General features: G+C 40.7%; 1 protein-coding gene across 1 annotated transcript; it reads right to left on the bottom strand.

The window, feature by feature from the left end:
* Positions 1–91,018: 91,018 nt before the first annotated feature.
* LOC149173980 (uncharacterized) lies at positions 91,019–91,900 on the bottom strand. Its single transcript, XM_089420696.1, has one exon. The coding sequence runs from the start codon at positions 91,898–91,900 to the stop codon at positions 91,019–91,021; it is 882 nt and encodes a 293-aa protein (XP_089276822.1).
* Positions 91,901–576,716: the final 484,816 nt, after the last annotated feature.

The following is a 576,716-nucleotide window of genomic DNA, read 5'->3' as shown; positions in this document are numbered from 1 at the left end:
AGACAATGCCATTACTTTCTGAGAATGGAAATAGTGAGGAGGAGAAGTTAAAGATGAGAATGGCTATCCATGTGGATGAATTCAAACATAAACATTGAAAGGGTTGACGAAGATTTAAGAACTTTTGAGAAACCAGGTGGATGGCTTCTTCAAGAATTTGGTGATTGTGAACAATGCTTTCATTCAGACCACCTCATTCTCATAACCATCACAAATTTTGTGTGCTTGTATTTGCAATGTACACTGCATTGCCATGCCAGCAATGTACACTGGATTGCCATGCCAGCCATCCGAGGCCCCGTTAGCATGGCCACAGCAAGAGCTCGTCAATCTCGTGATCTCGTCTCCACAGGGTCTGCCAAAGAGCATGTCGCAAGTGTATGAAAGAGAGCATGCCCTGCGATAACAAGGCGAAACAACGAATTTCAAAACAAAGCGGGAAAACAAATTTCAAATTCAAATGGACTCCGGAAGTGGGAAATATAAATGGGAATCTGCTGATAATAAATGAGAAGTACTGGAAATCATGTTGCTTTCACTAATACTCTTAAACCGCATTAAATAAACTATCGCTGAATAGAAAAGGTGGAGTCGTCGGGAATTCGCCGGGGATCGGGAATATCCGACATGGTGTATGTTATGGACATGAGCCTGGGCATGGGCCTGGGCATGGTGGACCCGCTATCGGTGCATTAAAGGCCCGATAGCAGGCTAGTTAGCTCTTGTCAATTAGAGATATTCTGTTGGATATATTTTCTAGTTAAATTACCCTTAATATTACAATTATAATCCCTCTATTTAATTTTAGCCTTAGCCAAATTATTCCAACAAATTAACATAATCTTTTTATGATTTTTACTTCTTCTTCACCTTTGGTTGGTAGAGGAAAGGGTGTAAGACCTCCGAGCTGCGGAGCGCCGGGCGCATCGTGCACGAAGGTGAGTCGGGTGCGCGGACGGGCGCGTGGGCGCGCGGGCGGGCAGAGTGCGACGGGTTGCGGTTGTGCGATGAGTTTACGACAGGAATTGCGATGATAAGTGCGACGATACCTTGGACAGATGTGCGACGTTGAGGAAATACACTTATACGGATAAGTGTTGGAACAACACAAATATGTGATAATGTATGCAGCCGACTTGTTTAAATGAAGGCACATGGCGTATGGAGACTTTATGGGGGTCGGCCATGGGGCTGCACACCCCATGAAAGTCACGTGAGCATGGCATATAAATATGTGAGCATGGAGGCTCATTAAGACATCACATCTTCGCTCACATCTCTTATACGCTCAAGGGGTAAAAGGTGCGCAGTTCTAAAAGGTAAATGCGCATAGCTCATGCCCATAAGTTGAGGATTGCGCAGAGTTACTACTTGGTCGTTGGTTGGTACGGTGAACCGAAGGTTGGGTGAAGAACGTGCAGAGTTTGTGCAGAACTTAGAGGTGGAGTTCTTGGTGTCTCGGGTGAGCACCCTCCTACCATATGAAGTTAGCACATGTATTGTAAAGGCTGTCTATGCCTTGGTTGTAAATTGTTCTAAGTATAGACTTGGAGTTTTGCCAAGTATACTCGCTGATGTATAATTGAAGAAGCTGTTATAATATTATTGTTGGGCAGACTGTTCGGGAGTTGCCCCTCCCTTTATACTTGTGTATTATTGATGTTCTCGGTTTATTGTTCATGGTTGATGATTGAGAATTTTCTTTGTTAAAGTATAAAGGATAACACTTCATTCGGTTAGAAGAACACAAGTTAAGTAAGTTTATGTTGGAATAGGCGTAGCCCATAAATGTTAGTATTGTTAAAAAGAAAGCGTTCGGTGGTGCCGCACCTCGCTACAAGCGGTTGGAAGATCACCGTAGGTGTAGGGGCGTGACAGTTGGTATCAGAGCTCGGTCGGAGCTGGTGAGCAAAGGTTGCTCATGACATGGCAGATATGGAACTCAAGGAACTTGATGATCTTCAAGAGCTCTTTGATGAAAGAGCCCGGTTGAAAGCCGAAATCAAGCAAGTTGAGGAAGAGATAAAGAAGAAGCTTCTTGGTAAGAAGGTTGTTGTAATTGAGCAGTGTTATCACAAAATCACAACTGAAGGGCTGCTGATCAGGCAGACTCTGTGTAACTATTTCAGACCAAGCTTTTGACTAAGGATTAGCCTCCCTAGCCTGAGAGGGCTCTCTCAAGAAAAGGTTATTGATTTTGAATGTTGATAAGAGGGCTAACTCTTGTACAATAGATTTAATGTAAGCATAACTGGTTGGAAACACACCAAAAGATATCTCATTGGGCTATGGAGTCTATAATATCAAGTAAACAAGAAAAACACAGTGAACTCATAGAAATCAAGGCTCTTAGCATTACAAGTCAAACATATCCCACCACACATAGCTTGCTGTATACACAGGAAGTCAGAGCATATAAGTATGAATTCTGAGTGATTGCATACAACAAAACCATAAAATAACATAAGGTATAACACATCATCACTTCATTTGACCGTGACAATCCTTCGAGAATCTTGAGAAGAGTATAACTCTGTTTTACTATTACTGTCAAAAAAGATCTTACAGTGGCCCAAAACAACACACTTTTTCTATTAAGTATCCAACCTTTTTTACATATCAATTCTTCCTATATATAGCCTATCAAAAACTACTGTACGAGGCTCCTCAACGAGCATGAAGGGAGCTCGTGTTTTTACATAAATGACCTTAACCATGACATAAACCAACTGATTAATTACAAAAGTTATGATGGTACGAAAACAGGGGATTCCATCATACTGGCCCTTTAAGTCTCCTTCCTTGTATACCCTGCTATGTTCTTCAAAGCTCACCACCTGTATCATTGCCATAACAACCATATCCAAACTAGAAGCATGTTCAATGTATATACAGCTTCGGATTCCTGATGCAGAGATGATTCACATAACCGAAAAGAAAATGAAGCCTATATTCTTGGTTATTGTCCCCCTCGGTGTCCACATATTAATGATCCATATTTGAGCCTCTTACACCTCGGATAACCTCGTCTGATTAAAAAGAATTCATGAACCAGCCATCCCAGAGCCAGACAAGTGGATTATCTTACACCTCAGCAGCTCTATCCAAACCCTAAATTCTCGGAGATAAAGTGACTTTTTAGCAAAAAACAAAACTTCGCCCATTTTTTAATATTTACCCTTGGCCTCTTTAACAAAGTATCTGACTGATCTTCTAAACTCCCCAGGCTTAGTATTTGACCATTTGTTAAAATATATGCTGACCTCAGCATTCCATTTCAAGCTTTAATCATAACCAGTCATCTACAGCAGTTTCGTAGCGCGCTACGAAACTGCTGTAGGTCATTAAAATCAATTTTATGAGCCTCAAACAGTATCACTTCAAATTTATAATTCTTCAATCATTCTATACCAGCAAAAAGACACAAAAAGTCTCAAAAACTTTTGACAAGATAATGACCCAAAATATATCAAAATTTGAGAATACACAATCCTTCTTGAATCATTTAGCTAGCTTGTCTAGCTTTTCTCTCAGACTGATGACCTCCTTCTTCAACTTCTTATTCTCTGCTTTCAGACTTATGTTCACTTGTTTCATAGTTTTTGCTTGTTTTAAAGCTGGTACTGTCCATACATAGGCATCAGACACCGAACTAGCTTGACTGATCATTCTTGCTTTACCTTTCAACACAGCTTTCCTATAATTGGTATACCTGACTGCCTTCTCTTTAAAAACATTTGAGACCTGAGGTATCTCCTTACTTACTCCAGCTTGTTTTTTGATGGCAACCATATTGCCACTTGGACTTATAACCACCTTTTTGTCCTTACTCTTATTTTTAGCTGCTTGGACCATTTCAGAGAAAATTTCAAGTGCCTCTGTCCTAGGCAAGTCTGAAGAGACTTTCTCTTTTTGAACCTTTTCTGCTTCCTTCATTTGCCTCCTAGTCATTGGTCTACGGGGTTTAAAAGCATACTCTACCCCTGGTTCTTCAAACTTTAATTTTTTAGAAGCCTTTGACTTCTTTGAACTTTCAGGAGAAGACAGGGTTAAATCAATATGCATTGGTGATACCAATTGATCTTGTTCAATTTCAAGGGGTTCAACTTGAATTGGGTGCTCTTGTTCTAATTCAATAGCTTCCAACAAATCATTTAAACTACCCCTAGACACAGGACTTTCTTCCACAGGAGCTAATTTTCCCTTTTCTTTATTTAGCTGTCCTCTAGTTCTTACTCTTGAAACCCTTTCCACTTTATTAGACTCAAATTCATCTTTTCCTTTGTGAGTCTTCTGTTTAGATGATTCTGGTGTTTCTTTAAGAGATAACTTAGAAGCTTCCTTTTCAGATACTTTGGATGACTTTGAAGTTTTGATTGTTGATGCTTCAGGAGCTTTTTCAACTGCTAACTTAGGAGTCTTCTTTGTTTTAGCTCCAGGTGTGTCTTTGTCTGTTACAGGCCTCTCTGGCTTCTTTGTTTTAGCTTTGGACTTGCTATGGTCTGTTATTTCTCTTCTTAACTCAGCCAAAGTAATACCGTCACTCCTATCTTCTTTTTCTCTTACAGGTAAAGGAGTTAGGCTCGTTTTACTAGGGAAACCGGCCATGAATACAAACGAGTCCCAGTCCTTACCAATTTTATGTAGGCTATCCAACACCAGTAATTTAACCAGACCATGATGGAAAAGAGAAGTTTCATAGGCTTCCTTCTTCAACTGAATTTTATCACACATCTTAGAAATACTCCTGAATAAGTAAAAGGGTATGTCTATGGAGCTCTTACCAGTAAAGTGTAGCAACAGCTTGAAATGATATGAGTAAACTTTGTTGTATCGGCCTTCACACGTCAAATACTTCTGAATACATGACAATAATGTAGCATAATTCTCCTTAAGATAACTCCTTGGGACAGCTCTGGAGAGATCTTCATTCACATATGGTGCCTTTAAGAACTCCTTACACGGACCCATATCAAACTTGAAATTCTTGAACCACTCTTGACCACCTCTTGGGATTTCTGTGACTTTAGAAATAACTTCAGGTGAAACCGGGAACTCCAGCATGGCCACTTTTGAATTTAATCCCGTAAAATTCACTGCAAATGCCTTGGTAACTTCTGCATGTCCACCTTTGAGCTTTTCACAAAACCGCCAACAACCAGTAGCTCTGAATGCCTTTGCTATTTCCTCATCCCTGAGGGTTACATCTAATCCCTCCGGTTCTGTTCTCACACATCTCCCTGAACGATGCTCTTTTTTCTCCATATTTCTTAACACAATTCTTCACGAGGGAATGACAATGGTTTGCAGCACAATAACAGATTTTACGCTGTAGAAATCAGGCTCGCTTGCAGAAGTCTATTTAGGATAAAGCTCAAGCTTTCATCAAGCAGAAGACATTCATTTGTTATGAAAAACGTATTATGACACGACCACTTTCTATAACGTCCCCCAAACTGACACCTAACTCAATGAGATCAAACCTGATGGCAAAGTAATGACGAATCATGACAGACAAATGGTGTGAGGAAACAATCATGACCGGACACGTGACTCATCACCTCTCGGATTAGACAGTTAAGGAAAAACGCTGCATAAAAACCCGAAACCCGATTTCGTAGCGCGGGCAGTTCAAATTTAAGGGAATGCGCTACGAAATCGCTAACAAACAAGCCGCTACGAAAACGCGCAAACAGATTTGAGCAACAGACTTGACCAATCATACCCGCGCTGCGAAACTGCGCAAGTACCTAAGACATGACACCCGCGCTGCGAAACTGCGCAAGTACTTTTGACAAGACATGACATAACTAACTATGATGAAAGATGACCAATGCCCTTGTCTTTACACGAATTTCATTCATAACTCTTGCATTTTCAAAATTTGAAATTGACACAAGTTAACAAAGCTATTTACAAGACCACAAGACTCTTCAAAATTTATGGACAATTGTCATATACATGGACTATAGTTTCTGGTGATAACAAGCAGGAGGAGCTCGACTACATTGACAGGTTGGGAACTCACTACCGAGACCAAGAGAGCATTCGGGAGCTAAGTTCCATGAACTTGGTCAATGGACACTTGGTTGGTGCACTTGAGCAGAACAAGGTGGAAGGAAAGCTTGAAGCGGGTCAAGCTAGACCGGAACCAAGTTCCCTAGAAGAGCCAAGCAAGGAGGTGAAGTACCTTAAGAGGAATGTCAAGAAGGAACATGAGCCTATTGACACTTCTGAGGCCGAATTCTTGAAGAAGGTTGCTGAGGTGAGACACAAGACAAAGCCAACAGAAGGAGGTGATTCCTTGAAGCCAAGTTTTGTGCAGGTAACCGTGAAAGGGAAGAAGTTTGCAGCTTTGGTTGATACGGGAGCTACTCATAGCTTCTTGAGTAGGAAAGTAGCAAAGTCCTTTGGGAAGAAGACAAAGATGGAAAAGGAATGGAGTGCTTTCAAAAATGTCAACTCTACCATTAAAACAGTTGATGGTGTATTGAAGGACACATAGGTGAAAGTAGGACCGTGGTTCGGGAAGTTGGACTTGAGAGTTGTAGACATGGATGATCATTCTATGGTGTTGGGGTTGGACCTCATGGAGCTAGCACAAGCCAAGCCAATGGAGGACCGGGACATTCTCTTGATCACAGTTGAAGGAAAAACCACGATGGTGCCTATGAATAGGAGGAGTTGCTTGGGTTATAGACCAAGGATGAATTCTATGATCTTGTATCCCAAAGATCCTAATGTGAAGCATGAGGATGTGGAGCAAAGAGGACTTGGGAGTATTGTGCAAACAAAGGAAAAGAAGTTGGAGGACTTCATAGCAAAGGCTGGGAAGAAGAATGGAGGAAGTGAGAAGAAGGTCTCACAAACTTGGAGACACTTGATGGGGGCATCTTCTACTAAGGATCTTCACAATGGAGTTGCAAATGAAGAAAGCCCGAGTGCTACTTTAAAGGCAGTGGTTGATGAAGGTTATGAGGGTAGAGATCCTGTCGGGATAGTGGACTTTTGCAGGTATGCCATGGGCATATATGATTTCCAGCTGACAAAGGACAAGCTAGGTGAGCTTGGATGTACATGTGAGGAGATTGAGGTTGTGCACAGATACTTGAGGACACAACATCAATCCGATACATGGGTGGATGAGAGTCAGGGAGGGAACTTCCTGGCTTTCCTCTCTCGATGAACAACCTTGGAAGAAGGTTGGTGTGGAGGCCTTGGTAGGGAGGAACCACACCAACTCTATAAGGGGCCTTGAGAGAAGGCTTCCTTGTGATGGTGATGAGATGGTTGAGTGACCGAGTTCACTAAACTGAATTTTGAAGACATGGAGCATGGTAGAGACCTATGCAAGGACATTGTGTGGAAGCACTTGTGGAGATGTCAAGGGACATCCTAACAAGGTGCTAGGGCAGGAATGTTATGCAGGAGGACTTGCTAGTGTGACATGGGAACTTGAGGATGGCACATTGCAGATGATGAAGAGGACTTTGTGGACCTGGATGGGGCACAACAAGAGTTGATCAGATTGGAGACTTGAGGGTGGCACATTGCAGATGATGGAGAGAGCTTCATGGACCTGAATGGGGCACATCAAGAGTCGGGTTGATATGGACAACATGTTGCAGATGAGATGGATGGAGTTTCGATGGACCTGAGCATGGATTATGGATGGTGAGCTTGGTGGCAGTGGTCACTAGGCCGAGACATGGTGGAGAAAGAGTCTCTACATATGTTGCAAAGATGTTTGCCTTGTGTAGAAAGGTCGACATCCTGAATGATGATGATCTTGGTGGAGAGCTACCGAGATGGTATGTTGTCGAGGACGACAATGATTTCAGGTGGAGGAGAATGTAAGACCTCCGAGCTGCGGAGCGCCGGGCGCATCGTGCACGAAGGTGAGTCGGGCGCGCGGACGGGCGCGTGGGCGCGCGGGCGAGCAGAGTGTGACGGGGCTGCGGTTGTGCGACGAGTTTATGACAGGAATTGCGACGATATGTGCGACGATATCTTGGACAGATGTGCGATGTTGAGGAAATACACTTATACGGCTAAGTGTTGGAACAACACACATGTGATAATGTATGCAGCCGACTTGTTTAAATGAAGGCACATGGCGTATGGAGACTTTATGGGGGTCGGCCATGGGGCTGCACACCCCATGAAAGTCACGTGAGCATGGCATATAAATATGTGAGCATGGAGGCTCATTAAGAAATCACATCTTCGCTCACATCTCTTATACGCTCAAGGGGTAAAAGGTGCGCAGTTCTAAAAGGTAAATGCGCATAGCTCATGCGCATAAGTTGAGGATTGCGCAGAGTTACTACTTGGTCGTTGGTTGGTACGGTGAACCGAAGGTTGGGTGAAGAACGTGCAGAGTTTGTGCAGAACTTGGAGGTAGAGTTCTTGGTGTCTCGGGTGAGCACCCTCCTACCATATGAAGTTAGCACATGTATTGTAAAGGCTGTCTATGCCTTGGTTGTAAATTGTTCTAAGTATAGACTTGGAGTTTTGCCAAGTATACTTGCTGATGTATTATTGAAGAAGCTGTTATAATATTATTGTTGGGCAGACTGTTCGGGAGTTGCCCCTCCCTTTATACTTGTGTATTATTGATGTTCTTGGTTTATTGTTCATGGTTGATGATTGAGAATGTTCTTTGTTAAAGTATAAAGGATAACACTTCATTCGGTTATAAGAACACAAGTTAAATAAGTTTATGTTGGAATAAGCGTAGCCCATAAACGTTAGTATTGTTAAAAGGAAAGCGTTCGGTGGTGCCGCACCTCGCTACAAGCGGTTGGAAGATCACTGCAGGTGTAGGGGCGTGACAGAGGGGATCGAGGATGCTTCTTTTATAGCATGGGTGGCTCTGGCAGTGGCCCCTCCATTGCCTGCCAGTTATAGATTGTACACCCATCTGCTTGGATTAGGGTTTAAGATCTTCCTATTGACATGCAGGTATGACTACGAGAGGAATGCAACTGAGAAGAATCTTGCCTGAGCTAGTTATCATTCATGGAAGGCGCTTTTATTGAGGTGATCACTACGACCATCCATTTCTCTTTTGGGAAGTTTCAAGTCTTATTTTTGTTGTGCTCAGTAATGTTGTTCAAAGTATTTTGATTATAGATTTTAGGAATATTTTGAAATCTGAAATTTTTACTTTTAGTTGAATTGAGTAATGTTGTTGAAATTATTTTGATTATAGATTTTGAGAATATTTTGGAATCAAACATATAATAACTAGATTAATTTGATTAACATGCATTTTGTGTACTGAAATTTTTAGATATTTTTAAAATCTGCGATTTAAATAAAAATGTCTGAATAATGCATGGAAAAGCATTGTGTGAATGAGGTCAATGGACAATTTGTGGTGCAGGGACCCGGAAGATTATGGGAAGAGCGTTGCGGTTTATAAGTGTGAGAAGAGATTGAAGATTGAGCAAGATGGGTTCAGAATCCGAGGGAACTCTGGTGATCAGTGGAGCGATTTGACTGGATGCTCTGTTGGGGAGAGGACATTCAAGCTGCCCAATCCCATGTGTTACGTGGACTGATCTTGATGCTTTGTTTTGTTTTGCTTGTTTTGAGGCGTGGATAGGTGAGTGTTCATGTATCTTGTCTTTTGGAATGTCCACCATATTTTACCCGGAATGTTATTATTCAGATAACATGGTCTTTGATATGCGGTACTCTGTGTTGAAAGCCAATAATATTTTCTTTTATAGGAGTTACTTTGTCCTCAACTAAAAGAATTACTTTGTCCTCATATAAAATAATTTTTTTATTTATCTTCAAGGCATTGGATCCTCTGCAATTAAAGTGCCAACAACATGGATTTGTATTAAAAATTAAGTCGGTGATTAAATTATTCTTCCATAACAAAAGGTTTTGAATATATATATAGCCATTCTTTAAAGCATATATTTGTTCTTATATAAGAAAAGTTCGGGAATGTATAATAATTATTTAAAGCAACATCTATATTGTTGCACAGAAAACGTATTTTTAAATGCATAACAATTATTTAGTTTTGGCTATATATAGGCATTCTTTATAGCATATATTTGTTGTTATATAAGAAATTTTTGGGAATGTATAAGCATTCTTTAAAAAGGCATCTTTATAGCTGTACAAAAAAATATTTTTAAATGCATGACAATTATTTAGTTTTGGCTGTGATATAAGATGACATTTTGAATCTATAACATTCTGAAGCGTGTATATGATTAATATTTCTAATAAAGTTATTTTGTTTTATTTATTAGAAAATGTGTTATTATGTAATAATGTTTGTATATTTATTTTTAAATTTGATTGAATTTATAAGTTTAGGTGGTGTTTTTAAAAATTTATTTATAAAATAAATAAATAAGTCATTTAAATTTTATTATAAAATTAGAAATTATATTGTAATTTAATAAATAAACAAATAAATGTTTGTTTTGGATAGTTTAATTGGTAATGGTGGTGGAAATAAAGTCTCACGAATCAGAAGTCTTGGGTTCAAATCTTGTGCTATCTCTGGTAGTGAGAAGTTGGACATGATGACACGATGAACATGTATAAATCAATCTTTTTAGATTGTGTATAGTTGGACACGTGTACAGTTGGACACGATGAAGATGTAGTCCCACCAAACTTACAAAAAAGAAAATAAATACTTTTAGATTGTGTATAAGATCAATGGTATTTTTTTAATTTATGAGTAAAATGTATATACTTGTATGGTTTTACAAATGCTCTTTTAGTATTTACAATATTTAATAAGTGTAACATGTAGGTAATAAGTGTAATTTACATTTAATATTTAAATACAAATGGTCATTTTTCTTAGTAAAAATAATATGCAGATAATAAATGCAATTTTCCTTCTATTTTTGAAGAGAAATGACAATTTATTTTTTGGGAAAAAAACTATTATATATATGTTATAATGACATTTATAATATTAAAGAGAAATTCATCAATTTTAATTAAAAAAAATATAAACAAATTCATAACATCATTGATTTAATTAAATTTACACATAAAGAGATAGGAGCAATATAATTGAGTTAAAAACATAACTATAAGGATTGAATCATAAAATTCCCACATAAAATTCCAGAATATTCTTAATATACCAAATTATTTTGCAAAGAGAAAGAATGAGTTATTAAGGATGAACAAAGGATACACAAAGATGTGTTAAGCCATTATCAAGACATGTAGGGTAAAGTGAGATTACAAAGCAATTTTGGTTTGGGAACATTAAGGTTAGAGAGGGACATGATTAAATTGCTAAAGTGGATATTTATGAAACAAACAATTAAGGTGTACCATCAAATTGATGGGATAGGAGGTCTATATACAATGTACAACGATTGTGACATGGAGAGTAAAAATCAAGAAGACACATGGGCATTGTGGTAGATGAACCAAAGTGCAACCATGTAATGCTGCAAGATAATTTAGGCATGGACGAAGAAGAAGGGGAACTCACATGATGTGTTGGATGATGAAAAGGAAAGATGAGATGTGATAACTAAGATCAATATATAAGAGCAAGTAATTACCTTGACATGATTTAATCATATCTCGTACTTTTATCCAATGTGACATGACATGATGAAGAGCAATAAGCATAAGTGATGACAAAGTTAAGAATGCACATAACAATCTATCTTAAGGAGACAATGACAAATAGAGTAGGGTTGGTTTGGTCCATGTCAAGAAATCAACATAAGTTCTCTAGGTGGTGGTTTCCAACTTAATGATGATGGATTTAAATAATTAAGATGACAATTACCAATTATTAAAATTAGGTTGCAAATTAAAACATAATGGTTTGGTCCATGTCAAGAAATCAACATAGGTTCTCTAGGTGGTGGTTTCCAACTCAATGAGGATAGATTTAAATAATTAAGATGCCAATTACCAATTATTAAAATTAGGTTGCAAATGAAAACACAAGATATTCAATGGCCAAAGATTTGAGCCATAAAAGCTCAAAATGGAAGATTTGTTGGTGAAAATGGATCAATGGATTGTTATGGAAATCGGTTTTGCACCAATGGAATGTTAAGCTCAAATTAGAGAGAGAAGATTTATGGATTTTGATCAACATGTGTGAGAATGATAAGAGGCATGGATAGGTGAAAGGAGGTGTACAAGAAAAACCATGCCAGGCCTATTGGCCCAAGATTATATTTATGTCAAGGATGCATGCAAAATGTGATCCAGATTTAAACAGGAATGCAACAAATTACAGAGATAACCATATACATAAAGATGCAGCGGAAATAATACTACATTTCATTAATGGAAAATATTGAAATATGCTTACAACCAGAAATGGAAATAAACCAGCTAGGGCGATGGTAGCTTATCTCTAAGAAGAGATGTGGTGGCTACATGCCTCTGAACTGTGTTACAATGAGGCTCAAAGGCCTATTTATTGTTGAGAAACAATGGAAAACCTTTAACATTCCAAAACCTAACCCTAGGAGATGAAACGCCAAACTGTGGGCCCCGTTTGGGTAAATTGGTACATCAACTTCCCGGGGTCGTAACTTTGGCATACGATCTCCGTTTGACGCGTACAATAGCTCGTTAGAAAGATCTATCCGAGCACTACCACTTTGGGAAGGGAAACATCGGTCCACGGACCCATGTTGCCCCCATATTTCCCAAAAAACGTCGTTTAGGGCATCAAAACGGCTCCAGAAGTTCAGGACCCGAAAAACTGCTAAAAATAGTAAGTTGTGCTACAATTAAGGAAACTGAAAATGCTGAGAGAAACAATAGTGGGGGTCCAGGTGGACTTGGAAGGTGGTCACCAATATCCACCTGGATCATTCCTCCCTGCTTAGGAAGCAATGGTCCCCATTGCGTTGAGTTCCTCCATGAGATGAGGAAACTTTTGCTGAACTTGTTCCCTGGTGAGCCACTTGCCCTGCTGAAGGAGTTGGCCTGCTTTGACAACTTGATACAGTGAGATATTCTGTTGGCCAGTGTTCTTGGTCTGTGTGTCCATGATCCGATCAGTTGCAGCTTGTTCCATGCAATCTGGATTTAATTCTGTGGGTTTGAGCTATTCTGCAATGTCGGATGTGTCTAGCAATGGTGGAAAGTATGGCCGAAGGCGGTCCACATTGAACACTGGGTGCGGGCCAAGGAATGGGGGAATGTTGAGCTCAAATGCATTGTCTCCCATAGCCTTAGTAATAGTCTAAGGAACATATCGGAGTGGTCTCAATTTCCGATAGGCTCCAGTAAGGCGTTCCTTTTGCAAATGAAACCAAACTTTGTCGCCCACCTGAAACTTGTGTGGCACCCAATGTTGATCATGTCGCTGCTTGTACTTGGCATTTGATTTCTCAAGAATGTCATGGACCTGCTGGCGAATATGTTGGATGCGCTCAATGAAGATGGTGGCCTTATCTGTTTCGGACTGGACATGAGCTGAATTTATGTGAGTAGCTGCAAGTGGCATGGCCACATCAATGGGGCATAGTGGATGGAATCCCAAACCCACCTGAAAAGGGCTATGGCCAGTGGAGCTGTGAAGAGCTCGGTTGTAGCTGTGCTGAACATAGGGGAGGCTTTCGTCCCATGTGCGTGGATGCTTTGAGTTATACATGCGCAGAATGTGCACAATCATCCTATTGACAACCTCTGTTTAGCCATCAGTTTGAGGATGGAAGGCTGTGGACTTCGTGAGTTTGGTGTCGAGCATTGACCAGAGACTGGACCAAAATGTGCTGAGAAACTGACTATCCCGATCTGAGATGATAGACTGTGGGATCCCAAAGTGCACCCACACTCGTTCAAAGAAGAGTTTAGCAGTGGCTTCTGCTGTGATATTCTTCTTGCAGGCCGCCATAATGGCCATATTCGAGAACCTATCGACGACCACAAAAACACAGTCATTTCCATGCTTAGTGGAAGGAAGGCCTGACATATAATCCATGGAGATGGATTCCCAAGGTCGACTAGGCGTAGGAAACGGGGTATAGAGGCCGTGCTTCTTAATGGTCGGTTTAGCAATGGCACAAGCAGTACATGATCTGATGTACTTCCCAACATCCTGTCGAAGATTCGGCCAATAGAAATAATTTTGCAATACTACCACTGTTTTCTCGACCCCGAAATGCCCAGCATCCCGACTGTAGTGTGCTTCCCAAATCATCTTGGCACGCTCGCTTGAAGGAACACAAAGGTGACCCAGGTGGCATAACAGGGCATCCTGGAGGTGAAAATCTGGAACATGCCGACCCTCCAAGAGTGTCTGGTATGCGTGGTAGAATTCTGGGTCGCTTTTGTAGAGAAGTGGCCAATCAGAAGTCTCGTGCCCACAAGAGTTGAGCACGGTGGTTAACGCCATGATCGGTGGTCGACTGAGGCAATCTGCAACATTATTGGTGCTGCCCTTCTTATACTTGATATTCAAGTGGAACTGTTGCAGGTATGTAGACCACTTCTGATGGCGATCATTTTGCAATTTTCCTTGGGTCTGTATGAACTGCAGGGGTCGGTGGTCTGTGTGGATGACCGTTTCCTTCCCCAAAATGTAATGCTTCAATTGTCGGCAGGCCTGTACAATGGAATACATCTCTTTATCATAAGTGGGGTACTTCCGGACTGTGTCTGAAAGTGTTTCACTGTGATATGCCACTGGATGTCCATGTTGAGTAAGGACTGCCCCAATAGCATAGTCAGAGGCATCTGTCTCGACCTCAAATGGTTGTTGTAAATCTGGTAACGTGAGCACTGGTGCCATGCAGAGGCGATCCTTCAACTCCATGAATGCCTTCTGTTGAGATTCAGACCAAAAGAATTTTGCTTTCGCCCCTCCCTTGGTGACTTGACTCAAGGGCCAAGTAATATGAGAAAACCCCAACACGAACCTGCGGTAGAAGTTGGCAAGACCTAGAAAGCTGCAGAGCTCTGTTAGAGTGGTTGCAGATGGCAAATCCCGAATGACTTGGATCTTGGCTGGATCGACATGCACCCCCTGTTCATCAATGATGTATCCCAGATACTGAACCTGGGTCATGCCAAAAGTGCATTTCTCCAAATTGGCACATAGCTTGTGTTGCCGCAGTGTTTGGAGAACCTATCAGATGTGGTGGAGGTGCTCTTCCCAACTCTGGCTGAATATCAGAATGTCATCCAAGTATACTACTACAAAGGAGTTGGTGAATGGCCGCAAGATGTCATCCATTAGCCTCATGAAGGTTGCAGGAGCATTAGTCAATCCAAAAGGCATAACCAACCATTCGAAAAGGCCCTCCTTGGATTTGAAGGCAGTTTTCCACACATCAGAGGGTTCGATTGGTACCTGGTGATATCCTGACTTCAGATCAATCCTGCTGAAATATTTCGCCCCCTTTAGTTGGTCCAGGAGGTCATCAATCTGCGGGATCAGGTACCTATTACAGACAGTGATCTTGTTCAGCGCCCGATAGTCAATACAGAGTCTCCACGTCCCATCCTTCTTCTGTACCAACACGATCGGGCTCCCACAAGGCGATGAACTCGGACGTATGTGACCTTTCTGCAGGAGCTCCTGAATCTGCCTCTTGATTTCATTGTTCTCCAGAACGGAGCGCCGATAAATTGGTCCATTGGGTAGCGGCGCACCTGGGGTCAGATCGATGGAGTGCTTGACCTGACAGTGCAGAGGAACCCCTGCAGGGGAGGTGAAGATGTCCTCGTACTCCTCAACAACCTTGTCCATCTGTAGTTGTCGTGCAGAGGGACCCCATCTGGAGGCTGCGGCCACCGTCTTCTTCTTTCCTTGAGGGTGTATCATCAGGAAAACAAATTTCCTGGTTTTAGAAATGATGTTACTGCATTGTTTTGCAGTAATCGAAGAGATGGCAGTAGGTGGTGCTACCTCTGGTATCCTGTACAACTTATTTCCCAATGTAATAATAACAGAACGAGGCCTTGATTCATACACAGCATGTCGCTTCCACAAGTATGGTTGTCCTAATAATACATCACAAACTTCAAGGGGAGCAATGCCACACAATACCTCATCCGTGAAGGGCTTGATGTTGTATGGAAGGCGACACTGCTGGCTCACGCAAAGATCTCGTCCTTGGTGAAGCACCCAATGGTGTATGGTTGTGGATGTGTTGTGGTCGGTAAGCCAAACCGATTCACAACCTCTGCCGAAATGAGGTTCTTTTGACTCCCGCTATCAACAATGAACTGTGTCGGGGAGCCCTTTACCCACATCTAGGAGTGGAAGAGACGCTCCTCCTCCTCTGGATCTTCGGGTTCATTTTTCTGGATCTTGGCGGTAGCAACAGTGGCGTTGGGATCCGCATCAATGATCTGCTTCCCTTTTTCATTCCCCTTATCGGGTTCTAACTTAGAGTCGGAACATGCATCTAATGCTGAAACCTTTAGCTCAGCCACCAGTGACTGCTTGGCCCGACACTCACTTGTGTTGTGAGTGGAGCTCTTATGGAACTCAGACCATTTTCCAGTGTCCTTTTTCGGCTTCGCGACGCTGTTCTTTGCTTGCAGCTTCGACGGGTTGTCTTGGGTTGTCCCACCTTGGCTTTGTCCTTTGTTCTGTGGTTTAGGGGCACCTTTCCCCTGCTTTGGATTCGCAGATCCAAAGTCTCGCTTCTTTTGTTTAAACTTCTGCTCGACCTTGACGGCATATCTGTATGCTGCGCCGAGCGACGAGATGTTCAGGAATTGTATTTCTTCCTGAATGTACTTGTGTAGGCAGCCACGGTATTTGAGTATCAAATGTTGCTCTGAATCCTTGATACCCAACTTTGTGCGAAGGGTATGGAAAAGATTGGTGAACTCCGACATGTCTTGGTCCCTTCCCTACCGCAGCGTGGTCCACTTTATGTATTCATCCTCATAGCTTCCGACAGGGTAGTACTGCTCCTTGATGGCATTCCAGAATGAATTCCAGGTGGGTGCGGCTGAAAATAGTGAGCCAATACTTTCATCCTTCTGCTCGCAGTAGGTTTCCCACCAATCCTTGACGTGGGGGGCTGCTTTGAGAAGGGCGAAAGCAATCGTTTCCTGACTCGAAAATTCATGAACAGAAAAATAACCCTCTAGCAGATTTAACCATTTATCTACGGCATCTGCGTCTATCTGACCCTCGAATATGGGGATTTCAAAATTAACTTGTACCTTAAAGGGCGTGGCGTTTCCAGAGTAGCTGCTGGAAGCCGATGCGTTGCTTCTGGGTAGCCGCTGAAGGATCTGGGCAAAGTTGTCCATCATCGCGTTCCGTTGTCGCTCGAGGGCTTCTTCGAGCAAGATTTTGATGGGATCTCCTGCCCCCTCGTCTTTCTTCTCATCCACCATGGGAGGCCGTCGGGATTTGTGAGGCTGGTATTGCAAAGGTTCAACCAGTTCAAGCCCTAACTCCTTATATCCCGACCTTGTTGGGGACATGCAAAGAAAAACAGAGAAAAAGCAGACCGCTCTGATACCATTGATCCGAATTTAAACAGGAACGCAACAAATTATAGAGATAACCATATACACAAAGATGCAGCGGAAATAATACTTCATTTCATTAATGGAAAATACTGAAATATGCTTACAACCAAAAATGGAAATAAACCAGCTAGGACGATGGTAGCTTATCTCTGAGAAGAGATGTGGTGGCTACATGCCTCTGAACTGTGTTACAATGAGGCTCGAAGGCCTATTTGTTGTTGAGAAACAATTGGAAAACCTTTAACATTCCAAAACCTAACCCTAGGAGATGAAACGCCAAACTGTGGGCCCCGTTTGGGTAAATTGGTACATCAACTTCCCGGGGTCGTAACTTTGGCATACGATCTCTGTTTGACGTGTACAATAGCTCGTTAGAAAGATCTATCTGAGCACTACCACTTTGGGAAGGGCAACATCGATCCATGGACCCATTTTGCCCCCAGATTTCCCAAAAAACATCGTTTAGGGCCTCAAAACGGCTCTAGAAGTTCAGGACCCGAAAAACTGCTAAAAATAGTAAGTTGTGCTACAATTAAGGAAACTAAAAATGCTGAGAGAAACAATGGTGGCGGTCCAGGTGGACTTGGCAGGTGGCCACCAATATCCACCTGGATCAAAATGTTTGACATAATGCATTAATTCCTATATAAGCCTCATGTTAACCATAAATTAAACCCCTTATGAAGCCCTATATATTAAGAGATTTCATTCTTATTGTTATATTGTTATGTAGGTTATAGCCTCTCATGATCCCATTTTATTATAATTGTACCTTTTGTCTCCAATATATACTAAGGAGCCATAGCCTTAGGATCATCAAATCTCGTCTTGTACATTGTATTCAATATAGAAGGAGGTTTCTCCCTTGAACAAGACTATAACTATTGATTTCTTATCATTTTTAAGGTTTAAGTTTCATAACATTTAATATCAAAGTTCATCATCCTAGGGTTTTTTTAGTGCCTAGATTGACCTTAGGCTGAAGGAAGGCAGGTCTAGGGTAACATCAAACCACGCTTAACCTAGTAGCTAGCCCTACCAGGTCGGGAGAGGGCTTTCTCCTTGTCAATCTCAATTAGAATATGGCAACTAGGGATTGAGATGACTGAAATGAAATGTTGATTTTAGGCTAGGTATATTAGGTCAGAGGATTTTGATTGATTTTGATAGTTGGTTGTTAGATCCAATGAAGAAGGCAGCTTTGGGTCTAGGAAATCAACTCAGATTTGTAGGATATTCTATGGGGCGAGGTAGGTAGGTGTTTTGGAACTTTGAATTGAGTGTGATGGTAAGTCTAAGACCAGTGAGGAGTTGGGGAGGGCATGCAAAGTTCATGAGTCCTCCTCAAACAACAGAAAACATTAAAAACTAAATGTATCATCAAGGTAGAGCACTGAATATCAATGGATTCCACCTATTTATCTTGATTCATTTAGTTATGAAGAAAGAAATAGATGCTAGCACGTATACACATAAGAGAAACCAAATAACAAAGGAAGAAACAATGCCAAGACACATTACCACAAGAATCCTACAAAATGCTTCAAAACCTTGGTTCATGTCCTTGCTAAACTACAAAAGTGATTTACAATGAAGTTCAAAGCATCCACAAGAGTCCAACCTTTACAAATGACTAAGAAAGTACATAATATAGGCATAAAACCATTTATGTTATCCATCAAGGGTCGAATCCATGAGTCAAGGAGTTGTTTCAACAACATCTAAACTAGGAACAAAAAAATAGCCAGTGGAACAGCTTGCCTCTAAAACCAAGGAAACCAATTCATTCAGTTCAAAACCACCTTTGACTTGATGTATCTACCTTATTAAGTGTTTTATATACATAATTATATCGTGTTACATCATTAACCATGCTAATTTCACCAAGAGAGCAAGAAACAGTCAACCGTAGAGAAAACTAGGCAAAATCTGGAAAATCAGGCAAAACTGGCAAAATTCATCCTATACGCAGCGCCACTAATCCTATGCGCAACACTTTTTCAAGACCAATTTTGGAAGGCTTCCCGAAGTCCAAATTAGGTGCAGGATAGCTCATTGGAAATATTGGTGAGTCTACTTTCTAGAAAAACTTGAATTTATGAATTTGGAGTCAATTTTCCCCTCCAAAAATTGATTCTCCCAAGACTACTTCCTATGTGGCAAAAAAGTGGCAGAGAGGGCACTTTTTGGGTGTTTTTGGTCCTTTTGGAGACTTAAAACTTGTCCAAAATTCTCAGCCATTTTTGAACTTCCATATTTTTCCATGATGATTCCAAAAATATAAACTTTTTTGTAAGAAAGTGTCCCCAACAAAAGCGCAGTGCCACTTATTGGTATTTCCTGTGTTTCAAAATTCAAAATTTGAAAATTACAGAATTTTATCAAAATTATCCCAAAATTGGCACAAGACACCCTCAAACACTACTTTGATGAGCTAAAGAGGCATCAACTAGGATTTCCAATTTGTTTTTCTCCTTTTTGCTTCTCAAGTCTCTCCATGGAACTGTCAGTAAGGGTTTCTTCTTCAAGTTCATACTCACTGTCCCTCTCCATTATTGTATTATTGTTTGTCTTTATGGTCAATAAGGAGTGATGGATTGGTGAGTGAGGGTATGATGAGTATGAAGAGATTTTGAATAGGAAAGTAGGTGAGGGTGAATGGGAGTGTGGATAAGATTTAGGGAGTGAGTAGGGTTTAGGGATAGTGTAGGGTTTGGGATGTATGTGAATAAAGTATGTGGGGTTTTGGGGAGGAAGTATAGGGTTTAGGAAATATGTATGAAGAGATGAGATCTAGGGAAATTTATATGAGGGAATAGGGTTTTAGGGGGACAAACAATGGATGAGATATGACAACAATCTATGAATGAGCTTTAAAGTATATGAGAGGGTTTAGTGAAAACTAGGGTTTGGTTTTTTATAAACACAAATACCATAGAGTGATGCAAAAAACCATTTTTCAAACACGAATAATTGTGTAACTTGCTTGTCAAGAGACAAATTTGGAGGAATGAGGCAAATTGGAGTGATTTGGAAGAGTTTGACAGGTGCACATTTCCTTTTGTATGCGCAGCGCCAGTGTAATTTTACACTGTCAAACTTTACCCAGTGCATAGCGCCTTTTCTATGCACAACGCCATTGATCCTATGCGCAGCGCCTTTTGCAGACCACTTTTGGAGGCCTTCTTGGTGTCCAAATTAGGTATGTGATAGCTCGTTGGAAAGATTATTGAGTCTATGTTTCAACATAACTTGAAAGTTTTCAATTTGGAGTTCATTTTCCCATGTAAAAAGTGAAATCTCCCAAGACTGGTCAAAATGTGCGAAATGAGGCTGCCTAAATGCAGAGCATTGTTGCAGTCAACTTTTGAAGGCTTTTCGCAACTCTAAATTGAGCTCATGATAGCTCATTGGAAAGCTATTTGCATCTAGTTATCATTTCACTCATCATACAAGTCATTTGGCCAACCAAGCTAGGAGAAATATTGATTTTCCCAAGGTCACTGCAGAGGTCCATTAACTCTCCTCAGGCAATTTGTATTTTTGACATTTCTCTAAAACTGTGACACCTGTGTAAAAAATGAAGGAGGTGTTTCTTCCTTGGCCTGGTATGGACAAAAGTGTCTCACTTTTTCCAAATTCATTTTTTCGTGCTCAAAAACATCATTTGAGTAAAACCTATCTCGATGTGTGGAACAAGGGATTTGTCGAAATGAAGTGAAATGAAAGGGATAAGGGGCTTCTAAATTCTTGAGAAAATTTGGGAAAGTAGGGAGGGATGTTAGGAGGTAAGGGAAAGTGGAATTTCAAATATTGAGTGAGGAGAAGAGGTCCAAAAGGGCAAAACACAGGCCTAGCCTAGAAAATTGTCAAACTGTAGCAAGAAGCTAGGGTTTGTGGGAAAATGATGAATTTGAAGGATATCAGTGATGGGAAGTATTTAAGAAAGTACGTTAAGGATAGGGGATTTTGATGATTTGACTATCCGAGAGAAATTACTTTCAAAACCCTAGGAGAGAGAAATGAGCCTTACCCAAGTACAACTGAAGCACGAACAAGGTGTAAAATGACCCATTGGAACTTGAAATGATGACGAAAACTCTCTGAATGATGGTACACTCATCTGAATTGTGACATGCACTGACATTTGAACAACCTTAAAAGAAGTGAAAACAAATCCTAGACCTAATACCTAGTAACTAGATTTTACTTGAAAACTCACTGAAATGACAAAATTTGACTTTGACACCCTACGACCACTTTGTAAGAGCATATTTGATCATGGAAAGAGCTATTTCCACCTCTATAGAAACGTTAATGTGCATCCTTGCAGCTCCTCCTTACGTCATCGCATGTTACATCTCGCCAAGCTCCAGTGGCCGGACCATGTATCCATCGCATGTTACATGTTACATCTCTCCAAGATCCGGTGACTTGACCATGCATCCATTGCATGTTACGTCTCACCAAGCTCCAGCAACCCGATGTTTTCCATGTTTTTGCTCGTCTAGCTGCCCGCCTCCACCGCAACGATGACATATGGGTATTAATCGCATTTAATGGCATTTAAATGCGTTACCAACCACCGTCATCTTCTACTCAAATCCAAAATCCCAGAGCTTGCCCCCACATCACTAGCAATCAAACCATTGAACAAATTCCCAAGGAGCTTCGGCGAACAGAAGTTACAGAGGGTGATCCCCCGCAATGCATGCAACATTACCTCCCCGTCTAGTTTGAAACAGGTATTTCTCAGTTAATCTGCCTGTTTTTTTGCAAAACAGGCTTAGCCTGCCAAAAAACTGCAGCCTTATACTTAAGTTGGCCTCTCAGAGCTTTAAGGTGTTCTACGTTCTGTTGTCTATGCGTAGTGTTATTACGCATGAAAAACCTACTCTTGGGATTGAGCCCATGACCATCCTAATACCCATCTCTGGCTAGCAAGCAGTACTGGCAGGAATAAGTTAATCGTGTAGTAGTCGTGTAGTAGATAAAAAATATTTTCGAATGCCCTTTTTTCTTCATAAATTAAGTAGAAATTTTCAAAATTCAAGATTGCCCTTGAAATTTTCAAAGCTTATTGAAACTGTAACGAAGAAGATTGAAATTATTGAGGTGGAAATAGCTCTCGCCATCTGGTTCTGTATGGGATAAAACACAAAATAGTATAACCTGGGCAGAATAATTAAACATGAAATTATAAACTTTCCAGAAATTTCAACCAACAAGCAGTAACTCCGAATTGCAGATCTACCTCTACGCATAGCAAACAACCTTTTATTTAAATTATTGTAAGGAGTTGTTGGAATCAAATAAAAATCTAAAATTTATTATTTTTTACTGTTGAATTCCTATTTAAAAACCACCTAACAAAAATAGAAAACTTCATCTGTGGTGATATCCTTCGGATAAAAATCATGCCAAATGAGAGTGACAGGTAGTAGGGAAGAGTACAGAGCACGCCATACCGAAATAGGCAGTAGTGACAAAAACCAAGAACCCACAGATATATCCCGACAGAAGAAAAGTTGTGTTAGCACAGCCATCATTTACAAAGAAGTATTTTCATTCACAAATGTCTATCTATTGTGTTGGTTTGGTTTGGTGACTTGTTTCGATGAAGTGATTTTGTTATTTGTGGGCCTAAACGAATTTTTAATCATGTAGTCTAAAAAGGTTATACTTTTGTTTAGAAAAGAATAAAAAATTTAGTATGGTGGAAATTTTAGTACGAATAAATGAGTCCTATTTGCTTCAAAGAACTAAAATGATACCCTAATACTATCTGTGGATACCCGTGACTAGAAGTTAAAACTGATGCTTTCGAATACCTGTGACCATATGGTAGAACTGTTGCTTCTGAATTGGGTGGAAATCAAGATCATGATATAGGTGGTTGGATCAAATCTCATTTGTGTTAAAATTTAATGATATAGCGCATGAAATAATTGAGCAAACAACTAGAGAATATATATCAGATCTTGCTTATTAAAGCACTCATACCACAATAAACAATTGGGCAACACATGTGGAGGTTGCATCGGGTACTCACTCTTATTTTTGGATTTGAGCACTCCATGGCGGCACATGTAGCCAGCGGTCTCACACTCTCCTTTTGAAAGGCGAGTGGAAAAAAATCAGAGCACAATATATGAATGGTGTTCAGACCAATGCATATCGCATTGTGTTCTTTATATTCTTGCCACCATCTCATGAAACCGTCACCGATGTCTATCTCTTGTATGCTAGCAAGTGGTTTTGGAATGAATTTGAATTTGGTTATAAATGGAGAAAACTTGGAAGGGGAATCATCTCCAAAGCAATAAGTGGCTATTGCGCTGAGTTACTCCAGAATTCAAGCCTTGCATTGCAGAAAAATCCAAAAACAAGCAACCAGATATATTTTATTACTATATTATGCTTCTAAGTTCTCAGTCTTGAAATTACCTACAGAAATTGCAGCAGATTGTAAATTGTTCGGAAATTTGTGTTGGTGAAATGGACAGGCTATAAGTCCACTGTTTACAGAACAGTTTTTGGCTATTAAAAAGATTGTTGTTTAATTGTTGGAGGAGAAATAAATAAATTTTTCACTTTCTTTTTTCAATCTGTATTATATTATAATAAAAATAAAAAATAAAAATCAGTCTGCAGTGGATTTGAGTTGCATGAAATTTATGTCTTTTTCTATTCAATATATTGGATCTGTGTTGAGTTTTTATCATCTACAGAAAAAGTTGAGTTGCAACAAATAGATATATTTTCTGTCCAGTAACATATTATATATAACTTTTTAAATATATCAGGGATTGAGGTAGGACACCATTTGATGGAGGCAATCCAATGAGTCCACTTATCCCAACCTGTGTTCACTTAAGACTGTCAGATTTACAAAGCATGTAAATTGATCTAACAAGAACTTAAAACTGTAACATTTACAAATCATGCAAATTGATATAACAAGAATCTTGAAGAGTTGTTTTAAATATTTTGGCCTATATTTTATAAAAGTTGATAGTTATGGTAACCACAAAGAAATAGATATGAATATTGATTTTTACTTTAAAGTGTTTTTATGATGTTTTTAACAACACTATTGTTTACATATTCATTTATAAGGAAGTAAGAAAATGGAGGAAAATAGACATGAATGGGAGGTAACTATCAAAGGCACCAAGCAAGTGTTCACTTGTCTTGTTGGTGGCTGTGCGGGGAACTTGAGTCGATCTAAGCTATCTGGCCTTAATCATCATCGGCCTACCATGCACAATATCCCACCAATTCCTCCACATCAAAGAGGTCAAGTAAGAGATGCAAATGCTACATGGGCGGTCAAATCAACAAGTGCACTTAAAAGGAAAAATGCAAAAATACAATATGATTTAGATGCAAGGCTATGTCGTGCACGACAACAAGCATATAAAATATTTTTCAATGAAGAAATTCTTTCAGCTGTAAGTATTTATTAGTATTTATTTGTATATGATTTTTTATTAATATTGTCAATGAAGAAATTCTTTCAGCTGTAAGTATTTCTTAGTATTTATCTGTATATGTTTTTTATTAATATGATTTTATTGTTGTGGACTAAATTCATTGAAACTTGTTTTCACAGTCAATTGTTACATTTGATTAGCTTAATGATACTTCAAAGAAAAAAATTTGTGAAAAGGTTCAACGTTGGGATCAGAGTGTACCTCGTAGATGTATGGTTATAATGAAGCACATAGATATTGCTTTAAAAGAGAAAGTAAGGACTAAGGTTGTTGATGATGTGGGGGAAGAAGGATTAGATGGGCACAACCATATATTAAACTTTGATGAAACTAATCATGACAATGACAACACAGTTGAGTCCATTTTTTTCATATATTAATTTTTTAGACATTTTAACATTAAATAATATTTATATCTATTATAATTGTATACTAATTTCTCATTGTTATTGATATGCATAGCCTAATCAACAAAATTTCCTAAATTCAGGCCACCAACTATTACGACACTCGCCTAGATTTTAAGGTTTTCAAGGGGTTATTGGGCCAGTGAGTTTTTAATCCATATAACCTATTCCACAAAAAACATTAATATATAAATTGTTATGTTTTACCATAATGATGGGATAAGAAATGGATGTTCTGTATTCTATATCATTATCCTTGATTTGTTTTGATTATATGTGTGTGTGTGTGTGTGTTATTCCTTATTTATGGTGCAGGTGTTCCCTTTGGAACCATCACAATCAATGAAAACCCCTGAAGATTGTCGAAGCCTTAAGAGAATGGAAATGAAATGGTTCAAATCCTACAATCATCTTTACGTCCAATGTCACAATGCAAGGTAATATTATATTTATTTATACTCTTATAATTTTATCATATTTTTACATTTAATTCTATTTGAGTCACATACTTATATCTATGTATAATCTAATGTTTAGAGTAATGAATATACATCTCCTAAAACACCTTTGCACATGTATGATGGTGGACATGATACTTAGCAAAAATCACATTCTCCTCAACCATTATGACATTCACCTAGACTTCAAGATAAATTAAGAGAGGTAAGTTATATACTATATATATTAGCTCATAATAACATTAACATATTTTTTTATGACTAGTTAATGCATTTTATTTTCATATTTGTTACATGTTCCCCATATTTTATCTGGTTACCACTCCAGCACACTGATCCCTTCTGTAGAACAACACTGTAACTCTCCATTTATAAATTGAGGATCCTGGCTCATATGGGTTAAAAAGCAACCCTACCGAGGTTATGGACGCTTGCTGGCAGTAGAGGCTCTGCTTACGGTATTGAAGTTATATATTATCATCAATTACTACCATAATACCCTTTTCTTATTTTCTCTTTTTATCAGAGAAGTTATTTCCTTAATTTTTTTCACTATTTTGAACCTTTACGCATGAGAAATTGTTTTCAGATCAGTCACATCATTTTCAGTTAGAATACCATCAGCAAAGCATCTTTTTAGCATATTGCTATTCTTTTTCTTTTTCGCGTAACTTATCATATACGGAAATACGGAAATTGTACATATATGGAAGATATCCACATATCTTCAGCATATGCGTAAATTTCTTATATGTGCATATCTTCCGTGTATGCATATATGGAAGATATGTGCATATCTTCCGTATATTCCTAACTTTCTTATATGTGCATATCTTCTATGCGCATATATGGAAATTGTGCATATACAAAAGATGTGTGCATATACGGAAGATATCCACATATCTTTAGCATATGCGTAAATTTCTTATATGTGCATATCTTCCGTGTATGCATATATGAAAGATATGTGCATATCTTCTATGCGCATATACAGAAATTGTGCATATACGGAAGATGTGTGCATATATGGAAGATATGCGCATATCTTCCGTATATACCTAACTTTCTTATATGTGCATATCTTCGGTATATGCACGCCATTTATGTATCTGCATCGTATATGCGCAAATTGCATATATGGAAATTGCGCATATACGGAAGATATATTTCCGTATATGCACAATTTCTGTATATGGAATTTGTGCATATACGATGTAGATACATAAGCGACATGCATATCTTCCGTGTATATATATATGGAAGATATGCGCATATCTTCCGCATATCCCTAACTTTCTTATATGTACATATTTTCTATGGGCATATACAGAAATTGCACATATACGGAAAATATGCGCATATACAGAAGATATGCGCATATCTTCCGTATATCTACATATATCCCTAACTTTCTTATATGTGCATATCTTCCATATATGCACGTCATTTATGTATCTGCATTGTATATGCACAAATTCCATCTACAGAAATTGTGCATATACAGAAGACAACCCTCCCTATAACCTCTCCTACTGGAACGACAACTGCTACCCTCGGGCGCACTACTGGTCGCACTAGTCCAATATCTGCACAAATATATGGGTTTGATTAGTCTTGATAACATTGAAAATACACAAGAACATCATAAAAGCAATAACCAGAGATATGGTCAGATCTTTTTACCTATAACACCCCACTACTCGCCAACCGACAACACCAAATCTGGGTCGCCTCGGGAATAAAATAAATAAAATAACAAATAAGCAAGAAAAGATAATAATAAATAAAATAAAACAACAAATAATGAAGAAAAGATAATTATAAATTAAATAAAACAAGCAATAATGAAGAAAAGATAATAATAAATTAATAAAATTAAAAAGAAATAAAAAGTTGGCATGATGACACATGGATTGTGCACATGCGAATCCATTTTCAATCCCCTTATCATTTTTAAAATAGTTTATTCTATTTAATGGTGAAAAAGGGAGATGAGAAACATGCATTGAACCATTCATTCTTTGAGGAAGGGAATGTAGTATGTTGATTAATGGCTTGGGGGTGACAACTACAAGAGTGAGATGATGTTACAACAATCTAATCACCAATAAGATCTATTTTAATTCTTCGCTCTAAAGGTATGTGTTCTATGAGAATGTTTTTATTTGAAAATTGTTATGCTAATAAGTTGAAGATTTGTGTCGATAGCATTCCTTGATGCAATTAGTTGTATATTTTTACTTTAAGTTGTTACATTTACACTAATTTCCCTTTTGCATTATGTAGTAAATTCGGTCACTACACCCATTAATGCCCCTAGATATTTGACTTATGCACATCAAGAAAGGCATGGAAACCATTTTCCTCATGTTGTGTAAGGAGCAGCTCCCCCTCCATAAGTATTTCCTCCCTCACAACAACTTATGGTCTTACATTCTCCTTTCCCTTATCAAAGAGTAGTAGCAACTTAGTAAGAAATTTATCCACATAATTAGAATCCCAAATATTATTTCCAATTATCTCCATTTCATTGATTAACCTTGAAAATTGGGATATCTACATGAATTCCACAAATATCCACCTGAAAAAATCACAAAAATATATGAGCTCATACCGAGCCCGCATTGAGCCCGCGAGATCATTTTTGTATTTCTAACTTTCCTTTCAAATATTTTATGCCCCAAAACTAATCCAACTTCTTTAAATACCAATCCACCTACTAATAACATGAATTTGATGATCCCACATCCTAGTGGTGACCCTAACCCAAAAATATCAAAGACAACTTTAAGATGTATAACTCATGACTTGCATATGAGCGAAACACATAGTTACAACATTGTAGATGATTTGGGTCAATCCCTTACAACTATGTTTATGCTTGAGGTATTGCAATTGTGACTATCTTAGAAAAAATCATTTCTCTTAGTTGGGGGTATTCAACCCCCTTTTACTTTCCCCTCATCACATTTGAGTGTGATGAATGTGAACCCTTTCTCCTATATATAGTCTCATTACAAATCCCCATCATCATTTGTAGCGCTACAATCCATCATTGCATCATACTAATGAAAGCACACCTACATGTACAATGTATAAACACATATGGTAGAAGTTGGTTTCTCATGAATTAATATCTTATTTGATAACTCTTAGGACATATGATGGTCTTCCTTCTCAACTAATGGGCCTATTCAAAAATTTTATCATCAAACTTGTAAGTAAGATAGCTCTCATTGAAATTAAGATCATAAAGGTTCCATTTGATTCCAACATCCTATTTGGCGAAATTTATATGTATTCCATGAAGGCAATGACAACCCTCACAATGGAAATATTTTCACCATTGATTGGTTGACACATTATGATCTACAATTCTCAAACACTATAGAGAACATACTTCACATCATTAGGTCCTAACATGAGGTGACCTCCTTTTAATACTTAACTAGGTATCTAAATGTTCAAAGATTACTTCCTTCTAGGGACTTTTATACAAGAAGAAATGACCAGTGGTTAAGTTAAGGGAAACAACCCAGACCAGGGCTCTTTAAGATTAACCCAATCTATTTTTTTGTAGAAATTCCCACTATAGATCAACAAATTATGCAATATACTAAAACAAAATACAAGATCTACTTCTACAACACTTTGCGAAAGCTTAATCGAATTGAGCAAGATCAAGAGAACACATATAACTGAGAATGAGAAATCAATCAGAAATAACACAGAAGAAATAACCAAGGGAAAACCTCAGCCTAAAACCCCAATCTCTGTATTATCATACAAGTGGAAATCTTGTTCAAGTTACAAAAAGAATCAGCTCTCAAATTATCCTGCTCTCTCTGCAATCAACCAATACTACTCATAGACAGTCAAAGGCTCTCACAACCTTCTCCTCTGCCCTCCAAGCATCCTATTTCCTTCTGCAGCTTTTCCTGGGGTCCAGTGCTTCCACTTGTGTGAATTTCCACCTCACACTGCTCATAATTTGGCTCAAAAATAATTGCACAAATTTGAAGGAGATAAATCCTTCTGCATGGATGAGTTTCCTTTATAGGAAAAATTCATCCAACTGATAGTACACTGTCCCTTCCTCTGATCTCAAATGGGTCTCTGACTGAACTGACATCCATGAGTTATTTATGAGAGAATATTTAGTTATCTAAAGTGCAGCAGTTACATGCATGCATGCATTAACTAACTGAACTCACAATTAATTAAACAAACTGTTTGAATTAATGTAACTGGACTTAACTCAGATAACTGAGCTAACTAATTACAACTCAATATTTGTTATCGAGAAAACTAGTGTCCATTCAGAGCTTCTAGTCCCACTAAGACGGGTAGCTATCTTAGAAACAAGCAAACTAAAGTTACTTGTGTTTTCCTTTACGAGAGATAAGCAGAGAGTACCAACCTCAGTCTTTCGCTTGGCTCCTTGCATGTTTCCTTTCCCCTTTGACAGAATCTCGCCACTTCTTCCTTACTTGTCTCGCTTCAAAGAGCACCTGTAGAGTCAAAGCAGCATAATACTATAAAAGCATAGAGATCTATCACCATAAACAATATAGGATTAGATTTATATTAACCATACAAATGCATATATCAATACAAGATTTGGAGATATAAAAGAATATGGAGGAAAACTCAAATATCTTTATTGATAGAAGTAGTAGAAGAGAGGATTACAACCCATTGGTCTGACCTAGCACCATCCTCCCAGCATGAAATCCCTCTTCACCTCATACAAAGTAAGATCACCCAACAATGTCTTCAAAGAGAAACCAACAACACTTCCTTGCAAATTACAAAATTCCAGCCTTTGGATCTTTGGGATGAGGGATCCATATATAGATGTTTGCAGGGGAGTGAGTAAGCTTCTGGGATTTTGATTAGTGTCATCTCTCTGATAGTTCTTGGTTCCACATGGAGATTTCATGATCTCTTACTCATCCTTGGGCAAATTCAGAGAGGCAACTTTCAAATGAGCAGCTTCTAGAAGATTCTCAGGGTCTCCACCTAGCAAACCGCTTGTGCCATTTGTCTTCTCTTGCTCATCGCACTCTACAAAAGGGCTTTCCAGTATGCATCACACTTTTTGCATGTGGTAGGTGAGATGCATCGTACCCTTAGCACTGGGCAGTCTGTATGGTCTTGCTTTGACCAGTTCTGAGTAGTTTTTCATGGAGAACTTCTAGGAGATGATGTAATCAGCTGACCTTGCTCCTTTAGGGTATGAAACAACACTTTTAGGGACTTAGAAGCCCTTGGTTTATGGAAATATGTGATTGGGGTTGCAGTGCCCAAATATGTCTATAAAAATATTACAACTCATCCTTATCTCTTTAATTGATGGATAAATTCTTTAATTAATGAAGAAATTGTTGCATGTCCCCACATAGACTTCATGTTTGATTTTCCTTAACTAATTAACTCAAGATGAATTAATTAATTATTTTACAAACAACTGCTAAGATCAAATTCAAATTTTAGTTCACTATTTTAGTTCAGGGACTAACTAAAATAGGAAGGTATCTGGAAATTCTATTTATAGAATGTGATTTTTAGTACTTCCATTTTTCATTCCTTGTTGCTATGTTCAACACTGGTACCCAAACTGTTATTTATAGCAGTGCTATTTTTAGTATTTCTTGTTTCCATTTTCAGCACTCCCTCTCAACAAGAAAGGCATTCAACTCGAACCCGATCCTGAACCTTTGGAATGTTCTGCATGCAACACTTCTCCCAGGTGTGGTTGCTCCAGCAACTCTAGAAACAAAAAAACTCCCAATTGACCTCTCTGTTGGGCTAGAAAAATCCTCTGATTCTGAAGCTCTATCTGTCGTTGACAAGTGCTCCCTCTCTGACCTCTGAGCTGTTGCAACACTCCATGCATCTCACACCATTGCACACCTCTCTATGCCATCCTGCACTAGTTCATACTCTTGTTCCTCTTGTGTTGTTGTAGCCTGCTAGCTCTGCATTGTCTTGAGATTCCTTCATTGTAGCTCTCTCTGCCACCCCATCCGCATCTGTCTCTACTCACTCAGCCAGTCTTGCTACTCCTCATCGGGGCTCTCGTAGCAAGGTCTAATCAAAGAGGTTTGGTACCTCAATGATCCTGCCCCTATTCCAGCCTTCTTGGGACTGTCACTAGACATCACCCCACCTCCGACCTAGAGGTATGGATGCATGTGATCCCTCTGCCCACCTGGCTTGAAATTTCCCCCTACTGTAGGTCTCTGCATGAGTGGATGCCTCCACTCTGTCTCCTCTCGACTTCCTCAATTGTGGTTGCTCCACAACCTCCTGAAGTTGCTTCACCAATTGTGGCTCCTCCACAATTGTCTGAGACTTCTCCTGTGGCTGCATGCTGAGAGGTAATGTCCTCTCCCTCTCAACCACCAAGTCTCCAATAGTTGCCTTGCTCCTCAAGGCTTTGCATGCATCTTGAACCTCAAGAGCATATAGGTTTTTGACTTGTGAACCAATATGCCTCACATGTCTCGTGGTGATGTGTCGAAGGAAAATCTTTCCCTTACTAAAGACTACATCATAGCCCTTGTCTTCCAACATGGCGATCGACACCAAAATTTTCTTCAGTCTTGGTACATACTTGACATCGGTCAAGGTAATGCGAGCTCCATGCTCCCTCTAAAAAAAAACCGTGCCTACACCTAAGACACTATACTTTTCATCATTACCCATCACTATGAGAATCTGGAGATCTTTCTCCTCCAAGGTACTGAACAAACTCTTGTTGTCGGTCATGTGGAAAGAAGCTCCATTATCAAGAAACCAACCACTTCCCACCATGGATGAAACCATGCATGTGAAAAGTGTGAAATCCAACTCGAACTATGAGGCCAGTGCCTCACCTTCTGATCCTTCCACAGATCCCTTCTTGGATTTCCTCAGTGACAATTTGTAGCAAAGTGGCCCACTTCATGACAACGAAAGCATCGCATTTTCGATTTGTCAAAATTCTTCCTACCATGGAAAGAACTGGATTTGGGATGAGAATCCTTCTCCTTCCCTTTCTTTTCCTTACTCGCTAAGGCGCAATATTCTTCATCCTCCTTGGATGAAGAAACATCTCTGGTGCTTCTTCTTATCTCCTCGTGCATCAGTTCCAACCAAAGTCGTTCCCAATCTGGCAGTTTCTCTCTTCCATTAACCGAGTCTTGGTAGCTATGCCAACTCTTAGGAAGATAGAGGAGTGTAAGGCTCACCATGTCATCATCGACTGTCATGATCCCTACACTTCCAAGCTCATCCCTGCAAGTGGTGAGCTTGTTTAGATATGTAGAGATCGTGCCACCCTTTTCACACTTGATCTTACGAAACTTGTCTTTCAGCGCCAGCTTCCTCTAATCGTTGTTGTTATGATATAAATCTTTGAATGTTTTTCACATCAGAAACGGTGTCTCCTTCCCATGGAGGCTCGAGACAATGTGGTCTCGAACTCCCTCTAGGAGGATTCTCTTGGCTCTAGCCACACATTTCTTCCATTCCACTAGTTGAGTAGCATCAGTCGGCTTGGGGACTTCTTGATCAATGAAGTCCTTTAGATCGTTATCCTCTAATACTACCTCCATGCGATCCTTCCAAGCTATATAATTCGAGCTGCCATCAAGGGCATACTTAAGTCTTAAACCGCTGAACACCATTGGTGAAATTGAGATGTGATAAGAACTCGATTTCTATATTCAGGAACCACAAACTTCGAACTTCTCCTTCTTGTATACTGTTCTTCGCCTTGATCACCTGTGCTCTGATACCATGTAGAAATTCCCATTGTAGATCAACAGATTATGCAATATTCTAAAACACAATACAAGATCTACTTCTACAACACTTTGTGGAATCTTAATCGAATTGAGCAAGATCAAGAGAACACATACAACTGAGAATGAGAAATCAATCACATATAACATAGAAGAAATAACCCGGGGAAAGCCTCAGCCTAAAATGATGCAGGAGCGTCTGGCTAACAGGGCAAAGACAGAAGCAAGGTTGACATGGTTTCTGAAGAGGACGGAGAACACAGTTCGCTGGATGGATAGTATATCTATCTTGATTTTATTTTACTTTCTTTTTTTAATTAAAGTTTCCTAAGAATAATGTAATGACTTTTAATTAGGGCAGTAGTAATTAGTTAGAGTCGTTGTTTCCAGACAGTTACATTACTGTTGTAAAAGCATGAAAAGAAAGTGTGCTAGCCAGCTATGAAAAAGTTCCACATAAGAAACAACTGATGTAACCAACAAAACAAACCAACAGTAGTTACAAAACCATTTGAAAACAGTGCTACTAAAGGAGTGAAACAGGCCCATTACAGGGTTTGACTGTGTAAGAAATTAACAGAGAAAGAAATATAATTATTGTTCTGTGCACGCATAATCCTACAGCGTCCTCAATGCTGTGTAACCTTTATCTTTATTTTATCATGTGAATATTTTTAATATACCACTACAGGTTCTGAACCAGAAGGAAAAGATAGTCAAGTCGGACGAATAGCAACAACGTCCAGTACAAGCCGCACAACTAAAACATTCAGGCATACATAGCCATAACAGGTATGTGAAATTACGAGAGCAATTCAAATTTTATTCCAGCACAAATTCATAGGGTTACAAATACAGTCATCCAAAGTCCATTATATGTTCACATTCTTTGCTCAAAAGTAAAAGACCGAACCCAGTTCGCAGATGTGGGGACTAAACCAACTACAGACAGGAGCCAACCCCATAATACCCTTCCATAATCAACAACAAAGCCTAATAACCAGAGAACCGAGAACAGACAACGACTCAAGGCCAACAAAGAATAGACAAACCCTACAAGTCGAAAATCCCAGACAAGCAAACCACAACAGCAGAGCGACTCTACCTATATTCAGTTCGGGGCAGCTGAAAGTCCAGGCATCGAGACCAACGAGCGGCTCCACCTGCACGAAGACAAACAGAACGAGGTTAGGACCCACAAGACAAAAATAGAGAACTGGAAGCAGAATGATTGAATAAAAGAAATGTGTGTCGTTACCTGACAGGCAAGCTATAGTTGCATTTCTCACCTCGGAAGACCCTCCTGCTCACAAAGGAGCCAAGCCATTGGACTAGGAAAAGCAGGGAAGAAAATGTCTAGCACGAAACAGTGACTTACCAGGCAGAGTTGACGGAGGAACTAACAGAGGATGCCACCATAACGCTGTCGAACTTGTGAGCAAACGAACCAGTGCCGAAGAGAATGTCACCAAGAACCATGCAACCATCAATTAACTGTAAACCCTTGTGAACTACAGACATCAATCGATAAAAACGCACAGAGGCAGAGACCCACTAGGGCAGAGTACATACACACAGTGACAGAGAACATATACACAGAAAAATTCAGTAACGCAAACCTTACCAGGGTTTCAACGAATCGCCAGGTGAACAGAAGCATTCAGGCCGAGTCCCAAAACGACCGAGACCGAGAAGACAACCAGGAGCACATAACTCAGTAGACCAGGCAGATAAGCCTCAGAAAATCACAACAAAAACCACCGAAGCTGCAAGGGATCGCCGGGATCTCGCAGAGAAAATGACTGGAAGAAACAACGAGAAACAAATGAGCGCGAAGGTGTAAAACCTCAAACCAAGGCGGGTTCGTAAAATCCCGAGGAGGGACAGTTGTCCATCAAGCAGGCAACCAGGGTACAATCACCGTAGCCCAAATCAATACAACACAGATTAAAAATCAACCAACACATATATCCAAAATCCATTTTATTATTATATTCATTGCTGGTACATAACACATCAGTGCATTGACGGCGGGACCACGTGGGCTGGCCCCATCAAGTGGTACCAGAGCACCATTTTAAGGAAACAGAGGAAGATGGAAGTACAAAGACGAGGACGTGGAAGAGGTGCACACAGAGTAGCAGATGAGGGCTTGAGAGAACAGTTGAGAATCCTTACTGCTCGCTTGGAAGCAGTAGAGGAAGGTAGGAGAAGAGACCCAGAACTTGGGGATGATAGTGAAGAAGAGCAGCAACTGCTATAGATGGGTCAGAGGAGGAAGCCCCGGAGTTAAGACTGTTGAGATCGGTACTGTTAGCTAGCAGCAAACCCAAACCTGAGATCCCTAACTATGATGGCAGTCTGTCCGCAGATGTTTTGCTGGATTGGGTAAGTGAATTAGACAAGTATTTTGAAAATGAGGAGATCAATGAGGACAAAAGAGTTAGATTTGCTGCGACTAAGTTAAAAGGACACGCCGCCTTATGGTGGAATAGTGTCCAAGCGGACAGGAGACGAATGAACAAGTTTACAATAAGAAAGTGGCCAAGGATGGTGGCAAAACTGAAGGGCAGATTTTTGCCTAAAGACTACCAGGTTGAGCTTTATCGACGAGTGCAGAATTTAAGGCAGAAAAGTATGACTGTAAAGGAGTACACAGAGGAGTTTTGCCGTGTAAATTTACGTGCTGGTTATACAGATGATACTCCAGAAAAAAAAGCGAGGTACATGAACGGCTTGAGGTTGGAAATACTAGACGAGATCAGTATTCTCTCTCCCCGAAATATAGAAGAGGCCTTTCAGAGTGTTGTAAAGGCTAAAGAGAAAATTAACAGGAAACAGAATAACAGGAGAGGGCGAGGAAATGGCAGAGGACGAGGACAGTCCTACGGCAGAGGGAGAATTGCCACTAATAGTGAAGAAGGCAACAGTTCCAGAGCTTCAGGGACAACAGAGAAGGGAGATAGCACCAGAGGAGGTTGGCCATATCAGCAGGGAAGAGGAAATGGTCGCAGAAGGGGGACTAATGTCCAGTGCTACAGGTACCATAAGTGGGGGCACAGATCCTTCGAATGCCCGGAAGCTGAGCATGCTGGCCAGAGGGGAGCATTTGTTGCACAGCCTGAGGAAACTGAAGCACAGCCCCGGGAGATAGAAAATGTGGCAGAAATGGGAGAGGCTTTAATTTTGAACAAAGTGTTGTTGAAGCCAGCCAAGGAGATGGCTGAACAGACCCAGCGAAAGGCACTGTTTCGAACAGTTTGCAAATCACATGGAAAGTGTTGTAAATTGATCATAGACAGCGGAAGTACAGACAATTTAGTTGCCACCGAAATGGTGGAAAAGTTGGGATTGAAGCGGCTTAAGCATCCCACACCTTACAAGGTGTCGTGGCTACAGAAAGGCCACCAGCTATTAGTTGATGAACAGTGTGAGGTTGAATTTCACATTGGCAAATACCAAGACACGATGGTCTGCGATATTATGCCAATGGACGTGTGCCATATACTGCTAGGGAGACCATGGAAGTATGATCGGAAGGTGGCACACGATGGGAAGACGAATTGTTATAAATTTGTGAAAGATGGGATCAAACATACACTTGTACCCATTAAAGAGGAGGATGCAGCAAAATTGAGTGGAACAAAAGCATTGTTAATAAGAGGAAAACAGTTTGTGAAGTAGATTAAGGAAAATGAGGTCAATTATGCGATTGTAAGGAGGACAAAAACGATGTTGCTGAACACAGAAAAGTCAGAATTGCCTGCAGAGATTCAGGAGATGTTAAAAGAATTTAAAGACATTGTAGTTGACGATCTACCAGATAAGTTGCCTCCCAAGAGGAGTATTAGCCTGTTGGCATTATGGCTAAAGTGTTGTCCTTGATGGCAACCCATTCAGGTGATAGATCACAGTACTTCAAGTCAGCAGCAGAGATTGATGATCAGCTATCAAATATTGAAGAAAATAAGGGGTACGCAGGTACACCTTGCAGAAGGTGCGTACACGCAGGCCGATGTTACATAAAGTGCGTACATACCCGCAGTTATCCCCTTCAGGAGGTGCGTACCCCCAGTTCACTTACTTCAAGGAAGAGAAAAGTACACGTGGGGTTTCTTATGTTTAACCCTTGGTATTTAGCCAACGGTATTGTGTTATTATGGTTTTGGCCCGTGGTATTGATCCATGATTTGAGGAAGAGCTTGCCTATATAAAGAAAAGGAGATCATTTGGCTTGGGTATGCTTTTGGGTTGAACATCTTATGAGAGCTAGATCTGAAATATTATGATCTCTTGGGAGTAATGTCTAGATCTAAATAAGGCGAATCTACTGATGGATTGAGATCTCTTCGGCGCATGATCAGATCTGTAGATCTGACAGTCTGGGTTATTCTTGAAGTCTTGAAATTATCTATGCCCGCAGGTACGCAAGTGCAGTGAAAGAAAAGTGCGGAGATACGCAGGTCCAGAAGTGCTGCAGGTGCGCAGATACGCAGGTTCAGAAGCACTGTAGTTGCGGAGGTGCGCAGGCAGTTCATTGGACACAGAGCGCAGGTACGCAGGCAGTCTATGAGGCACAGTGCGTGGGTACGCAGGTGCGCTGTTGGGATCAGTGCGTACTTGTACGCAGGCATTATATGGGTGAAGCTACGTACTTCTCTTGAAATCCATCTAGCTGTCCATGTTTATCATTGCTGTGTTCTGGGTTTTGAAGTGATGTCTGGTTTCTGATATTATGGTCTGATAACAGTATTCTGAGAAGTGATAGAGTATGTTTCAGTTTTGATAGATGAATGGATCGGGTTCATAATGACTTATCTTCATATGATCTGATGGACTAGATCTGGTTGATGACTCACTTGTATATGTATGGATCTAGTGCTTGGGTGATTCAGAAGCTTGTTTATGTTGTTGTTGGGTCCAGTATGAAAATTGGATGAAATGTGGCCTTTCAGATTATGTGTTGTGCTTCAGTGTATCCAGTATGAAAATTGATGAAACGTGGTACCTGGAGGAGAAAAGTTTGTAGGCCGGCGCCTACGTACTAGTATCTAAGCTAGTACAAGAGCTAAGGGAAATATTTGGAGCATTGTAGCAGGTAGTAGCCTGCGTACTAGTAAATGAATCGACTAGTACAAGAGCAAAGGGGGTTGTAGCTTCCGTACTAGTATAAGACTACACCAGTACAAATATTGTAAAAGGATTTTCTTATTAAAAGAAGATTGAGATGACTTGCAGCAGGTGGTTTTCTCCCGCATTGGGTTTCCACCTTATATCATGGTGTTCATGTGTGTGCCTTATGTGTGATGATCTTTTCTATGTTACTGCATCTATTAACTGATAATATGGTTGATAATGTTCTAATGCACTCATTGAATATCAATTAACTTAATCATAAGAAGTTGTGGAAGTAGCATATATGAATCTGATTATGGAAATGAAAAGATTTTATTAATGTGATAATACTGATTCACCCCCCCTCTCAGTATTATTTCCAACAATTGGTATCAGAGCAGGTCCTTTGATAGAAGCTTGATCGCTTGAAGGAGATCCGTGGAACAATGGGAAAGAAGCTTAAGAAGAAAGCACCAAAGAAAAAGAAATCATCTCAGAAGAACTATGACAGTGGGAGAATCGATTGGGGATTAGGCATAAGAAGCTCTTCAGATTCAGAATCAGATTCAGAATCATTATCAGGTATGAATGTGTTATCCTCTGATGTTCCAGCTATATTTCCTTGTGAAAGAGATGGAAGTGATAGTGAAACTACTGAACTTGCTCTTATGGGTGAACAAGAAAGATATCAAATAGAGGCAGAATTTAAAAGGCTGACAGACAAAATTAGAGATCAACAAGATCTATTGAACAAAAGGGAATGTGACTTCAAAGAAGAAGCTACCAAACTAAAGGTCCAACTAGAAGAAGGAAACAAGGTAAGAAAATTACTCAAGGACAAGGAAGACCAATGTCAAAAATTGCAGCATGAAGTGACATCATTAAGAAAAGAAGTCAACGAAAGAAGCACAACCATCAAGAAACTCAAAGATAGATCCAACTACTATGAAACTCTTGAAGCTACAATCCTCTCACTAAAGGGAGATCTTGAAGAATCAAAGAAGCAGAATGAAGATCTACATCAATCAATTGAAAAACAAGACAATGAAGTCATCAGCTTAAAATCCTAGCTGGAATGTGCCTTCCAAGTTCGTCAAATGCAGCAGGATCTGAATGAAGAACAAGAAAAGGAGATTCTCAAACTAAGGGAACAAATGGAAGAAGGAAGAAAAGCTAAAGAAGATTTGAAAAGGAAATCTCTTGAAAAGGAAGAACAACTTCAAGTTGAGGTAAATATCTTGAAAGGTAAAATAGAAGAAAAGGATAAGCTTTTACGATTTCAAGATAGCTCTAAAGTCTTGGATGATATTCTTAGTAGTCAAAGGTCTTCTGCTATAAAGACTGGTCTTGGTTTCTATGAATCTGTCGAAGGTGAATCTAGTTCACAAGGTGAGGCAAGGAACTCTAAAGAGAAATCTAAAATGATCAACGAAGAAATGAAAGATCAATCTCATCATCAACCAAGGAAAGAGATTCCTCAAAGAAGATCCTTTACTCCTCCTATGAATAGTGTTGAATGTTATGTATGTCATAATCTTGGACATGTTGCAGCTAGATGTAGAAGAAGAAGGGTTCAAGATCATTATGCAGAAAGGTCATCTCAATCAAGGTACTTTTTTGGATATTGCTTTTCTTGCAATATGTTTGGTCACAAAGCTGCTGATTGTTACAGGAGAAATATGAAATATGTAAGATGTTATGCATGTGACAAGCTTGGAAATATAGCTAAGGAATGCAGGAACAAAGTGTGGGCACCATATCAAAAGGAGAAAATGTCATCATCACGCTTGAAGATATGGAGGAAAAAGGAAGTACAGTCAGGAAAAGGCAGCACAGCACAACGTACAGACAAACCAGAATCAGAGGGAGCTGAAAGTACAAAACTTCAGTGTCCTGAATCACATATGCAAACTCCATGAAGGAAAGTCGCGTATATACGCGAGTTGGATACTGCACAATCGCGTATATGATTGTTTGAAGAAAGGCAGTAGGAAAAGTGAAGTTGATCTATGAAGTATGATCTCTCGAGCACAAAATCAGATCTGGGCATCTGACTAACTGTGGCACACTGGTGAACTGCCAATTCGGCCCTAATCAGAAGTACGCAGGTAATGCACAGAGAATGTGCGAGGGTACGCAGCGAAGAAAAAGCGCCAATGCGGAGGTACGCAGCACGACAGAAGAAGAGGTGCGGAGCAAGATCGGAAGTACACGGCGCGATAAAGGAAAACCTGCGGAGGTACATAGAAGTACGCGGCGTGATAGAATCAAAGGCTACGTGGAGTACGCGGCGCATCTGATGGAATAGCTGCGTGGGTATGCGCTGTAGTAGAAGACTGTCTGCGTATATGCGCAGTGCAGTAGAAGGATCTCTGCGGGTGTACGCAGGGGAGCAGAAGGTGAAGTGCGTGGCTGTGCAGGACAAATAAAGAAAAACTGCGTACCTTTCTTAAGGCATTTATTAGTTGACTTTTTGATAAGATCTGACAGATGGCACCAGTTTAGCGGGAGCATATGTTCTTAATGCATTGTTGGCATTATGGTCCTTGGTGATGATGCTTATGATTCATCTTGCTATGGTTGTGAGTTGTTCACATGGTTCTTGGATCATATTTGTGGTTGATTCCCTAATGGTGCTTGCATGGAGTCTTTATTATTCTTGGCACATATATGGATGAGGATTGTTGGCTGGATACATGGATGATTATTCAAAGTCTCATTGTTGGAGACATGATGATGATGAGATCTTACCTATATGATGATAGGTTGTTTCGTACATATGTTGATTGATGTAGATGCTTCCTTTTGATGGCTCTTGGTTCATGTAGATCTGGATGGTTATGAATGAGTTGATGCAGAAGTACCTTGCTGTTGACAGATACTATGAATCAGATCATACAGTGTTGTTGCTGATGTTTATCTCAGGTGATTGGTCTTTACTCATGATGTAATAGTGGGTCTCTATTGTAGTTATCTCTTCAGGTCATGTAACGGCCTATGTTTCCCCACTATTCCTAGGATGAATGATGTTATCATATGTAAACTTTTGATGTATCACCATTGTGATGAATGTATGTATTGAGTCTTTTGGTGATAGGAAGGTCATTTATGATATATAGAGTCATGTTCTTCTTGTAGAACATCTTTTTGCAGATCTTGCTTACAGTCAGGGGGAGCTTGAGCATGAACAACACTATATAGCAGAGCAGACATCTCAGCTTGTTCTCAGAAAGACCATGATCAGATTGGTGTACCATGGCATCATTCAGAGACTTCAGCAGATCTGGTTTATAGTCAAAGGGAGCATGTTCTTAGGGGGAGCATAACCCTTTGCCCTTGATGTCAAAGGGGGAGAGTGATTTGGTGTTCTTGCCATCAAGTCCAAAGGGGGAGATTGTTGGAATTATGATGCATGTGTTGTACTTGATGGCAACCCTCTCATAGAAGATCATCTCACCTGTATACATTCAGATGAATCTACAGAAGAAATATCAGAGGTGACAGAGTGCATGGGTTACTGGACAGCACAAAGGGATTAGATGACAGTTCACAAGTAAGCTTTTCCATCAAGTCCAAAGGGGAGATTGTTGGCATTATGGCTAAAGTGTTGTCCTTGATGGCAACCCATTCAGGTGATAGATCACAGTACTTCAAGTCAGCAGCAGAGATTGATGATCAGCTATCAAATATTGAAGAAAATAAGGCATACGCAGGTACACCTTACAGAAGGTGCGTACACGTAGGCCGGTGTTACATAAAGTGCGTACATACCCGCAGTTATCCCCTTCAGGAGGTGCGTACCCCCAGTTCACTTACTTCAAGGCAGAGAAAAGCACACGTGGGGTTTCTTATGTTTAACCCTTGGTATTTAGCCGACGGTATTGTGTTATTATGGTTTTGGCCCATGGTATTGATCCATGATTTGAGGAAGAGCTTGCCTATATAAAGCAAAGGAGATCATTTGGCTTGGGTATGCTTTTGGGTTGAACATCTTATGAGAGCTAGATCTGAAATATTATGATCTCTTGGGAGTAATGTCTAGATCTAAATAAGGCGAATCTACTGATGGATTGAGATCTCTTCGGCGCATGATCAGATCTGTAGATCTGACAGTCTGGGTTATTCTTGAAGTCTTGAAATTATCTATGCCCGCAGGTACGCAAGTGCAGTGAAAGAAAAGTGCGGAGATACGCAGGTCCAGAAGTGCTGCAGGTGTGCAGATACGCAGGTTCAGAAGCACTGTAGTTACAGAGGTGCGCAGGTAGTTCATTGGACACAGAGCACAGGTATGCAGGCAGTCTATGAGGCACAGTGCGTGGGTACGCAGGTGTGCTGTTGGGATCAGTGCGTACTTGTACGCAGGCATTATATCGGTGAAGATGCGTACTTCTCTTGAAATATATTTAGCTGTCCATGTTTATCATTGTTGTGTTCTGGGTTTTGAAGTGATGTCTGGTTTCTGATATTATGGTGTGATAACAATATTCTGAGAAGTTATAGAGTATGTTTCAGTTTTGATAGATGAATGAATCGGGTTCATAATGAATTATCTTCATATGATCTGATGGACTAGATCTGGTTGATGACTCACTTGTATATGTATGGATCTAGTGCTTGGGTGATTCAGAAGCTTGTTTATGTTGTTGTTGGGTCCAGTATGAAAATTGGATGAAACGTTTCCTTTCAGATTATGTGTTGTGCTTTAGTGTATCCAGTATGAAAATTGATGAAACGTTGTACCTGGAGGAGAAAAGTTTGTAGGCCGGCGCCTACGTACTAGTATCTAAGCAAGTACAAGAGCTAAGGGAAATCTTTGGAGCATTGTAGCAGGTAGCAGCCTGTGTACTAGTAAATGAATCGGCTAGTACAAGAGCAAAGGGGGTTGTAGCTCCCGTACTGGTATAAGACTGCACCAGTACAAATATTGTAAAAGGATTTTCTTATTAAAAGAAGATTGAGATGACTTGCAGCAGGTGGTTTTCTCCCGCATTGGGTTTCCACCTTATATCATGGTGTTCATGTGTGTGCCTTATGTGTGATGATCTTTTCTATGTTACTGCATCTGTTAACTGATAATATGGTTGATAATGTTCTAATGCACTCATTGAACATCAATTAACTTAATCATAAGAAGTTGTGGAAGTAGCATATATGAATCTGATTATGGAAATGAAAAGATTTTATTAATGTGATAATACTGATTCACCCCCCCTCTCAGTATTATTTCCAACAATTGGTATCAGAGCAGGTCCTTTGATAGAAGCTTGATCGCTTGAAGGAGATCCGTGGAACAATGGGAAAGAAGCTTAAGAAGAAAGCACCAAAGAAAAAGAAAGCATCTCAGAAGAACTATGACAGTGGGAGAATCGATTGGGGATTAGGCATAAGAAGCTCTTCAGATTCAGAATCATTATCAGGTATGAATGTGTTACCCTCTGATGTTCCAGCTATATTTCCTTGTGAAAGAGATGGAAGTGATAGTGAAACTACTGAACTTGCTCTTATGGGTGAACAAGAAAGATATCAAATAGAGGCAGAATTTAAAAGGCTGACAGACAAAATTAGAGATCAACAAGATCTATTGAACAAAAGGGAATGCGACTTCAAAGAAGAAGCTACCAAACTAAAGGTCCAACTAGAAGAAGGAAACAAGGTAAGAAAATTACTCAAGGACAAGGAAGACCAATGTCAAAAATTGCAGCATGAAGTGACATCATTAAGAAAAGAAGTCAACGAAAGAAGCACAACCATCAAGAAACTCAAAGATAGATCCAGCTACTATGAAACTCTTGAAGCTACAATCCTCTCACTAAAGGGAGATCTTGAAGAATCAAAGAAGCAGAATGAAGATCTACATCAAGCAATTGAAAAACAAGACAACGAAGTCATCAGCTTAAAATCCCAGCTGGAATGTGCCTTCCAAGTTCGTCAAATGCAGCAGGATCTGAATGAAGAACAAGAAAAGGAGATTCTCAAACTAAGGGAACAAATGGAAGAAGGAAGAAAAGCTGAAGAAGATTTGAAAAGGCAATCTCTTGAAAAGGAAGAACAGCTTCAGGTTGAGGTAAATATCTTGAAAGGTAAAATAGAAGAAAAGGATAAGCTTTTACGATTTCAAGATAGCTCTAAAGTCTTGGATGATATTCTTAGTATTCAAAGGTCTCCTGCTATAAAGACTGGTCTTGGTTTCTATGAATCTGTCGAAGGTGAATCTAGTTCACAAGGTGAGGCAAGGAACTCTAAAGAGAAATCTAAAATGATCAACGAAGAAATGAAAGATCAATCTCATCATCAACCAAGGAAAGAGATTCCTCAAAGAAAATCCTTTACTCCTCCTATGAATAGTGTTGAATGTTATGTATGTCATATTCTTGGACATGTTGCAGCTAGATGTAGAAGAAGAAGGGTTCAAGATCATTATGCAAAAAGGTCATCTCAATCAAGGTACTTTTATGGATATTGCTTTGCTTGCAATATGTTTGGTCACAAAGCTGCTGATTGTTACAGGAGAAATATGAAATATGTAAGATGTTATGCATGTGACAAGCTTGGACATATAGCTAAGGAATGCAGGAACAAAGTGTGGGCACCATATCAAAAGGAGAAAATGTCATCATCACGCTTGAAGATATGGAGGAAAAAGGAAGTACAGTCAGGAAAAGGCAGCACAACACAACGTACAAAAAAACCAGAATCAGAGGGAGCTGAAAGTACAAAACTTCAGTGTCCTGAATCACATATGCAAACTCCATGAAGGAAATTCGTGTATATATGCGAGTTGGATACTGCACAATCGCGTATATGATTGTTTGAAGAAAAGCAGTAGGAAAAGTGAAGTTTATCTATGAAGTATGATCTCTCGAGCACAAAATCAAATCTGGGCATCTGACTAACTGTGGCACACTGGTGAACTGCCAATTCGGCCCTAATCAGAAGTACGCAGGTAATGCACAGAGAATGTGCGAGGGTACGCAGCGAAGAAAAAGCGCCAATGCGGAGGTACGCAGCACGACAGAAGAAGAGGTGCGGAGCAAGCTCGGAAGTACGCGGCGCGATAAAGGAAAACCTGCGGAGGTACATAGAAGTACGCGGCGCGATAGAATCAAAGGCTGCGTGGAGTACGCGGCGCATCTGATGGAACAACTGCGTGGGTACGCGCTGTAGTAGAAGACTGTCTGCGTATATGCGCAGTGCAGCAGAAGGATCTCTGCGGGTGTACGCAGGGGAGCAGAAGGTGAATTGCGTGGCTGCATAGGACAGATAAAGAAAAACTGCGTACCTGTCTTAAGGCATTTATTAGCTGACTTTTTTATAAGATCTGACAAATGGCACCAGTTTAGGGGGAGCATATGTTCTTAATGCATTGTTGGCATTATGGTCCTTGGTGATGATGCTTATGATTCATCTTGCTATGGTTGTGAGTTGTTCACATGGTTCTTGGATCAGATTTGTGGTTGATTCTCTAATGGTGCTTGCATGGAGTCTTTATTATTCTTGGCACATATATGGATGAGGATTGTTGGCTGGATACATGGATGATTATTCAAAGTTGCATTGTTGGAGACATGATGATGATGAGATCTTACCTATATGATGATAGGTTGTTTCGTACATATGTTGATTGATGTAGATGCTTCCTTTTGATGGCTCTTGGTTCATGTAGATCTGGATGGTTATGAATGAGTTGATGCAGAAGTACCTTGTTGTTGACAGATACTATGAAGCAGATCATACAATGTTGTTGCTGATGTTTATCTTAGGTGATTGGTCTTTACTCATGATGTAATAGTGGGTCTCTATTGTAGTTATCTCTTCAGGTCATGTAACGGCCTATGTTTCCCCACTATGCCTGGGATGAATGATGTTATCATATGTAAACTTTTGATGTATCACCATTGTGATGAATGTATGTATTGAGTCTTTTGGTGATAGGAAGGTCATTTATGATATATAGAGTCATGTTCTTCTTGTAGAACATCTTTTTGCATACCTTGCTTACAGTCAGGGGGAGCTTGAGCATGAACAACACTATATAGCAGAGCAGACATCTCAGCTTGTTGTCAGAAAGACCATGATCAAATTGGTGTACCATGGCATCATTCAGAGACTTCAGCAGATCTGGTTTATAGTCAAGGGGAGCATGTTCTTAGGGGGAGCATAACCCTTTGCCCTTGATGTCAAAGGGGGAGAGTGATTTGGTGTTGTTGCCATCAAGTCCAAAGGGGGAGATTGTTGGCATTATGATGCATGTGTTGTACTTGATGGAAACCCTCTCATAGAAGATCATCTCACCTATATACATTCAGATGAATCTACAGAAGAAATATCAGAGGTGACAGAGTGCATGGGTTACCGGACAGCACAAAGGGATCAGATGATAGTTCACAAGTAAGCTTTGCCATCAAGTCCAAAGGGGGAGATTGTTGGCATTTTGGCTAAAGTGTTGTCCTTGATGGCAACCCATTCAGGTGATAGATCACAGTACTTCAAGTCAGCAGCAGAGATTGATGATCAGCTATCAAATATTGAAGAAAATAAGGGGTACGCAGGTACACCTTACAGAAGGTGTGTACACGCAGGCCGGTGTTACATAAAGTGCGTACATACCCGCAGTTATCCCCTTCAGGAGGTGCGTACCCCCAGTTCACTTACTTCAAGGCAGAGAAAAGAACACGTGGGGTTTGTTATGTTTAACCCTTGGTATTTAGCCGATGGTATTGTGTTATTATGGTTTTGGCCCGTGGTATTGATCCATGATTTGAGGAAGAGCTTGCCTATATAAAGCAAAGGAGATCATTTGGCTTGGGTATGCTTTTGGGTTGAACATCTTATGAGAGCTAGATCTGAAATATTATGATCTCTTGGGAGTAATGTCTAGATCTAAATAAGGCGAATCTACTGATGGATTGAGATCTCTTCGGCGCATGATCAGATCTGTAGATCTGACAGTCTGGGTTATTCTTGAAGTCTTGAAATTATCTATGCCCGCAGGTACGCAAGTGCAGTGAAAGAAAAGTGCGGAGATACGCAGGTCCAGAAGCACTGTAGTTGCGGAGGTGCGCAGGCAGTTCATTGGACACAGAGCGCAGGTACGCAGGCAGTCTATGAGGCACAGTGCGTGGGTACGCAGGTGCGCTGTTGGGATCAGTGCGTACTTGTACGCAGGCATTATATGGGTGAAGCTGCGTACTTCTCTTGAAATCTATTTAGCTGTCCATGTTTATCATTGTTGTGTTCTGGGTTTTGAAGTGATGTCTGGTTTCTGATATTATGGTCTGATAACAGTATTCTGAGAAGTGATAGAGTATGTTTCAGTTTTGATAGATGAATGAATCGGGTTCATAATGACTTATCTTCATATGATCTGATGGACTAGATCTAGTTGATGACTCACTTGTATATGTATGGATCTAGTGCTTGGGTGATTCAGAAGCTTGCTTATGTTGTTGTTGGGTCCAGTATGAAAATTGGATGAAACGTGGCCTTTCAGATTATGCGTTGTACTTCAGTGTATCCAGTATGAAAATTGATGAAACGTGGTACCTGGAGGAGAAACGTTTGTAGGCCGGCGCCTACCTACTAGTATCTAAGGTAGTACAAGAGCTAAGGGAAATCTTTGGAGCATTGTAGCAGGTAGCAGCCTGCGTACTAGTAAATGAATCGGCTAGTACAAGAGCAAAGGGGGTTGTAGCTCCCGTACTGGTATAAGACTGCACCAGTACAAATATTGTAAAAGGATTTTCTTATTAAAAGAAGATTGAGATGACTTGCAGCAGGTGGTTTTCTCCCGCATTGGGTTTCCACCTTATATCATGGTGTTCATGTGTGTGCCTTATGTGTGATGATCTTTTCTATGTTACTGCATCTGTTAACTGATAATATGGTTGATAATGTTCTAATGCACTCATTGAAGATCAATTAACTTAATCATAAGAAGTTGTGGAAGTAGCATATATGAATCTGATTATGGAAATGAAAAGATTTTATTAATGTGATAATACTGATTCACCCCCCCTCTCAGTATTATTTCCAACATAGCCATCATATTGATTTTATACCTGGAGCAAGCCTACCGAACAAGGCAGCGTATAGAATGAGTCCGAAAGACAATGAAGAGATTCGTAAACAAGTGGAGGAGTTGCTAGATAAGGGTCTAATCAGAGAAAGTTTGAGCCCTTGTGCAGTACCAACAGTACTCGCACCTAAGAAGGGTGGAGAATGGCAAATGTGTACAGATTAGCGGGCTATTAGTAAAATCGCTATTCGGAATAGATTTCCCTTACCCAGAATGGATGACATGATGGATTGTCTTAGCGGAGCAGCTTATTTCACGAAGATTGATCTGAAGAGTGGTTATCATCAGATCAGGATTAGAGAAGGAGATGAGTGGAAGACAACTTTCAAGACCAATGAAGGGCTATACAAATGGTTGGTCATGCCATTTGGATTAAGCAACGCTCCTAGTACTTTTATGAGATTGATGAATGAGATGTTAAAGGAATTTATTGGAAAGTTCGTGATAGTTTACCTTGATGATATCTTGATTTTCAGCAGAATGAAAGGAGAACATCTTCAACATGTTCGAAGGGTGTTAGAGAAGTTACAGCAGAACAAACTGCTGATAAACTTAAAGAAATGCACTTTCCTACAGAAGGAGCTGGTCTATCTAGGGTTTGTAGTTGCAGAAAATGAATTGAAAATGGACCCAGAAAAGATTGCAACAATCATAAATTGGGCGTCACCGAAGAGCTTATTTGAGGTACGTAGTTTTCATGGACTGACAAGTTTTTATCAGAAATTTATTAGGAATTTCAGTGAAATCTGCGCACCGATGCTAGAGACCATCAAAAAGGCCAGTCAGCCTTTTTGTTGGACCAAGGTGGCAGAAGACAGTTTTCAGCTTTTGAAGCGGAAGATCACGGAGAGGCCAATCTTGAGGCTGCCCGATTTTAATAAACTCTTTCAGGTTCGGTGTGACGCAAGTGGAATAGCTATTGGCACTGTGCTCAGTCAGGAAGACAGACCAATGGCATTCTTTAGTGAAAAACTAAATGAGAGCCGGCAGAAATACTCCTTGTATGAGAAGGAATTTTATGCCATGGTCCAAGCTTTAAAACATTGGAGGCACTACCTGCTGGGCAATGAGTTCGTATTATTTTATGATAATTTGGCATTACAATATGTAATGCAGCAGCACAAGTTAAACCATAAGCACGCCAAATGGGTAGAATACTTGCAGAGTTTCACTTTCGTGTTAAAACACATAAGTGGGCAAGCCAATAAAGTGGTAGATGCCTTGAGCAGAAGAGCATTCTCTTACAGGAAAGTAGCATACAGGTGATGGGGTTCGAACATCTGAAGGATTTGTACCAAACTGACACAGATTTCAAGGAAGCTTTTGAAGCCTGCCAAAATCCCGTGTTGAGGAATGCAAGCCCATGGTTAGACTATAATTTACAGGAAGGATTATTGTTCAGAGGTGGGCAGTTATGTATCCCGGACTGTTCGATGAGGGAGAATATTGTACAGGAGAAGCATAGTGGTGGACTAGCAGGACATTTTGGCATCAACAAAACTTTGGAGCAACTCGGACATTTTTATTATTGGCCTAAAATGAGCAGGGATGTACAAAGATATGTGAACATGTGTAAAGTCTGCCAACTGGCGAAAGGACACAGTCAAAATGCTAGACTTTACACACCACTACCTGTTCCAAGCAGGCCATGGGACTCAGTCAGTATTGACTTTGTCTTAGGACTGCCTAGAACGTAGCGGGGATATGATTCAGTAATGGTGGTGGTAGATAGATTTTCGAAAATGGCTCATTTTATTCCTTGCCGGAAAACTAGTGACGCCATGTATGTGGCACACCTGTTTTTCACGGAGGTTGTTAGACTACATGGCCTACCCAGATCTATCATTTCAGACAGGAATGTAAAATTCACAGGACACTTTTGGCGCACCCTGTGGAAAAAGTTGGGCACGCAATTGAACTTCAGCTCTGCATATCATCCGCAGACTGATGGACAAACAGAAGTGGTGAAAAGGAGCTTGGGGAATTTATTACGGAGTTTAACTGGAGAAAATTCACGGTTATGGGATCGTGCTCTCACTCAGGCAGAATTCGCTTATAACGATTCGCCCAATCGTAGCACCAGACATAGCCCATTCCAGATTTTGTATGGCATGCATCCTCGAGGAATACATGAACTACGAGATTTGGAAAAGTTGGAACGGAGAAGCACGGATGGGGAAGATTTTGCCGAAGCAATGAGCGAACTTCATGAAAAGGTCAAATTAAGATTGTCGGACAGTGTACAGAAGTATAAGCAACAAGCAAATTCAAAGCGAAGAGAAGTGCAATTTAATGTTGGGGATGAGGTTCTCGCGCACCTGCGCAAGGAACAGTTTCCTAAGGGCACGTATAATAAACTAAAATATAAGAAAATTGGTCCATGCAAGATCTTACGTAAATTTTCAGCCAACGTTTACGAGATTCAGCTGCCACCTGATATAGGCATATCACCTATTTTCAATGTGGCGGACCTGTTCCCATATAATGCCCACGTAGAGGACGACAGTGTGGTACGGCCAAAACGTGACACCCAATTTGGAGACAGTTCTTGGAAGAAGCAATTGCCTTCGGCTCAATCCCATGAGATTGAAGGGATCCTCAGTACCTAGGTAGCCAAGAAGACACGTAGGAAAGAATATCTACGATATCTCGTCAAGTGGAGAGACTGTCCAATGGAGGACAGCTCATGGCTCAACGCGGCACAGATACAAAAGGCTGGCTATTCGGTGGAGGAACTCATGGAACGGAGCCATGAATTTATTTTACCCTGGGAGCCTGATGCAGGAGCATCTGGCTAACAGAGCAAAGACAGAAGCAAGGTTGACATGGTTTCTAAAGAGGACGGAGAACACAGTTCGCTGGATGGATAGTATATCTGTCTTTATTTTATTTTACTTTCTTTTTTTTAATTAAAGTTGCCTAAGAATAATTTAATGACATTTAATTAGGGCTATAGTAATTAGTTAGAGTCGTTGTTTCTAGACAATTACATTACTGTTGTAAAAGCATGAAAAGAAAGTGTGCTAGCCAGCTATGAAAAAGTTCCACATAAGAAACAACTGATGTAACCAACAAAACAAACCAACAACAGTTACAAAACCGTTTGAAAACAGTGCTGCTAAAGGAGTGAAACAGGCCCATTACAGGGTTCGACTGTGTAAGAAATTAACAGAGAAAGAAATATAATTATTGTTCAGTGCATGCATAATCTTACAACGTCCTCAATGCTGTGTAACCTTTATCTTTATTTTATCATGTGAATATTGTTAATATACCACTATAGGTTCTGAACCAGAAGGAAAAGATAGTCAAGTCGGACGAAGAGCAACAACGTCCAGTACAAGCCGCACAACCAAAACATTCAGGCATACATAGCCATAACACGTATGTGAAATTACGAGATCAATTCAAATTTTATTCCAGCAAAAATTCATAGGGTTACAAATACAGTCATCCAAAGTCCATTATATGTTCACATTCTTTGCTCAAAAGTAAAAGACCGAACCCAGTTCGCAGAAGTGGGGACTAAACCGACTACAGACATAAGCCAACCCCATAATACCCTAACTCGTTTCCATAATCAACAACAAAGCCTAATAACCAGAGAATCAAGAACAGATAGAGGCTCAAGGCCAACAAAGAACAGACAAACCCTACAAGTCAAAAATCCCAGACAAGCAAACCACAACAACAGAGTGACTCTACCCGTATTCAGTTCGGGGTAGCTGAAAGTCCAAGCATCGAGACCAACAAGCAGCTCCACCTGCATGAAGACAAACAAAACGAGGTTAGGACCCACAAGACAAAACCAGAGAACTGGAAGCGGAATGATTGAATAAAAGAAATGTGTGTCGTTACCTGACAGGCAAGCCATAGTTGCATTTCTCACCTCGGAAGACCCTCCTGCTCACAAAGGAGCCAAGCCATTAGACTCAGGAAAAACAGGGAAGAAAATGTCTAGCACGAAACAGTGACTTACCAGGCAGAGTTGACGGAGGAACTAACAGAGGACGCCACCATAACCCTGTCGAACTTGTGAGCAAACGAACCAGTGCCGAAGAGAATGTCACCAAGAACCATGCAGCCATCAATTAACTGTAAACCCTTGTGAACCACAGACAACAATCGATAAAAATGCACAGAGGCAGAGACCCACTAGGGCAGAGTACATACACACAGTGAAAGAGAACATATACGCAGACAAATTCAATAACGCAAACCTTACCAGGGTTTCAACGAATCGTCGGGCGAACAGAAGCATTCAGGCCGAGTCCCAAAATGACCGAGACCAAGAAGACAACCAGGAGCACATAACTCAGTAGACCAGGCGGACAAGCCTCAGAAAATCACAACGAAAACCACAGAAGCTGCAAGGGATCACCGGGAGCTCGCAGAGCAAATGACCGGAAGAAACAACGAGAAACAAATGAGCGCGAAGGTGTAAAACCTCAAACCAAGACGGGTTCGTAAAATCCCAAGGAGGGACAGTTTTCCATCAGGCAGGCAACCAGGGTACAATCACCGTAGCCCAAATCAATACATCACAGATTAAAAATCAACCAACACATATATCCAAAATCCATTTTATTATTATATTCATTGCTGGTACATAACACATCAGCGCATTGACGGCGGGACCACGTGGGCTCGCCCCATCATAAAACCCCAATCTCTGTATTATCATACAAGTGGAAATCTTTTTCAAGTTACAAAAAGAATCATCTCTCAAGCTATCCTGCTCCCTCTGCAATCAAACAATACTACTCATAGTTAGTAAAAGGCTCTCACAACCTTCTCCTCTACCCTCCAAGCCTCCTATTTCCTTCCACGGTTTTTCCTGGGGTCTAGTGCTTCCACTTGTGTGAATTTCCACCTCACACTGCTCACTTGGCTCAGAAATAATTGCACAAACCTGAAGGAGATAAATCCTTCTGCATGGATGAGTTTCCTTTATAGGAAAAATTCATCCAACTGATAGTACATTGTTCCTTCCTCTGATCTCAATTGGGTCTCTGACTGAACTAACATGCATGAGTTATTTATGAGAGAATATTTAGTTATCTGAAGTGCAGCAGTTACATGCATGCATGCATTAACTAACTAAACTCACAGTTAATTCAACAAACTGTTTGAATTAATCTAACTAGACTTAGCTCAGATAATTGAGCTAACTAATTACAACTCAATATTACAACTCATCTTTATCTCTTTAACTGATGGATAAATTCCTCAATTAATGGAGAAAGTGTTGCATGTCCCCAAAGAGACTTCATGTTTGATTTTCCTTAACTAATTACCTCAAGATGAATTAATTAATTATTTTACAAACAGCTGCTAAGATCAAATTCTAATTTTACTTCACTATTTTAGTTCAGGGACTAACTAAAATAGGAAGGTATCCCGGAATGCTATTTTTAGCACTTCCATTTTTCATTCCTTGTTACTATGTTCAACATTGGTACTCGAACTGCTATTTATAGCAGTGCTATTTTTAGCATTTCTTGTTGCCATTTTCAACATTTTGTGTAGCTACTTTCAATGGGTTTTATGGATGCTTTAGCCACTAGAATGATTTTCCTCACAGGAGACTTCTTTTAAGTTTCAATTGATCTAAAACCTAAACAAAATATTGATCTAAATATAAACAAATTGATCTAATAAAATGCAATTTCAGGATACAGAGGCATATGTAACTCTTGTTGCAAAAACACAAATTAAAGCAACTAGATTATAACCTACCGTAATAAAAACCTATCTCCTGTGAGAAATTCTAATTTTAGAATCAATTCACCTTGCATATATGAATGAAACCTGTAATAATCAAAATCATAAAAGACATTCTACTATTTGATCACTACATGGTTTAAATGTTAATGTAAAACAACAAAATACAATCATGAAACATTACTAAGACACTTTTAATATGCAAACTTGAAATAATTATGGCTAATAGATTAGATACAGATGAATCACTACCATTTAAAGACATTTAAAAGAATGTGATTATAATAATGTGAAGCAAAAATTGAAAACATATTTCAGAATTTTACTTCATTTTACTAAAGAAAATGATAAAAAAAAACAAGGAAATGAGCTTTAATTGCTAATACAAACAAAATTCATACAAGGTTCTCAAAATAGAATTTCAAAATCAGTGCCAAAAATATCATCATTTCATTAAGATCTTGGCCTAAAAAATGATAGCAACACCTCCATCAATATTCCATTTGAAAAACACAATATACAAAATAGCAGTGTGCAAAAAAAATGTCCAGCTGAGTACTTGGACTTGAGAACTTAAGTGACGTAAAACATCAGAGTGGTACAACTAGATGTTTATCTCTCCGTATTTTCTCATAACATCGTAGACAAGGCTCATAATAGATTCAAAGAACGTGGAACACCCCGAAAACGACATAGTAAAGCAACTATTATGGTTTCGACAGGCCTTGTAAGGGATCGAAGAACGCCAATGTACCTTGGCCTTGGCCTTAGTTTATTCCGTGGAGAGATGAATACACAAAGAATTTGTTTAAGGTGACATGTGGGACAAGCACGAGTATACATGTTAATCTACCCATTCTCATTATCAAAATAAAACATTATACACAGTAAAATCAAACTTGTATGCCAGGGAACAATTCATGATGCGAATCATTTCAAATGAGTTAGTTATACAATTAATATTAGGATGTTGGAGTTTTAGAAATGCCCATTTCTAGATTCATTGAAATCAATCAACGTTAATAGAGAACTTGGCATTAAATAACATTTATAAGCATATTGGATGTTTAAAATTCCATAATATGGTAAATAACACCCAAGATGTAGAAAAGCTCTTCGTAATCAACTTTTGATTTCAACTATGGATTTCATGCTTTCAGCTATAAAATTTAAAGTAATAATTGATTGAATTGTGACATAAACGTTCAAAATCATGATGAATTTGAGCAATTGATTATGCATAGCCCAATATAGAATAATATGAAAAATGTCCAATAAAAAAACAATCAAATTGACCATTAAAAATTACTCCCTATGCAAAACTAAAATATCAAAAGGATGAAATGTAAGATCCAAAAATTTAAAAGATTCAAGCTTTTAGAAAGCATCATTGACCAATTTTCCCGCAGCTAGAAATAATGATAAGTGATTACTTTAGTAAATAAAATATTTACAAGGTGGGGCTTTCATTCTAAGAAAATGGAGTGGGATTTTTTAGGACACTATCAAATGGTGACCAACTAGATGAAGAGGTTATCTATGCCAAAAACCTAAAATCACTTAAGGAATAAAAACAAGATGCTCATAAATGCTCAATCGTAAAAAACTAAAGGTCCTCATGTTTGATTTATTTGGTATTTATTTAATCATGTTGTTACCACAATGTCTACAATTTTCATCACTTTTCATCACGATTCAGAAATTGAGTGAAATAGAGACTCATATTCATTCATTTAAACATGTACAAGAATATGAACTTTACGTGTAAGAAACCTTGGGAAAAAAAGGTAACCAAGTAAATAATAGTTTAAAATAAGTTCAATACCAGGGTTACGGACACTATTGTTAGCAACCATTCATAACCTCGATAAGATTACCCATATTGAGTGTAAAAATTGTAAGAAATTTTCTGCTGTTAATGAAATCAAATTGAAATCAAGAAACACAATTTTTGTAGGAATTTACAGGGTAAGTTCCTCAGACAGAACACCAAAGGACACCGCTCACAAATAGATCATAGATCAATGCACCAGTACTTTTGACGTGGTTAAAACCCTCAAAGAGGGAAATAGTCCACGACCTGAGCCAACGCAGCCACTTCATGCAATTTATTAATAAAATAATGAAAATTTACATAAGCTTCTCTCATGGACAGTTTTTCCTACAAATGACCCTCCATGCTCTTTAAATAGAGATCATGGACCAATATGGTGTTAAGCCACAGATCAAGTGTCGGTAATACCGAGGAGAGAATGAACCGTCGGATTGTAAGTTGCAAAATGTACATAGTAAAGAAACACACTTTACCTAACTCTATACTAGACCAAGTTATACTTAACTATTTCCTATGTGTCGGAATATCCTAACATCCCCCCTTAAGAACAACTTGGGATAGGATTGAAGGATTTACAAATATGACACAATAGGAGAAGGAAGGAGGCACTAGAGCCTATCCCCCCTTAGTGACAACTTCCTGAACTCCAACCATAAATTGAAGTTTAGTGAACTTCGCCTCTATGAGAGCCTTTGTAAAGATGTCTGCAACTTGATCATCTGTTGAACAATATTGCACTTCAAGAACATGGTCGTGAATGAGCTTTCTGATGAAGTGCATGTGCAGTTCAATGTGTTTACTACGCTAATGTTGGACTGGATTTTTGCATAGTTGAATGGCACTTTGATTATCACACCAAAGTGTAGTCGGATGCTACTGCTAAAAGCCAAACTCTGATAGGATCTGACGAAGCCACAAGGCTTCCTTACTAGCTTCTACAGCACCACGATACTTTGCTTCTGCTGAAGAAAGAGAAATGGCACCTTGTTTCTTGCAAGCCCATGTAATAGGTCCTGAACCAAGAGTGAACACATAACCTGCAGTAGACTTCCGATCATCAGGGTCACCAGCCCAATTGGAATCAGTGAAACCAACCAATAGAGGAGATGCTTCGGCACTGTAATGAATCCCAAACTGAACTGTACCTCGAACATAATGAAGTATTCTTTTAGCTGCTTTCCAATGACTTTCACGTGGGTTTTTCATAAACCAAGCAACAAGGCCAACAACAAAGGAAAGGTCAGGATGAGTATGGGTTAGATACAAAAGTTTTCCTACAAGTTGACGGTATAAGGTAGCATCAAATACAGGAGAAGTACAAGTGGCTGAAAGTTTGACTCTAGACTGAAAGGGAGAAGGGGTTGGCTTACAGTCTTCCATGTGAAAGTGGCGTAGAATATCACAGGCATACTCGGACTAGGAAAGGGAAATACCTTCCTTGGATTGCACGACTTGAAGACCAAGAAAATAATGTAAGTGTCCTAAGTCTGTCATTTCAAACTTCCTTTTAAGGCTAGTCTTCACATGGTTTATAAGGTTGGGATCACTACCAGTTAGGATAAGATCATCAACATAACGAACAAGAATGATAAGAGACTTTCCCACTTTCTTGGTGTAGACAGTATTGTCAGAATGACACCTAGAAAAGCCATTTTCTAAAAGAAAGTTATCCATTTTGGCATACCAAGCTCAAGGAGCTTGCTTGAGACCATAAAGGGATTTCTTAAGTTGACATAGAAGGCTGGAGTCTGTTTGTATAAAGCCAATAGGTTGTTCCATATAGATTTCTTCATGCAATTCCCCATGCAAGAAGGTGGATTTAACATCCATCTGATGGACTTCCCATTTGAAAGAGGCAGCAAGGGAAAGAACAAGGTGGATAGAGTTCATTTTGGCAACAGGGGAGAAGGTTTTAGTGTAGTCAATGCCTTTAACTTGTGAAAAACCCTTAGCAACAAGACGAGCTTTATGTTTATCAACTTTCCCATCTGGTCCATACTTGGTTCTGTAAACCCATTTGCATCTAACAAGTTTTCGTCCCTTTGGTAGAGGAACAAGATCCCATGTATCATTTGCCAATAATGAATGATATTCTTCATTCATAGTTGCTTCCCAATCTGGATGGCCTAAAGCTTCTGTAAAGGTGTCATGATCATAATTCACTAAATCTTGAGCCAGTAAAGAAGAGGCTCTATCAAACTGAGAACGTGTACGTTGCTGATCTGTAGGATCACTGGCAAGATCACCTGCTGCATCCCGAGTAGCACAGACCCATTTTTGAAGCTGAGGAGCTGAAGGAGGATCCTAAGAAGGTGGGGGGGGATTTTCATCCTCGCTTTCATCATCTAAAGAAGAAATATTTTCAAAAGTAGAAGAGATAGGGAGAGGTGGCACATCCGCCGAACTAGGCTCGTAGGCCGATATATTTTCAGCAAACTTTACATCTCTTCTAATGATAACATTTTTGGACTTAAGTGGAATAAGTCTATATCCTTTGACATCTTCAGAATATCCAACAAAAATACATTTTTCACTCTTAGGTTCTAAAGCTTTATGTTTCTCATCTGGAATATGGGCCCATGCTTCACTTCCAAAAACACGAAAGTGACTTACATCTGGTTTGATTGAGCTCCATGCTTCTTCTGGAGTGATATTCTTTAAAACCTTAGTAGGAGTGCGATTTATTATGTAATTTTCACAGTTAATTGCTTCTGCCCAATAATTAAGACTAAGTCCTTTAGATTGAAGCATATAATTAGCCATTTCCTTTAAGGTGCGATTCTTCCTTTCAGCTACACCATTTTGTTGTGGAGTATATGGAACAACATGTTGCATCTGAATTCAATTCTCAGTGCAAAAGTTGATGAATTTGTTGTTAACATATTCTCCGCCATTATCAGATCTTAGCTTAAGAGTTTGATGTCCAGATTGTTTTTCAACAAAGGCCTTAAAGGCCAAGAACATGTTAATTACTTTACTCTTGAGTTTTAAGAAGTATACCCAAGTGCATATGGAGAAATCATCAATGAAAGTTAAGAAATACTTGTAGCCAGAGAATGAAACAACTGGAAGTGGACCACATAAATCACTATGCACGAGTTGTAAAGGGGCTGAGGCGTGACAAGAGACACGTTTTTCAAAATTGTCCCGATGATGTTTTCCAAGTACACATTCGGAATAAACACCATCTCTACAAGATACCATTGGAAGACCTGTCACCATATTTTCTTTACATAGATTCTGAAGAGAGCGATAGTTTAAGTGACCAAATCGCTCATGCCAAAGCTTGCTCACTTCATCATTATGAGCAATAAATACTGAGGGAAGATTTGATGAAGTTGTGAAACTTATACAACCTTGTAGAATCATCAGTAATGCCAATAGCTAAAATCTGTCTAGGATCTCTTAGGTCCTTAATTACAACATCGTGAGGTGAAAATTCAACGATTTTACCTTCACCTGAATGGGTTGTCTGATATACAGATAGAAGGTTGTAGGATAAGTTTGGAACACATAATACATCATTAAACTGACCATTGTCTATATGAACAGTTCCAGTCCCTACAACACTAAGAAATCTATCATCACCAACATATATATTTTTGGTGTTACAATCATTTGAAGAAGAAAACATGGCTTTGTTTTTGGCCATGTGATAAGAAGCTCCAGAATCAATGAGCCACTCATGAGAATGAGAAGAAGAATATACATTTAGTGCATAGCCAGACCGAGATGCTTGACAAACACATGCAGAAAGTGCCATTCCTGAAAATGAAGTTGAAGTTGAAGAGTGCTCCAAATGGATGTTATGCTTCTTCATTGCTGCTTCCAAGGCTTCCATCTTCTTAAAGCATTTGGATTCTAAGTGGCCATCTCGATTACAAAAGTTGCAATGTCTATCAGTCTTCTTCCCTTTGTTTTTATTTGTCTTATCATTTTGTTGAAATGATTTTTCATTTTGAGGTTGAGATTGCTTAGGACCCTTGTTTGGTTTAGGACCATTCCTTTTAGGATACAACTTCTTAGGATTCTTTGGATTTGGTTGTTGCTGGGCAGCTAACGCTTTCTTATAAGAGTTTCCAAGATTAAGAAGACCAAGGTGTAAGAGTTTTTCTTGTTCTCTTATTAAAGAATCACAAAAAGAATCAAAGGAAGGGGACTTGTAGTCTTGTCCTCGAGAAATGAAGGCTTCACTTGTAGAATGGAAGGTGGAAACAAACACAGAGTAGGCTGGTCCTAACTTAATAAGAATGGAATAGATAAGGTTACTATCTTCTTTCTTAACCTTAACACCTTCCAAGAGAAGTCTAAGGGTCTTGAACTTGGACAAAAAATCTTCAATGCAAGAAAAATTATTGGGGTCCAATGTAAGCAACTCATTTTCAAGTTGATGGGCTCTAAGTTCATTTTTTATTCCAAAAACTTTAGTAATATGTTTCAATGCTTCATCAGGAGTATCAAGTTCTGCAATATGGAATCTAAGATCTGGAGAAATAGACATCCCTATCAACCCACGTGCTTGATCTTGCCTATTTTCCCATTTAGCTGCCTTATCTTCATCTTTCGGTTTGGTTTCTTAGCCTGTGGCTATTTTGTAGAGACCTTTACTTCTAAGTAAATCCACAATGTAGGACCACCATTGGAAGTAGTTGGCGCTGTCAAGAATAACTTGACATGGACTTTCCATTTTAATAGAAACTAAAGCTATAGATGCTAAAACTAAGTGTTCCAATGGAAAGATCTCGAAAAATTAGGCTGTTTAAAAAAAAACGGTTCTAAAAACGACTTCCGGATGAAGAAGTTATGGCTTTTTGAAGAAAATTTGATGAAGATGCTGACGAAGTGCGGGAATGTGCGGAAATGAAAAATCCAGCCCCAAAAAAGGAGACTTGAACTCAGGACCTCTACTCTCATAAATTAGCTTTGGACGAAGTGAGCTATATAAAAGGTTTGAGAGAGAGGGGGGGGTGCGGGGGGTTTTGAAGCTCTTATCACCCCAAGAAAATCACCTAGGTTGCATATCGATGATGCTAGGGAACATTACAAATTCAACACATATGGTGGATAAATGATGGATGAATGAAAAAAATGCTGCATATTCAAGCCAGATAACCACTTCTACTATGATTGACCCCAGACATGGGTGAACACCCCCAGACTACAAGGCTTTTAACCACCTATTACTCATAGTTTGAGGATAAGGTGATAATGGAGAAGACTGACCACACCAGCAGATGCACAGGACCCTATGATGGCTGGCTGCAACCAGTTAAGAGGTCTGTAAATCTAGTTTCTAATGCACAGATAGGATGACAGCTCTCTATGCATTAAACAACAGAAACCTGCACACATGTTCTATGATACTTGCTAAATCCTAACACAGAGGTGGGATGACAGCCCCTCTGATGCTAAATATTCACAGCAATAGAACAAATGCAAATAGGCACAGCCTAGAACAAGAAAGAGAAGTGGAAAGTGAGCAATAAACGGCAAAAGAAGCTTGTATTAGCTGGAAATGAAGACCAGACGCTGCAGGTTACAAAGTAGTTACAGTCTCCAGAAGTTGAACCTTACAATATGGTTCTCTTCATATAACACTCATCAAAATCGCATTACGTTTTTTGCTCTGAGTATATATAGTGTTACAATACAAAAACATCTCTGTCAAACCATGCATGGAGGAGCCCCATAAATGGCCACCAACCATATTCATATTCAGAAATCGGCCTTTGATATAAATCTGTCTGAGTTTTAAATAGATTTGACTCTCTCTGGCTCTCTGCGGTCCTCCTTGGGCAAGTGGAATGAGGTATGGGTGAAACCCATAACCATTGAATGCTCTGTCTGGATCTGTGGCGTCCTATCTCCTCCTCGGCCATACTGCTGATTAAATGCTGCTGCTGAATCATTGAACGGCTCTAATATGACTGCTCTGGCTTTTAAACGGAGTAACGCTGCCCAAACTAATCATTCCCGCCCATCACTGCTTCCATGTTGACTTTTTAAAGGTTTCAGGCATAGTTTTATTCACTATCGGGTCCGCCTTTGGCTTGCAATGCACGTTTAAACAGGCCCTCCTTTGTTTTTTAATATTTGACAAATACCTGCAAAACTGCCGCAAACCATGAAAAATTGGCTTTGGCGGATTTGAAATACATATATTTGGCCTTTAGAACCCTTTCGGATCCGAAATCCCATCGCAATCGGTGCTTGCCATAAGCTTCCCTTTGTATTTTTTTTATACAAAGAAAATACACAAAATACATTGAAAACGCTATGGGCGCGGACTTAAAAAAAAATGAAATGGAGTGTTGTGCATATATTGGGTCCGGCCCATCGGCCCGCACCATCACTTATGTTAAAGCCCCGCTCCTTTGAAAGTCCTGATGCGATATCGACGATCGCCGCAGACCTGAAATAATATACAGTGCAGCATTGTATGGTCGTCATGTCCGGCCCATCGGATCAGAACATAACATATGTGAAGGCCCTGTCCTCCTTGGCAGCCCCTATAGCGAAATGCTAATGTGATGTGAGCCGTTGATATGTGCACGCAATTAACGGCCCTGATCAAATCGCTAGATCGCAATAGAAATACCACTGCGGATACCGCCGACCCACCGATACGAATTGAACTGCTATGCCTGCAATTTGAGTTTTTCTTGATTTTAAAGTATTTGTGCCTCCCGATAGTGTATTTCTGCCCCTCCAAGGGCTTTTCCTTTACAACCATTTCGATCGGTGGAGGCCTTAAGAGGATTTGAACAGCAAACATGGATCTTGGGTATGATTATAAGTATAATTGCAGCCTTTGAGAGTGTTTGAATCCATTTTTGATTCTTTTGTTCAGCAAAGCTAACACTGGCTCCTTCTGGGGATGAGATCCTCCCTGTGAGGTCTCAAGAACCTGCAGATCAATGCCTTTCCAGCAACAAACAAATTAGCCAAAATTCCTAGTGTTCCATTGGGCATGGAGTCTACTACAGCTACACTAAAAACTGATAAAAGCAGAATATTTATAGCTTTCAAGGCCAAAAGACCTTAAATCACATAGTTCTTTAGAAACTGCCCATTAACTGGGCCATCAAAGACTGGTTCTCCTCCCATACTTTTCAGTATGAAGGTATTGTTCCCTTGAATTCGTGAAGTGATGAAAGGGCCTGTCCAGAGAGCATCAAACTTCCCATGATTGCCTTTCTTTTCTTTAAAAGCATCCCATTTCATAACCAAATCCCCAACCTGGAAATTGTTTCTTTTTGTCTTCTTGTCAAAGGCTTCCTTGACCTTTTGTTGATGTGTTGTAGCTTTTTCAATCAGCTGCTCTCAGGTCTGATATAATTATGTTAAATCAGTGATTCTGTTGGCCATATCATCTTCTTCATTCTGCACTATTTGGAGCAACTTTGCCACAGGGAGGGTAAGTTGAATGGGAAAAACAGCATCAATACCATATACCAGCTTGAAGGGAGAGCAGCCTGTAGATCTCTTAATGGTCACTCTGTCTGCCCAAAGTGCATACTTCACCTTGGCATCCCAATTCTTCTTTTTATCCTCTAACAACTTCTTAATAATCCTGATCAGACTTTTATTAGAGGATTCTGCTAGACCATTCCCTTGGGGGTAATAGGAGGTGGAATGGACAAGTTTAATGCCCATTGAATCACACATTTCCACCAAATCTTTTGCCTTGAAGGCTGCTGCATTATCTGTTATAAGCTTATGTGGGCAACTGAATCTGTTGAAAATGTTTTCCGATAAAAATTTCATTACCACATTATGATCAACCTTCCTTGTTGGGATTGCTTCAATCCATTTTGTAAAATAATTAGTGGCAACTAATATCCACCTGTGCTGGCCACTGGAATGTGGGTTGATTTCACCAATGAAATCCAAGCCCCACTGCTGAAAAGGTCCTTTTGCAATTATTGGCTTTAGGGGCAGGGATTTCAACTGCTACTTACCTTCAAATCTCTGGCACCTATCACAAGATTTAACAAAAGCAAATACATCATAAAATAAAGAGGGCCAATAGTACCCGGCTCTGAGAATCTTTTGGGCTGTAGTTCTCCAATAATGATGTCCTCCACACATGCTGTCATGGAACTACTGCATAACTTCTATTAACTGTTGTTTATCCAGGAATCTTAAAAGCACTCCAAATGGATCCCTCCAATAAAGCAAGCTACCATTGATGCAATATTTCGTTGCCTTGAGCTTTAACGTTCTTGCTTGACTTTGAGAGAAATCTGAAGGGACTTCAAGCCTTAAAAGGAAATTAATGATTGCAGCATACCAACTGCATGAAGCTAGATTCTCGACCACCCACTGTCCTCTTTGCATTTCAGTTGTTTCATGCTCTTTCATTAGACCATTTTTTGCTACATTGCACAAGAAATCAATGTCCAAAGACCTGCAATTTTCTTCAGACAACAGTTGAGCAAGCCCCTGACCTCTTACCAGCTTGGTGGGCTTCATCTCTATGTTGAATTCTATCATTTTTGCAATCCACTTCGCTCTTTTTCCATCAGCATCAAGCTGCGTTAAAACATCCTTTATTGCAGCAGAAGGCACATATGCAACTATTTTGGAATGCAAGATGTATACTCTAAAAGCCTTCAAATATTTGATAAGAGCATAAGCCTGCTTTTCAATAATATCATACCTTAGTTCAGCATCCCTTAGATTCTTGCTGAAAAAGGCCATTGGATGCTCTTGACCTACTTCATCTTGCTGCAACAGGACAACTGCAATGGTATCCTTAGAGGCAAATGAGAATAGATGAAACTCCTTGCTCTAATCAGGGCTTATTAAAGTAGGAGCTTCCACAATAGCCATCTTAATGCACTCTTTTATCACCTAGAACTGCAGTCACATGTACATAAATTTTGTCCAAAAATTTCATTGTCAAAAATGGGTGTCAAATGGTTGTTGTCCTATGTTTACTACTTAGGGGTCATGTTTCTAAAGGATATTGATGTGAATCATTTTCAAATACCGTTAGTCATCCTCCATCATGATTGTATAATACATGTCTTATCTTGTATACGTCACTGGTCCTTTCCGCATTTTCGTAGCGCAGTTTTATTGGTTGATTTTGCAGCGCAATGATGTTTTAGCCTTTTCGCAGCGCGTCAGTATCCAGCCATTTCGCAGCGCATTTTGCTAATTTATAACTATCTGCGCTACGAAATCGCGGATTCGGGGATTTTGCAGCGCAGATTCTTAAAGTGTCATGTCTGGGGATGAGTCATTGTGTCCGTCCGGTTATTGTCAGTTGGCGTTCTTTCCAAGCAATTATGAGCCATCACTCCACCAATAGGTTCATAGTCACGCACATAAAAATCATTCAAACGGTTTTGTCATGCATGGTTGTGTTATGATGTTTGTTAATGATGCATAAACTGACCCACTTGGATGATAAGACAATTGAATTGAAAATGAGCCCGAGTTTCTTCTTCAAGAGAGCCTGATTGCAAGCGAGCCTGCGTTCTAAAATTTGAATTTGCCATTTGAGTTGAGGCTGGTGGTGTTTCTCTGTGCGAAAGATTTCAAAAGCGGAATGGAGAAGAAGGAGCATCGGTCTGGAAGATGTCAGAGGGCAGAGCCTGAAGGATTGGACCTTGCATTGAGAGATGAAGGTGTAAGAAAAGCTTTCAAAGATGCTGGTTGCTGGAGTTTCTGTGAAAAACTGAAGGGTGGCCACACTCAGGTAACAAAAGAGTTTTCCTTGAACTTTACAGGTTTAAATTCTAAAGTGTCTATGTTAGAATTCCAAGTATCTCCAGAGGCTATTGCTAATGTAACTGAGATTCCAAGAGGAGGGCAGGAGTGGTTTAAAAACTTCAAATTTGATATGAATCCCTGCAAGGAGTTCTTGAAAGAAGCCTATGTGAATGAAGATCTAACCAAGGCTGTGCCTAGAAGTTATGTTAAGTAGCACTATGCCATGCTTCTTAACTGTATTCAAAAGTATTTAACCTGTGAGGGCAGATATAATAAGGTTTATTCCTATCATTTTAAGTTGTTGCTGCATTTTACGGGTAAAGCATCTATAGATATCCCATTTTACTTGTTTCGTAGCCTCAGCAAGATGTGCGACAAAGTCCAATTGAGGAAGGATGATTGTGAGACATCATTATTTCACCATGGTCTAGTCAAACTGTTAGTGCTGGATGGTCTTCAGAAAATTGGTAGGGATTGGAATTCTTTCATTTATATGGTTGGTTTTCAGAGTAGGACAGGCCTCACCCCACAGCCGATTAGAGAAAGATAAGAATCAGTGGAGGAACCTACAATAGCTGAGCTTAGAAAGGAGGCTAAGGATAAAAAGAAAACCAGGTCTCAGTTGAAAAAACCAGTAAAGCCCTTGGTTATTAAAGAGACATCTCAGCCATCATTAAAAGAAAGGGTTAAGCACAAGAAAGATGCACCTGGATCAAGTGGGTCTGAAAAGGTATCAAGAGTAAAGACCAGGAGTCAATTAAGCAAAGAGAAGGGAAAATCAGTAGCTGTTGAGGAAAGTCCAATATCAAAGGCCAGCTTAAGTGATTTGCTTGAGGCCATTGAGTTTGAGCAGGTAGAACCGGTGCATATTGAACCTATGCATATTGATTTAACTCAATCATCACCTGAGAGCACTAAGAAATCAAAAGCTTCGAAGAGACTAAGGTTTGATGAACCTAGTGAGGAGTTTATGTTCAAACCACGAAGGCCGGTTACAAGGAAACAAGTTAGAGAAGCTGAGAAAGTGCATAAAGGAGAGATAGCTGTAAAGATGCCCAGAACAGAGGTAATTGAAGTATTGACCAAAACAGTGGAGGCAGTCAAGCATAAAGACAAGAACAAAAAGGTTATTATTACCCAAGGAGGAAATGTTATAGCCATAAAGAACCAAGCGGGAGCAGGAAAAGATGAAGTTGCCCAGGTGAAGAATGTTACTAAGGAGCTTGCAGTTAGATATGCCAACTATCGAAGAGCTGTGTTAAAGGGTAGCAAAAACCTAGTGGGTCAGGTAGATTCAGTGGCTGATGTGTATACATGGACGGTTCCAGCCCTCAAGCAAGCTAAACTCATCAGAAAAATGAACATGAGTCTGAGGGCTGAAAACAAAGCCTTAAAGAAGGAGGTTGCAAATTTGAAGATACAGTTAGGTCAACTAGCTCACTGATTTGAAGAAAAAGGTGCCATTCTTAGTTTTGGTCAATTTTGTTTAAGCTCCATTATTTTGAAGTCATCTAAGTCTCTGACACGTGTAGAAGAAGTATTAAGAGTCATAAGTTCAAGCAAAAGACACCTTAATGCAAATATACTCTGTTTTAGCAAAAAAACAGCAGTTTCGTAGCGTAGGTGCTGTTTCATGATGAAAACAAATAGTTTAATGATGAGATCAGCAAATTTTTGAAGGAAACGCCTAAGGAACATAAGGGAGACCACATGAGGCTATCCTAGCTATTCAGAGAATGACAAGTGTGCCTTTTTGAAAAGGTGAAATATTTTGTCTTTAGTGAAAGCTTTGATAAAGGTACTTTATTACCGGTTGTTAGGGTTCTGATAGGAGATGCATACGGAGATTTTGGGTTATACACCTGTTCAATCAACAAGGCTTCCATCACATTGGGGAATATGGTGATGCTCGTAGTTTTTGAGGAATTAAAGAGCTGGGAACATGTTACTTAATTTGTGAAGAATGATGGGAGACAAGGACCGGGAAAACAGGGGACTTATCTTGATGATTAATGAACCATCAACGCATCCAGTATCCAAAGCCAGCTTGTTCATTGCATTCTCCTCTAAGCTATCTCGGCCAAAACAGAAAGAAGACAGGTGTCAAGAATCAAGAAGGAATCATGCTACGAGGAGGACAGAATTTGAATTTTGATTAAATTAGGACTCTTTGTAATTACAGTTCAGCACTTAATGTATTTAATGAATTAGTTAAACAGTAGATAGGAGTAGTTAATAGCAGTCTTCGAGATCCCCTCATGCTGGAGGAGGAAGCTCAAGGTGGTTAAGAATGTATCCCTATATATAGATCAGACTTGGATGTAATAGGGGTTGGATGTTTTTGGAGAAGACTGTTTTGGTTTATGTATAGCAGATTTCAGTAATGTAAATGACTGTTGTTTCTTCTCAGGATTCACAATAGATCTTATTGTTCAAATGTATGATGGTTTATTCTCTTTAATGTTCTTTTACAGTTTGGTTAATGCATAATCACTCAGAACTCATGAATCATGCTCTGACTTCCTGTATGCCTAGGCAAACTGTGTTTCATGTAAGTTATGTTTGAACATTAGATGTAAAGTGCCCTGATTTATATGAAAGGATAGTGTTATTGTTTACTGAGATATTAGTGACTCCATAAGCCCAATGGGAAGCAATTATGTCCAGCCAGTACATTTTTCATGTGTCTTGTAAGAGTTAGCCATCTTGCTCAATATCAATAACCTATGAGAGAGCCCTCTCAGACTAAGGAGGCTAAGCCTTAGTTAAAAGCCTGGTTTGAAACAGTTACACAGAGTCTTGCTGATTAGCAGCCTTCAGTGCTTGATTTTGTGATAACACACTCAAAAAATCTTCTATCCGCATCAGACCACTTCACCTCTGCTCCCTTTTTCAACATGGAGGTTATGTGCTTAACCAGCTCAGCAAAATTAGGAATGAACCTCCTTACAAATTTAATTTTGTCAAGAAAAGACTGTATGTCTTTCTTTGATCTTGGAAGAGTCAAGGCCTAAATCGCTCTGACTCTTTCTGGATCAATATTAACACCTACAGCAGACACTATATGCCCCAACAGTTTCCCTTCTTCCAAAGCAAATTGGGACTTTTTGGGATTGAGTGAAATTCCAAATTTCCTGCATTTTAAAAACACCCTTTTTAAATGCTGTAGATGATCATGATGGCTGCCAGAATAAACAGTTATGTCATCAAGATATATCAGCATGAATTTATCCTTTTCACCCACAAAAGCAATATCCATAGTGCGCCGAAAGGTGGCTCCATCATTCATTATCCCAAATGGAATTTTTGCATACATGAACGCGCCCCAAGGAGTGGTAAATGCTGTCTTTTCTTGATCATCTGGATGCACAGCGATTTGATTAAAGCCTGAAAACCCATCTATGAAAGACATCACTTTGGCACCTGAGACTTGCTGCAACAAATGCTCCATTTTTGGCAAGGGATAATTATCCTTTCTAGAGAATTTATTTAGATTCCTGAAATCAACGCACAGTCTGATTTCTCCATTCTTCTTCCTCACAACAACTAGATTGGCCACCCATTTAGAATATATGAGAGGCACTATAATCTTAGCAGCCAGCAACTTTTTAATTTCTTTCTCAACTAGAGGAAGGATCATAGGATTCATTGGTCTCAGCTTCTGTTTGAAAGGAATAATGCCTTTCTCAAGTGGAATTTTGTGCTGAATTATATTCCTGTCATATGTTTTTAGATCATTGTACTCCCAAGCAAACACATCAGCAAATTGCCTCATTAATTTGCAATATTCAGCACTCTGATCAGCAGACGGATTAGTGGACAGATTTATGAATTTGGGTTGACCTGGACCTCCTATATCATGCTTGCAAACTTCAGACTGATCTTCTTTTTGGGCAGCTTTGTAAGGCACATCATTGTGGTCAAACAATCTCTCAAGAGGAATTAGACCCTTAGGAATATGGTTACTAGGAAGCTGGACTATGCTATTCTTGCCAATCTTATTTCTAAGTTGGGACTTGGGATCTTCTAACAGAGCATCATTATTTTGGTCAATTTGCATTTCAGAGAACTCAACAATGACTTGAAGAAACCTATTTAATTCATCATCATCATCAAAAACCTTCCAATGGTGGACATTATCAGGCACAGAGGGTCTATACTTCATTTGTACCTCATAGACTAGTTTGGGAGGCGATGGAGGGACGAACAAACTAGCAGAGACAGCAAGGGAATCAGCAAGTTGATTTTGGGCTCTAGGAAAATATGAAATGCAGAAAAAATCAAAGAACTCTTTGACTCTCCATACCTCATCTCTATAAGCTCTCAGCCTTGGATGCTTTGCTTGGAATGTTTTATTTACTTGCTGAATTATCAGATCAGCATCTCCAAACACCTTCAAATTTTTTATTCCTCCATCTTTGGCTTCATGAAGGCCCAACAGCAGTGCTTCATATTCTGTTATGTTGTTTGTCACCTAAAAAACCAGCTTTAGAGACAATTGAACTGTTTCTTTCTATGGAGACACCAGCACCACCCTTGCTCCTGCAGTCTCCTTGGTACATGCTCCATCAAAGAACATCTCCCAAATCTGACCATCTGTATCATGCTCAGCCTGAGCTATTGGTTTCCTGATCTGCAACGTAGCCTTCTGAGATTCTTCAATTTGGAGAATGCAAGCTCCAAAGTCAGTGTCCACTGCATATATGGGATGGTTTGTAGGATTCTTCTCATCACTAATGATATATGCCAGCTGTGCTTCTCTATATAACCTCCTGCTTTCTCCTCCAAACACTGGAACAGTTGCATAAGATAAATCATTCTGCAATGTCCCTCCTAGCCTCTTAATCCACCCTCTAGACAACAGCATACCAAACTTAGGAGGAACATCAGCCACCACTATATCCATCATCATACTTTTCATGGGCAGCTGGGTTAAGGTAATGGCTAGATCCTTAATTAATCCGAGGCATTTTACCTTCCTTGAATCAAAAGAGAACAAATCATGATAAGGTCTAGTGATATCAAGGCCTAACCCTTCCATGATAGTTTTAGGCATTAGATTGTGGCTGGCCCCTGTGTCTAGCAGGCAATTGTGGAGGATTTTATCATGGATAGTTAATGAAACATAGAAAGATGGAGAACTATTATCAGTAGGTTCAATCATGGGACTAAGCACAATAGCAGGCTTGTCATCTTGCAAATTAACAGAGTCAATGGAGGTTTGTTTAGGCTCTAGTTCAAGGGCCTCAAGGATGGGTTTTCTAAATAATTCACTCTTCACCAACTCAGCCAAAGGCATGGATTTTCAATTTCTGAATTTCTGACTCAAAACTAAAAGAAGAGAATGCTTTATCAGTAGTTTTTACCTCTTGAACTGGAGCTTTGAGGGTGACGTGATCAGCTGTTGTTCTTCTTTTTCTGCTATTCTGTGGCATTGTTTGAGCAGCTGCTTCTTGTGCAACATTTTCTTTGACATTCTTTGCATTGGATCTTAGATTATATATTTGCTGCTTCTCACCAGATTGCAGAACAACACCACTGTCCCACCTCTGACTGTTTTGCTCTTGCAGCAATGACTCTTCATATTCGGCCAATGTTAAAAATGCAGCGCTGCCTTTATCCTCCAAGCAGTGAATTTCATCCTCATCTTCTTCAAATTGTTCCCCCTCCATGACTGCATTCTGAAAGGGAGCTTTTACTTTATGATCTTCTTTTGATTCTTCACCCCTTTGCATAATTTGTAGCTGCTCATTTGCTTTTCTAAATGGATTTGGATTTCTTGGAGCAAATGTGTTTTGCTGCCTTGTTTTGCCTGAAGTCTGCTCCACTTTTAGCTTAGAAATTTCAGCAGCCAATGACTCAATCATCTTAGTCATTTTGTCTAATTTAGGCTCTGAAGTTGATGCAGGGGAAGAGGAAGCCTCACCTCTCGGCTTTCTTCTATCAACTTGACTTTTTAACTTCTGTGCTGCCAAAATATTGGATTCAACCTCCAGGGCTGCCTCTTGCATATCACTCAGAGTAGCACATCATCTTTCTCTCAACAATAAGTAGAAATCAGAGTCAAAAGCATTGGCATATGTGAGTTTAGCAGCAGTGGGGGTAGGCTTTACTTCAGCTGGTATTTTACTATACATTCTATTAAATATTTTATTGAAGTCAAGCAAAGACTCACCCTTTTCTCTTTTCAAGTTTCCAAACTCTGTATGATAATACAGCAGGTCCTTCTTATCTCCCCATTGCTTCAAAAATGCATCATCTAATGCTTCAATATCTATTATGGATCTTTGGGGTAATTCTCTGAACCACTTCCTAGCCTCACCATCAAGGCTTTGGACAAAGACTCTCATCCATACATCATTCTCACTAATATCTAAATTATAAGCATAACTGTAAAAGGCTTCAAGATGTTCTTCTATTGTCACTCCCTTTGTTCCAGTAAACTTAGGCATATATTTTTGATATTCTCCCACAGGCATAGGATTTAGAGGTACAAGCAGTACCAAAGGTCCATATCTAGCAGCAACAATCCTCTCAATCCTAGTAGGTGCTTGCTGTCCTGCCATGTTTGGAATATGTGGACAAACACTAGCAGATGGAGCAGTAGGAAATAATATAATGGATGGCAGAGATATTGGGATGTTTTGGACAGTATGGGAAGCTTTCTTTGGACTGAGCTTCAAAGGGGAACCAAATGGACAAGGAGCTTTATGAATCTCTACAGGTATTTCTTCATTAGCAATACTACGCTTTAAATCTTCAAACTGTGTATCCTCAACTAAAAACTTCTCATGCAGAGACAAATAAGATTTCTTGGGCTTACCTGATCCTGATGCTCCTTTCTGTGATGTTTTCTTCGGGTTAACAATCTTCTCAGGGTCAGGTACTAGAACAGCTGGAGACTTCTGTGGATTTCTTCTGGTATGCCTCACAAACTGAGCCAGAACTTCAAAGTGGAGTCGCCAAAGGATGGTCTTCCACCAATTGAGTTGCCAGACAGAAGATTACAACCAATACTGTGTTCAAACCTTGTCTGTCATCAAAGCTTGAAACTATGTCATCTCCCAGGGAAGCTAAGCTTCAACCTCCTCTCCCCAGCAACGGCGCCAATTAATGTTATCACCCCAAGAAACTCACCTAGGTCGCATATCGGTGATGCTCGAGAACATTACAAATTCAACAAATATGGTGGATAAATGATGGATGAATGAAACAAATGCTGCATATTCAAGCCAGATAACCACTTCTACTATGATTGACCCCAGACATGGGTGAACACCCAGACTACAAGGATTTTAACCACCTATTACTCACAATTTGAGGATAAGGTGATAATGGAGAAGACTAACCACACCAGCAGATGCACAGGACCCTGTGATGGCCGGATACAACCAGTTAAGAGGTCTGTAAATCTAGTTTCTAATGCACAGACAGGATGACAGCTCTCTATGCATTAAACAACAGAAACCTGCACACATGTTCTATGGTACTTGCTAAATCCTAACACAGAGGTGGGATGACAACCCCTCTGATGCTAAATATTCATAGCAATAGAACAAATGCAAACAGGCACAGCCTGGAACAAGAAAGAGAAGTGGAAAGTGAGCAATAAACAACAAAAGAAGCTTGTATTAGCTGGAAATGAAGACCAGATGTTGCAGGTTACAAAGTAGTTACAGTCTCTAGAAGTTGAACCTTATGACATGGTTCTCTTCATCTAACACTCATCAAAATCGCATTACGTTTTTTTCTCTGAGTATATATAGTGTTACAATACAAAACATCTCTGTCAAACCATGCGTGGAGGAGCCCCATAAATGGCCACCAACCATATTCATATTCCGAAATGGGCCTCTGATATAAATCTGTCTGAGTTTTAAATAGATTTGACTCTCTTTGGCTCTTTGCAGTCCTCCTTGGGCAAGTGGAATGAGGTATGGGTGAAACCCATAACCATTGAATGCTCTGTCTGGATCTGTGGCATCCTATCTCCTCCTCGGCCATACTGCTGATTAAATGCTGCTGCTGAATCATTGAACGGCTCTAATATGACTGCTCTGGCTTTTAAACGGAGTAACGTTGCCCAAACTAATCATTCCCGCCCATCACTGCTTCCATGTTGAGTTTTTAAAGGTTTCAGGCATAGTTTTATTCACTATCGGGTCCGCCTTTGGTTTGCAATGCACGTTTAAATAGGCCCTCCTTTGTTTTTTAATATTTGACAAATACCTGCAAAAATGCCGCAAACAATGAAAAATTGGCTTTGGCGATTTGAAATACTTATATTTGGCCTTTAGAACCCTTTCGGATCCGAAATCCCATCGCAATCGGTGCTTGCCATAAGCTTCCCTTTGTATTTTCTTTATACAAAGAAAATACACAAAATACATTGAAAACGCTATGGGCGCGAACTTAAAAAAAATATAAAATGGAGTGTTGTGCATATATCGGGTCCGGCCCATCGGCCCACACCATCACTTATGTTAAAGCCCTGCCTCTTTGAAAGTGTCGATGCGATATCGGCAATCGCCACAAACCCGAAATAATATACAGTGCAGCATTGTATGGTCGTCGGGTCCGGCCCATCGGATCAGAACATAACATATGTGAAGGCCCTGTCCTCCTTGGCAGCGCCTATAGCAAAATGTCGATGTGATGTGAGCCATTGATCTGTGCATGCGATTAACGGCCCTGATCAAATCGCTAGATCGCAATAGCAATGCCACTATCGATACCGCCGACCCGCTGATATGAATTGAACTGTTATGCCTGCAATTTGAGTTTTTCTTGATTTTAAAGTATTTGTGCCTCCCGATAGGGTATTTCCGCCCCTCCAAGGGCTTTTCCTTTACAACCATTTCGATCGGTGGAGGCCTTAAGAGGATTTGAACAGCAAACATGGATCTTGGGCATGATTATAAGTATATTTGCAGCCTTTGAGAGTTTGAATCCATTTTTTATTCTTTTGTTCAGCAAAGCTAACAGAAGCTTTGGTTTGCGTGCTTGCTTTGAGAAAGCTCTTTTTCCCTACAAAAAAAAAAAAAAAAAAAACCCAACATGGACATACAATAAAAACGAACCTTGCAGCTCGAAGTTAGCTTTAGCCAGAAACTAAATATTTTCCTCAATGTCTCTGATTTTCCGAGATCATACTAAGGCACAGCGGAAAAATCCTTCCTTTCTGTTTCTGATTTTCCCAGATCGCACAGAGTCGCGGGGCAAAGAGCATACGCAGAAATGGAAGGTATAGATCCGGTAATAAGAAAAATCTAAATAAACCGAAACCGAAATAAACAGAGAGAAAATAACTGTAGACTGCAAATAAACACTTTATACCTCCAGATCTTAAAAATGATGTAGCTAGGGCTACCAGAAACCTTTTCGCATGAAACAAAAGGGGTTCCTCACTGGAACAAATGCTCCCAACACAATAGAGTAGTCCTCTCGGCCTGAAAGTAGTCAGAAACAGTAGATCTAGGAAACGACAGTCAGATGCAGTTCTACCGGCTTCAGATTTGGATCACCAACGGATGTGGCCCTCAAATAGCTCTGACACCATGTAGGAATTTATAGGGTAAGTTCCTCAGACAGAACACCAAAGGACACCACTCACAAACAAATCACAGATCAATGCACCAGTACTTTTGACGTGGTTAAAACCCTCAAAGAGGGAAACAGTCCACAACCTAAGCCAACGCGGCCACTTCAGGAGATTTATTAATAAAAGAATGAAAATTTACATAAGCTTCTCTCATGGACGGTTTTTCCTACAAATGACCCTCCATTGTCTTTAAATAGAGATCATGGACCAATCGGGTGTTAAGCCACGGATCAAGTGTCGGTAATACCGAGGAGAGAATGAATCGTCGGATCACTACATATCGTGACCGTCGGATTGTAAGTTACAAAATGTACATAGTAAAGAAACACACATTACCTAACTCTATACTAGACCAAGTTATACTTAACTATTTCCTATGTGTCGGAATATCCTAACAATTTTCTTCTACTATTTTGTGGAAAGTAAAACTCACGATAGAAACACATACAATAACATGCAACCAACAAAACACAAGGAACACAATTATTTTACATGGGAACCCAAATGGGAAAAACCCTTCCACTCCTTTGCATTAATTTAGATGAGAATATGGATCAATTACAATGTCTTGCTTCAATCCTCAAGCACGTCATGCACTATACTTCTGATCTCCTGCTCATTGACCTACTCTGACCAATGCTTAACCAAAATATGCCTCTCCTATCCTCTTATTTCCTTGCGCAATCCTCAAGGAAATTAGACCCTAAAAAATAGGATAATTCCTTATTTCCTTGCATAAATATTGAAGGAATTGACCACCTTCTCAATGCAAAACCATTGTACACTTAACTAGTATACGATTGATAATTAAAATGTGCCTTTTGAAGAGCCTGAGTATTGCAACAAGGATGATGCAACTCCTAGGGCTACCAACTTTACTTTATCAACCTGGGGTTTCGTACAAACTTGGAGGTGACAGTGCTGTATACACAACAGATGCAACATTCTACTCATGTCACTTCTCAACTGGGGTGCTAGACCACTAGGGTTCTAGATCAATATTCTATTGACTATAAGGACTCTGACCAATGAGAGTGAATGGAAAGCTAGTTCTAATGTAGGAAAGTAAATGCTTGCCTATTTAAGAAATGAAAGTTGTTGAATGATAAAAGTTATTAAATGCCATAAATCATCTATTTAGGAAATAATCCAAATTACTTGCAAAACGGAACTAGGCTAACTATGCAATTGATCATCTAGCTATTTGGACTATTTGGACATGGGAAATTGTTCTATCATTCTACGATTTATATATGCATGCATTAACTATTTCGTTTTGTATTTGCATAAAAAGAGTCTTTTAATTTCTAAATTCAGAAATGTAAATGCTATGCTTATTATGTTTGATCTTGCAGGGGGGAAAGGTATGGGAGAGCTGATCTCAGGTGGAAACGATAGGCATGGAATCCAAGATGAGGGCCTAACCTACTCTCATACTAGCATTTCTGGTCAAAACAAGGTCAAACAGGCTACTACTGGAGATCATATAGCTGCTACAGGAAACTGCTCGATGTCTTAGCTTTCTACAAGATGTCCTATTTTTCTACAAGAAGTTAGATGAAAGCGTTAGGAGGGAAAGAATGGTGGAATGAGGTGCTAGAGAGATGTATGACAATGAGAGGAGGTGTATAGAAGGTGCACATTTCCCGAGGCTAAGCCCAACACTTCAGGGAGTTTTGATTTACCTAAGGTGGATGTTCACGGCAGCTGCAAAACAAAGATTTGGACTATGGGTTGGTATGACTTGGTATAAGGTGGAGAAGACTTAGGTGAAGCTCGTTGGATGAGTTCCTCCCTGCAGATCAACAATCCCTGCAATCAAACCCATTTTTCTCTTCATTTATGCATTGCTACATATCAACATGGAAAAGATGAATTGTTTTTTAGAAAGCTGATCTATCTATTTCTAATGACTAGATCTATGAAATTGAATTCCTTCTTAAGCTATAGAAAACTCAAGAAACAAAATAACAACTACAGATGCTTCCAAGAAATCATAAACAATGATCTATCTAAAAATGAACCCTAAGCCATGCAATGACCAAAAGACAAATCTGTTTTTGGGGTTGTGAGAATGGGACCCTCTAATCATCATCCCATGAGGGAGATGAGGAAGAGGCCATTATCAAAAGATTTTATGGCGTACCTTCCTTCACTACTAAACCTCTGATCTACTTCTTCAAAATAATGGAAACAAGATTAAGCAATCATTTAAATACTTGTTAAGCTAAACAAAACATAAATAACTTCAACAACTAACTATCGTTTTAATCTAAGAATACATATACAAAAATAGGAACTTCTGCTGCTAGGGTTGGGACCCAACCCAAGAGATTCAGCCCTCTGAGTCGACTTAGTACTTGATGAAAGTAAAATTTCTCATTATCATCAAAATGTCAAATACAATAATAGTCACAATGTTTTAGTTCAAATTCCCTCTTGGTTGTATAAAAAAATCGAATCCTAATGAGTCCTTTCGCTCTCTTATTTATACAAAACTGGAGCTCCCAACAACTCCCTAGAAAATAGGGAGAGTTTTCTCCCTAACTTGAGAATGACTCTTTCTTAATTGTCTCTGGCTTGGCTACCAAGGGACTTGTCTTGCTTGGCTGCTAGTAACTCTGAACTGATGAGATATGGTTGTGGAATTTTCGAATGATTTGAGGAGTTAAGGAGGGAGACCAATATCCTAAAATCTCTCCTGCTTACACATTTCCAGTTCCTACACTTAAGTCAACACAAAACTGCTCCAATTCCTGCATTTAGTACATATTAGGCCACATGATATAGTAACTCACCTTCACCCTTCTCACTAAGAAAAATATAACAAAATATGTAAATACATGTGAGAAAAGTCAATTTTAATAAGCTTGAGAGTGGCATTGTGACCCATATAGTTTACATATTGATGAGCATTATCATCAACCCCTTACTACCCTCTGGGAAACTTAGTCTATATCCATATCTTTCATAGCTCTTGTGGCCCCTTTGACATCCTAGGCTTCTGTTGATGGAGTTTCCACTTCAGGATAGAACCCTTTACTTCTCTCTATCTCTTCCCACTGCTTTCTTTCCTCTTCTTCCTTCCTACCTTCTAATAGACCCAACAACAAGGGTGGACTGATTTTTAATCCAATCCAATTAATATTTAGTCTCTACATGGAACTCGTATGCAAGGTGGTCCTTTCCAATGCATTTCTCAACCTCTCAAGTGTGTGGTACTCTTTGATCCTTAGATAGTGTGACAGGTTGCTCCATCTCCTCTGTCATGCTTGTTGGCTTTCACTCCCCAACAATCTTAAAGTGGTCTAAAAATGAGAGGTGACCTTTTCTTGTGTATCCAGGTATCTTGGTGCAAGTTGAGCATCATTAGAAATGATGTTATGGTTAATAATGACAGCCACATAATTAATCTGTTCTACTCTGATGTATAGGAGCTCTCTTTCCTATTTTTCTACTATTCTCTTTACTTCCTTAGTTGTGGTCTTCTCATGACCCATCCATGATGCAAGGGCCATTAACTGCAAGTCCCCCAACTTTACATTAGGGTCCCACACATTCAAATATGTCAAGGAAAAGTTGTGTACGTAAAATTCAGATATTTTGGCCATGTCTTCGAGGGTGCTCTTGCCACATAGCTCTATGAATTGTTTATATTATTGGAATGGTATGGTCCCCTGTTGTGCTAATGTCTTCATTGAAACTGCAGCCATTGATCCTTGAGGTGTAGTTCATATGATTTGGATGGAATTGTGCATTGAAGTTCCTCCGTGGAGAGGATTTCCATGGTGGCCAATTGGCTCTCCTTTTCCTGCAGTTGCCTCCTCAACCATATGTTTTTTTTTCTATAATTGATATCTCATTATGTGTTCTTTGTCTCTCAACTCACTCAACTCCCTTCCCAACTCTAGGAGTTTTTCTTCCATATGGCCCACATCTTATACTTTCTTCGACTTGGAAATTTTCATCCAACGATGTGTTCTTACACTTTCTTTTTCAAGCTCAAAGAAGAGAGGGATTGAAAATTTTTGTGGTATTACACTGCCTCCCTCAATGAACTTGTAGTAAAAACTTAGATTTGGCTGTGGGCTAGGCTCCTGCAACTCTGGAAAATCTTCCTTAGTGTTTTTTAAGAGTTTTCCCCCTCCTATACCTATGGTGTTGCTCCCCTGCCTTCTCTTTTCCCCTGTTGTCCTTCCTGTAGCTTTTTTTGTGTTTCCTGTACCACTCACCGTGTTTCCTGTAGCACTGTTTGAGGATCTTGTAGCAGGATTTTTCCTTTCTGTAAGAGGGTCTCAGGTGCCTTGGTTTTCTTTGCTGATGTTGACTTGTTGATAGGCCTCCTAACATAGGTGATGGGAGCCTTTGGGGTTTCTTTTTGTGATGTGCCTTCCTCACTCTTCATTCCCAAGGAACCTAGCTCTTCCTTCTTGCTTGGTGACTCTTCAATTAGGATGGGAATTCTTGTAGGTGTTTGTGGCTTCCCCTGCTTTATCCTTGTGATTCTTCTTATTTTAAAATAGAGGGGAGTTTGCCTCGGTACTTTTATCTTGGACTTGATGGGTGTACTTAAGGCAGCCAAGGTAGCAGTTGCCGCCTTTTCAGTGGGCTCAGAAGACAATTTTGGAGATTTCTCCCCTTCTCTAGTTGTTCATCAGGGATGGTCTCTGCCTTTTGCTCCTCCTCTTCTTCTTTCTCTTCTCCCTTTTCTTCTTCCTCTCCTCCTTCTTTGTTTGTTCCTACCTCCTCTTCTTTTTATGCTTCTTCTTCTTCCTATTCTCTTGCTTTCTCTTCATCACTAGAGGTTGGGGTCCCACCTTATTCAAGGGTTTGGATTTCAAGGATAACCTCTTTGTCCATGTCTATAAATGTGGATGAATAGGAATTCTCAATTGGCTCAAGGCATCCTCCAATATCAATTTAATGAGTCCATGATGTTCCAATTGTTGGTGTTTCCCTTCTTATACATTCTGGCTCATGTCCATCATTGGCTGAAACAGGAAATAAGGCACACTGAGCCTTTGGTTTATGGGTAAATCCTCTCCAAATATCAACTCATGTAGGAGTCTGAATTGGTATCCATAGACTAAACTAAGCCTCCCTTCACAAGAAATTTATTTGAGGATGTGGTAGCTCACCTCATCTCAAGGATAGGGAAGGATCTCCCTCCTGACCCCGTTTTTTCTTTCATTGGCTCTTCATCATTTAGGAAGAATTTTTTCTTAGCAAAGGTGTTTCTAGCCTTGTCCTCCTTTCTCCATTATACCCCTTGAGTAAGTGTGGTTACTCTGTTGATCACCTCAAGGTTGATTGTAATTGACAGCCCTCTCACCACAATGGTAACACTTGTTCTTGCCTGAGGGTTGAGTTCCATGGGAAACTCATGGGCTATATCCCCATTGTACCCCGTGAGAAACTCAAAGAATCCCAACCAGTGATGCCTTCTAAATATATCTACCACAAAGGGGTGTAGGTGAATCATGTATGTATCTGTGGGTTCTCTTCTATTGAATCCCCCTCGGATTTCTCTTCTCTAGTTAGATAAATGCATGAATTTTTGTAAGCTAGGTTGAGTATGAGTTTAAGGTGGCTGAGAGTTTAAAATATTTTTGGGAGATGACTGCAATTTATACCCTGTTCTATATCCACACAATTCTCTTAAATTCCCAAAGTTATTTATAAATCTCAAGCACACTATAATCGCTAGAGGATTTTAGAGTCTTTTCCTTTTTTCCTTTCTTCAGTTATTAAATCATGAACATAGGAGAGATGGGCCACTTAATTTTCACTATGATGCTTGGGATGATGAGAATTGATGACCAATTTGACCCTAGGCACCGCCTTGCAGACTTCCTTTTGAATTCTAGTGCTTCCTGTAGTTTTTTAAGTTTCCTGTAGCTTCTTGTAGCTTTGTTTCCTGTAGGGTGGCCAAAAGAGGGTTTTCTTTTCCGATGGATCTCCAAGGTGGTCTGATTCTCTTTGATATCGAAATGAACAATGAGTGCATGAAATTTTGGAATTTTATACTACTTATGGTCAATTTTTTTTGGAGTTTTGTGTTGGCTAGCAATGGTATAGGATTTCCTCATTGGGACCGTTGGCCCACCGTTAGTGATCATGCACTCTCCCTCGTACTCATCACCCACTCTCACATAACTGAATCGGCCACATTTTTGATTGATGTTCATTGATTTAACACTCCAACATGGCATGTTGACTGGGAGTTCACTTTTTGATCTCGAGGTAAGGGTGGCCAAGTTAACTAGCCACCTCCAACTTATAAAAAAGAACTCTTTCAACATTCATACATTTTTATCAAATCATTACTCGTGGAAGATATGGATGAGGTGCCATACCTGTGCCTACCTTTGATGATTGATGCATGCTAGAGGATGGATTACTGTGCTGCTTCCTTAGGTAAGTGTTCCTCTTTGGTCATTTTTTGTGGATTTCCTCCTGCTTATGTAGTTGTTTGCTTGTTGATTCATGTGTCTAGGTGATTGGTGTATCCTTATGGCTGCTGCTATTGTGGAGCTCTAGCAAGGATAAATAATTTCTTCAGATATGCTGGAGCTACTTTTTTCTTTAGTTGTGAAGGAGAATGCAGGCTTAGGCTGGTTGCAGTGATGACACAGGTAGCTACAGGAGATCTTGTAGTTGTTATAGGAAACCTTGAAGCTGCCTTTTTCTTCATTATTTATTGATTTTTTCTTATATGGAGGTTGGGTACTGGTGTAGGAGTTGATGATGGTGATGAAGGATCAAGTGGAATGGTGAATGGTTGAGGCCAGCGAAGACATGTCCTCTGGACCTCTTTGTTTTTCACATATTTATGTGTTTTTTTTTATGGACACACAGGTAGGTATGGATATGACTTGATGTTGGGTGAGAGATGGTGAGGTGTAGGGTCTTAAATTAACATAAAATAGGCCTTGATATTTGTTTCCCTATCGGAATCCCTTTTCTGTAGCATTTTAGGACATCCTATAGTAAGCTAAAAAATGTTGAAAAAAAAAAAAAAAAAAAAAAAAAAAAAGATTTTTGATGCCTGAAAGTGGAAATGAGTGATGGGGACATGGTAGGAATGAATGAGATGGAGTGGATGGAGGAAGAAGTGAGGTGATACTTGGCATGTTGTCCCTGTAACTTTGAGTCCTTTATTTCCTTCAAAAACTTACAAAATCACATAATTTATTAATGGGTGGGTTTGAGGTCCTTGCCATGGCATTTTTGGATCTTTTTCTTCTCTCTCTTTTTTTTTTTTTTGAAAGACCCAGAGGCCAACCCAAAGGAGGTTTTCAACTTGTCTTCCTACCCTAGGCCTCTCAAAGGAGGTTTTCACCCAGGGACCTTTTTATTTTCCTTTTTTTTCACTCCTAGGCTACCCCAAGGAGGTTTTCAACCCAAGAGTTTGCCTCATATTCTTCATACAGGTTTTCACCTAAGCCCCTTACTGTTTTTTCTATTTTCTTTTTTCAAAAATAAAAACAGTCTTCAAGAATTGTGTGAGCTAGAAGCTAAGAAACTTCTAATCACATTTACTTCCTTTCTCATGGTACTAATGAACTCCTCCCTTGATAGAGGTATTTTGTAGGCTTTCAATCTATATTCATTGACAAGCAAGGGAATACCTTCCTCATCAATGGTCCTGATTTGAACAACCCCATTGTCATGGCACTTCTCTATTAGATATGGGCCCAGCCACCTCGTCATAAATTTTGCTTTGAAATCATTGTACGTGGTGTCATATAGAAGAGATCAATCCCATTCTTGAAAAACCTTGTCCTTAATGTTCTTGTCATGCCAAACCTTCCTTTGTATTTGAATAACTTCAGTGTGTAGGAGGGCATGTATCCTAAATTCATCCAAACCGTTGAGCTAGAGCATCCTCTCTGGTTGTGCCTTTGTAACATCCAAATCCAACTGTGTTTCCATTCTCAAAGTATTGTATTCAAACTCAATGGAGAGCAGGGCCTTCTTTCCATAGACCAATTCATAAGGGGTGAAGCCATTGGTTGTCTTCCAAGTTGTATTATAGGCCCAAGTGGCCTCCACAAGTTTGTCAACCCAATCGTTTTTACTGCTAGTCACAACCGTGGTGAGGATTCCTTGCAATGCTCTGTTAGTGACCTCTAGTTATCGATTGGCCTGAGGATGATAGGAAATAGACTTCCTGTGTTTGATCTTATACCGCCTCAACAAATTCTCAATTAGGTGTGATGTGAATTGACCTCCCTTATTGGTTACTAGTTCTGTAGGGTAACAAAACTTTTAGAATACATTCCCCTTAATAACTCAACTACTTTGTATTTTGTTTCTACCTTGACATCGTTTGTCTCAGCCCACTTTGTCAAATAATCAATGCATACAATTATGTACTTTCTCTTCCTGGATGATGGATCAATGGGCCCAATGAAATCCATGCCCCACTTATCAAATGGCTTTAGAGCCACCTGAGACTACAAGGGAATTTCATACTTGGGAGTAGATTTCCCCAGCCTCTGGCACTGATCACATTGACTGGTGTATCATCTTGCATCTTGGTGGAGAGTCGACGAGTACCAGCCAGCTTGCAGTACCTTGAAGGTTGTCCTCTTGGCTGTAAAGTGGCCTCCACAAGGCTCATCATGACAAGCTAGAAGGATGTCAAAGACTTCCTCCTCCCTGACACATCTCCTCCAAATTTTGTTTGGGCCTAGCTGAAGAGAGTGCCCCCAATCCAAGTGAATGAGGTACTCTTCCTTACAATTATGCTCTTTTCCTTAGATAACAGAATTGGAGGGAACTGTGCAACAACTAGTTAGTTGGCTATGTCATAAAACCATGGAGAGAGAACTGAAATAGAAAATAAATGCTCATCTGGAAGCTGATCATCAACCATCCCTTCCTCACCTGCAGGTAAAGAAGGTCTAAACAAAAAATATTTAACTACATTTTCCCTACCTGACTTATCAATGATAGTTAAATCAAATAGCGGTAATAAAAGAAACCATCAAATAATTTTTCCATTCACATTAGGATTGTTCATCAAATATTTGATAGAAACATGGTCAGTATGCACAAAGGTCTAATAACCAGTGATGTAGTGTCTAAATTTGTTCAAGGAATGGAAAACAGCTAGGAGCTCCTTTTCAGTCACAGTTTAGTTTAATTCATCCATGGACAAATTTTTGTAAATAAAGTAAATGGAATAACAAAAATTGTCATCTATCTGGCCTAAACCTGCTCCTATAGCTTTGTGAGAGGCATCAACATGGATGTGAGAAGGAAGAGCCCAATTTGGGCCTTGAAGTATGCAAAGTTTTGTGTAGGATGCTGAGGTTGCATTTTCTTCTCTTGCATTTTAGCTATTACCACTAGGTATTCTTCTGTAATATGGTCAAACTAGATGTAGTGTTGACATGACGAGTGTGTCTAATTATGACACTCTCGCGCATAGTGTCTTGGCTATCCGCAGTTGTAGCAGATAATATGACCATGACTTCTACTAGGTCCTCCTCCTCCTCGACCCCGTCCTCGACCCTGGTAACCTCTATGCGCTCCTCTAATGCCCTGATATGGAGGTTGAGTTTCTGCTTGCATCTGGTATGTAGGTGTTCTTTCCATCATCAACTCATAGCTTCGACAGTGGCACTCATCGTGGCCCACCAATTTGCAAAAGTTACAGAACAACTGTTGGGGTGTCTGGACGAATTTTTGAAGTAAATGAAAATTAGTTATTGCATGTTTTCCAACAACCTGACAAATAGCACACCATAGTGTAGCCCCCATGCTCAGCCCTGTTGGGGCTTTTGGCTTCAGGGGAATCAACCCCCCTCTTGTAATGTAATTCACATACACTGGACAGTGGTCTTTATCGTGCCCCTGGCTCTTATACTTCAAACATCGGACTTCTACATGCACTTTTGGTTTAGTCTCCTTGTCTTTCTTCAAACTCTGTAATTCTAGGTGTAGGCTCTATAACTGAGAGTGGATCTATTGTACCCCCAAGGTGGCATCCTGAATAGGTGATGCATGTAACCTCATCATGATTTCCAAGGCTTCTGCCTGCATTCCTATCTTCTGTTGTGATAGAGCAATTCTCAAGTGAGGCAAAAGCGAAGCTATAAACCATTCGCAATGCTGACTATCTGTGAGCTGCATGTTAGCTTCTTGAATCATACACTTCAACCAATAATATAATTCCCAAGTTGTCTCATTGACCCTCATCATGATTTCTTTAAATCCAATTACTGACTGTGAGTCAGACTTAGGCTTACTAAATTCCTTGTTTAAAGTCGCCTTAGTCTCTGTTAGCGATGCAAGAGGATTATCAGAACAATACTTAATATACCAAGTTAGCACGTGATCCTACAAAGTAGTAACCAACTGTGCCTTCTTTATATTTTCATTAGTAATCTCTTGCATTTTCCACACAATAGTCGCAACAAACCAAAATTGTTATGTATCTTCAATCCCTATTCCCTTGAAAATCCACAACTTCATTGTGTTCTCCATGTTGAATGGTGCTAGTGGAGGCCGAGGTGTGGGTGAAGGTGTATGCTGTGGAGGTGGAGGAGGAGGTGGAGTGGACAGATGATTTACTTGAAGAATCCCCTGAGTGATTAGCTAAAAAATTCTTCGCAGTGGAGTCTGTTCCGCCCCTTTGTCGTCACTTAACGAAGGTCCAATCAATGGACTGTACTCTGATCCTGATCCTTTGCAATTTTTAAAGATTTGTCCACTTCGCGTAGCTCCGAACATGAAGGTAATGGCATCACCCATTTTTCACATAACAACATTTTAATCAAAGTATTCAATGATCTTAATACTTACCTTGCAATCCTTTGAAAAACCATCACTTTGCTTTGCTATAGATGACCAAGGTATCAACTACAAATTCTGTAACAAATCCTCCTAGAATCTGATTGATCCAATGATCAACAACCCATGCAATCTTGTTTATAGAGGCTTATAATCGTCACACTAATTATGGAGTCCACATTATAGGGCTATTGAGATTCCACCTTCCTTGACATTATGTTAATTTAGTTAACCACTCATACAGTTCAATGGGGAAAGTGCAGAAGAAGATCCTGTGTATCTATATACATATACCTGTTCAACGACTCTTCCTTCGACACATGTGAATTATTTTTTTCTTGCACTGCAAACTTGTGAATCTTTCGATCCAACCACTTTTCAATTTCTCTCTTGGTTAGGTTCCAATGATGCAACATCACACATCTCCTTCACATAGATCCTGGTCCCGGTAACAGAACCATTTGTTGGCTTAGGGGGTCCTGACCAAGGTTTAGAGTTAGCTACGCCAACCAACAAAACCATACACTACTGGCCCTTTCGGCAACAACCCACGTAGCGTAGGCTGTAGTCTCACCCAAAGCAGTATAGGGGGAAGCAAGAACCAAATGTCTGCATCTATATACTAGTTTGATGTCTTCTAGCGCCTTAGTCCTTACTTCGCACAGATCAATACACTCTTAGGGAACATTGTTGCAACTCTGTTACAACAGCCTTTAGACCTTCGCGGAGGTCTACGATCAGTCCTTGTGGACCTTTAACAGTTAATCTGTCTACTTGTGCACATCAGAAAGAAATCCTAAATTAGGGTTCGCGAAAATTTACTTAAGATATTAGTAAACATCAGAGAATTCATCAGAGTCTTCACGAAAGTACTTAAACATGCATTTCATACATCATTAACACTTATTCAAGAGAATCGCATAACATTCAATCAATATTCCATAGAACACATCATTCAATGACAACATGTAACATTAACAGAAATAAACAAGAATTCTTCGAAAACTATCTTTATTAATCTTCAATTCAGGATTACAAACTCAAAACTTCCCTGTGCACTTAGCTTTAGGGGTCTGCACACTTAGTGATGGACTCCACCTAGGCCTCTATGCACTTAGTTGTAGATCCTTTATTTTATCTTACCCACTTCGCTTCGCTATCACTTCCCTCCCATTATGCCTTAGACTCTCTAAGACATACCTATTTATAGCCTTTTTCATACGATGCCATGGTCAATAGACCATGGGTGAATCTCAAAACCAACTCAAACTTTACATAAAACAAGGGGCTAAGCCCCTTTGACTCCTATTCATCTACACGCTCTGCATCCACAAATTGCTAAGACTTTACATTATTTACAAAAATTGTACCAAAACTTGGGTTATCTTAACCCCAAAACTGACCCAGGGGACTCTATCCCAACAATATGGCACGAGGGTGAATGGTTGAAGATAGATTTGGCTCAGCCATTGTATGGTTGGGTGGAATGTGGTAGTCCTATCCTGGGTTGTATTTTTCATTTAATAATAAGAGGTTCTTTCCTTGATATCTTATGTATAAATGTATTGGTTTATATGCGCATTTTATGGCCAATGTATCCTTAATATTTCTGTTGTTATTATGATGGTTATAAGCATGTATTATGAAAGTGTTGATGTATGGATTTTATCATCTTTTTATTGGTAAATGAATGAAAAATGTATATATGACCTAATAGATGATAATGCAACTAATGTTATAAGGGAAAAATTAGTCTTAGTGATTCTTAGATAAGTATGAGACCCCTATGCTTAAATCTGTTGTTTACACTTGTAGATTACATATTTGTGATATGTTTGAAAAAAATCTTGTTATGGCTAGTAGGGGTCTTGTCAAGCCCTTGTTCAAGTGATTGCATTTGTGTCATCATTCCCTTGTTATATTTTTGTTCTCAAGGTGTCATTTAATTATGAGCAGTGACATGGGCTCTGGGCCTGAAAAAGTGGCTCAAATCTAGGGGACGTTGTCACAACACTGAGAAGAAACGTCCCTGGACACTGGCATACCTTGCTATGGGAGCATCCAGAGCATTCTGGACACATGCATGCCCATATTATGGGAGCATTTGGGGGTTAATTGGTCTCAAAACTCATTGGGACCCAGGGACTGGTTACTTGAGAGGTGGGGATGGTTCCTGGGAGTCCTATTGTTGATGTGGGATATTTGTATGATGTGTTTCCATCGATTCCATTTCCTTAACGCTACATAAAAGGTTGAATCCCATCATAATAGCCTCTCGTCACATGTTTACCCTGGTTGGCTGGTTACAATGCGACATTCGACCAGGGTTGACGTTGATTAGACATGGTTTACCATGATTGATTTTATAAAATATAGTTAACGATGGTTGACCATGATTTAATTTATTAAAAATGGTTGACCATAATCGATATTATAAACCCAAGGGAACAATAAACCCTAGGGATCAATACTAAAAACCCAAGGGATTACAAAACCTAAGGGAATAATATAAAAACCTCAGAATATGAACCCTTTCATTAATAAACCTAAGTGATTGATATTATAAACCCAAGGGAATAATAAACCTAGGGGATAATAATTATAAACCCAAGGTATATAAATGCTAACACAAATATTTTAAATCCTAAAATAAGCATAGTTGACCATGGTAGACCATGGTGTATTTCCATATTGAGATTATCCTTGTCACAATGCAATGTTGGAACATGAAATGTTGGCTTAGTGGGTCCTGATCCAGGTTCAGAGTTATTTTTTCCAAACAAATCACTATGCTACTGGCCCTTTCAGCATCAAGCCATGGAGCACAGACTTAAGTCTCACCCGAAGCAGTATGGGGGGATGTTGGAACCAAGTTTCTGCACCCAGAGATTAGTGTAATGTCGTTTTATGCCCTAAAGCTGCCTTCACATAGATCGATAAGGCCTGAGGGCTTATCGATATAACTTCCTTAACTAGACGAATGTTCAAAACTCTCTTTCGTGGACCCTAAATAGGTGAATCAACCACTTACGTGCCTCCTTGATTACCCTTAATCCCATATTTACGCAAAACGGCTTAAGTGTTCAATAACTTTAACATGAAACAAGATATTCCTCGCATAAACAATTATTATTTTATTTTTTTCTGAATAAGGCTAATTCTATTATAGTACAAAAAGGTCAAAAATTACATCAGAGTTACAACAAGGCCATGGCCTTGTAAATCCTGCCCAGAAATTGATATCTTGCCCAGATTTACACCTTCCAAAATTGAACACAGTCAAAATTTGGATTACTATCTTCTGTTGTGTCTTCTCCTAAGACTCGAAATAGTGACTCTAAATAGTACGTAACAGGGACATGCTGAGATAGACAAACATGGCGATGATGAGCACCGCTTAAACATGGACCGACTGACATATAGACCCATACTGCCGCCACATAGACATACAGACCCATACTGCCGACACATAGACATACAGACCCATACTGCCGAACTGATACATAAACACAGGATTCAAAGAGAGTGATGTTCCTGCGGCCTAGGCTGCCAAGAGCGAATTGCTTGACTTGATCATTCATCGTCCGTGGTGTAGGGCGCTTCCTCAACTCGGCACCCAAATTGCAGAGAGTCGTCAGAATCAGAGAGAGGGACCACCGCGCTGGAAGGGAGACCCTGAACAGGCTCGCTTGGACCCGCAAGAGCTGCTGGAGTAGCTAAGGGGGCTTTCCCTAACAGGGCGTTGCAAGTCAATTATAGGCACTGTCCCTTGAACTTGAGGTGGGTTTTCTAGAGTTGCATCTGCCTGATCTCTGAAAATATCACAATGCTCAACAGTTACAGAGACAATAAAAGTAGAATTGGCGAGTGTGCAGGGTATCCGATACCTGACCGTAGGATGCGCCTCATGTCCACAATCAATTATGTGTTCGCTCCCCATCCCTCTGCCTCGTCCGGCTCTGTTACCATGGAGGTGCTGCTGCTCAGACGTAACTTCGATGGAGGAGGAAGGAGAAATGGGGGCAGGCCTCTGAGTGGTAGCCCGTCCGCGAGAGCCTCCGCGTCTACTGCACATTCTCAGTCTCTCACCCCGCATTGCTGGATAAAGAAGAACCCGCTTGCAGAAACCCGGAGAGGAGGGATTAATTAGGACAGGGGCCGCCGAATTTGGCTCACAATGCCTGAGAATTGCTCTCAAGCTTGTGACAGTCCCTGAATTGGCCACAGAGCATGAATTCCCTTGCTCATTCCCCCACTCCACCGAGTAATGCGCCAGTGTTGCAGCGGAATGCCAGACGATTGCCGAAGAATGCGCAAGTGTAGCAGCAGCTCCCGGTTTATTAATCGCCATCGCACAGTTAGCCAGGAGACGAATTATGGAAGACAAGACCAGCATTAATGCCCTCATTGATATTCCAGCATGCGAACCTCTCTTACATCCCGCGAGGTATTGCGTGTCACACATGGGCTGACCCCTGCCCATGTGACTCCCCATCTATCCGCCGCTCACCTTAAGCACCTGCATCCGGGAGGGAGAGATCTTTCTGCACCAAAGAAATGCAGTCCTTTTTGAGTTGGTCATCATCTACCATATCAAGTGAACCTGAGAAGTATGGAATTAGCTGAGATACACCCTGGTTAGCCAGTCTGTCTGCTACTTGGTTAGCTGTCCTTCTTACATGCTGGAAGGCTATGCTTAGGGGATTTTGTAGCTTTTCCTCCAGTGATTCCAGCCTGCTCAGCAATCTCCAGCTTGATGCGACCTTGACAGCTGAAGAACCTGCCTGTATTCTTTTTGCAGCAGCTATAAGAATAAGAGAGTCTCCTTCAACCTCCAGAGGGAAGAAATGTTTTTGTTCTGCTATGCAGATGCCTTCCCAGAGTCCTTCCAGTTCTGTTGCGTTGTTAGTATCTTTGCCAATTGATCCATAGAATATATGCAGTATTGCTCCCGTGTGGCTTCTGAAGATTCCTCCAAAGCTTGTAGGCCCGGGATTTCCTTTGGCAGCCCCATCAAAATTCAGCTTGTAGGAGTTGTTTGCGGGAGGGGACCAGCTTGCTCGAGAGGTAGTACTAATTGTGGGACGGGTGCTGACCTTTGCTAAAAAGGAGAGGTCCAAATTCCATTCTTTCAGAATGTTGCATTCCTTTGGAGAGTCTGGCAGATCTGTAGCAGACCAGGTTCTGATAGCAAGAGTTTCTTGTAGATTTTTTTTGAAGATGAGCCACAGAGCATCTATTGACCTGAAGGTGTTATTGAAGATTCTATAGTTTCTTTCCTTCCAGAGAATCCAGTATAGAAAGCCTGGTATTAGACTCCACAGAGAGTTGAGAAGCGGGCTTTTAAAAGGGTTCTTAGTCCATTTCCTTATATTTTCTGTTACATCCTCCATCCTTGCTTCCGATCTCATGTTGCATTTTTCAACTTTCTTCCAGAGTTGCGTAGCTAGCTGACATGTTTCCATTAAATGACTGATGGTCTCAGAGTGGAGATTACAATTTGGGCATCTTGATGGCCCAATGAATCCACGCTTTAACAAGTTGTCCCAAGTGAGTATGCGCCTTTTACTAAGAAGCCATAAGAAAGTTGAAATTTTGGGCCATAGTCCTGGTTGCCAGACTTTTTCCCATATTCGGTCCTTGTCTATCTTGGTTTCTGAATAGCGTAATTGGTGAGCTTATTTAGTGGTGAATGTTCCTTTGGGCGTGTGACCCCATCTTAATCGGTCCTGCTGGTTGGAGTAACGGATTCTTCTGTAGATAAGTTCTTGATCTATGTCAGAGTACGTTTCTCCCTGCCAGTCCATCTGCCAGAGGCTGGCCTGCTTCCAGATTCGGAAGTCATGATTTGAGGATTGTTGCCAGAATTGATGAACGCAAGTAAGGTTCGCCTGCTGCATCTGCATTTGCCAAAGAGGCTTTTGAAATAAAGTTGCCAGCTTTGGGAGTTGCTGCCATGAATCCTCCCAGAACCTTGCCGTCGTACCTGAGTGAATTTCCCAGAAACTGTGCTCTTGAATGAACTTGCTATGGAGCTTTGCAGTGTTCCATATTGGTGATCCTTGGGTTGTGGAACTGATTCTGATAAGATCTTTCCATTGACTACCCGGGGCATATTTTGCTTGCCATAGTCTAGCCCATGGTGAGTGTGGCTTGGAGATCCAATTCCACCACATTCGTGCTCCCATTGTATTATTGCTTTGAAGAGGATCTCGCAAGCCTAGACCGCCTTCTGATTTGATTTTGCAGACTTCTTTCCAGTTAACAAGAGCCCATTTTCTGTTCAAGCCAGAGGAACCCCATAGGAAGTTGCGTTGAAGGTTGCAAATGGTTTTAAGGACCCATTTTGGAGCTGCCATAATGGAAAAGAGATACAAAGGCATTGCCTATAAAACCGATTTAATTAAGACCAGTCTGCCGGCCATGTTTAGAGCACGAAAAGTCCATGACGAAAGCTTTGATTCTAATTTATCTAGTAGAGTCTTCCAGGAGGCATGTTTGACGACAGAGTCCGCAAGGGGTGCCCCTAGGTATTTTGATGGAAGCTTGGATATGGTATACCCCAGAATTCTGGCAATGTTTCTTTGCGTAGAGGGGGGGGTGTTGAAGAAGAAGAGCTGAGACTTCGAGGCATTGATGGAAGTGCCTGATGCTTCGGAGAAGAGGGAAAGCAGGGATTTGAAGACAGAGGCCTCTTGTGATGAAGGATGACCAAATAACATAGTGTCGTCAACAAACTGTTGATGGGACTGAGGAGGAAGACCATGTATAGAGATTCCTTTTAGAGCTTGGGAGGAAACAGCGGATTTGAGAAGCCTACTGAGCCCTTCTGCCATTAGAACAAAGAGGAAAGGTGAGAGAGGATAGCCCTATCTGATGCCTCGAGAGGGGCGAAAGGGAGAGCCATTCAGCAGGACGGAGATGTCGGGAGAGGAAATAAGGTTCATGATCCATCTGGTCCAAGTAGAACTGAAACCAAAAGCCAATAGCATTTTTTGAATGTAATTCCAACTGAGTTTGTCAAAGGCTTTAGAGAGATCCAGTTTTAGTAACATACCTGGTTTTTTTAGAAGCTTTAATGAGTGAATCACCTCATTTGATAGAATTATTCCATCCATGATCTGCCGTCCTTCTACATATCCCGTCTGTTCTGGAGAAATGAGTAGTGGAAGGAGAGGTTTGAGCCTATTCGCTATGACCTTTGAGATGAGCTTGTAGATTACATTGCATAGCGCTATTGGTCTATAATTTTCAGGCTTGCTCGGTTCTTCACCTTTTGGAACCAATGCTATGAAGGTTGTATTGAGGGCAGGGAGAATCCAATGCATAATTCTTGATTCCTCCACTAGTTCCCATACTTCAGCTTTGATGAGCTCCCAAAATTCATGGAAGAAATTGGCTGTGAAGCCGTCCGGCCCGGGAGCCTTGCCATCTTTAAGTTGGTCCATAGCTTCTTCAACTTCCTTTAGTGACGTAGGTTGAAGCAGTTTGTTGTTGTGGTCCTCCGTTATGATTCGAGGAATGTGTTGCGTGATAGTTCTGATTGCCTCATCTCTGTTACCTGTGGGCTCCCTGAGGATATCCTGAAAGTAGCCTGTGAACTCCTTCTCCATATCTTCGTGTGCTTCTACTCTTTCCCCTTGTTGATTGTTTATGAAAGTGATGTTATTGTGCATACGCCTTTGGATGGCTGTTTTATGGAAGAATTTGGTATTCTTCTCCCCTTCTTTTAGCCAGCTGATTCTGGATTTTTGACGCCAGAGAATTTCCTCTTGTTGCCTGCGTTCTTCTATTTGATTCCAAAGGATCTGCTCCTGTTGTGTCTGTTCCTCTGTTCTGCCTTCTCGGATGAAAGTTTGTTGAAGTGCTTCCATTTGCTTTTCCAGCCTCTGGCGATTCTCCTGTATGTTGCCAAAATGTGTGCGATTCCAGCCCTTGAGGACTTGTTTTAAGTTTTTCAACTTTTGTTGGAATTGATACATTTTGGCCCCCTCTGGCGGGATAAAAGATTTCCATGCTTCTTCTACCACTGTCTTGAAGTTTGGATTTGTAAGCCAGAAGGCTTCGAATCGGAAGGGTCGATTGCAGCGAGTACCGGGCCTAGACCATTGTAACATAATTGGCCAGTGGTCAGATCCTCCTTGGGGTACGATTGACGCATTGAAGTCCCCGCCCAAACGAATTGCATTGTCCGACAGGAGGAACCTATCGAGCCTGGAGGCGATATGATGAATGCCCCTACGCTTATTAGTCCAAGTAAAAATTCCATTGGAGGTTGGAATGTCCATAAGTTGATTATTGTGAATGAATTCTCTGAGGCCATTGTTGTCACTCTCTAGCCTGGTTCTGCCTCCTGTTTTCTCTTCCATCAATTTTATGATATTGTAGTCTCCTCCGCCGATCCAGAGGGGGAACTTCCTGTTCTCATTTAGAATAGAGATTGTTTCCAGCAGATCTAGTTTTTGCTGTATATTTTGTGGAAAATACACATTTGAGAGATGCCCGTGGATGTTGGTGCCGATGAGGTGGAAGGACACTTGAATGAGGTGATGGGTGGCATGGAAGTCATATAGTGAAAGAGTCTGCGGATTCCATAGCATGGCTAGTCCGCCTGAGGCCCCTGAGGCGTCAACTGAAATTGAGTTGCTACCTGCCCAAATCTTATTTCGAATTCTATCAATAGCTGTGTTGCTACTTTTTGTCTCCTGAAGAAAAACTATGGATGGTTTTTCTTGTTGAATCAGTTTTTTGATCATCCAGTGTTTTGAGGGGCTGTTGAGTCCTCTCACATTCCAGGAGATGAGCTTCATGGAAACTGAGGTTTGGGTTTATAAAACTTTGTCAACTTAGGGAATCGCCCCGATTCCACAAGTATTTATCCCACTATTATGGTCCTCTGAAGGTCTGTCTTACGTCCCCTTTTCTTGGTTTCTTTGAGATTTTTTTCTCCATCCCATGGGCTTCCTCCTTGTATACCAAGACTTTTATTGTGCTGCACTTTGGTCAAGACTCCTTCAAGCCTGTCTATTTGCCAAGGGGGAATGGAGTTAAATTCTTTTTGTTTGCAGGTCGTTTCAAGTTTGAAGATATCAAGACCCTCTAGGATAATATTCTCCGGATCTTCCTCCATGATGATAGGGGAGCTCTGATCGTCCTCATCTGCAGCTTCCTATAGACTTAGAGCAAGAGCTGCATCTAGATCCATGGTTGAAGCCTGCAGCTTGAAATCTAGAACATATTTCCCCTTGTCTGAGGGTAAGGGGCTAAGATCTGAAACCATTTTTGTATTATCCGTCGTTTGTTGAGGTGAGGGGCGAGAAGAAACTGGATCAGAGGACTGCATGGGGGTTGAGGGATGGAGGGAAGATGAAGGCAGAGTAATATTCTCTAGGGGATCAGAGCTAGGTAGGTCCTGCGGATCCTGGGAAGCAAGCGGAGAGAATCTGCGCTGGGAATCCGATTTGGCGGCAATATCACGGACTGCCTGGCTTTTCTTGGCATGCCTACGGCGATTAGGAATTTTGGTGAAGCCTTCCGAGTCTTTGATGGTTTCATTGGAAGAGGCTTTAGACAGCAGGTTTAGAGTACAGTCTCGGAAGAGGTGTCCATGCTCATGGCATTTACGGCAGCGAAAGGGGATATGCTCATAATCTAGAGGCTGTATCCATTCAAAGTCATCGTGAAAGAGACTTACCGAGTCAGCTAAAGCCTTGGTCAGGTGCATCTGAACGCAGATCCTGGCGTACGAGGTGTATTTGCGGGACTTTGTTTCCGCCGCAACTTTGATGAAGGTCCCAAGTTTGTTGCCAATGTCTGCAAGCGTTTCTTCCTTCCAGTATTCCACTGGGAGGGAATACATTCGTATCCATACTGGAGCCCAGCTGAAGTCTTCTTTATCAGGGTTAAATCTTGGCTTCCACTCCGTGAGATAGAGTCCTGAGGAGTTAAAGAAATATGGGCCGCCTTCGAATACCCGCGATTTGTCCTCCACACAATGGAAGATGGCTGTGAAGAAGCCTTTCGGTCCAAGCTGCAGAGTAACCTGTCCTTTGGGCTTCCATTTTGATGTTATCCATCCCTGCAAGGCCTTTTCAGTAGGCCAGAATCCAAGAAACTTTCCTATTAACGCATGATCCTGCATGTGTTGGATCTCACCATTTATGCGATGACTTGGCAGATCAACCTTGATGCGTTCTACGGCCTTCAGAATACAGGTTGGCGAGGTCGCCTTTGGCTGTGACGAAGAGGCTTTTTGGTGCGCCTCTTTTTCTGTATCCATCGCTTCAGGCTGAGCTGTGGGCATCTCTTTTCCATTCGTCCTTTGTCCTCCCTGCTCAGATTCATGGACAGTGCCAGAAGGGGTCAGTGGAGTCTCGTTCTGATTCATGTCAAAGTTTGGGGTGTTCAGAGGAGGGGGGCAGAGCCCGCCCCTCCTACCGGCTTATCCATTGAAGGCTTTAAGAAGGAGTTCGACGGCACAGCTCAAGCCGTCAGGGGCGATCAGGGTTTAGGGTTCTCAGAAGTTTTGTAGGCGGGGTGATCGCAGACCGGATCGCATTTTTTCTTCACCGGGAACTAAACATTGAAGTCGCATAAACAATTATTATTACTTGTGTTCATATAACAATATAAATCATGTAAAATCGTGCATCATTATAGCATTAATTCATAAACCCATCATTCATCATAACATAATAGCGCATTCATTCTTAACAAAAGTAAATAGACAAACACAGGAATTTATGGAATAATCTCTTTATTAATACTTTAGTTCTGCTTATAGACTCAAGACTTCCTTGAGGACTCAGCTGTAGGGGTCCACTCACTCAGCTACGGACTCTACTCTAGGCCTCTACGCACACAGCTGCAAAGCCTCTCTTCTACTCTAATACATCGTCACTCTTTCTTCTACTGACCCATTACATTCGTCTTCATTGATATCTACTTGTCTTAGACTCTCTAAGACTCTCCCTTTTATACAATCCCATGGTTCGCAGACCATGGGTGGACCTACACAAGCTGACATAAATTACATAAAAGAAGGGTAAAACCTTTTATAACACTTTACTATCTACGCACTCCGCAACCACAACTTGTGGAGACTTTACATTCTTTACAAAAAAAACTTGGGATTTTTGCCCTAAAACTTGGGCTTTTTCCCCAAATTTGATCCTAGGGGACCCTATCCCAACAGGTCCCCGAAACAAATATCATGACTCACCCTCGAGTCACTCTACTGGCATGGAGATCTTACTGTGGAGACCTCCCAACTCTACTTGTGCTACGGCTACCTCAGCCTAGCTCTGCGTGGTTGCCTATTTGATCTGCTTCACCAAGTGCTCTGTTGCTAGTCCTACACTGTCTTCCTTGATCTTGTGCTTCGTTCTCTGTAGTCTTGCCAACTTCTCCTCAATGGTGGCAAAGATAACATAGGCCTCATCTAGCCAAGGCCCCAATCTAGCCTTGAGGATTGCCTCTTTCCTTTGCACTACCTCCACTTGTTCAAGCAATTGTTTTGCCTCATGCAACTTGGCCAATCATTATGCTATAGAAACGGTGTGCACCATCGCTCTCGCTTCGTCATATCACTGTTGCAATTCATGGGCTGCTGTGTTTAATCTCTACAAGTTAGGATCTTCCTGCAATACCATGGCTACTTCCATGGATTTCTCGAAAAGCGCGGTGCAATCCACCACAGTAGAATCCACTATTGTGACTCCATCCTTGACACCGGATTCATGTTGTTCTCTGACCTCTAGCAGAGTTGAAGGCTGTGACTTCAACTCTAACTCTGTAATCTTCAGGTTCAATTCAAACTGAACCTTGCCGACTTCCGTCTTCGTGTCATGCACACCTGCTACCAACTTCTTGATCTTCGCATCCACCAGTGCTTCCTCTGGGATATGTAGTTTAGGGATTGTTTTGCATGACTCGGCCACCACGGCTACAGTTTGCTCGTTTTGCGCCTAAACTTTCTTCCATGCTTCCAGTGCTTCTAATTTCTCCACAAAAATCTACTCGTTGTTGACTTTGTATTTGTTGATCATGCTCAGCGCGTGCTGCTCTCGAGCCTTAACTTTTACTATCACACCTGCTTGCAGTGTGTGAAGGAACTCAATGGGGAGTGTGGACAACTTGAGGCCAATATTCTTCAAGGAGCTAACAATAGCCTTATCAGCAGCCGCCTCCATGCTCAAATCTCCGTCAGGCAACACGACTACCCAGAGATCCATTGAGCGAACCATTTCTGCTCCTTGAGTGGTCCCCATTGCCAAACTGGTTGATGTAGCGGTGCTCTATCCTATATCTTCCTGGAGTCTAGTTGTTTGGATTTGTAGCTCACCCAGACCCACCTAGATGGTGCTCAGTGCTTTCTTTTGTTGCTACTCAAACTGCTGCAACAGTTTTGCTGTTGTATTTGGCACCTTATCTCCAATATCATCTAGGTTTCCCTCTATCAAGGTAATTTGATCTAGCAACGACTTGGTGGCTTTCGACTTCTTTTGTTGTTCTTCCCTTTCCTGCTCCCTGTATTGCTTCACTCAGAAGGGAGTGCTCTCTTTTTGATCTCTGCCACCTTGCTCTGACCACTATTCTTCCTCCATTTGGGGTGAAGGAGACTTCTGACTTCTTTCAGAGTCGTGCTCTTCCTGCAATTCATGTTCCTTCATGGCGCACTCTGCTTCTACACAGGCTTTCTCCTTGGCCTCTTTCTTCCTCTTTTCAGCCAACTGGAGAACCATCTTCTTAGTCGCGTCCTTTTTCTGTTTCTCCACGAACTTCCTAGTCCCGGTGGCCTCATTGGATGCATAATGTCACTCTGTTGGCTAGCACTTGACGATCTCTGCAATAGTTTCATCCGTAGCTAGATAAGGTAAGTCGAACCATTTCTGCTCGGCGTCCTTGCGCATTCAGATGTAAATATGGTGGAAGTTTGCTTTGAACTCCATATACCCCGAGAGTTACTCAAACACGATTGGTGACAACAACAACTTTTGGTTGATTGCCATGTGAATGCTTGCCTCCATGAGTACCCAAAATACTTTTCTCTCTGTGACCGATGCAACATCTTTGGTGGCCGAGAGAGATGCAAACATCGCTGCTTCCATTAAATCCTTCTCCACAGGAGGAAACTGGCTATCCTCTGACAAATCCCATGTGAACAACACAATTGAGAGAAATAACCATGAATAGTGAAGGGTCTTACTATCGTTCTATGCATCTCTACAGTTCACGAGGAACTCACTACACAGGTAGCACGCTAAGTTAAACTATACGTCCTTCGCGCATTGAGCTACCAATGAGACCACTCGTGCCAGCACCTCGTCCATGTGGCACTTTTGCATAAATTTTCCAGCCAATATCTACGTGGCAATATTGACCGTAGGGTGAGTAGTGCTAGTAATTGGAGACCTGCGCGGCTTTTTGACAAGTTTAAACTTTTCCTTCATCTTCTTAGCGAGGTCGCACTCGCTCGTCTTTTCGCCAAACGCCTTGGCCTTATTTAGTCCAGAGTGTGGTAATAATGTGATGCGATGGATTAACATATCTATGATAGGGATCGGATCATTTAACCACAAGCACCCATCATGCCCCAGGCACAGCAGCTGCTTAATGACAATCAGGTTGTTATAGACATTTTTGTGCCTTACAGCATGAAGCATGAAATGTCCATAATATAAGGGATCCAAAGTCCCTAAACATGTTGCTCCTGCCCCTAGAGGAACAAGGTCAGCAAACCACAGCACTGAATAACAGTTCTCCACCTGAAAACACTCAAAAACAAGGCAATTCTGGATCATGTCAACTGCTCCACTGAGCATCTGCGCTGAATGTCAACTGCTCCACTGTCTACCTACGCTGAATGTCAACTGCAAAGAAGGCTACCTGCGCTGGGCGAGTTGGGACATGTGGCACAGTCATTCCTCAAGGTGTCAATGCCCAGGAAGCTTCCAAAATGACACTTGGATCAGGGAATTCGACTGGTAATGAGTAAGAGGGTCTAGATCTCCAAGTGGAAGAAATAACCTCCAAGTGGACTCAAGAACTGAAGAATAACTGAAGTGAGAGAGGACACTAGTCAGCTTCATGCCAGCTTCAAGCTGACTCATCCTTTCTCCAAAACTCCTATATATAGAGCTCTCTCATGAGGTCTAGGGAGGCTGGAATCTTGTGAATGTAAGGAAGTGCTGTTGGTTTGAGTTTAGAGCTATTGGGTGATTTGCTTTGAAGGAGGTGAAGAGGAGATTTCTTTCTGCTGGGAGGTGATGCTGGATTGGGCCTCTTATGGTTGTATCACTTCCTAAACTTTACTTCTTCCATTAATAAAGCATTTTAGGTTCTTCTATATGCATGTGTCTCAATGGTGTATTGTTATACTTGTATATTTGATTTATTCTAATCCTTGAATCAATTATGAATGTATGCTTCTTGTAGTTTCCCTCTCTTGCCATTTTGCAGGATCTTGTTGTAGCTGGGCCAGTGAAAGAGCAAGGAGCTGGGAGCAAGCAGCAAAGAGAGAAGATTGGATCAATCATTAGCAAAAGACATCGGTTAGTGGATCTCTTTCTCCCCTCTTTTACATCTCATAAAGAAGTAATCTCAAATAGCTTTGCTTTGATTGTTGCTGAGGTACTATCACCCTTAGAGTGGGATAGGGTCATTCCGTATTGGATACTTTTCCCAACAACAAATTGGCGACTCCACTGGATGGTTTGGCGAGACCATGGTGATGAGACCGGTGAATGAAACAACCCAACCTGATGTGATACGGAGGAAAAGTGTCATGTTCAAGAGCGACTTGCTACCATTACAGCTTTGAGGTTCTCCCAATTTTTCCCCAGTCATTTCTAACCAGTACCTCTTTATTTTTGTCAAGCTTGATGAGGATAACATATGCTTGTTCTATAACCTGCCCTTCGGGCAAGCCCATCGTTATGTTTTAACGAGCCTAGCGATAGGGAAACTCGTTCTCGTCTAAAGACAAGTTTGTCGCTATTTAATCATTTTAACGAGTCTAACGACAAGGAAAACTCGGTCCTTTTCATTTTTAGAGAGTCTGAAAAGGTACAGAAAGTTAACTCCAAAATTCCTTTTTCGTCATCTAATCCCTTAAGTCTGAAAAAGTATAAAACAATACAGAAGGGATGAGTTTTCAATAACTTTAACGAGCCGAATAAAACAAGCGCTCGACCTTTTTGTGCAATAATCCCTCAGGTCCAAAAAGATTAAAATCTAGAGGAGGGATAGCTCTTCCGGTCCTTTTAACGAGCTGGAAGGCCAAAACTTGGCAATCTTTTCATATTTTACGAGTCAGTTGAAAAGAGCTCAAAGAAGACTCGTCTTTTGAGGAACGAGTGATAAACAGGGATAGTAGCAGATTCCAGGTACAGGTTGGAATTTTCCAATCACGGCAGTGTCACAAGGATGGCTAGGTGAAATCACTCTTCGCAGCTATTCCTCAAAATGGGTAAACAATCATATGGAGGTGAACGATCGGCCAAATGACGGTGGAGGTGGCAGGTGCAAACACGACCAAGGCTTTTTATGACTGATAAATTTACGATCACAGAGGTTATTTACCGAAATAGGTTCATTTTTTATTTAAAAATGAGCTTAAACTCTGGGGGAAACATTGCTCACTGCTTTTATTTATTTTTTAATGAGCATGAAGACCGCGTTAAAACTGCTCGGATCTTGCGTTTAATTTTTAACGAGCATGAAATTTATGCTAAAACTGCTCGATGATAAGTTTGCATGCCCCCAACATAATAACGCAAATCGAGGCGCATGCCCCCCAAGCTTCATTGCATTCAACTCGGTGGTTGGAATGAAGGTTTACCTCTGAGAAAGGGGATTTGTTTCATTTTTTAATGAGGTTGACACAAGATAGGAACTATCCTCGAAGTTTTAGATCCATTAGAAATAGAAGGTTTCATATTCCACTGTGGCCTTTTCCGCCAGATTACTCGGAGGCGGTAGGGCAAAAGTACCCATTAACGCAGGGTCTTTTAGGAGACCTACTCCGATATTTTGGAGCGAATGATTGCTTCCATGGATCATTGGGACGCTTCCCGTAACTTGTGAACTGTTGGGGAGAAAATTTTGTTGGTCGACGATTGTAATTCCACCTTGGAAGGGAAATGCAATCTTCCTGAAGTAGGTCGACACAACCGCGGCCATGGCATAGATCCAGGGCCTTCCTAGTAGGATGTTGTAATCGAGGTTTCCATCAATTACTTCAACATCAATTCCTATTGTTTTGCCCCCCAGTTCAACTTGCAAGTTACTTAAAATCCCGTATGGAGTGTATGATCGTCCATCAAATTCTTTTAACGTCGTTGACGATTTCGACAAGGGTGGTGAGCCTAAATCTTTCCAGAAACTCATCGACATAAGACATGTAGATGCCCCCTCATCAATAATTGTTCGGTGAACAGTTTTGTTGAGGGCTTTCACTTGAATAAGGAAAGCTAGTTGAGCTGGTAATTGAGGGTCATATCATTATCAGTGATTCCTCTCGTGCTTGTTAACAGTTTACATCATTGACCGGTAATCAAGCGATGTCTTTCCATGTTCGACTTCAGCGCAATTCTCACATGGATCGACTTGTACTTAGAGTGAAGATCGAACGAGTTTGAAGACCCCGGATCTAGTTTCATCCATCCGGGCTGCGATATATATTCAGAAAATATAAAGACATTTGATATGGACATCATTGCAGTAGATGATCATCCTACTCAAAGGATGATAATTTCAGCAGAGAATTATCAGTCTACCATCAGACGATCGTCTGTTCTATGTACCAAAATGAATTTATAAAGCTGAGCATGGGAATGCCCGCCTCAGCTAGATCATGAAAGCAGAATGAAAAATAATGTATTGTATTGTATTTTATTACAGGTCACCTCTCAGCGATTGAATGAACTTCGGATCCTCCTGATAAAGCATTTCACCCGATAAACGACCTCATACTTTAGGGGGCAACTGTTATAGACATTTTTGTGCCTTACAGCATGAAGCATGAAATGTCCATAATCTAAGGGATCCAAAGTCCCTAAACATGTTGTTCCTGCCCCTAGAGGAACAAGGTCAGCAAACCACAGCACTGAATAACAGTTCTCCACCTGAAAACACTCAAAAATAAGGCAATTTTGGATCATGTCAACTGCTCCACTAAGCATCTGCGCTGAATGTCAACTACTCCATTGTCTACCTGCGCTGAATGTCAACTGCAAATAAGGCTACCTGCGCTGGGCGAGTTGGGACATGTGGCACAGTCATTCCTCAAGGTGTCAATGCCCAGGAAGCTTCCAAAATGACACTTGGATCAGGGAATTCGACTGGTAATGAGTAAGAGGGTCTAGATCTCCAAGTGGAAGAAAGAACCTCCAAGTGGACTCAAGAACTGAAGAATAACTGAAGTGAGAGAGGACACTAGTCAGCTTCATGCCAGCTTCAAGTTGACTCATCCTTTCTCCAAAACTCCTATATATAGAGCTCTCTCACGAGGTCTAGGGAGGTTGGAATCTTGTGAATGTAAGGAAGTGTTGTTGGTTTGAGTTTAGAGCTATTGGGTGATTTGCTTTGAAGGAGGTGAAGAAGAGATTTCTTTCTACTGGGAGGTGATGCTGGATTGGGCCTCTTATGGTTGTATCACTTCCTGAACTTTACTTCTTCCATTAATAAAGCATTTGAGGTTCTTCTATATGCATGTGTCTCAATGGTGTATTGTTATACTTGTATATTTGATTTATTCTAATCTTTGAATCAATTATGAATGTATGCTTCTTGTAGTTTCCCTCTCTTGCCATTTTGCAGGATCTTGTTGTAGCTGGGCCAGTGAAAGAGCAAGGAGCTGGGAGCAAGCAGCAAAGAGAGAAGATTGGATCAATCATTAGCGAAAGACATCGGTTAGTGGATCTCTTTCTCCCCTCTTTTACATCTCATAAAGAAGTAATCTCAAATAGCTTTGCTTTGATTGTTGCTGAGGTACTATCACCCTTAGAGTGGGATAGGGTCATTCCGTATTGGATACTTTTCCCAACAACACAGGTTCATATTTGACCGATGATAGTGTGGCACCCATAACAAGTTCAACAACCTTGACTTGTTCACTCCGCGAATCCATTCCACCGGCTCTAATGTGGTGAGACTAGATTCCTTGTAGAAAACCCTCTGCATGAAGGTGTCGGTAGTAAGGTGGGGGAACCACTTGTGGTCTGCCAAATCCCAGTCTTCGAGCTTCAAGTGTGGGACCTGCGCTAAGCATAGACCTTCAAAGGTGATGTTCTCCAGCAACATGGGTGTGTTGAGGGAGAACTTTCCGGCATCTAGGTCCTTTGGGACCTTCATCTCTCCCTTGCAAGGAGGGATATACTCAGGTAGCTTAGAAATAAGGTCCAACCCCTTAATGTCCATATCTTTTGCGCCCTCCTCTGCCTCCAAATCTACCACCTTCCCATTCTCCTTTGTACTTGTTTTTTCTTTTCTCTGATCCTGTGTAGCTGCATGCTTTCTAAGTGACTCATGCACCAGTATCGACTTCTCCTTTTTATCCTTCTTCGGCTTGGGGACCACTCTCGTCAGCGTAGGCTTCAACATAAGCGACCTCTGTACCATAAGCATTGCTACTAGAACCTCCATACTCGAAACCTCTGGAGTAGCTCCCTCAGAGGCAATAGTCCCTCCAGTGCTTGTGGTTTTTACGAGACTTTGTCCTAACATGATGTCGTGGATAAGATTTTTGTCTGACTCGGGATACTGATCAAACACGGGGTCTATGAGTAAATCCTCAAAGAACTCACGGTCCATGCACAAAAGAAAGCAAAACATAGAAATTCTCAGAATGAAAAGTGTTTCTCACTGGATGGCCATAGGTATTTTATAGGCGGATTTGAATTCAAATCCACCCGTTCGCCCAAAATCCAGCCATAAATGCTAGATTGGCATCAGATTTCCAAAGATTTCACTCTTAATTGCAACCTTAAATGCCTTATATTTCGCCCCCTGCTCCTTTTAACAGCCTCCTAGCAGTCAAATCATGAACAGTGAACAGTAACAATCACTTTTTGGTTGTGTTGTGTGGTCTCTCCGCCTATAATGCATCTCCCTTTGCGCTTCATCTAGTACTGTGACACCCTCCTGTATCGCGCAAAGCCCTTGTCGCGCAATTGTACAAACCGGGCAGTGTAGTTTATAGTCCTGCGCCTCCTTGTAGCTGCTTGGAGCGCTAAGACTGTGCTACTATCATGTAGTCATTGGACCGGATCCAGGGTGTATGGCTTCAATTGGCTTCCATTTACCTTTCTCGGAGATGGATCTCCATTCAATTTCACAAGATGAACTACCCCACCATTGGTAATCTTTTTGATGACGTATGGCCCCAATGAGTGCATCTAAAATTTTGATGGAAACTTATCAAACTTACTGTCATATAATAAAACTAAATCATTTACCTTGAAGGTGCATAGTTTGATGTTCTGATCATGCCATGTCTTTTCGTGTTCCTTCTGAACCTCCTAATGGAATCTAGCCAAAAATCTATCTTCCTCGAGCTCTTCTATTTGTGCAAGCCATTCTTCTAAGGCCCCGCGGTCCACCATTCCTGTGAATTCCACTATGCGTAGACTAGGCACAATGTGCTCCATAGGAATCATAGTCTGTATGCAATAGACCAGCCTAAATGGTGTTTGACCTGTAATATTTTTACAGGTAGTACTATAAGCCCACGACACAGCTGGTATGCACACATCCCAATCATTCCTCTACGCATTGCAAACCTTGGTCAACACGTTCTCCAATATCTTATTAAACACTTCAACCATCCCATTGGCCTAAGGATGATATGGCGTACTCTTCTGGGGGTAATCCTGGAACTCCTTTATCAGCGCACTGATTTTTTCATTGAGTAAGTGTGTACCGTGATCACTCATTAAAATATTGGTAAAAATGAACCTGGTTAGTGCATATTCAAATAATAACTTCGCTGTTGTTGCCCCTGTGCAGTCCTTCATGGGTTGTACCTCCACCCATCTGGTCAAATACTCGGTCATGGTGATGATGTACCACGTACTCATCTTCTTCCTTGGAGGCTGAATCATTCCTACAAAATAGATTGCCCATTTCTCAAATGGCTGTGATGATACCTGCGGATTCAAAGGAATTTCATCCCTCCGCGATGGCCTACTGGTTCTCTGACATGCATCACACGCCCTACAATATTCTTTGGAATCCTTATGCAATTTTGGCCACCACAAACCAGTGCATAAAATCTTCCGCGTTGTTGCTTTTCTGGAATAATGGTCTCCCGCAGCCCCTCCATGACCTTTAGCTAGGATACTGCTTCATTCAAAATCAAGCACATAGCATCGCAGTATCTCATCTGATCCTATCTTATACAAGTGACCTGCAATAACAAAAAAATATGTCACGTGCACCACCAATTCCTTATTCTTTTGACTAGTGTATCCTTTTGGAGTCGTTCCCGTATTGAGGAAGTAGATAATGTCTACAAAGTGATTTCCTAGTACGTGCATCGCAAAGAGATGCATGTCAGGTAGCCCTTCTTCTAAATTGGTAGGCTCCTCTACTATTTCAATGCGCAACAGATGATCTGGCCCTGCATTCAATCACCCTAGCTTCACAATTACTTCTAAATCATAGTTCTGAAACAACAACAGCCATCTACATATTTCCCCTCACAACATAGGCTTGTTGACTAGGTATTTTAATGCAGAATGGTATACATCTTCAAGTGTTCACCTAGCAAGTAATGTCTGAACTTCTGGAGCGTGTACACCATAGTCAACCCTTCGTGCTCTATCGTCGAGTAATTCTTCTTAGCCTTAGACAGCTTCCTGCTTGTAAACACTATAGGGTGATCCAATTATTGTTCACCGGCCTATGTCAGTACTGCTCCCAACGTGATACATGAAGCATCCACATGCACAAGAAACTCCTTCTTCCAATCTGAGAAGACTATGATCTACGCGGTGACCATCTTTTCCTTCAATACATCTAGACTCCGCTGACATTCTTCATCCCAACAAAATGTAGCATTCTTCTTCAATAGCTTTTCCATCGGCACGATAATCTAAGAATAAATCTTGATGAACTTCCGATAGTATCCAGTATGACCGAGTGTTGCACGCAATTGTTTAACACTCCTTGGCACCTCCAAATTAATGATAACTACAATCTTAGCAGGGTCCACCATTAAGCCTTGTCTGCACACCACATGACCCAACAAGATTACGAAAGGGATGCAGAACAAACATTTCTTCAAGTTCAATGTGATCTGATACCTCCGGCACATATCCAGCATCAAGCACAAACTAGCTGCATGTGCTTTACCAATCCAAACAATATCCAATCATCAAAGTATACCTCCAGAAATTTGTGAATGAACTCTTTGAACGCTCCGATGACTATGCACAAGAATATTGCTAGTGCATTCTTAAGCCCAAAAGGCATTACCATATACTGAAAGCATCCCCATTCAATCATGAAGGTCGTCTTACTCATGTCTTCTAGCATGATATTTATCTGATGGTACCCAGAGAACCCATCATTGAACGAATATGCTTCTTGTCCACCAACATTTTCCAATACCTCATCTATGAACGGAGTTGGGAAAGGATCATGAACACAGGAATCATTGAGCTTCCTGAGATCTATGCAAATTCTGATTTCATCCTTTTGCTTCTTTTCCTGAACTACCATTGGACTCACCCAATCAGATTCTTCCACTGGTTCAATAATACCTACTACTAGCATCTTGTCCAACTCCAAGTGTACCTTTTCCTTGTACTTAGGATTAAGGCGATATGGCCTCTTCTTAATAGGCTTCACGTTTGGTTTCAAAGTTATTTTCATCACTCCTAAATCGCTTATTATTCCCTTCAAGTCTAAAAACTTTGTAGGAAAAAAATCCTGATACTCGCAGAGAAACTCAACGACCTTATCTACCATAGCATTGTCCCAATAGTTCCCAATCTTCACAAACTTCGGTTCCACTTCTTTGCCGATACTCACTTACCTAGCTTTTAGTGGCACAGTGACATCCAGATTCTCAATCTGTGGTCCCTCCACTTCGTGGTGGCCTTCTGCCTTTGGGATATTAATGTTCCTTGGATACTTGTCTTGTTCTTCAGCAGTCATATTGTAGCACTCCAGCGCATGGTGCAACTGGGTGGTCTAATCTGGTTGGATCAAATCCAAGGGATCCTGCAGTATTTTGAAGATCGCTGCCTTGACCTCCTGGAATGCTTCATCGATGCATTCGAATCCATCCTCAAAGTGGAATGTCATAAAAAATCCCTGTCTCAAAATGTCCCACTCTTCAGTGCCACGATAGAGCTCTGTTTCCAGGTATCAATTCATTGATATTACATCCAAAGTATGACAAAATAAATGTACCCACTCATGTTGTGGCTCTACTCCATAAGCGTCAGTCCATTTAGCTAAATGATCATGTGGATCACTCCTTCCATCATATTTCTCTATTAGTTGCACTTGTGGGTGACCAAACCACAAATCCATCATTCTTCTTTATTCATACCATCCATCAAAACTCTATTTGTGCGTACCCCACCATCTTGCGGGTGTAGCCCATAGTGCCAAATCCAAGGCTTGGAAGCGATGCTTCTCTCGCACTTCCCTTTCAAATGCATCCAAAAATTTATCTACGTTAGTGAGACCATCATAATAAGGAGAACTTATTACCTTCGACAATACACAACACAACGATTTAGTCATCATGTTACAGTGCAACATAGATACTTCATGCAACCTATTCTTCCAGTGTTCCAACTCCTCATCTGAATTTGAAGTACAATAACTTTCATGGTCCCATGTAATGTGTCCATCTACTGTCAGATTCACCCAATCTTGGTCTCGTGCTGCTATTTTGTAGATCTAGTCCAAATCATTGTCACTTTTGTAATCACGAACCGGTTCAGTATAGCTCAGTCCTTCTGCGAGGTCCTAAGGTACTACTACGCGGAGTGATTTCCTCAATAGCCCAATAAAATTCCAGGAGCACAGGGTAGGGATTATTGTCATCAATAATCTCTATCACTTCGAAATCAGCCAATGCACTTGTGCCTTTAATATCTACCATCGCTCCCTACAATCTTCCCATGGGGATAATCTTCTGTTGATTTTCCATCCTCTATTGAATCAGAGACCACTGCAGTGTGGGTCTCCTCATCCTTTCGCATGTCTGTTTAGGCAATACGTTCACATCCAACCTCAAATCCAGAATAACTTCATCCATTTCATACTACCCTATATGCGTAGTGAACCTCATCTCACACCCTATTCTTGCCTTATGCTTACCAATTTTTCTAACTGCACGAGATCCTTCAAGAGCATTTTCTTTACCGGCACATTTATTTATCAACTCCTATAATCCTTTCACAGCCTTGCTATCGTGCAACAACTTCATACAGGTCTCTAAGAAGGTAGTGAGCATGGAGGAGTCCATTTCTTCAGACAGCTTATCCTGGCTTCTTGAGGTAGAGGCCTCAGCGAAGATTTTCTTCGCTTCCATGAAAGTTTCTTTCACAAATACAAATCAAACCCAAACACTTTTTTTAGAGCTTTGTGGACCCACTAACCTTCTTTAGGTTTCTTTCCTTTATCCCCGCTAGTTGTCATTCCAATTCGCAGCACAATATTCACATTATGATCTTCTTCGCGGGGTTCGACCCTCATCATCTACAGGTTCTGGATAGGCTGCTAAGGCTGCACCCTCTTCTCCAGTATTTTAGCTATAAATACAGGGAAGTCTTTTGTCACATGGTCAAACTGAGGATAATATCGACAGGACAGGTGTGTCGGGTTCATACACTCTCGTGTGTATTGTCCTGGTACTCCACAATTGTAAAAAATAACTTGTACCCAACGTATCGCGGGTCCTCCTCCTCCTCGGCCTCATCTGTGCCCCAGATATCCTCCAAATTCTCCCCCAACACCTTGATCTTGACGTTGCGTTTCTATTTGCAATTGATACGCAGGCATTCTTTTGATCATTAACTCATAGCTACGGAAATTGCGCTTATCGTGACCCACCAATCTACAAAATTTGCAGAAGAGCTATTGTGGTATCTTCACAAATTTCTATAGCAAGTGACAGTTGTCTATCACATGTTTTCCATCTACCTAACAGATAGCACACCAGAGCATGGGCCCTGTACTTGGCCCAGCTTGAGCTTCCGGCCTTAGAGGCATCGACCCTCCTATTGCAACATAATTCACGAAGACAGGGTAGTGATCTCTATCATGCCCCTGGCTCTTACACTTCAGGCACCAAACTTCTTCATGCACCTCTAACCGAACTACTCTATCCTTCTTTAGGCTTTGAAACTCTAGGCAAAGGTTCTACAACTCTGCGTGAATCTATTGAGCTTCCAAAGCAGCGTCTTGAATCGGTGTCTCATGAAGTCTCATCGCAATTTCCAGGGCTTCTGTCTGGTTCCTAATCTTTTTCTATGATAAAGCAACCCTTAGGTGAGGCAAGAGCGAAGCCACAAACCATTCGCGGTGCTGCCCATTTGTAAGATTCATGTTATCTTCACGAATCTGACATTTCAATCTTTGACCCAGCTCCCACCGTATTTCATGAGGCCTCATCATGATTTTCTTGAATCCAACGACTGATTTTGCTTCAGACTTGGGCCTACTGAATTCCTTATTCAACGCAGTCTAAATGTATGATAATGGAGTTGTCGGGTTATCAGTATAGTACTTAATGTACCATGTTAGTGTGCAATCCTGTAGAGAAGTAACAAATGTTGCTTTCTTCATCTGATCATCCACAATATTCTGGGTTGTCCACATGGCCTTTGCAATGAACCAAAACTGGTCTGGGTCCTCATTTCCCAAGCCCTTGAAAACAGGAAACTTCACTGTATTCACCATATTGAATGACGATGGAGGTGGTAGCAGTGTGGGCAAAGGTGTAGGCTGTGGAGGTGAAGATGGAAGTGGTGTGGGCGGATGGTGTATTCACGAGAACCCTTTCCTTTTTAACTGGACAACGCTCTGTGGTGAAGCCTGTGCTTCTTCTTCATCACTCAGAGGAGGCTCAATCAGTGGGCTATATTCAAGCCCCGTTCTCCCTCTATCCCTGAATAGATTTCCACTTCATGTAGCTCCAAACTTCAAGGTAATTACATAACCCACTTTTCACACAGGAGAATTTTAATCCAAGTATTCAAAGATCTTAAATACTTACCTTGCGGTCCCTTGAAGAAGCGTTACTCTACTTCATTGTAGCTAATCGAAGTATCGACCACGAATTTTGTCACAAATCCTCCTATGACATGATCAAGCTAGTGATCAACACCACGCACGATCTTATCTTCAAAGGCTTCCAATCTTTGCACTAGCTCCGGGTTCCACACTACTAGACCATCAAGCCTCCACCTTCCCTGACCATCTCCCAAATTAGCAATCCACTCGTATAGTTACATCGAGAAGGAACTAAAGAAAATTTCGTGTATCTCTGTGTACAGATACGTCTCCAACCATTGTTCTTTTGTCAGGCATGGATTTTTGTTTTCTTGTGCCACAAATTCGTACATCTTTCTATCCAACCACTCCTTAATTTCCTTCTTTGTTGTATTCCAGTGATGTGACATCACACATGTCCTTATGCAGATCCTGGTCCTGGCAACAGAACCATTTGTTGGTTTAGTGGGTCCTGACCTAGGTTCATAGTTAGTTTTCCAAACAAATCCCTACACTACTGGCCCTTTCGGAATCAACCCACGGAGCGCAGACTGAATTCTCACCTGAAGTAGTATGGAGGGATGCTGGAACCAAGTTGCCGCACCCAAAGATTAGTGTAATGTCATTTTATTCCTTAAACCTACCTTCGTGCAGATCGATAAGCCTTGAGGGATTATCGATATAACTTCCCTTAATCAAAAAAATGTTCACGACTGTCTTTCATAGACCCTAAATAGGTGAATCAACCATTTATGCACCTCTGTGGTTACCCTTAATCCTATATTTACCCAGATCGGCTTAAGTGTTCGATAACTTTAACATGCAACAAGATATTCCTTGCGTAAACAGTTATTATTACTTGCATTCATATGACAATATAAATCATGTAAAATCATGCATCAATACAATATTATTTCATAGACCCATCATTCATCATAACATAATAGCGCATTCATTCCTAATACAAGTAAATAGACAAACACATGAATTTATGGAATAATCTCTTTATTAATACTTCAGTTATGCTTACAGAATCAAGACTTCCTTGCGCACTTAACTGCAGGGGTCCACGCACTCAGCTTTGGACTGTACTCTAGGCCTCTGTGCAAACAACTACAGAGCCTCTCTTCTACTCTAAGACCTCTACACTCTTTCTTCTACTCACCAATTACATTCGTCTTCATTGATATCTACTTGTCTTAGACTCTCTAAGACTCTCATTTTCATACAATCCCATGGTCCGTGGACCATGGGTGGATCTACAAAAGTTGACATAACTTACATAAAAGAAGGGTAAAACCCTTTATGACACATTACTATCCACGCACTCTGTGACCACAACTTGCGGATACTTTACATTCTTTACAACAAAACTTGGGATTTTTGCTGCAAAATTGACCCTAGGGGACCTTGTCCTAACATAAACCTAAGGGATCGATACTATAAACGCAAGGTAATAATAAACCCAAGGTATTAATACTAAAACCCTAATGGAATATGAACCCAAGGGAATAATACTAAATCCAAGGGAATAATATTGAACCCAAGGGACTAATATTATAACGCTAAGTTATATAAACCCGAATATAAATATTATAAACCCTAAAATAAACATGGTTGACCATGGTGGATTTCCATATTGAGATAATCCTTGTCACAATGCAATGTTGGACCATGCTTTACCATGCTTTACCATGATTGATTTTCATATCAAAACAATCTTTTTCACCATGCGACATTGGACCATGGTTGACCGTGGTTGATTTTCATATTGAGATAATCATTGTCATAATGTGACATTTGACCATGGTTTACCATGATTGAGATTATAAACCCAAGGGAATAATAATCCCAAAAGATAATCTTTGTCACAATGTGACGTTTGACCATGATTGACCCTAGATAACCATATTTGACTTTATAAAACATGGTCGATCATGGTTTATCATGGTTGACCATGATTGACCACGGTTGAGACAATGATTGATTTTCATATTGAGACAATCATTGCCACAATGCGACATTCAACCATGGTTGATGATGAATGATATTATAACCCCAAGGGAATATTAAACTCGTGGGATTGATATTATAAACCCAAGGGACTAATATTATAAATCCAAGATATATAAAACCTAAGAAAAATATTATAAACACTAAAATATACATGGTTGACCATGGTTGATTTTCATATTGAGATAATCCTTGTCATAATGCGACGTTGGACCGTGGTTAACTACAATTAACCATGGTTGATTTTCATATCAAGACAATAATTTTCAAAATGAGACTTTTGACAATGGTTGACCATGGATGGCCATGTTTGACTTTATAAAACATGATTGAACATGGTTTTCCAAGATTGACCATGATTAACCATGATTAATCATGGTTGATCATGATTATCATATTGAAACAATATTTGTCATAATGTGACATTGGACAGTGTTTGAGACAATGATTGATTTTCATATTGAGACAATCATTGTCATAATGCAACATTCGACCATGGTTGACCACGATTGATTTTATAAAATATGGTTGATGAAGGTTAACCATGATTGACGTTATATAACATGGTTGGCTATGGTTGACCATGATCAATATTATAAACCCAAGGGAACAATAAACCCGAAGGATCAATACTAAAAACCAAAGGCATTACAAAACCTAAGGGAATAATATTAAACCCTGAGAATATGAACCCTTATATTACTAAACCCAAGGGATTGATATTATAAACTCAAGGGATAAAAATTATAAACCCAAGGTATATAACCGCTAACATAAATATTATAAACCCTAAAATAAACATTGTTTACCATGGTGGATTTACATATTGAGATAATCCTTTTTCACAATGCAATGTTGGACCATGGTTAACCATGTTTTACCACGATTGACCATGCTTTACCATGATTTATTTTCATATTGAGACAATCTTTGTCACCATTCGACGTTGGACCATGGTTGATGTTCGTACTGAGACAATAATTGTCACAATGTACCATTCAACCACGGCCGACCATGGTTGGATATGAGTGAACATGGTTGACCATGATTGATATTATAAACCCAAGAGCATAATAAACCCAAGAGATTAATACTAAAAGCATAAGGAATTATGAACCCAAAATAATAATATTAAACCCAAGGGACTAATATTATAAAGCCAAGGTATATAAACCCTAAGATAAATAATATAAACCTTAAAATAAACATGGTTGACCATGTGTATTTCCATATCTAGATAATCCTTGTCACAATGCAACATTGGACCATGGTTGACCATGCTTTACCATGATTGATTTTCATATCGAGCCAATCTTTGTCACCCTGTGATGTTGGACCATGGTTGACCATGGTTGCTTTTCATATTGAGACAATCATTATCACAATGCAATATTCTACCATGGTTGAACATGGTTGGCTATGATTGACCATTATTGATATTATAAACCAAAGGGATTGATATTATAAACACAAGGGGAAAATAAACCGAAAAGATAGTCTTTGTCACAATGTGATGTTCGACCATGGTTGACCATGATTGACCATGGATGACCATATTTGATTTTATAAAACATGGTTGAACATGGTTTACCAAGGTTGACCATGGTTGAACATGGTTGATAGTGGTTGACCATGATTATCATATTGAAATAATGTTTGTCATAATGCGACGTTGGACCATGGTTGAGACAATGATTGCCTATCATTGTCACAATGTGATATTTCCACCATTTTTGATGATGGTTGATATTATAGACCCAAGGGATTAATATTATAAACCCAAGGGATTGATATTATAAAACCAAGGGATTAATACTAAAACTCGAAGAGATTATGAACCCAAGGGAATACTATTAAACCCAAGAGAATAATATTATAAACGTAAGGTATATAAAGCCTAAGATAAATATTATAAACACTAAAGTAAATGTGGTTGACCATGGTTGACTATGGTTGACATTGGACAATTTTTGAACATCATTAACCATGGTTGACCACGACTGATGTTATAAAATATGGTCGACCATTGTTGACCATGCCCGATTTTGATATCCAGACAATCTTTGTCACAATGTGATGATCGAACATGGTTGACCATGGTTGACCATGTTTAACTAAGGATGAATATGAGTGAACAATGTTGATTATCATTGAGTATGGTAAACATATAGTTGATTAACATTCACCATGGTTGACTATTCATACATCGACTGCAAAGGTTGACTACAAAGGTTAAATATCTTTGTCTATGTCATCATGATGACTCTAGATATGTGTATGTGCTTAATTGTAAGCATGTTAAAAATAATGCCTATCAATCATAATGGTTCAACATGATCTTCATGTTGACTATCTTTGACCAAATTAATTATGACTGTGTATTTAAATTAATATGTTATTACTCTATAAATTTATTAAAGCTTAAATAATATTATTAAGTATAAAATAATAATAATAAAAGTGCCAAGGGTTAGCTCAATTGGTTGAGTCCCCATTGTTAAGTACCTTGCCGGTTGGGAGGTCACAGAGTCAATTCTCCTCGACGCCCTTGGGGTTAGGTCATGCTAGTCAGCCGAAGGGCTTTAAAAGATTCCCTTCGGGGTTGATTTGCTCAAATTTTCTGTGGATATAGTGGCCACCTGTGAACCACCTCTAAAATAATAATAATGATGATGATGAAGTATTAATAATATTAATAATTATATTAATGTATTAGTTTATTATTATTATTATTAATCTTATATTCTACACCTAGTATTAAAAATTCTAATAAGTAAAATTCTATAAAAATATATATATATTATATAAAATACTGGTTTTTTCAACAACTGAAGGATGCGGCAGGTGGAGATCGACGGAAGCAGTAGGTTTCGAACCAGGTGTTATAGACATTTTTGTGCCTTACAACATTGAGCATGAAATGTCCATAATCTAAGGGATCCAAAGTCCCTAAACATGTTGTTCCTACCCCTAGAGGAACAAGGCTAATAAACCACAGCAATTCACAGAAGTTCTCCACCAGAAACTGCTCAAAAACAAGTCAATTCAGGATCATTTCAGTGGCTACACTAGCTGTTTGCGCTGAATGTCAAAGCCAACACTGGCTACCTGCGCTGAATGTCAAAGGCAACACTGGCTACCTGCGCTGAGCGAGAGTGGACATGTGGCAAGTTCATTTCTCAAGGTGTCAGAACCCAGGAAGCTTCCAAAATGACACTTGCCTCAGGGAATTCGACTGGTGATGAGTAAGAGGTTCCAAATCTCCAGGTGGAAGCAAGAACCTCCAAGTGGAATCAAGAACTAACAGAGGGAGAGGACACTAGTCAGATCTCAAGCTGACTCATCCTCTCTCCAAACATCTATATATAGATCTCTCCTCCATGAGATCTAGAGGCTGGAATTTTGTTATTGCAAAGAATTGTTGTTGCTTTGAGATTGGAATCATTGGGTGCTTAATGCTTTGAAGGGGGTGAAGATAGGAATTCCATTTGCTGGGAAGGAGATGCTGGATTGGAGCCCTCTGGGTTGTATCTCTTCCTGAACCTTATTATTCATCAATAAAGCTATCTTGGTTTCTCCTATATACTGATGTATTTTTGATGTATGATTGCATTAGTATGTTTAGTTTATTTCTAATCCTGAACTAGTTATGAATATGAATCCATGTCTTGTGTAGTGTTCTCTTCTTGTGATCTTGCAGAAACCTCTTGAAGCTGGGCGAGCGAGAAGGCAAGTAGCTGGGAACTCTCCAAGAGAAGAGAAGCCAGATCGAGGGACAAACGGAAGACACTGGTTAGTCCATCCATCTCTCTCTTCATTCTTAATTCATAAAGGAAGAATACTAGAATAGTTGTCTCTGTTTGTTGCTAAGGCACTGTCACACCTTAGGTGGATAGGATCGTCCTGCATAGGCATTTTTCCCCACAACAAATTGGCGACTCCGCTGGGGAGATATGTTTAGTCATTTTATTTGTGTTTCTATCATTGTTTGTTTCATAGACTCGACAGCAACAATCGAACTGCATCTTCTATTCCCGGATGCAAAGTAGACAGTTGTTGCTTTGATCCAATCACTGGACTTGTCTATGATCTGAACAATGGACACAAATGATTTGATGATCCTTTATGATAGATCTTAGTACTCCCTCAAAGCATCCCTTTGATTTCACCTTGCTTGTTGCTTTTATTTGGCCTGAAACAGTGGATTAAATAGCAATCTGTGACCCAGAACCCAGTGAGAAACGAGAGTTTCTCCTTCAGCGCAGACCCAGTGAAGGGATTCTGCATTTCAACGCAGGTCCCGTGAAGGCTACCTGCGCTGAATGTCAAAACCCCTGTGTTGAGGTTGAGCTGAACCAGTTTGCCCTTGTGCAGCTGGGGTTCTCTGCTCTGTTTTGCCTTGTTTTGATCTCTGATTTTTGCAGCCTGTGACCAGCATAGGTACCAGTCTAATAACTCCTTTTCTCTGCTTAAATTCCGCCTCCTTTTGTACAAAAATACTGTGAGTGTTTTTATGTGTTTGTGGCATCATTTACAGTTTTCCTTTGCATGAGTGAAATAATCATCCTGTAGCCCTTGATTCAGATCTGTTAATTGTGATCTTATAAGAGAGTTCATTGGCTGTTTGCAGTTGATTATACATTTGCTTTTGATTATTGGTTTGAATTTGTCTCTTTTAAGTGTCGAAACAAGTATTCATTTCGAAAATCATTAAGTGTTGTAATCTCTTCTACCCTCTCTGATTTCGAAAAAGTAAACTTGTTTGTATGGGTCATTTAAAAGCAAATTCAAAGTTGTACAAAAAGCTTTCTTTGTAGGCATCAATACTAAGAAAGTGGAAAACAAACACCTGCATTGTGCATTTGCATCTTGATAGTTTGCATGTTTGATTTAGGAAAAGTGCATTAGAGTGTGCTGATTGCTCTTTGAGAAAAGATGGTGTCTTTCTTTTCCCTTAGTAGCTAGGATTTTCAAAGTTGAAAAGAGATAAAGCTTGCTTATCATCTTTAGACTGCATTTAGGAATTGTATCATACATCTCATGGTGAACCTTGAAAGGCAAACTTCTAAAAAGATCAACCTAAAATAAATTGAATGAACTTAACAACGCTTTGCAACATAACGCACAACATAGAGGTCTAGGCTAGAGACGTGTTCCGGCGTCGTAAAGCCTGGTGACTGTCGATCTCGTGGATGGTGGGTGATTCCTCCTGAGGGACGATAGCGCCAGTACGGATTGTGCTCCCACGTACCGTCGCGTATATATTGGGAGACCCCTATAGGCATAAAACCTTTATCCTTAGGAAGCTGTGTCGGCCACCCTACTGATCGCAATGCACTGAACACAACATTCAGGAAGATCGACCGCCCGTACCCTAAAAAGTATTCTGCGGTTTTGCGAAAAGTTTGGCACACCCTCTACCTAGAACTCCAGAGCAGTTCCTTTTGGCCTTTTTCAGACTCTATAACAGAAAAAGTCCATCCGAGCATTTGTCACTTCGGGCTCGTTAAAACATTGAAGGAGACTAGAGTCATCTTTAGCTTTTTCTCGACTCTTTAAAATTGAAAAAGCAAGTTGTGTCTAAAGCGTCGTTAAAATTTATTTTAAACGGAACAATCACCCCTATTCCTGCGTTGATCTTTAGGTTGAAAAAATGGAGCACACCAACCAAGGAATTCCCCTTGGTGGAAATCCTAGTCCCTTCTCCTCTTGGGGAGATGTTGGTGCGCCTCATATGGCCACATTGTCGCTTCCAGGACTGACAATTGGCCTGCCAGTCTGGCTCTTTTCAACCAATGTCGTTCAGAACACCACCATTCCTGAACAGTCGAGTCAACAGTTAGACCAGACCAGAGTTGCCAACCAGCCTTCTACTTCATCTAACTCTTCCTCTCCTCCTTCCTCTTCGCTTGGCGGAACTGGTAAAACAAAAAACCAAGTTCCTAAGGAGGAGGAAAAGAAGAAGAAATAGAAGAAGAAGAAGGAGCTAAAAGCGACTGGGGGCAAACAAGTGTCGTCTGACAAAAATCCACACACAGCACTGACCAGGCCTAAATCGCCATGTGTCATATGCAAGGGAGACCACTTCCATAGAGATTGTCCCTGCATCCATCGGATACTAAGGGACTGGTCTCCCCGTTTGCACAATTCGGTAGCATCAACCTCTGATAGCCATGTTGACTGCTCACCGTCAACTAGTGAGAGTGAAGTCCCAGGACAGAGAGGGAAAGCTAGATTTCCCTGCAAACTGTGTGAAGACGACCATGCCATCCACCGTTGTCCCTTCTTAGACGAGGCTAAAAGAGTTCTGGAAGATCTCCTGATTTTACGAGCGCAACTCCCTCCTGGATGTCAAAAATTCCTGCCAAGTCCTTCACTAGTTGAGAACCCGGCTGGCCCGCCCAGGTGGTCAGCCGAAGCACCTATCATTGAAGATGAACCATCTGAATCCATACCTGACGAAAGTCAAAAGGTTGAGGCGGCAGTTGACCCAGTTTTGCCTTCAGAGGCTCTATCTTCAAATGATACCATCACAGAGGAGAATAAAGACGACACCGTCCAAATTCTCTTCATCAACACAGACTCCGACGAACAAGGGGGCAACTTGCCCATTCCTTTATCGCAGGAAGGAAATTCGTCAGATTCATACCCGGCCGTCTATTCGGTCCCACCACCAAGCAACCTAGTTGTCTCGTTCGACTGGAACCAACTAGGCAGACCCCGGTTGCCAGCAAGCATACCATTCAGAATTATCGTTCAAATATACAGAATGGTAATGGCTGGCACTATCATTGATGAGGGGGCATCTGTGAGTATCCTTTCCTCTATTGCTTGGAAAGCGCTTGGTTCGCCGGCGCTTTTGCCTGAAATGAGGAATCTATCAGGCTTTGATAAAGGAACCAGTCGACCTTTAGGGATCCTCCCCAATGTGCCCATAACATTGAAAGGGAAGACCGTTCAAATGAACGTGATGGTCATTCAAGGACCCTTGGATTATAACCTACTCCTTGGACGAGACTATATATATTGCATGGGGGCCCTCGTCTCCTCACTCTTTAGAGTAATGTGTTTTCCGCATGAAGGAAGAGTGGTCAAGCTCGTGGACCAACTTTCGTTTCTCGGATCACGCATCGCAAATAGTCACATACCATCCCTAAATGGTCTATTCACACAAGAAGTGTCTCAACCCACGGTCCATCCTCCTGATGAGCGCGAGTAATCCGAGAGGATATGACTGGAACCCAGGGGGCATGCGTCCTGGTCTGCTTCGGCAGGAAAACTTTGGGTATAGGGTAGGTTTCCACGGGAGAATATGACTAGTCTGTACCTCGCCCATGCTGGAAGAGGGTTATTCTAGAATAAGATTCTTTTGTCAAAGTTATGTGAGTTGACGAACTAAGTCTCTCGCCTTTGTCTATTTCGGTAGATATTGCCGAAGAAGTGTTTTGTTTGAAAGATTAACGAGACAATCTTTGGGTAACCTGAAAGAGGTAGGCCTCTCTCGGTTAAACAATTGTTTTGCCGGACTAAAGTAGGGGTAACCTTGAAATCGTACTTTATGCCTGGGGGCATGCAAACCTTTTGGAGTGCAAGTAAGGGGCGACTATTTATTTTTTAAAATTTTTAGGTCCTTCCCTTTAAACCTGTAGGTCTAACCCTTTAAACTCGTAGGATTAGTCGTTTCTGAACTTGCATAACGAAAGGATGCGGGGCATAGCTTTGTGAGATGAAGCTCCATAAAAAATAGAATCTCAATGAGACACTCTTATCATATGACTGGGTAGTCGAGCAGTTTTAGCACACAGTTCATGCTCGTTAAAAAATAAACGCAAGATTCGAGCAGTTTTAGCGCATAGTTCATGCTCGTTAAAAAATAAACATAAGACCGATCAAATGTTTCCACCCACGTTTAAGCTCGTTAAAAAATGAACTATCCCGGTAAATAACCACAGTGAATGTAATATCATCAGCCATTAAAGCCTTGGTCGTGTTTGCACTGTCACCTCCACTTTTCCATTGGCCGATCGTTCACCTCCATATGTTTGTTTACCCATTTTGAGGAACAGCTGCGAAGAGTGATTTCACCTAGCCATCCTTGTGACACTGCCGTGATTTGAAAATTCCAACCTGTACCTGGAATCAGCTGCTAACCCTGTTTATCACTCGTTCCTCAAAAGACGAGTCTTCTTTAAGCTCTTTTCAACTGACTCGTAAAATATGAAAAGATTGCCGAGTCCTTGGCCTTCCAGCTCGTTAAAGGGACAGGAAGTGCTATCCCTCCTCTAGATTTAATCTTTTTGGACCTGAGGGATTATTGCACAAAAAGATCGAGCGCTTGTTTTATTCGGCTTGTTAAAACTATCGAAAACTCATCCCTTCTGTATTGTTTTATACTTTTTCGGACTTAAGGGATTAGATGACGAAAAAGGACTTTTGGAGTTAACTTTATGTACCTTTTCAGACTCTCTAAAAATGAAAAGGACCGAGTTATCCTTGTCGTTAGACTCGTTAAAATCATTAAATAGCGACAAACTTGTCTTTAGACGAGAACGAGTTTCACTATCGCTAGGCTCGTTAAAACATAGCGATGGGCTTGCCCGAAGGGCAGGTTATAGAACAAGCATATGTTATCCTCCTCAAGCTTGACAAAAATAAAGAGGTACTGGTCAGCAATGACTGGGGAAAAATTGGGAGAAACTAAAGAAAACTTTGATGGTAGCAAGTCGCTCTTGAACATGACACTTTTCCTCCGTACCACAATCGGGTTGGGTTGTTTCATTCACCGGTCACATCCATGGTCTCGCCATACCATCCATATTTGGGGTAATGCTACCGATCCATCGCATCAGTGTCGCCACATGTTCAAGAGAAGTCGTTCAGAAAAGTCAACCGTGTCCCATCCACTGCCATACATTATCCTTCATCCTTTCATGACCGCCACCCTGAATCATATGTCACAGATCGTTTTCACCTCCATCAAAATCATTAGCTCCGTTCCGTGTCACTGATGTGGGATTCATTAAGGCCCTCCTTTGACGGATCGCTTCTTGTCGACATCAGCTCATTATCCAAGAAGTTGATCTAGGAACAACCCCTTCAGTACTTTGAAGCTTGCATGCCTCAATGGCAAGTTTCTCACTTCCGGCGACAGGTATACATCAATGACCTTCGACCGAAAGATTTTGCGTGGTGTTCGACGCCAATTCCTTTATTCACACCACGTGAATTGTACTGCAGTACCTTGAGGGTCATTATCATTATCGGTGATTCCTCTCGCGCTTGTTAACGGTTTACATCATTGACCGGTAATCAAGCGATGTCTTTCCATGTTCGACTTCAGAACATTTCTCACATGGATTGGCTTGTACTTAGAGTGAAGATCGAACGAGTTTGAAGACCCCGGATCTAGTTTCATCCATCCAGGCTGCGATATATATTCAGGAAAGATAAAGACATTGACATGTACATCATTGCAGCGGATGATCATCCTACTCAAAGGATGATAATTTCATCAAAATTATCAGTCTACCATCAGACGATTGTCTGTTCTATGTACAGAAAAATGAATTTATAAAGCTGAGCATGGGAATGCCCGCCTCAGCTAGATCATGAAAGCAGTATGAAAAATAATGTATTGTATTGTATCTTATTACAGGTCTCCTCCCAGCATTGGATGAACTTCGGATCGCCCTGATAAAGCATTTCACCCGATAAACGGCCTCATACATTAGGGGGCAACTGTTATAGACATTTTTGTGCCTTACAACATTGAGCATGAAATGTCCATAATCTAAGGGATCCAAAGTCCCTAAACATGTTGTTCCTACCCCTAGAGGAACAAGGCTAACAAACCACAGCAATTCACAGAAGTTCTCCACCAGAAACTGCTCAAAAACAAGTCAATTCAGGATCATTTCAGTGGCTACACTAGCTGTTTGTGCTGAATGTCAAAGCCAACACTGGCTACCTGCACTGAATGTCAAAGGCAACACTGGCTACCTGCGCTGAGCGAGAGTGGACATGTGGCAAGTTCATTTCTCAAGGTTTCAGAACCCAGGAAGCTTCCAAAATGACACTTGCCTCAGGGAATTCGACTGGTGATGAGTAAGAGGTTCCAAATCTCCAGGTGGAAGCAAGAACCTCCAAGTGGAATCAAGAACTGACAGAGGGAGAGGACACTAGTCAGATCTCAAGCTGACTCATCCTCTCTCCAAACATCTATATATGGATCTCTCCTCCATGAGATCTAGAGGCTGGAATTTTGTTATTGCAAAGAATTGATGTTGGTTTGAGATTGGAATCATTGGGTGCTTAATGCTTTGAAGGGGGTGAAGATAGGAATTCCATTTGCTGGGAAGGAGATGCTGGATTGGAGCCCTCTGGGTTGTATCTCTTCCTGAACCTTGTTATTCATCAATAAAGCTATCTTGGTTTCTCCTATATACTGATGTATTTTTGATGTATGATTGCATTAGTATGTTTAGTTTATTTCTAATCCTGAACTAGTTATGAATATGAATCCATGTCTTGTGTAGTGTTCTCTTCTTGTGATCTTGCATAAACCTCTTGAAGCTGGGCGAGCGAGAAGGAAAGTAGCTGGGAACTCTCCAAGAGAAGAGAAGCCGGATCGAGGGACAAACGGAAGACATCGGTTAGTCCATCCATCTCTCTCTTCATTCTTAATTCATAAAGGAAGAATACTAGAATAGCTGTCTCTGTTTGTTGCTAAGGCACTGTCACACCTTAGGTGGATAGGATCGTCCTGCATAGGCATTTTTCCCCACAACACCAGGGCAACCTAGGACGATGGCCTAGGATGCTACAGTCTGGGCATCTGTAGGCTGACAGCGACTTGACGGTACGGGATGGGGCAGCTGGCTGATCCCCCGAGGCAGAGGTCGCTTAAGCCAGGTTAGGAAGGGTCGTTTAGGTCTAAAGCAGAAATTTTTCCTCGGAACGGTATCGCACAACCTCAAACCGGTTTTTTTTGTTGGTATTTCATTTCTGGAGAGCTAGCGGTTGACGTTCCCAGGCGGTCTCAGGATAGTAGCAGGTAACGGGCCGCTAGCGGTGTCAGTCTTTGCGTTTTTTTTTACTGCTTTTTACCATGGTGAAACCTAGAGAGGCAGTTGACCTAGATCCTGCACCGGAAGACATTCTGTCGGTGTGGGGAAAGGAGGTAAATGCCCAGAATATTGTCAAGTTTTTCGGGTCAGATGGCAGCCATGCACCCGCTGATCTCTCTGTGGAAGGCTCGTGGAGTAACAAAGTGTCAAAAGCTCTGTTAGAGGAAAGTCTGGAGTTGTCTGGGGTGCGCATCAAAGGAGGAAGGGACACAATAGATTCAGGCTTTCCGGAGAAGGACTACCAGCTGAACGATAATCCTTTCGGCGCCCATGTTAGCAAGAACAAACCCTCAAGTGCGTTTTGCCCATCTGGAGGGCTTGAGGATATCATAAATTTCAAAGCAAATCAGGGAGTCTGGAGGCCTGTGGGTGGAGGTATAAAGCCGGGAAGTGTATCGATGGAAGGGGGCGGCCAGCCGGCTATTACTAGGCTTCTTTCTACAAAAGGGTTACCCAAACCCAGCCTGGGTGCAGGAGGGAGTATTACAGTGGCCGGCGAGCCTTCGAAGGTTGGGAAGGAAGGACAAATCCTAGTTTCTGGCCGGGAGGCAGAGGTTTCAGGGCTCGGCACAGGCAGTAAGGAAGGATACGAAGGCAGACTCCATGCAATTATCTCAGAAAAGGTCGGAAAAACCCTAGCAGAAAATGAGACTGGACCTCAGGTGGTTCTGGACAAGTCGGACCCAAAAGCCCTAGCCAGGGAGGAAGAATCCGGACAAGAGAGGGCTGGGGGAAAACGAAAAAAGGAGAAACCATTAAAGAAGAAGAAGATCGAAGGAAATTTGGTTCTAGGTATGGATGTTCAGGTTGAGGATGCGCTGGAAGTGGAGGAATGTACGCTAGTGGGTAGAGCTAGAGGAAGGGTTTTCTCAGGAAAATATTTGCACCAGTGGGCGGAGCAACAGTGGAGGGAGACCCCGGTTAATTCCTTTAGAATTGCAACGCTTGTGAAGGGTTGGTTCATGGTCAGATTTGAAAACAAGGAAGCGGCGGATTGGGTTGCAGGGAGAAATTGGGCTTTCGGGAATCGTCCAGTCATGTTCAAGAGGTGGTCGCCCTTATTTGATGCAAATAGGGAAAAGGTAGAAGAGTTTCCGGTTTGGGTCAGGGCACCCGGTCTACCTCCTTTCCTGTGGGTAGAATCTATCTTCAGATCTATTGGGAACCTACTGGGCACCTTCCTGGAAGCAGACATGTCTTTCCTTCACACCCACGAAAGAGCCATGGCCAGGATCTTAGTTCGTTTAAATCCAAAAGAAGGGCTGGCGGAATCCATAAATCTGCAGTACAAAGATTATGTGTTTGAGCAACCGTTGGATTATGAACATCTCCCTTTTAGATGTCACAGGTGCCATGAATATGGGCATCTGGCAAGGGACTGTCCGCTCGGCAACCGCAGAAGGAGGACTCAGAAAAAAGGTGAACAGCGGGAGAAGAAATCGAGGAAAGACAAGGATATTTCGACGGAGGATCATCCAGAGGAGATCATTATGGAGGAGATCCAAACCCAGAAGGAAGCCCTTGACAGTCAGGCTGGAAAGAATTCGCCAGAAGGAAAAGAGACCCAGTGCAGCCCGGAGAAGGAAATCAATGAGACTTCAAATGTAGTTGTGGACATCTCTGCTGAAGATCCAAACGGTATGCATCGAGACTTAAGTAGCACTTCGTTTTTTTCAGAGTCTAAAGATGACTGTTTGAAAGCTGGATCTCCTCTTAAAAATTGTTGCATTGATGATCCTTTAAACATAGAAAACCTCATTGCCGCTATCCCATCCATTGACCTGAACTGTGAAGATGCTTCCCTTACTAGACTGGGTCCTGTCCTTTCTACTCCGGTGTGCCATTATAACCTAAGATCTCTCGACAAAAAACATGGCAGAAAGTTCAAAATTCCTGATCCGATTGGTGGGTTAGGCCCAACATCGTCTCAGGTCTTCAAAAGGAAGGCCAGAGGTAGAAAATCAAACTTGTCAAAAGCACAGGTAAAAGCGAAGTTTGATGTGGCTGACGGAAAACAAATGTCTATCCCTGGGGCGCTTAGAGCAGCAAATCCCCTTGATCAGGTTGTAAAATGATCTTACTATCTTGGAATTGTAGGGGTTTAGCCAGTAAGCCCAAAAAACTGGCCCTGAAGGAGTTAGTTTCGCGTTACAATCCGGATATCATCTTACTCCAAGAGACCCTTGGCAGGAGTTCTGAGGTGGAATCTGCTCTTAGGATCTTTCTCCCTGGATGGGTTTTCCTTGCTATAGATGTTGTGGGGCATTCGGGTGGTTTGGCTATTGGAGTCTGGGAAGGAAGGTTGCAGCTTAATAGTCATTGGGGAATGACTCATGTACTTGGTGTGGAGATCCATTCTCCTGAGCTTGGACTCCCCCTTTTGATTTTAAATATCTATGGGCCATGCCAGGGAAGGGAAACTTTTTGGAATGACCTTTTGTCTAAATCTCTTCTGAAAGACAGAAGCTTGATTATAGGCGGAGATCTAAATTTTTCAATAGGGAATGCGGAAGCCTGGGGTCCCTCAGCCAGGGAAGATCCACTCTCGGATTTCTTTTCAAATGCTCTCCTCTCCCACAACCTGATAGATGTAAATCTAATCAAAGCAAAACCTACCTGGAGGAATAGAAGAGCAGGGGAGGAGAGAGTGGCAAAGCGACTGGACCGTTTTCTCATATGCGAAGATCTGGCATCCAGAATCCCAATGTTCAGGCAATGGGTGGGTGAAGGGGGAAACTCTGATCACTTCCCCATCCTAATGGAAGTACGAAAACCACCCTTTAAGCCAGCAGCTCCTTTCAAATTTAATGCTTCCTGGTTGCAGGAGGAATCCTTCAATAAACTTTTCAGGGATATTTGGAGACATTCGGGCAGATCCTCTTCGGAGAACAAAGGGGCCCTTTTTATGGAAAACTTAAAAAGACTCAAAAAAGCTACCATGGAATGGGCAAAAGATAGAAAGCAAAAACAGAATGAGGAGCTCTCCAAAATTGATGCTGAATTGCGGGATCTGGAGGAACCTGAGGCAGATGGGTATGCTACACAGGAGTCAAAAGAAAAGATTCTGATGCTTGAAAAGCGCAGAGGCAAGCTCTTACTAGACAGAGAAGAGGAATGGAGGCTAAAAAGCAGGGCGATCTGGTTAAGAGCTGGGGACGAAAATACAAAATTTTTCCATAACTATGCAAAAGGACGGAAAAATGTAAACACAATATGGAAATTAAAGGATCAAGAAGGAAGAGAAGCTACCACTTTTGAGGAACTAGCAAAAATGGGAAAGACCCATTTTCAGAATCTGTTTACTGAACAAGGAGGGATAACATTAGCAGAAGTAATCAGAACAACTCAATGTTTTCCCCGTTTTGTGGAGGAGGAGGAAGCAGAAGAATTATCCAGAGAAGTGACAAAGGAGGAAGTGGAAAACATTGTAAAATCAATGGCAAAAGATAAAAGCCCGGGCCGGACGGGTGGACTATCGAGCTTTTCCACCATTTTTTTGAATCAATAGGAACAGAACTAACTGAGGTAGTGGAGGAATCGAGGAGGAAAGGTGAGATATATTCTCCTTTTAATGCAACTTTTATAGCTCTTATCCCAAAAAAGGAGGATCCAGACTCCTTTGAAGACTTCAGGCCAATTTCTTTGTGCAACTGTGTTTATAAAATCATTGCAAAACTAATAGTTGTCCGCCTAAAGCCGATCTTGTCAAAAGGCATATCAAGTGAACAGTTTGGATTTTTAGATGGTCGACAAATCCATGAAGCCATAGGGGTGGCCCAGGAGACAATTCACAGCATTAGACAGTCAAACAAGAAAGGGGCTGTGATAAAATTGATCTGTCCAAAGCATATGACAGGATCAGCTGGACATATCTCAGGATGTTGTTGACCCATCTGGGGTTCAATCTGGAATTTATAAATTGGATCATGGGATGTGTAACTAGTGTAAGTTTTGCAGTCTTAATTAATGGGGCTTCGTCGCAATTTTTCAAAGGGCAAAGGGGTCTGAGACAGGGATGCCCTCTTTCCCCATTGCTTTTCCTCCTAGCGGCAGAGGGTTTAAGCAGACTGATCTTGGAAGCCAGAAGAACAGGTTTGGTTAAAGGTTTGGAAGTTGCTGTAAATATGTTCATTACTCATCTCCTTTTTGTAGATGATATTTTATTATTTACAAATGGGAGCTTGAATGAAATAAAAGAACTAAAAAATATTCTTGATCTGTTCATGAAAGCCACAGGGATGCAAATTAACCTCAGGAAGTCTCAGTTAATAATGGAAGGTTTCAACAGAAATGAAATTATCCAGATCTCATCTATTCTGCCCTTTGAGGTCTACAATATGGAGAATCCGTTCAAGTATTTGGGTTTCTGGCTGAAGCCAAATTCATACAAAAAGCAGGACTGGAACTGGCTGGTGGCCAAAATAGAAGCAAAAATCACTCATTGGAGTTACAAGTGGCTATCGAGAGCTGGCAGGCTGACCCTGGTAAATTCAGTGCTGCAAGCCATGCCAGTGTTTTGGGCAGCCCTGACTTGGATACCAAAAGGGATTCTCCACAAGATAAAAAAGATCTGCAGCAGATTCCTATGGTCAGGATCAAAGGAGGACTCTGTTCTTCCTTGGGTTGCATGGGAGAAAATTGCAAAGCCAAAAGATTGGGGAGGTTGGGGAATTAAAAATCTATATGATTTCAGTGTTTCCCTGGCAGCCAAATCCGGATGGAGGATCATAAATTCTGAGAATCTGTGGACAAGAGTAGTGAAGCGAAAGTATATAGATCCTGTTCCTCTGGAAGACTGGATCCGTAACCAAAATAAGAAAGGAAGGAATGTTTCAGTGGTTTGGAAGGCCACTACTGAGGCATTTAAAATCATTGAACAAGGATTGGCTTGGCAGGTAGGAAACGGAGAAAATTTGAGGATAGGCAGGGACCCTTGGGTGGGCTGCAATGAATTGTTCGCTCTGTCTCCAGGACTGATCAGACACTTGGAATCAAAAGGCATCCTTTATTTAAATCAGATTGAAAAAATAGGTCAGTCTACTATATGGGGGCAAGCATGGAAATCGGGAGAAGAATTAGATATTAGACCTTTTTGGTGGAATGAGTGGCAGGGTTTCATCCAGGAACTCTCCAGATCAAATGTAAGACTAAAAGATAGACCAGACCTTTTGGTATGGGCTCATGCAGATTCAGGAACATACTCCCCGAAGGCCGGTTACAAGTTCTTAATGTCGAAAAAAGGATGGGATGAACCAGAATGGTGGGCAAAATCTCTGTGGAAATTAAAATGTCCAAAAAAACCTAGATTGTTCTTTTGGTGTGTGTTAAAAAAGAGAATTCCAACATGGGATGTTCTCCAATCCAGATATAAACAAGGGCCTGGAAGATGTCCCTTATGTATTGCTGACTCGGAGACCATCGCTCATCTCTTTTTGGGTTGCCCATTCGTAAAAAAGGTATGGGAGGAGGTGCAAAAGTTATTAAAGAAACAGTTAAGCTGGGAAGGGGAAAACTTGTCTGTTGCATGGGAGAATTGGTGGAGACTTAGAACAGAGGGGAATCTGAGGAATCTCCCACCCATCATCTGCTGGGGGGTTTGGATAGCAAGGAACAGAAGTATTTTTAATGACAGAGCCCCCTCAGCAGAATCTATTGCTATCCAAAGCTCAGCCATTCTATCCAGCATCCCTGAACCAGAGGAGACAAGGAAAATTACTCAGAGCAGGGAAGAACAAATCAGAATTGGGATCCCGTGGGCCTACTTTGATGGGGCCTCACAGAATAATGCAGCCGAGGCAGGGATAATCATCCATTTAAATGAATCACACTCTTTAAAGGCGTCAGTGGGCATTGGAACCGGATCAAACAATTTTGCTGAGCTCTCAGCACTAAAATTCCTCCTATGCTGGCTTATCCACAGAAACATCTTCGCAGTTCAGATCTTTGGGGATTCTTTGAATGTTGTGAAATGGGTTAATGGAAAAAGTAGATGCCAGAATTACTTGTTGAGACCGCTTTTAGAAGAGATTTTGAATTTAAAACTTTCTTTTAATGTGTTTTCAATTGAACATATCTACAGGGACCGAAACGAAGCAGCGGATAAGCTTTCTAAAGATGGTCTGCAGCAAGCTATGGGCGTTTGGAAATTAACTGAGCAAATCCATGACCAGATCCGTGTGTCGGATCTCCCTCCTTATGCTTAAATTTCAATTTATCAGCTGTTTTGGTCTTTTTTGGTACTTTCAAAATGTATATAGCTGTTTGTGAACGATGATACAACTATTGTTTTACTGGACATGATAAATTTGTCTGCCTCTGCGTTTATCCAGGATGCGTTGGTTCTTTTCAGTGGGTTGTTTTCCTTTACGAGGAGACCCACGATTAAAACCTGACCTGTGATAACGCGTCACTGTTGGTAGTTCCATAAAAAGGACTGTGTTTTGTATATGCCGGAAGGGTGAACGATCTGTTCGGTCGTAGGTGAACAGTGTTTTGTCTTTCTTTGTTTTGTTCAGAGGAGACTGCTTACCTCTCTGGGGCTGTTGTGGGTGTCGTCTCTACAGCAAACTGAATGCTATGCATCTACTTGTAACTTTTTATCTATCTCATATAAAAAGTTCGTTTTTTTCTTTGGAAAAAAAAAAATACTGGTTTTTTTTTTTTAATTTAAAATTATCAAACATTTTTATTATTTTAGATGGTTTTTTTTTATTAATTTTAGTTGTTTTTTAATTTATAATTAATTTATGTAGTTATAATTTATGTGGTTAATTTAATATTTTTTATTAATCTATATAATTGTTTTAATTATGAAGTTATTGATGATGATGATGATGGTGGTGGTTAACGTCCACTGAGACCAAATTGGTCTATTGTACCTATAATTTTCCGATAAATACTTGTTTTATTTAATTTTTTTAATTACACTTAATTTTTAAAGTTCTATAAGATTTGGTAATTATTTTATTAATGTGGTTATGATGGTTTATATTTGGTGCTCATTCTACATTAATTAACTCTTTTTTCTTCCCCTTTATCCTTGTGTTTAAATAATTAATTTCTAAAATTTTCTATGGTATAGTTGAATTTCACAAGTATATATAATATGATTAATTTTCTATGTAAATTATAAAAAATAAATAAATAATTTATTTTAATTTAATTTATAAATTTGAATTTTAAAAATATTTTTAATTTTCGTTTACTTGTCTAGGCAAAAAGTACTCTGAAAAATAATAGAATAATATTATATATATATATATATATATATATATATATATATATATATATATATATATATATATAATATTGATAAATAAATTTTAATGTTACAATAACATTATCTACTATATTCCATTAAAAACAAAAAAACAAATTATTACCCAATATATTTTAAAGAAAATTATAAAATAAAATTTAATATTTTTAAAATTGTAAAATTATAATGTTAAATATTTCTATATAACATTATGATTTAATCTTATGTTTTGAGTTAATCTTATTTTCGCTCGTGCAAGTGAATATAAACTATTTATATATTCTTAAGAAATAGTGTTAAAAGAATTCATTTAGATGGATGAATAAAGGTTAAATCTATTTTTATACCAAAAATAAATAACTTTTTTGTTAATTTAAAATAATAGATAGAGTCAAGGTCATGTCATCCAAAGCTTCATATTGAGCTAAGTATTTTTCACCGAACAAGAGTCATCCTTAGAATTAAAAACTTAATAGACAATTGTGTATTAATTTTAATTGTTCAGATTTTAAAAATTTTATGACTTATATTTAAAATAATTTAAATTTTAAATCATTATTTTATATTTTTTCTTTGAAATATTTAATTAATTTTAATTTCAGTAACAAAAAAATTCAAACCATTAAGCTTTAATAACACTAAAAATCAAAATAAAATACTTAAATTGCATTAGATAGAAACCATTTAAAAAACAATAGGAAGTCTGTAATCATTGACTCCTATATAAATTAACAAATTTTTTTAACATTTTATCATTTTGTTTGTTTGACTACAATTTGTTTATAACATTTGTAATCCAACGACATCACTACAACAACTCAAAGACATGAATTGAAAAATTCTTCTAGTCACGGCATGCTTACAAACCCTAGCAAACAGACGAAGAGGAATACATACAACTTAGTTATTGCACATTAAAAAACACACCGCCCCACGTTGCTTTCCATGATTCCGTCACATCAAATTCCAATGGCCTGCAGAAACTGAATTCTTCATTGTCCGGGAATTGGCTCTTCCACTTCCCTTTCCCAAGGATCATAGCGCATAAAGGAAAAGGCAGAGCCGTCGATAAAATCTCCCGTCATAAAATTCACTGGATGGGAGTTCGACCCATCTAGAAGTATTACGAGGAAAAAAAAATTCAGAATCTACAATCCTCGGTAGGTTGGGGAGTGAGGGACAACCTCATCTACGACTTTGGGTAGCATCCCTATGCAAGGGCGGACTCACAAGTGGAGTCCTTCCGCCCGTGGTCGATGGCAAAACTTTGTGTGTCATACACAATAACCGCAGTAGCACGCGAAGTCAGAGAACCCAATGGTGGAGAGATTCCTCCTTGATCACCGTCGATTAACACCTGGAGTTGTTTGCAGGAGACGGAGGTACGACCTGCCCAGATTACTGCCAGCAACTGGCCAGCGCTGCACGAATCGGGCAAAAAACACAAGGAACTCGACAAATTTAGCCACCGCAGTTCCAGCCGGTCAATTGCACCACAATAGTTTCAGCTGAAAGTTGAGACCACCCGACCTAACGTTCCCTTCCATTGTTCAATCATTACAAGGCGAATCGGAAGTCATAAGGGAGGTCACCTACCTGTTTTGGAAGGAGATGAAATGGGCGGCCGATGCGGGGTAGCAGAAGTAGAATTAATGAATACAGCCCAAAGCAGCAATTGAACGAAATAACATGGGATCGTTCGAGGAGTCCATAGGATCGTAAGTGTGGTGCAAAACATGGTTGATAAAGGTGGCACTGCACCTCAGCCCCAACGATCCGCTGACAGATGGGCAGCTTCTCCACATATGTCGATATGATGACATCGTCGGCTACTTTCATGGGCCATGTGAGTCAGAACCTTCCTTTTTTTGCACCTTTCGTCCATTAACGGTCTTGGCTTTGTGCAATAACGAGGTTTGGTGAAAGCTACGCGTGATACAATAGAAGGGACCGATTTCTCTTTCCACTTCTCTTCTGCCTTCATCACATTGCGAGTCCGAGCCAACGCCTTAGTCTTATATAGATATGCGTAAAGATGTTCTTATCCTTTGTTTGTTGCCAAAGACTCCCAATTTCCATTGAATTTGCAAACTTGGAACAATAGTCAAGAGTTATGAATTGAACCTGCCATACACCAAAGTAGCTTATTAAACACAATGACCAATCATGGTAAGCTTAGTGTCTGAAACACGTCAACAAAATTAGCTTAGCTCATTACTCCTCCAAGGCATAGGTTGGATCAACCAGATTAACTTTTCTCACTTCTATGTTATGTTAGGTTCGATGACATTAAGAAAGACATTGGTGTCAAGTGACAGAGGGGTAAGGCACGTCCTTATAATCTCAAGTGAAAGAGGGGTATGGGTAGTTATGGTCATCCCAATATGGTTGTAAAGGAGTTATCCTTGAGCTCAGGGCTTTAGTTACGAGGTTGGTTTCCTCGTGCAATAAGAATGAGCTAAGGGCTTATGCTCTTGTGTTCTAGCTATGGGAATGAAAATGGATGTACAAAGAAAGAAAATATTTCATTATTCATATTTAATTGTATTGGTAAAATGACATTTATCTAATTGTGATTAACTAGGAGTTGTGTTTTTGGTTATTTTGAAAGTGGAGAAATTTTGGTAAAAATATTTGTGTTAGAGTTGCTTTTATCTATTCTAATTTTTGGTAAAAAGAAATGTGAAATAAAATTAGAGTAGACTCATTTTAACTTTTGATTGATCAAGTACCAAGAGGGATCAAATTTTAGGAGGTATAAATATATTTTGTGAGAGTAAAACTTGCAGAAAAAATCTTCTAATATTATAGTCTAAGAGGTATAAATTTATTTTTTGACCGTAAAACTAGTAGAAAAAATCTTTTAATACTATAGTCATTCATTCTATATTTCTTTTCAATTTCTTATTTTTAAAAAAATTAAAAGTTATAATATGTGAATATTTTATTCTTATTCATATATTTTATTTTAACAAAATATATTATAAATCTACGTAATATCTATTTTTTATAAATTTATATATCAAAATTTATAAACTTAATATAATATAGTATTGTAGTAAAAGTGAAATAATGTGGTGAAAAGTTTATATTTTAAAATTCAATGGCTCTATTAATATTTATAAAACTATTTGAAAACACTAATAATCTAAACAAAACAATATTATAAAAATGTTTAACCTTAAATATGTTGTCATATTGCTAACATTCTTCATATATTGGTAACACTACAGATTAATCGTTATCACTTTGAATGCAAGTATAGTAATCCTTTATTCAAACCCTGATTATGAGCTTGGATGTGTTGTCCAAGAAAAAAATTAAATAGCCATTACTTATGATGCATTGTTGAAGTCAATCTTTTATTTTTGGCTAAAGTGAAAGAACACACAAACTAAATCCAAAAATCCATTCCACAAATATGCTTGAAAGTGAACCCCAAATCTTATTCCAATTATTCCCAAAATTATGGGAGAAAAAGTTTAAACGGAGAGTTAAAAACATGGTAAAAAAGTGAATAATGTGGTAAAAAGTTTATATTTTAAATTTTAATAGATCTATTAATATCTATAAGACTCTTTGAAAACATTAATAACCTAAGCATAGTAATATTATAAAATATTGTTTACATTAATAATTAAAAAAAAAAATCTCACTCTTGAAATTTATATTTAGATTTATATGTAATACAGTGCAACCAACGTAAATGAGTCAACTATAAAAGCATATAAAAAGATAAAAATGTTTAACTTCAAATTTTCTTCACCTATTGATGACATTCTTCATATATTAGTAACACTACATATTTAATTGTTATCACTTTGAATGCAAGCATAGTCATCATTGATTCAAAATTCGATCATGAGCATAAATGTATGGTCCAAAAAAATTAAATAGTCATTACTTATGATGCAATAATAAAGTTAATATATTGGTAAAGTAAAACAATACACACAAACTAAACCAAAAAAACCATTGCACAAATATGTCCAAAACTGAACCCTAAATCTTATTCCAAATATGCCCAAAAATCTGGGAGAAGAAGTCTAAAAGAGGAGTTAAAAAATGGTGATTATTCCAAATATGCCCAAAAATCTGGGAGAAGAAGTCTAAAAGAGGAGTAAAAAAATGGTGAATAGAAAATTGGTTGATTGCTACTAGACTTTTGTTTGTGCAATCCTTTCCACCTGATGAACTTCAAACTCTATCCATTTTGCGTATCCTTTTAAGCATGTGATCTATTGTACTTGTTTCCTGTAGGCAGTCCTTGGCTGCAAAAACTACCCCAGGAAACCAACTGCAAAAACTACCCCAGGAAACCAACTCAATCAACCTTTAGGTTCAAGCTGGCCCTTGAACCAGAGGGGGGAAACCAACTCAACCTAACTTTAGGTTCAAGCTGGCCCCTGTCACTAAACAACAGTCTTTGAAGCACAATGGCCAGATTTATGGTTTTAATTGGGGATGGTTGGTGATCAATGACAATCCCTAATCATGATTAAAGGCCTCTCTCACAGGGTCCCTTCTAAAAGTGTCAGCTTGCAGCTTGACAGATGAATTAGCTTTTTCAAAAATGGTGATTCCTAATAGTTGAGCAGTCTCACTGACTACTTAATAACTAGGGAAATTTAGATGCGTGTAGAAGATTTCTAAAGCCCAACAAAAACATATTCAAAGGTAACAAAAGGCCAAAGTGAAAAAGATTCCAAGAGGAGCTATTTCACACAGATAGTCTAATAAGCTGATGTCTTTTAATGGCTATTAGAAAACATAAAGCAAAAACTAGTCAAAGAGGAGTTATCTTGGACAAACAGTCCAATAAGCTCATCCCTTTCTAAAGGTTATGATTTTGCAGGGAATTTCAAAGAGATTAAGACTTAATTTACCTTACCCAGACCTTCCTACAATTGCTTTGAAAATATGTAGAAACAAGTTATGAAAACACTAGAAAGACATATGAGAAACACAAAATTCTATCATAACTAGAGCCAGAAGGCTTTCATTAGAATTCTACAAGAGAAACTATTACATAGTTTACGAGCCTTGGCATCAAAAGCCAACACCTCAACACCTTTCATCTCAATTGATGAAGTATTTATACAAGTATTACAAAATATATTGATTTAAAATATCAAGATGTGTTACGAATATCTTTGGAATAATATCCTAAACAATATACTAAAGATAAAAAAATTTCTGGATACTCTCCTAGAAATTTGGAACAGTTTGAAAGTATGCAGAAAAGAAATCAATATGTTGATCTTCTGATGCTAGGTGTTTTATACTGATCTTCATTCCCTTGAGGTCTAGAAAAAAGCCAAAACTATTTTCCCACAATCTGTTAACTGTCCCTTTAAACCCGATTGGTCTACAATCTACCCCTTTGAATTCTATTTTTGTCATTTTCTGATTTTCATCATCCCTTGTTTTGTCACAAAAATTTGAGGAATATAAAATTTTCAAATATTTGATTAAACTCTTAAATGAATTTGAGAATTTAGAATTTCAATATATTTATTTAAATGATTTGATAAACCATCTAGTTTTCCAAATCCGTGTATTGTTTTCCCTTTCCATGGATTCACGGAACTATGTGTAGCTTTTAAAATCCATGGCTTGTTTCTCCTTTTCACCTTTATGTGTAAATTCATTTCATGCCTATAAATTCCTTTTACCCTTCTAGAATGTTGCAATGGTTTTGCAAAACCATTTGTTGATTTGTGTGGTTGGTAGAGTATTTTCACTTCGCTCTTTTACTTTCACCTGCAACATGATTTTACACTTGTAAATTGATTTCACCATGCCTGTAAATGATTTCACAATTGCAAATTGATTTCACCGTGTTTCTTTTACCTTAATCTCCTATCATGAAATACATTTACATGAATGCCACTGATAAATTCATTGCAAATTGATTTCACCGTGTTTCTTTTACCTTAATCTCCTATCATGAAATGCATTTACATGAATGCCACTGATAAATTCATGGAATCCGTAAATTTCATTTTATGTGTCACTGTAAAATCTTTTACACTTATTTCATTTCACCAACTTGGTCTTCCATCTAAGAATTTCCAGTAAAATGTAGTTTCATCTTATCTTTTGCATTCGGTCTCCCATGCACATAACATTTATTTCATAATCGTATCAAATTCCATTCCCACAACATTTATAAAACTCAAAACAATAAAGTTCATGGTTTTCGGAGGGGGTAGTGGTAAGTGGTTTAGGAAGGGGGGGTGCAAAATTATAAGGTGGTGACATGTAGGTTTGGGGTTTGCCATTAAAACTAGGGGTAGTGGTAAGTGGTTTAGGAAGGGGGGGTGCTAAATTATAAGGTGGTGACACGTAGGTTTGGGGATCTACCATTAAAACTATTTTTCGGAGCCCCGCCATATCTTGAGGCATGGGAAAAAGGCGGGTTTTAAATGGTTCAGTGCAGGGTGGGCTGTTACACAGTAATTTGTCACTGCCTTCCTGTCAGTCACCCTGCTGTGTCAAAGAAGTCACAATCACTGAATGTTGTGCCCTGAACTGGCTAAAAAACCCATTTTTCCAAAGTTTTGTGCATCAGCGCGTCTGTTCCTAAAATAACCGCGATGACCAGCGCCCCACAGTCTATTTCGTGCGCTGCCATCGCGGAAGAACATCACTTTTCCGCGATGACGCACAGCGCGGCTTTCACGTGTCCTTCCGCGCTGACATGGCTTGTTCAGTTTTTGTCATGTGCTGACAGCGCGGCAGTCTCCATATAATCCGCGCTGATCCAGTTTGGGCGAATTTGTTCAAACAACCAGCCTTCCAGATCTCTCCAGGCTTGGTTGTTAGCTTTGTGAATATCGACTCCCTTCTATGGCATGTCTGTTCGACCCTTTGCAACTACTCCCCTTGAAGATAAGCTCACCCTTCCACCTTTTTAGGAGACTCCTTCTCCTATATAAACTTCCACCATTACCATGAGCAGCTAGTTTTGGATAGTTAGAAAATAGCTAGATTCAGCTTGGATTATACAAGAGCTTGTAGTGCTCAGATTGCTGCTATAGGTGTGGTGTGTTAGGAGTGGAAGTGATTGATTGCTTTGGGAAGTTTGTTTGTGACATTTGTGTGAGAGAGAGAGACTAGTTTGTCTTGGGAGAACCATCCTCAAAGGTGAATGCTTGAGATACATGCTGACTGATCCCTCCTGAGAAGTTTATCGACGTCAGAACATTTGGTTGTACTCTTCTCTATTCAAATTAATAATAGATGACTGCCATTATTGTTCCATTCTCGTTTGTTATATGCAATGGATAAATGTGAATTATGTCTTTTCTGACTGGCATATAGTTACTTTTACTAGATTTCACGCTTGCGTTTGCTTTCCCTTCGTGTGTGCAGGTGTCCGTTCGCGAGGATCGCGGAAGACTATGACCAGCTGAAGCGAAGGAGCAAGGGAAACATCACCTCGACAAACGACAGCGCAGGAATCCAAGTAGGTGCTCTTTACTTCTTGTCTAATTGTAACTAGGAACATGCGTGGCAGCATTGTGTGATTGTTGCTAGACCCCTGTTGGGCTAGTAGGGATCGCCTCTATCCGTAGAGGGGATTTACCTTCTCAACAATTTGGCGACTCCGCTGGGGATCAGCCTTTTTGTCTCTTGAGTCCATCTTTGTGTTTGAATTTGATTGCTCTCTTTTTGAAATTGGGGATTAATTATCAATCTTTTGCGTTTTCTGGGTTGATCTGGAAGTGCCCCTGTTTGATTGAAAGATTGGCTGTTTTGATTTGGGAGTTTTGATTTGCCTGTCACTATTTTTGAGCTCCATCGCGGATTTAATTTTAACAGTCGCGCTGAAAATCGGATCATCGCGGAAAAGACGTGTATATCCGCGATGTCAGCGCAACTTTCTAGCTTAATTCCGCGCTGACTGTGTTTTTCTAGCTTAATTCCGCGCTGACTCTGATTTTCTGAGATCATCTCGGTTTTTGGGGCAAAAGTCGCGCTGACAGCTCGGGTGGCCTGTGTAAAAGTTGCGCTGACCCTTGATCATCTCGGGTGCTCAGTGTAAAACTTGCGCTGATTCCTAAAAGTTGTTTTTATAACTTTATCTCCTGAATTCATCAATCTTTCTTATCCCCTGTTGTTTCTTGTCCCTCATTAGCTTGTTTTGATTGCTTTTGGTTAAGGGACGCTCTCTCTTTGATTTCATTCAAGTGAGTCTTGTGACCATGTGACCTAGCCCTTTAGAAGTTTCATCGAGAAACCATTTGCTTGGGTTACTTGTCTATTCAAGGTTCATCCACAACCCTCTTATTGATTTGCTTGAGGCTTTTCCACTGCTTATTGCTGGTTGATTTTTAGTGTCGATTATTGAACCACCTTTTTATGTTGATTCGATTTCTTCACTACCAAGCATAGATTACGATTGTTTGGATCGATCAGTTCACATTCGCTTCCTCCTTGTTACAATCCTTGCTTGTCTTGACGAGCTTAGATTACATAGCTCGTGCAGACCTTTGTTTTCCTTTGATTTGGAAGCTTTGGTTGAATGTTTAGGGAACTTTGTGTGCTTTCATTAAGTAGTTTACTTGGTGTTCCGGTTCCTCCAAATTATTTTAGATGCTTTGTGTCACTGAAAGAAAATCAAACTAGTGGCTTTGCTTTTAAAAAATCGAAAAGGAAAAGAATGTTTCATTGATTTGCATTTTCAAAAGAAAAAGTTTCCTTTCCTCGCTTTTAGTTGCATTAGGCTGTTTGATTGATTGTGTTCGTTTTGTTTGATTGAAATCTCTTTACCTTTCCATAGCTAGAATTCATCGAACAAAATGATTCTCGTTGACATGTAGTTTGCATCTAGGTAATTGTGAGAGAACATACGATAGAGCCTGAAATCGAAACTTAATCTCAAGATCAACTGTAAAATGACCCAAATGAATCTAAAAACGCATTGGAACTAAGCGCAAATATCTAGAGGTCTAGGTTAGAGACGTGTTCCGGCGTCTTTAAACATAGTCACTGTTGTTTCACATTACGGTTGGGTGATTCCTCCTTCTGTGACTCGATAGTGGTCTAACACGGACTGCGCTCCCACGTACCGTCGCGTATATAGGGAGACCCCACTAGGCTTTTATCCTTTATCCATAGGAAGCCGAGTCGGCCGCCCTACGATTCGCAATGCAGTGAACACAGCATTCACGAAGATTGACCACCCGTACCCTAAAAAGTATTTTGTGGTTTTGCGAAGAGTTTGGCACACCCTCTACCTAGAATTCCAGAGCAGTCACTTTTGATCCTTTTCGGACTCCCTAAACGAAAAGGTGCCTGTGAGCCTCTTGTCACTTCGTGCTCATTAAACATTCGAAGGAGACTGGAGTCATCTTTGTCCTTTTCTCGACTCCTGAAATATGAAAAGGTCAAGTTTGGTCCTTGCGTCTTAAAAATTAATTTGGCCACGATAACATTACCCAGTTAGATCTTGTGAAGCGTTAGCTTGAGTAGGTTTCGTTTTCGTTTGCTATGGCAACTTTTCCGGGATTCACTAACCCAGGTTCCCCCTCTGATGGGAATCCAGGACAATTCCCTCCTCTTGGGAATGTTGGTGCTCCGTATATGGCGACGTTGTCCCTACCAGGGTTGACTGTCGGGTTGCCTGTGTGGTTGTTTTCCACCTCTTTGGTCTCTACCGTATCGGCTGTTAGTCCATCAGTCCCTCCACCTGAACAACATCATGTTGATCCTAAGGTGGATCTCTCCCCTTCGACGCCTACTTCTACGTCATCCTCTTGTACTTCGCCTGGTGAAATTCTCGATGTGAGTAACCAGGTGGCTAAGAAGAAGAAGAGGAAAACCAAGAAGAAGAAGTCTCCTAAGGGAGAGTCTACACACACAGTCCCCCTCTCAAGTCCAGCTATCCACTCCAGTACACCTGAAGTTGGGTCACCTTCTGCCCCTCCGCGGAAGGTCAAGTTTCCTTGTCGATTATGCAAGGAGGACCATCTCCTTCGTGATTGTCCTGGCATTCCCAGGGTATTAGAGGTTTGGTCTCACGATCCGGCCCGCCCTTCATCGTCCACTGATGATCATGGCGATGCTACCTCATCAGTTGGGAATGGTAAGGAGAAAGGGAAGTTTCGAATCCCCTGTCGACTTTGTGAAGGCAAACATCCCCTTCACCTTTGTCCACTCATGGATAAAGCCTCTGTTGTGTTGGAAAGTCTTGCTGCTCCTCCGAATCCATTCCCCACTGGTTATCAGCGTCTTTCTACAGCTGTAGATCACGCCCCTGTTCACAAAGAGATCGCTTCAGATTCTCCTATTGTCCAGGCCCCTCTTCCCGAACCTGGCTGTTCCCAGCCTGTTCCAGACCCGCCGTTGGTCGGAAAGGGTGTTGACTCGAGTTCACCTCCTCTCAAGCACTCTGTTTCGGAAGAGCAAAATTCTCACGTTCTTCTCGTCTCCTCAGATTCTCCTGAGCTTGATAAAGGTTCTCCTGAAACCTCTCCGGAGAATTTAGATTCGGTTCTTTCCGAGCAGGGGGGCAACCATATGGTTCCCCCACCAAGTAGTTCGGTCATTTCCTTTGATTGGAGTCGTTTGACTGCCCCTCCCCTTCCATCCCATGTGCCTTTCTGGGTCACCGCCTATGCTTGCAATAAGGCGCTGCCCGGCACTGTGTTAGACGAAGGAGCATCGGTTAGTCTTATGCCCGTTACTACTTGGCGAGCTTTGGGTTCCCCATCGCTTGTACCTGTCGCACCGCATCTCACCGCGTTTGACGGAGGAACGAGTCAGCCATTAGGGATCCTTCCACAATTTCCTATTACTTTGGGAGGCAAGACTGTCTATATAGACATCTCAGTTACCCAAGGTTCTTTAGACTTCAGTCTTCTCCTTGGTCGTGATTATGTGTATGCCATGGGAGCCCTTGTTTCTTCACTTTTCCGTGTGGTTTGTTTTCCACACGATGGAAGAATCATGACATTCGATCAATTATCGTTCGTTCGTCCACAAGCCCCTCCGGCGCACTCCTCCTTCCCTCCTGGTTTTCATCCACAAGTTGCATCTGCCTCACCGCAAATCAACTACGTGGCCACCCAACCCGTGCCCGTACCCAGTGACGACACCATCGTACATAGTGTCCTGGGGGCATTAGGTCCTGATTTCCAAGATGTTGGACTTCCCTCCGGAGCCACTTTCTTGGGGGCCTCCACTTTCCGTTCATTATGATGAGGTCTGGATGGAGCATAGTTCTTTTCCGGTGTCAAGCTCCTTAAAAAATGAAACTGGGTCTGGTCGGAGCATAGTTCGTTTTCCTGTGTCAAGTTCTTTAAAAAATGCAACTAGGTGTCCGAGGATAGTTTTGATCTTGTGGCGACCTCGTTAAAAAACGAAACAAGGTGGTCGGAGCATAGTTCTTTTCCGGTGTCAAGCTCCTTAAAAAATGAAACTAGGCTTAGTCCGAGGATAGTTCTGATCTTGTGTCGACCTCGTTAAAAAACGAAACAAGGAGCCGAGGATAGTTTTGATCTTGTGGCGACCTCGTTAAAAAACGAAACAAGGTGGTCGGAGCATAGTTCCTTTCCGGTGTCAAGCTCCTTAAAAAATGAAACTGGGTCTGGTCGGAGCATAGTTCGCTTTCCTGTGTCAAGCTCCTTAAAAAAAATGAAACTAGGTGTCGGAGCATAGTTCCTGATCTTGTGTCAAGCTCGTTAAAAAATGAAACACGGGTTATGAGGATAGTTCTTTTACTGTGTCAACCTCATTAAAAAATGAAACAATCCCCTTTCCAAATCGAGTATTTTGATTAAGATCTCGTAAAATACAAGTCGAGTCTTTCATAGATCTCGAAAGTGAACCTTCATTCCATCCACTTTGTTGAATGCAATGAAGCTTGGGGGGCATGTACCTCGTTTTGCGTCATTATGCTGGGGGCATGCGAACTCATAACAAGCATAGTTTTTCGTTTCAAGCTTGTGTAAACATGAAACCGAATCCAAGCAAAGTTCTCCATGGTTCAAGCTTGTGTAAAAATGAACCCATACCCATTTTACATCTTGTGATTGCTATCTTTATCTGCTAAATTTTGCTAGATGAGCCTTGGTTGTTTTCATTCCATCGCCACCATCTCTTTGGCCGATCATATGCTTTCACTTGGTTGTTTATCCTTTCCTGAGGAACCGCAGCGATGAGTGGTTTTATTAGCCAGCCTCTTGACCATTACCGGAACCAGTTGCTACCCTTTATACCACTCGTTCCTCTAGGACGAGTCACCTTTAAGCTCTTTTCTGACTCGTAAAATGTGAAAAGATTGCCGAGTATTTTTCCCTTTTTGACTCGTTAAAGAGAATAAAAATGGAGGTCTGCTTTAAGCTCTTTTCTGACCGTTTAAAGATGAAAAGATGGCCGAGCTCCCTTTCAGCTCGTTAAAGGGAACGAAAGGCGGTCGTTTTTAAACTCTTTTTCCGACCGTTAAAACCAAAAAGATCGCCGGGTGTTTGTCGTTTCACACTCGATATTGGCTCTAAAACGACGTGTCTTCAACCACTTTTTTACTTTTTCCGGTCGGAGACACTATTCATGAAAAGTACTCCTCGGTTGTAATGACCGAGCGGTTCTTTCGAGCACAGTTTTATACTTTTTCGGGCTCGAGAGACACAACTGTACGAAAAAGGACCCCCCTGGAGTCTCCTTTTCCGCATTCTTTTCAGACTCTCTAAATAAGAAAAGACGCCGAGTTTTCCCTTTGTCAGGCTCGTTAAACACTTAATGACATCGGACATCGTCGAAATGACACTCTTCAAGCATATGTTATCCCCGTCAAGCTTGTCACCCAAAAATAATCGGGGTACCTGCCTGCAAAGGTGGGGAAAATGGAACTTTGATTGCAGTCGTCTCGGCAGTACGTCACTCTTGAACATGGCACTCCGCTGTTTCGTGTCTGGGTGGGGTCATCTCACCTCGTTTTCACTAGCCTCCATGGGTTTGGGATATCCTATTTGACCTCTCATCTGTTCATTGCTATCATCATCTTATCCGCTGCTCATTTAATGTCAAGTACTGCCAAATCCGTTATAGTGCCGTTATGTGTTCAAGAGAAGTTGTCCTCTGCCACAAAGCAACCTCGTTCGCTATCTCATCACAAATTATTATACCTCTGTCTCGTGTCGCTGATGTGGGAATCATTATGGCCCACCTTCGATCAAGGCCACTTCTCGTCGACTTCAACTCATTATCCGAGAAAGTGACTTAGAGACTCCTTCCAGGTGCCTTGGAGCCTGCATGCCTCAATGGCAGGTTCTTCGTGTTCGACGCAAGGTTTGCATCATTGGCCTGCGATCGGATGATTCCGTGGGTGTTCGACACCAGCTCATTGATTCACACGCTACGGATTGTACCTATAGTACCTTGAGGGCCATTGTCATTATTGGTGGTACCTCTCGCGTCTGTTAACGGTTCTCATCATTGACCGGTAATCAGGCGATGTTCATACATGTTCGACTTCAACCCCTGTATTCACATGTGTGGACTTGTACTCTGTTCGGGTCGAGATGGAGCGCAAGACCCTGGATCCTTGCTCACTGTGGTCCAGGTTGCGATTTTGTGGATAATCATAACTCATCAGTGGATGGCTGCGCCCATACCTGAGTCTTCATGGATGGCTGCGCCCATACCTTGTCATTATTATGGTCTTTTTATCTGGGTGGCTGCGTCCACACTATAGACCAGTTTTGCATGTCTTTTGGATGGCTGCGCCCATGCCGAGACTGCGTGTACATGATTGTCAGAGATTTTTCGGTACTTCCTGGTGGTGTTTCAGTTCGGCGTGTGTTGTAAAGCATTTCACCCCTCCCACTCTCTCGGTCTTCATGCTTTAGGGGGCATCTGTTACACAGTAATTTGTCACTGCCTTCCTGTCAGTCACCCTGCTGTGTCAAAGAAGTCACAATCACTGAATGTTGTGCCCTGAACTGGCTAAAAAACCCATTTTTCCAAAGTTTTGTGCATCAGCGCGTCTGTTCCTAAAATAACCGCGATGACCAGCGCCCCACAGTCTATTTCGTGCGCTGCCATCGCGGAAGAACATCACTTTTCCGCGATGACGCACAGCGCGGCTTTCACGTGTCCTTCCGCGCTGACATGGCTTGTTCAGTTTTTGTCATGTGCTGACAGCGCGGCAGTCTCCATATAATCCGCGCTGATCCAGTTTGGGCGAATTTGTTCAAACAACCAGCCTTCCAGATCTCTCCAGGCTTGGTTGTTAGCTTTGTGAATATCGACTCCCTTCTATGGCATGTCTGTTCGACCCTTTGCAACTACTCCCCTTGAAGATAAGCTCACCCTTCCACCTTTTTAGGAGACTCCTTCTCCTATATAAACTTCCACCATTACCATGAGCAGCTAGTTTTGGATAGTTAGAAAATAGCTAGATTCAGCTTGGATTATACAAGAGCTTGTAGTGCTCAGATTGCTGCTATAGGTGTGGTGTGTTAGGAGTGGAAGTGATTGATTGCTTTGGGAAGTTTGTTTGTGACATTTGTGTGAGAGAGAGAGACTAGTTTGTCTTGGGAGAACCATCCTCAAAGGTGAATGCTTGAGATACATGCTGACTGATCCCTCCTGAGAAGTTTATCGACGTCAGAACATTTGGTTGTACTCTTCTCTATTCAAATTAATAATAGATGACTGCCATTATTGTTCCATTCTCGTTTGTTATATGCAATGGATAAATGTGAATTATGTCTTTTCTGACTGGCATATAGTTACTTTTACTAGATTTCACGCTTGCGTTTGCTTTCCCTTCGTGTGTGCAGGTGTCCGTTCGCGAGGATCGCGGAAGACTATGACCAGCTGAAGCGAAGGAGCAAGGGAAACATCACCTCGACAAACGACAGCGCAGGAATCCAAGTAGGTGCTCTTTACTTCTTGTCTAATTGTAACTAGGAACATGCGTGGCAGCATTGTGTGATTGTTGCTAGACCCCTGTTGGGCTAGTAGGGATCGCCTCTATCCGTAGAGGGGATTTACCTTCTCAACAATTTGGCGACTCCGCTGGGGATCAGCCTTTTTGTCTCTTGAGTCCATCTTTGTGTTTGAATTTGATTGCTCTCTTTTTGAAATTGGGGATTAATTATCAATCTTTTGCGTTTTCTGGGTTGATCTGGAAGTGCCCCTGTTTGATTGAAAGATTGGCTGTTTTGATTTGGGAGTTTTGATTTGCCTGTCACTATTTTTGAGCTCCATCGCGGATTTAATTTTAACAGTCGCGCTGAAAATCGGATCATCGCGGAAAAGACGTGTATATCCACGATGTCAGCGCAACTTTCTAGCTTAATTCCGCGCTGACTGTGTTTTTCTAGCTTAATTCCGCGCTGACTCTGATTTTCTGAGATCATCTCGGTTTTTGGGGCAAAAGTCGCGCTGACAGCTCGGGTGGCCTGTGTAAAAGTTGCGCTGACCCTTGATCATCTCGGGTGCTCAGTGTAAAACTTGCGCTGATTCCTAAAAGTTGTTTTTATAACTTTATCTCCTGAATTCATCAATCTTTCTTATCCCCTGTTGTTTCTTGTCCCTCATTAGCTTGTTTTGATTGCTTTTGGTTAAGGGACGCTCTCTCTTTGATTTCATTCAAGTGAGTCTTGTGACCATGTGACCTAGCCCTTTAGAAGTTTCATCGAGAAACCATTTGCTTGGGTTACTTGTCTATTCAAGGTTCATCCACAACCCTCTTATTGATTTGCTTGAGGCTTTTCCACTGCTTATTGCTGGTTGATTTTTAGTGTCGATTATTGAACCACCTTTTTATGTTGATTCGATTTCTTCACTACCAAGCATAGATTACGATTGTTTGGATCGATCAGTTCACATTCGCTTCCTCCTTGTTACAATCCTTGCTTGTCTTGACGAGCTTAGATTACATAGCTCGTGCAGACCTTTGTTTTCCTTTGATTTGGAAGCTTTGGTTGAATGTTTAGGGAACTTTGTGTGCTTTCATTAAGTAGTTTACTTGGTGTTCCGGTTCCTCCAAATTATTTTAGATGCTTTGTGTCACTGAAAGAAAATCAAACTAGTGGCTTTGCTTTTAAAAAATCGAAAAGGAAAAGAATGTTTCATTGATTTGCATTTTCAAAAGAAAAAGTTTCCTTTCCTCGCTTTTAGTTGCATTAGGCTGTTTGATTGATTGTGTTCGTTTTGTTTGATTGAAATCTCTTTACCTTTCCATAGCTAGAATTCATCGAACAAAATGATTCTCGTTGACATGTAGTTTGCATCTAGGTAATTGTGAGAGAACATACGATAGAGCCTGAAATCGAAACTTAATCTCAAGATCAACTGTAAAATGACCCAAATGAATCTAAAAACGCATTGGAACTAAGCGCAAATATCTAGAGGTCTAGGTTAGAGACGTGTTCCGGCGTCTTTAAACATAGTCACTGTTGTTTCACATTACGGTTGGGTGATTCCTCCTTCTGTGACTCGATAGTGGTCTAACACGGACTGCGCTCCCACGTACCGTCGCGTATATAGGGAGACCCCACTAGGCTTTTATCCTTTATCCATAGGAAGCCGAGTCGGCCGCCCTACGATTCGCAATGCAGTGAACACAGCATTCACGAAGATTGACCACCCGTACCCTAAAAAGTATTTTGTGGTTTTGCGAAGAGTTTGGCACACCCTCTACCTAGAATTCCAGAGCAGTCACTTTTGATCCTTTTCGGACTCCCTAAACGAAAAGGTGCCTGTGAGCCTCTTGTCACTTCGTGCTCATTAAACATTCGAAGGAGACTGGAGTCATCTTTGTCCTTTTCTCGACTCCTGAAATATGAAAAGGTCAAGTTTGGTCCTTGCGTCTTAAAAATTAATTTGGCCACGATAACATTACCCAGTTAGATCTTGTGAAGCGTTAGCTTGAGTAGGTTTCGTTTTCGTTTGCTATGGCAACTTTTCCGGGATTCACTAACCCAGGTTCCCCCTCTGATGGGAATCCAGGACAATTCCCTCCTCTTGGGAATGTTGGTGCTCCGTATATGGCGACGTTGTCCCTACCAGGGTTGACTGTCGGGTTGCCTGTGTGGTTGTTTTCCACCTCTTTGGTCTCTACCGTATCGGCTGTTAGTCCATCAGTCCCTCCACCTGAACAACATCATGTTGATCCTAAGGTGGATCTCTCCCCTTCGACGCCTACTTCTACGTCATCCTCTTGTACTTCGCCTGGTGAAATTCTCGATGTGAGTAACCAGGTGGCTAAGAAGAAGAAGAGGAAAACCAAGAAGAAGAAGTCTCCTAAGGGAGAGTCTACACACACAGTCCCCCTCTCAAGTCCAGCTATCCACTCCAGTACACCTGAAGTTGGGTCACCTTCTGCCCCTCCGCGGAAGGTCAAGTTTCCTTGTCGATTATGCAAGGAGGACCATCTCCTTCGTGATTGTCCTGGCATTCCCAGGGTATTAGAGGTTTGGTCTCACGATCCGGCCCGCCCTTCATCGTCCACTGATGATCATGGCGATGCTACCTCATCAGTTGGGAATGGTAAGGAGAAAGGGAAGTTTCGAATCCCCTGTCGACTTTGTGAAGGCAAACATCCCCTTCACCTTTGTCCACTCATGGATAAAGCCTCTGTTGTGTTGGAAAGTCTTGCTGCTCCTCCGAATCCATTCCCCACTGGTTATCAGCGTCTTTCTACAGCTGTAGATCACGCCCCTGTTCACAAAGAGATCGCTTCAGATTCTCCTATTGTCCAGGCCCCTCTTCCCGAACCTGGCTGTTCCCAGCCTGTTCCAGACCCGCCGTTGGTCGGAAAGGGTGTTGACTCGAGTTCACCTCCTCTCAAGCACTCTGTTTCGGAAGAGCAAAATTCTCACGTTCTTCTCGTCTCCTCAGATTCTCCTGAGCTTGATAAAGGTTCTCCTGAAACCTCTCCGGAGAATTTAGATTCGGTTCTTTCCGAGCAGGGGGGCAACCATATGGTTCCCCCACCAAGTAGTTCGGTCATTTCCTTTGATTGGAGTCGTTTGACTGCCCCTCCCCTTCCATCCCATGTGCCTTTCTGGGTCACCGCCTATGCTTGCAATAAGGCGCTGCCCGGCACTGTGTTAGACGAAGGAGCATCGGTTAGTCTTATGCCCGTTACTACTTGGCGAGCTTTGGGTTCCCCATCGCTTGTACCTGTCGCACCGCATCTCACCGCGTTTGACGGAGGAACGAGTCAGCCATTAGGGATCCTTCCACAATTTCCTATTACTTTGGGAGGCAAGACTGTCTATATAGACATCTCAGTTACCCAAGGTTCTTTAGACTTCAGTCTTCTCCTTGGTCGTGATTATGTGTATGCCATGGGAGCCCTTGTTTCTTCACTTTTCCGTGTGGTTTGTTTTCCACACGATGGAAGAATCATGACATTCGATCAATTATCGTTCGTTCGTCCACAAGCCCCTCCGGCGCACTCCTCCTTCCCTCCTGGTTTTCATCCACAAGTTGCATCTGCCTCACCGCAAATCAACTACGTGGCCACCCAACCCGTGCCCGTACCCAGTGACGACACCATCGTACATAGTGTCCTGGGGGCATTAGGTCCTGATTTCCAAGATGTTGGACTTCCCTCCGGAGCCACTTTCTTGGGGGCCTCCACTTTCCGTTCATTATGATGAGGTCTGGATGGAGCATAGTTCTTTTCCGGTGTCAAGCTCCTTAAAAAATGAAACTGGGTCTGGTCGGAGCATAGTTCGTTTTCCTGTGTCAAGTTCTTTAAAAAATGCAACTAGGTGTCCGAGGATAGTTTTGATCTTGTGGCGACCTCGTTAAAAAACGAAACAAGGTGGTCGGAGCATAGTTCTTTTCCGGTGTCAAGCTCCTTAAAAAATGAAACTAGGCTTAGTCCGAGGATAGTTCTGATCTTGTGTCGACCTCGTTAAAAAACGAAACAAGGAGCCGAGGATAGTTTTGATCTTGTGGCGACCTCGTTAAAAAACGAAACAAGGTGGTCGGAGCATAGTTCCTTTCCGGTGTCAAGCTCCTTAAAAAATGAAACTGGGTCTGGTCGGAGCATAGTTCGCTTTCCTGTGTCAAGCTCCTTAAAAAAAATGAAACTAGGTGTCGGAGCATAGTTCCTGATCTTGTGTCAAGCTCGTTAAAAAATGAAACACGGGTTATGAGGATAGTTCTTTTACTGTGTCAACCTCATTAAAAAATGAAACAATCCCCTTTCCAAATCGAGTATTTTGATTAAGATCTCGTAAAATACAAGTCGAGTCTTTCATAGATCTCGAAAGTGAACCTTCATTCCATCCACTTTGTTGAATGCAATGAAGCTTGGGGGGCATGTACCTCGTTTTGCGTCATTATGCTGGGGGCATGCGAACTCATAACAAGCATAGTTTTTCGTTTCAAGCTTGTGTAAACATGAAACCGAATCCAAGCAAAGTTCTCCATGGTTCAAGCTTGTGTAAAAATGAACCCATACCCATTTTACATCTTGTGATTGCTATCTTTATCTGCTAAATTTTGCTAGATGAGCCTTGGTTGTTTTCATTCCATCGCCACCATCTCTTTGGCCGATCATATGCTTTCACTTGGTTGTTTATCCTTTCCTGAGGAACCGCAGCGATGAGTGGTTTTATTAGCCAGCCTCTTGACCATTACCGGAACCAGTTGCTACCCTTTATACCACTCGTTCCTCTAGGACGAGTCACCTTTAAGCTCTTTTCTGACTCGTAAAATGTGAAAAGATTGCCGAGTATTTTTCCCTTTTTGACTCGTTAAAGAGAATAAAAATGGAGGTCTGCTTTAAGCTCTTTTCTGACCGTTTAAAGATGAAAAGATGGCCGAGCTCCCTTTCAGCTCGTTAAAGGGAACGAAAGGCGGTCGTTTTTAAACTCTTTTTCCGACCGTTAAACCAAAAAGATCGCCGGGTGTTTGTCGTTTCACACTCGATATTGGCTCTAAAACGACGTGTCTTCAACCACTTTTTTACTTTTTCCGGTCGGAGACACTATTCATGAAAAGTACTCCTCGGTTGTAATGACCGAGCGGTTCTTTCGAGCACAGTTTTATACTTTTTCGGGCTCGAGAGACACAACTGTACGAAAAAGGACCCCCCTGGAGTCTCCTTTTCCGCATTCTTTTCAGACTCTCTAAATAAGAAAAGACGCCGAGTTTTCCCTTTGTCAGGCTCGTTAAACACTTAATGACATCGGACATCGTCGAAATGACACTCTTCAAGCATATGTTATCCCCGTCAAGCTTGTCACCCAAAAATAATCGGGGTACCTGCCTGCAAAGGTGGGGAAAATGGAACTTTGATTGCAGTCGTCTCGGCAGTACGTCACTCTTGAACATGGCACTCCGCTGTTTCGTGTCTGGGTGGGGTCATCTCACCTCGTTTTCACTAGCCTCCATGGGTTTGGGATATCCTATTTGACCTCTCATCTGTTCATTGCTATCATCATCTTATCCGCTGCTCATTTAATGTCAAGTACTGCCAAATCCGTTATAGTGCCGTTATGTGTTCAAGAGAAGTTGTCCTCTGCCACAAAGCAACCTCGTTCGCTATCTCATCACAAATTATTATACCTCTGTCTCGTGTCGCTGATGTGGGAATCATTATGGCCCACCTTCGATCAAGGCCACTTCTCGTCGACTTCAACTCATTATCCGAGAAAGTGACTTAGAGACTCCTTCCAGGTGCCTTGGAGCCTGCATGCCTCAATGGCAGGTTCTTCGTGTTCGACGCAAGGTTTGCATCATTGGCCTGCGATCGGATGATTCCGTGGGTGTTCGACACCAGCTCATTGATTCACACGCTACGGATTGTACCTATAGTACCTTGAGGGCCATTGTCATTATTGGTGGTACCTCTCGCGTCTGTTAACGGTTCTCATCATTGACCGGTAATCAGGCGATGTTCATACATGTTCGACTTCAACCCCTGTATTCACATGTGTGGACTTGTACTCTGTTCGGGTCGAGATGGAGCGCAAGACCCTGGATCCTTGCTCACTGTGGTCCAGGTTGCGATTTTGTGGATAATCATAACTCATCAGTGGATGGCTGCGCCCATACCTGAGTCTTCATGGATGGCTGCGCCCATACCTTGTCATTATTATGGTCTTTTTATCTGGGTGGCTGCGTCCACACTATAGACCAGTTTTGCATGTCTTTTGGATGGCTGCGCCCATGCCGAGACTGCGTGTACATGATTGTCAGAGATTTTTCGGTACTTCCTGGTGGTGTTTCAGTTCGGCGTGTGTTGTAAAGCATTTCACCCCTCCCACTCTCTCGGTCTTCATGCTTTAGGGGGCATCTGTTACACAGTAATTTGTCACTGCCTTCCTGTCAGTCACCCTGCTGTGTCAAAGAAGTCACAATCACTGAATGTTGTGCCCTGAACTGGCTAAAAAACCCATTTTTCCAAAGTTTTGTGCATCAGCGCGTCTGTTCCTAAAATAACCGCGATGACCAGCGCCCCACAGTCTATTTCGTGCGCTGCCATCGCGGAAGAACATCACTTTTCCGCGATGACGCACAGCGCGGCTTTCACGTGTCCTTCCGCGCTGACATGGCTTGTTCAGTTTTTGTCATGTGCTGACAGCGCGGCAGTCTCCATATAATCCGCGCTGATCCAGTTTGGGCGAATTTGTTCAAACAACCAGCCTTCCAGATCTCTCCAGGCTTGGTTGTTAGCTTTGTGAATATCGACTCCCTTCTATGGCATGTCTGTTCGACCCTTTGCAACTACTCCCCTTGAAGATAAGCTCACCCTTCCACCTTTTTAGGAGACTCCTTCTCCTATATAAACTTCCACCATTACCATGAGCAGCTAGTTTTGGATAGTTAGAAAATAGCTAGATTCAGCTTGGATTATACAAGAGCTTGTAGTGCTCAGATTGCTGCTATAGGTGTGGTGTGTTAGGAGTGGAAGTGATTGATTGCTTTGGGAAGTTTGTTTGTGACATTTGTGTGAGAGAGAGAGACTAGTTTGTCTTGGGAGAACCATCCTCAAAGGTGAATGCTTGAGATACATGCTGACTGATCCCTCCTGAGAAGTTTATCGACGTCAGAACATTTGGTTGTACTCTTCTCTATTCAAATTAATAATAGATGACTGCCATTATTGTTCCATTCTCGTTTGTTATATGCAATGGATAAATGTGAATTATGTCTTTTCTGACTGGCATATAGTTACTTTTACTAGATTTCACGCTTGCGTTTGCTTTCCCTTCGTGTGTGCAGGTGTCCGTTCGCGAGGATCGCGGAAGACTATGACCAGCTGAAGCGAAGGAGCAAGGGAAACATCACCTCGACAAACGACAGCGCAGGAATCCAAGTAGGTGCTCTTTACTTCTTGTCTAATTGTAACTAGGAACATGCGTGGCAGCATTGTGTGATTGTTGCTAGACCCCTGTTGGGCTAGTAGGGATCGCCTCTATCCGTAGAGGGGATTTACCTTCTCAACATGGGCCATAAAATTTTATCTTCTGACTTGGTTTGCAATTAGGATCTAATTTTTATAATATAATTTTAATTTTAAATAAATATTTCCATAAAAACTCATATTTTTATCAAAATAAATTATTTAAAATAAAAATTATCATATATAAAAATAAACCATTCAAAAGCATAATAAATATATATCTCAACATTTGGCCGAGAAGGAAAGTGGAAATTTGCAACATGATATAAAGGTTCTTAGGTAATAAGTCCATGTTGGGCATGGAATCCCCCCAAGGTAGGTTTTGGGGCTTAAAGCCCAAGTTTTAACCGAATCCTTTTGTAAAAGCTCCGCGAATTATGGGCGCGGGGCACGAAATCATAATAGAGTCACAGGATTGTCCGCCCTATTTTTGTAATGTAATGTCGATTGGATAGACCTACCCATGGTCTGCGAACCATGGGATTGTATAAATAGAGCGAGGCTTTAAGTGTATAAGATAACTAATAGCTAAAATGGAATAGGGAGGAGAAAGAGAAGTCTAAGTGATTGTGAAGCACTGTAAAGTGCGTCTTTGGGTCGTAGAGTAGGGAAAGGCTCTGTAGCTGAGTGTGCAGAGGCCTAGTAGTCCGCAACTAAGTGTGCGGACCCTTGCGGCTAAGTGCACAAGGCAGGTTGAGTCTGTAACTATTGAAAGAATCAATAAAGAGAACGTTTACCATATTTCTGTGCATCTTTTCCTGTTTTAATATATGATTGGGTATAATTTTCAAGTATATTGTATATTGTTTATATGATTGGGTATAATTTGCAAGTATATTGTTTATAAGCTGCGCGAACTTATTTGAATGTTTTACTAATTATAACATAAGACATCCAAATACGCAAAGGTAATTAACGAGTGTAGGAAGATAAGTAAGATCTTGGGTAATAGCGCAGAGCGTGGCTCTAGCAGTGCGAAAGCTCCACAATCCCTGGTTAGGGTTGCACGAAGGCAGTATATCAAGGCATGGGGAATAGGGAAGTGCACAAAGCGACCTACGTGCAGTGACAAACCGTGAGACCAGTCAAACCTCTCAAACATCTCAAGGGTGCGGAAAATGGGTTCTAGCACCCTCCCATACTACTTCGGGCTAGACCTCAGTTTGCGCTCCTCGGACTGTTGCCGAAAGGGCCAGTAGTATAAGAATTTTTTTGGCTAATTAACTCCGAACCTGGGTCAGTCCCCAACAAGCCAACAAACGATTTTGTTGTCGGGACCGGGATCTGCATAGAGATGTCTGATGTCGTATCACTGGAATCCGACAAAGAAAGGAATTGAAGATTGGTTGGACAAGAAGATTCATGAGTTATGGCACAGGAAAACAGGAATCCGTGACTATCAAAGGAAGAGTGGTTAGACTGCTACTTATATATAGAAATCCACAAAATTTTCTTTGCATCCTTCCCCATTGAGTTGTACGAGTGGATCATGAAGCTAGCAGATAGCTAAGGAAGGTGTAAACTTGACAGACCTATTGTGTGGACTCTAGAATTGGTGCGTAGACTGGAAGCATCGGAAGATAACATCGCACGTGTTACCAATCACTGGCTCGATCGAATCATAGGAGGGTTTATCACTGAATTCGTGGTAGATACTTCAGTCAATTATAGCAAGGCAGAATGATGCTTCCTCAAGGGACCATGAGGTAAGTACGTTAAATATTTGAACACTTGGATTAAAATGCTACTGTGTGAAAAATGAGTTATGCGATTAAATTGGTGTTTGGGGCTACGCGAAGTGGGAGAATCTATAGAAACGAAGGTAGTAAAGAACTAGAGACTAGCCCCTTGATTTCACCTCTGCAAGGGGGCGAGGAAGAGCTCGCGAAGTTCTCGCCAAGAAGTGAGATCAATTTGATAAAGCAAGGAATTCCGCACATACCACCTCCACCCACACCACCGCCAATTTCACCGTCTTCACCCCTATCTTCACCCATAGCACCTCCGCCACCACCGCAAAGCAGTATGGAAAGCGTGATAAAGCTACCAGTGTTCAAGGGAGTAGCGAATGAAGATCTGGATCAATTCTAGTTCATGATAAAAGCAATATGGGAAGCACAGGGAGTCACGGATGACAATATAAAGAAGGCAACGCTGGTTAGCATTCTGCAGGATCGCGCGCTAACCTGGTACATTAAGAATTCAAATGACAATCTGAATGCGGGGATCGTGGATATATAAATGGCGTTAATCAAAGAATTTAGTAGGCCAAAGTCAGAGGCATAGTCGGTCATTGGGTTCAAGGAAATCACAATGCTACTAAGCGAGACACCGTGGGAGTTGGATCAAAGACTGAGGTGCACAATTCGCGAAGCGAACATGACGTTGACAGGTGGGCAACACCATGAATGGTTTGTAGCATCGTTAACACTGCATCTACATAATGTATTGTTGCAACAGAGGCTAAGAACTCAGGCTAAGGCCATGGAAGTCGCGATGAGATTGCACGATACCCCGATACAAGATCCTAGCTTGGGAGTGCAACAGATTCATGCATAGTTGAAAAACTTGCGCCTGGAGATGTAGAGTTTGAAACAAGACAGGACAACCTGCCTAGAGATGCGTGATGAGGTATGGTACATAAAATGCAAGGGCTAGGGGCACAATAAGGATCACTACCCGGTGTTCGCGAATTAACTTGCAGGAGGAGGGCCAATGCCACTAAGACCAGAGGCACAAGCATGACCAAGCTCGGCACCTGCACTGTGGTGCGTGATTGTCAGATAGGAGGAAAGCATGTTACAGATAACTGCCATCTATTACAGAAGTATACGCAAAATCCACATCAGTTATTCTGTAATTTAGGTTGGTCAGTAGGACATGATGAGTGCACCTGTAGAAGTTATGAGCTGATGATGGATTGAACTCCTACCTACAGAGTTTAGGCTGAAACATGGCCCCTTGATCAAAATGCAGGAATGGAACGCACCGTATTTCAGGGGCGCGAACGAGGCCGAGGTCGAGGGGGACCAGGAAGAGGTCGCAGACAGCTGATATGTTACAATTGCGGAGGGCCAAGGCATTATGCCCACGATTGTATGAATCCAATGAAACCATCATGCTTATATTGTACGTTGTTTGATAATGAGATGGAGGATTTTCCCATACTGATAGCGAGGCTGTGTGATAAAGTAGCACTCCAACCTCCCCTGACTCAGAACCTGCAAATGATGAGGTCTGAGCCATGCAAGGAAGACCCTAATGTAAGCAACATGAAGAAAGTACCTGGGTTCGCAAGGCTCCAACAAAGGAACCAGAATTTGAATTGGAGCACGCTAAGGAGACTTTCATGGAAGCTAAGAGGAACTTTGCTTATGCCTCCACTTCAGGAAGTAAAGACAGACTCGAGCCGAAAATGGACCCATCGATGCTCACTACATTCTTGGAGACATACATGAAGCTGCTGCGCAACAACAAGGCTGTAAAGGGGTTGCAAGAACTCAAACCTAGATGCACTAGGATTGTGCCAAGAGAATCGCGCGTAGTTCGGAAGCTTGGGAAGCACATGACACGAACAGGAAGAGAGATGAGATTGATCGTGTAGATTGGGGAATATGAGATGGACCAAGTGATTCTGGATCTAGGATCGGACGCAAATGTCTTGCCAGAGCAGACATGGGAGTGCATGGGCACGCCCGTGTTGTAATGGTCTCCTATCCAACTACGAATGGTGAACCAACAAAAGATCCTACCTATGGGCAGATTGCAGGGAATCATAGTAGATATCGAAGGAGCAAGCGTGCTAGTAGATTTCAAAGTCATAGAGATTGTTGATGACAACAATCCCTACCCCGCGTTATTGGGAATAGATTGGGCCACTAACATGAATGGAGTGATAAATCTAAAGACGCACAAGATGATCTTTGAGAAAAAGCCTCTGTGCGTAGTGGTACCTTTAGACCCTAAGGAAGGATCGCGCTACATGGAGCCAGTGCATGACTATGAAAGTGACAACAATCTGGACTGCATCTAGAAAATAACCGCGTGGAAGCAAGACTAGGTAAATCCAACTGCGGATGGCCGAATCTCATGGGAGTGCGAAAGCTCCTGCACATCAGATTATGATGAAGAGATAGAATGATGGCAAAACCAGTTACATGAGGTAACCACACTCAACTGTAACTTGATGATGAGGTCTCTCTGCTACGTAGCAACAGAAGTAAGAGATTTGCCTACATATGACGAGTTAAGCGAGGCGGATGACTTCCTGAACAAATTTGAAAAAGAAGTGCCGAAACAGCAGCATTTTGATGCTTTGAAATGGGTATTGCAAGCTACGCCCGCAAGATGGTGGGGTATGCACCAAAGCAGTTTTGAGGACTAGCGCGACTGCCAGAGGATGGTGTACATGTGGTTTGGGAAGCCTCTGATGCGATTAACAGACAAGATGGTCAGACGAAACAGCCCGCACACCCACATATCTGGGTCGATACAGGCATATGGTGCGAAACCTGCATGAATGCACACAGTCCTTATGGTAGGAGACACGATCAGTAAGCAGGTGCGGGTAAGACAATGGCATGAACGACCCCTCTGGTTGAGACCACGAAGTGTGGAAAGACCAAGTGCATAGAAGGATATCCATGCATAAGCCCTTAAAAAAGTACATGAAGCGCTGAAGAAGGTCCATAATGCAAAGCGGAGTGACTGGGACCTGCACGTACCAGTGGTTCTATGGGCTTATAGGACCGCATGCAGGAACCTGACTGCATAAGCACTGCTAAGGATGGAGTATAAAGAAAATGATGTAAGCCCTATAGTACATGAAAAGCTTAGATCGAGCATGATAGCTCCGGTAGGTACGATGGTTTGTGAAACCTTGGAAGAAGAAATCCAACAGGGAAACTATAGGCTCCAAGAACTTGAAGAAGAAAGGGTACAATTAAGGAAGAAAAGCACTCTGGTAGACACAAAAGTCAAGAAGCTGGAGGATAATATAAAGGAATATTTTCTCGGTAAAAAGACCAGGGTGATAAGGTAGGATGCGTGTGATCACAAAGACAAATTTGAGGCCTATCATCGTGAATTGATCAGTTTGATTCCTTGGCTTGGACCGCACATTACTAAGCGAGTTGACCAGGGTAGCATGTTGTCAATGATAAAGTGCACGATGCCGCCCGTAGCAATAAAAGGTGGGTATTTCCCAGGAAACATGATGAATGACAGGATGAACCTTTAAACAGGTGGTGCAACCACCTGACTAGTCGAGGGAAGTATAGTCTTAGTGCTCCAGGAAGTTGAAAGGAAGCGCGGGACTATAAACTATTTTGCCCAGGAGCTGCGCGATGTTGGAGCTGCGCGCAGAAGCAAAGAGTCACAAGGTCCGCGACCGCGCACGAGGAGCTGCGCTGCCATGTGGGTTGGCTAGAAAGCGACCATTGAAGTCATTATTCATGATGGGATGCTCGACTTGAGACCAAATGGAGTGGGCGGTAGGCATTTAAGATGCGATTTATGGAAATTATTTTGGAAAATATGCCGCCAAGGGGGCATTAATGAACCGAATTTGGGGGAAACAATCGAATTCAAATTCAAAAAGCACTATAAATTACAAGGGGCTACTCAGTGATGAGCCCCAAAAATGGGTAACTTTATGGGCTCATTTTGCCTATTATTCTTGATTAATCCACCATTCTTCATAGTTTTATGCATGCTTTTGAATATATTTATGTTAGTTGATGAATGAGAATAGTCACTTGACCAAAAAAGTCTAATACGTGCTTATTGCAGAGTTTTGGACATCTTTTGGACCAAGGTCAAGCATTTATGAGCAATTTGACAACCAAATACGAAGGAACAGGCTAAGGATTTGTAGGAAGGGTGTCTCCTGCACTAAATGACCCCTTCCTCAAGTTCTCCACCATCAGCTCGGAGTTCAACATCCCACCAAAGTTGATTTCAAGGGGCAGCCGAGCAGATTTTGTGAAGTGGCTGATTAACTGTAGTTTTGAGCAGCCAAGCCCCTAAAGTTAAGGAGGGTTGTTGGGAGTCCTCGTGGTGCATAAGTAGGAAGGCTTCAAGCCTTGGTAGTTTAGCTATTGAACAGTTGTTTTTTGCACTTTAGTGCAACTCTACCTTTCAGCTCATTTTCGAGCTCTTGTTGTAAACAGTTTTGTGACATGATTATTTTTTTAGTAATGGAGGTAAATTTCACTTTGCGCCAGCTTTGAGCTTTCTTAAGAGGCTGTAGCTCTTGGGGTTGGGCCCAACCTAAGTGTCAGTAACTTCTTTGTGTACTTTTATGTGTTTTCCTTGCATTCGTAGAATAATTTCTGCTATTTAGGTTAAGATCTTGCTTTGTTACTTAGGTTGTTTTTGATGATTAAAATAACTCTTCATGCTTCAGGTTGATTTGAAAATTTGGTAATAGAAAAGCTCTGTAGAAAGGCCATCAAGCAATCCTTGATCTTACCTCTCCCTCCTCGGGACCATGAGCTGAGACCAAGGCATACTTGCTGCCACAAAAACACTGTTTTTTCCTTTTTATGCAATTGCTAGTGTTAGATTTTTAGTTGGAAAAGTTGATACCAGGTGTACTTGCATGTTTAGATCTGTTCTTGCTTAGTTTCCATAGCTACCTTGCATGATTTCCTGTCTATAAACTTCTGTTCATCATGTTTCTGGTTGTTAGGTCAGATTAGGTCAAAGTAGATAGATCTTTGGTTTTTCTAGTCTTTGTTCGATCAGTTTTGGAAAATATTATGCAGAGTATCTGTAATACATTCCTACCTACCCTTCCTCCATCATCCAACCTGTTCCAGCCCCTAATCCAAGATCCCTACCCTCCATTTGCTACACTTTCCCAATTTTCCCTAATTCCTATATTTTTGTGCAACATTGTTGTCTCCATCCTTGAGCAAATCCAACTATCTTCATCACTTCTGAGCTTCATTTACCAAGTCACATACCTTTTAACAGCCTTATCCACCCTTCATTCCCACTTCCCTACCATATTTTCTCAATCAACCCTCAAAAACTCTCTTTCGGCCCTTCCTATAGGACTTCCTTTAGAACATCCTGTAGAACCCCTACAAACTCCTTGTAGAAGTTCACGTGAGTAGTTTTTCGAGATCTGATTACTATGAAACTCTCTAGAAGGATGCTAGGAACCCCTTAGGCCCTCTTCTCACCTTCCCAACCTCCTGCAAGCACCCACTCCATTTCATTTCAACCTCTGCATAGTAAAAAACAGTTAAAGCACATGCATAATAATTCTGCAAGATTGCTCAAAAATACAAAAAGTTTTTTTTTTTTTTTTTTTTTTTTCAGATTTTACTTCAGAAGTAGCTTAGTCACATGCATTTTACCTTTCCAAGAGTCATCTCTTTTCTTGCACCAGTAGGGTTAGTCGGTAAAACTAGGGTTTGCTTGGGTTTACATTTCCTTTCAACTTTCAGCTTCTTTGTGCAAGTTGATTAGCCTCCTTCGAGTTAGCTTTCGTCCATCACAAGTTAAAAGCTTCTTCTAAGAGATCATAGAAGTTGGCTTAAGCTCCTAGCGGACTTGTGCCAGCTGATCAAGTGACAGCCTGTGGCAAGAGCTCGTACTTATGCATATAGCACCGTCGGTTCCAAGTTTGTTACGAACTATCGGGTTGATAAAAGTAAGGAAGGGAATCCCAGGAGTTGCAACTTCTTTGCTACAATACCGGAGCCCACCACTCAGCAAACAACACTTGGTCATTTGCAAATTGAGCGATTGAGCAGAGCCCTGTTTGTTTTGTGCCAAGCGTTGATTGAGCCCTTGAGTTTGCGAGTCATAGATTTCTGGACATACATGATGGCAGCAACTGAGGAAGTTATGGAGATAACCGAATTGACTACTGAATAGGCTACGCAAGCCCTGACTGTGGGGGATGCTCCGAAAGGCACCGGATTGTGGTAGAAATCCCGAAATAACTACGCATGCCAGGACCCAAGAAGGACAAACAAGTGATGGTTCCCGTATGTGTGTCCCCGTGGAACCCACTACGCGCCAAGCTGTCAATGGAGGACAAGGGGAAAGCTATCACCATAGAGACCGATGAAGATGAAGAATACCTAGAGGACCTAATTATCGAAGAGGACAAGGATGAAGGCATGGAGGAGGAAAATGAGCCTGCACACCTCTCGAAAAAGCTGCTCGCCTATGTCCCCCCGCGGAAAGGGAAAGCTAAAGTACCCAAGGACCTTGACGAGACCAAGAGCTCGCTCCAAACCCTACTCCTCCCAGACAATATTATTTTTTATGGCACGCACCTAGGATGGGTGCCGAGCTTAAAATTCGAATATTGGGACCTCGCTGACCACGAGAAGTTCCCTCACCTTGAGACCTCGCACCTCATGAAGCCCAAGCATAACACTGTGAAGGGGGTTACAGAATTAGAGCCGCAAAAGTGGTTGTGTGGAGTGGAAAAGGTCGAGTTACTTAGCCTGCTCTAGGTGTCGCATTTCCACTATGCCCCAATAACCATTTTTGTCATTAGGCAGCTACTCTACCTGGTGCATGATGGGTGTTTGTGGCTGGAGGAGCCCATCCCCATCATGATAGACTTGATTCACTGCATTTTGAGGACCCCGCAGACATCTCAGAAGGGAAGAGCAGTGACTTGGCCATCGCGGAGGCCATGAAGAAGAAGTACAAGCTGGAAAAGAATATAAGGGCTACACCATACCCAGCATCAATGACAAAGCAGTGAAAGTGGCAACCCAAATACTAGTCGGTAAGGTTATGCGCGAGTGTCGGGTGGACGAGGTACCTGCGCCGGTGGTAGAACTTACTGAACAGTGCGCGGAGGGGGTCCAGTTTAACTGGTCTGAGCTCCTCTACAAGGAATTCTTGGAGAATTGTCATGAAGCTTAGGAACAAGGTAAAATGTTCCACTATGCATGGCTTCTACTGTCCATAGTGCTCATGGCAGGGGAATTGCCGGAAGATAGTCAATTCCCAAAAATTGACAGGGATCTATCGGAGGTCGCAAAGTATGCTTCACTCTGGGCCACAAAGGATGCCAATAGGAAATGTGACAGTAAAATATTCTAGGTGTTCATGGAGATGAACCTCAGAATGGGGATCAACCGCAAGCCCGCGGTTGTCACCCACTGTCTACAACAGCTTGCAAACTCTTTCATAATTTAAAGTAGACATCCATAGCATATACATCAGAGTGTGCAAGGACCTGGAAAAACAATGGAGGAAGCTACCTTTTGTAGCCATAGATGATGTCATCTTTAACATCCTGGAGACATGGTCACTGGAGTGGCACACCCCAGACATCGCATAGATAGAGAAGTTGGTGGAACAGAGAAAGAAAGAACAAGCCAAACTGCACATCACATAGTTGGCAGAAAAGAGAAGGAAGGAGGCAGTGGCAGCAGAAGCGCGGGCGGCGTGGTACGTTGCATAAATAGCAATTGAATAGGAAAAGGCCGCAACAGTAGTAGCAGTGCAAGAGGCAACCACGAAGGTGCGCAAGGGCCAAACGTTGCCTTCGCATGGGTAGGAAGTAGAGGAAGAAGAGTGAGGTGCGGACCCACAAACGGCGTCAACACAGTTGAAGCGCCAGCACCCAAATGAGAAGGCAGGGCCGTGCAAGAAGGTCAAGGCATCGAAGTTGTCTATTAAGCCGATCACCCTAAAAGAGGGTGATCTACATGGCATCGACGAGACAATGCGCGATGTCACCTCCGAGGCCCTCCAAAATTTCATGCAAGAGATCTAGATTGTGCTGGGGGCCCTCAGAGCATAGCTACAGGAGTTGTAGGTGCACCCTCCTCAGGTTGGTACCCTTTCGACCAGCCTCGCAGTCGAAACAACGACAGTAGAACAAATGTTGCATGCTCAAGTGACAAATACGATAGTGCTGCTAAAGGGACACTAGTAACAAAAAATGAGGCTGACAGGCCTACAGTTAACATGCTGAAGGGTCTCTGCATCAACATGGCTATAGTCCCATGGGAGACCTTATACGTTCTGCATGATGGGATAACTGTAGAACTGTGGGCTAGGGAGAGCTGCGCACTGCATGTCCACAGCGAGAAGAAAATCAATATGGAACAGTTGAGCTTGTAGCGCGACGAGGTGGTGTCATAGAATCGACAGCTGATACAGGTAATAGATGAAGCTTGTCAAAGCATCCTGGAGCTAGCCATTGCAGTAGACACACCAGCAGAGGCGCACAACCACAAGTTAGCAGCAGGCATTTGTGAGGCATGGGAGGAAACGACAAAGGTTCAGCTGGAGCTGAACCTTCAAATTGCTAAGCTACAGTTAAAAGCACAGTCGTCCACCCCTCCCGGAGTCAGAGAATAATGCACTAGTGCTATTACAACAAGACTGGATGAGATTGGTAGTGTAGTGCGAGACTACACAAGCATGTTGGAAGAATCATTTGAGGTCTTCATAAATCTACAGGAGGACCCTAACATCCAGTGCTTAGAGACAGAGGCATGAGAACTCCAACAACAGTATGACAGCGTCAAAGGAACTAAGTAGACAGTGGCCCTCACTCAGAGGCTTGTGCGGATGCAACAAGCCAAAGCGCTGAAAGAACAGGTGGACGTGGCACGACACAAGGAAGTAGTCTTGAAGGTGCACGTTCAGCCTTGGATTGACAAGGCCTTCACCATCACAGCAGAAATTGAAGGCAAGCTCGCACACATGAAGGGGATACATGCACAGATGCAGAGAAACACTTTCAACATAGCGGTCTCGGAACAACGCATGCAGCAGATCTAGCAGGCAGCAACTCAGTGCATTGTCAACCTTGCAGTAGTTCAAGCACAGTTGGAGGGACTCTAGGCAATGATCTCCACGCTGATAGAGTGACTCGAGGGTGAGTCACGATGTTTGTGTTGGGGGCCTGTTGGGCATGGAATCCCCCCAAGGCAGGTTTTGGGGCTTAAAGCCCAACTTTTGATTGAATCCTTTTGTAAAAGCTGCGTGAATTGTGGGCGTGGGGCCCGAAATCATAATAGAGTCACAGGATTGTCCACCATAGTTTTTGTAATGTAATGTCAGCTATATAGACCTATCCATGGTCCACGGACCATGGTATTGTATATATAGAGTGAGGCTCTAAGTGTATAAGATAACTAATAGCTAAGATGGAATAGGGAGGAGCAAGAGAAGTCTAAGTGATTGTAAAGCAGTGTAAAGTGTGTCTTTGGGTCATAGAGTAGGGAAAGCCTCTGCAGCTGAGTGTGCAGAGGCCTAGTAGTCCGCAGCTAAGTGTGTGGACCCCTGCAGCTGAGTGTGAAGGGCAGGTCGAATCTGTAATTGTTGAAAGAATCAATAAAGAGAAAGTTTACCATATTTCTATGCATTTTTTCCTATTTTAATATATGATTGGGTATAATTTGCAAGTATACTGTTTATAAGCTGCACCAACTTATTTTAATGTTTTACTAATTATAACATAAGACATCCAAGTATGCAAAGGTAATTAACTGGTGTAGGAAGATAAGTAAGATCTCGGGTAATAGCACAGAGTGTGGCTCTAGTAGCGTGGAAGCTCCACAATCCCTGGTTAGGGCTGCACGAAGGCAGTGTTAGGGCCTAAATCTACCTCAGGCTGAGAAAGGCAGGATCTAGGGTAACATCAAACCATGCTTAACCTGGTAGCTAGCCCTACCAGGTCGGGAGAGGGCTCTCTCGTTGTCAATCTCAGAAGAATATGACCAATAAAGCTTGAGATGACTGATATAAAGACTAATTTTAGGCTAGGTATATTCTTAGAGGAGTTTGATTGAATTTAATGTTGGTTTGCTGGCTCAAATGTGAAAGGCGGATTTGGGTATGGGGAATGGACATAGTCTTGTAGAGGTTTCTGTTGGGTGAGGTAGGCAAATGGTTTAGTACTTTAAATTGAATGAGATGGAGAGTCTTAAGACTGGTGAGGAGATGGAGAGGGCATGAAAGTCTTAGGGATCCTCTTCAAATAGCAGAAAACATAAATAACTAAACAAACCCTAGGTAGAGCACTGCAACATCAATGAATTCTACCTTTAACCTTGATTCATTTAGTTAAGCTAAACAGAGAGAGATGATGGCATACATAAACACATGTAAACTTGAATTACAGAAGGAAAAACAATATGAAATCAAGTTGCCACAAGAATCCCACAAAATGCTACAAACCCTGGTCTATTCCTTTGCCAAACTGCAGAGATGAATGTAAAATAATTCTCAAAGAATTCACAAGAGTCCAACCTTTACAAATGACCGAAAAACTACTAGATATAGGCAACAAACAACTCATGCTAGGATTTAGGGGTCGAATTCATGAGTTTAGGAGCTGTTTCAACAAGATCTAAACTAAGAACTGAAAAGTAGGCAGTGGAACAACTTGCCTCTAAAACCTAGGAAACTGATTCATTTAGTTTCAAACTACTTTTTCATGATGTATCTACCTCCACGAATGAAATTTTAGCATTTTTACATCAAATTCCATCAAGGTACATCAAATTACATCATGAGTTTGACTATGAGAGAGAGAAAAGTCAAACTAAGAAAAAACTAGGTGAAAAACAAAGTTTTTTGGGCAAAAAAGTCAATTTTCCATCCTGTGCGCCACGCCTCTATCCCTGTGCACCGCGCCTTTTTGTAGCTGATTTTGGAGGCCTTCCTTTGCACCAAATTTGCTCCAAGTGGGCTTTTTGGAAATGTCTATCTATCTACTTTCTAGAACATGTGGAATTTATCAATTTGGTGTCCATTTTCCCCTCCAAAAGTGAGTTTTGCCAACATTGCTTCCTGTGTGGCCAAAAAGGGGCAGAAAGGGCATTTTTGAGGTGTTTTGACCCTTTTGGCAGCTCAAAACTTGACAAAATTTCTTGTCCATTTGCGGGAATTCATATTTTTTCCTGAGGAATCAAAAAATGCTAAGTTTTCCTTCAGAGGAGGTCCCTAGCAAAAGCGCGCGCCAGGTGGCGCAGCAAACCAGGCAGAAAAACCTGTGTTTTGCTCCAAAAATTCAAAATTGACAAAAGGTGTCCCAATTTTTTTGAAATTTGGGCTGAGTGACCTGCATCAAGTGTTATGTTGGGCTAAGGAAGGCTCAGCCAAAATCTTGAGCTTGTCTTGCTCTTTCTTCCTCCTCAAAGTTTTCCTCAACTTGGCCTTCAAGGTCCTTGTTCTTGCTTTGAAAACTATGTTTCTTGCCAAATAATGAAAAGCCATGTGCTGCAACATGTCCTTATCCTTGTTGGCCTTGTCCAATAGCCTCTCCAAGTGCATGTTCATCCTCTCCAACCAAGACTCCTTTTCATTCTCTATCTCTTGTTCAATGGAAGTCAAAGTGACATGGTCCTCTTCGTCATTTTGCTTCTTCAGTTTCAACATTTTTACCTCCATTAGGCTTTGCTTATCCTCCAACTATTTGTTTTATTTCTTTTTTTTCATCTATATCATCCTCGTGCATCTTCTCTTTGCCTTTTCTTTGCTGCTTATCGTAGTCATATTCACTGTCTCTTTCCATTGTTTTTCCTTGGTTTTGAAAAATGTGATTATATATGAATGGTTTGTGGATTAATAGTATGGAATAGGATGGAGGAATGGAATGGGAAAAGTGTATGGGGAAGGGAGTGTGGAAATGTATGTGTTAACAGGGTTTAGGGATGTGAGTAGGGTTTAGGGAGTGAGTAGGATAAGTGTGTAGGGTTTTAGGGAGAGTGTGTAGGGTTTGGGGATAGGGGGTAGGATTAGCGTGAATGAGAGAGGGAAAGGGAATAAAATTTAGGAAGTTTGGTGGAGGGATGTGAAAATGATACAGGGGGTAAAACAACAAGAATTGACAATTTTGCAAACACTAGGTAGTTTTTAGTGCAACTGTGCAGCAAACTAGGGTTTATATTGTCACCTATTAGAACACCATTAAAGCTGATAAAATCTCTTGCAAAGGCATTTTATGATGCTTAAATTACTTTAGGAATGAATCTTGCAAGAATTTAGAGCTTGGGAGGATCGATTTGGTGAAATTTAGGCTTGGAGGGCACGTGCATCGTGCCACTACCCAGGTGCACCGCGCCTTTTTTCATACCAGTTTTGGAGGCCTTCCCAATGTCCAAATTGGGCACAAGATAGCTCTTTGGAAATTGTATTGAGTCTACTTTCCAAAACAGCTTGAATTTTTCAATTTGGAGTTCATTTTCCCTGTCAAAAATCAAATCGTCCAAGACTGGTCAAAATATGCAAAATGAGGCTGCATAAAGGCAGAGTGTTGTTGCAGTCAATGTTTGAAGGTCTTTTACAACCCAAAATTGAGCTCATGATAGCTCATTGGAAATCTCATTGTGTATATGTATCATTTGACTCATCAAGCAAGTCATTTGGCCAACCAAGCTAGGAGAATGCTTGATTTTCCCAAGGTCACTTTAGAGATGCATCAATTCTCCTGAGGCAACTTTATTTTTGACATTTCTCTAAAAACATGACACCTGTGTAAAAAGTGAAGGAATTTTTTCTTACTTGGCCCATTTTGGAAGAAAACCTCTCTCAGTTTTCCCAAATTCATCTTTTCTTGCTTAGAAACATCATTGGAGTAAAACCTATCCTGATGTGTGGAACAGGGGATTTGTCGAAATGAAGTGAAATGAAGGGGATAAAGGGCTTCTAAATTCTTGAGAAAATTTTAGGAATTAGGAATGGATGTTAGGAATAAGGGGAAAGTTGAATTTCAAATATTGAGTGAGGGGAAAGGGTTCAAAAGGGAAAAACAGAGACCTAGCCTATAAAATTGTCAAATTGTAGCAAGAAACTAAGGTTTGTACAAAAATGAGGAATTTGAGGGATATTAGTGATGGGAAGTGTTTAATAAGGTACATTAAGGATAGGGGAAGGTGTATGAATGTCAGGATAAAAGCTTTGTTGATGATTTGACCATCCAAGAGAAATTACTTTCAAAACCCTAGGAGAGGGAAATGAACCTTACCTAGGCACAACTGAATCATGAACAAGGTGTAAAATGACCCATTGGAACCTGACATGATGATGAAAACCGTCTGAATGATGGTATACCCAGTTGAATGGTGACATGGACCGACATTTGGACAACTTTGAAAGGAGTGAAAACAAACCTTAGACCTAATACCTAGTGACCAAATTTTGCTTGAAGACTCATTGAAATGACAAAATTTGACCTTGACACCTTAAAATCACTTTGTAAGAGCATGTTTGATCACTAGAAGAAGGTTTCAAAGACTGGAACTAACAGGCAGTATATCAGGGTGTGGGGAACAAGGATGTGCGCGAAGCAACCTATGCACAGGGACAAATCGTGAGACCAGTCGAACCTCTCAGACATCTCAAGGGTGCGGAAACTTGGTTCTAGCACCCTCCCATACTACTTCAAGTGAGACCTCAGTCCATGCTCCATGGACTATTGCCAAAAGGGCTAGTAGTACAAGGATGTGTTTGGCTAATTAACTCCGAACCTGGGTCAGGCCCCAACAAGCCAACAACCAATTTACAAATATATATCTCAACATTTGGCCCAGACGGAAAGTGGCAATTTCTCACTGAAACTTTTTTAAATTTTCAGTGTGCCAAAATGTGTTACAAAATGATATAAAGGTTCTTAGGTAATAAGTCTATTTATAGACTCATGAAATAAAAATATGGTTTCAACTCTATTTTCCTGAAGAAACTTACTGCAAAAACAATCATTCCTAATTTTAAGTAGTTCTGAAGAAAGTTATACATACTTATATAGGAAATGTTAGGTACAACAAGAATCTTCACTTAACAACACATGTAGGTGAATGGTGAGATTTCATATCTTAACCTTTCCTATTCTTCAAAAGATGAGTCAACAATTAAACATACAACCTAAGAAATCAAATAGATTACCTGCATAGAACATAATTGTAATCACACCAAATGTTTTGAAGTTAAACCATAAAACCAAACTATATTCACCATAACTATAATAAAAACTTGCCTTTATGGCTTCGGTGGGCCCTTGCTGAGCTACCAAGGAAATATGGGGAAACTTACAGAACTAAAGAATCTATTAGCACATCGAATTCATCAATCGCTGCTCATATCATTGATTTCATAAAAAGTTATAAACCTTAATTGTTCAGTCATATTTCCAGCATAACAGTACTAAATCTCTACATCTCTATTTCTTTTACTAACTTTTGTCTCCCTTTCTAACTAATACATATCATCTGTGAGCCTTCTCTTATAGAGGAATGGCCATTACATACAAAGTTTAAGAGATATGATAAGATTATCATGAAAATATTCTACATCGTTTTCCTTTACTTATTTTGCTTCATCATCATGAGACATAGTGCATGAAGATAAAGTGTACCTTGAGATGCCATAAAAAGGTAAGGATTTGACCATCAATTCCCTTGGTCTCATAGAAGGAATCTCACTCGAACCGTCAAAGCTGAAGAGTCGAATTCGGTACCAGATGAACATAGTCAATGCAGGAAAAATGCAAGTACCGGACAAGCACAATTGGTATCGGATGAGCACAGGTACTAGATGAATGCAGGTATCAGATGAGCACAATTGGTACCAAAAGAGCATAGGTATCGGATGAATGCGGGTACCAAACAAGCACAATTTGTAGTAGATGAGCACAGGTACCATATGCACGCAGGATTGCTACCGGATGAGTAGGAAAAGGTTCTTAAGATCTATTTGATTCAATCCAAATAATTAGATGGTATAAAGAATCACTTGTTTCATTCCTACTAACAAAAAATCATAGAAACCATGCTTTAAATAAATTACCTTGTAGATACACAAGGATGTAAAAGTTATATTCTTGAAGAAGGTAGGCAAGTGGTAAGTAGGTTTTGAGGTAAAGTTGGTCAAACATAGAGGAAAATATAGGGTATTAATGTAGGTTTTAACGTCATACAGAAATTACCTGCATATGAATTCTAAAACATAGAAAATAAACAATGCGAGAGCGTAACACATAAAACACATATACACAAAGATTTTCCCCTGGATCCCAAAACTGGGACTACCAGCTTCATTTTTCATTATATTCCTTTCAATGTTACAATACATATTTATACATGCTGAAGCATCCAATACCATGGACTGAAAAACCATCGCGTCCAAAACCATGGACCAAAAACCATAGGTAGGTTCGCCCAACCTAATATAGGGTCCAAATTTTTTTTTCCCGGGGCGCTGCCTCGAACCCCGTAGAGGGGGGCTACCCACCCCCCTCAAACCTCCCTGTGACCCCCCCACTGCGCAATCGGCACAATGAAGGGGGAACTCTACCCCCCCTCTAACCCCCTGGTTCACTACGTAGGTTAGTCGTGGAAAGAATATAACACAACCCAACATTCTCCCACTTGTTGTTTTCTTTCCACAGGGGGCCACATGAGAGATTAGTCATTTTTTCAACCCTGAAATGCCCATTTTTTCTCTACACCAAGAGAACTTCTCAGAGCTCACAAATTTTTTCAATGCATCTATAGTATTCTTCAAAGTGTCTACCTTTACCAGCAACACCTTTTTTTCTTCTATCATATCCCTCACAAAGTGATACTGAACATCAATGTGCTTTGTCTTTGAATGATAAGCAGGGTTCTTTGCTAAGAAAATTGCACTTTTCTTGTCACAGTATATTCTTATAGCTCCCTGTACTAACCCCATACTTGAACACCATCTCTGCAACCAAACTGCTTCCTTGCTTACATGAGTGGCTGCCATGTATTCTGCCTCTGTAGTTGATAGTGCCACTACAGGTTGTTTCTTACTCATCCAACTCACTGCTCCTCCAAATAGGTTAAACACATACCCACTTGTTGATCTTCTCTGATCCAGATCTCTAGCCCAGTCTGCATCAACAAAGCCACGAATATCCAACATTTTGTCCAATCTTGATCTTCCTTGGTAGCACAAACCATAATCACTAGTGCCACGCAAATACCTGAAAACCCGCTTCACTACTGTTTAGTGCTCTTTCCTTGGTTTTGACATAAACCTGCTCAATACTCCCACTACATGTGCAATGTCTGGTCTAGTACAGACCATTGCATACATCAAGCTACCAACTACTCTTGCATATGGAATAGGGGACATGTCCTCTTCCTCTTCTTGTGTCTTGGGACACTGTTCAGCAGATAACCTCACACCTACGGGAATAGGAACCTTCACCGGTTTACTATCCTACATATTAAATGTTAGGTCCCTATAATACTAGTGATTGCCCCATTACTATTGTAGTTGTATCCCTTATTAATATGGTTGTGCCCCTATTTGTCTCCATATTGTTATTACTATGCTCCATAGAATCCCTCTATTGTTATTTTTGTGGCTTTATATTATTATTGTTAGGTCAGTTGGGTTATATTGTGACTCCTTAGACTCCTATATACAGAGAGGAGGTTTTGCAATTTGAATCATATTTAATGAATCATTAATTTGTGTAACGTAAAGGAGGTTTCCCCCTCTAAGAGGCTGAATTCTAGGGCGTTGATCTATCTTTTCTATCTTTTTTTGAGGTGGTTTCATAACATTTGGTATCACAACTTTGGATTCTAGGGTTTCGCTGCTCCAAATAGGTCATCGTGGAATTTTTGCTATAGATTTTTTTCTGTGACGTTTCAGAAGAGAAAACAAAAACCCATTTGAGATGAAATAACACTGAACCTCGGGTCTAAATTTTAGAGCTTTTCGCACTATATTTGCAGAGATATGATCTGAGGAAGTTGGTCTTTTTGCAAACTCCTGAATTACATTCCAAACAGGTGACCTTGGGAAAATCATCATAACTTTCTCTCTAAGCATCATATTGAAATTTTGTAAGAAGGTATAGAAAGAGTACGAACTGTAGTTTCTTGTATATATTTTTCGGAGCCAAAGGTCAAAACAGGGACACGTGGCATGTTGTATAAGTTTTCTCTACTAAACTAGTCTATAATGAGGTCACTGTGGGAGATTTCACATAACTCTTCCTTGGAGAATCCAATTTGGATCCGACTGGTGGCATTGGAAAGAGGACATAGAGGGCTACTACAGATCAAAATTTTAGAACTGGATGATCCGAAATTACAGAGATACATTAGAGGCAATATTGAGCTCCTACAAAGTGAAAAAAGGTGTGTAGATTTTTTTAAATTTTTGCTTAAGCTTGGTTTGAAAAATTATTTTGAAGGAATTCAAAGGGCATAGTAGAGCACTATTATCGGTAATTGATGCCCCGGGGAAAGAAAATGCAAACACCTAGTAAGCAACCTAAAAGCTCTAGCATGACTCATGAAGAAGACGAAGAAATGCAACATGATATATCAAAATTACAAGACCAAGTGCAACAAATGTCACTCTCACAAAACCTAACAGAAGCTAAGATAAATGGCGTGGAATCTAAGATAAAGGGCATGGAAGCTAAGATGAATGGCATGGAAGCTAAGATGGAAGATTTGAAGATAGATTTGAAGACCAATTTGACGACAGGCATGGCAGATTTGAAGACAAATTTGACAAATTTTCTACAAGAAATACTTACTAATGGTAAAAGAGTAGTAAAGGAAACTCATGATGCAATCAAAAGAAATGTTAATCATGATTTCATAGACTCTAATGTTGGATTGAAGACCCACCATATTCCAAAAATTGATATGATGAAGTTTGATGGCAAGGATCCCTCAACATGGATATTACAAATGGAGCAATTTTTCGATCTCAATAATGTGGCAAACACACAAAAGGTACATATTGCAACTTTATATTTGGAACCAAATGAGTTTGTATGGTATCAATGGTTTTGCTCTCGTAAACAAATTATCACTTGGGCAATTTTTATGGAAGAATTGACAACAAATTATGAGGATACATAAAGCAACACTTTTTTTAGCCAATTGATAAGTCTCAAACAAAAGGGTTCAATAATGGAGCACATTGAGGAGTTCCAAAAATTGAACATAAGAGTAAAAAAATATTTCAGAGGAGCATAGGATTGATGTGTTCATATGGAATTTAAAGGATAATATCCAACATGATGTTCACCTTTGGGAACCTGATTCATTAGAGAAGGCATTTAGGTTAGCAAGAAAAATGGAAAGAAAAATTATGGCAACCAGGAAGCATACGACTCACAACTATAAAAATGGAAGTGTTGTTTCCCCTAGTCTTCCACAACCTATAAGGTTGACACCACAACAATTGGAAGAAAGAAGAGAAAAAGGGCTTTGTACAGTTGTGATAGCAAATACACTAAAGGTCATAAGTGTGCTTAGAAGAAATTATTCTACATAGATTGTGAAGAGGAAGAAGAAAAGGAGCAAAAAAGGTTAAAAGAAGAGGATATACTCCAGGAACAAAGCCTAGATAAAGAAGAAATGAATCCGACCATATCTTGTAATGAATTGGCTGGAATTACCACTCCTCAAACCATCAAGATAGAAGGACAAATCAAGAAGAAAAAGGTAATAGCGTTGATGGATTCAAGAAGTACCCACAATTTTATTCATTGTAAGGTAGCAAAAGAATAATTGCTTCCTATATCCAGCACCACAGTGTCAAGTGATGGTTGCAAATGGAGGAACAATAAATTTCTCTGGAAATTGCCAAAATATCAAGCTATCCATGGGAGACTATGTATTGACTAGCCCAATGCTTTCCATTCCAATGGGAGGTGCTGATGTTGTACTAGGAGTCCAATGGCTACAATCCTTGGGTACAATAGCTTTTAATTTTGAAGAACTTTTCATGAAATTTTCTATGGAAGGAAAGGAAGCTGAATTAGGGGGTATTGCAGGGAAACCAAGAAAGATAATCAGCTCTAAAGGTATGACCAAGCTTCTAAAAAAGGAACAAAGAGGTGTAATTGCACAATTATGTTTGCTAGATGTTTCCACATTGGAATCATCTATTTCTCCAGATCTCCAAAAAGTCTTGGGCAATCATTCCAAGATATTTGAGACTCCCAAAGGTCTCCCACCTATTCATGATCATGATCATGCTATTCATCTGATTCCAGGAAGTGTTCCTCCAAACATTAGGCTGTACAGATATCCCTATGCCTAAAAGAGTGAAATCGAATGTATGGTTGTAGAAATGCTAGAGGCTGGTATAATTCAACCTAGTCAAAGTTCTTTCTCTGCTCCAGTAGTATTGGTGCACAAGAAGGATGGATCATGGTGCATTTGTCTGGATTATAGGGAGCTCAACAATCTCACTATTAAAGATAAGTTTCCCATTCCTGTCATTGATGAATTACTAGATGAATTGCATTGATCAATTTACTTCACCAAGTTGGATCTTTGTTCAGGATATCATCAAGTCAGAATAAAGACCGAAGACATTCCAAAAACAACATTTAGAACTCATGAGGGTCATTATGAATTTTTGTCATGCCTTTTGGCCTTACCAATGCACCTTCTACATTTCAAGGTTTGATGAATTCCATTTTCAAACCCTTCCTTAGAAAATTTGTGTTAGTATTTTTTTATGATATACTAATCTACAACAAGTCTTGGAAGGATCATGTTGAACATGTTGGCAAGGTGCTACAACTATTGGAGGAGAAACAATTATATGCAAAAAGATCCAATTTTTTCTTTGGAGTACAAGAGGTGGAATATCTGGGTCATATTGTATCTCATGAAGGAGTTAAGGTAGACCCTAGCAAAATGAACGCCATTAAGGAATGGAAAATCCCCACATCCATAAAGCATCTCCGAGGATTTCTCGGGTTGACAGGGTATTATCGTAAGTTTGTTAAGAATTATGGGAGAATAGCAGCACCTCTAACAACATTATTGAAGAAATATGCATTTTCATGGACTCCAGATGCAACAAAGGCCTGTGAACATCTTAAAGAGGCAATGTGCCAAGCACCAGTCTTAGCTACACTAAACTTCACAAAAACCTTTATTGTGGAATGTGATGCTTCAGGAAATGGAATTGGTGCTATTTTGATGCAAGATGAAAGACCCATTGCTTTTGAAAGTCGTCCAATCAAGGGAAAGTTTTTACATAAAGCTATTTATGAGAAGGAAATGTTTGCAATACTACATGCACTTAAGAAATGGCGACCCTACCTAATGGGAAGACACTTCAAGGTAAAAACGGATCATGATAGCCTTAAATAATTTTTAGAACAAATATTATCCTCTGAAGAGCAACAAAGGTGGGTCACAAAGATGTTGGGTTATGACTTTGAAATCATCTACAAAAAAGGAAAGCAAAATGTGGTGGCATATGCACTCTCAAGAAAGGATGAGGATGTGGAAGCATTGTTGTGCACCATTTCTATTATCCAACCAGATTGGATAAATGAAGAAAGGGAGGAATGGAAGAATGATGAAGAAGTGTGGGCACTTATTTGAAAGTTACAACAAGATTTTACTTACATCTGATACATTTAGCTGTCAAAATGATTCATTATGGTACAAAGATCGCTTACGCCTCTGTAAGAATTCCCAACTCAAACAAAATATTCTTATGGAATTGCACACTTATCCCTTAGGAGGGCACTCAGGATTTTTAAAAACTTACCACAAGGTTAAGAAGGAATTTTTTTGGGATGGCCTTAAATCAGATATTCAAAAGTTTGTGGTGGAATGTTTGGTTTGGCAACAAAATAAAGTTGAAAAAATAAAGACCTCGAGTCTATTACAACCTTTATCCATTCCAAGCCAACGTTGGGAGGAGGTTTCAATGGATTTTATCACAGGTTTACCCAAGTCTGAGGGAAAGAGTGTCATCATGGTGGTAGTTGACAGACTTACCAAGTATGCACACATTTTTGCATTATCACATCCATTTAAAGCTAGTACAGTTTCTACTGCATTTATGGAAACAATTCAAAAGCTACATGGAAACCCAAAGATTATTGTAAGTGATAGAGATCCCATTTTCACTGGAAATTTTTGGACATAATTATTTTCTTGTCTTGGTACTCAATTAGCTCATAGCTCATCTGATCATCCTCAATATGATGGGCAAACTAAGATAGTAAACAAATGTTTGGAATGATATCTTCGTTACTTTGTATCTGATAAACAGACACAATGGGTCAAATGGTTGCCTCTGGCCGAATGGTGGTATAACACTTCCTTCCATACAGCAACAAAAATGATGCCATTTATGGCACTTTATGGATATCATCCACCATCCATCACATCATATTTACGAGAAAATTCTAAGGTTCAAATAGTGGAACATCACATCGAACATCAACAACAAGTCCTCCAACTCTTAAAGGATAACCTCATGTTGGCACAGAATAGAATGAAACAACAGGCAGATCAACATTGCAGTGAAAGAAGTTTTGATGTAGGTGATTGGGTATTCCTACGGCTACAACCATATAAACAAACGTCCCTCAAGCAAGCTAAGAAGGATAATAAATTATCACCAAAGTATTATGGTCCGTACAAGGTGTTGCAAAAGATTAGTACTATGGCATACAAATTGGAGCTTCCTGTAGCTTCTCTAGTGCACCCAGTTTTCCATGTTTCATGTTTAAATAAGGTTATAGGTGACAAGCTCCCAATTCAAACAATATTGCTAGAACTTGACAAGGAAGGAAAAATTATATTGGAATCGGAAGCAGTCACAGAAACAAGAATTTGATAGCTACGAAATCGATCAATTTCGGAGTATCTCATCAAGTGGAAGAACTTATCCGCTGAAGATTTCACATGGGAGGATGAGAATTTTATACAGAAGCATCTAGAACTACTCAAGCGTTGAGGAAAACACTTTTTTGAAGGAGAGGGGCATGTTAGGTCGCTATAATACTAGTGATTACCCCATTACTATTGTAGTTGTATCCCTTATTAATATGGTTGTGCCCCTATTTGTCCACATATTGTTATTACTGTGCCCCATAGAATCCCTCTATATTTATTTTTGTGGCTTTATATTATTATTGTTAGGTCAGCTGGGTTATATTGTGAGTCCTTAGACTCCTATATATAGAAAGGAGGTTTTGTCATTTGAATCATTAATGAATCATTCATTTGTGTAATGTAAAGGAGGTTGCCCCCTCAAAGAGGCTAAATTCTAAGGCGTTGATCTATCTTTTCTATCTTTTTGTGAGCTCATTTCATAACATTAAACCTCCACAATATTGTCTCGACATACTTCCTCTGGTTTAACTAGAGCTTCTTCTTTGCCTGATCTCTTTTAATTTCCATGCCCACAATATAGTTTGACGCACCAAGATCTTTCATGTCTAATTTGGAGGACAATTGGGTCTTCAAATCCTGGATAATTTCTTTGTCATTTCCAACTAGCAACATATCATCCACATACAATACCAAATAAATAACACGATTACCAATTAATTTAAAATACACACAGTGATCTGCTTTTCTTCTGGTGAAACCAAGTCCCCATATAAATGTATCAAATTTCTGATACCACATCCTTGGTGACTGTTTTAACCCATACAAAGACTTCTTTAACTTACATACCAGTTCTTTCTTACCCTTCACCGCAAAGCCTTCAGGTTGCTTCATGTAGATCTCCTCTTCTAGATCCCCATGAAGAAATGTTGTCTTAACATCCATCTATTCTACCTCAAAATCAAAAGCAAGACCAATAGATAAAAGTAACCTAATAGAAGTTACCTTGGCAATAGGAGAAAAAATATCACCAAAATCAATTCCTGGCACCTGGGAATAACCTTTTGCTACCAACCAAGCTTTTTATTTCTCCACCTTTCCTTCTGCATTTGTCTTCTTCTTGAACACCCATTTGCTGCCAACGGGTTTCCTTTTTGGTTGAAGGGAAAATACCCCTAGGGTCCTTTGGGTTAAGACTCTACCAGACTGAAAATTGCTTATTCAAAGAAACACACACACAGCCATTATCTTCACTTTAAGCAAATTCTAATGTTTAGGGTACGTACCTAAGGTCCTACGTTCGAGAAGGCCTTTAGGGTCCAAACCCTTCTTGGAGTTCCCTTCTTCTTCTTTGACCTGTAAAACAAACAAATCAAAGAACACAATAGTACATGGACAAATACTTATATGAAAACCATCTTCATGCTATAAAGTTAGTTATAAAAATCTTTAAGTAACTACTTGCATAAGAATTCAAGACAAGAATCTCATAAGCATAAAGAAAGATTGTTTCGGGAACCAAGACATGTTTCTTTTATATAAAGGCAAATAAAGTACATATAACGGAAAGATATCACCTGAAACACCTTCAGCAGGCTCCAAGCAAAGCTTCCTCCCGGATTCGTTCTAGCCTCAAGCCTCCAACAAGAGCTCCTTCCAAGTCTTACTCAATGATGACATAAAGGATGAATGATCACCAATACACATGGAAACAAGGGTTTCCTATGCAAAATGGGGGAAGTGCAGAAAGCACCAAGGACTTCAGACCTGGTCTATGGGGAAAATCTCAACATCATAATCTTGCTCTTATTTTCTCTCTCCTTTAGGCCTTCCCTTTGATGTCTTTTTATACCATCTCCAAAGTAGTTTTTTAGTTAGGAGTTGGTTGGGAACAGTTGGGCCACGGGCACTAACAGGTGATCAGTAGGTAAAACCCGCGATCTCCGCCCGAAAATGAGGAATTATTTATTTTTTAAGTGTTTTAATACATACACGCGGGTTGGGTATACACAGACCCGCGTGTACACGCGTTTAACTCAGGGCAATGTCGCGTATAGGGAATAAAACACTGTTTTTTAAATTTTTGGACCAGGTCTGGAAGGAGGGGTTGCCCTAGGCCATGAGTGCAGCATAACAAACCATAAGAGTGAGATTTGGAGCTATAACAGATGCCCCCTAATATATGAGGTCAGAAGGGGAACATGATGGCCGAAATATATTATGTAAGTACATGGAAAGGAACTCTGTCGAAAAACCGAGGAGGACTGCACCAAAATTCAGCCTGCCAAGCCACCGAAAGGAGATCAGAAAGAAACACTGTCTGAGGCGGGCATACCCATGCTCAGGAAAAGTAAAGCATGTCCGCATATCAAGTACAAGCAGATCCACTAAGTATACAAGTATAAATGACTGGAAGATACATAATGGATCATCTGATCATAATGAGTAAGTACATGTCTGAATATCACATATAAGACTATCAATGATGCTGAAAGATGCAACGGATCACTGATATCAAAGACTGATCCCAAAAGGTACCAACTGAACATGATGGAATAGGATGGTACTACACTGCAAACTTAGGTGCCAGCATATAGAATGTCGCCATGACTAACTGCAACATATAAGGTGGAGTGGTATCAACTAGCAGTAACAGGAGCAACTGTCAAGTGAACCAATGAATGTTGATACAACCTGAGGTCTTCACCGACCGCCGTGGTACATTTCTACGCCATGGGAATAAATGATCTGAAGTCGACCATGTGAAAAATCGTTTGATTACCGGTCATTGATGTATACCGTTAACAAATGCGAGACTACTCATCGATAATGATAATGAGCGTCAAGGTACCCAGTACAATCTAACAAGTGTGAATAGATGAGCTGAAGTCGAACACCTACAAGAATCTATCGATCAGGAGAAAATGATGGTTTCCCACTGTCGATAGCGAAGGATCTGCCACTAATGACTGCAAACCCCAATGTACTGCCAAATGGACTCTAGATCTTTGCCCCAGAGCAATGAGTCAGAGTCGATAGGGAAAGATCCGCTAGAAGGAAGGCATTAAGGCATCCTCCATCAATCTAGCACGAGTGTAACCCGTAGGCCAATAATGTGGAAGGAATCGGACGAAAAAGATGTAGTAACCCAACCGAAGTACGTTTCCGGCGTACATAAGATGTGGCTAGTGCACGGCAGAAACCCTTTGAACCAACCAATAATGAAAGCTGACACAGAGGCGAGGTATCCACCAATAGGGTCAAATGGAAACCAAGGTACTGCACGAATCCCAATGTGTGATAATGTATGTTGATGTCAAACACAAGGGAAACCACTCAGTCAAAGACCCATGATACTGATCGATGCTGAGCACAATGTGACCTATCAATAATGAAAATAGGGCTAGGGTGCGGCTCTAGGCCTGTCCTCAGAGCAAGGTGTCATCGTCGATAAGGACAAGACCCGCCAGCAAGAAGTCAATGGGGACCTTCTCAAACCGGCACGAGTAAAGGACCAATATAACTGATGTGATGATAGACATGATACTGACAACCAGGGATGGCCGACTGAAAATGAGTCAAGAGACACCGCAGAAAGGCCGACTCAGGCTAACTTCCCTTGAACAAAAGCACGACTCAATGTGACTATGTGGAAGCATATAATGAATCTGTATAAGTTCGTCATGCAGGAGGCACGAACGAACCCTCCATATGATTGGAAGAGATAACCAATCTGGGGAGAACTGACTCGATAACAAGGTTATGGCGTACCTAAGTCAAACTAAATCCCACCCATGCGGAGGAGACTTTGTTTTGAGTGCTTTGTTCAAGGGCAACACGACTGACTCTAGCTGCCAACAATAAATGGAAATAATGTCCCTGTTCCCGCTCTTTTTTGGAATATTTAATTTTTTTGTCTTTTTCTGATAAGCCGGAAAAAGAATAAAAGAATGCTATGGTACAGTGGAAAGAACGAGTGTCGGTGAAACAGATGATCTAGTTCTTGGGAAAGGAACGTTCCTATGCTCAATGTAGGGAGGTGAAAACTGGTCAGTGACACTCAGAGGTATGTTCCTTCCACGGATCAAGGTATGTCAAGCTGCAAAAGTCAAAGGTATGCAAGGTTGATTTTTCAGACGTCATGGTCAAAAGTTGGCTTAAACACGAGTCCAAGTGAAGCCGGCTCTAGGCCAAAAGGTGCAAATGGTCAACATGCAATGCAGAAGTACAACTCAACACACATAGGAGCCTCTAGGGTATAAGGCCAGAACGAAGCGAAGAAGCAAAGAGGAATGAGTCTTCAACGCATAAGTCATGGTGGAACTACAGAGGACTCCCGAGCCTACTCAAAACGAAGCAGCATGGGCAACAAATGTCAGTGAGGTGCTAACTACGAAGCCCATGTAAAGGTATGGCTCTACCATCGTGTCATGATTTAAAGAATCGGCGAGTGAAAATGGCTTACTAACCATAACACGATGGGGTGGACCCTACGGCAGATGGATCGGTCAGATGGAGGCTAGTATTCATAATGCAATGGAAAAATGGTGTCCCTAACCTATATGCCAGTGAAAACACGATACCTGCCATGATGGGTCAGCAGTCATGGAACCGTCTCGAACCGTCGAAAAAAATGTCCAAAATGTCCTGAAAAACAACCCAATCTCAACATTCCAAGCTCCCAAGTTAAAAGTGACATGAGACCAAACAAAATAAAATTTTGAAAAAATTTTGCATTTTCAAAACTTATAAAAAGAAATTTTGGACTCACCATTTTCACCGTTTGACTTGGAGAGCAAAAATTGTGGAGCAAAAGGAGCAAACTTCCCTGTGACTTTTCCAACCATTCAAACTTGCCGAAAACTTCCAGGTAAGCACTAAACTTGTCTTGAAATTAATCATGATAGTTTTTTGGAAATTTAATTGATGTTTTACCGTTGGATTTTTGCAAAAAATTCTTTTGTGGCGTACACGCGGGTTGGCTATATAGAAATCTCGTATACGACGGCCCTACACGCGACTGTATACAAAGGAACCCGTGTGTGCTCAGCAAACTAATTTTATACACAAAACTAACGGATGAAAATGATCTTTTCTTCCAGGATGACTCTCACATGGTGTGAAAGAGAGCACTCAGCCGTGGATAATGAAGTTATGAACAATGATGAGGCATTAGATGCCCTACGGGGATGCGGGTTGCTAAAATTCTTCAAATTGCCAAATATGAAAGCCAACACGCGTTTGCTCGAGAGACTCATTGATTATTGGGATGTCGATGAGGAAGCATTTGTGATTGATCAGATGCCACTCAGGGTAGAAGTGGAAGACATATATTTTATCACGGGCCTTTCCCGAAGGGGAGAGGTAGTACATTCCCGGGGCAGGACACGGAATAGCCTCAGTGTAGATGACTATGTACAGATTTATTGCCCGGGTCACCGAAAGGTCGGGAGGCAGATCTCTATCCTACATGTGGCGAGTTTGTCACTCAGGATAATCTTGTTCACTATAGCTCGAGTGAACGGATCATCCTCACTACATCAGGCGTCATGGGTAAATATGAGCGTTGCAGTGGACTGTCTCACTACAGTGTTTGACAGGTGTACTCCTCTCCTTGCCAACATGAAGGAACAACTCACTTCTATCAGGAGGGGACAGACCAAGAATTTTGGGTTCGGAACCATCTTGTGCACTTTCTTCTTCGAGAAGGTTCCCGCACTCTGCCCCAGGGTAGCAGTGGCCATTAGTAGTCCACGTGATCCACGCATGGGCCGGTGGGCTGACTTGATGAAACGTCTGGGGGGGGGGGGGGGAAGTCCCAAGGAATGCATTTGACGATGATTTCTTTGCTTGGTGGGAGCAGCAGATCATCGCCGTGGATGACTACCCCTATGCTGGGCTGGATTTCCGAGGAGATCCTGATCTAGTGTTACCACCAAATGCAACATGGGGCGAGATTGGTAAGAATTTTTTTTTTTTTTTTTTTTTTTTATGTTTTTATGATTTTTTTTTTTTTTTTTTTTGGATTTTTCAAATATAATGATGAATTTTGAAAAATATTTTTTGATGAGATTCAAATGACTAATATGATGATCATGTTCCAGACATTGGGCCTGTACGACCAGATGGATTCCCGCGGCATGGACGGCATGGCCGAGGAGCCGAAGAGGCGGCTGCGGATACGGAATGGACCCTGAACAACGTCCAACGACACTTGGCGAGACTGAGCTGCCAAGTACCGATGGCCGAGATAGAGGACCTTCCTCCGGATATGCAGCGTCATGTGGTTGGCATGCCACGTGACTGGGTTCGCATCTTTCGCCGCGTGGCCCACGCTATAGTGACATACTTAGATGCTCATCCGGAGCCGAGGCGCTAGATATGCCTGACATGATTATGGGCATTTGAGTCCCAATTTTGTATATTTTGGGACACACATATGTACACTCGAGGCATTTTATGATATATATATATATATATATATATACAGTTTGACTTTTTGATGCATGATTTTATGATGATGTATGATTGATATGCCAGTCTAATTCTTGATTAGCGATAGAATCAGCTAACCAATTTTGAGATCTTGGAATGTGCAAATAATTAATGTAAATAAATGATCTTTGCAACAACCTCACCCTTAAATATTGGCGATATAATAATGGATCTCTAACCCGATAAATGTTATTTAACTGAGACACTATCAATTGAGAATCAAGATATACTACCAACGAGTCGATCCCATAAGAGATTGCCTCGGATAATAAATTGATAACAGCTGTATACTCGGCCATATTGTTTGAAGCAGGACCGATACACACGCCTCTCGATATCATCAACTGACCAGTTGGGTAATGAAGTACCCAAGCTGCGGAAGCAAGATTCCGAGTGTGCCGACTAGCACCATCGACGAACCCAAAATAAACCAAATCATCCATCAACACCTGCCAAAGTAGACCAAAAGTGCTGATATCAGAAAATGCTCGATAATATATGTACAAATATACATAAAATACAAAGAAGCCATTGCCTGGTAAAACTAAGCAAAATACTTCTTTAGGTAGAGCCCATCAGGGGGCTCCGCCAACTTACTCCTAGGGATGTTTATAGGTACGACGATCGAACCAATCAACATACTCTCTTCGGCGAATGAATGTGTTGGAGCCAAAGGGACCGTACAAACCTCACTAGTCGAACTGGAGGACCGAGATTTGACTTCACGCACAGGGGCATAAAAGTGTAACCGACGATGTAAATCTTCCAAAGGTCGATCTACGGCCGTCATTGCTTCGAATACTGCTTCATCCGATGGAAAAACAATATCCGAGCAATCCGATGCAAAGGTGGAATCAAGGGTCCGAAAATGAGCCACATCACCATCTATTTCTTTCCCAAAGGAAATAGTAGAATGGTTATCTACAGAGTTATCGATAGATTCGCATCTAGGTTCTACCGTAGATATAAGAGATTCTATTCCACCCACCTTGTCGTCACCTGATGTGGTCACAGATGAAGCTAAGGTTCCAGGATTCGAAGAATAAGGAGTTTGGACAAACTCTCTCTGTAAAGGATCCCTGGAGGATGAAATTGTATCTATACCAGCTGTAGGAGGGGGAAGATTAAATGTACCCATCAATGAAGAGTACATCCCGACTCCTAGACTCTCGGTAGGCGGACGGGGGTTACCCACTAAAGGAATAGTAAAGTCAAAGTTTGCTTGAGGATCAATTGGACAATAGTCCAATTGGTCAACCTTAACGATTTTCCCCTCATGAGGAAAGCAAATGACACGAAACAGAGTCGAAACCATGGCATCCATCTCGTATACCCAGTTCCTTCCTAATAGGAGATTATAGTCTAGGTTAGCGTCTATGACCTCTACTTCAATATTAACGACCTTTCCTCCAACACATATAGGAAAGGCTGGGATAATCCCGTATGGCCTATGAGAGTGACCATCAAATGCTGTCAATAGGGTAGGTGAAGGAACAACCGATGGTGATCCAATGGCCTTCCAGCATGACATAGACATGACACATGTGGAAGCTCCCTCATCGACAACCGTCCAAAAAATATTCGTTTTCTGGTAGGTAGACTTTATCTGGAAAGCCATGTGATGAGGAAGTCTCTTTTTGACATTACTCATATCAAAAGTGAGAGCTAAGGAATTACTTGGATCTACTGCCCCCATTGCCGATAGCAAGGCACTTTGTTGAGCAGGACATGACTGGAGAACTTCTAACGCGGACATAGCACATGGACTCTGGGCCAGATCCTCGACAATGGAGTAATTCTGGGCTGCCCTAATATTAGGGTTGATAGTCGCGCGTTTTGCGGGACCTTTCGGCACCTGAGGTATAGTCTCAACGGAAGGTCGCTCAATATGAAGTGGGTTGTTAGTTTCGGGAACTGATTTACCCTTAGAATTTTCACCTTCACCATAATCGCGTGACCGTGTGGCCACATTAGCGTGAGCACCCATCATGAAAACATTCGATGACTTGTACCCTTCCTGGTTGCCCCCTGAGGAGGTACCAAGGTTTGAACTTGCGGCAGCAAGAAGTTGCTGCCCTTGGGGGAAAGGGTTAGTTAACACAGCTTGGGAACTAGAAGTCCCTTGCTGTCCTAACAAGCGCTGAGCGTCTTCAATCCTAGGGCAGAGATGAGTTAGATGGTCTCCACTGCATAATTTGCAAGGAAACTTAACTTTCTTTCTCGACTCATTTCCACCACCACCAGCGTTGTTGCCGGATGTATTTGCATCGGGCTTCCCATCTGAGTTCTTCTTCTTACCACGTCCTTTCTTTTTCCCATTGGAATTTTGATTTCCTTTGGGGTTATCGGATTGGACGACGTTAATTGAAGAAGTTTGGGAAGCGGGAGGATTAGACAATGTGACTTGGTTGTTAGAAGCAGTTTGCAAAGACAACTGCTGCAATTGATTCAACAAGTTCACTGTAGATGTGTCTACTGACCCAACGATACCGTCCGCGTGCGGACCTGGCTTCGGCTTAGCTAAATCAACCTTAGATCCAGGAGCATCTGGCAAGTACTTTTGGAGGATCCCAGACTGAGAGTAAATCAGTTCTAACTGCTGGGCCCTGAAAATGGCTTGCTCCTCAGAATAGACCCCAGACATGGAGACATCCTTGGAGATCTCGGGTTGCAAAGACTTCAAAAACAACTCTAGACGGTACTCCAGAGGGATTTCGGCTTTAATGAGCCTCTTTCTCCATCTCCATTCCTGAATGTGATCAGAAATGTGGGTTGCCTTATCCTGATGAAAGGTGGCCAGAAGTTCGGTTCCGGTGTCATAGCGGACGGGCAACTGGAAGTGATTTAAGAAAATATTGGCTAAGTCGGCGAACGATGTAAAGCTGCCCCCTGGCAACTCTATATACCACTTGGCCGCATTACCAGTCAAGGTGCGCTGAAAGAGTCTCAACCTAATCGAATCCTCGATGAGGGAGTTGGATGAGCACCACAGATGGAATGTGGTCACGTGGTCGCCCGGGTCCTCACCACTCTTCCCTTCGAATTTTGGAATGTCCGAAGGGAGTTTGGTTGGGACCGGAGGCCAACCCGGATTATACCTGATTAGGTCGTTTGTTAACTTTGTGAGATCTGGCAAGTTTAACGTTGCCAGAAACGGAAGCCTAGGAGGACCTAGGGGATTCCACCCAGACTGGGCAGAACTCCCAAAGTTCTGAAAAGATTGTCCTGGGATTTGGGAGGCACCAGGCTGCCCGAAGTGACCAGTAGAACCGGCTGAACCAAAAGGCAAGCCTTGTGGTCCAGCAAAATTCAGAGTTTGACCAACTCTTGTCGTATAACCTCCATAGCCCGCAAAGTTTCCTCCTAAAGAATGGTAAGGAGTTGATAACTCCTTATATGGGTTCCAAGCCGAAGCAAGGGGAGGAATACTTTGGAATGAACTAACCGTGGTGTACGGCCTATTCCCTCTTTGGCCGATAAATGGATTCCCAGTTCCTGCACTACTAACCCCAGGGTTATTCCAACCTTGGAAAGGATTGCTGCTTTGTCCTATAAAAGAAAAAGGCATGGATCCTACCGTCGGGTTGGAATGTGGTATATGACCACTTCCGAAAGGAAAACCCTGGAATGAAGCTGATCCGCCCATCATGGACGTAGCGGCACTAAATGGAACCGATGGAATACACTGTGATTGGGTGCCAAAAGAGAAGATTCCAGTACTAAAAGCATTGGTTTGGGCATTTCCACTCGTGGACGGAATGGAGGTAGACCCAAGTAGAGATGTGCTCGCAAAATATCCAAACAAGGAAGTGGAGGGGATGGAAATGGTTCCTCCCCCTTGCACCGATGTAGGGGTTTGCATAGTCGCAACACTCGTAGAAGCCATGCTTCCAGTAGTGGTCATAAATGGTAAGCGCGTAGCGTAACCTGGACTTGCTGGTCTATGTAACGGAGTCCCAACATATTGCAATACGTCTGGATGACTAAATGGTAGAGGAGAATTTGGAACCACTAATGATTCTGAAAGTTCTTCTACCTCTATGTTATTCTTCGCTTGAAAGCGAACTCGAGAAAGGACTGGAGTATCCCTCTCTTGCTCAGAAGTGCCAGGTCTTGCTTGGCCGCTAATGTCCCCGAGAGGAGGATCAATCCCCGATGCATCAACCGGCGTGGGACGGACCCCACAGGTAGTATTTCCTCTGCGCCTTCTAGGAGAAGGCTCTAAACTAGGTGGCGAGAGACCACGAAGTCTTCGAGACCGTCTTGGAGATCGGTCAGCCACTTTGAATTTTTTGTGATGATCTAACTAAAGACTCAAAAAAAAAAATTAAAAGCTAGGCCAACTAGGAGCACAGAGCACACACTATAAAGTCCCTAAAGATACAGCCAGTCAAACAACTTCCACGTATTTCCGCTCCGGGTGATTAGGACCGGACACGAAAATACGAGAAAGTGAATCAAAGGGCCTTCCGAAGATAGTCTGGGATGATGAGGGCCCAGTCCTATCAGCGAAGGTATCAGAGGAAGTTACGCTGACCTCCTAACAACAGCCTGCGCCGGTGCAAGCCCCAAAGCTTCGCAAGGGTTCCATCCAGTAGTACTGTCGAGATTGATGCAACGTCGACCTCAGGTGCCATGGGATTCCCCTCCGCAGCCACCTATGCAGATCCCTAGGAGAGGCAACTATGGATACCAACTCGTCGCAGAAGCCAGGCGGAACAGTCGTGAGGTAAGTTCGGACAAGTAGGAGAGGGGGTATCTCTCTTCCCTGTCTTCACAGACCCTCGTGCTTAACTCCCAGATCCAGAGCTTTCCTGGTCTTCCTAACGCTATTGGATTTTCTCTCGTTAATCAGACTCTTATGTTTGACATTTTATGTGGCCTTGGAGAGTTAACTCTCCACTCGCCTAATCCAAGGCCCTAAAATCCTAAACTTGTTGGTGTAACTGACTAAAACAAAAAATTTCTAGTGGATTTTAATTTAGCGCTTGATTTTATTAGGCTGTTCTTTAAGTCACAGGGTAATGGAGATGAAACTTGTGGTGTTTTTATGGACGCAAAAGAAATTAATAAAACTTAGCTACATGCACATGCACTTTTTGTTTTCGATGAAGAGCAATTTCTATGAGGTTCAGAGGCACTTCTAATATAAACAAATTTTTCTTTTCTTTTCAGACTCCACACTCACAAAAACTAACAAAACTATATATGCCTAAAAGAGATGCAAATTTATCCTAATGCAAGAACTATATGTGGATGCAAGATTTAAAGACTACTCTAAAAACAAAGAAGGAAAGTTGTTGCTTTACCAAATTTTGTCTTGCCACTAAAATGCTTAGATAGAAGATGATGTGTTACCAATCATTTCGTCCAAACAATAAAAACAAGTTCTAAGATAAAAACAAAGCACTTTCACTTCGCAAAAAAGGAAATCAAATGAAAAGCAAGTTTAAGAAAGCGAAACTCAAAACTTTCAAAAGATTTTCTTTCAATCAAACCAAAAAGTCTTTTTCAAAGGAAAGCTCTCAAAAATACTGACACCAATGATTGATAAATAGGAAACCAAACACTTTTGTGAATTGACACCTTTCAAATGATGAAAAATCAACAAAAATAAATGTGTTTGAAATCGCTTTTTTGAAAATCAAAAGCAGCAATGAAAGTCCAAAAGATCAAAAGACAAGTTTCAAGAAAATGGTATCAAACAACTTTCCCGAAACGAAGGAGCAAATGGTCACAAAAATGGTTTCGTTAAGCAAACACAAAGGTCATCAAAACAAAAATGAACACAAAGCTTGAAATCCAATCTTCCTACTCTGCCAAAATAGAGCAGTCAAGATCCTTAACCAGAAATCTTGTGTGTCAAAAATCAATGACGCTTGTAATCAACGAAAACAAGACTAATACTCCTTATAACTAGAGATAGTTCAGAACAAGATGCCCCCTGTTAAACAGAGGACTGTTATTGGAAAATGACTGCTTGAAACTGACCCAAACCACCAGACAAACATTCAGCAAAAAGAAAATTTATAAATCCTGAAAATTATATAGTATACGCGCCTGCAGTGATGTGCAGAGTGTGTGTACACGCTACTGTAACTAAGGAAACCTGCGTATACGCGGGTTCACTTAGTACAACTTGCGTATATACGCTTCTGTAATCCAGCAAAACAGCGTATATAAAGAATTTCAAGAAAAATAAAAAAACACAGACTGAAAAAACTGGAAAAGCTTAGAGTTCAAGAACAGATCAGACAGTCAGAACCAGCAAACAGAGAGGCTGAGCCTTGATTGGCTTGAAGGCTACCCAAACTAGGAACAACAAGAGTGTTGTTCCCCAGCGGAGTCACCAATTCTGGTTGAAGGGAAAATACCCCTAGGATCCTTTGGGTTAAGACTCTACCAGACTGAAAATTGCTTATTCAAAGAAACACACACACAGCCATTATCTTCACTTTAAGCAAATTCTAATGTTTAGGGTACGTACCTAAGGTCCTACGTTCGAGAAGGCCTTTAGGGTCCAAACCCCTATTGGAGTTCCCTTCTTCTTCTTTGACCTGTAAAACAAACAAATCAAAGAACACAACAGTACATGGACAAATACTTATATGAAAACCATCTTCATGCTATAAAGTTAGTTATAAAAATCTTTAAGTAACTACTTGCATAAGAATTCAAGACAAGAATCTCATAAGCATAAAGAAAGATTGTTTCGAGAACCAAGACGTGTTTCTTTTATATAAAGGCAAATAAAGTACATATAACGGAAAGATATCACCTGAAACACCTTCAGCAGGCTCCAAGCAAAGCTTCCTCCCGGATTCGTTCCAGCCTCAAACCTCCAACAAGAGCTCCTTCCAAGTCTTACTCAATGATGACATAAAGGATGAATGATCACCAATACACATGGAAACAAGGGTTTCCTATGCAAAATGGGGGAAGTGCAGAAAGCACCAAGGACTTCAGACCTGGTCTATGGGGAAAATCTCAGCATCATAATCTTGCTCTTCTTTTCTCTCTCCTTTAGGCCTTCCCTTTGATGTCTTTTTATACCATCTCCAAAGTAGTTTTTTAGCTAGGAGTTGGTTGGGAACAGTTGGGCCACGGGCACTAACAGGTGATCAGCAGGTAAAACCCGCGATCTCCGCCCGAAAATGAGGAATTATTTATTTTTTAAGTGTTTTAATACATACACGCGGGTTGGGTATACACAGACCCGCGTGTACACGCGTTTAACTCAGGGCAATGTCGCGTATAGGGAATAAAACACTGTTTTTTAAATTTTTGGACCAGGTCTGGAAGGAGGGGTTGCCCTAGGTCATGAGTGCAGCATCACAAACCATAAGAGTGAGATTTGGAGCTATAACACTTTTGGCCGGCAACTCCACCAAATCCCAAGCCTCATTTTTGTTCAAAGATGCCATTTCATCAACCACGGCCTCTTTCCAGAGTTTTCCATCATCTGAATCTACTGCTTCCTTCACAGTTCTGTGATCATCATCAGTAATAGATAAAACAAAATTTGAATAGAAAGCAGATGGACTATACCTTTCTGGCTGCCTTCTTTCTCGAACTGATCTTCTTACACTCGGAGTTTGTGGCTCTTCAACTTCTGATTCCTCCTCTGCTGTAAAGTCTGATTCTTCCTCCTTTAGCTCAAACTCTATCTTCTCAAGTTCCTTTGGTTGGATTTCATTTTTAATAACATCTTTCACCTCTCTGAACACCACATCTCGTTTGTACACAACCTTCCTTGTTACTGGGTTCCAAAGATTATAACCCTTTAAACCATCTTTATACCCAATAAAAATGCACTTTTCAGATTTACTATCTAACTTGGTTCTTTTCTCCTTTGGAACATGTACATATGCATCACATCCAAATACCCTCAGATGTGAAAGAGAGCGTTTCTTACTAATCCATACCTCTTGTGGAGTCTTATCCTCCAACATTGATGAAGGTGATTTGTTGACCAGGTAATATGTTGTCTCCACCGCCTCTGCTCAGAATTCCTCTCCTAACCCGACACCATTGAGCATGCTTCTTGCCCTTTCCATCAACGTCTTTTCTGCAACTCCATTTTGCTGAGGTGTATATTGAGTAGTCTTTTGTCGTGCTATACCACACTTCTTACAGAATTCTTCAAATTCCTTACTGCAAAACTCTCTATTTTTATCTCTCCTCAACACCTTTATCTTCTTCTCTGTCTAGTTTTCCACCAGAGCCTTAAATTCTTTAAACCTATCAAAGACTTACTTCAGATTTCTTCTTAAGGAAATATATCCATGTATTCCTTGAGAAGTCATATATAAATGATACATAGTACACAGACTTACCTAGTGATGGAACCTTCACAGGACAAAACACATCACTGTGCAGAAGCTCTAATATCTATTTCGCCCTCTTACCACTGGAGGGGAAACTCACCCGATTCTGCTTCCCATATACACAATTTTCACAAAAATCAAAATCTAGAGAGCTATTACTCATATCTTCTACCATACCTTTACCATGAAGTATTTGAAGGCCCTTCTCTCCAATATGTCCAAGCCTTTGATGCCACGGCATGGTCTTCTCTCTAGAGACCACTATATTTTCTACTCCACTTTCGGGAACCATAGAACTGTTGCACCCATCAACAATAGTGCTACCTTGCAGCTTGTAGATATTTCCAGTCCGAACTCCCCGCATCAATACTAGTGCTCCCTGAACCATCTTGCAGGTATCCTTCTCGAACACTATTTTTACACCTGCATCGTCCAGCTTGCTTACAGAAATCAGAATTTTCGCTAATGCAGGAATATGCAAAACACCCGGAAGTGTTCTAACCATTCCACCTTGCAACTTCAACTTTACTTTTACTACCAACGATTCTAGATTTCCTATCATCCCCTAAGAAGACATCACCACCATTATATTTCTCATACTCGCAGAACCACTCTCTATGGAGAGTGAAGTGAAAGGATGCCCCTGAGTCAATCAACCATGCCTCATGATCTACATGTGTACTTGAAGAAGCCAAGTACACATCCCCACCTTCATCTGAGGTGGTTTTAGCCTCTGCATAAGGAGCATCATCAGATCCCTTTCTTTTATCAGGAGATTTAGATTTACAGTCCCTTTTGTAATGCCCTTCCTTTCCGCATTTCTAGAACACCACCTTTATAGGTTTTCCTGGAGATTTAGATCTCCCACTCGGTGACTTATTTTTGTTTCTATTCTGGGACCATCCTCATTCAAACAAGGCATCACCATTTTGGCTCTCCATATTTTTCCATCTCATCTCCTCTGTCAGCAAGGATGAGACTATTTCATCAAACTGCAAGGCAGTTGCATTGCTACCTATTGCAATAACCAGACCATCCCACGAATTTGGTAGAGAACACAACAAACTGATGCACTTTTATTCATTTGAAATTTTAATATCAACAGATGCTAACTGACTTACCATTGTATTAAATGCGTTCAGATGCTCTGTCACTGTGTCTCCATCTTTCATCCTCTGATCAGGAGCTCAGGACCAAGTGTTGTAAAATGATCAAAAATGAAAGTGCTCAGAACTAGTTCGAACCTAAACAATTGGATAGATCTCATCTTCTTGATTCCGTCAACGTGAACGGTTCGAAAAACAGTCACTGTATGAGAAAGTTATGCCAAAAAGAAGAATTGTCCAATAACATTGAAAATTTGAATTTTTCAAAAAAAATTAAAATAGAATATTCTTTGGAATATTTTGTTTTAGGCAACGAATGGCAGGTTGCCACGTGGTAGGCCCAGAGGCCGCCATGTGGCCCAAGTGACATCATCACAATGTCAACACAGTTTTTTGGCATATGTTAAAAGGTTGGTAGCGGAGAGGTTTTAACACGCAACCTGCCTTATAACATTCCCACGCATTACCGTTGAACCATGAACATGGAACTTGTTTAAGGTGCGGAACAAACTTTGTTAAAGTTTGAATTTGGTTAAAGGCGAGGCCCAAGGGGCCAACCCCTAAGGGCCAACCCCCATGCATATGACCACAGCGCCCAGAACTGTGGACCTATTCCCTAACCGCGCGGATTATGTTCAATAGTCAGCGCATTGTTTAATATTACGTGGTTACATTGCCATATATGGCAGAGTTAAGTGCAGTTCAACGGATAGTTAACCCGAATAGTCCGGCATGAAATCCAACAACAAACTGCTGTTCCGAATGTTTGGTCACATTCACAGAGTTAACAAAGTTAACTGATAGTCCTAATGGCGGATTTTTTGGTGGAGCACTCAAAAAATGGCAGGATTGCCAAACTGTCGAGGTTATCTGGACTCTAATTGAATTTAGCTGGAGTCTTTCTAGGACCAACGAGCAGTTGGGAGTAAATGGCCATAACTTTGGCTAGGAAAGTCCTTTTTGGACAATTTTTTTTTGGATTTTGGGTCTCTTCGACCTTTTGAAACCATTGGCATAGGTTTCACAGCCATTTTAGGTCACTTGTAGGTGTTTTTTCTTCGGTAAAGTTCTAGGAGCCACTAGGGCCAAATCAGTTTGGGAGATGCATTGGGAAGTGTGTAGCCATTGAATGTGAAACAAAGGTCATTCCTGAAGGTTTTCTGCATTCTAAATCCATTTCTACAGCTCGTGTTTCCTGTTGAGGCATTCTTCTCACTGTTTAGCTTCAGGAAAGCTTTCAGGGCCACTAGGGCCATTTCAGTGATTGAGTTGTGTTGGGCTAGGTTCATCTGTTTGAGGTGAAACAAAAGCCTATTTCTGCTGGAAGGAACCTTCTAAATCTAATGAAGGTATTTTCAGAATCATTTTGAGACTTCTAAAGACCGAGATGCTAAAGAGAAGTTTGAGGCAGCCCATAGCCATCCATGGGAGAAGGCCTAGATTGGGGATGCAGTGCTCATTTTGAGCAAATCAACAGTCATTTGTTTATGTCAGATATGTGTTGGAGATAGTAGCAGAGGTTTCAGAGACATTTGAAGCATTCTGAAGGAGTTTGCGCCATTAAGAAGCTCAGGGAAGCTTAGTGCACCTACTGAAGGAATCAAGTCCAAGGGAGCCTAGATCTGCCTACACAAAGTGGACAACCATGACAGGGATGTATATGTTTTTTCTAAACCCATAGGTTTAGTTAGTAACCTTTTGGAGTTGAGTGTGGAACTTGTAAAAGAATTCAAGCCATAGTCCCAAAGAGCCAAGTTTAGTTGACTAGAGCTCACAGGAGACGTAGCCCACGAGATTGGGGTGAAATCCTTATTAAATTTGTTGTTATGTGTGATGTTTATTTGCTGCCTTATATGTCTGATATATATGTTTAATATAAGCTGAAACAAATCAAGTTAAAACACATAAACAGAAGAAAAGACATACACCTCTTCAAGCTAAGATTCCGCATAATGTCAAGTTCAAGCAAGGTCTTGTTTTTAATTGAATCTGAGTGTTTACTTTTTATTTCTTTAGGCAGATTCTGTAGAGGGCTAGGTAGCTTCTAGATCTCATCCTCTCTTTAGAGGTGACATATCCAGTAAATGCCCCTACAGTCAAGCTCTATATTAGAAATAAGAAGTGCGCATATTTGCAGATTTAAACTTGGAGTATTTGTGCACTCATTTACATAAATGGAAATGGATACCTTGCACCCTTAAACAAGTACATTCCATTTTCAGATCAGGTTGGTATCAGAGCACTTGGTTTGCTTGATTGACATCACAGTAGCTTGATTGTATAGCTTGAAAGGTGTTTTAAGCAGTGTTGAAGATTGGCTGCTTTACTATTTTGCAAACTACATGTTGTTTGAGTTTGCTGAAGTTTGGGGATAGCCATTGATTAGCTAAGTATTAGAGAAGAAAAAAAGGAATAGCAGATATTTTTCTTACCCCAAAGGACCTCAAAATCACAACAAGATTTTCACTTGATTTGTGTATTGTTGGCTGCTTGAATGTGATGGTTGTAAAGACATTTGGGTGAAAAGCTTTGTCATTTGTTTTGAAAAGCTTTAAGCACATTGTTGAAGTTAATTGGTTCATTGATATTATAATGACAACTTCATCAAGTGAATATTTCTCCTTCACAAGGTTATTCAATGAGGATATGAAGCGTGAATTCCTTATCTTGAAGGATATGGTGCAGATCATGTTTGAGGATAGAAGAGAAAGCACAATGCTTCATGAGAAATTGTTGGCCATGAAGCAGGAGAAGGAAGAAATTCTTCAAATATTGCATGATATGGAGTTGCAACTTCAGCAAGCCCAAAAGGCTTTGACCAAGAGCATGCGTGAGAAAGAGGTAATCCATTCTGATTTGTCTTCAGTTTCCTCTTTAGAAAGATGTGTATGATATTTCGAAAAGCATACAAGATGGGTTATGAAGGCAAAGGATTAGGAAAGCATGCACAGGGCATGATTGAACCCATTTCTAGTTGAGAAAGGATCCAAGAATCTTGGACTGGGTTATGTGCAATCTAATGGTGAAAACTCAAAAGCCATGACGACATATGAGGTTAATTCAAAGAGAACTTTTGTTTCAAGTTCCATGAGGCAAATATGTCAAATTTGTTTCAATGATGACTGCGATTGTTTTAAGCCTTTGTTGCAGCAAGAAGATGGTGGACATGTAGCTTATGGCAAGCATGCAATGTTAGGCAGTTTTCAAGACAAGAACGATGATGTTAGTCTGCAATTGAAAGGTGAAGCCTCTACTAGTTCATCTCCTCATGGAGGTAAAAAGGATGAACATGCAAAGTAGAATAAGAGGTATAAATCTACTCATGATCGATTTGATTGTGTTTTTGCAAGGCATGAAAAGTTTACATGCTTTCATGGAAGAAAGTTTCCTTGTACATATTGTGGTCAATTTAATCATCATGTTTCAAGATGCTGGATGAGGAAGAAAGCATACAGGGAATAGATGAAGCAAAGACTACCTTCAAAGAAGGTGCATAAGATTTTCACTTTCTGCCAAAAGAAGGGACATGTTGTCTCTCATTTTTTGACTTTATATCCAACTCGCTGTCCCAAACACATGCAGCAAGAGGACAAGAGGATTAGCAAAGGTGGAACCACAGATTCCATTATTGATGGGGAAAGGGAAGTTTCACATGAGGAAACGTTGCAGCAGCAAAAATTGCCATTGAAGTGGCTTGGTAAGAAGTGGATGGACTTCTTGACACAGTAAGATGTACTCCTTTTATACATACAAACGTTGGATGTATGCATGTTTTGTTTTGTTGTTGCAAAATCTCGCCATGGAGCAATGTTTTCATTTCAGCTCTTGTCACCCACATGTTGTTTATTGGGTTGAAGTACCTATTGGTCTTAGAAAAGAAGAGTTGAAGTTACACCTATACATAGATGTTGTAGGTGTATTTGTCGAACTGTATATATTTCATTGTACATGATACATGCATAGGTGTTTGTAAATGTATCTTGTTGTTGGTCGACTAGTGTCGCTTGTGAGCACACTTTTACATTGTCAATTGTGTCACACATTGCTTATCGACTTGTGTCGATTGTGTCGCACTTTGATTAACGACTTGTGTCGATTGTGTCGCACTCTGATTATCAACTTGTGTCAATTGTGGTGCACATGTTTTTTCGACTTGTGTCGGTTGTGTACACACTTGCTATATTGATGGTTGAGTCCATTATTCAGTATATTTCAAGACAAATTGTTATTGTTGATTGTCTTGTTGCACAAGTATCTTTGGTGTCATTTGGTGCAGGGAAAGAATTTGGTGCAAAGCAGTGCACAATTCTATGAGCTGGAAAAGCATGCAAGCAAAGAGGGCTCAAATATCAGCAAGTTTCATTGCTGGTTTTTGCAAATTTTCAGTTTGTGTGGTGAGCAAACTTGGTCGAGATTCGACAAGTACTTGGCTTATGTAGCAACATTTGTCATGACGACAGTTGATAAGGCAGAACATTTTGGCATCAGTATGTTCATTTGGTTGAACGGAAGAGGATGTTTGTGCTATCTCAAATTCTGTATAGTTCAGTTCAGAGATTTAGTAAGCTTTTGGGGACCAAAAGCCTTCTCATTTGGGAGGTGTGATCAGGAGCTCAGGACCTTTTGTCATAAAATGCTCAAAAATGAAAGTTCTTAGAACTGGTTTGAACCTGAACAACTGGATAGAGCTCGTCTTCCAAATTCCGGTGTCGTGAATGGTTCAGAAAACATTTTCCATATGAGAAAGTTATGCCAGAAAGAAGAATTGTCCAATAACATTGAAATTTTGAATTTTTCAAAAAAAAAATTAAAATAAAATATTCTTTGGAATATTCTGTTTTGGGCAACGAATGGTAGGATGCCACATGGCAGGCCCGGAGGCCGCCACGTGGCCCAAGTGACATCATCATGACATCAACATAGTTTTTTGGCATATGATAAAAGGTTGGTAGCGGAGAGGCTTGAACACACAACCTGCCTTATAACACTCACACGCATTACCGTTGAACGATGAACATGGAACTTGTTTAAGTTTCGAAACAAACTTTGTCAAAGTTTGAATTTGGTTAAAGGCGGGGCCCAAGGGGCAAACCCCTAAGGGCCATCCCCCATGCATATGACCACAACACCTAGAACCATGGGCCTATTCCCTAACCGTGTGGATTGTGTTCAACAGTCACCACATTGTTTAATATTACGTGGTTACATTGCCATATATGGCGGAGTTAAGTGTAGTTCAATGGATAGTTAGCCCGAACAGTCTGGCACGAAATCCAACAACAAACCGCAGTTCCGAATGTTTGGTCACATGCTCGGAGTTAACAGAGTTAACTGACAGTCCTTATGGCGGAGATTTTGGTGGAGCACTCCAAAAATGGCTAGATTGCCAAACTGTCGGGGTTATCTGGACTCTAATTAAATTTAGCTGGAGGCTTTCTAGGACCAACTAGCAGTTGGGAGTAAATGGCCATAACTTTGGCTAGGAAAGTCCTTTTTGGACGAATTTTCTTTTGATTTTGGGTCTCTTCGACCTTCTAAAGCCATTGGCATAGGTTTCATAGCCATCTAAGGTCACGTTTAGGTGTGTTTTCTTCAGGAAAGTTCTAGGAGCCACTAGGGCCAAATCGGTTTGGTAGCTGCATTGGGAAGTGTGCAGCCATTGAATGTGGAACGAAGGTCATTCCTGAAGTTTTTCAGCATTCTGAATCCATTTCTACAGCTCTTTTTTCTTGTTGAGGCATTCCTCTCACTATTTAGCTTCATGAAAGCTTTCAGGGCCACTAGGGCCATTTCAGTGATTGAGCTGTGCTGGGCTAGGTTCATCTGTTTGAGGTGAAACAAAAGCCTATTTGTACTGGAAGGAACCTTCTGAATCCAATGAAGGTATTTTCATAATCATTTGGAGACTTCTGAAGGCCGAGATGCTGAAGAGAATTTTCAGGCAGCCCAAAGCCATCCATGGGAGAAGGCCTAGATTGGGGATGTAGTGCTCATTTTGAGCAAATGAACAGTCATTTGTTTATGTCAGATATGTGCTGGAGACAGTAGCAGAGGTTTCAAAGATATTTGAAGCACTCTAAAGGAGTTTGTGCCAACCCCTAAGGGCCAGCCCCCATGCATATGACCACAGCGCCCAGAACCATGGGCCTATTCCCTAACCGTGCAGATTGTGTTCAACAGTCACCGCATTGTTTAATATTGCGTGGTTACATTGCCATATATGGTGGAGTTAAGTGTAGTTCAACGGATAGTTAGCCTGAATAGTCTGGCACAAAATCCAACAACAAACCGCAGTTCCGAATGTTTGGTCACATGCTCGGAGTTAACTGACAGTCCTGATGGTGGAGTTTTTGGTGGAGTGCTCCAAAAATGGCGGGATTTCCAAACTGTCGGGGTTATCTGGACTCTAATTAAATTTAGCTGGAGTCTTTCTAGGACCAGCTGGCAGTTGGGAGTAAATGGCCATAACCTTGGCTAGGAAACTCCTTTTTGGACGATTTTTTTTTTTTTATTTTGGGTCTCTTCGACCTTCTAAAGCCATTTGTATAGGTTTCACAGCCATCTGAGGTCACTTTCAGGTGTTTTTTCTTTAGGAAAGTTCTAGAAGCCACTAGGGCCAAATTAGTTTGGGAGCTGCATTGGGAAGTGTGCAACCATTGAATGTGGAACGAAGGTCATTCCTGGAGGTTTTCAGCATTCTAAATCCATTTCTATAGCTCGTTTTTCCTATTGAAGCATTCTTGTCACTTTTTAGCTTCATGAAAGCTCTCAGGGCCACTAGGGCCATTTCAGTGGTTGAGTTGTACTGGGATAGGTTCATCTGTTTGAGGTGAAACAAAAGCCTATTTCTGTTGGAAGGAACCTTATGAATCCAATGAAGGTATTTTCAAAATCATTTGGAGACTTCTAAAGGCCGAGATGCTAAAGAGAAGTTTCAGGCAGCCCATAGCCATCCATGGGAGAAGGCCTAGATTGGGGATGCAGTGCTCATTTTGAGCAAATGAACAGTCATTTGCTTATGTAAGATATGTGTTGGAGACAGCAACAGAGGTTTCAAAGACATTTAAAGCATTCTTAAGGAGTTTGTGCCAACCCCTAAGGGTCAGCCCCCATGCATATGACCATAGCACGTAGAACCATGGGCCTATTCCCTAACCGCGTGGATTGTGTTCAATAGTCACCGCATTGTTTAATATTACGTGGTTACATTGCCATATATGGTGGAGTTAAGTGTACTTCAATGGATAGTTAGCCCGAACAGTCCGCGACGAAATCCAACAACAAACCACAGTTCCAAATGTTTGGTCACATGCTCGGAGTTAACGGAGTTAACTGACAGTCCTAATAGTGGATTTTTTGGTGGAGCGCTCCAAAAATGGCGGGATTTCCAAACTTTTTGGGTTATCTGGACTCTAATTAAATTTAGCTGGAGTCTTTCTAGGACCAGCTGGTAGTTGGGAGTAAATGGCCATAACTTTGGCTAGGAAAGTCCTTTTTGGACGATTTTTTTTTTGATTTTGGGTCTCTTAGACCTTTTGAAGCCATTGGCATAGGTTTCACAGCAATATGTGGTCACTTTCGGGTGTTTTTTCTTCAGGAAAGTTCTAGGAGCCACTAGGGCCAAATCAGTTTGGGAGCTGCATTGGGAATTGTGCAACCATTGAATGTTGAACGAAGGTCATTCCTGAAGGTTTTGAGAATTCTGAGTTCATTTCTACAACTATTTTTTCCTTTTGAGGCATTCTTCTCACTGTTTAGCTTCAGGAAAGCTTTCAGGGCCACTAGGGCCATTTCAGTGATTGAGTTGTGTTGGGTTAGGTTCATCTGTTTGAGGTGAAACAAAAGCCTATTTCTGCTGGAAGGAACCTTATAAATCCAATGAAGGTATTTTTAGAATCATTTGGAGACTTCTAAATGCCGAGATGCTGAAGAGAAGTTTCAGGCAGCCTAAAGCCATCCATGGGAGAAGGCCTAGATTGGGGATGCAGTGCTCATTTTGAGCAAATCAACAGTCATTTGTTTATGTCAGATATGTGCTGGAGATAGTAGTAGAGGTTTCAAAGCATTTGAAGCATTCTAAAGGAGTTTGTGCCATTAAGAAGCTCAGGGAAGCTTAGTGCACCTACTGAAGAAATCAAGTCCAAGGGAGCCTAGATCTGCCTGCACAAAGTGGACAACCATGACAAGGATGTATATGGTTTTTCTAAAATCATATGTTCAGTTAATAACCTTTTGGAGTTGAGTGTAGAACTTGTAAAAGAATTCAAGCCATAATCCCAAAGAGCCAAGTCTAGTTGACTAGAGCTCACAGGAGACGTAGCCCACGAGATTGGGGTGAACTCCTTATTAAATTTGTTGCTATGTGTGATGTTTATTTTCTGCCTTATATGTCTGACATATATGTTTAATATCAGCTGAAACCAATCAAGTTAAAACACATAAACAGAAGAAAAGACATACACCTCTTCAAGCTAAGATTTCGCATAATGTCAAGTTCAAGCAAGGTCTTGTTTTTAATTGAATCTGAGTGTTTACTTTTTATTTCTTTAGGGAGAGTCTATAGAGGGCCAGGTAGCTTCTGGATCTCATCCTCTCTTTAGAGGAGACATATCCAGTAAATGCCCCTACAGTTAATCTCTGTATTAGAAATTAGAAGCACACATATTTGCAAATTTAAACTTGGAGTATTTGTGCACTCATTTACATAAGTGGAAATGGATGCCTTGCACCCTTAAACAAGTACATTCCATTTTCAGATCATCCTCAGGTTATACAGCTTTTTTTTCATGAACAGTTTATTCACCAGAGACTTAGGTTGGTATAGAGTCCCTAAATTGTCGCACAAAGCCTTCGCCGTAGCTTCCCATGATACATTTAGCAATACTAAATCTGAGACACACAATCGTATTGTGATTTTTGCCTTCCGATCCAACTTCTTGCATTCTTCATCGGACACTCTCGTTGGTTTAGTGCTCGGATCTACTGCGATCCATTGATCTTTATCCACCAACAGATCCTCTGTCTTGAGTTTCCATAACTCAAAACTCTGACCATTAAATTTCTCAATCTCTATCTTACCATTGCTCGCCATCTTCTTTCACCACCAAAATCGATCTCATAGATCTCCCACTGAACAGGGCCTACCATAGGCCTGAGTGAAACCCCTCAGCAATAAAGGCGTCCCCTTGAAGCCAAAACAGCTCCGATACCAAATGTAGGTTTTAACCCCACACAGAAATTACCTGCATATGAATCCTAAAACATAGAAAATAAACAATGCAAGAGAATAATACATAAAACACATATACACAGAGATTTTCCCCTGGATCCAAAAACCAGGACTACCAGGTTGATTTTTCATTATATTCCTTTCAATGTTATAATACATATTTATACATGCCGAAGCATCCAATACCATGGACCGAAAAACCATCGCATCCAAAACCATGGACTGAAAACCATAGGTAGGTTTGCCCAACCTAATATAGGGTCCAATTTTTTTTTCCCGAGGCGCTGCCCCGAAACCCGTAGAGGGGGGCTACCCGCCCCCGCTATGACCCCCCCGCTACGTAATCGGCGCAACGAAGGGGGGGCTCCACCCCCCCTCTAACCCCCTAGTTCACTACGTAGGTTAGTCGTGGAAAGAATATAACACAACCCAACAATTAAAGGCATCAAAAAGGAGACCCAACACCATCACAAATTCTCCCCCCCTTTGTCATCAATGGAAAGGGACTACAAGTTGTCTTTTTCTCCCTATGCAATCACTGGCTGTGAAGGCCAAAGTCTAGCTGTTGAGATGTGCATTCTACTCTGTAGATATATCTTCAAGGACTCATCACTGTTTTTGTTCCATAAACTAAGAATATGTGATATGCTCCCCCTGAACATATACTGCCTCTGATTTGAATGCCTCTAGTTTTGGACACCTTATGGCTGCTAGTTGAGTACTCTCTCCACTAATGCATATTTTTGTACCAATTAAACTACTCATGCTATTATTGATGCTGCAAATACCAATTAATGATCATGCATTTAGACTCGCACTTCACTACTATTATTGCTTCTGAGGTTGTACTCACATTATTTGAGCATCTCTACTTCTCCCCTTGATATCATACTTATACGATAGGGACTGCTTCTCAACTAATACCAATTTCACCAATAGAAATGATACAAATTCGATACACTACCAGGCAAACTCCAATACTTCTTTCTCAAAAAGAAATGTCCATTTTCACACAAGGTTACTCCACATGAGCCCAAACTAACAATTGACATAATGATACCAATTGAGCGTTAAGGGACATGAAAAACTTGCACCAATTGTGTTTCATGAACACAAGACATCTATGCATAATCAAACTCACAACTTAAATGAAATAAGGGTATTTCACTAAAGATACAAACATTTCATTTGTTCAACAATATTCCTTTATGAGGTTTCCAATTTTTGCCTACTACTACTTATCAAAGAAGCTCCCCATTCGCCAATGCTCTTTGATAAACTAAAACTACTTTCTTTCCTCTATGTGGGGACTAATCTTGTAGACCTAACATGACTATGAGCTTCCTACCATGCTACACTTCCATTGCAACCCATATTCTTCCCACAACATAAGATATTGTTGTGTACTCTTCATGTTGGCTGCACTCCTCTTTTTCAATGCTGATATATTCAAAATAAACCAATTTATTCTTGTAATGAGAAAGAAAGTACAACCATACATTCATCAATCAGATGCACCTTTATGTTCATTCCATTTAGCTTCCTGCATCTGAATTATTTAGCCTCCCCTGAGGCCATTCTCTTCCTTCACTGAAGGGAAACAGAGGATGCACTCCCCCTCAGCTGATCATCCTCTTTATTCTTCCAAACCTTCAATGGCTGAGTCCTAACAAAAGCATTGCTCTCCAACTTCTTCTTTGGCCATGTTTGGGCTTCTTCTCGACTGCACATGGATAGAGGAATCTTCTCCTTCAATTCCACCTTCTTAGCCTAAACCGTCTTGCTACCATTTTTCTTTTTTTGCAAGAGAATGGTAATTGGGTTATTGTTTCTTCCTTTATTTACCTGAAGCTTGCGTTCATTACAACAAGCATCTACAAAGGGTTTTCTAACAGGAATATGAGAATCATCCTTCTTAATTTTTCTCTTATTTTTCTTCAGAGACAAGTCGGAACTTTGATGATTTATCCTTCCATTATTCAACAAGCTCTCTTTACTTAGAGCACTGAAGACATTCTTGACTTCATTTCATCACATCGCCTGGAATGTATGCTTTGACTTCCCATGCTTGCAACAAGCTTCCTTGTGCCCAAATTTTCCACAATTGTAGCATTTGATTTGGCCTAAGAATGGGGCAGAGGAGTTACTCTTCTTGACGATGCTTTTGTCAAAAATCCTATCATGTCCAACATGCCTTCTCCTATAATTTTTGTACATTCTTGGGTTGATGCTACTCTATACATCTTGTTTACTTGCATTCCACCTACATTCTATGGCTTTATGTCCAAAATTATTCGAAGAAAAACAATACCCATAAAAAGGATTATGTTGACAAAGGTTACCTTTTATTTTAAGGCTCTGTCATTGACAAGGAAGGGTCCTCTGCTAGCACTTCATGTGCCTTCCATGAAAACTTGCATTGTTATCATGCACTCTTTCTTGTAGCTGCCTAGATCGCTTCTGTTGCACTACTGACTACTACTTCTTAGCCTTTTGTTGTTGCCTTTCCTTGTTTCGTTGCAGCTACTTTCCATGCTACTATTTTTGTCCAACAACCTTTATTTCTTTGTTGTTTTTGGAATATTGAACTCCCTTTGCATGGAAAGTTGACTCTTCAGCCTTCACAATCTTGCAGCTTGGTTTTTTCTTGAAACCAAAACAAACCTTGATGAACGGGGATCTTTTCTTAACAAGAATCTCATCCAATGCCTTTGTTCTCCCCTCAAGCTTCTGAAATTGAGACAACTCTATTTTTGTCTTTTCGAAGTGATGTCTCAATGAGACTACCTCATTTTGTAGTCTCCCATAGTAAGCTTCCTTCTCACTCAGTTGATTGGTTAACATCCCAGTTAGTCTACTAGCCTCTTCTTATTGAGCATTTAGTTCAACCATTGTTTTTCTCAACTTCTCATTCTCAAGCTCATAGATTTTCAGTTGCTTCGCTCGCTTGATATTTTCCTCTGATAGGCCCTTTATCTCTTTTAGAGCCAAGATCAACCTATTTTTAAGAAATATCCTTTCATCTAGATCCTTTTCTTCACTACCAGAGGTGCTAGTTGAGTTACCACAGAGATCTAAAGCCATCTTTGTGTCCATGGAGTCTTCCACAGGTCTAAGGGTTATCCCTTCATCATCACTACTTGGGGTATTCTCATTTACTCCTATGGATGAGTACACCGGGAATCTCTCTTGTTCCTCTAAGGATTCCTCATTTGCTATTGCTGCTAAAGTGGATCTACCTTCATTACAATTACTAGATGCATAGCTATCTCTATCTTCAAGTGATACACATGTACATCTAGATAATGAACAACCTATCTCTTTTCACTTATCACAAAGAAATAACATACATTCTGAGAAGCATGGTCTCTCTTTTGAGACTTCTTCATCATAAACAAGAGTGTGATGAGCAACAAGTTCTCCATGTTCTCATTCATTGCTAGAGCATCAGAGCTCCTAGGCCTTTTCTTGAGCCACATGGCTATCTCCACCATACAGACATTGCGGTATGTCCAACAATTCATTTACTAACTCACAATGTCTCACTTTATCAACATCCTACTTAGATAACCCCTCCATGATAATCTTCTCTTCTTCTTCATTCAACTCACTCTTTTCCCCATACACTACAAAAAGCCACATATCAACATCCAAGACCATCAAATAGGACAACATTCTAACCTTCCATACTTCATAGTCTAATCCATTTTAAAATGGAACTCCTTCTGTTGTTAGAAATCTCGATTAGCCATTGTTTCCCTTTGATCTACCTTCTAGTTATTAAGATATTCCTCAAGGAACTTAGCTCTGATACCAATTTTTGGAATCAATGATAATATTGAGAGGGGCATGAATTAGTATTAAGGATAATTTTAAACTTTTTATGCCATTTTTATTTTCTTATTCAAACTTTGCAACCGTCCATATAATCAGCAGCAATATGAAATCAACATACAAGCACACACCATGAGCATCATACACATGAGGCACAAGGTTTTATGTGGAAACCCTTTCGATGAAAAACCACCAAAGCTTGTTGTTATTATTGATGTAAAATAAGAGAACCTACTCTATTACATCAATATTCTTTATGAGCACCCAATCACACCAAGCACCAACTTCCTTTGATTGTTTGCTACCACCCACTAGCAGGAAGAACTAACTCCCTCCTTTTGTAGACATCTCTCTAGCTTAGCAGAAGCACCATGTGAAGCACCAACTTCATGAATTTGTTGCAAGCATGAACTTGCAGCGCCTTAGATTTATGCAAGCATCAACTTGCAGTAGGAACCAACCCCTAAGCCTTCTCAAGCATCCTCTAGAGATGGAAGTATCAAATTCCTCTATGTAGGCTCCAACCCACACTCAAATACGAATTGAATGCTCTCTGTAATTGGAAGCCACTCTGCCTGATCTCAACTTTGTTCTCTGCTCACTCTGCACACTCTACAGCAACACACCGATCTGCTCAACAAAAGTCACTCATCATAGTCCACGTAAGAATATCTGCACCTATTCTTGCTCTGATCACTTTGTATCAACATATTGATTTTCTCAATAACAGTCACTCATCACAACTCCTCAAAACACTCTAATGTTCTTGTCCCTCTGCATGATCTGCAATAATAAGTTGTTTCACTCATAGCACTCACCATCTCAACCAAGCCACCCAATCCTCTCTTCTCTCTTCTCTTCAATTGCATACAAACAACTCTCAGCCTTACACACCATAGCACTAGTTCACTCGAGCTTCTTTACACAGCATAGGCACCTTCGCCCTTTTTGACACAGCAACGGAACTTCTCTCGGGATCTCTTACCTCTGCATAGGCACGCTTAACCTTTCTCTCCAGAACATGCTCACTTAGCCTAACACAACAACACACTCACACAGATATTTTCCACTTAGCTCTCTAGAAACAATGTCGCTTTCCCCCACATTTCCCATCTGAGCTCCTAGGTTTTGTTCCTCTGTTACCCACTAATCGATGCCACCACTCCTATCCTGTATTCACACTGTGTAAGTGTACCTTGGTATGGATTTTCCATTGTTCTGTTGCATCTGACTTGGTCTCTACCAATGCATTAAACATGAGAATGGCCACTTGATTTTTTTCTCCATACTAAGAATTAATTCTCAATCTAGCTGCACACTCTAACCAGGCATAATCCTCTTTGTGAACAACTCTTCTATCGCTGAGGCTCTCCATGATTATTTATGGTTTCACATAACTTAGTTGTACTTTGGCATGGCTTCTCTGTAGACCATTTTCTTGGTTTCCTTGTCTCGGAGCTTTCTACGGATGCATCTGACTCCATGAAACAACTCTGTCGATCTACATTTTTTCTTTGGTATTCGACCCATTCATCCACTTAACCCATTGAGATGTGGATCAGAGCATAGAGATGGCTCATCTCACCCTAAGGCAGACCCAACACACTTTCCTCAAGATTGTGGTCCTTACTTCCTTGACGCAACGATCTTTGACAGTCACCATTACTCCTTAGATCAACTTTTCTACTCTCGTATTCAATCTCACAGCTACCAACCCATATGCCTTTAACTCTCGGTATTGTCCTATTGGAGAAATTCCAAATTGTTACTCCATAGTGGTGTAATTTTCCAATATTCCTCTGTCCATTGGCACTTAGCTCCTAGAGCATTTACTATCTCATATGATTAGGCCAGTCTCCATTGACTTAAATTGGAGCTCCCTTTGTATTGTAACTTCTGCAAAGTTCTCATTTCTTCTTGGCTCCTTCTGCTTTTCCCTCACAACATTTCTCATCATAAGACTGAGAGTTGTGACATACCACTTAGCCTTAAGGTGCTAGGGTGTTTTGTTCCTACCGGGGGCCATTCTTCATTTGTTAAATGCTCTACACCCTTAGTTCTTTGAACTCTCACGACCATGTGCCAGCCCAACATTGGAAGTCCCCTTTATCAGAAATTTTCCGAACTTCAACTATTATAGAGTTCTGACATCTTCAACCTCTGATATGCCATCCTTCGATTATGATGTCATCACTCCACGTGGCGACTCCTTAGAGGTGATATGTGTCACCTGGTTCTGGCCCATTAGACTAACTAATAAGGTTAAATATGCCTGCCATCCGTCTTGTCGTACTGCCCCATCATGCTGACGTCAGATACCACTGTATCTTATCGGAACCAATCATATTCTGCCATGTGTCCTACTAGAGGAGAGAGAAGCGGACTTGTCAACCTTTTTTTTTTGCACCAAAATCATTTGTTGATCTTCTTTGGCATTCCTCAATGCTTTTAACGGATATTGACACTAGTGGACATCAGGGCTTCTTAAAGTACCTTAGTTAAGAAGTTTCGATACTCTGATATCTTGATCCTCCAATTTATCGATATCCCATTATGTCAATGCACCGATATGTCGATCTCCAGGGTTTCGATATCCTCCAACCTCTGATATAGCCTACTCCGATGTACTGAACCTATGATATTCTGATATTCCAATGTCCCAAACTTTTGATATGTCTAAGTGCCTATACACTGACCTCCAATATTCCTGATGCGCTGATATGTTGTCCTTCGACATCTTGTTCTTTGATATGCCGACCTTCAATATGCTGGACCTCCAACATTCCAATCTTCGATATGTTGATATGATGGAACTATGACATTTCGATCTCTGATATGCCGATATGATGGACCTCTTAAGGCTTCAAATCCTCGAACTTGAGCAGGCCATAAATTTTGAAACAAGAATCCATTTTTGAAATTTCACATATCGTTGGAAAGCTTATTCAAAGCACTTTCCAATGGAGATGGTCTGATGTAGGATTTGAGCCCATCTTCTACCTTTAAGATGACAGAAAATGCCCAACATATACCATGTGGCTATAATATAATTTCATCTGGTTCATCACTGTAATAATCATTTTATGGATTCTCCCATAAGCCTGCTACTATGATGATTATCTACATGAAACTTGTAGATACCATGAGATTTCATCCTGGGCCATCACTGAAAATCATCTGATGTGACAAGTATCTATGGTAGTTTAGTTGACATCAATTCCAACGCTCCTGCCAATAGTTAGGCAATGCCAACTGCCCAACACATCTCCCCAACATGACTATTGACATCAATGCCAACACACTTGCAGATATCTTCACTAGGCCACTGGTCATCCATACAATGCCAACTGTCCAACATTTATTCCATAATATCCTTTCATTTTTGGGTTTAGGTTGGGATGGCCAAGGTTGCCAAGGAAAAGGTGTTTTCCAATTATTTTGATATTTCTTTGCATAAGACTAAGATTTTTAATTATGATCATACATCATGCTTTGTTGATAAGGCTACCAAGGTGTTCTTGGAGATGCATAAAAAAGTTGCTCTGGTGCTTTATTTTCTCCACTACCTTCTTGGTAAACTACTTTCAACCCTGGTAATGATGGGAAGTCCTTTGTAGCATGTGATTTTGTACATATGACACAACTTTCAATGTTATTAAGTGACATTCCATTAATTCATCTTTCTTCTTACATTTAATGAAAAATATAAACAAATTACCATTCTTAACTTTCTCTTATTTTGCATTCTCAACATATATATTTGTTCACATAGATTGACAATAATGTTTGTTTTAAAATTGTCCAGAAAATTTCCAAGTTTAGTTATACCTACCGATCCTAATGTCGATTTACTTACTCTTTCCATGGTTGGATCCCAAGGGATATTTCTGTACTTTCCCCCTTCCTATTGATATGTGCTCAGACATTTCACAAATTTATCCAAATGATAATTGGGACGCATCCCCTTTACCCATTATATTAAGGAGATCAATCCACTCATCTTTGATTTCTCTAAGTAAAAGGGTTTTTAGTATATTGTTGGGCACATAAATTGCACCCTTTTTCCTTCTATTTACCTTATTATGAGACAATATCAATCTCCTTATGCTACCCTTTTTCTTATAATATTTAGATTATGAATCACATTTTGACCTAAGGGACAACCTTGTTTGTGAATTGTATTATTTAAATGATAATATGGGAATGTTGAGAAGTTTCTACTTCGTTTTGGATTACTCATGTGATGGTTTGGAAAAGTGCACTTGATTGGTTGCATACAAATGACACCAGTTCAAGAAGTGGACATTATCACATGACCCTTTTTGGTATGTTGTTACTTCCAAAGCTACTCTGTACCGTTATTAAGATCACAATGATTTTTAAGAATTTTCTCTTCGATCAATGTTGGAGAAAGGACACAATGGAATCAACGAAATGTGCCAACATGGAAATGGGCTTCAACAGGAGTTGAGAAGCATCAACCATTGTGATAAGTTGGAATGAAATGTAACAAGTTATTATATTTTGAACAACTATTGTAAAAGAATGTATGCATAACTATTTTTTCCCTAATTATGTATTAATCTATTTAAACATTCTATTGGACAATTGGTCATTTTTGAGTTATATATTGAGAGAGCTTTGGATCACTTGGGTTGAGTAAGTAATAGAGGGGGCAAGGGTTATACTAGAGAGAGAAGCACAATCTAATCTTTAAGATTGTTTGTACTATTTTCTTTTATTATAGAATATGCAAGTTTCCATTGTCTCAGCATTAAATTGTGAGAATCTTTCGTAGCCCTGATTGGTGAAGGAGGGACCCCTTCACTGGTCAAGCACTAAAGTTTCATTTTTTTTAGTAGGTATATTATAGGTACTCTATAGCTTTTGCATATTTTGCATGTGGTTGTTGATCATTCGTAATTAACACCTATATTTATTTATAGAGGATTGATTTATTAAGAGTGGGATTATGGTGTGTTGTTAATCGATTATTATTCTTATAGATTAATTTGATTATTGTTGTTTCCTAGATCAGATTCATTATTGTTATTTTAGAGGTTGGTTCGACTATTGTTTTTCATATAGTATTTTGATGGTTATTTTGTAGAATGGTTTAATTGTTGTTACTTGCAGGAAGGATTGATTATCGATTGTTGTAGCTTATAGGGATTGGGTTTTCAATGAGATAGGCCTTGTTTAGATACTAATATTGTTGCAATTCCTTTATAGGTTAAATATCTTTCCTTCGAATTAATAGCAAGTGTACTCTATGTTATCATAGGCTTGTGATCAATTGAAATTATAGTTGAGATTGATGAAAGGGATTGGGTTGAATATAATTCATGTCTTTCATTGTTTGAGTGAGGTATGATTACAAAAGTGAATTCCCCTAGCTGGATGACCATTTAGGAACTCTAGAATTAGAGAGGGATTTATTTCCTGCATAGAATTTTCATGTAACCTTGAAATAACACATGATCATTAGATTGGTAATTAATATGAATTGTTGATTATATTGTTCTGAAAAAAGAGTTTCTGACACCAACATTTTGGCATCATTATTGGGGAGTGTTGGGTGTAGGAATTACACTTAAGAAAACTGCTCAACACTTAATTTGTCAACCCGGGGGATCCGTAAACTTAGAGATGAAGCACAGGCAATGCCAGAGATGGTATGAATATTTCTAATAAAAATCCCTACTTTCTTTAAAGGAAAGATTGCAGAATCAAATTTAAAAAAAAAAAAAGGCAACTTGAACCATCAAAATAATCTAAGACTGGAACAAGGAAGAATGCATTTGCAAGAGGGAATTAAAGATAAAGGGAAATCACTCTAGCTAATTATTGTTTAACTCCTGAGTGTGGGTTTTTCTTTAGCAGAGACAATTAGCAGTCTCATCAGATGGGCCCTTAAACCACTCCTTTAGAGATTTCCTTCTTGCACCAATTTGTTTGGTACTATTGCAATCTGCTGGCACTAGTGCAGGAACAGAGATTTATGCAGAAGGTATAAATAGTGTCTTTACTAAAGGCTTTTTACTTCCTGCAAGGGCTTGAACTTTTCCAAGTTCAAAGCACTCAGATCCTGTCGCAAGAAACTAGTTCTTGCATTGGATTAGAGCTTCCTGGATTTAGCATTTAATTCTTAAAATGAGTGCTTAATTATTGCAAGTGCTATTATATTGTTAAATAAAATTGCACACATAAAAAGTGAATGTTTTTGATCTTGACAGAGTGAAGGAATAAAGAAACAATCAATATACATTTATCCTATCATAAGCATTTAATGAAATAAAGAAGATTGCGGGAAGTAGACTAAGAAGGCTTGCTACATCACACCAACGTGCATTGGTGCAGGTTCATTTCTCCTGCTTGGACCAGGTGGGGAAAACAAATCAAACGGAATTGGAGAAAAGGAGATATCACACCAATGTGCACTGGTGCAGGGTTATTTCCCCTGCTTGGGCCAGGCGGAGGAAAACCAATCTGAAATCTGTAGAAATTTTGAATAATATAACACTTATTCACAGAGATTATCCTGATTATACACTATTTGCAGAATGCATGCATGATACATAACCTCCTCTACATTGATCATCAATTTTGCAAAATTAAGAAACAATCGCATGCGCACATTGAAACATCAATCACACATATCAACATAGTATGTATTGGGGAAAGCATACAGCTGAAAACCCCCAACTATCTGTATATTATAATGATAGAGAACATGTAACAATACATAGTACAATACTCCTCACAAGTACTCAGTACTATCTCCACCTACTACACACAAACTAGCTCATATCTGAATCAAGTCACAGGTTCAAATCTCCTCTGCTATTTTCCTGCCTCTACTGCGCAATCCAAAGTTGAGAATAGGAATGATCCAAGCTCATTTTCCCTTGGCTTGTACTGTGCAATACTCATTGGCAAGCTCAATCATTGATTGTGCAAATCTCATGCACAACTATAGTCACAACTGATAGTAGTCTCCACCTCTAACACCAATCTCCACTGAACTATCCATGCACTGAGTTAACTAATGTATTCTTTAGTTGATTTATGAGTTAATAATTAGTGAATTAATTAATAATTAATTCACATCACTCATCACTAGTGTATTCTGCAGTTAGACTAAATACAACTAGTTCAACTAAGTCAAACTGAACACAACTCTGTCAACTCCTCAATCAACTCCACAAAACTCAATCACTTCAGTTCTAACTGAAGTCCATCATGCAATAGCTCAACTGGCCCATAAGAAAATCGTATTTCCTTCTGGCAGTTGCATGTGCCACATCCGTAGTTCGAACTGATGTTCTCCAAGAGGATAAGATAATATTTATAGTCCAAATATTATTAAGAGCTAATAATATTTGACTGTTCTATTTTTAGACAGGTAGTCTAAAAATAGACTCCGCCCATATGTCTAAAAATAGAAGTCCATCTATTTTTACCAACATGACCAATCATCCACAAATAGCATCCTGCACCTCATAGACCATGATCCATATGTCTAAAAATAGACATACTCCAAAAATAGACTTTGCACCAAAAATAGCCTGCGGGCCCACTTAGTGAAGGTGACTTATTTTCACTAAGCTCCATCATCTTGTTGCATTTTCAACACTCCCTCTCAACAAGATATGGATTATCTGCAACCCCTATCCTGCAACTCTGGAATGTTCTGCATGCAACATATTTTCTCGGTCCACTTGCTCCAACAAAACTTGGAACAAAAACACTCCCAACTGACCACTCTGTTGGGCTAGGAACATACTCTGATGTTGAAGCTCTACCTACTGCTGACAAGTGCTCCCTCTCTGACATCTGTGCTACTGCAACATCTCCATGCATCTCGCACCATTACACACTTCTCTGTGCCACCTAGCACTGTGCAAAACATTTGTGCCTCTCGCATTGCTGCAACCTGCTAGCTATGTGCTGTCCTGGGATTCCCTACACTGTCGCTCTCTCTACCGCTCCATCTGCATCTGTCTCTACCCAATTAGTCAGTTCCTGCTACTCCACATCAGGGCTCCTGTAGCAAGGTCTCATCCAAGAGGTTGGGTACCTCAAGGATCATGCCCCTCCTCCTTGGGACGATCACTCTATATCGCCCCACCTCCTACTTGGAGGTATGGCTGCATGTGATCCCTCAACCCACCTGGATTGAATTTTTCCCCTACTGGAGGTCTCTGCATGAGTAGATGTCTCTACTCGATCTCCTCTCAGCTTCCCTTGTTGTGGCTGCTCCACAACCTCCTAAAGCTGCTGCAACAATCGTGGCTCCTCCACCATCGTCTGAGACTTCTTCTGGCTCTGCATGTTGAGAGGTAATATACGCTCCCTCTCAACCACCAAGTCTCCATCAGTTGCCTCGCTGCTCAAGGCTTTGCATGCATCTTGAACCTCAAGAGTATACAGGTTCTTGACCCATGAACCAATCTACTTCACCTGTCTAGTGATGATGTGTCCAAGGAAAACCTTTCCCTTACTAAAGACTACATCATAGCCTCTATCTTCTAGCATTGCAATCAACACCAAGTTTCTCTTCAGTCCTGGTACATACTTGACATCGGTCAAGGTAAGGTGAGCTCCATGCTCCCTCTGAAAAATAACCATGCCTACACCCGAGACACTATACTTATCATCATTACCCATTGCTATGAGTATCTGGAGATCTTTCTCCTCCAAAGTACTGAACAAACTCTTGTCACTGATCATGTGGAAAGAAGCTCCACTGTCAAGAAACCAACCACTTCCCACCATGGATGAAACCATGCGTGCAAAGAGTGTGAAATCCAACTCAAACTGTGAAGCAAGTGCCTCACCTTCAGATCCTTCCCCGGATCCCTTCTTGGATTTCCTTCGTGGAAAATTTGTAGCATAATGGCCCACCTCATGACAATGAAAGCATCACACTTTAGATTTTTCAACCTTCTTCCCATCATTGGAAGAACTGGATTCGGAAAGAGAAACCTTCTCCTTCCCCTTCTTTTCTTTGGCAGCCAAAGCACAATTTTCTTCATCGGATGCCTTTGATGAAGATCTATCCCTGGTATTCCGCCTGATCTCCTCTTGCACAAGATCAGACCAAAGTCTCTCCCATCCTGGAAATTTCTCCCGACCATTGACAGAGTCCTGATAGGAATGCCAACTCTTCGGAAGACCAAGGTGTTATAGACATTTTTGTGCCTTACAGCATTGAGCATGAAATGTCCATAATCTAAGGGATCCAAAGTCCCTAAACATGTTGTTCCTACCCCTAGAGGAGCAAGGCCAACTAACCACAACAATTCACAGAAGTTCTCCACCTGAAACCACTCAAAAAACAAGTCAATTCAGGGTCATGTCAACTGCTCCATTGAGCATCTGCGCTGAATGTCAACTGCTCCACTGTCTACCTGCGTTGAATGTCAACTCCAACAAAGGCTACCTGCGCTGAGCGAGTTTGGACAAGTGGCAGGCTCATTCCTCAATGTGTCAATGCCCAGGAAGCTTCCAAAATGACACTTGCCTCAGGGAATTCGACTGGTGATGAGTAAGAGGTTCCAAATCTCCAAGTGGAAGCAAGAACCTCCAAGTGGACTCAAGAACTGAGAGAGGGAGAGGACACTAGTCAGATCTCAAGCTGAATCATCCTCTCTCCAAAATAACTATATATAGATCTCTCCTCCATGAGATCTAGAGGCTGGAATTTTGTTATTGCAAATAATTGTTGTTGGTTTGAGACTGGAAACATTGGGTGCTTAATGCTTTGAAGGGAGTTGAAGAAGGAATTCCATTCTGCTGGGAAGGAGATGCTGGATTGGAGCCCTCTGGATTGTATCTCTTCGTGAACCCTATTATCAATCAATAAAGATATCTTGGTTCTTTCCTATATGCTAGTGTATTTTGTATGATTGCATTAGTGTATTTGATTTACTTCTAATCCTGAATCATTTATGAATATGAATATTTGCCTTTGTGTTGTGTTCTTCTCTTGTCGCAAGTAGCTGTTCTCTTGAGCAAGCGAGGAGGCAAGTAGCTGTGAACACCCAAAGAGAAGAGGATCTAGATCGAGGGACAAATGGAAGACAACGGTAAGTCTATCGATCTCCCCTCTTTCACATTTCATAAAGGAAGAAACCATAATAGCTGTATCTGTTTGTTGTTAAGGCACTGTCACACCTTAGGTGGATAGGATCGTCCTGCATAGGCATTTTTCCCCACAACAAATTGGCGACTGCGCTGGGGACAATTTGTTTATTCATTTCATTTGTGTTTCTGTCATTTGTTTACTTCATAGACTTGACAGCAACTATCGAACTGCATCTTTCCCGGATGCAAAGTAGAAAGTTGCTGCTTTGATCCAGTTGCTGGACTTGTCTATGATCTAAAAAATGGATCCAAAAATGATTTGATGATCCTTGTGATAGTCTTTAGTACCCTCTCAAAGCATCCCTCTGTTTATACCTTGCTTGTGTTTCTGATTTGGCTTGAAACAGTTGATTTTTGAGCATTTTGTGACCCAGAACCCAGGAGAAATGAGAGTTTCTCCTTCAGCGCAGACACTGTGAAGGCAGTCTGCATTTCAACGCAGGTCCCGTGAAGGCTACCTGCGCTGAATGTCAACTCCACAGTGTTGGACTTGCGCTGAACCAGTTTAGCCTTGTGCAGCTGGGGTTTTCTGTTGTCTGTTGCCCTGTTTTGATCTCTGTTTTTGCAGCCTTTAACCAGCATAGGTACCAGTCTGATAACCCCTTTTCTTTGCTTAGATTCCGCCTCCTTTTGTACAAAAAGACTGTGAGTGTTTTTATGTGTTTTTACGTCATTTACAGTTTTCCTTTGCATGAGTGAAATAATCATCCTGTAGCCCTTGATTCAGATCTGATTGACTGTGATCTTAGGAGAGAGTTCATTGGCTGTTTACAGTTGATTATCATTTGCTTTTGCTTATTGGTTTGAATTTGTCTCTTTTAAGTGTCTAAACAAGTCTTTATTTCGAAAGTCGCAAAGTGATTGTAATCTCTTCTACCCTTGTTGTTTTCGAAAAAGTAAACTTGTTTATATCTGTCATTTAAAAGCAAATTCAAAGTTGTACAAAAAGCTTTCTTTGTAGGCATTAAAAGTAAGAAAGCGGAAAACAAACACCTGCATTGTGCATTTTCATTTTGATAAGTTTGCATGATTGATTTAGGAAAGAGTGTATTAGATTGTGCTGATTGCTCTTTGAGAAAAGATAGTGTCTTTCTTTTCCCTTAGTAGCTAGGATTTTCAAAGTTGAAAAGATAATAAAGCTTGCTTATCATCTTAGACTGCATTTAGGAATTGCACCATACATCTCGTGGTGATCCTGAAAGGAAAACTTTAAAAAGATCAACTTAAAATAAACTGAATGAACCTAACAACGCTTTGTAACATAACGCACAACATAGAGGTCTAGGCTAGAGACGTGTTCCGGCGTCGTTAAGCCTAGTGACTGTCGATCTCGTGGAAGGTGGGTGATTCCTCCTGAGGGACGATAGCGCTAGTACGGATTGTGCTCCCACGTACCGTCTCGTATATATTGGGAGACCCCTATAGGCATATATCCTTTATCCTTAGGAAGCCGTGTCGGCCGCCCTACTGATCGCAATGCAGTGAACACAGCATTCATGAAGATCGACCGCCCGTACCTTAAAAAGTATTCTACGGTTTTGCGAAAAGTTTGGCACACCCTCTGCCTAGATCTCCAGAGCAGTTTATTTTGGCCTTTTTCAGACTCTATAACAGAAAAAGTCCATCCGAGCATTTGTCACTTCGGGCTCGTTAAAATATCGAAGGAGACTAGAGTCATCTTTAGCTTTTTCTCGACTCTTTAAAAGTGAAAAAGCAAGTTGTGTCTAAAGCATCTAATAAAATTCATTCAATTCGGAAACACACTTTCCCCATTTTGTATTTTAGTTGATCGAGTAATCCGCAATCATGGAAGAAAGCCAATTGAAACCCCGTCATTCGTGGACACTTGCGAGTCAACTGTCTTTGTCTCCAGAATCGAAAACAGTACGGACAAAGCGAACTCGCTGAACCGGTTCGAAATCTACTATCAAAGTTAGAACAAGTGTTCCGACAACGTCTGAGATTCCGATTACTCCAAACATTTCTGGAAACCCTGCCTCTATTGAAGAAGTTCAACAGCCACAGAGGGACAGTAATACTAATCCTAGTCTGAGAACAAATACTTGTGTTACTGAACCAGTTCCATCTGTAACCGGTCTAGAGAGTTTTGTTCCTCAAACAACTCTCGCTGTCGAAACAACCCCTTCTTCGGCACCAGAAATATTTTACGGACCTAACGGTCTTCCTCTTCCACCTGGTTTGATTGCGATAGAGGAAATTGTAGAGGATCCGCAAGCAAGTACTCCAACCCATTTTGGAGTAGGGGTCACTCTTTTTCCTTCTACATCAAAAGTGAGTCCATCACCAGTGGAAGTTCCTGTAGAATCGTTAGGAAATTTATTGGATAGACTCAAAATGTCTGAGCAACTGTCGACATCTAGGATTGTGTCAAATGACACAGCGGAAGCAGAACTTCCTGCTGTCACTCCGACGATGTTTGCCGGTGTACCATCTGTCCCGACTAGCTCGCAACCGCTAGAAGGAATCCACCCAGGGACTATTTCGATAGTGTGGTCTGTTCCAGTTTGTTCCTCCGGGATAATACCTGGTAACTCTTATGTTCAAACTAGACAGGTTGATCCCTATGGAGGTCAATTTGGGCCATCCAGTCCCCAAGGGCAAATAATCCCCTTGAGTTCCGGATTGCTACCGTATGGGGGGCAGTATGCCCTTTCATTACCCCCTCCGGGAGGATATCCATACGGCAGTTCTCAACAGTATTCAGGTTATACTGGAGTTACAACAAGTGGTTGGGTACCTATGCTAACCCAACAGCCAAGAGTTGTGTATTCTATGCAACAATGTATACCTGTGTCGAACATCCCTACAACACCAGCTATTGTAACAGTGTCACAAGTTCAAACGATGCCTGTTGTATGTCAACCTCAGATTTCTCAGGTTGTAATGCAACAGCCCCTTGACCATGTGACACAACCGCAATCGCCAACTGGTGGGGCGACACAGGTCCAGACGGGTACAATTACCCCACATCTTGGTCCTACGGTTAGTATAGCGCAACAAAACATGGCTTCACAACTGTGGCTGGTGCAATACCAACAACCACAATTCCAGCAAGTGTACCAAGGTTCTGAGCAGCATATCTTTGCGAACAGTGGACAACCGTATATTCAAAACAGTCAAAACCAACCGCTTTACAGTGGTCAAGTCCACCAACCGTATCAGTCATACCAACATCAATTACATTATGCTGGTATGCAAAGGCCTACTGCTCAGGCTATTCCATCGTATCCTGGGTATGCCTCACCTAACCTAAATCAACAGTTACCATTCGTGGCAACTTTAGAATTACCGGATTTACACCGATTAACGAACGATCCAATTGCTTACGCCCCTTGGTGGCCAGCGATTCCTCACAAACTTCCATCGGACATTCCTAAATTCAATGGAAATCCAGGCGAAGACCCATCGAATCACGTGATGACTTTTCATCTGTGGTGTTCGTCGAACACCCTAAACGATGATTCGATAAGGCTTCGCCTTTTTCAGAGGACATTGACAGGTCCAGCGGCTAAATGGTATATTGAATTACCTAGAGCCTCTTTCGACAATTTCAGTTCCCTAGCCACGACTTTCTTAACCCATTTTCAATTACCAATAAGGTATGAAACTGGAACAGAAATCCTGACCAACTTCAAGCAGACGACAGCCACACATATATCCGATCATATACATGAGTGGCGTCGTCGTCGCAGGATGGTGAAGACTTACGTTCCCGATCAGCTATTAGCTGAATGGTTTATAAAGTCGTTACTTCCCGCCATAACGGAAGATGTGGCAAAAGGAGGAGTCGTAACAGAGGAGCAAGTTATTGCTCGTGCACAGTATCTAGACTTAGTATATACTCAGTCTGGCACGCTCTACGACAAAATACCTGACGCCCCTAGACCGAAATTTTCAATTCCTCCTCCTCCTAAATCAAATAGTGACTCTCATGCCGGCGATGGTGTGATTGGCACAGCAAACGCAAAGTCGACAAAGGCTTCATCTAAGAAAGCCCGTAAGACTTCCGATCGAAATGCAAATCAAGAAATTCTTGCTTCAGAAGTAAATGCCGTATCAGCAGATAAAGGCAAAGAACCCAATCAACCAGGAAGCAAGAAAAAGCAAAACAAAGGGAAGAAGAAGAAACAGGGTGAGTCATCTCCTAAGAAAACTTCTTCAAACCCTCCTAGGAAAGGGAAACCGAAAAGTCCATGCATGATATGTGACGATGATCATTGGACATCCGATTGTCCATACAAAGCTGAGCTTAAGAAGTTCTTCAAAAGTTCACACACCTCAGCTGTGTTAACTGATCCGTTTCCCAATCAAGGTCAAAATATGGTTGATAGTGGAAATGCTTCCCCGTCGCAAGTGCTAATGTTATCGATCTCCAAGCAACAAAATGATGCTTTGATTTCGACAAGGAACAAAGATTACGGGAATCCGCCGCTGTCGAACGACAAAGGTAAAGATCAACCAAGTAGTTCGACAACAACTTCGACAGAAGTTGTACCACCCATCATTCCTGAATTAACAATAAAACCGCCGAAGGGAGTAGTACACAAGTCGACATTTAATCCTCGCGCCAGGGCGGCGCAACATTATAACATAGTGGAAGATTTGGCCCAATCGCCATCCGCTATGTCGACTCTTGAGGTACTACAAAATTGCCCATCCCAAAGGTAGGCTTTGTTATCGGCTATTGGTGGGGTTGATCCTAAGGATTCCAATCTTGTATCCTTTGACCACAAAGGATATGATCCTCAGTTACCAGCTCAACTAGCTTTCCTTATTCAAGTGAAAGCCCTCAACAAAACTGTTCACCGAACAATTATTGATGAGGGGGCATCTACATGTATCATGTCGATGAGTTGTTGGAAAACTCTCGGATCTCCAACCTTGTCGCGATCTTCGACGACACTAAAAGCATTCGACGGAAGGACGTACACCCCGTACGGTATCCTAAATAACTTGAAGGTTGAACTAGGAGGAAAAACAGTAGAAATAGATGTTGAAGTCATTGATGGGAATCTTGACTACAACATCCTACTGGGAAGACCATGGATCTATGCCATGGCAGCTGTAGTGTCGACTTATTTTAGGAAGATCGCATTCCCTTTTCAAGGAGGGATTACGGTTGTTGATCAACAGAGCTTCCTCCCTAATGGTTCACAAGTTACAGGAAGCATTCCCATGATCCATGGAAGTGACCATTCGCTTCAAGATATCGGAGTAGGCCTATTGAAAGACCCCACAATGATGGGAACTTTGGCGCTTCCACCTCCTATATACATAGGAAATATAGCGTTAGTAGCAACCTGCAACATGATATCTTCCACGAAGGTCGCAAAAGACGATGTCGACATGGATCATGCAATGGTTTTGCCCCCAAGCCCTATAGAAATATTGTAGCAATCAATGTTTCGGGCATGCGAGGCGAACCCAAATCAACGCTCGTCAAGCATCTGGGTAGATAGGTCTAGAGAATATGGTACCCCATTAGATCCTTGGTCAAAAGTACATGGGACTGACGAAGGAATCTTACAATCAATGTTGATTGAGGGGGCACCATGGAATGATCACCACCATCGTTCCCTTCTTCCAGAATATGAAGAAGATACTCAACATGACCTTTATCACCCTTCAGTTTTTGAATTCCTATCAAATACTGTAAATACGGTGGATTCCGAGCGAAACTTATCCAATATTGAAGAGACTATAGCCATAAATATCTCGACTAAAACAAACGTTGTAGAGAATATTTATGTCGGCAAAGGTTGTTCCCCTTCAGAACTGGAAATATATAACGCTCTTTTTCGCGAATTCAGAGATGTCTTTGCTTGGTCATATGATGAAATGCCAGGCATTGACTCGAGTATCGTTGAACATGAAATTAAGATGTATCCTGATGTCAAACCAGTAAGACAACGGCTTCGGCTGGTGCACCCCAAGAAAGCCACTGCCATTAAAGCAGAAGTTGAAAAGATCCTCCATGCTGGTTTCATCTACCCGGTTCCTCTAACCGATTGGGTATCGAATATTGTCCCTGTTATGAAGAAACAAGGGACGATTAGAGTGTGTGTCGACTATAGGGATGTAAACCAAGCTTGTCCAAAGGACAACTACCCTACACCCTTCATCGACCAGATAATTGATGAATGCGCCGGATGTGAAATATTTTCATTTATGGATGGATTTTCCGGGTATAATCAAATAAATATCCGCCCACAGGACCAGTCAAAGACTGCATTTATTTGTCCGTGGGGCACATTCGCTTATCGAAAATTACCCTTTGGTTTAAAGAACGCAGGGGCAACGTTTCATAGGGCAATGAATTATGCCTTCCATGACATCAAGAACATCGTTCAACCATATCTCGACGACCTCCCAGCTCATTCGCGAAAGCGGATTGATCATCCGCAGCATCTAAGAGCGATATTTCTACGTTGCCGACACTACAAGATAAGACTCAATCCACACAAATGTGTGTTTTGTATCGGTTCTAGTCATTTACTTGGCTTTGTAGTCTCTAAGGATGGGATTCGTCATGATCCTTTCAAGGTTCAGGCAATCATTAATTTGCCTCCACCTTCAAATTTGCTTCAGATTCAGAAACTCCAAGGGAAAGCAAACTTTCTGAGGAGGTTCATTCCAAATTACGCAGAACTTGCTAAAGGTTATACTTGTCTTTTGAAAAAGGATGTACCTTTTGTTTGGGATCAGGTGGCGCAAGCTTCCTTTGATGCTCTGAAAGATTCTCTAGTGAAAGCATCATTAATGTATGCCCCAGACTATCAAAGAGATTTTAACTTGTATCTGGCTGCAGCGGATACGACCATTGCGATGGTTTTAGTTCAAGAAGTCGATGGAATTCAACATCCTATATATTATTTAAGTAAAAACTTAAATGACACAGAAAGTAAATATTCTTATGTTGAAAAACTAGCGCTTGCAGCTATTCAAGCGATTCAAAGATTTCGACATTATGTCCTCTTTCGGAAAACTACCATTCTATCAGATTGCAACCCCATGACTTACATATTGTCGCGACAGTTGCTGGGGGGAAAATATTCAAAATGGATAGCGATCCTTCAAGAGTTTGATCTGGAATTTGTAAAATCCAAATCAAAGAAAGCTCTAGTTTTCGTAGAATTATTGTGCGATCTCCCATCGTCGTCCAGCGATGAAACCTCCGAAGAATCAATCGTGGACGAGAATTTGTTTCTGATATCTACAAGCAATGAGTGGTATGGAGATATCATAATTTATCTCCAAACCCAAAAGTTCAGGCCTAACACCTCTCACTCTGAACAGAAACGTATACGATACCAAGCTAAAGACTACATGATCGTTGGTGATACGCTTTACCGTCGTGGTATCGATACAGTCCTGAGGAGGTGCCTTACCCATGAGGAGGCCGAAAAAACCCTGAATGAGTGTCATTCAGGTGCGTGTGGGGGGCATCAATCTGGATATGCAACAACACAAAAAATCTTACGAGCAGGATACTTCTGGCCAACCATGTTCAAAGATTGCATAATCGCAGTCAGAAGTTGCCATGCCTGTCAAATTTTTGATAGCAAAACCAGAAGACCACCCGCACCTTTACAGCCAATAGTTGCTATTGGGCCTTTCGCCAAATGGGGCATCGATTTCATGCAATGTAACCCCACCTCGACCGGGGGGCATGGGTATATTATAGTCGTCGTTGACTATTTTACCAAATGGGCCGAGGCGATGCCTACATTGGATAACACTGGTGAAACAGCTGCCCTTTTCTTTTTCAATCATGTAGTCGCCAGGTTCGGCGTACCACAGGCTATAGTGACAGATCATGGATCGCATTTTCGCAATCACATGATGGTTGAATTAGCTGCCAAGCTAGGGCTATCTCACGACAACTCTACCCCGTATTATCCGCAAGCCAACGGACAAGTTGAAGCAATCAACAAAGTCCTGAAGCGTATGTTGCAAAGGATGATCGGGGTTCATAAAAGAAGGTGGCACCTAATCCTGTACTCAGCCTTGTGGGCTTACCGAACATCGGTAAAGAATGCGACTGGGTTCACACCTTTTCAACTGGTGTATGGCCTGGAGGCAGTCTTACCAGTCCAGTGTGAAATTTCGTCTCTTAAACTCGCAATTGATCTCCTCCCCGAAACTTCAGAAGAAGAGGCACGTTTCTTGGAATTAATCCAATTGGATGAAACCCGTCGTGACGCCACTTTGGCTAACGAAGCCCATAAGAAACGAGTCAAGGCGCAGTTCGACAAAAATGTCAAACCCCGTGTCTTCTCAGAAGGTGACTTGGTCTTGCTTTATGACCAAGAATCTGATAAATTGGGAGCAGGTAAATTTAATTCCTTATGGATGGGCCCCTATATTGTTAAACGAGTGTTAGAAAAAGGATCCTACGAGTTAATGGATTACGACGGAATTCCACTGGTGCAACCCCGCAACGGGTTGTACCTAAAGCGTTACTATGCTTAAATAGTAACCTGCGTGCTTTTGTTGTATTTTGTTTTCGCTAAAGAGTTTGTTTTGGTCGAGTAATCCACCTTTTTATATTTATTGCAGATGTCGAACCTTTCTGAGACATGTGTGGGATATGCTGACGGATCGAGTCGTAGTTCGCGGAACCTGTCCTCCGCGGCCTGGGCCATTTTTGATCCAAGCGGTGAGTTAGTGAGTTTCAAAGGTGTGTGTATTGGGCAATCAACAAATGACATCGCTGAGTATAGCACGTTGATAGAACTCCTCTCTGATGCCATCGCCCATGGTATACGCCGACTAATCGTCAGGCTAGACTCACAACTCGTGATACTACAACTCAACGGTATATATTATGTCCGCAATCCAGCTATTTATCGTATGTTTCTAAGGGTTAAGATTTTGGAAAGACAGTTTGATTTAATTCAATACCAACATATTTCCAAGAACTTAAACACATTAACCGATTCATTAGCAAACTATGTGTTAGATAGACATTTGCGACGTTTATAAAAAGAAATGCATCATTGATACAAGTGGATCATATAACTCAACCAGAATAAAACCTCGAAAATCAAAACATATATATAAAAGTTGTTTATCGTTTACACATAATGTTCTGTAACCAAGACAAAAATTGGTCGTATGACCCAAAAACTCAAAAGTGCTAGGGGGCACCCTAGCCTAGTGATGCTCATGATAGCACGTCACGGCCTGTGCAATCATGTGCAAGAGACGAGTCCATCGTCTAGGCACACCAGTAGTATGCCGCTGCAACTGTAAAGGTAACTCATCGATCCGTACATCTGGAATACTGAGAGTAAGGCTCTCAACCTGCTCCTGCACAGCTGTAAGGGTCTCGGCCATGTCAAGGTCGCGAAGAATAACCCTCCCAGCAGGCTCCCCTGCTGGAGCAGCGACTGGCGCTCTCGGGCGAACTGCTGGACGAACAGGACCAACATCTGCATGCACACAAGAGTTTGATTAAAAGTCTTGACACAATAAAGCACATCAACATTATGAATAAAAACAGTAAACAATGATATAGTCAAAGATTTTACCAACAGCACCCCACTGTTCGCCATCCGGTAACACCAAATCCGGATCACCTCGGAAATCCGTACCCACATATGGATACTCAGAATAGACCATCTCCTGGCGCTCGAACCACCTGAAGAAGGTATCAGTGAAAGTAATCTGAGGTTGACCAGCATGCCTAGACATGTGATCAACCCATCTCTGCATGCGTGGCTCGGTCGGAGAAGGCAAGTCGAGTGCAATATACTGAGGCTGCATAAGTGGTATTTTCTCCAAGGCAAAGGCTGTCAAAATAGAACCAAATCCAAAGTTCTTCAGCTTCCCGTCCTTCACCTTGGTCAATTGATTTTTAATCTGAACAAGTACTGCATCACACCAGTTGAATACTTTCGGTTGGAGACACTCCAAGGCATGCTGTACATAAGACCTGTTGGCAACATGAAGAGATGCACTACCGGCCATACTACAGATAGTATACAGAATGGACCTGAGAGACCTATCAGTAATCTCACGGATAACAACCTTGCCATCTCTGCTTGGCTGGGAACCTTCCCTACAATACTGGCGAACATAGTCTCTCACGGAGTCATTCCCCCGGGCCGAACCTGACAAAGAAATGGGGGCACCCCGCCTTGACAACCCAGTCAAGAAGTAAATGTCCACTATGGTCAAGGGGATAGATTTTCTGCTAATCTGGAATACTTGGTTGATGGGATCCCAAGCATCAAGCATGTACTGCAGCAAAGAAATTTGTAATCTCATACTAGAGATACGGAAGAACTTCAGTAGGCCACAGTTCCGCAACGCGTTCACCATGACAGGGTCATGGAGAGCAATCATATCTTCTTCTTCATGTTCTCGTTCTCGCCACGTAAGGGACATTTTGCTCAAAGGTCCCTACAAAACAAACAAGAGAATGAGTAAAATCCTGGATTTGATGAGAAACTGGCGATATTTCATCAAAAACTGTGCCACAAAATCAGTTTTCTAGTCCCAACGCAGGCAGACAGTGTTCCACCTGCGTTGAAGGTCAAGCTGCCTACATTCAACGCAGGTTTCAAGTGGACAACCTGTGCTGATGACAGGGCGCCCTGGAAAAACCCCAGGGGCTCAGAAAGACTGAGAAACAGGCACAGAATGGAAAAATGAAACCATGAAAAGAAAGAGCTAGGGTTTAGCTCCTACCTGGTCCAGACAGTGCCAAGAATCGTCCACAGAATCTCCCAAAATCAGCGGGTGAAAATCAAGGGGGAAGAGGCACCTCCAAAGCTCCAACAAACCAAGTTCAAATGAAATGGTAAAATGAGAGGTAAAAACACTTTTTAATTGCTTTTTACGTAGTTCAAAGCGAAATATTAGGGTTTTTATCTCATGTTATGTATTTCTAACTAAGTTTGATGCAGCAATTGAGAATGCAGTACTGTCCTTGAAAAGAGAAAATCTAGTTCTGGTAAAAAATCAAAATATGACTGGTATAAACTAGCAGTTTTAGCATAAAGTTCATGCTCGTTAAAAAATAAACGCAAGATCCGAGCAGTTTTAGCACATAGTTCATGCTCGTTAAAAAATAAACATAAGTCCGAGCAGTGTTTTGGCACATTCAAGCTCGTTAAAAAATGAACCCATTACCGGTAAAATAACCATTGTGCACGTAACCTTATCAGCCATAAAAGCCTTGGTCGTGTTTGCACCGTCACCTCCACTTTTCATTTAGCCGATCGTTCACCTCCATATGATTGTTTACCCATTTTGAGGAACAGTTGTGAAGAGTGATTTCACCTAGCCATCCTTGTGACATTGCCGTGATTGGAAAATTCCAACCTGTACCTGGAATCAGCTGCTACCCCTGTTCATCACTCGTTCCTCAAAAGACGAGTCTTCTTTAAGCTCTTTTCAACTGACTCGTAAAATATGAAAAGATTGCTGAGTTTTGGCCTTCCAGCTCGTTAAAGCAACCGGAAGTGCTATCCCTCCTCTAGATTTTAATCTTTTTTGGACCTGAGGGATTATTGCACAAAAAGATCGAGCGCTTGTTTTGTTCGGCTCTTTAAAACTATCGAAAACTCATCCCTTCTGTATTGTTTTATACTTTTTCGGACTTAAGGGATTAGATGACGAAAAAGGACTTTTGGAGTTAACTTTACGTACCTTTTCAGACTCTCTAAAAATGAAAAGTGTTAGGATATTCCGACACATAGGATATAGTTAAGTTCAACTTGGTCTAGCATAGAGTTAGGTTAGAGTTAGGTAAAGTGTGTTTCTTTACCGTTGTACATTTTGTAACTTACAATCCGACGGTCACGATATGTAGTGATCCGACGGTTCACTCTCACCTCGGTATTACTGACACTTGATCCGTGGCTTGACACCCGATTGGTCCATGAGTTCTATTTAAAGCGCATGGAGGGTCATTGTTCGGGTAATCCATGCATGAGAGAAGCTTATGTAAATTTTCATTCTTTGATTAATAAATTGTCTGTACCCACGTTGGGACAGGCCGTGGACTGTTTCCCTCCTTGCACTCTGAGGGTTTTAACCACGTCAAAAATACTGGTGTATTGATTTGAGATCTGGTTGTGAGCGGTGTCCTTTTGGTATTCTTTCTGAGGAACTTACCCTGTAAATTCCTACATGGTATCAGAGCTATTTGAGGGCCGCGTCCGTCGGTGATCCAAATCTGAAGCCGATAGAACTGCATGCGGCTGTCGTTTCCTAGATCTGCTATTTCTGACTGCTTTCGGGCCGAGAGGACTGCTCTGTTGCATTCGGAGCATCTGTTTCAGTGAGGAACCCCTTTCGTTTCACGCGAAAAGGTTTCCGGTAGCCCTAGCTGCGTCATTTTTCAGATCGGGAGGTATACAGTGTTTTTTTTGCAGTTTACTGTCATTTTCTCTCTGCTTATTTCGGTTTCGGTTTATTTAGCCTTTTTTTTTTCCCGGATCTATACCTTTCATTTCTGCGTATGCTCTTTGCCCTGCGACTCTGTGCGATCTGGGCAAATCAGAAACAGAAAGAAAGGATTTTTCTCATGCGTATGCTCTTTTCCCTGCACCTTAGTGTGATCTTGGAAAATCAGAAACATTGAGAAAAATATTTAGTTTTTCGGTTAAAAGCTAACTTTGAGATTTTTTTTAAAAATTCTAGTTTTTTGGCTAAAGCTAACTTTGAGCCGTAAGGTTCGTTTTTCTTTGCATATTCGTGTTGGGTTTTGTGTTTTGTGTTTTGTAGGGGAAAAGAGCCTTCCCAAGGCAAGCACGCAAATCGAGGCCCCCCCCCCCCCCCCTCTCTCTCTCTCTCTCTCTCTCTCTCTCTCTCAAATATTTTGTATAGATCAATTGGTTCAAAGACTTTTTAAGAGAGTAGAGGTCTTGGGTTCAAGTCTCCATTTTGTGGGGGCGGATTTTTTCATTCCCGCACATTCGCGCACTTTGCCGGCAACGTCAACAATTTTTTTTCAAAAAGCCATAACTTCTTCATCCGGAAGCCTTTTTCAGAGCCGTTTTTTTTAAAACCGCCTATTTTTTCGAGATCTATCCATTGGACCACTTACTTTCAGCATCTTCAGCTTCGTTTTTTTTCAAAAAAAATGGAAAGTCCATGCCAAGTCATTCTTGACAGCACTAACTACTTCCAATGGGTAGCCTACATGGGAGATTTACTTAGAAGTAAAGGTCTCTTCAGAATAGCCACAGACCAAGAGAAGAAACCCAAAGATGAAGACAAGGCCGAAAAATGGGAAAATAGACAAGATCAAGCACGTGGTTTGATAGGAATGTCTGTTTCTCCTGATCTTAGATTCCACATTGCAGAAATTGAAACTCCTCATGAAGCATTAGAAAAACTTGCTAAAGTTTTTGGGATTAAAAATGAAATTAGAGCCCATCAACTTGAGAATGAGTTGCTTACTTTGGATCCTAATAATTTTTCTTGCATTGAAGATTTCTTGTCCAAATTCAAGACCCTTAGATATCTCTTGGAAGGTGTTAAAGTTAAGAAAGAAGATGGTAACCTTATTTATTCCATCCTTACTAAGTTGGGACCAGCCTACTCTGTATTTGTTTCCACTTTCCATTCTACAAGGGAAGCTTTCATTTGTCAAGGCAAAGACTACAAACCCCCTTCCTTTGACTCCTTTTGTGATTCCTTAATAAGAGAACAAGAAAAACTCTTACACCTTGGTCTTCTTAATCTTGGAAACTCTTCCTCGAAAGCGTTAGCCGCCCAGCAGCAACCAAATTCAAAGAATCCTAAGAAGTCTTATCCTCAAAGGAATGGTCCTAAACCAACTCAGCCTCAAGATGAAAGATCATTTCAGCAAAATGACAAGACCAATAAAAACAAATGGAAGAGGACTGACAGACATTGTAACTTTTGTAATCGAGATGGCCACTTAGAATCTAAATGCTTTAAGAAGATGGAAGCCTTGGAAGCCGCAATGAAGAAACATAACATCCATCTGGAGCCTACTTCAACTTCAACTTCCGGAACGGCACTTTCTGCATGTCATCGTCAATCATCTCAGTCTGGTTATGCATTAAATGTATCTTCTTCTTCTTCTCATTCTCATGAGTGGCTCATTGATTCTGGAGCCTCTTGTCACATGGCCAAAAACCAAGCCATGTTTTCTTCTTTAAATGATTGTAACACCAAAAATATATATGTTGGTGATGATAGATCTCTTAATGTTGTAGGGACTGGAACTGTTCATCTAGACAATGGTCAGTTCAATGATGTATTATGTGTTCCAAACTTATCCTGCAACCTTCTATCTGTCTATCAGATAACTCATTCAGGTGAAGGTAAAATTGTTGAATTTTCACCTCATGATGTTGTAATCAAGGATCTAAAAGATCCTAAACAGATTCTAGCTACTGGTCTTGCTGATGATTCCAAAAGGTTGTATAAGTTTCACAACTTTGGGTCATCCCATCTTCCCTCAGTGTTTGTTGCTCATAATGATGAAGTGAGCAAACTTTGGCATGAGCGGTTTGGTCACTTAAACTATCGCTCCCTTCAGCATCTATGTAAAGAAAATATGGTGACAGGTCTTCCTATGGTATCTTGCAAAGATGGTGTTTGTTCCGGATGTGTACTCGGAAAACATCATCGGGACAGTTTTGACAAACGTGCCTCTTGGCACGCCTCAGCCCCTTTACAGCTTGTGCACAGTGATTTATGTGGTCCTCTTCCTGTTGCTTCATTCTCTGGCTGCAAGTACTTCTTAACTTTCATTGATGATTTCTCTAGACGCACTTGGGTATACTTCTTAAAACTCAAGAGCGAAGTATTTAGCACTTTTTTGGCCTTCAAAGCATTTGTTGAAAAACAATCTGGACATCAAATTCTTAAGCTAAGAACTGATAATGGTGGAGAATATGTTAAAAACGCATTCATCAACTTTTGCACCGAAAATGGAATTCAAATGCAACATACTGTTCCATACACTCCACAACAAAATGGTGTAGCTGAAAGGAAAAATCGCACCTTAAAGGAAATGGCTAATTGTATGCTGCAATCTAAAGGACTCAGTCTTAGTTTTTGGGCCGAAGCAATTAATTGTGCAAATTATATAATCAATCGCACTCCTACTAAGGTTCTAGAGAATATCACTCCAGAAGAAGCTTGGAGTTCCATTAAACCAGATGTAAGTCACTTTCGTGTGTTTGGAAGTGAAGCATGGGCCCATATTCCAGATGAAAAGCATAAAGCTTTAGAACCTAAGAGTGAGAAATGTACTTTTGTTGGATATTCTGAAGATGTAAAAGGTTATAGACTTATTCCATTTAAGTCCAAAAATGTTATCATTAGAAGAGATGTAAAATTTGATGAAAATAAATCGGCCTGCGAGCCTAGTCCGGCGGATGTGCCACCTCTTCCTATCTCTTCTATCTTTGAAAACATTTCTTCTTCTGATGATGAAAGCGAGGATGATAATCCTCCCCCACCTTCTCAGGATCCTCAACTTCCAAGATGGGTCCGTGCTACTCGGGATGCAGCAGGTGATCTTGCCGGTGATCCTACAGATCAGCGACGTACACGTTCTCAGTTTGAAAGAGCCTCTTCTTTACTGGCTCAAGCTCCAGTAAATCATGATCCTGACACTTTTGCAGAAGCTTCAGGCCATCCACATTGGGAAGCAGCTATGAATGAAGAATATCATTCATTGATGACAAATGATACATGGGATCTTGTTCCTCTACCAAAGGGACGCAAACTTGTTAGATGCAAATGGGTTTACAGAACCAAGTATGGACCAGATGGGAAAGTTGATAAACATAAAGCTCGTCTAGTTGCTAAGGGCTTTTCACAGGTTGAAGGCATTGACTACACTGAAACCTTCTCTCCAGTTGCCAAAATGAACTCTATCCGCCTTGTTCTTTCCCTTGCTGCCTCTTTAAAATGGGAAGTCCATCAAATGGATGTTAAATCTGCCTTCTTGCATGGGGACTTGCAGGAAGAAATCTATATGGAACAACCCATTGGCTTCATACAAACAGACTCCAGCCTCGTTTGTCGACTTAAGAAATCCCTTTATGGCCTCAAGCAAGCTCCTCGGGCTTGGTATGCCAAAATGGATAGCTTTCTTTTAGAATCTGGCTTTTCTAGGTGTCATTCTGACAATACTGTCTACACCAAGAAAGTGGGCAACTCTCTTATCATCCTTGTTCTTTATGTTGATGATCTTATTCTTACTGGTAGTGATCCCAACCTTATAAACCATGTGAAGTCCAGCCTTAAAAAGAAATTTGAAATGACAGACTTAGGACACTTACACTATTTTCTCGGTCTTCAAGTCTTGCAATCCCAAGAAGGTATTTTCCTTTCCCAGTCCAAGTATGCTTGTGATATTCTTCGTCATTTTCACATGGAAGACTGTAAGCCAGCCCCTTCTCCCTTTCAGTCTGGAGTCAAACTTTCAGTCTCTTGTACTTCTCCTGAAGTTGATGCTACCTTATACCGTCAACTTGTCGGAAAACTCTTGTATTTAACCCATACTCGTCCTGATCTTTCCTTTGCTGTTGGCCTTGTTGCTCGTTTTATGCAAAACCCCCGTGAAAGTCATTGGAAAGCAGCTAAAAGAATACTTCGTTATGTTCGAGGTACAGTACAGTTTGGGATTCATTACAGTGCCAAAGCAGCTCCTCTGTTAGTTGGTTTCACTGATTCTGATTGGGCTGGTGACCTTGATGATCGGAAGTCTACTGCCGGTTATGTCTTCACTCTTGGTTCAGGACCTATTACATGGGCTTGTAAGAAACAGGCTGCCATTTCTCTTTCGTCAGCAGAAGCAGAGTATCGTGGTGCCGTGGAAGCTAGTAAGGAAGCCTTGTGGCTTCGTCAGATCCTATCAGAGTTTGGCTTTGAGCAGCAGCATCCAACCACACTTTGGTGTGATAATCAAAGTGCCATTCAGCTATGCAAAGATCCAGTCCAGCATCAGCGCAGCAAACACATTGAACTACACATGCACTTCATCAGAAAGCTCATTCATGACCATGTTCTTGAAGTGCAATATTGTCCAACAGATGATCAGGTTGCAGACATCTTCACAAAGGCTCTCACAGAGGCGAAGTTCACTAAACTTCGATATATGCTTGGAGTTCAGGAAGTTGTCACTAAGGGGGGATAGGCTCTAGTGCCTCCTTCCTTCTCCTATTGTGTCATATTTGTAAATCCTTCAATCCTATCCCAAGTTGTTCTTAAGGGGGGATGTTAGGATATTCCGACACATAGGATATAGTTAAGTTCAACTTGGTCTAGCATAGAGTTAGGTTAGAGTTAGGTAAAGTGTGTTTCTTTACCGTTGTACATTTTGTAACTTACAATCCGACGGTCACGATATGTAGTGATCCGACGGTTCACTCTCACCTCGGTATTACCGACACTTGATCCGTGGCTTGACACCCGATTGGTCCATGAGTTCTATTTAAAGCGCATGGAGGGTCATTGTTCGGGTAATCCGTGCATGAGAGAAGCTTATGTAAATTTTCATTCTTTGATTAATAAATTGTCTGTACCCACGTTGGGACAGGCCGTGGACTGTTTCCCTCCTTGCACTCTGAGGGTTTTAACCACGTCAAAAATACTGGTGTATTGATTTGAGATCTGGTTGTGAGCGGTGTCCTTTTGGTATTCTTTCTGAGGAACTTACCCTGTAAATTCCTACAAAAAGGACCGAGTTATCCTTGTCGTTAGACTCGTTAAACCACAAAATAGCGGCAAACTTGTCTTTAGACGAGAACGAGTTTCACTATCGCTAGGCTCGTTAAAACATAGCGATGGGCTTGCCCAAAGGGAAGGTTATAGAACAAGCATATGTTATCCTCCTCAAGCTTCACAAAAATAAAGAGGTACTGGTCAGCAATGACTGGGGAAAAATTGGGAAAAAATCAAGAAAACTTTGATGGTAGCAGGTCGCTCTTGAACATGACACTTTTCCTCCATACCACAATCGGGTTGGGTTGTCTCATTCACCGGTCACATCACCATGGTCTCGCCATACCATCCATATTTGGGGTAATGCTACCAATCCATCGCATCAGTGTCGCCATATGTTCAAGAGAAGTCGTTCAGAAAGAGTCAACCAGGTCCCATCCACTGCCATACATTATCCTTCATCCATTCATGACCGCCACCCTGAATCATATGTCACAGATTGTTTTCACCTCCATTAAAATCATTAGCTCCATTCCATGTCACTGATGTGGGATTCATCAAGGCCCTCCTGTGATGGATCGCTTCTTGTCGACATCAGCTCATTATCCAAGAAGTTGATCTAGGAACAACCCCTTCAGTAATTTGAAGCTTGCATGTCTCAATGGCAAGTTTCTCACTTCCGGCGACAGGTATACAACAATGACCTTCGACCAGAAGATTTTGCGTGGTGTTCGACGCCAAGTCCTTTATTCACACCACGTGAATTGTACTGCAGTACCTTGAGGGTCATTATCATTATCGGTGATTCCTCTCGCGCTTGTTAACGGTTTAAATCATTGACCGGTAATCAAGCGATGTCTTTCCATGTTCGACTTCAGCGCAATTCTCACATGGATCGACTTGTACTTAGTGTGAAGATCGAACGAGTTTGAAGACCCCGGATCTAGTTTCATCCATCCAGGCTGCGATATATATTCAGGAAAGATAAAGACATTTGACATGTACATCATTGCAACAGATGATCATCCTACTCAAAGGATGATAATTTCGCCAAAATTATCAGTCTACCATCAGACGATCATCTGTTCTATGTACAAAAAAATGAATTTATAAAGTTGAGCATGGGAATTCCCGCCTCAACTAGATCATGAAAGTAGTATGAATCATAATGTATTGTATTGTATCTTATTACAGGTCTCCTCCCAGCAAATGGATGAACTTCGGACCCTCCTGGATAAATCATTTCACCCAATAAACGGCCTCATACTTTAGGGGGCAACTGTTATAGACATTTTTGTGCCTTACAGAATTGAGCATGAAATGTCCATAATCTAAGGGATCCAAAGTCCCTAAACATGTTGTTCCTACCCCTAGAGGAACAAGGCCAACTAACCACAACAATTCACAGAAGTTCTCCACCTGAAACCACTCAAAAAACAAGTCAATTCAGGGTCATGTCAACTGCTCCACTGAGCATCTGCGCTGAATGTCAACTGCTCCACTGTCTACCTGCGTTGAATGTCAACTCCAACAAAGGCTACCTGCGCTGAGCGAGTTTGGACAAGTGGCAGGCTCATTCCTCAATGTGTCAATGCCCAGGAAGCTTCCAAAATGACACTTGCCTCAGGGAATTCGACTGGTGATGAGTAAGAGGTTCCAAATCTCCAAGTGGAAGCAAGAACCTCCAAGTGGACTCAAGAACTGAGAGAGGGAGAGGACACTAGTCAGATCTCAAGCTGACTCATCCTCTCTCCAAAATAACTATATATAGATCTCTCCTCCATGAGATCTAGAGGCTGGAATTTTGTTATTGCAAAGAATTGCTGTTGGTTTGAGACTGGAAACATTGGGTGCTTAATGCTTTGAAGGGAGCTGAAGAAGGAATTCCATTCTGCTGGGAAGGAGATGCTGGATTGGAGCCCTCTGGGTTGTATCTCTTCCTGAACCCTGTTATCAATCAATAAATCTATCTTGGTTCTTTCCTATATGTTGGTGTATTTTGTATGATTGCATTAGTGTATTTGATTTACTTCTAATCCTGAATCATTTATGAATATGAATATTTGCCTTTGTGTTGTGTTCTTCTCTTGTCGCAAGTAGTTTTTCTCTTGTCACAGGTAGGTTTTCTCTTGTGATCTCGTGGGAATCAAGTAGCTGTTCTCTTGAGCAAGCGAGGAGGCAAGTAGCTGTGAACACCCAAAGAGAAGAGGATCTAGATCGAGGGACAAACGGAAGACAACGGTAAGTCTATCGTTCTCCCCTCTTTCACATTTCATAAAGGAAGAAACCATAATAGCTGTATCTGTTTGTTGCTAAGGCACTGTCACACCTTAGGTGGATAGGATCGTCCTGCATAGGCATTTTTCCCCACAACACAAGGAGAGCCAAGCTCACCAAGTCCTCATCATCGACAGTCACCCCCACACTTCCCAGCTCATCTCGACATTGGGTGAACTTCGTGAGATACTTGGGCATATTATTTCCTTTCCCACACTTCATGTTTCTGAGTTTATCCTTGAGCACCAACTTCCTCTGGTCGCTCTTGCTTTGGAATAAATCTGTCAATGCTTTCCACATCAAGTATGGAGAAGCCTTTCCATCGAGGCTGGATACAATGTGATCCTTCACGCTCTCCAACAGAATTCTTCGACACTTTGCTGTCTTCTTTTGCCAAGCCTCAACGTGCGCAGCATCAATAGGCTTTGGGACCTCAGCCTCTATGAAATCCTTCAACCCATTGTCATCTAACAGCACCTCTATCCTATCTTTCCATGCAATATAATTCGAGTTGCCTTCAAGAGCATCCTCCAATCACAAACCGTTGAAAGACATTTCAACTTTGACACCAAGAAAACATTACTGCAAATTCGAATTCCACCAGCTCAAAACTCAACCGCTTCTGATCTAAAATTCGTGAGACCAAAGTATTTCTCGTATAGAGATTGACTGCATGGGCTTTTACCGGATATCTCACCTTCCAAAAGAAGGATGAATCCATAGGCTACTTGGCCCGATTACAGACTCTGCCTGAAGAAATAAAATGTAATCACTTTCTCCATAATAGATCTGATGACCAAATCTGCTCTGATACCATGTAGAAATTTTGAATAATATAACACTTATTCACAGAGATTATCCTGATTATACACTGTTTGTGGAATGCATGCATAATACATAACCTCCTCTACGTTGATCATCAATTTTGCAGAATTAATAAACAGTCGCATGCGCACATTGAAACATCAATCACACATATCAACACAGTATGTACTGGGGAAAGCATACAGCTGAAAACCCCCAACTATCTGTATATTATAATGATAGAGAACATGTAACAATACATAGTACAATACTCCTCACAAGTACTCAGTACTATCTCCACCTGCTACACACAAACTAGCTCAGATCTGAATCAAGTCACAGGTTCAAATCTCCTCCGCTGTTTGCCTGCCTCTACTGTGCAATCCAAAGTTGAGAATAGGAATGATCCAAGCTTGTTTTCCCTTGGCTTGTACTGCACAATCCTCATTGGCAATCTCAATCATTGATTGTGCAAATCTCATGCATAGTTATAGTCACAACTAATAGTAGTCTCCACCTCTAACACCTATCTCCACTGAACTGTCCATGCACTGAGTTAACTGATGTATTCTTTAGTTGATTTATGAGTTAATAATTAGTGAATTAATTAATAATTAATTCACATCACTCATCACTAGTGTATTCTGCAGTTAGACTAAATACAACTAGTTCAACTAAGTCAAACTGAACACAACTCCATCAACTCCTTAATCAACTCCACCAAACTTAATCACTCGAGTCCTAACTAAAGTCCATCATGAAATAGCTCAACTGACCCATAATAAAAGTGTATTTCCTTCTGGAAGTTGCATGTGCCACATCCATAGCTCGAACTGAAGTGCTCCAAGAGGATAAGATAATGTTTATAGTCCAAATATTATTAAGAGCTAATAATATTCAACTGTTCTATTTTTAGACTGGCAGTCTAAAAATAGACTCCGCCCATATGTCTAAAAATAGAAGCCCATCTATTTTTACCAACATGACCAATCGTCCACAAATAGCATCCTGCATCTCATAGACCATGATCCATATGTCTAAAAATAGACATAGTCTAAAAATAGACTTTGCACCAAAAATAGCCTGTGGGCCCACTTAGTGAAGGCAATTTCTTTTCACTAAGCTCCATCATCTTGTTGCATTTTCAAAAAAATAAAGTGCAGGAAAGGGAATTTATCTACTTCACACAATGGATCCACTTTCACTCAGACAGGAATGCATGTGCTTAAAATTAAATCACACTTGACAATGTAAACACAAATTACAGGAAAACAGGAAATGGGGTAAACATGCTGGGTTGGCTGGGCCCTAGCCAACCAACACGTTTCCCCTTTAAATAAAAATGTTTCTCAGTACCTTAATCAATTCATCAGCTCAAATAAAGAAATGAAATTTGTGAAACATGAGGTGGAGCTCCCTTTTTATTAATTCACTGAGGCAAGTACATACGTTAATACATCGTCCAACCTAGATTCAGGCGATAACAAAATACAGAAACTTGTTACTGCCTCTCTGGTTGTGTCTCTATTCTATCAAAAACTTCCCCCCTTAGTCCTGTTTACATTCTACATTATATAGATCTTCGTCCAAAGGCCAAAATAGATCATTCAACCAATTACATAACCGAACGCAGAATTTAGCTTTTCGACCTTTAAAATTAGATAGTTAGCAAAAATGGTCATAGCCAATCTCTAGCTTTCGTTCTTCACAGATTTGATCTCGGCTGCCTTTGGATCGATCTTGTTTTCGTGGTTAAAGCTGCTCAAAACGAGGCAATTCGATCTCGGCTGCCTTTGGATCGATCTTGCTGTCATGATTGAAGCTTCTCAAAATGAGGTGGTGATCAAGGAGGTTCGTATCTGCTGGAAGGACTTGCTGTGCTAGTAACAGTGCAAGATCTGATCCTGCACTAGGATCAACGGTCACAGTAAGTACTCTAACTACCAAATAAACATTGGAGATATCGATAAGTTACAAAGAGTGATTAAAAGTAAGAAATCATGTAATAAAATGATTAATTAATGTTAGGTTAAATTAAAAGTATGAAAAATAAAGTTTATACGAAATATGTCACCATGCTTCGACTGGTGCAAGATGAGGGTGTATAAAAGAGGTAAAACAGTGGTAAATGGTTATGATTTAGGAAGGGGAAAATGGAAAAAAGAAAGAAAATTAGGGGGCTAGCATCCTTCCATCCTTAAGTTGTTGTGTGTCCTCACACAACTCTTTACCTTTGCAAAAAAACCTTCAAAACTTTGAGCATTCCAGCTCAATCTTGCTCTGGCATACTGACATCACCCTGCAGTGTTTCAGACTTCTTCTTTCTAATGTTCTTTAGTTTCTTTGTCACCTTTTAAGTCGCTTGAAACATTGTGCAGCTCAGTACTTCCAAACTCTAACTTCTCCTTTCTTTTTCTGGATCTCCACAGTTAATTCTTCTTTACTCTGTTCTTTATCTTCTTGCGCTTTAGCTATGAGCTATTCTAAGTTTTGCACTTGAAGCTCTAGTTCAACTATCCAAGCAGCGGGAGTTACCAAATCTTATTCTTATTTTGTCTCGATACGGGTTGTGTTTTCCTCAGGGACCTCAATATCCCTCATGGTTACATTAGGAAATTCTTCTTCTTCTGGATCTTCTTCTTGCACTGGTTCTTCTTCTTCTGGTTCTTCTTCTTGCACTAGTGCAAAAGGGGATTCAACGTCCTGTGGGGATTGTGGTTCTTTGCTTGCACCAGATTCTTTATTATTTTTCCGGGGTCTTTTAATGAAATATACCAACAGAGTGTCATCTTCGACCTCTGCAAATTTTTCCGCATCCGCAAGGACTGACAAGTTGTCTTCTTCGGGGGTCTGTGCCTATACTGGTGGCGTAGAAGGAGTCTCTTCAATAGGTGCACTAGCTGTCTTCTTATTTGGAAATGGGGCCCTTTCTTCTTTTTATTTTTCAGGTTGTTTCCTTTTTGCACTGGTGCAAGAAGGAATCCCCTTTACATTCTCACTCGGATCCTTGCTTGTACTGGTGGGGTCCTCTGTCTTCTTTCCAGCAGCTGTCTTTTTATGTTGTTGTTTTAACAATGCCTCCCAGGTCATGCCTTTAACTTCTAATTGTTTCTGGACCAAAATCTTTATCAGGCCATGGTGATATAACTTCTTATCGGCCTGGTCTACCCGTCCATCTGGCACACCCTTGGCCATTTTTTCCAAGCACTTAAGCAAAAAATAGGGGAAATTCATCCTCCATCGGATGTGTCGGATGGCTTCGAAATGCTGCAACATCCTAAAATGGTACACAAAAATGTGGGAGTACCTTCCCTCACAGGTTACGAATTTCTGTAGGATTAAAAGGAGGTCCCGCCACTGTCCCAGCAGGGAACTACGAAGAACTCCTTCCTTCCAATCTACCTTCATCTTCTTGTCGACGACAAAACACTGCCATTGCTTCCTTTATAGTTTCTGATTTTTAAAGCACTGCTCACTAGTATTTTCCAAGCGTGTCATCGCTACTATAAACTCTTTCGTAACCTCAAATTTTAGAGGCCCAATTTTTACTCTGCCATTTTTTAAACTTCTGGAAAACTGTAAGGCCACTTCACTGTTGTTCCCGTCAAACTTTTGCAAGAACTGAAGAAAAACCGAGTCTCACAATAGTGCAAGACTATTTCTATACTCAGTAGTCTGTTCTACCCTACTAAGAGATGAAGGTTCGCTTTGAACAAGTGGCATCACTGCTTAACGGTTATGAACAGTCGAGAATTTATATGAAACACCGGGAAAATCAGTTCTTATAGATAGGGATCCAACCGTCCACCATCCTTTCCATCTTATCACCCATTCATTCCACTGAAATAGCTGTGGAAGCATGGCATCTTTCAAATCATGCAGGATTGGTACTTGTGGCGGCATTTTAACGGCTAGGTGAGGTAATCAGTACGAGAGAAAGACATATAGGATTATGGCGGAAAGGGGCAATCATATCCAAGAAATGGTTAAACACTTCCGCACTCCTTCATAATTCAAAAAAAGAACTTAGCATTCATTACAAAATGATCATGATTCTTAACTTAAAAACACCTTGTACTTTAAATAATTTTCTCCTAGTTAATATGTTAGCACAAGTACTCATCGACTAAGTGAAAGGACTTCTTATAAACTTTCATGATGACCACTTTCCTATGACATATGCTATGAAAAGAACAAATTGTAATATGTTTCTGATAGGGTGCAAGCTTGCACTGCTTAAACTATGTTATTCTGCTGGTACCATTCTGCTTGCATTATTATATAGGACGACATGCTTGCACTAGTGCAAGCATGATATCTGAAAAAAAGAACAGGGAATTTAAGTAAAATATAGGTTGTACTTCCAACATGGCTTCCTCAATTTATACTGGAAATTTGCTTCACCCTTTCTTGATGCTTCAGAGCATATATTTTTGCTCTTTGTGCGCGAGATCCTGCAATGAATTCATGAGGGAACAAAGAAGTGGGAAAAGGGAAATTTCATAATGGGAAGGAATTATGTTATAGGGATCCCAGGAATAGTACCACAAGAGGGGATAAACAAAAGTGGGATAGGGAAAGAAAACTCAAGGGTAAAGTGGGATTTTCACGAAACGGACAGAGTAAATTCAGAAGAATATGGGAAGGTTAATCATTCTAGGATTGAAGAAGAAAATTGAGGGAATATTACGAAAGTGGGATATGAAGAAAGACAAAAAAAAAAATCTGGAAGGTCTGCCTGCAATGGTGCAAGAAAAAAATAACTGCAGTGAAAATTAAGCGTTACTTGAATCAAAATATCCATGCTAATTACCCCAATTGTATAAAGGTTGGTTCTACTGAACCTGCTTTTACTTGGTGGTTGCTAGCATATCTAAAGATCAAGCAACATTTTCTTTTTATTAGAAATTTTTGATCTTCCTGCCAACACACTAGTTTTCACGTTGATCCTTCTACAATCATGTCAGCAAACTGATTTTCATAATTACAGGAAAATGTTTTTCTTTACTTAAAAAAAAAAAATTGTTGTTGTTGTTGTTGTTGTTTTTTTTTTTTTTTTTTTTTAAAGAAGAAGAATAATTCATGTTTTCAAAAGGTTGGTATTACCATTCACCACTACCGTCTCGAATTGTTGTTGGACTTGCTGTGTAAAATCTTTCTTAGCAAGTGGCTGAAAATACTTCTTTAATCTGTGTCCATTTACCAAGAATAATGAATTTTGTCCATCAATAGTTTTAACATCTATTGCTCCATTATCGAATACTCGGATCACTTCATAAGGTCCTATCCAACGTGTATGGAATTTCCCTTTAAAAATTTTAAATCTAGAATCATAAAGGAGCACCCAATCACCTGGTTGGAATTGCTTTTTCTGAATAAACTTGTCATGCCACCTTTTGCGTTGCTGCTGAATTAGAATTTTCTGCTGAACAACATCCCTACGAAATTCATCTAACTCATCTAATTGGAGAAGACGTTGTTGTTGTGCCTCAGAGTGATCTAGTCCTAACTGAACTATAGTGTTGAAAGTTTTGATCTAGAATTCAATTGGTAACGGAACCTGTTTGCCATGTACCAGCTCATATGGTGTATGTCCCGTGCTATTTCTCCAAGTGGTTTTGTATGCCCACAAAGCTTCTGGTAATCTTTTAGCCCAGTCTTTCTAATGCATATTTAATGTCTTTGTAAGAATGGACTTAATCACTTTTTTTGTGGATTCCACCTGGCCATTTGCTTGTAGGTGATACGGCGTGGATTTCCTGTGCCGGATCTTGTATTGCTTCATCACACCCTGTACCAGATTAGAAACTGTAGACCATTGTCAGAAACAATTTCTCTAGGCACACCAAATCTAGTAAAGATTTCAGTAAAAAGAAAATCAACAACAACTTTTTCTGTAGCAAAGGAAACAACTTTAGCTTCTACCCATTTTGTAACAAAATATATACAAACCAAAATATGCTTTTTACTTAATGATGTTGGATTTATTGGCCCTATAAAATCAATAGCTCATTTTTTGAATGGCTCAATCATAACTTGGGGGCACAAAGGCATTTCATTGGTTTGATTAGGCTGGCCCATTCATTGACAACTATCACATCGCCTGACATACTGTTTGGCATCCCTAAACAAGGAAGGTCAAAAGTAACCAACACGCAATACTTTATATGTAGTCTGCTTATCAGCAAAGTGGCCTCCACAAGGTTCATCATGAGCAGATTTCAATATGTCAAACACTTCCTCCTCTCTTACACACCTACAGATAATCAGGTCTGGACCAGTGTAAAATAGACCTCCTTGAATCCAGGAGTATGCAGCACTTTTCTGAATAATATTCTGCTTTTCACGAGTGGAAAAGTGGGGTGGTGTTTTCCCAATAACCAAGTAATTAGCAATGTCAGCAAACCACGGAGAATCTCTTGACATAGAAAAAAAATGTTCATCTAGAAAATCATCATTAACAAGAGTTGATTCACCAGGATGATCTAATCTAGAAAAAAAATCTGCTGCAACATTAGATTTTCCTGGTCTATCGACAATAGTAATATTAATTTCTTGCAACAATAGTAACCACCTAGTCACTCTACCGCTAGTCAATGGTTTGTTCATAAAATATTTAATTGCAGAATGATCAGTATGTACAAATACTTCATATCCTGTAATATAGTGTCTGAACTTATTAATTGCAAAAATTACAGCTAAAAACTCTTTCTTTGTAACTATATAATTTAATTTAGCGGAAGACAAACTCTTACTAATATAATAAATAGCATAGGATTGCTTATTTTCCTCTTGTCCTAAATCTGCGCCAATAGCCAAATCTGAAGCATCAGAGGAAATGTGAAAAGGCAGGGACCAGTTAGGACCTCTCAAAACAGGTGCATGTACTAACGCTTCCTTCAATGTTTCAAAAGACTTTTGGCAAGCTGTGGTCTAAGAAAATTCACTATCCTTAGCTAGAAGTCAGGAAAGAGGGGTAGCTATCTTAGAAAAATTTTCAATGAATCTTCTAATGTAACCAACATGTCCTAAAAAACCTCTTACTTCCCTTTGAGTTTTGGGTGTAGGAAGATACAGAATGATTTCAATCTTTGTTGGATCAACCTGGATACCTTTACCAGAAATCAAATGGACAAGTAACACTCCCGCTTTGCACATTAATCTACATTTCTTTTCACTTAAGGCGAGATGGGCTTCCTGAAAATGAAGAAGTAATTTCTCCATATTTTTGAGAGATTCCTGAAAAGAATCACCAAACACAGAAAAGTCATCCATATAAATTTCTACAAATTCTAGATCAGCAAAAATGGCCAGGACTGCCCTTTGAAAGGTAGACGGGGCATTACATAAACGAAAGGGAAGCACTTTATAAGCAAATGTACCCCATGGACATGTAAAAGTAGTTTTATCTTGATCTTTAGGTGCAATCTGTATCTAGTTATAGCCATTGAAGCAATCCAAAAAGGAAAAATATTTCTTTCCTGCAAGGGTATCAAGCACCTGGTCAATGAAAGGGAGAGGGAAATAATATTTGAGAGTGGCTTTGTTTAATTCTCAATAATCAATACAAATATGCCATCTTCCATATTTCTTAGGTACTAGCACTAATGGAGAGACCTGCTGACTGTCGGAAATAGGATAGATAAAACCGACATCTAAGAGTTTATGTACTTCTTCCTTCACAATATCTCTTAGAGCTGGATTCATTCACCTTTGGGGTTGTCGAACAGGTTGGGTTCCTTCCTGAATATAGATATGATGTGTTGGGTCCCTATAATACTAGTGATTACCCCATTACTATTGTAGTTATACCCCTTATTTATATTGTTGTGCCCCTATTATTATTTTTGTGCCCCATAGAATCCCTCTATTGTTATTTTTGTGGCTTTATATTATTATTGTTAGGTCGGCTGGATTATATTGTGACTCCTTAGACTCCTATATATAGAAAGGAGGTTTTGTAATTTGTATAATCCAAGAATTGTTCATTTATGTAATGTAAAGGAGGTTGCCCCCTCGAAGAGGCTGAATTCTAAGGCGTTGATCTATCTTTTCTATCTTTTCTTGAGCTGGTTTCATAATAATTGGTATCAGAGCTTTGGATTCTAGGGTTTCGCTGCTCCAAACAGGTCATCATGGCATTTTCGCTATAATTTTTTTTTGTGACATTTCAGAAGTCACAAACAAAACCCATTTGAGGATAATTGACGCTGAAGCTTGGGTCCGAATTTCAGATCTTTTCGCGCAACATTTTCAGAGATATGATCTGAGGAAGTTGGTCTTTTTGCAGACTCCTGAATTACATTCAAAACAGGTGACCTGGGGAAAATCGTCATAACTTTCTCTCTGAGGATCAGATTGAAATTGCGTAAAAAGGTACAGAAAGAGGACGGAATGTAGTTTCCGGTGGGTGTTGTTTAGATCCAAAGGTCAAAACAGTGACTCGCGGCAAGTCGTACAAGTTAGCTCTACTGAACTAGTCTATAATCAAGTCATTGTGGGAGATTTCGTATAACTCTTCCTTGGAGAATCCAATTTGGGTCAGACTTGTGGCATTGGAAAGAGGACACAGAGAGCTACTATAGGTCACAAGTTCAGAACTAGATGACTGGAAAGTACAGAGATACGTGAGAGGCAATATCGAGCTCCTACAAAGTGAAAAAAGGTGTGTAGATTTTTTTAAATTTTTGCTTAAGCTTGGTTTGAAAATTTATTTTGAAGGAATTCAAAGGGCATAGTAGAGCATTATTATCGGTAACTGATGCCCCAAGGAAAAAAAATGCAAACACCTAGTAAGGAACCTGAAATCTCTAGCATGACTCATGAAGAAGAGGAAGAAATGCTACATGATATATCAAAATTACAAGAACAAGTGCAACAAATGTCACGCTCACAAAAGTTAACAGATGCTAAGATAAATGGCGTGGAAGCTAAGATGAATGGAATGGAAGCTAAGATGCACAATTTGAAGATAGATTTGAACACAAATTTGAAGACAGGCATGGCAGATTTGAAGACAGATTTGACTAAGTTTCTACAAGAAATACTTACTAATGGTGAAAAGGTAGTAAAGGAAACTCATGATGAGAACAAAAGAAATGTTAATCATGATTCCATAGACGCTAATGTTGGATCGAAGAATCACCACATTCCAAAAATCGATATGAGGAAGTTTGATGGCAAGGATCCCGCCACATGGATATTACAGATGGAGCAATTCTTCGATCTCAATAATGTGCAAAACACACAAAAGGTACGTATGGCAACTTTATATTTGGAACCAAATCAGTTTGTATGGTATCAATGGCTTTGTTCTCGTAAACAATTTATCACTTGGGCAATTTTTAAGGAAGAATTGATAGCACATTATGAGGATACAAAAAGCAACACTTTTTTTAGCCAATTGATAAGTCTCAAACAAAATGGTTCAATAATGGAGCACATTGAGGAGTTCCAAAAATTGAACATAAGGGTAAAAGATATTCCAGAGGAGCATAGGATTGATGTGTTCATAGGGTCTTTAAAGGATAATATCCAACATGATGTGCGCCTTTGGGAACCTGATTCATTAGAGAAGGCATTCAGGTTAGCAAGAAAAATGGAAAGCAAAATTATAGCAACTAGGAAGCATACCATTCACAACTATAAAGACGGAAGTGTTGTTACCCATAGTCTTCCACAACCTACAAGGTTGACACCACAACAATTGGAAGAAAAAAGAGCAAGAGGGCTTTGTTACAATTGTGATAGCAAATACACAAAAGGTCATAAGTGTGCTGAGAAGAAATTATTCTACATAGATTGTGAAGAGGAAGAAGAAAAGGAGCAAGAAAGGTCAAAAGAAGAGAATATATTCCAGGAACAAAGCCTAGATGAAGAAAAAATAAATCCAACCATATCTTGTAATGCATTGGCGGGAATTACGACTCCTCAAACCATCAAGATAGAAGGACAAATCAAGAAGAAAAAGGTAATAGTGTTGATTGATTCAGGAAGCACCCACAATTTTATTCATTGTAGGGTAGAAAAAGAATTGAATTGCTTCCTATATCCAGCACCAGAGTGTCAAGTGATGATTGCAAATGGAGGAACAATAAATTGTTCTGGAAAGTGCCATAATATCAAGCTATCCATGGGAGAATATGTATTGACTAGCCCAATGCTTTCCATTCCAATGGGAGGTGCTGATGTTGTACTAGGAGTCCAATGGCTACAATCCTTGGGTACAATATCTTTTAATTTTCAAGAACTTTTCATGAAATTTTCTGTGGAAGGGAAGGAAGTTGAATTAAGGGGTATTGCAGGGAAACCAGGAAAGATAATCAGCTCTAATGGCATGACAAAGCTTCTAAAAAAGGAGCAAAGAGGTGTAATTGCACAATTATGTTCGCTAGATGTTTCCACATTGGAATCATCTATTTCTCCAGATCTCCAAAAAGTCCTGGACAATCATTCCAAGGTATTTGAGACTCCCAAATGTCTCCCACCTATGCGTGATCGTGATCATGCTATTCATCTAATTCTAGGAAGTGTTCCTCCAAACATCAGGCCGTACAGATATCCATATGTCCAAAAAAGTGAAATTGAACGTATGGTTGCAGAAATGCTAGAGGCTGGTATAATTCAACCGAGTCAAAGTTCTTTCTCAGCTGCAGTAGTATTGGTGCACAAGAAGGATGGATCATGGCGCATGTGTCCAGATTATAGGGAGCTCAACAAGCTCACTATTAAAGATAAGTTTCCCATTCCTGTCATTGATGAATTACTGGATGAATTGCATGGATCAATTTACTTCACCAAGCTGGATCTTCGTTCGGGATATCATCAAATCAGAATGAAGATTGAAGACATTCCAAAAACGGCATTTAGAACTCATGAGGGTCATTATGAATTTTTGGTCATGCCTTTTGGCCTTACCAATGCACCTTCAACATTTCAAGGTTTGATGAATTCAATTTTCAAACCATTCCTTAGAAAATTTGTGTTGGTATTTTTTGATGATATACTAATCTACAGCAAGTCTTGGAAGGATCATGTTGAACATGTTGACAAGGTGCTACAACTATTGGAGGAGAAACAATTATATGCAAAAAGATCCAAATGTTTCTTTGGAGTCCAGGAGGTGGAATATTTGGGTCATATTGTATCTCACGAAGGAGTTAAGGTAGACCCTAGCAAAATTAAAGCCATTAAGGAATGGAAAATCCCCACATCCATAAAGCATCTGCGAGGATTTCTTGGGTTGACAGGGTATTATCGCAAGTTCGTTAAGAATTATGGGAGAATAGCAACACCTCTAACAACATTATTGAAGAAAGATTCATTTTCATGGACTCTGGAAGCAACAAAGGCCTTTAAACATCTTAAAGAGGCAATGTGCTAAGCACCGGTCTTAGCTACACCGGACTTCACAAAAACCTTTATTGTGGAATGTGATGCTTCAGGAAATGGAATTGGTGCTGTTCTAATGCAAGATGAAAGACCCATTGCTTTTGAAAGTCGTCCAATCAAGGGAAAGTTTTTAAGCAAATCTATTTATGAGAAGGAAATGTTGGCAATACTCCATGCACTTAAGAAATGGCGACCCTGCCTAATGGGAAGACACTTCAAGGTAAAAACGGATCATGATAGCCTTAAATACTTTTTAGAACAAAGATTATCCTCTGAAGAGCAACAAAAGTGGGTCACAAAGATGTTGGGTTATGACTTTGAAATCATCTACAAAAAAGGGAAGCAAAATGTGGTGGCAGATGCACTCTCAGGAAAGGATGAGGATATGGAAGCATTGTTGTGTGCCATTTATATTATCCAACCAGATTGGATAAACGAAGCAAAGGAGGAATGGAAGAATGACGAAGAAGTGTGGGCACTTATTCGAAAGCTACAACAAGATTCCAGTACTTCTGATACATTTAGCTGGAAAAATGATTCGTTATGGTACAAAGATCGCTTATACCTCTGTAAGAATTCCCAGCTAAAACAAAAGATTCTTATGGAATTGCACACTTCTCCCTTAGGAGGGCACTCAGGATTTTTAAAAACTTACCACAGGGTTAAGAAGGAATTTTTTTGGGATGGCCTTAAATCATATATTCAAAAGTTTGTGGCGGAATGTTTGGTTTTCCAACAAAATAAAGTTGAAACAATTAAGACACCGGGTCTATTACAACCTTTATCCATTCCAAGCCAACATTGGGAGGAGGTTTCAATGGATTTTATCACAGGTTTACCCAAGTCTGAGGGAAAGAGTGTCATCATGGTGGTAGTTGACAGACTTACCAAGTATGCACACTTTTGTGCATTATCACATCCATTTAAAGCCAGTACAGTTTCTACTACATTTATGGAAACAGTTCAAAAGCTACATGGAAACCCAAATATTATTGTAAGTGACAGAGATCCCATTTTCACTGGAAATTTTTGGACAGAATTATTTTCTTGTCTGGGTACTCAGTTAGCTCATAGTTCATCTTATCATCCTCAATCTGATGGCAAACGGAGATAGTAAACAAATGTTTGGAAGGATATCTTCGTTGCTTTGTATCTAATAAACAGACACAATGGGTCAAATGGTTGCCTCTGGCTGAATGGTGGTATAACACTTCCTTCCATACAGCAACAAAAATGACCCCATTTATGGCACTTTATGGGTACCAACCACCATCAATCACATCATATTTAAGAGAAAATTCTAAGGTTCAAGCAGTGGAACATCACATCGAACATCAACAACAAGTCCTCCAACTCTTAAAGGATAACCTCGTGTTGGCACAAAATAGAATGAAACAACAGGCAGATCAACATCGCAGTGAAAGAAGTTTTGATGTAGGTGATTGGGTATTCCTACGGCTACAACCATATAAGCAAATGTCCCTAAAGCAAGCTAAGAAGGATAATAAATTATCACCAAAGTATTATAGTCCGTACAAGGTGTTGGAAAAGATTGGTACTATGGCATACAAATTGGAGCTTCCTGCAGCTTCTCGATTGCACCCAGTTTTCCATGTTTCATGTTTAAAGAAGGTTATAGGCGACAAGCTCCCAGTTCAAACAATATTGCCAGAACTTGACGAGGAAGGAAAAATTATATTGGAACCAGAAGCAGTCACAGAAACAAGAACTGACAGCTACGAAATCGATCAATTTCAGAGTATCTTATCCAGTGGAAGAACTTATCCGCTGAAGATTCCACATGGGAGGATGAGAATTTTATGCAGAAGTATCCAGAACTACTCAAGCGTTGAGGACAACATTTTTTTGAAGGAGAGAGGCATGTTGGGTCCCTATAATACTAGTGATTACCCCATTACTATTGTAGTTATACCCCTTATTTATATTGTTGTGCCCCTATTATTATTTCTATGCCCCATAGAATCCCTCTATTGTTAATTTTGTGGCTTTATATTATTATTGTTAGGTCGGTTGGATTATATTGTGACTCCTTAGACTCCTATATATAGAAAGGAGGTTTTGTCATTTGTATAATCCAAGAATTGTTCATTTATGTAATGTAAAGGAGGTTGCTCCCTCGAAGAGGTTGAATTCTAAGGCGTTGATCTATCTTTTCTATCTTTTCTTGAGCTGGTTTCATAACATGATGTGTACAACTTTTAGGAGGAATACCCTTCATATCTTCATAGCCCCAAGCAAAGGCACTAAGATGGTTTTGCAACAAATTCACAAGTTGCTCCCATTGAGATGAGTCTAAATCTGAACTAAAATGCAATGATTTACCAGGGCTAATCTCAACAAGAGTAGTATCAAGCTCAGGAGTACTCAAGGGAGTGGTCAAATGTAGTGGTACAGAAGAATGAGAATCAGAATTATCTTGAAAATCTAGGTTGAAAATCTGGCTCAATGGCTCAAAATTAGGCATAGTGTCTAGATTATTTAGGAAATCTTGAATCTCATCTTCTTGTGATGACCCAGTATAATGATGGATAAGGCAAATGGGCTGAGTCTCCACATCACTACTTTGATCCAACCATAAAGTATCTTGAAGGTCCTGAATGGATCTAGCAGGGGGGGTATATGGTAACTTTCTTCCTAGAATCTCCATGCGAAATATACATATCATCGGAATGACATCCAATATATGCATTGGCCATAGCAAGCCATGGTCGACCCAAAATCAAGGGATGTCCTCCTACTGGGTTCTTTGGCTGAAGCACAATGAAATCAGTAGGATATTCCCAAGAATTTAATGAGATGATCACATCATCCAATACTCCTTTTGGCTTAATTTTAGATCTATATGCTAATTCAAGCACAGTGGGAGTAGGGCGAAGATGAGATAATCGAAGTTGACCCATGGTTTTCTTAGTCATGACATTAATGGCTGCCCCCATGTCTATAAGAACATTAGAGACAAGGATATTACCAATTTGAATTGAGACAACAGGGTTTCCGGGATCAATATATTTTTCCATAGACACACATCCCATCATCAACTCTGCTGCCCTACCAACAAATTGAATGGTTTGGGGTTCCAATCTCTTCCTCCTGGGTTTCTTGAGACAAAGTTCCTTAATAATCTTGGTACAAATGGGGATCTCTTTGATGGCTTGAAGCAAAGGTATCTTAATGAAAAGATTCTGAAGCTCTGATGCCAAGCTAGTCTCAAAAATAGGCTCACTTCTTTCCATTACTAGCCTCTCTGGGAAGGGAGGTTGGCTAGAAGAAGATGGCAAGGATTCAGAGGGTAAGGGCTACTTAGTGATAGCTTTCGGAGAATGGTTAAGAGTTTCCTCTTCTCCTTTTTCTTCAACAATCACTGTAGGTTGCTTCTGATTTTCTGATGTTACAGTCCTTCCCGATCTTAATTGAATATCATGAACCCCAACTAGAATAGACTGGTACTCGAATGGTAAAGGTGGGTTTGTTACATAGATCATTTGCACTGCTTTATTATTGTTAGTATTGGGCATAGGTTGAGCAGGCAACTGAGGAGGTTGAAAAGGTGGAGGTAAAGGCAACAGTGGAGTAGACTAATTCAGAAGTTGAGGCATTGAATAAGGTGTATGTGTAGATGGATATGACTGCATAGGTGGCTGGTAGGAATATGGAGAATGAGTTGGCCCTCTCCAACCTTGTTGCCATGGTTGAGAAAGTTGCCCATGCTGATATTGATTCTCATACTGCCACTGTTGATTAGTCTTAGGATAAGAATATGCATGTGAATTATAACCAAAATAGTGTGGAGAAAATTCAGGAGCCATACCTGCACCTACTTGAGGCCAATTCCTTCTTGCTCCCATAACATATAAGTATTCAGCTTCAGGTTGTCCCCCTGTAAATACAGCTTTAAGTCATGGTATAGAGGGACATTTTTCTGTGACATGGTCTTCTGCACAAATAACACACTTATTAGTTTCTTTCAAATTAAGAGGACACTCTTTAGGAGGACACTTGTCTCTACATTTATGACAGAAAATACATAATGACTCTTGTTCCTTCATGAGTTTTTGCTGAAACTTTAAAGAGTCCATCTGTTTGGTAACAGTATTCATTATATCAATTTTCATGTTTTCCATTTTATTTTCTATTCCAATAATCATAGCATCAGTAGATTCAATTTTTCTATTTCTATTTCGAGTTCCTCTACCAGATCTATATTGATTTCTTGAAAATTTTCTGCATAATTCACAAATTTGTTCAAAATTTTGCTGAGAAATATCACTTTGTCCTAATAGATTTAAATTATTTCTAGCATTATCAGTAAGTCCTCTTAAGAACAAGGTTCTAATAGTCTGGGATCAAGCTTAAGTTTTGACCTTTTGTAAAATATACATAAATCTTTCTAGGTAATCTTCAAGAGTTTCATCATCATCTTGTATGATTGTAAAAATCTCATCCTGCATGTCTCGAGTTTTGCAATATTCTTGATATTTAGACAAAAACACTCTCTTCATCTGATCCCAAGAGGTTATAGTGTTTCCTCCTAACCCCATAAACTTGACAGCAACAGGAAATAATATCAACTTTTGACCATTAGTTGAATAATCATAACTTCTACACAGAATATCAAACTCAAATAGAAAAGAGTCAGGATCTTCATGAACTTTACCATGGAAATAAGGGAGAGCTGATGGTGGAATATTCTTCATTTGCACCACAGTATCGGGATCCACAATTGGAAACACAAAATTGGATTGTTCCCCACTTACCTGGTTTTCACCAGTCCCTTGCACATGATCTTCATGGTCCGCCATTGTTTCCCTTTTACTTGAACCACTCTCAACAGGCTGAACTACACTTGAGTTGTTGTCACCAAAATCCAGGTGGACTGTTCCTGTGTGATGGGTTTGAATTGGATTGGGCTTCCTGCTCACAGAAGGAGACCCAATATGAGAATTGTTTTCAGAATTCTTTTGGCTCTTACTAGGCTTCGAACCCTTAAATTTTCTAGGCATTCATTTCAAAAAAGAAAGAAAAATAACTAACAACATCTAATAAGAGATGCTGTCAGAAATCAATTAACACCAGTAAATTCCTTCAAAGAAGCTTTTCCAAACAATACTGCAAAAATCAAGGGAAAATTACCTCTATTGTATAATCAGAAAATTCTTACCAAATCAAATCACCTCCCCAGCAACGGCGCCAAAATCTTGGGTGCGGGAATTACACTTAAGCAAACTCCTCAACACTTAATTTGTCAACCCGGGGGATCTGTAAACTTAGAGACAAAGTACATGAAATGCTAGAGATGGTATGAATATTTCTAATATAAATCCCTACTTTCTTTAAAGGAGAGATTGCAGAATCAAATTAAAAAGAAAAGAAGGCAACTTGAACCATCAAAATAATCTAAGACTATAACAAGGAAGAATGCATTTGCAAGAGGGAATTAAAGATAAAGGGTAATCACTCTAGCTAATTATTGTTTAACTACTGAGTGTGGGTTTTTCTTTAGCAGAGACACTTAGCAGTCTCATCGGATGGGCCTTAAACCTACTCCTTTAGAGATTTCCTTCTTGCACTAATCTGTCATGTACTATCGCAATCTGCTGGCACTAGTGCAGGAACAGAGATTTATGCAGAAGGTATAAATAATGTCTTTACTAAAGGCTTTTTACTTCCTACAAGGGCTTGAACTTTTCCAGGTTCAAAGCACTCAGATCCTGTGGCAAGAAACTAGTTCTTGCACTGGATCAAAGCTTCCTGCATTTAGCATTTAATTCTTAAAATGAGTGCTTAATTATTGCAAGTGTTATTATACTGTAAATCAAACTGAACACATAAAAAGTGAATGTCTCTGATCTTGACAAAGTGAAGGAATAAAGAAACAATCAATATACATTTATCCTGTCATAAGCATTTAATGAACGAAATAAGATTGCGAGAAGTAGACTAAAAAGGCTTGTTGCATCACACCAACGTGCGCTGGTGCAAGTTCATTTCTCCTGCTTGGACCAGGCGGGGAAAACCAATGAAACAGAATTGCAGAAAAGGAGATATCACACCAACGTGCACTGGTGCATGGTTATTTTTCCTGCTTGGACCAGGCAAAGGAAAACCAATATGAAATCGAGTGCAGGAAAGGGAATTTATCTACTTCACACAACGGATCCGCTTTCACTTAGACAGGAATGCATGTGCTTAAAATTAAATCACACTTGACAATGTAAACACAAATTACAGGAAAACGGGAAATGGGGTAAACATGTTGGGTTGGCTAGGCCCTAGCCAACCAGTGCGTTTCCCCTTTAAATAAAAACGTTGCTCAATACCTTAATCAATTCATCAGCTTAAATAGAGAAACAAAATTTGTGAAACATGAGGCAGAGCTCCCTTTTTATTAATTCACTGAGGCAAGTACATACGTTAATACATCATCTAGCCCAGATTCGAGCGATAACAAAATACAACAACCTGTTACCGCCTCTCGAGTTGTGTCTCTATTCTATCAAAAACTTCCCCCCCTTAGTCCTATTTACATTCTACATTATATAGATCTTTGGCCAAAGGCCAAAATAGATCATTCAACCGATTACATAACAAAATGTCTAATTTAGCTTTTCGGCCTTTAAAATTAGACAGCTAGCAAAACTCGTCGTAGCCAATCTCTAGCTTTCGTTCTTCATAGATTCGATCTCGGCTGCCTTTGGACCAATCTTGCTATCATGGTTGAAGCTGCTCAAAACAAGGCAATTCAATCTCGGCCGCCTTTGGATCGATCTTGTTGTCGTGGTTGAAGCTGCTCAAAATGAGGTGGTGATCAAGGAGGTTCGGATCTGCTGCAAGTATTTGCTATGCTAGAAACGGTGTAAGATCCGATCCTGCACTAGGATCAACGGTCACAGTAAGTGCTCTAACTACCAAATAAACATTGGAGATATCGATAAGTTACAAAGAGTGATTAAAAGTAAGAAATCATGTAATAAATGATTAATTAATACTAAGTTAAATTAAAAGTATGAAAAATAAATTTTATACGAAATATGTCACCAAGCTTGGACTGGTGCAAGATGAAGGTGTATAAAAGAGGTAAAAAAAAGGTAGATGATTATGATTTAAGAAGGGGAAAATGGCAAAAAGAGAGCAAATTAGGGGGCTAATAGGGAGTTACGAGGGTGCAAAAGAACAATCTAGTGTTGATTTGTTTCATTATCTCTGGTGCTACTAGGGCATGAGAAGTGAATACGAGAGGGGAATCAACCTATTCACCTAGCACTTATCTCCCATCAGGGAAATAATGTGGTAGCCTCTCATCCCACTTGTAACATAACAATTAGACTGCACACATGAATAATATCAAAATGCATGAATATAGGTAGAAAAGAACATCAGAGAAATAACAGTCTTATAAGAAAAATATGTTGAGGTTGAGGACGAAATGACCTAGGAAGAAGGACATATATACTAGACATCATTTTAAAGGTAGAAGCAGAGCCTCGTTACACTGCAGGAACTAGTCACTATGTCATTCGAACAAGCCACTATGCTGAAATAGTCGAAGCCAATTTGAGAAGGTAAACAGAACCTAAGGAGGAATCTTTTAGGATGGAGGAACCCAAATTTCAAGACTTAACTACAATTTCAGTACCCTTCTAAATTTCTTCGTACATTTTCCTAGAAGTATCATGTTTATTAAATCAGTGGATGCATCAATGCATATAAAATATGCAATATTGATATTTGAGTTTTTAGATGGGTTTGTCTAGGAGATTGGTTTGCATAATGTGTTGAAAATCATAAGAGATAATGCAACTAATTATATGGTTGGTTATAGGATTCTTGTTGAGGAAATTATATGTGTTATAATTCCAACATTAAATTATCATTCCGGGTCGTAACACTTAGAGGCACAAGCACAGGTAACATAGGATCATAGCATATAATCTAAACTAACATCATGACATACAAAATCTATTCCTAAATTAGACACAATACAAATCACTGAGCAATTTTAATCTCAATATAAGTAAAGTAAATCAATCAAACTTAATCTCAACGCAAGTAAAACTTAATTGCAATTCAAACAATAAACTTTAGAAATATGAAATCAAACAAAACTAATTATGATTCGAACAATTTCAATCTTAATCTAAGTAATGGAAATCTTAAATCAAACACTAAGATCTATTTAATCTAAATGCAAGAATCTTAAATCAATCAAGAATAACTCAAAAAGACATCAAACTTATGCTAAATCTTCATCGAACATAATTCACTTTCACTCAAACGATCTTAAACTAAGGTAGTGGTCAAACAAGACCTCCACTAATCTCATTCTCGGGATCACACAAATCAATAAGAAATAAAACTTTAACCTCTAACATCACTCTACAATTACTTCAAAGAAACTAAGTAAACCAAGATTCTATTTGACATGCTTTCAGATTTAAAAGACTGTGAAATAAAAAACTATTTTGTCCTTAGATTACTATAATCAAACTCAATAAATCATTCAAACATAAGCACATTTATTAATGGTTCTACCAATAACTAATTACAACTATAATGAATTTCAAAATTAAACTACAACTCCAAATAATGATTTAATGGTCTCATTACATTGCTTTCAAATACTTGATTGCCAAAACACAATGTTACAAGAAACTATAGTGAATCAGTAAGGTACAGAATCGATTTCAATTCATATTTAAAAGAAATAGAGTTATCGATCTCTTGTTTATCCAATTAAGAAACACCTTTGATTATTCCAATCGTAAACATGTAACAAAGGGATTATTTATGCAATACAATTGTTGATAAACATCATTCATTAGTTTGCAATGGCTTAGAAATGATATGTCTATTTAATTTCAAGAAAACAAATTACAACCTTGAGTAGAGAATCGTAATTATGAAATCTATTTAACAAATGCATTCAAGACAAAATCCCTACACCTAGATATATCCTATGATGTTTTACAAAACTTGCTTCAAGGTGGTGGTGAGCTCTTGACACTCTCCGAGCAAGTTTAAATTAACTTAATACACTTTTAAAAATAAAAAACACATTAATACTTATAGAAAATTGAGTGCAGACTCATAATTTTATTAAAGTTCATAATAGAAATTCATATGCATACATAATTGTTGGTCCTTCTGAGGCAAAGCCAAAAATGTATTAAAACGGTCATTTCTTCTATTATATCCTTCCCCCTCCTCCCCATAGGCCATTTCTAAGTCATTTATAAAATTTACAAGGCGAATTAGTCATTTTCCTTAATTCTGGGAAATTGCATATTTTTAACAAATTGGTCTCAACGATATTGGCATATCTTGCTAACCATGGAGAATTTTCAAAAAATGCTTGTAGGGAACCTAATTAGTCATATTTGAAACAAAAAACTCTCTTATATTTGTCTCATTCAACTCTATCGTCTTGGAAAGCATGCCCGAAGTTGGTTATTTCGCTCGTTTTGCAAGATTCTAGAATTTTGGAAAAATAATGTTTTTTATGAAACTTCCTTAAAGATCCACGTGTAAATTTGGAACCAAAGAGACTATTGAGAAAAAAAATTCGTTATATATAATTTTTATATTGCTAAAAACCCCATTCTCTTAGATTATCAATATTCGCCTCCGACTACACGCAAATCAAGGTCAAACTTGGCATTTTGAAAATTCTGTGGATTTTGAGCACATTTGTTTATTGTCTTCTAGAGACCCACATGTGCCACCTGGTTTCAATCCAACTCATGGGAAGGTTTTAGAACATCATTTTTTACAATAACTTTCCTCGGTTTTCCCAGGAAGAGTGCCGAGATGTCAAAGCTCCAAATTGGATATTTTCACCTACAGGGTTGTGAAGTATTATGGCAATGGAACCCTGCAGAAAATGAACTTAACAAAAACCGTCATTAGTAAATCATGAATAAATCATCTCTAATCATAGAAAATCTAATAAAACTAATGATAATCAACCACGAACTGTAGGATATGAATTGGTGATAAGTGATGGAATTATGGTGTGAAATGAGTGTAAAAGTGTCAGAATTTGGGTTATGAGTAATGATTTTGTATGATGGAAAAATGGGCATATTCAAGGCCCAAACTTCATATGGACAAACACTTCTCATTGTTCTAGATTCCATGTGGTGCACATTGTATTGATTTGATGCTTGAGGATATGGGGAAACTCTCCTTCAAGGAGGTGATTGATATGGCTAAGAGAATCCTCAAGTTCATATATAACCATGATTTTTCTCTTAGCCTCTTGAGGATATTCACCAAAAATAGGGAGTTACAGCATCCTATAATCATACGTTTCCCACCAACTTTATTACTCTTTAATATTTGCGTCAATGTTAGTTTGAGTTGAAGAATTTTTTTTTTGTGATGAGTGGTGTCACACGGAATCAGTCAAGAGTGCGGACATAACCGACCTTCCTAGAAGTCTAAGACATTCTAATGACAAACAAAACAAACTGGAGCTATCCTTCTCTAAACATGCATTATGATATGAGAAATCAAGTGTTTCGTTCTTACCTTTGTCCAAACGCTGTTGTAGAAGTCCAAGCTTTGTTGATCTGGATGAGTTCCTCCTTTTCTCCAAAACCTGCAATCACCAACAGTCAAACAATTAAATAGCACCTGATTATAACATAAAACAAAGCATATTCAACATATAGACCAAGGAGTACATGAAATAACCCATAAACAACAAGTTATTGAGAAGAATGGACCAATTTGCATTAAAGGTAATCAAAAGGAACCATTACAACCTGAGCCTTGGTGTTGTGCAAGCTCCTTCCAGGGTCCACAAGAGTCTTCCTCTACTTTGACAAAGCTCACCCACTTCCAAACAGAACAAGCAAAGATGGCAATCTCTCCTCACAAGCTTCTAAATGGGAGTCCTAATTCCTACAGCATTTACCCTTAGAAATGTATAGCTTTCAACCTCTCCTCCTTCTGGTCCAATGCCTGTATTTATAGTGCTCAAGAGGAAGTTAATCAGGTCCACCATCAATGGGATAATCCCCTCTTTGGATGGGATAGCTCCTCTCTTGATGGGATAAGTTCCTCTTAGGTAGGGATACATGAACCATCTGGAGGCGCTCAATACACGTCGAACAACCTTCTAGAATGCTCTAGAAATGACCACAAGTAACTTTTTAAAGATAAAACTTGCGCATTTTAACCTTTTCAGGGGGACGCACCTGCACCTTTACATACAGAGCGTCCAAAGACGCAGTTTTTGTGAACATTGGGTGCGTCCCCGCAGGTAAGGTTGAGAGAACCTGCGTCCCAGGGATAAATACATTTAGAAAGACTTTCTCTCTTTTTTGGAGTTTGACATGGAAAGCAGAGGCATAAGACTTGCCTAAGAGGGTAGCATGACTGTTGATAGAGTCATCCTAACTGTAAATGGTCATGGTGACATTTTTTAGTGTAACAAGTGGAGTGATTATAGATACAATAGGAGAGAGGATGGGAGAGATATTTCTAAATTGGTGTACACTAACTCATTTTGGTAAGGAGTAGAAGAAGTGCGGTCAGTTATTGAACATGTAGTAAAGGTTTTGACCTTGATAGATAGTGATAAGTATGCAATGCCTTATTTGTATGAGGCCATGGATAGGGTGAAAGAGACAATTTGAGCTTATTATGCAGAGAAGGGTTCCATTGTATTTACTAAATGGATGATTTTATGGGATTTGATTGATAGTCGGTGGACAAAAATGCTTCATCAACCCATTCATGCAGCCACACTTTACCTCAACCCTGCATTTTCCTACAAATGCAACTTTGATTTTGATGGCGAGGTGATTGAAGGGCTCCATACATTTCTTCATATTATAGTACATGATCCCACGTTTTTCAGCAAAATCAATCACAAGATAGATATGTGTTGGGATGGTGTTGGACTATTTGGCTTTGATGATGTTATTCATGAAAAAACCACCTTCATGCCACTTAAGTGACAATTCATGACTCATTAGAATTTACTAATTTAGAATTCTAGATTTTTTAAATTCAATTATTTTTTATTTGAAAGTTTAATTATGTGTTAACTTTTCTTAATTTTTTTTTAACATATTTTGTGGAAAATTTATGGTTTAAGGGAACCAAATTTATGGAAATCGCCACCAGAATCCTCAGTCAAACCCATAGCACTTGGGGTTATGAGCACAATTAGAGTGTATTTTCTTAAATGCACTTAAAGATGTGCAACATGTTAAAACTTTGAACTTCAACTAAGCATTTACATTTATTGTAACTTATGAGGCTCAAGATTCAAGATTCATTAATTTTTATGACACTTTTATGGGTTGGAGTTCTCATGCCTTAATGACTTAGTGTATGTCGATTACAATCTTTGATTATGGATGAAGAAAATGGAGAAAACACTAGATGTGGATGTCATTTCCTTATACAGTATTTATTTATTGTATAAGTGGTAGGTGGAGTCTGATCTTCGCATCATGTAGGAGTCACTTGAATGGTCAGAGGAGGAACTAGTAGTAGTAAAACAATAGGGGAAACAGAGGAGGAGGATTTGGAGGAGAAGGAAGACCAGGAGGAGGAGGAGGAGAATGTGGTAGAATCAACACCACCTTCTACAGATATCAGAGAGCCTATTTTCATACCCATCAATCATCATCTCATATTTGGTGCAAGGCGAGGACCTTCTACTGTTAGGGGTAGGCTTGGAAATCAACCCATAATATTTTCTCGTAAAAGGGGGAGAGGGCACATATTTAAGATAGCTAGCTGCTAGTTCTTTTTATTTTTCCATTTTACATATAGTTCATGACAATTATATAGATTCATATGTGTAATGATATTTTTTATTGGTTCTCCACATTTGAGTCCTTGATTAGACAATTATCAGGGATCAACAAGATTTAGTATGGCCTTTGATGTATCATTTGTATTTGAAATCCACTACATCATGTATATCAGTGTTTTCTTCATATTTATGTGCTAATGTGCTTATTTGATGTTGTTGTTGCTTCATATGTTTAAAAATCTAGGAGAAAAATGAATATATTTTGTATTTAAAAAAGTTATTTCGGTAGAAATCACATAAGAGAAATTTTTGGCCGACGTGTTTCGAACCAATAAGTTTGGTTCATCATCAGGACCAGATGAAGAGGCAGACCATGGCAAAGGCTTAAATAGAGAGCAATATAGAGACCATAATTGCAAGTAATGGCTATATTTGAACAATAATATTTAAATTATTATATTAATTTACTAATATAATGAAAACAAATATTTTTAAGTGACGGCTATATTAAACAACTAGTTTTTGAAAATTAATATTTAAATTATGATATTAATTTATTAATTTAATAAAAACAAATATTAATAAGTAATGATTATATTAAATGACTAGTTTTTGAAAAATAATATTTAAATTAATTTATTAAAATCAAATATTATTAAAAAAAATTGTTACTCGGAAATAATCGGAAAATAAATAATAATAATAAAAAAAATAAATCAAACTCCAAATAAGGAGGGAAGTCAAAAATTATAAAAGGGAGTCAAGACCCTAATCGAGACAATATCATTTAATAAATAAAAATAAATAATGGAAAATAAATAAAACAAAACAAAAATATACACAGGTCAAAAGAAATATATATATATATATATATATATATATATATATATATATATATATATATATATATAAATAAAGATCAAAGAAAAGTAATCAATAAAAATAAATATATAAATAAAACAAAACAAAAATATACACAGGTCAAAAGAAATATATATATATATATATATATAGATAGATATATATATATATATATATATATATATATATATATATATAAAGATTCAAAGAAAAGTAATCAATAAATAAAATAAGGTCAACAATAAAATACGAGGCTAAGGCCTATTAGACAAATAACAAAAATACTAAAAGGAGTTAAGAACGAATAGGATGATAAAATACTTAAGAAAACAAGAAGGGCCGAGAATATAAACTCAAATGAAGAATAAATCAACCACAAATACTATAAAAAGGACACAATAGCTACATAGATAAATAAACAAACAAAATTATCCCAAAAAGGAACTTAAAAAACTAGGAGGATAGGACAGGGACCCAACTTCTATTAATAATCCAACCATCGTCTCTATTCTAATTATTGGGTCTTTTTTCGATTTCTAGGGCCTCCCTCAATTTACGATAATGGAAATGACTAACCCTACCAATGACTTGGGCCTCCTCAATGTAGATGTGATGCTCAAATTTATCTGCATTCTCTGCCAAAGCAAAGGAGCGGGTCCTGCCATGCTTGATGTCAACGACATGCTCACGGATCCTTTGATTAACCGAGAGACCAGTCTCACCAATGTAGGGAGTCCCACAAGAGAAAGGGATAATGTAAACACCCTTCATATTCTTGGGGTCCATTGGGTCTTTTATAGATCTAAGGGAGCTCCGAATGGTATTTAAAGGCCTAAAGGTTGAAGCCACCTTATGATTCCTTAGGATCCTCGCACTCTTGTCAGTGGTCCCTTGGATAAAAGGAAGATGAACACTAGAAAATTGATCCTTGGTATCTTTCTTCGCACTAGGACCTTTTTTAGCTTTGAGGAAAGCCTTAATACATTAGTGTGTACTATACCCATTATTAAAGAAAACACTTAGGAGATGTGCTTTCTCTTCATTGAGATGGTTGTCATCAGAAACTCTTAAAGCTCTAATCACTAAGGTGTTAAGAACACCAAGATTTTGAGATGGGAACTGATGAGAATTAGCATGAAGATATTGTTTAGTATGAGTTTTCTTATGAAATACCTAGTGAGAAAAAGAGCCACCATCATTGCTTGAGAGGAGGACGTCAAGGAAGGGAAGACTAGAATTACTTTCAAATTCCATGGTGAACTTTATGGAACTATATTGATTGTTAAGATGGAGGAAAAATAGTTCAAACTCTTCCTTACCATGGGACTAGATAACACAAGTGTCATCCACAAACCTTTTGCACATCTTAGGCAGAAGACGAGCAGAAGTTAACGCCTTTGATTCAAAATCCTCCATGAAAAGATTAGCTACCACAGGGGAGAGGGGGGAACCCATGGTGACACCACAAGTTTTCTCATAGAATTCCCCATCGAATGAAAAGAAAGTAGAAGTAAGACAAATACCAACTAAATTAGCCGTATCAGGATCCATAATGCGCTTGGTGACTTTGATGGCCTCGTTGATAGGGATATTAGTGTAGAGGGAGACCACATCAAAGCTCACAAGCTTTTCATCCAGATCAAGCTTGAAACTCTTTAACTCATTGACAAATGATGCAGAGTCCTTGACGAAGGATTATGTATGGCCAACAAGGGGCTTAAGCTTTTGGTATAAATATTTAGCAAGACGATAAGTTGTCCCTCCTATCGTGTTGACAATGGGTCTCAAAGGCGCCCCTTCCTTATAAATCTTTGGCAGGCCATAGATTCTGGGGGTAAGAGGGCAAATTTCTATAAGATTATGACTAAACGAGCTGACCGAGATACTAACCTTTATAGCAAGAGCCACACTTTTGGAAATCTTTTTCAGGGGATCTTTGTTGAGTTTCCTATAGCTCCCGCTATTATGGAGGTGGTCCAGTCATTAATGCAATGTGGTAGTGTCAATTACCCTGCAATGACATAATTGTGCCTAAATAGCCTTAACACATCATTAAAAGAAAGCATACTTAACGTGGATTTGGTAATGCATTATATTATCATGACATATTTTTATTGGTGTGAGAAATTCACACTAATATAACTGTCATTGAAAATGCACTATACCCCATGATTGTCGATATTGTGGCCAATCAATTTTACACACATTTCAAGTTGCATAGTATCTAATTTACATTCCCTATATAATATGCAAAAGTGTTTTGCCAAAATAATCACATCTAATTATTTAATTATAACACATCAATTTGCATATACACTAGTGCAAATCCCATGTGTATTTGTTTCAATGTATCTCTACATACATCATATGCAAGGTATCTACTTATCACATCTACACTAGAGAGAGAGAAAAAACCTACATTACCTAGTTCCTCTAGGTTGATGGGGTACACTAAAGTAAATAAATTACAGTGTAAACCAAATATTCAATTATTTATTATCTTTTTCAGAGAGAAAATCCACAGATGGCCGAAGCCTACAGATATTTTTTACAATCAATATGGCCGAAGCCAGCAGAATACAGCATAGCCGATAGAAATCGCCCAGCGAGGGGCCGCCGCAGGACTCGATCACGGCTGGGGGGTGCGAAAGCCAACCGCCCCAGCCGTCCTATCATACACGTCATGTGCTCAATTATTTATTATCTACACTTTGTATGGTGCATCATTGTCATCTTACCATTATAATTAAGTTAAACCAATAATTTTGTACTCATGTTTCTTTAATGCATTACTCGAGAGGTAGATAACGCACATCAAAAATAAAATTGTGTATCATACTTGTGAATGTGCATCACATATAATGTCTTATGTGCTTTTCAATTGTTTATAATGTATAGCACATACGTATATCAACCATACCAGTGTTGTTTACCTTGTATTAAATACAAAAATTGAAATTACATATAAATTGAATCATTTTATTTTTATTTATCAACGATTTAAATAAATTATTAATTAAATAGGTAAATCAAACATAACCAATTTAATATAAAATATTCTATTAATTAAATATGTAAATCAAACGTAAGTATTTTAATTAAAGTATTCCATGTTATGACTTTCGGAAGCATGCAAGATAAAGCATGACAAATTCCAAAATCCTACTTTGATGACATCATGTTCTTTGTCAATGGATGTTGGTATTTTCAAGTATAGTGGAAAAAATGCATTTCTCAAAGGAAACAATAATTCTATAAATACATCTCTCACGGACATCAATAATTTTATGATCTAATTGACAATATTGGTGAGATTAAAGTTATATAAGTAGTTAATAATTTGGAGAAAAACACATCTCCAAAGCATATCAACAATTTTATCATTTAATTGATACATTACTGACATTAAGCCTATATGAATGATTTAATAAAATTTAGCTATGTATAATTATATGTATATTTTTATTTTTTATTAATTTCTAAAAAAATTAGAATACATTTAAATGTCGTTGTTCATAGAGGTGGAAAATTTGTTTAAAAGACAAAAACATTCTTGGAATTCAATTTTTTTTCTTCAAATATTTGGACAATAAGAATGTTTGAATCTTATTTTTGATGATAGAAATGGATTCAACACCATCAAAAAGCCTTGGAGCACCCATAACCTTGAAACTCGATATTTCCCAAAATTTATGCTAGATTTTATCAAAATCTTGCTGAAATTTCCATTGTTTTCGAGGAACTTTTGAAGCCTCGTTAAACTACACACATTCAAATATCCATTGCATGCATATGTGAGATATGTTTCTTCCTCATAGGAAATGGGGTCATATGGTGAGGGATGGAGTTATAGTGTGTGAAGTAGTATATTATTTTTTAAATTATTTGATATAATTTTCTTTTGGGATGTAATTTGGATGAGGTTTAGTTTTTGTTTTTTGGTAATTTGAGTAAGGTTTCAAATTTATTGATTGTGATTATAATGCCAAGGATATGTCTAATAGCTTGTAAGTAATTTATGATAAATTTATTGGTTATGACTATAACACCAAGAGTATATCTAACAACTTGCAAGTTAGACATATTAATAACTACATGAGGGATCTTTCTTAGGGATTATTTTCTCTTGAAACCTTATCAAAATCCCTATTTTTCAAGCTTCATCACAATGGACCAACAAATCCATTACTAAAATTAGAATCTGATAAAAAAATATAATAAACCAAATTACTCAATATAAGACTTATAAAGAAATAGAAGAAATAACAAACCAAATTATAAAATGCTTAATATATTGACTATGGAAAATCTTCTCTCAATCAAAATCAATGTATTCCTCACAAAATCAATGTATTCCTCACAAAAGGAATACACAAAAACGAAAAGAAGTGAAAATAATAATAAATCAGAATCTACAATGCGCTGCCAAGTCTTTGGCACTCTATCATCAATCATATGGTGGGTTCAACACCTTGTGTCCATCGTGATCACATTCCCTTTGGTAGAGTGAATGGGAGCTCTGCCCAATTAGGATTGTTACCAGCAAATAAAAAAAATGAGAGTCTACAATGCTTTGTATGTTCGTCAGTAAGGACAATCTCGTGTACAACTTTAGGTGGTATCCCTGGGGTTTCAAAATTTCAGAGGAGAGGGAGGTTGTTCTGCAGAGTCTACTTCAGCTATGAAGCCTTGTTGACACTCAATCATAGCTAAAAGCGCTCAAATTGCAGAGGTGATGAAAATGGTGGCATCTCTTTCATCCACTTTCATGGCGGCTTCAAATGACCAGGTTTGAGTTTTCAGGCTATATGAGCATTATGGATATGGTTACATCTTATATTATGATGATATAAGTTTTGGGTCACCATTATTTTGTGTGGCATTGTGACAATAATACCTAGGTATGCTTATTCAGCTTTGTTTATGGTTAATGTGGTCGGAATTGACCCACAGTCTGTTGTTGTTTGTTGTCTCTATTCTCATCCTTTATCGTATATATGTTGCTCATTTCTCCAATAAACATTGACAGTCACATGCTTTCTAGGTCTGAGTCTCTTTCAAGCGGTTGTTTTCCTGTATTTGTTGTGGGGTTTTCCTATTTGTTTACATCCATTTCGCATTTGCTTTGTCGTCAATGATCTAAACTTTTCTTCATCTCTCAGCCATGCAAACAAATTGTGTTTCATTTGGGTGATACATGGTTGACATGTATGGGTTGTTATTGCCTTTTTTGTTGTGTTGGTAGTTAGGTTTCTCTGTATTGTAGTTTGATGTTCTTTGAATATCTGCTTCAATTCACTCTCTGAGAATTCGACTTCGATATTTCTGTATTTTCCGACACTGTTTCCCGGTATCTTCTCAGATTTTTAGACTGATTCATATGGTAGGTGGCTCATATCCTATCCTAGATCTTGCCACATGACTTTTCTAGCCTGCCGTGCACCGGATATGCCTGTCTTGATGCACTGGGATCCCCAGTAACCTTACATGCCTGACATTCCCTTATCCCTCCCTGATATATCCTTTTTTATACTGTCTTGGGGAATGTTTCTGCCGACGTTTCCTAATGGGGATTTATTCTAGGATCATGTATGCTTATTGGGATTTGGATTTCAGTCAGCTCGATACATTGGGTGGCTCATCCTGCATTAAATCTCATAAATTCTTCCAGCTACCAATGACATTAACTTCTGTTTTTCCATTATTTTATTAGTACACTTGTCTGATTGTTGAGATCTTTTGCATTGTGGGCTGTCATATCTTTGGTGGGTTACATTGGGCTCAGGGTTATGGAAATCCTAGATTCCGACACGTCTGTCCAGGAGGCATTTATTAAATCCACCATGGAGGTCGAGTCTAGTCGGATGGGAAATCATGGGGGTGGGCGTTGATGTGGCACTCAATCCCTTGATGACTAGCATAATATCTTGGGAGACGCTTGTTGACCTAGGTTGTCATTGATGTCAATATGGCAATATTCTGGATACTAGAGGATGACATGAAGCCTAGGGGATGCAAAGCAGATTCATGAAGAGACAGGAGCAAGGCCATCAGGAAAGCCAAGCCATAAGCAAAGAGGAGCTACCTAAGGAGGCATATCAAAGAACATTACAAGATATTAGAGCAAGAGAGGCATTCACATATGCAAGGAGGTCTTTGAAAGACACTGCCAAGCCAGAGGAGTAGATGGAGACGAGAAGCCAGAGGAGCCACATACATATATCTATATATATATATATATATATATATATATATATATATATATATATATATATATATATATATATATATATATATATATATATATATATATATATATATATATATATATATATATATATATATATATATCATATCAGAGCAAGGAGGCATATCGGAGCCAAGAGGAATCACATATATAGATGCCAGATAAGAGGAGCAAATGGAGCAAACAGGGCCATCAAAGCCACAGAGGAAGAAGATAGCCATCGGGAGCCGTATAGGCCACAAAAGAGTTATGTGCTAGTGAATGCACTATCGGAGTGCAGACATATATATGTATGCTTTGATACTATCGGCGGAGAGAAAACCCATATATATCGGCTTAACACTATCGGCGGGCATCTATGGCACATTACAACTATCGGAGCAGAAATCACGTGTATGCATGCAAATGCACTATCGGTGGTAAACACATACCATTCCAATCGCCGATAGTGATTATCGCATCGGCATTTCAGAGCGGGTATCAGGAGAGGTAAAGGCCCTGCCTCTGATTGCGATAACATACGCGGACTCGATGGCATATCACAGCTTGATTGAATGATATATCGCATCTGCAGTAATCGCAACAATACACAAAGGCATGACACTCTCCTGATCGCCGATTGCGATAAGGCTGCGGACCCGATAGGAATATAAAGCATGGTTAAATACCATATCGCATCCTCCCATCGCTATGCTACACAGAGGGTTGTCCGACTTACGATCGCCGATTGTGATAAGCATGTGGACCCGACGAGCATATAAATTATGGTTTAATACCATATCGCATCCGGTCCATCGGATCGCCCATCAGCCATCGGCGATGTCATGAGGAGCGGACCCGATACAGGAATAGTTGTGGGTGAATTAAAATTGAAGTCTGGCTCGTTAATAAGTTTCAACTATTTCACTCATATTTCTTGTGTATTTACATATTTGCCTTGTGCGCGGTTTGAAGGACCAAAATGCATATGATAACGGTTCTGATAGTCAGAACGATGCCGGTGGTAACGTGACATGTGGGCTCGCCCTGATGGTATAGTCTCTCCAAATGAAAGCTCCGTAAGCACAGAAGTCCTGTGTATGCCTGCTATTATGAAAAAACAGGAGCGGAGTTACAGTTTTCTGAATATGTGTCCTCTGCATATGACATGGTTCTAGCCATTGATTCAACGTGTCCTGTGAGTATGAATAGACAGATGAAGCTGAAAGTGGGAAGGTGAAGAAGAAAACGATGAGACAGAGGAAGCTACAACGACAAACAAGCCAACAGTGAGGAAGCTGAAGCAGGCGAGGAGGAAGCCAAAGAGCCAGCGAGAAAGACGAAATGAATGGACAGAGGCATGGGTGCATAAAAACAGCAAAAGCAGAGAATGGTACAGGCTGTTGGCGTTGTGAATAACAGGCTCAGTTGTTGAAGGCCGTTGAACGCTGTGGAAATAAGGTGGAGGAGACAGAGGAAGTGAGAGGATCCAGCAGAATAGAAAGAGGGCCGCAGGGCTAACAAGACAGCAGACAGTCGAAGGGGAGAAGCAGCTAGCAGAAAACATAAACTTGAGCAAGAAGTTGTTCTTTATGCAGAGCTTAGTGCAGCTAACAATAGACTGACTAGAGCTGTGTGAAGACATTATCAGAGAGCATGAAGGCTATTGGAGACTATGCGTGGGCAGTGTGCAGAGCTGTGAAGACTTATCCATAAGAAGACACAGTTGTCATTGATACTGTAGTTTGGAGACTACAGTGAAGCTGTAAATAGACAGAACTCAGTAGAGAAGAGTTCTGAGAATGGAACATTATTATCAAAAATTCCTTGACAGGATTGGAGTCCTTGGGGTTGGTGCCTCAAAAACAAGAAGGATCGGAGTCCTTGAGGCTGGTGCCTCAAAAGCAAGAAGGATAGGAGTCCTTGGGGCTGGTGCCTCAAAAGCAGGAAGGATTGAAGTCCTTGGGAGTTGGTGCTCCTAAGCCCAAGATTGGTGTCTTGGCAAAATAGAGTTGGTGCTCTGGAGGTTGGAGCCTCACCAAAGTCCAAGTTAGAGCTTGGCAACTGTATGTAGTCCTTGGGAATTGGTGCTCCTAAGTCCAAGATTGGTGTCTTGGCAAAATAGAGTTGGTGCTTTGGAGGTTGGAGCCTCACCAAAGTCCAAGTTGGAGGTTGGCAACTGATTGTGACCATCTATATATTGTATCTATTTTACTGCACAATTTATGTTAATAAAAGCATTTATTCTTGCTCTTCATCTTGTGTTCTGAATATATTTGTTTTAACTTGTAAAACAATAGTGGGAAAAAGAAATACTGATTCACCCCCCCCTTCAGTATTTCCAACAATTGGTATCAGAGCAGGTTCCTTCATTCAAAGCTTAACAGCTTGAAGGTCGACATTTAGAACACAAATGGCGAGGTCAAGGAAGAAAATCTCCAATCCTCCTAAGGATGTGTCTCCCTCTACTACTAAAACAGAAGAAAATCAATTTGAGGAGGCTCCAAGGCTCAATGGGAACTTTAATATATGGGAAGCAAGAATAAGGAATTTCCTACAGGCTCAAGGTAATGAAATCTGGAAATCAGTGATTTCTGATAGCAAGATGGATAGAGAATCCAAGGAGTATAATGCAAAAGCAATGAAGGCAATCTTGAATGGGCTACATGATTCTGTAAAGAACAATCTAGGAAAATATTCATCAGCAAAGGATATATGGGACAAACTTCATGACCTTCACTCCATAGGAGCATTGACCATGACCATCAGTCAAGAAGATGATGGAAATCTAGAAAGAAATCCAGAACCCATCATAGAAGCTGAACATGAGAATGATGATGTCAAGGCTAAAGCAGACTTAGAAGATGAAGAGAATGAAAAAGACTTTGTAGAAGAACTCCTCGCTCAACTTATGACTGCCATGGAAGAGATTAACAATTTGAAAAAGGAAAATGAGAAACTTAAGAAGATAGCTCCAGTTGGTGACCAAGATCAAACAAGGAAGAAAGTTGATCTCATCAAGCTTCAAGTACAAGAAAGGGATGAAGAGCTTGCCAAGCTTAAGAAGGAATATCATAAAGCAAAGAAGCAGGAAGATACCGTGTCAAGTCAACTTGAACAAAGGCACAAGAGCGTGAACAAACTTGAAGAAGAAATTGGTCAGTACAAGGTAGAGGTCTCCTCCATTAAGTCTCAATTACAAGAAGCCAGGAAACAAGCACAAGGATTTGAGAAGAGAATGGAGAGCAGTCAAGCAAAGAATGAAGAAATCTTCAAAATGAAGTCAGATATCATCTCCCTTAAAATAGTAGCAGTTGAAGCTACTCGTAGCAAGGAAGAAACTGAGAAACAACTTGCAAAAAGGAATTGTGTGTGTGAAAGATTGGAAGAAGAGATTGTCCTCCTCAGAAAAAAGGTTGAAGGGATGAACAAACTCTTGAAGAGCTCTCAAGCCTTGGATGACATGCTCAGCTATCATAGATGTCCATCTGATAAATCAGGTCTCGGATATGTAGGTGAATCCTCAAACAAGAATGAAAATTCTTTAAACAAAAGAGATGTGAAGAAGCCAGAAAGAAATGGTGATGCTCCCAGCTCCAACAAAGGCAAGGAGAAAAATCAAGGCTACAATAGAACAAATCCTGTTCCAAGAAGAAATCCTGCTCCAAGAAGAAAACCAGCTCCAAGAAGAAATGTAGATGATGACAAAGATGCGAGAGGCAATGGTTATCATCAAAGGATCTCAAGGCAGAAAGGCTTCAGAAGTACATCAAGGAAACCTCCATCTCCCAGGTACCAAAGTTCATTTTTTGGTTATTGTTATTCTTGTTCAAACTTTGGTCACATGGAAAAATACTGTAAAGCATATCATAAAGATAGATGTTATGGTCCCCAACCATCTCATAGAGATAGATGTTATAGTCTCCGACAACCTCCAAGAAACAATTTTACAGGAAGAAATCATGAATTCTTATTCATGAACAATGTAGAATGCTTCAAGTGTCATAACATTGGTCATATGGCACGTGATTGTAACTTAACATGGGCTCTTACACAAGCTAGAACCATGCAAAAGAAGAAAGTTACACAAGTATGGAGAAGGAAGGAAATACAATCCGAACGTCCCTTGAGCTCTCCGCCCAACATCATATGTCATTGGCCTAAATTTTGAGAATCTAAGCATTTTATGAGAAGACTCTGCGAAATGAGATGATGAATACAGTTAGGGGGAGCCTGTAATTCTTGATCATTACTGCTTAAGCTATTAGTGAACGGGTCCTTATGAAATTCTTGTTGAACTATATTAACAGTCATTCTTTGATGAAGATCATTTCTCAGGAATACTCCATTGAAGAACATGATTCTGTAATAGGAGAAATAATTATGGTGCTGATATTACAGATGTTGAATGTATTAACTCAGGAATTAAATGTGAGAACAGATAAATTCTGGACACTGATAGAGGTAGTCTTCAAACAAATAGATACATCTGGAATGGAGCTTTGAAGTAAGAGCAGCTGGCAGCATATAACAAAACTGAAGCATTGCATGAAGATGAAAATCAATAGAAGCAAATCAGCAGAATAAATTTAAAGGACAGTCACAGATTGGATATCTGAATATGGAGAGATATGTACAAGAACACAAGGAAAGGATGGCAGTGAGTTAAGAAGAAGCAGAAAGACACAAATGAACTCAGATCTGAAGAAAGACAGCAAGAAAGACAATCTCAGTAGCAGTCTCTTTCTTGATTTGGACTATGAAGGTCTCTCAATTCTGCCTATGGATACAACAATATGGATTGAAGCACAAAAGCTTGGACTTGGACACTTGGTGTATGGCCATTTGCAATCTAAATGAAAGCATTAAAGTAGAGCATCCTTAAGCATTGTTGAAGCCATGATAAAGCAGTTCTGAGACATGAAGATGATAAAGCATCAATCCTTCTATCTTGAGTAAAAAGAAGAAGAGCACTATGACAGGGGGAGTCACAGACCCGTGAAGATCTACCATTCATGAAGAACAGAAGCAGTTTGATAGGGGGAGTCCCAGAGCACTCCTTTGCCATTGATGTCAAAGGGGGAGAGAAGAAGAATATTGCCATCAATAACAAAGGGGGAGATTGTTGACCTAGATTGTCAATGATGTCAATATGGCAATATTCTGGATACTAGAGGATGACATGAAGCCTAGTGGATGCAGAGCAGATTCATGAAGAGACAGGAGCAAGGCCATCAAGAAAGCCAAGCCATAAGCAAAGAGGAGCTACCTAAGGAGGCATATCAAAGCACATTACAAGATATTAGAGAAAGAGAGGCATTCACATATGCAAGGAGGTCTTTGAAAGACACTGCCAAGCCAAAGGAGTAGGTGGAGACGAGAAGCCAGAGGAGCCACATTGGACATGACTAAAAGGAGCTGCAGGAGGAGCCACATACATACATACATATATATAGATATATATATATATATATATATATATATATATATATATATATATATATATATATATATATATATATATATATAGATATATATCATATCAGAGCAAGGAGGCATATCGGAGCCAAGAGGAATCACATATATAGATGCCATAGAAGAGGAGAGAATGGAGCAAACAGAGCCATCGGAGCCATAGAGGAAGAAGATAGCCATCGGGAGCCGTATAGGCCACAAAAGAGTTATGTGCTAGTGAATGCACTATCGGAGTGCAGACATATATATGTATGCTTTGATACTATCGGCGGAGAGAAAACCCATATATATCGGCTTAACACTATCGGCAGGCATCTATGGCAAATTACAGCTATCAGAGCAGAAATCACGTGTATGCATGCAAATGCACTATCGGCGGTAAACACATACCATTGTAATCACTGATAGCGATTATTTCCTCGGCATTTCAGAGCGGGTATCAGGAGAGGTAAAGGCCCTGCCTCCGATTGCGATAATATACGAGGACCCGATGGCATATCACAGTTTGATTGAATGATATATCGCATCCGTGGTAATCGCAACAATACACAAAGGCATGACACTCTCCTGATCACCGATTGCGATAAGGTTGCGGACCCGACACGAATATAAAGCATGGTTAAATACCATATCACATCCGCCCATCGCTATGCTACACAGAGGGTTTTCTGACTTACGATTGCCGATTGCGATAAGCATGTGGACCCGACGGGCATATAAATTATGGTTTAATACCATATCACATCCGGTCCATCGGATTGCCCATCGGTCATCGGCGATGTCATGAGGAGCGGACCCGATACAGGAATAGGTGTGGGTGAATTTAAATTGAAGTCCGGCTCTTTAATAAGTTTCGACTGTTTCACTCATATTTCCTATGTATTTACATATTTGCCTTGCGCGCGGTTTGAAGGGCCAAAATGCATATGATAACGGTTCCGATAGTTAGAACGATGCTGGTGGTAACGTGACATGTGGGCTCGCCCTGATGGTATAGTCTCTCCAAATGAAAGCTTCGTAAGCATTGAAGTCCTGTGTATGCCTACTATCATGAAAAATCATCAGCGCAGTTACAGTTTTCTGAATATGTGTCCTCTGCGTATGACACGGTTCTAGCCATTGATTCAATGTGTCCTGTGAGCACGAATAGACAGATGAAACCAAAAGTGGGAAGCTGAAGAAGTAAATGATGAGACAGAGGAAGCTACAGTGACAAACAAGCCAACGGTGAGGAAGCTGAAGCAGGCGAGGAGGAAGCCAAAGAGCCAGCGAGAAAGAGGAAACAAATGGACAGAGGCATGGGTGCATAAAAACAACAAAAGCAGAGAACGGTACAGGCTGTTGGTGTTGTGAAGAATGGGCTCAATTGTTGAAGGCTGTTGAACGTTGTGGAAATAAGCTGGAGGAGACAGAGGCATCGAGAGGATCCAGTAGAACAGAAAGAGGGCCGCAGGGCTAACAAGATAGCAGATAGTCTAAGGGGAGAAGCAACTAGTAGAAAACATAAACTTGAGCAAGAAGTTGTTGTTTATGCAGAGCTTAGTGCAGCTAACAATAGACTGACTAGAGCTGTGTGAAGACATTATCAGAGAGCATGAAGGCTATTGGAGACTATGCGTGGGCAGTGTGCAGAGCTATGAAGACTCATCCATAAGAAGACATGGTTGTCATTGATACTGTAGTTTGGAGACTACAGTGAAGCTGTAAATAGACAGAACTCAGTAGAGAAGAGTTCTGAGAATAGAACATTATTATCAAAAATGTCTTGATAGGATTGGAGTCCTTGGGGCTGGTGCCTCAAAAACAAGAAGGATTGGAGTCCTTGAGGCTGGTGCCTCAAAAGCAAGAAGGATAGGAGTCCTTGGGGCTGGTGCCTCAAAAGCAGGAAGGATTGAAGTCCTTGGGAGTTGGTGCTCCTAAGTCCAAGATTGGTGTCTTGGCAAAATAGGGTTGGTGCTCTGGAGGTTGGAGCCTCACCAAAGTCCAAGTTGGAGCTTGGCAACTGTATGTAGTCCTTGGGAGTTGGTGCTCCTAAGTCCAAGATTGGTGTCTTGGCAAAATAGAGTTGGTGCTTTGGAGGTTGGAGCCTCACCAAAGTCCAAGTTGGAGCTTGGCAACTGATTGTGACCATCTATATATTGTATCTATTTTACTGCACAGTTTATGTTAATAAAAGCATTTATTCTTGCTCTTCATCTTGTGTTCTGAATATATTTGTTTTAACTTGTAAAACAATAGTGGGAAAAAGAAATATTGATTCACCCCCCCCTCTCAGTATTTCCAACAACACTACTATTCCAAATGGTGGACATGCATCCCTGGATTTGCGGGGTGGCATGCATGCATGACATGATCGATGTTCCAGGCATCGTGTTCGCTCTATAAAAGCTACGTCTCTGCCACCTACTCCGTTTTTTAACACTGAGAAGTTAAAATATCGCATTACTAATCTGCAGAAACACGCATTAGTGGGGCGCTGGCACTTCTCTGTGTGGAGTGATATCGACATGAGAAAATGGGTTGAATTGAAGTGGAAGTTTATCCTGGGGTACATGCTGATGGTTGTGAGATTACTCCGGGGATGGTATATCTTCCATTTCCTCAGCGAGGAGGACCTGCAAAATATTAAGGCTATTCTGTGGATTGATGGGCACAGTTTTTTGGAACTCCACTCTTGGTTTATGGGCTTCAATTCCCTCAACAATATCCCACAGAATAAATTGCCTGGCCTGCCTATCGAACTATGGATGAAGCAGGCACTGGCAGATATTGGAAATGCAATTGGGAAATTTGTGTACGTGGATACCCGATGCCTTAGCACCCCTGACAAAAGGGTCGCATGGATTCTTATTGAGAAAGAATACAAGGGCGATTTCCCGTATCATATCGGGCTTCACTGGGGCGAGACTAATCTTTCTCAGAGGTTGGATTATTGGGGGGTTCTGTTTCATTATTCACTTTGCCACCTCACTGGACATGTCCTGGAAAATTGTCCAAGGCACATGGGTGGCAGATATAAAGGATGGAATGGTTTGAGGGCACCGTAAAAGCCAGATATGGGTGCTACATTCACATGGGACAAGGGTCCTCATCGTTTCTCAAGTATTCATCACAATTCCCAACCTTCTCGCTTTGTTGTTCTATCTTCTTCACGTAATGGAACATCTCCTGTCACCATCCCGTCATCTCCTTTCTCATCTGGGAAATCTGACTTACCTAGATCCTGTTGGCCTTTTCAGACCTCTCGACCACCATCCTCAGGTTTTTCCTCCCCCTGTCATGGTAGATCCAAACTGTTTTAGCCACATGACGTTCCATTCAACCCCAAATAATTTCGGTCACATGATGTCCCATTTACTTCATATATGACCTATATTCTGTCTCCTTCACGTAAGTCTAAAGCATAGGGACACAATCCAGGTAAGAGCCCTTTACATACTCCGCTGACTTCCCCCAAAAATTCCGTGGGTAGTGATCTAGATTATCTTCTCCAACAAAAAACCCTTAATTTGAGGTCTCTTACCATCCATAAGCCTTCGGGTATATCCTCTCCTCACAATAGTCCAACCTCTGCTGGTAATATCACGGTCAGGCATAAAAACAATCGGGGGAGTCGCCATTTTAGGGGTCGTGCCAAGCTGAACATTGCAAATCATCCTATTGACAGATTTCTTGTTGATGTACCTATTGTTGATGTAACATCCTCTCGGGCCCTTGGAGCACATATGCCCATTCAAGGTGTCCCATGACTACCATCCTATCACTTAATATTTGCGGATTGGGAACCCCCTCTAAGTTCCTAGCTCTTAAGAACCTTTTGCTCTTTGTGCACTCGTGTATCATTTTTCTCCAAGAAACCATGCATCCAGTTTCACAAGTTGTTGTATATTTCTGGAAAATGTTTCCAAAATGGTATATTACAGCTACGGCTGCTGCTGGTCTTTCTGGTGGTCCGATGGTATTATGGAACCCACTATGGGTTCGGGCAAAAGGTTTTTCCTGTTCGGATGGAATTCTACTTGAAGGTCATTTGCGTGGGTATCAGGATCGTATTCATATGTTGAACCTATATGGCCCATATAGAAACAGGATGGCTTTCTGGGATGCGTTATTTTCATCTAGCATTATGGATCTTGCCTCCCTTATTATTGCGGGGGATTTCAACTGCATTGCTGGTTTGGATGAAGTATGGGGGATGTCAAGAAAAAATGATCCAATGGTGGGTATGATCCGGGAGGCTTTTATAGAGCACAATTTTATTGATATATGTCCATCGAAGTTGGTTCCCACCTAGGATAATGGTCGAAAAGGCGCGGCATACATTGCAAAAAGGTTGGATAGGTTTATTATACATGAGAGCCTGTGGAGGGTCTGAGGAATGTTCCTTTGAATGTCATTAATAATTTTTTATCGGATCATAGGCCAATAACTTTGCATTGGCAGGTGGGAGGTCATAGGCACGGGTTTCCTTTTAAATTTAATCGTACATGGCTTGATAATCAGGCTTTTAATGATTTTGTTCATTCAATTTGGACTCGGGCACATGAATCGGTCTCCTCTTCCATGGAAAAAATACTGGAGAAATTGGGCATCCTCGAGATAGAAGTTAAAGCATGGCAAAAAAAAAGTTAAAGCACAACAGAAGGAATTAAAGGATATCCAACATGGTTTGAATGCTTTAATGCCATGGATGATATCGCATATTCTCCTAGTAGATATCAGGTCCCATATACATGATTTAGAACTTCAGAGAAGGGGCATTTTATCTGCTTTGGAAGCCACTTGGGGCTTGAAGAGCAGGGCAATCTGGACAAAAGAAGGTGATAGAAATACTAAGTTTTTCCATCGCTATGCTAATCATTGCCTCAATATCAATTCCATCTGGGAAATACATAATGTGGAGGACATACGTTTTCGGTCACAAGAGGACATTAGTGAAGCTGCTGTGGTGCACTTTCAAAGTGCTAATGATCGAAAGGGGGATGCTGATGGAGATGCTATTACATGGGTTGTCGACTTGTATCTTACTGTTCGATGCTGAAGATAACGAACGCCTTTACAAGGTTGTCACAGAAGATGAGTTACTGGAGGTCTTAAAAGCTTTCAAAAGGGATAAGAGTCCAGGTCCAGACAATTGGTCAGTTGAAATTTTCACTCATTTCTTTGATATTTTTAAAACTGATCTTCTAAATATGGTGGAGGAGTCTAGGATCACAGGGAATATTCATGCCCGCATAAACTTGACCTATATAGCTATCATACCTAAGCGTCAGCCTGCACTGTCTTTCAATGGCTATTGACCCATTTCTTTATGCAGTCTTATTTATAAGATCATTTCCAAAACAATTGCGGGCCAGATGTGAAACATTCTATCAAAATTTATATCTCCTGAGAAATATGGGTTTTTACAGGATCGACAAATACATGATGCAGTTGCCATTGCTCAGGAATGTATGCACTCGATTCATACAAAGCATACTAATGCTGCCATTATGAAGGTGGATCTGCAGAAGGCGTATGACTCTCTAGATTGGGGCTATCTTCGTTTAGTCCTATATAAAATTGGGCTTCAACCTACATGTGTGAATTGGGTCATGGCATGTGTTTTCAATTTTATCTATGCTGCTATTATCATTGGATATCCTACCCGTTTCTTCAGGGCTCGACGGGGACTGCGTCAAGGCTGCTCACTATCCCCACCCCTGTTCATCTTGGTTATGGACGGCTTGAGTTTGAGGATCAAAAAAGCGGTGGAACAAGATCAATTTCAGGCTTTGGTAATGGGAATCAATATCCAAATCTCACATGGTTTTTTTGTAGACGATGTGCTCATCATGGGTATGCTAAATCGTCTCTTGTGGTTGTATTCCATATATTTAAAAATTTGAAAATGCCTCTGGTTTGGTAATGAATTTGCAAAGATCAATGTTATATTATGATATGAGGGATATGGATGTCATCGAGTATATTAATAATATGTTTTATATTGAGGTGGTTTCGATGCAGAATGGATTACAATATCTTGGTTATCATATTAAACCAAATTGCTATTGAAACATTGACTGGAAATGGCTGGTTGATCAGTTTTACTAGTGAATTTCGAGGTAGGAATTTCGTTGTTTATCTCTGGGTGGACGAGTGACTCTCACACAAGAAGTGCTTACCCAACTGGGGGTATATTGGGCACATTTATTTTACATTCCTATGGCCATTATTAACAATATAAACCCCATCATTGCAAAATTTATATGGGTTGGCAGCATTAGACAGAACCAAAATTCATCTTACCAAATTGTCTCATATTGCATGTCCAAAAAAAATGGGGGGTTGGGGTTTCATGAATCTTAAATTATTTGGATCTTCACTGTTGATGAAATCATTATGGCAAGCTATCTTTGGTTCTAGTACATGGTCCCAGGTGATCAGACAAAAATACATGAAAGATCAGAATTTCCTATATTGGTTTCGCAGGTATAATATTGGTATTATAGGCGGATCGGCCATATGGCATAGTTTACAAAAGGTTAAAAAATATTTCTTACCCCACCTGGTATGGAATATGGTTCTGGTCACTCTATCATTATTGGGGTGGATCAAATTCAATGAGTGGATTAGGTTCAAGGAGCTGATGGGGATTGCTATATATGATATTCTTTATTTGCTTTTCTATATAGAAATGGTATAATATTCTGGAACCAATTGATCAATACATGGTGGGAAATTCTACCCATATGGAGATCACCACAAGAACTTGGGATGGTTGGAAATCTGGCTATGGAATGGTTACAAATATTTGCTCGCTTAAAAACATTGGGCATATGTCGGGAGGTGCAATATGATAAACTAATGTGGTCGGGCAAAATGAGGTCTGGAAACATTATGGTGGCGGATATATATAGTAAGCTATGTGGTTGTGATGGCGGGTATATGGAGGATCCGACTATGTATGACCTCTAGAAAATCACATTCCTATCAAAATTATTTGCTTCTCATGGTTAGTTTTCCATAACAAGATTCTCACATGGGAGAATCTGAGAAAGCATTAGTGGCATGGACCAAGTATGTGTGTGATCTGCAAGCAGGAGGAGGAAAACAATGTCCACCTATTTCTCAAGTGTCAACATGTAATCCAGGTATGGGAAAAATTAGCTTTATCTTTTGATTTTCTTTATAAACAATTCCTTGACATTGCAGATTGTATGGAGTGGTGGAATAAACAAAATCTCCTCTGGAGGGTAATTCCGCTCTTCCTTTTCTGATCCATATGGAAATGGAGGAACAAGCTCATATTTGAGGATCACGCTGAAGATTTTGCACTGATACATGAGAAGGGCATTTCATTATACTCACTTTATCCTGTACATGATAAAGTACATAGAAAAATTCCTACAAGGAGAAATTGCCTTCATATGGTGTACCCGATTGCTTTCTTTGATGGTGCGGCACAAAACAATGTTTGCGGTTGTGGTATATGGATAGTGATGTCAAAAGAACTTCAATACACGGCACATTGGAATGTGGGTATAGGAACAAACAACAAGGCCAAAACAATGGCACTATGGGCTATCTTATGGTTTATAAATTTTCTCAACATCCCTGGGATTCACATATATGGGGGCTCTAAGACTATATTGGATTATGTAAATGGCAAAGCGCATATCAATCAACCTGCTCTTCTTGGGCGGTTAAGGAGAATAGATTATCTTTGGTCTCAGCTTGGGAGCCCCCCACTAAATCACACGGGCAGAAAACATAATTAGATCGCAGAGGTGCTCTCAAAGAAAGCACTGCAAGGAAATGTGGGAGAAGTTCAGATGGACATAATTATAGAGGAGAATATTATGGGTGCCGTGGAGTTCATGTTTCCACAATAATATGTGCATATGCTTTTTGGTTTTTTGGATATCAGTTTTTATTGTATTTTTTGTATTTCAACCGGAAAAATGAACTCGGGAAGATATGATTTTTGGATCACTGTGAATATATCAAAAAGTTGTATTAGATTAATTATCTGTTATTTTTATCTATCATATCTGCAATATTTCATATGCAGCGATTACATGTTTATGCATGTACATGAATTGTATTTGCTCAGTATTATGGGGTTGACTGTTTTTTGCAACCTGGAATATCTGGTTATGATGATGTTTCTATGATGTATATGATCCAATAGTTTAATATATATATATATATATAACTTTTTCATACTGCAAAAAAAACTTCGGGTGGTATCCCTACAACTTTGGGTGGTAGCCCTATGCACGGGAGGACTGACAGGTGGAGTCCTTCCGCCCGTGGTCGATGGCAAAACTTTCTGTGTCATACACAATAACCGTTCAATGGTGGAGAAATTCCTTCTTAATCACCGTCAATTAACACCTGGACTTGGTTGCAGGAGACGGAGGTACGACCTGCCCAGATTCCTGCCCACAACTGGCCAGAGCTGCACACGGAGGTACGACCTGCCCAGATTCCTGCCTACAACTGGCCAGAGCTGCACGGCCTCTGCCCAAAAACACAAGGAACTCGACAAATTTGCCACCGCAGTTCCAGCCAGTTAATTGCACCATAATACTTTTAACTGAAACTACCCGACCTAACGTTCCCTTCAATTAATCAATCATTACACAGGCGAATCGGAAGCCATAAACGACCTACCTATTTTGGAAGGAGATGAAATGGGCGACCGATGCGGGGTTGCGGAACTAGAACTAATGAAGACAGCGCAAAGCAACAATTGAACGAAAAAACATGGGATCGTTCGAGCAGTCCATAGGATCGTAAGTGTGGTACAAAACAGGATTGAAAATATCTACACTTGGGAACAATAATCAAGAGTTATGAATTGAACCTCCCATACACAACTCAGTTTTGGAAACACGTCGACAAAGTTAGCTAATTACTGGTACAAGGCAGCGGTAGTATGATCAACAAGATTAACTTTTCTCACTTCTATGATATGTTAGGTTGGATGACATTAGGAAGAATGTTTTTGGTGTTTTAAAAGAGGGCTAAGGCACGTCCTTGTCCGATCAAGTGAAGTGAAAGAGGGGTATGGATAGTTATGGTTATCCCAAATAGGTTGTAAAGGAGTTATCCATGAGCTCAGGGCTTTAGTTACCAGGTTGGTTTTCTCTTGCCATAAGAATTACCTAAGAGCCTATGCTCTTGTGTTCGAGCTATGGGAATGAAAATCGATGCACAAATTCTAATAGGGCTACTCAAAATAAGTCTAAAATTCTACAACACAAGCCACCATTTAAACCAGGAAGCAAACATTTCATCGTTCACATTTAATTCTATTGGTAAAGCAACATTTATGTGATTGCAATTTGAATAATTAATATTGAATGGATAGGAGTTGTGTTCTCGGTTGTTGGGAAAGTGGGAAGGTTTCGCAGAAATAATTATTTATTCTAAATAATTATGTTAAAGTTGTTTTTACCTATTATAATTTTTGGTAAAAGGAAATGTGAAATAAAATTAATTTAGATTTAGCTTAATTTTGGATGATTGGATTTATCAAGTGCCAAGAGGGATCAAATTTGTTGGAGGTGTAAACCTCTTTTTAAATGCAAAATTTCAAGAAAGTTTTACATTTCAAGAGATTTTCCTTCTTGGGGCTTAATAGATCTAGAGTTAAGATGGATATAAGCAGCTTAATAGATCTAGAGTTAAAATGGATATAAGCCGCTTAATAGATATAGAGTTAAGATAGATATAAATAGGTTTATAATATTTATATATTGTGATCTTTATATAGTATATATTATTATTAGATTTTTAATTATCACTCTCATAATTATAAATATTAAAGAAAAATCATCTAATACTAAATCATTGGATATTTCCTTTCAATTTATGGATATTTTTTTTCAATTTAACATTTTTTTTAATTATAAATTACAATCTATGAATATTTTATTTTTATTCATATATTTTATTTTAATAAAATATATTATAAATCTACATCATATTTATTTTTTCTAAATTAATATATCCAAATTTATAAACTTAATGTAATAAAAATAAAATAATGCATTAAAAATTTTATATTTTAAATTTTAATCTCTATTAATGTCTATAAAGCTCTTTAAAAACACTAATAATATAAACAAAACAATATTATAAAAATGTTTAACCATAAATTATTTTCACATATTGGTAATTATCTTCATACTACATAATTAATTGTTATCACTTTGAATGAAAGCATAGTAGTCCTCGGTTGAAACCCTGATTATGAACTTAGCTTCCTAAAAAGTTAATTAGTCACTACTTATAATGCATTGTTGAAGTTAATCTATTTTATTTTTTGATATATGAAACAACACAAACTAAATCAAAAAATTCATTTAATATGCCAAAAACTCTATTCCAAATGTGCTAAAAAATATGGGAGAAAAAGTTTAAAGAGAAAGTAAAAAATATGATGAAAAAGTGAAATATTATGGTAAAGAGTTTATATTTTACACATGGAAATTTCAAAAATAAAAAAACATAAAAAAAGGAATTCCAAAAGTGAACCACACATCCAAACCTTGGTTTCCTAGTAGCCCATAAAGCTATCAGAAAACCTATAGCAAGGCTATCAGAAAACCTATAGCAAGGTTATCAGCAACACATCCAAACCTTCTGATAGCTATCGGGAAGCCTTGCTATACTCTCTCGAAGATTTTCCTTGTCATAGTTTATTGTACTTGCTTCAATGTGAGAGCGGATTTGCTAACACTAGCCTAGATCCATCTAACTCTGGATCTATCATGCGCCGAGAGGGATCAAATCCTGAGGAAAGGTTTGCATCTCGAGGGATTCGATCCCTCTTGGTGCATGATAGATCTGGAGTTAGATGGATCTAGGCTAGTTCCAGCTAAGGGCATCAATGTCATATTTTTAGATTATCATTATTATGTATATGTTTGAGATAAACTTCATACTTTGAAATTTACAATATGTTTTCTTTGCCTCACATGACCATATAATTTTGTTCTTTAATTTAGTCTATGTTGCTTGCCTTGTTTTGTTCTTTATTTTAGTCTTGTTTCTTGCCTTGAATGGTTTGTATGTCTATGTTTGGATGTTTTGAGTGGTTTGTGTGTGTTTGTGTTTGGATGATTTGAGTGGTTTGTGGTTTGGATTTGGAATGTTTATGAATGTTACAACTTTTTTTTGTTATATGTATATATGTGTATGTAATTATCTATTAGTAATTAGATGGTGATGAAGAAGGAAGACAATCTTGTCAATAGTTTGCAGAAGGATTGATATTGCACATTTATTCCATTTAAGTTTATGTATCATAGTTTTTGACAGCTAAGTAATTCTTAATAGTGTCCCTCCAAGTATTAATAAATATATCTTGAAGAGTAGTTTTAATTTTAAATTTGCTTAGTTACCTCAATCTGTTGAGATGATAGATATTGTTAATACCTTTAATTATGAAAAATGATGAAAATTTTTGAATGCAAAGTGACAATGTAATACTGTTGAATGGAGAAAAATGTGAATAATAAGAATGTAGTCAATTAAAATTAGTCTTCTGGTTGTGATCAATCTCAAACTATTTTCTTCCACTATTCTTATTGTCACCCATGTTGCTTTTCCCTTATTTTCATATCGATTATATGCAAATTGCACTTGAAATCGTAAACCATTCAAATGTTTAACTCAAGCTATTGTAGTAAACATCCTAATTTTTCTCTCTTGCTTTAAAATATTAATAGGTTGAATTAGTATAACAAAAAAATCAATGCACATTGTCAATAATTTTTTGGAGCTTACACTAAAATCAATCACATTGTTAATTCAATCACTTTAAAATTAATGTACCATCATAAATCCAGTTACATCAAATCAGAAATCAACATCTACATTGAAATTAATGCATCTAATGCAAGCAATAAAATATGATTAGAAAAATACACCTAGACTGAAATCAAGGCATCTAATGCAAGCAAACAAACAGGATTAGAAATCAACATCTACACAGAAATCAATGCATCTAGTGCAAGCAATTAAATATAATAAAAAAACAACATCTACACTAAAATCAATACATCTAGTGCAAGCAATCAAATATAATTAGAAATCAACATTTACACTGAAATCAATGCGTCGAGTGTAAACAATCAAATAGAATTAAAAAATATCTACACTAAAATCAATGCATCTAGTGCAAGCAATTAAATAGGAATAGAAGTCAACATTTACACTGAAATCAATGCATCTAGTGCAAACAATCGAATAGGAATATAAATAACCATCTACACTGAAATCAATGCATCTAGTGAAAGCAATCAAATAGAATTAGAAAACTTATACAATGAAATCAATGCATCTAGTGCAAGGAATCTTCTCCCCTCTCTCCCCTGTTCATATATATCTATATCTTGCTCCATCTGTCCTTCTTTGTCTCTCTATATCACCCCTAAACATACACACACTCTCTGCATCTCTCCCTTGTCACTCCCTCTTTCTCTCTCCACTTCCCTCTCTCTATGCCTTTCTTCTTCCCTCCCTCTCTCCCCTTCCAACTCCATATCTTTGTCCCTCCCTCTCTCCCCTTCCAAATCTCTCTCTCTCTCTCTCTCTCTCTCTCTCTCTCTCTCTACCCTCCAACCTTGTCACTTTCTCCCTCCCTCTATCCTTCTCTCTCCCCTCCTCTCTCCCTCCATCTTTATGTCTCCCTCTCTCTCTCTTAGCCTTCTCTCTCTCTCTCTCACTCCTCTCCTCCTCTCTCTCTTCATTCCTCCTCTCCCCTCTAATTTAGTTTATCTATTTCAGTGAAAACAATCAAATAGGATTAGAAATCACCATCTACATTGAAATTAATGCATCTAGTGCAAGAAATATTCTTCCCTCTCTCAACAACCGAACTTCTCAACAAACCAATTCTATCTATTTGCTAAATAAGTTTTATTTCCAAGTTCTTCCCTTAATGCTTACATTATTACTTAAGTCACAAATTACATATAAATGACATATGTCTAATGTGGCCTTCATCAACAATTACGTTCACTCTGGGCAAACAATGCTCTTTTTCTTCACGATCTACCACTTGATCTCCATTTTGAACATACCTTTCTCTGACCATCATTGATGAACTTTGCAGAATTGACATTTCTTGACTACCCCAAAGAATAGGCTACACATTGAATATCTCTATGGACAAGTATCCATTCTAGTAGTATGCAATGAAATACACACTTCCAGTTATATAGGTAACCTGTCTAAGTACAAATCTTATCCAACAGTCAATTATGCAGTTGACCTTTCTTCGCACACACATACACACATTGATAAAATCTAACTAATACTATAACTAATAGTTGTTTTAGAAAAGCATCAGAGACTCTAAATTCATTATCGTTGTCACAATCTGAGAAGTCCTCAAGGTTGGCCTCTAACAAGTCTTCAATGGTAGCTATGTTGGTTGATTCCTTTTATTTTCCATTTAAGAGATCTCTGGCATGAGTTTTACAATTGAACGTTGTGTGCCCATGTTTTTTAGAGTAAAAACATTCTTTTGAGTTCATGTTTTTATTGACTCTACCCTTTGAGCATAGTCCCATCTCATCATCTCAGTTGTCCTCTATGTTACCTGATTTCATCCTTTTCTCTTCTGCTAAGAGTGTTACAATCATTTCATCTAATGATCGAGAGGAAAATTGAATTAAGGTGAAAATAACATTATCATAATGTGAAGATAAGCTACTTAACAAAATAGCCTTAGGATCCTCTTCTTCTATTTTTACCTCATTTTTCTCTAGTTGCCTTATGAGTGATTTGAGATCATTTATGTGTGTAGACAATGATACCCCATTATGCATTTTGAGTTTGAATAACTACAATTCAAGGAAAATTTTGCATTCACGGTGTTTTCCCCAAATATCTTGCTTAAGTATTCCCATATTTGTGAGGAGGACTTTCCTAAGTTTATAAGGTGAAGTTGTGAATTTGACAAAGATAATTCTAATAGACTTAGCTCTCTCTTCCCTTTTCTTCCATTCAACTAATTGTTTTGGATCTTGGGGTGTTGGTTCTAATCCTTTTACTAGGCTCCATAATCTTTTATTGATTAAACTCATTTGAGCTTTCACCTTCCAAGTATAGAAATTTGACCTATTGAATTTTTCAGCTACTATTTTCTCCATATTTAAAATAAACAACGACTATAAAATTATTACCTCTGCATTGGTTCTACTGCTTACGACTCTTATGGTGGATCTCGTGCACTGTCTCTACTTCTCAACAATAGTAATTCGTGGGGCTTGAATCTTATGATAGATCTCGAAACTGACTCTATCTCTTCGCAACAATAATCCGTGGGGACTAACTCATGTGATAGATCTAGTTGTTGGCTCTATTTTTTTGGATTCCAGATGATAGGCATGAATCGATGAGGCTCCAATGCAGAAATTTGTGAAGACTTCCTCCTAACCATTTATGTAAAAATGTTTATAGCTTCGCACTAGAATGGTGTGTCAAACTAAAGAATCACGCTCTTTATAGAACCCATAGAACCCATATTTTTAATACAAATCTGCCTCGACAAATGGATCACCAATAAAAAAACATTCACAAATGAAATTTATAGTCAAATTTAAATCATCTCTAAATCTACTCGCTATGGAGTTGAATCCACCCCAGCTACTTGATATTTTTGTTGGTGATGCAAAATTTAAAATGGAAGGCCTGGAATATAAAGGTCAACCTCTTATAATTTAAGATATTTAATGCCAACATACCTGTTCGATGGGCATTGGAAATAAGCCTCGAGCCAACATCAGTCTTCCATTGATTGGATAGATCATTACAAGAACTTTGAGTGTCGTGGAAGAGTTAGTAGTAATACCCTCCCTCTTAACATTCGTGGGGAACTAACTCAATTCTATGTTACAAGAAAACAAACTCCTTAAGCACTAGCTCACTGCCAATTACCTTGATCTCCAAATAATTTAATTACTCCTCTAACATTTTCTTGGGCTCTCCCATGAGAAGTTAACCCGGAGCTATCAACTCTGATACCAAGAGAGAAAACAAAATTTTCACACCACACAAAAATTATTTTGTCTATTACATCTTAATCACACAATTACATTAAGCATATATAGTGCTTATCATATCTAACAATTTCTAAACTGAGAGATTGGTTGTTGAGAAAATATCTCAACAACCCAACTACTCAACAAACCAATTCTACCTATTTGCTAAAGTAAGCATTATTTCCAAGTGGGAGCTATCTGTGTTTTTGTATGGTTACAAGTGCATTTTTCATTGAAGCTAATATTTATTGAGCTTGTACTATTGAGAAAATGGCCAGAATCAGTAAGTTATTAGAGTTATTGAATACTCTAATACACTCTATTGTCAAAAATATCCTCACAACAAAAAAACAAACTCTCACTGGTGTTCTAACATGTTTACAAGATTTAAAATATATGATCGAATTTCTCCAACTTGAATGTCAGCTCTAGTGAGATTTACTATAATAGAAGAGTCATCACTCTTAACTTGTTCTTGTACAAAACAATTCTCTATTTGAGAATGATTCCCATCAACTTTCAACAAATGATCATATCAGTAACACCACTTCAGGATCATATTCAAATAAAGATGTAGAAGGGTGCACCTCCCATGCCCATCATCAAACCTTGGGGAGAAGTCATTAATAACAAGTACAAAACCAGTCACGAATATGAAAAGGAAGTGACCTTTCATATTCTAGAATACTCCGAACCAATCCAGAGTGTTTGGTTTCTTCAAGACTACTCATCTTAGCCTGCTCCACATCTACATCCACTTCCACGCCGAATTCTAAAATGCTAACATTGTTATTAAATTGTCCACTTGAAAGATTAGTGTTTTTCTCTTCACGCTTGTGAACATTGTGGAAAATAGACTCATCAATCACACAAATGTTCCAGTCATAAGACTCCTACAAGAGAAAAGATTCACCTTGGATGGATCCCTTCTTGGGAATGGTCTTCAACAACCAAGAAGATATATTGGTCATATTGTAGAATTCAATTCAAGTATTAACACATCTTATAGTGGAGAGATCTTTATCTTGTCACATTTTATCTGATATGGGAATTGCTAGTGAAATACTAGTTTCAATGTCATATCAAGTGAGCCTAAGCTACAACTAGAACTAGAGCTTACACTCGAAACCTAGAGCCAAAGATAGCTAGGACCAAAGCCACAGCTACAACCTGAGATAGAGTCATAATCCAAGGGTATGATTTGGTTTTTGGTCCTCCTTAAACTACCACTCGATAAAGGACTTACTTATTTTTCTCTACAATAGTTTATGGTCATCTTTAAACCATCATTAAGGAACTCTTCCATTTTGCACAAGACATCAACTTCTAGTAAGATTCATAATTGTTCTAGGAATGGCTTCAATTTGAATTCGAGAGTTGGTCATCATCCTTAAACTACCACAAGTAGAAGAATTTGGCTTCTACTACCTATTTGGTTTGTGGTATATCTTAAACCACCATTTCAGAGTAATTTACATCTAACTATTAGTTTCCATCTATATTTCAACTCTATTCTTGAACTCACATACAATCGTTGGGATTAAGGGAGGAATGTTGGAATAAGAATCCTTAGAGGTTGCGAAAATTTGGCATAGTCACTTGAGAAGAAGATGAAAAACCTCAGAGAAAAATGAGCAATCATGAAAAGTCCAAGATACCTTTTGGAATATGAAAAAAATGGTCATAATATTTGTTAAACAGTAATTTGTCACCATCCCTGTTACTCCTCTTGTCGTACCTTGGAGGACTCATCCCGGGAGTTATAAGAAGTGACAAAGTCTAAAAACACTTGCATTATGTTCCCCTGAGTATGTACTCCATGCTCCCTGAAGACACCTTCTGCAGATTATCCCTGAAAAGTGCTCTTTTTCCATTGGCGCAAGTCCACAGTATCTTACCCGCGCCAATCATGGAGATCCTCAAAAGAGGGCGCGACCATTGGCGCTCTGTCTTAGAGCAACAGTCGCGCCAACCAAGTTTAGTCATGCTTTTTGCCTTAACGCACGCCCGACTGTTGTTTCCTTCATTACATGGAGCTTTTTGAAGATAAAAAATCAGCCTTATGTCGAGCTCTATCCTATCTCCATCTTTAATGGCTTTTGGGGGATAATGTTAATCCACAAAAGGTGTCCCAGTTCACCGTATCCTCCTCCCTTCTTCATCTATATAAGCTTGTCATTATACATTGGACAAGCTAGTGATAGTAGTGATAATCGTTAGTCATGGAGTGTTAGATGTTGAGTTCTTGAGTTCTTGGAGGAGTGCTAGAGAGGTTATGCTGCCGGAGAGGAGATGCATTGCAAGACACATATAGTTACTCGCCCAGCCAGGAGAAGGGTCAACGTCAGAACAATGGTTGTAACTTTTCCTGTTTATTATTAATTGATGAGCGACTGCTATTATAGTTCCAATATCATTGTCTATTATGGTGATGTGTTGATTTATTTCCTTTCTGACTGAAATATAGTTGTGCCTTGGTAGCTTTTATGTTGGTATCTGTCTCTTCCTTTGCATGTGCAGGTGTTTGTTTATGATCTGTTGGAGCGAGGGAGCGGGGATATCAACTCTGCTTCAATCATAGCGTAGGACTCCAGGTTGGTCTTCTTGATTCACCTTTGATTCATAACTAGGAACTTGCGTAGCAGCGTGGTTTGATTGTGGCTAGTTCTGTTATAGGCTAGTGGGATCGCCTCTGTCCGCAGAGGGGATTTACCTGACCAACAATTTGGCGACTCCACTGGGGAGAAGCTATTTAGAATTTGTCTTGCATGTAATTTTCTTCTGCCTGCTTGAGTGAATGAGCTTCCTGAGTCAGTTTTGAGTTTATTCTTTACTGTTTGACCCATCTGAGCACTGTCAACCCGACCTGAGGTCGTATCATTTATTTTTCTAGCCGGCAAGCTTAATTGGCGCGGTTATTTCTCTGACAGTCACGCCAGTTGGCGCATGTTGCTCAAAAGCAACTTGCGCCAATCCTATGGTAGCAAAAGTTGCAGGCTGACAGTCGCGCCAGCCCTGTAAATCTTGCCTGTGTGTGGGTGAAAAGCTCTTTCAGTCTCTTTTTATATCTCTTATAGCCTCTGGAAGTGTATTGAACCTCTGCTTGACTGGTCTTAGCCTTTATCCTTCATCTGTTTGCTTATTTCTATTGTTTTCGTCTCAGCCCTAGAACATCTAGTGACTTTGCATGTCTAGCCTTCTGTGGGAAGTTTCGATCTCTTGATTATCCAGTCAGCTTGTTGGTTGTGTTCTGCACCTATCCAGTGATTTGTTAAAGATTGATCTTCTATACTCTGAGTGCTTCACTTCTAGCCTCTTTGGATTTCACTTAACTTCATTCGAACTTAGATTACATGGTTCAGTGAAAGTCTTTTGTGTTTTTCCTTGCTTGCATGGTTCGTTTTGGTGTTTCAGAATTGGTTCTATTTCATTGAGTGAACTTGGATTGTGCATATCTCTTAAAATTTGTTTACATGCATCATGCCATCTTAAAGGAAAGAAAAACAAAAAATCTTTTGCATCATATTAGTTAGCATTTATTGTTATGTGTTGCTATTAAAAAGAAAAAGAAAAAATTTCATTTCTTGTTATTAGCTGCATTAGGATCTTTGTTGTTGGTTGAGTGATCATTTCGTTTGTGTAAAAATCTCAACCCTCCTGTATATAGAATTCATCGAATCAAATGATATAATTTTGGCATATAGTTTGCATTTAAGAAGTTTTTGAGATATCACATACGGTAGGACCAAAAACTGAAACATAATCGAAGATAAACTTTAAAATGAACTCAATGAACATAACAACGTATTGGAACATAACGCAAATACTCTAGAGGTCTAGGTTAGAGACGTGTTCCGGCGTCTTTAAACCTGGTAGTTTATCGTCGAGTGGTTGGGTGATTCCTCCACGGTGAAACGATAGGTGCCAATACGGACTGTGCTCCCACGTACCATCGAGTATATATTGGGAGACCCCTATAGGAATAAAGCCTTTATCCATAGGAAGCCATGTCAGCCGCCCTACGATTCGCAATGCAGTGAACACAGCATTCACGAAGATTGACCACCCGTACCCTAAAAAGTATTTTGTGGTTTTGCGAAAAATTTGGCACACCCTCTACCTAGAATTCCAGAGCAGTCACTTTTGATCCTTTTCGGACTCCCTAAACGAAAAGGTGCCTGTGAGCGTCTTGTCTCTTCGTGCTCATTAAATATTCGAAGGAGACTAGAGTCATCTTTTATCCTTTTCTCGACTCTTAAAAAATGAAAAGGTTAAGTTCAGTGTCTTAAAATTTATTGGCCACGATAACATCTACCCAATTAGATTTTGTTTGCATTAGCTTGAGTAGGATTATTTCTCGTTCAATGGCAGCCTTTCCGGCGCCCACTGGCCAAGGTGTTCCTCCTTATGGGAACCCTCATCCATTTCCTTCTGTTGGAAATGTCGGTGTTCAGTATATCGCAACACTGTCTTTGCCTGGGTTGACCATTGGTTTACCCGTATGGTTTTTTTCAAACTCGGTGGTCTCAAGTGTGATGACTCCTGTTCTGCCACCACCTCCTCCACCCGAACAACACCATGTTGATTCTAAGGTGGACCCCTTCCCTTCTTCGCCCATTGCCGCGTCCTCATCTTCTACTTCGCCTGGTGAAACCTTGGATTTCAGTAACCAGGTGGCTAAGAAGAAGAAGAAGAATACCAAAAAGAAGAAGTCTCCTAAGGGAAAGGTCGCATCTACCACGAAAATATCTGAAGTGGAACCACCTTCTTCCCCTCCGCGGAAGGCTAGGTCTCCTTGTCGATTATGCAAGGAGGACCATTTTCTTTCTGATTGTCCTGGTATTCCCCGGATCCTAGATATATGGTCCCGTGACCCGACTCGCCCCTTGTCATCGCAGATCGACGATACCTTACTAGTTGGTAAGAGAAAAGGGAAGGTTCGTTTCCATTGTCGACTTTGTGAAGGTAATCATCTCCTTCGCCTTTGTCCACTTATGGATGAAGCTTCCCGTCTTTTGGCAAGTCTGTCGGCTCCCTTACCCCAACTACCTGCTGGATATCAACGTCTTTTTGCAACTGCAAATCATCTCTCTGCTAACCAAGTGATCAAACATGATTCCTCTTTAGTCCAGCCTTCTCTTCCTGAACCTACCTGTGCTCCGCCTATTCCAGACCAGTCCCTGGTCGGAACGAGTGTTGATTTACATTTATCATCTACGCACCACTCTACCATCAAAGATGAACCGTCTGAGTCCAAACCAAACGAAAGTCCATAGTTCCAGATTACAGTTGACCCAGTCTTTCAAAAGGTCCAGATTACAAGTGACCCGGTTTTGCCTACAGAGGTTCCATCTTTAGATGATCTTACACCTGAATCTAAACCAGACCAAAGTCAAAAGGTCCAGATTACAAGTGACCCGGTTTTGTTTTCAGAACTTCCAGCCTTAGATGATCTTACATCTGAATCCAAACCAGACAAAAGTCAAAAGGTCCGGATTACAAGTGACCCGGTTTTGCCTTCAGAAGTTACCTCTTCAAATGATGTCATCACTGCCAAGAATGAAGATCCCACTGTCCAAATTCTATTCATCAACATAGACGTTAATGATCAAGTGAGCGTCCCTCTCATTCCTTCGCAACATGAAGAAAGTCCATCAGAATCATATCCGGCTGTCTATCCAGTCCCACTTCCAAGCAACCTAGTTGTTTCCTTCAATTGGGATCAATTAGTCAATCCTCGGTTACCAGCCTCCATACCATTTCGAATTATAGTCCAAGTCTACCGCATGGTTATGGCCGGTACAATTATTGATGAGGGATCTCCTATGAGTATCCTTTCTTCAACAGCTTGGGAAGCACTTGGTTCCCCACTGCTTCTGCCTGAGATGAGAAACCTTACAGGTTTCCATCGAGAAATCACTCGACCTTTAGGAATTCTTCCCAATGTACCTATCAAATTAGAAGGGAAGACTATTCAAATGGGTGTCATGGTAGTCCAAGGTCCGTTAGATTACAATTTACTCCTTGGACGAGACTATATTTATCGCATACATGCTATTGTGTCCTCACTCTTCAGAGTGATGTGTTTTCCGCATGTAGGAAGAACGATCAAAGTCGTAGACCAACTTTCCTTCCCCGGTTCACACTTCACATATAGTCATCTACCATTCCTAAATGGTCTTATTTCCACAGGAAATACCCCAGCCTCCACCCCGTCATTCTGATGATGGCAGCTGCCCCGGGTGCGTGACTAAAGCCCGGGGGGCATGCATCCTCCTTCAAAATCGAGTCTTTCCAAGTAAACCTTCATTCCATCCACTCTGTGAATGCCATGAGGCTTGGGGGGCATGTACCTCGATTTTGCATCTTCATGCTGGGGGCATGCAACAAAATTGCTGGGGGCATGAAACAAAATTTTATGTACCTCGATTTTGCATCTTCATGCTGAGGGCATGCAACAAATTTTTTTTTAACAAGCAAAGTTCTCCATGGTTCAAGCTTGTGTAAAAATGAACCCATACCTGATTTACATCCCGTGATTGCCTTTTATCTGCTAAATTCTGCTAGATGAGCCTTGGTTGTTTCATTCCATCGCCACCATCTCTTTGGCCGATCATATGCTTTCACTTGGTTGTTTCTCTTTTCCTGAGGAACCGCAGCAATGAGTGGTTTTATTAGCCAGCCTCTTAACCTTTACATGTTTCGAGTAAGTTCCACCATTACCGGAACCAGTTGCTATCCTTTATACCACTCATTCCTTCAGGACGAGTCGCCTTTACGCTCTTTTCTGACTCGTAAAATATGAAAAGATTGCCGAGTATTTTTCCTTTTTGACTCGTTAAAGAAAATAAAAATGGAGGTCCGCTTTCAGCTCTTTTCTGACCATTTAAAGAGGAAAAGATTACCGAGTCGCTCCTCTTGACTCGTTAAATGGTAATAAGGGGCGGTCGTTTTAAGTTCTTTTTGTCGACCGTTAAAACATAAAAAGATTACCGGGTTTTTGTCGTGTCAAACTCGTTAATGGTTATGAAACGACGTGGTTTTGACCGCTTTTTTACTTTTTCGGGTTGAAATCACTAATTATGAAAAGTACTCCTCGATCGTAATGATCGGGCGGTTCTTTCGGGTATTATTTTATACTTTTTCGGGCCCGAGAGACACAACTTTACGAAAAAGGACATCCCTGGAGTTTCCTTTTCTGCTGTCTTTTCAAACTCTCTAAACATGAAAAGACGCCGAGTTCTTCCTTTGTCAGACTCGTTAAAACTTAATGACATCGGATTTTGTCACAACACAAGCATATGCTATCCCCATCAAGCTTGTTAAAAATAACTGGGGTACTCGCCAGAAATGGCGGGGGGAAAAGAAAATTTTTGAACCATAATTATTACCGTAACGGCAGTATGTCGCTCTTGAACATGGCACTTTTTGCTTTCGTGTCCGGGGTGGGGATATTTCATCTCATATCTTTCACTTGCTTCCATGGACTTGGGTACCCTATTTGACCTCTCATCCACTCATTGCCTCGTCATCATGACCTTTGATACATTGATGTCAAATACTGCCAATTCCGTTAATGTGCCGCTGATATGTTCAAGAGAAGTTGACCTCTGCAAAGAAACAACCTCCCTCTGATAGTTCGCACAATCTCAATTCACAACATTATCTCTCTGTCTCATGTCGATGATGTGGGAAACATTATGGCCCACCTTCGATCAAGGTCACTTCCTGTCGACTTCAACTCATTATCCAGGAAGTTGATCTAGAGACTCCTTTCCGGTGCCTTGGAGCCTGCATGCCTCAATGGCAGGTTCTTCGTGTTCGACGTGAGGTTTTCATCATTGGCCTCCGATCGAATGATTCTACGGGTGTTCGACTTCAGATCATTGATTCACACGCCGTAGATTGTACCTATAGTACCTTGAGGGCCATTGTCATTATTGGTGGTACCTCTCGCGTCTGTTAACAGTTTCCACTATTGACTGGTAATCAGACGATGTTCATGCATGTTCGACTTCAGCTCATATATTCACATGCTTGAACTTGTACTCTTGTTTGGGGCGAGATGGAGCACAAGACCCTGGATTGTGTCTGTTGTAATCCAGGCGTGATTCTTGATACTTGACTCATTCACTGGATGGCTGCGACCAAACCTGAGTCAATTCATTGATCCTAACCAGATGGCTGCGTCCATACAATGGATCTAGATTATTTATGTACTCTCTTATGGATGGCTGCGACCATACCACGTACATCATGTAATTGAACTATCAGTCATGTCTCTTAATACAGATCCTCGGCAGCAGTAACTATATGTGCTCTTATGTGTTCTTGTGTGTTCTTGTAAAGCATTTCACCCCTCTCCACCTCTCGGACTTCATGCTTTAGGGGGCATCTGTTACACAGTAATTTGTCACCATCCCTGTTACTCCTCTTGTCGTACCTTGGAGGACTCATCCCGGGAGTTATAAGAAGTGACAAAGTCTAAAAACACTTGCATTATGTTCCCCTGAGTATGTACTCCATGTTCCCTGAAGACACCTTCTGCAGATTATCCCTGAAAAGTGCTCTTTTTCCATTGGCGCAAGTCCACAGTATCTTACCCGCGCCAATCATGGAGATCCTCAAAAGAGGGCGTGACCATTGGCGCTCTGTCTTAGAGCAACAGTCGCGCCAACCAAGTTTAGTCATGATTTTTGCCTTAACGCACGCCCGGTTGTTGTTTCCTTCATTACATGGAGCTTTTTGAAGATAAAAAATCAGCCTTATGTCGAGCTCTATCCTATCTCCATCTTTAATGGCTTTTGGGGGATAATGTTAATCCACAAAAGGTGTCCCGGTTCACCGTATCCTCCTCCCTTCTTCATCTATATAAGCTTGTCATTATACATTGGACAAGCTAGTGATAGTAGTGATAATCGTTAGTCATGGAGTGTTAGATGTTGAGTTCTTGAGTTCTTGGAGGAGTGCTAGTGAGTGCTAGAGAGGTTATGCTGCCGGAGAGGAGATGCATTGCAAGACACATATAGTTACTCGCCCAGCCAGGAGAAGGGTCAACGTCAGAACAATGGTTGTAACTTTTCTTGTTTATTATTAATTGATGAGCGACTGCTATTATAGTTCCAACCTCATTGTCTATTATGGTGATGTGTTGATTTATTTCCTTTCTGACTGAAATATAGTTGTGCCTTGGTAGATTTTATGTTGGTATCTGTCTCTTCCTTTGCATGTGCAGGTGTTCGTTTATGATCTGTTGGAGCGAGGGAGCGGGGATATCAACTCTGCTTCAATCATAGCGTAGGACTCCAGGTTGGTCTTCTTGATTCACCTTTGATGCATAACTAGGAACTTGCATAGCAGCGTGGTTTGATTGTGGCTAGTTCTGTTATAGGCTAGTGGGATCACCTCTGTCCGCAGAGGGGATTTACCTGACCAACAATATTTTGTATTTATGTGTACCACATGAATAAGACATGTTAATATTGCAATGATTTAAAACTTCAAGTCTTGTGATAGGTCACACGAGTAGAAGTTATGACTCATATGATAATGAATTTCCCCTTTTCTTCATTTTATGTGTCTAATGATAGAAACTTTTGATAGCGAGTGATGCCTTCCCGTTCTTAAATTTCACATGTTTTACAATTTTGTGGAGATGTGACATGTCACATTATAGTAGCTTTTGATGCTAAGTAATAACCTCTTCTTATCACAATTTCACATTTTACAATCTTATAAAAGTGTTCTCACACATTATTTGTTTTTGTTTCTCCTTTGTCACATTACTTTAAAAGTTTTGTATCATTTGTCACATTACTTCAAAAGTTTTGTATCTCATTATACATTGCACAAATCCAAATCTCTATTTTCCATAATGTTTCACTATTTGAAACTATATATTGTTATGACATATCATATATATTCTCTAATTTAGAAAATTGTTGATGATGTGATGGGTTCCCGTTATTGGAATCTTGTAACTTTGAATTTAAAACCAATTTTTTTAAAAAGCAATAAAAGATTAAGTTGCCTAAAATAATTATCGTAAGAAATGCTAAAAGTATTAAAAATGAGAAATTGAGTATCCCATTCAAACATCATTACCTTTATAAACAATTTATAGTAAGAGCTCAAATCCTAACTCATTTGGTTGAGAAGTACAAAAATTTGCTCCAAATCAAATTATGATCAAGTTTGAATTTTCTTAAACTCAATGAAAAGTCAAATTATGAACAATTTTGAATTTTCTTAAACTCAATGAAAAGTTCATTGAATAAAGGATTAGAAAGTTGCCCAGACATTTAAATCAAAATGTTTATCTACAATACAACATTTTAACATTATAGATTATATCATTGTCCTTGCGTCAATGCTTTTTATTTTTATGTCCACATCAGAGAACATTTTAACATTATAGATTATATCATTATGTCCTTGCGTCAATGGTTTTTATTTTTATGTCTACATGAGAGAACATATCAGAACTTACAATATATCCCCTGTGTAAACACAAATAAAAATATTAAAATTATAATGTAGTACAATAATAATTGTCCTAATTTCCAATACATTTTTTTCCTGCACGGAAGAAAGCCTCGGCATAACCGTACATAAAACCTTTTTTCCAAAATTATTCAACATAATCATGTCTAGTGAATAAAACCAGGGTAGGGAGATTATCACCCTCCCAACAGCTATACATCATTGACTGAAAACTGTACTAATACATACGTGCTTTTAACAAAAAAATTGGTAAAGCAAAAAATTGGTTGAATTAAGACATATGGCCATATATTACTTTTGTCCCCATCTGGCGGAGGAGCATGCCAAGAAAAACATCTTTCATGCACATGTTATGAAACTAGTAGCAAGGACACTCTTCAACGTAACACCTTTAATGCCTTTCGGCGCAAAGTAAAGAGTCTAAAACGGAAGCTATTTTTTTTTCTGAATCAGACTATTTCTATTAATGATACAAAAATTTTACATACACTTGACTAGAGGTCTAGTCAGGATATTGGCTATCTCCTCTGAAGGATTTGAAAAACTAAAAACTAAATTGGCTGAGACTAAATTCAAACTGTCATTACAAAACGCATACTGATTGAGGTGCCAAAACTGTTAAACATAAGTAAAACTATTGATGCGAACTGTTTACATAAACAATGAACTATTAAACATTAAACAGAGACAAAAAACCAGTAAGCATGTTCTTTGACCAGACACTATGATTCCAAAAGATGACGACATCTAAATCAGATATCGTGAGCATAGGAGAGCGATTCGACAACCCTAACTGAAGAGGTCATCCTCGTCAGATGAAAGGCCTTTATCATAGTGCTGATGCCCAGCATCCGGAGGATTTGAGTGCGCCATAGCTGGCTGAGCCAGGAGAGTAAAACGGAAGCTATTAAACATTATAAATATTTGGAATTATATTTTAATGAGAAGCTAAGTTAAAGTAAAAGCTTTCTGTGTTTTTTTTTTTAAATATACAAAAATATGCATATTTAAAATTAGAAAATGGTGTTTTTATTTAAATTTTATTATTTTGATATTTATTTAAATATAAATTATAAAATTATTTATATTTAAGAATAGATGGAATTGAATTAAACAAGTATAAAATATTTAATAATAAATTAAAAATATTAAAATATAATGTATTTTATGAAAATATCAATTTTATACGTAAACCAGGGTATAAATGGATAATTGTATGATTTTTATTGTAATAATTTTGGATAATTAAAAAATAGAAAGAAAATATGAAATTAAAATTATAGAAAATAGTTTTAAAAGTGAAATATTAAAAAAAGGTTTCTATAAATACTATGGAGAGAACACAGCATGAGATTAAAGTGTAAAATTACTTGAATTTTATAATCCTATAATATTATTCTCTAAGTAGAAAAGTAGATAATAACACAATTAAGAATCAATTCACATCTATTAAAATGTCAAGTGATAAGATGGTGAAAACTCAAAAAATTCAAGGAATGTGAGAAGAAAAGTCACACCAAATATGTAAAAATGGAAAAAGTAAAAGTTAAGCAACACTTCTTCGTATATCATGTGGCATTCTTTGTAAAAATGACACCAAATTTACATATTTAAAATGAGCAATTAACATTATAAAAAATCTAATAATAAGTAGACATAAATTAATCATGTAAACTAGAAAAATATAATTAAAAGCAAAAATAAAATTAATAAAACAAACAAATTAAATTCATATTTTTTTTATTATATTACTATTTTTTAATAATTATAATTTATTCATTAAAAATAATCATAAATCTCAAAGTAACAATGCTTTTATGTTTTTCTTATAAAAATAATTTAATATTAATAAGATGAAACAATTACTAATGAACAATATTAATAATATCAATACAACTATCAAGGCAAGTGCTACAAAAAGATGTCCTTGTCGGTATGATAATATGACTTATACGACTAAATCATTTGTTTATATAACTAGATCATTTGTTGAGAATGCATAAAAAATCCATGACATATGAAGAAAATACAACTTATATTGTTTGGATAACTGAATCATGTTGAATTTTGGGGTAGATGTGGTCATTATTCCTAGCTACTCCAAGTAGGCTCATAACAGAAATATAAAAGAAGAAATTTTGAATTTAAATTGTCTCCAAAAGTCAAGTCGGCCCTCCAAGAAGTAGAAGTTGGTCAACCCCAAAAGACACACATATGCGGCCTCATCAAACCACTATATATTGCCAATCGACTTCATCACTTGAAGGGCAATTTAGATCACACAATCATCATATCTTATATTCATCTATTCGAAGGAAAAAGAGGAGGACTAGATCGAAAGTTGACTAAGAAAGTCTAGTATTGACCAAGCTCATTCTTATCTCTGTTTGACTTCGCACATGTGGAAGTAGTTCAAATATTTTCTCTACATTTCTCTCGGAAGCAACTAAAACTTTGTGAAGGTGTAGGAGGCCGAAATTTGGCCTAGTTGACCTGAGTTAACTAGTTGTTCAGAAGGTCAAGAATATCACTATTTGACCAACTTTGACTTGAGCTTATTTTTTGGGTAGTTTGGCATTATTTGAATGGAACAATCAGATTGTATCACTTGTTGAATTGGGAAATTTCTCTAAGGAAAGGTTGTCAAGTTTTTCCCTGGTTAGGGTTTTCTAGGGTAATATTTTGTGTCTCTTTTGTTTGGTTGTCTCTTCTTGATACTATTTTCACTACTATTTTACTGTTGAGACTTTATATAATGTATAATTACTTAATCATGAATGTGACAAAAGAAGGATTAATTAAGAAATCATTGGAATTAATTATCAAATTAGAAAGTCTTGAAAATTCAACATGGTATAGAGCCAAGCTAAAGAGCAGTCTTGATGAAATTCTATTCCAAGTTCTATAACCTTGGACCAACAAAGAAAGGATAAGTTTGAGGGAAAATAGGAGAATCAAGATTAAGGGAAGAATGTGTGTTCCTTAGAAGAAGGTCGAAAACCTCTCTCTATGAACAAATTTGTGCATATAAGTAGAAAAGAGAAATATGATCTAAGTTCCATGTTGAAATAAGGATGCTACTATAAAATGAATATAAGTCACCCATCTAAGAATAAAAGTTCATTTGGAAGGCCAAAGCCTATGTTAGAGGGATGAAAGGCCTCAATAAAGATTGCAGAAGGGTAACTTATGATTCCTTTGTACCAAACCATTTTAAGTCCTAAGCTTCCAAGAATGTCTCCTGTTGTCATGGATTGTTTGAAAAGAATCAGGGAATATTAGGTTGAAGATATTTTTACATATATTATGGTTTCGAGAAGCAATGACTACCCTCATTATTTTCGCCTTTATGTCTCAGATAAGCTATTATCCAAATAAATTTCTTATCAAACTTTTAGGACGCGTATAACCCTTGAACTTAAAAAATCCTCCAAAAGGATTTGGCCGCACTTCCCTTGACAAGTTTATTTGTTCACTCTCCATAATTATTAGCATGTTGAGAGAAAAAATTAGAATCGACATGAATTGAAGCTTGCTACCATCCTTGTCAGGCCTTATGATCCTTCCAAGATAATTGAGAATTTAGCCAATGAAGTAGATATCAAAGGTTATGCTCATGAAAATAATCAATATGATGATTTGTTTTGTGGAGATTCCTTTTATGATTCAGTCTACTCCAAAGAAAATCAGTTGTCCCCAAATAACTACCAACATTTTATGGTTTTTAGAGACACTCCCTAATTTTATGTTTTTTAGTTGTCCCTAATTATAGTGATCAGAGCTAGGATTGGAGCATACAAGTTCAGGAAGGAGAGAAGTTTGTGATAGATTCCAGGTAGGCTTCATCCCATCATTCAATTACTTTAAGGAAGACATTATGCCCTTCTCTTTCTATTGTTCTAGGTCAGCCCACGAGGCCTAGGGAAGACACTTTTGTCCATAGTCATAAATTTTGTATTAAAAAAATTCCTCTAAGAAAAATTGGCATTATGTAGGGCTACATACACATTTACCATCTTAGCCAGAAGGAAGTGAAACATTCCCCAACCCTGAAGATTTTTGCAGATCAAGTTTGCAGGAGTCTTCAACCTCCCTTACAATCAAAAGTCAACTAATATTTCTTGCTTCACAATTGTTGCCCACTGCTTATACCACTATTACCACTATAGTCCACTGATACCTTTGCTACTACACTCTACTGCCACTACTGCTACTAACATCCACTATTCCTCCAGCTACCATTATTGTCATTTATTCCATTGTTGCCATTATTATCACTTCTGCTTCCACTCTTCCTAAAATTCATTGTTTCCACTCATATGTCCACTGCTACAACCATTCTCACAATGTACTACTATTATGCCTGCACCACACTGCTGTCAAATATCACATCAGCCATATAGAAATATTTTTATCACTATCATAGGAGCAATTGCATAATTGTTTATTATTACTGTCACTGCCACAGTCAAAGTCATTATCACTGTTACTATCATTCATCAACAATGTCATTGTCAAACAAGATTGCTGCCATTCCATTTATCAAACTCTTTACCATTCAATAAGGGTATTTGACAAACAACACGCTTTGCAACTTGATCTTAGAGATATGGTTTTGACGTTAGATACCATGGTGGGACACACAGGAGGGAGTGATGCTCCCTCCTACAGTGAAGTAGTCACAGATAGAAGCAAAGACGTAGGAAAGCAAAGGTTCAAGAAACTGCTAGAAAATACAACAGTGGCAAGTAACACGGACATATTGGGAGGAAACAGACATCAAGCACAGAAAGGGGATCAACAGGAAACCAGTAAGGAACATGATAAAGGGGGTAACAGTCAAAAACCCACTTCTATAAAGATAACTAGGGTCTGCAAACCTAAGTCGAATATCATACCTCGGGTAATCTTAAGTGACCCAATGATTCAAGCACATAGGGATCATATGACGGAACATGCGTTCGTATGCAAATTCATGGGGATATGGCCGACGGAGAGGGCGTTGCATGTATGGATAAGGAGCCACTAGAAGCCAAAGGGGGAAATACATCTTCATCTGGGATCCAAGGGCTTCTTCACAGTAGTATTCACAATCCTAAAGGATAGAGACAGAGTGTTTGAACGAGGTCCATATTTCTATGTTGCGGTAGGCCTCTACATGTGGCCTTGGATGATGAACTTTGTTCCAGAATGCGAGACATTTACATCAGTACCGGTATGGATCATACTATACTCCCTTCCTATGGACTATTGGCTACTGGAATCTCTGAAAACAATAGGCAACAAGCTGGGGCACTTTCTAAAGATCTCAAATGCGACTCTGAAAGGAAAATACACTTCCTTCGCTCGAATATGTGTGGAAATGGACTTATCAAGAGAACTTCTGGAAGCGGTAATTTTAGAAGTATATGATGAAGAATGGGTACATGCGGTGGAATATGAGCACATCCCATTTAGATGCCGCAAATGCGATGAGCATGGGCATCTATATAGAGACTGCCCAACAAACAACATGGAACGAAATGTGAAAACCCCAGTGGATAAAATTCCTGAGGGTTTCACCAAGGTAGGGGGTAAAGGGAAAGGTGGAAAAAGGTCACAAAAGAAGATCAACGAGGAAAAACAACCGAGCCATAACAGCTTCAAGATCCTTGAAGAAGAAGAAGGAAACAAAGAAACAAACCAAGAAATGGAGAACACTATCACTGAGAAGGAAAGAGATGAAAGCATGGAAGAAATCATAGAAACCATGATGGAGATAAATAAGGACCATGAGATGACTCCAAGTGAGGCGGGAACGGAAGACCATGAACTGTAGGAGATTCTAGAGAGGGAAAATATAGATCTAGAAAAGTTTTTGGAATAAGGAATGACCAAAGGAGTGGACTCCCTGCCAAAAGAGGAATATGACAAGGTTCAACAACTATTCCTATGGAGATCACAATCGAAAGGAAATGGAATAAAAATAAATCATGAAAGCCAGGAATACAGAGGGGTGAAAGTGATGGAGGAGACATAGGCACTATCTCTGAAGAACCCAGGAAAGAAAAGAGGAAGAAAAATACATAAGGATCTGCTAAACGAATGTGGAAAACTATCGATTAACTTAGGTAAGATGAAAGAGCATACCAGCTACTCCTTTACTAATATTTCTTAATGAAGCTCACAACCTGGAATATTAGAGGCTGAGGAAGTAGAAGGAAACAAAGAATTCTCAATAATAGAATAAAAGAAGAAAAAATAGATATGGTGTTTATTCAGGAGACAAAATTCTCGATGGATAAGATTAGAGAAATACATAATAAATGGCTAATCAAGTATGAATATCTAGAGGTTAAAGAAAAAAACTCAACGGGGGGGATTCTCACGCTGTGGGATCCACAAAAATTTGGAATACTAGATGCTGAGGCATCTAGGAACTATCTTTCTTTGCTATGTCAACCTTTATGGGATAAGGAGACATACATGATCACAAATTTATATGGCCCTCAAAAGCAAGAAGATAAATTCAAGCTTCTTACCCCCTTGAGGAACTAAGAGAAAGATACCCTAATATGCCCTGGATCGTTGCAGGAGACTTCAATATGATAAAATCTCTTATAGAGAAAAAAGGGGGCAACGGGCAGCTAAATAGAGACTCCACGTCTTTCTAGAAATTCATAATGAATATAGGGTTAGTGGACACAGAAACAATAAATGGGACCTTCACCTGGAACAACAAGAGGGGAGGGGCTTCACAAGTCGCCTCTAAATTAGACAGATTTATTATCTAAGAGGAACTCTTTCTCTCAGGCCCGGCCATGACAACTTCTATTCTTCCCTTTAGAGGTTCAGATCATTGGCTTGTTTAGCTGGAAGCCACTTTTATGGGCATACCAAAAAATAGACTTTTCAGGTTTGAGAATGCTTGGCTCTCTCATCCTGAATTCAACAGTAATATTGAAAAATGGTGGAAAGAGGACCTAAACATTCAAGGAACCAAAATGTTCATGCTCCAATAGAAACTTAAACATATCAAATCCAAGCTTAAAAGCTGGAACAAAAAGGAATTTGGAAATATATTCAAAGCCAAAAGATAAGCTGAGCAGAAACTCCAGGATATCAATAGGATTAACATCGCAGAGGGCTTTACCGAGGAGTGGAAAAAGCTAGCTGAAACTTTGCAGGAAGAAAGGGAAGATCGGTGCTTACAAGAGGAGATTTTCTAGATTCAGAAGTCAAAGATACAGTGGATAAAAGAGGGAGAAAGAAACATGTAGTTCTTTCACAAATCCACCATGGATCACAGGGTACACAACAAAATTACAAAGCTCAAAGACTCTCAAGGGAGATAAATTTTCTCTCACAAAGACATGGAATCTCTCCTTGTACAACACTTCCTCAGTATTGCAGAGGAGCCCCTGGAGGAAAGATCCAAGTTCATAAACCATTTCACATAGTACATCCCTCAGCTGGTCACCATAGAAGATAACCACAATCTTAACAGGCCAGTGTCAGAAGAGGAGGTCAGTGAGGTGATCAATGAAATGCAAAATGGAAAAGCTCTAGGCCCGGATGGGTTTAATGTAGACTTCTTCAAAGCATGTTGGAAAACAGTCAAACGAGATATCCTTGAGGTGGTGGAAGACTCAAGAAGATCCAAGAAGGTACTGAGGTCGTTTAATGTTTCCTTCATAGCTTTGATCCCCAAAAAGGAAAATTCCATGATTCCAGATGGCTTTAGACCCATAGCCTTATGTAATGTGGTGTATGAAATTATTTCCAAGGTGATTGCCAATAGACTCAAGCCACTTTCACCAACTATCATCTTGGAGGAGCAAACAGGATATGTGGAAGGAAGACAAATCCTCAATAATATTATCCAAGCTCATGAGGTGGTACTCCCTGGGCTAAGCTATGGAAGGAAAAATATGCAAAGAATTGGCAGGAGAAAGATAACATCAGAATGTTTGGGCACATAAAGGGCTCCCACATTTGGACCCTTGCCTGGGACAATAAAAGTATTGTTCAGCAACATAGTTTCTAGGAAATTTGAGCTGGGAACCTAGCACGATTATGGGAGGATAACTGGCAGCAGGAACCCAACTTGTACAATGATTAATTAGCAGCTCTCAAGAATGACACAGATAAAAAAGGTCTACTTATGGTAAAATACTTCTGGGACTAGGAAAGGAACAATGGAAAATGGAGAACTTGGAAGGATCTAGGCCACAATGAAGAGAGTCCTATGAGGGCCCAGGCAGACTCTCTTACCCAAGATCTAGAGCATAGGATAATTCTGGTATCCTCCTTGCCTGACCAACTAAGATGGGGAAAGAATAACGAAGGAAACTTTAATCTCAAAGAAGCTAAATAGGTAGTAACAGGATTTAACTATCCTAATCCTGATCAAGTTTGGAAGAATCTTTGGCAGAACCCCCACTGGATGAAAATAAAACTATTTATTTGGCTAGTTCATCATAGGAAAATCTTAACTTGGGAGAATCTCCTGAAAAAGGATTCATTGGACCTTCCAAATGCTACCTTTGTGACTCACAAGAGGAGATGATGGATCACCTTCTTAACCTCTGCCCATTCACCTCGATCGTGTGGGAATGGGTGGCCTTAATCTTTAAGCAAACTGATAGGGACATACTCAACAAATCCAATACTTTGAAGAATTGGAGGAAAAACTTCTCAGGGAATGAAATTATTAATAGAGCCTGGACCCTGGTTCTAGGCTTTGTCATCTGGAATGTCTGGAAAGAGTGCAATAGTTAAATCTTCAAGAACAAATCAAGCAAGCAACATCACATAATTGACCAAATTTTAGCTCAAAGACAGTCAGCAGCCTATTGAGGACACTTCCTAAGGACCCTCCTCTGCCCCAAGTTGCAACTATTCTCCTAGATTTAGGTCTTCAATCCATAAGCCCATAGGGAATTATCAAGGGAGTGAGCCAAATAAATTTAGATATAAACATTTGGAAGCCTCCTCCATATGGTTTCTTAAAGGTCAATATAGATGGGGAATCTAAGGGCAACCTAGGGTTTGTTGGTTTTGGGGGTGTTATAAGAGATTAACAAGGTCAAATTAAGAAAATATTTCATGGCCACTTGGGAAAGGAAACTAATAACATGGCGGAACTCATGGCCCTAGAGTAATGCTTGGAAATATTGGTGGATTCAGATTCTCATAATGTCATCATTGAAGCATATTCAGAACTGATTATCAGAGCAGCCAACAAAATATGTAATGGTACATCACCGGATAAAGTGTTGAAACACTAGAGGTTCTTGCAAATATTTCATCGTATTTACTCCCACTTGCAAATCCTAAAAACTGTAAGCTTTGTCCATGTGAAAAGAAAAGCTAACATGGTAGCAGATTGTTTGGTGAATGAAGGTGTGATTAAAAAGGAAAGGGACACCTGGTACGTATCGGAGCTGATACCCCCAGACAAACTATTAGAGGATTGTCTAGGTTAGGTTGCCAAAGATATGGAACAATGGGAAAGGTCGAGATCAGAGGAGGAAAACGAAGGAAGCAGGGGTATAAGGACATATTATGGAAGTGTGGCAGGTTCGTCATAGTGATTCAATGGATCAATGGATACACAGTGATTCAGTAAAAAGTAGAGAAAATTGGGTTTAAGCATAAGTCCATTGTAAATCCATCCAAGGAGCGGGAAGTGTCTGAAGGGTGGATCGACGGTCATCGCTCGGTGGCAATGCGCGAAAGTCCTTTCTCAAGGAAGTGGTTTCTTATACCACAAGTGGTATTTTGGAAGGGTCATAAGCAGGAATTGGTATTCAGAGGATGGCTTCTGATTCCACTTGGAAAGCGACATGCAGTAGTAGGAAAGAAGAGGATACTTCTTTTCAGGCGGGTATTCCTGGAGCTACATGTCCACCCGAAATATATGTAGACTGTTCGATCCATGAAGGGATGATCAACGGTGGAGGTTCAGATGCACCGGGAATGCAGACATGCCTTTTTATGGTCGCTAATGTAATTATTTTGAATTCTAAACTTATAGGTAGTGGGTTGGGTGTTTTTTTAAATATTATTTTACCTGGGTTAACCATATATACCGATTGTGGGGTTGGTTCCAAGTGTTAAACTTTCAAGCCAATTCTGCTTCAGTTAGGTCATGTGGGCCATTTCTTGGTAAATGCAAGGAACTTTGGTTTACCTTGTAAAATATGTAATGTAACTGTTTCGGTTAATAGAAAGATCCACTCTTATTTGACCAAAAAAAAATAATAAGGGTATTTGATCTATGAAGTTAACTGCTAATTGCATCAAGGGAACTGTTGTATAAGAGGTCACTCCCATTATACATTTTCATTAATACTATTATATGATCAAGCATTTTTTCGAATGAATACAACATCACTCATTGTCATCATCATCAATTTTTGTCTTGTAGACCATTGTTTCACTACAACATCCATGCAAGATTATTGTTGCGAGCAAAGTCAGTATTACCATCATTAACAAGATGTCATTAGAGTTTCACTAGGTTACATAGATCATCGTCATCATATCTTGGTTGTTGTCAGTCATACAATATGTTCACTGTTATATATCACATTGTTCTCCTTAATGTCACTACATTGTTATTATTTAAACAATTCCTTGCCATTGTCACAAGCTAAAAGAAAAGGAACATAGTTATATCTTCAAATCACTTCACAGAATATTGTCATATAGATACTGTCAAGAGGAATTTTCATACAATGTTACAGTTGTAATCAGAATGTTACTCCTACTTGTTGTGCAGGAAATCCTTTCTGCAGGAAAAAAAGATCCCTCTGGTCCTATGGGAGGATCTAGCAACAAAGAAACACAAATATGTACAAACTTTCCTACTTTATACCAGAAAACCCAAAGGAGGATAGATGACCTACCTCACTGTGATGTTAACATTTGTTGGTGTCATCCTTGATTCTTCCACTTCCAAGTTGAATCTCCTGTTTGCTGTTATGGATGAATATCTGCAAGGAAAATCATGTGGAGACAACAACAACATACACAGGAAGAACCATTCCAGTATAAACCATATAAGAGATCAAGAATTATTATACTAAATGACCAATGATTGACACATTTATGGAAAGTGTTAGCGCTCGAATTTGCCTCAGGCTGAGGAAAGACAAGACTCAAGGCAACATCAAACCATGCTCAGCCTCGTAGCTAGCCCTACGAGGATAGGAGAGGTCTCCAATCAATCTCGGCAAAAGGTAATCAAAGAAGCTCGAGATGACTGAATTGATGACTAATTTTAGGCTAGGTATGAAGTACAAGGACTATGGAATTGATTTTTTGAAGTTTTGTTGAATTCAAGCGAAAGGCAATTTTGGGTGTGGGGATGAGGCACAGCTTTTGCAGAGGTCTACTTGGGGCAAGATAGGCGATTGTTTTGATGCCTTTAAAGTGATTGAATGAATAGACCTGATAGGTGAGGAGCTAAGGAGAGCAAGGAAGTCTCAAGGATTCTCCTTAAACTGAAGAAAACATTGAAAATTAAACAAACTTAAAGGCAAAGCATAACAAATTTATGGATTCTACCTTAACACTTCATCTGTTTAATTGCAGAAGATTAAATAAGGAAAGTGGTACACATACATAACTTACAAGTACTGAGAGAAACACACCATCAATACATAAGGCCACATGAATCACAAATAGTGCTGCAAAACCCTGGTCTATCCTTTGCCAAAATGCAGATAAAATATGTACAATAGTGTATCAAGCTATTCCCAAGAGTCCAACCCTGAAAATGACTAAGAAAATACATAATATAGGCAAGCTAACACATTCCCTTGCCTCTAGGGGTCGAGCTCATCATCCTAGGAGCTGTTTCAACCAATTCTAAACAAAGCACTACAATCTAGGCAGTCAAAACAACTTGCCTCTATAAGCTAGGAAACCAATTCATTCATTAAATTTTTGCTATTTTATGAATGAATCATCTAGAATAGGTAAATAAGTGTCAAGTCAACATAAAGTTACATTAATTACATCAAGGAGGGTTAAAAATCCCATCACAAGTCAAAACTAGTCAAAGTGGCTTCATTTCCTGAGCTGAAGATGAAAACTTTGCAAAAAATCCTGATGCGTAGCGCGCCTGAGCCCTATGCGCCGGCCTTTCCACCTACTTTTGGGGCACTTACCGGCATCCAAATTGAGCTCAGGTTGGCTTGTTGGAAAGCCCTGGATGTCTACATTCCAACCCAAGTGTAAGTTTTCAATTTGATGTCCATTTGCCCCTCCAAAAGTGCATTCTCCCAAGGCTGCTTCTTGTGTGTCCAAAAAGGGGTAGTGAGGTCACTTTTTGCATGTTTTTTGACCTTCTGGGGACCCAAACCTTGATGAAATTCCTTGGAAGTAGCTGAGCAGGTGTATTTCATCATGAAAAATCCAAAAATGCAAACCTTTCGTGATTTGGACCTCCCAATCTTATGGGTAGCGCGCGACGCACTACGCGTTGAGCCCAAAAACCTGTTTTTTAACCAAAAATTTCAAAATTAACAAGATTTTCTCCAAATTTCTTGAAATTTGGGCTGAAGGTGTCTCATCAAGTGACATGTTTAGCCAAAGAATCTTCGGCCAAAAATCGAAGTGGATCTAGCCTCTTTCGCCGTTTTAGTGCTTTGCTCAACCTCCTTGGATCTAGCGATTGTATTTTTGACATTTCTCTAAAACCATGATACCTGTGTAAAAAGTGAAGGAGTTTTTTCTTCCTTGGCATGTTTTGGACAAAAACCTCTCTCAGTTTTCCCAAATTCATCTTTGATTTCTCAGAAACATCATGTGAGTAAAACCTATCCCGATGTGTGAAACAAGGGATTTTGTTGAAATGAAGCGAAATGAAGGGGATAAGAGGCTTCTAAATTCTTGGGGAAATTTTTGGAAGTAGGGAGGGATGTTAGGAAGCAAGGGAAAGTGGAATCTTGGAGATCGAGTGAGGGGAAGGGGTCCAAAAGGGCAAAACAGAGGCCCAACCTAGAAAATTGCCAAGTTGTAGCAAGAAACTAGGGTTTGTGGAAAAATGAGGAATTTGGGGAATCTCAGTGATGGGAAGTGTTTAATAAGGTACATGAAGGATAGGGGAAGGTGTATGAACATGAGGATATAATTTTTTCTGATGATTTGACCGTCCAATAGAAATTAGCTTTCAAAACCCTAGGAGAGGGAAATGACCTTGCCTAGGTGCATCTGAAGCATGAACAAGGTGTAAAATAACTCATTAGACACTGACATGATAACGAAAACCCTATGAATGATGATAGTCTCAGCTGAATGATGACATGGACCGACATTTGGACAACTTTAGAAGGAGTGAAAGCAAACCCTAGACCTAATGCCTAGTGACCAAATTTTGCTTGAAATTTCTTTGAAATGACAAAATTTGACCTTGACACTCTGAGACCACTTTGTAAGAGCATATTTGATCACTGGAGGAAGGCTGGAAAGACTGACACTAACATTGGCTCCAATGGGGATGGTAGCTCCTTGGAGGTGCCAAGAACGGCAGATCTTTGGGAGAGCAGACCAGCGCCTTATCCATTGGGCAATGGAGTAAAAAACTCAAACTAAAATGCATGACTGAAAACCGACACAAACTAACTTAACAAAAAGACTGAAAATTGACTCACAAAGGACTCATGACTCAACTAAAAACTGACTCGATACTTAAACACAATCGACCAACTGAAAATGATGCACAAAGTGGAGCTTATTCATCAAAACCTACTCTAACAGTTTCATTCATCACCTGATCAAGTGAAATGAAACAATCAATGCAACCAAGTAAGTATCCCGTTTGCTGTTCGAATTCTCCGCAAGTGCTCACTTATGAACAACAAGAGAGAACTAATGATTGGCAACTCCCATGATAACTTAGAAACAGATCTGTAGAATGATATGAATTCTCTATCCACCTCCAAAAACACTGCATAAGGATCTTGAAATTCAAGCACACTGGAACTTAGCTCATCCAATGGATTACTTCTCGTTTCCTCATACCATGAATGTAAACTTTGATCTGAGCCTTGTGATGAGACCTCTGCTGAAAATGACAAAGAAACCGGCTACCGGATCAAATTCATATCAGCACATGTTTCAATCTCACATGTAGTCAATGGAGAAAGACTTTGACTGCAAACCTCGTCCAAAACATCAGCTATTGGATCATGAAAAACTTGAAAATAGTGCTGTAATGTATCCATTGAAAATGTATGACATCCTTCTAGCTGTTCATCTTTTTCTTGAGAGATTTTACGAAGATTCTGCCTTATAAACTGAAATGCTTCGAAACAAAAGGGTATAGAATCTTCCTGCATCATCAAATCATGTATTTCGTCTTCCACAGCTTCATCTGTAATTTGTCCTTCAATTTCATTTGGTGGCTGCAAATTTGATGCTACAGGCTGCTCAAGAATTTTGTTATCTGTCTCATCCTCAACATTAACACTGAGAGATTGATGATTTGTTATAGGTTGTTTATTTGAAGATTTATTATGCAATCTACCCTTCAAAAACTGAAATGATTCAAAACAGAATGGTACGGAGTCACCTTGAATCATTAAATCATGTGTTTCCACTTCCAAGTCTCCAGCTGCAACTTGACAATCAATGGCTTTCGGGGATTGCAAATCTGAATATGAGAAGTCTTGAACAAAATTTTCATTGCTCTCAAGATGATTCAAATCAAGACTTGTTGACATTTGATTTCTGATTGCATGGTAGTTATCTCAGATGAACTGAAACGAATAAAAAAAAAAAGGCAAAGATCCTTCACTTACTTCAAACTTTGATGCACCTTCCTCATCATTGTCATAGCTCATATGCATCGGTTGATTACTGTATTCAAGCTGCTGAAAGTGAACTTCCTCCTCGCACAAACTAGCTGCTTGTTTGATTGCAAGATTAGCTTCTGTTTGGAGAACATAATCATCATCATACTGATCAAACTGAGGCAAATCATCGGTATAAAACATATCATCAAGCATGCAGGTCATATCAACAGTTCTTTCTTCGCCAAGGTGATCTACAAAACAATCATTATCAGATCTATGACAACTAGGATAAGAAACAAAATTTTTTGGATCAACAACTTGTTCTTCTTCAATCAGCGCGCCATGAGCTTGAACATCATAATCATTTCTTGCGTTGATCTTGTCCATCATCTCTTCTACTACACTTACCAAAATGTCAAGCTTCACCTCTAGAGATGTTGATTTTTCCGGATCTATGTTTTTCATCTCTTCTTCCTTCATTCTTGCCCTTCGGATCAGCAGATGTGCCTCTACATTTACTGCACTGTTTTGCATCTCGTGAAGTGTTGCAATATTCCTTTCTCTCAGCTGAAACTCCATTTCCGGATCAAAGGCACCCGGATAGTGCAAGAGAGCAGATCTAGGAGAAGGTCTTATATCAACTGGCATCGAATAATAAACTTGATTAAATCTGGCAGAAAATTGTTGTACTGTCTCCCCTGGTAGTCTTTTCAGCTGGTTGTACTCTTCTACAATCAAGAAAAGGTTTTGCCCGATCATCCACCTGTCGAGAAAAACTTTGACGAACTGCTGGAAATCTGAGATGCTCGTATCAGGCAGGGTTTTGAACCAACTCTTCACTTTAGCTTGCAAAGAAAGAGCAAAAAGCCTTATACTGACATCTTCGCTATCAACTTCAAAAAGGTCCAGAAAAGACTCAAAATTCTACACATGTTGCTTAGTGTTGACATTCTTACTTTCACCATCAAACCTCGGCAAGTATAGATCATAGTTTTTGGGGAAAGCATGGAGAACAAAAGGTAAAACAAGAGGTTTATACTGATCTGGAATTTTACAAGGTGTAGGGGTATGTACAACAGGTATAGAATCAATTTTGCTCTCTTGAGGCTCATCAATTTGAAGATGGTCATCACAATATTTAGAAGAAAGGTCTTGATCAAGCTCAAAGGCATGCAAATCTTTGGTATTCACAATCTTCAAAGGGAAAGAATCAACTGCAGGCCTGGGATCTTTTCTCAAATACAATATACTTTGCAAAGCCTTCTTGACATTCTTGGGAAAAGAGAAGAAATAATTTATGACAAAGAACAAAATGTCTTGGATGAAATTTCAAGTTGAATACCTGATCTGTCCATGATGTCCTTTCATGTTTCTGCTGGTCAGGATCATCCTCCAGTGGAGTCTTTGGATCTGATCTCAAAACTAATTTAGAGTCGCCAGGTGAATGATTTCAGCCTTGCCAGTGTCTGGTAATTGTCCACCATCAACAATCATATCTGAACTTGATACATGTACTGGGGCAATTAACAAGTTAGATGTCACGATTACAAGCTAGACCGGAGATTGACTGAAGCAGCGTTTATCTACTTCCGCTAATGCAAAGAAAAAGTGTTTCGAAGGCTACCTGGCATAACTTCAGGTTCCATTTGTAGCTTATAAAACAAATGAAATCAACAAGCAAACCATTTGTTCTTCCCTAGTATGGTCGCCACTATGTTAGCGCTCGAATTTGCCTCAGGCTGAGGAAGACAAGACTCAAGGCAACATCAAACCACGCTCAGCATCGTACCTAGCCTTACGAGGACAGGAGAGGGCTCTCTCTGGTCAATCTCGGCAAAAGGTAATCAAAGAAGCTCGAGATGATTGAATTGATGACTAATTTTAGGCTAGGTATGAAGTACAAGGACTATGGAATTGATTTTTTGAAGTTTTGTTGAATTCAAGGGAAAGGCAATTTTGGGTGCAGGGATGAGGCACAGCGTTTGCAGAGGTCTACTTGGGGCAAGATAGGTGATTGTTTTGATGCCTTTAAAGTGATTGAATGAATAGACCTGACAGGTGAGGAGCTAAGGAGAGCAAGGAAGTCTCAAGGATTCTCCTTAAACTGAAGAAAACATGGAAAATTAAACAAACTTAAAGGCAGAGCATAGCAAATTTATGGATTCTACCTTAACACTTCATCTGTTTAATTGCAGAAGATTAAATAAGGAAAGTGGTACACATACATAACTTATAGTACTGAGAGAAACACACCATCAACACATAAGGCCACATGAATCCCAAATAGTGCTGCAAAACCCTGGTCAATCCTTTGCCAAAATGCAGATAAAATATGTACAATAGTGTATCAAGCTATTCCCAAGAGTCCAACCCTGAAATTGACTAAGAAAATACATAATATAGGTAAGCTAACACATTCCCTTGCCTCTAGGGGTCGAGCTCATCATCCTAGGAGCTGTTTCAACCAATTCTAAACAAAGCACTACAATCTAGGCAGTCAAAACAACTTGCCTCTATAAGCTAGGAAACCAATTCATTCATTAAATTTTTGCTATTTTATGAATGAATCATCTAGAATAGGTAAATAAGTGTCAATTAAACATAAATTTACATTAATTACATCAAGGAGGGTGAAACATCCCATCACAAATCAAAACTGGTCAAACTGGCTTCGTTTCCTGAGCTGAAGATGAAAACTTTGCAAAAAATCCTGATGCGTAGCGCCTGAGCCCTATGCACTGCGCGCCTTTCCACCTGCTTTTGGGGCACTTTCTGGCATCCAAATTGAGCTCAGGTTGGCTTGTTGGAAAGCCCTAGATGTCTACTTTCCAACCCAAGTCTAATTTTCCAATTTGATGTCCATTTTCCCCTCCAAAGTGCATTCTCCCAAGGCTGCTTCATGTGTGTCCAAAAAGGGGCAGTGAGGTCATTTTTTGCATGTTTTTTGACCTTCTGGGGACCCAAACCTTGATGAAATGCCTTGGCAGTAGCTGAGAAGGTGTATTTTATCATGAAAAATCCAAAAATGAAAACCTTTCGTGATTTGGACCTCCCAATCTTATGGGTAGCGCGCGGCGCGCTACGCGTTGAGCCCAAAAACCTGTTTTTTAACCAAAAATTTCAAAATTAACAAAATTTTCTCCAAATTTCTTGAAATTTGGGCTGAAGGTGTCTCATCAAGTGACATGTTCAGCCAAAGAAGCTTCGGCCAAAACTCGAAGTGGATCTAGCCTCTTTCGCCGTTTTAGTGCTTTGCTCAACCTCCTTGGATTTGGCGATTGTATTTTTGACATTTATTTAAAACCATGACACCTGTGTAAAAAGTGAAGGAGGTTTTTCTTCCTTGGCATGTTTTGGACAAAAACCTCTCTCAGTTTTCCCAAATTCATCTTTGATTGCTCAGAAACATCATGTGAGTAAAACCTATCCCGATGTGTGAAACAAGGGATTTTGTTGAAATGAAGCGAAATGAAGGGGATAAGAGGCTTCTAAATTCTTGGGGAAATTTTTGGAAGTAGGGAGGGATGTTAGGAAGTAGGGGAAAGTGGAATCTCAGAGATCGAGTGAGGGGAAGGGGTCCAAAAGGGAAAAACAGAGGCCCAACCTAGAAAATTGCCAGGTTGTAGCAAGAAACTAGGGTTTGTGGAAAAATGAGGAATTTGGGGAATCTCAGTGATGGGAAGTGTTTAATAAGGTACATGAAGGATAGGGGAAGGTGTATGAACATGAGGATATAAGTTTTGCTGATGATTTGACCGTCCAAGAGAAATTAGCTTTCAAAACCCTAGGAGAGGGAAATGACCTTGCCTAGGTGCATCTGAAGCATGAACAAGGTGTAAAATAACTCATTAGACACTGACATGATAACGAAAACCCTATGAATGATGATAGACTCAGCTGAATGATGACATGGACCGAAATTTGGACAACTTTAGAAGGAGTGAAAGCAAACCCTAGACCTAATGCCTAGTGACCAAATTTTGCTTGAAATTTCTTTGAAATGACAAAATTTGACCTTGACACTCTGAGACCACTTTGTAAGAGCATATTTGATCACTGGAGGAAGGCTGGAAAGACTGACACTAACAGAAAGCAAGCATATAATTTATTATTAATAGATGGTAAAGGGAGCATTACAACCACTTAAGCCTTGATGTTGAAAGCATTCTTTAGGTGAATTTGAAATTCCTAGCCTTAACCTTCAAGCACTCCTTTCTCCTTAGAAAAATGGGCAGCATTTGGGCATAGTTAAACACTAGGAAGGAAACCAAGCAATAGCCAATGCGTTTTGGATAGTAGGGATCTCATTTATAGGGCAGGAGAGGGAGTTAAGGATCCGTAAAAGGAGGGAGAGGTTCCACATCTTAAGGGAAATATCAATGAAAGTAGGATCAAGGACCAAGAATGGGAGATATTGTTCCAGTCCTTATTTACTTATAACCAACTCATTGTTCTCGAGACTTCTAGTCAGAGACGCTTCTCCTCCACTTTAGGAAAAACTTAGCGAAAAGGTTCAGCAAGGGTTTTCTTGATAAAAGTCACATTGGCAGTGCTAGGATAGTATAAATTTAACAAGGCACTGGCACGGGTCACTAGTGATGCTAAAAGCATTGATCCTTAAACAAGGTTTTTGAAAAGTTTCTTCAGAAATATTTTAGGGCAAGTTTTGCTTCTTTTCTTTAGGGATGATTTTGAATATGTTTCATGATGAACACACTGACGAATTTCGTCATTTTTACACTTCAAGTTATGATACGGGGAGTGTGAAAAAATATTGTGTAACATATGCCCCAAAAACCATGAAGGCAGAACGAGATGTGATGGGTTAAATGCTTTACAAGTAAAGGCAAGGACTCGGAGAAACACCACCAAGAGACATACAAATCAAGTATGATACAAGATATCTGACATCTCTGATGTAATTATGCCTAATAATACATCTCCGAGTAGGCATCTAACAATAAATGAATCCACAGCATGGACACAACCATCCAAATACAGGGGATCATGTGTATGGATCCACGACATGGACACAAACATCTGAATGGAAAGGATCGTGTGTATGGATCCACGACATGGACACAACCATCCAAATAGAAGGGATCATGTATACAATAATGAATTTCTAATAACTCAACACAACCTGGATTTATCAGACATGTTAGGGTCCTATAATTTATAGGATCTCAAGGTAATTGAGTGTTATATCTTAGGAATCCTATTTTGTAAATACTCTTCAATCTGCCAATGATTTCGAAATAAAAAGAAAAATAGAATAAAAATGAAAATAGGGTATAAAGAAGAAAAATAAAGAGAAAAACAAAATATTGAAAAAGAATAAAAATTGAACCCCACCAAAAGAAAGAAAATAAAAAAAGAATAATACTGAAAGTGTTGCAAGTCTAAATGCCACTACTCATACATAATTTTTACTTCATTTATTTAAAATAAAAATTGTGTGCAGCTTGTTCAAAATTCCACAGTCACTAGTTTTAGTTTAATCATACACATTAATCATTATTGAACTCTTTTAAATTTCTGTAAATTAGATAGAGGAATAAAGATTTATCCAACAGTTTAATTTGGGTAAATCATTAGTTAGGTAGAAAATGACATTGATCCAATTGTTTAATCTAGGTCAATAGGAGAAATAAGGGATAGGTTTGATAGTTTTTCATTTTGCATAAAAGAAAAATAAAAATGGGTTTTCCAGTCTAAGTGCACCCTAGAGATCAAAATAAAAAATGCTAGTCTAGCTAAGGGTAGGTAGATTAGGTGGTTTGCTAAATATCTGCATATACAAATTTTATCCTAAGTTTGAGGATAACATAAAAGGTCGTAATGTGCATGATGATATAAGGTTTTTAAAATGTTTCATTTTATATCCCTTATCCTAAGTTCAAGAGGAAAATGTGCATACTATGGATAATGTATTTCAAAATGTTTTATTATTCATCCCTTATCCTAAGTTCAAAGGAGAAGCATGTGTGTGGGGATAAAGTACTTTATGTCTTACATTTCCCCTTATCCTAAGTTTGAAAAGAAATATTAAAGCGCAAGATGACAGATCCTCTTTGTCGCTTATGACTAAAGTTTAGCAGCTTCAGGCGCTTCGAGATTCGATCCCCCGCTTCATCATCGGGCCCCGTCTTTTCCTGCCCCCCCTTTATATTCTACCTTTACCATCAAGGGGGGGGGGGGGGGGGGGGGGGGGGGGGGGCGGTTCGAAAGGTGGTTTCTCCTACCAGGCCCTACCCCTTACGTGGCATGTTGTGGTGATTTCACACCCCCCCCGATCGATACCACTTACCGCCCGCTACCCCCTCTGGAAACTGCCTTCCTTCATCCTTCCTGTTGCACCCCACCACTTTTCCTCCACCACTCACTATCCGCCACCTGTCATGACCGTTGGGCCAATTGAATGTGTTCCCGGCCAAATACTCGTTCTTCATTTATTTCATTTTTCCCGGGTAACCGTTCAGCCTAACGGTCTCACGCCATTTCCAATGGGACTTTGTCTCAATGTTTAAATAAATTTGAGCCTGTCATTCTCAACATTTCACTCCTAATTATTTCTTCTATTCATAATTTTCCGCAATGATCTCCATCAGAGCTTCTTCGCCACCAGGACTGTGACATACACTGACATTCCTTTTCCTTTTTGCCTGACAGACTGTTATCATTTTTGAGCTCGGTAAGCCTCCTTTGCATATTCATACTATTCAGAAATATTTTACAGTCATGCCTCCTAAGACTAAGACCCAAGACAAGACCATTAATCCTTTAATTCCCCCTTCCATAGATTTAGATCATATACCATTAGCAGACAGGGATTACAGGATAAGTGAAACTTTGTGTGACTATGATTTTCTGGAGTTGTATTGTTGGTTAGAGGATAAGCACACAAATAAGATTGATGAGATAGGATTCTCGGAGTCAAAACTCCCCCATTACATTTTTCCCTTGACATTCCAAGCCCCATAATTTATTAGAAAATTTCAAGAATGTTATGTCCCCACCCAGAGAGCCATTATTACCCCTACAGGTGACATTCTTTTCACCATAACAACCAAATGATGTTGGCCCCTACTGTGGAAAATGTTGCCCCTTTCTCCCTAGAAGCCCTCACCCAGCTCTATTAAAAGCTTGACTTTGCCAACAAAGCTAGAATTTTTTAGATTTTCTTGCGAGAGAATGCCTAATTACCCAAGAAGAATCCTCAATATCCTTCTTCCATTTTTCCTGATCAGGGCAAGAAGATTATTTCCATCATTTCTTACATTTTAGACTATCATTCTAATCAGTGGGTAGATGAGCCAATTTTAGGATTCCTATCCACATTTTCACAGACAGTAAGCCCTATATGATTTTCAATTTTAGTCAATTCTTGGCTGAAAATATCCATGAGAAATTTATTAAGTTTCCTACAGAGCAAGTGTTCAATTACACCTCTGTTTTGATTTACATATTCATCTATTATCAGGCAAACAAGTTCAGTTTTTCATTGTAGAAGTTGGATGATGCAGGGAACCAACAACCAATGATCTTTTGGACCTCAATGGTCATGAAAGAACAACAGGAATTAACCTACAAGCAATTTATTGAAGACTTTTTCCATCCAGCCATGAACCTTCTCAATAGTGCAGTACAACCCGGAATTAGTGAGGAAATCAAGAGGATTCTGCATCTCTCAAACCAAGCAAAAACCGGTGATTGGTATCTATATTGAAAGTACACAGATATTTGAGTGTATGGCTATGAGTGGTTTCACCCACAGGGAGCTACCCCTTACGTGGCGTGTTTTGGTGATTTTGCACCCCCCCCCTGACCGATACCACTTAACACCCACTACCCCCTCTGGAAACTGCCTTCCTTCATCCTTCCTGTCGTGCCCCACCACTTTTCCTCCACCACTCACTGTACGCCACTTGTCATGACCATTGGGCCAATTGAATGTGTTCCCGACCAAATACCCATTCTTCATTTATTTCATTTTTATTGGGTAACCGTTCAGCCTAACGGTCCCGCGCCATTTCCAACGGGACTTTGTCTCAATGTTTAAATAAATTTGAGCCTGTCATTCTCAACATTTCACTCCTACTTGTTTCTTCTATTCATAATTTCCTGCAACAATCTCCATCAGAGCTTCTTTGTCACCAGGACTATGACATACACAGACGTTCCTTTTCCTTTTCGCCTCACATATTGTTATCGTTTTTAACTCGGTAAGCCTCCTTTGCATATTCATACTATTCCGAAATATTTTACAGCCATGCCTCCTAAGACTAAGACCCAAGACAAGACCATTAATCCTTTAATTCCCCCTTGCATAGATTTAGATCATATACCATTAGTAGACAAGGATTACAGGATAAGTGAAACTTTGTGTGACTGTGATTTTATGGAGTTGTATTGTTGGTTAGAGGATAAGCACATAGATAAGACTAATGAGATAGGACTCTCGGAGTGAAAAATCCCCCATTACATTTTTCCTTTGACATTCCAAGCCCCGAAATTTATTAGAAGATGTCAAGCATGTTATGTCCCCGCCTAGAGAGCCATTATTGCCCCTACAAGTGACATTCTTTTCACCATAACAACCAAATCAATTGACCAAATGATGTTGGCCCCTACTGTGGAAAATGTTTCCCCTTTCTCCCTAGAAGCCCTCACCCAACTCTATCAAAAGCTGGACTTTGCCAACAAAGCTAGAATTTTTGAGATTTTCTTGCCAGAGAATGCCCAATTACCCAAGAAGAATCCTCCATATCCTTCTTCCATTTTCCTTGATTAGGCCAAGAAGATTATTTCCATCATTTCTTACATTTTAGGCTATCATTCTAATCAGTGGGTAGATGAGCCCATTTTAGGATTCCTCTCCACATTTTCCACATACAGTAAGCCCTCTATGATTTTCAATTTCAGTCAATTCTTGGATGAAAATATCCATGAGAAATTTATTAAGTTTCCTACAGAGCAGGTGTTCAATTGCACCACTGTTTTGATTTACATGTTCATCTATTATCAGTAAAAAAAGTTCAGCTTTTCATTGTGGAAGTTGGATGGTGCAGGGAACCAACAACCAATGATCTTTTCGACCTCAATGGTCAAGAAAGAACAATAGGAATTCACCTACAAGCAATTTATTGAAGACTTTTTCCATCCAGCCATGAACCTTCTCAATAGTGCAGTACAACCCAGAATTAGTGAGGAAATCAAGAGGATTCTGCATCTCTCAAACCAAGCAAAAACCAGTGATTGGTATCTATATTGAAAGTACACAGAGATTTGAGTGTATGGCTATGAATTGGCCCTCTATAAACTCCCAAAGTACCTCCCAATGAGGATCTTTTCACTAGAGTATATCAGGCAGATGTTGAACTCAGATGATATTCACTTTGTAGTGGCCAAGAAGAAGGCACAATTCAGGATAAAAACACAGGTGTGCCCATTTATGTGCAATACCAAGACAGTAGGAGAGGAGGCAGATAAGATACTGAAGGAAATCAGTTTGAGCTTTACATGGCCTTATGACCCCTGTGGCATCATCTCAAAGCTTAGAGTGGAAAACAAGAACACTCCTTACATTCATACTTCAAGGCCAGATATAGAGCAGTTGCGTTAATTAGTGGGAGTGGTAAAAAAATACCCTGCAGGACGCTGGAGAGTAGCTTGTTTCTACTTCTAGTTTGCAGACCCCTTTTCCTCAAGAAAAATCAAGCAAAAGGAAGAGAGAGGAAGGATCATCATCTACTACTGGAAGTGAAGCTAGAGAATTCAGAATCAGTTATAGAAAGAGACCCAAGGTAACTCACAGACCAGAAGTAGAGAAATAAACTGAAGGGCATGCAACCATCATCATCACATATTCACCACCTGAAACCACCAAGTTCACTACATCTCCTTTTGAACCTTCATATTCACAAGGTCATAAGGAGACTGAGCTCGAATCACAAATTGCCCAAACAGATAAGAAGAAGACAATTTTCGAGAGGTACAGGGAGATAAATCTCAGGAATGAAATTCTAAAAGACAACACTTATAACCAATTCTGGAAGCAGACTTCTAGCTCACAAAGTAGATTGCTGCCAGTTTTTGGCACAGAGCATGGTAAAATGCAGATGGCCTTTCTTGAGGCCCATATTCCATAGCCCAAATCAACAGTAGACTACAAGAGCACCACCTTTGAATTCAGGATAAAGGACATACAACCCATTGATCAAATGGAGATGCACAGGGAAACTAGTGAGATGGTATCCTCCACTCCGACTAACACTGCCATGTCCTTATCCAAATTGCAAGTTCCTTTGGCAAATGTCTAGTCACGGTTGAAGATGGAGAAAGTATCCTCCTTGGCCAAAGATAACAAGATCAAGTCTTTGGAAGACTTGGTGGTCAAGATAGGGTATGATCCTAAGGATGTTAATGCTTCTGAGGAGATTATTAGAAAGAAGAACTTGGACATTGCAACATTGAGGAAGTAGCTTAAGCTGTTAGCCACAAAAGATCCAATGACTAAGGACATTGAAGAGGGTGAAGCATAGAAAGAAGATATGATGAAATTGATCATAGACCAAATATACAGATTAGGCAGATGGAGGCAGAGTTGGAGAAACTGAAAAAGTATAAGGAAGACAGCTTGAAGATGGCCATTGTCCCCTTGGATGTTGTACCTCTTTCTCAACTGCCATCAACAGGAGCAACCCCTGCATCTACGTCTTCAACTCAGATTCTGAGCGTTGAACAGGTTACACAGACACTTCAAAACATGCCATTGCAGTCAAAGAAAATTGATAAATTATAGGACCAACTCAAAGCTTTGGAAGTCCAAAAGGCCAAAGCTGAAGCTGCTCGGACTATTGAATTGGAAAAATCCTAGAGACTGTTGGAAATGTTGCACCAGGTAGAGATAGACACTTCAATTGGCTAGACCTTGGCCAAAACCAAGGAAAATATTTGGATGAACATATTAGACTCTATGAATGATATTTGGCCTTCTATCCAGATAATATTTGAGCAGAAAGAGCTAATAGAAAAGGCAACAAAAACTATTGTGAAAGGATAGGAAAAGCTGGGAGAGATGCCAACAAAAGATGCTAATATAATTCAGTTCTTAAATTCAAAGTCCAGATATGAGTTGGAGGAAGTAAGAGTCAATGACATAACTTCCATCATTCTGGGAGTCAAGAAAGTCTTGACAAAGATAAATCTCATTGATCAGATGGAGGAAAGGTGTGAAACCTTAGAGATGCAGGTAAAAAGGTTTACAAACAAGATTGAAGTCTTAATTCAAAAGGGACTTCTGAGTATCTATGTCATAAATGAAAAGTTGATCACTTAGGAAGACTATATCTTGAAGAGGAAAGAAGTGGATAAAAGCAGTGTTAAGATTAGTGGAATTAAAGGGAGTATGATAGTAAAGGCATTCTTGGAGACCATGTCAAACGATTTCCATGTGAAGAATGAGGTAAAACATTTTTTTACCGTAAAGCCAACTTTTTCTAAATACATAGAGGTAGATGAAATTTACCGCAGGGTAAGAGAGTTGACAGTGCCAGATGAAAAGAGATGGGAGGAGTTGGTTGATTTACAAGATTAAAGGATAGCTCAGGAGTAGTAAAACTACTTTGCCAACGTAGCTACCAGCACAACAGTCAATTCACTGTCTCAACACTGTTTTGGGTTGACTTAGCAACTGAAACCATCAAAATAGGGCCACCGTTCTCTACAGCAGCCTACGTGGCCTATCCTTCTGCCAGGATTAGATGATATAGTTTGTAATTAGGCTAACTTTACACTGTTGGTTTGACAACAATTTTGTAAATCATTTTTGTAATTTTTCATTATAAATACTTCGTTGTTCGAAGTATTAAGGGTTGCTTTCCGAATGTAATTTCCTTTTGCATATTGTAATTTTCAAAGCACTGGAGAATCAATAATACAGGGAACTCTCATAGGATTCATGTGGTGTACTAAACAGTTACATGTCTCTTCTGTCAATTTGTTTAAACATTGTTTTTCCTTTCCCTGTTATTTTGAAATTCTGAATTAATCAATAGAAACTGTGATAAATAGAATTCGTTATCTAGAATGCCCTATTTTGGTTGTTGTTAATTTTTATGTTTTCCATTGAAGTCAGATCAAAGAATTCTTAATTTCTCTTTGGTTTCTACTGAACCTTACACTTCTGCTATCCAACCATCCATTTAATTTCTAAAATGTTCCAGTTAGTGCAACCTAGCTTGCCTTGTGAGAACTCCTCTAAAAATTGGTGCAGAATCCAATTTAATCTATAAGACTCCATAGCCCTATGGAATTATAACACTCAAACAAACCAAACCATTTTAAACAAAAAAAACAAGAAAAATCATAGCTAGCCTAAAACTTACACTAAAAACAAAGATAAGTTAAACAGAGAGATCCCTCTTTGAAGCTGGCAGGGCTAGATCCCAGCTTCCAAAGTGGTTTAGATGTTTTCCTATGTGTTTACTCCCTCAACCTAAAAAATATAGAATGACAACAAGATGAAACCCAGGATCTTCATCTCTATCTCGATCCAGCCAAAGTACGAATCCCACCATGTGAATAGATGTGTCAGAGTCGAACATGGTAGAAACCACCTGATTACCGGTCAATGATGTGAATTGTTAATAGGCACAAGAGAAACCACCAATAATGATAATGGCTCTCAAGGTACAACAGAACATTCCACAAGTTTTAACAATGAAACTAAAGTCGAACAATCATAGAATCATTCAATCGAAGGCCAATGATGTGAATCTATCCTTGAATGTGAAGAACCTACCATTGAGGCATGCAAGCTCCAAGGTATTGAAAGGGAGTTTGTGGCCATATTCTTGGATAATCAGTTGGAGTCGATAGGAGGTGATCTATCGAAGGAGGGCCATAATGTTTCCCACATCATCGACACGAAACGTAGGATTTTGTAGAGTTGGCAAGAGTGATTCAGGATTGTTAGAAAAGTAAAATAGGGTATAAGGGGTTTAAATTGTAGATGGGACTTCTCTTGAACATATCAGCGACACAACTATGGAAGTTGGAAGCATTTAACTCAACATAAGATTAGAGGTCATGATGAAAATAGGATAAAATCATATGAGTGGCAAATGGATTCACAAAACGTAGTAAGGCAAGTGACGAAGTGAGGATAAGCCGGACCTGACACGAGATAGAGACAAGTGTCATTTTCAAGAGCAACATGTTTCCTTTATACAAAATACAAGACATGTTTACTTCCATTATTCCCCACTATTTCTAGCAAGTACATCATTATTTTTTATCTCAAGCTTGAAGAGGATATCATATGCTTGTCATATAAGTTCATCCTTTAGATGAATCCATCTTAGTATTTTTAATGAGTCCTAGGAAGTATTAGCTCGGTCTCTTCATGGTGACAACTCCATCTTTTTAGTTTTACGAATCCAATGGAGGGGTAACTCAACGTATTTTTCATGTTTAGAGAGTTCGAAAAAGAGACAAAAATGAAACTCTAGAGGTCCCTTTTCGTCGATAGTCTCTCGAATTCGAAAAGGTAGAAAACAATATTCAAGAGAACCTCTTAGCCACGTGTGACCAAGATATTCCTTTTTCATACATTAGTCTATCTCAATCCGGAAAAGGGTTAAATTTATACTGAGTCAAGATCATTTCATTTACTTTAACGAGTTTGAAATGGCAAGTACTCGACAATCTTTTCATATTTCAAGAGTCAGAAAAGAGCTAAATGATGACTCCAAGGGCATTCCTTTTTCGTTTATTTTTCACGAGTCTGAAAAAGAGATAAAATAAAACTCGATATTTTATCCAAAATCAATTACTGTCACCAATAAGCCATAACCTATCGCTACATATGTGAACAAAGGTTACTCGATTCAAGAAAAATATATAAATATAGGTAAAAATATGCCCTAAATGGTAAAATTACTTTTAAAAGTTTATATAAACTCAAAAAGTAAAAATAAAATTACCATTTGTCATTTTGTAATTTGGAGAGCACATTTTTCCCTAAATCTGCCCGATATTCAGGCAATGAGTGTGATCGATCTAGGGCATCGTTCAAAGAATCATTTATTGCAAGTAAGAGATCTATCCTTCCTCTGCATTTTGATACTAATTTCAAGTAATTTCATCCATAGAATAGGTAGTTAGGAGCTCTTGAAAAAATTTCGAGTCGAGGGTGGTCAGCCCAGGTTTTACCCATCGAGTCCACGCTGACCTCCCTAGGCTTAACAATTCCATCACGCTAGAAGCACGAAAAATATTATGAACAGTGACACTAGCACCATGAAGTAAAAAAAATTCAATAGATCTAAAAAAAAACTAATTTTTTTTGCAGGTTTTCCTCCATAGGACCTAATTAAAACTTTGTTTATTGATGTTTCATAGGTTATTTCCTAGAGAAAATGGTTATTGAGTGGAAGGAAAGAGGTCATCAAGTGGAAGACCATCAATCATCACAAGATCCAAATTACATAAGGGCTCTTCGGGAATGTGGATTTCTCAGTTTATTTTGTACTTCTGGGATTAGAAACTAGTTGGAATTACTGCAACAATTGGTAGGATGGTGGGATGTAGACCGCTAGATGCTCATAATAGGGGACCAAGAGTTGGACATAGAAATTGCAGACATCTAATTTATCACAAGTTGGTCCAGGAGAGGACAACGAGTTCAGTTGTCTGGTCCTTGTGCTGGAGTAGAAAGTAGTGACATGTTGATAGCTAGACATTGCCCAAGTTTCTGCAAAACAAAAAGTGGGAAGATTGACATCAAAATTGTCACAAGTCTTTCATTGAGAACAATTAGTCATGCTATAGTTCAAGTATCTAGGGCTCAAGCTCTTCATGAAGCAAGTAAATCTCACTTTCAGTATGCAATAGATTGTCTTAGTTTGATTGTGTTTAACTGGTGCAAAGGATTGATGGTCAACATGAAAGAACAACTCACCAAATGCAAGACATGTAGACTCAAACAATTTGGCTAAAGATCAATCTTGGTGATGTTCTTCCTAGAGTGTGTCCCATTATTCAGGTATCAGTGGGTAGAGGTATAATCTCCTGGACCCAGTGCACTATTCTCTAGAGGTACTATATTACGATTAAATAGGCATTATTCTGCAAAGTATCTAGATAGGTAGGAATCGTACCAAGGCTAGGAAGAAAAGAGGAACGATGATGAATATCATTCCAAGGGGTTTCTTCAAGAGACATGAATTCAATGATGCTTTCGTGACTGGGAAATTCTCATTCAAAGGATCTTCTGAATCTAAAGAACCAAGCTAAGAAGTTTGTGAATACGAGTCAACAAGGCTAAGTGGCATGGTGTCACCAAAATTATCAATCTAATCAGGGCTAGGGATGATCCAAGGGTCATTACTAGACGATATCATGTTAATTAAGGAAACATTGGTGGGAGGAGGAAGGGAAAAATTTCCCATTAAGGTAGAGTCTTTGAAAATACCCACTCTGACATTTTCGTAAGGAATGTTGGTTTTCCCAACATAAGGTACATTACGAGTTGAAGAGTCAGAGGAAAAGAAGGCCAATTGGTGTATTCTGACAATTTTTCCTTAGTGGGGAAAATGAAGTACACGGAAAAGAGAAAAAACAACACAAAACATTGAATGCATCCATCTACGAACAAGTAGAAGGTTATAATTGAGATTTGCGTCAACAACCTCTACTTCCAAATTGAAAAATTTTCCTTCTAATTGAATGGGTAAAGAGTTGAGAATACCATACAGTCAGAAACCTCTACCATCGAAAGCTTCCAAAGTATTCGGGGACTGGTTGAGAGGAGGGGAACCAATGGATTTCCAACATGATATGGACATAATGCATGTAGAGGCTCCTTCATCAACAACAGTTCGGTGAATGGTTTTTCCCATGACGACAACTTGTATGAGAAAAGCAAGTTGAGGTGGTAGGCGAGGGACATGGTTTTCAAGATCAAAAGTGATCAAGCTGGAATCCATGGGATCAATTCCTCTAATGGAGGATAGAAAAGCCTTCCTTTATGATGGAAATGTTTAAAGAACTTCCAAGGCTGACATTGTCGAGGGTGCGTGAGCCAAATCTTCTACAATATTGTAGCATTGGACAACTCACACATTTGGATTATAAGACAATTTTTTAAGAACACCTTTAGGGGGTGGTCAGATTATGGAATCAATGCTTGGTTTCTCAATATGGAGAGGACTGGAATTGGGTGAAGTGGAGGAAGAGGGTATATCAATGGCATCTTTCTCCACCACGAGGTTTTTAGGAGGTGGATAATATTTTGATTTTGGTGGCTTAGAAAATAGGTTCCAAGCCACTCATGAACACTTGAGAGCTTCTAGAGGTTTGACTGTGCGGTTGGTCTACCAGTTGCATTTGATGAGATGGGAAAGGTTCCTTTAGCACAACTAGCATCCCTTGTAGGAATTTACAGGGTAAGTTCCTCAGACAGAACACCAAAGGAAATAACTCACAAACAGATCACAGATCAATACACCAGTATTGTTGATGTGGTTAAAGCCCTCAAAGAGGGAAAAAGTCCACGGCCTGAGCCAATGTGGCCACTTCAGCAAATTTATTAATAAAAGAATGAAAAATTACATAAGATTCTCTCATGAACGGTTACCCTACAAATGAACCTCCATGCTCTTTAAATAGAGATCATGGACCAATCAGGTGTCAAGACATGGATCAAGTGTCAGTAATACTGAGGAGAGAATGAACCGTCAGATCCCTACATATCCTGACCGTTGGATTGTAAGTTACAAAAGTACATAGTAAAGAAACACACTTTACCTAAATCTACGCTAGACCAAGTTATACTTAACTATTTCCTATGTGTCAGAATATCCTAACATCCCCCCTTAAGAACAACTTGGGATAGGATTGAAGGATGTACAAATATGACACAATAGGAGAAGGAAGGAAGCATTAGAGCCTATCCCCCCTTAGTGACAACTTCCTAAATTGCAACCATAAATCGAAATTTAGTAAACTTTGCCTCTGTGAGAGCCTTTGTAAATATGTCTGCAACTTGATCATCCGTTGAACAATATTGCACTTCAAGAACATGGTCATGAATGAGCTTTCTAATGAAGTGCATGTGCAGTTCAATGTGTTTGCTGTGCTGAAGTTGGACTGGATCTTTGCATAGTTGAATGGAACTTTGATTATCACACCAAAGTGTAGTCGGATGCTGTTGTTGAAAGCCAAACTCTGATGGGATCTGACGAAGCCACATGGCCTCCTTACTAGCTTCTACAACACCACGATATTTCACTTCTATTGAAGAAAGAGAAATGGCACTTTGTTTCTTGCAAGCCCATGTAATAGGTCTTGAACCAAGAGGGAACACATAACCTACAGTAGACTTCTGATCATTAGCGTCACCAGCCCAATCAGAATCAGTGACACCAACCAATAGAGGAGATGCTTCTGCATTGTAATGAATCCCAAACTGAACTATACCTTGAACATAATGAAGTATTCTTTTAGCTACTTTCCAATGACTTTCATGTGGGTTTTTCATAAACCGATTAATAAGGCCAATAGCAAAGGAAAGGTCAGGACGAGTATGGGCCAGATACAAAAGTTTTCCTACAAGTTGACGGTATAGGGTAGCATCAACTTCAGGGGAATTACACGTGACTGAAAGTTTGGCTCCAGACTGAAAGGGAGAAGGGGCTGGCTTACAGTCTTCCATGTGAAAATGCCATAGAAGATCACAGAGATACTTGGACTGGGAAAGGGAAATGCCTTCCTTGGATTGCAAGACTTGAAGACTAAGAAAATAATGCAAGTGTCCTAAGTCTATCATTTCAAACTTCTTTTTAAGGCTGGAATTCACATGGTTTATAAGGTTGGGATCACTACCAGTAATGATAAGATCATCAACATAAAGAACAAGAATGATAAGAGGCTTTCCCACTTTCTTGGTGTAGACAGTATTGTCAGAATGACACCTAGAAAAGCCAGTTTCTAAAAGAAAGCTATCCATTTTGGCATACCAAGCTTGAGGGGCTTGCTTGAGACCATAAAGGGATTTCTTAAGCCGACATACAAGGCTAGAGTCTATTTGTATAAATCCAGTAGCTTGTTCCATATAGATTTCTTCATGCATGTCTCCGTGCAAGAAGGCAGATTTAACATCCGTTTAACAGAATTCCCATTTGAAAGAGGCAGCAAGGGAAAGAATAAGGCAGATATAGTTCATTTTGGCAACAGGGGAGAAGGTTTCAATATAGTCAATGCCTTGAACTTGTGAAAAACACTTAGCAACATGACGAGTTTTATGTTTATCAACTTTTCCATCTGGGCCATGGTTATGTAAACCCATTTACATCTAACAAGTTTTCGTCCCTTTGGAAGAGGAACAAGATACCATGTAACGATATTCTTCATTCATAGTTGTGTCCTAATCTAGATGGCCTGAAGCTTTTGCAAAGGTGTCATGATCATAATTCGCTGAAGCTTGAGCTAGTAAAGAAGAGGCTATATCGAACTGAGAACATGTGTGATGCTGATCTATAGGATCACCGGAAAGAGCACTTGCTGCATCCCGAGTAGCACAGACCCATTTTGAAAGCTAAGGAGTCGAAGTAGGATCCTAAGAAGGTGGGGGTGGATTGTCAACCTCACTGTCATTATCTAAAGAAGAAATATTTTTAGAAGTAGAAGGGATAGAGAGAGGTGGCACATCTGCTACACTAGGCTCGTAGGTCGATATATTTTCAGCAAACTTTACATCTCATCTAATGATAACATTTTTGGACTTAAGTGGAATAAGTCTGTATCCTTTGACATCTTCAGAATATCCAACAAAAATACATTTTTAACTCTTAGGTTCTAAAGCTTTATGTTTCTCATCTGGAATATGGGCCCATGCTTCACTACCAAAAACACAAAAGTGACTTACATCTAGTTTAATTGAGCTCCATGTTACATAGTATTTTGTCACCGACCCCGCATCCCCCTAATCCCAGGTAGAGTCGGTCTCTGAATGGCATCTGCTCTGTGTCATACATCAAAATATGTGTCCATATCTTCCATATCACTCAAGAAGATTAACCATGCTCATTAATCCTGAAGATGTCCCTTTTTACCTATGTTTCAAGATCGTCGCAGGACATCAATATCCTGCCTGCAAGAATGGCTCAAAGTGAACAAAAACTTCACGACACCGTTGCAAGAGCACATCTATTCTTAGCGATGGTCAATTTTAGGGGATCGTTGCAGGACATCAGTATCTTCTCTGCGATGATAGCCTTGAATGCATTGATGCCTCGCGATGTCGTCTCTGAGTCTTAGTGTTTGACCTGCGACAACCCAGATATAGCAAATTAGTTCAAACAAAATGCTTCTGTGTGGTTTTCGAGCTGGTTGTTGGGTCAAAGAAGTTCGCCTCTCCTCATTTGAGATGGTGGTTCCACCTTTTAAGTAACCTCCCTTGAAGATAAGCTTCCTCTCCCCTCATTTATGGAGACTCCTTCCCTTATAAAATCATCCTCCATGACTATGATGAGGGAGCTTTTGGGAGTGCTAGTTGAGTTTTGGTGTGCTAGTTCTTCGCATGTTGGATTGATAGCTTACAATTTGGATTGCCTTCCATGTTGTGGATTGAGAGTGTAAAATGGTTTTGTAAGAAGGAAACCCTATTGTGATTGCCTTAGTTTCATACTTGTGCTTTTGTGAGAGAGAGAGACATCAGTCTTCCTGGGAGACCTTTGAGATTGAATGCTTATGGAGACATACTGATCAGACCCTTCAAGGAAGCTTGCGACATCAAGGCATGGTTGTAAGCTTTACTTTTGTTTACATTAATACAATCAATGGTTATTTCCTATATCATGTATGTTGATAGCTTATGGTTCCTTGACTCTATAAGTAGATAGTTCATTGTTATGCTCTATTATGTGTATTGTCGTTTTCTTATGTTGTTTCAGGTGAATCATTCGTCAAGGAGAAGATAGCGATAGCTGAAGCGATGTGATGAATACTTCATCGAACACCGGTATAAGGTAGGAATCTTCCATGATAACTATTTAAGGAATTAGCTATTGTGTTTGTCATGCTATGACTAGAGCCACTCTAGGGCTAGAGGGGTTGTCTCTATCCACAAAGGGAACTTTCCTACATCACAAGTTGGCAACTCTGCTGGGGAGTGTTAAGCCCCTATACTACTAGTGTAACCCCTTATTGTTATTAGTATAACCCACTTATTATATTGATGTGCCCATGTAGTGCCCATATTGTTGCCATTGTGCCCCATAGAAGCCCACTATTGTTATTATTGTGCCCTTACATTATTATTGTTATGTCGGCTCTGATTATGTTATGACCCCTTAGACTCCTATATATAGAAAGGAGGTCTTTTCATTTGTATCATCCAAGAATTGTTCATTTATGTAATGTAAAGGAGGTTGCCCCCTCGAAGAGGCTGAATTCTAAGGCGTTGATCTATCTTTTCTATCTTTTCTTGAGCTAGTTTCATAACATTTGGTATCAGAGCTTTGGATTCTAGGGATTCGCTGCTCCAAACAGGTCATCGTGGCATTTTCACCATAACGTTTTTTTTGTGACGTTCCAGAAGTCGTAAAAAAAACCCATTTGAGAAGAAATCGCGCTGAACCGTGGGTCCGAATTTCAGAGCTTTTCGCGCGATATGTGGGGAGATATGATCTGAGGAAGTTGGTCTTTTTGCAGACTCCTGGATTACATTCAAAATAGGTGACCTGGGGAAAATCGTCATAACTTTCTCTCTGGGGATCGGATTGAAATTTCATAAGAATTTGTAGAAAGAGGACGGACTGTAGTTTTTTTTTATATCTTTTTCAGATCCAAAGGTCAAAACAGTGATACGTGGTACTTCATAGAAGTTCGCTCTTCTAGAAAGGTCTATAATCAGGTCATCTTGGGAGATTGTGCATAACTCTTTCTTAGAGAATCCAATTTGGATCAAATTGGTGGAATTGGAAAGAGGAGACAGAGGGCTACTATAGGTCTAAATTTCAGAACTTAAAGATCTGAAATTACAGAGTTACAGTCGTTTCAAGGTCGAGCTCCTAAAATCAAGAAAAAACAAGATGAGGAAGTTTGATGGCAAGGATCCAGTAAATTGGATACTTCAGATGGAGCAATATTTTGATCTACATGGTATACAACTGTTAAAAAAGGTACATATTTCATCTTCATATCTAGAACCAGATCAATTTTTATGGTACGAAGGGCTTTGTTCTTGTAAACAACTTGTTACGTGGTCAATTTTCACGGAGGAAATGATAGCACATTATGGGGATACAAAGAGCAACACCTTCTTTAGAGCAACACCACAACAATTAGAAAGAGTAAGAGGGATTTGTGACATAGTGGAAAGAAAAATTATGGAAACCAGGAAGCGTACCCCTCACAACTATAAACATGGAAGTGTTGTTTCTCCTAGCCTTCCACAACCTAGAAGGGTTACACCACAACAATTGGAAGAAAAAAGAGAAAAAGGGCTTTGTTACAATTGTGACAGCAAATGCACTAAAGGTCATAAGTGTGCTGAGAAGAAATTATTTTACATATAATATGAAGAGGAGGAAGAAAAGGATCAAGAAACATCAAAAAAAGAAGGTATAAGCCAGGACCCCACCTCAAACAAAGAAGAAATGAATCAGACCATATCTTGTAAAGCATTGGCAAGAATTACCACTCCTCAAACTCTCAATATAGAAGGACATATCAAGAAGAAAAAAGTGCAAGAAGTGAAAGATCACATCGAGAAAGAAGAAATGAATTCAACCATATCTTGTAATTCATTGTTCGAAATTACCACTCCTCAAACTATCAAGATAGAAGGACATATCAAGAAGAAAAATGTTCAAGAAGTGAAAGATCACATCGAGCATCAAGAAATGAATCTGACCATTTCTTGTAAAGGATTGGAAGAAATTACCACTCCTCAAACTCTAGAGATAGAAGGACATATCAAGAAGAAAAAGGTTTAAGCAGTGAAAGATCACATCGAGCATCAACAACAAGTTCTCCAACTTTTAAAGGATAACGCCACTTCAGTGAAAAATCAAACGAAACAACAGGTAGATAAACATCGTAGTGAAAAATGTTTTGATGTAGGTGATTGGGTATTTTTACTGCTACATCTCAAGCAAGCTATTTATGAGAAGGAAATGTTGGCAATACTACATGCACTTAAAAAATGGTGACCTTACCGAATGGGAAGACTCTTCAAGGATGAGGATGTGAAAGCATTGTTTTGTGCTATTTCTATTATCCAACCAAATTGGATAAATGAAGCAAGGGATGAATGGAAGAAGGATAAAGAAGTATGGCCACTTATTCAAAGTTGCAAAAGATCCCAATTCAAACAATATTTCCAGAAATTGAAGAGGAAGGAAAAATCATATTGGAACCTGGAGCAGTCACAGAAACAAGAACCCAACAGCTATGAAATCGATCAATTTCAGAGTATCTCATCAAGTGGAAGAACTTACCCAGTGAAGATTCCACATGGGAGGACAAGAATTTTATACAGAAGCATCAAGAACTACTCAAGCGTTGAGGACAACGCTTTTGGAAGGAGAGGGGCATGTTAGGCCCCTATACTACTAGTGTAACCCCTTATTGTTATTAGTATAACCCACTTATTATATTGATGTACCCATGTAGTGCCCATATTGTTGCCATTGTGCCCCATAGAAGCCCACTATTGTTATTATTGTGCCCTTACATTATTATTGTTATGTCGGCTCTGATTATGTTATGACCCCTTAGACTCCTATATATAGAAAGGAGGTCTTTTCATTTGTATCATCCAAGAATTGTTCATTTATGTAATTTAAAGGAGGTTGCCCCCTCGAAGAGGCTGAATTCTAAGGCATTGATCTATCTTTTGTATCTTTTCTTGAGCTGGTTTCATAACAGGGAGCCTTTGTGTGTTGTCTCTTGTTTTTTCTCTTGATTTGTTTTTGATTGAATTACATAGTGTCTCCTTGTTTGGGATTAAAACATCAGTGTTTTGGATCACTTGAGTAGATCTATAAGTCCACCTCGCTGTCTGAGTGATAAACTTGGTGCCTTTCAGTTGTATTTTCCTTGTTTTCCCTCTTTGTTCAGATCGTCGTTGTTTAATTCCTAACAACTGTGACAAATTGCTCCTATCCTCTTTTTACCGAAGTTGTACGTCGTGGATATCCCATCATACAGCTGTGACAATTCATGAAATAATACAGTCACCGAGAATAGGTGTACCTTTGCGATGACATTGCTCAGTTGCTAGTGTAATGCTTGCGACGATTTGGCGATCATCTCAGGTTGTCTGTCTTACCCCTGTGACGATTCTTGTAGGGTTTTTTTTCACAATGCTACCTCCTGAATTGGCCAATGTAGCTTGTCCTTTGCTATCTCTTACATCTTATTAAGCCTATTTTGACTATGTTTGCTAGGGCATATCCTTCTTAGTTCCGTTTGTATGAGTTTTGGTTTTTTGGGCTGTGTGACCTAAGTCTTTTAGGGTTTCAACAAGAATTCACTTGTTTTGGGTTGCTTGTCCTTCCAAGATTCTACACTACATCCACAACAATCTTTTTGATTTGTTTGAAGCTATATTCTTGCTACTTTCCCATCTTCTTGGTTGATCCGTAGTAATTGGTCATCAAACTAGCTTGCTGTGTTGATTTGATTTCCATTCACTATTGAAGCATAAATTACATTTGCCTTTTGATCAGTCAAAGTCGTGCATTAGCTTGTTTGTTATTTGTTCCAAAAACAAAAAAGAAATTACACTCATATAATACACAAAAATGAAAGCATGTTTGCATTAGTATATTCTTTATGATTAGAAATTGAAAAGCAAAATTTGAATCTTTCATTTTTTCATCATAGTATTTGTGAGATAAGCAGAAATCGATGCATTGTATTTCCTATTGATTGGATTACTTGCTTGCACTGCTGTTCTTGCATTTTCTTGTTTGGAAATGAACTCCTTACCCTCTTTTAGGTATTCATTCATTGAAAGGAATGGTTTTTTTCTCATCTAGTTGCATTCTAGGAGTGTTAAAGATACATTCAATAAAGCCTTGAAATCGAAACTTAATTCAAGATTAACTGTTAAAATCTGTTGAATGAACATAAAAACGCGTTGGAACCTAACGCTCACATATTTAGAGGTCTAGGCTAGAGACGTGTTCTAGCATTGTTAAACCTAGTTCCTATTGTTCTCACTAAGATTGGGTGATTCCTCCTTTTGTGATATAATAGATGCTAGTATGGATTTGTGCTCCGCATACCGTCGCGTATATATTGGGAGACCCCACTAGGTTATCATCCTATTATCCATAGAAAGTCGAGTCTACCGCCTTATGAGTCGTAACGCACTGAACACAACATTCAGGAAGATTGACTGCCCTACATAAAATCCTTTTTCATTTATCTTTGATTTTATTACCCAGGTGTATATGCAGTTTTATGATTTGTCTAGTAAACCTCTTGCCTAGAATTCTAGAGTAGTCACTTTCATTCCTTTTCGACTCTTCAAAAGTAAAAGGATCATTTGAGCACTTGTCCTTTCAGGCTCATTAAACTTTGAAGGCAACTAGAGTCATCTTTAGCTTCTTTTCTCGACTCTTTAAACATGAAAAGGCAAAGTTTCATTCCAACGTCATAAAATTTATCTGCCACGATAACATTTTACCTATTAATCTTGGCCACATTGTGATCACATCTTGATATATTTTTTGCAACCTTCTTGATTTTCTCCTAGCCCTTTTGAGCTAAGCCATCCTGGCAGACTCACCAATGCCATCCTCTTTACCAAACGACGAAGACTCTTCATCCCCTGTCTCTTCTGAGGTATTGACTATTGGTGGTACCCTTCCCATTATTCCAAGTGTTTAGCCTCTTGACTCTCAAGCTCCGGGCGAAGAGCCTTTTGATTTTGATTGGGCTCCTCTCTGTGAGTATTTAGACGAGGACCTCCCTTCTACTCCTCTTGGTGTTTTGATTGCAATGTCTGCTTCCCACATGGATGAGACGAGTCCCATTAGCAGCAAAGAGAACCTTGTGTCAAGTGGAGAACTTCCTCTTCCCTTGGAAGGTTTCCCATTTAGCACTCCTCTTGGCATGTCATTACCATTGCGCTATCGTGCCTTGTCTGACATCATGAGTTTGACATCTCTAAATTGGAGTTTTGTGTGGTCTCGCGTTATAACCCCGAATTCAGGGCTTTTCGTGGCTTTGACTTCCACACCTTAGACTTAGGTAATATCAATCACGTTTGTTTCGTTAATGCCCACTATTTGTGTGGCCTCTACAGCTCCGTCCATTAGTGCAGTTACTACATCCTTGGTGGTTACTACTATTATCGGGCCCTCTGTTGAACCTGCCAGTCGTGGTCCTTCATCCTTGATGTCCGGAGTCATTAACTCTATAGGTAATATGCCATTTTCTTCCTGTTCTATTCTGGCAGGATGGTCATATGAGCAATACATGTTTTCTCTTCAAAACTCGAATTATAACCCTCTAGGCTCCAAACTGCCTTCCTATCCACATAACCCATTACACTATTATGATTCCCACGGGGCTCATATTTATCACACTAGATCCTCTCCTCCGGAGCCCACAGTTGAAGTTTTCGTTCCGCTGTCGATTCCCTGGAACCACACCACTTATCATGGACCGCAAGGCCAAACTTTATAAGGGCAACCTTCTGGTTTGCAAGGGCAACTGTATGAAGGCCAACCTTTACAAGGGAAACCTTCCGGTTTGCAAGGGAAACTGTATGAAGGCCAACCTTTACAAGGGAAACCTTTCGGTTTGCAAGGGAAGCCTTCAGGCCTACAAGGACAACCCTTTCAGGGACAACCTTTGGCCTCCACAGGTACCTCTTTCGTTTATTTAGGGAAACCTTCTAGTCAACCAGGTCAGCCTCAATTCCAGCCAGGCCAACCTGTTGCCTAGCAAGGTCAGCCTTCTAGGTAGCTAGTTCAGCCTTTCTTTCAACCAGGCCAACCCGTTGCCCAACAAGGTCAACCCTCTGGTCAAGCAGGATAGCCTCAGATCCAGCAAGGCCAACCTGCTGTCCAGCTAGGTAAACCCTCTGGTCAAATGGGCCAGCCTCAGCTTTAGCAAGGTCAACCTATCACCCAGCAAGCTCAACCTTTTGGACAAATAGGTGAAACTCGATACCAACAAGGCTAGCCTTTTGGCCAATTGGGTCAACCTCAGTACCAACCCGGCTAACCTTCGGGCCAGTTGGGTCAACCTCAGTTTCAACAAGGACATTAGTCGAGTCAAATTAATCCACCTCCCAGTCAACTAGGCATTCCAACACTAGCTATGTCTCAAGCTCCACCGTGTTTCTAGACTCAGGCTAGACTCTAAGCTCAACTTGGTCTCCAACCTCAAGTTGGATTTCAAGCCCAACCTATTTATCAAATGCAACCTGGGCCTTAGGCATAGTTTGGACCCCAGCTCCAATATGGTCTCCAGTTACCCCAACAACCCTAAGGGCAACCTCAAGGTGGTTTGTATCAAAATTATCAACAACCATAGGTCAATCCTTATCAAACTTTTTAGCAGCCCTATGTTGCCCCTGTTGGTCAAGCTAGTAACCAATGGTTTGCTGGCGATCTAAATCCGGGACAACAACTAGGTTATGGCATTAACCCACCTAACTATAACCCTTATGGATAAAATCCTTATGGACAAAATCAATGGGGGAAACAAGGCTCTGGTTGGAACCCTAATGCTAGCCCTTATCAGAGGCCTATGATGTCCTTTAATCCTCAATTACCTTTTCTTGCAACTTTGGAACTTCCCGATGTGTCCAAGCTGACGAATGATCCAATCCTTCATAATCCATATTGGCCACTGGTTCTGACCAAAATTCCCGGTGATTGTCCTAAATTTGATGGTAAATCTGGAGAGGACCCCCAAGTGCATGTCATGACTTATCACCTCTGGTTCTCATCTAACTCATGGCTTGATGATTCTATCTGCCTCCATCTTTTTCAAAGGACTCTCACTAGTTCTGCTGCAAAATGGTATATTGAGCTCACCCGTGGAACTTTTCAAGACTTCAATTCGCTTGTGATGGCATTTCTTACCCATTTTCAGTTACCGTTTCATTATGAAATGGGAACACATCTCCTTACTTCTTTGAAATAGGACACGACTACTCACATCTCCGATCATATTCATGAATGGAGAAGGCGACACCATTTTATTAAGTTCTGGATCCCTGTTCAGCTTCTAATTGACTGGTTTACTACCTCTTTTGTCGATCCGATGGCCTGAGATATTGCTATGGGGGCATGTGCTACTGAAGAGCAAGCTATTGCACGTGCTTAGTATCTTGATTTGGTGTATTCCCAATCTGGCACGCTATATGATGTCTTTCCTGATGCTCCATGACCTAGAACTTCTAAAGCTCCGTCAACGCCTTCTGTCGATGGTGTTATTGGTTCCATTGCTTCATCTTCCCGAAAGTCTTCCATGACTCCTGCGAAGCAAAAACCTACTGCCCCTAGTCATAATGCTTCTTAGTCCACATCCAATACTGGTAAAACCTCTGAAGTCAATGCCGTCCAGTCCACCGTGGCAAATAAAGCTTTGAAAGGTAAGAAAAGGGGAAAGGTAAAAATAAGGCCGATCCACCAAAGCAGGACCCTCCTAAGCCTCCGGCCGATGATGGTTCTTAACACAAACCTAAGTATCCTTGTCTTATTTGTGACGAGGATCACTACACTAAAGACTGTCTTAGATGGTCTAAAGTCAGTTGTTTGCTTAAGGGGACTTCAGGAACTCATGCTGTACTTAAAGAGCCTTTTCCCCCTCAACAAACTCAAATGGTGGTCGATCAACCTCAATCCTCTTCCACTTTTGGCTCCCAAGTTTTTATTGTTGGGACTATCCCTATTCATGTGAGTACTCGAGTGAAGGCTCTGCTATCAGCCATTGGTGGCATTGACCCGACTGATTCGGAATTAATTGCATTCAATCATGAGAACCATGTGCTGAGATTGCCTCATCAAATTGCTTTTCTCATTCAAGTCATCATTAATTTGAAGAATATTCATCGTACTGTTATTGATGAGGGTGCCTCCACTTGCATCATGTCTGTTGCTTGTTGGAAGGCCATCGACTCCCCATCTTTGAGTCAATCTCCTAATACTTTGGAAGCCTTTGATGGAAGAGATTATCGTCCATTTGGTATTCTCCTGCACTTGCCTATCACCCTGGAAGGGAAGAATGTTGAAGTCAAAGTCGAAGTCGTTGATGCTAATTTGACTTACAACCTTTTGCTAAGGCGAAGCTGGACATATGCTATGTGTGTCGTTGCTTCATCGTTATTTTGTATACTTCATTTTCCTCATTATGGGAAAATCATCATGGTCGATCAACTGTCGTTCTTCGCTTCTTCTTCCTCAGATGGCAATGTTCCGTTTGTGGAGCATACCAGTATTCCCTAAGAGAGTGTGGGTGCTGGACTCTTTAAAGATCATGCTCTTATGGGTGTTTTTTCACTCCCACCTCCCAATGTCACCTCTGTTAATATGATTTCTATCAATCTTGATCCTTGGGTGATTCCCCCTGTCGATTAGGTAGATTCATGGGGTGAGGTAATGCTGTTGAGCCTCGCTGAGCTCAACTATGTTGAAATCATTTCAACTTCGGTTTCATCATCCGACTCTACTCCTTTGAGCAGATCTCTTGGCACATATGTGAAATCCCCTTGGCTTGGAGACGTTATTTCTCTAGATCTGTTACAAGAGAAATTTACTTCTGATCAAGCAATTCTTGAGACTATGTCTTTTTAGGATCCTCCTTGGTTCGATGATCACCATCGTTCCTCATTTCTCCCAAGCCATGGGGCCATGACTGCCTGTCTAAGTAAGTTTTCTTCCTGCATTCCTTCTCAACTTATTCAGACACCTATCCTGGCTCATGAGGTTTTTTCTAAAGGAAATATGGGGAATATTATGAAAACCATGCTCATTGACATCTTTGTTAAACCAGGGATTGTTGAAAATATTCACACTAGAGTTACTTGTTCTCCAGAGGAGATACAGCATTACACCGACCTTTCCCCAAATTTCATGACGTGTTTGCATGGTCATATGAAGAAATGCCCAGTATTGATCCAAGTATCGTGGTACATGAGATACCTACGTACCCTAGTGCAAAGCCAGTTCGACAACATTTACGCCCTGTGCACCCGAGAAAATCTGCGGCCATCAAAGGAGAAGTTGAAAAAATTCTCAAGGCAGGGTTTATTTATCCTATCCCACTCATAGACTGGGTATCTAACATTGTCCCTGTGACCAAAAAGCAGGGCACTATTCGGGTTTGTATTGATTACCATGACATCAATCGCACGTGTCTGAAGGATAACTATCCTACTCCTTTTATTAACCAGCTTATCGACGATTGTGTTGGGAGTGAGATATTTTCTTTTATGGATGGCTTTTTGGGTTACAACCAAATCAATAGTTCACCTGTCGATGAACACAAAACCGCCTTCATCTACCCATGGGGTACTTTCGCTTACAAAAAGTTCCCTTTCGGCCTGAAAAATGCCGGTGCCACTTTCCAATGAGAAATGTCCTATGATTTTCATGGCATACGTCACATTGTTCAACAATATTTGGATGATCTTCTAGCTCATTCAGCTAAATGCTCTGACCATTCGAGCCACCTCTGCTAGATTTTTCTTCGTTGTAGACATTACCGTATTCGCCTCAATCCACATAAGTGTGTCTTCTGCGTCAAATCCGATAGACTCCTTGGGTTTGCCATTTCTAAAGAGGGAATTCCTCTCGATCCTCTCAAGGTCAAAGCTATACTGAATCTCCCACCTCCTACTTCTTTGCATCAGTTGCAGAGTTTGCAGGGAAAAGGAAATTTCCTACATCATTTTATCCATAACTATGCCGAGATTGCTAAATGTTACACGCATCTCCTTAAGCGTGACTCTCCATATATTTGGGATGACGTTGCCCAAAGGTCATTCGAGCAACTCAAGGCACTTCTTGTTTCTGCTCCTTTATTTCATCCACCCGAATATTATCGTGACTATTCACTTTATCTTGCTGCTACTGGTAGTACTATTGGTATGGTTTTGGTTCAAGACGACGACGATGGTTCCAAGCACGTTATCTATTATCTTAGCCACAACCTTCTTGACACTGAGACTCATTATGCTTATGTTAAGAAGCTCGCCTTGGCAGCTGTCCAAGCTATCCAACGCTTTTGTCATTATATTTTGTTGCGTACGACGATTTCATATTGCAACCCGATGACATACATTTTGTCATGCCAATTGTTGGGGGGAAAGTACTCGAAATGGATTTTTATCCTTCAAGAGTTCAATTTGGAGTTTACTACTACCAATTCTAAAAAATCACTGGTCTTCACTGAGTTGATTTTCTCTTTACCATCTGCTTCCACTCCCTCTCGGATAGAGGACCGCATTTTGGAGGACAAACTTTTCTTGATCAGTACCCTCGATACTTGGTATGGTGACAGTATTGTCTACCTCCAGACATCTTCCTTCCATCCTAATTTGTCTAAGGATTCTCAACGATGCATTTGTCACCATTCTCAGCCTTATCGTATTATTGGGGACACTTTATATCATCTCAGCGTTGATTCTATTCTCTGCCATTGTCTGAATTCGAGGAAGATGAAAGAGTCTTGAATGACTACCACTCTGGTGCATGTGGTGGTCATATGTCTGGTTATGCTACTACCCAAAAAATCCTTCATGCTAGTTACTTTTGGCCCTCCATTTTTAAATATTGCATTCTTGTTGTTCGTTCCTATCATGCATGCCAAATTTACTAGCAGAAGATGCGTGTGCCACCTTCCCTTTTGCATCTTGTCATTACCGTAGGCCCTTTTTGTTAAATGGGGCATTGATTTTATGACCTATAACCCTCGCTCGACCGGGGGGCATGTGTACATCATCGTTGCCATCTATTTTTCTATGAAATGGGCCAAAGTGATGCCTACATTGTCTAACGATAGTAAGATAGCTATGCAATTCCTATTCAATCATGTGATTACTCGGTTTGGAGTCCCTCAAACTATAGTCATTGATGATGGTTTGCATTTTTTTGGTTATATGATGACTGAGTTGACAACCTGGTTAGGCTTGCATCACGATAGTTTGATGCCTTATTACCCTCAGGCCAATGGCCAAGTCGAAGCCATAAACAAGGTATTAATTATGATGCTTTAGCGTAACATTGGAATGCACAAGCCCAACTGGAATTTAATGTTGTTTTCTGCCCTATGGGCCTAACGTACCTTGGTTAAAGATGCAACTGGATTCACACCATTTCAACTGGTTTATGGTTTGGAACTACACTCTTGATTGAATGCGAAATCCCTTCTCTCAAATTAGTTGTCTAATTTCTCCCGAATACTTCTCTAGTGTAAGAACGCCTTCTTTACCTAGAATGGATAGACGAGACTCGTCAACTTGCTTCTTTAGTTATTGAAGCACAAAAGAAGAGAGTCAAGACTCACTTTGATCAGATAGTCAATCCATGTTCCTTCATGGAGGGAGATTTAGTCCTGCTGTATGATCAAGCTAATGACAAGCTAGGGAAGGAAAATTCGAACCCATGTGGCATGGGCCCTATATCGTCAAACGAGTATTGCAAAAAGGAACTTATGAGCTAATTGATTATGAAGGTAACCCTTTGGATAAGCTTTATCTTAAGAAATACTATGCATGAGTCTTTCGTGCACTACTATGTACATAAGTGTGTTTTTCATTTTGTACATGTTTTGGCTTGGTGTATAAGCATTTTCTGCTTATTGTGTCCTTCTTACTTCTTATGCAGAAGTCTGTTGCACCTTATATCAATTTTCTTGATGGTGCCTGTCCCAATACACAGAATATTTCCTCGATGGCATGAGTTATCTACAATCCTCAGTGTGAGTTAGTGGATCTTCAAGGTGTTTGTCTAGGGTGTACCACAAATAATGTTGCTGAATATAGCACCGTCATCGAATTATTGGCTGAGTTTGTTGACCTTAATATTCGCGCATTGATTGTGAATCTAGACTCCCGACTTGTTGTTCTTCAACTTAACAGGAGTTATTCCGTCAGAAATCCTCAAATTTTAAGGTTGCATTTACAGGTTCACTTACTGGAAAGGAATTTTTATTATATCACATATCGACACATTCCTAGAAGGCTAAATAGGTTAATTGATGCATTGGCGAACCAAGTATTAGATAGACATTTGTGAAATTTATAAAAATCATAAGCAAGAATTCAATAATAAGTAGATACAGTAAAACATAGATAGATGTATATCGTGTGTTGCGCACTCTGGCGCTCATATATATATATATATATATATATATATATATATATATATATATATATATATATATATATATATATATATATATATATATATATATGTCCAAAAAATATGTGTGTTCAGTTACATCGTGAGACACATGTCTCTCAAAAATATATAGAAAAGAAACCTAGAAGTCTACTATGCATTATGCTCTCTATAACAGACTGCTACTCGGACCACACATCGAAGTAGCCGGTGTATCCTATTCGACACACCCACAGTGTGTCACTGGTACTGCTTGGGAACCTCCTCGAATCATTTGTAGTCTAGGATCCCCTCAGTCAAGCCCTCTAGGTTACGGGCTATCCCCTCCTTAGCATCTCCACCTAGAGGTGGTAAGTCAATATCTCTGGCAGCCCTCCGGGCAGTAGGAGCAAGACCTACTGGTCTCTCAGGTCCAACATCTGCAAAGAATTGAACATAATAATTAGGGCATGTATATGTAAAATCCAAAAACAACAAAAAATCACAAAAAGTTTGTCGGTCAAACTGAGTATTTTACCTCTTGTCCCACTATTCACCAGGAGGAAGTAGCATATCTGGGCCGCCCCTGAAGTCCATACCAGCATATGACCAATCCTCAACTATGACCTATTGATGGTTCATCCAGTCAACAAATTTTGGACCCCATGACACAGGTTGGCCACTGCCTCCTCGCAACATCATAAGAGCCCAATGGGTAATCTGTGTCTCTCATGTTCTTGGCCATCCCACTATGATGTCCTGCCTCTGGAGGATTGGTACTCGCTTCAGCATGAACGGTACCAAGATCGAACTGTAACCAAACTATTTTGTCTTGCCCTGATGGCACTTGGTTAGTTGTCTCTTCATATTAATAGACACAGCCTCTACCCAATCAAACATGGTAGGGTTTAAGCAGTATAGGGCTAATCATAGTTGGGTCTTGGTCGCCTCATGTTGGGCTTGTGACCCAGTTGTTATGGTGATGGTAAGAAGCAATACTCGTAATGACAAATCATTAACCGTGGTAATTTGCAGGTTTCCACTGGTAGATGATTTCTGTGCTCTTGGGCACACTCTTGCAATAAGAGTGTCCAACAAGTCTCCAGTAACTCAAGTACCTACCATGTGGCGTCTCTCCCCTCTCCATGACAATCCAGTCAAGAAATAGATATTTGTGGCATCAAACTCAATTTCCTACCCATGGATTATAAATTTTCCCTTTGTTCGGTTCTAGGCTCAGATAAGGTATTCTAGCAGATCTTAGGAGTGGTGTTAAGAAGAATTTAAACAACCAGCAGTTCCATAGGATGTTCAAGCACTGTGGATCGGCCGCTCCCATCACATCATCATCATCGTGAGTACGTTCTTTCCATGAGAATGACATTTTTTATCCTTGCATGCACAAACATCCTTTTGTTAAAAGCCATTCAACCATTTTCACCATTTAAAACTAAGTATAAATGAAGATTTTTGGGTTCCGGTGCTCGTCGCAGCTGTTCTTAAAACAACTGCGACGGGTTAATTTGCATAGTTCACAAATTCACGGGTCATCACAAATGTACATCACTTTCCTGCAATGATCTCATTTTTTCCCTATGCAAATTTCTCGGTCATCGCAATCCTGAGGGGGAAACTTGTGACGATCGAGGTGGAATTTTTGTCCAAAAAATTCCTTTAAACCCCGGTCTAAAACATGAAATTGCATCTAATTTTGGTGAAAAAAAAAGGTAGGGATAGGGTATTTACCTAGAGGAAGTGCGAAAGGCAATGAACCATTGAGTTTCCCAGAATTGATTGTCCAGTTTCACAAGGTACGCACTGTTTGAAGTTTTTTACCACTGTAAAAAACACAAGTAAATTTGTTTTTTACCATAATGCCTCATTTATGACCTTTTTCTTTTCAAAAATTTAGGGTTTCCTTTAGGGTTTGAAATTAGGGTTTTGGTCTATCTGCTTGTTTTTGCGAAACAGATCTTATGCTTGTGTTTTCTTGTGTAGCGACAGGTGTTTCGAGCACTGGTGATGATCGATGCATGAATTATATACTCAGTCAATACCGAAAAAATTCCTTTCTGAGTCAACCTTAAGCTCTTTTTTGACTCTTGAAACATGAAAAGATTGTTGAGCCCTTATCGTTTCGAGCTCGTTAATGGTCACGAAACATTGTGTCCCCAGTAAGTTTTTTACTTTTTCGGGCTGGAGGAACTATTTACGAAAAGTACTCCTTGACTGAAATGGTTAAGCGGTTCTCTCTAGTATCCTTTTCTAGCTTTCGGTCTCGAGAGACACAAACGTACGAAAAGGGACCATTTGGAGTTTTCTTTTCCGTGTTTTTTTCAAACTCTCTAAATATGAAAAAGACTCCGAGTTTTACCTATGTCAGACTCGTTAACCCTGATGACATTGGACTCGTCACCATAATGAGACCCAAGCTTCTCCTCCCTAGGGCTCATTAAAATTTCACTAGGATGGATTTGTTCGAAGGACAAACTTATATTGCAAGCATATGCTATCCCCTTCAAGCTTCGGTTTCAAAAATAATTGGGGTACTCGCCAGCAAGGTGGGGGAAAAATTTGGAGATATTTTGTTGAATACCTACGGTAACTTGTCGCTCTTGAACATCAACACTTTGTTGCTTCTCGCCAGGTTTGGGATATCCTCACTTCGTCATTGGTCTTCTGGGGTTTGGGTCCTTCATTTTTGCCTCATTCCATTCGATCGCTGCTATCTCCACATGACCTTCGATCCCTTGGTACCAAAATGCTGCCACATTCCGGAGTTGTGTTGCCGATATATTTAAGAGCTTAATCCTTCTATAGTTTGCACCCTTACATCCTCCTCTGATTCTTTGTTTCATCCATCATCATCTTGTTTCTTTGTCTTGCGTCATTGATGTGGGAAACATTATGGCCCTCCTGTGACTGATCACGTTCTTTTGACATCAACTCATTATCCATGACGATGATCTAGAGACTCCTTTCTGGTACCTTGGAGCTTGCATGCCCTAATGGAAAGTTCTTTGCATTCAACGCCAGGTTTTCATCATTGGCCTTCGATCAGATGACTTCACGAGTGTTCGAATCCATATCATTTTTTCACACTTCATGACTTGTACTAGTTGTACCTTGAGGACCATTGACATTACTGGTGGTTTCTCTCGCGCTTGTTAACGGTTCACATCATTAACAAGTAATCAAGTGATTTTATAGTATGATTGACTTCATCACATCTATTCACATATTAGAAATTGTACTATGATCGGGTTGGATTCAAGACCCCGGACTCAGATTACATAAGTTCAGGTTGTGTGGATTGGTTCGTGAATGCATACATGACTCTTTACTTGGATGGCTGTGACCATACCCGAGTCTTTCTAGATGGCTGCGACCATACTTGTGTTTTCATATGGTCTTTTCGACTGAATGGCTACATCCATACCATAGGCCAGTTCTATTTGTCTTTTGGATGGTTGTGCCCATACCTCAACTAAATCTATTTCTTTCATTATCAGAGATATCAGTTGTAATTGCATCTGCAAGTTCTCCGTGATGGTGTTTTGGTTCAGTTATGGTTTCGTAAATCATTTCAACCCTCCTACTTTCTCATCCTTCATGCTTTAGGGGGCATTTGTTACACAGTATTTTGTCACCAACCCCGCATCCCCCTGATCCTAGGTAGAGTCGGTCTCTGAATGGCATCTACTCTATGTCATACATCAAAATATGTGTCCATATCTTCCATATCACTCAAGAAGATTAACCATGGTCATTAATCCTGAAGATGACCCTTTTTACCTATGTTTGAAGATTGTTGCAGGACATCAGTATCCTCCCTGCGATGATGGCTCAAAGTGAACAAGAACCTCGCGACACCGTCACAAGAGTACATTTGTTCTTAGCGACAATCGATTTTAGGGGATCATCACAGGACATCAATATCCTGCATGCGACGATATCCTGGAATGCACTGATGCCTTGCGATGTCGTCTCTGAGTCTCAGTGTTTGACCTGCGACGACCTAGATATGGAAAATTAGTTCAAACAGAATGCTTCTAGGTGGTTCTGGAGCTATTTATTGGGTCAAAGAAGTTTTCCTCTCCTCATTTGAGATGGTGGTTCCACCTTGTGAGTAACATCCCTCGAAGATACGCTTCCTCTGCCCTCATTTATGGAGACTTCTTCTCTTATAAAAGCATCCTCCATGATTATGATCAAGGAGCTTTTAGGAGTGCTAGTTGAGTTTTGGTGTGCTAGTTCTTAGCTTGTTGGATTGATAACTTATAATTTGGATTGCCTTTCATGTTGTGGATTGAGAGTGTAAAATGGTTTTGTAAGAAGGAAGCCTTATTGTGATTGCCTTAGTTTCATACTTGTGCTTTTGTGTGAGAGAGAGTCATCAGTCTTCCTGGGAGACCTTTGAGAGTGAATGCTTATGGAGACATATTGATCAGACCCTTCAAGGAAGCTTGCGAGGTCAAGGTGTGGTTGTAAGCTTTACTTTTGTTTACATTAATACAATCAATGGTTATTTCCTATGTCATGTAAGAAATGCATGTTGATAGCTTATGGTTCCTTGACATTATAAGTAGATAGTTTGTTGTTATGCTCTATTATGTGTATTGTCGTTTTCTTATGTTGTTTCCAGTGAATCATTCATCAAGGAGAAGATATCAATAGTTGAAGTGATGTGACGAAGACTTCGTTGAACACCAGTATAAGGTAGGAATATTCAATGATAACTATTTAAGAAATTAGCTATTGTCTTTGTCTTGCTGTCACTAGACCCACTCTAGGGCTAGAGGGGTTGTCTTTGTCCATAGAGGGAACTTTCCTACATCACACTCCATGCTTCTTCTGGAGTGATATTCTTTAAAACCTTAGTAGGAGTGAGATTTATTATGTAATTTGCACAGTTAATTGCTTTGCCAAAAAATTAAGACCAAGTCCTTTAGATTGAAGCATACAATTAGCCATTTCCTTTAAGGTGCGATTCTTCATTTCAGCAACACCATTATGTTGTGGAGTATATGGAACAATATGTTGCATTTGAATTCCATTCTCAGTGCAAAAGTTGATGAATTTGTTGTTAACATATTCTCCACCATTATCAGATCTTAGCTTAAGAATTTGATGTCCAGATTGTTTTTCAACAAAGGCCTTAAAGGCCAAGAACATGTTAAATACTTCACTCTTTAGTTTTAAGAAGTATACTCAAGTGTGTCTGGAGAGAAATCATCAATGAAAGTTAAGAAATACTTGTAGCCGGAGAATGAAACAACTGGAAGTGGACCACATAAATCACTATGCACAAGTTGTAAAGGGGCTGAGGTGTGCCAAGAGGCATGTTTTTCAAAACTATCTCGATGATGTTTTCCAAGTACACATCTGGAACAAACACCATATCTGCAAGATACCATTGGAAGACCTGTCACCATATTTTATTTACATAGATTCTGAAGAGAGCGATAGTTTAAGTGACCAAATCGCTCATGCCAAAGTTTGCTCACTTCATCATTATGAGCAACAAATACGGAGGGAAGATTCAATGACCCAAAGTTGTTAAACTTATACAACCTTGTAGAATCATTAGCAATGCCAATAGCTAAAATCTGTCTAGGATATCTTAGGTGCTTAATTACAACATTGTGAGGTGGAAATCCAACAATTTAACCTTCATTTGAATGAGTTATCTGATATACAAATAGAAGGTTGCAGGATAAGGTTGGAACACATAATACATCATTGGATTGACCATTGTCTATATGAACAGTTCGAGCCCCTACAACACTAAGAGATCTATCATCACCAACATATATATTTTTGGTGTTACAATCATTTAAAGAAGAAAACATGGCTTTGTTTTTGGCCATGTGATAAGAAGCTCCAGAATCAATGAGACGCTGATGAGAATGAGAAGAAGAAGATACATTTAATGCATATCCAGACCGAGATGCTTGATAACCACATGTAGAAAGTGTTATTCCTAAAGATGAAATTGAAGTTGTTGAGTGCTCCAAATGGATGTTATGCTTCTTCATTGCTGCTTCCAAGGCTTCCATCTTCTTGAAACATTTGGATTTTAAGTGGCGATCTTGATTACAAAAGTGGAAATGTCTATCAGTCCTCTTCCCTTTGTTTTTATTTGCCTTATCATTTTTTTGAAATGATTTTTCATTTTGAGACTAAAATTGCTTAGGAACCTTGTTTGGTTTAGGACTATTCTTTTTAGGATATGACTTCTTAGGATTCTTTGAATTTGGTTTTTGTTGAGTGGCTAAGGCTTTCTTAGAAGAGTTTCTAAGATTAATAAGATCAAGATGTAAGAGTTTTTCTTGTTCTCTTATTAAAGAATCACAAAAGGCATGAAAGGAATGGGACTTATAGTGTTTTCCTTGAGAAATGAATGCTTCTCTTGTAGAATGGAAGGTGGAAACAAACACAGAGTAGGCTGGTCCCAACTTAGTAAGAATGGAATAGATAGGGTTACCATATTCTTTCCTAACCTTAACACCTTCTAAAAGAAGTCTAAGGGTCTTGAACTTGTACAAAAAATATTCAATGCAAGAAAAATTATTGGGGTCCAATGTAAGCAACTCATTTTTGAGCTGATGGGCTCTAAGTTCATTTTTAATTCCAAAAACTTTAGTGATCTGTTTCATTGCTTCATTAGGAGTATCAAGTTCTGTGATATGGAATCTAAGATCTAGAGAAATAGATATCCCTATCAACCCACGTGCTTGATCTTGATTATTTTCCCATTTGGCTACCTTATCTTCATCTTTCGGTTTGGTTTCTTGGCCTAAGGCTATTCTGTAAAGACCTTTACTTCTAATTAAATCCACAATGTAGGACCACCATTGGAAGTAGTTGGTGCTGTCAAGAATAACTTGGAATGGAATTTCCATTTTAATAAAAATTGAAGCTATATATGCTAAAAATAAGTTTTCCAATTGAAAGATATCGAAAAATTAGGCTGATTAAAAAAAAATAGCTCTGAAAACGGCTTCTAGATGAAGAAGTTATGGCTTTTTAAAGAAAAGTTGTTGAAGATGCCAACGAAGTGCGGGAATGTGTGGAAATGAATGATAATGTTATATTTAAAAAAATTCCACCCCCTTTCCAAACTTAATCTAATTATCTCAACAAAAAGAAATACTTGACATCAAGACCTCTACTCTCATAAAGTAGCTTTGGACCAAGTGAGCTAGATTAAAAGGCTAGTAATTTTTGGAAGAGAGCAAAGGGTTTTTTTTTTTTTTTTTTTTAAGTCACCAAAACTTTGGGGTGTGTTCTTACTTGAGAAAGCTCCTTTTTTTTTTTGCCTACAAAACAAAAACACAAAACCCAACACAGACATACAAAAAAAAAACCTTACGGCTTGAAGTTAGCTTTAGCTGAAAACTAAATATTTTCCTCAATGTTCTGATTTTTCGAGATCACACTAAGGCACGGTGGAAATGAGCATACGCATCAAAAAAATCCTTCCTTTCTGTTTCTAATTTTCCCAGATCACACAGAGTCACGGGGCAAAGAGCATATGCAGAAATGAAAGGTATAGATTCGGTAATTAAAAAAACAAAGAGCTAAATAAACCGAAATAACAAAGCAAAAATAACTAAAAATTGCAAATAAACACTATATACCTCAAGATCTTAAAAGTGACGTAGCTAGGGCTACCGGAAACCTTTTCGCATCAAACGAAAGGGGTTCCTCACTGGAACAGATGCTCCTAACACAATAGAGTAGTCCTCTCGGCACAAAAGCAGTCAGTAACAATAGATCTAGGAAATGACATTCAGATGTAGTTCTACCGGCTTCAGATTTGGATCACCAATAGATGCGGCCCTCAAATAGATCTGATACTATGTAGGAATTTACAGGGTAAGTTCCTCAGACAGAACACCAAAGGACATCACTCACAAATAGATCATAGATCAATACACCAGTATTGTTGATGTAGTTAAAACTGTCAAAGAGGGAAACAGTCCACGGCCTGAGCCAACGCGGCCACTTCAGGAAATTTATTAATAAAAGAATGAAAATTTACATAAGCTTCTCTCATGATGGTTACCCTAAAAATTACCCTCCATGCTATTTAAATAGAGATCATGGACCAATCGGGTGTTAAGCTACGGATCAAGTGTCTGTAATATCGAGGAGAGAATGAACCGTCGGATGACTACATATCATGACCATCAGATTGTAAGTTACAAAAGTACATAGTAAAGAAACACACTTTACCTAACTCTACACTATACCAAGTTATACTTAAATATTTCCTATGTGTCGGAATATCCTAACATCCCTATGGTCCCTTTCAGAAGATGACTTACTTTAGCACATTAGGGGAAATCCTTCGTGTAATGATCTTCATCACAAATAAGGCAAGGATATTTAGGATTTTTCTTTGATGTATCATCAGTTGTTGATTTTTGGGAATCCTATTTGGGGGCATCCTCCTTAGATTTTCCTTTACCCTTATTCTTCCATTTCGAGGATTTATTAGTTGTGATAGACTCGACAATATTTGTATTTGTGGTTTTACCAGGATTATTTGAATTGTCTCCAGTATTGGAGGTTGCAATGGCCAGAGTAGATTTAGGTTTTGTAGAAGCAAGTGAGGTGCTACCAGACCGTTGGGCCATAGATCAAATGATACCATCAATGGGTGGTGAATCTGTGGGTGTGGAAGATGCATGACCGGTCGAAGGTTGCTGGGCACCAGGTAGTAGTTCATACATTGTTCTAGATTGTGAATAACCAAGACCCAAATAATGGGCATGGGTGATGGATTGTTCCTCAGTTACATAGCCACCCATGGCTATATCTTTAGCTATATGAGGGATGAATGTTTTGGTAAACCATTAAGTCAAAACTTGATATGGGATGTCAAATTTGATGAGACAACATCTACATCTCCATTCATGGATATAATCAGAGATATGAGTGGAGGTAATCTTTTACAAAGACATTAAGATATGGTTTCTAGTCTCGTACCAAATAGGTAATTAGAAATGGGTGAGGAAAGCCATGGACAAAGAATTGAAATCTTGGAAAGTACCTCGAGGGACCTCGATGTACCATTTATTGGAAGAACCCATTAAAGGGCACTGAAAAAGATGCAACAAGATTGAATCATCAACCCAACAATTAGAGGAACACCAAAGGTGGTAATTCATAACATGCACTTGAGGGTATTCTCCAGATTTACCTTTGAACTTGGGGCAATCACTAGGTATTTTAGCAGGTACTAGAGGCCAATATGGTGAGTGTAGTATTGGGTCATTTGTAAATCGTGAGACATACAAAAATTCCAATGTGCCAAGAATGGAAGTTGTGGATTATATGGGGTGTAAGGTCTGTGGTATGTACCAAACTGAGTATTCCAACCTTGTTGAGTTTGGGTCTGCTCCCACTATGGTGGGTTATGTCCATAAGGCGTTTGACCATAAGGAGGTTGAACATATGGAGGTTGACCATAAGGAGGTTGACCATATGGAGTCTAGTAACCATATTGGATATATGGAGCCTATGAAGAAAAATGACCATATTGTTGCTAGTAAGGTCCCTCTCGCATTTGATGTGACTGTGGTGGCAATTGTTGGTAAGAAACCTGCGGTTACAACTACAGGTAAGGTCCTTGCTATGGTTGGATAGGAATTTTTCATCACACGGGATGAATACCAGTCCCATGAGCATACTACATTTGAGGACCATACTGCTAATAAGGAGGAACTCCCGATAGTAGAGTTTAGAGCTATTGAGATTTAGTAGGAATATATGGATACTGGTAGGAAGGTTGAGTCAAGGGGATTTGGTGACCTTGCAAAGGGGCTCCCGTGACGTTACCTGATAGAGGTGGAATTGGCATTCCACTTGGGTTAGAAACAACACTAGTGTGTTGATTTTCCCCCAATGTGGGAGGAGGGGGTGCATAGTTTCCACTAGAAGTAGGAGGTACGTAGGGCAGAGATAGTTTCCCCTACATGGTGAAACATATGAACTTGTAGGCTTTCCACCTAGAGAGGGGACCACAGTTACTGTGTCTATAGTAGGAGGAGCAACAAAAACAAGAGGAACATGTGTTTCACCTACCATCAATGCAAGTTGAGAAGTCAAAGCAGGTTGGGTAGGGGTTTGTGCAGCTACTGTCACATTTGGAACAAATGTGCTAGTAGTAGGAGTGACACCAGATGACCAAATAGGATTATGAAACAGTGAAGTTGCACCAGAATTATCAGAAACAGTAGCATCGATAAAGTTGTAGCCTTGTGGGACCAAGGGTGCACTATAAGCAAGATGTGTACTTGGCCCACTTGATAGGTGGTATGGATTGGAAACATAAGGGAAGTTTTCAGGGGGAAGAATAAATATAAGATCAATCTCAGTACTTGGAATATGATCTCTAGATGTTTCCACAGGAACACCCTGGGGTGTTGACCCTAAAGGTGGCTTATCACCTTCTGTTTCCATGGTTGGGAAGAGTTCTTGAATGGGAACATGAGCCGCTCTGGGAGAAGGACTCAAAGGTATGTTAGGAGTATCAAAAGGACTATACAGATGCAGTGGTGATAAATACACAAGATCTAATTCAAAGAGTGGATTAAGAGGAAAAAGAAAGAAATCCGAAGTAGGTTGAGGACTATCCGAAGGAGAGTCTTGAGATGAGCCTGTTATCACTCCAAAATTTCTCTTGAGTTGTTGTGAAAGAAATGATAGAGGTAACCACAAACCTACTTTGAAGATTAGGATCTAGCCTTCCTAGTGCTCAGAAAGGGCCCTCTCTTTATGATTTAACTTTGTTTAGTTATTTTATTTTAGGATAGTTATGATTGTACTTGGGTTTTGATTTGGATTTGGTGGTTGAATTACTGACTTATATGGATAGAGGTATGTCTTTTACCATTGGGCTATGGGGTCAAGTGTCAAACAAACAGGACTAGATCAAGTTCTAAAAATAGTGTCTACAGGGCAAGGTAGCTAAGTAATTTCAGATCTTAAGGTTGGATGGTGAAGTTGATTTCAATTGGATCCAAGGAGCAATTAAGGGTTCCGTAGACTGGATAATGAAGGAAGTGGAAGAGGTCAACTAGGATGGGAGAGCAATTAAGGATTCTCATATCTGAATATTAGAAGAAAACATTAAAATGATTAACTATTCCAGACAGAGTGTACTTAAACAAATTTTGAAATAAATTTCCAGTTAATTCATTCACTTTAGATAACATGTAAGTTTGTGAAATACATAAGAGAATAACAATTTGACAAAAGAAAATACTTCACTGAAGTAGCTCAACACATGAATCTTGTAATGCAATCTCTTTATTACTCAGTCCAGTCTGCTGACTTGAAAAATTGGTACAATAACCCTCAGGTTTCAGATCAATACAACTATAGAAATGTCTAGAAATCCACCCCCAATACTTCGAATTATGAAGTATTTATACAAAAATATTTTACAAAATATCCCAAACTATCCTCGGAATTAATCTAGGAAAAAGAAATATCTTCATGCAAGAAGATAGAGATAGATGTTCAACTGATGTATGTTGTCCCTGTTTATTTGGTTGTGCTGTCTTTATGCTTTGATCTTTTGATGTTTATTCTCTGCCTTGGTGTTGGTCTTCACGCTGACTGTTCTTTTTACTTTTCCCTTTTAATTGATACACTTTACCTGATACTCTTTCATATGGTTGATCTGTCATTTTCCTTTTACTGTGCTATTTTTATTTTTACTGTACATTTTTACAGCATGTCATTTAACTTTTCCCATGTGTCTGCATCTGGTAATTGAATATCTACCATCCTCTTGTAGATTTCATCTATTTCTGTGTACTTGTAAAAAGTGGGTTTGTTCACAAAAACGTGTTTTACCTCATGTTGGAGGTAGAATAGGTTCTCAAATGTCTGATATGGAACCTTTCCAGTAGGCATCCCCTTCATAGAAGAATTATTTTCCTGATCCTTTGCCACTTCTCTTATCTTCTATTGTAGTCTTCTTGTGACATTAATTTATCATTTATCACCAAGGGATTTGGCAGACCTTTCTGCCTCAAAACATCAAACTTTACCATGAACCTATCTATAGCCAGCTGCATGGTTTGGCATTTGTCTTCAAGGTTCATCATCAAATTCCTCTTGGTGAGCACCTTTTTCACTTCTAGTATGGTGCTAGTCTTGTCAGGTATGTCTAGCTATTGCAATTCATATTTGTTTTTAGAGTCAAGGAAGTGGATTAATCTGGTGGCTTCTTCTGGCATGTCTCCAAGTTCAACCTTAACTCTCTAAATTGCTTGTGTAGCCTCTTTGACTAAATCATTTTATTCAAAGATGACTTAAATGGATGGAAAAATATCATTGACAGAGTCAATGATATTGGCCCATAATTGTTATTTAGCTTGGCCAAGTGGCTCCTTTAATGTCAATTCTTTTTCGAAGCTCTTCATTCTTTCAGTCAACCTGGTTGACTTCTGAACTTCTTCCTTGTGCATAATCTATGCAAGCTTATTATCATTTTCTGAACTTGTTATATTTTCTTTAAGCTTGTTTATCTCTATGGTCTAAATGGACATGTCCTCCATTTATTTGAAAAATTTGCTTGCCTCATCACTTGGCTGAGTTGCTGCTATTGTCGAACCTGTTATTGATGTAGATGTTGTTGCAGCTGGAAGTGTTGTAGCCAGTGGATCTGTAGGAGCCAATGAAGCTTCCAAGGTGGACGGTACTACTGTAGTGACTGTTGGAATGGCAGTGGAAGTGGCAGTCTCAAGGTTGGCTTGTTTCAGCTGTATTAAGCTGTCCAACTCTTTCTCCATTTCCTTCAATTGATCATTTAGTTGGAGAATGAGGTCCATCATTTCCTCTTGCTATGTGTGGCTTTCAAGGACCTCTTTTGTATGTGGATACTCTGAATGAGGAAGTTTCAGTTGTTTCTTCAAAGAAACAATATCCTCATTCTTTTTCTTTATTAATTTCTCTGCAGTTTTAACATCATTGGGATTATACCCAAGCTCAATCACCAAGTCTTCCAGTGACTTGATTCTGTTGTCCTTAGCCTGTGAGGAGGCCTTTTCTAGTTTGTACTGTGCAGTGATATTATCCAATGAACCTTGAAGTTTGTGCACAGTCATAGCTTTGTTTGTCATGGTGGAATAGATCATCTCACTTACCTGTTTGTGAAATTCAATTTGGTCAATGGGGTGAACATCCCTGGCCAAAACTTCAAAGTCTATTTTCTTATAGTTTGCTAATGATCTTGGCTACTGGACTGTAGGTTTCATGAATTTCATTTGCATCTTTCCAGTCTTAATGTCAAAGGCTGACATTAACTTATTTTGATTTGCAGGTGTTTTTTTGAAGTACTAGGCATAAGTCTCAGCCTTCAATGTCTCATTTCTCAACTTAATTTCCTTGTACCTATCTTTAATATCTTTCTCTTTATCCACATGCCTTGTGGATGAAGAGACTTCAATGTTGAACTGTTTCTCAATAAGTTGAGTGTTTGATGTAGAAGGCTGGTGTGTTTCTCCTGAAGCTGCTAGGCCTTTGCTCCTTCCCACCATTGTATCGGTGTCAGTGATTTGCACTGTTCCAATGGTGTCTTCTTGTTCAGTTATAGGATTAAGATTGGGTCTCTTCCTGTATCTGATCTCAAATTGTTCATCTATGTTTTCCATGGCTGAACTAGAACCTTATTCCCTGGTTCTCTTTTCATTTCTATCTTCATTGTCTAGAGTCTGAAAAATATGAGGAATATTCATTTGTTCTCCTAGGGCTAGAACCTGCAGAAAGGAACTAGTATCAATATGTTTTTCAACATCTATTAATGTATTCTCCACATCTACTACAATATTGTCCATGTCTATCAAAGTGTTTTCCAACCATTCTGATTGGTTGGAAAATCTCTCAATGTCTGGCCTGGGATGATGTATGAAAGGACCCAATTTGACTTTGAGCCTTATTTTATTTATGACTCCATGAGGGTCATATTGCCACATAAAACTATTCTTGAAATTCATCTGCTGTAGAACCTTATCGGCCTTTGGTCCAACTTTCCTATTATTACAAATAAAGGGGCCCAATTGGTTTTTCATTTTAAATTGAGTCTTCTTCTTGGCTGCCAGGAAGCCAACTTCACCAGAGTTTATAATCTGCCTAAAGTAATCTAATGCAAATATCCTCATGGGCAGGAATTTGGGCAACTTGTAGGGAGCTAGTTGGCATCCATATATCCTAATCTCTGTGTGGTTCTAGTATAAATACCAGTCTCCCACTCTATTGTTCTTTGCCAACTATAAAACCCTTTTAATTTCTTGACTGATCTTGTGTTGATAGCTAATGGTTAGCATGTTTATAACCGGATGAACAAATGAATCAATGAAGTGTTTGTAAGTAAATACAGCGGAATACTTTTGGATCAATGGTGTCTAATAGATGACTGATCTTGGTTTGCCTTTGGTGTCTAACTTCTGAATGTTGACAGGGAATTTGTCTGACTACTAGTACAAGAACATATGAAATAAAATTGAAGAATATTTAAAGACTCTCTCAGTTGGTAACTTGATAAACTGCTCATGGATTTTGTCTGCTATGAACTGAGCATAGTTGTAAATTATAGCAGGAGGCTTGCCTGGGAAAAATATAGAAAGGAAAGCAAGGACAACCTCATCCACATGTTCATCTGTGGTGTACCCTAGAATGCAAGAGAGCATGGTTATGATTTGTCTGCCTGTCTCAGAAAAAATGGTGGCAGCATATGGAGGACTTTTTGTTGGAGTATGAGACTCCTCTATGATGAAAGTTTGAAAAATTTGGGCCATCTTGGGAAGGTCTAACTTGGTATAGAGGTCAAGTAAGCCTTCAATAGAAAGTGGGGTCTCATTTGGGCTTGGCTGGACTTGCAGCATTTGATTAATTAATTCTGCTGTAATAGTGAACAAAACTTGTTTGTCATGGGTGACTATGGCTCTTTGACTTGGAATGTAGCAAGCTTGGCAAAAGTGGATGATTTCTAGGAAGGAGTGTACTTCTGGGAACAAGTACTTGGGCAAATTGGACTCCCAAAGTTGAATGTCATCATTCTGGTTTAAAAACTTGTCTCTACTCCAGCAGTGGAGTTTCAGTAGGTAGGTAGGGGAAGTAGTATCTTTAATTTGACAGTCTCTATTGTCTAATACAAGGTGGTCAATATCCAGGTGAGGGGTTTGCAAAGGTATAACATCCAGAGAGGTTTGGGAAGCCATACTTGGGTTTACTGAATTGAATTATGCTTTTAGTGGTTTCAAGAGTGAGGTTTTAGAAGCTCTGGAACAGTGTGAGGGTAATTACAGTCTGTAAAAAAGGGTTTGGTATGCACAATAGGTTTCTCTTAAATTTAGGGAGGTTTGTTAATTATTTTAATTAATTAACCATTCAATTATAACTGTGCATTTTTCAAATTCAAGAATCGTTTTGGTTTTTCCAAGAATGCCTAGAAATTGGCAATTTGGCATGCAGACGGGGTTCTATGGTAATTGTGGAAGGGACCGAGGCTTCAACTGTTAATTGGCTACTTCAATTGGGTATCTGCAACTTCTTCAGGCAACAAAAGGTGGTCAAATTGGTCGCACAAAGGTTCAGGGTGTCAAAATTGGCTAAGTAGCAGTTTGTAGTGAAAAAAGAGCGAAAATAGAAATTTGGGGCTTTTTCGGCCTTTTAACCAATAATGGTTACATTTTGGCGCGGAATTTATTAAATGAACAGTGGGTAGTTTTTAGTTTAGGCGGGGAGGTGTTTTTGTGCAACATCGCACCACTTTTGGATGGTTGGCAGTATTTTTCGCGAGCACGTGATATAACGTGGTGCTGCCATGTAGCCAAATGATGCTCGGCAAAAACCGCGAATCTTGCACGCACTCAGGCCGTTAACAATCGGAAAATGAATCCGTGCGATATGGATATGCACCATTAGATCTGGGGGTGGGTGATCAGAGGGATATCGGGCAGTTGAGTTGCACAGACGGAGTCAGGAATGTGGTTGGCAAGGCCCGAGTTTTAATTACAAAGAATTGTAATTAATTAACCAATAATGTCGGGATTTTTAATATAATCAAATGGTTAATACAGGTGGGACCATGGGTTATATGGCTGGGTTTCATTTAACTGTACCAAAGGTTTGTGGGAATTATAGAGTGGGTTTTTTTAGGAAACAACTTAGGATAAAGGGTTTTGTGGGTTTTTTAAGGGGAAAAAGGAATTAATAAGGGGGGGAAATGATATTTGTAATGGGGAATGGGTTTCACACTAGGGAAAGGGGTTTTTGGGAACTGTTGTGCCCTACAACAAGCCCCCATTTCATATCATTCCTATTTTTCAAAAAATTAACATATGGAATGGGTCCCTTTTAAAATTTTGGCATCAATGCTTGCATGTTCAAAAAAGGCCGCATAATCAAATGAGCTTTCATGTACTTAAGCCTTTTTGGGACATTAATGTTTCAAATAACAAACAATCTTTTATTATTGCGATAAAGCGATCGCAAGATCGCATATCGCAACAACATGAGAGATGCATTCAAATGACATTTTGGTTTCCGCCGATGCGATATCGCTATCGGCGATCGACAATGTTACATACACACCAAGTAAAGGCACATAACTCATGTCCCGATGCGACGCGATATCGGCGATCGGTTATCGGCGATACCTCATGTGAAACCGCCTTGTGATTTAAATCCCGACCCGATGCGATATCGCTATCGGCCGTCGCGCACTTCGGTAAGGCATTCGGTTCCTACCCCCGATGCGATGCGATATCGCAATCGGTAACCACAAACCATTGTATATGCGCCTACTTCGGTTTCCATGCGCTAGCCCGATGTGATATCGCTTATCGGCTATCGGCACGATCTTTTGGTAATAATTGTGCAGCACCTAATCCCCGAAGCGATGTGGTATCGCTCATCGGTGGTCGGCAGTCTTAAAAGGCATCACTTAAAAGCTTTAATTTTATATTCATATCCGGTTGACAAAGCGCGGATCCCAAAATGCCGTTAATACAAGGGATAAGGTAATGCGTGGGTATTTAAAAGATTTTTCCCCTTCGATTAATGAGCACCTGCGTTTAACCGCCAGAATATCTGTTGCACGCTTAAGTGAGTCATTCACTCGGATAACGGTATAATTATCACATTTAATGAGTAGTAGGCCTCAAATCACCATTAATGCATCTGCAATATACTCTTAGCGATTGGATCCGCAGCCACTTTTGAAAATTAATCTTGGCACGCTTCAAATGATATATCTATCTCACTGTGTAGCGTCATTGTTATTATGTTGTTACGATTTCTCTTGCAATTGTGTAGAATTCGTCTTTTGAGAGAAGCTTAAGCATGATGGGGAAAAGATCCAAGAGGGCTACGGGCTCTACTGTTACACCTGTAGTAGGTCAAGCTGCTGCAAATAGCAAGAAAGGCCTCGTTTCAGACACTACATGCACTGGTCTTAACAAGACTACATGGCAGGGCACATATAATCTATTAGAGGCCGAACAACCACAAGTTTCAGTGACAGTAGCTACTGCGGACCCACTCAAAAAGTCCGACGCAACTCTCAAGGAGTTGGCCGATTCCTTTCTTCACAGAATAGCTGCTAGAGAGCAAGTCCTTCCCTACACTGATGTAGTGCGATGGGCAATTGAGGAAATTCCAATCACTGACAGAACGTTCCACACAAGAGACGGACGGATTTTCGGGTCGTTCAAGCCAGAGCACCTGAGGGAAATGTATCATTTTCCTGAGCCAGAGAAAATCTACAACAAAGACTTCGTGGAGAAGTTTGCAGCTGAAAACGATGTACCATCTGAGCCCATTTGGGATTGGAGGCAGAACCTGGCCAAACACAAGCACGGAAGCTCGGGTAAGTATTCCGTCGATTCCTTGGCTTCTCCCTATTGCTATGCGGGAATTATGATGTGTAGGCTATGGGGATTACATGATTCTGCCAATTTCGATATAGAAATGGTTCCCCTAATGGAAGCAGCTGTTAATAGTTTTATCATGGATTGGGCCACCATTCTTTCTGATAAATTGACTGTAGCCATTCGGGATTTTAGAGCTAAATCTGTAGTCACCGAAAGGAAAATCCCCCCATTTTATTATAGCGCTTACATTATGGACACATTGTGTTTTAACTCTGAGTTTCCCATCCTCGGTTGGAGATGGACCACCCAAGACCCTTCGCCCATTCATTTGTATCATCGGAAATTATGGAAGTCCTCTTACAAGGACCATTTGTATCAAATTTGCAATGGTTTTATGGTTCCCATTCATTATTCCATTTTTGATCGGCCTATTCCCAAAATCTCCTATCTCGCTTCCTTCGACTTACCAGCTATCGCAGGATGGTTTGGAGAAGAGCACTTTACCTATATTAGGGTTTATGGAAGCCAAGCCAAACCGCATGTTCTCCCTCTATATGTTCCAGACAAACTGTTAGCCCGAGAGATATCCTACCAAATTATGGCTGAGAGTGTAACCCAAACACTCAAGAAAGAGAAGAAGAGGGGCTGGCCCTCTTTTCCCTTAAGGATGGGTGTTTTTACTCTGCATAATCTCCAACATGCAGAAAAAGAGGCTATAAAGATGCAAGCTTTATCCCTGCCCACTATGCCAGCCAAACTCTATGATCCACATAAAACTGCTTACAATGCCCTAGAACAGGCCAAACTGACTAAGATTGACCATCAAGAGGATGAGTTTGATGACCTGTTCAGAGCTGCCGATTCAATAGGCCAAACCAAGCAGCTTTCCAAGATGAGATATAATGATGAGAGTTTAACTGAGTTCAATAAACTTAGAGAGCAGAGGTTGCAAACTCTGCCTCTAGATTTATTGTCATTAACCTCAGCGTCCTCCTCAAGCGAGCCTGGTCAGAAGCATACAACCCAATCTCCTGTTGTAAATAAAGAACAAAATAAAAAACAGGAGGAAAGACAAGAGAAGCAGCAGGCAGAGAAGCAGAAAAAGGAGCAAATGGCTAAGCAGCAGAAAGAGCAGAAGGAACAAGAGCAGAGAAAGCAGAAGCAGATAGAGGAACAGCGGAAGAAGGAAGAAGAAGAAAAACAAAGGAAAGAACTGGCAGATAGGCAGAAAAAGGAGTTAGAAGAACAGCAGCAGAAAGAGTTGGAGGAGCAAAAGAGGTTGGAACAAGAAAAGGAGAAGAGTAAATCACAGACCTCCATAGATCCTGAATTGCTGAAACAATGGAATCAATTCGATTCCATTATCAGTGGAAAGGAAGGCTCCAAAGACGCACCAGACACCACTTCTTCTCAGGTTCTAGGCGGAACCAGCGGCCCACCCATTTCAAAGGATCTCGAGGTAATCACCAAAGACCCTTCCGATCAGATTGTGCTCCAGGTGGAAGATATTCCTCCCCTGGACGTTTTCTACAGCCCGAGGCTCAAAGCAGTTGTTAAGCGCTCAAGGAAGAGACGAAGGCTTGATCAACCTTCCATCTTTCCTGAGCAGACAGTCACAGGGAATGTAGTCTGGAAGGAAGAATTGGACCCCTCTGATGATCTTACCAAGCTATCGCAGTATGCGGGAGCTTATTCTGCAGCAACTATTGATAAAGCATCAGAGGTAAGTCTTTTGTTAAAGACTAAGGACCAGGAGATTTGTACATTGCAAGCAGAAGTAGCCGAAGCACGAAACAAGACAGCACAGGTAGAAGAGCAGTTGCTGGCGCAACAGCAAGCAAACAATGTATTAACCCAGCAACTGCAGACTGAAAAACAGAGGATTGATCAGAGTGCAATCCAGAAGCAGAAAGAATTAACGGAGGCATTGGCACAATTGAGAGAGGCAAACGAGCTAATGACAAAGTCAAAGGATGAGCAAATCGCTCAATTATTAGCACAGCTCGAAGATATCAAGGGCACTAAGAAAGTCGAGAATTTCAGAGCAGAGGCAGCTCAAATAAATAATGCATTAATCTCTCAGGTTAGACTCTTGTGCCAACAATTAACTGAGGCTGAGCCATTATGTGAAGTATCTACAGCAGTATGTCAGCAGATTGAAAAAGCCAGAAATGAGCTAGATCAGACCGAAGAAACCATAACTTCATATCTTGATTGGCAAGATACTGATATGGGGAAAGAAGCAAAATTGCCTAGGATCTATGAGCCATTCAAAGACATACTCTTCACGGAATGGAACACTCAGATGATGAAAGCGGAAAGGGCAGCTTCAAGGTGTAAAATGATTTCCAACAATATGATTGATTTGGTCAACAATACACTCTATTGGGCCAACATGATCTCTCAGTGTACACCTGGAAGCATAACCACGGCGAACATAATTGAACAAACAAATTATCATGGACTGGAAGAAAGGAGAAAGTTAATCGCTGGAGTAAATACTTTAACCTCCGACGCATATTGGCACTTTCTAATCAAGCCGCACACTCAAAGGTCGGCTCTTAAGTGTTTAACAGATGCTCTCAAGTGCCTAATCCCTGACTTTCAAGATGCCACATATGATGCCCAGCTCACGTCGCGTCTCAACACTCCACCGGAAGTACAGCCAATGCTTACGATATGTCAGTTGAGGTTTAAAGGCAAAGAGCCCACCGAATGAAGCATTGCTGCCGACTGCCAGATCACCAAGAAAGATGGAGAAACATTTATTGATGCCAATTTCATAGTTGTTCAGTTTTTCTTAGATATTTAGATTAGATTAGTATTTATAGACCCTTTCATTGTTTTGGAAAGGGTCGTAAAATTTTGTAATAGACTTAAAGGCTGAAGTTTGCACTACTGTGCTTCAGCCTATATTCTTTTGTGAAACTCGACCAATAGTCCTTTATTTGACGAGAAGGCTGTTTTATGCATTTGTGCACTATTGTCTCTTGTCTGGAATGCTTTCTAGTTTGAAGGAAGGACTGCGACATAGCGATTTATATAATGGATTGTTGAGCAGCTTACATGGTACTTTTATCTGCATCTGTCCTCTTTCTTTTCATATGAATTGTTGTGTTATTATCTTTTGCTATTGTTGAATACGTGTATGCGCTGTAACAGCAAATCTTCATTTCATTCCACTATTGGATGTTTTGTGATATGCCTTTCTTTTAATCATGCATGTAGCAATGATATGAATGACAATGTGTAGTAATTCGCTATTATCGCTCTGCATAACTAATTATGCAGAGCAATCTTAAATGGTTTAAACATCTATGCTTTAGTGTTAGAGTCATCTATATGCCTGCCTTAAAGCACAGATTATCAAACGCTACGCTTTGAAAGATTGATAAGTCCCGGGATTAGATTATAGTTAATATATATTTCGCTGATAGTTTTAGTTGTTTATTCATCACTATCATACCTCACAAGTTATTCATCCATCCCACTTTTATCTATTATTGGGAAACTGGTCCCATTATCCCCAGTCGGAGCCACTATCCCAAACGGAAAAGGAGCTGCTTTCAAGGTCCGGACCGGGTGGTTTCCCCTTTGTTGTGGCAGCGATTTTCGAGGCCTCAACAAAATTGGCGCTAGAAGGAGGGCCTCAGCTGTGAATGGAACATAAATCCAAACCTATAAGCCATTCTAAGAGTACTTCGCCCTCCGAATCTCCTCGATCTTCCCATTTGTATACTGGTTCGCCGGTACCCAAACAAGAAGAAGAGGAATCAACTGCCACTGCTCAAACCCATCATACCACAGAACAATTAAGTCTTGAATCACCTGAAGTTCAGTCTCTAATCCATAAACTTCAGAGCTTCTCGATTTCACCACAGAAATCTGAGGTATCAGAAAGCAGTGCGACTTCGCAGTTCAACCTCACTCACCCTCTCACCAGACTTCAGAGCGAAAAACTCGGTATTGAACCCACTGAGTTTCCTTTACCTAAAAGGAAAAGGGCAAAGAAAATTACTGAAGGGTCTGCTAGTGAAGGGCTTTCATCCACGTCCTCCATTTCATTTTCTCCACTGCAAGGTCGACCATCCACTCCCCCATTACAAATTGTCGTTCACCAGGGATCAGAAGCCTCAATATCCCAACCTATTCACTCCTCATCTTTAATCCCTTCCCATACATCCGGAATCCCAGCAGTAGTCTCAACCACTGTTGCTATCATAATGGCAGATCCATGGACTAGGCCAGGAGCAGTCAATATGCCTGCACCCTTGCATGATCTACCCGATTATCCCGAAAAATGGCTGCCTAAATTCAATCCAGATGATGGGACTCAGGCTGAAGAACACATCAACAACTTTATGTTAGCAGTTAACCTAAAAGGAGTGACAGAGCAAGATGTTGTTGTAAGACTTTTCCCTTACACTTTACAAGGATCAGCAGGATCCTGGTATTTTTCCTTACCTTCTGGTTCAATTACCAGTTGGAACACATGCCAAGAGCAGTTTCTCACCAAATATGGAGATGACAGGTCCCTAGCAACTTTAATAAACGACCTCTCCAATTTGAGAATAGAGCACAGGGAACCAATAAAAGAGTTTAATGCCAGATTTAATAAACTACTGAATAAAATCCCTACTGCTTCTAAACCAAGTGAACAAATCCGAAGCGAATGGTATATCACTGCCCTACCTGCCAACATAGCCATTTTTGTAGACAGGGCTGGCAAACCTACCTTAGCTGAAAACATGAGAGAGGCACTTGCTGTTGAAAAGCGCATTAACGCTCTAGAAAAGAAAGCTGCTCTAGAGGATAGAAAAGCTAAAAAAGTCTCGTTTAAAGAAGATTCCAAGAAGAAAACCCCGAAGGACCCGTATGACATGGAAGGTTTACAAAAGGTCCTTAAAACAATGTCTAACGAAATGGTTGAGATAAAGAAGCAGGTGGCCGAAACTTCAAGCAAAAGACCATTTAGAACTTTTAAGAAAACCGAATCAAAGCCGCCCAATGTAATATCTAACGCTGATTCAGACCAAGAAGAAGAGGAAGAGGAAACATCTTCACACACCGATGATGAAGAAGAAGTAGCTGAATGCCACGGAATGTGGGATTTTATACTCCCAAACTCTGATACGGAGAATGAAGAAGAAGCCTTCCCGGTTACTACAAGAAGTAAAAGCACTCTTGAACCCGCCCAGGCAATTTCAAAGAAGAGGAGCGCAGGCGCTACTACAGCAAAGGAAAAAGTTCCCCCAAAGAAGTCACCTGTAGTAGTTCCTCAAAACCAGCCTTCAACTTCTAGTTCTCCTTCAACATCCAAGACTCTGGTGGTATCAGATTCAATGGAATATAACATTGTTGATGACATGAAGAAGACTAAGGCAAATATAACCATGTTTGAACTTAGTAAACTGAAACATCAACAAAAGCTACTTCTCAAAGAATTAAATGCTGTTCCCTCTACTCCCCTTCCCAGTGCAAGAGCTGCCAACGATTCAGGCCAGCCTCCTGCAGGTATGGTTGAAATTACCGATTCAGTTTTAATCGGAGATAAATCTAATTCTCACACTCCACCCTTCCTGCTCACTTATGAGATTTATAATAGAAACTTGCACAACTGTTTAATTGATTCAGGGGCCTCATCTAATATAATGCCAGCTTCAGTTTGCTCTAAGCTGAACATTGAACCCCAGAAGTCTGCCATTCATATAGTGCAGTTGGATAGGACTAAGGTGCAGGTTGTGGGAGAAATTAATTCTGTAACCATCAGGTTGTCAGCCGACCCCAGAATAGTTCAGAGGATTGACATCTTAATTGCCGACATACCTGAATTTTATGGTTTGATTTTAAGCAGAGATTGGTCCGAAAAACTACATGGGTATATTTCCACAGATTGGTCACATATGTGGCTTCCCTACAAGGGAAAGCCGAATCAAATAAGGATCGATCGGGAGAAGCATATGACCCACACAGTTACTGAATTTGAGCAAGAAAACCAACCTGTGGCATTCAACAACAATATTTTGGGGAACTATTCGTCCGAATCATTCTTTGGCAACTTTGTTGCCCAACCATCTCCTTTTTCAGTTAATCATTTTACATCTCAGATTGAAAATTTTTCACAAACAGATAAGTCCAGATGTTTTAATGATGCTGAGAAAAATGTAGATATGTTTGTTAATACTCCTTTATTTTGGTCTTTATATTTTGATGGCTCTAAGTCCAGTGAAGGCTCAGGAGCAGGTTGCATTTTGGTTAGCCCGCAAGGAGAAAAGACAATGCTGTCTTGTAGGTTAGAATTTGAGTGTACTAATAACACAGCCGAATATGAAGCTTTGGTCCAGGGTTTATATAAAGCGATCGACCTTGAAGTGCGATATCTAAAAGTGTTCGGCGATTCGGAAATCATTGTTAAACAAGTTAGAAATGCAATTCATTGCCTTTCGACTCACCTTAAGCATTATCAATCGCTAGTGCAGGATCTTACCTCACACTTTTCAGCCTTCAACATTTCTTCTATTCCTAGGTCACAAAATTCAGCAGCCGACCTACTAGCCAATGTAGCCTCCAAACTGCTACCTTCCGAAGACTACAGCCTTGATAGATTTTCTGTAGAATTACTTTTTAGACCTTCAATTCCTGACAATGTCACTAATTGGAGAGTATTTAACCATGATGAAGATATCTTGCAGTTTCTAACTTCGGAACAATCCTATGACAATCAAGTCATTGAGGAAGATGATCACGATCTACAGATGAAACAAGCGCCTCAAGAAAATTTGATTCCTAAACCCGTGGTGAAGCTTGAAGACCTTTATGATATCAAAGACAGGTTTAAACCTGTAATTAATGCAAAGCTTCAAAGTTCCACCCTTAGGTTTGAATTAATAAATCTAGGCACAGAAGATGCTCCTCAAAACATCAACTTAGGAATAGGACTTTCCCAAGAAGAAAAGGAAGCATTTATTAAACTATTGAGAAAAAACAAACAGGTCTTCGCTTGGAAATATGATGACCTAAAGACATATGATACATCTATTATCCAGCATACCATCCCTATGCTTCCTGATCAGAAACCAATTCAGCAAAAATTAAGAAAAATACATCCAAATTTGGAGACCCAGATAAAGTCGGAGCTTAATAAGCTTTTGAAAGCCAAAATTATCTTTCCGGTCCGACATTCAAGTTGGGTCTCTAATATGGTGCCAGTCAGGAAGAAGAATGGCGACATTCGAATCTGTATTGATTTCAGGAACCTCAATAAAGCGAGCTTGAAAGATAATTTCCCGTTACCTACTATGGAGCAAATTCTTCAATCAGTAGCAGGTTCTGAATTGATGTCCTTTCTTGATGGATTCTCCGGATACAACCAAGTTTTGGTTCATCCTGATGACCAACTTAAAACCACATTCAGAACAAAATGGGGAACTTATGCATATCAGAAAATGCCTTTTGGACTCATAAATGCAGGAGCGACATTCCAGAGAGCCATGGATATAGCCTTCAAAGGGTTGATTAATCGATCAGTAGTCGTCTACTTAGACGATATTACTGTATATTCTAAAAAGAGATATAATCATTTGCATGACTTAAATCAAATCTTTCAGCGATGCAAAAGGTATGGTATTTCTCTAAACCCAAAGAAGTCCTTCTTTGCTCTTGATCAAGGAAAGCTCTTAGGCTTTATAGTATCCAAGGATGGCATTTATATTGATCCTGATCGGATTAAGGAAATTTCTGAAATCCCTTTCCCACACAATAAAAAATCGATGCAGTCATTCTTGGGTCAGATTAATTTTGTCAAACGATTTGTTCCAGATTTCTCTCAAATTGTATTACCACTTCAGACAATGATCAAGAAGAATTCAGTCTTCAAGTGGGGAGCAGAAGAAAAGCAAGCTTTTGATGTTATCAAGCAATCAATAATCAATGCCCCAGCCTTGAATACTCCCAATTTTTCTAATCATTTTACATTGTATACCGTTGCGTCCGATGTATCCTATGCTGCAGTTCTCACGCAGCCAAATGCTCACAACTTGGAAGCACCCATTTCATTTTTTAGCTCAAATCTTCAGGGTGCCGAATTAAATTATTCTGATGTGGAGAAACAAGCCTTTGCTGTGTTCAAAGCAGTTAAACATTACAGGCCCTTTCTTTTGAAAACTCACACGAAAGTTATAGTCCCTTTCCCGGCGGTAAGGCAACTGTTAATTCAAAAAGAACTAGGTGAAAGAAGGGCCAATTGGGTCACAGCACTTCAAGAATATGACCTAGAAATAAAGCCAGCAAAGATTGTTAGGGGCCAAGGTTTTTGCAGGATATTGGCAGGAGCATCAAACATTCCTGAATCAAGCGACATGGATCAGACTCAAACAATCAATCAGATAAGTGTCACTGATTCCGAATCTCAATATGCAGATTTGATATTTTATTTGAAGAATGGTTATGCTCCTCCAAATTTATCTTACAAAAATAAAAGGGCCATTAGGTTAAAAGCAAAGAATTTCACTCTCATTAATGATGTGCTCTTTAGACAAAATTATGATTCTATCCTGTTAAGATGTCTTGAGAGACCTGAAGCTCAAAAAGTTTTACAGGAACTACATGATGGGCCAGCGGGAGGACATTTTGGGGCGGACACGACAGCCCACAAAGTTATTCATGCTGGATATTATTGGCCTACACTGTTTAGAGATGCTCATGAATACGTAAGAAAATGCTTCAATTGCCAAACTGCTAGTGGAAGACAACGGAAATCAGCTTTCCCCCTGCAACCTGTCAACATTGAACAGCCATTTGAACAATGGGGATTAGATATCATTGGAGAGATTACTCCACCATCTTCCAAACAACACAGGTATATCCTCACTGCTACCGATTATTTTACCAAATGGGTAGAGGCTATTCCTTTGAAGGCAGCAAATTCAGAGGCAATCATCGAGTTCATAGACCAATTCATCATTACCAGGTTTGGTGTCCCAAACGCTCTCGTTTTTTATAATGCTTCCTATTTCTCAGGAAATGCTATATATGATTTTGCTATTAAGAGGGGGTTTAAATTGAAATATTCTGCTAATTATTATCCCCAGGGAAATGGTTTAGCAGAATCTACTAATAAAAATCTCATCAAAATCATTAAGCGAACTGTTGAACAGAATCATAGAAACTGGCACAAATCTCTAGTGTTTGCATTATGGGCTGATAGGATTACACAAAAGGCTTCTATAGGTTCCTCCCCATTTAATCTAGTATATGGAAAAGAAGCAGTATTGCCTACCAATCTTGTTCTACCCTCTTTAGCCCTAGTACAGTACATCGAAGAGACTCCTTCTTCCTCTATCCAACTTAGACATGACCAAATTCTCAAATTAGAAGAAGAAAGGGAGAAAGCCAGAATCACTCACGCCAAACATCAACAAATGATCAAAGCATCCTTTGACTTAACCTCATCCGATTCCAAACACTTCCAAGTTGGTGACTTAGTTCTCAAATGGGACAAGGCCCATGAAGATAAAGGTAAGCATACCAAATTTCAGAAAATGTGGCTTGGACCATTTCAGATCTGTGACAAGATAGGCCATTCAACCTTTATATTGCAAGATTTATCAGGGGTGAGAGATTCTCTCCCTGTTAATGGCCTGGTCTTGAAGAAATTCTTTAATTGAGAAGGTGATCCCTTCTCCTCTTTGTAGATTTGTGTAGTTTGTAGGATCGATAGGAAATAAAACTGTAGAGTATCTCCATTGACCTTTAGCTTGGTTTGAAAAAGCTGTCTCACAAAATAATACAAATATTTGCTTTTAGATAGTAGAACCCTCAACCAAAAGGAATAATTTCTAGGGAACTAGATATCTGTTTGTTCTGAAATCACCACTTAACGTTTTGAAGACTCTTCTCGAAAGGTTAAAGTTCTGTAAATCATTCTCGGTTTTTAAATACTGGTCTCCAAAGGTTATTCATTTTAAGATAAAAACTAACCCATTTTCAGCATCTTCAACTCTTCACCTGTCATCCATTTGCTCTTAAGGAGAAAATTGTTCACCCCATTCACTAAAGTTTATGGTTACTCAGAGTGTAATTCTAAAATATAGAAGATTAAAGATAAGAGGTCTTATTACAAGCCTGCTTACCATGTTCATAGGAAAGTAGTTTGACTGACATTACCAATACTGCCTATCATAACAGGGTAATGGCTTGAAATTTCAAGACAAGAGGTCTCATCACGAGCCGGCTTGTTCAGTTAAATTATTACCAGTGAATGGCATTGTCAATAGCTGGCCACCAAACCAGGACAATGGCTTTTTATCTTATCAATGACAAAGAATGAAAAAACAGATAAAAAATAAAATATGGCAACATATTTTAGTTTCATTCTGTTAACTACAATCTTATGTGAATGGAAAAGTGAATAATACTATGGTTAAAAGGTATCCCTGTCGAGACTATAAACGTTTGCTGGCAACAGAGGCTCTACCTATGACAGAGGGGTTAATTATAAAAGCTGATTTGGGAAAGTTTTTTGTTTTATCATTATAAACCAATAAAGGCCTATTTTAAGACTAAGAATGTATTTATTTTTCTCGAAACCAAAAGGATAGAAGTTAACAGAATTCACTTGGTTCAGAACGCGCGAATATCCAGTTAAATTAGAAGTTTTTCCCTTCTGATTGAGTTTCTAGTTTTGAAAAGCTTAAGTGTTTGGATTACTTTCAGAGATAACTGGTTCTTCCAGCGAATCGCCAATTGTTGTGCCCTACAACAACCCCCCATTTCATATCATTCTTATTTTTCAAAAAATTAACATATGGAATGGGTCCCTTTTAAAATTTTGGCATCAATGCTTGCATGTTCAAAAAAGGCCGCATAATCAAATGAGCTTTCATGTACTTAAGCCTTTTTGGGACATTAATGTTTCAAATAATAAACAATCTTTTATTATTGCGATAAAGCGATCGCAAGATCGCATATCGCAACAACATGAGAGATGCATTCAAATGACATTTTGGTTTCCGCCGATGCGATATCGCTATCGGCGATCGGCAATGTTACATACACACCAAGTAAAGGCACATAACTCATGTCCCGATGCGACGCGATATCAGCGATCGGTTATCGGCGATACCTCATGTGAAACCGCCTTGTGATTTAAATCCCGACCCGATGCGATATCGCTATCGGCCGTCGCGCACTTCGGTAAGGCATTCGGTTCCTACCCCCGATGCGATGCGATATCGCAATCGGTAACCCCAAACCATTGTATATGCGCCTACTTCTGTTTCCATGCGCTAGCCCGATGCGATATCGCTTATCGGCTATCGGCACGATCTTTTGGTAATAATTGTGCAGCACCTAATCCCCGAAGCGATGTGGTATCGCTCATCGGTGGTCGGCAGTCTTAAAAGCCATCACTTAAAAGCTTTAATTTTATATTCATATCCGGTTGACAAAGCGCGGATCCCAAAATGCCGTTAATACAAGGGATAAGGTAATGCGTGGGTATTTAAAAGATTTTTCCCCTTCGATTAATGAGCACCTGCGTTTAACCGCCAGAATATCTGTTGCACGCTTAAGTGAGTCATTCACCCGGATAACGGTATAATTATCACATTTAATGAGTAGTAGGCCTCAAATCACCATTAATGCATCTGCAATATACTCTTAGCGATTGGATCCGCAGCCACTTTTGAAAATTAATCTTGGCACGCTTCAAATGATATATCTATCTCACTGTGTAGCGTCATTGTTATTATGTTGTTACGATTTCTCTTGCAATTGTGTAGAATTCGTCTTTTGAGAGAAGCTTAAGCATGATGGGGAAAAGATCCAAGAGGGCTACGGGCTCTACTGTTACACCTGTAGTAGGTCAAGCTGCTACAAATAGCAAGAAAGGCCTCGTTTCAGACACTACATGCACTGGTCTTAACAAGACTACATGGCAGGGCACATATAATCTATTAGAGGCCGAACAACCACAAATTTCAGTGACAGTAGCTACTGCGGACCCACTCAAAAAGTCCGACGCAACTCTCAAGGAGTTGGCTGATTCCTTTTTTCACAGAATAGCTGCTAGAGAGCAAGTCCTTCCCTACACTGATGTAGTGCGATGGGAAATTGAGGAAATTCCAATCACTGACAAAACGTTCCACACAAGAGACGGACGGATTTTCGGGTCGTTCAAGCCAGAGCACCTGAGGGAAATGTATCATTTGCCTGAGCCAGAGAAAATCTACAACAAAGACTTCGTGGAGAAGTTTGCAGCTGAAAACGATGTACCATCTGAGCCCATTCGGGATTGGAGGCAGAACCCGGCCAAACACAAGCACGAAAGCTCGGGTAAGTATTCCGTCGATTCCTTGGCTTCTCCCTATTGCTATGTGGGAATTATGATGTGTAGGCTATGGGGATTACATGATTCTGCCAATTTCGATATAGAAATGGTTCCCCTAATGGAAGCAGCTGTTAATAGTTTTATCATGGATTGGGCCACCATTCTTTCTGATAAATTGACTGTAGCCATTCGGGATTTTAGAGCTAAATCTGTAGTCACCGAAAGGAAAATCCCCCCATTTTATTATAGTGCTTACATTATGGACACATTGTGTTTTAACTCTGAGTTTCCCATCCTCGGTTGGAGATGGACCACCCAAGACCCTTCGCCCATTCATTTGTATCATCGGAAATTATGGAAGTCCTCTTACAAGGACCATTTGTATCAAATTTGCAATGGTTTTATGGTTCCCATTCATTATTCCATTTTTGATCGGCCTATTCCCAAAATCTCCTATCTCGCTTCCTTCGACTTACCAACTATCGCAGGATGGTTTGGAGAAGAGCACTTTACCTATATTAGGGTTTATGGAAGCCAAGCCAAACCGCATGTTCTCCCTCTATATGTTCCAGAAAAACTGTTAGCCCGAGAGATATCCTACCAAATTATGGCTGAGAGTGTAACCCAAACACTCAAGAAAGAGAAGAAGAGGGGCTGGCCCTCTTTTCCCTTAAGGATGGGTGTTTTTACTCTGCATAATCTCCAACATGCAGAAAAAGAGGCTATAAAGATGCAAGCTTTATCCCTGCCCACTATGCCAGCCAGACTCTATGATCCACATAAAACTGCTTACAATGCCCTAGAACAGGCCAAACTGACTAAGATTGACCATCAAGAGGATGAGTTTGATGACCTGTTCAGAGCTGCCGATTCAATAGGCCAAACCAAGCAGCTTGCCAAGATGAGATATAATGATGAGAGTTTAACTGAGTTCAATAAACTTAGAGAGCAGAGGTTGCAAACTCTGCCTCTAGATTTATTTTCATTAACCTCAGCGTCCTCCTCAAGCGAGCCTGGTCAGAAGCATACAACCCAATCTCCTGTTGTAAATAAAGAACAAAATAAACAATAGGAGGAAAGACAAGAGAAGCAGCAGGCAGAGAAGCAGAAAAAGGAGCAAATGGCTAAGCAGCAGAAAGAGCAGAAGGAACAAGAGCAGAGAAAGCAGAAGCAGATAGAGGAACAGCAGAAGAAGGAAGAAGAAGAAAAAAAAAGGAAAGAACTGGCAGATAGGTAGAAAAAGGAGTTAGAAGAACAGCAGCAGAAAGAGTTGGAGGAGCAAAAGAGGTTGGAACAAGAAAAGGAGAAGAGTGAATCACAGACCTCCATAGATCCTGAATTGCTGAAACAATGGAATCAATTCGATTCCATTATCAGTGGAAAGGAAGGCTCCAAAGACGCACCAGACACCACTTCTTCTCAGGTTCTAGGCGGAACCAGCGGCCCACCCATTTCAAAGGATCTCGAGGTAATCACCAAAGACCCTTCCAATCAGATTGTGCTCCAGGTGGAAGATATTCCTCCCCTGGACGTTTTCTACAGCCCGAGGCTCAAAGTAGTTGTTAAGCACTCAAGGAAGAGACGAAGGCTTGATCAACCTTCCATCTTTCCTGAGTAGACAGTCACAGGGAATGTAGTCTGGAAGGAAGAATTGGACCCCTCTGATGATCTTACCAAGCTATCGCAGTATGCGGGAGCTTATTCTGCAGCAACTATTGATAAAGCATCAGAGGTAAGTCTTTTATTAAAGATTAAGGACCAGGAGATTTGTACATTGCAAGCAGAAGTAGCCGAAGCACGAAACAAGACAACACAGGTAGAAGAGCAGTTGCTGGCGCAACAACAAGCAAACAATGTATTAACCCAGCAACTGCAAACTGAAAAACAGAGGATTGATCAGAGTGCAATCCAGAAGCAGAAAGAATTAACAGAGGCATTGGCACAATTGAGAGAGGCAAACGAGCTAATGACGAAGTCAAAGGATGAGCAAATCGCTCAATTATTAGCACAGCTCGAAGTTATCAAGGGCACTAAGAAAGTCGAGAATTTCAGAGCAGAGGCAGCTCAAATAAATAATGCATTAATCTCTCAGGTTAGACTCTTGTGCTAACAATTAACTGAGGCTGAGCCATTATGTGAAGTATCTACAGCAGTATGTCAGCAGATTGAAAAAGCCAGAAATGAGCTAGATCAGACCGAAGAAACCATAACTTCATATCTTTATTGGCAAGATATTGATATGGGGAAAGAAGCAAAATTGCCTAGGATCTATGAGCCATTCAAAGACATACTCTTCACGGAATGGAACACTCAGATGATGAAAGCGGAAAGGGCAGCTTCAAGGTGTAAAATGATTGCCAACAATATGATTGATTTGGTCAACAATACACTCTATTGGGCCAACATGATCTCTCAGTGTACACTTGGAAGCATAACCACGACGAACATAATTGAACAAACAAATTATCATGGACTGGAAGAAAGGAGAAAGTTAATCGCTGGAGTAAATACTTTAACCTCCGACGCATATTGGCACTTTCTAATCAAGCCGCACACTCAAAGGTCGGCTCTTAAGTGTTTAACAGATGCTCTCAAGTGCCTAATCCCCGACTTTCAAGATGCCACATATGATGCCCAGCTCACGTTGCGTCTCAACACTCCACCGGAAGTACAGCCAATGCTTAGGATATATCAGTTGAGGTTTAAAGGCAAAGAGCCCACCGAATGAAGCATTGCTGCCGACTACCAGACCACCAAGAAAGATGGAGAAACATTTATTGATGCCAATTTCATAGTTGTTCAGTTTTTCTTAGATATTTAGATTAGATTAGTATTTATAGACCCTTTCATTGTTTTGGAAAGGGTCGTAAAATTTTGTAATAGACTTAAAGGCTGAAGTTTGCACTACTGTGCTTCAGCCTATATTCTTTTGTGAAACTCGACCAATAGTCCTTTATTTGACGAGAAGGCTGTTTTATGCATTTGTGCACTATTGTCTCTTGTCTGGAATGCTTTCTAGTTTGAAGGAAGGACTGCGACATAGCGATTTATATAATGGATTGTTGAGCAGCTTACATGGTACTTTTATCTGCATCTGTCCTCTTTCTTTTCATATGAATTGTTTTGTTATTATCTTTTGCTATTGTTGAATACGTGTATGCGCTGTAACAGCAAATCTTCATTTCATTCCACTATTGGATGTTTTGTGATATGCCTTTCTTTTAATCATGCATGTGGCAATGATATGAATGACAATGTGTAGTAATTCGCTATTATCACTCTGCATAACTAATTATGCAGAGCAATCTTAAATGGTTTAAACATCTATGCTTTAGTGTTAGAGTCATCTATATGCCTGCCTTAAAGCACAGATTATCAAACGCTACGCTTTGAAAGATTGATAAGTCCCGGGATTAGATTATAGTTAATATATATTTCGCTGATAGTTTTAGTTGTTTATTCATCACTATCATACCTCACAAGTTATTCATCCATCCCACTTTTATCTATTATTGGGAAACTGGTCCCATTATCCCCAGTCGGAGCCACTATCCCAAACGGAAAAGGAGCTGCTTTCAAGGTCCGGACCGGGTGGTTTCCCCTTTGTTGTGGCAGCGATTTTTGAGGCCTCAACAAAATTGGCACTAGAAGGAGGGCCTCAGCTGTGAATGGAACATAAATCCAAACCTATAAGCCATTCTAAGAGTACTTCGCCCTCCGAATCTCCTCGATCTTCCCATTTGTATACTGGTTCGCCGGTACCCAAACAAGAAGAAGAGGAATCAACTGCCACTGCTCAAACCCATCATACCACAGAACAATTAAGTCTTGAATCACCTGAAGTTCAGTCTCTAATCCATAAACTTCAGAGCTTCTCGATTTCACCACAGAAATCTGAGGTATCAGAAAGCAGTGCGACTTCGCAGTTCAACCTCACTCACCCTCTCACCAGACTTCAGAGCGAAAAACTCGGTATTGAACCCACTGAGTTTCCTTTACCTAAAAGGAAAAGGGCAAAGAAAATTACTGAAGGGTCTGCTAGTGAAGGGCTTTCATCCACGTCCTCCATTTCATTTTCTCCACTGCAAGGTCGACCATCCACTCCCCCATTACAAATTGTCGTTCACCAGGGATCAGAAGCCTCAATATCCCAACCTATTCACTCCTCATCTTTAATCCCTTCCCATACATCCGGAATCCCAGCAGTAGTCTCAACCACTCTTGCTATCATAATGGCAGATCCATGGACTAGGCCAAGAGCAATCAATATGCCTGCACCCTTGCATGATCTACCCGATTATCCCAAAAAATGGCTGCCTAAATTCAATCCAGATGATGGGACTCAGGCTGAAGAACACATCAACAACTTTATGTTAGCAGTTAACCTAAAAGGAGTGACAGAGCAAGATGTTGTTGTAAGACTTTTCCCTTACACTTTACAAGGATCAGCAGGATCCTGGTATTTTTCCTTACCTTCTGGTTCAATTACCAGTTGGAACACATGCCAAGAGCAGTTTCTCACCAAATATGGAGATGACAGGTCCCTAGCAACTTTAATAAACAACCTCTCCAATTTGAGAATAGAGCACAGGGAACCAATAAAAGAGGTTAATGCTAGATTTAATAAACTACTGAATAAAATCCCTACTGCTTCTAAACCAAGTGAACAAATCCGAAGCGAATGGTATATCACTGCCTTGGTGAATATCCTTCCTTTCTCACAACTCCTCCTGCAGATGAAACATAGGATTAAGCAAGATAAATGTTCTTTTGACTTAGCAACTTTGTGCACCTTCAAAAACTTCTTCTAGCTACCCTTTATTTTACCCTAACACTTTTTCTTCATTTCAATAGGTGCATTCGAGCTTGCTGACCCTTTATTCATTTTTCTTTTAATAAGAAAACTATCTAATTATAACCTTATAACTTCCAATGGCTTAGATTAAACTGATGAGCTCATTATTATTCTCTACCTAACTAGTGATCTGCCAAGGTTAAACAGTTTGGGTAGATCTTTATTCTCTATCTATCAACTTGAAATTTAAAGCATGAATGGGTTAAGATTAAGGTATTTTACCATCATGGATTGTGGCATTTTTGACAAGTTGCACACAGTCTTACTTTGTGAAGTAAAGTAAAAAGGTAGTGGCATTTGAATTTGCACACTTTCATGATCTATTTTTATCTCTTTTTGGATCCATATTTTCTACCTTTTTTGACCTTTTTTCCTTATTTTTGTCCTTTGATTATTCTTTTAAGACATACGCTCTTTACATGTTTTATTTTTAATAAGGAAAATATTTTGTAGAAAGAAAAAGTATGTACAATATTACATGACTAAACATAGCCAATTCAAAATTATGAATCCTATTATTATAGGACCCTAATAGTGGCTCCACATGGGGATGGGATTTCTTGGTGAAATGTCAAGAACTTTCAGACCAATAGCCTTTGAAATTGTGACTTTGGTTGCTTTGTTACTGCTCCTTTATGATCTGCTTTATTCATACATATGATGGTACATATTTTAAAGCTTAGGGCCTTCTCTCCGAGCTTCAACTTTAAAAGATTACCATCCAATCCAATCTAAACACTGCAATGTTATATACAAGGAGAAAAGTAAAATGAATTACTGTTAATATGTGGATAAGTAGTGCTTCAACATTCTACCATTGACAGGTCCTTCTAGTAGATCTGTTCCATCTAACTGTCTCATGAAAAATACATTGTTACCTTTGTAACCATAAATGATGTAAGGGCCTTGCCATAGGAAATCAAATTTGCCATGTTTACCCTTCTCTTCTCTTCTAGAATCCCATTTGAGAACTTTATCACCTATTTAAAAATCATCAGATTTGGTCTTTTTGTAAAAAATCTTCTTGATTTTATCATGGATCACTTGTGCTTTGACATAGACTTCTTCTCTGGTTTGCTACAAGTGTATTGTCTGATTTATCCTCCTTTGGATATCATTTGGTTCTACTTGCAACTCTTGAATCATTTTCAACACTGGTACTCCTAAAGAGGATGGAAAAACAACATCCATTCCATATACTAGCTCGTAAGGAGATGTACCAATGGATTTTTTGGTAGTTAGTTTTTCTACCCATAAGGCATTTGCCAACCTTTTGTTCCATGTCTTCTTGTTGTATTCTAACAGGTTTTTGATGATGTTGACAAGGCTTTTGTTTGAGCATTTTGCAAGTCCATTACCTTGAGGGTAATAGGAAGTGGAATGGCTGAGAGTAATGTGACATCTGTTACAAAAGTCTACAATTTTCTTGGATTTGAAAGCAGCTGCATTATCAGTGATGAGCTTTTGGGGGCATCCAAATCTTCAAAGGATATTGTTTCCAAGGAATGAGAAAATGATAGAGTTGGTGGCTTGTCTAGTAGGGATGGCTTCTATCCATTTAGTGAAGTAATCAGTGGCTATCAAAATCCACTTATGTTGGGCTCAGGAGCATGGGTGAATTTCCCCAATGAAGTCTAAACCCCATTGTTGAAAAGGAATTTTGTGGAGATGGGTTTGAGAGGTAATGGTAAGAGCTTCCTTTTGACCTCAAATATTTGGCACTTGTGACAGGAAGTCACATGTTTCTTGACATCTACAAAAAGGGTGGGCTAGTAAAAGCCTGGTCTCAAAATATTATTACCAGTAGTTTTCCAGTATAGGTGTCCTCCACAATATCCTCCATGAAATTCTTGCACAACTTTGTCATCTTCATCTTTCAATAAACAATTTAATAGAAAGCCACCATTATCTTTCCAAAATAAAGCATTGTCTATGATACAATATTTCGTTGATTTCATTTTAAAAAATCTACCTTTAGTTCTAGATAAACCAGGAGGAGCTTGTAAGTTTAGTAAAAAAAATATGATACCTTCATACCAAGGTGAATCCATAAAAGGTTCACTGATCTGTGGAGTCTCCATCTCTTCCTGATCATCTAGGGCACCAATGAAATTTATATCTAAGGCCTGACAATTTGATTCAGCCATGAGTTTAGCTAAACCTTGGCCTTTGATAAGTTTTGTAGGCTTTATTTCTATGTCATATTCCAAAATAGTGGCAATCCATTTGCCTCTCTTTCCTTCAGGCCCATTTTGTGCCAAAATGTCCTTTACTACAAAATTTGGAGCATAAGCAATGATGTGTGAATACAAGATGTACACTCTGAAATCTTTAATAGCTTTCACTAAAGCAAGTGCTTTTTTTTCCATTATGTTGTACTTTAGTGTGGCATCTCTCAAAAATTTGTTGAAAAATGCAATAGGTTGCTCATAACCTTGATCATTCTTTTGTAATAAGACTGCTTGTTGACAATAATACTGAGAGGGGGGTGAATTAGTATTATCTAATTCTTTTAACAAATCTTCCTTATTTGTTCTTTGAATTATTTTTGCATGTCAGTACCATAAAATAAAGAAAACAGATAGTCACACCAAAGAACACAAGATGTAAGGTGGAAACCCAATGTGGGTGAAAACCACCTGCTGCAATATGTCTCTATCTTCTTTCAAATTAGAAACTTCTTTTACAATGGTTTTGTACTGGTGCAGTCCTTTACCAGTATGCAGGCTACAACTCTCTCTCTCTCTTGTTTTCCAGTCTCTCCTGGAAGGGAGCTACAACCGCCTACTTCTTTTCATAAAGCATCAAATGATCATCAAGTACATAAAAGTTACAGACCACTACAGTTATCAAATCAGCAATAACAGAACTAACCCAGAACACCTTATCAACAGAAAAATTCAGTCAACAGAACATTTTAAGACAGATACGCAGTTTTCCCTTCTGTGGCCTGCGTCGCTACGCAGTTCACCTTCTGCTTTCCTGCGTATACCCGCAGGGATCCTTCTGCCGAACTGCGTGCCCACGCACTTCTCCTTGAACCGCGCTGCGTACTATTACTGCAGGGACGCACCCAGAGATATTATCGTGTCGCGTACTGTTACTGCATGGACGCACCTGAAAATACTATCGCGCCGCGTACTTTTACTGCACGGATGCACCTGAACCTTAGTCGCTCTGCATACCCACGCAGTTCTCCTTCTTCTGCTCTGTGTACCGACGCAGGTCTCCTTCTTCTGCTCTGCGTACCGACGCAGGTCTCCTTCTTCTGCTCTGCGTCCCCACGCAGATCTCCTGTTTCTGCACTGCGTACCCACGCAGCTCTTCTGTTAAACACCTGCGTCCTTCTGATTAGGGCCGAATAGGCAGTCTACCAGAATGGCACAGTTGCTCAGATCTGATCATGCGCTCGAGAGATCACCCTTCACAGATTCGCCTTCAACTTCCCTTTCATATAGATCAAGCTTTTAAGACCATAACCCAATATTTCAGATCTAAAGATATTCAATTGCAAAGATGCTTAGCCAAGTGATCTCCTTTGCTTTATATAGGCAAGCTCCTCCTAAAATCATGGAACAATACCACGAGCCGACACCATAATAACCCAATACCGTCAGCTAAATACCAAGAGTAAAACATAAGAAACCCCACGTGTGCTTTTCTCTGCCTTGAAATGTGTGCACTGGGGGGACGCACCTCCTAAACGGCTGGCCTGCGTATCTGGACGCGGTCCCTGCATGGTGTACCTGCAGGTACGCACCTTCTGAACTGATTTCCTGCGTACTTCTTTATTTTCAACAAATTGAGGGCCTTGCCACGGGAGTTGCCATCAAGTACAACATTTGTAACATATAGCCATACCAGAAACATAATGCCAACAATCTCCCCCTTTGGACTTGATGGCAACCTCACAAACCTCAGCTTCATTCTCCCCCTTTGACATCAAGGGCAAAGGGGTATGCTCCCCCTAAGATCATGCTCCCCCTGAAAATGAACCAGATCTGCAACAAAGAACCATAATCCACCATGAAAGAGATAGAGACATATTGCAGCTATTTCCAAGATCTCCTTCTGACCATTCTCCATAATGCCAACTGTTGTTGGGAAAAGTATCCAATACGGAATGACCCTATCCCACTCTAAGGGTGATAGTACCTCAGCAACAATCAAATCAAAGCTATTCGAGATTACTTCTTTATGAGATGTAAGAGAGGGGAGAAAGAGATCCACTAACCGTTGTCTTCCGCTAATGATTGATCCAATCTTCTCTCTTTGCTTCTTGCTCCCAGCTCCTTGCTCTTTCACTGGCCCAGCTACACCAAGATCCTGCAAAATGGCAAGAGAGGGAAACTACAAGAAGCATACATTCATAATTGATTCAAGGATTAGAATAAATCAAATACACAAGTATAGCAATACACCATTGAGACACATGCATATAGAAGAACCTCAAACGCTTTATTAATGGAAGAAGTAAAGTTCAGGAAGTGATACAACCATAAGAGGCCCAATCCAGCATCACCTCCTAGCAGAAAGAAATCTCCTCTTCACCTCCTTCAAGAAAATCACCCAATAGTTCTATTCTCAAACCAACAGCACTTCCTTGCATTCACAAGATTCCAGCCTCCATAGACCTCATGAGAGAGCTCTATATATAGGAGATTTGGAGAAAGGATGAGTCAGCTTGTAGCTGGCATGAAGCTGACTAGTGTCCTCTCCCACTTCAGTTATTCTTCAGTTCTTGAGTCCACTTGGAGGTTCTTGCTTCCACTTGGAGATCTAGACCCTCTTACTCATCACCAGTCGAATTCCCTGATCCAAGTGTCATTTTGGAAGCTTCCTGGGCATTGACACCTTGAAGAATGACTGTGCCACTTGTCCCAACTCGCCCAGCGCAGGTAGCCTTCTTTGCAGTTGACATTCAGCGCAGGTAGACAGTGGAGCTCTTGACATTCAGCGCAGATGCTCAGTGGAGCAGTTGACATGATCCAGAATTAGCTTGTTTTTGAGTGTTTTCAGGTGGAGAACTGATATTTAGTGATGTGGTTTGCTAACCTTGTTAGGGTCCCACCCTAACCCCCTTATTTATGTCATGGGATCACGTCATAGTCAAGAGTCAATAAAGCCCATATTAATAATTGTAAGTGGTTAACCCGCAATTAATGACGGGACCACAGTTAGTTGCAAATGGGCGGAAGTATTAGTTAGATGGTAAATGGGCGGTAGTATTAGATAGATGGTATTAATAAAATCCACGATATTGGCTCGTGGTATTGCATGTATGAGTCATATATAAAGGATAGAGACTCCCTGCGAGGAGTGTTGTGTCTTGTTTTGTAATCGAGCTCTGCTCTATTGGAGGTTGCCCCCTCGAAGAGGCCTGTGAACATTTCTCTCTGGATAATAAAATCATTGCTATTCTGTGCTCTGGGTATATTTTCTTCGCATATTTTGTGTTCTCGGTATCTTTTCTTCGCAAATTCTCTGTTTGGGTATCGCTTTGCAGGTTAAGAGCATAACAAGTGGTATCAGAGCACTTTCCAGGGCCCGGTGGGATCTCCAAATTTTAGCAAAATTTTTTAGGCTAGAGACGTGTTCCGGCGTCTTTAAACCACGGGATCTGTCGTTAAGCGGATTTGGGGAGGCATGCACGCAGGAAATACAAGAGGTGGTCACGTCTGTTGGACTCCCTTGTAACCCCTGTGGGTACCCCTTCGAGTAGTAGCGCATTAGACAGAACCGCGCATGGACTGTCTTCCACGTACCCTCTGGGTATATAGGAAGCCCCCTAGCTCCCTTGAAACCTCACCATAGATAAACCTTCAGCCGTCTTGTTGCTACAGTACACCAAGAACAGCACTCGGAGAGATTACTCACCCGTACGATAGGGTAGTCGGGTTGTACGGCTAAGGGTACGGTCGATCCTCCTTAGTTAGAGCCCTAAAACATTGGGCCGAGTACTACTGTCAGACCCTTATGTATATTGCGATCTGTAGCACCTGACACTCCTCAAGAGCATAGTTCCCTTTTCTATCAGGGGATCACACATCATCTATTCCAGATCAGCGTGTGCAAAGAAGTGCCGCAGCAGCAGACATCAGTTCCACCATTCAGATCTCCCAGATCTGATATTCCAGATCAGCAGCAGCAGTTGTTCCACCAGTCAGATCTCCCAGATTAGCCAGATCGGAGTAGTTGGAAAGGGTTTCTGTACCTGGATATAATTTTCGCAGGACTTATGGTGGTATTGACATTTTGAGGGTTTGGCGACTGCAGTATTGATCAGAAAGGAGTAAAACTCCGTTAGGAGTTTTCCAAAAAAAAAAAAAAAAAAGAAAAAAAAAAAAGAGTCTGAGATCTTCCAGGGCGCTTATTGGTGACCTAGCCCATCAAAATCAGGACGACGAGCTGAGCAAGGTGGTACCATTCAATTCTTGGCAAATTTTTTTTTTTTCGGCGGTCCCAAATTTTAGTCAAACGGGTGTATGGTAGAAACTCGCGCTCAAGCAATGGCCAATGAAAGGGCTCAAGCACTGGCCAATGAAAGGATAGAAAAAATAGAAGAAGAGGTGCACTCCCTCCACTCTGTGGTGGAAAGGGTCGAAAAACATCTTAAAGGATTAGAGTGCCTAATACAGGACAAGGGCAAGGAGCCAGCCCATGAGGAGGCGTATAAGGGTCATGAATACCATGAGGGAGAGTCTAGCCACTCTCCTCACGTCTGGCACACCCATCCACCACCCAATCAGAGACCTCCCAAGTTGGATATGCAAAAATTTGACGGTTCTCACACATCCACATGGCTAGCACAAATGGAGCAGTATTTTCAATTGAATCATATCAGAGATGAGGGGACTAAGCTTATGGTGGGAACCATGTACTTGGACAGTGAACGATGGCAATGGAAGGAATGGTATCAGCGTTGCAATGGAGAATTTCAGAATTGGGGCCAATTTACCAAAGCTCTTCGAAATCGCTTTGAACAGGAAGACTCGTTTTTGGGGCGTCTCACTAAGCTCCGACAGACGGGTACAGTGGATGAATATATTACCGCTTTTGAAGCCTTAGCCTTCCGCACTAAGGGTCTCACAGATGAATTCTACATGGAATGCTTTATCAGCGGTCTTAAAGAAGCCATCAAAGCTCAGGTTCTACTCCACCACCCCCCCACATGGAACGAGGCTTGCCAGCTAGCCCGTAAGGTGGAAAGGGCATTAGCAGCTCAATCCAGCCGCCCCAACTTTACTGCTAAAGGTTGTCCCTCACAGGCTCCCAATATGACCCAAACACTTAAGGTTCAAAAGGTGTCACCTGCAGAAATGGCCGAAAGAAGGAAGCAAGGACTATGTTACTACTGTGATGAAAAATATTCCCCGGGTCATAAATGCAAAGAGCACAAGTTTTTTCAAATAGATGCCACTGACTACAGCTCCACCAAGGAAGATCCACCACTTGGGGAACCAGAGGCGACCGAAGAAGATAACCAACAGGAGATGGTGTCTGATGAACCCATGATTTCGCTACATGCATTGGCAGGAATTTCTTCACCTCAAACTCTCAAAATCAGGGGTTTTATTAAACATCGGCCAGTAATAGTTTTGATTGATAGTGGAAGTACCCATAATTTCATCCACCAAAAGATCGCTGAAGCAGCACATTGTTATGTCCGAGCAGTTTCTAACTTCCAAGTCCAGATTGCAGATGGAGGCACAATGAAATGTGAAGGTCGCTGTGAAAATGTCAAACTTCAAATGGGGGATTATCAATTGAAAACCCACATGTTTGCAATACACATGGGGGGTTGCGACATTGTCCTAGGTGTGGAATGGCTCCGCACTCTTGGGCCAATCACAATGGATTTCCAGGAGTTATATATGAGTTTTAAGCAGAACGACTACACACATACCCTCCGTGGGCTACAAGCGGGAGCCCCTTCTATCATAAGCTCGCATCGTATGGAAAAATTGTTAAAAAAGGGCCATCATGGAGTAGTAGCTCAATTTAATGCCATCCAGGTAGTAGATACCATGTCTTCGCCAATTCATCCTGAGATGCAACAGATTTTGAATAAACATCGGACGGTCTTTGACAAACCTCATGAACTTCCACCCTCGTGAGGAGAACATGATCATAGCATCACATTGGTCCCAGGGGCCCAACCCCCAAATGTGCGGCCATACAGACATCCGTTCACCCAAAAGAATGAAATAGAAAAAATCATCAAGGAATTGTTGGAAGCAGGTGTCATTCGTCCTAGTATTAGTCCTTACTCATCTCCAGACGTCATGGTCCTCAAGAAAGATGGGGAGTGGCGGATGTGTCCAAACTTCAGGGCCCTCAATAAGTTAACAGTCAAAGATAAATTTCCCATCCCAGTGGTTGACGATTTGCTGGACGAACTCAATGGGGCTCAATTCTTCACTAAATTGGATCTTCGCTCAGGCTACCACCAAATTCGCGTGAAGGAAGTTGACATTCCCAAGACAGCTTTCAGAACTCATGAAGGCCATTATGAGTTCTTGGTCATGCCATTTGGCCTCTGTAATGCCCCCTCTACTTTTCAGAGCCTTATGAATCACCTCCTCAGACCATATCTCAGAAAATTTGTCCTGGTCTTCTTCGATGACATCCTCATCTATAGTGGCACTTGGGCGGCACATCTTAAGCATGTAGATATCCTCTTGCAACTGCTCGACAAGCATAAACTATTTGTCAAAATGTCTAAGTGTGCATTTGGCATGGAAGAAGTTGAGTATTTAGGCCACATTGTGGGCCGTGAAGGTGTCAAGGTTGATCCCAAAAAGATCCAGGCAATGCAAGAATGGCCTCAACCTAAGACCTTGAAAAGCTTGAGAGGAATTTTGGGTCTCACCGGCTATTATCGTAAATTTGTCCGCAACTATGGCCGCATAGCGAAGCCCCTGACGCAACTTCTCAAGAAAAATTCCTTCTTCTGGAATGCAGACGCACAACAGGCATTTACCGCTCTCAAAACAGCCATGTGTTCCACTCCGGTCTTAGCCCTACCGGACTTCACCAAAACATTTGTCATTGAATCTGATGCTTCGGGAACAGGTATTGGAGCAGTCCTAATGCAGGAAGGGCGACCATTGGCCTTCACCAGCCAACAACTAAGTGGGAAGAACTTGGGCCAATCTACCTATGAGAAGGAAATGATGGCCATCTTACATGCAGTTGAGATCTGGCGACCCTACTTGTTGGGGCGACGTTTCCAAATCCACACAGATCATCACAGTCTTAAATATTTTTTGGAGCAACGCCTATCTTCCCCCCAACAAAATAAATGGTTAGCCAAAATGCTGAGTTATGATTATGAGATCATTTACAAGAAAGGGAAAGACAACAGGGTAGCAGATGCATTGTCACGCCAATTTGAGGAGGAAAGTACTCTGCTCGCAATATCCCTCCCCATTCCAGACTGGATTGAAGAGGCTCGCGGGGAATGGTTTTCACATCCTGAGCTCTCCCAACTCATTTCTCAATTACAGGCAGATCCTAATTCCAGCAAGGGCTACTCGTGGCAGAATGATATTCTTCGCTACAAGGACAGAGTCGTCATATCACCAATATCCACCCTCAAAAGTCGCATTTTGGCAGAATTGCACTCCTCTCCCATTGCAGGACATTCGGGCTTTCAGAAGACATACGCTCGCACCAGAAGATCATTTTTTTGGACCGGAATGAAACAGGACATCCTTACTTTTGTAGCAGAATGTGACGTCTGTCAACGCCACAAGGGGGAAACTGTCAACACACCAGGCACATTACAACCATTTCCCATTCCGGCGTCAATTTGGATGGAGGTCTCCATGGATTTCATTACAGGTCTTCCAAAGTCTGGGAACAAATCAGTCATCATGGTGGTTGTGGACCGACTATCGAAGTATGCTCATTTCTGCGCTCTACCCCAACCATTCACACCTACTTTGGTTGCTCAAACTTTCATGGATCAAATCTTCAAATTGCATGGCATGCCCACTTCGATTGTGTCCGACCGCGACCCAATCTTCACCAGTAATTTTTGGCAGGAGCTCTTCAGAATACAAGGCACTCAACTCAAACTCAGTACTTCATATCATCCGCCAACAGATGGTCAAACCGAAGCCGTCAACAAATGCCTAGAAACCTACCTTAGGTGTTTCACTTCAGAAAAACAACACCTTTGGGCACAGTGGTTACCTCTGGCGGAATGGTGGTATAACACCAACTATCATGCCACCACCAAAATGACTCCCTATGAAGCAGTCTATGGACAACTTCCGCCGTCACCTACTTCTTATCTCACGGGGTGCTCCAAAGTACAAGCAGTGGATCAACTCTTACAACACCGTGCAACCATGCTGGCCCACTTGCGCGAGAATCTTCATCAAGCTCAGAACCGTATGAAGCAACAGGCTGACCAACATCGCTCAGAGCGCCAATTTCAAGAAGGGGATCAAGTCTTTTTGAAGCTGCAACCATATAAGCAAACATCACTCAAAGACAAGGGCTGTCAAAAGCACTCTCCAAAATTCTACGGACCATATCAAGTACTTCAGCGCATTGGAGAAGTGGCTTACAAGCTGGCTTTGCCACCTACAGCAAAAATCCACCCAGTTTTCCATGTATCGTGCCTCAAGAAAGTGATTGGGAACAATTGCCGAGTTCAAACCAGTCTACCTGAATTGGATGAAGAAGGATCAATCTGGCTTCAACCTGAACAGGTTCTAGACACACGAGACAAGCACCTGCGTGGCCGCGTGATTACAGAGGTCCTAATCAAATGGAAAGACACCTCGCCGGAAGATGCAACTTGGGAACCAGCCGCTATTCTTCAGCAGTTTCCACAGCTTCAGCCTTGAGGACAAGGCTAGTCTTAAGGGGGAGGGCATGTTAGGGTCCCACCCTAACCCCCTTATTTATGTCATGGGATCACGTCATAGTCAAGAGTCAATAAAGCCCATATTAATAATTGTAAGTGGTTAACCCGCAATTAATGACGGGACCACAGTTAGTTGCAAATGGGCGGAAGTATTAGTTAGATGGTAAATGGGCGGTAGTATTAGATAGATGGTATTAATAAAATCCACGATATTGGCTCGTGGTATTGCATGTATGAGTCATATATAAAGGATAGAGACTCCCTGCGAGGAGTGTTGTGTCTTGTTTTGTAATCGAGCTCTGCTCTATTAGAGGTTGCCCCCTTGAAGAGGCCTGTGAGCATTTCTCTCTGGATAATAAAATCATTGCTATTCTGTGCTCTCGGTATATTTTCTTCGCATATTTTGTGTTCTCGGTATCTTTTCTTCGCAAATTCTCTGTTTGGGTATCGCTTTGCAGGTTAAGAGCATAACAGACCTTGTTCCTCTAGGGGTAGGAACAACATGTTTAGGGACTTTGGATCCCTTAGATTATTGACATTTCATGCTTTATGCTGTAAGGCACAAAAATGTCTATAACAGTTGCCCCCTAAAGTATGAGGTCGTTTATCGGGTGAAATGCTTTATCAGGAGGATCCGAAGTTCATTCAATCGCTGAGAGGTGACCTGTAATAAGATACAATACAATACATTATTTTTCATTCGGCTTTCATGATCTAGCTGAGGCGGGCATTCCCATGCTCAACTTTATAAATTCATTTTGGTACATAGAACAGACGATCGTCTGATGGTAGATTGATAATTCTTTGCTGAAATTATCATCCTTTGAGTAGGATGATCATCTGCTGTAATGATGTACATGTCAAATGTTTTTATATTTCCTGAATATATATCGCAGCCCGGATGGATGAAACTAGATCCGGGGTCTTCAAACTCGTTCGATCTTCACTCTAAGTACAAGTCGATCCATGTGAGAATTGCGCTGAAGTCGAACATGGAAAGACATCGCTTGATTACCAGTCAATAATGTAAACCGTTAACAAGCGCGAGAGGAATCACCGATAATGATAATGACCCTCAAGGTACTGCAGTACAATTCACGTGGTGTGAATAAAGGACTTGGTGTCGAACACCACGCAAAATCTTCTGGTCGAAGGTCATTGATGTATACCTGTCGCCAGAAGTGAGAAACTTGCCATTGAGGCATGCAAGCTTCAAAGTACTGAGGGGGGTGTTCCTAGATCAACTTCTTGGATAATGAGCTGAAGTCGACAAGAAGCGATCCGTCAAAGGAGGGCCTTAATGAATCCCACATCAGTGACACGGAACGGAGCTAATGATTTTAGTGGAGGTGAAAACAATCTGTGAAATATGATTCTGGGTGGATGAAGGATAATGTATGGCAGTGGATGGGACACGGTTGACTCTGTTTGAACAACATCTCTTGAACATATAACGACACTGATGCGATGGATCGGTAGGATTACCCCAAATGTGGATGGTTTGGCGAAGACCATGGTGATGAGACCGGTGAATGAAACAACCCAACCCGATGTGATACGGAGGAAAAGTGTCATGTTCAAGAGCGACATGCTACCATTAAAGCTTTGAGGTTCTCCCAATTTTTCCCCAGTCATTTCCGACCAGTACCTCTTTATTTTTGTCAAGCTTGAGGAGGATAACATATGCTTGTTCTATAACCTGACCTTCGGGCAAGCCCATCGCTATGTTTTAACGAGCCTAGCGATAGGGAAACTCGTTCTCGTCTAAAGACAAGTTTGTCGCTATTTAATCATTTTAACGAGTCTAACGACAAGGAAAACTCGGTCCTTTTCATTTTTAGAGAGTCTGAAAAGGTACAGAAAGTTAACTCCAAAATTCCTTTTTCGTCATCTAATCCCTTAAGTCCGAAAAAGTATAAAACAATACAGAAGGGATGAGTTTTCGATAACTTTAACGAGCCGAATAAAACAAGCGCTCGACCTTTTTGTGTAATAATCCCTCAGGTCCAAAAAGATTAAAATCTAGAGGAGGGGTAGCTCTTCCGGTCACTTTAACGAGCTGGAAGGCCAAAACTCAGCAAACTTTTCATATTTTACGAGTCAAATGAAAAAATCTCAAAGAAGACTTGTCTTTGGAGGAACGAGTGATAAACAGGGATAGCAGCAGATTCCAGGTACAGGTTGGAATTTTTCAATCACGGCAGTGTCACAAGGATGGCTAAGTGAAATCACTCTTCGCAGCTGTTCCTCAAAATAGGTAAACAATCATATGGAGGTGAACGATTGGCCAAATGGAATGGAGGTGGCAGGTGCAAACACGACCAAGGCTTTTTATGGCTAATAAATTTACGATCACAGAGATTATTTACCGGGGTATGTTCATTTTTTGATGAGCTTGAATGCTCAATCTTATGTTTATTTTTTAACGAGCATGAACTATGTGCTAAAACTGCTCGGATCTCGCTTTTCTATTTTTTAACGAGCATAAATTCTGCGGTAAAACTGCTCGATTATATGGTCAAATTTTGATTTTTTTTTTTTTTTACCATTACTAGCTTTTCTCTTTTCAAGTATAGTACTGCATTTTTGATTGCTGCAACAAACTTTGATAGAAATGAATAATATTTGCATGAAAATGAGATTATAACCCTAATATTTCACTTTGAACTACGTAAAAAGCCATTTAAAAGGTGTTTTTACCTCTCATTTACCATTTCATTTGCATTTGGTTTGTTGGAGCTCTGGAGGTGCCTCTTCTTCCTTGATTTTCGCCAGCTGATTCCGGGAGATTCTGCGGACGATTTTCGGCGCCGTCTGGACCAGGTAGGAGCTAAACCTTAGCTCTTTCTTTTCATGGTTTCATTTTCCAGTTTCATGCCTGTTTTTCAGTCTTTCTAGGCCTCAGGGGTTTTGCCAGAGCGCCCTAACTTCAGCGCAGGTTCCCCATTCGAAACCTGCGCTGAATGTCAAGTTGCCTTAAGGCAGCCTGACCTTCAGCGTAGGAGGGACACTCTCTGCCTGCGCTAGGCTCAGAAAACTTGAGTTTTCAGGTCATTTTTTTGATGAATTTTTGCCAGTTTTTCATCAAAATCAGGAACTTACTCCTTCTCTTGTTTGTTTTGCAGGGAACCTTGAACAAAATGTACCTTACATGGCGAGAACGAGAACATGAAGAGGAGGACATGATTGCCCTCCATGACCCGGTCACGGTGAACGCGCTGCGGAACTGTGGCCTACTGAAGTTTTTCCGTATCTCTAGCATGAGAGCACAGATTACTTTGCTGCAGTATATGCTTGATGCTTGGGATCCTGTTAACCAAGTATTCTAGATTAGGGGAAAGTCCATCCCCTTGACCATAGAGGACATGTACTTCTTGACTGGGTTGTCAAGACGAGGTGCCCCCATTTCCTTGTCAGGTATGGCCCGGGGGACCGATTCCACCAGAGATTATGTCTGCCAGTATTGCAGGGAAGGTTCTCAGCCGAGCAGAGACGGCAAGATTGTTATCCGTGAGATTACTGACAGGTCTCTCAGGTCCATTCTGTATACCATTGGTAGGATGGCCAGCAGCGCAGCTCTACATGTTGCCAACAGATCTTATATGCAGCACGCCTTGGAGTGTCTCCAACCGAAAGCATTCAACTGGTGTGATGCAGTACTTGTTCAGATGAAAAGTCAATTGACCAAGGTAAAGGACGGGAAGCTAAAGAACTTTGGATTTGGTTCTATTCTAACTGCCTTTGCCTTGGAGAAAATCCCACTGATGCAGCCTCAGTACATCATACTCGACTTGCCTTCTCCGACCGAGCCACGCATGCAGAGGTGGGTTGATCACATGTCTAGGCATGCTGGTCAACCTCAGATTACTTTTACTGAGGCCTTCTTCAGGTGGTTCGAGCGCCAGGAGATGGCGTTTTCCGAGTATCCATATGTGGGTATGGATTTCCGAGGTGATCCAGATTTGGTGCTACCGGATGGCGAACAGTGGGGCGCCATTGGTAAACTCCTTGACCATATTACTGTTTACTATTCTTATTTATAATGTTGCTGTGCTTTTATCAAGACTTTTAATTGTACTCTTGGGTGCATGCAGCTATTGGCCCTGTTTGTCCAGCAGTTCGTCCGAGACCGCTAGTTGCTGCCCCGGCAGTGGAGCCTGCTAGGAGAGCTGTTATTCGCGACCTTGACGATACTGAGACCCTTACAGCTGTGCAGGAGCAGGTTGAGAGCCTTACTCTCGGCATTCCCGATGTGAGGATTGACGAGTTACCTTTACAGCTGCAGCGGCACACTACTGGTGTACCTAGACGATGGACTCGTCTCTTGCGCATGATTGCACAGGCCGTGACGTGCTATCATGAGCACCACTAGGCTAGGGTGCCCCCTAGCATCTTTTTGAGTTTTAGGTCATATGACCAATTTTGTCTTGGTTACAGAACATTATGTATGAACTATATAAACAACTTATATATTTTGATTTTTGAGTTTTATTCTGTTTGAGTTATATGATCCATATGTACATTCTTTGATGATGTGTCCTTTTATAAATGTTGCAAATGTCTATCTAACACATAGTTTGCTAATGAGTCAGTTAATGTGTTTAAGTTTCTGGAAATATGTTGATATTGAATTGAATCAAATCGTCTTTCCAAGATCTTAACCCTTAGGAACATGCAATAAATAGCTGGATTGCGAACAGAATATATGCCATTGAGTTGTAGTATTACGAGCTGTGAGTCTAGCCTGACAATTAGTCGGCGTATGCCACGTGTGATGGCATCAGAGAGTAGTTCTATCAACGCGCTGTACTCAGTGATGTTATTCGTTGATTGCCCAATACATACACCTCTGAAACTTACTAACTCGCCGCTTGGATCAAAAATGGCCCAGGCTGCGGAGGATAGGTTCCGCGAACTACGACTCGCTTCGTCGGCATATCCAACACATATCTCCAGAAGGTTCGACATCTGCAACAAATGGAAAAAGGTGGATCACTCGACCAGAACAAATACTTTAGCGAAAACAAAATACAACAAAAGCATGCAGGTTACTATTTAAGCATAGTAATGCTTGAGGTACAACCCGTTACGGGGCTGCGCCAGTGGAATCCCGTCGTAATCCATTAACTCGTAGGCTCCTTTTGCTAACACCCTTTTAACAATGTAGGGGCCCATCCATAAGGACTTGAATTTACCTGCTCCCAATTTATCGGATTCTTGGTCATAAAGCAAGACCAAATCACCTTCTGAGAAGACACGGGGTTTGACACTTTTGTCGAACTGAGCCTTGACTCGTTTCTTATGGGCTTCGTTAGCCAAAGCGGCATCAGGACGGGTTTCATCCAATTGGATTAATTCCAAGAAACGAGCCTCTTCTTCTGAGGTTCCGGGGAGAAGATCGATTGCAAGTTTAAGCGACGAAATTTCGCACTGGATTGGCAAGACTGCTTCCAGGCCATACACCAGTTGAAAAGGTGTGAACCCGGTTGCGTTCTTAACCGACGTTCGGTAAGCCCACAAAGCTGAGTACAGGATTAGGTGCCACCTTCTTTTATGAACTCCGATCATCCTTTGCAACATACGCTTCAGGACCTTGTTGATTGCTTCAACTTGCCCATTGGCTTGCGGATAATACGGGGTAGAGCTGTCGTGAGATAGCCCTAGCTTGGCAGCTAATTCGACCATCATGTGATTGCGGAAATGCGATCCATGATCTGTAACTATAGCCTGTGGTACGCCGAACCTGGCGACTACATGATTGAAAAAGAAAAGGGCAGCTGTTTCACTAGTGTTATCCAATGTAGGCATCGCCTCGGCCCATTTGGTAAAATAGTCAACAACGACTATAATATACCCATGCCCCCGGTCGAGGTGGGGTTACATTGCATGAAATCGATGCCCCACTTGGTGAAGGGCCCAACAGCAACTATCGGCTGTAAAGGTGCGGGTGGTCGTCTGGTTTTGCTATCAAAAATTTGACAAGCATGGCAACTTCTGACTGCGGTTATGCAATCTTTGAACATGGTTGGCCAGAAGTATCCTGCTCGTAAGATTTTTTGTGCTGTTGCATATCCAGATTGATGCCCCCCACACGCGCCTGAATGACATTCATTCAGGACTTTTTCGGCCTCCTCATGGGTAAGGCACCTCCTCAGAACTGTATCGACACCACGACGGTAAAGTGTATCACCGACGATCATGTAGTCTTTTGCTTGGTATCGTATACGTTTTTGTTCGGAGCGAGAGGTGTTTGGCCTGAACCTTTGGGTTTGGAGATAAACTATGATATCTCCATACCACTCATCGCTTGCAGATATCAGAAACAAACTTTCGTCCACGATTGACTCTTCCGATGTTTCATCGTTGGACGATGATGGGAGATCGCACAATAATTCTGTGAAAACTAGAGCTTTCTTTGATTTGGACTTTACAAATTCCAGATCAAACTCTTGAAGGATCACTATCCATTTTGAATATTTACCCCCCAGCAACTGTCGCGACAGTATATAAGTCATGGGGTTGCAATCTGACAAGATGGTAGTTTTCCGAAAGAGGACATAATGTCGAAACCTTTGAATCGCTTGAACAGCTGCAAGCGCTAGTTTTTCAACATAAGAATATTTACTCTCCGTATCATTTAAGTTTTTACTTAAATAATATATAGGATGTTCAATTCCATCGACTTCTTGAACTAAAACCATCACAATGGTCGTATCTGCTACAGCCAGATATAGGTTAAAATCTTTTTGATAGTCCGGGGCGTACATTAATGATGCTTTTACTAGACAATCTTTCAGAGCATCAAAGGAAGCTTGCGCCACCTGGTCCCAGACAAAAGGTACATCCTTTTTCAAAAGACGAGTATAACCTTTAGCAAGTTCTGCGTAATTTGGAATGAACCTCCTCAGAAAGTTTGCTTTCCCTTGGAGTTTCTGAATCTGAAGCAAATTTGAAGGTGGAGGCAAATTAATGATTGCCTCAACCTTGCAGGGGTCGAGACGAATCCCATCCTTAGAGACTACAAAGCCAGGTAAACGACCAGAACCGACGCAAAACACACATTTGTGTGGGTTGAGTCTTATCTTGTAGTGTCGGCAACGTAGAAATATCACTCTTAAATGCTACGGATGATCAGTCCGCTTTCGCGAATGAGCCAGAAGATCGTCGACATAAGGTTGAACAATGTTCTTGATGTCGTGGAAGGCATAATTCATTGCCCTCTGAAACGTCGCCCCTGCGTTCTTTAAACCAAAGGGTAATTTTCGATACGTGAATGTGCCCCACGGACAAATAAATGCAGTCTTTGACTGGTCCTGTGGGCGGATATTTATTTGATTATACCCGGAAAATCCATCCATAAACGAAAAGATTTCACATCCAGCGCATTCATCAATTATCTGGTCGATGAAGGGTGTAGGGTAGTTGTCCTTCGGACAAGCTTGGTTTACATCCCTATAATCGACACACACTCTAATCGTCCCTTGTTTCTTCATAACAGGGACAATATTCGATACCCAATCGGTTAGAGGAACCGGGTAGATGAATCCAGCGTCGAGAAGTTTTTCAACTTCTGCCTTAATGGCAGCGGCTTTCTTGGGGTGCACCTGCCGAAGCCGTTGTCTTACTGGTTTGACATCAGGATACATTTTAATTTCATGTTCAACGATACTCGAGTCAATGCCTGGCATTTCATCATATGACCAAGCAAAGACATCTCTGAATTCGCGAAAAAGAGCGTTATATATTTCAAGTTCTGAAGGGGAACAACCTTTGCCGACATAAATATTCTCTACAACATCTGTTTTAGTCGAGATATTTATGGCTATAGTCTCTTCAATATTGGATAAGTTTCGCTCGGAATCCACCGTGTTTACAGTATTTGTTAGGAATTCAAAAACTGAATGGTGATAAAGATCACTTTGAGTATCTTCTTCATATTCCGGAAGAAGGGAACGATGGTGGTGATCATTCCATGGTGCCCCCTCAATCATCATTGATTGTAAGATTCCTTCGTCAGTCCCATGTACTTTCGACCAAGGGTCTAATGGGGTTCCATATTCTCTAGACCTATCTACCCAAACGCTTGACGAGCGTTGATTTGGGTTCGCCTCCCATGCTTGAAACATTGATTGCTACAATATTTCTAAAGAGCTTGGGGGCAAAACCATTGAACGATCCATGTCGACATTGTCTTTTGCGACCTTCGTGGAAGATATCATGTTGCAGGTTGCTACAAACGGTACATTTCCTATGTAAATAGGAGGTGGTAGCGCGAAAGTTCCCATCAATGTGGGGTCTTTCAATAATCCTACTCCGATATCTTGAATTGAATGGTTGCTCTCATGGATCATGGGAATGCTTCCTGTAACTTGTGAACCATTAGGGAGGAAGTTTTGTTGGTCGATGACCGTAATCCCTCCTTCAAATGGGAATGTGATCTTCCTAAAATAAGTCGACACAACAGCTGCCATGGCATAAATCCATGGTCTACCCAGTAGGATGTTATAGTCAAGATTTCCATCAATGACCTCAACATCAATTTCTATTGTTTTTCCTCCTAGTTCAACTTTCAAGTTATTAAGGATACCGTATGGGGTATAAGTCCTTCCGTCGAAAGCTTTTAATGTTGTCGATGATCGCGACAAGGTTGGAGATCCTAAAGTTTTCCAGCAGCTCATCGACATAATACATGTTGATGCTCCCTCATCAATAATTGTTCTGTGAACAGTTTTGTTGAGGGCTTTCACTTGAATAAGGAAAGCTAGTTGAGCTGGTAACTGAGGATCATATCCTTTGTGATCAAAGGATACAAGATTGGAATCCTTAGGATCAACCCCACCAATTGCTGATAACAACGCCTGCCTTTGGGATGGACAATTTTGTAATACCTCAAGAGTCGACATAGCGGATGGCGATTGTGCCAAATCTTCCACTATGTTATAATGCTGCGCCGCTCTGGCGCGAGGATTAAATGTCGACTTGTGTACTACACCCTTTGGCGGTTTTATTGTTAATTCAGGAATGATGGGCGGTACAACTTCTGTCGAAGTTGTTGTCGAACTACTTGGTTGATCTTTACCTTTTTCGTTCGACAGCTGAGGATTCCCATAATCTTTGTTCCTTGTCGAAATCAAAGCATCATTCTGCTGTTTTGAAACCGACAACATAAGTACTTGCGACGGGGAAGCATTTCCACTATCAACCAGATTTTGACCTGGGTTGGGAAATGGATCAGTTAACACAGCTGAGGTTTGGGAACTTTTAAAGAACCTCTTTAACTCAGCTTTGAATGGGCAATTCTTTGTGCTATGATCCTTATCATCACATATTAGACATGGATAATTTTGTTTCCCCTTCCCAGGAGGGTTTGAAGAATTTTTTCCAGGGGATGACTCACCCTGTTTCTTCTTCTTCCCTTTGTTTTGCTTTTTCTTGCTTCCTGGTTGATTGGTTTCTTTGCCTTTATCTTCTGATACGGCATTTACTTCCGAAGCAAGAATTTCTTCTTTTGCATTTTGATCCGAATTCTTACGGGCTTTCTTTGACGAAGCCTTTATCGATTTCGCGTTTGCCATGCCAATCACACCGTCACCAGCATGAGAGTCACTATTTGATTTAGGAGGAGGAGGAATTGAAAATTCTGGTCTAGGGGCGTCAGGTATTTTGTCGTAGAGCGTGCCGGACTGAGTATAAACTAAGTCCAAATACTGTGCACGAGCAATGACTTGCTCCTCTGTTACGACTCCCCCCTTGGCCACATCTTCCGTAATAGCAGGAAGTAACGACTTTATAAACCATTCAGCTAATAGCTGATCGGGAACGTATGTTTTCACCATCCTACGACGACGACGCCACTCATGTATATGATCAGATATATGGGTGGCAGTTGTCTGTTTGAAGTTGGTTAATATTTCTGTTCCCATTTCATACCTTATCGGTAATTGAAAATGGGTTAAGAAAGTCGTGGCTAGGGAACTAAAATTGTCGAAAGAGGCTCTTGGCAATTCAATATACCATTTAGCCGCTGGACCCATCAATGTCCTCTGAAAAAGGCGAAGCCTTATCGAATCATCGTTTAGGGTGTTCGACGAACACCACAGATGAAAAGTCATCACGTGATTCGATGGGTCTTCACCTGGATTTCCATTGAATTTAGGAATGTCAGATGGATGTTTATGAGGAATCGTTGGCCACCAAGGGGCATAAGCAATCGGATCGTTGGTTAACCGGTGTAAATCGGGTAACTCTAAAGTTGCCACGAATGGTAACTGTTGATTCAGGTTAGGCGAAGCGTAACCAAGGTACGATGGAATCGCTTGAGCAGTGGGCCTTTGCATACCAGCATAATGTAATTGATGTTGGTATGACTGATACGGTTGGTGGACTTGACCACTGTAAAGTGGTTGGTTTTGACCGTTTTGGATATACGGTTGTCCACTGTTCGCAAAGATCTGCTGCTCAGAACCTTGGTACACCTGCTGGAATTGCGGTTGTTGGTATTGCACAAGCCATGGTTGTGAAGCCATGTTTTGTTGCTATTCTAACCGTTGGACCAAGGTGTGGGGTAATTGTACCCGTTTGGACCTGTGTCGCCCCACCAGTTGGCGATTGTGGTTGTGACCCATGTTCAAGGGGCTGTTGCATTACAACCTGAGATATCTGAGGTTGACATGCAACAGGCATTGCTTGAACTTGTGACACTGTTACAATAGCCGGTGTGGTTGGGATGTTCGTCATAGGTACACACTGTTGCATAGAATATACAACCCTTGGTTGTTGAGGTAGCATAGGTACCCAACTACTTGATGCAATTCCAGTATAACCTGAATACTGTTGTGAACTCACGTATGGGTACCCTCCCGGAGGGGGTAACGAAAGGGCATACTGCCCCCCATACGGTAGCAATCCGGAACTCAAGGGAATTGATTGTCCTTGGGGACTGGATTGCCCAAATTGACCTCCAAATGGATCAATTTGGCGAGTCTCAACATAAGAGTTGCCGGGTATTACTCCGGATGAACAAACTGGAACAGACCATACTGTCGAAATAGTCCCTTGGTGGACTCCTTCTAGCTGTTGAGAGCTAGTTGGGACAGCTGGTATGCCGACAAACATTGTCGGAGTGACGGCAGGGGCTTCTGCTGTCGCTGTGTCATTTGACACAGTCCTAGATGATGACGGTTGTTCAGACATCTTAAGTCTATCCAATAGATTGCCTAGCGATTCTACAGGAACTTCCACTTGTGGTGGATTAACTTCTGATGAAGGAAATAGAGTGACCCCGACTCCAAAATGGGTTGGAGTACTTGCTTGCGGATCCTCTGCAATTTCCTCTATCGCAATCAAACCCGGTGGAAGAGGAAGACCGTCAGGTCCGTAAAATATTTCTGGTGCCGAAGAAGTGGTTGCTTCGACAGCGACAGTTGTTTGAGGAACAAAACTCTCTGGACCGGTTACAGATGGAACTGGTTCAGTTATACAAGTATTTGCCCCCAGACTAGGATCAGTATTACTGTCCTTCTGTGGCTGTTGAACTTCTTCTATAGAGGCAGGGTTTCCAGAAATGTTAGGAGTAACTGAAACCTCAGATGCAGTTGGAACACTTGTTCTAACTTTTATAGGAGATTTTGAACCGGTTAAACGAGTTCGCTTTGTCCGTACTGTTTTAGATTCCGGAGACAAAGACGGTTGACTCGTAAGCCTCCGTGAACGACGGGGTTTCAATTGACTTTCTTCCACGATTGCGGATTACTCGATCAACCAAAATATTAAAAGGGGAAAATTGTGTTTCCGAATTGAATGAATTTTATTAGACGCTTTTAGACACAACTTGCTTTTTCACTTTTTAAGAGTCGAGAAAAAGCTAAAGATGACTCTAGTCTCCTTCGATGTATTAACGAGCCCGAAGTGACAAATGCTCGGTTGGACTTTTTCAGTTATAGAGTTTGAAAAAGGCCAAAAGAAACTGCTCTGGAGATCTAGGCAGAGGGTGTGCCAAACCTTTCGCAAAACCACAGAATACGTTTTACGGTACGGGTGGTCGATCTTCGTGAATGCTGTGTTCACTGCATTGCGATCAGTAGGGCGGCCGACATGGCTTCCTATGGATAAAAGATATATGCCTATAGGGGTCTCCCAATATATACACGACGGTACGTGGGAGCACAAGTCCGTATTAGTGCCACCGACTCTCAGGAGGAATCACCCACCTTCGTCGAGATCGACAGTCACTACGTTTAACGACGCCGAAACACGTCTCTAGCTTAGACCTCTATGTGTTTGCGTTATGTTTCAAAGCGTTGTTAGGTTCATTCAATATATTTTAAGTTGATCTTTTTAAAGTTTGCCTTTCAAGGTTCACCACGAGATGTTTGATACAAATTCCTAAATGCAGTCTAAGATGAGAAGCAAGCTTTTTCAATCTTTTCGACTTATGAAAATCTTAACTACTGAGGGAAAAGAGAGACAAAATCTTTTCACACAGATCAAAGAGCATACACTAATGCACTTTTTCCTAAATCAACATACAAACTTATCAAATGCAAAATGCACAATGCAGGTATTTCTTTTCTCTTTCTTAATGTAGGTGTAATACAAAAAAGAAAGCTGTTGTATAACTTCGAATTCAATTTCAAGTGAAAGCAAACAAGCTTGTCCAAAATCAAAAGACACCTTAAGATTTACTTGTTTCGACACTAGAAATACATAAATTCAAACCATATGACGAAAGCAAAAGCTCAATCAGCTATGAACAACAAACAAACTAACTCTTGAGATCAAAACGACACTTATCACAGGTCTAGATCTAAGAGGCCACAGCAAGACTAGTTCACTTTTGTTATGGGAAACTGTAAATGATATAAGAAATACACAAAGAACAAATACAGTTTCTTTATACAACCGAGGCGGAATAGTGGCAAGGAAAGTTGGTTTCAGATAGGTACATTGACAGATAACAGGCTGCAAAAACAAGGGTGAAAACAGGGCAATAAACAGGAGGGAACCCTAGTAGCACTAGGAAAAACTGGTTCAGCGCAGGTAGTACACTGGCAGTTTGACCTTCAGCGCAGGTAGCCCCTTCGGGAACTGCGCTGAAATGCAGACTGCCTTCACAGTGTCTGCACTGAAGAGACAAACTTTCGTTTTTCTCAGTTTCCGGGTCACAGATTGCTCAAAAATTCACAGTTTTTGGCCAAATCAGAAGCTATCAGTCAAGTACACACTAAGGGATGAAAAGGAGGATGAAAAGCTATCACTAAGAGTTGTTCAGAGTCCTTGTGGATCAGCTCTTCAAATCATAAACTTGCCCAGAAACTGAGCTAGAGTAGCTGCCCTCTACTTTGCATTTGAAAGACCCAAATGCAGTTCGATTCGGTACTCCCTGTGTTTATGAAATGAATAGCAAAAACACAAAAAACCAACAAGATACGATCCCCAGCGGAGTCGCCAATTTGTTGTTGGGAAAAGTATCCAATACGGAATGACCCTATCCCACTCTAAGGGTGATAGTACCTCAGCAACAATCAAAGCAAAGCTATTCAAGATTACTTCTTTATGAGATGTAAGAGAGGGGAGAAAGAGATCCACTAACCGTTGTCTTCCGCTAATAATTGATCCAATCTTCTCTCTTTGCTGCTTGCTCCCAGCTCCTTGCTCTTTCACTGGCCCAGCTACACCAAGATCCTGCAAAATGGCAAGAGAGGGAAACTACAAGAAGCATACATTCATAATTGATTCAAGGATTAGAATAAATCAAATACACAAGTATAGCAATACACCATTGAGACACATGCATATAGAAGAACCTCAAACGCTTTATTAATGGAAGAAGTAAAGTTCAGGAAGTGATACAACCATAAGAGGCCCAATCCAGCATCACCTCCCAGCAGAAAGAAATCACCTCTTCACCTCCTTCAAGCAAATCACCCAATAGTTCTATTCTCAAACCAACAACACTTCCTTGCATTCACAAGATTCCAGCCTCCATAGACCTCATGAGAGAGCTCTATATATAGGAGATTTGGAGAAAGGATGAGTCAGCTTGTAGCTGGCCTGAAGCTGACTAGTGTCCTCTCCCACTTCAGTTATTCTTCAGTTCTTGAGTCTACTTGGAGGTTCTTGCTTCCACTTGGAGATCTAGACCCTCTTACTCATCACCAGTCGAATTCCCTGATCCAAGTGTCATTTTGGAAGCTTCCTGGGCATTGACACCTTGAAGAATGACTGTTCCACTTGTCCCAACTCGCCCAGCGCAGGTAGCCTTCTTTGCAGTTGACATTCAGCGCAGGTAGACAGTGGAGCTCTTGACATTCAGCGCAGATGCTCAGTGGAGCAGTTGACATGATCCAGAATTAGCTTGTTTTTGAGTGTTTTCAGGTGGAGAACTGATATTTAGTGTTGTGGTTTGCTGACCTTGTTCCTCTAGGGGTAGGAACAACATGTTTAGGGACTTTGGATCCCTTAGATTATTGACATTTCATGCTTTATGCTGTAAGGCACAAAAATGTCTATAACACCAACAATGCATTATATGCTCCCCCTGAACCTGTACCATCAATCAGAAAAGGTTCAACAATAAGATGATGCATCAACAACCCCCAGCTTTTGCCTGAGGTATTCAAAAGTGTCCCTGGGCAATGGTTTGGTGAGAATATCAGCAACTTGTTCCTTAGAAGGAACATACTCCAACTTGACCTTCTGTTCAAGTACTTGTTCCCGGAGAAAATGGTACTTGATTGGTATGTGCTTGGTTTTTGAATGCATAACAGGATTCTTTGAGATGTTGATTGCACTTGTGTTATCACATAAGATGGGGATTGGTGGTTTACAAGTGATTTGAAAATCTTGCAAAGTCTGCATCATCCAAAGGAGTTGGGTGCAACAAGATGCAGCAGCAACATATTCCGCTTCAGCTGTAGACAAGGCAATTGAACTCTGTTTCTTGCTGAACCAAGATACCAGTCTGGAACCCATAAAGAACGCACCACCACTTGTGCTTTTCCTGTCATCCACGCTTCCGGCCCAATCTGCATCTGTATAAGCATGAAGTGTAAGATCTGTATCTCTAGGATACCATAAACCATAATTTTGAGTCCCTTGAAGATATTTGAAAATTCTCTTCACTGCCTGAAGATGAGTCTCCTTCGGATTTGCCTGAAATCTTCCAACTATTCCAACTGCATGCATGATGTCTGGTCGGGTACCTGTCAAATAAAGTAAACTTCCAATCATAGATCTGTAGGTTGGTTGATGTACTGCTGCAGATTCATCATTTTCACTGAGGCTACATCCTGTGACCATGGGTGTACATACTGGTTTTGCATCTTCCATACCATATTTCTTCAAAATCTGTTTGAGATACTTGGTTTGAGATAAAAAGATTCCTCCTTCTTTTTGTTGGATTTGCAAACCAAGGAAATATGTCAGTTCTCCTAGCAAGGACATTTCAAATTCTTTCTGCATGACCAAGGCAAAGTTTTGACTCATAGCTTCTTCATTGCTCCCAAAAATGATGTCATCTACATACACAACAAGTATTAGCAATTTGTCATTTTCAACTTTTATATAAAGATTGCTATCTGCCGATCCTTTTGAAAAACCTTGTTGATGAAGATATTTGTCCAAACGGTAGTACCAAGCCCTTGGAGCTTGTTTGAGACCATAGAGAGCCTTTTTCAATCTGCATACAAGATTTGGATCATTTCCAAGAATGAACCCATCTGGCTGTTCAATGTACACTTCTTCTTCCAAATCTCCATTCAGAAAGGCTGATTTCACGTCCATTTGAAATACTTTGAAGTTTTGAAAACTTGAGAGAGCAAGGAACATTCGGATGGCCTCAAGTCTTGCAACAGGAGCAAAGGTTTCTTCAAAGTCTATTCCTTCTTGCTGCGCATACCCTTTACAAACAAGTCTGGCTTTGTTTCTAATTACTTCCCCATTTTCATTCAATTTATTTTTGAAGACCCATTTTGTTCCGATAACATTCTTATCCTTTGGTCTAGGAACCAGCTCCCAAGTGTTGTTCTTTTCGATCTGCTCAAGTTCTTCATCCATTGCCTTCACCCAACATTCATCTTTGCATGCCTCTTTCACACTTTGTGGTTCAGTAGAGGAGAGTAATGCCAAATAGCTTGAAGCTTCTGCAACTGTTCTTCTTGTTTGTACACCTGCTTCTTTCTGCCCCATAATCTGAGATTCTGGATGATTCTTCTGAACATATCTGGATGGAGTCTTTTCTTCTATTCTTGTCTGCTCCTCTGGTTCTTCTTGAGGTTCTTCTTGAGGTTCTTCTTCTTCATCATTCTGTCTTTGAGGGTAGCCTTCATCTTCTTCGATGTCTTCATGATGTACTTGCCTAGGAATGTATCCCTTCTCATCAACCACTACATCAATGCTGTCAACAATTCTGCCAAGTCTTTTATTGTAGCATTTGTATGCTTTGCTATGTGGAGAGTAACCAAGAAGAATGCCTTCATCTGCTCTAGGTTCAAGTTTGCCAAGCTGCTCATCAGTATTCTTGATATAGCATTTGCTCCCAAAGATTTTGAAGTGCTTTACCGAAGGAGTCTTACCACTCCAGAGCTCATGAGGAGTTTGAGTGTTGTTCACCCGGACATTTGTTTTGTTGAGAATAACAACCGCAGCATGTGCAGCTTCACCCCAGAAAGTTGTGGGAGTTCCTGATTCATCAAGCATAGCACGAGCCATTTGTTGGACTGTTCTGTTCATTCTTTCCACAACTCCATTTTGCTGAGGAGTTCTAGCTGTAGAGAATTCTCTTCTTATCCTATGTTCTTCACAGAAATCGAAAAATTCATTTGAGGTAAACTCCCCACCTCTGTCGGATCTGAGGCACTTAATTTTGTGACCTGATTCATTTTCAACCAAGGCTTTGAAGGATTTGAATTTTTCGAATGCTTCATCTTTGTGCTTCATAAGTCCTAGCCAGACAAACCTGGAGAAATCGTCAATGAATAATATCAAGTATTCTTCTCCTCTAGGTGTTCTTTTCCTGAATGGACCACATGTATCTGTATGAACTAGCTCAAGAGGCATGCTAGCTGATCCTTCCTTCTCTGGAAAGTTAGTTCTGGATTGTTTTCCAAACTGACATGATTTGCATATGGTGTTGTCAGGAATTTTGATATCTGGAAGATCACGAACTGCCTGATATTTGCATGCTTTCCTTATTTGTGAAAAGCTTAGATGCCCCAACCTCCGATGCCATAACCAGTGCTCATCATCCTTGCTCAGATAGCATTGTTGTTGTCCTTCTTCAAATATGTACAGATTATTTGGAGTTCTTTTGCCTTTGATCACTGTTTTACCTGTATCAAGATCACGAACAAGACATCCATTTGATCTGAATATAACCTCGGTTCTTTGATCACACATCTGGCTGACACTTAGAAGATTATGCTTCAATCCATCAACATACAAAACATTTCCAGCCTTGACCTTTTCTTTTAACTGAGCAATGCCTTTCCTTTTATAGTTGCAGGAGTATCATTTCCAAAAGAGACTTTCTTTCCCTTTTCTAGAGCAGAATAAGACTCAAGTTTTTCTTTATCACCTGTCATATGCTTCGAACATCCACTGTCAATGTACCATAGATTTTCCTGTCCCTCTGCATAAAAAGCTATCCCACATCTTTCTGTTTGAGGTTCCTTTATTCTCCATGTTTTGGTGCTTGAGGCTTGTTCCTTTTTCTGCTGAAACCTGCTTCTGCATTCAGAGTCTTCATGACCAAAGTTATTGCAAATAGAACATTCAACTTCATTTTCAAGAACCGAAAAGTTGTTATAGGTCCTTTTTGTAATCCCTGTCATACTTCTTTGTTTTTGAGCTTCCCTAGTCATGATCGTTTTATATGCAACACATTGAGCTGCTTTGTGACCAAAGTTATGGCAAGAAAAGCATTGTCCATTGAAGAAACTTCTACGGTTATCGAATCTACCAGCCAACTGATTGTAATTTCTATTTTCATCTATTCTTGAACCAAATTGAGAAGATTTTACCTGTGGCTAGTTGTAGCTTTTGTTCACCCTTAAGATGGATTGCCCCTGATAGTTTCTGTTTGTAATTCGTCCATGCTTTACCTGATGATCTTCATTGTTCTTTTGCTCATTTCTTCTTGCTGCATCAAGATAAATTTTTGAGGTGGATGCTTGAGAAGTTTCTCCATTATAGCCCAGACCTGTCTTGTTTAGAGGAGACCGCTGCACATTGATAATCTCATCCAAAGTTTCAGATCCTTTGACAAACTTGAGATTAATAGCTTTTGTTTTCTCAATCTCTTTTCTAAGACCAACAATTTCACCTTCTAATTTTTCAAGATGTTTTTCCTTCTCATCAATTTGAAATTGTAGAGTATCAATGATCATGTTCTTTTCTTCTATACATCTCTTGAGTCTAGTAATTTCATCATAAAGGTTATCCACATCTATAGCATCCATATAATCATCATCTTCAAATGCCATTAACAACTTATATTCATTACCTTGTTCATCTTCATCACTGTTTGATAGACCATCACTATCTTCATGAGTGTAGTAGCTTTTCTTATTTGCGTTCTGTTTCTTGTTCCATCTAGCAGGTTCCTTTCCTTTATCCTTATAAGGACATTTTGCAGCATAATGACCTACTCTTCCACAAGCAAAGCATTTAAAAGGTAACTTACCTCTGAACCTTCCAGAACCCCTTTGAAGATTTCTGACGAAATTTGATTCTTCTTCCTCTTCTTCTGGGACGTGGCTTGCTTCATAATAATCTCCTTTGCCTGATGCCTTGAAAGCAGCTTCTCTTCTGTCTGATGGACCTCCCTTTCTCATTTCATAAGCAGTTAGAATCCCATGTAGCTGAGACATAGTAAGAATTCGTAGATTTTCCTTTTCTTCTATTGCAGATACTTTAGATTCAAACTTGGGGGACAATGATCTTAGGACCTTTTCAACCACAATAGCCTCTTTTATTTCTTCACCCAAATTTTTCATACAATTAACAACCTCATCTACCCGAAGAAAATAGTTAGCCACACTTTCATCATTATACATTTTGAGAGTCTCATACTGAATTCTGAGAGTTTGAAGTTTAGCACGCTTTACCTGTTCGTCTCCTTCATAGCTCGTGACAATTTTGTCCCATATTTCTTTTGCGGATTTATAGTGCATTACCTTCATGAATTCTGATTGAGATATACATCCTAATAGAGTACTGACTGCTTTCGCATTTGTTTCATACTTCTTTTTCTCGGCTGCATCTGTAGGAGTAGCTGAAGGGAAAGCATAGCCTGTCTCTACGTTGTCCCAAACTTCTGTACCAAGAGATTGAAGATAGGCAGTAACTCTTACCTTCCAATAATTGAAGTTTGTCCCATCAAAAACCGGTGGCCTGATTGATGCTTCTCTCTCGTAGTTGCTCATGATGAATGATCTACCTTCAAGCGATCAAGCTTCTCTGAAGGACCCGCTCTGATACCAATTGTTGACAATAATACTGAGAGGGGGGGTGAATCAGTATTATCTAATTCTTTTAACAAATCTTCCTTATTTGTTCTTTGAATTATTTTTGCATGTCAGTACCATAAAATAAAGAAAACAGATAGTCACACCAAAGAACACAAGATGTAAGGTGGAAACCCAATGTGGGTGAAAACCACCTGCTGCAATATGTCTCTATCTTCTTTCAAATTAGAAACTTCTTTTACAATGGTTTTGTACTGGTGCAGTCCTTTACCAGTACGCAGGCTGCAACTCTCTCTCTCTCTTGTTTTCCAGTCTCTCCTGGAAGGGAGCTACAACCCCCTACTTCTTTTCATAAAGCATCAAATGATCATCAAGTACATAAAAGTTACAGACCACTACAATTATCAGATCAGCAATAACAGAACTAACCCAGAACACCTTATCAACAGAAAAATTCAGTCAACAGAACATTTTAAGACAGATACACAGTTTTCCCTTCTGTGGCCTGCGTCGCTACGCAGTTCACCTTCTGCTTTCCTGCGTATACCCGCAGGGATCCTTCTGCCGAACTGCGTGCCCACGCACTGTTCCTTGAACCGCGCTGCGTACTATTACTGCAGGGACGCACCCAGAGATATTATCGCGCCGCGTACTATTACTGCACGGACGCACCTGAAAATACTATCGCGCCGCGTACTTTTACTGCACGGACGCACCTGAACCTTAGTCGCTCTGCGTACCCACGCAGTTCTCCTTCTTCTGCTCTGCGTACCGACGCAGGTCTCCTTCTTCTGCTCTATGTACCGACGTAGGTCTCCTTCTTCTGCTCTGCGTCCCCACGCATATCTCCTGTTTCTGCACTGCGTACCCACGCAGGTCTTCTGTTAAACACCTGCGTCCTTCTGATTAGGGCCGAATAGGCAGTCTACCAGAATGGCACAGTTGCTCAGATCTGATCATGCGCTCGAGAGATCACCCTTCACAGATTCGCCTTCAACTTCCCTTTCATATAGATCAAGCTTTTAAGACCATAACCCAATATTTTAGATCTAAAGATATTCAATTGCAAAGATGCTTAGCCAAGTGATCTCCTTTGCTTTATATAGGCAAGCTCCTTCTAAAATCATAGAACAATACCACGAGCCGACACCATAATAACCCAATACCGTTGGCTAAATACCAAGAGTAAAACATAAGAAACCCCACGTGTGCTTTTCTCTGCCTTGAAATGTGTGCACTGGGGGGACGCACCTCCTGAACGGCTGGCCTGCGAATCTGGACGCGGTCCCTGCATGGTGTACCTGCGAGTACGCACCTTCTGAACTGATTTCCTGCGTACTTCTTTATTTTCAACAAATTGAGGGCCTTGCCACGGGAGTTGCCATCAAGTACAACATTTGTAACATATAGCCATACCAGAAACATAATGCCAACACTGTTGCAATAGTATGTTCTGAAGCAAAAGAAAAAATTATAAAACCTTTTTGGAAATCAGGAGTTATGAGGAATGGTGTTTTAGTAAGGGATTCTTTGATTGCCTCAAAAGACTATTTAGCCTCTACTATCCACTTAAGTGCTGAATATTTCTTTAACATGTTATTTAATTCTCTAATTATTTCTGCTAAGTTAGAAATGAATCTCCTAAAGAAGTTTATTTTGCCTAAGAATGACTGTAATTCTTTGATGTTTCTAGGATGAATGATGGTTAGGATTGCCTCTATTCTAGCTGGATCTATTCTAATTCCATGTTTGGATATTACGTATCCCAAGAGTTTACCTTCTTCTATACCAAAGAGTGTCTTTTGGGATTTAAGGAAATACCAAATTTTCTTCATTTAATGAAAACTCTTCTTAGGTGATCTAGATGTTCATTATCTGATTTGGAAAACACTGTGATGCCATCTTGGTAAACAACTAGAAAGTCATGAATTTCTTTTGCAAAAGCTATGTCCATAGCTCTTTGGAATATTTCTCCTGCGTTCATGAATCCAAAAGGCATTTTCAAGTACATGAAAGTACCCCAAGGAGTAGTAAATGTAGTATTTGCTTGATCTTCTGGTTGAACTAAGATTTGGTTATATCCAGAGAATCCATCAAACAATGAAATTCTAGATGAGCCTACTACACTCTGAAGAATGTGGTCCATTTTTGGGAGAGGATAGTTGTATTTTAATGACACTTTATTCAAGTTCCTGAAATCAACACACAGTCTGATTTCTCTTGTTTTCTTCCTAGTAGTGACTAAATTAGAGACCCAATCTGAATATCTAATTGGTGCTATGATTTGTGCATCATACATCCTTTTTACTTCTTTTTGAATTAATGGCATAAGAACTAGATTATTTCTCCTAAGCTTATGTTTAAAGGGTTTATGATCTTCTATGATGGATATCTTATGTTGAATTATGCTGGTATCATAAGACTTAAGGTCTTCATAACTCTAGGCAAAGACATCTTGAAACTCTTTGAATAGATTTATGTATTTCTACTTTTCATCTGAAGGTAATTCTTTGGATATTTTGATAATCTTGGGTTTTCCTTCTGTTCCTATGTTACATCCTTCTATGCCTACTCTTATGGGTTCCATTTTTGGTTCCCTAGCTACATCTTTTGAATCAAACAAATCTTCTAATCGGACTAATCCCTTAGGAAAAATGTTATTTTTAAGGTTTAAAATTTCATGATCGTCATTCATTATTTCTTCTATTTCTACCTTTTCTAAGTTATCTATTTCTAATTTAATGAAATTAGTTGGTTTACCTACATCTAAATCATTTATATCTATCTCACTTTCTATGTTGTTATCTATTGTACAATCAGTATCTATATTACAGTTTTGGAACTCTCCTTCAACATTCACGAAATCATAAATTTGAGAATCTTGTGAAAAAAATTTGCCAATATTTCAAATTGTCAGGTATAACAAGCCTATGTCTCACTTTTGCAGTGTACTGGTGGTTGGGCTGAAAAGGAAATTTGTAGGTACTAGCAAAAATGGCCAGGCTATGAGCTTGCATGTTCTATTTCCTAGGAATAGCAGCAAAATCAGTTTCAAGAAACAAGTTCTACGTCTTCTACACTGATGTCTTCAAAGCCACCAACCAACTCTTCTGCATCCAAGTCTTGTGGTTCTATGCGTTGTTTTCTCTTATCCATTTTTCCCTTTTGTCTCTACTCGGTTGGAATTTTCCACAGTGATTGCCAAACCAGGGTCTGTTGTGGCTTTTTCTGCTTTTTAGCTACTGTTGCTAAGGCAACAGGCTACCGTCTAGGGGATCTCAACATTGTATTATGGACAGGTTGTGTTGCTATTATGATATATCCAAGGCCTCTCTACAAGAATTCCCTTTCTAATTCTGCCCAATTCCACTTAGACATCCAACAATTCTTACGACTCACCCTTAGCCACAAAATCACAACATAAGCTCTCTAAAAACAAAGTCTCTGAATGTGGAGTGGGGTGCCATATTTATAACCCAATTCAAATTCAAACTGTCTATTCCCTCTCAGATCTTCCTCATAAATGCGAATTTTGCGGCATATTTTCCTAGATTTGCGCCTTAAATTCATTTCCCCCGCTCCTTTTAACAACAAAATCATTGTCAAATCAACTGTAGCTATTCCAACAGTCACTTTTTGCACAGGCTACGTGGCAATCCTCCTTATGGCATAACTACTTCATCACAACCTCCACCTTCCCCTTCTTCCAAAACATCGTGTAGTCTTCCTTCTTCGATAAAATAATTCCTTTGCGGAGTAGTTTATAGTCATGCGCTTTATTGCAACTACCAGAAGCACTAAGACTTTCCTGCTATCATGTAGTCATTGTACAGGGGCAGGATCATCTTCATGAGCTGAACTGCACCACCATCCAAAATATCCTTAATTACATACAATCATAGCTAGTGCATCTGAAACTTCCCCGAAAATTTGGTAAACTTACTATCATAGATCTGGACCAAATCACCATTATTGAAAGTGCATGGCTTAATGTGACGATAATGCCATGCCTTTTCTCTATATTTTTGTACATGTTGATGAAAGCCAACCAAAAGGTGGTCTTCCTCTAACTCAAGTAGCTATACTAGGTGTTCCTCCATTACGTCACGATCTGCCATCTCGGTTACTGTCGTGATCCTTAGGCTGGGCACTATGTATTCCATCGGCATTACTACTTCTTGTCCGTAAACTAGTCGAAAGGGTGTTTTCCTAGTCAATCTCTTATAGGTAGTCCTATATGCCCATAGAGCAACTGGTATGTGCACATCCCAATAATTCCTATTAACATTGCAGACCTTTGTGAGGGCATTCTCCAAGATCATGTTGAAAGCTTCTGTAGTGTCATTCGCTTGGGGATGATATGGCGTACTCTTCTGTTAAAGCTGCAATTGTCTCGTTTAGGAAATTTGAACCTTTATCACTCATTAGAATCTTCAGGCATATAAACCTTGATAGAATAAACTCGAATATGAACTTTGCAGCAGTGTCTACACTGTAATATTTCACAGGCTGTGCCTCAGCCCACTTGTTTAGGTACTCTATCACAGTGATAATAGAATGTGTTACCATCTTCTTTCCTAGTGGTTGGATAGTTCGAACAAATTCAATTTCCCATTTATCAAATGCTTGTAGTGTGACTTGTGTATTTAATGGAAGTTCATCCCTTCGCGATGGTCTCCCAGTCATTTGACACACATTGCGCGCACTACAATATTTCTTGGAATCTTTATGTACCATCGTCCACCATAATCCTGCTCGTAGGATATTCTACATAGTTGACTTGCCAGCATAATGTCCTCCAGCGAAATCACCATGTGCTTCAGCTAGAATACTGTGTCTTTCATAGTCAGGCACATATCGACGTAGAACTTCATCCGACCCCATATTATATAATTACCCTAGAATCATAAAAAAATATGCAACCTAGACAACTAATTCATTCTTTTGCTATGTCGTGTAAACTTCAAGAGCTACGCTAGTAGATAAAATCTAAATAATGTCTACAAATGCTCATCTACAACCCTGACAGTAAAGAGTTTCACGTTAGGTAATCTTTCATCAATATTTGTAGACTCTTCACCATTATCGATCCGAGAAAGGTGGTCCAGTCCAACATTCAATCTGTTGGGCTTCACTATCACGTCAAAATCATATTATTGAAAAATGAGCAACCATCTACAGATTACCCCCCACTCCCCTGCCCAACACAAGCTTATTGACCAGGTACTTCAAAACATGATTGTCCATGTACATCTTAAAGTGCACAACTAGTAGATAATGCCTGAATTTATGTAGTGTATAAACCATGGCCAATCCTTCGTGCTTTGTGGTGGATTAATTCTTCTCGACCTTAGATAGTTTTCAACTAGTGAAGGAAATTGGGTGATCAATATATCCTACCGCTAGTTGAGTTAAGATGGCTCCCATCGATATACAAGATGAATCCACATGCACATGAAATTTCTTCTTCCAATCTAGGAATACTACGATTGGTGTTGTAAACAATTTTTCCTTTAGAATATCCAAACTCTTCTGAAAATCATCATCCTAGAAAAACATAGCATCCTTATTTAACAACTTCTCAGTGGGCACAATGATCTGTGTGTATGCCTTAATAAAATTCCTATAGTACCCAGTATTACCTAACCTCATGTGTAGCTTCTTTGCGTCCCTAGGGAGCTCCAGATTGATAATTACGGTGATATTACGAGGGTCTACCATCAATCACTTCTTACAAACAACATGGCCTAACAATATTCCATAAGGTACACAAAAAATGAATTTCTTCGAGTTCAAGGGGATCTGATACTTCCTACATGTATCCAACATCAGGCGTAGACTAGAGACATGTTTGGTGACCAGTCGAAACATTGTCCAATCATCGAAGTAGAATTCCAAAAAATTATGAATGAATTCCTTGAATTATGTGACAAACACACTTAATAAAATCACAGGATCATTTTTTAGCTTGAAAGGCATGACTGTATATTGCAATGACCCTGTTAGTTTCAGTCTTTGCAGCCTGTCACCAGGGATCAACATGAGCTCTTACTATGTCGGGTTTTGTTAGATGTTTTGCACATGATGTTTAGCACAAAACATGTCACAAGTGTGTCCATCAGAATAAGATCAGAAAAATCTTTCCAACGGTATATCACACTCCCATAACTGACTCTCGGATTAGAAGATATGATCAAAATGAATGAGTGATTCTTGGTTATGCATGTTTTGAGGTCAGTTGCTGCACACAATGACAAGTTTAGTACAAAATCAGTTTCTGAAATAATGCTAAGGAATTTTTCAAAAGTGAAAGAGGTTTTTGTTGATCACATACCAAGTAAAAAAAAAATCCTTCATTTTATGCACAGGTGCTACTATGTGGGAGATATACAGTGATATTTGGAGCCTACATTAAAACAAAGCAACATTTTCATATTTTTTACTGTTTTAGTCATTTTAGTGCAGGGTCATTTTACAACAGATGGAAAGTAATTTTGCAAACCTCAAGGAGGTTTTTGTTAAACACGAGGAATATAACAAAAAAATCTTTCATTTTATTCACAGGTGTCATGAATTCGGAAATGTGACTAGATCTTTACAGCTCATTTTCACAGATTTAAAATTTTAATGATTTTCGGTTTTAGAGATGCTTTTGTGGAACATATTTTGAACAATTGGAAACAAATTTCCAAAATGTGAGAGAGTTTTTTCTTGCACATGACCTTTTATACAAAAACATCTTTCAGTTTTGTAACAGGTGCTATGGTTTAGGAGATACGGGTTCATCTTCAACACCTATTTTCAGAAATTCGGCCCAAGTTTAATGTAACTAATTCTATTTTGAAGAAAATGGTTGAGCTAAATTCCCTTGGTACAAGGATGAGAAAATGTATACATCTTATGAATTTCATAGTGTAGGGGTTGGATTTTGGTAGAAGTTTGGACTTTTGAGAAAGCAAGGAGCTTCATTGTATACTCATATCAGCAGTTTGGCTAAGGAATATACCAGTGGTTTGCAACACTTTATGGGATTCATGTGGCATCTTGCTTTGGTATTGTGTTTTCCTCTGTAATTGTAAGTCTACATGTGTTTTATGTATGCCATATCTCTCTTTATTTCATCTTAACTAAAACAAACAAGGATAAAGGTAGAATACATTGAAAATGCAGTGTTCTACCTAGGGTTTGCTTAGTTATTTATGTTTCTAGCTGTTTGAAAAGGATCCCTGAGTTTTTCATGCCATTTTTAACTCCTCATCTATCTAAAACATCTCCATCTCACTCAATTTGAAGTACCAAATCACTTGCCTACCTTGCCCCATAGAGATCTCTGCAAAACTCAACTTCATTCCTAGGCCCAAATCTTCCTTTCACATTTGAGCCAACAAAACATCATCAAATTCAATCAAACACCTTTGTACACATACCTAGCCCAAAATTAGTCATTATATCAGTCATCTCAAGCCCTCATCGATCATATTTTGCTGAGATTGACCCGAAGAGAGCCCTCCCTCGACCTGGTAGGGCTAGCTACCAGGTTAAGCGTGGTTTGATGTTACCATAGATCCTACCTTTCTTAGCCTGAGGTAGATTTAGGCCCTAACATACCCCCATTCTGTAGTGAAGGTATTATTTCTTCTACCCTCCGATGTAATCTTAATTTGGTGGTATCCTGCGAATCCATCTATAAATGAATAAACTTCCTGTCCGCCAACATTCTCGAGAACTTCATCTGTAAATAGTGTAGGGAATGGATCATGTACGCATGCATCGTTTAACTTCCACAAATCTATGCAGATCTTGATATCACACTTTGTTTTCTTTTCTTGGACCACCATAGGACTGGCCCATTCATATTCTTCTACAGGCTCAATAATTCCAGCCGCGAGCATCTTATTGAGTTCCTCCCTTACCTTTTCCTTGTATTTGGGATTCAATCAATATGAGTGCTGCTTAACTGGCTTCACATAAGGTTTCAAATTGGTCTTCATCATACCCAAATCTCCTACTATCCCCTTTAAGTTAGAGAACTTAGTTGGAAATAAATCCCGATATTCATGTAATAATTTAGCAACCTTATCCACTGTACCTTCATCCCAATAGTTTCCAATGTTTCAATATTCCAATAGTTGTGTGTACCCCACCATTTGGTACATCCATTTCAAAATGGTTAAGAAATATATTTACATCATCCAAGCCATCATAATAGGGTAACTTACGTACCTCAATATATATACAACGAAGCGACTTTGTAAGCCTATTACATCACAGCATAGAGACCTCATGCAACCGATTCTTCTAGTTTTCTAACTCCTTATTTGAATCTAATTGGAAAGAACTATCCTTCTCCCAGCTGATCCTTCCATCCACATTGGGACTGATCCAATCTTCATTTCACACAGTTAACTTATATATGTGCTCAATGTCTTCATCTTCATAATATTCATGGTGCAGTTCTATGTATCATGCACCTTCAGCTAGATCCAAAGGGAAAATTACTCGAAAATCATTCTTTTCAAATACCATACTTCGCTTCTTTAAGTTAATGATTGTGTTCATGTAAAAGGCCCAATCAATCCTGAGAAACGCTGGGTATGGATTACTGTCATCGATGATATCAATAACTTCGAAATCGGCCACTGCTCTTATGCCTTCAACGTCTACAGTTACTCCATGCAGGTGCCCCATTGGAAGTATCTTTTGTTGATAAGCCATGCACAACTGAATTAGTGACCACTGTAACTTAGGCTTTCCCATAGGTTCCCAGGTTTCCTTCGGCAGTACGTTAGCATCAAAGCCCAAGTCTAGGATTACCTAGTCCATTTCAAAATCACTAATATGTGTAGTCAACCACATTTCCCTATCAGTTCTCTTCTTATTTCAGTTAACCTTATTGACTGCGCGCTCTTCTGGTAATGGCTTATCCTTATTGGCACAATTATCTATCATCTGTTGTAGTCGTTCTACTCCCTTATGATCATGTAATAACTTCATGTAGGTCTACAGAAACAATTTTAACACCGTGGTATCTGAATCCTATGTCGCAGTAGCTTCTTCAAGTTTCTCCTTTCATGAGACTCACGACATCTAGTTCTGAGATGTAGAATCACCTGGATCCATAAAAATACTTCTTTCCTCCATCAACGTTTATTTTTCTCTATGTAAATCAAACCCAAAATTTTTGCACTGACTTTTCGAAACCATGAATCTGATTCTGCGTATTTTCCTTTGACCTTGTCTTCACTAGTGGCTACACTGCTTCACGTGACTATGTTGATACTGGGATCATCCTTGCATCACTAATATCTCATCATATGAATGTTCTACATTGGTTGTTAGTTCTTCTTCTCCTGCATCTTCCCTATGAAGACCAATAAATCTTCTATAACATGATCAAATTGACGACAATATTGACGAGAAGGGTGTGTTGGATTCTAACAATCACACGCAAAGTGTCCTGGTTCCATGCAGTTGTAACAAATAATTTGGCCTCGACCCCTTCGAGCTCCTTGTCTTCTTCCCTGCCCTTATAATCCTCTATGAGTTGTAGGCGAGCCTTGATCATTTTGTGTGCGATTTTCATCCTAAAATATATAAAGCAGAGTCCTGTCCATCATTAATTCATATCTTTTACAATTCCTTTCATCACGACCAACCGATTTACAAAAGTTACAAAAAAGTTTCTTTGGAGACTACATAAATTTATGTAAAAGGGAATAATTATTTGTCAAATGTTGTCCTAATACTTGGAAGATGCTACACCAGGTACTTGTACTGGTGCTTGATCCAGTGGAAGATTCTAGCCTTAGCAGGTAAGGACCTTGAGTATCTATATAATCCCAAAATACATGGCACTAATCCTTATGATGACCTTCAGCCTTCCACTTTGTGCACCAGACCTTAGAATGTGTCTCTGAATTAACTTCCTTTCCCTTCTTTAGATCTTGCAACTCCATATGCAGGCTTGCTAACTGCGACTGGATCTCCTGAACTCCTATATTCATACCCTGGATCAGTGAAGCTTCTAGCTTCATCACGATTTCCAAAGCTTCAGCCTGAGACCCAATCTTCTACTGAGATAATGGAAATATTAAGTGAGGTAATAGTGAAGCTATATACCAGTCCCTGTGTTGTTCATCTAAAATCTAAAGGTTAGCTTAACTCAATAAGTACTTCAGTCACTGATCTATATCCCACGCAGACTCATTAACCCTCTTCTTGATCTCCTTTATTTGGTCACACACTAAGCTTGCGACTTCAGCTTCCTAAATTCCACATTTAGCGCATCCTTGTGTTAGCTAATGAAGCAGCCAAATGAGTCGTATTGTATTTGAAATACCAGGTAAACACTCTATCTTGTAGTGCTGTAACTAGTTGCACTTTCTTCATGTCATCATCATTGATCTACTGCACTTTCCACACAGCCTTTGCGACAAACCAAAATTGATTAGGCTCCTCTAATCCCTGATCCCTGAATACATGCATTTTCATTGTATTTGTCATACTGAATAGAAACAGTGGAGGTGGGGGTGGAGGTGTAGGTGTATGAGGCAGAGGTGAAGATGTAGGTGGAGTGTGTTATCACTGCTCTGGATATCCAAGGCTGAGAAAGAGTCGAGTTGAGGTAACCACAGACCAATATTTTGACTTGGTAGCGAGCCCTACCAAGCCAGAGAGGGTTGTCTCCGAAGGATCATAGCCAAGAGGGCTGGATAGATTAGGGTTTTAGGCTAGATGTAAAGTGCAGAGGCTTGTTTGATTTGATTTGGTTAGGTAGTCACAAGGATGAGTGAATTAGGTGAGAGAATGAACTAGGTCAGAGAAAAGTGAATTATAATTGTAGACATCTGATGGGGCAAGTTAGGCAAGTTACTTTAAACTTCATAGTATAGTGACGCGATTGTTTAGACTAGTGAGATGCTAAAAAGAGCATGAGGGTCATGAATTATTTTTAAATTGAAGAAATGAAACAATCTATGGTGATTTTCCCAAAACAGAGCATACAAAGATGAATTCTTCTTATCACACCTTGAAATTCAAACACAATTAGAGTGAAATTGATCATGAAAGGAAAAAAACATTCACACATATGAAACTGAAGAAGAAACAAGATCAAAATACCATGCCATAGGAATCCCACCAAAATAGCTGCAACTTCATCAAATATATTCCATGCCAAAATCTGAAAGCTATTACAACATCCAAGAGAGTCCAACCTATAAAATGACTAAGAAAATACATAATATAGGCCTCAAACCAACTCATCCTAGCCTCAGGGGTCGAGCCCATGAGAGGAGGATCAGTTGCAAGATAGACTAAAGTGATAGCTAGAGTATAGGGTGGTCAAAGTGACTCATCCCTAACTTAAGAAAACTGATTCATTACAAATCATGTAGGCCATTTAACTAATATATTTACCCTAGATAACAGTAAGAAACATAATAATTACATCATCCTTATCAATTACATGAGTAAAACATCAGTTTCCCATAGGTGAAAATCAATTTGGAGAGAAACAGTGAAAATGTTTGAAGACTGTCAAACGCACCCTACCCTAGGACTTTGCGCACTTAGTTGTAGAGCCTCTACCTATGCTACGACCCAAAACTTATACTTCTTACTTCAGAGCTATGACTCTCTTACGTGATTGATGACTCTAACTACTTAGAGCTTAGCTCTTTTTGTACAATCCCATGGTCTGCAAACCATGGATAGATCTCTTACAGCTGACTTTACATTACAAAACTAAGGGTGGACAACCCTTTATGACTTATAACACCTTCGAGCTCCGTGACCACAAAATGTGAAGTCATTACAATTTTATTACAAAATTTGACCAAAACATGGGCTTTTAGCCCCAAAACTATCCTTGGTGGATCTTGCTCCCAACAGGACCCCAACATAAAAATCGTGACTCACCCGCGAGTCACTCAGTAGCCACAGAGATCTTTGCGCGAAGCCTTTCCAACTCGACCCGTATGATTGCAACCTTGACTATGCACTGATCTATAGCCTGCTTCTCGTATTCCACTGTCTACTCAGTCAATGCTCCTACACTGTCAACCTGAAGCTTTTATTGCATTGCCTACAGAGTTGCAAGCTTGCCTTTGATAGATCTTGTTACTGTGTAAGCCTCATCAAGCCAGGGCTTTAGTCTTGCCTTGAGCACTTCATCCTTGTGCAGCATTGCATCCACTTGTTCCTTCAACTGCTTGGCCTCCTACAACTTGGCTACTCTCTGTGTCAGCGCGACGGTTCATGCTATTCCCTTAATCTCATTGTAGTGCTGCTATAACTCGTGCGCTTCTGTGTCTAGCCTCTATACATTGGGTTCCTCCTGCAAACTTCTCAAGACCACAAATTACTACTCAAATAACTGTGTTCAGTCTACTACTACACTATCCACTGCCGCTACTACTTTTGTGACAATGGTCACCCACTGTTCCTTCACTTCTGGTGGGGTTGAAGGCTGGGCCTTCAGCTGTAACTCTATAATTTGTAGGCTCAACTCCAACTGAACCTGCACCATCTCAGTCTGAGTGTCACACACCCTTGTGGCCAACTTGCGGATGCATACCTCGACAGGCTCCTCGTCTAGAATGGCCAACTCTGGGACCATTCAGAATGCCTCCTCAACGACCTACATAATCTGATTTCTCTAACTGGTCACCTCGGTCTCAACAGTGATGGAAACATTTCTCTATAGGACCATCAGCTCATTGTTGATCTGCTGTTCACTGATCACTTGGAGGGTGCGGTGCTCATGGGCCCTCAGTTCTACAATTAATTCATCCTGCAAGAAGTGGAGTGCTTCACGCGGGAGCACTACCAGGTTCACCCCTACTCCCTTTAGGGTGCTTAAAATGGGCTTGTCAGCCTCATTCTCTGTGTTCAGTGCTCCATCCAAGAGCACTATTTCACTGGAAGCCTTCGTATGCAGCATATCAATAGCCTTTGAAGTGCCAATAGCTAGGTTGGTAGACACCATGCCATCCTGCAACGTGCGGGTTTGCAGCTCCTGCAACCCTTACTGGATAGCCCCCAGGATGATTTGCTGCTGATGCTGGAACATGAGAAGTACCAAACTTTTACTTGAATTCACTAGTCCTTTTGCCTGCCCTGCATTAACAACTGATATGTTTATCTTTTTGCAATGTTCTCTCACTATATACTCTAGACCATCCTTGAAGAAGTGATACTTGTTTTAATGGCTGTAAAAGACTGCTTTCTAGTCATACAAATATGGAGTAGCGAACACCACACTTGAAATATCAAGTGGTACCACATCTAACTCTACTTCATCAACAAAATTTGCAGTCATTGCAAACTTAAACAAACATTTTCTTGTAACTTGTAAATTGGTGTCTCTTGTTATCCATCCCAAAGGATATGGTTTATGGTGAGGTATAGTTTCAAGATTCAATCTGTTGACTAATTCTTCAGAGATTAGATTCACTTGCAACCCACTATGGAAGAGTGTGTCAATCTTGATGTGTTTAGATATGATCCTAACATGAAATAGCTTAACTCGTCTCTTTTGATCTGGAGTAGTAGTAGTGTTACAGTTTTGTAAACTAGTGCTTGCAATATCTTTTTTTCCTTTGATTCCCATGACAACGATTTTGTTTTCATTACCTGATTCAGAACCTAAATCTTCTTGAGTGATAGCAGTGGTTTTTTGTTTCTCTTTACTATTGAACTTATTTGGTCTCATTTCTAGATGGAGTTTCCAGCAATGATCCTCATTATGTGCATCTTTTGAATAGTGTTTACAGATAACTTTCTCCCCTTCTTTCTTCACACTTGCATTTTTCTTCCCTTTCCATTTTCCTCCTTTCTCTTTCTCCTTACCCTTAGGTGGACTTTTATTACTACTCTCTTCATAAGCGTTCTTTCCTCGATATTCAAGATTCGTGGCTTGCACACATACTTCATCCAAATTAGTTGGATTGAACATAATAATAGTGTGTTTAAGATAGGAATGTGTTGTGGCCAGCAACAACCCCCCTTCTTATTTAGTGTTATTCTTAATACTAAATAAGTGGGGACCCTTAATCAAAAAATTTAAAAATTAAGTAGTGCTTGAATTTCCTTTTTCAATAAAACTTACCATCATAAACTTATGAGAATACCCTTGAAAAATCTAAAAAAAGCTTAAGTTTGATGATAAAGTAGAATTATTCCTTAGGAAATATCGCATCGCAAAAAGATAATGGATACCTCCTTACAAGCCGAATTCTACGATTGCGAGATCGCATTGCGGGACTACAAACATATATCACATTGCATGCATCAAAGACCGCTTACATTGAAAAATCTTAAACTGCCGATATGCGATATCGCATATCGCAAGTCGCATTTCGCAGAAAATAGATTAACAAAAAATTGTCATATGCCACGCTCCTGTGATATTGCGATATTGCAATTTTGCGATAGAGCGGCAAAGCGATAATGCGATAAAGCGATATTGCGATATAGCGAGCTAGCAACCTTGTGATTTTGTGATTCTGCGATGTTGCGATTTGCGATATTGTGAAGCAAATCGCAAAATCGCTTCATCGCAGATTTTTTGAGCTCGTAGTTAAAAAAAAAAAGTATTTTCCATAAATCGACACATGTTTATGCACTTTAAATGCTAATTAATGAGTTAGTTGCCAGTCATTAATGTAATATGGTTTTTTCTTATCGAAAAGTCATTTCACATAAGGTGGTGTATTGTATATGTTTTTGGTATTTAAAACTTTCCTGTCACCTTTCCTTATCATTATTCTCACTTCACTTGTAAACTGCAGGAACAGAGAACAAAGAAATATACAAAGAAGTACGCAGGATATTATGGGAAAGAAAGGCAAAGCCCCGAGCTCTGAAGAGAAAGAAATGGCGCGCATATATATAGACACCGCCTGTAATAGAGACGCTAGTATTTCTACTTGGGAAGGCATGTATAGTCTACTTGAGGAAGAGAATCCCAAGATAATGGAGGTTACAGCTACTGCAGGCTCACACGGATCTTCTTAGGCGTCTATTACAGAGCTAGCTTGTTCGTTCTTACACAGGATAGCAGCGAGGCCCAAAATTCTTCCATACACGGACATGATTAAATGGATACTAGACATCATTGATATCAGGGATAAACAGTTTAAGACTCAGGGTCAAGGACTCATTGGCTCATTCACTTCACAAGATTTGAGGCTCATGTATCATTTGCCAGAGCCACAAGCGACTTATAACAAACAGTTCATGGAGAAGTTTGCAAAAGAAAATCAAGACCTGGTAGAATGCATCAAAGACTGGTCAAGGAGGGACGAACCGCTAAAAAAGGACAAACATGGTATGTATAGCACTGGTTCTCTCACCTCCCCGTATTGCTTTGCTGCTGCTATGCTCTGTAGACTTTTTGGGAAGCTAGACATTAACAAATTTTCATCTGAATGGCTACCATTATTGGATGCCGCCACCAATGCTACTATAGTGGACTGGGCTAAAATATTTTCTGATAACTTAGTCACAACGATTGTAAATTATCGATCTAAAAGAACTGTTTCTCAGAGAATCTATCCCCCTTTCTACTTATCTGCATATGTGATGGATGTGATTTGTTATATTTCCAAGTTTCCTGTGATGGGTTGGAAATGGATGACTCAAGACCCCTTACCCATTCATGTTTATCATAAAGAATTGTGGGATTCTAAGTTCACTCCGTATTTTTACAAGATTTGTCATGGAATCATGCTGCCCATGTACAAAGTGTTGTATGATAAAGATGTTCCAAGGTTTTCTCCTAAAGAAGAGGTAGATATACTCCCTGTTGCGAGATGGTTCGGAGAAGAACCATTTACATATGTTAGGGTATTCGGAAGTCTCGCTTCCCCTCACGTATTACCTTTGTATGTTCCTGATAAACTCTTGGCACGAGAAATTGCTTATCAAACCTGCGGAGAAGGAGGTTTGACTAAAGATTTGAAAGACAAAAAGAAGGCTATTTGGCCACAATTTCCTGTGGCCTATGGGGCCTTTTCACTATTTGATGTAGGCCATGCATTCAAAGAAGTAAACAACATAACATGTCTACAATTTTTCAAATTTCTAGAAAGATCATTCGACCCTTATGATATTGCTAAGAATTTCGCTACTGCACTCAAAATAAAGGTATTTTTTGGAGAAGAAGATCTTTTTGATGACACGTTCCAACATAAAAGTACGCTTGAAGAAAGCCTACATTCGGCTCAAATGCGATTTCGTCCAACAGAATTTCAGTAGTTCAAGATATACAGGGAAAGAAGGTTAGCTAGTATCCTTGTGGAAAAACTAGGCTTGGAACCCGTAAGGGAACCAACTCCAAGTATTAGTCTTAGTGGAAGTTCAGGCACAGATAGATCTAAATCTAAGTCCAGGAAAGAAACATTTGAACATTCCAAGAGATCAGAACGTGACCATGGTAAAAGCGAGGGCTCAGTAAAGGATACTGCCCAATCAAAAGAGCTCCCACAGCAATACGCTTTTACCTCCCCACAAATAGATCCTCCCCATCTCATCATTTAGCCACCATCAGTCAGAACTGAGCTCGATAAAGAATGGGAAACCTTCAATGATTTGATCAATCTTGAAGGACAAGGCACAAAGACAACTGTGAGCAATGTACAGACAACAGAAGATATAGTCACAGGAACAATTAGCAATGTCTCAAATATGGAACATATTACTATTACCCCATCCTCCGAACTTATACTCAAGATAGAAGAGATTCCTCCTATTGATATATTTTATAATCCACAACACAAGGTAGTAGTGAGAAGACAAAGGAAGAAAAGGAAATTGGAGAACGTGCTCTCTCATGATGCAGAGCAATTAGACATCCTATGGCAAGATCCTACTACTGATCCCACTGAGAATCTCACCAAATTATCTCAGATCGCAGAAGCATATGCCTTGGAAACTATTGATAAAGCATATGAGGTACAACAACTACTAAAAGAAAAGGAAGACCAGATACAAGTTTTGCAACAACAGTTGCAGCAAGCCAACGCCAACAACGAAGCATAGAAACAGCTTGAAAGGCTACAGCAGGACTTCCAACGAATGCAGATAGGCTATTAGAACAGTTTGGCTGAGAGAGAAAAACAGTTACAAGATATGCAGGAGATGCACAAGGATGATCCTAAACTTATAGAATTCATCACAGAATCCATTTCCTTGAACGAACAACTACTACAACAACAGGAAGCAATGAGCCAAAGAATATCACAGTGGAACTCGTATTGCGAAATAAGTGATAAAATCACTAATCAAGTCGTGGATATACAACATGATTATGATTTAATTGATAAATGAGTTACTGAATATTTGGCTTGGCAAGGAACAGAGGAGGGAGAAAGAGCAGGCGCACCAATAATCAACGACAATCATAAAGAAATTCTCTTTAACAAATGGGATGTGCAAATCAGAAAAGCAGGCCAAGCGACAGAAGAAGTAGCCACAACAGCAAACAGTGTTATTGAATTCATAAATGAAAATTTGCACATGGCAAATATGATCTCAGAAACCACTCCAGCGTATCTACCAAAAGCTCAGCAACTACAAACAGGCTGGAGACAGAAGACTCAAGAAAAGGCAGAATCAATCCATAGGTTAACCAAGTTGAATTGGGATTATTACTGGGCATACTTGGTAAAACCACACAGCCAGTGCATGACTCTCAAGTGTATCATCAATTCTGCCGAGAAGATGGCACCAGCTCTTGCTGATTCTGTTTTCATAGCACAACTAAAATCGAAAGTCAGCCAGTCGACTCTTCTCAAGCAAATGCTGAACGCATGCGATTTCAAGGAGCAGATACAGAAATAATTAGTTAGTAGTTTTAATTTTAGATTCAGCTTTAGTTTTAATTTTTCTTTATTTTTGCCTGAAATGAGGACGGTCATTTAAACCGCATCCTACATTTTTGTAATAAGTTATTTTTAGATTTACTTAGTAGTATTTAAACCCTTCTCATGCATTTAGAGAAGGGCCTGAAATTTGTCAAAAATGTATCCCCAGAACATGCACTTTTGTACCCTCTGAGGAGGTTTTGATGAATGAATGGAACAAGATTTATTGATATCTACATTTAATATCTGCTACTGATGTTGCACTTTTGTAGTCTTAGTGGATGTTGGATTAAGAAGAGATAAATCATTATCGCTTGAAGCTCATGAGTAGGACTAGTTATAAATGGTATTTCTATCTCTTAACTATTTCTACCTTTGTGTCAAAGTGTTATTTATGTTCAGTTGTTTATATATTGATGCGTGATTGCTTGAGTTATCATTTGGTACTTTTGTACGGTGATAGCTATTTATTTATGCTTAATTTATGAGTAGCTTATTATGCGATATGCCTTTCTCAAATGTTTTGTCTAACTTTTTATACTAAGTGGTTCATCTTTATTGAATTCTGTTCTCATAACAGTTGAATGATCTTTATTACCAATTGTTATCTGAAATCATTTTAGATCACATAACAGAAGGATTACACCCCGGGTTAGTGTAGACTTAGATATTTTTGCTTATTAGAATACAATTTGCATGCTATTAGATTAGAGTTAGAATTAGAGCATCTCACTTAGGAACTTTTAGAAGGGAAATATCAATTCTTCACACACACACACACACATAAATTGGGAAACTAGTCCCATATCGCCAGTCGGACCCACTATACCAAATAGAAAAGGAACTGCTAACCAAGGTTCAGACCAGGTGAGTATCCTCCTTGTTGTAGACTCGATTTTGGGGGCTTCAACAGAATGTAAACGCCCAATGTATTTCAACAGTGTGCCTTGGGAATTCAAATTCACTCATAATAACAAAGCCCTTTTCCTAAACTCCTGTGTATAATCTTGGACTATTTGGCCTTTAAGCTGCTTAAAATTCTTCCAACTCATGATGGATTTTTGCATATAGGCTAAAGGATAAAACTGTCTTTTAATTGCAGAAACAAATTCAACCCAAGAAATGGATATCTTACCATGGATTTGAATTTCTGTTATCGAGAAATCTAGTGTCTATGTAGAGCTGCTAGTCCCACTAAGGCTGGTAGCTACCTTAGAAACAAACAAACTAAAACTACTTTCATTTTCCTTTATGAGAAGTAGATAAGAGGGGGAAAATGAGACCAACCTCTATCTTGCGCTTGGTTCCTTGTTTGATTCCTCTCCCTTCTGATAGATCTTTACCACCCGCTTCCTCGTCTACCCAGCTTCAAAGAGCACCTATAGAATCAAAGCAGCTTAACACTATCCAAGAACAGAGATCTACTATCATAAAAAATATAGGACTAGATATATATTGACCACGCAAATGCATATACCATCAATCATACAAGAATGTGGAGGAAAACTCGAATAGCTTTATTAATAATCAAGGATAGCAAAGAGGATTACAACCAATTTTTCTGACCCAGCGTCATCCTCTCACAAGAAAGCCCTTCTTCACCTCATGAAAAGCTTAGATCACCCAACACTATGATGTTACACCAAGAAACCAGTAGCACTTCCTTACAAGATTCAAAATTCCAGCCCCCAGATCTCTATGATAAGGGATCCATATATAGATGTTTGCAAGGGGGGTGAGTCAGCTTTTGAGATTTGATTAGTGTCCTCTCTCTGATAGTTCTTGATTCCACTTGGAGATTGATGATCTCTTACTCATCCCTGGGCGAATGTAGAGAGGCAAGTGTCACAGGAGAAGTTTCTGGAAGATTCCATGATTCTCCACCTTGCAGATTGACCCTGCCATTTGTCCACTCTCGCCCATCGCACCCCATAGAAGGGCTTTTCAGTATGCATCACACCTCCTATGTGCATTTAAGTGGGATGCAGCGCATTTTGACCATGTAGCAGCTGAGATGGTCCAATTTTGACCAGTTCTGAGTAGTTTTTCATGGAGAACTTCTGGGAGATGATGTAATCAACTGACCTTGTTCTTTTAGGGGTTGGAACAACACTTTTAGGGACTTAAGAGCCCTTGGTTTATGGAAATTTATGATTGGGGTTGCAGTGCCCAAAAATGTCTATAACAGTTGCCCCCTAAAGCATGAGGTCGTTAATCTTTTGATGTCGGGTGAAATGCTTTATCATGAGGATCCGAATTTTTTTCGAGCTGGAAGGCGACCTGTAATAAGATACAATACAATACATTATCTTCATAATATTTTCATGATCTAGCCGAGGCGGGCATTCCCATTCTCAGCTTTTTAAATTCATTTTCATGTACATAAGATAGACAATCGTCTATGTGCAGACTGATGGTTTTGGTAGAGCCATCATCCCTTGGATTGGATCATTATCTGTGCAGCAATGATGTACATTTGATGTCTTTATTTTCCTGAATATATATCGCAGCCCGGATGGATGAAACTAGATCCAGGGTCTTCAATCTCGTTCGATCTTCACTTGAAGTACAAGTCGATCCATGTGAGAGATGTTCTAGAGTCGAACATGGAAAGACATCGCCTGATTACCAGCCAATGATGTAAACCGTTAACAGGCACGAGAGGAATCACCGATAATGATGATGACCCTCAAGGTACTACAGTACAATTCACGTGGTGTGAATAAGGGACTTGGTGTCGAAAACTATGCAAAATCTTTCGGTCGAAGGCCATTGATGTAAACCTGTCGCCGGAAGTGAGAAACTTGCCATTGAGGCATGCAAACTTCAAAGTACTGAAAGGGTTGTTCCTAGATCGACTTCCTGGATAATGAGCTGATGTCGACAAGAAGCGATCCGTCATAGGAGGGCCTTAGTGAATCCCACATCAATGACATGGAACAGACCAAATGATTTTAATGGAGGTGAAAACGATCTGATGACATAAGGTTCAGGGTGGCGGTCATGAAAGAATGGAGCGTAAATGATTGTAGTGGATGAGACACAGGTGAATTCTCTGAGCGACTTCTCTTGAACATATCGGCGACACTGACATGATGGATTGGTAGCGTTAAGCCCAAATATGGATGGTGTAATGGACCAATTTTGATACGACCAGTGAACGGAACAGCGCAACTCGACTCGGATGCGGAGTGAAAGTGTCATGTTCAAGAGCGACTTGCTACCAATAAAGTTCCTTCAGGTTTTATTCCCAATTTTTCCCCAGTCATTGCTGACCAGTACCTCTTTATTTTTGTCAAGCTTGAGGAGGATAACATATGCTTGTTCTATAATTTTCCCTTCGGGCAAACCCATCGCTATGCTTTAACAAGCCTAGCGATAGTGAAACTCGTTCTTGTCTGTATGGACAAGTTTGTCACTATTCATTTTTAAAGAGTTTAACGACAAAGATAACTCGGTCCTTTTCAATTTAGAGGGTCTGAAAAGGGACGTAAAGAAAACTCCAATAATCCTTTTTCGTCATATAAACCCTTGAGTCCGAAAAAGTATAAAATAATACAAAAGGGATGAATTTTCGGTACTTTTAACGAGCCGAACAAAACAAGCACTCGATCTTTTTGTGTAATAATCCCTCAGGTCCAAAAAGATTAAAATCTAAAGGAGGGATAGCACTTCCAGTCATTTTAATGAGCTGGAGAGGTCAATCGCTCGGAAATCTTTTCATATTTTACGATTCAGTTGAAAAGAGCTTAAAGGAGACTTGTCTTTTGAGGAACGAGTGATAAATTCGGGTAGCATCTAATTCCAGGTAAGGTTTGGAATTTTCCAATCACGGTAGTGTCACAAGGATGGATAACATGATCACTCTTCGCAGCTGTTCCTCAAAAAGGGTAGACAATCAAATGGAGGTGAATGATCGGCCAATATAGAGTGGAGGTGATGATGAGAACACGACCAAGGCTTCAAAGGCTGATGATAATGCATTCACGATGGTTATTTACCGGAATTTGGTTCATTTTTTAATGAGCTTAAACTCTGGGGGAAAATTTGCTCATTGCTTATGTTTATTTTTTAACGAGCTTGAATTCCGCGTTAAAACTGCTCGATATATTGGTCATTAATTACTTTGATTTTACCATTGACAACTTTGTTCCTTCAAAGGTTGTACTACCTCTTCAATTGCTTCATCAAACTAGTTAGAAAAGAATAATATATGCTTGAAAAATGAGTCAAAACACTAATATTTTACTTGAATTACGTGAAAAGTAATTTAAAAGTGGTTTTTTACCTCTCATTTTACCATTTCATTTGAACTCTGGTTTTTTGGAGCTTTGGAGGTGCTTTCCCCCTTGATTTTCACTAGCTGATTTCGAGAGATTCTATGGATGATTCTTAGCGCCGTCTGGACCAGGTAGGAGCTAAACCTGAGCTCTTCAATTTCATCCTTTCCTTTTTGAATTCTGAGCATGTTTTTTGGTTTTTATGAGCCTCTGGGGTTTGAAAAACTCGCCCTAGCTCCATCGCACCTCTTCTATATCGAAAGGTGCGATGCATGCTGGCTTGGCCATTGGGCAGTCAACATGCATCCCACCCAGAACACTACTGGGGGTGTGATGGGTGCAAAGAGGGAAATTTATGCACAGTTTTTCATGGAAATTTTTGCTTGTTTTTCACCAAATCAGGATCCTGACTCTTCTCTTGTTTGTTTCAGAGATTCATTGGAGAAAAATTCCTGTTACATGGTGAGAACGTGAGCATGAAGAAGAGGACATGCTTGCTTTACATGATCTGGTTACAGTAAATGCACTGCGGAACTGTGGCCTGTTCAAGTTTTTCTGCATTTCTAGCATGAGGCAACAAATCAACTTGTTGCAATATTTCCTCAATGCATGGGATCCTACCACCCAGGTGTTCTAGATTAGGGGTAAGTCCATCCCCTTGACTGTCGTGGACATCTATTTTTTGACCGCCTTATCGAGGCAGGGTGCCCCTATCTCATTATCAGGTTCAGCCACGGGGGTGAATCCGTTAGAGATTACATTCGTAGGTATTGCAGAGAGGGATCTAAGCCAAGTAAGGACAGCAAGATCAATATCCGAGATGTCACTGACAGGTCCCTGACGACCATTCTGTTCACTTTTGCTAGACTGGCTGATAGTGCGGCTCTCCATGTGGCCAACACGTCGTATATGCAGTATGCCTTAGAATGCCTTGAACCGAAGGTGTTCAACTGGTGTGATGCAGTACTCTCTGTGATGAAAAAACAACTGACCAAGGTGAAAAATGGAAGATTGAAGAACTTTGGATATGGTTCTATTTTGACTGCTTTTGCCTTGGAAAAAATCCCGCTGATGCAGCCACAATATGTTTCACTTGGTTTACCTCCACCGACTGAGCCACGGATGCAAAGATGGGTCGACCTTATGTCCAGACTTGCTGGTCAGTCCCAGGTTTCCTTTTCTGATACCTTCTTCGAGTGGTTCAACCGTCAGGAGATGGTTTTTTCCGAGTATCCATATGCTGGTATGGATTTCCGGGGTGATCTGGATTTGGTACTGCCGGCTGGCAAGCAATGGGATGTCATCGGTAAATTCTCTGACCATATCTCTATTTATCATTTCTTTTATAATTTTCTTGAGCTTTCTTCTATCAGGACTAATCAAAATTCATGTGCTCATGCAGATGTTGGACCAGTTCGGCCAGTAGTACGCCTGAGAGTGCCAGCTGCCACTCCAGCAGGAGAGGCTGTAGGAATGGCTATCCTTCGCGACCTCGATGTGGTCGAGACTCTTTCAGCATTGCAGGATCAGGTCGAAGGCCTCACTCTTGGTATTTCAGACGTGAGGACGGACGAGTTGCCTTTGAGGTTGCAGCGACATACTACCAGCGTTCCAAGTCGATGGACTACGCTTTTACGCATGATTGCACAGGCGGTGACTTGTTATCACCAGCATCATTAGACTAGGGTGCCCCCTAGAATTTTGAGTTTTGGGTCATCTGACCAATTTTGTCTTGGTTATAGAACATTATGTGTAAACCATAAACAGTTATATATATATATTTTTGATTTTCGGAGTTTTATTTTGGTTAAGTTACATGATCCTGATGCAAATATTGATGAAATGCTTCTTTTTATAAATGTTGCAAATGTCTATCTAACACATAATTTGCCAATGAGTTTGTTAATGTGTTTAAGTTTCTGGAAATATGTTGATATTGAATAAAATCAAATTTCCTTTCCAAAATATTGACCCTTAGGAACATGCGATAGATAGCTGGATTTCGGACGGAGTAGATACCAGTGAGTTGTAGTATGACGAGTTGTGAGTCTAGCCCGACGACAAGTCGGCGTATGCCATGTGTGATTGCATCAGAGAGGAATTCTATCAACGCGCTATATTCAGTGATGTTATTTGTTGACCGACTAATACATACCCCTCTGAAACTTACTAACTCGTCGGTTGGATCAAAAATGGCCCAGGCCGCAGAAGATAGGTTCCGCGAACTACGACTCGCTCCGTCGGCATATCCAACAAATGATTCCAATAGGTTCTACATCCGCGACAAACATAGAAAGTGGATTACTTGACCAAAAAATTACCCTTAGCGAAAACAAAAATGTAACAAAAGCATAGAGGTTACCACAATGAATCACGCGTAGTAACGCTTAAGGTACAACCCGTTACGGGGTTGTGCCAGCGGAATCCCGTCATAATCCACTAACTCGTAGGCCCCTTTTGCTAATACACGTTTAACAATATAGGGGCCCATCCACAAAGACTTGAATTTACCTGCTCCCAATTTATCGAATTCTTGGTCGTAAAGTAAGACCAAGTCACCTTCTGAGAAGACACGGGGTTTGACATTCTTGTCGAACTGCGCCTTGACACGTTTCTTATGGACTTCGTTAGCCAAAGCGACATCATGACGGGTTTCATCCAATTGGATTAGTTCCAAGAAACGAGCCTCCTCTTCTGAAGTTCCAGGGAGAAGGTCTGTTACGCAGTAATTTGTCACTGTCTCCCTGTCAGTCTCCCTAATGTCTCATGGAATCAAATGCACCATGCTCATGCTCTCTAAACTGGCCAAATGACCCACTTTTCCAAAGTTTACTGCATCAGCGCGTCTGTTATTAAAATAACCGCGCTGACGGGCGGCTTATAGTGTTACTGATGCGCTGCCAGCGCGGAAGCACACGGGTTTCCCGCGGTGGTCGAATTTTATGCGCCAGCGCATCCTATGAAAGTATTGAGCCGCGCTGACACAGTCTTCAATGTTATTGTGATGCGCTGTCAGCGCGTCAGTTCAGTGTTGCACCCGCGCTGATCCAGTTTGGGCGAATTTGTTCCAACAGCCAACCTTCCAGATGGTTCCAGGCTTGGTTGTTGGCCTTGTGAGTGTCGCCCTCCCTTCTATGGCATGTCTGTTCGTCATTTGGAACCACCTTCCTTGAAGATAAGCTTGTCCTCCCACCATTCATGGAGACTCCTTCTCTATTTAAACCTCCACCATTACCATGAGCAGCTAGTTTGGATAGTGTGGAATTCATAGTGCTTGGATTGTTGCTGTTAGTAGGTAGTTGGTGTGACAAGTGTGGTTTTGTTAGAGGAAGCTTAAGGAAGGTTGTGAGTATTGCTTGTGTGAGAGAGAGCTTTTGTGTTGCGAGAATCTTCCTCCAAGGGTGAATGCTTAAGAGACTTGTTGGCTGGACCTCTCAAGAGAAGGACTCAGCGTCAGAACATTGGTTGTACCTTTCTCTGTTATTGATTTAATAATAGATGACTACTATTATGGTTCCATTCTCATTTGTCGTTGCAATGGTTAATGTGAATTACATCCTTTCTGACTAATGTATAATTGCTTTTATTAGATTTCACGCTTGTGTTTGTCTGTCTCTTCGTGTGTGCAGGTATCTATTCGCGGAGATCGCGGAAGATCGTGACCGGCCAGAGCGAAGGAGCGAGAGCGGCATCTCTTCATCAAACAATAGTGTTGGAATCCAAGTAGGTGTTCTTTGCCTCTCTTTTAATTGCAATTAGGAACTTGCACAGTAGCATTGATTGATTGTTGCTAGACCCATTCTGGGCTAGTAGGGATCGCCTCTATCCGTAGAGGGGATTTACCTCTCCAACAATTTGGCGACTCCGCTGGGGAGCTGGCCTTTTGTCTCTTTTGTCCATCTTTGTGTTTGAATTTGATTGTTCTCTCTTTTTGAAATTGGGGATTAGTTCTCTGCTTTTAGCCCTCCTGGTTCAATCTGGGAAGTGTCTTAATTGTTTAAAGAGTTCTGGCCTTGGTTTGGGAGTTTGTTGTTTCAATTTTGCCTCTTTTTTAGCCTCAGCGCGGTTTATATCAAAACAGTTGCGCTGACAGCGCATAGCTGTTTCTTTAAACCTGTTGTCATCGCGCTTGTACGTAAAACAGTCGCGACGGTTCTGAAATCGAACCAGCGCGCTTAAGTCGTGTCCTTCCGCGCTGACAACGCCAAGTTGCTACGCGTGACCTCTTGTCAGCGCACAGTTGCTGAGCGCTACCCGCGCTGATCCTGTAAAATTGAATTTGTTTCAATTTTGCCTCCTGAGCCTGTTGGTTTGACTATCTCCAGCTTTTCCTACTTGGTTTATGACTTGATATTTATTGTTTGAACTGTTACACACTTGCTTGCAAAGTCTTGTTGGACGAGTTTCGTTTTTGTGTCTCACCACCTAGTGCCATCATCCAGTTTCCTTTGGACTGACCTTGTTTTTCCTGCTTGTTCACTTGTTCGCAAAAGTTCGTTGCTACTTGCCTTTGCTACTACGAAAACCTTCCTCTTTTTGCCTTCTTTGCTTGATCGGTCGAGGTGATTGTTGTTGAACCGATCCTTCGATTGTTTCACTACCCAGGCACAGATCACAGTTGCTAGGGTTCAATCGACTCTTTTCACACTTGTTGTGCTTTTCATTGAGTGATTTTAATTCTTTTTGCTCAGTGTTGCTGTCTCTCAAAATTCATTTTAAAGTGCATAGTGCCATTGAAAGAGAAATCAAACTAGCATCTTTTGCATCCAATAGTTAATGAAAAGAAGAGCATTTTATTGATTTGTGTTCTTAAAAGAAAAATTTCATTTCTTTGTCATTAGCTGCATTAGATTGTTTGATTGTTTGAGTTCATTTTGTTTGGTTGAAAGCTCTTAACCTTCTCATAGTTAGAATTCATCGAACAAAATGGTATTCTTTGGCATGTAGTTTGCATCTAGGTAATTGTGAGAGATCATACGATAAGGCCTGAAACCGAAACTTAACTCAAGATCAACCTTAAAATAAACTGAATAAATCTAAAAACGCATTGGAACTTAACGCTCATATTGTAGAGGTCTAGGCTAGAGACGTGCTTCGGCGTCGTTAAACCTAGTCACTGTTGTTTCACATTACGGTTGGGTGATTCCTCCTCTTGTGACTTGATAGTGGTCTAGCACGGATTTGAGCTCCCACGTACCGTCGCGTATATAGGGGAGACCCCACTAGGTTATCGACCTTGATCCATAGGAAGCCGAGTCTGCCGCCCTGCGAGCCGTAACGCACCGAACACAGCATTCGGGAAGATTGACTGCAGTACGGAAAGTCCTTGGTTCTCATACGATTGCCAAGGTGTATAAGCAGTTTTACGGATTGCTTGGTAAACCCTTTGCCTAGAATCTCCAGAGCAGTCACTTTTGATCCTTTTCGGACTCCCTAAATGAAAAGGTGCCAGTGAGCTTCTTGTCACTTCGTGCTCATTAAACATTCGAAGGAGACTAGAGTCATCTTTTCGTCCTTTTCTCGACTCTCAAAACATGAAAAGGTCAAGTTCAGTTCCTGTGTCTTAAAAATTTATTCGGCCACGATAACATTACCTGGTTAGATTTTGTATGCGTTAGTTTGAGTAGGGTCTTTGTCGTTAGTTTCCTTTAGGGTTTTGTGTGGGGTTTGTCATCCTGGCTGACCCGTCAACTCCCGGTCCAAGTGATCAAGGTTCTCCATCTTCTGTTGCTCCTGAGGTACCAGTTGTAAGCGATACTCTTTCGGTTATCCCGAGTATCCAGCCTATCAACGTACGTGCCCCGGGCAACCCGGATTACGAAGAAGATTGGAACCCTATCTGGGAGCCTGACGAAGACGATATTCCTGTTACTCCTCCTGGTATGTCGTCTCCGATGTCAACTTCCCAAATGGATGAGACATCACCCAGCACAGGTGAGACACCCGTGGTGTCAAGTATTGAAACTCCCATTCCAGCTACTTCTCCACTCCCTCCACAGTATCAATCAATGAGGGATAGAATAGCTGCCAGAATGCCTTCTACAACTATATGGGATCCTAGTGTCATTGCCACCATGGAACCCTTTCTTTCGCAACCCCCTAATACGCCTGTTACCTCAGTTCCCACAAATCCGACTGTTTGTGTAGCGTACTCAACTCCAGTCGTCAGTGCTGTGACAACATCTTCATCTACAAACCCTGGGGCTGGTCCCTCTCACAGTCAAGTGAGCAGTGGCCAACCAGGGGTTTCATCTGGAGTCATCGATCCTGCACAAAGTGCTCAGCCCTCTTCTGGTCCTGTTCCAGGAGGGGGGCCGTATGATGCCCATGGGCAACCCATTGTGGACCCGAATTACCAAGGTCCACTCTTTTATTATGATGCTAACGGTCAGTACCTCGAGCACGTTCAATCCGCGCCTCTTCAACATTTCGTTGAAGTCTCGACACCATTAGACATCACTTACGATCCCGTTACTCATACTTTTCGTGGTCGCCGGGCAATTCCTGGACAGCCTCAAGGACCACCTAATCTAGGCCAGCCACCTTATGTGCAAGCCCCCCAAGGGCAACCACTTTATGGCCAGTCTTACCCAGGACAATCTGGGGGCCCACAAGGACAACCCTACCCGGGACAACCTTCGGCCATGGGAGGTCCATCCTTTTCCTATCAGAGTCAACCTTCTGGTTACCCAGGGCAACCTGGTATCCAGCAAGGTTATCCGTCTGGTCAGCCAGGGTAGCCTTACATCCAACAAGGCCAACCTGGTTTCCAGCAAGGGTATCCCACTGGACAAGCTGGGCAAAATTACACCCCTCAAGGTCAACCAGCAGTCCAACAAGGGTATCCTTCTGGGCAGGGGGGGCAACCCTACGTGCAGCAGGGCCAACCCACTGTCCAGTCTAGTTATCCTTATGGGCAAGGGGGGCAACCCTACGTACAGCAGGGCCAACCCACTACTCAGCGCGTGCAACCTTCTGGGCAAGGGGGGCAACCCTACGTACAGCAGGGCCAACCCACGGCTCAGCCAGTACAACCCTCCGGACAAACGGGCCAGCCCTCTGTTTAACAAGGCCAACCCACTCTCCGTCCTACTCATCCAGCTGGACAGGCTAGCCAACCGCAAGGTCAACCAGCCATCCAGCCAGCTCGGCCATCTGTTCCACAAGGACAACCCGTGGTTGCTCAAGGACAACCTGGCACCCAGCAAGTACATCCTTCTGGGCAAGCAGGTCCATCCCAGATTCAACCAGGCCAACCTTCTGGCCAGACGATCCAAGCCCAGCCGGTTCAAGGACATTATTCTGGGCCTCAAACTCAAATGGGTTATCAAATGCAAGGCGGGCCACAGCCCCAGCCTTCCTACCAAGCGCAGCTTGCTTACCAGGCTCAGTATGGAGCCCAGCAGATGTATGGCTACCAGCAACCCCAGGGGCAAACTCAGTTTACCCCTTACCAAAATTATCAACAGATGCAGGTCACTCCTTACCAGAATTATCAGTATACTGCACCTGCGGGTCAAGTTGCTAATACATGGGGTGCTGGGGGGCAGACCCAGGGTCAACTGTCTGCATATGGACAGAATACATATGGGCAGAACCCCTACGGACAAGGTCCCTATGCGCCAGGCCCTTTTGGGCCAGGTCCATCGGGACAAAGTTCCTATGCGCCAGGCCCTTTTGGGCCAGGTCCATCTGGACAAAGTTCGTGGGGGCAACCACCACCTGGTTGGAACCCTAATACTGCCTCGAATCCGCAGCCACAAATGTCCTTTAACCCTCAGTTGCCATTCTTAGCGACGTTGGAACTTCCGGACGTGTCCAAGTTAACGAATGATCCCATTCTGCATAATGCGTATTGGCCACCAGTTCCAACTAAAATACCCGGTGATTGTCCAAAATTTGATGGCAAAGCGGGTGAGGATCCTCAAGCACATGTTATGACCTATCACCTTTGGTGTTCATCGAACTCATGGCTTGATGACTCTATCCGACTTCGCCTCTTTCAGAGAACCCTCACCGGTTCAGCCGCTAAATGGTATATTGAGTTGAATCGCGGCATGTTTCAAGATTTCAACTCGTTGGCTATGGCGTTTTTAACTCATTTTCAGTTACCCATTCGGTACGAGACAGGGACTAATCTCCTCACGTCTCTTAAACAGGATACAGCTACGCACATATCTGATCATATACATGAATGGAGAAGGCGTCGTCGCTTGATCAAATTCTGGATTCCTGATCAACTCCTGACCGATTGGTTCACAACTTCCTTTGTTCCTAAAATTGCGAAAGACATCGCCATGGGAGCTTGTGTAACTGAAGAGCAAGCGATCGCGCGAGCTCAGTACCTAGACTTAGTATACTCTCAGTCGGGTACTCTATATGATTATTTTCCAGACGCCCCGAGGCCTGGACAGACCAAGGCTCCGCCCAAACCATCTGTTGATGGAGTCATTGGCTCTGTTAACTCGTCATCGAAGAAATCGGCCGCGAACCCTGGGAAGCAAAAACAGAATGCTTCTAATGAAAATGCTCCTCAGGGCCAACCTAATCCTGGAAGTACCTCCGAGGTAAACACCGTCCAGTCCACCGCGGCGGATAAATCCTCAAAAGGGAAAAAGAAGGGAAAAGCTAAAGATAAATCTGGTCAGCCCAAGCAGGATGCCCCTAAACCTCCACCCGAGGAAGGAGCTAAACGAAAACCTAAGTATCCTTGTCTCATATGTGATGAGGATCACTACACTAAGGACTGCCCAAGGTGGTCCGAAGTTAGTCAGTTATTGAAAGGTGCTCCTGGAACCCCTGCCGTGCTTAAAGAGCCTTTCCCTTCCCAGCAGACTCAAATGGTGGCAGACCCGTCTCAATCCTCCTCCTCGTTCGGTTCTCAAGTGTTCATGGCTGGCACGATCCCCATCCATGTTTCAACTCGAGCGAAAGATTATCCATCTCGTGCTGGGAAAGAGCCGGAGGTTCCCTCCAGCGCTCCTCCGTCTAGTTCTGGTCCTCTCCACATCGAAAGGCCCAGCACTGAGACGATCCCCCGACCCCCTCAAAAAGGTGTACTCAGGAAGTCATCTTACAACCCAAATGCTCGTGTTGCCCAGCACTATAGCATTGTTGAGGACTTAGCTCAGGCTCCGTCTGCTATGTCCGCTCTAGAAGTCCTCCAGAGCTGCCCCTCCCAGAGGAAGTCCTTGCTATCAGCTATTGGTGGCATCAACCCGGCAGATTCAGATTTGATTTCTTTCGATCTCGAGGGTTTTACGCAGCGACTGCCTCACCAAGTCGCTTTCCTTATACAGGTCATCATCAATAACAGAACGATTCACCGTACGGTTATTGATGAAGGTGCCTCAACCTGCATCATGTCCGTTGCTTGCTGGAAAGCGATTGGTTCCCCTGCTTTGAGTCAGTCCCCTACGACGCTAGAGGCTTTCGATGGAAGAGAATCTCGTCCTTACGGTATCCTCCAACGCTTACCCATCTCTTTGGAACGAAAGACAGTAGAAGTGGAGGTCGAAGTTGTCGACGCCAATTTGACTTACAACCTCCTCCTCGGACGGAGCTGGACATACGCCATGCAAGCCGTGGCTTCCTCCCTGTTCCGTGTCATTCGTTTCCCTCACCAAGGGAAGATTGTCACGGTGGACCAGCTCTCTTTCTTCGCCTCTTCTTCTGAAGGTAATGTGCCATTTGTGGAGCATACCTCAAAGTCACTTGTGAACGTGGGTGCTGGACTCTTTAAAGATCCCACCTTAATGGGAGTCTTTCCCCACCCACCTCCGAATCTCGCCCCTATCAACATGATCTCTGTACGCTCAGATCCGTGGGTCCTTCCTCCTGCTAATCAGGAAGACTCTTGGGGTGATATGATGTCGTTGAGTCCTGCCGAACTCAACTACATCGAGATTGTTGCTGCATTAGCTCCCCCTGATGAACCTGCTCTTCCGAGCAGTGTTCCCGATTCATATGATCATTTCCCTTGGCTAGGAGATGAGGCTACATCGGATCCATTGAAGGAAATATTTTGTTCCGACGAGGCCATCATAGAGACCATGTCTCTCGAAGAGCTCCCTTGGTCAGATCACCACCATCGCTCTTCGTTTCTCCCTCCCCATCTGGAAATGACCGCATGTCTCGAGCGGTTTGCTTCTTGTGTCCCATCCCCGCCCCTCCAGACACCCATCCAGCTATATCAAGTGTCGGAGGGAAACATGGGAAATATCACGCAAACCCAACCGATCGACATCTCTGTCAAACCAGGGATCGTCGAGCACATTCATATCAGAGTCACTTGCACTCCAGAGGAAGTTCAGCTCTATACTGCTCTATTTCGCAAATTTCGTGATGTCTTCGCATGGTCCTACGAGGAAATGCCTGGCATCGATCCTAATATAGTGGTGCACGAAATACTTACGTACCCAGGTGCTAAGCCTGTTCGTCAGCGCTTACGCCTTGTGCACCCCCGAAAGGCTGCAGCCATCAAGGCCGAAGTCGAAAAGCTTCTTAAAGCTGGCTTTATTTACCCCATTCCCCTTACGGATTGGGTGTCTAATATAGTCCCTGTGAATAAAAAGCAGGGTACTATCCGGGTCTGTGTTGACTATCGTGATATCAACCGTGCCTGTCCGAAGGATAACTTCCCTACGCCCTTCATCGATCAGCTTATTGATGAGTGCGCAGGAAGTGAGATTTACTCGTTTATGGACGGCTTCTCTGGCTATAACCAGATCAACATTGCACCCACAGACCAGCATAAGACAACTTTTATTTGTCCTTGGGGCACCTTCGCCTATAAGAAGCTTCCGTTCGGTTTAAAGAATGTCGGTGCTACATTTCAACGTGCAATGTCTTATGCCTTTCATGATATACGTCACATTGTACAACCTTACCTGGATGACCTTCCGGCTCATTCAGCTAAACGTCAGGACCATCCTTCTCATCTTCGCGAGATTTTTCTCTGCTGTCGACACTACCGCATAAGGCTTAATCCTCATAAGTGTGTCTTCTGCGTAGAATCTGGCCGACTGCTCGGGTTCATCGTCTCCCGAGAAGGCATCCGCCTGGATCCCCTCAAAGTTGAGGCCATTCTGAATCTTCCTCCCCCTGCCTCTTTGCAGCAATTGCAGAGCCTGCAGGGCAAAGCGAATTTCCTTAGACGATTCATTCCGAATTATGCTGAGGTAGCTAAGGGTTTCACACGATTATTAAAGCGAGACACACCCTTTCGTTGGGATGCCATCGCCCAGGAGTCTTTCGAGCGACTCAAGGACCTCCTTGTCTCGGCTCCACTCTTAAGACCTCCGAACTATCACCGTGATTATTCTCTCTATCTAGCTGCCGCTGACACCACCATCAGCATGGTTCTGGTGCAGGATGACGATGATGGCAACGAGCATGTTATCTATTACCTTAGTCACAATCTCTTGGATACAGAAACTCGCTACGCGTATGTCGAGAAGTTGGCATTGGCAGCTGTCTGCACCATCCAACGATTCCGGCACTATATCCTGTTGCGTACTACGACCGTGATTTCCGACTGCAACCCTATGACCTACATCTTGTCGCGTCAGCTGCTGGGGGGCAAGTACTCGAAATGGATTGTCATCCTACAAGAGTTTGACTTGGAATTCACTGCTGCCAAGTCTAAGAAATCTCTGGTCTTTGCAGAACTGCTCTGTTCTTTGCCATCCCCTTCTGTACCATCCCGTTCGGAAGAGCATATCCCGGATGAAACATTGTTTCTAATCAGCACCCTCGACCCTTGGTATGGGGACATCATAGTATATTTGCAGACGCCTTCCTTCCGTCCTGAGGTATCGAAAGATGCCCAACGAAGGATTCGTCACCAGTCTCAACCCTATCACATTATTGGCGATACCCTGTACCGCCTCGGCACTGATTCTGTTCTCCGCCGATGCTTGACTCTCGAGGAGGCTAAGCGGGTGTTGAATGACTGCCACTCTGGTGCTTGTGGCGGCCATATGTCCGGATATGCTACCGCCCAGAAAATTCTCCGTGCTGGTTATTTCTGGCCTTCTATTTTCAAGGATTGCATCCTTGCCGTCCGTGCATGTCATGAATGTCAGGTCTACCACTGGAAAATGCGTGCACCTCCTACACCACTGCACCCTGTTGTTACCGTAGGTCCATTTGCCAAATGGGGCATCGATTATACGTCTTGTAACCCTCGTTCGGCCGGGGGGCATGGATATATCATCGTTGCCGTGGATTACTTCACCAAATGGGCCGAAGCGATGCCTACACTGAACGAAGACGGTTACACAGCGGCGCAGTTCTTGTTTAATCATGTCATTACTCGGTTCGGAGTCCCCCAGGCTATTGTCACAGATCACGGAAAACATTTCCGTAATCACATGATGACGGAACTAACGACCCAGCTAGGCTTGCGTCAAGATAGCTCGACGCCGTATTACCCTCAATCCAACGGCCAAGTTGAAGCCGTGAACAAAGTTTTGATCACAATGCTCCAATGTACCATGAATGCACACAAGTCTAACTGGCATCTGATGCTGTTCCCTGCCTTGTGGGCTTACCGGACCTCTGTGAAGGACGCCACCGGTTTCACTCCTTTTCAGCTTGTTTATGGACTGGAGGCCACCCTTCCTGTTGAGTGTGAGATTCCTTCGTTAAAATTAGCTGTCGAGTTGCTTCCCAACACCACTCTGGTGGAGGAACGGCTTCTCTATTTAGAGCGGCTAGACGAGACTCGTCGCTTAGCCTCTCTAGCTATTGAAGCGCAGAAGAAGAGGGTTAAGGCCCACTTCGACAATACCATTCAACCTCGTTCCTTTGTTGAGGGAGATTTAGTACTGCTCTATGATCAAGCTAAGGATAAGCTGGGGGCAGGTAAACTCGAATCCATGTGGCTAGGCCCCTATATCGTGAAGAGAGTTTTGAAAAAGGAGGCATATGAGCTGATCGATTACGAAGGAAATCCTCTTGACAAGCCCCGCAACGGGCTCTATTTGAAGAAATATTATGCATGATTTCGTGCACCTAGTTTGTACATACGTGTGTTCTTAGCAAGTGTGTCATGTGTGCATGATTTCTTGTTTTTCTTTGGTGTGAAGGCTTGTTTGCCTCTTATTTTGTTTTCTGCTTCTTGTGCAGATGTCTAGTACACCTTACGTTGGCTTCGCCGATGGCGCCTGCCGTAGTACTTGCAATTTGTCTTCTGTGGCGTGGGCGATCTACGATCCTCACGGCAAGTTGCTAGATCTTTAAGGCGTGTGCTTGGGCCGTACCACCAACAATGTTGCCGAATACAGTGCTGTAATTGAGTTACTAGCCGAAGCAGTTGATCTTGGCATCCGTGCTTTGGTGGTAAACCTGGACTCTCAACTTGTTGTCCATCAACTCAACGGGCGATATTCCGTCAGAGACCAACGCATTCTAAGGTTGTATTTACGTGTGAGATTGTTAGAAAGGAATTTTGATTATATCACATATCAACACATTCCGAGACGATTAAATACGTTAACCGATGCATTGGCAAACCATGTGTTGGATAGACATTTGCATAATAGATAACCATCATACAAGAAGAGATAGAAAACATAATAAGACCATAGAATAAGCATATGTAGATAATTTCTTTTCCAAGCATAGTTTGCATGTGTGCCTGCATATGTGTTTTAAGCTTGCATAAAAATTAAAATACATGGGTCGTGTGTTGTGCAACTGATACATAGATCACATTTGTATTAAACATTTGCATAAACATATTAAAAAACATCATCACATGTGAAACGATCCATCCAAAAATATAGTATATATATATATATATATATATCGTGTGGCGCACTGAGGCGCTCAAAAATAAGTGTATATGTCCAAAAAATAAAGTCGGTGTCCTTAGTACATCCGGGACATATGTCTCTCAAAACATCAGTGGAAGTAAAACCTAGGTGACTACTGATCTAGGTTATGCTCTCTATAGCATACTGCTGCCCGTGCCACTCGCCTCAAAAGGCGGTGCATCCTGGGTGCCACCCCCACTGTGTGGATCTGATGAGCAATAGGGACCTCCTCGACCCCCTGGTAATCTGGCACCCCCTCCAGCAAACCCTCGAGGTTGCGAGCTACAGTCTCCGACGTGTCAACTCCTGGAGGAACTAGGGCCAGGGCTCCAGCTCCTTGCCCCTCTCTCCGTGCCGTTGGGGCTAGGCCAATGGGTCTCACGGGTCCCACATCTGCACACCGTGACATTTATCAAGACATGTACATGAAAAATCAAAAACATCAAAAAATATTGAAAAGAGATCAAGTGTCATACCTCCATCGTCCCAATGCTCTCCCGCGGGCAGTGGCATGTCAGGATCATTGCGGAAGTCCATGCCAGCATATGGCCAGTCCTCTACGATGACAACCTGCCGATCCAGCCACTCTCGGAAATATACTCCCCAAGACACTGGGCAGCCTCCACCTCCACGTGGCATGACGCGGGCCCATCGACTGGCCCTCGTCTCCCGAGGACCTCTAGGTGGATCCACGACCATGGTCTGTAGCTGTAGGGCCGGCACCCGCTCCAGCATGAGCGGAAGTAGAAGCGACCCATATGCAAACTGCTTCGACTCTCCGCGTTGGCAGTTGTTCAGTTGCCTCTTCATGCTAGTCGTCACAACTGCTGCCCAGTTGAAAATGGTGGGCTGTAAGCACTCCAGAGCTAGTAGTAGTTGGGTCTTTGAGGCCTCATGATTGGCCAAAGAGCCCGCTGCCCGTGTCACCAGAAAGAGTATGGTGCGAAGAGGCATGTCCTCCACTGTCGGAATACCAACTTTCCCGCTCCGTGTTTTCACAGCCCGTGGGCATACTCGAGCCATGAGCTGATCAAGAGTCTCACCGCTGGGTCGTTGCCCCTCCAGGATGGGCATTTGGCCCCGGCGCGATAATCCAGTCAAGAAGTAAATATCCGTGGAATCAAACTCAATGTCCTAGCCACGGATTGTGAATTTTCCATCCACTGGGTTCCAAGCTCTGATTAAGAGCTCAAGCAAGTCAGGTTGCGCCCTCAGGAGCGGAGTAAGGAAGAATTTCAAGAATCTGCATGCCCGCATTGCATTTCGGCATTCGGCAAGTGCATAGGTGGCTATATCCTCATCATCGTGAGCTCTCTCTTGCCAAACAAAAGACATTTTTCCCTGCAAGACCATGAAAAAATATTAGGATGCTAACCGTTGAGATTTGTACGTTCAATTCTTAAAAAATAAATCTTTACGGCGCCAGCGCGACTGTTTTTAAAACAGTCGCGCTGATAATGGCGGACCGTTGTTTTTTCCTTGGGTCAGCGTGGAAGCACACGTGTTTTCCGCGCTGACCCATGAGGTGGTACGTGTAAATATAAATCGATCAGCGCGGACCCGAGCGGGAAACCCGCGCTGACCGAGAGCGCACCAACGCTCAAAAAATTTGCCCAAAGGGCCACTTCCCACCGTGGAATTGCTCCCAAAAAGACTTAAATTAAAGCGCAGGAGGAGGAGAACCTACCTGGATCAAGCTGCCGGATGAATGGTGTCTGTACGGGCTGGAAATCGCTCCGTCAACCTTGCAGCTCCTCAACGTTCTTCACAACTCAAAATGGTAACAATGGTAAAAAATGACTTTTACCTCCCTATTTATGGTAAAAAATTCATAATTCGCTATAATTTCTTATCAGTGTGGGTTTTTGTCATATTTTTGCCATGGATTTGGCTCTAATGTCGCTACATTATGCCTTTATGCATGTTTTATTATGCTTTTACACATATCAAACAGGTTTATGCGGGTGGTGTTCTTGTGCAGGTACTAGTAACCGGCGTGGTCATAACGATTTTTTGCACACTTGGTCCCAAAAAATGTCGTGTTTAAGCTCTTTTCCGACATGAATCAAGAGAAGATGGCCGAGCTTCCTTTCGGCTCGTTAAAAGGAACAAGAAGCGGTCGTTTTAAGCTCTTTTTCCGACCGTTTAACTTAAAAAGATTGTCGGGTGTTTGTCATTTCGCACTCGTTATTGGCTCTAAAATGACGTGCTTCCGACCGCTGTTTTACTTTTTCGGGTCGAAGCTACTATTCACGAAAAGTACTCCTCGGTCGTAATGGCCGGGCGGTTCTTTCGAGCATTGTTTTATACTTTTTCGGGCTCGAGAGACACAACTTTACGAAAAAGGACCCCCCTGGAGTTTCCTTTTCCGCTGTCTTTTCAGACTCTCTAAACAGGAAAAGACGCCGAGCTTCTCCTTTTTCAGGCTCGTTAAAACTTACATGACATCGGACTTTGTCTCCAAGCATATGCTATCCCCGTCAAGCTTGTCCGCCAAAAATAATCGGGGTACCTGCCAGAAATGGTGGGGAAAATGAAACTGTAATAATGGTCGTGTCGGCAGCGTGTCGCTCTTGAACATGGCACTCGTCTGCATTCGTGTCTGGGTGGGGATTTCTCATCTTGTTTTACACTTGCCTCCATGGGTTTGGGTTATCCTATTTGACCTCTCATCTTCTCATTGCCATTGTCACCATGACCTCTACTCCTTTGATGTCAGATACTGCCAAATCCACTGTTGTGCCGCCCATATGTTCAAGAGAAGTTGACCTCTGCAAGATTACCACCTCCCTCTGATGTCTCACACAAAATCTTTTATCCTTCTCTGTCTCGTGTCGATGATGTGGGAAACATCATGGCCCACCTTCGATCAAGGTTACTTCCTGTCGACTTCAGCTCATTATCCAGGAAAGTGACCTAGAGACTCCCTTCAGGTGCCTTAGAGCCTGCATGCCTCAATGGCAGGTTCTTCGTGTTCGACGTGAGGTTTTCATCATTGGCCTCCGATCGGATGATTCTACGGGTGTTCGACACCAGCTCATTGATTCACACACCGCGGATTGTACCTATAAGTACCTTGAGGACCATTGTCATTATTGGTGGTACCTCTCGCGTTTGTTAACGGTTTTCATCATTGACTGGTAATCAGACGATGTTCATGCATGTTCAAATCCAACTCATGTATTCACATGCTTGAACTTGTACTTTGTTCGGATTGGGATGGAGCGCAAGACCCTGGTTTTTTGTCTGTTGCAAACCAAGCTGTGATTTTGTGGATTGTTATTACATGACTCATTGATGGATGGCTGTGCCCATACCTGAGTCTTTGGGATGGCTGCGACCATACCCTCTTATCTTTATGGTCTCTTCAGCTGGGTGGCTGCGTCCATACCACAGACCTTCTTCGTATGTCTTTTGGATGGCTGCGCCCATACCTAGACTACATGTGATCGAGATATCAGTTGTACATTCATGCAGGTCCTTCCTGGTGGTGTTCCAGTTCAGCATTTTTGTAAAGCATTTCACCCCTCCCACTCTCTCGGGTCTCATGCTTTAGGGGGCATCTGTTACGTAGTAATTTGTCACTGTCTCCCTGTCAGTCTCCCTAATGTCTCATGGAATCAAATGCACCATGCTCATGCTCTCTAAACTGGCCAAATGACCCACTTTTCCAAAGTTTACTGCATCAGCGTGTCTGTTATTAAAATAACCGCGCTGATGGGTGGTTTATAGTGTTACTGATGCGCTGCCAGTGCGGAAGCACACGGGTTTCCCGCGCTGGTCGAATTTTATGCGCCAGCGCATCCTATGAAAGTATTAAGCCGCGCTGACACAGTCTTCACTGTTATTGTGATGCGCTGTCAGCGCGTCAGTTCAGTGTTGCACCCGCGCTGATCCAGTTTGGGCAAATTTGTTCCAACAGCCAGCCTTCCAGATGGTTCCAGGCTTGGTTGTTGGCCTTGTGAGTGTCGCCCTCCCTTCTATGGCATGTATGTTCGTCATTTGGAACCACCTTCCTTGAATATAAGCTTGTCCTCCCACCATTCATGGAGACTCCTTCTCTATTTAAACCTCCACCATTACCATGAGCAGCTAGTTTGGATAGTGTGGAATTCATAGTGCTTGGATTGCTGCTGTTAATAGGTAGTTGGTGTGACAAGTGTGGTTTTGTTAGAGGAAGCTTAAGGAAGGTTGTGAGTATTGCTTGTGTGAGAGAGAGCTTTTGTGTTGGGAGAATCTTCCTCCAAGAGTGAATGCCTAAGAGACTTGCTGGCTGGACCTCTCAAGAGAAGGACTCAGCGTCAGAACATTGGTTGTACCTTTCTCTGTTATTGATTTAATAATAGATGACTACTGTTATGGTTCCATTCTCATTTGTCGTTGCAATGGTTAATGTGAATTACATCCTTTCTGACTGATGTATAATTGCTTTTATTAGATTTCACGCTTGTGTTTGTCTGTCTCTTCGTGTGTGCAGGTATCTATTCGCGGAGATCGCGGAAGATCGTGACCAGCCAGAGCGAAGGAGCGAGAGCGACATCTCTTCATCAAACAATAGCATTGGAATCCAAGTAGGTGTTCTTTGCCTCTCTTTTAATTGCAATTAGGAACTTGCACAGTAGCATTGATTGATTGTTGCTAGACCCATTTTGGGCTAGTAGGGATCGCCTCTATCCGTAGAGGGGATTTACCTCTCCAACAAGGTCGACTGCGAGTTTGAGGGATGAGATTTCACACTGAACTGGTAAGATTGCTTCTAGGCCATACACCAGTTGAAAGGGTGTAAACCCGGTTTCATTCCTCACCGATGTTCGGTATGCCCACAAGGCTGAGTACAGGATCAGGTGCCAACTCCTTTTGTGGACTCCAATCATCCTTTGCAGCATCCGCTTCAGGACTTTGTTGACTGCTTCAACTTGTCCGTTCACCTACGGGTAATATGGAGTAGAGCTATCATGGGACAACCCTAATTTGGTAGCCAATTCAACCATCATGTGATTGTGAAAATGCAATCCATGATCTGTGACTATGGCCTGTGGAATGCTGAATCTGGCAAATACATGATTGAAAAAGAAAAGGGCAGCTATTTCGCTAGTGTTGTTTAATGTAGGCATCGCCTCGACCCATTTGGTAAAATAATCTATCGCGACTATGATATACCCATGCCCCCCGGTCAAGGTGGGGTTACATGTCATGAAATCTATGCCCCATTTGGCGAATGGCCCAACAGAAACTATTGGTTGCAGGGGTGCGGGTGGTCTTCTGGTTTTGCTATCGAAAATTTGACATGCATGGCAACTTCTAACTGCGGTTATGCAATCTTTGGACATTGTTGGCCAGAAGTATCTTGCTCATAAAAAAATTTGCGCCGTAGCGTAACCAGATTGATGCCCCCCACACGCGCCTGAATAACTATCATTCAGGACTTTTTCGGCCTCCTCATGGGTGAGGCACCTCCTCAGGACTGTATCGACACCACGATGGTGAAGCGTATCACCGCTTATCATGTAGTCTTTTGATTGGTATAGAATACGTTTTTGTTCCGAGCGAGAGGTATTAGGCCTATATTTTTGTCTTTGGAGATAGATGATTATATCTCCATACCACGGATTGCTTGAAGATATCAGAAACAAAGATTCATCCATAATGTTTTCTTCGGATATTTCATCGTTGGACGACGATGGGTGATCGCATAGTAATTCCGTGAATACCAGGTATTTTTTTGATTTGGATTTTACAAATTCCAGATCAAACTCTTGAAGAATTGCTATCCATTTTGAATATTTTCTCCCTAGCAACTGTCGCGACAATATATAAGTCATGGGGTTGCAATCTGACAAAATGGTAGTTTTTCGAAAGAGGACATAGTGTCGAAATCTTTGTATCACTTGAACAGCTGTGAGAGCCAGCTTTTCAACATAGGAATATTTTCTTTCTGTATCATTTAAGTTTCTACTCAAATAATATATCGGATGTTCAATTTCATTGTCTTCTTGAACTAAAACCATTGCGATGGTTGTATCCGCTGCAGCCAGATACAGGTTAAAGTCTTTTTGGTAATCAGGAGTGTACATTAATGATGCTTTCATTAGGGATTCTTTTAAAGCATCAAAGGAAGCTTGCGCGACCTGATCCCAGACAAAGGGTACTTCTTTTTTCAATAGACGCGTATAACCTTTAGCAAGTTCGGCATAGTTTGGAATGAACCTCCTCAGAAAGTTTTCTTTCCCTTGGAGTTTCTGAATCTGAAGCAAATTTGAAGGTGGAGGCAAATTTATGATTTCCTGAACCTTACATGGGTCGAGACGAATTCCGTCCTTTGAGTCTACAAAGCCAAGTAAACAACCAGAACTGACACAGAACACACATTTGTGTGGATTGAGTCGTATCTTGTAGTGTCGGCAACGTAGAAATATTGCTCTCAAATGCTATGGATGATCAGTTTGCTTTCGTGAATGAGCCGGAAGATCATCAAGATATGGTTGAACGATGTTTTTGATGTCATGGAAGGCATAATTCATTACCCTCTAAAATGTTGCCCCTGCATTCTTTAAACCAAAGGGTAATTTGCGATATGAAAATGTGCCCCACGGAAAAATAAATGCAGCCTTTGACTGGTCCTGTGGGCGGATATTTATTTGATTATACCCAGAGAATCAATCCATAAATGAAAAGATTTCACATCCGGCACATTCATCAATTATCTAGTCAATAAAGGGTGTAGGGTAGTCGTCTTTTGGACAAGCTTGATTTACATCCCTATAATCGACGCACACTCTAATCATTCCTTGTTTTTTCATTACAGGAACAATGTTCGATACCCAATCAGTTAGAGGAACTGGGTAAATAAAACTAGCATGGAGAAGTTTTTCAACTTCTGCCTTGATGGCAACGGCTTTCTTGGGGTGCACCTGCCGTAGCTGCTGTCATACTGGTTTGACATCTGGATACATCTTTATTTCATGTTCAACTATACTCGAGTCAATGCCTGGAATTTCATCATATGACCAAGCAAAGACATCTCTAAATTTGCGAAAAAGAGCGTTATATATTTCCAGTTCTGAAGGAGAACAACATTTGCCAACATAAATATTCTCTACAATATCTGTTTTGGTCGAGATATTTATGGTGATAGTCTCTTCAATATTGGACAAGTTTCACTTGGAATCCACCGTGTTTACAGTATTTGATAGGAAATCAAAAACTGAAGGATGATGAAGGTCATCAGGAGTATCTTCTTCACAATCTGGAAGATGGGAATGATGGTGGTAATTTTCCCATGGCGCCACATCAGTTATCATTGACTGAACAATTCCTTCGTCGGTGTAATGCACTTGCGACCAAGGATCTGAAGGGGTGCCATATTCCTTAGACCTATTTATCCAAATGCTTGATGAGCGTTGATTCAGGTCTACCTCCCATGCCAAAAACATTGATTGCTACAATATTTCTATTGAGCTTGGAGACAATACATGCAGATGATCCATGTTAATATCATTTTCTGAGATCTTTTGAATAGAAGATATCATATTGCAGGTTCCTACCGTTGCCACTTCCGCCAGATTTATTGGAGGCGAGAGGGAAAAAGTCCCCATTAATGTAGGGTCTTTTAGTAGGCCTACTCTGATATTTTGAAGCGAATGGGGGCTTCCATGGATCATCGGAATGCTTTCCGTAACTTGGGAACTATTGGGGGGAAATGTTTGTTGGTCGACGATCGTAATTCCTCCTTGAAAGGGAAATGCAATCTTCCTAAAGTAGGTCGACACAACGGCAGCCATAGCATATATCCAGGGCCTTCCCAGTAGGATGTTGTAATTGAGGTTTCCGTCGATTACCTCAACATCTATTTCTACTGTTTTCCCCCTCATTTCAACTTGCAAGTTACTTAAAATCCCATACGGGGTATATGTTTGTCCATAAAATGCTTTTAATGTCGTCAAAGATCGTGACAAGGTTGGAGATCCTAAAGTTTTCCAACAACTCATCGACATAATACATGTAGATGCCCCCTCATCAATAATTGTTCGATGAACAGTTTTGTTGAGGGCTTTCACTTGAATGAGGAAAGCTAGTTGAGCTGGTAACTGAGGATCATATCCTTTGTGATTAAAGGACACAAGATTAGAATCCTTTGGGTCTATCCCACCTATTGCTGATAATAAAGCCTGCTTTTGGGAGGGGAAATTTTGCAGTACCTCAAGTGTCAACATAGTGGATGGCGATTGGGCCAGATCTTCCACTATATTATAATGTTGTGCTACTCTGGCACGAGGATTAAATGTCGACTTGTGTACTACTCCCTTTGGCGGTTTTATTGTCAGCTCTGGAATGATGGGCGGCACAACTTCTGTCGAAGTTGTTGTCGAACTACTAGGATGATCTTTATCCTTGTTGTTCGACAGTTGTGGATTCCCGTAATCTTTATTTCTTGTCGTTATCAAAGCATCATTTTGCTTTTTCGAAACCGACAACATTATCACTTGGGATGGGGAAGCATTTTCACTAGCAACCAGATTTGTTCCTGGATTTGGAAACGGATCAGTGAATACTGCCAAGGTTTTTGTATTCTTGAAGAATTTTCTAAGCTCAGCTTTATATGGACAGTCTCTTGTCCAATGATCCTCATCACATATAAGATATGGACGATTTGGTTTCTTATCTCCAGAAGGGTTTGCAGAAGATTTTTCAGGTGATGATTCCTCCTGTTTTTTCTTCTTCCCTTTGTTTTTCTTCTTGCCTCTTGGTTGCTTGGTTTCTTTGCCTTTGTCTATTGAGACGACATTTACTTCCGAGGTGATAAGTTCTTCTTTTTCATTTTGACTAGAAATCTTACGAGCCTTTTTAGATGTAGCCTTTGTTGATTTCATGTCTGTCGTACCAATCACGCCGTCGCTGGCATGAGAGTCATTGTTCGATTTAGGAGGAGGAGGAACGGAAAATTCCAGTCTGGGAGCGTCAGGTATTTTATCATAGAGCATGCCAGACTGAGTATAAATCAAGTCTAAATATTGCGCATGAGCAATAACTTGTTCTTTAGTGACGACTCCTCCTTTTGCCACATCTTCTGTAATGGAAGGTAATAATGAATTAATAAACCATTCAACTAAAATCTGATCAGGAACATACGTTTTTACCATTCTACGACGACGTCACCACTCATGAATATGATCGGATATGTGAGTGGCCGTCGTTTGTTTGAAATTGGTAAGAAGTTCTGTCCCTGTTTCGTACCTTATGGGTAACTGAAAATGGGTTAAAAAGGTTGTGGCTAGGGTACTGAAGTTATCAAACAAAGTTCTAGGTAATTCGATATACCATTTTGCTGCCAGACGAGTTAACATTCCCTGAAAAAGGCGAAGTCTAATCGAATCATCATTTAGGGTGTTTGATGAACACCACATATGAAAGGTCATCACATGATTCGACGGGTCTTCACCTGGATTTCCATTAAATTTAGGAATATCTAACGGAAGTTTATGCGGAATCGCTGGCCACCAAGGGGCGTAAGAAATTGGATCGTTCGTTAGCCGATTTAGATCCGGTAACTCTAAAGTCGCCACGAAGGGTAACTGTTGATTCAGGTTTGGCAAAGCATACCCAGGATAAGATGGAATCACCTGGGCAGTTGGTCTTTGCATACCAGCATAATGCATTTGATGCTGGTAACCTTGATAAGGTTGATGGGCATAACCATTGTAGAATGGTTGATTCTGACTGTCTTGAATATACGGCTGCCCATTATTTGCAAACATTTGTTGCTCAGATCCTTGGTATACTTGTTGGAATTCCGGTTGTTGATATTGCACCAGCCATGGTTGTGAAGCCATGTGCTGTTGTCCAATAATGGCCATTTGACCAAGATGAGGAGTAATTGTACCCGTTTGGGCTTGTGTCATTCCACTAGTTGGCGATTGTGGTTGAGTCGCAGGGAGAAGAGGTTGTTGCATTACAACCTGAGAAACCTGAGGTTGGCATACAACAGGCAACGCTTGTACCTGCGACACTGTCACAATAGCCGGTGTAGTTGGTATATTTGACATAGGTAAACATTGTTGCATCGAATATACAACTCTTGGTTGTTGAGGCAGTATTGGCACCCAACCACTAGATGTAATTCCAGCATAACCTGAATTTTGTTCTGAACTCTCGTATGGTTGTCCTCTCGGAGGAGACAGTGAAAGGGTATATCTCCCCCGATACGACAGTAATCCGGTACTCAAAGGAATTGTTTGTCCTTGAGGATCGGACTGCCCAAATTGACACTGTGAAGGGTAAATTTGCTGAGACTCAACGTAAGAGTTCCCGGATATTATTCCAGATGAACAAACAGGAACGGACCATACTATCGAAATAGCCCCTGAGTGGGCCCCATCTAGCGATCGAGAGCTAGTTGGGACAGATGGTATGCCAACGAACATTGTTGGAGTGACAGCAGGAAGTTCTGCCATCGCTGTGTCGGATGACACAGTCCTAGATGTCGATGGTTGTTTAGACATTTCTAATCTATCCAAAAGATTTCCTAGCGATTCTACAGGAGCTTCCGATAACGGTAGACTAATTTCTGATGAAGAAGGATATAGGGTTATCCCGACTCCAAATTGCAATGGAGTACTAGATGGAGGATCCTCCATAATATCTTCTATAACAATCAGACCAGGTGGAAGAGGTAGACCGTCAGGTCTGTAAAATATTTCTGGTGCCAAAGAAGGTATAGAATCTGCAGCGACAGATGTTTGGGGAATAACACCTTCTGAATCAGCCGTAGATGGAGCTGGTTCAGTAATACAAGTGTTTACCTCCACACTAGGATCAGTTTTACTGTCCTTTGGTGGCTGCGGAACTTCTTCTGTAAAGGTAGGGATACCAGAAATGTTTGGAGTAACCGGAGTCTATGATGGTGTTGGAACACTTGTTCTAACTTTACCAGGGGATTTGGAACCGGTTAAACGAGTTCGCTTCGTCCGTAACAGTTTTGATTCTAGAGACAAAGACGGTTGACTTGTAAGCCTCCACGAACGATGGGGTTTCAATTGACTTTCTTACACGATTGTGGATTACTCAATCAACTAAAAATAAAGGGGAAATATGTTTATGAATTAAATGAATTTTAGACGCTTTGACACAACTTGTTTTTTCAATTTTTAAGAGTCGAGAAAAAAAAAAAGATGACTCTAGTCGCCTTCGATTTTTAATGAGCTTGAAGTGACAAGTGCTCAGATGGACCTTTTCCTTAAAGGAGTCTAAAAAGGAATGAAAGAGACTACTCTAGAAATCTAGACAGAGGGATTACCAAACCAATCGCAAAACTGCAGAATAATTTTTACGGTACGACAATCAATCTTCCCGAATGCTGTGTTCAGTGCATTACGATCAATAAGGCAGTAGACATGGCTTCCTATGGATAAAGGATAAAGCCTATTGTGGTCTCCCAATATATACTCGACGATACGTGGGAGCACAAGTCCGTACTGGCACTTATCTTCTCAAAGTGGAGGAATCACCCAACCGGCAATGAAAACAACAGTTACCAGGCTTTATGACACCGGAATACGTTTCTAGCCTAGACTTCTAAATGTTGTGCGTTAGGTTCCAAAGCGTTTTTTCATTAAATTTATTTTACAGTTGATCTTGCTTAAGGAATTTTCCTTTCAGGTTCACCGCGTGATGTAGATATACAATTCCTAAAATGCAATCTAAGATGATAAACAATTGTTTAATCTTCTTTTTTCAATGAAAATCCTGGCTACTAAGGAAAGAGAGATGATATTCTTTCAACATAGAGCAGAGAGCACACACTATATGCACTATCCTAAATCAAAGCAACAAACAGTCTAAATGCAAATGCACATGCATGTATTTGTTTTTAGCCTTCTTAATGTGTGAATGATAAAAAGAAAGCTATGCAAAAATCTAAATTATTTTTCAAAGCGACATTACTAACAAACTTCTTTTCAAGACAAAATGAAGACAATGACGACACTTTGCGATTTGGAATTGAAAACTTGCTTTCAACACTTGAAAAACTATTAATTCAAATCAAATACAAGAGTAACAGTGTAATTGACTATCAAGAACAACCGGATTCTCTTCTATGACTGAAAACGACACTTGCGACACTTCCAAACCAAGAAACGATAGTTCAATTATGCTACTTCTTTGTAAAAGAGAACTGAAAATGGCTCAAAATACATAAAAACATTTACATCTCTTTACACAATGGAGGCAGAATAATGGTAACGAAGGGGGTTCCAACAGAGTTATACTGACTACAGACAGTAAAACTCCTGAATAGAGCTTAAAAGAGTGAACACAGAAACTAAAATCTAAGAGCAGAAGAGGTCTTGTCTGATCAGTGCACCTGTAACATAGGTAAAGTGAGATGCAGTGCACCTACTACACACGGGAAGTGAGATTCATCCAGATTCCAAAGAAGAGACAGTGCGATGGTCCAGGGACGATACTTCAACTGGGTTTCGGGTCACAGTTTGCAGCTCAGTTCAGGATTTAGGCCGAGAAAGTGGTAATCAGTAAACAAATCACAGGGGTAGATCTAAAGAGGTTACTAGAGCCACCACAAGGGCAATTAGAGAGTTTGTAAATTGATTGTTCAGTTCATAAACAAAACCCGAAGATAGACTGAAGCAACATTGATCTACTTCGCACTTGCATAGCAAATGCAGTTCGAAGGCTAGCTGGCTTGACTTCAGGCTCCGTCTGTAAGTTTATAAAGCAAACAAATATAGACAAACAAACAATCTATTCGCTCCCCAGCGGAGTCGCCATTTTGTTATCGGGAAATATAGTTTCTATGAAGAGCTGCTAGTCCCACTAAGGCTGGTAGCTACCTTAGAAACAAACAAACTAAAACTACTTTCGTTTTCCTTTATGAAAAGTAGATAAGAGGGGAAAAAGGAGACCAACCTCTGTCTTGTGCTTGGTTCCTTGTTTGATTCCTCTCCCTTCTGATAGATCTTTGCCGCCCACTTCCTCGTCTACCCAGCTTCAAAGAGCACCTGTAGAATCAAAGCAGCATAACACTATCCAAGAGCATAGATCTACTATCATAAACAATATAGGACCAGATATATATTTGTTGGAAATAATACTGAGAGGGGGGGTGAATCAGTATTAAAACTTTTTCAATGCTCAGAAACATATACGCTACTTCAGTTAAGTGAACCAGCGTGTACACGCTACTGTGTCTAAAGAAACCAGCGTATAACCATAAATCTTATAATTCAGTTAGTTTATCTTCAGTTAAATGCATCAGGACATTATTCATCATATTAAGAGTAAACAGATGCAGTATAACAGAACAGATCATCACACAAAAGCCACACACATGAACACCATGATATAAGGTGGAAACCCAATGTGGGTGAAAACCACCTGCTGCAAGTTGTCTCTATCTTTCTTTAATAAGAACTTCAGTTTACAATCTTTTGTACTGGTGCAGCCTTATACCAGTACAAAGGCTACAACCTGCAGAAGGCTTCAACCTTCTCTTGTTCTCCAAACTTCCTTGGAAGGGAGCTCCAACCCCCTTTACTCTTGTACTAGCTAAGATACTAGTACGTACGTGCTGGCCTACAATCTTCTTTCCCTCAGGTACCACTTTTCATAAATTTTCAGACTGGATACTCCTGAAGCACAACATTACAATCTGAAGACCATGATTCATTCACAAATCATTGAAGCATAAAACAACCAATACTAGCATCATCAATCTTTGAATCACTGAACCACTGAAACCCTGTCAAACCCAGTCACCAGAACACAGAGCAGACTACAGAACTCTGCAATAACAATTAGACCCAACTGCAACCCAAAAATCAAGATCCAAAAAGATATACGCTACTACAATGAAGGCAACCCGCGTATACACGCGGTTTTACCGAAGACAACCTGCGTACAGATCTAAAAATAATTTTTCATAACTTGCAGCTGTACCAGATTTCAGTTATACCCAGAACATAACATTGCGTCAGTATGCAGATCTAGAAATACGCATAATCAACCATATAAATATAGTTCATTTCAAACCATTTGATCCTGATCTCTCCTTAGATCTTGTTCTCCATCAACCGATGAGATCTCTCCTTAGCTCAGATCAAGCAATACATCATCAACCAATAACCTGCATACTGGATCTAATACTTCATCAGATATTCAAGACTTTTTCAGATGCACTTGCCTAATGATTTCCTTCTCCTTATATAGCCTTAGGCCTTGTTCAATACCAAGAGCCAAAACCATAGAAATCCAATACCATCATCTTCAAAACTAGGGATCAACACGTCCGTCGAGACACCAAGGTCCAAAACCATTGGCACAACTTCCAAGGAATAACCGCCGTGGACCAAAGATAAGTTTTCCACATACACGCGCTTTTACTGAATCCAACCAGTGTGTACACATGACTTGGTATATAGCGAACCTGCGTATACGCGACTTGGTATATAGTGAACCTGCTTGTATACGCGACTTGGTATATAGTGAACCAGCGTGTATATATTTTTCTTCATATTTGTAGACTGATCATCAATTCCTTGCTGCTATCCTTCTGCACTATGATTTGTTATCAATGTGATTTTCCATCAAGGACAATACTTGTCTCATAATGCCAACAATCTCCCCCTTTGGACTTGATGGCAACAACACCAAATCAAATCACTCTCCCCCTTTGTCATCAAGGGCAAAGGGCTGTGCTCCCCCTGAGAACATGCTGATATCTTTGCTTGGCTGTGCTGAAACATGCTCCCTCTGACTGTAGGCAAGATCTGCAAAAGATGTTCATCAAAAGAACCAAAACTTATACACCATAAGGGACCTTCCTATCACCAAAAGACTCAATACATACATCCATACTCCCAACCAAGAGGGGATACATCAGAACCAACCAATTATATGACATCATTCATCCCAGGCATAGTGGGGAAACCAACATAGGCCGTTACATGACCTTGACACCATAAAAGAGATATCACAGAAGAGATACATGACATAGAGACAACAAATCTAGACCAAGACTTATGAAAGTCACAAGCAGCATCTGATACACATCTTTTAGATCAGCAACCAAGATTTCCTTCTGAGCTCCTTCTCCTGAAACCAACAACAGTTGTGTACTAGAACCAAAAGCATCTAAATGCCAACAATGCTTTATGAGACTTTAAGCTGCTCCCCCTGAACCTGTGCCTGCTGCACCCCCTGAAACTATGCCTGAAGAATTCTGGCATACCCATCTCAGACCTTCTCCAACCGGAGTCTACCCTTGCTGTTCAGAACTCCATATACGCGACTTCTCCTGCATAAAACAGCGTATGCACGCGGATATGCTTTCTGCAACACGCGTACACCATACACGCGACTTTCCCAGCATAAATCGGCGTATATACGCGGATATCCCTTACGTAACTTGCGTATACCAAATTTTCTGTAGAACAGACAAGCTTCAACAGCAGGATGAAGCATCAACTACTCCCAGCTTTTGTCTGAGATATTCAAAAGTTTCCCTGGGCAGTGGTTTTGTGAGAATATCAGCAACTTGTTCCTTAGAAGGAACATACTCCAGCTTGACCTTTTGCTCAAGCACTTGTTCCCGAAGAAAATGGTACTTGATTGGTATGTGCTTGGTCTTTGAGTGCATGACTGGATTCTTTGAAATGCTGATTGCACTTGTATTATCACATAAGATAGAGACTGGTGGAGTACAAGTGATTTGAAAATCCTGCAAGGTCTGCATCATCCAAAGAAGTTGTGTGCAACAAGATGCCGCAGCCACATATTCTGCTTCAGTTGTAGATAAGGCAATCGAACTCTGTTTCTTGCTGAACCAAGATACTAATCTGGAACCCATGAAGAAAGCACCACCACTTGTGCTTTTCCTATCATCCACACTTCCGACCCAATCTGCATCTGTGTAAGCATGAAGAGTGAGATCTGTATCTCTAGGATACCATAAGCCATAGTTTTGGGTCCCTTGAAGATACTTGAAGATTCTTTTGACTGCCTGAAGATGAGTTTCCTTTGGTTTGGCTTGAAATCTTCCAACAATTCCTACTGCATGCATAATATCTGGTCGGGTACCTGTCAAATAAAGCAAACTCCCAATCATGGATCTATAAGTGGGTTGGTGAACTGCTGCTGATTCGTCATTTGCACTGAGGCTGCATCCTGTAACCATGGGGGTACAAACTAGCTTTGAATCTTCCATGCCATATTTCTTCAAGATCTGCTTGAGGTACTTGGTTTGAGACAAGAAAATACCTCCTTCATTTTGTTGGATTTGCAATCCAAGAAAGTATGTCAATTCTCCAAGTAATGACATTTCAAATTCTTTCTGCATAACCAAAGCAAAGTTCTGACTCATAGCCTCTTCATTGCTACCAAAGATAATATCATCTACATACACAACAAGTATTAGCAATTTGTTATTTTCAACTTTCATATAGAGATTTCTATCTGCTGATCCTTTTGAAAAACCTTGTTTGTGAAGATATTTGTCCAAACGATAGTACCAAGCCCTTGGAGCTTGTTTGAGACCATAGAGAGCCTTTTTCAATCTGCATACAAGGTTTGGATCATTCCCAAGAATGAAACCATCTGGCTGCTCAATATATACTTTTTCTTCTAAGTCTCCATTCAGAAAGGCTGATTTCACGTCCATTTGGAATACCTTGAAGTTTTGAAAGCTTGAGAGAGCAAGGAACATTCAGATGGCCTCAAGTCTTGCAACAGGAGCAAAGGTCTCTTCAAAATCTATTCCTTCTTGCTGCGCATACCCTTTGCAAACAAGTCTGGCCTTGTTTCTAATTACTTCTCCATTTTCATTCAATTTATTTTTGAAGACCCATTTAGTCCCTATGACATTTTTATCTTTTGGTCTAGGAACCAATTCCCAAGTATTGTTCTTTTCGATCTGCTCAAGTTCTTCATCCATTGCTTTGACCCAACATTCATCTTTGCATGCCTCTTTCACATTTTGTGGTTCAGTGGAAGAGAGTAATGCCAAATAGCTTGAAGCTTCTGCAATTCTTCTTCTTGTTTGTATTCCTGCTTCTTTCTGCCCCACAATCTGAGATTCTGGATGATTCTTTTGAACATATCTGGATGGAGTCTTCTCTTCTATTCTTGTCTGCTCCTCTGGTTCTTCTTGAGGTTCTTCTTCTTCTTGAGGTTCTTCTTGAGGTTCTTCTTCTTCATCATTCTGCCTTTGAGGGTAGCCTTCATCTTCTTCAATGTCTTCATGATGAACTTGCCTAGGAATATATCCCTTCTCATCAACCACTACATCAATGCTGTCAACAATTTTGCCAAGTCTTTTGTTGTAGCACTTGTAGGCTTTGCTGTGTGGAGAATAACCAAGAAGAATGCCTTCATCTTCTCTTGGTTCAAGTTTTCCAAGTTGCTCATCAGTATTCTTAATATAACATTTGCTCCCAAAGATCTTGAAATGCTTCACTGAAGGAGTCTCACCACTCCAAAGCTCATGAGGTGTTTGAGTGTTGTTTACTCGGACATTTGTTTTGTTAAGAATAATAACCACAGCATGTGCAGCCTCACCCCAGAAAGTTGCGGGAGTACCTGATTCATCAAGCATAGCACGAGCCATTTGTTGGATTGTTCTGTTCATTCTTTCCACAACCCCATTTTGTTGAGGAGTTCTAGCTGTAGAGAATTCTCTTCTTATCCCATGTTCTTCACAGAAATCGAAAAATTCGTTTGAGGTAAACTCCCCACCTCTGTCAGATCTGAGGCACTTAATTTTGTGTCCTGATTCATTTTCAACCAAGGCTTTGAAGGATTTGAATTTTTCGAATGCTTCATCCTTGTGCTTCATAAGCCCTAACCAGACAAACCTGGAGAAATCGTCAATGAATAATATCAAATATTCTTCTCCTCGAGGTGTCCTTTTCCTAAATGGACCACATACATCTGTATGGACTAGCTCAAGAGGTATGTTGGCTGATCCTTCCTTCTCTGGAAAGTTAGTTCTGGTTTGCTTTCCAAACTGACAAGATTTGCATATAGTGTTGTCTGGAATTTTGATATCTGGAAGACCACGAACTGCCTGATATTTGCACGCTTTCCTTATTTGTGAAAAGCTTAGATGCCCCAACCTTCGATGCCATAGCCAGTGTTCATCATCCTTGCTCAAATAGCATTGTTGTGGTCCTTCTTCAAATATGTATAGATTATTTGGAGTCCTTCTTCCTTTGATCACTGTTTTACCTGTATCAAGGTCACGAACACAACATCCATTTGATCTAAATATTACTTCTGTTTCTTGATCGCACATCTGACTGACACTCAGAAGATTATGCTTCAATACATCAACATACAAAACATTTCCAGCTTTGACCTTCTCTTTCAATGGAGCAACACCTTTTCCTTTTATGGCTGCAGAGATATCGTTTCCAAAAGAAACTTTCTTCCCCTTTTCTAATGCGGTATATGACTCAAGCTTTTCTTTGTCCCCTGTCATGTGCTTCGAACATCCGCTGTCAATGTACCATAGACTTTCTTGACCTTCTGCATAAAAGGCTATCCCACATCTTTCTGGTTGCGGTTCCTTTATTCTCCATGTTCTGACATTTGAGGTTTGTTCCTTCTGAGTTGTCTTCCGGAACCTGCTCCTGCATTCAGATTCTTCATGACCAAAGTTATTACAAATGGAGCATTCAACTTCATTTTCAAGAACCGAAAAGTTGTTATAAGTCCTTTTCATGGTTCCAGTCATTCTCCCTTGCTTTTGAGCTTCTCTAGTCATGATTGTCTTGTAGGCAACACATTGAGCTGCTTTGTGACCGAAGTTATGGCAAGAAAAGCATTGGCCATTAAAGAAACTTCTGCGATAATCAGATCTATCATCCAATCGATTGTAGCTTCTATTCACATTCATTCTTGGAGCAAATTGGGAAGATTTTACCTGAGGCTGATTGTAGCTTTTGTTTTTCCTTAAGGCAGTTTGTCCCCGAATTTCTTGATGGTCTTTATTTGTTCTTGAGGTAAACTGTCCCTGATTCACCTGATGAATTTTATTTGGCCTTTGCTCGCTTCTCCTTGCTGCATCAAGATAGCTTTTAGAGGTAGAGGCTTGAGATGTTTCTCCATTATATCCAAGACCTGTCTTGATCAGAGGAGATCGCTGCACATTGATAATCTCATCCAAGGTTTCAGATCCTTTAACAAATTTAAGATTAATCGCTTTTGGTTTCTCAATCTCCTTTCTAAGACAAACAATCTCACATTCCAATTTTTCAAGATGTTTTTCCTTTTCAGCTAGTTGACATTGTAGAGAATCAATAATAGCACTCTTCTCTTCTAAGCAAACTTTGAGATCTTTCATTTCTTCACAAAAGCCTTCTACATCTATAGCATCCATATAGTCATCATCTTCAAAAGCCATTAACAATTTATATCTATTACCTTGTTCATCTTCATCACTATTTGAAAGACCATCACTATCTTCATGAGTGTAATAGCTTTTCTTCTTTTCATTTTGTTTCTTGTTCCATTTAACAAGTTCCTTTCCCTTGTCATTCTTATTTTTGTGGGGACATCTGGCAGCATAATGACCTACTCTTCCACAAGTAAAGCATTTAAAAGGTAACTTACCTCTGAACCTTCCAGAACCCCTTTGAAGATTTCTGACAAAATTTGATTCCTCTTCTTCAACTTCTGGCACATGACTTGCTTCATAATACTCTTCTTTGCCTGAAGCCTTGAAGGCAGCTTCTCTTCTGTCTGATGGACCTCCATTTCTCATTTCATAAGCGGTTAGAATCCCGTGAAGCTGAGACATAGTAAGAATTTGCAGATTTTCCTTTTCTTCTATGGCAGACACTTTAGATTCAAACTTGGGGGACAAAGATCTTAGAACCTTTTCAACCACAATAGCCTCTTTTATTTCTTCACCCAAGTTTTTCATGCAATTAACAATCTCATCTACTCTAAGGAAATAGTTAGCCACACTTTCATCATTATACATTCTGAGAGTCTCATACTTAATCCTGAGAGTTTGAATTTTAGCACGCTTTACCTGTTCGTCTCCTTCATAGCTCGTGACAATTTTGTCCCATATTTCTTTTGTAGATTTATAGTGCATTACCTTCATGAATTCTGATTGAGATATACATCCCAATAGAGTATTGACTGCTTTCACATTTGTTTCATATTTCTTTTTCTCGGCTGCATCTGTAGGAGTAGCTGAAGGAAAAGTGTAGCCTGTCTCTACGATGTCCCAAACTTCTGTACCAAGAGATTGAAGATAGGCAGTAACTCTTACCTTCCAATAATTGAAGTTTGTCCCATCAAAAACCGGTGGCCTGATTGATGCTTCTCTCTCGTAGTTTCTCATGATGAACGATCTACCTTCAAGCGATCAAGCTTCTCTGAAGGACCTGCTCTGATACCAATTGTTGGAATTAATACTGAGAGGGGGGGTGAATCAGTATTAAAACTTTTTCAATGCTCAGAAACATATACGCTACTTCAGTTAAGTGAACCAGCGTGTACACGCTACTGTGTCTAAAGAAACCAGCGTATAACCATAAATCTTATAATTCAGTTAGTTTATCTTCAGTTAAATGCATCAGGACATTATTCATCATATTAAGAGTAAACAGATGCAGTATAACAGAACAGATCATCACACAAAAGCCACACACATGAACACCATGATATAAGGTGGAAACCCAATGTGGGTGAAAACCACCTGCTGCAAGTTGTCTCTATCTTTCTTTAATAAGAACCTCAGTTTACAATCTTTTGTACTGGTGCAGCCTTATACCAGTACGCAGGCTACAACCTGCAGAAGGCTTCAACCTTCTCTCGTTCTCCAAACTTCCTTGGAAGGGAGCTCCAACCCCCTTTACTCTTGTACTAGCTAAGATAATAGTACGTAGGTGCTGGCCTACAATCTTTTTTCCTTCAGGTACCACTTTTCATCAATTTTCAGACTGGATACTCCTGAAGCACAACATTACAATCTGAAGACCATGATTCATTCACAAATCATTGAAGCATAAAACAACCAATACTAGCATCATCAATCTTTGAATCATTGAACCGCTGAAACCCTGTCAAACCCAGTCACCAGAACACAAAGCAGACTACATAACTCTGCAATAACAGTCAGACCCAGCTGCAACCCAAAAATCAAGATCCAAAAAGATATACGCTATTACAATGAAGGCAACCCGCGTATACACGCGGTTTTACCGAAGACAACCTGCGTACAGATCTAAAAATATTTTTTCATAACTTGCAGCTGTACCAGATTTCAGTTATACCCAGATCATAACATTGCGTCAGTATGCAGATCTAGAAATACGCATAATCAACCATATAAATATAGTTCATTTCAAACCATTTGATCCCGATATCTCCTTAGATCTTGTTCTCCATCAACCGATGAGATCTCTCCTTAGCCCAGATCAAGCAATACATCATCAACCAATAACCTGCATACTGGATCTAATACTTCATCAGATATTCAAGACTTTTTCAGATGCACTTGCCTAATGATTTCCTTCTCCTTATATAGCCTTAGGCCTTGTTCAATACCAAGAGCCAAAACCATAGAAATCCAATACCATCATCTTCAAAACTAGGGATCAACACGTCTGTCGAGACACCAAGGTCCAAAACCATTGGCACAACTTCCAAGGAATAACCGTCGTGGACCAAAGATAAGTTTTCCACATACACGCGCTTTTACTGAAGCCAACTAGCGTGTACACGTGACTTGGTATATAGCGAACCTGCGTATACGCGACTTGGTATATAGTGAACCTGCTTGTATACGCGACTTGGTATATAGTGAACCAGCGTGTATATATTTTTCTTCATATTTGTAGACTAATCATCAATTCCTTGCTGCTATCCTTCTGCACTATGATTTGTTATCAATGTGATTTGCCATCAAGGACAATACTTGTCTCATAATGCCAACAATATTGACCACACAAATGCATATACCATAAATCATACAAGAATGTGGAGGAAAACTCGAATAGCTTTATTAATAATCAAGGATAGAAAAGATGATTACAACCAATCGTTCTGACCCAACATCATTCTCTCAGCAAGAAAGCCCTTCTTCACCTCATGAAAAGCTTAGATCACCCAACACTATGATGTTACACCAAGAAACCAGCAGCACTTTCTTACGAGATACAAAATTCCAACCCCCGGATCTCTGTGATGAGGGATCAATATATAGATGTTTGCAAGAGGGGTGAGTCAGCTTTTGAGATTTGATTAGTGTCCTCTCTCTGATAGTTCTTGATTCCACTTGGAGATTGATGATCTCTTACTCATCCCTGGGCGAATGCAGAGAGGCAAGTGTCACAGGAGAAGTTTCTGGAAGATTCCATGATCCTCCACCTTGCAAATTGACCCTGCCATTTGTCCACTCTCGCCCATCGCACCCCATCGAAGGGCTTTTCAATATGCATCACACCTCCCATGTGCATTTAGGTGGGATGCAGCGCATTTTGACCATGGAGCAGGTGAGATGGTCCAATTTTGACCAGTTCTGAGTAGTTTTTCATGGAGAACTTCTGGGAGATGATGTAATCAGCTGACCTTGTTCTTTCAGGGGTTGGAACAACACTTTTAGGGACTTAAGATCCCTTACTTTATGGACATTTATGATTGGGGTTGCAGTGCCCAAAAATGTCTATAACAATTTCCTCTTGAGTCTTTGCTTCCCACCATACTAGTTCAACTCCCTCTAGCCTCAATGAAGCCAACTAGATATTTATGTCATCTTCTTGAAGGTTCTAAATTCTGAAGTATACCTCCAATTTTCAAATCCAATTGTCCAGCTTTTTTGCATTCAGCTCTCCATTTTACATGGGAAGTTCGAATTTTATGTCCAATTTCAGTAATGGAGTCTTTCCTTTTGGGGTTTTTGAATGAGTATGGGCCGTTTCAGTGGTGGTAGTGGAAGATGACATTATGTGAGATGGTGAAGATGATGAGGATGGTGGAGATGGAGGTGGCTTTCACCCATTCCCTTTGGAATCTTTCTTCTCATCATTTTTGTCCTCTGAGCTTCCTTCTCCATATGGAGGTTTAGAACTCTCTCCAACCATTCTAGTGTTCCTCTCTTCATAGAGGAATTTAACCATCTTAGTCAAGGTACATAAATATTTCTTGAATTATTCCTCTTCTAAAGAGGGACCTTCAAGCTCTCTTTCTTAAGACATAATGGCTATGGATTCAAGCTCAGAAATTGGTACTTCTTGTACCTCTTCAATCTCAATTGAAGGAAAAACTTGAGGAGTGTCAAGTGAAGCTGGAATTGGAACTTTGGGTGGTGGAGATTGTGGCCTTGTGGCTCTCCTTCTTCTAGGAATTACCTCAGGAGTTGCAACCAATAGCTTCCCTTCTCCTTTCTGCAACTATAACCTTGTAAGCATCACAATTTTGCAAACATTAAAACCCTATTTGCACAAATTCAAGAAATCAAGCACTTCAATCTTTTCTTTGATACCAACTTGATCTATTTTTGTATGATTAGTTTTGTTGTGCTAATAACAATTACAGATTTATAAATATGTACATGCTTATGGATTCTTGTGTTGAGGTTTTATTAGCTGTTTGTGCATACAATCAGATAAATTTCCTTAATTTTAAAAAGAAATTCATGAGAAAACCATCTTTAAAAACAAATACTAAACAAAAAACATGTATGATGTAGCAAATCATCAAAGAGACACATTAACACATTGTTTTGATGAAGGATTTCACCCCTCCCGGGCTACATCTCCTTGGTCCAACTTCCATGTCTTGAGCCTTTGTATTAGCTCAATGTAGCAAAAATGTTGCTTACAAAGATATATGGCTCCTGATACCTGCACTTATATGTTCAGAATGTCCAAATTAGCCAAGAAAACCTCTTTCTGAGCTCAATTTCATAAAAAAATTCTCAAGATATGCTTCATTCAATGTTTCCCTAGGAAACCCCGCTAAAACTGGAGAAGACTCCAATTAGCACCACCAAATTTGGCAATTTTGCCGAAATTAGCATGCCTCCAAAACTGCAGCCAACCTTAAAAATGGATTAATGAAATTAAAGCAGGATTGGTGGCTCTCTAACTGCACTTATCCATTAGCGCTAGCCCATGGTTTATATGGTGAGGGGGCTGGCCCACAGTTGGCTCCCTTTGCTCTGTCGTCAACATCATTGTAGGCATTAAATATAGTATTGTGGCCACCATTTAACAAGTCTGTCGATGGCTCAATGGTTATGTAATGGATTTGGGAGGGGGAGGTCACGGGTTTGACCCGCCCTCTTCCTGTCCCTTCTATTGTAACGGCTACAACCACCCTCCAAAATTTTTCCTTAGCTTCATTTTGGAGCCTCCCTACCAACCTTTCACAACAACATGTCTTGCTTCATCAAGTACACAAGCTTCAGTGCTTTTCTTGCAGAAATACAGCCTATCTATCAGAGCTTGATGCATTCCCCTAATAGGTTCTTTCTCCGAACTTGGTCCAGCTGCAAGCTGAGTAGCTCCCTCAAGAAATTGCGCAATTCTAGAGGGAAACCAACCTTCCCTCCGGAAATTGCACAATTTAGTTTGGCAGACTGTTGGGCTCTAGAATTGTGCAATTTCGTCAGTCAGGCTTCAACCAGAAAATTGCACAATTCCTCCCAGCAGGGCTCCTCAACCTAGAATTGTGCAATCTGAGGCAGTAGTTAGCTCCTCTGCCTAGAAATTGCACAAATTTCATGGGGATTCAGCTCATCTACCATCCAAAAATGGCATTTTCTCCCAGCAATTGAGTAAGCTCTTGCATGTGCAGTTGAGCTGACCGGTTCCCCCTGGGAATGAGAAAAACTAATTTTCATGCATGGGATGCTCCTCCCAGGGCAACATGTAAAGGCATCCCTTGATTTAGGGATTTATTGTTAGCCGCTATAGGTTACATGCAAGGATCATCTCAGAAACCTCCCTCCAAGTGTCTCTTTTCCTACATTTGTGGCATGCACGTCACAACCTCAATCCTATCAAAACTCATCAACTAGACACTGCAGAGTTCATTCCTCACATTAGTCTTGTATCTCTGGAATCCCACATTGCATCTAGGAGTCGTCGACACATTAAAATTAGCTGTCTTAGGGTAAGCTCCTTGTTCATGACCTGCGTTGCATTTTTGTTGCTTTTTGTGTTTCGCTTTATGTGAGTGTTGTCTGCTTGATTTTAGTGAGTGCTTGTTGTCGTTTACATGCATACTAGCTTGTACTAGCACCTGTTGGGTGCTAACAGGTGTCTTTTAAAACTCGTAATTTCCTCACACATACGTCGGGTTTACCTTCCCTCGGTACCGAGACATGGACATTGTATTATGACGGATCTATAACTCACATTGGAGCAAGGGCAGGTTGTGTCCTATAGAACCCCAAAGGGAATAGATTCGTGATCTCATGCAGGTTGGCATTTCAAATCACCAACAACACTGCAGTACGAAGCATTCGTCCTTGGCCTCAAAAAGCACATTGAATTGAGAGTGGACTTCCTGAAAGTTATTAGGGATTCAGAAATCATTACAAGACAGGTGCGCAATACCATTCATTGTCTCTCACCGCCTCAAGAATTACCAGCAAGAGGTATGGCATCTCATAAATTCATTTAAAGCTTTCAATATCATTTCCGTTCCTAGATTTAATAATGTTGCTGCTGATACTCTAGGTAATGCTGCAGCTAGGTTCACACCCCTTAGAGACGGGTTTTGTATTGAAACTATGTATAAACCGTTAGTTTCTGACAACGTAACTAACTTACATGTTTTCAATGATGACCAGCAAATTCTAGAATTCATGAGAAATGTGGAAGTGTTCAAGTTCAAAGACACATCTATCAATGAAGAGGAATATGACAGATCACTACAAGAGGAAGCAGGTTCGTGTAAAGGAAATCCCTTACCTAAAGGGGTAGTGACACTAGAGAAATTGTTCGATCTCCAGAGCCGTTTCAGAGGTCCTCTGAATACCAAAACTCATATTTCAACTCTCTCGCATGATAAAATCAACCTCAGGAGTATGTCAACTTGGGGGTAGGGTGCACCCCAGAAGAAAGACAGGCATTCATCAGCTTATTTAGAAAATACCATGATGTTTTTGCTTGGACATATGATGACCTGAAGACATACGATACCTGAATTATTCAGCATGTCATCCCTACCAAAGAAGGGACCTGTGTTGGAACCTCTCATCCAAAAGGAACTCAAGAAATTATTGGATGCTTGCATTATATTCAAGGTCAGGCACTCCACATGGGTATCTAATCTGGTGCCAGTGCGGAAAAAATCCAGGGAGATACGTCTATGCGTCAATTTCCAAAACCTTAACTGAGCCTCAGATAAAGATAACTACCTAATCCCCTCCATGGAGCAAATCCTCCAAACCGTCTTGGGATCCGAAGTTTTCTCCTTGCTAGATGGCTTCTCTGGTTACAATCAAGTTCTAGTAGCCAAACCAGATTGGATCAAAACAACATTCCGAACTAAGTGGGGGACGTTCGCATTTCGTCGCATGCCTTTCGGATTGATAAATGTCGGGGCAACCTTTCAGAGAGTAATGGATATCACTTTCCAAGGCCTTATGGGTCAAAGTGTGGTGGTCTACCTAGACGATGTCACTGTCTTTTCGAAGAAAAGGAGCGACCACCTCCATCACTTAAAGCAGATTTTTGAAAGATGTCGAAAATATGGGATCTCCCTCAACCCTAAGAAGAGCATATTCACAGTTTTAGAAGGCAACCTACTAGGCCACATCATCACCAATAATGCAATCATCGTAGATCCTGACCACGTAAAAGCTATAACCCAGATCCCTCAGCCGATCACCAAAAAAGGTATGCAATCTTTCCTCGGTAAAATTAATTTCCTTCATAAATTTATTTCTTATTTTGCACAAATTGTCAAGCCTTTACAGAAGATGATAAAGGACTCAGGATTCAAATTGGATTGAGAGGAAAAGGAATCTTTTGATCAGATTAAGACAACAATCGCGGAGGCTCCGTCCCTCTCCAGCTCTGATTTCAGCAAAGACTTTATCTTATACACTTTTGCCTCAGATTCATCATTGGCCGTGGTTCTTACACAAAAGGAATAAAATCACAACGAGCATCCGATATCGTTCATGAGTACAGAGTTCCAAGGCACAAAGCTAAACTACCCAGACATAGATAAGCAGGCATATGCAGTCTACAAAGCAATGAAACACTTCAGACCATACATCCTAAAAAATCGTGTCACAGTAATGGTCCCACACCCAGCCGTCAAATCCCTTTTCATACAACAAGAGCTGGGAGAAAGGAGAGCCAACTAGATGACCTCCCTCCAGGAATATGATTTGGAATTCAAACCTTCCCACATTGTGAAAGGGCACAGACTCTATAAACTGGTCGCTGAAGCAACCGATCATCAAAACATGGAGCCAGAGCGACCGACCTAGGAAGCTGAAGGATGGGAGCATGAAATTGAAATTTACCAGAATGAACGCCTCGGCTCACACGATGCTTCATCATGTTATTCTGATGTAAATCAATACTAGTGAAGGGATCCTTACCCAAAGCTATGTCCACCAAATAGAAGAGAGTCGTTAGGCTCAAGGCTGCCTCATATCAAATGGTTCAAGGAAACATTTTTAGAAAGTACCACCTTGGTATATTACTGAGATGTTTAGAATATGATGAAGCCCAACGAGTGATGAAAGATCTTCATGATGGGCCTGCAAGAGGTCACTATGTAGGCGACACCACGACTCATAAGATCATGCGGGCAGGTTTCTATTGGCCCACACTATTCAAGGACGCTCATGCCTATGCACAGAAGTGTCCTATCTACTAGAAACATGCATGCAGGCAAGCAAGGTCAGCTACCCCACTCCAACCCATAGTGGTTGAGGAACCTTTTCAGTAATGGGGATTGGATGTCAAAGGGGAGATCATGCTAAACTCGTCAAAACAACACAGGTACATACTCATAGCCACCGAATATTTCAACTGATGGGTAGAAGCAATTCCGTTGCATAAAGTTAACGATGATGAGTTAATATCCTTTATTAAGAAGTGCATCATAGCGAGGTTTGGTGTTCCAACGTCTCTTTTCTTTGATAACACTACTTATTTTTCGTCTTTGAGATTGTATGATTTTGCTTTAGAAAATAGCATTGTATTGAAACATTCGACCAACTATTATCCTCAAGGGAATGGCCTAATAGAATCAATCAAGAAAAATCTCATCCATATCATCAAGAAAACCTTGCTTTCCCACCATATGAATTGGCACAACACCCTCAGTAACGCCCTATGGGTTGATCGGGTAATTCCCAAAACATCAATTGGCACATCTCCCTACTTCCTAGTTTATGGGAAAGAAGCCATTCTGCCACCCAACCTGTACCTACCCACCCTCAGACTAGCTCAAGAGTTGCAAGGTTCCCCATGTCTTGCCATTCAAAGCTGAATCAATGCCTTGGTAAGATTGGAGGAGGAAAGATTGAAAACTAAAGAAAAATTCACCATCCATCAAGCACAGATCAAGAGATGGTTTGACAAAAAATCCACAGGGTCCCGTGAGTTTTATGTTGGTGATCTAGTGCTTAAGTGGGATTGGGCCATGAGGACAAGGGTAAGCACACAAAGTTCCAAGCCTTCTAGAAACTCTGAAATTTTCGGAGCCCCTAAACTAGGCGGAACCACCGACCCCTCCAGGTTCTATTTAAAAGGTTAGTAATCTCAAATAACCTAATTAAGAGTTTAAATTTTTCTAAGTAAAGCCAGGTCGCTACTTCTTGCCATAGTCAGTTGGCTGTAGAGTCAGATCGCAACTAAGATTAAGCCTCACGACTTATGTGACTCATAGTTCGTGAATGTCGCGTAGCCGCATTTCCCTCCACATGCTTCCTTGTGACACTTGCAACCTTGCGGCCAGCTAAGGCGCATAGGTCATGAGGTCATGTCATCCTCATGCACACATCGATGCGACTATGCGACCTTTGCGACTTACCCAGTTGCATGGTCTCGTAGGTCACAACGTCGCACGACAGTCTCATGCGTCCTCCCAAATGCAACCAAAAATATATACAAGAAGTCACTCCAACCTCATTTTCTAACTTCTTCCTAGGTCGCACGAAGAGCAATGAAATCCTCTGACTAGGGTTCATGCACGCGACTATCTCTACGTCAGTAATCGTCACCTTCTATCAATCATGATTCTCTTCCAAGTGTCATTGTCTACATTGCCCAACCTATGGCATCCCCTCAGCCTAGGTTTTTAACACTTTTACTTGGTTTTTCTTCATCATTTTCCCAGAACAATTGCCCTCGCTACTCTTGCCCTGCCTAGTCTTAAGCATCAGCCTTTGCCTCAACCTAGAACCCCCTTTTTTAGCTATAAGCTTGAACTTACTCACCTAAGGGGGGCCCTGATCTTGTAAGGCCATTTATATATCTTCCCTGATCTTCGTTTAGCCTAATTCATGTGTTTTGAAGCTGTCATATCCTTTTCCTCGCAAATTTGCAACCTGGCAACCCCGTCGGGTTACGACTTCTAACCAGTCCCCTTATCCTGCGACTTTGCAACCCTGGGAAAGTTATGACTCATGGTGCGAGTCACTTAGTTGACTCCTTAGCCTACGACCTTACGACCTGTCCCCCCTACGACTCACCTTTCACCTACTGCAACCTCTTTTTTTCACAAGTTTTATTTGATTTTCATGTCGTCTCTCTCATTGTGGGACTGTGTTTTTGACATGCCAGGTGATGTAGATCTAGAGTGCATTTCCATTTCTTCTTTTGAAGATGAGATGGCTCCCCCTACTGCTAAAGCTGCTCATGGGGCCTTAGGAAGCAGGTCATGGGAGGATGACCCAGAAGAGGAGCCACCTATCTTCGAGGATACTGCTTGTAACATCAGCAAAACCACAAGGCTCTCTTGGTATAGCATTTACAAAGAGTTTGCAAATCCAGACATCCCAGAGACACAAGAGGATTTTCAAGTGTACCTCCATGTCAAAAGATCGAGGTTACAAAAAGTAGCAACACACCCCCCAATCTTCCCTTGCTTGGAAACCATTGAATGGATCTTGCAATGCACAGACATAGATTCCTAGACAATTAGAGGCCACGATGGATCACCCATAGCTGTTATCTCCCCAGAAGACATTAGTGTGTACTACAGACTCCCTGAGAAATAGGAGGTCTTCAATACCAAGTGGCTCGTTGGGTTCTACCCTCCAACAAAATATATCCTCAGGGAATGGTGGCAAGACCCCTCAAAGTTCCGGGTGAGGACAGATAAAGCTTACAAGACAGAGGGATTGCGAAAAGTGTATCAGTTAATTGCTACAATGATGTGCTGGTTGTATGGCAAGCCATATTGTGACATGTTCTATGACACCTAGGTTCCCCTCTTGTACTTCGTTGCCACCTGAGGGACCATTTTTAATTGGTCAAACATCCTGTGCTCATCCTTGAAAACAAACATAACGACTGCCAAGCTCCCACAAGCAGAATAGTCTCCAGAATTATATATTTCATCATACCTCCTCGATGTTGTTTACTCGAGATGCTACTTTGAAAAATTGAGTTGTAGCTAAGACTCGTTGGTAGCCAACCCTGTGCATATCCATTATAATTTTTTTTGGGACACATGTTACAAAGGCATGCTATATATAATCTCTAAAACTTTCATCAGCCCATTTTACCAACTACTATTTGGTGAGGAATCACCATGCATGTCTAATAGGGCTATGGAGACACTCTTCAAGGTAGCGCATTGGTTCCCCATTGAAGAAGGAATGTTCATTAGGGTGTTCAATACCCATAAGCATCTGCATGCGCTACCTAGGGTTGCCACAGATAAGAGACTCCTACAAGAGGTATGCTATCAGATGACGCAAGGGTTTTCAAAGATATTGAAAGAAGGAAAAACGAAACCCTGTCCCACCTTCCCTCTCACCATCAAGGCATACATGGTAGAAAATTTTAAACAGGTAGAGGGAGAGGCCAAGGCATTGAAGGGAAGCATTTTCGTAACACTCAACTATTGAACTTATGATCTGGAGAAAGTAGTGGCCACCCATTGAAAGAAGGAAAAATTCAGTTGGTCATATTCTCATACCCAAAAGGACATTGAAGACATGATTAGGAACTTGTATAATTCCATCCCAAGCGAATAATAGGGTGCAGAGGATGAGCCCCAAGACGATTCCTAGGAAGACATAAGCTTCAAAGAAATAGTTTCCACCATAAAGAAAAAGCAGCACTAAGCATTGATAGGCACTAGGAAGCTAAGTAGCACAAAGGGAAAGAGGTTGAAGACCCCATGAGCAACAATGAGGAGGAGGATGCAAAATTGGAAAAAACAAATGCCAGCTTGGAAATAAAGAAGCGAGAGATCAAGAGGCAAAGGGAGTTGGAGAGAAAACAACCTCTAGATTCTAGCAACCAAAGCCAGAGCGAGAAAAGGAGAAGGCAGGAGGAAAAAGGAAAGGATAAACAGTTGCAAGAAAAGAAATGGGAAGAATAAAGGAAAGCCCAAGAAGAGGTAGAGAAGAAAAGACAAGAAGAGGAGAGAAAAAAGAAGGAAGAGGAAGAGCAAAAAAAAATGGGAAGAAGAAGCCGAGGAGAGAAGGTAGGAAGAGAACAGGAGGTTGGAAAAAGAGCTAAACAACATGGAAGATGAACTAGAAAGGCAACGGGCATTAGCAGAGGAAGAGAAAAGGAAATGAGAAGAAGAGCTTAGGAGGGATAAGGAAAAGGAAGTTGGGAAGAGCGAACAAGGGGAGACCAACAAAACCGCTGACCTAGGAACAGGACAAAGTGAGCTTCCTCCATTAGACATACCCCTTACTACTCCCCTCACTGGAAAAGATCTCCCACTCCAAGAGCTGGGTATCTCAGAGGATCAAGACGAGGAGGTCCTAGATCTCACTAGACTCACTTTCGATGAGATAAACCTCAAGATTGTACAAGAAAGGAAGAAGTATTGCAGCAGGAACCCAACCGAGCCTCTGTCAATGACCATGACCAAAGATATTGTGCCTAAAATTATCGCAAACTCTCAAATGATTGCCTTGTCTAGGACAGCTTTTGCGGCCACCACAGAACACAGTGCGGTAGGATGAGCAAACAAATTGCGGATTTGTAGAACAGGCTTTACGCATCCGAACAGAGGGCCACCATGGCATAACAAGAGAAGAAGAAGATGGAGGAAGAGAACGTGACACTCCACTTAGTACACACAAGTGCAGTAGAGTTCCAAGTAGCCATTGAGGCGGAAACAGAGACTCTGGGGGAAGCCATGGCAGTAGTTTATGAGGAGATGTCTAAACTACACCACACAGTAGCCCCCATCGTGGCCATCCAGGCTCACACAAAAGAAAGAGTAGCCATGCTTAAAGAGGCTATGACTGCTTTGGATAGGATACATGAATGGTCTGTTAAGTACCCTAGGGCCCCAGTGGTGGTCCCTAAGAAATATTGGATCACCATGCAAAATACTAAGGTCTAGCTCCGCATCAAAGTTTAGTCCAAAGACAAATTAGCTAAAGATGTGGAAAGAGTACTGGCATCCTACAAGCATCTTTTCAGTGGCTTGGAATCAGTAATCCAATTACATGGAGTGCCCTCGATAGGAGAGGTTGGGTAGGTCAAGAAGCAGGAAGAGATCACCAAGGAAGTACAGGCATTCACAGAGACATTTAAACAAGCAGTTCGTATAAAGGACAGTGAGGCTCTACACCAAACTAGTAACCTTGAATAATCAGGTGCATTCCAAAAGGAGAACTCTCATTCCAGATTCCCTCGAGTGCCTGCACTGACATGATGAAGACCATCCACAGATCACTCCCATTGCAGCAGAATACAACCTGTGGCACATATATTTGACGGAACAACTCGGGCTTGACGTTCTAGAGCTTGCCATTATTAAATTAGTGAATTATATTGATCAATTTTGTGACATTTTTCCTACAGTAGCATAGAACACCTTGTGAATATGAAAGGTCATGTAGAATGCTAAAATTCATGTTGTGAATACAAAAGGTCATGAGGTAGTCCAAGAGTCAAGGGTAGGCCAAGAGTCACTCTTACCTTATAAATAGACCTTGATGCCTCATTTGTAGTGGGCTTTTTGTGGAGGACTCTTTTGGAGATATACATTGCTTGAGAGAATTTATGTCCTTTTAATATATGCAAGGAGTGATTGTAATCTTCTACTATTGGATTCTTCAAATGTTTTATGTGCTAATGCCATGAGTATTTTTCTTTAGTTGATGGATCGATTGTTCCTGAAAGCTATTTGATTTGCGGTCTTCTCACATGTTGTCTCATACTCCAAACTTTATGTTGCTTCGTATGAATGGTATTTGTTTCACTAACTCTATACCCGGGCCGATGAACTATTTCTTTGGTGTTGGTATAATATGTTTTGATTGCACAGTTATATATGTTTATAAATGTTTGATCGTTGTGAGCTGATTTAGAATTGTTAAGCATTTTTATCATAGAATACCTAAGTCTTATCTAAAGTCTGCTAATGGTAACTTTACATAAGGTTTATGTCATTTATGGTTTGGTTATTAAAGTTATATGCGACATAGGATATTTGTTAATTATTTCCTTGTAAGCAAACTCTACAAAACTGAATGACAATTGGGCCTACATACCAGAAGGGATCCATATCACAAACGGTGCATGTTCTAGCTGGGAACCTACACTAGGGAGATCTCCTTGACTATTGGCAAAAGATTCCAGCCCATCAACAGAAAGAATCTCTCATTTAAGAATGAAGCCTTGCGAATCAGTTGAGGAATTTGCTACCCACTTCCTTCACCTATGTCACGAAATTCCTGAGCAGTTTGTGGACCTTGACTTCATGAGCCAAGAGCTGAAACGCTTGGTTCATGTCTCCCAAAATGGTGAACCTCATGATTTCCCTTCTTCCTAAACTCTTTCAAATCATGAGACACCTCATGTCTAGAAGAGGGTTCCCCCTCACAATGATTGCAAAGCTGATAAATCTACACAAAATATTCCCAATCCATCTGCTCAATTGTCTCCCACCCCAATGTAGGAAATTCCAGAATGGTTAGGAAAGCCTATGGAAAAATCTCATCCCTCCATTCTACAATCGGACATCAACGTTCCTAACCCAATTCTTGAGTCTAATTAGCATCTCTACCATCCTCCATTATCTGCAAGCCATGACTTCTTACACCTTGACTCGCTTGAGCAATCTACTTCACAAGCTAGATGGGTGCACTCTCTTGATTCTCGAGTTGCTGGCTCAAGTTGCATCCATATGAAAGGAAGTCTCATCATACAGATAGAGGAGTAGGACAGTGAAGAGACAATCAATTCCTCTCAAAACATTGAGCTTCCATTCTTGATCGATCCTCAATCCACAAATTTTGGTGAAACATCATGCACAATCAATTATTTCAATCAACCTCCAATCTTGGGTTGTCATAACTCCCATGCTTCTGTATGTTGTGATGAACACCCAAGAACATCATATGATCTATTGTCATCTCATGTACACTCTAACTCAGATCTGGAATGTGCACCGGTCAAAGCAGACATCCATATCGAAGCTTTCTCTGCACCTCACTTGCTTGTGTGTCCTTTCATTCACGGCACGTCAACATGCGTCGAAGACACTCCAAATTCTCTTGATTCTTCATCTTCTAAGTTATCTCCTCGATCGACACAAGGTAATGAGGTTGTCCATGATGAAAATAGTTTCAACATACAGGACTCTTCCCATGCATCATCATCTTGTGTGTTGTATGAAGACATCTCGTCGAGTCAGCTTGCTAAAATTTTTTATGAAGCCTGTGACAGAGATGGCTGTCATCCTAAGAAAAGTTTTCAAATCAGTAACAACAACCATCCTCAAGCCGCCCATGATCTCGTTCACGTCCCAAAATGTAATTTTTCAATTCTTGAAAGTTTCGAGACATACCAGCGAGTCGAGGCACTTCAATGTATGTTGATGGTTATGTCAGGACCTCGCGACTCTGGTAAGCCGTTCAAACAAAATCAGATCTCATTTCTCACGCACAATCTTTCTATCTGTATGGTTGCACTTGATGTGGATCCCTGACTAAAGAATATTTACTATTCGGGGTATGATATTTCAAAATTTCATATTTTCGCTAATGACCGAATCCACGAGTCTGTTTCAACATGTCTGTCATCATGCACCTCTCTTACATCTAGTTTGGGTTGGGAGTGTCCATTGCTCATCCAATCATGGGATAGTGAAGTTGATCATCTCTATCTGGAATCACACTTATCAGATGTTCTCTCTCGTAATCAACTCATTGGTATTTTTGCAACTTTTTCACGTCAAATCTGCCCACTCATCACACCAGCAATCTCCCTGTGTGATGATGAGCACACAAGCTATCGCATGAATCAGGTTACTCTCATTTCACCACACCCCAACCAGTTTCACACATTCACAGTGTTGGCATCCTTTCTACATTTCTTTGATGACCATGATGCCTACACACTTTTTCGCCAGTTGCAAGTGGGTGTTATATCATGCCTAGTGCACAAAGAACTTGGTTCGCTCATTTAGAGTATTCATACAATTGTTCATAAGGTTTCTTTCTTCATGTAAAACTGGGAATCCGAAATCTCGACCGAATGGTCTGATTTCTCTTCTATCTTGGGTGGTTGTCATGTAGTTTATCATTTTCCCAACAATACATCCAATCACATTCACTTCGCATACTATGATCTTCACCATATAACATATTTCTTCATAGACTTATGTCAAGCGAGTGAGGCACACCAGCCTGCACTGATGGCTATGGCAGGCCCTCACTTTCTTGATATGACTAGTGAGAATGACCAGATCTATCTATCCATATTAGATTCCCATTTTGATCCCCTCTCTTGAATTAGGAATCCGTTTACTCAAATATCATGAATATTTTAGAACAACCATCACGAATTTTAAGATCCAATTGCTGAATGGCTAGAACAATCTTACTTGGCGAGTCATGTTGCAGGTAACAAGCTTCAGTCCTTCCTCACACTCGCTGAGGAACTTGGTGCAGAACAACACACACTCACAAGAGGCCTCTGAGGCTTGATGAAATATGGTAGTCACGGAAGTGGTAAGCATGTGTGTTGGGTGGTTGTGACACATTATTCCACCCATAGGCAAGACCTTCTATCTCGTGTGCAAGTTTTTCAAGTTTTTCATTTTCTGTTGCACACTATTTTTTATTTGTTTTAATCGCTTATATATTTGTGACTATCAATCGGGTACACCTATGGTGGCTTCATTGGAAATTTCATTTCCGTAACCCCGACCGTTTAACCCAGGATTAGGAGTAGTGTTTTCTTTCTTGCCTGTCCTTTCTTTTTGGTTTGCATGATTGTTTGCTTGCTGACTTGGTTGCTTTGCTTGCTTGTTGTTGTTTTCACTTTGTTTGCTTTTCTTATTATTTTTGTTTACATTTATTTTGTTTGCTTGGTATATTATTATTTTTGTTTTCAGAAATAAGTGTTTCCAACTACTACGTTTTGGCTTTTGAATAGAGTATGTGGTTGAAATTTGAAGAGACTTTTGACACTATAACACTTGGCTAGTCTTGTGTCCGTCTTCTTTGTGATTGGTTGTAACCTTCGGCCGATGAAGTCTTGATAGAAAATATGAACCATCAGTAAGAGAATATTTGGTCCAACTATGAACCTGTGTCGACATTGGGAAACCCCATGCCTATACTTAGCCTTCTGCTCTGTGTGTTCAAGCTCATCCAACTAGTAGAACGGAGAAGGGGAAAATCTAAACGAGAAAACCTATGTTAGAAGTCTTACATGCTTCTCTGAAGCAACAACCTCTTTTGCTCTCAATAAGTCAGGATCCATCCTCCACCCAAAAAATAAATAAGTGCCTACGCACATTCCTCTTGAAAAATACAAAGGTGAAAGAAGAAAAAGGCTTCCTACGTAGAGAGGTGAAGCATGCAACTCCATTGGGATACTATTTAGGCTCGTTGGTAGTGGGAAAATGTCTATGTTCCTATGTGACTCTGTCGAGGTACTGTCTAGGCCTACTGGCAGTGGAGAAACACAAGAGATGAAAACTTATACTCTGAAAATATTCAACTCGTGAGCTAAACTACCCTTCCCGAATTCGAAACATTGATATCGAGTTGAAATTTTGATTATATTTGACTAAGTCGTCAAAGGGTAGACCATGTATGTCCATGGGGTAAGTGGGGAAGCCGAAGTAACCCACACAATGATTCAATACTCCCCGAAAGACCAAGGCCCTATGCTAGCAATGAACTGAAACGGAGATGCTGGAGTTCTACCAGTGTGTCACCAAGTGTTGTGGTGGCTACAACCACCCTCCAAAATTTTTCCCTGCACCCAATTTCGGAGCCTCTCTTGAGAGTTGCACTTGATGACTACACACACTCGGGTTCACTCCATAAGCTTGTGTGAGCCCTTGCATTCACCTTGCTTGTTCATTTCATTTAATTTTCTGCATTGCTGGTGTCTAATTCATGCTTGTGACCATGTTCTGGTTATGCTCAAAGTCTTCACTTCATATGTGTTGTTGTGTTCACTATGAGAGCATCTGTCGCACTCACACATGGAGTCACATTCACTGTCATGCAAGCATCATCTCGATCAATGAATATTCAATCGTGAGTGTCACGCTTATCACTTGCATCATCGTCAGTCATGTTGAATATTTGTTTCTGGATGGTTTGAGTCTTTTCTTCGTCGAGTCATGTGAGTGTGTGTTTGCATGATCACCTATGCATCTTTCAATCGTTCACACACTTAGTCATTTTTGTTGAAGTTCTAATGACCAGAATTGCCTCTGATAGTTGGACCATCACCCCGCCATCGACTCGATCGACTATCAACCAGAATGGTGCAGAAGCACCAAGCATGTTTTTCAAACTGTGCTGCCCACAAGCAATTCAATCCACTTTCATAGTGACCACCCAAATAGTCAGACCCCACAGTCACCCTAGGGCTGAATCCCATCAAAAATTGCACAGAGGACATTGAACTTACTCGCTCAGCTGACTAAGGAAATTGCGTAGACAGGCCAGATAGACACCAAGTGGCTGTCCCTATCTCCCTCATAAAATTGCACAGTTTTCCTAGTTAGGCATCCCAGCAGTCGACCGACTAGTCATCCAATAAATTGTGTAGTTTTCATGAGTAGACCTTCTACTGCCCAGCAATCTACTCAGCTTGGAAATTGCACAGAGATGTTCAACATGTTGGCCTCCCAGCCTTAGTGCAGTTTCCTCTACCAGAAGCTCCTAGCAGCAGACTACCAGTTCCCTCCAGGAATTGCGTAGTTTCTACTGCGAGTAATCCCAACAACCAACTGCCAGTTCCCTCCGTGAATTGTGAATTTTTTGCTGTCAGTGACCCCAATAGCCAACTACCAGTTCCCTCTTGGAATTATGTAGTTTTGGCTACGAGGTTCCCAGGAAGTTCCTCCCAAAAACTACGCAATCTCTTCTACAAACCCTCCTTGTAGCCTGACCTGTTCCTCCAGAAAATTTCACAAATTTGGCCTTCCATCCCCTGCTACCCACTCATTTGAGAAACTAGACAGATCCTACCTACCTTGCCTTCCTGTAAGCGAGAATGTCCCTCCCAAAATTTATGCAAATTTTCCTTCCAGCTGAGTTAGACCTCGAAGACAATCACTGCCGACTTGGATTTCCCATCTTCATCACTTAGTGACTCTTGCGTAGTTTTCATCAGCAATGCCCAGAGCCATCATCTCACTTCACAACCTTGCTACCTCTCCCGGTCACCTGCATCTGAAATGATCATGTGTCATGGTAGAATAGGAGGTTTTGGATTTTATTTCATCTCATCATGAGTGACTGTAGGTATAGGTACAATAGCAAACATGGCAACACAATGAGTGGGATGAATGAAGGGAGCACATGTAGAAGGACATGTTCACCAATGGATGAACGAATGATGCATGTGAAGAGACATGCTCACGAATGGATGATCATGCAAAGATATGTTCGTGGACGGACGGACGACCAATGATGCAAGATGTGCTCATGAATGGATGAATAGATGAACATGCACCTTTCGTGAATAGATGAGCCTTTCAAGCCTTCCAACATGCAAGCAAGGAGAAATATGCCTAAGCATCATCAAGTGACCCAAATACCATCAAAGACTCCGTGCACTTTGCCATGCAGAGGTGAAGCTGTGATACACCATGAAGACATCCATCACCTAGCAGCACTGTAGCTCGACATGCACTCGAGTAGCAGCATGAATGTACTAGCACTGTCATGTCAAGTCATGTCATGAGTCATGTCGCCCACATATCCACTATGGGCTATGTTTTCAATCAATCTAATATAACATGGAAGTCCAAGAGACCCACTTGTTGTACAAAGAGTCAAGTAAAGTCGAAAAGTCATGGAAGTCAAACAATCATGAGGGTAGTCAAACAACCACAAAGGTCCGTTTTCACCCTTGGCTATAAATACCCCCTCATTTGTACATGCAAATGACTTTTTCACCTCAGCTCCTCCCACATAGCCAAGAAAGTCTGTAATATTTTCTCTGAGGAGTAAGTAGTGGTTCCAACGCCACGCACTCAGGGTTAGTGATGTATTGTGTAACGGCGTGTCTTGGAACTTCTGCTTAAATTCAGAAGCCTGCTACCAAGCCAACACATTTTAACACATGTATTGTAATTTTTGTAAGACTAATCTTTAACACTTTTGATGCATGTTTCTTTAAAATGTGTTCTACATTTGAACTATTTCACTTTCTATAATGCATAATCTGTTAATGGGAATGTGTTGTATATGTTGTTAACACTATCTCGCCCATGTAGACTACTCTCCTAGACATTAGATAGACCTTTCACATGGAACTTGCTGTAAACTATCGTTGCACTCGTGTGGACTAATTCATTCAGTGTTATACATGTTATGTTCCCTTGTGTGTTGTGACTGCCACATCCATGTGGACTGCTCCGTCAGAAATTGTGTATGTCCTTTTGTGTTGTGTGTTCCTAGCAGTGTTGCGGTTGCTCCCAACTGACTTGGAATTCACTCACCCTCTCCCTCGACAGTGAAAGAACCATTGACACAAGTGACACTTACACTCAATAGGCATGCGAATCTAACTTCTCAAAGACAAAGAAAACCACTCTCCTTTGATGAAAAGCAAGAGTTGAGGCAAATCCTTAAGATAGTGGCAACTAGGCCATCGTACCAAACGGGACTCCCACACCAAATGGTGTGAGGTCTAGTTGGGACTTCATACCTAAGTGATCTCCTGATGTTGGCAGATCTAGCACCGTCAACAGAGCTACAGTTTAAACAAAGCACTATATATATATATATGTGTGTGTATGGTATTATAATGCCATATGAATGGCATGGTTATGAGCACCAATTTTAAAGTATACTACCAATAGTTAAAACATATCGGATGTACCAATATGCCATGAGTTCATGGGTAATTGGACCATGATTTTTTTACTCTGCCAATGAACCAACAAAGCCAACCAACTCCACTGTTACGTTGGATTACGATTGCTCATGGTATATGTATATAGTTCGGTTATTCCAACGCTTCACAATTTTGTTCAACACCCTACCATAGATATATTATATCGTTACAATATGGTTATAACCAATGCACGTGCCATAACAAATATTGCATTTATATATACATTGGGACGCAACTCCCATGGGTTCGATGTCAAGGTGTGGAACCCCATGCCTATAAAAAAACACGAGTTTGTCACTGCACGAAAAAAAAAATTCTGGTTTTAATATTTTGGTGCCGAGAATTTTTTGGTCCAAATTTGGCCTGTGTATTTTTATGTAAGTGAAGTTTTGAGAGTTTGTTTTTTTCTAAAATCAAAGTAGGTTTGGTGGCATTTTGGAGGGTACTTCTTGGTAGAAAGGAGCTCAATTTTGTATCAGGCTTTTGCAGGCATCTTGGCTTTTATCATTGTGATTTTTGGGAGAATAATAAAGAGGACAGTCACTTGGAGGCAAGACCAAGAGATGTAGTTCACACTCGACGAACTCTATAGTCAATTGGTTTTGTGTTGATTTTCTTCTTGTCTCAATATTTTGTATTTCGTTTTAAATTACAAATGCATTTAATGTATTTCATGCTTGATTTAAGTTAATTTTTGGTTTAAATTTTATCATTCACACTTGAACATTGTTACAAGCCAAGTCACTTAAAATGATCCTAGAACATGTATAGATCAAGTGGTATCAAAGATAAATTGATAGTGGTTTGTGAGTGTGCATGATAACCTAGAGAAAATTCAAGTGAAGTGAAAGAATGATTATTAAAGGAAATGCAGAAATTGGATCAAGACGATTTACTCAAGGAAGAGAGATTTCATCACAAAAGGGAGAGAAAAATCTTTTTGGATTTGAAAAAGAGTTTCATGAATCTTTCATGGTGATGAAGATGATGGTCAATGAAATGTATCGGGAATGGAAGTAGTTTAGAGAGGGAAACTTGTTGAAGGAGGAAATCAAAGATAAAGGAGATGATGGTGATTCAAAAAGTAGTCCTCCTCATTCTCCTCCTCCGTCTCCTCATGGAAAAGTCACTTAAAAGAAGTCATTGTTGAAGTTGGACATTAAATTCATATTTCCAGTCTATGATGGGGAGCTTAATGCTGAAAACCTTGACAATTGGATTTTCTAAATGGAAGTTTATCACTGCGTGCAGCGGATCATTAATGATGAAGTAAAAATTCAGTTGGCCTCTCTTTGATTGGAAGGTACTACATTAATATGGTGGGAGAATAGACTTTGGGGAGGTAAAACTCATTATTCATTGTTTGAATTTATGTTAGCATTGAAAAGGAAATTCTATATTTTGACACATGACCATAATTTAATATTAGAATGGAAAGTTATATGACAATGTAAAGGCCAAATCATGGAAAAATGTAAAGAGTAGTTTAGGAAAAATACATTGGCTTTAAATATTCCACTAAATACACAAGAGACTATTTTGAAGTATATTGTAGTTTGAATGGGTATATCCGCAATAATATTATTTTGTTGAAGCCATCTAACCTAGATGGGGTTTCTTTACAAGTGAGATACAATGAAGTGAGAAAACAAGGTGGAGGAGTCTCCGTGGAAGACATGCAGTTGAGAGATGATAAAGGAAAAGGAAAGGAGAAACGAAACAGAAATTTTTTTGTGAAGATCATTCTTTCTCTTTAGTTTTCCTATTTCTTCAATTAATTTTTAATTTCCTTAACCAACTTTTCATTACTCTTCTTATTTGCCTTGTTTTCCTTGGTCAAGTGCTTTTCCGGAATCTTATTTATTTCTATTTGATCTGTTAATTCTCTAATTTTTCTCAAGTGTAATTCCCTTTTAAGTTCCTGTGTGTTTTTCACAAATGATGTTGCTGCCACATCATCAAAATAGGAATATTTCTCTAGGGCTTCTTTCTCAATAATATCCTCTGCATGTTTCTCTGTAGAACATGTTTCCACAATTTGCACTTCTTGGTCCCTGCTACTTGTTTCAATTGGGCTTTTCTTCTTAAACCTCCTAGGAGTTTCGTTTTCAACCATGACTGTGTTGGTTTGCTTCTTAGATCTGGTTCTGGGATAGAGTGGTGAACTCAAAATTCCCCTGGTTTCCTATTCTACTTTTCTTTGTTCCTCAATGACCTGCTCCTCATACTGGTTTTGGTTTAAAAACTCTCTCCAAACTATCCCCTGAGTTTTTACTTGATATTCTACCAAAATTTTTATCAACCCCTGATGATAAACTTGAGCTTCTTTTGGTTTGTTTTCATTTTTTACTACTTCTACCATCTTAATGAGACCTCGAAAGAAGAAACATGGTAAGTTTATCTTGACCTCCCCTTTAATGTGTTGAAGGAGCCTAATATGATACAAATGTGCCACACTGTATCCCTTATCACAGGTGAAATTTTTTTGGATGATCAAGACTAGTTCTCCCCATGGCTCATTAAACCACTCCCTGGGTATACCTTTAGCTCTGTCAAAGGTTCCCTTTTTGTTTTTCTCCAAGAAGAAATTCCACGCTTTCTCCTTGAAATGTAGACATTTGTGATAATTTTCCCCTATCATTGGAAGGTCTAATGCTTGGGAAATATATCCTTGAGTCACCAGAATGATTAGGTTTCCTACTCTTGTTTGCTCATGAGTATAATTATTCACAAATTCCCTTGTTATACCCTCACTGTGACCATTAAATCTTTGTAGGAACCCTATGAGCCTTGCCGGATACAATTTTTCTATTGTTTCCTTCCTCCATTTCTCTATTTAAAATTTCGGCTCTATCCTAGTGGTCATATTTTCTGTAAACCAGTGAATATATCCTTCTACTGTCATTAACTTCATTTTTTTTAATAATGACAAATAACAAACATTTATGCATAAAAATCCTTTCTGGTTTAGTTTGTAGAAGGCTTACCTTTCCCTTCATGAACAGTCAAACAATCTATTTTAAATCTTGTCTCTCTCTACAACAATATTGTCCTTGTTTATCAACACTCTGCTCTGTTCATGCAAACCAAATATCCATCTTTATACACACCTTTGTAAGAAAGAAATTGAACTCTGTTTTGGAAAAGAAATATATATATATATATATATATATATATATATATATATATATATATATATATATATATATATATATATATAAAAGGAAATCATTTCATAATTCCTTCCTTTGATTTTCATTTTTCTTAACGTATTCTTATGACATCAAACTAGAGTCACTTCTTCATTCACTGATTTTTGAATTGAGGCCACTATGTGTACATTTTTGCTTCATCGTTATACAATCAACACGCAATGTGAATTTGCAATTAACTATTTCTTTCAACAAAATTGCTTTGCGCACTTCAAGTATAAGCCAAATACTCTGTTTTTATTGACCCATTCCTTTATGCAATCAAACTTAAACTTGTTCTTCTATCACACTGTTTGATCATAAAAACACATGTTTATGTGATTGAAAACACAAGTGTAGTTTTAAGCTCAGCGAACTATGTGTTTTTTAGAAACTACACATTTCAAAACTACACGAAGATTTCTCATTTCATTATTCAACATGCAATCAAAATTTAATAAGACACTCTATTTCAAAATTTCGTGGAAGATCTGGATCTATCAGCTGAGTTTTGTTTTGATTTTCTCCATCCTACAGTTAACAAATCATACATTAACGTGAAGCTATGTCACAGTTCATTACTCGTGCAATTAAGTCCACTATCTGTGTAATTAAATTCACTGTGTAAACACTTCATTTTATTAGAAAACTCGGCGATTTCATGGAGGATCGAAATCGATTTACCTGACTATTGTTGAAGTGTCATGACTCCCTTATTTCTTGGCCTAGTTATCCTGCGTTTCATATCATTTCCCACTGTTAAACACCCTTATTTGCTGACTGGTGGCACAAATGAATTTTAAATTGAGAGACAGTGCATATCTCGGTGAAAAATCCTGATATTTCCTCTAAAATCTCTATCACATTAAGGGAAATGAATCAGATTTTGCACTTACCTTTGCTGTTCACGAGATTTTTTCTCACTAACTCCACCTCTTCCTTCAGTATTCTCATCTTACCCTTCTTATCTCTCTAGTTCCTCAGCGCTATATCTCTTTCTCCCTTTCCTCGGTTTGTTTTCTCTGTCAAACCATTTTTACCTCACTCAAATGTATGCCAATGGCTTACAACATCCACCATCCTCTCTGAGCCTCAAACGGATATGATGGCAAAGATTCTAAGGTCAGTGGCTTCAAAAATGGTGGAGATCTTCACTATTTAATGCACAGTGCTTGTCTCTATTATTTAAAATGAATTTGACTGTTTTGCTATTTGATATACCTTCCTCTGACCAAAATGTCATGTACAAACTTCATTACATAATTCCCTCATGGCCGTCCCTTTTACCGAAATTTTGTGCACATACCATTAAACTTCGTTGCATACCAAATCGAAATTATTTTGATAGGAATGGGGCCACTTGCAATTATTTGTATGGTTCATCATTTCCGCATTTGAATTCATTTTTTTAATATGATTATAGCTTAGGTTCATTCATTATATCTTCGCCCATATACCTGAGCTCATATCGGATACATTCATGGTTGTCCTCGAATCCATCGTGGGTGTCCTACATACCAACCCACAGCACTGTCGTGGCTTGACTTTGACTGACATATATACCATCGTATTTTCTTCCTGAGTACTGGTTTATATTTGTTATGCATTGTTTTGATTTCCACGTTAATTGCATGAATCATGGTCTCGTCACATTTCACCTTCCACCTTCACCATTTCCTATGGCTGTCCCTTCAAACATTTATCACTTGAGTTTGCATTGTATTACCACCGGGCTTGCCATGACAACCTTATACCATCATATTGTATTACCATCATATTGCATTGCCAATAGTATTACTTCTTTATGAGTCATGAGAGGTTCAATACATAAATCATTTCGATTTGGTTGATTTGATTATTTCTCATAATGCACCTATTCCTTATGTATAGCAATATATCTCTTTAATTTTAAAATGACCACTTTCGGTCATGTTTAAATTAACTCCATAATACTAATGCTTTATATGGTGGTGCAAGTTTTGACTTTATTAAGTCCTCATTTTGATCCCTTGTGCTATGAGGAAAAATACTTAGAGTTATGGAATGAATATATATGAATGGAATATAGAATATAAATATAGGATGTACATAGGATTAGGTATAAGATAATGGGTATAGGATGAAGGTAATGTAATGAATATGCATTCAAGTACTCACTCAATTTTAACAAGCTCTAAAAATTTCTAAAAAAAATTCAAATTTGCAAGAGAAAAATTTTGTACTCACAATACTTGTACTTCCCTGACAATATTGGATGATGTCTTTTACTCCTTGACAATATTGGATGATGTCTTTTGATCAAATGTCTTAGATAGATTGAAACATAGAATTTATTTCTGCCTTCTGTTCTAGCATCCTTGATTGATTCTAGTCCTTTGATTGCCGATGTCGTTAAGGTCCCTTTGCAATTGCTTCATAATAACTCAGGTCCCAACTGTCATGTACATTTTTATGCAATATATACATGTTTTGCTAACATTTAAGGTCCCTTTGCAATTGATTCATAATAACTCAGGTCCCAACTGTCATGTACATTTTTATGCAATATATACATGTTTTTTCTAACATTTCAGTTCCCTCTGCAATTGATTTCAAAAATATTGCAGGTCCCAACTACCAACAAACAAGTTCCATTGTCAATTCAGCTACACGACTAAGTTTCTTTTTGCGACCTTCCCCCTTGCTAATGGGAAGACTTGTCCTCAAGTCATTTTTCTTTGGAGGTTTTTCTACAAAACAAAGTTGTTGTAAAAGTAGAACAAGAAGTTGTGAATTCATACAGTCCAAAACAAGTTGGTTTTCCTCTATGAATTCTTGTTTGCTTTGTGCCAGTTGCCTGGTTTTCACTAGCAAACTTTTTTTTTTTTAATTTATTATTATTATTTTTTTTTTTTTTTTCTGGAGTACTAGAAGGTACATGGCTATGTCCTTCCAATACTTCCAGATCTGTCTCTTATGTTAGTTGTTTCATAAATTCTTCTTTTTTGATAGGCTTATTGTAAACTTTAAGCCTATGTCCATTTACCTAAAATTTGTTCTTGTTCTTCTTTCTTTTTGTTTGATTTTAGAACATCTACTTGTGTCCCTAATGTACTTAGAAGATCCATTTTGAAGTTTTCTAGCAATCTTCCTATCTCTGCTCTTGTTACTCCTCCTGCTGCTGATTTTGCTGCGTTTGAACTTACATCTCTCCTTCCAGTTTTTGATCTTCCTATAGAATATTTTTGACATAATTCTGTAATTTTGTTAAATGACAAGTTTGAAATGTCACCCTTTCCCATTACATTCAGAATGTCAAGGTATTCATCTCTTATACCTTTTAGAAATATTGTTTGAATGGTGTCTTGGTTTAGAGAGTGTTGTTTTGATTTTTGTAGATTATATGCAAATCTTTCTAAGCATTCTTCTAGACTCTCATCTTCTTGTTGTGTCATTTTGAAAGCATCCTCTTTCAAGTCCCTAGACCTAAAATAGGCTTGATATTTTCTAAGAACTATTGATTTCATTTCATCCCAAGAAGCTATTGTTTGCTCTCCTAAACCCATGAACCATTTTAAGGTTGTTGCTTTCAATGTAGTAGGAAAGAGACAAAGTTTGTGTGTGTCATCTATGTATCCATAAGTTCTACACAAGATGTCAAATTCAAACATAAAGGAATCAGGATCTTCTGTTGACATTCCATAAAAATTAGGCAATACAAAAGGTGGAATATCTTTCATTTTTACATCTTCTCCTAATACTGCATTTTTATCCAATATTGGAAACCCAAAAGTAGCTTCCTAATCACCACCATCTTCTTGTCTTTTCCTATCCTCTTCTCCTTTCCTATCATTTCCTCATTTTTCCTCTTCCTCTCTGTGTCTTCTTCACTCTCTTTGTTGTCTTTCATATTCAAGTCTTTGTTTAGTAGTAAGAATAATAGATCCATGTCCCTCTTCTGCCATAGCTCTAGTTGTCTCAATGTCAACTTGAGGCTCCGGTTGTTCAAAAATCGGTTGATCTATGGACTCAAAAATGGACTGCTTTTCTTTAACAATTTCTTTTTGTTTTCCTGAAGTAGTTGTTGTTGTTGGAGTTTGTTTTCTTTTCACCTCATAGGCTAACAAAGTTTGCCTTTCAATTAAAGTTAATCTTTGTCCTATTCTTTGTTTTTCTTCCAATTCCTCAATTTTTGGTTTACCAGCAACTGGTCTTGTTAGCTTTGATGGTCCTACTTCTATTAATGGGGGGTTTTGTTTAAGAAATTTACCTTGAGGATACCTATTTCTAGGCATAAAGACACATAACCAAAATAAATGTATCTTAACTATTTTTTTATTTTATTTTTTTTTTCTAGCAAATTTTTAGTGTTTTTGTTTATCTTTCTATTTGACTATGCTGATAATTTCCTCCCTGGCAACAACGCCAAAATGTTGGGCTAATTTATTAACACAAATTAACACAAGTATTCATTATCAATCTAGGTTTGTAAAACTTGGAGGCAAGTCTGTTATAGCTCCAAATCTCACTCTTATGGTTTGTGATGCTGCACTCATGGCCTAGGGCAACCCCTCCTTCCAGACCTGGTCCAAAAATTTAAAAAACAGTGTTTTATTCCCTATACGCGACATTGCCCTGAGTTAAATGCGTGTACACGCGGGTCTGTGTATACCCAACCCGCGTGTATGTATTAAAACACTTAAAAAAATAAATAATTCCTCATTTTCGGGCGGAGATCGTGGGTTTTACCTGCTGATCACCTGTTAGTGCCCGTGGCCCAACTGTTCCCAACCAACTCCTAACTAAAAAACTACTTTGGAGATGGTATAAAAAGACATCAAAGGGAAGGCCTAAGAGAGAGAAAAGAAGAGCAAGATTATTATGCTGAGATTTTCCCCATAGACCAAGTCTGAAGTCCTTGGTGCCTTCTGCACTTCCCCCATTTTGCATAGGAAACCCTTGTTTCCATGTGTATTGGTGATCATTCATCCTTTATATCACCATTGAGTAAGACTTGGAAGGAGCTCTTGTTGGAGGCTTGAGGCTGGAACGAATCCGGGAGGAAGCTTTGCTTAGAGCCTGCTGAAGGTGTTTCAGGTGAAATCTTTCCGTTATATGTACTTTACTTGCCTTTATATAAAGAAACACGTCTTGGTTCCCGAAACAATCTTTCTTTATGCATATGAGATTCTTGTCTTGAATTCTTATGCAAGTAGTTACTTAAAGATTTTTATAACTAACTTTATAGCATGAAGATGGTTTTCATATAAGCATTTGTCCATGTACTGTTGTGTTCTTTGATTTGCTTGTTTTACAGGTCAAAGAAGAAGAAGGGAACTCCAAGAAGGGTTTGGACCCTAAAGGCCTTCTCGAACGTAGGACCTTAGGTACGTACCCTAAACATTAGAATTTGCTTAAAGTGAAGATAATGGCTGTGTGTGTGTTTCTTTGAATAAGCAATTTTCAGTCTGGTAGAGTCTTAACCCAAAGGACCCTAGGGGTACTTTCCCTTCAACCAGAATTGGTGACTCCGCTGGGGAACAACACTCTTGTTGCTCCTAGTTTGGGTAGCCTTCAAGCCAATCAAGGCTCAGCCTCTCTGTTTGCTGGTTCTGACTGTCTGATCTGTTCTTGAACTCTAAGCTTTTCCAGTTTTTTCAGTCTGTGTTTTTTTATTTTTCTTGAAAGTCTTCATATACGCTGTTTTGCTGGATTACAGAAGTGTATATACGCAAGTTGTACTAAGTGAACCCGCGTATACGCAGGTTTCCTCAGTTACAGTAGCGTGTACACGCACTCTGCACATCACTGCAGCCGCGTATACTATATAATTTTCAAGATTTATAAATTTTCTTTTTGCTGAATGTTTGTCTGGTGGTTTGGGTCAGTTTCGAGCAGTCATTTTCCAGTAACAGTCCTCTGTTTAACAGGGGGCATCTTGTTCTGAACTCTCTCTAGTTATAAGGAGTATTAGTCTTGTTTTCGTTGATTGCAAGCGTCATTGATTTTTGACACACATGATTTCTGGTTAAGAATCTTGACTGCTCTGTTTTGGCAGAGTGGGAAGATTGGATTTCAAGCTTTGTGTTCACTTTTGTTCTGATGACCCTTTTGTTTGCTTAACGAAACCTTTTTTGTGACCATTTGCTCCTTCATTTCGGGAATTTGTTTGTTACCATTTTCTTGAAACTTGTCTTTTGATCTTTTGGACTTTCATTGCTGCTTTCGATTGTCAAAAAAGCGATTTCAAACACATTTATTTTTGTTGAGTTTTCATCATTTGAAAGGTGTCAATTCACAAAAGTGTTTGGTTGCCTATTTATCAATTATTGGTGTCAGTATTTTTGAGAGCTTTCCTTTGAAAAAGACTTTTTGGTTTGATTGAAAGAAAATCTTTTGAAAGTTTTGAGTTTCACTTTCTTAAACTTGCTTTTCATTTGATTTCCCTTTTTGCGAAGTGAAAGTGCTTTGTTTTTATCTTAGACCTTGTTTTTATTGTTTGGATGAAATGATTGGTAACACATCATCTTCTATCTAGGCATTTTAGTGGCAAGACACAATTTGGTAAAGCAGCAACTTTCCTTCTTTTTAGAGTAGTCTGTAAATCTTGCATCCACATATAGTTCTTGCATTAAGATAGATTTGCATCTCTTTTTAGGCATATATAGTTTTGTTAGTTTTTGTGAGTGTGGAGTCTGAAAAGAAAAGAAAATTTGTTTATATTAGAAGTACCTCTGAACCTCATAGAAATTTCTCTTCATCGAAAACAAAAAGTGCATGTGCATGTAGCTAAGTTTTATTAATTTCTTTTGCGTCCATAAAAACACCACAAGTTTCATCTCCATTACCCTGTGACTTAAAGAACAACCTAATAAAATCAAGCGCTAAATTAAAATCCATTAGAACTTTTTTGTTTTAGTCAGTTACACCAACAAGTTTAGGATTTTAGGGCCTTGGATTAGGCGAGTGGAGAGTTAACTCTCCAAGGCCACATAAAACGTCAAACATAAGAGTCTGATTAACGAGAGAAAATCCAATAGCGTTAGGAAGACCAGGAAAGCTCCGGATCTCGGAGTTAAGCACGAGGGTCTATGAAGACAGGGAAGAGAGATACCCCCTCTCCTACTTGTCCGAACTTACCTCACGACTGTTCCGCCTGGCTTCTGCGACGAGTTGGTATCCATAGTTGCCTCTCCTAGGGATCTGCATAGGTGGCTGCGGAGGGGAATCCCGTGGCACCTGAGGTCGACGTTGCATCACTCTCGACAGTACTACTGGAGGGCACCCTTGTGAAGCTTGGGGGCTTGCACCGGCGCAGGCTGTTGTTAGGAGGTCAGCGTAACTTCCTCTAATACCTTCGCTGATAGGACTGGGCCCTCATCATCCCAGACTATCTTCAGAAGGCCCTTTGATTCACTTTCTCGTATTTTGGTGTCCGGTCCTAATCACCCGGAGCGGAAATACGTGGAAGTTGTTTGACTTCCTGTATCTTTAGGGACTTTATAGTGTGTGCTCTGTGCTCCTAGTTGGCCTAGATTTTAATTTTTTGAGTCTTTAGTTAGATCATAACAAAAAATTCAAAGTGGCTGACCGATCTCCAAGATGGTCTCGAAGACTTCGTGGTCTCTCGCCACCTAGTTTAGAGCCTTCCCCTAGAAGGCGCAGAGGAAATACTACTGGTGGGGTCCGTCCCACGCCGGTTGGCGCATCGGGGATTGATCCTCCTCTCGGGGACATTAGCGGCCAAGCAAGGCCTGGCACTTCTGAGCAAGAGAGGGATACTCTAGTCCTTTCTCGAGTTCGCTTTCAAGCGGAGAATAACGTAGAGGTAGAAGAACTTTCAGAATCATTAGTGGTTCCAAATTCTCCTCTACCATTTAGTCATCCAGACGTATTGCAATACGTTGGGACTCCATCACATAGACTAGCAAGTCCAGGTTACGCTACGCGCTTACCATTCATGACCACTACTGGAAGCATGGCTTCTACGAGTGCTGCGACTATGCAAACCCCTACATCGGTGCAAGGGGGAGGAACCATTTCCATCCCCTCCACTTCCTTGTTTGGATCTTTTGCGAGCACATCTCTACTTGGGTCTACCTCCATTCCGTCCACGAGTGGAAATGCCCAAACCAATGCTTTTAGTACTGGACTCTTCTCTTTTGGCACCCAATCACAGGGTATTCCATCGGTTCTGTTTAGTGCCGCTACGTCCATGATGGGCGGATCAGCTTCATTCCAGGGTTTTCCTTTCGGAAGTGGTCATATACCACATTCCAACCCGACGGTAGGATCCATGCCTTTTTCTTCTATAGGACAAAGCAGCAATCCTTTCCAAGGTTGGAATAACCCTGGGGTTGGTAGTGCAGGAACTGGGAATCCATTTATCGGCCAACAAGGGAATAGGCCGTACACCATGGTTAGTTCGTTTCAAAGTATTCCTCCCCTTGCTTCGGCTTGGAATCCATATCAGGGGTTACAACTCCTTACCATTCTTTAGGAGGAAACTTTGCGGGCTATGGAGGTTATACGGCAGGAGTTGGTCAAACTTCGAATTTTGCTGGACCACAAGGCTTGCCTTTTGGTTCAGCCAGTTCTACTGGTCACTTCGGGCAGCCTGGTGCCTCCCAAATCCCAGGACAATCTTTTCAGAACTTTGGGAGTTCTGCCCAGTCTGGGTGGAATCCCCTAGGTCCTCCTAGGCTTCCGTTTCTGGCAACGTTAAACTTGCCAGATCTCACAAAGTTAACAAACGACCCAATCAGGTATAATCCGGCCTGGCCTCCGGTCCCAACCAAACTCCCTTCGGACATTCCAAAATTCGAAGGGAAGAGTGGTGAGGACCAGGGCGACCACGTAACCACATTCCATCTGTGGTGCTCATCCAACTCCCTCATCGAGGATTCGATTAGGTTGAGACTCTTTCAGCACACATTGACTGGTAATGCGGCCAAGTGGTATATAGAGTTTCCAGGGGGCAGCTTTACATCGTTCGCCGACTTAGCCAATATTTTCTTAAATCACTTCCAGTTGCCTGTCCGCTATGACGCCGGAACCGAACTTCTGGCCACCTTTTGTCAGGATAAGGCAACCCACATTTTTGATCACATTCAGGAATGGAGATGGATAAAGAGGCTCATTAAAGCCGAAATCCCTCCGGAGTACCGTCTAGAGTGGTTTTTGAAGTCTTTACAACCCGAGATCTCCAAGGATGTCTCCATGTCTGGGGTCTATTCTGAGGAGCAAGCCATTTTTAGGGCCCAGCAATTGGAATTGATCTACTCTCAGTCTGGGATCCTACAAAAGTACTTGCCAGATGCTCCTGGATCTAAGGTTGATTTAGCTAAGCCGAAGCCAGGTCCGCACGCAGATGGTATCGTTGGGTCAGTAGACACATCTATAGTGAACTTGTTGAATGAATTGCAGTGGTTGTCTTTGCAAACTGCTTCTAACAACCAAGTCACATTGTCTAATCCTCCCGCTTCCCAAACTTCTTCAATTAACGCCGTCAAATCCAATAACCCCAAAGGAAATCAAAATTCCAATGGGAAAAAGAAAGGACGTGGTAAGAAAAAGAACTCTGTGGGAAGCCCGATGCAAATAAATCCGGCAACAACGCTGGTGGTGGTAAAGGTGAGTCGAGAAAGAAAGTTAAGTTTCCTTGCAAGTTATGCAGTGGGGACCATCTAACTCATCTATGCCCTAGAATTGAAGATGCTCAGCGCTTGTTAGAACAGCAAGGGACTTCTAGTTCGCAAGCTGTGTTAACTAACCCGTTTCCCCAAGGGCAGCAACTTCTTGCTGGCGCAAATTCGAATCCTGGGACCTCCTCAGGGGGCAACCAGGAAGGGGAAAAAGCATCAAATGTTTTTATGATGGGTTCAAATTTCCATGTGACTACTCGGTCACGTGATTATGGTGAAGCCGAAACATCTAAGGATAAAACTGTTCCCGGAGGTAATGACCTTCATATTGAGTGGCCCCCTGTTGAGACTATACCTAGGATACCGAAAGGGTACGCCAAACGCGCGACGATTAATCCTAATGCTAGGGCCACCCAGAATTACTCCATTGTGGAGGATCTGGCTCAAAGCCCATGTGCTATGTCCGCTTTAGAGGTTCTCCAGTCATGTCCGTCTTAGAGAAGTGCTTTACTCTCCGCAATTGGAGCAGTCAATCCAGCTAACTCTTTATTGCTCTCTTTTGACATGTCAAATGTCAAAAAGAGACTCCCTCATCATATGGATTTTCAGATAAAGTCTACATACCGGAAAATCAATATTTTCCGCACCATTATAGATGAAGGAGCTTCCACATGTGTCATGTCGATGTCATGTTGGAAGGCTATTGGCTCACCTTCGGTTGTTCCTTCACCAACCGTCTTAACTGCATTTGATGGTCATTCTCATAAGCCGCATGGGATTATCCCGGCCTTTCCTATATGTGTTGGAGGGAAGGTCGTTAATATTGAAGTTGAAGTCGTAGATGCTAACCTAGACTATAATCTCCTATTAGGAAGGAACTGGGTATACGAAATGGAATCCGTTGTATCGACTCTGTTTCGTGTCATTTGCTTTCCTCATGAGGGGAAAATCGTTAAGGTTGATCAATTGGACTATTCTCCAATCGATCCTCAAGCAAGCTCCGACTCTACTGTTCCTTTGGTGGATAAACCTCGCCCGCCGACTGAGAATTTAGGAGTAGGGATGTATTCCTCATTGATGGGTAAGTTTGACCTTCCCTCTCCTTTTGCAAAAATCAATGCTATTTCATCATCCAAGGAGTCTCCTCGAGAAGAGTTCTTCCGAACTCATTATTTTTCCGACCCTTGGACCTTGCCTTCACCTACAACCACATTAGTTGAAGGACAAGTTAATGGAATGGTGTTTCCTATATCTGCAGCTGAGCTTAGATATCAGTCTATCGTAGACTCTGCAGATAACCATTCCACTCCTTTCTCTGAAGAAGAGTTGGATGGTCATGTGGCTCCAGCTTGGAGCTTAGATTCTATCTCTACCTTGGATTGCTTGGATTCAATTTTACCTTCTGAAGAAGCAATCCTTGAAGCAATGATGGGTATAGATCAACCGTGGGAAGACTTACACCATCGTTCGTACTTTCTTCCTCCTTTGCAGGAAGTGGAATCTAGGTTTTCCGAGCTCTATACTAGTGATGTTGATATGGTGTCGAACCCTTTGGCTCCAGCACACATTCGCGCCGAAGGTAATATGTCGGTAATTTGAAAAACGATACCCATCAACATCTCTAGGGACCCTAACATCATAGAGAATATCTTCATCGGAATTGAGTGTTCCCCTGAAGAAATTCAAATTTACAACGACCTATTCAAGGAATATCGCGATGTGTTTGCTTGGTCTTATGAGGAAATGCCCGGCATTGATCCTTCTATAGTCCAACATGAGATCAAGACGTACGAAAACGCAAAACCGATTCGTCAAAGGCTTCGGCCGGTTAACCCTAGGAAAGCAGCGGCTATCAAAGCTGAGGTTGAGAAGCTGCTAAGGGCAGGTTTTATATACCCTGTTCCTCTTACGGATTGGGTTTCTAACCCAGTCCCTGTGGACAAAAAGCAAGGACAATCCGAGTATGCATCGATTTTAGGGATCTAAACAAGGCTTGTCTGAAAGACAATTACCCCACGCCATTCATTGATCAGATTATCGACGAGTGTGCGGGCAATGAAATTTTTTCCTTCATGGATGGTTTTTCGGGTTATAATCAAATCTCTATCCGTCCTGAAGACCAACATAAGACAGCCTTCATATGTCCCTGGGGTACTTTTGCATATCGAAAGATGCCTTTTGGTCTTAAAAATGCTGGAGCCACTTTTTAGCGGGCCATGTCATACGCTTTCCACGACATCAAACATGTCATTGAGGCATACTTAGATGATCTTGCTGCTCGCTCTCGAAAGAGAACTGATCATCCTAGTCATCTTCGATTAGTCTTTGAGCGATGTCGTTTCTATAAAATCCGATTGAATCCCAATAAATGCGTTTTCGCGGTTACATCCGGTCGGCCGTTAGGGTTTATTGTGTCCAATGAAGGGATTCGGGTTGATCCCTTCAAGGTTGAGGCAATAGTTCAGTTGCCTCCCCCGTCCTCAATTCGTCAACTTCAAAGTCTTCAAGGGAAGGCTAATTTCTTAAGACGGTTTATAGCAAACTATGCCGAGATCACTAAAGGGTTCATGCGTTTGCTACGAAAAGGAGTTCCATTTTTGTGGGACGACTTTGCGCAGCGGTCGTTTGATGCTTTGAAAAAGGCATTAGTCTCTGCCCCGCTTTTGAGTCCACCGGATTATGGTAGAGACTTCCTTTTATATCTCGCTGCAGTAGAATCTACCATTGGTATGGTTCTAGTTCAGGAGGACGATGCTCTTGTCGAGCACGTGATTTATTATTTAAGCCGAGGCTTAATAGGTCCCGAACTCTGCTATTCTCCGGTTGAGAAATTGGCCTTGGCAGCTGTCCACGCTGTCCAGAGGCTTCGTCATTATATTTTGCTACGCAAAACTTTTGTCTTAGCGGCGGTCAATCCATTTCAATTTGTCCTCAGTAGGCGAGTGATTGGGGGAAAATATAATAGATGGATAGTCATTTTACAAGAATTCGATCTCGAATTCTTGTTCGCCAAGTCTAAGAAATCTATGGTCTTCGCGGAGCTAATTTCTGAGCTTCCTTGTGGAGAGGATATTGTTTATGAGGAAAGTTTACCCGACGAACATATATTCCTCATCTCTTCACAAGACCCTTGGTATGGAGATATCATTGTTTATCTCCAGACTTCGAAGTTTCCCTCTACTTTCTCCAAGGATGAACGTCGCAAATTACGTCACCTGGCTAAAAACTATGTTATCATTGGTGACACATTATACCGTCGAGGGGTTGATTCAATTCTTCGACGTTGTTTAACCTTAGAGGAAGCAGAGTCTGTTCTTAATGACTGCCACAGTGGAGCTTGTGGTGGTCATCTATCAGGGCTTGCTACAGCCCAGCGCATCTTACGTGCCAGCTACGTTTGGCCTTCACTCTTTAAGAACTGTGTGGAAGCGGTCAAACGCTGTCACCCGTGTCAAATTTTTACTCGCAAGATGCGCGCGCATCCAGCTCCCCTTTTTCCCGTTGTCACCGTCGGTCCCTTCACTAAGTGGGGTATTGATTTTACGACTTGTAATCCGCCTTCAGCGGCGAATCACAAGTACATTATCGTGGCTGTAGACTACTTCACGAAGTGGGCTGAGGCCATGCCTACTTATAAGAACGACAGTGACACAGCAGCTTTGTTTCTTTTCAATCAGGTTATCTCAAGATTCGGTATCCCAAGGGAGATTGTCACTGACCATGGCAGTCATTTCCAAAATCAGCTAATGTCTGAATTGGCTCTTAAATTAGGTTTCCGTTAGGAGCATTCGTCCCCTTATTATCCTCAGGCCAATGGACAGGTCGAGGCGGTCAATAAAACTCTTAAGACGATACTCCAACGGACAATCGATAAAAATCGGTCCAATTGGCACATTATGTTGTATTCGGCTCTTTGGGCATACCGAACCTCCGTCAAAACGGCTACTGGTTTTACTCCTTTTCAGTTGGTTTACGGGATGGAATCTATCTTTCCGGTTGAATGTGAAATCCCATCTCTAAAGTTGGCTGTTGAGCTTCTTCCTGAGACTTCAGGTCTCGAGGAGCGCCTAGTTCACTTGGAACATATCAATGAGCAGCGTCGAGATGATGCCACGATGAATGAGGCCCATAAGAAAAGGGTCAAAACACAGTATGATAAGTCTGTCCGTCCTCGTGTCTTTTCTGAAGGTGACCTTGTCTTGGTCTATGACCAAGATAAGGACACCTTGGGGGCAGGCAAATTTAAGCCTATGTGGTACGGTCCTTTCATTATCAAACGAGTTTTAGAAAAAGGATCGTATGAGTTAATTGACTTCGAAGGAAACAAGCTGGCGGAGCCCAGAAATGGGCTCTACCTAAAGAAGTATTTTTCTTAGTTTTACCAGGCAATGGCTTCTTTGTATTTTATGTATATTTGTACATATATTATCGAGCGTTTTCTGATATCAGCACTTTTTGGTCTGCTTTGGCAGGTGTTGATGGATGATTTGGTTTATTTTGGGTTCGCCGATGGTGCTAGTCGGCACACTCCGAATCTTGCTTCCGCAGCTTGGGTACTTTATTACCCAACTGGTCAGTTGATGATATCGAGAGGCGTGTGTATCGGTCCTTCTTCAAACAATATGGCTGAGTATACAGTTGTTATCAATTTATTATCTGAGGCAATCTCTTATGGGATCGACTCGTTGGTAGTATATCTTGATTCTCAATTGATAGTGTCTCAGTTAAATAACATTTATCGGGTTAGAGATCCATTATTATATCGCCAATATTTAAGGGTGAGGTTGTTGCAAAGATCATTTGTTTACATTAATTATTTGCACATTCCAAGATCTCAAAATTGGTTAGCTGATTCTATCGCTAATCAAGAATTAGACTGGCATATCAATCATTCATCATCATAAAATCATGCATCAAAAAGTCAGAATATATATATATATATATATATATATATATATATATATATATATATATATATATATATATATATATATATATATATATATATATATATATATATATATATATATATATATATATATATATATATATATCATAAAACGCCTCGAGTGTACATATGTGTGTCCAAAACTATACAAAATTGGGACTCAAATGCCCATAATCATGTCAGGAATATCTAGCGCCTCGGCTCAAGATGAGCGTCTAAGTATGTCACTATAGCGTGGGCCACTCGCCGAAAGATGCGAACCCAGTCACATGGCATGCCAACCACATGACGCTGCATATTTGGAGGAAGGTCCCCTATCTCGGCCATCGGTACTTGGCAGCTCAGTCTCGCCAAGTGTCGTTGGACGTTGTTCAGGGTCCGTTCCGTATCCGCAGCCGCCCCTTCGGCTCCTTGGCCACGCCGTCCATGCTGCGGGAATCCATCTGGTCGTACAGGCCCAATGTCTGGAACATGATCATCATATTAGTCATTTGAATCTCATCAAAAAATATTTTTCAAAATTCATCATTATATTTGAAAAATCCAAAAAAAATCATAAAATCATAAAAAATTCTTACCAATCTCGCCCCATGCTGCATTTGGTGGTAACACTAGATCAGGATCTCCTCGGAAATCTAGCCCAGCATAGGGGTAGTCATCCACGGCGATGATCTGTTGCTCCCACCAAGCAAAGAAGTCATCGTCGAATGCATTCCTTGGGACTTCCCCACCCCCCAGATGTTTCATCAAGTCAGCCCACCGGCCCATGCGTGGATCACGTGGACTACTGATGGCAACTGCTACCCTGGGGCGGAGTGCGGGAACCTTCTCGAAGAAGAAAGTGCACAAGATGGTTCCGAACCCAAAGTTCTTGGTCTGTCCCCTCCTGATAGAAGTGAGTTGTTCCTTCATGTTGGCAAGGAGAGGAGTACACCAGTCAAACACAGTAGTGAGACAGTCCACTGCTACGCTCATGTTTACCTGTGATGCTTGATGTAGTGAGGATGATCCGTTCACTCGAGCTATGGTGAACAAGATTATCCTGAGTGACAAACTCTCCACATGTGGGATAGAGATCTGGCTCCCGACCTTCCGATGACCCGGGCAGTAAAGCTGTACATAGTAATCTACACTGAGGCTATTCCGTGTCCTGCCCCGGGAATGTACTACCTCTCCCCTTCGGGAAAGGCCCGTGATAAAATATATGTCTTCCACTTCTACCCTGAGTGGCATCTGATCAATCACAAATTCTTCCTCATCGACATCCCAATAATCAATGAGTCTCTCGAGCAGACGCGTGTTTGCTTTCATATTTGGCAATTTGAAGAATTTTAGCAACCCGCGTGTACGCCGCGAAAGAATTTTTTGCAAAAATCCAACGGTAAAACATCAACTAAAATTCCTAAAAACTATCACAATTAATTGCAAGACAAGTTTAGTGCTTACCTGGAAGTTTTCGGCAAGTTTGAACGGTTGGAAAAGTCACAGGGAAGTTTGCTCCTTTTGCTCCACAATTTTTGCTCTCCAAGTCAAACGGTGAAAATGGTAAGTCAAAAATGCCTTTTATAAGTTTTGAAAATGCAAAATTTTTTCAAAATTTTATTTTGTTTGGCTTCATGTCACTTTTAACTTGGGAGCTTGGAATGCCGAGTTTGGTTTGTTTTCAGGACATTTTGGACATTTTTCGATAGTTCGAGACGATTCCATGACCGCTGACCCGTCATGGCAGGTATCGTGTTTTCACTGGCATATAGGTTAGGGACACCATTTTTTCCGTTGCATTATGCATACTAGCCTCCATCTGACCGATCCATCTGCCGTAGGGTCCACCCCATCGTGTTATGGTTAGTAAGCCATTTTCACTCGCCGATTCTTTAAATCATGACACGATGGTAGAGCCATACCTTTACATGGGCTTCGTAGTTAGCACCTCACTGACATTTGTTGCCCATGCTGCTTCGTTTTGAGTAGGCTCGGGAGTCCTCTGTAGTCCCGCCATGACTTATGCGTTGAAGACTCATTCCTCTTTGCTTCTTCGCTTCGTTCTGGCCTTATACCCTAGAGGCTCCTATGTGTGTTGAGTTGTACTTCTGCATTGCATGTTGACCATTTGCACCTTTTGGCCTAGAGCCGGCTTCACTTGGACTCGTGTTTAAGCCAACTTTTGACCTTGACGTCTGCAAAATCAACCTTGCATACCTTTGACTTCTGCAGCTTGACATACCTTGATCCGTGGAAGGAACATACCTCTGAGTGTCACTGACCAGTTTTCACCTCCCTGCATTGAGCATAGGAACGTTCCTTTCCCAGGAACTAGATCATCTGTTTCACCGACACTCGTTCTTTCCACTGTACCATAGCATTCTTTTATTCTTTTTCCGGCTTATCAGAAAAAGACAAAAAAATTAAATATTCCAAAAAAGAGCGGGAACAGGGACATTATTTCCATTTATTGTTGGAAGCTAGAGTCAGTCGTGTCGCCCTTGAACAAAGCACTCAAAAAAAAGTCTCCTCCGCATGGGTGGGATTTAGTTTGACTTAGGTACACCATAACCTTGTTATCAAGTCAGTTCTCCCCCGATTGGTTATCTCTTCCAATCATATGGAGGGTTTGTTCGTGCCTCCTGCATGACGAACTTATACAGATTCATCATATGCTGCCACATAGTCACATTGAGTCGTGCTTTTGTTCAAGGGAAGTTAGCCTGAGTCGGCCTTTCTGCGGTGTCTCTTGACTCATTTTTCAGTCGGCCATCCCTGGTTGTCAGTGTCATGTCTATCATCACATCAGTTATATTGGTCCTTTACTCGTGCCGGTTTGATAAGGTCCCCATTGACTTCTTGCTGGCGGGTCTTGTCCTTATCGACGACGACACCTTGCTCTGAGGACAGGCCTAGAGCCGCACCCTGGCCCTATTTTCATTATTGATAGGTCACCTTGTGCTCAACATCGATCAGTATCATGGGTCTTTGACTGAGTGGTTTCCCTTGTGTTCGACATCAGCATACATTATCACACATTGGGATTCGTGCAGTACCTTGGTTTCCATTTGACCCTATTGGTGGATACCTCGCCTCTGTGTCAGCTTTCATTATTGGTTGGTTCAGAGGGTTTCTGCCGTGCGCTAGCCACACCTTGTGTACGCCGGAAACGTACTTCGGTTGGGTTACTACATCTTTTTCGTCCGATTCCTTCCACATTATTGGCCTACGGGTTACACTCGCGCTAGATTGATGGAGGATGCCTTAATGCCTTCCTTCTAGCGGATCTTTCCCTATCGACTCCGACTCATTGCTCTGGGGCAAAGATCTAGAGTCCATTTGGCAGTACCTTGGGGTTTGCAGTCATTAGTGGTAGATCCTTCGCTATCGACAGTGGGAAACCATCATTGTCTCCTGATCGATAGATTCTTAGAGGTGTTCGACTTCAGCTCATCTATTCACACTTGTTAGATTGTACTGTGTACCTTGACGCTCATTATCATTATCGGTGAGTAGTCTCGCGTTTGTTAACGGTATACATCAATGACCGGTAATCAAACGATTTCTCACATGGTCGACTTCAGATCATTTATTCCCATGCTGTAGAAATGTACCACGGCGGTCGGTGAAGACCTCAGGTTGTATCAGCATTCATTGGTTCACTTGACAGTTGCTCCTGTTGCTGCTAGTTGATACCACTCCACCTTATATGTTGCAGTCAGTCATGGCGACATTCTATATGCTGGCACCTTAGTTTGCAGTGTAGTACCATCCTACTCCATCTTGTTCAGTTGGTACCTTTTGGGATCAGTCTTTGATATCAGTGATCCGTTGCATCTTTCAGCATCATTGACAGTCTTATATGCGATATTCAGACATGTACTTACTCATTATGATCAGATGATCCATTATGTATCTTCCAGTCATTTATACTTGTATACTTAGTGGATCCGCTTGTACTTGATATGCGGACATGCTTTACTTTTCCTGAGCATGGGTATGCCCGCCTCAGACAGTGTTTCTTTCTGATCTCCTTTTGGTGGCTTGGCAGGCTGAATTCTGGTGCAGTCCTCCTCGGTTTTTCGACAGAGATCCTTTCCATGTTCTTACATAATATATTTCGGCCATCATGTTCCCCTTCTAACCTCATACATTAGGGGGCATCTGTTATAGCTCCAAATCTCACTCTTATGGTTTGTGATGCTACACTCATGGCCTAGGGCAACCCCTCCTTCCAGACCTGGTCCAAAAATTTAAAAAACAGTGTTTTATTCCCTATACGCGACATTTCCCTGAGTTAAACGCGTGTACACGCGGGTCTGTGTATACCCAACCCGCGTGTATGTATTAAAACACTTAAAAAAATAAATAATTCCTCATTTTCGGGCGGAGATCGCGGGTTTTACCTGCTGATCACCTGTTAGTGCCTGTGGCCCAACTGTTCCCAACCAACTCCTAACTAAAAAACTACTTTGGAGATGGTATAAAAAGACATCAAAGGGAAGGCCTAAGAGAGAGAAAAGAAGAGCAAGATTATTATGCTGAGATTTTCCCCATAGACCAGGTCTGAAGTCCTTGGTGCCTTCTGCACTTCCCCCATTTTGCATAGGAAACCCTTGTTTCCATGTGTATTGGTGATCATTCATCCTTTATATCACCATTGAGTAAGACTTGGAAGGAGCTCTTGTTGGAGGCTTGAGGCTGGAACGAATCTGGGAGGAAGCTTTGCTTGGAGCCTGCTGAAGGTGTTTCAGGTGAAATCTTTCCGTTATATGTACTTTACTTGCCTTTATATAAAGAAACACGTCTTGGTTCCCGAAACAATCTTTCTTTATGCGTATGAGATTCTTGTCTTGAATTCTTATGCAAGTAGTTACTTAAAGATTTTTATAACTAACTTTATAGCATGAAGATGGTTTTCATATAAGCATTTGTCCATGTACTGTTGTGTTCTTTGATTTGCTTATTTTACAGGTCAAAGAAGAAGAAGGGAACTCCAAGAAGGGTTTGGAACCTAAAGGCCTTCTCGAACGTAGGACCTTAGGTATGTACCCTAAACATTAGAATTTGCTTAAAGTGAAGATAATGGCTGTGTGTGTGTTTCTTTGAATAAGCAATTTTCAGTCTGGTAGAGTCTTAACCCAAAGGACCCTAGGGGTACTTTCCCTTCAACCAAAGTCCACAGTGTATGGATATCAGGTATAGCCAAGCTTAAAAGATAAATTTTGAAGAGCTAAAGAAGTAAATATTACAAATATAAGCCTATATTAACAATTTGTAACTCACTTTTGCAATGTATGAAATATGAAGTAGCTCTTAACTTAAGAGGTCCATTTGTGTCCTTCTCTCTCAATTATCACTTAATGAATAGAAATAAGAAATCATGAATTAACAATAGCTTAAGATGCATAAATAAACAATGAAGGAGACTCTTAACTTAAGATATCTTTGGGTATTTCTCATCACAATTCATTCATCATTATACTATCATTGGAAAACTCAAAGTACATAAAAACTGCTTGCATGTAACAAAGATGAATTCTAGTTTTGATCTATTAATTCAATAAAAGGAGAATTCAAATTGAACACTTTGTTGTCCCTTCTTATTAAAGTGATAAACAAACTAATATTCACCAATAATATAAATCATCACACATTAATTCATAATAAAATCTGAAACAAAGCAAGTAAACAAATTCTAGAGTAACCAGTTCATGAAAATTAATCTAATCTAACAATGAAGTGTACTTAGCTTGGAGTGGGGGCCCTCCACCCTTGCCTTGCACACTTGAGGTTGCTATCAAATGATGAAACTTCAATCACTCATCCACATCAATGAACAACAAAATGGAAGTAGGACAGGTTCTTCTAATTAATCTCCAATATCCAAATGTCTTAGCATAAAATTATATCAAAATTACATATCATAAGCCTTCAAAGTCTTGGCTTAAATGGAAGATTATAAAACAAACTAATCTAAAGTATCTCTAACAATTATATCTATTCATATCCATCTATCTAAGTCGAATCCATCCAGTCTATCACTAAAAATATTGTCAATCCCATGAAATTATAAAACTGACCTATTTCGTAGGGATTTTTTGGGTGACTAGTCACATTTGACCAGCCTTGACCAGGCCTAATAAATATTGTTTTAACTGAACCAAGTGGAATTAGTTCATTCCTAGTTCCCAAGCTTTCCATTCATGAATCCAACTGGAGCCCAAGTGTCCTGCAAATATGTCATCCACATAGCTATTACGGGGATTTCTGATTCTGTCCAAAACTGCACTTGAAATTAAATTTTCATAAAAACTTCTAGAAATTGCAAAATTAAAATTAAATACCTAAATATGCATAAAATACATCAAAATGAGATGGATGTGATGGAAAATGGATGGAAAATATAAGGATTAAGTAAGTTTCCTTAAGCAAAAATATACCAAAACTGAGGGCCAACAATCCCCTCTAATTAATAAATCATCAACATCTGGTGTAAGCTTAAGTATACTACCTTCAACCTTTGGAACGTAGTTTAGAAGGTTTTCCTACTTATGATTGCTCTGTTTTATAGTTTGGAAACTATGATAATCATATTTTTTGTTGCCTTCTACTCACCACTATTTTGATCTATATCATTGTGTAAAGTCTTATAGTAGCCCTCTCTGAGATATTAATATACCCCAAAGGATTAATTACTTCAATTCTACATATGTCTTCATTCATTGGTCTTCCAAAATTAAAGCCAAAAAAACCCCAAAACAATTATTTTAGATGCTCTGGCATTGGTAGCTGACCTACTAATATCTCGGAGGTACAATAAGAGGACCCCCCTTAATCTTTAAATTGGCGTCCCCACAAAAGGTATATCAGCCTGAACACCAAAAGTAGTACTATCAACTAAGTTGTTTGAGGGGATGACCGAGGAGAAATATAATAAAAGACTGTGGGATCACATGCCCAATCACACCTAGCCGATTGGGGAGTGGTTTAAACTATTCTTGAAAATTGTTGAAGATGAAGGCATGCTAAAGGAGTTGCGAAAAAGTTTAAAGGCTATGATATCCATGGAAGAAGAGGAATTTGAACGACCATGCACAGATTTTCCAAATAAGGCTTCCAGGAGAGTGAAACAGAATAAGAGAAGAAGTGGCAATGAGTTTTGAATCAACGCGCAAGTGGCAGGATTCCAGATAAGGGAAACCATGTTAGACTTAGGGTCGGATGTAAATATCCTACCTAGGAAAACTTGGGAGGCAATGGGGAAGCCTCAACTAAAATACTCGCCAATTCAACTCAGAATAGAAAATCAGTACTGCATACTCCCCATTGGGAGATTGGAGAATGTAGAGGTTGATGTGGTAGGGGTGAAGATGCACATTGAATTTGAGGTGATTGAAATCATTGGGAATAAGTACCCATAACCGCCACTCCTAGGGATTGATTGGGCATATGGGAACTACGTTTTCATAGACCTAAAGAAGGAACTGATGATTTTCAAACTAGATGGGCTAAGGGTGATCCAACCATTGGACCCCTACTAAGGACCTAGGTTTATAGAACTAATAGATGACAGGGATGAGCCAGGAGGGTTAGAACAACTATGCATGCTCATAATAGGGAAGAGGGAGGACTACATAAACCCTACAGCTGGAGGATTAGTCAACTGGGGAAGTATCCAAAGCTCAGAAATTGGTTTAGAAGCTGCATGGGATGCATGGTAGTAGGGGGCATATGAACTAACCACTAGATGATGTGAAATGATAAGCCGAGTAAACTGGGGAGAAATGGAGATAGCTGACTATCTGAAGTACCATGGCCTTGAACCGGTGGACACCTTCTTAGACAGATTAGACTGAGAGATGATAGAGGATCAAAGGATCTCCTTTCTCGATATCGGCCTCATGGCAACTCCGGCAAGATGGTGGAAAACGCACTACAATGCACAAAGAGACTAGATGAGTGTCAAACAAGCCATGAAGGAAGGATTTGCCCAAGAGGAATATCAGCCACAGGATAAGGTAAGATATAGGAGGGATTCAAGTCCCGAGAATCACATCAAGGATTGAATAACTAATTGGAAGAGCAAGGGAATGTCGAAGGATCGATGGGTACAGGCATTTATACATACCCTCGGAATTGTCCCCCAAGCTTGGTATGTTCAAGAGGAGCTCAGTTGGTAGACAACAGATTGGGATACCGTGGAGGCATAGTTTGTTAGCAACTTATCATTCAGAGGCAACAAGGCGCAAATGATAGAGGCACTCTAGGTAATAAAAGGGGTTCTGTTCACACCAGAGTCATGGGTTTATGGAGGGCCCGACGTAAATTTTTTGTAGTGTCTATATGAAATAGAGTCACCAGGATAACCTGCAACAGGGTATATGTAGAATCAGAGGACGATGGGTTGGAGGGACTAAGGCACCTAACCTTTGGGGAAACAGAAGGGGAGAGGGACATCTAGGAGAGCCCCTTAATGGAAGGTGTCCACCTTCTACCAATGAAGTTGAGAAAGAAAAATGTTGGGTCAGAGGATAAGCCCAAGATAGCATTGGTGGGAGACTACTGGGACAAGCAAGCCACCAAAGAAATTTCAACCTATTACAAGAATATGAGGACCTATTCCCAGCTTCAGTGGCAGAACTGAAGGGAATAAAAGAAAACATTAGGGAAATGAAAATCGTTTTGAGACCAAATGTCAGACCGGTAAAGCACAGGCCGTACAGATTGAACTCAAGGGTGAAGGAGAAAGTTAAGAAGGAAATTGACAAAATGTTGGAAGCAGGAATAATTTTTTCGGTGGATGAAGCTAAGTGGATAAGCCTGATAGTTATTCAAAACAATAAGGATACAACTAAAATCAGAGTATGTGTCGACTACAAAAGCCTAAACAACGCATGCATGCATGACCCATTCCCCATGCCCTTCAGTGATGAGGTCCTAGACAATGTTGTGGGGAACGAAGCATATTCATTCACAGATGGGTTTTCAGGTTACCACAAAGTCCGAATTACTGAAGAAGATAAAAGGAAAACAACATTCACTATGAAGTGGGGGTCATATGCATACAATGTTATGCCATTTAGACTAAAGAATGCACTAGCAGTCTTCTCAAGGATCGTGATAGCTGCATTCCAAGATTATATTCATAAGTTTCTAGAAGTTTACATGGATAACTGGACAATATACAGTCTGTTGAAAAAACACACTAGCTTATTAAGAATAATGTTCGAAAGGTGAAGACAATTGTAGATTTCTTTAAATATCAAGAAATGTATCTTCGCAGTACCCTTTGGAAATCTACTAGGCCATATCATCTGCAAGGATGGAGTATGTGTAGACCTTGCAAAGGTTGTGGCAATTATCCACATGGAACCACCGCACAACATAAAACAACTAAGAGAAACTCTGGGTCATACGGGGTACTACAGGCAATTCATCAAGAACTATGCATCCATCACACCTCCAATGGAAAAATTACTGAAGAAAGCAGAAGAGTTCATTTGGACTGCGGATTGTCAGAAAACCCTGAATAACTTAAAGGAAAGTCTGGTAAGCACCCCTATATTGGTGTATCCTGATTGGAACAAAATGTTCCATGTGCACATCGATGCATTAATGATAGCACTGGGAGCGGTCTTAGCACAACCAGGGGAGAAAAACATGGACCATCCAGTGTACTATGCTAGCAGAAAATTGTCTACTGTGGAAAGAAACTATACAACAACCAAAAGAGAAGCCCTAGCAATGGTTTACTCTCTCCAAAAGTTCAGGCACTATTCACTGGGTGTGCCATTCAAATTCTTTACAGACAATTCTGCACCCAAATATTTAGTAAACAAGTCAGTACTAGAAGGGAGAATATGCTGATGGCTATTACTGTTCCAGGAATTTACGTTTGAGGTAGTTGTAAATCCTGACAGACTAAATGTGGGACCAGACCACCTGTCGTGGCTGGACACAAAGGAGATTGAAGTATCAGTCAATGATCAATTTTCCGATGTCGAATTTTTCAGAATAGAGGCAATCCTAGATCACCTCATTTTTAACAACCGGTCACTACTCAGCAAGATACACGGTAGCACAAAGACAACATTTGGTAGTTAGGGAAGCAGATTACTAATTGATCACAAGACACCTCTACAAGATGGGCTTAGATCAAATACTGAGGTGATGTTTCCTTTAGCATGAAAGGAATGATGTCTTATGGGAGTGCCATGCATGGGTCGCAGGAGGCCATGTGCGAGGTAAGGTCACCGCAAGAAAGATACTCCACGCAGGACTATGGTGGCCAACTATCCATAGAGATTCTAAAGAATTTTCCAGGACATGCGATGTCTATCAAAGGGTCAGGAGGCCTTTGCGACACGATGAGCTACCTATACATCTGGTCCACATAGTGAAAATATTTGATAAATGGGCAGTAGACTTCATTGGACCTGTTTGTCTACCGGCGAGGCATTCACGAGAAAGATACATCATAACAACAATAGAATAACTAAAAAGGTGGGCAGAAGCAGCACCCATAATGGACTATAAAACAGAAACATGTTGGGCATGGAATCCCCCCATAGCATGTTTTGGGGCTCAAAGCCCAAGTTTTGGTCAAAAGGTTTTGTAAGACTCTACGAATTGCGGGCGTAGAGTGCAAAGTATAGGATGAGTCATAGGTCTGTCCATCCTAAAGTATTGTAATGTAATGTAAAGTCATGTTGGCCTACCCATGGTCTGCGGACCATGGTATTGCATAAATAGAGCGAGGCTCTAAGTTGTAAACATAGCAAATAAGGAATATAGAAGAATACAAATGGTTCAAGAACAGAGGAAGAGTCTAAGTGTATTGGGTCGTAGTGGTAGGAAGAGGCTCTATAGCTAAGTGTGCAAAGGCCTAATAGAACCCGTAGCTGAGTGCACGGACCCCTACAGCTGAGTGCGTAAGGCGATGTTGAGTCAGTAATCTTGATTGAAGAATAATAAAGAGAATTGATTCCTATTTCTGTGTATTTGCTTGTGCATTGCCTTCTTTACATTTATACTATTTTATTTATTGCATGCACTGATATGATTGTTGAACATGTTGTAATAATCATTAGTCTTATACACATAAGTTAAGTAATTGGGTAATAACAGATTGAATAGCAGGAAAGTTGAGTATTATACGAGTTGTGCCCCGGGTAGGGCTGCGCAGAAGCAGCATCGCAGGTTGCGAAGGAATAGCAAGTGCGTGTGCGTGCAAGGTCAAACCACGGACCTCTAAAAACTCATCAGACATCCCCAGGGTGTGGAAACATGGTTCTAGCACCCTCCCACACTACTTCAGGTGAGACCTCATTCTACGCTCCATGGACTATTGCCGTAAGGGCCAGTAGTACCGGGATTTGCTTGGTTAAATCACCTCTGAACCCGGTTCAAGCCCATACAAGCCAAAAGATGGTTCTATTGCTGGGACCAGGATCTACATAAGGGATGTTTGATGTCGTGCCATTGGAATCCAACAAAGAAAGAAATTGAAGAGTGGTTGGACAAGAAGATTCATAATTTCGCGACACAAGAAAATAGAAATCTACGAGTATCTAAGGAACAGTGGTTGGAGCGTTACTTTATATAGAAATCCATGAAATTTTCTTTGCATCCTTTCCTTGTAAGTTGTATAGTGGATTGCGAAGTTAGTAGACAACCAGGGAAGGTCTAGGCTTGACAAACCAATAATGTGGACTCTGGAATTAGTGCACAGATGTCAAGAGATAATATCACACAAGCTGTGGACCATTTGCTCGACCGAATAATAGGAGGATTTATCACTAAGGTTATGGTAAACACAACTGTCAGATACAGTGAGGCGGAGTGACATTTCCTCAAGGGGCTGTGAGGTAAGTATATTAAATCTTTGAACACTTGGATTAAGATGCTATTGTGTGAAATGCGGGTTATGTGAATAAATTAATGTTTGAAGCTACATGATGTGGGAAGATATACAGAAGTGGAGGTAGCAAAGGCTTAGAAACCAGTCCCTTAATTTCAACCTCACAGGAGAACGAGGAAGAGCTCGCGAAAGTTTTTCTGAGAAGCACGGTCGGATTAATAAGGAGCGAAATCCACATTTACCATCTCCACCCACACTACCACCCATCTCACCCTCCTCACCTCCATCTCCACCCACCCCACCTCTGCCACCACCACAGTTCAGTATGGCAAGTGCGATCAAACTACCGGTATTCAGAGGAGTGGGGAATGAGGATCTGGAACAATTCTGGTTCGTGGTAAGAGTAGTATGGGAAGCACAAGGAATTGTGGATGACAATATTAAAAAGGCTACGCTGGTGAGTGCATTGCAGGATCACACATTATCATGGTATATCAAGCACTCTAATGACCACCGAAATGCAGGTGTTGTGTGTGGAACATGATTGTTCAGAGGTCTTTGCTTCAGCTGGATGTATACCCCAGGAAGTTTTGTACACCCCTCCACGCGGGGGGGTGTGGGGGGGACTTGTCCCCCCCGCGGGGTTCTGGGGGGGCCCATCCCCCCCGGCTGAGGGGTCTGGGGGCTCGAGAGCAGCGCCCCCGAAGCCAAAAATAAATGTAAAATTGCCTTGTAAAAGTATAGTAATTTCTAGTCAATCTGGGCCGTTCATTAGGCGGATGATCTGACAGTAGAACTTATGTTTAGTTTAGGGTTTTTTGCCCTAGAAGGCAACCCTCTATTTGTATGAGGGTATTGTATTTGAGGCGGTGAAAAATAGATGTGTATTCTGTGAGCGAGAAACAGAGAGGTGAGACTGTGAGAGAAAACAAAGGATATTACAGCGGATTTGTTGTAGGTTGTGTCTCTTCATTTTGCTGGATAATAGAAAGGAAGGACTGGCTGTTCAGGGTGGACGTAGCCCAAACTGGGTGAACCACATATATCTGTGTCTCTCTTGTTTTGTGCATCTTCTGTGTTTATATTTCTGCAATATTTTATGTGTTACATTGCTTCGTAATATATAATTTCCTAACAGCAGGAATCGTAGAGATCCAGGCTGCAATCAACAAGGAATTTAGCAGGCCAAAATCAGAAATGCAATCAATCATCGGGTTTAAGGAGATCATGATGCTCTCAGGCAAGAACCCCTGGGATTTGGACCAAAGGCTAAAGAGTACGATTCATGAAGCTAGTATTCCATTGATATATGGACAACATCACGCATGGTTTGTGGCATCACTTACACCACACTTAAGCACGGCGCTGTCACAACAAAAACTTTCCACCTAGGCCGAAGCGTTGGAGATGGAAATGAGATTACATGAGACCCCTATGCAAGACCCTGGGTTGGGAGTCCAACAAATCCATGTGCAATTGTAGAATCTGTTTTTGGAAATGCAAAATTTGAAACAAGACAGGACACCTCGACCGGAGACGCGCGAGGAGGTATGGTGCATAAAATGCAAAGGCCAAGGGCATGAAAAGGACCACTGTCTAGTGTTCACGAACTACTTGGCAAGGGGAGGGCCGATACCATTAAGACCAGAGGCACAGGCAGGGTCGAGCGCGACCTCTGCATTATGGTGTGCAATCTATCAGATAGGAGGAAAACACACTATGGATAATTGTCATCTATTGCAGAAGTATACACAGACGTCCCAGCAGTTGTTTTGTAATTTCTATAGGTCGGTAGATCATGATGAACGCACCTACCGAAGCTACAAACTAATGATGGATCAGACTCTTGCCTATAGGGTGCAGACCGAAACGTGAGCCCTTGACCCAAATCATGGATGGCGCACGCTGGATTTCAGGGGCGTGGTCGAGGTTGAGGTGGAATGGGACTAGGAAGGGGTCGCAGACAGCTAATTTGTTACAATTTCGGAGGGCCAGGACACTATGCCCGTGATTGTACAAACCCGACAAGGACATCATGTTGGCGCAGTACTCATTTTGATCACTAGGCAGAAGATTTCACTTCACTGATAGAGAGGATGCGTGAAAAGGGGGTACTCTAGCCCCCTCCAACTCAGAGTTTACAAATGATGAGTTTTGAGCCGCATGAAGAAGACCCAAATATAAACATGATGCTTAGGAGCGGTATGACCATGGGCGAAGATAAAGGGAAGCAGCCAGAAGAAAGTGCATGGGTTTGCAAGGCTCCTGCAAAGGAACCCAAATTTGATTTAGAACACTCGAAGGAGACATTCATGGAAGTTAAGAAGAGATTCATGGAGGCCTCCACTTCAAGTAGTAAGGATCAACAAGAACCAGGGATGGATCCTTCAATGCTCACTACCTTTCTAGAGACATGCATGAAGCTACTGTGTGATAGCAAGGTAGTCAAAGGACTATAGGAACTTATTACTAGGTGTGTGGGGTCAGGAGAACTGTACATGGTCCAGAAACATGGAAAGCATGCATTGCACATAGGAAGGGAAATGAAGTTGACTGCACAAATTAGCGAGTATGAAATGGATCAGGTAATCCTAAATCTGGGTTTGGACACGAATGTAATACCAAAGAAAATATGGGAACGCATGGGCAGACCCATGCTATAATGGTCTCCTATTCAGTTATGAATGGCGAACCAACAGAATATTTTTCCCATGGGAATTGCAAGGGGTAACGGTAGATATTGAAGGTTTGAGCGCGTAGGCGGATTTTGAGGTGATAGAGATTGTCAATGACAGTAATCCCTATCCCGTGCTACTAGGAATAGATTGGGCCACCGATATGAACGGAGTCATAAATATGAAGAAGCGCAAAATGACCTTTGAGAAAAAGTCACTACGCATAGTAGTACCACTAGATCCAGCCGAAGGAGCGTGATACATTGAACCGGTGCACGATGATGATAGTGATGATAATATCGATTGTATTTACAAGATAATTGCATGAGAATAGGATTGGGTGAATCTGACTGCAGATGGAAGAATTTCATGGGAGCACGAAAGCTCCTGCACTTCAGATTCAGATGAAGAAGTAGAACAATGGCAGAATCGGTTGCACAAAGCAACAATTCTTAATTGCAACATGATGGTTAGATCATTGCATTGCATGACAATAAAGGCAAGGGAATTGTTGACATATGATGGGTTAACAGCTGTGGATGAATTTCTAAGCAAATTTGAAAGCGCAGTACCAGAACAGTAGTGATCCGATGCTCTGAAATGGGCGCTGCATGTAATGCCTACACGATGGTGGGGTACGCATCAAGGAAATTTTGAGGACTGGTGTGGATGTAGAAGTATGACGCACCTACGTTTTGGAAAACCCCAACTCCAAACGAAAGCAAATCAACAGGGGCGGAACAACTTGTGTTCCCACCTTTCTCGGTGGGTACATACATATGCTTTAAAGCCCACACAAGTGCACACCACCCCCAGAATAGAGAATCGGAACAAACCACAGCCGCACGAAAGGTGACGTGCGCTACCAATTCTCCATGATGAAGCATTCAAAAGGGTGTGCGGAGTACTGAACAAGGTTCACCAGGTGAGACGAACTGATTGGGACTTGCGCGTGCCAATGGTTCGATGGGCCTGTAGGACCATGTGCAAAACCCTAAAAGTGGAGACGATTCAAAAGGTGTGGAACAAAGTAGAGACCATAATTTCCAAGGAGAGTACAAAAAGGAATCTGCATGTAATGGCTCCCACAGTTGTGACAGTGCGCAATGACCAGGAGGAAGCAATCACACATCTACATGAGGTCAAACAAATAAGGATTCAGGAAGCCATCTGGTGAGGGAACCTTAGACTTTACGAACTTGAAAAGGACTGGGTATGATTGAGTAAGAAAAGCATTTGGATGGACGCTGAGATCAAGAGGCTGGAAAACGAAATGATGGAAGCATGTCTCGTCGATAAACCAAGGATGACAAAGCACGATACAGATGATCATACCACTACATTAGAAGATTGTCACCAAGAATTTATGAATTTTCTACCATGTCTATGACCGCACCTCACTAAACATAGTAACCATGGGAGCGCACTACATACAGTAGAACACGCGACGCCGGCTGTCGTAAAGGCAATTGAGGAGTTTCCGCGTACTATACTGGAAGGCAAGTTGAAGTCTCGCATTGGTGGTGCGACCACCTGACTAGCCGTAGGGAACACAGTCTCAGTGCTCCAGGCAGTTGAAAGAGAGCACGGGACTATAAAAGAGTCTGTTTGGGAGGTGCGCGATGAGGGAGGTGCGCGAAGAATCAACATGTCACAATGGTCGCGACCGCGCATGGGAGGCTGTGTTGCCACACGGGTAGGATGGGAAGTGACCATTGGTGTCACTATTCATGACAAGATGTCCCATTTAAGGCAAAAGGGAGCTGGCGGTGGGCATTTAAGACAAGAATTAAGGGCAAGATTTGGGGCAATCTGGCACCAAGAATGCATTGATGGCCTAGAATTGGGGGGAATGGTCAAATTTGAATCCAAAAAGTGCTATAAAAATCCAGGGGCTAACCACGAGACAACACTTGATTATTTTCTATTTGAGTAGTTGATTAGATCATAGAGTGTTGAGCGCTGAGCAAGATTTGAGCCCTAAATTTTGTGAATACCCACAAACAGCTCAAACAGGATGACGACTACTAGGAGAGGTTTGGGTTTGGCAGAAGGAACCACCGATGAGGCCGCATAGAACCCCACGGTACATGATGTTCCTAGAGACACTGGGGGCACGCCGAAAATCCTAAAATATCCTCGGACGCTGAGGCCCAAGAAACATAAGCAGGCAGCAGGACCAGTTCGCATGTCCCCGAGGAATTTGGGGTTCGGTAAACTCTCAATGGATGAAAAGGGCAAGGTTGTCACCATTGAGACAGACGACAAGGAGGAGGACCTAAAGGCTCTCATTGATGAGATAGAGGAAGAAGAAGACATGGAAGAGTACATCTAGCCGGTGCACTCTGTAGTGAAATTGCCCGAGTACGTCCCTCCATGAAAAGGGAAAACGAAGATACCAAAGGACTTGGATGCCACTACGAGCGCACTCCAGACCCCGCTCCTCCCCGATGGAATTGTGTTTGAGGGCTCGCACCTGGGTCACGTACCCACAATGAAGTTTGAAGATTGGGACCTCGCGGATAGCAATAAGTTCCCACACTTAGAGACAGAGAGCCTCATGAAGCAGAGAATGGAGGGGCCAGTCACAACACTAGAGCTATGGAAATTGCTCTGCGGTGTGGAGAAGGCTGGATTACTTCATCTGCTATGGATTCCACACTTTCACTGTGTGCCTATCACTGTTTTCATCATCAGGAAGCTACTTTGCCTAGTGCAAAATGGGTACCTATGGCCGGAGGAGCCTATTCCCATCAGGGCGGATCTCATCCATAGAATTTCCTGACTCCCCTGTAAGGGAAGGTACCCCGCGGTGATAGCAGGAAAAAGAGGAGATTTGGTGCTCACAGAGGCCATGAAGAAAAAATACAAGCTTGAGAAGAAAAAGCGGGGTTACGTAATCAGCAGCATCAAAGATAAAGGGTGCACGTAGCCACCCAACTGCTGGCCAACAAGGTAATGAGAAAATGTTGCAGCAATGAGGTACCGGCACTGGTAGTTGCACTGGCCGAACAATATGTAGGGGGGGGGTCCAATTCAACTGGGTCGAGTTCCTCTGCAAGAAGTTCTTGACCAATTGCAAGGAAGCCCAAGAGCAGGGCAAGACCTTCCACTATGCTTGGTTGCTCTTGTCTATTCTACTGGTAAAAGGGGAACTACCTGAGGACAATCAGTTCCCCGGCATTGAACAGGACCTACCAGAGGCTGTAAAGTACGTGTCGCTCTGGGCCACCAAGGACACAAAGTGAATTCACAAGACAAAGATCTTTTGGGTGCTCATGGAGGCGAGCATCCAGATGTGGATCAATAGTTGACCGCGCATGTCCCGCACAATGCACAATAGTCTACGGAGCTTTTCAGACTTCAAGGCAGACATGCATAATTTTTACATCAAAGCATGTAAGGACACGACGTAGCAATGGACCAAGCTCCCCTTCATCGCCATTGACAATGCAATATTTTCAGTGTCAGAGTCATGGCCCCCCGAGTGGCGCACCCTGGATCTAGCGAAGCTGGATAGAATAGCAGCATAGAAACAAAAGGTTGCAACCAAGTTGCATGTCACAAAGTTGGCTAAGAAAAGGTGCACTGAAAAAGCAGCCGCAGAGGTAACAGTTGTCTGTGAGGCAGCAAGGGTAGCCGCAAAGCAGGCAAAGGCTATCGAAGAAGCAACAGCAGCGCAGGCAACAAGGGCCACCACAACACAGGACTACAAGGGCTAGGACTTGTCTATAGGACAGGAAGCAGAAGACATGGAAGAAGGCGTGAACCCGGGCACAACTTCCACCTAACTGAAAATGCCACGTGTCATAAATAAATCCAGTCCACGAAAGAAGGTCAAGGCATCCAAATTGGCCATTGACCCAATCACGTTAATAGAAGGCGACCTCTACGACATCGGTGACACAGTTCACGAGGTCACCAAGGAAGCACTCCAGCAAGCCATGTTAGAGAAGCAGATTGTGTTGGGGGCCCTAACAGTGTAGCTGCAAGAACTATAGGTGCGGCCCCCGCAAGAAGGAACTGTAGCCACCTATGGCACAGTGAGCACATCAGTAGCAAAGTAGTTATTACGAGGAAAGATGGCCAACACCATAGTGCTACTGAAAGGAGTGCTAATAGCAGAGAACAAGGACAACAGAGCCGTGGTGAGTAGGATCAAGGGACTTGGCCTTAATTTGGCTGCCCTTCTACGAGACACATTGTACCAACTACAGGATGGAATAATAGCAGAGCTCCATGTTAGGGAGGGCCGTGTGCTTCAGGTGATGAGTGAGAAAAATATTAACATCGAACAGCTCAGCCTGTAGCATGAAGAAATGGTGTCACAGAACCAGGAGATCACGTAGATAGTTGATGAAGCATGCTGGCGAGTCCCAGAGTTGTCCATTGCCGCAGACCTACCAATAGAGATGCAGATCTACTATCTAGCAAGTGGAGTCTTAAGCGCGCAAGAGGAAACAATGCGAGTGCAGCTAGAGCTAAACCTCTAGATTGTTGAGCTACGGCTGAAGGCGCAGCCTTCCACTCCTCTGAAAGTTAGAGATCAGCGTGTTAGCGCTATTCAAACAGAGCTGGAAGAAATTGGACAGGCAGTGCAAGACTGTACCGGTATGTTGGACCAAGCCTTTGACCTCCTCACATCCTTGCAGTAGGACCCCAACATACAACGCCTGGAAACAAAGGCACGTGAGCTTCAGGAGCAGTATGATATTGTAAGGGGAATTATGCAGATAGCCATCCTCACCCAACGACTGGCAAAGATGCAGCAAGAAAGGGCACTAAAAGAGCAGGTAGATGCCGCCAGAAAAAAAGAGGCCCTTCTCAAAGCATCGGAAGAGCGCATGCAGCAGGTCCAGCAAACCGCAGAATAGTGCGTCGCGGACCTCCGAGCAGTACAGGACTAGTTGGAGGGGCTCCGCGCCAAGGTCACCGTACTAGCAGAGTGACTCAGGATGAGTCACGATGATTATGTTGGGGGACTATTGGGCATGGAATCCTCCCACAACATGTTTTGGGGCTCAAAGCCCAAGTTTTGGTCAAAGGTTTTGTAAGACTCCGCGAATTGCCGGCACGAAGCGCAAAGTATAGGATGAGTCATAGCGTTGTCCACCCTAAAGTATTGCAATGTAATCTAAAGTCATGTCGGCCTACCCATGGTCCGCAGACCATGGGATTGTATAAATAGAGCGAGGCTCTAAGTTGTAAAGACAACGAATGAGGAAGAGAGAAGAATATGAATGGTTTGAGCATTGAGGAAGAGTCTAAGTGTATTGGGTCGTAGTGGTAAGAAGAGGCTCTTCAGCTGAGTGCACAGAGGCCTAGTAGAGTCCGCGGTTGAGTGTGTGTACCCTTGCAACTGAGTGCATAGGGAGGTGTCAAGTCTATAATCTTGATTGAAGAATAATAAAGAGAAGTTGATTCCTAGTTCTGTGTATCTGCTTGTGCGTTGCCTTCTTTACGTTTATACTATTTTATTTATTGCATGCACTGATATTATTGATGAATATGATGTAATAATCATTAGTCTTACACACATAAGTTAAGTAATCAGGTAATAACATATTGAACAGCAAGAAACTTGAGTATTATATGGGTTGCACCTCGCGTAGGGCTATGCGGAAGCAACATCACAGGTTGCAAAGGAACAACAAGTGTGCATGTGCGCAAGGTCAAGCCAGAGACCTCCAAAAACTCATCAGACATCCCCAGGGTGCAGAAACCTGGTTCTAGCACCCTCCCATACTACTTCAGGTGAGACCTCAGTCTGTGCTCAACAGACTGTTGCCGAAAGGTCCAGTAGTACCGGGATTTGCTTGGCTAAATCAGCTCTGAACCTAGGTTAGGCCCATACAAGCCAACAAAATAATAGCAAGATTCATATTTAAGAACATCATTTCATGGTTTGAATGCCCGAGGAGCCTCACAAGTGACTAAGGGATGCATTTCCTGAATGAGACCATTGAGTCTCTACTGAAGTCCTTCATGGTTCGACATAACAAGAGTAGCCTATACCACCCACAAGCCAATGGTGCAGTAGAAGCATTTAACAAGATACTAGAGAAAGGGCTAACGAAAATCATATATGCCAATAGGGACGACTAAGATGAAAGAATACCCACAACTCTATGGGATTATAGGACGACAGTAAAAAGACTCCATAAGAAACGTCTATTTCAACTTCTATATGGAAGGGAAGCAGTGGTACCAGCAAAATTTATGCTACCTAGCATGTTCATTTCAGAGGCAACGGGAATGACGGACAACATTGCCTTACAAGACAGACTAAGCCAGCTGATGGAACTTGACGAAACCCGGTTTTTAGCAAAGTTCCATCAATCAGTGGAGCAACAAAGGTAAAAAGCTTGGAATGATAGGCATATGAAGAGGAAGTTGTTTGAAGTCAGGGAACAAGTACTCCTTTACTACAACAAGTTCCAGAAGTTCCCAAGGAAACTACAAATGCACTAGTTGGGTCTGTTTATAGTCATGGAAATCAGAGATTCAGGCTTGGTAAGGCTTGCACAATTGGATGGAGTGCTACTAAATGGATGGGTGAATGGCGCATGCCTAAAGCCCTTCTACAACCCATAAAAAAAAAGGAGGCGGAATAATAAGGTTGCGGCAAAGTCTTCACATACCGCAACCCGTTTGTGGTCGGGGGGGGGGTAGGGTTAGTGGACACACATGTAGTCTTAGTCAGTAATTAGTGGGGGGGGGTAGCATCAGTGGATACACATGTAGTCCCAAATAGTAGAGTCAGTGGCCACACACATAATCCTAATCAGTAGAGTACACGTAGGCATGCACTTTTTCCAACATTTATGACCACACAAGTACCCATCTTGTCACTCGTACCAGTAGTCATTTCCAAATTAAGTAACGAAATATGCAACTGTCAAAGTAGGAGCCGCAAAATATTTTCCCATTAAGCATAAAGTTAGTTAATAAGTAAGCCCATCACAGAAAAATAAATATGCCATGCGGCCCACTCTGTACTTTCTAGTCCATGTCATGGTTGTCATGTCCAAGTCAGCCAGCAACAGCAAGGTATAGCTAGAACACATGGGAAAATTGCTGGAGTAATTAGTTATTAAGGCCTTGTCAGTCAAGGAACGTCATGTCAGGGCCGGCTACTTAATTCGTAGGATAATGAAGGGAATTCCAGAATTCCAATTGTAGACAACAGAACAGTTACAGGTTTGCTCTAAAGAATAGGTGTAGAGACAAAGAAGCAGGGAACCTCGAGTGTAGATAGTTTATCACAAGAGAAAGGATATGGAGAAAGGACTAGTATCAGTCCCAGAGGATACCTTGGATGCACGAATTGAAACGGTCGATAATCTATATGGAAAGTATGACAAGGAGAATTTGATAGACAATGACTTCACAAACTGTTTCCGGTTCCCGGCCATGAAAAGAAAAGTTCACACAAAGGAATTCCAAAAGGAGGATGGCACCAGGTCCTCCAAGGTCAAGGAAGACTTTAAGGGAATACAAAGATCAATATTACTCCATTTGAGGAATCTACCTGTGTTTGGCACTCAATTTGATGCGATGCAGTGTACCAAGTTGTAGAATAAATGGAGGGTCACTGTGTTTGGATAAGGAGTACCCCATCCATGTGGAAGATATCAGTCGGCTCACAGGACTAGCCAAGGATGGAAATGCAGTTAGCACAACATTCCAAACAGGGGTTTAGTGGGGTAAGAAGCAGATTGAAGACAATGTTTATGCCAGATATGGAACTGAGCAGGGTGGGAGAGGAGAGAAGCTATATATGGTTAAAAAGGATGATATTAGGTTTTCCTGTTACCTCATTGTAGGTAAAACAATGCAGCACTTCACAAAGAACGAATGCACCTTGGATGTAATCTTAGTTGTGTAAAATTATTGCCGAGGAGAGGTGCTAAACTGGTCAGCGTTCATTCTCAACGAGCTATTTGAAGCATGTGAAGGCATGTACAGAAGGGGTGTTGGATTCATGTTCAAATATATTTTGATGTTGCTAGCAATGTGGAAATGGAGGCCACTGAAGGAGAGGGAAATGGTATGCATCGTCGAAGGCAAAACAATTGCACTCGAGTATGATTCATGGAGGGTAGCAGGGGATCCTAACACAAAAGAGATCAACAAAATAGCTTTCAAAGACTGGTATGAGCAGATACTGGCCACGATAAGGTCAATAGAGAGGATACCCAAGGCTCTATTGGACGAATTCTTAGAAGAGATTTGGTTTGGCACCTCCCACGTGCACACTTACCTGAGACCATGGTGTGTCCACCTAGTGATCCGGATTTAAACAGGAACGCAACAAATTACAGAGATAACCATATACACAAAGATGCAGCGGAAATAATACTTCATTTCATTAATGGAAAATACTCAAATATGCTTACAACAGAAATGGAAATAAACTAGCTAGGGCGATGGTAGCTTATCTCTGAGAAGAGATGTGATGGCTACATGCCTCTGAACTGTCTTACAATGAGGCTCGGAGGCCTATTTATTGTTGAGAAACAATAGAAAACCCTTCACATTCCAAAACCTAACCCTAGAAGATGAAACGCCAAATTGTGGGCCCCGTTTTTGGGTAAGTTGGTACATCAACTTCCCGGGGTCGCGAATTGGTCATACTATCTCCGTTTGACGTGCATGATAGCCCGTTGGAAAGATCTCTCCGAGGACTACGACGGAAAAGACAAATTTTATCAGAAAAATCGCTGGCGGTAGATTTCCCAAAAAACGTCGTTTAGGGCCTCAAAACGGCTCCGGAAGTTCAGGACCCGAAAAACTGCTAAAAATAGTAAGTTGTGCTACAATTAAGGAAACTGAAAATGCTGAGAAAGACAATGGTGGGGGTCCAGGTGGACTTGGCAGGTGGCCACCAATATCCACCTGGATCATTCCTCCCCCCTTAGGAAGCAATGGTCCCCATTGCGTTGAGATCCTCCATGAGATGAGGAAACTTCTGCTGAACTTGTTCCCTGGTGAGCCACTTGCCCTGCTGAAGGAGTTGCCCTGCTTTGACAACTCGATACAGTTGGATATTTTGTTGGCGAGTGTTCTTGATCTGTGTGTCCATGATCCGATCAGTTGCAGCTTGTTCCATGCAATCTGGATTTAATTCTGTGGGTTTGAGCTGTTCTGCAATGTCGGATGTGTCTAGTAATGGTGGAAAGTATGGCCGAAGGCGGTCCACATTGAACACTGGGTGCAGGCCAAGGAATGGGGGAATGCTGAGCTCAAATGCATTGTCTCCCATAGCCTTAGTAATGGTGTAAGGACCATATCGGAGTGGTCTCAATTTCCGATAGGCTCCAGTAAGGCGTTCCTTTTGCAAATGCAACCAGACTTTGTCACCCACCTGAAACTTGTGTGGCACCCGATGTTGATCATGTCGCTGCTTGTACTTGGCATTTGATTTCTCAAGAATTTCATGGACCTGCTGGCGAATATGTTGGATGCACTCAATGAAGCTGGTGGCCTTATCTGTTTCGGACTGGACATGAGCTGAATTCATGTGAGTAGCTGCAAGTGGCATGGCCACATCAATGGGGCATAGTGGCTGGAATCCCAAACCCACCTGAAAAGGGCTATGGCCAGTGGAGCTGTGAAGAGCTCGGTTGTAGCTATGCTGAACATAGGGGAGGCTCTCGTCCCATGTGCGTGGATGCTTTGAGTTATACATGCGCAGAATGTGCACAATCATCCTATTGACAACCTCTGTCTGGCCATCAGTTTGAGGATGGAAGGCTGTGGACTTTGTGAGTTTGGTGTCCATCATTGACCAGAGACTGGACCAAAATATGCTGAGAAACCGACTGTCCCGATCTGAGATGATAGACTGTGGGATCCCAAAGTGCACCCACACTCGTTCAAAGAAGAGTTTAGCAGTGGCTTCTGCTGTGATATTCTTCTTGCAGGCCATCATAATGGCCATCTTTGAGAACTTGTCGACGACCACAAAAACACAGTCATTTCCATTCTTAGTGGAAGGAAGGCCTGACATGTAATCCATGGAGATGGATTCCCAAGGTCGACTAGGGGTAGGCAACGGGGTGTAGAGGCCTTGCTTCTTAATGGTCGGTTTGGCAATGGCACAGGCAGTACATGATCGGATGTACTTCCCAACATCCTGTCGAAGATTCGGCCAATAGAAATAATTTTGTAGTACTGCCACTGTTTTCTCGACCCCGAAATGCCTAGCAGCCCGACTGTAGTGTGCTTCCCAAATCATCTTGGCACGCTCGCTTGAAGGAACACAAAGGTGACCGAGGTGGCATAATAGGGCATCCTGGAGGTGAAATCTGCAACCTGCCGACCCTCCAAGAGTGTCTGGTATGTGTGGCCGAATTCTAGGTCGCTTTTGTAGAGAAGTGGCCAATCAGAAGTCTCGTGCCCGCAGGAGTTGAGCACGGTGGTTAGCGCCATGATCGGTGGTCGACTGAGGCAATCTGCAACATTATTGGTGCTGCCCTTTTTGTACTTGATATTCAAGTGAAACTGTTGCAGGTATGTAGACCACTTCTGATGGCGATCATTTTGCAATTTCCCTTGGGTCTGTATGAACTGCAGAGGTCGGTGGTCTGTGTGGATGACCGTTTCCTTCCCCAAAATGTAATGCTTCCATTGTCGGCAGGCCTGTACAATGGAATACATCTCTTTATCATAAGTGGGGTACTTCCAGATTGTGTCTGAAAGTGTTTCACTGTGATATGCCACTGGATGTCCATGTTGAGTAAGGACTGCCCCAATAGCATAGTCAGAGGAATCTGTCTCGACCTCAAATGGTTGTTGTAAATCTGGTAACGCGAGCACTGGTGCTGTGCAGAGGCGATCCTTCAACTCCCTGAATGCCTTCTGTTGAGATTCAGACCAAAAGAATTTTGCTTTCGCCCCGCCCTTGGTGACTTGACTCAAGGGCCAAGAAATATGAGAAAACCCCAACACAAACCTGCGGTAGAAGTTGGCAAGACCTAGAAAGCTGCGTAGCTCTGTTAGAGTGGTTGGAGAGGGCCAATCCCGAATGACTTGGACCTTGGCTGGATCGACATGCACCCCCTGTTCATCAATGATGTATCCCAGATACTGAACCTCGGTCATGCCAAAAGTGCATTTCTCCAAATTGGCACATAGCTTGTGTTGCCGCAGTGTTTGGAGAACCTGTCGGATGTGGTGGAGGTGCTCTTCCCAACTCTGGCTGAAGATCAGAATGTCATCCAAGTATACTACTACAAAGGAGTTGGTGAATGGCCGCAAGATGTCATCCATTAGCCTCATAAAGGTTGCAGGAGCATTCGTCAATCCGAAAGGCATGACCAACCATTCGAAGAGGCCCTCCTTGGATTTGAAGGCAGTCTTCCACACATCTGAGGGTTCGATTGGTACCTGGTGATATCCTGACTTCAGATCGATCTTGCTGAAATATTTCGCCCCCTTTAGTTGGTCTAGGAGGTCATCAATCCGTGGGATCGGGTACCTATTACGGACAATGATCTTGTTCAGCGCCCGATAGTCAATACAAATTCTCCACGTCCCATCCTTCTTCTGTACCAACACGATCGGGCTCCCACAGGGCGATGAACTCGGACGGATGTGACCTTTCTGCAGGAGCTCCTGAATCTGCCTCTTGATTTCATCGTTCTCTAGAACGGAGCGTCGATAAATTGGTCCATTGGGTAGCGGTGCACCTGGGGTCAGATCGATGGAGTGCTTGACTTGACAGTGCAGAGGAACCCCTGTCGGGGAGGTGAAGATGTCCTCGTACTCCTCCACAATCTTGTCCATCTGTAGTTGTCGTGCAGAGGGGCCCCGTTTGGAGGCCACGGCCACTGTCTTCTTCTTTCCTTGAGGGCGTATCATCAGGAAAACAAATTTCCTGGTTTTGGAAATGATCTTACTGCATTGTTTTGCAGTAATCAAAGAGAGGGCGGCAGGTGGTGCTACCTCTGGTATCCTGAACAACTTATTTCCCAATGTAATAATAACTGCACGGGGCCTCGATTCATACACAGCATGTCGCTTCCACAAGTATGGTTGTCCTAGTAATACATCACAAACTTCAAGGGGAGCAATGTCACACAATACCTCATCCGTGAAGGCCTTGATGTTGTATGGAAGGCGACACTGCTGGCTCACGCGAAGATCTCGTCCTTGGTGAAGCCACCCAATGGTGTATGGTTGTGGATGTGATGTGGTCGGTAAGCCCAACCGCTTCACGACCTCTGCCGAAATGAGGTTCTTTTGACTCCCGCTATCAACAATGAACTGTATCGGGGAGCCCTTTACCCACATCTGGGAGTGGAAGAGACGCTCCTCCTCCTCTGGATCTTCGGGTTCATTTTTCTGGATCTTTGCGGTAGCAATAGTGGCGCTGGGGTCCGCATCAATGATCTGCTTCCTTTTTCATACCCCTTATCGGGTTCTGACTCCGTGTCGGAACATGCATCTGATTCTGAAACCTTTAGCTCAGCCACCAGTGACTGCTTGGCCCGACACTCACTTGTGTTGTGAGTGGAGCTCTTATGGAACTCGCACCATTTTCCAGTGTCCTTTCTCGTCTTTGCGGCGCTGTTCTTTGCTTGCAGCTTCGGCTGGTTGTCTTGGGCTGTCCCGCCTTGGATTTGTCCTTTGTTCTGTGGTTTAGGGGCACCTTTCCCCTGCTTTGGATTCGCAGATCCAAAGTCTCGCTTCTTTTGTTTAAACTTCTGCTCGACCTTGACGGCATACCGGTATGCTGCGCCGAGCGAGGGGATGTTTAGGAATTGTATTTCTTCCTGGATGTACTTGTGCAGGCAGCCACGGTATTTGAGTATCAAATGTTGCTCCGAATCCTTGATACCCAACTTTGTACGAAGGGTATGGAAAAGATTGGTGAACTCCGGCACATCTTGGTCCCTTCCCTGCCGCAGCGTGGTCCACTTTATGTATTCATCCTCATAGCTCCCGACAGGGTAGTACTGCTCCTTGATAGCATCCCAGAACGAATCCCAGGTGGGTGCGACTGAAAATAGTGAGCCAGTACTTTCATCCTTCTGCTCGCAGTAGGTTTCCCACCAGTCCTTGACGTGGGGGGCTGCTTTGACGAGAGCAAAAACAATCTTTTCCCGACTCGAAAATTCATGAACAGAAAAATAACCCTCTAGCAGATTTAACCATTTATCTACGGCATCTGCATCTATCTGACCTTCGAATATGGGGATTTCAAAATTAACTTGTACCTTAAAGGGTGTGGCGTTTCCAGAGTAGTTGCTGGAAGCCGATGCGTTGCTTCTCGGTAGCCGCTGAAGGATCTGGGAAAAACTGTCCATCATCGCATTCCGTTGTCGCTCGAGGGCTTCTTCGAGCAAGATTTTGATGGGATCTCGTACCCCCTCGTCTTTCTTCTCGTCCGCCATGGGAGGCCGTCGGGATTTGCGAGGCTGGTCTTGCAAAGGTTCAACCAGTTCAAGCCCTAACTCCTTATATCCCGACCTTGTTGGGGACATGCAAAGAAAAACAGAGAAAAAGCAGACCGCTCTGATACCACTGATCCGGATTTAAACAGGAACGCAACAAATTACAGAGATAACCATATACACAAAGATGCAGCGGAAATAATACTTCATTTCATTAATGGAAAATACTCAAATATGCTTACAACAGAAATGGAAATAAACTAGCTAGGGCGATGGTAGCTTATCTCTGAGAAGAGATGTGATGGCTACATGCCTCTGAACTGTCTTACAATGAGGCTCGGAGGCCTATTTATTGTTGAGAAACAATAGAAAACCCTTCACATTCCAAAACCTAACCCTAGAAGATGAAACGCCAAATTGTGGGCCCCGTTTTTGGGTAAGTTGGTACATCGACTTCCCGGTGTCGCGAATTGGTCATACTATCTCCATTTGACGTGCATGATAGCCCGTTGGAAAGATCTCTCCGAGGACTACGACGGAAAAGAAGATTTTTATCAGAAAAATCGTTGGCGGTAGATTTCCCAAAAAACGTCGTTTAGGGCCTCAAAACGGCTCCGGAAGTTCAGGACCCGAAAAACTGCTAAAAATAGTAAGTTGTGCTACAATTAAGGAAACCGAAAATGCTGAGAAAGACAATGGTGGGGGTCCAGGTGGACTTGGCAGGTGGCCACCAATATCCACCTAGATCACCTAGACACATTTAAGATGAAGCTGCAGAGGTTTGTCCTAACGGAGGAAGCGCTACACAGAGAGGTGGGGTCATCGTTAGGAATGGCCAATGAGATAATAGAAGGGAAGCACAAGTACCTCTTTAGAGCCTTCACGCCGCAGGGTCAAGGGGGAGATGGGGTGGAGACGAGTAGGAAGCAGCCAGCTAAGGAGGAAATCTAGCCAATGGTGCTCTAGATGGAGGAAAAGATGTTCGAACTTAGATGGAAAATTGCTAGCTTCGAGTTAGGTGAGGCAAATTATCCTACCCAATTTCAAGGCTCCACCATGCTTTCTCCTATCATAACGATGCCACTAGTCATGAAGATCCCAACGGGAGTAGCTTAAGCTCCCTCCCAGCCCATGGTCCCAAGCCCAAGAACAAGCAAGTTGTCCACACCCCGATTGTCAAAAAGCCGAAAGTTAGTCCATCAGCTCCGATCATCGACCTTACTGTAGATGTCGAGAAATCAATCCCCACAACTACCATAATTGAAGAGATCCACACCACCACCTCCACTGCCTTACATTAGTCGTGGGAATCGTCTCCGCACACTACCTCCACCTCCGCGACCTTGTCCAAGACCCTTCCACTTGGTCAACGAAGGACGGCTGCGGAAGAAGAAGTTCAGTCAGTTGGGTGGGTAGAGGGAACCACTCCTACAAATGGGACACAACCAACAGAACTTACATCATCGATGCTTGGGTTGGACCCACCAAAAGGGGGAAAACTAGATGCCATTCTGCAGGAGGAAAGGTTGAACCATATTGGCCACCTTTCCCTATAAGTCTCATAGTCTGTCCGAACCCCAACATCATTCCACCCACTCCAAAATTCACCTTGCCATCAAAATAATCCCATTCACCTGCCTCCCATTCCAATAAATCCATCACTAGTGGCCTACCCCTACAACAGCAGTTCCCAAAACCTAGTAAAATGTGGGCAGATATGCTCGAGCACTGGTCGTCGGCACAATTGTTTTCATTTATCCAGCAAGCAGCACACAGGGCCAAAAGGATCCATGAGGACCTGACCAAGGAACATGAACAACAAAAAAGGTAGTTGTAGACGATGACAGAAGAGCATGATTACTTGCAGCAAGAAAAAATAGTATTGCAAACCCAGGTTGACCAAGTCACACAACAGTTCAGATCACAATGGCCGACCATCATCGAGGCCGATATCGAAGCACTGGCACACATGGCTACCTTCACACTAGTCAGCTGTTGCGACCACATCCAGGTGACATGCTCACACCTAGCAGCTACCAATGCCGAGATGAAGAGGAAGTTGGAGACAATGAGATCTGCACTACCGGATCTAGTGCCAATTTATGCAAGGACAGTCGAGGAAAAGGTCATGGAACTGGAAGCAAAGAAACAAGATTTAGTTGACACCCTCGCTGATGGATATTCCCTAATGAATAAGGTCCATCACTGGTCTGGTAGTCTGGCACTGAAGAACCATTTACTTTACCCACTCAGAGAGAAAATACAGACTTTGTTTACCAGCACGAAATTATGTACAAACCCCGCCCAGCTGTAGCAGATCAATGATCAAATTGACACCCTTCAGGCTCAGGTATATAGTATTGAGGAGGAGTCTGTGAAGATGAAAAAGGTAATCAGGGATCTACAACCATCGATTCGGATGCAGGTTTTACTTTTGAAGGAGGTGTGTGACTCCAGCAAGCAACAATGGAGAGACCTGCAAAGCCAGTGGGCAACCGAACTAATGTCACACTCAGTCGAGGCATTTACTTAAGTCGTCGATGTAATTCTCGCCCTATGGAACATGACCATTCAAAATTATACAATGTTCAGGCAGCAGACCATGGCCTCTGTCCCAAAGTTGGAGCCTTCGTTTGGAATGGGGGAACCTCAAGGGCGAGAAGTGTAACAAAAACAAATGCCACTCTGCAAGACATGATCGAGGCAGAAGAAGCACCCACACTGCAAGCAATGATCGAGGCAGAAGAAGTACCAATACAACAGACAGCAGAACTAGCGTAGGTAATAGCATAGCCACCACCCACAGACCACATGAAAGTACCAGTAGGACCGACAAAGGTCAAAATGACTTGATTTGGGGATAAGTCAAGGAATTGTGGTCAGGGCTTGTTGGGGACTTCGTTTAATTTTGAAAAGGTTTTTTCAAATTTTGGTTGATTGAAGGACGGGAAGGAAACGGGTGGCAACAACGGTTGGTTGGCAGAGCAAGAAATTGTGGAAGAGTTGCGGAAAGGTGGCAGCGGAAGGAAAAGGCAACCGAGGGGGTGGGAAGGTGCAGAAGCAGCCAAGGGGAAGAATAGTTGAGAAAGAACTGGTAGTTCAGGTAATAGAGAAAGATATAAAAGGAAAAGACCAGAAAAGAAGAGGTTTTGGATTACCTAAGTTGAGGAGAGGAGAAGCAGAGTTGTGAGAGCAGGCGAGAGGATTGCCAGTTGCAGCAGATGGGGAGCAGGTTGTAGGAGTCTAGGAGACTTGGTCCTTGAAGCTGAACCGAACCCATGGAACTGAGCTAGGTATTTCATGTAGTTGTTTGCAACGAAAGCCGGAGTCATATTGTAATGTTTACTGTTAAGATTAATATAAATAATGGCTAAGACTGGTTGCAACTTGTGATGTATCTAGGCCTTGTGTAGGATGAATCTTAAAATTTTTGAATGTCTTATCAATTGCATGTAACCGGTAGTTCTTAGATTATCGCAAGTATGTTGTTATCTCTGCTTTATATGTAATGTTTCCATACATGTGATCAAATGCAACCCGATTAATACTTCCTCAACTCCATGCTGAACCCTTCTCCCTTTTGGTCACGACACGCCTCGGGTGAGACTCCTTGCCCTTTGGGGTAAGGTGAAAATGTTGGCGTTGTCCTAGAATACAACAGACTATTGTTGGATTTCTGTGCCTGAACCCAGGGTCTTCCCCCTGATGACTCTTTTGAGCCAACAAGGTGGCAACTAAAATCCAACAAGATCTGGGATTAGACTTTGGTGATAAGACACAAATTACAATTATGGGTTCAAAAGGTACATCATCTTCACGTATTGGTTCTAGTTCTATTTCGTCTTTTATTTCAATGAGAAGGAGAAATGAAATCTGTCATATAAGGGTGGTAATTGAACATGTAAAAGTAGATACTTTATTTGACGCCGGTTCTTAAGATAATTTGATATCTGAAGCAATTGTTAAGAAGTTGAATTTGGTAGCAACACCACATCTTAAGCCTTGTCCACTTGGATGGGTATGTAATCACGCTAAGCTATATGTGACTAAAAGGTGTAAGCTTATGTTTTCTATTACATATATATTTGTGGATAAAGTTAAACTAGATATGGTTTTGTTGGATATTTGTGGAATTGTTCTTCTAAGTCCTTAATTATTGGGCATGGAATCCCCCCAAGGCATGTTTTGGGGCTTAAAGCCCATGTTTTGACCAAGTCCTTTATAAAGACTCCATTATTTGTGGATGCAGAGCGCAAAGTCAGAATAGAGTCACAGGGTTGTCTGCCCTTGTTTTTGTAATGTAATGTCAGCTTGAAACATCTATCCATTGTTTGTGGACCATGGGATTGTATAAATAGAGCAAGGTTGTAAGTGTAGAAAAAATCAAGGAATAGAATAGAAGCATGATGAGTCTAAGGGATTGAGTTGAAGTGTAAATTGTGTCTTTGGGTCATAGAGTAGGAGAAGGCTTTGCAGTTGTGTGTGCAAAGGCCTAGTAGTCTGCAGCTGAGTGCGCGGACCCCTACAGCTGAGTGCGTAGGGAAGGTTGAGTCTGTAACCTTAGGAAGAATTAATAAAAGAGAATCTATACCTTATTTCAGTGTATCTTTTCCTGTTTAATGTATTATTGGGTATGAATTATAATTTTACTGTTTATTTGCTGCGTGAACTCTTATGAATGTGTTGCATAACTAAATACAACATAAGGCATCCATTTACGCGAAGACAACTAACTCATGTAAGAAGATAACTCAGATCTCGAGTGTCACTTAGGGAAATAGTGCAGAGTGCTACTCCAGTAGCGTGGAAGCCCCACAGCCCCTAGTTAGGGTTGTGCGAAGGCAAGTACATCAGGGCACGAGGGACAGGGAAGTGAGAGAATTAACCTGTGTGAAGTTGGACCAATTCAACCTCTCAGACATCTCAAGGGTGCAGAAACTTGGTTCTAGCCCCCCCATACTACTTCGGGTGAGACCTTAGTCCATGCTCTGCGGATTGTTGCCGAAAGGGCCAGTGGTACAGGGATTTGTTTGGCTAATTAACTCCGAACCTAGGTCAACCCTGATCTGAAATTGATCTAAGACAATTAATAAGGTATTACAAACTCATGTGATGGATGTGCCTATGTTATTTTATGCAATGGATCGATAAGATTGTGAAATACACAGGCAATGAAGTAGTTAAAGAAAACATAACAGGTAAACATATAAACACAACAAGTTTAATAAGGAGTTCACCCAATACTCCTAGGCTACATCTCCTAGTCCAGCCTTAAGTGTTGGCCTCTCTTTTATGTTTTCAAAGCAAATTTTTTACAACAGTGAGCTCAATTTGAGTCTCACTCAACAGATACAAATCGGTAAGACTCTACTCAGATCCCCCAAGTCTCTGGAGTACACAAACTCTCCTTACTGACTCTCAACCTCGATTGGTCACAGTAGTATGAGCCCAATCTGAGGCATTACAGAGGAGTGAGCTTGAACCTCTCAAGCCTTCTCTAGAGTACACAGACTCTCTGACTCTCTATGTCTTTGTTTTAACGCTGGCTCAATGCTGCCTTTGCTTTTGTAGGTCAGCTCAGCTTCTTCTCTCTGCTTTCGGCTTACTACCTACTGCTCTCTTTGCTTACTTCTTGCTTCTCTCTCTGTCAGTTTGTGGCTTTAAAGCCAATCTACTTCCTGACTATTCGTTTCTACTTCCTGGCTTTCCAGTTCCCCTGCCTCTGTCCATTTGAATCCCTTTGTCCTGCGTAATCAGTCACTGTATAACGCCTCATAGGGAGGTGGACACCTATTTCATAATGGATGAGTGTCAGTTCTCTTGGACATATTTGAAACGACCATTTTTCTGTTAACTCCAAGAATGCCTGTGAAACATGACCTTCTGCCAATGCATCGTCCATATCGGACTTCAAATCCTATGTGACCTCGCTTCATAATCTTGTCAAATCTGGTCATCCATCAGAACGTGTCTCCTCATTGATCTGGAGGCCCCAGATCCTATGGTCATCGTTCATATCGGGCAGCTAAATAGCATGATGTTTACCCGTCTGATGTGAGCGGTTCTCTCTATCTTCCCCGGGACACGTGGCAATCACTGTATGGCATCGAGTGGAACTCGGTCGAAACCACTTATCGCGCGAAGCCCCTTCGATATTCTGTCGGTTTTGTGGAATCTCGCTTTGACAAAACCAAAACAATATTTTCCACATTTTATAAGTATTTCGAGTCTGGGTGCTCAGCGCTTCTCTTCACTGAGAGGTTTGCCACTAATCGCATATCGGAAACTACCTCTGTTGCTTAAAATTATCCCTACATTTGTTGGTTGGTGTCACCATGCGTTACCATGGTCTGTTGCTCTGTGTGCTAGATCGACAACCCTCATTGATCCGTGCTAATCGCCATTGCAACTCTCTGAGGATTCCCTCTGATAGCTTGATCTTTATAAGACTTTGAATCTTTGGCATAATTTTTAGAGAGTTCATGAAAACTTAGAGAGTGTTCTAGGATCCATTTTGGATCACGCCTTCCCACTAAAAAAGATTTTGGACCACCAAAAGTTGGTTTTTAAGCATCAATCAAGTGAGGATATAGATTCCTCACTTGCCCAATTTCTATCCATCTTGCACTGCTTGGTTTTGAACCTTTGAGTCCAATCCTGAGGTACTCAACATCCCCTCTGCGTGTAGTTCTCACCTTCTTGTCCAGAACTGTGTCTTCCTGCAATTCATTGAGATATTCAAGGAACAAATCATCAATATAAGGCAATTGACTCTGCTCTTCGGGATCTTCAATCAATGAAGGTTCAAACAGTCTCAAGCTTTCTACACTAACTATTGAATAGATGTGCATGTAAGCTGGCAAATCAAGGCGAAAAGCATTCTCACCAATTTTCTCAAGTATCCTAAAAGGTCCATACCTTATTGGCTTCATTTTCTTACATTCACCTTGCATTCTATCTTTGCTGATATACAACCAGACTTGAGCACCTACTTGGAAACTATGCTCAATCCGCTGCTTATAATTCCTTGCCTTGTACTTGGCTTGGCTCTTTTCCAGTTGTTCCTATACTACCTGATGAAGCTCTTGGATTTGTTCAATGAACTTCATTGCCTTGTCCACGTCACTGTGTCCATCAACCACTATGTCTTTACCAAAGGAAAAATCCAAGGGATACCTTGGTATGAAACCAAAACAGGTCTCAAAAGGAGATCTCTGTGTAGAAGAATGTTTAGCTCGGTTGTAAGCATGTTCCACATAACACATATGTTCATCCCAAAGCTTGGGGTGCTTGTTGCAATAGCCTCTGAGCAACTGGATCACTGTCCTATTGACCACCTTTGTTTGGCCATCTGTTTGTGGATGAAAGGTTGTGCTCTTCTTCAGTCTGGTGTCCATAAATTCCCACAGACTTGACCAAAACTTCCCAACAAATCGGGAATCTCGATCAGATACAATGGAAGTGGGTAATCCAAAATGAACCCATACATGCTGAAAGAACAACTTTGCTATTTGTTCAGCTGTAATCTGTTTGTTACAAGGTATTAAAATACACATTTTGCTGAACCTATCCATAATAACATATAAATAGTCATGACCTTTTCTAGATTTAGGCAGTCCCCCAACAAAGTCCATGGAAACACTTTCCCAAGGATGAGAAGGAACTAGTAGTGGAGTGTACAAGCCTATTTTTCTATTGTTGGGCTTGCTTTTAGCACACATGGTACACCCTCTTAGATACCTAGAAACTGTTTCATTCATTTTGGGCCAATAACAAAATCTTTGCAATTGTGCAACAGTTTTACTTACACCAAAGTGACCTGATATTAGAGAAGTGTGTGCTTCTCGAATTATCTTTACTCTCTCAGTTTGAGGAATGCATAACATTCCCAAATGATACAAGAGCTAGTACTTGACATGATATTCCAATTCTTCTACTTGTTTGCCATGACTTAAAATTTCATATACATCTCTAAAATCTATATCTTGAGCATACTATTCAATGTAGCTTTCATGCAATACTGAGTTATGCTTATGTATAGTAGATGCATTTATGACTGGTCTGGACAACATATCTACAACTTTATTGTGTATGCCTATCTGATGACAAGATGAAACTGTTGTAGAAACCCATCCACCTATAGTGTCTTGATTGCTGCAACTTAGTTTATGAATGTAAATATTGAAGTGGTTGATGATCAGTATGTATAACTGTCTCTTTTCCCATTAAATAATGTTTCCAATTTTTCACACTCTGTACTAAATAGTTCTTTATCATATGTGGGATAATTAACTACTACAGAATTAAATGTCTCAGAATGATAACATATGGGTTTACCATGCTGCATCAACACTGCTCCCATGGCATAGTCACTGGCATCTGTTTCAATCTCAAAGGGTCTTTGAACATCGGGCAGTGCTAGTATTGGTGCTGTACTAATCTTTTCTTTTAAGGTGTCGAAGGCTTTCTACTATTTTCCTCCCCATTGAAACACCTTGTTCAATCTTCTTAAATCATGTAAGGGAGCTACAATCAAGGAAAAGTTAGAAATAAACTTTCTCCAATACTGTGCTACTCCCAAGAAGTTTTTAACTTCTGTAGCAGATTTGGGTTTAGGCCAGTTTACAATGACTACAACCTTAGAGGGATGTATCTTCAATTCACCACCCCCTACAATATGACCCAAATAATTCAAATATGTTTTTCCAAATTCACATTTTGATAGCTTAACATAAATATTTTCTCTTTTCCAAACATCTAAATTCTGCTTTACATGCTTCAAATGTTCTTCCCATGTTTTACTAAATACAAGAATGTTTTCTAGATATACCATTATAAAATCATCAATAAAAGGCCTGAGTACATCATTCATTACTCTCATGAAAGTAGCAGGAGCATTAGTGTTATAGACATTTTTGGGCACTACAACTCCAATCATAAATGTCCATAAAAAAAGGGCTCCTAAGTCCCTAAAGGTGTTGTTCCAACCCCTAAAAGAATAAGGTCAACTGATTACAGCATCTCCCAGAAGTTCTCCATGAAAAACTACTCAGAACTGGTCAAAACTTGACCATTTCACCTGCTCCATAGTCAAAGTGCGTTGCATCCCACCTGAATACACACAATAGGTGTGATGCATGTTGAAAAACCCTTCTATGGGGTGCGATGGGCGAGAGTGGACAAATGGCAGGGTCAATCCGCAAGGTGGAGGAGCATGGAATCTTCCAGAAACTTCTCCTGTGACACTTGCCTCTCTGCATTCGACCAGGGATGAGTAAGAGATCATCAATCTCCAAGTGGAATCAAGAACTATCAGAGAGAGGACACTAATCAAATCTCAAAAGCTGACTCATTCCCTTTGCAAACATCTATATATGGATCCCTCATCCCAGAGATCCAAAGGCTGGAATTTTGTATCTTTTAAGGAAGTGTTGTTGATTTCTTGGTGTAACTTCATAGTGTTGGGTGATCTAAGCTTTTTATGAGGTGAAGAAGGGATTTCTTGCTGAGAGGATGACGCTGGGTCAAAACAATTGGTTGTAATCCTCTTTGCTCTTTCTTGATTATCAATAAAGCTTTTCAAGTTTTCCTCCACATTCTTGTATGATTGATGATTTATGAATTTGTGTGGTCAATATACATCTGGTCCTGTATTGTTTATGATAGTAGATCTATGTTCTTGGATAGTGTTATGCTGCTTTGATTCTATAGGTACACTTTGAAGCTGGGTAGACAAGGAAGTGAGTGGCAAAGACCTACCAGAAGAGAGATGAACCGAGCAAGGAACCAAGCACAAGACAGAGGTTGGTCTCCTTATTCTTCTCTTATCTATTTCTCATAAAGGAAAACAAAAGTAGTTTTTAGTTTTTTTGTTTCTAAGGTAGCTACTAGCCTTAGTGGGACTAGCAGCTCTGCATAGATATTAGTTTTCCCGATAACAAAATGGTGACTTCGCTGGGGAGCGAATAGATTGTTTGTTTATCTACATTTGTTTACTTTATAAACTTACAGACGGAGCCTGAAGTCAAGCCAGCTAGCCTTCAATCTGCATTTGTTATGCAAGTGCAAAGTAGATCAACGCTGCTTCAGTCTATCTCCAGGTTTTGTTTATGAACTAAACGATTGATTTACAAGCTCTCTAATTTCCCTCGTGGTGGCTCTAGTAACCTCTTTAGATCTACCCCTGTGATTGATTTACTGATTACCACTTGCTTAGCCTAAATCCCTGAACTGCACTGCAAACTATGACCTAGAACCCAGTCAAAGTCTTGTCCCTGGTCCAGCGCACTGTCTGTTCTGTGAACTCCAAATGCATCGCACTTCCCGAGTGTAGTAGGTGCGTTGCATTTCAGTTTCACTGTGTTACAGGTGCACTAATCAGACAAGGCCTTGTTCCTAAATTTTGGTTTCTGTGTTCATGCTTTTCAGCTCTATTCAGGAGTTTTGCTGCCTATAGTCAGTACACCTCTGTTTGAAACCCCTTTCTTTGCTGTTATTCCGCCTCCATTTTGCAAAGAACTGTAAATGTTTTTATGTATTTTTGAGTCATTTTTAGTTCTCCTTTACAAAGAAGTAGCGTAATTTTATTTTCGTTTCTTGATTGAAAGTGTCGCAAGTGTCGTTTTCAGTCATAGAAAAGAATCTGATTATTCTTGATAGTTGATTACACTATTACTCTTGTATTTGATTTGAATTAGTAGTTTTTGAAGTGTCGAAAGAAAGTTTTCAATTCCAAATAACAAAGTGTCGTCATTGTCCTCATTTTGTTTTGAAAAGAAACTTGTTAGTAATTGTCGCTTTGAAAAATAATTCAGATTTGCGCTTAGCTTTCTTTTTATCATTCACACATTAAGAAGGCTGAAAACAAATACATGCATGTGCATTTGCATTTAGACCGTTTGTTGGTTTGATTTAGGACAATGCATATAGTGTGTGCTCTCTGCTCTTTGTTGAAAGAACGCCATCTCTCTTTCCTTAGTAGCTAGGATTTTCATTGCAAAAAGAAGATTAAACGACTGTTTATCATCTTAGATTGCATTTTAGGAATTGTACATCTACATCACGCGGTGAACCTGAAAGGCAAATTTCTTAAGCAAGATCAACCATAAAATAAATTTAATGAATCTAAAAATGCTTTGGAACCTAACGCACAACATCTAGAAGTCTAGGCTAGAGATGTATTCCGGCGTCGCAAAGCCTGGTAACTATTGTTTTCACTGTTGGTTGGGTGATTCTTCCACTTTGAGACGATAAGTGCCAGTATGGACTTGTGCTCCCACGTACCGTCGAGTATATTTTGGGAGACCATAATAGGCTTTATCCTTTATCCATAGGAAACTGTGTCTACTGCCCTATTGATCACAATGCACTGAACACAGCATTTGGGAAGATTGATTGCCGTACCGTAAAAAGTATTCTACAGTTTTGCGATTGGTCTGGTAATCCCTCTGTCTAGATTTCCAGAGCAGTCCCTTTCGTTCCGTTTTAGACTCCTTAAAGGAAAAGGTCCATCTGAGCACTTGTCACTTCAGGCTCATTAAAAATCGAAGGCAACTAGAGTCATCTTTTGTTTTTTCTCGACTCTTAAAAATTGAAAAAACAATTTGTGTCAAAGCGTCTAAAATTTATTTTAAATGGAATAATCATCACCTTTCCTACGTTGATCTTAAGTTCATAAAAATGGAGTTCACCAACCAAGGAGTTCCCCTTGGAGGAAATCCTAGTCCCTTCTCCTCTTGGGGAGATGTTGGTGCACCCCATATGGCCACATTGTCTCTTCCAGGATTGACAATCGGCTTGCCCGTATGGCTCTTCTCAACTTCTGTCGTTCAAAACACCGTGATTCCTGAACAATCAAGTCAGCAACTAAATGATATTAGAGTTACCCCCCAACCCTCTACTTCGTCAAATTCTTCCTCTCCTCCTTCCTCTTCGCTTGATGAAGCTGGTAAAGCCAAAAATCAAGTAACTGAGAAGAAGAAGGAGAAGAAGAAGAAAGAGAAGAAGAAGAAGGAGCCAAAGGTGAAAAGGGACAACCAAGCATCGTCTAGCGAAAATCCACACGCTGCACCGACCAGGCCTAAATCGCCATGTGTCATTTGCAAAGGAGACCACTATCATCGAGATTATCCTTGCATCCCTCGGATCTTAAGGGACTGGTCTCTTCATTTGCACAATCTGGTGTCATCAACCTCTGATGATCATGTTGAGCATACACCGTCAACTAGTGAAAGTGAAGCCCATGGAAAAAAAGGAAAATATAAATTTCCTTGTAAATTGTGTGAAGGCGATCACGCCGTCCACCATTGTCCCTTCGTAGACGAAGCTAAAAGAGTTTTGGATGACTGTCCGGTTTCACCGTTACGACTTCCTTCTGGATATAAGAAACTCTTGCCAAGTTTGTCACTAGTTGAAAATCTGGCTGACACGCCCTTGTGGTCGGCTGCAGCGTCTACCATTGAAGATAAGCCATCTGAATCCATACCAGATGAAAGTCAAAAGGTCAAGGTGGCAGTTGAACCGGTCTTGCCTTCAGAAGGTCCATCTTCAGATGATACAGTCACCAAACAGAACAAGAACGACACCGTTCAAATTCTATTCGTAAGCACAGACTCCGATGAACATGGGGGCAGTATACCCGTTCCTTTACCGCAGGAAGGACGTTCGTCAGAGTCGTATCCGGCCATCTATTCGGTCCCACCTCCAAGCAACCTGGTTGTTTCCTCTGACTGGAATCTACTAGGCAAACCGCGTTTATCGGCTAGTGTACCATTTCGAATCATTTCTCAAATATATAGAATGGTCATGGCTGGTACCATCATAGATGAAGGGGCTTCTATGAGTATCCTTTCCTCAACTGCCTGGAGAGTGCTTGGTTCACCATCACTTTTGCCTGAGATGAGAAATATAACAAGATTTGACAAAGGAACCAGTCGACCATTAGGGATCCTTCCCGATGTGCAGATAACATTGAGAAGGAAAACCGTTCACATGAACATAATGGTAGTCCAAGGACCCCTGTATTATAATCTACTCCTTGGACAAGACTATATTTATTGCATGGGAGCTGTCGTCTCCTCACTCTTTAGAGTAATGTGTTTTCCGCACGAAGGAAGAGTGGTCAAGCTCGAAGACCAGCTTTCATTTCCTGGTTCACACATAGCAAATAGTCATATACCGACCCTGAATGTCTTTTCATGCAAGGAATGTCTCGTCAAGCCCCAGTCTGTCCTCCTGATGAACGCGAGTGATTCAGAGGAAATGACTGAAACCTAGGGGGCATGCACCCTGGTCTGTTTCGGGAGGAAAACGTTGGGTATAGTGTAGGTTTCCGCGGAGGATATATGACTAGTCTGACACACTCGTCCGTTTAGGAAAATGGGATTAGGCTGGAATAAGATTCCCTCGTCAAAGTTATGTGAGTGGAGGCGTCTGCACCACTCACCTTTGTCTATTTCAGTAGACATCGCCGAGGAAGTGTTTTGTCTGTGACACGGATGGAACAATCTTTGGTAACCTGGAAATTTTTCGCTATACCTGGGGGCATGCAAACCTTTTGGTATGCAAGCGAAGAGTGACCATTTATTTTTTAAATTTATAGGTCCTCTAACCCTTTAAACTCATAGGATTGGTCATTTCCTAACTTGCATAAAAAATGATGCGGAGCAAAGCTTTGTAAGGTGCAAGCTTCTGAAAAATGGCATCTTAGATGAGACATCCTTATTATACAACTGGATCGAGTAGTTTTAACGCGGAATTCAAGCTCGTTAAAAAATAAACATAAGCAATGAGCAAGTGTTTCCCCCACCATTTAAGCTCATTAAAAAATGAACCAATTTCCGGTAAATAAGCATCGTGAATGTATTACTTCAGCCTTTGAAGACTTGGTCATGTTCTCATCATCACCTCCACTCTGTATTGGCCGATCATTCACCTCCACTTGATTGTTTACCCCTTTTGAGGAGCATCTGCGAAAAGTGATCTTGTTAGCCATCCTTGTGACACTGCTGTGATTGGAAAATTCCAAACCTTACCTGGAATCAGCTGCTACCTGAGTCTATCACTCGTTCCTCAAAAACGAGTCTCTTTTAAGCTCTTTTCAACCGACTCGTAAAATATGAAAAGATTGCCGAGCCATTGACCTCTCCATCTCGTTAAAATGACCGGAAGTGCTATCCCTCCTTTAGATTTTAATCTTTTTGGAGCTAAGGGATTATTACACAAAAATATTGAGCGCTTGTTTTGTTTGGCTCGTTAAAATTACCTAAAATTCATCCCTTTTGTATTATTTTATACTTTTTCGGACTTAAGGGATACGATGACGAAAAAGGATTTTTGGAGTTTCCTTTACATCCCTTTTCAGACTCTCTAAAATTGAAAAGGACCGAGTTATCTTTGTCGTTAAACTCGTTAAAACCTAATAGCGACAAACTTGTCCATAACAGACAAGAACGAGTTTCACTATCGCTAGGCTCGTTAAAACATAGCGATGGGTTTGCCCGAAGGGCAAATTATAGAACAAGCATATGTTATCCTCCTCAAGCTTGACAAAAATAAAGAGGTAGCAAGTCGCTCTTGAACATGACACTTTCACTCCTCATCCGAGTCGGGTTGGGTTGTTCCATTCACTGGTCACATCACCATGGTTCCATCACACCATCCACATTTGGGGTTAATGCTACCAATCCATCATGTCAGTGTCGCCGGTATGTTCAAGAGAATTCGCTCAGAGAATTCACCTGTGTCTCACCCACTATAATACATTTTCGCTCCATTCTTTCATGACTGCCACCCTGAACCTTATATCACCAGATCGTTTTCACCTCCACTAAAATCATTTGCTCCATTCCGTGTCATTGAAGTGGGATTCACTAAGGCCCTCCTATGATGGATCGCTTCTTGTCAACATCAGCTCATTATCCAAGAAGTCGATCTAGGAACAACCCTTTCAGTACTTTGAAGCTTGCATGCCTCAATGGCAAGTTTCTCACTTCAGGCGACAGGTTTACATCAATGGCCTTCGACTGAAAGATTTTGCGTGGTGTTCGATGCCAAGTCCCTTATTCACACCACATGAATTGTACTGCAGTACCTTGAGGGTCGTCATCATTATTGATGATTCCTCTCGCGCCTGTTAACAGCTTGCATCATTGGCTGGTAATCAGGCGATGTCTTTCCATGTTCGACTCTAGAACATCTCTCACATCGATCGACTTGTACTTTGAGTGAAGATCGAACGAGATTGAAGACCTCGGATCTAGTTTCATCCATCCAGGCTACGATATATATTCAAGAAAATAAAGACATCAAATTTACATCATTGCTGCACAGATAATCATCCAATCTAAGGGATGATGGCTCTACCAGAATCATCAGTCTACACTAAGACGATTGTCTATCCTATGTACATGAAAATGAATTTATAAAGCTGAGCATGGGAATGCCCACCTCAGCTAGATCATGAAAATATTATGAAGATAATGTATTGTATTGTATCTTATTACAGGTCGCCTTCCAGCTTGAAAAAACTTCGGATCCTCATGATAAAGCATTTCACCCGACATCAAAAGATTAACGACCTCATGCTTTAGGGGGAAACTGTTATAGACATTTTTGGGCACTACAACCCCAATCATAAATGTCCATAAACAAAGGGCTCCTAAGTCCCTAAAGGTGTTGTTCCAACCCCTAAAAGAACAAGGTCAACTGATTACAGCATCTCCCAGAAGTTCTCCATGAAAAACTACTCAGAACTGGTCAAAACTTGACCATTTCACCTACTCCATAGTCAAAGTGCATTGCATCCCACCTGAATACACACAGTTGGTACGATGCATGTTGAAAAACCCTTCTATGGGGTGCGATGGGCGAGAGTGGACAAATGGCAGGGTCAATCCGCAAGGTGGAGGAGCATGGAATCTTCCAGAAACTTCTCCTGTGACACTTGCCTCTCTACATTCGACCAGGGATGAATAAGAGATCATCAATCTCCAAGTGGAATCAAGAACTATCAAAGAGAGGACACTAATCAAATCTCAAAAGCTGACTCATTCCCCTTGCAAACATCTATATAGGGATCCCTCATCCCAGAGATCCAAAGGCTAGAATTTTGTATCTTGTAAGGAAGTGCTGTTGGTTTCTTGGTGTAACTTCATAGTGTTGGGTGATCTAAGCTTTTCATGAGGTGAAGAAGGGCTTTCTTGCTGAGAGGATGATGCTGGATAAGAACAATTGGTTGTAATCCTCTTTGCTCTTTCTTGATTATCAATAAAGCTATTCAAGTTTTCCTCCACATTCTTGTATGATTGATGATTTATGCATTTGTGTGGTCAATATACATCTGGTCCTGTATTGTTTATGATAATAGATATATGTTCTTGGATAGTGTTATGCTGCTTTGATTCTACAGGTACTCTTTGAAGCTGGGTAGACAAGGAAGCGAGTGGCAAAGACCTACCAGAAGAGAGAGGAACCGAGCAAGGAACCAAGTGCAAGACAGAGGTTGGTCTCCTTATTCTTCTCTTATCTATTTCTCATAAAGGAAAAAGAAAGTAGTTTTTAGTTTGTTTGTTTCTAAGGTAGCTACCAGCCTTAGTGGGACTAGCAGCTCTGCATAGACACTAGTTTTCCCGATAACAATTAGTTAACCCAAAAGGCATAACTAGCCACTCATACAATCCCTTATTTGTTTTGAAAGCAGTCTTGCATGCATCTTGCTCTGCAACTCTGACCTGATGGTAGCCACTATGCAAGTCCAACTTGGAAAAGTAAACAACTTCTTTCAACTGATCTAATATATCATCTATGTGAGGAAGGGGATAACAATTTTTTATTGTTATCCTATTCAGTGCATGATAATCAATGCACATTCTCCATGAGCCATCTTTCTTTCTTACAAGACAGTTGGAGACCCACATGGTGATGTGCTAGGTCTTATGAACCCTTTCTCAAGCAGCTCCTGTACCTGCTTCTTGATTTCTACATTCTCTAAAGCGGACAACCTGTACATTACGATGTTAGGCAATGGAGCATCTTGCTGCAAATTAATATCATGTACTATTTCCTTTTTTGGTGGCAAACCTTTAGGTTCTCGAAATAACATATCATATTCTGAAACAACTTTTTCTAAATCAGCTTTTTGTTTAGCATCACATCCTTCAAATACATTGGTTTTATCAGGCTTCTTTTCCTTTACAACCATCAGTAAAAATTGTTTGCATGAATTTACAGTTCTTTTCATCTTCCCTGAGTTTATGAGAGTATAATTATTCTTGAGTTTATGAGATCTTACAATATATTCAATTCCATATTTAACGCGTTGATACGTTTTTTCAGCTCTATAGAAAATTGCTTTTCTATCATACAAGTAAGGACTTCCTAAAACAATTCCACATATATCCAAGAAAACAATATCTAACTCAACCCCATATACAAATGTTGACCCAAAAGAAAACCTAAGTTTAATCTAGTCACTTGTAGCTTTGCTTTATCACATAACCAACCCAATGGATATGGCTTCTTGTGAGGTGTGGTTAGTAATCCCAGCTTCTTTACAATTGCTTCAAAAATTAAGTTTACTTGTGAGCCACTATCAAACAAAGTATCAATCTTTTGATGCTTGGAAATAACTTTAATATGAAAAAGCTCATGTCTTTTCCTCTCATTTTCATTATTATCAGTAGATTGTGCATAATTACTAGTAGATGCTTCAGAATTTGTACCTTTTATACCTGTGGTGTTGTGGGGAAAAGTATCCGATGCGGATGACCCTATCCCTACTCTAAAGGTGACAGTCTTTAGCAACAACTGAAAGTAAAGCTTTGATGTTTTCCTTTATGAAAGTACAGAGAGAAAGAAGAAATGATTAACCAACCTGGTGTCCTTCGCTTAGTCGATCTTGATCCTCTCTCTTTGTCTCTTGTTCCCAGCTCCTTGCTCTCTTTGCCGGTCCAGCTACACACAGATCCTACACAAAACAAGAGAGAAAACTACAAGATACATGTACTCATAACTGATGCATGGATTAGAGTGAATCAAATATACATGTAAATACAATACATCAATGCAATACAAGTATATAGGAGAACATGCAAAACTTTATTGATAGAAGTAACAGGGTTCTGAGAAGGTTACAACCAATGATGGCTCCAATCCAGCAACACCTCCACAGCAGCAAGAACTCTCCTCTTCACCTCTAGTACAACAATCACCCAATAGCTCTAACTGTAATCCAACAGCACCTCCTTGCTTTACACAAAATTCCAGCCTCCTTAGACCTCATAGAAGAGCTCTATATATAGGATAGAAGAAGAGAGGATGAGTCAGCTTGAGACTGACATGAAGCTGCCTTGTGTCCTCTCCCTCTTCAGTTAATCTTCAGTTCTTGAGTCCACTTGGAGATCCTTGGTTACACATGGTGATCAAGTACCTCTTACTCATCACAAGGCGAATCTGATGAACCAAGTGTCAGTTTGGAAGCTTCCTGGGCAGTTGACACCTTGCAGGATGACTGTGCCACTTGGCCAATCTCGCCCAGCGCAGGTAGCCTTCATTACTTTTGACTTCCAGCGCAGGTACAGAGTGGGACAGTTGCATTACAGCACAGAAGCTCAGTTAAGCAGCTGACATGATCCAAAATAAGCCTGTTTTGAAGTGTTTTCAGGTGGAGAACTGATTGGAAGTGTTGTTGTTTGATGACCTTGTTCTTTTAGGGGTAAGAACAACATGTTTAGGGACTGAGGATCCCTGTAATTATCGACATTTCATGCTCCATGATGTGAGGCACAAAAATGTCTATAACAGTTGCCCCCTAAAGTATGAGGCCGTTTATCGGGTGAAATGCTTTATCTAGAGGGTCCGAAGTTCGTTCCAGTGCTGAGGAGGAGCCCTGTAATACAATACAATACAATACATTATTTTTCATTCTATTTTCATGATCTAGCTGAGGCGGGCATTCCCATGCTCAGCTTTTATAAATACATTTTGGTACATATGACAGACGATCGTCTGAAGGTAGACTGATAATTTTCTGCTGAAATTATCATCCTTTGAATAGGATGATCATCTGCTGCAATAATGTACATGACAAATGCTTTTATATTTCCTGAATATATATCGCAGCCCAGATGGATGAAACTAGATCCGGGGTCTTCAAACTCGTTTGATCTTCACTCTAAGTACAAGTCGATCCATGTGAGAATTGCGCTGAAGTCGAACATGGAAAGACATCGCTTGATTACCGGTCAATAATGAAAACCGTTAACAAGCGCGAGAGGAATCACCAATAATGACGATGAACCTCAAGGTACTGCAGTACAATTCACGTGGCGTGAATAAAGGACTTGGCGTCGAACGCCACGAAAAATCTTCTGGTCGAAGGTCATTGATGTATACCTGTCGCCGGAAGTGAGAAACTTGCCATTGAGGCATGCAAGCTTCAAAGTACTGATGGGGGTGTTCCTAGATCAACTTCTTGAATAATGAGTTGAAGTCGACAAGAAGCGATCCGTCAAAGGAGGGCCTTAATGAATCCCACATCAATGACACGGAACGGAGCTAATGACTTTAGTGGAGGTGAAAACAAACTGTGACATATGATTCAGGGTGGCGATCATGAATGGATGAAGGATAATGTATGGCAGTGGATGGGACACGGTTGACACTTTCAGAATGACCCCTCTTGAACATATAACGACACTGATGCGATGGATCGGTAGCATTACCCCAAATGTGGATGGTTTGGCGAGGACCATGGTGATGAGACCGATGAATGAGAAAACCCAACCCGATGTGGTACGGAGGAAAAGTGTCATGTTCAAGAGTGACTTGCTACCATTAAATTTTGATGTTCTCCCAATTTTTCCCCAGTCATTTCTGACCAGTACCTCTTTATTTTTGTCAAGCTTGAGGAGGATAACATATGCTTGTTCTATAACCTGCCCTTCGGGCAAGCCCATCGCTATGATTTAACGAGCCTAGCGATAGGGAAACTCGTTCTCGTCTAAAGACAAGTTTGTCACTATTTAATCATTTTAACGAGTCTAACGACAAAGAAAACTCGGTCCTTTTCATTTTTAGAGAGTCTGAAAAGGTACGGAAAGTCAACTCCATAATTCCTTTTTCGTCAGCAAATCCCTTAAGCCCGAAAAAGTATAAAACAATACAGAAGGGATGGCTGTTCGGTACTTTTAACGAGCCGAACAAGACAAGCGCTCGATCCTTTTGTGCAATAATCCCTCAGGTCCAAAAAGATTAAAATTTAGAGGAGGGATAGCGTTCCGGTCATTTAACGAGCTGGAAGGCCAAAACTCGGCAAACTTTTCATATTTTACGAGTCAGTGAAAAGAGCTGAAAGAAGACTCGTCTTTTGAGGAACGAGTGATAAACAGGGATAGCTACAGATTCCAGGTACAGGTTGGAATTTTCCAATCACGGCAGTGTTACAAGGATGGCTAGGTGAAATCACTCTTCGCAGCTGTTTCTCAAAAGAGGTAAACACACAAATGGAAGTGAATGATCGGCCAAATGAACAGTGGAGGTGATGGATGAAAACACGATCAAGGTTCTTATGGCTGATGAATTTACGATCTCAAAAGGTTATTTACCGGTTCATTTTTTCCATGAGCTTGAACTCTGAGGGAAACTTTTGCTCACACTTTTCTATTTTTTAACGAGCATAAATTCAGTCCTAAAACTGCTCGGATTTGCGTTTATTTTTTAACGAGCATGAACTATATGCTAAAACTGCTCGATATACCAGTCATATGAAGAACGCCTCTCGTAAGGACCAATTTTTATAGAGCTTATGCCTTACCACAGCTGTGCTCACTTTTGGCAAATTTTACTTTTGCCCCACAGGCTTTCTTTCATGCAAGTTTGGAAACGGCTAATCTTAAAACTAGATAAATAACCGCCCCTAGCTTGCACTCCAGAAAGTTTGCATGCCCCCAGGTATAGGATAGAATTTCGAGGCTGCCCCTCCTCTCCCCTACTTCCGCTTTTCTTTGGGTGTTCACATTTATTTGTCATCTTGCTAACCTAATGCTAATGATACTTGTCTTCTCGTTATTTTAAGGGGTCTTACGCAGTACTCAGGCTTCCCGTCGGCCCACTTTTAACAAACAGCTATTTGTGACAATAGAAGAACACTACTCAAAGATAAAACATTGGTATTATTGAGGGAGGCTTGCCTCTTTCTTATTATTCCAAAGACGGTTCGATTTGCTACTGCAGATCAATCTCTTCGGCGGTGCCTATCATTGGGTTGTCCTAAGATGGTTACCCTCTGTCACAACAATACGGTCTCCTTCTTAGTAGACTGCCCCTGCTTATCCTTCAAAACATATGTTTCGATGGGCGAGGCTTGAATTTAAAGATGGTGACTACTTGTTGTAATAAGGGAATTCCTACTTGGGCATTGCCCACTTTTTTAGACAAAGGTGAATGATTCCCAAACACATAACTTTAACAAAAGATCATTATTCCAGAACAACCCCACTTCCTACGGACGGGGTACGGACTAGTCATGTTCTCCTGCGGAAATTCTGTCTTATACCCGGAGTTTCTTCTGCCCGAAGCAGACCAGGGTGCATGCCCCCTGGGTCCTAGTCTTTCTTTCCGAATCACTCGCGCTCATCGGGAAGGAGGACCGGGGGCGGAGGCGAATCTTGAGTGAACAGACCATTTAGGATTGGTATTTGACTATTTGCGATGCGAGATCCCGGAAATGAAAGTTGGTCTACGAGCTTGACCACCCTTCCTTCATGTGGAAAACACATTACTCTAAAGAGTGAGGAGACTATCGCTCCCATGCAATAAATATAGTCGCGTCCAAGGAGTAGGTTATAATCCAAGGGTCCTTGAACTACCAACACGTTCATCCTGACGGTCTTCCCCTTTAATGTAACAGGTACATCAGGGAGGATCCCTAATGGTCGACTGGTTCCTTTATCAAAACCTGAGAGATTTCTCAACTCAGGTAAAAGCGCCGGGGAACCCAGTGCTTTCCAAGCAACAGAGGAAAGGATACTCACAGACGCCCCTTCATCAATGATAGTACCAGCCATAATCATTCTATAGATCTGGACGATGATTCTGAATGGTACACTGGCTAGTAACCAGGGTCTACCTAGTTGATTCCAATCAAAGGATACAACCAGGTTGCTTGGCGGTGGGACCGAATATACGGCCGGATATGACTCTGATGATGTTCCTTCCTACGATAAAGGAATGGGCGCATTGCCCTGATGCTCATCGGAGTCGGTGCTGATGAAAAGAACCTGGATGGTGTCATCCTTGTTCTCATCAGTGAGGGTGTCGCATGAAGACAACTCTTCGGCGACGGTGTCATTTGAAGACGGGTCTTCAATGACGGGGTCATTGGACGATAGAACCTCTGAAGGAAGAACCGGGCCAACTGCCGTATCGACCTTTAGACTTTCGTCTAGTCTAGATTCAGTAGGTTCATTCTCAATGACCGACACTTCAGCTGACCACTTGAGTGGTTCAACCGGATTTTCAACTATCGAGGGATTAGGCGCGAGTTTTTGATATCCAGGTGGAAGTCGCACCGGTGAGACCGGGCGATCTTCCAAAACTCTCTTGGCCTCATCTAAGAATGGACATTTGTGGATGGCATGATGACCTTCACACAATAGACAGGGTGATCTTGGTCCCCTTCTTCATCCTTCACTCTCGCTAGTCGACGGAATGCAATCAACATGACAACCAGTGGTTGATGCCACCGGATTGTGCAACCTTGGGGACCAGTCCCTTAGTATCCGGGGAATACAAGGACAATCACGATGGAAATGGATCCCTTTGCAAATGACACATGGCGATTTAGGCCCGGTCGGTGCAGTGTGTGGGTTTTTGTCAGCTTTCTTCTGCTTGCCCCCAGTCGCCTTCGCCAGAGGATCCTTCTGCTTCTTTTCTCTCTTCTTCTTTTCCTTCTTCTCCTTGGGAGGCTGACTTTTGCCAGCTTTACCTTGCGAAGACGAAGGATCAGAGGAAGTATCATAAGAAGTGGAAGGCTGGTGGGTAGTTCTAGATTGTTCTGACTGTTGATTCGAATGCTCAGGATTAGTGGCGATCTGGACTACATTAGTTGAAAAGAGCCATACAGGGAGGCCGATTGTCAATCCTGGAAGCGACAATGTAGCCATATGAGGCGCACCAACATCTCCCCAAGAGGAGAAGGGATTTGGACTTCCGCCAAGGTTACTTCCTTGGTTGGTGGGCTCCATACTTTTCAACTGAAAGATCAACGTGGGAATAACAGGTGATTATGTTCCGCTTTAAAATAAATTTTATTAACGACGCTTTTAGACACAAACTTGCTTTTTCATGTTTTAAGAGTCGAGAAAAAGCTAAAGATGACTCTAGTCGCCTTCGATGTATTAACGAGCCCGAAGTGACAAATGCTTGGTTGGACTTTTTCAGTTATAGAGTTTGAAAAAGGCCAAAAGAAACTGCTCTGGAGATCTAGGCAGAGGGTGTGCCAAACCTTTCGCGAAACCACAGAATACGTTTTACGGTACGGGTGGTCGATCTTCGTGAATGCTGTGTTCACTGCATCGCGATCAGTAGGGCGGCCGACACGGTTTCCTAAGGATAAAGGATAAAAGCCTATAGGGGTCTCCCAATATACGCGACGGTACGCGGGAGCTCAAGTCCGTGTTAGTGCCACCGACTCTCAGGAGGAATCACCCACCTTCGTAGAGATCGACAGTCACTATGTTTAACGATGCCGGAACACGTCTCTACCTAGACCTCTAGATGTTTGCGTTAAATTCCAAAGCATTGTTATGTAAATTGAGTTTATTTTAATGTTGATCTTTCTTAACAGTTTGCCTTTCAGGTTCGCCACGAGATGTATATATACAACTTCCTATATGCAATCTAAGAATGAGAAGCAAATCTTTTCAATCTTTCAACTTTGAAAGCCTTAATCTACTTGAGGGAAAAGAAGGACACAACTTTTTCCACAGATCAAAGAACACACACTAAAATGCACATTTTCCTAAATCGTCAAGCACACAGTCAAATGCAAAATGCACAATGCATGTATTTCTTTTCGTTATCCTTAATGTTGATGCTAGACAGAAAGGAAACGGTTGTATAATTTTGAATCTAATTTCAAGTAGAAATAAACAAGCTTGTCCACAATCAAAAAGACACCTTATGATAGACTTGTTTGAACACAGGAAATGTATAGATTCAAACCATAAAAGTGAAGAGCAAACAAACTCAAACAACCATGAACAGTAATAAAACTAACTCAAAAGATCACAAAGACACTTTTACAGTTCAGGATCTAAGAGGCCACAGCTATACTGGTTCGCTTTTCACAATGGGAAACTGTAACTGAAACAAGAAATACTGAAAGAACATTCACAGTTTCATCACACAACTGAGGCGGAATAATGTCAAGGAGAAGTGGCTTACAGCAAGTACAATAACCAGCAAGCAATCAGCCAAAAACAAGTGCAAACAGGGCCAAGACACAATAGGAAGACTGAGCAAGACAAGGGCTAACTGGACCAGCGCAGGCTCTGGTCTGTCAGTTTGACTCTCAGCGCAGTTCCCGAAGGGAGTACCTGCGCTGTAATGCAGACTGCCTGTGGACAGCCTGCACTGACTCACGAGAGTTTCGTCTACAAAGAATTCCGGGTCATAAAAAGCTCAAAAATGCACTGTTTTTGCTGAAATAAAAAGCTATAGGTCAAGTACAGGCTAAGGGATGATCAAGAAGATGAAGATCTATCACAAAGAGTAAAGAGTCTTTTGTAGATAGGCTCTTCAAATCTTGAATTTGCTCAACAAATGAGCAAGAGTAGCAGTCCCTCTACTTCGCTTTTGATATAGTCAAAAGCTTTTCGATTTGGTACTCTTTTCTTCAAGAAATGAATAGCAAAATACTACAAACACCAACAAGATACTAGGCTCCCCAGCGGAGTCGCCAGTTTGTTGTGGGGAAAAGTATCCGATGCGGATGACCCTATCCCTACTCTAAAGGTGACAGTCTTTAGCAACAACTGAAAGTAAAGCTTTGATGTTTTCCTTTATGAAAGTACAGAGAGAAAGAAGAAATGATTAACCAACCTGGTGTCCTTCGCTTAGTCGATCTTGATCCTCTCTCTTTGTCTCTTGTTCCCAGCTCCTTGCTCTCTTTGCCGGTCCAGCTACACACAGATCCTGCACAAAACAAGAGAGAAAACTACAAGATACATGTACTCATAACTGATGCATGGATTAGAGTGAATCAAATATACATGTAAATACAATACATCAATGCAATACAAGTATATAGGAGAACATGCAAAACTTTATTGATAGAAGTAACAGGGTTCTGAGAAGGTTACAACCAATGATGGCTCCAATCCAGCAGCACCTCCCCAGCAGCAAGAACTCTCCTCTTCACCTCTAGTAAAACAATCACCCAATAGCTCTAACTGTAATCCAACAGCACCTCCTTGCTTTACACAAAATTCCAGCCTCCTTAGACCTCATAGAAGAGCTCTATATATAGGATAGAAGAAGAGAGGATGAGTCAGCTTGAGACTGACATGAAGCTGCCTTGTGTCCTCTCCCTCTTCAGTTAATCTTCAGTTCTTGAGTCCACTTGGAGATCCTTGGTTACACATGGTGATCAAGTACCTCTTACTCATCACAAGGCGAATCTGATGAACCAAGTGTCAGTTTGGAAGCTTCCTGGGCAGTTGACACCTTGCAGGATGACTGTGCCACTTGGCCAATCTCGCCCAGCGCAGGTAGCCTTCATTACTTTTGACTTCCAGCGCAGGTACAGAGTGGGACAGTTGCATTACAGCGCAGAAGCTCAGTTAAGCAGCTGACATGATCCAAAATAAGCCTGTTTTGAAGTGTTTTCAGGTGGAGAACTGATTGGAAGTGCTGTTGTTTGATGACCTTGTTCTTTTAGGGGTAAGAACAACATGTTTAGGGACTGAGGATCCCTGTAATTATCGACATTTCATGCTCCATGATGCGAGGCACAAAAATGTCTATAACATGTGGCTGTGATTGTTGTTTCATCCCCTAAGTCTGACCCCAAATCCTTCTGAATAGATGCAACAGTCTTCTTCATTTTCCCATCGTACTTCTTGGGCCTCAGCTCCAGATGTAGAATCCAACAGTGTTCATCATCATGCCCATCCTTCTTGTAGTGAGTGCATGAATTTTTGGTCTTTTGTACAACATTTGTCTTCCTCTCTTTCCATTTCTCATTTCTCTTTTCCTTATTCTTGCTTGCAATGGGTTTTGATGATCCCCCAACTTCTGGGTTCATATTCTTGCCTCTAGCCTCTAGATGTGTAGCCTGAACTGATACCACATCTATGCTAGTAGGATTAAACATGAGAATGGTGTGCTTTAAATAGTTGTGTAGACCACCTATATACTTCAACAGAGTTTCAGGTGAGTCTAAAGAAATACATAGAATCAAAGCTCTTTTTCTAAATTCTTGGGTGTAGCTTTGTACACTTTGCCCCTTTTAATTGGCGAAGAGTTTTCCACCTCATCATAGCTTGCTGCATATAAGCTAGTGGATAGAATTGTTTTTTAATGGAAAAAACAAATTCATTCCAAGTAAAAAGAATTTTACCATGCTTCTTCAAATCAGCTTGTGTCCTGCCTTCCCACCATACCAAAGTGGTGCCTCCAAGGCGTAGGCTAGCTAGCTGAATCTTTCTCATTTCTGAATCAATGCTCTGCACCCTGCAATATATATCAATCTGTCTAATCTAGTTATCTAGCTTTTCTGCATTCAATTCTCCATCATAAACTAGCAAATCAAACTTCACATCTAATTTAATCAAAGAAGGTTTCTTCTTTTTCTTTTCAGGACTTTCTTTATGTGAAGAAGATGATGATGAAGGTGATGATGGGGGAGATGGTATAGAGGGCTTCTCTTCTTTTCCTTTGCCTTCTGGGTGGGAAACTAGAAGAGGTTCTTCTACTCCTTTATCTTGTTTGGAGGTTAATGACTCTTCACATCTACCTCTCTTAAATTCTCTATACATTTCTTCTACCATGGCACTCATGGTCATGAAAGTGTCCATAAACTAGGAGTCTAATTCCAAGGGACTTTCTTCTACCATTTTCCTCTTAGGATAGACTCTTCCAATTTCTGGGTTAGCTTCAACCAACTCTCCTTCTCCTAATTTAAGTTTTTTCCTATTTAGCATTCAACAAAAAAGAATCCAACACAAGCTTGTCTAACCTTAGCAACCTAGACTTCTGATACCACTTGATCTAAAATTGATCTAAGACAATTAATAAGGTATTACATACTCGTGTGCATGGATGTGCCTATGTTATTTTATGAAATGGATTGATAAGATTACGAAATACAGAGGCAAACGTATAAACACAACAAGTTTAATAAGGAGTTCACCCAATACTCCTAGGCTACGTCTCCCAGTCCAGCCTTCAGTGGTGGCCTCTCTATTATGTTTTCAAAGCAGAGTTTTTACAACAGTGAGATCAATTTGAGTCTCACTCAACAGATACAAATCAGTAAGACTACACTTGAATCCCCCAAGTCTTTGGAGTACACAAACTCTCATTACTGACTCTCGACCTCGATTGGTCACAGTAGTATGAGCCCAATCTAAGACTCGTACATGATAGGCATTACAAACGGGTGTGATTGAACCTCTCAAGCCTTCTCTAGAGTACACAGATTCTCTGACTCTTTCTATCTCTGTCTTAACTCTAGCTCGATGCTGCCTTTGCTTTTGTAGGTTAGCTCGACTTCTTCTCTCTGCTTTCGGCTTACTTCCTATTTCTCTCTTCGCTTACTGCTTGCTTCTCTCTCTGTCATTTTATGGCTTTAAAGCCAATCTACTTCCTGACTATTCATTTCCAATTCCTGGCTTTCCGGTTCCCTTGCCTCTATCCATTTGAATCCCTTTGTCCTGTGTAATCAGTCACTGTATAATGCCTCACATGGAGGTGGCCACCTATTTCATAATGGATGAGTGTTAGTTCTCTTGGACATATTTGAAACAACAGTTTTTTCCCTTAACTCCAAGAATACCCGTGAAACACGACCTTCTGCCAATGCATCATCCATATCGGACTTCAAATCTTATGTGACCTCGCTTCATAATCTTGTCTAATTTGGTCATCCATCAGAACGCGTCTCCACCATTGATCTGGAGACCCCAGATCCTACGGTCATCGTTTATATCGGGCGGCTAAATAGCATGATGTTTACTCGTTTGATGTGAGCGGTTCTCTCTCTCTTCACCAAGACACGTGGCAATCGCTCTATGGCCTCAGGCGGAAATCGGTCGAAACTGCTTACCACTTGAAGCCCCTCCGATATTCTACCAGTTTTGTGGAATCCCACTCCAACGGAACTATACAAGTGGATTATGAAGCTAGTAGATAGCCAAGGAAGGTGCAAGCTCGACGGATCCATCGTGTGGACTCCAAAGTTGGTGTGCAATTTAGAAGCATCGAAGGATAAGATTGCGTGCGCTGTTGATCACTGGCTCGATCGAATTATAAGGAGATTCATCACTGAGTTCGCGGTATATACTTCAGTCAGCTATAGCGAGGCAGAGTGATGCTTCCTCAAAGGACCGCGAGGTAAGTACGTTAAGTATTTGAACACTTGGATTAAAATGCTCCTATGTGAAAAGCGGGTTATGTGAATAAATTGATGTTTGGGGCTACGTGAAGTGGGAGAATCTATAGAAACAAAGGCAGTGCAAAACTAGAAACTAGCCCCTTGATTTCACCTTTGTGAGGGGATGGGGAAGAGCTCGCAAAGTTCTCACCAAGAAGTGTGATCAATTTGATAAGGCAGAGGATTTCTCACATAACACCCCCACCCACATGCCACCAGTTTCACCGTCTTCACCCATACCACCTTCGCCACCACCGCGAGTCAATATGGCAAGCGCGATAAAGTTGCCAGTGTTCAAGGGAGTAGGAAGTGAAGATCCGGACTAGTTTTGGTTCATGATAAAGGATATATGGGAAGTGTAGGGAGTCATAGATGATAATATAAAGAAGGAAACATTGGTCAGTGCTCTGCAGGATCGCGCGCTAACCTGGAACATTAAGAATTCCAATGACAATCCAAATGTAGGGATCGCGAATATCCAAACTGCTCTAAACAAAGATTTTAGCAGGCCGAAGTCAGAGGCGCAGTTGATCATTAGGTTCAAGGAAATCACAATGCTACCAGGCGATACCCCTTTGGAGTTGGATCAGGGAATGAAGTGCACAATTCACAAAGCTAACATGACGTTGACAGACGGACAACACTGTGAATGGTTTGTAGCATCATTAATGCCGCATTTAAGGAACACTCTATCGTAACATAGGCTAACAACTCAGGCCTAGGCCTTGGAGATCGTGATGAGACTGCATGAGACCCTGATACAAGATCCCAACTTAGGAGTTCAGTAGATTCATGCACAGTCGAAAAACTTGTGCCTTGATATGCAGAGTCTGAAACAAGATAGGACAACACGCCCAAAAGTGTGCGACGAGGTATGTTGCGTAAAGTGCAAGGTTTAGGGACATGGCAAGGAAAACTGCCTGGTGTTCATGAATTACCTCACGGGAGGAGGACCAATTCCATTGAGACCGGAGGCACAAGAAGGAGCTATCGCAACACCTACTTTGTGGTGCACTATTTGTTAAATAGGAGGAAAGCATGCTATAGATAACTACCATTTATTGCAGAAGTACACACAGAATTCACAGAAGTTGTTCTGTAATTTTTGTAGATCAGTGGGACATGATGAGTGCACCTGTAGAAGTTATGAGTTGATGATGGATCGGACTCCGACCTATAGAGTTCAAGCCAAAACACGACCCCTTGACCAAAATGCAGGGATGGCATGAACTGGATTTTAGGAGCGCAGATGAGGCCGAGATGGAGGAGGACCAAGAAGAGGTCATGAATAGTTGATATGTTACAATTGCGGAGGGCCAGGACATTATTCCCACGATTGTACAAATCCAACGCAGCCATCATTATTGTATTGTACATTGTTTGATCATGAGACGGAGGATTGTCCCACACTGATAGCAAGGTTTTGTGATAAAGGAGAACTCCAACCTCCCCCAACTCAGAACCTGCAAATGATGAGGTCTGAGCCACGCAAGGAAGACCCTAATGTGAATATTGTGATCCGAAGTGGAATTATGACAGGGGATGACAAAGGCAAGCAGCCTGAAAAGTGTACTTGGGTTCGCAAGGCCCCAACGAAAGAACCAAAGTTTGATTTGGAGAGTGCTAAAGAAACATTCATGGAAGCCAAGAAGAGCTTCGTTGATGCCTCCACTTCAAGAAGCAAAGATAGACCAGAGCCAGAAATGGACCCATCAATGTTCACAACGTTCCTGGAAACATGCATGAAGTTGCTGTACGACAACAAGGATGTAAAGGGGCTATAGGAACTCATAAATAGATGCGCTGGGACTGCGCCAAGAGAACTACATGTAGTTCAGAAGCTCGGAAAGCACATGACACGAATGGGAAGGGAAATGAGATTGACCATGCAGATTAGAGAATATGAGATGGACCAAGTGATTCTGGATCTAGGATCGGACGGGAACATTATGCTGAAGTAGACATGGGAGCACATGGGAAGACCTACACTACAATGGTCTCCTATCCAACTGTGAATGATGAACCAACAAAAGATCCTACCTATGGGGAGATTGCAGGGAATCACAGTGGATATCGAGGGAGCAAGCGCGCTAGCAGACTTCGAAGTAATAGAGATTGTTGATGACAACAATCCCTACCCTGCACTATTAGGAATAAATTGGGCCACTGACATGAATGGGGTGATAAATCTAAAGAAGCACAAGATGCTTTTTGAGAAAAAGTCTCTGTGCGTAGTTGTACCTTTGGACCCTGCAGAAGGATCACACTACATGGAGCCAATGCGCGACTATGACAGCGACAATGATTTGGATTGCATCTATAAGATAACCGCGTGAGAACAAGACTGGGTGAATCCAACCACAGATGGATGAATCTCATGGGAGCGCAAAAGCTCCTGCACCTCAAATTCTGAAGAGGAGATAGAACGATGGCAAAACCGGTTACACGAGGTAACCATGCTGAACTATAACATGATGACGAGATCGTTGCATTGCATATCAACGGAGGTAAGGGATCTGCCTATGTATGATGGGTTAAGTGAGGTAGAGGACTTCCTACATAGATTTGAAAGAGAGGTGCTGAAACAGAAACGTTTCGAAGATTTGAAATGGGTACTACACGCTACGCCCATAAGGTGGTGGGGTACGCGCCAAGGAAGCTTCGGGGACTGGCGCGAATGTAGGAGGAGGATGTGCATGTGGTTTGGGAAGCCTCAGATGTGATTAAAAGACAAGTATGATGGATGGGATGATCCACACATGCACCTCCCAAAATGGACAAAGGTTTATGGGGAAGAGCCACAACCTAAGTGGGTGGACCTGTTATGTCATACCCTGGATATTATACCCATGAACTAGTATATAGAGACGGAGCTCTGCCATGTTAACCTTCACGTTTGAGGATCATTGGTGGGATACTATTAATGACATGCTACAAGAAATAAAAGCATATATCTATAAAATAGCCCAAGAGCCATTAGAAGTGATTCAGCCTGAATGGGCAACCCAGCTGAGATGCGCGCTGGAGTGTTACAATGTGAATACTGAAGAAGACGACGAAGATCTGCAAAAAGTTAACATTCTAGAAACTGAAGGCTATCGTGAGGTTAAAGGTCCATTGATTGAAGACCCTGACATAACTACATCGGTAAAGACAAAGCAAGTAAACATTGTTACGGAGGCCGAACCTAAGTATGCAATGCTCAACGACTATTGGGATGATGCAATGGTGGATAAGGTCACTGAATTACTCCGCAAGTACCAAGACTTATTCCCGACCAAGATCATAGACTTAAATAAATTTTTTGGTGATTTAGGGATGATGAATATCACCTTAAAACCCGACGCGAAGCCAGTTAAGCAGAGGCCTTACCGCTTGAATCCGAAGTACAAGGAAAAGGTCCGTGTAGAACTAGAGAAAATGCGCGCAACTGGAATCATTGAGCTAGTGGAAGAATCCAACTGAGTAAGCCCTATGTTAGTGCAAGAAAAGAAGTAGAAGGGTGAGATAATAATATGTGTGGACCATAAGAAATTGAATCACACATGTGTGCACGACCCCTTCCCAACTCCATTCACAGATGAAGTATTGGAAAATGTCGGTGGGCAAGAAGCTTATTCTTTTACTGATGGGTTTTCAAGGTACCACCAGATCAAAACCGCGCTGGAAGATAGGACAAAGACCACCTTCACGATTGATTGGAGCTGCTTTCAATACACCGTTATGCCATTTGGGTTGAAGAACGTGCTGACCATCTTTTCACGCATAGTTGTTGCAGCATTCAAAGAATAAATCCACAAATTCCTAAAGGTCTATCTAGATGATTGGACTATATTTGGATTGTTTAAGCACCATGTAACAAGCTTAGGCTTGATGCTGGATACTTGTCGATGACACCAAATCGCGCTGAACCTCAAGAAGTGTACGTTTTTCGTTCCCTTTGGAAACCTGTTGGGATATGTGGTCTGCAAACAGGGACTGATGGTAGACCCTGCAAAGATTGTAGTAATTCTGAATTTGGAAGCACCGTGAAGTGTCAAACATATGTGCGCTACCCTAGGACATATGGGGTACTAAAGGAATTTCATCAAAATCTATGCCCAGATCACCGTGCCAATGGAGAAACTGTTGAGAAATGATGTCACGTTCTGCTGGAATGATGATTGCATGAAGAGGCTAGATGTACTAAAAGAGAAATTGGCCTTCGCGCCAATCTTGGTCTTCCCAAAATGGGATGTGGAGTTTCATGTCCATGTCGACACATCGTGTATAATGTTGGGAGCGGTACTAACACAGGAGGGTGGAGACAGCTTGGATCACCCTATCACGTTCGTAAGTTGCAAGTTGTCTAAAGAAAAAAATAACTATTCCACAACTGAACGTGGGGGATTAGCTATGTTGTACGCGCTCCAAAAATACCGGCACTATTTTCTAGGGAGACACTTCAAGATGTATACAGACCATTCTAGCTAAAATACTTGGACAATAAGCCTGTGTTGGGGGATGCATATGCAGGTGGCTCTTATTGTTCCAAGAATATGATTTTGAGGTTGTTGTGAAGCCTGGATGCCTGAACGCAGGACCGCAGTACTTGTCACAAATTGAGATGAGAGAGGAACCTACTAATTTGGAGGAATGATTACCTTACACACAGCTCTTTGTTGTGAGTGTAGTGGACGGACACTTTGAAGATACAATCCACTTTCTAACAATGGGGTTTGTGCTGAAAGAATACTTCGTCCAAAAAAAGAAGGAACTGGTGGTGTGCACAGCTGATTTTTCTGTCATCGCGGGGCACCTATATAATATGGGCAATGACAAGGTACTGCAAAGGTATGTACCTGAATTTGAATGAAGTCAAATACTCGCAGAAGTGCATGGGGGCACTACAGGAGGACACTATTCAGGGCGAGCAACCACGCAAAAGATTCTCCGCGCAAGGTTGTGGTGGCCAACCCTTCATCAGGATTCAAAAGCACACTATAAGGCCTATGATATATGTCAAAGAATAGGTAAACCATCATGGAGGGACGAGATGCCTTTGAATCCACAAATGACACTGCAGCCCTTCGAAAAGTGGGCAATCGACTTTATAGGACCTATCAAACCTCAAGTAAATACGGGCGCGAGATACATTATCACCGTGATAGAGTACTTGACTCGTTGGGCAGAAGCGTTGCTGGTCAAAGACTGTATAGCCACCACGGCTACGAAGTTTTTGTTCGAACACATATTGACTCAATTTTTATGTCTGAAAATCTTGATGACCAATCACGATACACATTTCTTGAACGAAACAATCAGCGCGCTAATAGAAGAGTTTCAAGTGTATCATCATAAAAGCACACCGTATCACACACAAGCCAACGGGATAGTAGAAACATTCAACAAAATACTGGAGACTGTGCTGAACAAAGTATGCAACATGCAGTGGAGTGATTGGGACCTGCGCATACCTGAAGTACTATGGGCTTATAGGACAACGTGCAAGAAACTAATGGGGCAGACACCTTTCCAGTTGGTTTATGGCGTGGAAGCTATCATGCCAATCGATTATATTATGCCTAGTATGAGCACAGCAGTGCTCACAGGTATGACAGACCACAAAGCCCTCAAAGAGAGGCTCGTGTAGTTGGAAGAACTTGAAGAGGAATGGTTCCTGGCTGGCTTCCATCAGTAGGTACAAATGCAGTGCGAGAAGGCCTAGCACGATCGCCCTATTAAGTTGTGCACCTTCAAGGTAAATGATTTAGTGTTATTGTATGACAGTAAGTTTGATAAATTCTTGGGAAACTTCAGAATGCATTGGCTGGGACCATACGTTGTTAAGGAGGTCACAAACGGAGGCGCAGTACAATTGGAAAAGCTAAACGGAGAACCTTTCCCATGCAAAGTGAATGGCAGTCAATTGAAGCCCTACACAGGTGGCTCAGCTATCTGACTAGCCGGTAGAAGCACAGTCTTCATGCTCCAAGTACCCGGACAAAGGTGCGGGACTATAAACAAAGGCAGTTGACACAGGAATGAATTCAAGGAAGCAATTCTAACACTGCAGTCTCAGAACAGCGGGTACAGGAGATTTAGCAGGTTGTCGCTCAGTGCGTTGCCGACCTTACAGCAGTTTGAGCAGAGTTGGAGGGACTCCGCGCAAAGATCTTCGCACCGATAGAGTGACTCAAGGGTGAGTCACGATGTTTGTGTTGGGGGCCTCTTGGGCATGGAATCCCCCCAAGGCATGTTTTGGGGCTTAAAGCCCAAGTTTTGACCAAGTCCTTTGTAAAGACTCTGTGATATGTGGGCGCGGAGCATGAAGTTGTAATAGAGTCATAGGATTGTCTGCCCTTGTTTTTGTAATGTAATTTCGGCTTGAAAGATCTACCCATGGTCCACGGACCATGGGATTGTATAAATAGAGCGAGGTTCTATGTGTAGAAAAAATCAAGGAATAGAATGAAAGCATGATGAGTCTAAGGGATTGAGTCAAAGTGTAAAGTGTGTCTTTGGGTCATAGAGTAGGAGAAGGCTCTACAGCTGTGTGCGCAGAGGCCTAGTAGTCCAAAGCTGAGTGCGCGGACCCCTGCAGCTGAGTGTGTAGGGAAAATTGAGTCTATAACCATGGGAAGAATTAATAAAGAGAAGTTATAGCTTATTTCTGTGTATTTTTTCCTGTTTAATGTATTATTGGGTATGAATTATAAGTTTACTGTTTATTTGTTGCGCGAACTCTTATGAATGTGTTGTATAACTAAATATAACATAAGGCATCCATTTATGCGAATACAACTAACTGGTGTAAGAAGATAAGTCAGATCTTAGGTGTGACTTAGGGAAATAGTGCAGAGCGCTCCTCCAGCAGTGTGAAAGCCCCACAACCCCTGGTTAGGGCTGTGGAAAGGCAGGTACATTAGGGCACGAGGGATAGGGAAGTGTGTGAAGTAACCTGCATGAAGTTGGACCAATTCAACCTCTCAGACATCTCAAGGGTGCGGAGACCCAGTTCCAGCAACCCCCATACTACTTCGGGTGAGACCTCAATCCACGCTCTGCGGACTATTGTCGAAAGGGCCAGTAGTACAGGGATTTTTTGGCTAATTAACTCTGAACCTGGGTTAGGCCCCAACAAGCCAACATTAATTGTCTAAAAAAAAGGTTATCTTCTACAAGAAGGAAAACATATATCACCCTTTTAAGGAAAACATAGAGTGTATCATCCAAGCTCATCAAATAAAGGATGCTTCTTTGGGAATAACCATAGGGAAGTTAAAGAGGCATGTGAGCACAAGCATGACCTTTTCACTCATATCTGCAAGGTGGATAAAGCAGGCATTCTAGAGCATGGAAATTTGTCATGGGAACTTGTCAAGAAAATCAAACGTGTTAGTTCATTTTTATTAGCATCTTTGTTTTTGTTAACGCTGCTAATAGATTGTACATGGATAGTGGTTGAAGTAACACATAGATGTCGGAAATTACAAACTGCTAATAGGTTGGTTTCAGTTTTCATAATTATTGTACAACTTTTTGTGATGAGCAGAGTACAAAAAATAAGGTAAACAGACACTAGAAAACCAGGGAGGCAGTTCCCAGACTTTTTCTTTGACGAATAACCTTTTGGATGTCCAAAAGCCTCTCAATAGGGAGGATTAATCTGGGAGGATCTACAAAAGGCATAAAATTTGAAGTCTCCAAAATTTTATGGAAATAACATCATGTTGAAGATCTCGATAAGATGATTCCAATGGAATTTAAATTGCATCAATCTGAGTTCATATATAGTAGGTATCCTTGTTTAAAGTTTTGCGAAAAGAAGCAAAATGTCAAAGTCAAAAGTGACACATGGCGTGTCCAAGAGTTGATAAGTGGCACATCCTAGAGCTGAAATATGGTGCAATTAGAAGTTGACACTTGGCAATATGAAGTCTCAACATGTATCCCACTAGATGGGTGACACATGGCCTTGTGGCAAAGCGCCATGTCGCTCTATTCCATTAGTCAAAAGTTTTGTTAATGGACCAGCATCAAAGGAAGGATTTGAACACATGATCTCTGGTGTATAAGGTGGACGCTCTACCAATGAGTCATAGATAGCAAATGTGGTAATGAAAGTGAAGCATATATATATATATAAAGTTGTATAATTCATGGTGGAAAAGTGGTATGCGGAACTCGCCAAATATGGTGGGCCCACCAAACTAAAGTTTTGATAACCTTCCAACACGACTGATAATGTCACGGATATGGTTATAACATGTGCATTGGAATTATGTATAGTATGGTTTGGATCAAAATAGATTTAAAAATCCATATTAATCCACATGCCCCAAATAATTTGTTATAACATGCTTATCATTGGGAGGTATATTATATATGGTTTGGTAGGACCATTTGGTATGACGTAATGAAAGTGTATATGCCATCGAGGTAGAGTTCAAAAAAAGCAAAGTGTATATATATATATATCTATATATATATATATATGTATATATATATATATATATATATATATATATATATATATATATATATATATATATATATATATATATATATATATATGGTTTTATAATGCCATACGAATGGCATGGCTATGAGTGTTAGTTTTGAAGTATATTGCCAATAGTTAAAACATATCAGATGTAACAATATGCCATGATCTCATGTGTAATTGGACCATGATGTTTAGACTATGTTGATGAACCAATAATTCCAAAAAACTATGTTGGATTGTGATTGGGGGTGGTATATGTATATAGTTTGGTTGTTACACTGCCAAATTTTGTTCAACCACATACCATATATATATTATATCACTAAAATATGGTTATATCCAATGTGTCTTGCATAAAAAATATTCCATTTATATATATATGTTGGGTTACAACTCATGCAAGTTCGACCCCGGGGTGCAGACTCCCACGCCTATAAAAACAAAAGATTTTACCACTACGCCACACAAGTCTTGTGGTTTTGATATTTTGGTGCCAAGAGATTTTTGGGCCAGATTTGGCCTACATATTTTTATGTAAGTGAAGTTTTGAATATTTTCTTTTGTAGAAACCAAAGCAGTTTTGGTGGCGTTTTGGAGGTCAATTCATGGTAGCAAGGAGCTCGATTTTGTAGCACGAATTTGGAGGCATTTTGGATTTTGTAATTGTGATTTTGGGGAGGATAATAAAGGAGCCACTCCCTTGGAGGCAAGACCCAAAGAACGAATTTTGTTATCAATTGGTTTTGTGTCAATTTTCTTCTTGTGCCGATCTTTATATTTCGTTTTGAATTGTAGCTTCATTTAAAGTATTCATGCTTGATTTAAGTTAATTTCTGGTTAATGTTTTATCATTAATGCTTGAACATTCTTACAAGCCAAGTAACTTTAAAATATCCTAGAACAAGTATAGGTCACATATGGAGAGCTTGCTAATGGAATTTGTAGGGTTTGGAACTAACTCATTGACATGTTTGTAGAAATCCTTAAATGGGAGATCTTTAAGACTTTGGAGAATCTAGGGTTTTGTTGTAGTAGATACAACCACACTCCAAAGCTTTTCCTTCTCTTCATTTTGGAGGCTCCCTAATAAATTCCCAATAGCTTATCTTACACTGCCCAAGTACTTGTGCTTTCATTTTAGTTTTATCTTTCGCTTTATAGCTTGTGTTTTCTTACTTTCTTTTCTTTCTAACCACAATATGACCTCTTCACTTGCTTGCAATCTAGTTCTAGCATTGCCTTGATGATCTACGAAATCCTAGAAGGAAACATCCTTGCTCTTAGGAAATGCATAGTTCAACCCAACAATGAGCTTCGGCTCCAGAATTTCACAGACCCAACTGGTAGATTGTCTTCAGCTGGGAAATCACGTAGAGCATGAGAGGCATTCAAGGCCACTCAGCGCAGGAATTACGTAGAAGAATTCCCTCAGCTGTTGTCTGATGCATGTGTCGGTGGACTTCCCAATTCTCCCCAGAACTATGTAATTTCTCCATGCATGCATGGCAGCTTTTCCTGAAAAATAAAAAAGTAAAAAGTGAAAAAGAATCCCTAAAAAATAGGGATGTACTTTTAGGAGTGGGAGTTACACTTGAGTTATTTTTAGAAATTGCCGCCATCTGTTGCGTTTTCCTAGATTATTAGCCTTTGTGTCATAAACCATAGATTGATCAAATCTATTTAATGGGTTCCACCATAACTCATTTTCAAATTCAACCTTGGAGGTCTGGTATTCCCTTGCATATCTAGGAACCTTCGTCACAGTCGGCACAACTTTTCTGGGTAAGTCTTGCTTTTCTTGTCTTTCACTTTTTTTTTTCTGTTGGTTTTGTTTCGTTGGCTTGTGAGAGTGTTGTTTTACCCTATTTATTGAACAATCTTTCATGTTTTGATTTTTTTTTAGCTTGTATAAGTGTTGTTTTAAGTTTTTCATTTCCTTTCCTAAGCGTCACATGCATAACGCATTTTTTGCACTAACAGTCACCGTTGCAGCGACTCTCCTCATAAGCTTCGTTGTTCTTTTGTTTGACTAATTCCTGCATTTGTTTTGATTGCATGCATCACCATTCACTCATATCTACACCAACCATCTCCAACACCTTTAGATATGCTCATTTTCATGTTGCGCTTGGGCAGATTTGGGCTTCCTTGGCCAAGATCTAGCTCTTGGTGGCATGCACTACATATTTCTAGAACTCAAGGCTCTGCCTTGGCTCCAGGAATTGTGTAGATGTTGTCAGTAACTGGCTCCAACTATGCACTATGTAGTTCTAGGAGCCTGTCTCAGAGTCTTGGCCACTTGGATTGTGCAATGCACAATCCCATGTAGCATCAAATACAGACTGAACTGCGCATTACGTAGTTCCAATCATCAAAAAACCACACTGGACTACGCATTGCGCAATTCCAGTCATAATCACCTCTCACTGGCAACTAAAACTGGGGAATGCACAAATCTAGCTAACAGTCCCTCACCTCTGAAACATAGGATTGCTCAATCTTTCCCAGTAGTTGCCCAATTTTTTGCATGATCGATCCTTGACGTGATTTTTTATTTCAAGCTACCATTTGCATTCCATGACTCTCCTATCTGTCTCCAAGTACATCAATTGTTGAGCATCTTTTCAGTAGTACAGGTAGCATGGCTTACAAGAGAGGTGGATCAAAGGATACTATAAAGAGAAGCATTGGAGATGTATTTGAATAGGTGTCACTTGCCAGTCTATGCATACACATAATTGTTCATAGAGAATAACATGAAGGTAACATGGCAAGAAAAGAAGGACATATTTGCAGGAAGCCTCAAGGAAGATCTAGAAGATTGACAGGTCTATATCAACATCCACAAGTCAGTCTTGTACAAGGTTGCATGTAGGTACCCTGCATTCCCATGTGCAGACACCATTCACTAGATTGTCTCACATATCGATCCTGAGACAATGACATTGAGAAGTGCCAGTGGAACACAACTTGCTACCTTGAGATCGGAAGACTATCATCAGATGTATAACTTAACACAACTGGTTAACCACATGGATACATTGTTCTATACTTCCAACAACAATGTGAACACTAGAGACATCATGAAGCGTTGCGTAAAGGAGCCATCGAAGTTTAGGTCGACACCTAATCAGGTCTACAACACTAAGTCACGCAGAAAGGCCTATCAATTATTGGTCATCTTTGCGTGTTGCTTGTACCTTCAGGAGAGCATGGAGACCTTCCCGCAGAATTGGGTGGTTGTGTTGGATCAATTGACAAAGTAAGGAATACCATTCAACTAGTCAGATATGTTGGCTCTTCAGCTGAAAGTGCATGTGATTAATGCCCAGAATTTTCCCAAGGATGAGCAAGTGAGATTCTATACGTCTATGTGCTTGCTTGATGCAATCTGTGCCTAGCATCACTTTCAGGGCATTGATTGGACATGGACGTCATCATAGGACATTGTGAACATTTATTGCAAGTTTCTTTCTGAGTGAAGCTACCAAGGAGTCATGGCAAGGCTATCTGGCCACTTCATCACCCCACTTTACAAGATTATCTTCAATCAAGATCCAACTTACATGCCTCAAGAAGTGATGAAAACATTTCTTAAGATTTCAAATTGGTATGCCTCAACGCGCAGCACCAGTGCATAGATGTGCAGCGCAGTGTAGATTAACACCAGGAAATTTTCTAGACGCATAGCGCTGAGCCTCAACACGCAGCACCAAGTTCTCAATGCGCAACGTCAACCTGCCTACCTAAAACACGTAGCGCCAGTCTGCCAACGCGCAGCGCCACTCCTCCACTGCACCAGACGCACAACGCCACCCTCCAGAAGTGCAACGCTAACCCTCCTTCGCCCAAAACTCACTCAACCTCGCCTCTTCTCCTCACTTTTGGATTCCTTGCTTGCCAAATGAGAATGATGAACATGAAAATGAAATGTGAGCCCTTATATAGGAGTAAATTTTGATTTTTCACTTGAAAAACCCACTTTCTAATGTTTCTTGACCTTCTTCAAAACTCTGTTTTAATGCCTTTTCTTCTTTGTCTCTTTTAGGTGGATAATGCTCAACTTGAACTGATTTTTGCAGTGTTTCTTTGTCTTGCAGCAAGGAGAGATTCTCTGGTGTAGCTGGGATCATTTATTACATATAGTGACTTAAAATTACATAAGAAATACAAATTAACTCAAAATACTCTGTTTTCACCTCAAAAACATGTTTTTGAGGTGAAAATTACATTAGGTTAAAAGATAATGATATAGTGACTATGACCTACAAGCCATCATGCTTGACTTATTTATCAACCTCATACCCTTGCTTCCCTTTATTTACACAGAAAATCAAGCTCTTGACCTTGGAAATGAAATCCTAAGACCTAATGAAAACATGCCCTATGACCTAATGAAAGCATGATTTCAAATTGACCATGAAACCATAACTAAAGACAACCTGAAGAAGGGTCAACAAGTATACTCTATGAGGGAGAAATTAGATTTTCTGAAGAGAAGACAA

The sequence above is a fragment of the Pinus tabuliformis genome, chromosome 4_1 (genome assembly GCF_031772625.1).
Source record: "Pinus tabuliformis cultivar Carrire ecotype Pingquan chromosome 4_1, CPIR1, whole genome shotgun sequence".
Classification (NCBI taxonomy): Eukaryota; Viridiplantae; Streptophyta; class Pinopsida; order Pinales; family Pinaceae; genus Pinus; species Pinus tabuliformis.
This window is presented reverse-complemented; position numbering and strand designations above follow the sequence as displayed.

Coding starts and splice junctions, on each gene's coding strand:
- LOC149173980 (XM_089420696.1), bottom strand. CDS start 91,900: ATGGAGGATGTAACAGAAAATATAAGGAAATGGACTAAGAACCCTTTT.